We start from the raw sequence: 571,379 nt of genomic DNA on the forward strand, positions 1-571,379 counted from the left end.
TCATTCTAATCTAGGACCAACGTGCCTATATAGCTGAAAGTTATAATTTTGTTCACAGGCGCCGAAACTCGCGTTGGAGTAGGGACATCCCGCCAGTTGCCATACAATCGTGCACTTGTGTGGAGTCGGGTGTGAGGTGCTAGGTAGATGTTATAACACATGGGGCAGATGTTATTAACCCCTTCTTGTCGTGACACCAGGGCGTGGTTTAGCCTTAACCACCTGAAGGTAATACCGCTGGTCTTGGGCTAGGCACAGGGGCAATGAAGACACCGACACCAATTTACGGACAAATGCATTAGTTAGACAGACTTTGGTGCAGTCCACGGTGACTAAACAGTAGACTTGACTTGACTGACTTGATGACTGACAATTAGATGACTTTGGCTTACTTGCAATTGACAGGTGGCTGCAGACTTTAGGCTTGAGGCCTCCAATGCTCCGGACACACAAACTGAGACGACTTAACTGCACTAGGCCTCAGGAACTAAGAGCATGAAAAGAGAGAGATTGCAGCCCCTCCCCTGGTTATATAGGGGGGCTGTGCAAGGAGCCCATAGGTCACTTGGGGGTCACCTGTTCACAAGTGCCTCCTTGGTAACAATCACATGGTATAACAATTAAAGATACAAACATGCCCTGGGGACATGGAGAAACTCTGCCTAACAGGGTAGGAGAAGTACAGGGAAAGACCATCCTGTACTGGGCCCCCACAAACTCCCCCACTTTAATGAAGTTGTCCTCGACGCCCAGTCCTGGAGGGAAGAGGACTGTAATGACCACAGGGGCCACAGACAGTTCCAGAGGCATTTCAAACAATGTCCATATCCAGGTCTGACACAGATGAAGACAAAGAGTCCATGTATTCTAAAATGTTCATACACGCTCTGAACTATAAAAAGACTTATTAACTGTATGACTACTAATGAATATGACTAAGACATTATACATAACATTAGATACTATTCTGACGGATTGGGCTGCCAGAGGCTTTTTACCCAATGCCTTGGCTACTGGGGTCCCTCGGTGGACACATTTCTCCCCAGAACTCTATGTATATCACTAGACATCACTAAACATTTGTTACCTTATTTTTTTTACTGTAGGTACGCAGTGGGTTAACAGGAATACCTTCTGGCCAGTAAAGTATCCTGAGCACTTGAACACAAGTTACTATTAGACATGATACATCATAGACATGTGAGGACTAATATTATGATGAGTGTTACAGCCCTAGTGTGGGTAGAAACTTATGTGCATGACTGAACATGATGTCAGTGGACTGTGTGTAGCACAGGACTTTATGTGTTACTTGAATCTTTCTGTGACAAGTCAATCTTTGTATCTTGCTGGAACTTGGCCTTGAGTGGACCGTTGGGACCTACGCAGCACCACCTCTGTCAGGATTCGGCAGGCTGGAGGTGAATCCTCTGTGTCAGAGAGGGATTGGCGTGGACCGTGTCGGTGGACCGGTCCTAAGTTGCTACTGGTTTTCACCAGAGCCCGCCGCAAAGCGGGATGGTCTTGCAGCGGCGGTAGCAACCAGGTCGTATCCACCGGCAACGGCTCAACCTCTCTGACTGCTGAGATAGGCGCGGTACAAGGGATTAGACAAGAGCAAGGTCGGACGTAGCAGAAGGTCAGGGCAGGCAGCAAGGATCGTAGTCAGGGGCAACGGCAAGAGGTCTGGAACACTGGCTTGGGATACACAAGGAACGCTTTCACTGGCCCAATGGCAACAAGATCCGGCAAGGAAGTGCCGGGGAAGTTAGGTAATATAGGGAAGTGCACAGGTGAACACACTAATTAAAACCATGCACCAATCAGTGGCGCACTGGCCCTTTAAATCGCAAAGAGCCGGCGCGCGCACGCCCTAGGGAGCGGGGCCGCGCGCGCCGGGACAGCACAGACGGGGAACGAGTCTGGTAAGCGGGTCGGGATGCGCACCGCGAGCGGGCGTGTCCCGCATCACGAATCGCATCCCGGCTGGGGACATTATCGCAGCGCACCCGGTCAGCGGGTCTGACCGGGGCGCTGCGAACAGGAGAACACTGTGAGCGCTCCGGGGAGGGGCGGGGACCCGGACCGCTCGGCGCAACAACCTCTTTGGATTCAGCAATGGCTACTTTTTCTGGAGCTCTTCAATTGCAACAGGCTCTCCCTCGACGAATGCTGGAGTAGGTAGCGGTTATGGGCTGGCAGGACTTGGACTTGTGGGCATAGACATTGGTGAGACAGGTGGTCTGGAGCCTGGAGTATAGACCGGCGCCAACAGTGACAGGACGGGGGCTGATGTGGAAACTAAGGTTGGTTACACCGGTTGGTTGCAGAGGCATGACGGTTATAATCTTGCTGCTGTCTTCGTTGAGCCTAGCCCATCTTTTTGCCAACAATCTCTTTTGCTTCTTGGGTCCTTTTTTGATGGTCAGAGACCCACTCCATGGAGGCTTGTTGGGAGTTATTGAATGGGGCCTGAAGCCCAAACGTTCGGTCCTTCGGCAGCTGCCCATGCCGCCCCATCATCAGGTAAAAAGGGATGTACCCTGTAGAACAATGGACTGTGTTATTGTAAATCTCCAACAATTCGGACAACAATTGGGGCAACTCTTCCTGCTTGGATACAGAAGTTGCTCGCAACGTGTGAATGAAGACTTGATTGATGCGCTCACAGAGCCTGTTCCATTGAGGGTGGTAAGCTGTAGTCCGAAGTCTCTTACAGGCATGGAACTGACACAGCTCCTGGAAGAGTTGAGCCTCAAAGGCCATCCCTCAATCCGTTCGGACAGACTCCGGACACCCAAGGGTTTGTACCCAATTTGTGTAGAACATCTGGGCCGCTGTTTTGGCTGTAAGGTCTTTAACAGGTACTAAGACAACCCATTTGGAGTAGTGATCCACCATGGTGAGAGCATAAGTGTACCCAGACCGGGTAGGAGACAACTTGACATGGTCTGGCGTGACCAACTGATTAGGCTTTTCACTCTGGATGGAATGGAGAGGTGCTCTTGCGTCCTTGTGCACATTCTTGGTGACGTTGTAGACTGCATACTCACTGCACCATTTCTCAATGTTCCTCTGCATTCCAATCCAGTAGAATCTTCGCCTTGACAGTAGCCTCGCTCTTGTGGACTCCAAAGTGTCCCGACTGATCATGATATGCGTTGATGACCATCGCCGTGTCTCTTCTAGGAACCAGAATATGATGAAGTCGATCACCTGAGATTGGATACAAAAAATTCCTGTACAACAGTCCCTTGTGCATGAACAGTGGTTTCCTCTGTCGCCACAGACGTTTCAACTCATATTCACACTGGGCCCAGCGTAGATGGGTTGGTACCTTTTTCATCAGAAGGTAGTCCAACAGATCCCCCATGACTTGACTTACGCCTTGTAGAGTCTTTCAGGTGTATAGGTCTTCTTGGACCTTCCCGGACGGTCACAACATTCTGATTCACAAACTTCTGGTAAAATGGAGGCATCTCCACATCTTTCCACTCTTCTTTGACAGGAGGTTCTTCACCGGGGATCATCAGAGACAGTACATTGGAATTGATATTTGACTTGCCGCTCCTGTACTTGATGGTGAAACTGTAGATGGCCAATCATGAGGCCCAATACTGCTCGATGGCACCTAACTTGGCAGTATTGATATGGGCCAACGGATTCTTATCTGTGTAGACAGTGAATGGCGTGGCAGCCAAGTAGTCCTTTAACTTTTTAGCCATACAAGGGCGAGAAGTTCCAGAGCTGTAGTTTGCATAATTTTTTTTCTCAGCTCCTCGCAGGTTACGACATACGGCCTAGGCTATCACTCGCTCTTGCCCTTCTTAAACTTGGGAAGGACAGCCCCCAGACCTTCAAAGCTGGCATCAGTATACAGCCGGAATGGCTGACTGTAGTCTCAATACGCCAGGATGGGTGGTTCTGTCGGCAGATTTTTTAGAGCTCGGAACACTGTCTCATGCTCTTTGGCCCATTCAACAGGTAATCTTCCACTGTAGTTCTCTTTTGCTGTACCCCGCAGGAGAGCCGTGAGGGGTTCTGCAATCTGGGCAAAGTGGGGAATGAAGTGGCAGTAGTAGCCGGCAAATCCCAGGAAGCTTTTGACATATTTCACTGTGTGGGGAGTAGGCCAGTTCTTAACAACTTTCACTTTATCAGGATTAGGCTGGACTACCTCTGTGCTGACAACTTGACCCATGGGTGTCACAAAGGCGGTCTTCTCATGGTCCTCCATGGCCATAGGTACTTGCCAATACCCACTGGTTAAGTCCAAGGTGGAGAAATAGGCAGGCGACCCGAGGGCTGTGAGTGACTACTTCGATTCTTGGCAGATGATAAGCGCCCTTATGTATGACATTGTTCAGCTTCCTGTAGTCAACACAAAAGCGGATAGCTCCATCCTTTTTCTTGACCAGAACAAGGGGCGCCGCCCAGGGATTCTGACTTTCTTGAATGATGTCTACCTCTTTCATGTCAGCCAGCATATTCTTGACAGTCTGATACATGCCTGGCGTGACCAGATGGTGTCTTTCTTTAATAGGTGGACTGTCGCCGGTGAGGAGTCTGTGTTGGATCATAGATATGTGTCCAAAGTCTGTGCAATGTTTACTAAAAGCCTTGTGGTACCATTTGACAACGTTGATTACTCCCTTGACTTGATCCCTTGGGGTGGAGTTGCAGCCACCAGGGCTCAGAAGTACTTGCACCGGATCCTTCAGCCACTTGGGCCGCGCACTGTCAGGCCCCCTTGCATTCTGTTAGGATGTCCCTTGATTCTATGAGATTCAGCTGGGTGACTGGGGTGTATTTAGGTAACACAGTAGCAGCATCAGACAGATTGACTAAATGGACTGGGACTCTCCCGTTGGTAACTGTGACAACGCTTTTCGCAACTCGGACAAGTGGAGGTTCTTCCAGTTGTCTAGGCTCCAGCAGGGCTTGATAGTTCTTGTTCCTTCCTCCAGGATGTGCACGGCACTGGATGATGGTCTCTGTGTTAGGTTGCAAGGTCACCGACCTGATGTCTTGTACTCGCACTCTGCAGATTTCACCTTGCTTGTAGGCAAACTTCTGCTCTGCCTGAAGAACTTTCAAGTGGTGCTGCGCAGCCCGTTGGCCTGAAGGAGACATGTAGGGGAGAGAGGCATGCACAAAATCTACTACTTCAGCTAAACAGTTTTTCATAATGTTCATCCCCAATATAAACTCAGCAGATCCCCTATCTGACACATTAGTTACAATCACTCCCTGCCCTCTAAGTACATGCTCTCCTAACTGAATGGTTGGCTCCCAATATCCATGTCTGGGTATTGGTTGCATGTTACCAGCAACTACTCTGAAATCAACATCATCAGTCTCACACAATAAACTGGCATCCCAATACTTATAGAAAACATTTTTAGGTATAGTAGACACTTGTTACCCTGTATCCATCAGCGCCTCCAACTGTACACCTTTTACAACAATTTTTACATATGGGCAGGAGGCGACATAAAGTGCAAGTCCTGACTCATTTGGGGTTTGGACCTAGTGACTTCTTTCCTGAGGGACAGTCCGCAACTCAGGGGAAATCAGTTTGAATCCCAAAACTGCATCTTCCAATGTCCTGACATATTCCAGTAAGTACAAAAGGACCTTTGAGTCCCCGAGGGCCTATTGGGCAGAGGATTGCAGGGATTAAAATTGCGAGGAACAGGAACAGGTTTCTATGTGGGGGCTGTTCACAGTCAGGTGGAGCTGTGGCAAGCTCTTTCACCGCCTCAGTCAACTGTTCAAGGTCCTGCTTAACATTTTGTAGATCAGAGGCTGTGGGGACTGGTAAAGCAGATGATACTGGGGCGGGGGCTGGTAATGGTGGGGGTATGGGCCTAACTACCGCCCCTAATGGCTCTTGGACAGGGGTAAAAACTTCATCTAACTCAGTCCTGGACTCAAAGAAATTATTCTGTAGGTTTAATTAATTCAGCTATCAGCAAAGTACAAGCCTCAGATCGGGAATAATTATTATGTGAAAAAAAAAATAAAAAAATACAATAGTTACAAAAAGAATGATGATCCAAATAAAAGAATGGTAACTTTTGTAACCACGTATAGTAAATAATATAATTGTATCAGAAACATTATCACAAAATATCTCCAGATCCTCGAACAAGATAATATTCTAAAAAACATTGTACATAAGGGTTGTAGATTTTCTGCAAAACAGCCTCCCAACTTACAATCCATTTTAGCACCTTCACATATACAGGATAATAATAATAAGAAGAATTCACATTATACCTGGCTTCAAGTAAAGGGTTGCTTTAAATGTGGTGGCAAACGTTGCGGTTGCTGTGCGTTTATTAATCAGACTAAAGAAATAAATGAAAATATTGCGGGCTCTCTATACACCATTTCCTCATTTATAAATTGCAACACAACATGGGCGATTTATTATATACATTGTACTATTTGCAATTTAGGTTACGTTGGATGCACTAGTAGATGCATTAAAGATAGGTTGAGAGAACATATTTATGGAGCTACTCACACTACAAGAAATCCCTCAAACGTTTCTTAACACTTTTCTCTTGTCCACGCAGGCAATGTTAATACCCTTACAATTACCGGAATAGAAAGGGTTACTAAGCCACAGCGAGGAGGAGATAGACTTTCTAAATTGTTAAACCGAGAAGGTTAATGGATACTTATGTTTAATACCTCGTATCTGAAGGGCATGAATCATAGGCTTGATTTAGTTATGAGTTATTAAATTTCTTATTTTTATCTATATAATATTTTTTATTAATAATATGTGCATTTTTTCTGAATAATTGTCCTTGCACTGTGTATTTTGATTTTTCTTTATTTGTATGTATTCACTTCCCAATTTTGGGTGGAGCTTCGGCTCCTTAAATACCAAGCAGTGCTACCCCTTGTATCTAAGATTAAGGCCCAGTAGGGCGGAAACGCGTCAGAGGGGGAGGTTTCGACCTCAATCATGCTGGTTTGCACCTTTTTGTATCTCGTGAATTTTAATGGATTTGTAATAAATGGATGTTTTACCGGTGCTGTGACTACATTTGGATTTTTTCTATTCAGGGCATAATTTAGCCTTAACCACCTGAAGGTAATACCGTTGGCCATGGGCTAGGCACGGGGGCAATGAAGACACCAATGCCAAGTTACGGACAAGCGCTAGCTTTACTGAGGGTAGACAGATGACACAGTCTATGCCACAGTACAGTAGATGACACAGTACAGCCAATATCCCAAGGAGGTGACTAGTGACACAGGGGGACCTCGCAGGCTTGCTGGGACTAGCAGTAGTTAGACAGACTTTGGTGCAGGCCACGGTGACTATAAGGTGGACTTGGCTTGACTGACTTGATGACTGACAATTAGATGACTTTGGTTTACTTGCAATTGACAGGTGGCTGCAGACTTTAGGCTTGAGTCCTCCAATGCTCCGGACACACACACTGAGATGACCTGACTGCATTGGACCTCAGGAACTAAGAGTATGGAAAGAGAGAGATTGCAGCCCCTCCCCTGGTTATATAGGGGGGCAGGTGCAAGGAGCCCATAGGTCACTTGGGCGGGTCACCTGGTCACTAGTGCCTTCTGGGTAACAATCACATGGTATAACAATTAAAGAAACAGTACATTATTAATATCACAACTTATGTACACAGGGGATAATACATAAAGGGGGCCCTGGGGACCTGAAGAGACTCTGCCTGACAGGGCAGGAGAAGTACAGGGAAACACCATTCCGTACTGGGCCACCACACTTGCTTGTTAGGTTGGTATAATGTATCCATAACTGTATTCTGCACTTCATACCTGGCTTTTTTACATCTACTTTTGGCATTTATATTGTAGCACCTCATGCACATGGCACTTTATTAGAACAACTTGTACTAGACGTATGCTACTAATCTCATTATGTTGATGCCTGTTGTGCTGCCATAACAGGTCACACTACCAATTACAGAGCAATTGGTGGTGTGACATGTTGTGTAGTATTGTTCACTGTGACTGATAGATGAAGGTATGCATTCCCAAAACATCAATCATGTAGGCATATATTGAATTCTAGGACATATATTGGACTGTGAATACTTTGTACATGGCAGAAAATCTCTAAGTCCAGTTGTGCAAACCTTGTGGCATCATATCTAAGAATACTGGATGTTGAATACTTTTATCAATGTAATATTTTATAGCTTTTCCTTTTCAATAAATTAGCAAAGATTTCCAATAGTGATGAGCGAATCGAAACTGACTAATCCGAATTCATTACGAATTTCAGGAAAATTTTGATGCGCAATGAAAGTGAATATCACCATGATTTGATCGCGCAAATCACTTCATTAAACTCAATTTAGTGCGGACCAAACTCCAGGGCATCCAAAATGGCGGATCCACATGTGAGGACATGGGGCAAGGAATCCTGGAAAGGCAGGAACAAGGGTCAGCGGGATGACCCTGAATCACATGCAGCATGCAGCCTATCAGCAGCCAGCCACTCCTGTGATGTCACAGCCCTATATAATTGTCAGCCATCTTGCAGCCAGTCACTTCAACCTTTTATTGTAGATAGAGATAGAGAGAGGGACAGACAGCGCTGTGTGTTGCACAGAAAAGCATTTTTCCAGCAACGATTCACCTCCCAGTCACATCAGCGTTCTGTTGCAGAGATAGAAGGACAGAGAGCAGTGTGTGTTGCACAGACATTTTTTTTTTACAGCAACGATTCACCTCCCAGTCACATCAGCGTTCTGTTGCAGAGATAGAAGGACAGAGAGCAGTGTGTGTTGCACAGAAATTTTTTTTTTACAGCAACGATTCACCTCCCAGTCACATCAGCGTTCTATTGCAGAGAGGGACAGAGAGCAGTGTGTTGCACAGAAAAGCTTTTTTACAGCAGCAATTCACCTCCCAGTCACATCAGTGCTCTATTGCAGGGAGAGAGGGACAGAGAGCAGTGTGTTGCACATAAAAGCATTTTTACCTCAGCAATTCACCTTCCAGTCACATCAGCGTTCTATTGCAGAGAGGGACCGAGAGCAGTGTGTGTTGCACAGAAAATCTTTTTTAAAGCAGCGATTCACCTCCCAGTCACATCAGCGTTCTATTGCAGAGGGAGAGAGACAGAGAGCAGTGTGTGTTGCACAGAAAATCATTTCCACAGCAGCAATTAACCTCCCATCACATCAGTGCTCTATTTCAGAGAGAGAGAGAGGGGGACAGAGAGCAGTGTGTTGCACAGAAAAGCATTTTTACCTCAGCAATTCCCCTTCCAGTCACATCAGCGTTCTATTGCAGAGAGGGACCGAGAGCAGTGTGTGTTGCACAGAAAATCTTTTTTAAAGCAGCGATTCACCTCCCAGTCACATCAGCGTTCTATTGCAGAGGGAGAGGGACAGAGAGCAGTGTGTGTTGCACAGAAAATCATTTCTACAGCAGCAATTAACCTCCCATCACATCAGTGCTCTATTTCAGAGAGAGAGAGGGAGGGACAGAGAGCAATGTGTTGCACAGAAAAGCTTTTTTACAGCAGCGATTCACCTCAAGCCCAAATCCAGCCTAGAAGCACTGATAGGGAAGGGAGTGAGATTGAGAGTGCAATTTTGGGTGTAGTACACAGCGACGGTGTGCTGCAGCCAGGGCCCCATACACCTGTATGGGGCCCGGAGCTTCAGGGGGGCCCGGACTTCCCTGGACCTTTTTTTTTTTTAATTGGCCTGTCAGTGAGTGACTGCGACAGTCACTCACTGACCACTGGTCACCCCCAGGACTATGACTGTGACTCATTTATTTTAAAATGACCTTTTATTAGATCGCGGGCCCCTTAAGATACAGGTCAGGAGCTGGACAGGTCAGGGGCTGATTGGAGTAGAGACGTCACGTGCCCCGCGCAGGCACGCACGTGACGTCTACTTCAGTCACCTGACCTGGCTGTTAGGCAGCCTGGGGACAATCTAAAAATTTCCACTGGACAACCCCTTTAAATAATTGATATGTTTGTCTTGAAATAAAGATTATGGGAGAGATTTATCAAAACATTTGCAAAGGAAAAGTTGCCCAGTTGCCCATAACAACCAATCCGATTGCTTCTTTCATTTTGCAGAGGCCTTGTTAAAAATGAAAGAAGCGAGCTGATTGGTTGCTTTGGGCAACTGGGCAACGTTACCTCTGGACAGGTTTTGATAAATCTCCCCCTATATTTTTATGAGCATGTTGTCATGGATTAAGTCCCAGAAAGCCCTTAAGGTCTCTGCCTCACTGGTCACCTCCTTGGGTCCTGGCTGAATGGTATAGACTTTACCAACTGTCTACCCTCAGTAAAGCTACCATTGTCTGTAACTTGGCGCCGGAGTCTTTATTGCCCCCGTGCCTTGCCCAGGAGCCAGCGGCATACCATCAGGTGGTTATAGGCTATAACTATGTCCTTTTGTCACAAATACAAGGGGTTAATGCCATCTGCCTCTAGGGTAACAACATCCGACCTGCACCACACACCCCGCCACCACTTTTATTACCCCGCCACCACCACATTAGTTATCTATTTATTTTTCTTTACTTCTGACATTTTCCTATTTTTGGATGATATTTTGGTGGCTTCAGAACCAATTACCAGGTTTCCATAGACTTATGGTCTCAATATATACAATGGTTTCAACATACAATGGCCGTCCTGGAACCAATTAATATTGAAACTTGAGGGACCACTGTAATTGAATGGATATCTTTTTTACAGCGCAATTTCATTGAATATATAGGAGAACAAGCTCCTTCTGATGTTATTTTAGGTGTCCACCGTTTTATTGCTCCGTACAGGAGCTTATTGGACTTTTATCTACTGTATACCTTTCCTTCTATATATACTGTGCAATACTTACATACATTGTATCAAATTTTATTGGTTGGGTAACTATTTTATGTATTTTGTATCATTCATTAAATTGTGATTATATAGGATTACTGGTTAAACCGATCTATTTTAATTAACTACATATTTTATACATTCACCTTATTCATTTTATTTTATTCTAATTCTTATCTTATGTTACTTATTCTAGTCCAAATAACATATCCCTACACTAAACTGTACCTAGAGGACCTGTTTTCATTAATTGAGTTCAATTAATTTCTGTATACTGCTTTCAAATAGGCATGTGGGGTATTGTGCAAAACAGCAAGCTTGGCACAGTGTGAGCCCCCCTTATATTTATCTATACACAATAAAAAGTATTTTATATTTGCAGTGCTCATGTACCATAGCCTATGCAGAGTGCCGCTGCAACTTTTCCATGTATGTATCACATTTTTTGTGTGTGTTTGTTTGTTATGTATCACATTTGCCATGGCAGCCTGCACCTGCTCATTTGTTTTAATTTTATTAATGGAGGTGCTGACTATTTCTGTGTTTTACATTCAAGGCTTTTTCATTACAATTAGAGCTTTCTTATTTAAAGTATTTTATCTACAGGATATTTACTTTGCCTCAGCCCAGTCTCGACCCTATAAACCAATAAAGATTGGCTAAACTTGGCTAAAGACTGCTAAATCTGCTGTATCTGCAAATATTTGGTAACATTTTAAGAACCACAGCATTTTAATTCTGACTGTACTTGAAGGTTAATCTTATTGTCTAAAAGTCTTTCAATTGAAAGTCTCTATATAAACATGTGTCACATTAGCTGCAAGTCTATATAACGTCTCATGGTCATCAATGGGAGGAGGGGGGGCATTGTTATCCAGCTAGGTCACTGCTCATCCTATAGGTGTCAGATTCTTGCAGTGTTATTTAACTTTTTTAACAACAAAAGAAATGTTAATTTACGTTTTTCCTCCTCTCCTCCTATCAATCATAATGCTTTGATCTTTTTTAACCTATAGCGCCATATCAAGGCTTGTTTTTTGCAGGTCCAATTGAAATTTGAAATTACATCCTTTAGGTTACTGCAAAATAGAAAAAAAAATTTAATTGGAAATAAATAGAGATCAGCGAACTTTTCAAAAATTCGATTCTGCCGATTTGACGAATTTTCCGAAAAAATTTGTTTCTATCAGAATTTATTCGCGGCAACACTATATTAAAAACAGCTATTTCTGGCCTACAGAGAGCCTCAGTAGGGGTATAGAACACTTTGCTGTGTTCTAACATGCATATGGAGTGTGCTGGGGTAGTGAAATAATACTGTTATTCAGAATAACATGCAGATTACCAGCATCGCTTTTAGAATCACTGCCCAGACACTGACCCAGGCCCAGTAGCGATATCAGTAAATCATATATTGCCTGAATGACACAGCCTAGAGTTGGCTGAAGCATGAGGAGACCATTGAAATGTATGATTTTTTTATTTTAAAAGGTGGTGGACCCTTGGCTGGCTGAAAGAGGGAGGTGGTGGACCCTTGGCTGGCTGAAAGAGGGAGTGGCGTGCCACTGGGTGATGCGGCAGGCTGAACCACCACATATGAGCCACGGTTGTCCCAGGCAGCTTTATGGTGGCGCATCATATGTTGATGCAGGGCCGTGGTGCCAACATTGCTATCCTGTCCACGCTTCACCTTCTGCCGACATATCTTGCATGTAGCTGTGTTAACTTCCTCCGGATGCTTGATGAAAAACTGCCAGACCGCCGAGTATCTGATTTTACCACCAACAGTGCGCAATACTTGACTGCTACTGCCGCCGTCTCCATGAAACACTGTTCCACTTTCTCCCGGGAAGGTAGGCTGACGCGAAGCAGGTGGCCTACCCCGGGCACGTTTGGCTCCAGAATTTCCACTTCTGACACTATAATGACTGCCAACCATGCTACCACCTTGCTGGCTCATCTGCTTCCTCATGGGCAACCTGCAACCCTCTTCTGCTGATGATGATGAAGCCCCCCTCTGCACCCGGCTCCCAAGTGCGATCAGCTTCATCATCATTGAGTTCTGTCTGCACGTCACTGATGTCCTCCTCAGATTCCTCAACAGTGTATGATTCAGGACCCTGAATGCTGGAAACACCACGTCACCCTCCTCACCAATAATTGCCCGCCTAGCGTAGGAAGCGGCAGATGTCTCCTCCACTTCTTGGCTGGGCAGTAGCTGCTGACTGTCGTCTAATACATCTTCTTCACTGAATAGTGGAGCTGAACCCACTGCGTAAGATAATTCTTTAGGGCTGGGAACAGCATAGGAAAGAGGCAATGGAAGGACAGAGACTGCTCCCGGGCCATGCCAACTGAGGGTTGTGTCTGAGGAACCCACTGACTGTTGACTGGGGGTATCAGATGTTACTTGTGATTAAGTGGATGACCCCATCAACCAATCAACGACGACAGATGGGTTGTCGGTAGAGACACGACCGGTAGCTGATAGCGGGAGCTCAGGCGACTCCTGCTGCCACTCAACCCTAGTCTGCTGCGACCTCTGCCTGATGAATTTAGGCCTCTGCCACTCCTGTGAGCACGTCCTGGCACTTCTCTGCCTGACATACTTAGTGCGTATACAAGGGGAGTAAAATACGCTTCACTACACACCTTTCACTGTATGTGGGCTTGTTGCAGATTAACAGGTTCAAAAAAGTCCACTACTTAGATGTAGCTATGTGTTATGCACACATGACAGAAAAAAAAGGCTCCATAGTACACTTGGAAAACGTATTTTCGTAACACACCAGCCGGTGGTTACTATTCCCTGGCCTTTCACTGTATGTATGTTTGTTTCAGATTAACAGGTACAAAAAAGCACACTACTTACTTGTAGATATGTGGTATGCACATATGACAAAAAAAAGCTGTATAGTACACTTGGAAAATGTATTTTCGTAAAACACCAAATGGTGATTACTTTTGCCTGGACTTTACCTGTTTCTAGACTTGTTACAGATTTACATATACAAAATAGTAGACTGCTTTGATATAGGTATGTGGTATGCACTTATGAGGGCAGAAAAATGCGCTACAATGAGCCTAAAAACTATGTCTTTTTGTAAAACACCAGCCGGTGATTACTTTTGGCTGTCCTTTCACAGTATGTAGGCCCTTGACAGATTAACAGGTACAAAATGGTACACTACTGTTACGCCTAGCGCTCCGCCAGGAAAAAGACTTAGATCTCTGGGCACCTCTCCCACAGTATCCGTTGCAATCTACGCCTGGGCCTCCTGCCGAGGAGGCCATGCAAGTGGATAAGTCTCGCCTGACCCAGGAAGAGAGGAATCGCCGTAGGGAAGAAAATCTCTGTCTTTACTGTGCCAGTACCGAGCATTTCTTGGTGGATTGCCCTATCCGTCCTCCACGCCTGGGAAACGCACGCACGCACCCAGCTCACGTGGGTGTGGCGTCTCTTGGTTCCAAGTCTGCTCCTCCACGTCTCACGGTACCCGTGCGGATTTCTTCTTCAGCCAACTCCTCCCTCTCAGCCGTGGCCTGCTTGGACTCCGGTGCCTCTGGAAATTTTATTTTGGAGTCGTTTGTTAATAAATTCAGCATCCCGGTGACCCGTCTCGTCAAGCCGCTCTACATTTCCGCGGTCAACGGAGCCAGATTGGACTGCACCGTGCGTTACCGCACAGAGCCCCTCCTCATGTCTATTGGACCCCACCTTGAGAGGATTGAGTTCTTCATTCTCCCCAACTGTACCTCTGAGGTCCTCCTCGGTCTGCCTTGGCTCCGGCTTCATTCCCCCACCACTGATTGGACCACCGGGGAGATCAGGAACTGGGACTCTGCCTGCCACAGGAAGTGCCTCTCCCCCCCTCCCAGTCCCGTCAGGCAAGCCTCTGTGCCTCCCCATGGCCCCCGTCCTGGTGTCACACTGCCCCGTGCCAGGCCTCGCCCTCTGCCCTCCCTCCCCATTCCCACTCCTGCTGTACTGCCTGCCGTTGAGGAAACCCTCCATTCTTTCCCGGTGTCCTCATCCCAGGGGAGGCAGTTACCGGACAAAGAGAAGGGGAGACCTAAGGGGGGGGGTACTGTTACGCCTAGCGCTCCGGGTCCCCGCTCCTCCCCGGAGCGCTCACGGCGTCTTTCTCCCTGCAGCGCCCCGGTCAGTCCCGCTGACCGGGAGCGCTGCACTGTCTTGGCCGTTGGGGATGCGATTCGCACAGCGGGACGCGCCCGCTCGCGAGTCGCATCCCAGGTCACTTACCCGTCCAGGTCCCCTGCTGTCTTGTGCTGGCGCGCGCGGCTCCGCTCTCTAGGGCGCGCGCGCCAGCTCTCTGAGACTTAAAGGGCCAGTGCACCAATGATTGGTGCCTGGCCCAATTAGCTTAATTGGCTTCCACCTGCTCCCTGGCTATATCTGGTCTCCTCCCTTGCACTCCCTGGCCGGATCTTGTTGCCTTGTGCCAGTGAAAGCGTTTAGTGTGTCCAAAGCCTGTGTACCTGAACTTCTGCTACCCATCCTGACTACGAACCTTGCCGCCTGCCCCCGACCTTCTGCTACGTCTGACCTTGCCTCTGCCTAGTCCTTCTGTCCCACGCCTTCTCAGCAGTCAGCGAGGTAGAGCCGTTGCTAGTGGATACGACCTGGTTGCTACTGCCGCAGCAAGACCATCCCGCTTTGCGGCGGGCTCTGGTGAAAACCAGTAGCCTCTTAGAACCGGTCCACTAGCACGGTCCCCGCCAATCCCTCGCTGACACAGAGGATCCACTACCTGGAAGCCGAATCGTGACAGTAGATCCGGCCATGGATCCCGCTGAGGTGCCGCTGCCAAGTCTCGCTGATCTTCCCACGGTGGTCGCTCAGCAATCGCAGCAGATTGCCCAACAAGGACAGCAGCTGTCGCAGTTGACCGCCATGTTACAGCAACTTCTGCCTCTGCTTCAGCAGCAACCATCTCCTCTGCCAGCTCCTGCACCTCCTCCGCAGCGAGTGGCCGCTCCTAACCTCCGCTTGTCCCTGCCGGACAAATTTGATGGGGACTCTAAACTCTGCCGTGGATTTTTGTCTCAGTGTTCCCTGCATATGGAGATGTTGTCGGACTTGTTTCCTTCAGAACGGTCTAAGGTGGCGTTCGTAGTAAGCCTTCTTTCAGGAAAGGCCTTGTCTTGGGCCACACCGCTCTGGGACCGCAATGATCCTGCCACAGCCACAGTCCAGGCCTTCTTCGCTGAACTCCGGAGTGTCTTCGAGGAGCCAGCCCGAGCTTCTTCTGCCGAGACTGCCCTGCTGAACCTGGTCCAGGGTAATTCTTCAGTGGGCGAGTACGCCATCCAATTTCGTACTCTTGCTTCCGAGTTATCATGGAATAACGAGGCTCTCTGCGCGACCTTTAAAAAAGGCCTATCCAGTCGCATCAAGGATGTGCTGGCCGCACGAGAGATTCCTGCCAATCTGCAAGAACTCATCCATCTAGCTACCCGCATTGACATGCGTTTTTCTGAGCGACACCAAGAGCTCCGCCAGGAAAAAGACTTAGATCTCTGGGCACCTCTCCCACAGTATCCGTTGCAATCTACGCCTGGGCCTCCCGCCGAGGAGGCCATGCAAGTGGATAAGTCTCGCCTGACCCAGGAAGAGAGGAATCGCCGTAGGGAAGAAAATCTCTGTCTTTACTGTGCCAGTACCGAGCATTTCTTGGTGGATTGCCCTATCCGTCCTCCACGCCTGGGAAACGCACGCACGCACCCAGCTCACGTGGGTGTGGCGTCTCTTGGTTCCAAGTCTGCTCCTCCACGTCTCACGGTACCCGTGCGGATTTCTTCTTCAGCCAACTCCTCCCTCTCAGCCGTGGCCTGCTTGGACTCTGGAAATTTTATTTTGGAGTCGTTTGTTAATAAATTCAGCATCCCGGTGACCCGTCTCGTCAAGCCGCTCTACATTTCCGCGGTCAACGGAGCCAGATTGGACTGCACCGTGCGTTACCGCACAGAGCCCCTCCTCATGTCTATTGGACCCCACCTTGAGAGGATTGAGTTCTTCATTCTCCCCAACTGTACCTCTGAGGTCCTCCTCGGTCTGCCTTGGCTCCGGCTTCATTCCCCCACCATTGATTGGACCACCGGGGAGATCAGGAACTGGGACTCTGCCTGCCACAGGAAGTGCCTCTCCCCCCCTCCCAGTCCCGTCAGGCAAGCCTCTGTGCCTCCCCATGGCCCCCGTCCTGGTGTCACACTGCCCCGTGCCAGGCCTCGCCCTCTGCCCTCCCTCCCCATTCCCACTCCTGCTCTACTTAGATGTACGTATGTGGTATGCACTGATGAGGGCAGAAAAATGCACCACAATAAGCCTAAAAACTCTGTCTTTTTGCAAAACACCAGCTGGTGAGCAATTTTGCTTGGACTTTCACAGTATGTAGGCCCTTGACAGATTAACAGGTACAAAATAGTACACTACTTAGATGTACATATGTGGTATGCACTGATGAAGGCAGAAAAATGCGCTACAATAAGCCTAAAAACTCTGTATTTTTGTAAAACATCAGCCGGTGAGTACTGTTGCTTGGACTTTCAAAGTATGTAGGCATTTCACAGATTAACAGGTACAAAATGGTACACTAATTAGATGTACGTATGTGGTATGCACTGATGAGGGCAGAAAAATGCACAACAATACGCCTAAAAACTCTGTCTTTTTGTAAAACAGCAGCGGGTGAGTAATTTTGCTGTGACTTTCACAGTATGTAGGCCCTTGACAGATTAACAGGTACAAAATGGTACACTACTTAGATGTACGTATGCGGTATACACTGATGAGGGCAGAAAATGCGCTACAATAAGCCTAAAAACTCTGTCTTTCTGTAAAATACCAGCCAGTGAGTAATTTTCTTGGACTCTCACAGTATGTAGGCCCTTGACAGATTAACAAGTACTAAATGGTACAACTACTTAGATGTACGTATGCGGTATACACTGATGAGGGCAGAAAAATGCACTACAAAAAGCCTAAAAACTCTGTCTTTTTGTAAAACACCAGCCGGTGAGTAATTTTGCTTGGACTTTCACAGTATGTAGGCCCTTGACAGATTAACAGGTAAAAAATTGTACACTACTTAGATGTAGGTATGTGGTATGTACTGATGAGGGCAGAAAAATGCGCAACAATACGCCAAAAAACTCAGTATTTTTTTTAAACACCAGCCGGTGAGTAATTTTGTTTGGACTTTCACAGTATGTAGGCCCTTGACAGATTAACAGGTACAAAATGGTACACTACTTAGATGTAGGTATGTGGTATGCACGTATGAGGGCAAAAAATGCACTACAATACGCCATAAAACTCTGTATTTTTGTAAAACACCAGCCGGTGATTACTTTTGCCAGGACTTTCCCAGTATCTAGACTTGTTAAAGATTTACAGAGACAAAATAGTAGACTGCTTTGATGTAGGTATGTGGTATGCACGTATGAGGGCAGACAAATGCACTACAGTCTGCTGAAAAAATGTATCTTTGCACAGCAGCAGGACATAACAGTGCAGCACCACAAAAAAAAAAAAAAACGGGGATTAAACCCTAAATTGCTCCCTGTCACAGAGCGTTGAGAATGGTGTGAACTGTTTTTTATACCGTCTACAGACTAGTATATGCAGCAGATGATTTATTGTCGAAAAAATACATAGAATTGTGCTGAAATATCTTTCCTGCCTCCTGTGATAAGGTTCATGAAGTTCAGGCAGCTTTTTGATATGTATGAGGCAACGAAAAGCTATCTGCCCCTCTCTGATATAATGCTGAATGAAGTGACTGGGAGCTTAATGGATGGCGTCAAAATCCTTCTCAGTGACAACAAGCACTGCACTTCTCTCTGTCCACAACGCTGATGTAACTAGCAGTTGGCAGTGGAATCCTGTGGTATAATCAATTCAGCGTCTCTGTGAAACACACACAGACACGCAGTCCATCCTATCTCTGCAGTGTATATGGCATGAAATGAGCAGCCGCAAGATGGCCACTGATTATATAAGGCTGTGACATCACAGGGGTCAATGAATGCTGATAGGCTGCATGCCGCATGTGATTCAGGGTCATCCCGCCTACCTCCCTTCCCGCCTTGCCTTCCCGCCATCCCAGCATCCCCTGCCCCATGTAATGACATGTGGATGCACCATTTTAGGTGTCCTGAAGCCTGGAACGCTGTAAAATGGAGTTTAACGAAGCGATTCGCGCAATAGAATCGCGGCGATATTCGCATTTGTTGCGATTCAAATAAATCATGAAATTCGTAACGAACTCGGGTTCGTCTGCTTCGATTCGCTCATCTCTAGAAATAAACTCAAAAACTTTTTAGCAAACTTGGGGACGTTTCATTTTTATGCCATTCACTGTTCAGTTAAATTGATGTTATCTGTATTTCTCAGGTTAGTATGATTTCAGCGATATTTAAATTGTATCGTTTCTGTCATGTTTTACTACTTTAAAAATGAAACCTAAAGCAAGTTATTTAAATCACCTTATAATTTTTCCTTTATTTTCCTGTTTACAAAACTGTATGGGGGCTAATTTTTTGGGACCATGTAATTTGTAGTTTTTATTGGTACCATTTTGGCATAGAGCAGATGGTTTATCACTTATTCCTTTTTTTTGGGGGGGGGGGTGATGTGCACTTTTTTTATTTAAGAAATAGGAAAGGGGGGGGTGATTTGGGGGGGTGACTTGAAATATTATTATGGAGAGGATTGATATATATATATATATATATATATATATATATATATATATATATAATGAAGTAGGCTGAGGAGTTAAATAGTCATCTCCAGGCTATTGTTTCCTATGGTCCATGTGACTTCTAATAACATATCACTATAGGATGATCACCCGCATAATAATGTACTAAAATGAAATTAACCCCTTAGGGACACAATCCATTTGCACCTTAAGAACTCCACCCTTTTTTTTTGCAATTCTGACCACTGTCAATTTATGCTTTAAGAACTCTGAGATGCTTTTACCTTTTATTCTGATTCCAAAACTGTTTTTTTCGTGACATATTCTACCTTAACATAGTGGTAAATCTTTGTCGTTACTTGCATCCTTTCTTGGTGAAAAATACAAAAATGTAATGAAAATTTTGAAATTTTGTATTTTTATAATTTTTTTACTTTCTGCTTGTAAGGAAAATGGACATTCCAAAAAAATTATATATTGATTCACATAGAAAATATGTCTACTTTTTGTTGGCATCATAAAGATGACATGTTTTTACTTTTTGAAGACATTAGAGGGCTTCAATGTATAGCAGCAATTTTCTACATTTTTCACGAAAAGTTCAAAATCTGAATTTTTCAGGGACCAGTTCAGTTTGAAGTGGATTTGAGGGGCCTTTCTGTGAGAAATATCCCATACATGACCCCAAAGTATTCAAGGTGACAGTCAGAAGGTTTGTTAACCCTTTACGTGTTTCACAGGAATAGCAGAAAAGTGAAGAAGATTCAAAATCTTCATTTTTTTACACTCGTATGTTCTTGTAGAGCCATTTTTTTTATTTTTACAAGGGTAAGAGGAGATAAATCCCCCCAAAGTTTGTAAACCAATTTCTCTCGAGTAAGGAAATACCTTATATGTGGATGTAAAGTGCTCTGTGGGCACAGTAGAGGGCTCAGAAGGGAAGAAGAGACAATGGGATTTTGGAGAGTGAATTTTGCTGAAATGTTGCATTTAGGAAGCCCCTATGGTGCCATAACAGCAAAAAAACAAAAAAACATGGCATACTATTTTAGAAACTACACCCCTCAAGGAACATAACAAGGGGTACAGTGAGCCTTAAAACCCCACATGTGTTTAATGACTTTTAGTTAAATTCGGATGTGTAAACCAAATTTTTATTTTTTTTTTACTAAAATGCAGTTTTGCCCCCATATTTTGCATTTATACAAGGGGTAATAGGAGAAAATGCCCCCCAAAATACCCCATGTGTGGACGTCAAGTGCACTGCAGGCGCACTTCAATGCTCAGAAGAGAAGGATTCACATTTGGCTTTTGGAAAGCAAATTTAGCTGAAATGGTTTTTGGGGGGCATGTCGCATTTAGGAAGCCCCTTTGGTGCCAGAACAGCAAAAAAAATAAAAATGAAAAAAACCACATGGCATACTATTTTGTAAACTACACCCCTCAAGGAACGTAACTGTAACAGAGCTGGATGTGGATCCTCTTATCTGTGTGGCTGATGACTCGGACCGTATGGAGGAGCGGAGTCTAAGGTGCCTTTGGTCTTCACCCGAGCCCGCCACAAGGCAGGATGGGCTTGCTGCGGCAGGCGACACCCAGGTCGCTGCCCCCGACATGGCTCGAACACACAGGTAACGGGGCAAGGCCAGGTACCGAAGGATAAGGCAGTAGCGTAGTTAAACGTGGCAAAAGGTCAAGGCAGGTGGCAAAGACAAACAGGCAATAAACACCGTCCTCCAGTGTCTCCTCTTGCCAAGCCCTTCTACATCTCTTCTGTTAATGGACAAAATCTGAACTGTAAGGTGCGATTTTGCACGGAACCTCTCGTCATGCAAGTAGGACATTTGCACAAGGAAAAAATTGAGTTCTATGTGCTACCACATTGTGCAGAGCTTCTTCTTGACCTTCCTTAGCTCCAATGTCATTCTCCACAACTTGACTAAAAATCTGGTGAAATCACTTGTTGGGGACAATATTGTGAAGATCATTGTCTTGTTCCCCCTGTAATATCTTCTGTGCCTGTTAAACTCAGACGTAAAGTCTTGAATTGGGGACATTCTTCCTTGCCAGTTGGTCACCTTAGAAGATGGAAGACTCCACGACAGAAGTCTGCTAGTGCCTTACAGCCTGTGCCCATTCCAGAAACCCCCTGGTCTCTTGTAGTGAGGAACTCTCTGAATTCCAAAGAAGAGGGGGAGACGAAGGGGGGGGGGAGGGACTTTGGCTGAGGGGACTTTAGACAGGGACAGGACCAGGTCCTGTATCAGGACACCACAAACCCCCTTACTTGAGAAAAGTAATCCTCGACGTAGGTCCCCTAAGGTAGAGGGATGGAATGGCCATAGGGCCGGATGCAGTCCTGAGCATTAATACAAATGTCCATATTCAGGCTGTTGTAAAGAACTGGTACAGAGTCTCTGTGCATTTTAAAAAATGTCCTTTAAAGCTCCAACAATAATACACAAACAGAATGGTTGTGGATTAGTTCACAACCATTATTGATAGTTAATTCAAGAAACACTTTAGTCCTGCCTTCTTAAACAGGATGAACAGGATATGAGAAGTTTATCAGTATTGTTGATATCTCTACATTATTATTATTATTATTATTTATATATATATATATATATATATATATATATATATATATATGTTTGTTTTTTTTTAAGTTATGAAGTTATGCATTTACTGACTATGCCTGAAATTGAGTAATAACTGACACTGGACTGATATTAGTTTTTTTTCTTGACTGACAAATAAACTGATATTCGACTAGAAGTATGCATAATGACGGTAATGCTACTACATACTGTAATAAATCTCACTTTCATCTTTTTTCTTTTTGACATACATTCAATATTATACCACATATTATTTTCTTTTTCATGTTATACACTGGTTGCGTATTGGATTGCCTGAGGCTTTCTGCCAAATGCCTTAGCTACTAGGGTCTATCGGTACTACTCACTTACTGTCACAGCGTGCGCTCCGGTCCCCTTCCCCGGACCGAAGCACCCGCTCCCTCGGCCTACTGCCTCGGGATCCTGGCATCCCCCGGTCAGTCACACTGACCGGTAGCCCGGGTTCCCTTGTGTTGGGGACACGGCTGCCGTGACGGCTGGTCCCCGTTCACGCGCCGCGTCCCTATTCCACTTACCTGGCTCTCTGCGCCGTCCACCTCTGCCTCCTCTAGGGCGCGTGCGCACCGCCTTCAGTAAATTTAAAGGGCCAGCGCACAGGTAATTGGTGTGCTGGTTCCTCACTTCTCCTGTCCTTCCCAAAAAAGGCACCTGCCCCTTCCCTTTTGTTTTGATGGGATCTTTTGATCTCTTATTATTATTATTATTATTATATAGAAAAAGAATATAATTATTTTTTCTGCTAAATGAAGTGACTAAAAATATGCAGTTCTGCATAGTTTCTTTTTGGGTTTATGTCATTGACCATGCGGTTTAATTAACATTATGTTATAGTAGTTTGGACATTTCCGCACACGGCAATACCACATATATTTGTTATTGTTTTATTTAACCCCTTAAGGACCACAGGTTTTTTCATTTTTGCACTTTCGTATTTTCCACCTCACCTTCAAACAACTGAACGCTTTCAATTTTCCCCTGCAGACCCATATGAGGGCTTATTTTTTGCGCCACCAATTGTACTTTGTATTGACATCAATCATTTCACCACAAAATTTATGGCGAAACCAGAAAATAAATATATTTGTGGGGCAAAATAACTTTTTTATTTTTCCATATACGGGGATGTATGAGGACTTTTTGTACTGTGATCTGAAGTTTTTATCGGTACCATTTTGTTGGAACTTTTTGATCGCTTTTTTTTATAAATTTTTTTAGGGTATACAAAGTGATTAAAAATACACAATTTTGCACTTTTGAATTTTTTTACGTGTATGCTATTGACTGTGCGGTTTAATGCACATTATATTTTTATAGTTCGGACATTTATGCACATGGCGATACCACATATGTTTAGTTTTATTTTTGTTTATATATATACATTTTTTTTATAAATGGGAAAAGGGGGTGATTCAAACTTTTACCGCGGCGGTTCCGAACAGCCCACTGAGCTAACCGGCAACTGTTTTCTCCCATTTCAGACGCTGAAATCAACTTTGATCTTGGCGTCTAAAGAGATAATACCGTACGTCAGCCTGATCGGCGATGTCCGGTGTTAGCTACTGCTGATAGCAATCGAGACCTGCCAGTTATGAAGTGCGCTCAGCTTCTGGGAGCCGGCCACGGACGTAAATATACACCTGTGGTCATCAAGGGGTTAAAAAATTGGAAAGGGGGTGGGGTGATGTAAGCTTTTATTAGGGAAGAGGTTAATGCATATTTATTAAAGGAGTTGTCCAGTAAAATTAGGTAGTTTCTTATTGTCCCCAAGCTGTCTATAAAAATATTAAACACTTTGGCCCTGATTTACTTTTGTAAACCCAACATGTTTTTTTTCAGGCTGTGTCAGATTCTAGCGCATTGCACCAGAAATTCTGTCTGTGCCAGAACATGTGCCAGAGTTGAAAAATTGCGGTGCCCTGTCTACGCTGGCAGTCTGCTTCAGCAGAGCTGGGCAAAGCTGTAGCAGGTGACATCACAGTGCCACTAAACTAATCACTGGCTGCAGCGGTGTCAACATCGGTCAGTGATTGGCCAGTGAGACTGTCAGTTTCCCCCGAATCTACACTCGAGGGAAAATCATCGGCTGCGGATAGAGAGCCACAATATCAGGGCTAAGAGGTAGTGGCGAAAGTTAAAAAGGTTAAGTATAAGTTAATTAGGTATTGTTCACAGGCTGTCTGCAAAAATAACTAATTCCACAGGAAAACCCCTTTAACATTATTTTTTTTTTTACATTTTATTCACAATTGTTTAGTCCCCATAGGACTATTACATGGAATCCTTAGATTGCACACACTGAACAATGCTGCTCCATAGAACAGCATTGATCAGTGCTATTGAAGCTCCTTTGCTCCAGGCAGCATTGGAACCGCTGATCAGATGACTTGGAGGTATGTAATGACCCTCCGCCCCTCCTCTGAGCTGATTGGGACACTGCAATTCTGCTGCGGTGGTCCCGATCAGCTCCCCTGAGCTAACCAGCAATGTTTTTTTTTTAACACATTTAGATACCGCAATCAACTTTCCAACAGGCAATGAAGCAAGCTCAGCTCCTGAGAGCGCTTCATAAACTGGGCGATAACCACCCACCAACCCACACACCTACCGATGTAATATACCCGCTTACCTAATAAAAGGGTGGGCGGGGGATTTACCTGGCCAACACGGAAGGAGGGGGCACTGGTGGGGCTTAATATAGTAAATACCAGTGGCGATTTATTTAATTTCCTTTATACTCACAAGCAACGCTTCAGTTCCTCCATAGAACCTTTTTCCAAGTATTGCCACCATTTTCTCTATAACGGAGTGCTGCACCATTTCATTTTTTGAACCTGTGGACTGTGATTAGGTCTTGGAAGCTGTCTTAGAATATATATAGATAGACTGATATTGATATATTAATTGATATATATATATATATATATACACACACACACACACACACATCTGCCTAAAGCGCTACATCTGCGTGCAGCAGTTTGGTAGCTGGCACAATGAGGTAATGCTGTGGGGTCATCAATTGCAATTATTTTCAAGGCTGTTTTTTATCCGCAGTCCGGCCCTGGCAAGGTAGTACAAGCCGCAGCCTCCTTCAGGTGGTAATAGTAGTAGCCTCCTTTAGATATTGGAAGTAGTAGCCTCCTTTAGGTAGTAATAGTAGTAGCAGCCCCTCTTGCCAAGATTTTAAAAAACATACTCACCTGGCTCCCACGCAGTCCATAGCGTGGCCTCTTTCCCCCCCCCCCCCCCCTTCCTCCGCTCTGTTCTCTGGTATATAATGACATCACTCATCTGTGCTGGAGCACAGAGGAAGGGATGTTTAGCCTCTTGTCTGCCTGAAGAGTGATCAACAGAGCGAGAAGCCAATGGTTCTTCACTCTGTCAAACAGCAGAGTGCCACGTTTAACTATAGGCTTGTCATTAAGACATGCTTATAGTTAAATGCATCCTGGATCGGCTGGCCCTGTCAGCAGTTACAGTGCAGATATATTCAGTGACTCACAGGAGTTGTCTTTTTGGAGTCATTTTCTTTCCTTATCTTTTCTATTCGCCTCAGACTTCCATCTTAGGCTCTGCACTTTTTTAGCACATTTCCCACCTTTTTTTCACCTATACTGCCCCAAATAATGCCTCCTTTGGTGCCCTGCATAAAGTAAGTAGTAATAAAGGGATTGGGTGGTGGTAGGCAATTCTTCCCTCATTTGGTAGATGACCTCAGTAGGTAGGTAGATAATTCCCCTCAATTAAGTGGAAGGCCCAGTAGATAGGTAATTCAATAGTTTCCCCAATAGGTCCCCTCCAAAAAAAATTATTAAAATCATCCTTGCCTTCCCTCTGCTCCTGCAGTGAGTCCGGGCCCGCTGCTACCTCTGCTTTGCCCTCTGTCACCCAGAACAGTTGAAGAACACCTTCCTCTGCAGGCTGTGCCTTAAAAAATGATGTTTCCTATAGCATAAGTCCTGCACCGCTTTGCTATAGTACAGGATCAGGAAGTCCTATTTATAGTCAGACTCCATGCTCCTGTATAATACTGAGTGGCAATACATACATTGTACACTTCGCCACTCAGTGGCAGCTGTTAAAGTGTCATTAGGGACCAAAGGACTCAGCAGAACCCATTGTAAGGCCAGCACTGCCAAAGCCTAATACCAAGCACATGGATGCATAGGGGGAGATGTTATGTATGTCATGTCTAAAATCACTTTTGGTGCAAGATTTTTGGCGGACAATTTTTTTTTATTGCAAATGGTAAATAAATGACCACTGTTTGTAAAGTGTCCTACATAGACAAGTCTTCAGAAATCAGTTATATTGTAAGTAAAAAATAGTGCACAAAAATATGCAAATCCAAACAAAACATAAATCTCCCCCCTAGTATCTACTCATACTGATACAGTACATAGATATGGGAGAGAGAGAGAGACAGAGAGACAGACAGAGACAGAGTGAGAGAGACTCTGGAGCTCTGTGAGATTGGATGGGAACTTTTAGTGAAAAAAAAGTTAAAGGGTCTGAAGACTTTCCAAATGCTTCTATTGCAGTGGACAGGATTTATAAATTTTTTTAATATCATTTCCACATCCCTTCATGCCCTTTCAGATTTTTTTTAACCCCTACCATGGCTCAGGTATTCAGACAGATAGCAACCAATTACCAAGCTCAGCGCAATTGAACTCCTTAAGGACCCAGCCATTTTACACCTTAGGACCCGGCCATTTTTTGCACATCTGACCTCTGTCATTTTAAACATTAATAACTCTGGAATGCTATTAGTTATCATTCTGATTCCAAGATTGTTTTTTCGTGACATATTCTACTTTAACATAATGGTAACATTTTTTGGTAACTCGCATCCTTTCTTGGTGAAAAATCACCAAATTTGATGAAAAATTTGAGAATTTTGCATTTTTCTAACTTTGAAGCTCTCTGCTTGTATTCAAAAAAAAAAATCACATAAAAATTATTCACATACACAATATGTCCACTTTATGTTTGCATCATAAAATTGACAAGTTTTTACTTTTGGAAGACACCGGAGGGCTTCAAAGTTCAGCAGCAATTTTCCAATTTTTCACAAAATTTCCAAAATCACAATTTTTCAGGGACCAGTTCAGGTTTGAAGTGGATTTGAAGAGTCTTCATCTTAGAAATACCCCACAAATGACCCCATTATAAAAACTGCACCCCCCAAAGTATTCAAAATGACATTCAGTCAGCATTTTAACCCTTTAGGTGTTTCACAGGAATAGCAGCAAAGTGAAGGAGAAAATTCACAATCTTCATTTTTTACAAGGGGTAAAAGGAGAAAATGTATACTTATATTTGTAACCCAATTTCTCTCGAGTAAGCACATACCTCATATGTCTATGTAAAGTGTTCGGTGGGCGCAGTAGAGGGCTCAGAAGCGAAGGAACAACAAGGGGATTTTGGAGAGTACGTTTTTCTGAAATGGTTTTTGGGGGGCATGTTGCATTTAGGAAGCCCCTATGGTGCCAGAACAGGAAAAAAAAACACATGGCATACCATTTTGGAAACTAGACCCCTTGAGGAATGTAACAAGGAATAAAGTGACCCTTAATACCCCACAGGTGTTTCACGACTTTTGCATATGTAAAAAAAATGTTAAAAAATTTCACTAAAATGTGTGTTTCCCTCCAAATTTCACATTTTTGCAAGGGTTAATAGCAGAAAATACCACCCAAAATTTGTAACCCCATCTCTTCTGAGTATGGAAGTACCCCATAAGGTTACCTGAAGTGCACTACGGGCGAATTACAATGCTCAGAAGAGAAGGAGTCATATTTGGCTTTTTGTGCGCAAATTGTGCTTGGGGGCATGTCGCATTTAGGAAGCCCCTATGGTGCCAGGACAGCAAAAAATACAAACATGGCCTACCATTTTGGAAACTAGACCCCTTGAGGAACGTAACAAGGAATAAACTGAGCCTTAATACCCCACAGGTGTTTCACAACTTTTGCATACGTAAAAAAAAAAAAAAAATTCTCTAAAATGTGTGTTTCCCCCCCAAATTTCACATTTTTGCAAGGGTTAATAGCAGAAAATACCCCCCAAAATTTTTAACCCCAGCTCTTCTGAGTATGGAGGTACCCCATAAGTTGACCTCAAGCGCACTACGGGCAAACTACAATGCTCAGAAGAGAAGGAGTCATATTTGGCTTTTTGAGAGCAAACTTTGCTCGGTGGGCATGTCGCATTTCGGAAGCCCCTATGGTGCCAGGACAGCAAAATAACCCCCACATGTTGGAATTTGGGGGAAAACCCTTGCAAAAATGTGAAATTTGGGGGAAAACACACATTTTTGTGAAAAAAAAATTTTTTTACATATGCAAAAATCGTGAAACCCGTGTGGGGTATTAAGGCTCACTTTATTCCTTGTTACATTCCTCAAGGGGTCTAGTTTCCAAAATGGTATGCCATGTGGTTTTTTATTTTTGCTGTTCTGGCACCATAGGGGCTTCCTAAATGCAACATGCCCCCCAAAAACCATTTCTGAAAAACGTACTCTCCAAAATCCCCTTGTCGCTCCTTCGCTTCTGAGCCCTCTACTGGGGTATTAAGGCTCACTTTATTCCTTGTTACGTTCCTCAAGGGGTCTAGTTTCCAAAATGGTATGCCATGTGTTTTTTTTTTTTCCTGTTCTGGCACCATAGGGGCTTCCTAAATGCGACATGCCCCCCGAGCAAAATTTTCTCTCAAAAAGTCAAATATCACTCCTTCTCTTAATAACCCCCACCATTTTGGAAACTAGACCCCTTGAGGAATGTAACAAGGGGTACAGTGAGCATTTACCACCCCACTGGTGTCTGTCAGATCTTTGGAACAGTGGGCTGTACAACATTTTTTATTTGCACAGCACACTGTTCCAAAGATCTATCAGACACCAGTGGGTGTAAATTCTCACTGCACCCCTCATTACATTCCGTGAGGGGGGAAGTTTCCGAAATGGGGTCACATGTGTTTTTTTTTTTTTTTTGCGTTTGTCAAAACCGCTGTAACAATCAGCCACCCCTGTGCAAATCACCTCAAATGTACATGATGCACTCTCCCTTCTGGGCCTTGTTGTGCGCCCCCAGAGCAATTTACGCCCACATATGGGGCATCTCCATAGTCGGGAGAAATTGCATTACAAATTTTGGGGGGCTTTTTTCCCTTTTACCTCTTGTCAAAATGAAAAGTATAGGGCAACACCAGCATGTTGGTGTAAAAAATTTATTTTTTTACACTAACATGCTGGTGTAGACCCCAACTTCACCTTTTCATAAGGGGTGAAAGGAGAAAAAGCCCCCCAAAACTTGTTAGGCAATTTCTCCCGAGTACGGCGATACCCCATATGGGGCCCTAAACTGTTGCCTTGAAATACGACAGGGCTTCAAAGTGAGAGCGCTATGTGCATTTGAGGCCTGAATTAGGGATTTGCATAGGGGTGGACATAGGGGTATTCTACGCCAGTGATTCCCAAACAGGGTGCCTCCAGCTGTTGCAAAACACCCAGCATGCTTGGACAGTCAACAGCTGTCCGGCAATACTGGGAGTTGTTGTTTTGCAACAGCTGGAGGCTCCATTTTGAAAACAGTGGCGTACCAGACATTTTTCCTTTTTATTGGGGAGGGGAGGGGGGCTGTGTAGGGGTATGTGTATATGTAGTGTTTTTTACTTTTTATTTTATTTTGTGTTAGTGTAGTGTAGTGTTTTTAGGGTACAGTCACACAGGCGGGGGATTACAGCAAGTTTCCCGCTGCGAGTTTGAGCTGCCGCGCAAAATTAGCTGCATCGCAAACTTGCAGCCTGATACTCACTCACAGGGGGGGGGGAATCTCCAGCTGTTGCAAAACTACAACTCCCAGCATGCACAGTCTATCAGTGCATGCTGGTAGTTATAGTTTTGCAACAGCTGGAGGCACACGGGTTGGGAAACACTGAGTTAGGAAACAGACAATGTTTCCCAACCAGTGTGCCTCCAGTTGTTGCAAAACCACAACTCCCAAACATTTCAGACATGCTGGAAGTAGTAGTTCGGCAACATCTTTAGAGCCAGATGTTGCCGAACTACAACTCCCAGCATGCTTGGAGTTGTAGTTTTGCAACATCTGGAGGACTACAGTTTGTAGACTACTAATACAGTGGTTCCCAATCCGTGCCCCACGCCAAGGGCTGTCTGGGCATGCTGGGAGTTGTAGTATACAGGGTCCCAATACAGCAATGCATGTCGCTTTACGGCGATGTGCATTGCTGTAAAGGGCCCAACCGCGGCTGAAGATCCACTCACCTGTCGCCGACGCCCCCGTCTTCATCGCCGGGATCCGGGTCTTCAGGGACGAGGTAAGTACCGGGGCTGGGCCCCAGCACTCCCCCGTCGCGTCCTCCGGTCTTCCTCCCGTCCTCTCCGGACTTCTAGGGGCCGGGCAGGGCAGGAGGAAGTAACCGCCCCCCCCCCCCTGCGATTGGTCGGTTAGCTAACCGACGGATTGCAATGGATAGGAGGAGGTGGCAGGCTTGCCACCTCGCTCCTAGCCTCCAACATGGTCCTGGCTGTCTGTGACAGCCGGGATCATGCAAAATTACCTGGCGGTCGGGTCCCAGAGACCCGATCAGCCCGGTATTGCCGCAGATCACAGGGGTGATTTCCCTCGCGATTTGCGACGATCGCCGACATGGGGGGCCTACATGGCCCCCCTCGGCGTTTGCCCAGGATCCCTGCTAAAGGATTTCAGCAGGGATCCGCTTCCGATCTCCGCCGGGTGAGCGGCGGAGACCAGGAAAAGACCATGACGTATGCATACGTCATGGGTCCTTAAGACCCAAGGTGTGATGACGTATGCATACGTCATGGGTCCTTAAGGGGTTAACCCCTTAAGGACCAAGGGCATACAGGTACGCCTTTGCTCCCTGGTACTTAAGGACCAAGGGCGTACCTGTACGCCCATGGGAATTTCGGTCCCCGCCGCGCGCCGGGCGGGGATCGGGCCGGGGTGACTGCTGATATCTATCAGCAGGCACCCCGCACAAATGCCCAGGGGGGTCATTAGACCCCCCATGTCGGCGATCGGCGCAAATCGCAAGTGAATTCACACATGCTGGGAGTTGTAGTTTTGAAACAGCTGGAGGTTTGCTCCCCCATGTGAACATACAGGGTACATTCACACTGGCGGGTTTACAGTAAGTTTTCTGCTTCAAGTATGAGCTGCGGCAAATTTTTCACCGCAGTGCAAACTCCTAGCGGTAAATTCACTGTAAACCTCCGCCAGTGTGAACGTACCCTAAAAACACTACACTACACTACACTTACACATAATAAAGAGTAAACCACTAAATTTACACCCCCTTACACTGTCCCCCTAATAAAAATAAAAAACGTATTGTACGGCAGTGTTTCCAAAACAGAGCCTCCTGCTGTTGCAAAACAACAACTCACAGCATTTCCGGACAGCCACTAACTGTCCAGGCATGCTGGGAGTTTAGCAACAGCCGGAGGCACCCTGTTTGGGAATCACTGGCGTAGAATACCCCTATGTCCACCCCTGTGCAATCCCTAATTTAGTCCTCAAATGCGCATGGCGCTCTCTCACTTCAGAGCCCTGTCGTATTTCAAGGAAACAGTTTAGTGCCACATATGGGGTATCTCCGTACTCAGGAGAAATTGCACTACTCATTTTGGGGGCTTTTTTTCCTTTTACCCCTTATGAAAAAGAAAAGTTGGGGTCTACACCAGCCTGTTAGTGTAGAAAAAAAAATTTTTTTACACTAACATGCTGGTGTTGTCCTTTACTTTTTATTTTCACGGGAGGTAAATGGAAAAAAAGACCCCCAAAATTTGTAACGCAATTTCTCCTGAGTACGGAAATACCCCATATGTGGGCATAAAATGCTCTGCGGACGCACAACAAGGCCCAGAAGGGAGAGCGCACCATGTACATTTGAGGCCTAAATTGGTGATTTGCACAGGGGTGGCTGATTTTACAGCGGTTCTGACATAATCCCAAAAAAATGAATACCCACATGTGACCCCATTTTGGAAAGGACACCCCTCACGGAACGTAACAAGGGGTATAGTGAGCCTGAACACCCCACAGGTGTTTGACAAATTTTCATTAAAGTTGGATGGGAAAAGAAATTTCACTAAAATGCTGGTGTCACCCTAAATTTTTCATTTTCACAAGGGAAAATAAAAAAAAGCCCCCCAAAATTTGTAACCCAATTTCTTCTGAGTAAGAGCATACCCCATATGTGGATGTAAAGTGCTCTATGGGTGCCCTACAATGCTCAGAAGAGAAAGAGCGCCATTGGGATTTTGAAGAGAAAATTTGCCCGGAATTGAAGGCCTCTTGTGTTTACAAAGCCCCCATGGTACCAGAACAATGGACCCCCCATATGTGACCCCATTTTGGAAACTACACCCCTCATGTAATGTAATAAGGGGTACAGTGAGCATTTACGCCCCACAGGTGTCTGACAGATTTTTGGAACAGTGATCCGTGAAAATGAAAAATTTAATTTTCCATTTGCACAGCCCACTGTTCCAAAGATCTGTCAAACGCCAGTGGGGTGTAAATGCTCACTGCACCACTTATTAAATTCTGTGAGGGGTGTAGTTTCCAAAATGGGGTCACAATGGTGCTCCTCCTCTTCTGAGCATTGTAGTTCGCCCGTAGTGCACTTCAGGTCCACTTATGGGGTACCTCCATGCTCAAAAGAGATGGGGTTACAAATTTTGGGGGGTATTTTCTGCTATTAACCCTTGCAAAAATGTGAAATTTGGGGGAAAACACACATTTTTGTGAAAAAAAAATATATATTTTTTTACATATGCAAAAATCGTGAAACCCGTGTGGGGTATTAAGGCTCACTTTATTCCTTGTTACATTCCTCAAGGGGTCTAGTTTCCAAAATGGTATGCCATGTGGTTTTTTATTTTTGCTGTTCTGGCACCATAGGGGCTTCCTAAATGCAACATGCCCCCCAAAAACCATTTCTGAAAAACGTACTCTCCAAAATCCCCTTGTCGCTCCTTCGCTTCTGAGCCCTCTACTGGGGTATTAAGGCTCACTTTATTCCTTGTTACGTTCCTCAAGGGGTCTAGTTTCCAAAATGGTATGCCATGTGTTTTTTTTTTTTCCTGTTCTGGCATCATAGGGGCTTCCTAAATGCGACATGCCCCCCGAGCAAAATTTTCTCTCAAAAAGTCAAATATCACTCCTTCTCTTCTGAGCATTGTAGTTCGCCAGTAATGCACTTCATGCCAACTTATGGGGTGCCTCCATACTCAGAAGAGATGGGGTTACAAATTTGGGGGGGTATTTCTGCTATTAACCCTTGCAAAAATGTGAAATTTGGGGGGAAACACACATTTTAGTGAAAAAAAAATGTTTTTTTTACATATGCAAAAGTCGTGAAACACCTGTGGGGTATTAAGGCACCCTGTTTGGGAATCACTGGCGTAGAATACCCCTATGTCCACCCCTGTGCAATCCCTAATTTAGTCCTCAAATGCGCATGGCGCTCTCTCACTTCAGAGCCCTGTCGTATTTCAAGGAAACAGTTTAGTGCCACATATGGGGTATCTCCGTACTCAGGAGAAATTGCACTACTCATTTTGGGGGCTTTTTTTTCCTTTTACCCCTTATGAAAAAGAAAAGTTGGGGTCTATACCAGCCTGTTAATGTAGAAAAAAAATTTTTTACACTAACATGCTGGTGTTGTCCTTTACTTTTTATTTTCACGGGAGGTAAATGGAAAAAAAGACCCCCAAAATTTGTAACGCAATTTCTCCTGAGTACGGAAATACCCCATATGTGGGCATAAAATGCTCTGCGGACGCACAACAAGGCCCAGAAGGGAGAGCGCACCATGTACATTTGAGGCCTAAATTGGTGATTTGCACAGGGGTGGCTGATTTTACAGCGGTTCTGACATAAACCCAAAAAAATGAATACCCACATGTGACCCCATTTTGGAAAGGACACCCCTCACGGAACGTAACAAGGGGTATAGTGAGCCTGAACACCCCACAGGTGTTTGACAAATTTTCATTAAAGTTGGATGGGGAAAAAAAATTTCACTAAAATGCTGGTGTTACCCTAAATTTTTCATTTTCACAAGGGAAAATAAAAAAAAGCCCCCCAAAATTTGTAACCCAATTTCTTCTGAGTAAGAGCATACCCCATATGTGGATGTAAAGTGCTCTATGGGTGCCCTACAATGCTCAGAAGAGAAAGAGCGCCATTGGGATTTTGAAGAGAAAATTTGCCCGGAATTGAAGGCCACTTGTGTTTACAAAGCACCCATGGTACCAGAACAATGGACCCCCCCATATGTGACCCCATTTTGGAAACTACACCCCTCATGTAATGTAATAAGGGGTACAGTGAGCATTTACTCCCCACAGGTGTCTGACAGATTTTTGGAACAGTGATCCGTGAAAATGAAAAATTTAATTTTCCATTTGCACAGCCCACTGTTCCAAAGATCTGTCAAACGCCAGTGGGGTGTAAATGCTCACTGCACCACTTATTAAATTCTGTGAGGGGTGTAGTTTCCAAAATGGGGTCACATGTGGGGGGGGTCCACTGTTCTGGCACCACGGGGGGCTTTGTAAATGCACATGGCCCCTGACTACCATTCCAAACGAATTCTCTTTCCAAAAGCTCAATGGTGCTCCTCCTCTTCTGAGCATTGTAGTTCGCCCGTAGTGCACTTCAGGTCCATTTATGGGGTACCTCCATACTCAGAAGAGATGGGGTTACAAATTTTGGGGGGTATTTTCTGCTATTAACCCTTGCAAAAATGTGAAATTTGGGGGAAAACACACATTTTTGTGAAAAAAAATAATTTTTTTTTACATATGCAAAAATCGTGAAACCGTGTGGGGTATTAAGGCTCACTTTATTCCTTGTTACGTTCCTCAAGGGGTCTAGTTTCCAAAATGGTATGCCATGTGGTTTTTTATTTTTGCTGTTCTGGCACCATAGGGGCTTCCTAAATGCAACATGCCCCCGAAAAACCATTTCTGAAAAACGTACTCTCCAAAATCCCCTTGTCGCTCCTTCGCTTCTGAACCCTCTACTGGGGTATTAAGGCTCACTTTATTCCTTGTTACGTTCCTCAAGGGGTCTAGTTTCCAAAATGGTATGCCATGTGTTTTTTTTTCCTGTTCTGGCACCATAGGGGCTTCCTAAATGCGACATGCCCCCCGAGCAAAATTTTCTCTCAAAAAGTCAAATATCACTCCTTCTCTTCTGAGCATTGTAGTTCGCCCGTAATGCACTTCATGCCAACTTATGGGGTGCCTCCATACTCAGAAGAGATGGGGTTACAAATTTTGGGGGGTATTTTCTGCTATTAACCCTTGCAAAAATGTGAAATTTGGGGGGAAACACACATTTTAGTGATTTTTTTTTTTTTACATATGCAACATGTTTTTTTTTAAATGCAACATGCCCCCCAAAAACCATTTCTGAAAAATGTACTCTCCAAAATCCCCTTGTCGCTCCTTCTGAGCCCTCTACTGCGCCCACCGAACACTTTACATAGACATATGTGGTATGTGCTTACTCGAGAGAAATTGTGCTACAAATATAAGTATACATTTTTTCCTTTTACCCCTTGTAAAAATTCCATAATTGGGTTTACAAGAACATGCGAGTGTAAAAAATAAAGATTGTGAATTTTCTCCTTCACTTTGCTGCTATTCCTGTGAAACACCTAAAGGGTTAAAACACTCACTGATTGTCATTTTGAATACTTTGGGGTGTGTAGTTTTTATAATGGGGTCATTTGTGGGGTATTTCTAATGGGAAGACCTTCAAATCCACTTCAAACCTGAACTTGTCTCTGAAAAAAAGCTATGTTCAAAATTTTGTGAAAATTGGAAAAGTGCTGCTGAACTTTGAAGCCCTCTGGTGTCTTCCAAAAGTAAAAACACCTCAATTTTATGATGCATACATAAAGTAGACATATTGGAAATGTGAATAAAAAAAAATATTTTGAATATCCATTTTCCTTACAAGCAGAGAGCTTCAAAGTTAGAAAAATGCTAAATTTTCTAATTTTTCATCAAATTTTGGGATTTTTCACCAAGAAAGGATGCAAGTTACCACAAAATTTTACCACTATGTTAAAGTAGAATATGTCACGAAAAAACAATCTCAGAATCAGATTGATAACTAAAAGCATTCCAGAGTTATTAATGTTTAAAGTGACAGTGGTCAGATGTGCAAAAAACGCTCTGGTCCTAAGGTGTAAAATGGCCTGGTCCTTAAGGGGTTAAAGGGGTACTCCGGTGGAAAACTTCTTTTTTTTTTTTTTAAATCAACTGGTGCCAGAAAGTTAAACAGATTTGTAAATTACTTCTATTAAAAATTCTTAATCCTTCCAGTACTTATTAGCTGTTGAATACTACAGAGGAAATTATTTTCATTTTGGAATACACAGCTCTCTGCTGAATCACGAGCACAGTGCTCTCTGCTGACATCTCTGTCCATTTTAAGAACAGCGAAGAGTAGGAGAAAATCCCCATAGTAAACATATGCTGCTCTGGACAGTTCCTAAAATGGACAGAGATGTCAGCAGAGAGCACTCTGCTCCAAAAAGAAAATAATTTCCTCTGTAGTATTCAGCAGCTAATAAGTCCCTGCTATTGGTCGTCTAGAAGCGATGACCAATAGCAGATCAGGGGTGGTGGGGGGGATTAACTTTCGGTTTCCCCGTTCTGCCCACCCACAATAGGCCGAGCAGAACGGGGAAGCCGACAGAGGACCAGGGCCGAAGTCCACTTACCCATCGGCTGCGGGAGGCGATCGGCTGCGGTGATCGGTGGGTGGCGATGTCTTGCGACTGGCTCCCTGGATCCTACGGAAGCCGGCGAGTTGCCTAGCAACATCTGGAGGGCTACAGTGTGAGACCACTATACAGTGGTCTCTAAACTGTAGCCTGCCAGATGTTGCAAAACTACAACTCCCAGCATGCCCAGACAGCTGTTTGGGCATTCTGGGATTTGCAGTTTTGCAACAGCTGGAGGGCTACAGTTTGGAGATTCCTGTGCAGTGGTCTCTAAACTGTGGCCCTCTAGATCTTACAAAACTACAACTCCTAGCATGCCCACACAGCAGTTTGCTGTCTGGGCATGCTGGGATTTGTAGTTTTGCAACATCTGGTAGGCCACAGTTTGGAGATCACTGTGCAGTGGTCTCTAAACTGTAGCCTTCCAGATGTTGCAAAACTGCAAATCCCAGCATGCCCAAACAGCTGTCTTGGCATGCTGGGAGTTGTAGTTGCGTACCTCCAGCTGTTTCAGAAATGCATCTCCCAGCATGCCCTTCGGTGATCAGTACATGCTGTCAGTTGTAGTTTTGCAACAGCTGGAGGCACACTGGTTGGAAAATACTGAGTTAGGTAACAGAACCTAACTGAAGGTTTTCCAACCAGTGTGCCTCCAGCTGTTTCAAAACTACAACTCCTAGCATGCACGGTCTGTCAGTACATGCTGGGAGTTGTAGTTTTGAAACAGCTGGAGGTTTGCCCCCCCATGTGAATGTACAGGGTACATTCACACGGGTGGGTTTACAGTAAGTTTCCTGCTTGAAGTTTGAGCTACGGCAAATTTTTTGCCACAGTGCAAACTCCTAGCAGGAAATTCACTGTAAACCTCCGCCAGTGTGAAGGTACCCTAAAAACACTACACTACACTAACAGATAATAAAGGGTAAAACACTACATATACACCCCCTTACACTGTCCCCCCAATAAAAATGAAAAAGGTATTGTACGGCAGTGTTTCCAAAACGGAGCCTCCAGCTGCTGCAAAACAACAACTCCCAGCATTTCCGGACAGCCACTGACTGTCCAGGCAGGCTAGGAGTTTAGCAACAGCTGGAGGCACCCTGTTAGGGAATCACTGTCGTAGAATACCCCTATGTCCACCCCTATGCAATTTCTAATGTAGTCACTTCGGAGCCCTGTTGTATGTCAAGGAAACAGTTTAGGGCCACATATGGGGTATTTCCGTACTCGGGAGAAATTGCACTACAAATTTTGGGGGGCTTTTTCTCCTTTTACCCCTTATGAAAAGGAAAAGTTGGGGGCTACACCAGACTGTTAGTGTAAATAAATATAAGATTTTACACTAACACTTTTTATTTTCACAAGCGGTAAAAGGAAAAAAGACCCCCAAAATTTGTAACGCAATTTCTCCTGAGTACGGAAATACCCCATATGTGGGCGTAAAATGCTCTGCGGGCGCACAACAAGTCTCAGGATTGAGAGCGCACTATGTACATTTGAGGCCTAAATTGGTGATTTGCACAGGGGTGGCTGATTTTACAACGGTTCTGACATAAACGCAAAAAAATAAATACCCACATGTGACCCCATTTTGGAAACTACACCCCTCACGGAACGTTACAAAGGGTATAGTGTGCCTTAACACCCCACATGTGTTTAATGAAAATTCTACAAAGTTGGATGGAAAAATGAAAAAAAAAAAATTTCACTAAAATGCTGGTGTTACCCAACATTTTTCATTTTCACAAGGGAAAATAGGGAAAAAGCCCCCCAAAATTTGTAACCCCATTTCTTCTGAGTAAGAACATACCCCATATGTGGATGTAAAGTGTTCTGCTGGTGCACTACAATGCTCACAAGAGAAGGAGTGCCATTGGGCTTTCAAGGAGAAAATTTGAAGGCCACGTGTGTTTACAAAGGCCCCATAGTGCCAGAACAACGGACCCCCCCCCCCCACATGTAACCCCATTTTGGAAACTACACCCCTCATGAAGTGGAATAAGGGGTACAGTGAGCATTTACGTCCCACAGGTGTCTGACAGATTTTTGGAACAGTGGTCCGTGAAAATGAAAAATGTAATTTTTCATTTGCACAGCCTACTTTTCCAAAGATCTGTGAGGTGTAAATGCTCACTGCACTCCTTATTAAATTCTGTGAGGGGTGTAGTTTCCAAAATGGGGTCCCATGTGGGGGGTCCACTGTTCTGGCACCACGGGGGGGCTTTGTAAACGCACATGGCCCCTGACTTCCATTCCAAAAAATTTTCTTTCCAAAAGCTCAATGGTACTCCTCCTCTTCTGAGCATTGTAGTTCACCAGCAGAGCACTTGATGTCCACACATGGGGTTACAAATTTTGGGGGTCATTTTCTCCTATTACCCCTTGTAAAAATGTAAATTTGGGGAAAAACCAGCATTTTAGTGAAAAAAAAAAAATAATTTACACATCCAACTTTAACGAAAGTCATCAAACACCTGGGGGTTGTTAAGGCTCAGAGTACCCCTTATTACGTTCCTTGAGGGGTTTAGTTTCCAAAATAGTATGCCATTTGGTTTTCTTTTGCTGTTCTGGCACCATGGGAGCTTCTTTAATGTCACATGCCCCCAAAAGCCATTCCAGAAAAACTAACTCTCCAAATTCCCACTATCGCTCCTTCCCTTCTGAGCCCTCTAGTGCACCCGCCAAACACTTGACATACAGATATGAGATATTTCCTTACTCGAGAGAAATTGGGTTACACATTTTAGGAAGATTTCTCTCCTTTTACCCCTTGTAAAAATTCAATAACTGGGTCTACAAGAACATGCCAGTGTAAAAAAATCAAGATTTTTAATGTTCTCCTTCAATTTGCTACTATTCCTGTGAAACACCTAAACGGTTAACAAACCTTTTGAATGTCATTTTGAATACTTTGAGGAGTGCAGTTTTTATAATGGGGTCATTTATGGGGTATTTTTAATAGGCCGGAATTCCACTGAGGTTTTTTGCAAAAACGCCATAAAAAAAGCCAATTTTCCCGCACCGCGTTTTTTTCTGCATCCAGATGCTGTTTTTTTCAGCATCCAGATGTTAGCTTCAAGTCAGTAGTAAACTGCAAAATGTCAGATCCACCTGGCATTTTTCAATTTGGCTTTTTTATTTATCCTTTTAATCCTTCTTTTTTCAGCAATTTTGGGCTCAGAGTCTGGTTCTTCACAACGCCCGATAAAACCTAGTTTGGCGTTTTTTGCACAGAAATTGTGGCATTTTCCTCCCATAGAAGTCTATGGGAGAGCAAAAATGCCAAAAAAAAATGCAATGTTGGTTTTAACTTTGGCATTTTTTCAGGCAGTTTTTATTCTTTTTTGGACTTTAGGGTTCCAAAAAAGTGATGGAGATGCCTTTTTAATAAAATGTCATAGGGTATCATTAAAAAAAAATAATAAAAAAGATATAGTAGTGATCGAAAAAAATAGTATTTCACAAAATTTTTCTTTTTTAGAACAAAATTTTTATTAATTTTTAAACAGGGATCATTTTATGTGGGCGGGCAGGGACCTAAAAATGTAGCTGATAATAATAAAAATGTAGTGTGTGTGTGTGTGTGTTTTTAACGATTTAAAAGAAAAATTTAGGTTGCACTACTAATCATAGCATGGAACGCACTGTTCCATGATGGGAGTAGTAGTACCTGTGCAAATTGACAGATCGCCCTGGGTTCCGTTGCGATCCTCCTGTATAATGTATAGTTGCGGCCGGCCGCTCTTCTATGGGCCCCTGCACTGATGGTTCCAGCCAATCACAACTCTCTGTGGGAAATATGAATAGGTGTATATATACGTCAGTGCAGTGAACCATAGAAGAGCCTCCGCCCGCATCTATACAGTATACAGGAGGATCGCAGCGGGTGTCAGGAGAAGTGACATCCACTGTGACATCCACTTACTGTAGGTACTACAGATCCCAGCATGGAGCAGAGTGTGCTCCATGTTGGGAGTAGCAGTACCTGCAGTAAGGTACAAATCCCAGCGGAGGTCACTCCTCCTGACACCTGCTGCGATCGTCCTGATGTGAATGTCGGGATCAGCTGTACCCAAGGCTACAGAGCCGGGAGAACAGCTGATGCTGAGCAGTCGATATACATCATACATCTAGGGCCCAGCAAGAACTTACAGTGAGCCTGCAATGTATATACAGTATACACATTGCTGGATCACTTAACCCCTTGCTGAGCTGTGCGCTATGCGCAAGCCCAGCAAGGAAAGAGTTAACTTACACTGCTGGACAGTGTAGGTTAACCCTTTGGGTGGTATACAGTATATACAGCTATCTATAGATAGCTGTATATAGTGCATACAAAAGATAAAGAAATCCCCTTCCTCCCTCCAGTCCTGGCTGGGTCTGTGTAGCTCCGCCCCCTAGTGATGACGTCATTAGGGGGTGGAGCTTCAGACGGATGCCAGGCTGGTTAGTCTAAGGCTCTGTACACATTGTCTTTTTTGTGTAATGTGAACAGACCCTTCTGGCAGTGTCCTCCAGGACAGGGAAACTCCATCTGTTGCTAAACTACAACTCCCAGCATGCCCAGACATCCAAAGGCTGTCTGGGCATGCTGGAAGTTGTAGTTTTCCACCAATTGGAGGCTCCCTGTTTAGGAAGACATTGCATTATGGGCACTCTCCCCAGCGGAGAGTGGCAAAAATGTACTAACCAATTCTTAGTGCTTTTTTTTCCTTCTCGTTTCAGATCTGTGCATGCAGAGGATTACGGTGGATTCGATGGATTACGGCGGATGAACTGGATTTTTTTCTTTTAATAAAATGATTAACGAGGGCTATGGTGGAGTAAAAATTTTCCAATGTGGTGTGTTTTTTTTAAATTTAATTTTCAGGCTTAGTAGTAGAAGCCATTTTATTGACGGAATCCATTACTAAGCCAGGGCTTAGCGTTAGCCCCAAAATAGATGGTAACAGGCTGGCGTTAATTAGGCTGGGAAGAGCCAGTAACAATTGTCCTCCCCCACCCTGCTGTTGCTGTTTGGTTGGTATTGTGCTGAGAATAAAAATACGGGGAATCCTATGCGTTTTTTTTTTTATAAATAAATTGAAAAAAACGCATAGGATTCCCCGTATTTTCATTCTCAGCACAATATCAACCAAGCAGCAACAGCCTGACGTTACCAGGGTGGACAAGGGCCACTGTTACTGGCCCTCACCAGCCTAAATAACGCTAGCCTGTTACTGCCTAGGCCCAGGAGCGCCATTTTTGATGCTTCGGGCCTGTTGGTACCGGCTCTTCCTGGCACCCCTGTGGCGGTGGGTACTGGGGTAATATTTGGGGGTTAGCGCTAGCTGATTTTGGGGCTAATGCTAAGCCCTGGCTTAGTAATGGATTCTGTCAATAAGACGGCTTCCACTACTAAGCCTGAAAATTCAATAAAAAAATAAAAAAACACAACACATTGGAAAAATTATTTTATTTAAAAAAATACTCCCCACAGCCCTCGTTAACCATTTTATTAAAATAAAAAATCCAGTTCATCTGCCGTAATTCATCGAATCCACCGTAATCCTCTGCATATACGTATCTGAAACGAGAAGAAAAAAACACACAAAAAATTGGTTAGTACATTTTTGGCGCTGTCCACTGGGGAGAGTGCCCATAATGCAATGTCTTCCTAAACAGAGAGCCTTTGGCTGTCTGGGCATGCTGGGAGTTGTAGTTTAGCAACAGCTGGAGTCTCCCTGTCTGGGTAGACACTGCCAGAAGGGTCTGTTCACATTATACAAAACGGACAATGTGAACAGAGCTTCAGATTTACTAGCCTGGATCATCACCTCAGTGGGATTTTAGCCATATGAAAGCCCTTCAAATCCACTTCAAAACTGAACTGGTCCCTGAAAAATTCCGATTTTGAAAATTTTGTGAAAAATTAGAAAATTGATGCTGAACTTTGAAGCCCTCTGATGTCTTCCAAAAGTAATAACATGTCAACTTTATGATGCCAACTAGAAATGAGCGAACTTACAGTAAATTTGATTCGTCACGAACTTCTCGGCTCGGCTATAAATTAGTTCAGCTCTCAGGTGCTCCGGTGAGCTGGAAAAGGTGGATACAGTCCTAGGAAAGAGTCTCCTAGGACTGTATCCACCTTTTCCAGCCCACGGGAGCACCTGAAAGCTAAACTAATTTATGCAGGATAAGAAATCAACTGCCGAGCCGAGAAGTTCATGACGAATCGAATTTACTGTAAGTTCGCTCATCTCTAATGCCAACATAAAGAAGACATTGTATATGTGAATCAATATATAATTTATTTGTTATGTTTATTTTCCTTATAAGCAGAGAGCTTCAAAGTTAGAAAAATGCTAAATTTCTAATTTTTTCTTCAAATTTGAGAAATTTTCACCAATAAATGATGCAAGTACAGACGAAAATTTACCACTAACATAAAGTAAAATAGGTCACAAAAAAACACTCTCGTAATCAGAATGAAAAGTAAAAGCATCCCAGAGTTATTAATGCTTAAAGTGACAGTGGTCAGATGTGCAAAAAATGCTCCCGTCCTTAGGGTTATAATGGGCTCCGTCCCCAAGGAGTTAAGAAATATATTCTGAACTGTAATTGGTTGCTGTCTGTCTGATAATGGATAAATCTGTGCCACAGAGTAAATATTTATAATACACACAAACACATCTAAACAAGTAGATCATTTTCTAATCTTCAACTTAAATAAATAGAATAAATAAACAAACAAACAAACAAACACTCAGGAAAAGCTGTTCTTCACTTATCCAAGAAAAATCTCACTTCTCTGTAATAAAAGTCAGGGCTCAGTTTATCACCAGTTCAGACTTTTTTTTTTTTTTACTATGATAAGAAAAATCTAGTAGGTGGCGCTGATAGGTTATTGCTGCTCACAGCACAATGCTCTCAGCACAAGGGAAAGTCTATAGAAAGGAGAGAGAAGAGGAGGAGGAGGAGGGTACAGGCAGCAGCACAGGGGAGAAGGAGGAGGAGAGATCTCACACACTGTTACACAGCCTGCAAGCAACAGGCAGGATAAGAAGGGATCTGAAGTGCAGGATCCTGGGATCCATCTACCCCTGAGATCCACTCGTCTTCACTGGACTCAAGCATCTTCTGCAAAAGGGGGGAAGAAGTGAAAGGTGCAGCAGCTGCTAACAGGATGCACCATGAAGAGAGTTCACCCATGCTTAGACCCAGATATGGCTGTAAGTGCATGCAATGCTTCTACCTGCAGCAGAGGGCAGGGTTGGGGGGGTCACAAGTCCTGCACAAGACTCAATATATTCATCATGCATGTTCTGGGGCTCCCTGTGCCTCACCTGTTGCTTTTAAAGTCCTAACTCAGCCTCATTGTTGTATTCTGTTCTAGCAGTGGAGCAGCAAGTTTTTTGGAGGGATGTGAAGAGTTGAGCAGCTCTTTTCAGCCATGTGTGAAGCTGTTGGTTTTAGTCCCATGTTGTATCAACCCCTTCCAGGTGGTTACAGTGTAGCCTGCAATGTTACCTTGTAGCATTTGTTGTTGTTACATCTGGCTTGTTTTTACTTTCCTACCTCAGTGTAACTTGATGTGATGCCTTGGTCATGTGGTGAGGTTATTTGAGGGGTCGGAAGTTTATAATGATGGAATATTAATGTTTTTGCTTATTTTTGTTCTATTCACTTATGGCATATTCGTTAAAGAGCTAAGCAATATTTTAAGACTAGCCTAGCCTATGGGGCAGTTGTTGCTATAAATCTGGATATTCAACTTTATGATTATTATTAGCAGTCAATGGGATTCAGTAGGTTCTGTTCTGTCATATATTTTGTTACTGGATTGTTCCTATGTTTTCCAAACAGCGTGCCTCCGGCTGTTGCAAAACTACAACTCCCAGCATGCCCGGACAGCCGAAGGCTGTCCGGGCATGCTGGGAGTTGTAGTTTTGCAACAGCTGGAGGCACACTGTTCATAATGACATCCTTTATTTGTTCCTTATGTGTGCCAACAGGTAGCACAGGGTTTATATCCATGACTATGCTTTGTTGTGTAGTCATGCAAGATTACCATATTTCCATTCAGGAGTCTAAGAAAGTTGAATGATAACCCCTTTAGATGTCGAAAGGCTGACTCTATACATTGTCACCTACATTGCCTTAATGACATAACTCAGAAATGGTTTGAACAGGAATTTAGCAGTGTGACGGAGAGGACAGCTCAAGGACATATACCTTTTGCTGTTCAGTTTCTGTAGATGCCTTCCTTATCCTGTCCTGATCATTTATAAGAATGTTATCAGTCGTCTCACTTGGAGGTTGGAGTAGCCCAGACAAGCTGATAAGACGTGCCATATATCACAATGCGAGTGCATGGAGTTTAATTCTGAGTGACATCGTCTTTCATTGTACTTTGACCAGAAATGTTCCATCCCCCTTATTCTATATGGCAACATTTGCTGTGCCTGCTGTTCTGTCACCTGTGTGTGTTCAGTATGTGTGTGTATGTATATGTATGTGTGTATATATATATATATATATATACATACACACACACACTGGGGGACATGTATCAAGGATTTTACCCCTGTTTTGTGTGTATTTTTTTTGCGCAAAACTTTGTGCAAGCCCTTTTTTTTGCGCACGTTTTGGTAGAGCATGTCCTCCAGATGTGGCCGAATCGGGGTACCTTGGAGTGACATCTATAGTACCCATGGATTTATAAACTGCATACTTTTCCTTTACACCCAAAATTTTGCCGCAAGAGCTGTTTTTTTTTTTTTGCGCAAATATAAGCCATCTTGGACTTAACGTAGCAAGATGCTCTAAATCATTGATTCTATTTTCCAAAGAGTGGATTGAGGAGATTACTATATTTACCCGCAATTTATGAAGCTCATTGCGCTTGATTGATAAATTTAGCGCTTCTGCGCATAATTTAGAATTCGGGAAAATGGGTAAATTGCTTCTATCATACACAAATAATGATACATGTCCCCCACTGTGTATGGTCTTGCGCTATATATACATATATACCGTGTTTGGTCTTGCGCTATATATATATATATATATATATATATATATATATATATTAAATTATCAAACATGCAAACTAGAGCATATATAAAGCTGTTTCTATAATGGCCATTCTGTGCTGCATTACTTAAAGTGCCATTCCCATTGGCCTCCCATTTCGAAACCCCCTGCCTAACCTCTAGGTGCCCCTATAGCTTTTACATACGCAGTGGTGCTTCTGGACACTTATATTGTAGGGAATACAGCACAAATCTATTCAATTGAATAGGGTAGCCCTGCAGTCAGTATGTGGGGGGGGGGGAGAACTGGAGCCGCTATACGGGAAAAAAAAAAAACTTTGAAGAGGTTGCAGCACTGCAGCCTATTCATTCTGTGAATAGTTGAGGGTCCCGGGAAGTACTCCACTGGAAAACATTTTTCTTTTAAATCAACTGGTGCCAGAAAGTTAAACAGATTTGTAAATTACTTCTATTAAAAAATCCCAATCCTTCCAGTATTTATCAGCTGCTGTATAATCCACAGGAAGTTCTATTCTTTTTGAATTTCCTTTCTGTCTGACCACAGTGCTCTCTGCTGACACCTCTGTCCATTTTAGGAACTGTCCAGAGCAGGATAGGTTTTCTATGGGGATTTTCTCCTACTCTGGACAGTTCCTGACATGGACAGAGGTACCTGCAGAGAGCATTTGTGGTCAGGCAGAAATGAAATTCAAAAAGAAAAGAACTTCCTGTGGGTTATACAGCATTTAAGTACTGGAAGGATTGGGATTTTTTAATAGAAGTAATTTACAAATCTGTTTAACTTTCTGGCACCAGTTGATATAGAATAATTTTTTTTCCAGTGGATTACCCCTTTAATTCCCATCAATAGACAAGTTATAGTACATGCTACAAATGTCATCAGTTCAATAGTGTGAAGCCCCCTTTAAAAATCTGCACAAACCCTTCTGTATATGGCCTAGGCAGTGTGACTGTGCTAGATCCAGCCTATCATTTCTGTGCAGTGGTTTTTGGTATAGAGAAGTGACACATATCATCATTTTAATCCTTTTGTTGTATTACATGTGACTATCAGCAAACAGGAAACATTTCTGAGACGTTGGTAGATTTAATTTTGACTTTGGATGGGTAGTATGTAATGCTTAATTGCACCTGTGGTGGCGCTGCAGAGTAATTCAACACTTGCTGCAGGACTACTTTTGATAAACTAAAGGTGTCCATACATCTTCAATTTGGCTGCCAGCTATCTCTCTTGATCTGCTAAATCTTCATGGAGAGAGGAGGGGTAGGCCGCTGCCATGCAGGTCTTGTGGTGACTTAAAGGGCTACTCTGGAGGGAATTTTTTTTTCAAATCAACTGGTGCCAGAAAGTTAAACAGATTTGTAAATTTATTTCTATATAAAAATCTTAATCCTTACAGAACTTATCAGCTGCTGTATGCTTCAGAGGAAGTTGAGTGGTTCTTTCCAGTTTGACCACAGTGCTTTCTGCTGCCAGTGTCAAGAACTGTCCAGAGTAGGAGAGGTTTGTTAAGGTGAATTGTTCCTGCTTGGGGCAGTTCCTGACACAGACAGAGATGGCAGCATAGAGCACTGTGGTTAGACTGAAAATAACTACACAACTTCCTTTTGGAGCATACAGCAGCTGATAAGTACTGGAAGGATTAAGATTTTTAAATAGAAGTAATTTTACTAATCTGTTTAACTATCTGGCATCAGATGATTTGAAATTTGTTCCACTGGAGTTCCCCTTTAAAGGAGTACTTTGCTGCACTGCTTCCCCAGCGTCAGGAAGTTTATTGTTCCGAACGCTGTGTGCGGGCTTCCGTGTTCAGGGCCGCCCCTCGTGACATCACGCCCGCCCCCTCAACCAAAGTCTATGGGAAGGGGGCATGACGTCACGAGGGGCGGCCCTGAACACGGAAGCCCACACACAGCGTTCAGAACAATAACCTTCCGGACGCTGGGAAACTCCGGGAGCTCCGGAAGCACTGTAGCGGAGTACCCCTTTAATCCCTGAAAACAAAAGGTTCAGGCAGTTGAAATGTATTCTTCGGACTTGATATCAGGAAGGGATGGTAAAAAGTGGGCAGACTGTGAAGGTTGAGTTGCCCATGCCAACCAAACAGATCTGGGATCTCATTTATCAGAGGTCCTGAGAGATGAAAGCAACAAACTGTTTTCTCCGTGCAACTGTTCCAATTTCCATTTGTACTAGTGTGAACCCAGCCTTGTGCCAGTCTTTCTGGTGGCCAGCATTTGTGCCGCATAAACTGCAGATTTGATATCTGCTCCTCTGTGTTCTGCAGAATATATAATAAAGGGCTCAGGTAGTCCACGTTACCATGTAAAATGCCCAATGATTTGTAAATCATTTTCTCTTCTATGACAGGTTTATGCCATGGTTCACAATGAGTGATATCATTGCCTGGATGAAATGGCACTTTGTAGATAATAAAGCAAAGCGCTAATGAAAATCACACTCTAGTACTTCTGGGCCCTGAGATATGGCGGTCACGTGAACATAGGTTTATTGTAATGTACACGTCTTACTGCTGCCATTCTTCTACTTACAATATTATGTCCTTGACAATGCTCTTGACACTTCTCGCCAGGTTCAATATTGTGAAACCAAATTATTACAGTACTTCTTAAAGTAGACTCTAACCTTCTTGGTACTCCTACCCATTTCACTTCTGAGAGTGCCGAGTTTTGTTCTACGGGTGCTGGCTGAACATGGGCTACACACACACATGCATCTGATTGGTGGAAAAATAGTGCTGCATACAGTGTCATTATTTTTTATTTTTTTACAGTTCTAAATGGCAAACCCCATTATAAATCAGTGAGTTCTGCTGAGCACTAAGGCTGTTTTGACACTTCAGAATGTCCGAATGGAGAAACTCTGTGCAGACATTCCGCAAACAGGCATGGAAATTCCATTGTGTTCACAGTGCAGCAGAATCCCGTTGAATTCAATGGGACACTGCTGCAGCCGAATCTCTTCGTTGGATTCCAATGTGTAATCCAGCACGGAAATTCCTGACGTATGAACATGGCCTAAAGCAGCGATCTTCAACCTGCGGACCTCCAGATGTTGCAAAACTACAACTCCCAGCATGCCCGGACAGCCGTTGGCTGTCCGGGCATGCTGGGAGTTGTAGTTTCGCAACATCTGGAGGACCGCAGGTTGAAGACCACTGGCCTAAAGGTTTCTGTTGTAAATGTAAGCCAGTATGCAGACATGAGCAGAATTTTTAGCTGGCCATAGGAATTAGATGTATGTCCACCATGCAGAATTCCTCAGGAACTGTGGAGGAGATAATGTTCAGGCTGTAGGATTTCATATAGCCCTATTCTTTTGTTCTCTGGGAGATAAGCTGCTGGCAGGATTTTGGCCACAAGTTAGGGCCTTATTATCTGAGCCGATCTGGGTGCTCAATGTTCAGCTACAGAGCCTATGACAAGGCTTAAATGAGTAGTCCAGTGGTGAACAACTTATCCCCTATCCTAAGGATAGGGGATAAGTTTGAGATTGCGGGTGGTCCGACCGCTGGGGGCCCCCTGCGATCTCCTGTACGGAGCCCCGACAGCCCGCGGGAAGGGGGCGTGTCGACCTCCGCACGAAGCGGCGGCCGACACGCCCCCTCAATACAACTCTATGGTAGAGCCGAAGCGCTGCCTTCGGCAATCTCCGGCTCTGCCATACAGATGTATTGAGGGGGCGTGTCGGCCGCCGTTTCGTGCGGGGGTCTTCCCCCGCTATCTGGCCGGAGAGTCTGGCCTCCGTACAGAGAGATCGCAGGGGGCCCCAGCGGTCGGACCCCCCGCGATCTCAAACTTATCTCCTATCCTTAGGATAGGGGATACGTTTTTCACCACTGGACTACCCCTTTAACAATAATGAGGGAAGGGCCTCACAATTGCGTGGCTTACTCATGCAGTCCTTTACTTCTATCATTTGTAGGAAGCACATCCCCCTATTACATGGGAAGATGTGCGGCCAACAAGCAATGGTATGTTTAACCTGCCAAAAAGAACCCACCGAACAAGTTCTTTTTTGTTTATTGGCTGCTTGCCCCATGTAACAGGTCCCTTACTCACCCTTTCCCCATTAAAAGAACATGCACCCTTTGCCCAGCATACATGTGTTTTGAGGGCACCCGGAGGGAGAGCTGTCAGCCAACAAATATGTATGGTCATCTTTACTGCTATCATGTTGACCATACTCATGGCATAGTGGCCCGATGCCAACAACTATCCTAATAAATAAATATATATATATATATATATATATATATATATATATATATATATATATATATTGGATTGGCAGTGTGTGTATATTTCAACAAAGGGAAAAAAGCATCTTTCAGAAAGCCTTGGTAATATCTAGCTACCAGTGGATCCCTCTTTACCCCCATGACATAATGGGGCCACATAGTTTAGGAAAGAACTGTATTTTGCCAAATATAATCTTCTCTGAAGGTGTATGACAGCCTCCTTAACCTGTACATGTCATTTTCATGTATGATTCTGGCACATTTTTGGCCATAAGTTGTTATAATTTGGACAAAGAGTGATGGAAACATAAAATTGACACAGTGTAGACTGTAAAATAACTCTAATCCTGAAATGTATTCTTAGAAATGGCTTGCCTTCCATCCATTTGGGTTTTATTTTCCTTTTACATTGAAACCTATTCTACTTTATTAGCAGATTCTTGTACTGTAGCTTGATATTTACAAGAGACTTCTCCTGGGAAAACATATGCATCCGGTGAATGATCTGTACAACCCTTACCTTGGGACAGAAGTCATGCTTGATCCGGCAGTGCCGGCATGTGATTTGTACACTTGTACTATGATCTTGTCCATTATTTATTCAGTGCATAAGGCGGACTCTCAGGACTTCAGTGCAACGTGTGTTCTTTTCCTGTCATTCAGAGAAGATCATCAGGAAGTGGTTTGGGTGTCACTGACTGATCTGTTGTGACCAAAGTGTCTCACTAAAAATGAAAAGCAGGTTGTATTTAAAGTGTTGCTATCGTTAAAATCTGGGTTTGGGTGCTAAGACTCCCAACCATTGCTAGAACGAAGGGGCAGAAGTGTTCGGCTGAGCGCTGTGTTCCTTCATTTTTGTTTGCTTCTACTCAGAAGGCCAAGTGTGAGGTGTACAGTAGCCTAAGAACCTTTTATTAAATTTCTACACTGCGGGGGAGACTTATCAAAACCTGTCCAGAGGAAAAGTTGCTGAGTTGCCCACTAGAGATGAGCGAAGTTAGTGATTCAATTCGTCACGAACTTCTCGGTTCGGCAGTTGATGACTTTTCCTGCATAAATTAGTTCAGCTTTCGGGTGCTCTGCTGGGCTGGAAAAGGTGGATATAGTCCTAGGAGAGAGTCTCCTAGGACTGTATCCACCTTTTCCAGCTTAGCGGAGCACCCGAAAGCTGAAATAATTTATGCAGGATAAAGTCAGCAAACATAGAGCCGCGAGGTTCGTGACGAATCTAATTTACTGTAACTTTGCTTATCTCTATTGCCCATAGTAACCAATCAAATCGCTTCTTTCATTTTTCAGAGGCCTTTTCAAAAATAAAAGAAGCAATCTGATTGGTTGCTATGGGTAAGTCAGATGTGACAGAGGTCTCTTTTATAGAGAACTTTTTATTTTTTTGTTTTAATCACCAACAGATTTGTTCTATTCATACTTCCTGTGATCATTTTTGATAGTCGGTATTACAAGTAAATGTCAGGTTTAGGTTTAACTTCATCAGTGTTCGCCAACCTGTTCGCCAGCTGTTGCAGAACTACAATTCCCATCATGCTAAGACAGATGACTTGTAGTTTTGTATCAGCTGGAGAGCCACAGGTTGGCGAACACCTGCAGTGATATGAACGACAATCTGAGAGGTCATTAACATGAAGAAATTCTCATAATGATTATTTTGTATAAAAGCAGAAAATGATAAAACTATTGTTTGTCAAAATTTCATTGTGTTCATAAAAATCATTGTTAAAGATATCTGTAAATGTTACTAATGGATGGAAATGCACATCCGATATTCATAAACTGGGAAAGTTACAGAAAAACTGGCTTTGAATCCCTTAGCAACCGATCGCAGTACATCTTTTGGGCCAAATGCAATAGCGATGAAGCCAATGCGCTGCTTATTAATGTGAAAACATATGAAGGGGAGTGGATCCAGATTAGCACAGTATGTGACTCATTTATTATGGTTTGACTGGCATTATGAAATACTTCTTCTGATGAGTAGGGGGCTGGGGCTGAGGCTTACATTCCCTATATACATTAGAGAGGAGTTTGCTGAACCCACCCGTTTCAACAGGATAAGAAATTGTCCATTTTATATGAAGGCTTCCTGATGGATAATAATGGAGGGGTGAAGGATGGACCATATTACATTGTTAAATTCCAACACCTTATCCTTTTGATTTCCCCTTATCTCCCTATTGAAAACACAGGCCCACTCTGCTTAACTGCACATGCATGTGTATTGGTGAATGAGTAGTTTTCGGCCAACAGCTATTGAATTTGTAAGGCCATCATTTTGCAGTATGGACTCTGACTGACATTAGTGCGAAGAATGCATATAATGTATAATAGTTGAATAGTTACTATGTAAGATATAATAGTTGACTGCACCACACCAGTCATGATGTGCTTGAATCCCTCCTGAGCAGCGCTTTCCGCTATCGTTTAGACATGTAGAAAATGCCTACCAGCCAATCACTGGGCCTAGTGGTGACCTGCTGCATCCATTGGTTTCTGCTTGGCTCTCCTTGAAAAACGGAGCGACTGATGTATAGTGATGAGCGGCATTGCCCATATTCGAATTTGCGATATTTCACAAATATATAGACAAATATTCGTCCTATATTCGCGAATTTCACGTATTCGTTATATTCGCATATTCGAGGAAGAAAACAGTGAGGGGGTGGACAACTAACTATGCTATTGGTTGCTAGGGATGTTGTTGCTAACCTCTAACAAGTGTATTTGCATCATTCTAATTGGCCCGCATATGTGAAAAAAATGAATATTCGCAATTTCGAATATATAGCGAATATATTCGCAATATTCGCGATAAAAATTCGAATATTCACGCCCAACACTACGGACGTATAGATTTCTAGAAAGTCTCTCTCTTTCTCAAAGGAAATTGGAGCATATATGAGCAGACATAGCGCTCAGCTGATGATCAGTGGGGTCTCAGCACACAGACCCCCACCTAACAAAGCTTCTGTCACTTCACTACAACATGTCAGAAGTGACAGCTGGACGATATGTATTGTTGCCAAGGCAACTTAACAGTGCCCAGGAAGTATCATGCAGGGATATTCCTATTCAGCATAATATTTGAGCAAGATATGGGGTGGTGTAAAATCTAACACAAAGTATCATTAAAAAAAGATGTCTTCACGAGCAGCAGGGTTTTCATTTGTGTAAAGGGGCGACTTACTTGATAAGCTGATAATAAATGTATTCAGACCATGTTCTGAGGGCCCTAGTACACGGGCCGACCCTTCCCAGTAAATGAGTGGCAGTCTCGTAGATAGGTGCTCTTTTACAGGGTTCGAGAATCTGGTGAGATGGGCTACACAAATAATTGCTGGATGGTTCATCCCTTTGCTGAAATCAGCCATCGGCCGCAAATCCCTTATTACTGAGGGTGATTTGCGGACAATGCCTGATCAAAAAAGGCCTAATGAGCCCACAAAGAAGTCTATGCTTGCTTTACTGGCCCTATTAAACTTAATGAAGAAGTATCATGGACGAAAGCTTATCCCCTATCCTGTCTACATCCCTATGACAGGAGCGGGGCTGTGTTAAGACCTACGTCCCTCCTGCTGAGGGAGGTGCAGAGTTGCGTCCTGCCCAGCTCTACCTTCCCCTCCCCTTGCTGTATCTTTGGCAATCTCCAGACAGCTGACTGGAGGAGCGAACACAGAATTGCATAGTACACAAGTCTGCACTTCAATATGGAGGGGTGGGCAGCCCCCGCTTTGGGCGAGGGCATGATGCGCCGCTGTGAAGGAGAGCTGGGGCTCCATACAGGAGATTGCGGGGGGCCCCAGCGGATAGGGGCTAAATTTTTGTCCATGATACTTCTTCTTTAAGGGGATATCTGCCTGTTTAGGCACTAAAATACCTATGTAATAGGGCCCTTACCTGGAGCCAAAAATCTATGTATGCAGCTAGCTGATATTGGCATTATGATATTAGATGTGTATGGTGGTCTCCTGATTCTCCCCTTATGGCAGACCATAGGAGAGACAAGGATGGGGCAGTTGCATTTCAAAATGCCTGATCACTTTTATTCTGAAGGGAAATGGACCACCTACAGACCTGTCTGCTAGCACCTTACCTATTCAGAAGACATGGCTGGATGGGGAGAATGTTCATTTAGCAGAAGGCTATTTATGTAACCCAAATAATTTTTATTATAACTTTAGTCTGTGGTGTCCCGGTACCGTATGGTATACTCTACCTTGTGTGGTGGTCCCCAAAGTCAGAGTTCCGAGTAAGTCCCCAGTCGCCTCTTTACCTTTTAAATTTGATGTGTTATATGTATAAAAGGTATATAAATGTTAATCACCTTGATGCGGTCACAGGACCTTCGATCATGTGACTCATGTTGATTCCTCTATGGTATGTTGGAGGACCTTTGGAGGTCCTTGGGTCACATGTTTACCCATAACTCTTTGTACAGAAGATTGACAGCTGTTATGAACCAGTGAGCTTAAGTCCAGCCCCTGCCCATATAAGGGAGCTGTAGCCAATGACTGTCTCTTGGGTTGCTGCCCTCGTGGATGCCGGACTATTAGGATGGATCTGCGCAACTTACAAAGACAAGCTAGGCCAGAAGTCTGCCCGCCTCAGCCTGAAACTGACCTGAGTTAAAATCTCAATCCCCTCTAAAGCTAGCGTGATTACTGGACCGAATCTAAACCCCTAAATCCAGTGGATCACTGCAACAATTTCCTTCCTAAGCTCAATAGACTCACGAGGTCCCAACCACTTGTCAAGCTCTAATATACTTTGATATATGGATTGTTCCTGTTCATTATTGCATAAAATCTTCAGTAAAAGTTCCAACAGGTTTCTGCAAATCTCCGGTTTTGGCCAATCCATTATTTCCTATCTCCCTATCGCTCTTGGGACGGGTGGCGGTAGGACAAGCATACAGAGAATAGCCCCCACCCTGGCGTCACGAATAGAAAGGGTTAAGCAAGCATCCTTTAGTAACTGCACAGCTACACCCCATATACCCTACAACCCCAGGCTACCACAAGTCTATTTAAATAGCAATTTAATCTCTAAGAGATTTATTTCACTTAATGTGGTGTTCCAGTGCCTCCTATTAATGGGCAAGTCCAGGCCTTCTGGCTGAGGCTGATAACCTGGACCTGGTTTGTGTTCCCTTCTCCTCTCATCATTATGCAGAGAGCACTTGATCTGCCATGACGGATAATGAGGTAAACATGCCTGAAGAATATTTACACCGTCTTCTCGGTAATCTGTTGGGACTTGTGAATAACAGAAAAGCTTAACAACTGTACGGAGTGTATAAACAGCAGATGTCAATGGCTATGTTAAAGCAACATTTCTCTTTTATGGGCAGGTTTTTATGGTGAATTTGTGGATTCCTTTAGTGCATAGAGACTGGTCTACTCTTATGATTTGTGTTATTGTTTTCATCCAGTATAAGAATTGCCTGATAATCAGACGAGGCCGTGGTTTCCTTTTTTATTCGTCTGACCTATTACTTTTTAATCAGTCACTGCAGTTTCTGTATTGCTGAACCTTCATACCTAAAAGTGTTTTGTTAAATATAAAAGCATAATAAGATGCAAAATCTATTGGTATAATCTTACCGGCCCTAATAAACCTAAGAGGAAAGTTGGCCCACTGAAACGGTCTATTTCTGCAGGACTGGCCGACTGTCTATATACGAGGGAGATGTCGGGCAGAGAAGATCAGGCATGTTGAACATGAACCGTCTGATCCTTTTGTTCTTGGGAAGATAATATGCATCCAGCAATGTTTGGAAGGCTCAGACTGGAGCCGTGGCTGCATTCTCAACATCGGTGGTCTCAGAGGTTGGACCCTCACCAATCCACTAGTTATCCTCCATACTGTAGATAGGGGATAACATGCTGAAATAAGCAAATACATTTAAGGGTGTATAGCTAGCTTTAGTGAACTAGTGACAGGTAGGGATCCCTATGCTAACAAGTCACACCCCATGGTATGGGTGCCAATGGCTTTCATGCCCAGGACACTCAAAGTTTGCATGCCCCATTCTACTTATGAATCCATTGAACAGGGCACTCACTCATTGCTCACCTTGCTTACCTACTAAGGAGTTGCATATAACCTTATTCCATAATGTACTTCTTTTACTCATTCCTGCTATTAAAGAGGTTATAGAATAGGAATAGGAAAAACAACTAATTTCTTATTTAAAAGAAGAAAAAAATAGTGCCACGCCTGTCCCCAGGTTGTTTGACATTCCAACTCTGCTCCATTCACTACAATACCACACACAACCTGAGGACAGAGGCGGTGCTGTTTTTGGAAGAAATCAGCTCAGTTTTTCTAATCCCGGAAAGCTACTTGGAAAGAAGCAGTTTATGTCTTAACCAGTATTGGTCATTGGTGATGGGTCCTATGGCAAAAGATTGAAATGTGCCCTTATTATAGTGCCTATGCACCACTAAGATCATTGCTGTTGGGTCAACTCCACAGGCCTGATGAAGCACACATGCGCGAAACGCGTTGCACACTGGGAATAAATGTTTTACCGCTTCTACCCTGTCTGGTCCTTTAGCGCCTGAACTCCACGTTCCTTGGAGGTTTTTGTTTTGCATTGCTACACTTGTGGAACGGCAGCAGTGGACCACTGTCACATACTCTCACCCAAGTTGTGCTGACCCAGGCACAATTTGTTTTGGTAAGCGCTATTTTCCACCTAGTGTCTTACATTGATTTGGCGATATTACACCATGGAGCGCTCCTTCTTTGTCTTTTTCTAGTCCTTGTTATTCATGGCATCCTCAATGTCTGCCTCTATGAGCACTTTTACTAAGGGTAATTTTTGACTAAGTAGGTAATTGCCCTGTGTATGTCTGTCTGTGTTCACGTAGGACATTTAATAAGCTGTACCACCGCAGTGTTACCACTATTTTCCATAATCACTGTAAACATGGTGCAACTGCATAATTGCGATATGAATGCACTAGTCACTGTAAAATAATAGTGGTAAAATTGTGGTAGTAATAAGTGGTACTGCTAGTTGGACTCCAAGTTTGAATATAGCCTAATAGGGCCAGCTATCAGCTGCCGAATACACAAATGCTCATTCGCTGGCTGATCACATTTTGAAAATTCCTTTTCGTGGGTCGTACATCGCTCTGTGTAATAGCTCATGTGCAGACAACGAATGATGAAATAAAGGGCCGCATTAATGATGGTTTGTGAAATGAACAGACACTGATCTCCTAGTGGGGGGTCAGACTGTGTACGAGGCTATTCACACGGCAGAATTTCCCAGTCGCAGTCCTGTTGACGTAAAAGTGTCAACGGGAGTGCGGAAACCCATAGAAGTGGATCAGGCTCTCGCTTCAGGCAGAATTCCGCCGGTGGAAATTCTGCCGTTTGAATAACCCCTCAAGGCATGTTCCCACAGCTCAAATTTCGTGTAGAAAAGCAGAATGCAGATTTTCAGCAGATTTGCTGCATTTGTACAGAATTTAAGCAAAATTCGAGTTACATTTTTGTGTTTTCAGAACACAGATTTCGCTCAAATTCAGAGTCCCATTAAAGGGGTACTCCGCCCCTGGCATCTTATCCCCTATCCAAAGGATAGGGGATAAGATGTCAGATCGCCGTGGTCCCGCTGCTGGGGACCCAGGGGAGCGAGTACACTCTGCGTAATGACGAGCGATACAGGGGACGGAGCAGCGTCCCATCATGGCTCCGCCCCCTCATAACATCACGGCCCGACCCTCCTATACCTCAATCTAGGTACAGAATAACCTGATGCATTCAGTGTCAATGAGTAAGCACAGGGCATGTAATGTGTGTGAAGACCTTTTGACCTTCATTTAGCTTCTGTACAACTTGTGGCTTTTTCCTATGTAATAGTAGTTGGGTGTAGCTGTGTCATAATGTTGATTGCTAATCCAGTTACTGTTCATTTCAGTCAACTATATAAAGTTAATTAAATTCACATACGAAGTGGATTTTGTTGTTATTGTGTAGAATGTACATAGGATAAATTACTTCTGAGAAGCTGGTACAAAAAAAAATGGTATAGTACAAAAAAGCTGTGAAGCAGCCCCTGAGGTGGCGCTCATTGCCTCATCCCTCCCTTTGTCCTCCCGCACATGCAGTGGTTATAAATAGGTTGTCTGAAGACTATTTATATGGGAATAGTGTTTGGCCAACCCTATTGAAGGCTTGTAATTTAAAGGGTAAAGTTTCTGCTTGTGGCGAGCGCCAAAAGGCATGTGAAGTCCTAAAGAAATAGGGGGATATTTATCAAAACCAGTGTAGAGGTAGAGTGGTGCAGTTGCCCATAGCAACCAATCAGCTAGCTGCTTTCATTTTTCACAGGCCTCTTTGCTTCATTCCTTTTCAATCTGGTTGCTATGGGTAACTCAAACTTCAAAAAGAATATCCCTGGAGGTTACAGGGCAAATCTGTCAATGACAACCTTTTAAGGGGTTGCTCCCTCGTGGGGAAAACTCTTTACTAGAAACCACCCTAAAATAGTAGCTTTATTGATTATTGTTTAAAATATACCCCACACAGACGTTTAAAATTCCAGCAGTTCTAAGGTGGTGTTTGTCTAGAGAGTCATTATCACTCTCTTTTATATGGGACACTTTTTTTTTATTAGCCATGGATGCAGCCTTTAATCTGTGTCCTTATAGTACAACACACGATAGCTCATGGTGCCAGGGACCTATATTTATTATTAAGCCACCTTTTATGTCCGCTGTATTAAAACATATAACTACTAGCCTCCCCGATGTTTTCTTGACAGGTCAGCTTTGTCAAGGGTAACGTGGCTAATGCTATGGGTAACTCAGCAACTTTTCCTCTGGACAGGTTTTGATAAATCTCTCCCATAGTCCAGTTCAGAAAGTTTCTGTGGTGTCAACCCTGGGATGCCGGCATATAAAACAACAAACTGGGCTCGCCTGTCGCCGCTACCTCTGTGCCCCGGTATCGCCAATCCACTCCTCCTCCGGTGTAGGCTTCTTCCTGGTTTCTGGTGGTCAAAGTGTCACACTGCAGCTTGGCCAATCCCCAAGCGGCAGTATGATGCATTGAGCCCTGGCACCAGGAACAAGACCAGTGCTGGTGGTTGATCTAAAAAGACCTGATGTAAAAAAGGGGGTGTAAAAAATGAAATGGGGGAATAGATGTGAAATGGGGAGATTGGATATGAAATTGGGCAATATCGAAATCACATTTTTTACCTCCCTAATCTCACATTTTCCCCCAATTGTGCAGCCCTAATAGCCACAACGCAGCACAACTAACGCAGGACAACAAGGCAATCTGTGGTTGTGGAACTCCAGCTGCGTCAAAATTAGCATAAAGTTCCAGCTATATGGAGGGCTATTTGGCATATAAATGTTTGTAACAAATATTATGAATTTCAAGCATTTTTTGAAAGTGTTAGAACATGCTGTGTATAAATCCAACCTATGGGAGATATGAATGTGTGGTGTAAGTACTGCAACATGGTCAAGGGCAAATGCAACAACCCTGAATGTCACACAGGTTAGACTGTGGGCAGGAACAGCAGAAGACCCTAAGGCTCTCCAGTCCCCGGATGAGGTGATGTTATAGTATTTATTAACATTACAGGCACAAAGGATTTTGACACCCCTCTCTGGCTTCCCCTGACATGCATGTTTCTTCTGGTTCCCGATATGACTAATGTTTGCTTTCACAGAGTCCATTGTCGTTATGGCAGTGTTAGTAAATCGTGCATGCTGCATTATATGTTAAGCTGAAAAGCAGAACAACTTCATCCCAGAATTTAAGCTTTTTCCCAGACAGTCTTCCGGTTTCTTCAATCATCAGGGATGTACAAGATCATGTCAAATGAGTGGTTTTGGATTCCTTGCTGTCCTCCATTGTACTGCCTATGAAAAATGCTTATTCATTATAGACTGTGAACCCTCCAGTAAAAGAATATCAGTGCTAAACTATGTCATGCATTCAAAACCATTAAAATATATTGTATGGAAAAAGTTGATCTTTTACACAATGAACATTCCGCAAATAGCTGGCACTGGCAGAACATGCCGACACTAAGGCTAGGTTCACACTACGGAATTTCCGCCTGCAATTCCGCTTTGAAATTGCAGGCATAAATGCCGCTTACTAAAAGGTATGGTATAGTATAGTATAGTGAATTGTTTTCTGTTTGTGAAGGGGAAAATCTGCTTAAAAATTTCCGTCTGAAGAATGGCATTGCTCATTCTTCAGGCGCAAATACTTGCGGGACACATTGCAGTCTATTGGAGATTGCAGTGTCCGCACGGTCCTAGCGCCGACTGATTCAGTCGGCGCTGGCCGCACTCGGAATCTCCGGGCAGAAATTTTCTGGAGTGTGAACCTAGCCTGAGACCTCTCAGTGTGCCATCTCCATAGATGGAAATGTTTTTCTGAGAGGATTTGTCGCAAGAATTGACCTATCCACCGCCGAAATACCGCCATGTGCACGGTGCAGCAGAATCCCATGCAAGCAATGGGAATCTTCTGCAACTGTAAATTTCCGAGCTGAATTTTTCCGCCGGATCCCGTTCGGACATTCCGTCGTGTGTAAATATGGCCTTACTGGTGTATTCCCACACAGCAGATTTCTGCTACAGATCTTACACGTGTGAATTTACCCCTCTGCTTACTATCTGCAATGGAACATGAGTTGGAATCAAAAATAAATGAATAGAATCTTTGGGATTCCCCCCCCCCCACACCGCAATAGCTTCCAAAATACTCAATATAGGTAAATATATAATTTTTCCTTTTAATACAAAAATTTTGAACAAGAATATAGTAATAAAAAAAAAAACTGAGATCTTAACATCTAAAGGGAAAAGGTCTGAATGGGTTAATGACATGGTTAATGGTTGATGACGTATGTTACCTGTATAGCTGCTGAACTATACTGTGTGTTTTTTCCTGGCCTTTACAATCCTTGGCAGTGCAATGTGCTTATCTGCACAAGTCCTTTGAACATTGTTAATAGTTAACTACAAACAAGGACTTGAAATGACAGTCCTGTGGTGGTAGTGGGTGCACAGGCCACAGATGCCCTTCCCTCTGCAGACTGTATTGTTTTCGGATCCCTGTGTTAAGTTCCCTCCCTCTCATCCTCGCCTTGGGATCTCCACAATGATGCACAATGCACTTTGCAACAGGAAACGTAAACACTGTGGGAGAAGATTTTTTCGCTTTAAAGCATATCCTACCACTTCCTGCTCTGTGAAGCACGAGACCCTCTCGAATATTTTTTAAGTTCAGAGGAGCCACCTCTAACTACATGAGACACTGCAGAATCTAATCAGAATGCCTAAAAATACACTTGACTATTCTCTATTTATTTCGGGGTTTTTTTTATCCACTGTATTTGTTAAACTATATATATTATGTCGTGATACTTTCTAATGTATCCCCTATGCAAGTGTTTCCCAACCTGTGTGCCTCCAGCTTTTGCAAAACTACAACTCCCAGCATGCCCGGACCGCCTTCGGCGCCTTTGCAACTAAAGACTAAAGAACACTGCTCTATGCTTTTTGAACATCCAGATCTTGGGGATGATGTAAGTGCATGGTTCCATCCTTGTGATATCCGATCTTGCCTTAAAGGGGTACTCCACTGGAAAACATATTTTTGTTTAAATCAACTGGTGCCAGAAAGTTACAGATTTGTAAATTTACGTCTATGAAAAAATCTTAATCCTTCCAGTATTTATCAGCTGTCATGATCCACGGGAAGTTCTTTACTTTTTGAATTTCCTTTCTGCCTGACCACAGTGCTCTCTGCTGACACCTCTGTTCTTGTCAGGAATTGTCCAGAGCAGGAGAGGTTTGCTATGGGGATTTGCTCCTGCTCTGAACAGTTCCTGACATGGACAGAGGTGTCAGCAGAGAGCACTGTGGTCAGGCAGAAAGGAAATTCAAAAATAAAATAACTCCCTCTGTATTATACAGCAGCTGATAAATATTGGAAGGATTAAGATTGCATGTAATAGTCCCCTAGAAAAATTGTGAATGTGTCTAAAAAAAAAAAAAATTAATAATAATTTGAATTAACCCCTTCCCTAATAAAAAATTGCCCCCCCCCTTTTCAAAAAGTTTCAATAAAATGAAAAAGATATGTTTTTTTTATATATAAAAAAAATCCTTCACACGACATTGAAAAAAGTATTGTTAATTGGTGTCGGCTAGTACTTAAACATTATAGGTACTTGTCTTAAAAAAATAGAAAATAAATGGTATCGGGACATTTTTTTTTTTTTTTTTTTAACATTCCCACCCTCCAAGCTCTTGACCGTGACAGAATAAACATACAATCAGATAGTATTTATGGGGAAAACTGTACAATTGAAAGAAAGCTCTCATACCAAGAATACAGAAAAGAAGGTTGCAGCAGCACTCTTGGAGGCTCTTAGCGCACTTTTTGATCAAAACGTGTCCCCTATCCACCATGCGGAAGTGGCCTCTTGTCGGATGGGACCCGAACATGCTTAATCCACTCACCTCTGCTGGGCATATGGCCTCTGAATGGGTGACCTGCAGGATCCACTATCAATTTTTCTTATTTGTGTTTTTGCTGTGCAATTTAGGGGGAGTGGCACCCTCTCTAGACGTGCACCCCTCCCTGTTTCACAGGAGGTTTTTAAATTGATAGTGGATGCTGCATATTACCCAGTCTGAGGCCATATGCCCAGCAGAGGTGAGTGGATTAAGCAGGTTACGGTCCCATCCTACAAGAGGCCACCTCTGCATGGTGGATGGGGGGGGGGGGGGGGATGTTTTGATCAAAAAGTGCACCAAGAGCCTGCATTTTTTTTTTACCAAGAGTGCTGCTGCAACCTTCTTTTTTGTATACTTTGTATTTGCCACAGCAGCGTGCACCCGTGTCTTAGGTAGTAGTGCTGGCTATTTTTTCTTTTTTGTGTTTTTGCTATGAAAGCTCTCATACCCTGTAACATGCCATTGCACATCTGAGGAAGGGATGTTTTTACATCCTGGGAATGCATTTTTTTATGTGGCTTTATATATTTAAATAAACACATATCTTTTAGCATATATACTGCCATTACAGAATTTATTCTCAACAGCTTTGCACCTGCTGATACCAGGAAATCCTTTACGACACTTCTGTCATACCCTGTTGGGCCACCTCTGGATACAAGAGAAGATGCAGTTGGGCATGGAAGCAGACAGGTTCCATGTGGCATCCTCTGGCACATTTGCCCCAATATGTTTCAGCTGGGCCTATAGATCCTACAGGGAAATGCTGGTAAATCTTTGCAGCTTAAAAATACCCAACCATGGGAGGCAACACTTGTGGCTGCGGGATGTCCTATGTGATGGCTCTCTCAGAACATCACACCAGTGGTTGGGGCAGTGTGTCGCTCCACAGAAAAGGCAGAAATAAAGTGCTTGTCGCAAGGCCTCCATACTTGAACCTGACCATGGTCGAATTCCAAACAGAACTTAAATGAATCGCTAAAGACCATACAAATATAGTCCATAGTAGACCAGGCTTCTCATTTACAACACCACTGCAAACCAAGACATTGGTGGCTGGCTGGCAATGCCAGGATACATAATGGTTGACATGACACTAAATTTCCTGGAAATGGTCTGGGCAGAGACATGGGTGTAATGGTGGTGCCACCTGTGTCTGGATGGTGCACAAGGAAACTGTGGGAGCTGATATTGTTGCAAATCAAACTATAACCTCTACTGATATTCTGTCTGGGCCATCTGGAGCATATTTGCAGTGTCTGCACGCTCTCTCATAATCACTGCTACCAACACCTTTGTACAGCTTGGCCAGAATGTGCTAAGTGGGAGATGACTATCCTGCTTCTCTTAGTGTGTTGATTCCCCCTTGCCCCCCCCCCCCCACCTTTAAAGTCTGTCAGCAGGGCAAAATGTTCTCCAGTGCACCATAGGAGCATGCGTTGTAGGCAATGTACCCTCTGAGAGCCTTTAATAGGGCAGTGGGGGTAGCACTTTTATATCCTCTTGGCAAGACCCAGTGTCTAATCAGAACACTCCTGTAATTATTAACATTATCTGCCTGAGACATGACTTATTGCAGAGTTTTGTGTGTGTGTGTGTGTGTGTGTGTATATATATATATATATATATATAATGTAAATGGGTCAGTTGATAGTGCTCTATGTTGCAATATGCTGTATTAGCACTACCTTGCACTAAAAGTCTTGTTAAGGCGTGCGCTCCGGTCCCCGTTCCCGGACCGGAGCGCCCGCCCCCTCGACCCTTTGCCCCGGGATCCCGGCGTCTCCCGGTCAGTCACACTGACCGGGAGCCCCGGTTCCCTTGTGTCTGGGACGCAGCTGCCGTGACGGCTGGCCCCCGTTCACGCGCCCCGACCCAGCTCCACTCACCTGGCTCCCCGCTCCTTGCGCTGTCCTTCTCTGCCTCTCGGCGCGCACAGCCCCACTCTCTTCAGTAAATTTAAAGGGCCAGTGCACCGGTAATTGGTGCGCTGGTTCCTCACTCCTCCTGCCTTCCCTATAAAAGGCACCTGCCCCTTCCTGCTCTTGCCGGATCTTTGTGCCCTAGTGCCTCTGAGAAAGTGTTCCTATAGTGTGTATTGCCTTGCCTGTTGCTGAACCCGTTACTACCGCCTACTCGCCTGTGAACCCTTGCCGCCTGCCCTGACCTCTGCTACGTCGGACTATGCTCCTGCCTGCTCCCTGTGTACCACGCCATATCAGCTGCCTGAGAGGTTGAGTTGCTACTGGAGGATACGACCTGGTGGGTACCGCCGCAGCAAGACCATCCCGCCTTGCGGCGGGCTCTGGTGAAAACCAGTAACCACTTATAACCGGTCCTCTGGTACAACCCGCGTCATCGCCTCTCAGGTCCGGAGGATCCACTACCAGTCCAACCGGTACGTGACAAGTCTATTGTACAATGACTAGGTGGCAGTGCTACACAATGGATAAGTAAATGCAGGCATATAGTATTTATAAAATGCCAAATTGTAGTGGACCAAAGAACAGTTTCTTGCATACAGCATACATAATCTAATAACAGAGAAATTGTTTCTGAATAAAATGGCTATACACTTGTTGTTTTTTATTTTTTTTTATTATTAAGCATTGTGGTGGTCACAAGGTGCCCATTCTTTTATTGTGCCTTCTTCAATACATTCCAAAGGCTGGTCAAACACCTAGAGATCTCCAAACCCAGTATTAGGCCTGTATGCAGGCCAGTCCCTGATCATAATACAGAGCCATGTACAACAAGCTTTTAGTCTAAATGGATTGTGGAGAATGTGTAAGTTCCATTCAGAATCAGTAATACATCTGTAGGTGGTGGTGCCACTGTTACTATTGGGCAGAAGATTTTCCGACGTAAACCTATTCCAAGAATAGCTGCCTCCTACCATGCTACAAACGTATGAACTACGCATCTCCCATCTATAGCCTTTTCAGCTGCTGGATTGACATAAAATGAGATAACGATAATGCAGACGTTCAGGGTTTATGAATTTGTTATTTGAAAGTATAATATTGTAGAATATGATGACACTTCTACAAGAGAGTTGGTTAGGTTGATCCTAGGCTTTTCCAGCTTATCAAGCCTTTTTGACCGTTTTTTTTGTCACTTTGTAGCCAACTTTGTCTCCTTCTCTGTACTGCTGACCAGTGACTATAAAGAAACAGTAATGGAAAGTTTCTTACCTAACCATAAGATGGCCCAGGACTGTGCAGACTGTGAATGGGACACCGAACGTGGTCTTCAGACTAAAGTTCTCCTCAAAGTTGAGTTAATGATGTCATTTCAGCCCTTTTTTTTTTTTTTTGAAAGATAAACATTATAGTAGGAGAATTCGCCTTCTGAATTTCATAGTATTGCCCTTTTTCCTCCTTGAGTATAATATATTCACAATATGCTGAGGTTACCATCAGTTCAGTCCAGAAGACTTCCACTTGCCATGTTTATTAAATTTATCTCTATCAGTTGCTCACATTATCTTGGTGACCACTTTTGCCTATGTGTACTATGTGATAGTCGAATTCTAGATGGAGATAAGATCAGAGGAAATGGTAACCACACAGCAGGAGGCAGGTGAATTCTTCATGTCTGCTCTCACAGATAATACTTATCAAACATTAGATTAGATACTGTTGCAACCTCCACCCAATTCCAGGCCACCTACTTAACTGCAATGTACTTGTTAGAAAGGTCATTATCCACTCTTCATTCTTTGCTTTCTGGCCTGGAGAAAGTGTTAGCTGCAAAAAAAAATAAAGAACTACAGAGGCAGATTTACTAATACCTATACCTTTTCGTAAAATGGACACACTAGACAAGAGGCCTGACCTAGAGGGGAAAGGGTGTAGTTTGGCAAAAGGTACATTTAATTAAGAGTACTGTGGTGCGGCACCCCGGCAGTCCCCAGGAATGGAGCATATGGAACCCCGCACAGAGCGACGGCCAACACGGCCCCTCCATGTATCTCCATGGGAGAGCCAGAGATACAGCGTTCGGGTATCTTCGGCTCTCCATAAAGATACACGGAGGGGGTTTGTCAACCATCAATTCGTGCATTGGTCGACAGGCTCTGTTTAGACAGGGGATAAGTGTTCCTGAACAACAGTACTCCTTTTAAATGTTATTAATTGAATCAAAATCGTGCCAAAATTTTGGCATAAAATATTGTTGTAAGCCAATCAATAGTTAGTAGTTAGTTGAACTAGACAAGTTTAAAGATTTAGCCAAATTAATCATAGGACATGAACACCTGTGAATAATTTGGAGCATCCTAAGGGTATGTTCACACAGTTATAGAAGTATTCAGAGTGTAAAAAAAACTCACCAACTTGAATGGCCACTGTCGTTTTGGATAAACCCTTGACACATCCTAGCCACACAACAAAAGTTCAGATCCGCGGATGTATGAATCTTCAGACCCCTATCGATTAGTAGAACGAATCTGGAGAAGTTTGAGCTCAGCATGTTTTCTCCCAGCTCCGTGTCACATGGTCAAGACAAACTCGCAATCAGTCTATGAGCATGTGACACGGAGCCGAGAGAGAACACGCTGAGCGCAAACTTCTCCCGGATTGTTTTCCTAATCCATGGAGGTCTGAACACTCAGAACCCTGCCAATCAAAACTTTTGACATTTGACTAGGACATGTCAGAAGTTTTTCCAAATGTCAGGTACTTTTATTATATATTTTTTAAAGTGCTTGTTTTCACTTGTCCCACTGATTTCTGTGAAAGTAAAAAATGCTTACACGAGGAAAAACAGCAAAAAGAGACACTTCTTTTATTAGCGTGGTTCTAGCTCTGCATGGGTTTGAAAAACGTTTTAACTGTGCGAGTATACCCTCGGGCTCCCCCAAATGTTTGCTTAGTAGATGAACATTGTGACTTTGTGAAACATACCTCAAACAAATGAAGTAAATTATTTTAATCACCAAGGTATGTTTTGCCAGATTTAGTAGGAAAGAAAATATCATCATTCAATGTTGAGGGGAAAACTAACTCTAAAAATGCAGATTACAGAGAGTTATCAATTGAAACAATGAAAAGGATTATGTGAAAGAAGATGGTTGTTCCCAATCAGCTGTGTGTTAGGGCCTTTTACACAAAGCAATTAAATTTTACATTATTTTTTTTTTTTAATCCCTTCTAATAAAAACTGAAAATGCCCACTTTTTTCCCATTAAAAAAACAACCTGTCACATGAAAAGTATTTGTAATTGGTATCGGTACTCGTACTTGGTCTTAAAAATGGTATTGGAACACCCCTATAATAGGGCCAGCAGACACTCATTTGTTGGCTTTTCGCTTAGGTATGACTTGCTTGTCAGCCACACATCTTACTATGTAGTATATACATGGCTGACAAATGATGGAAGTGAAGCACCTCACAAACAATCCAATCATTTGATACTCCCCGCACGTTGGTGGAGCCTTGTTATAGGGTCTGTAAATGAGACCTAATCTACAGGATAGGCGATATACATACTATATTTTGCTGCTCATTTTGATAAATATTTTACCAAAACCAGAGGTTGGTCCAATACACAGAAAAAGGTGCAAATATCTTCACTTGCTTTTTTTTTTTCTTTGTTGCTTCCACTTCTGGTTTTGGTAAAAAATAAATAAATAAATACTGACCAAAAGTATACTTATACTGTTTCCTGAAATCTCTCTACAAATGCTTTGCATGAGAGAATATATGAAAGCAGACCCCAAATGTACTTATGCCAATGGGAATGTAGTTGGGATCCAACCACCATGACAAATCTTTTGCATGAATCTTAAGATGGTTGTACACTTTTAAATAGTGATCGCTCGGTACAGCCAAACATTTGTGTGTTTTCTATGAGGAGGGGAGCTCTGGCAGCAGCTTATGGCTCCCAAAACAATAGGGACAGGCAGTTGAAATAAAACATGCCGACCATTCTCTCCACCGACAAAGTCTGTTGGTGGAGAGTTGGGAGGCCATAGACATTAGGTCAGTCTATTACTTTGCCAGAACTTGTCTACCTTTCAGTAGATTTAGCAGCATGCACTCTGAGTGGTGCTTTGGAAAAGAGGCATTTGAAAGAGAGTTATAAAAAAGAGAGCTATCTGCTGTGTGCAGTGAATTTGTGAAGCTGGAGTGACTTGTGAAGTGACTTTGTGAAGCTGGAGTACTTAACGTTGCACATAGAGGGATAACTGGTAGAATTTTAAACAGCCTTTTCACCTTTTTTTTTTTTTTTTTCTCCACTCTGCCTCTAGGGGGAGGGGTAGATTGGTCACACACAGGTGCTTAAATCTTAGTTTGGGACTTGGTGTTTTGGAAGAGAGGCATTTGAAAGAGCGTTATAAAACAGAGAGTTTGAAAGCAGGAGTTTGAGATCGCTGTGAGTGTTACTTTCCTTACACTGTAGAGACTTTAACTCACAAGGTCTACTGAGAATTTAATTCTAATAGTTACTGTCTGTTTTTGACTGTTAATCTGTGAAATCCCCATAACTAGTATGGCCTCCATGTTGAAAAATGCAGTCCGGTGTACATCCTGGTCAATGTATGCAATCCTTGCAGTTTGAGGGTGCATATTGTGCAGGATGTGTGAGAGTTGTTAATTTGGAAGCCCAGATCCTGGATCTAGAGGAGCAAATGGCAACACTGAGATACATTGACAACCTGGAGAGGTCTCCTGCTCACTGAGCAAGTACTCTCTGTCCTGCACCTCCATCCCACTATCCTCACCCACCTCTACCCCAGTCAGGCAGTTAGCTGGGTTACAGTTAGAAAACAGTATAGAGGGAAAAGTGTCAGGGAGGCTAGTCCTGAACCTGCACACCCCAACAAGTTTGCCCGGTTGGCAGATGAGGGGGGATGCCATTCCAGAGCTAGCAGGACTCTGCCTCTGACCGCCAGGGGGGTGTCTGCTCCAGGAAGGAGGGAGGGAGGAGGGCAGAGCAGGCCAGAGAGGTACAGGTAGTGGGGGACTCAATTATTAGGGGACAGACAGGGCAATCTGTCACAAAGACCGGGATCGCCGAACAGTGTGTTGTCTTCCTGGCGCTCTGGTTAAGCACGTCACGGATCGGGTTGACAGGTTGCTTGGTGGGGCTGGAGAGGACCCAGCGGTCAGGGTAAATATTGGCACCAGTGACAAAGTAAGAGGTAGGTGGAGTGTCCTTTTAAAAAGGATTTCATGGACTTTGGCCACAAGCTTAAGGCAAGGACCTCCAATGTAATATTTTCTGAAATATTACCTGTACTACGAGCCACACCAAAGAGGTAGCGGGAGATTTGGGAGGTAAACAAGTGGTAATCACCGAACACAAAGGCAAAAATGTGGTATAAAAATAACAATTCTTTATTGGTCAATCACTAAAAACATGAACAAATCTGAAGTGATGTATAAAAACAGAATACACATACAAATAGAGCAAGAGGTGAGTATATCATAAGCTATGTAAAGTGCATAAATGTACAAAAATAGGTGACAACATAATAATAGGACACTCACGGTATGCTAAATGTATCAAAAACACTGTGTAAAATGTATGTACCATAGGCATGAGTACTAGTAAACAGCAAATTGCAGATTGGGAAGAAAAAAATGGTGTTAAGATAAACAAGTCAGGCCATGCATCCATACATCATCTGATGTGAGTGTCCTATTATCATGTTGACACTTATTTTTGTACATTTATGCACTTTACCTAGCTTATGATATACTCACTTCTTGTTCTATTTGTATGTGTATTCTGTCTTTATACATCACTTCAGATTTGTTCATGTTTTTAGTGATTGACCAATAAAGAATTATTTTTATACCACATTTTGGCCTTTGTGTTCGGTGATTATATCTTATTTGGCCTGTGGTCTATTATGACTTAGTGCCGGTACACACGTTTTTTTTGCTTACTAGGTAAACAAGTGGCTCAGAAGCTGGTTGTAAGAAGGAGGGGTTTGGGTTAATTGAGAACTGGGCCGTCTTTGCTGTCAGTCACCGGCTCTACCGTAGGGACGGGCTGCACCTCAATGGGGAGGGTGCAGCTGTGCTTCGGGAGAAGATGGCTAGAAGGGTGGAGGAGTGTTTAACCTAGGGACTGGGGGGGAGGAACCTACAACATAGAGGGGGAAGATAGTGTAGATCGAGAGGGGGGACTTGCATGTGGACTAATTCCAGAAGTCTGACCAATGAAACTGACGAACTGGAGTTTATAATGTCTGAGGAGAATTATGACATATTGGGTATAACAGAGACTTGGTTGGACGATGGCTGTGACTGGGCGTTCAACATACAGGGTTATAGTCTATTCAGGAAGGATCGGACAAAATGGAAAGGGGGAAGAGTTTGTCTTTATGTAAAATCCAGTCTGAAGGCTGCACTGCAGGAGTATATACGGGAGGGAAACGATAATGTGGAATCATTATGGGTAGAAATATATGGAGAGAAAAAAATAATAATTCTGATAGGGGTTTGCTATAAGCCACCAAACATAATGGAAGAGGAAGAAGATCAATTACTGAGGCAAATAAACATGGCAGCAAATCAGAATGATGTGATAATAATGGGGGACTTTAACTCTCCTGATATAAACTGGGAGACTGAGACCTGTGAATCTCATAAAGGAAACAGGTTTCTGACTATAGCTAAAGACAATTATCTGTTCCAAATGGTGCAGGGCCCGACCAGAGGGGGCGCCCTACTAGACTTAATATTAACCAACAGACCTGATACTGATGTGTAAGTAGAAGGACACCTAGGAAATAGTGATGATAATATAATACATTATAGCTTGATCTTCAATAAGGGAATCTCTCGAGGGGCCACAAAAACAATGAACTTTAAGAAGGCAAAGTTTGATCAACACAGAGAAGCCAATATACAATATTATATAATATTATAACAATATAAAATGGGATAATGTCCTCAAAAACAAGAATACTGACGCTAAATGGGAGACTTTTAAAAATATCTTAAATTCTCACTGTAAGATGTATATACCTTTTTATAGGAATAAAAGGGTCAGAAATAAAAGAAAACCAATATGGATGAATAAAAATGTTAAGGGGGCAATAAATGACAAAAATAAAGCATTTAAACTACTAAAACAGGACGGCAGTGAAGACTCATTAACCCCTTAAGGACTCAGCCCATTTTGGCCTTAAGGACTCAGACAATTAAATTTTTACGTTTTCATTTTTTCCTCCTCGCCTTCTAAAAATCATAACTCTTTTATATTTTCATCCACAGACTAGTATGAGGGCTTGTTTTTTGCGCGACCAGTTGTCCTTTGTAATGACATCACTCATTATATCATAAAATGTATGACGCAACCAAAAAACACTATTTTTGTGGGGAAATTAAAACGAAAAACGCAATTTTGCTAATTTTGGAAGGTTTTGTTTTCACGCCGTACAATTTATGGTAAAAATGACATGTGTTCTTTATTCTGAGGGTCAATACGATTAAAATGATACCCATTATTACATACTTTTATATTATTGTTGCGCTTAAAAAAAATCACAAACTTTTTAACCAAATTAGTACGTTTATAATCCCTTTATTTTGATGACCTCTAACTTTTTTATTTTTCCGTATAAGTGGCGGTATGGGGGCTCATTTTTTGCGCCATGATCTGTACTTTTTTTTGATAGCACATTTGCATATAAAAAACTTTTAATACATTTTTAATAATTTTTTTAAAAATAAAATGTATTAAAAAGTAGGAATTTTGGACTTTTTTTTTATTTTTTTTCGTTCACAGCCGTTCACCGTACGGGATCATTAACATTTTATTTTAATAGTTCGGACATTTATGCACATGGCGATAACAAATATGTCTATAAAAAATGTTTTTTACGCTTTTTGGGGGTAAAATAGGAAAAAACGGACGTTTTACTTTTTTATTGGGGGAGGGGATTTTTCACTTTTTTTTACTTTTACTTTTACATTTTTTTTACATTTTTTTTTACACTTGAATAGTCCCCATAGGGGACTATTCATAGCAATACCATGATTGCTAATACTGATCTGTTCTATGTATAGGACATAGAACAGATCAGTATTATCGGTCATCTCCTGCTCTGGTCTGCTCGATCACAGACCAGAGCAGGAGACGCCGGGAGCCGCACGGAGGAAGGAGAGGGGACCTCCGTGCGGCGTTATGAATGATCGGATCCCCGCAGAAGCGCTGCGGGCGATCCGATCGTTCATTTAAATCGCGAACTGCCGCAGATGCCGGGATCTGTATTGATCCCGGCACCTGAGGGGTTAATGGCGGACGCCCGCGAGATCGCGGGCGTCGGACATTGCCGGCGGGTCCCTGGCTGCGATCAGCAGCCGGGATCAGCCGCGCATGACACGGGCATCGCTCCGATGCCCGCGGTTATGCTTGGGACGTAAATGTACGTCCTGGTGCGTTAAGTACCACCTCACCAGGACGTACATTTACGTCCTGCGTCCTTAAGGGGTTAAAGGGGTGCTCCAGAATAGAAAAATTGTACTCCATACTGCCAACAGTTAAAAAATAAAGAGTTGCCGGGGAGGAAAATGTCACACTGCCACTCAGCCTATCGCCGGCCAAGTTGGGACTTTACTGCGGCCGGTGATTGGCTGAGCCCGGTATGACTCGCCGACCACCTGCAACCAGGAAGAGGATCGCGGTGGAGACCAGAGCGGGTTAACGGAGGCACCAGGGAGCGAAGGAAGGTATGTACCTCTTTATTTTTTTTTACTGCTGGCAGTATGGAGAACATTGTTCCTATTCTGGAGACAGAAAGACTCATTGCCAAAGAGAGTAAAACTTGCCTCAAAATGTTCTTTAACTAATTTAAGTACCAAAAAGGTCAAAAATGAAAGTGTGGGCCCTTTAAAAAATTATGAGGAAGAAATTAGAAACAGGGATCAGAAAAAAGCAAATATATTAAACAAATTCTTGTATTCACCGAGGAAAATGAAATGCCAGGTGAAATACAGTGAGATAAGGTAAACTCCCCAGTACAGGTCACCTGTCTAACCCAGGAAGAAGTACAGTGCTGCCTACAAAAAATCAAAATAGACAACTCGCCAGGTCCAGATGGCATTCACCCCCGTGTTCTAAAGAAATTAAGTAATGTAATACAGACTCCTATTTTTAGTAAATTTAGTTGTAGTGACCAGTGTCGGGAAGCTGCTGCCAAGGCAAATAAAATCATGGGGTGCATCAATAGGGGCATAGATGCCCATGACCAGGGCCAGATTAAGGCTGCCTGGAAGACAGGCAGCCTTAATCTGTCCCCCAACAGTCCCCCTTCCCTTCCACTGAGTGGAACAGGAGTCAGGCCCCCGTTAAAATAAAACGGGCTGCATGGTCTATAATCGCTTTAGTTCAGGTCACTCTTTGCAGCTGTTGCAAAGCTACAACCCCCATTATGTCTGGAGAGCTTCAGGCATTATAGGAGTTGTAGTTTTGTAACAGCTGGAGCCTCATATACAGTGTCATCCATTATTACTGCAAAACTTAGAAGTGACGAGAGATCTAATGGGACAGTCAGGAGAAAACACAAACATAAAATGACTCACAGGAGACGTCTTCTCTGTTGTCTTTCCTTTTCTTCTTCATCTGGTCCAGACGCCAGGTCTTCTTCCTGATCCATCTTCCTCTGTAAAGTTTGACGCCTTGACATCATTGGTTCCTCACTTTGCCAGCCGATCCTCATCCTCTGTATAAAGACAACAATCATTATATCCCTTCAAGAAACTGTGTTTTCCCCTGCTCATCATCTCCCCCCCCCCCCTGCTCATCATCTCCCCCCCCCCCTGCTCATCATCCCCCCCCTGCTCATCATCCCCCCCCTGCTCATCATCCCCCCCCTGCTCATCATCCCCCCCCTGCTCATCATCCCCCCCTGCTCATCATTCCCCCCCCTGCTCATCATTCCCCCCCCTGCTCATCATTCCCCCCCTGCTCATCATTCCCCCCCCTGCTCATCATTCCCCCCCCCTGCTCATCATTCCCCCCCCCTGCTCATCATTCCCCCCCCCTGCTCATCATTCCCCCCCTGCTCATCATTCCCCCCCTGCTCATCATTCCCCCCCTGCTCATCATTCCCCCCCTGCTCATCATTCCCCCCCTGCTCATCATTCCCCCCCCTGCTCATCATTCCCCCCCCTGCTCATCATTCCCCCCCCTGCTCATCATTCCCCCCCTGCTCATCATTCCCCCCCCTGCTCATCATTCCCCCCCCTGCTCATCATTCCCCCCCTGCTCATCATTCCCCCCCTGCTCATCATTCCCCCCCCTGCTCATCATTCCCCCCCTGCTCATCATTCCCCCCCCTGCTCATCATTTCCCCCCCCTGCTCATCATTTCCCCCCCCTGCTCATCATTTCCCCCCCCTGCTCATCATTTCCCCCCCCCTGCTCATCATTCCCCCCCCTGCTCATCATTCCCCCCCCCTGCTCATCATTCCCCCCCCTGCTCATCATTCCCCCCCCTGCTCATCATTCCCCCCCCTGCTCATCATTCCCCCCCCCCTGCTCATCATTCCCCCCCCTGCTCATCATTCCCCCCCCTGCTCATCATTCCCCCCCTGCTCATCATTCCCCCCCTGCTCATCATTCCCCCCCCTGCTCATCATTCCCCCCCCTGCTCATCATTCCCCCCCCTGCTCATCATTCCCCCCCCTGCTCATCATTTCCCCCCCTGCTCATCATTTCCCCCCCCTGCTCATCATTCCCCCCCTGCTCATCATTCCCCCCCCTGCTCATCATTCCCCCCCCGCTCATCATTCCCCCCCCCTTGCTCATCATTCCCCCCCCCCCTTGCTCATCATTCCCCCCCCCCTTGCTCATCATTCCCCCCCCCTGCTCATCATTCCCCCCCCCCTTGCTCATCATTCCCCCCCCCTGCTCATCATTCCCCCCCCCTGCTCATCATTCCCCCCCCCTGCTCATCATTCCCCCCCCCCCTGCTCATCATTCCCCCCCCCCTGCTCATCATTCCCTCCCCCCTGCTCATCATTCCCTCCCCCCTGCTCATCATTCCCTCCCCCCTGCTCATCATTCCCTCCCCCCTGCTCATCATTCCCTCCCCCCTGCTCATCATTCCCTCCCCCCTGCTCATCATTCCCTCCCCCCTGCTCATCATTCCCCCCCCTGCTCATCATTCCCCCCCCTGCTCATCATTCCCCCCCCCTGCTCATCATTCCCCCCCCCTGCTCATCATTCCCCCCCCCTGCTCATCATTCCCCCCCCCCTGCTCATCATTTCCCCCCCCGCTCATCATTTCCCCCCCCTCATCATTATCCCCCCCCTGCTCATCCTTACACCCCCCCCCCTGCTCACCCTTACACCCCCCCCTGCTCACCCTTACACTCCCCCCTGCTCATTATTCCCCCCCCCCTGCTCCTGCTCATCATTCCCCCTCCTGCTCATCATCCCCCCCTGCTCGTCATTACCCCCCTGCTCGTAATTACCCCCTCCTCTGCCTCATCATCCTCCCCCGCTCATTGCTCCCCCCTCCTCCTTTCTTTTCTGTTTTTCATATTTCCTTATCTGGCCGCGCTCAGCAGGCTCAGGTAGCATCGGGTCTCGTGGGCTGTGACGAGTTACGTCTCCTGCGGCTCCTCTGCACAGCGTCAGGGATGTCACTCGTCATTTCCTGCAGCGCTGGGGTGTAATGAAGAAAACTGTGCCCTGTAGCGGCGCGGCTGCCGGAAATGAGGAGTGACGTCCCTGACGCTGTGCAGAGGAGCCGCAGGAGACGTCACTCGTCACAGCCCACAAAACCCGACGTATTACCTGAGCCTGCCAAGTGTGGCCAGGTAAGGAAATATGAAATATAGAAAAAGCAGGAGGAGTCCGGGGCGGGCCCACAGCAGCCGCCGCTGGTCACTGTTTAAAAGTGGCCGCGGCCGGGCTATCGGGGGCCCCGATCCGCTACTAAGCAGCCCGCAGGGATGCCCCGAATGTGACAGGGCCCCCCTGCGGGCACGGGGCCCGGAGCAGGTGCTCCATGAGCACCAATGATGATCCGGCCCTGCCCATGACAAGGAAATAATTCTACCGCTGTACAAATCACTAGTCAGACCAAACATGGAATACTGTGTACAGTACTGGGCACCAGTGTACAAGAGCTATAGTGGAGCTGGAGAGGGTTCAAAGACAGGCAACCAGGGTAATACGGGGAATGGGAGGACTACAGTACCCAGAAAGATTATCAGAATTAGGGTTATTTAGTTTAGAAAAAAGAAGGCTTAGGGGTGACCTAATAACTATGTATAAATATATCAGGGGACCGTACAGAGATCTCTCCCATGATCTATTTATAACCAGGGGGCATCCTCTACGTCTTGAGGAAAGAAGGTTTCTACACCAGTACAGACAGGGGTTCTTTACTGTAAGAGCAGTTAGACTGTGGAACTCTCTCCTGGAGGAGCTGGTCATAGGGAACTCTGTAAAAGAGTTCAAAAAGGGTCTGGATGCATTTTTGGAGAGTAATAACATTGCTGGTTATGTATACTACAGGGTGGGCCATTTATATGGATACACCTTAATAAAATGGGAATGGTTGGTGATATTAACTTCCTGTTTGCGGCACATTAGTATATGTGAGGGGGAAACTTTTCAAGATGGGTGGTGACCATGGTGGCCATTTTTAATCCAATTTTTGTTTTTTCAATAGGAAGAGGGTCATGTGACACATCGAACTTATTGGGAATTTGACAAGAAAAACAATGATGTGCTTGGTTTTAATGTAACTTTGTTCTTTCATGAATTATTTACAAGTTTCTGACCACTTATAAAATGTGTTCAATGTGCTGCCCATTGTGTTGGATTGTCAATGCAACAACCCTCTTCTCCCACTCTTCACACACTGATAGCAACACCGCAGGAGAAATGCTAGCACAGGCTTCCAGTATCCGTATACACTGCTATATACTACTATATACACCGCAGGAGAAATGCTAGCACAGGCTTCCAGTATCCGTATACACTGCTATATACTACTATATACACCACAGGAGAAATGCTAGCACAGGCTTCCAGTATCCGTATACACTGCTATATACTACTATTATACACCGCAGGAGAAATGCTAGCACAGGCTTCCAGTATCCGTATACACTGCTATATACTACTATATACACCGCAGGAGAAATGCTAGCACAGGCTTCCAGGATCCGTAGTTTCAGGTGCTGCAGAATGGGCAGAACTAAAATTGGAACAGGACCCCTCGGTTTTCGCAGAAGATTTTGTTCAGTGATGAGGCAAACTTTTATGTGAATGGTGAAGTTAACAAACAAAACCACCGCTATTGGTCTGACACTAACCCACATTGGATAGATCCCTCCAAGACTGTTGGAACACAAAAATTGATGGTATGGTGTGGTATATGGGGTGCAAAGATAGTGGGGGCCATTCTTCATCAATGGAAACCTCAAGGCCACTGGATAGGCAAAATTGCTACATGATGATGTGTTTCCATCTTTATGCACTGAAGCTGGCACGTTCCCTGAGTTTTTCCAGCAAGATGGTGCACCACCACATTTTGGGTGTCAGGTCCGAGCATTCCTAGAGAAACAGTTTCCTGGAAAGTGGATTGGTCATCATGGGCCAGTTGAATGGCCCCCAAGGTCTCCCGATCTGACCCCCTTAGACTTTTATCTTTGGGGTCATCTGAAGGCAATCGTCTATGCTGTGAAGATACGAGATGTGCAGCACCTGAAACCACGGATACTGGAAGCCTGTGCTAGCATTTCTCCTGCGGTGTTGCTATCAGTGTGTGAAGAGTGGGAGAAGAGGGTTGCATTGACAATCCAACACAATGGGCAGCACATTGAACACATTTTATAAGTGGTCAGAAACTTGTAAATAACTCATGAAAGAATAACGTTACGTTAAATCAAAGCACATCATAGTTTTTTCTTGTGAAATTCCCAATAAGTTTGATGTCACTTGACCCTCTTCCTATTGAAAAAACAAAAGTTGGATTCAAAATGGCCGACTTCAAAATGGCCGCCATGGTCACCACCCATCTTGAAAAGTCCCCCCCCCCCTCACATATACTAATGTGCCACAAACAGGAAGTTAATATCACCAACCATTCCCATTTTATTAAGGTGTATCCATATAAATGCCCCACCCTGTAGATTTATAGGGACAGAAGGTTGATCCAGGGATTTATTCTGACTGCCATATTTGGAGTCGGGAAGGAATTTTTACCTCCTAGTATGAGGGGTTTTTTTTACCTTCCTCTGGATCAACTCAGTAAGGACTCATTAGGGTTATAGGTTGAACTTGATGATTGACTCTGGTCTTTTTTCAACCTTATGAACTATGTTACTATGTTACTTCTGTTTAAAAATTACCTGTTGTTTAAATTAAGCTCTTATCCAGCAGAAATTGCCACCACAAGTAGGATTGCACCGGATGGTAAAGCTGGCCATAAACATAAAATATGTCCTAATATTCAGTGTACATGCTTAGCCAATCCAAGCATACATGTGTAAGTGTTCTGTATGGAGAGAGGGAAGACAGCCTGGCATCCATGTCTGATCCTTCTCTCCCCAAACATCTACTGAGAGTTAAGAGGCTTCCATACACTTTACAGTAGATTGGTCACTTTTGGCTTCAGCTGAGGCATCCCTAGTGTGTATGGTCAGCTTATCACCCCAATTATAAAGCTGGAGGCAAATAACGCAGTATTCATCATTAAAAACAGGCGACGGTCTTGACTTCGTTCTTCTGCTTACTGGGACTACTGGACGTTATGGCACTCAACAGTCTTCTGTTTTGCCCAATGGGCTTTTGTTTGCTTTTTAAAGGGGTATTCCAGGATTTTTTTTTTATTTGACTATGCTACAGGGGCTATAAAGTTAGCGTAGTTCATAATATAGTGTCTGTACCTGTGTGTGACGGTTTTCTCACAATTCTTATGTGATTTTCACCCCAATATTTATTTTTTAACAGGATACAAAATGAGTTGTCTCAGATTTTTCCCAGCTCGCAATGCGGCCGAGACAGAGGATGACAGGGAGCCTATCTGCTTCAGTGGGTGGAGGGATCGCTTGGTGGGAGAGGGATCAATCTGCAACCGATGCAACAGATGTAGGCTCCCTGTTTTGAAAACCACAGGTCTTTTGGAAAAGGAACGGAAAAGGAAAACCCATGAGAATAGTCATATAGGGGATAAGCTTTATTGAGCTGGCTCTGTGTTTGCTATTGATCCCTATTATTATAGGGATGTCCGGATAGCATTTTTTAAGACTGAGTACGAGTACTGATGCTTTTTTTTTAACTACTTGCCGATACCCCTATGCTCTATACACTTTATATATTCAAAATTAAGCTGGTGACTGATTCATCCACCTTTTATGTAACCTCCCCTATTGATAAGACTTTTACCATTGTATCAATAAATTACTTTCTGCCCTATGTCTGAACCCCATTTCTAATAATCTGTAAGCTCTCTATATTTTTTCTTTATTTGTACCCCCAAAATTGCAGAGTGCTGTGGACTCTGTTGGCTCTATATAAATAAATGATTACATAATTCTTAGGTGCTTTCACACAAGGGGAATGCTGATTTAGATGTCGATTTTTTTATTTATTTTTTTTTGTATATTTGCTGAAGATTTGGTTAAAGGGGTACTCCGCCATAGACATCTTATCCCCTATCCAAAGGATAGGGGAGAAGTGTGTGATTGCGGGGGGTCCCGCTGCTGGGGACCTCTGCAATTTCCTTGCTGCAGCGCCAGAGGCTCGTGATGTCACACCCACTCAATGCAAGTCTCACATCGCCAGTGATCTGGAAGGGAGCGAATTTCGCTCCGTGCATCGGATGTCTGGAGTGCCGCAGCTGAGATCGCGGGGGTCCCGCCCTTGGGGACCCTCGCAATCTCAACTGCGGCACTCCAGACATCCGGTGCATGGAGCGAACAAGGAGCAGGGAGATTGCAGGGGTCCCCAGTGGCAGGACCCCCAGCAATCAGACACCTATTCTCTATCCTTTGGATAGGGGATAAGAACGTCTAGGGGCAGAGTACCCCTTTAACTTGTGTCAATGCATTCACAAATCTCCCCGGTGTATTTACTTCAGATTTTCACTTGTTCATTCAATTCCAGGGTAAACTCTGCAATAAATCTGCAGCATATTTGCATCTTACATTGAAATACAGTGGATTTGAAATCTTTACCACAGGTCAGATTCATGTGGATTATGTGCAGACTTTTTTTTGTATTGAGTGAAAAAAACATTTCTTAAAATCTCATTTGATATCTCTGGTACTGTAATATATTGTGAATTTTCTACCTGACCCATGTTAAAGCCTTTTACTAAAACCTGACATTCAGCTTGAATTAAAGGAGTACTCCGGTGAAAACCTTTTTTCTTTTAAATCAACTGGTGCCAGAAAGTTAAACCTATTTGTAAATTACTTCTATTAAAAAAATCATAATCCTTCCAGTACTTATTAGCTGCTGAATGCTACAGAGGAAATTCCTTTCTTTTTGGAACACTGATGACATCACAAGCACAGTGCTCTCTGCTGACATCTCTGTCCATTTTAGAAACCGTGCATAGCAGATGTATGCTAAGGGCAGCATGGTGGCTCAGTGGTTAGCACTGCTGCCTTGCAGTGGCCAGGGGCCTTGGGTTCAAATCCCACTAAGGACAACAATAAATAAAGAGCTATTAATATTATTATAATGACATCAGCAAAGAGCACTGTGCTCGTGATGTAATCTTAAGATTTTTTAATAGAAGTAATTTACAAATCTGTTTAACTTTCTGACACCAGTTGATTTAAAAGAAAAAAGGTTTTCACCGGAGTACCCCTTTAAAATCTTACCATAAGCTTTCAAGAATACAACCTCAGGATCTCCTTTTCTTCCTGCTGATGCGAGCGCGCAGAGGTCCTGCTCCCAATTTTTTAAGTGTACTCTCTGTGCTGTGCCTAGTTCTATATATCTTCCATTGCAGAGACTATTCACCTCTGGCCTGACATAACACAAATTACGTTTATTACGTTCTAGGGCATGTTCTGTAGCATGAAACCAAATTCTTCCTGTTCTATGTTTTACCTTGTTCAGCAGTGACTCATGCCTTATTTCTGATCTTGACATGAATTGCGCTTCACATTTCCTGTGCCAATTATATCTTTTTAGTAGAGGCCGAAATGTTCTAAAAGAGGTTTTAGCACCTAAACAGTTTAATGTCAATGCAGCATCAGTTGGAACAAACAAGGATTACCTATCTGTCCTTCCAAGGCACAGCGAGAACCCAGATTATAAGAGAACTTCAATGTTCTCATCCTAGAATTGATGTAGTGTTAGAGCAAACGAAATTTGAAGAAGGCAGAGCGTCTGTAATGTGGTGAAGTCTTTTCACTGTAGTTTTGTTCTCTGCTCATTGATAAATTCTGCTTTATGAATTTTTTGAAGCTTTTGGCCTTAGGGATAGGAGCTCCTGGTTGCACAGATTAAGCACCTTGACCAGGCTGAGTATTATAGCTTCTTAAATAGTTATAGTCTAGGGCAGTGGTTTTCAACCTGCGGACCTCCAGATGTTGCAAAACTACAACTCCCAGCATGCCCAGACAGCCGTTGGCTGGGAGTTGTAGTTTTGAAACATCTGGAGGTCCGCAGGTTGAACACCACTGGTCTAGGGTTTATGGGGCCTCACAACTCTCAAGCACTTGATCATTTTCCTCTCAGGTCGATGTGGGGCATCTGAGGGTAAAAAATTAGATAGAAACAATTTTATACTGATCACGGGCGTTCTCATTTCAGTTTGAAGGGATACTGCATTAAAAAAAAAAAAAAAAAAATAAAATAAAAAAAAAAACGTATTCCACCTCCAGTGTTCCCCTGATGCCTCCTGTATTGCTGCCCTGGCCTCTAGTACAATCTTCCTTTCTGGTTCAGGGTCCCAGGATGTCACAGAGCTGCTCAGCAAACCGCTGGCTGCAATGGTGTCCCACCTAGGTCAGTAATTGGCTGAGCAGCAATGTGGCGTATTGACCCCCAGCCCTTGTCTTGTCACTCAGCCAATCACTAGCTGAGGTGGAACACCACTACGGTCAGGAATTTGCTGAGCAGCGCTGTGATATTCAGGGCCCCCAAACCAGGAAGAGGATTGTAGCGGAGGTATCTGGGGAGTGCTGGAGGTGAGATTTTTATTTTTTTATTATTATTTTTTTTAATGCAAGCATCCTGGCCTGGGCATAGTTTAAAAAAAATAAAATAATCATAATTACTCCTTTTAGGGTCTATTCACACGTACGGTATTCTGCTCAGATTTGATGCGCAGGATTGCAAGCTGTGTTCAGTCATTCAGTTAACATTGAAATCTGCGGCAGAAAATCCTGCCCATCAAATCTGCGCAGAATAATGTACGTGTGAATAGACCATTAAAGTGCCAGAGATAAACTAATACTGGCTGCAGTTGATCCAATTGTTCTCAATGGGATTGTTCTATGCATTTGGTGTGTCAGTGGGGACGCTGGACTGTTCCAGATGGCGGATGGGATAGCTTCTTCAGCACCATTTTCCTATCTGGCTCTGAAGCTTTTATGTTATAAACTGGCCTGATGATGATTGATGATCGGTTTTGGCATCAGTTGTGATCAGTTTTTCCACAACAACTCATCCTTGTTTACCAGATATATGTGTAGCCATCTTTACAAAATTTGCACAATTTAAAAAAAAAAAAAAGGGTTATACCAAGATGCAAAGTTATCCCTTATCAACTGATAATGTTCTGAAGGGCCAGATCAAAGGGGTTATCCAGGAAAAAACTTTTTTTTATATATCAACTGGCTCCAGAAAGTTAAACAGATTTGTAAATTACTTTTATTAAAAAATCTTAATCCTTTGAGTACTTATGAGCTTCTGAAGTTTAGGTTGTTCTTTTCTGTCTAAGTTCTCTCTGATGACACCTGTCTCGGGAAACGCCCAGATTAGAAGAGGTTTGCTATGGGAATTTGTTTCAAAACTGGGCGTTTCCCGAGACACGTGTCATCAGAGGACTTAGACAGAAAAGAACAACCTTAACTTCAGAAGCTCATAAGTACTGAAAGGATTAAGATTTTTTAATAGAAGTAATTTACAAATCTGTTTAACTTTCTGGAACCAGTTGAGAAATAATAATAAATAAATATATATATATATATATATATATATATTTATATATATATATATATTATATTATATTATATTATAATATATATATATTATATTATATATATATATTATATTATAATATATATATATTATATAATATATATATATTATATTATAATATATATATATTATATAATATATATATATATTATATAATATATAATAAAGTTTTTTCCTGGAATACCCCTTTAATCACCAGAAGGTAATACCGCTGAATCCTGGGTTAGTAAGGGACAATAAAGACACAAATGCCAGATTAAGGATAACTGTTGCTTTTCTGAGGCAAGACAGGTGATATGGTCTTTGCAGTACAGCCAAAAATCCCAGGGAGGTGACCAGTGACACATGGGGACCTCGCAGGCTTGCTGGGACTTGCAGTAGTTAGACTGACTTTAGTGCAGGCCATGGTGACTACAGATGGACTTGACTTGACAGAGATGGTTACTGACAATAAGATGACTCAACTTACTGATGACCGACTTGTGGCTGCAGGACTTTAGGCTTGAGGCCTCCAATGCTCTGTACATAGACACTGGAACAACTTGACTGGACTTGACCTCAGCAGAAGTAGCAATGAGCTAAGAGAGAGACTGCAGCCCCTCCCCTTGTTATATAGCGTGTGTGTGTGTGTGCAAGGAGCCCATAGGTCACTTGGCAGGGGGGGGGGTCACCTGGTCACTAGTGCCTCCTGGGTAACAATCGCATGGTATAACAATTAAAGAAACAGTCAATTATTAATATCACAACTTTTATACACCGGGGATAATACATAAAGGGGCCCTGGGGACATGGAGAGACTCTGCCTTACAGGGCAGAAGGATAGTACAGGGCCAGATCATCGGGTACTGGGATACCACATTTTTATTTTATTTCTTTTTTTGTATGAGAAGCATTAAAGCAATATGCCATAGTCATCTTCTCTTTGTAATGCCCTCTTTAACTCCATGGCCAGCATAAGCATCTCTTGTGGATTTAGATACTGGATAGTCTATAACCACATCATCCTGGATCATCTCTGTATGCCTTCATTTCTGTGCACACTTTGCTGTAAGAAGCTTGGCCACACAGCTTCAATGCCAATCTATGATAAGAGAAACCACCACAAATTCTCAGCTCTACTGGTTGGTATTTCCTATGAGATTGGTAAATCTAAGAGCTGTAACAGTGCCATAAACGTGGCAATTCACGACCACTCCAGATATTCTAAGGGTTTGGAAGGGGTTCCACTTAAATGGACTTAGCGGAGGTGCTAAAAGGTGTAAACCCATGCTGTGGACAGTATGAAAACCATATCACTCCCCAGATCATGCTTAATAGATTATTAAAGGTGATCAATCCACTTCAGAACTTCCAAGTAGCAGTGACAAAGGGACGTTTCAGTCTTGATCAGTAATATGTCATCTTTGTATCAATCTGCTGCCATGTAGATAAGTATATCTACTGCATAAACCTATATTTATTTAGCGTTTCCTTTAATCTGATTAACTTTCTGGCATCAGTTGATTTTAAAAAAATCCAGCGGAGTACCCCTTTAATATTAATGAGTAAAAAGTCCATTCAAAGAACCCTACTTCAGCAATGAGCTGTCAGATGCCATGTTTTCTTGTATAGCGCATTGCTTAATGTGGATTGATGGAAGGAATTTCTTGGCATGGAACACAGATGACCTATATAGGAACATGGAAAAGTGGGATGAGAACATTGAGGCAATTTTTCCCAATAGTTACTGCTGGGCCTCCAAGTCGCCCCCACAGTGGGAGATTCACAGCACTGTACATGTGAGCTATATAGAATTACAATGCGATTACTAAATTGTCAGGTGTAAGAATGTACAGTATATGAACTACATTATTCATGCCGTTGGTATTATCTCCCGAGGGAATCCCGTATTTACTTACAATGTGGATATTGTGCGCTACCACAATTTGATCTTTGTCCTTTTTAGCTTTCAGCTCTGGATGCAGAATGATAGTGAGTAATGTTCTATTTGTACTAGAGTGAGTTAGCTCAAGGAGGGAGCATATTAGCAGATGTGTATCACTGCCAACTACATCAGCTTTTCCATGAATGCACTGGATCTTATCTAAGATTCGAGAAGTTACAACATCTGAAGCCCAGTGAGAATACAGCAGAAGTAATAAAATATGTCCCAATGTGATTTAAATAAAAAAAAAAAAAACTTCAAAAGCACCACAATGCAATAAAGTATGTTCCACAGAAAAGTAATTTAGAATCTGTATACAAGGCATTATCCACTTCTATAGTTGCTACCTTGCTAGTCTGTAAAAAAATAAAAAAAATAAAAAAAATTAATAAATAAAATAAATAAATTTAATTAATAAATAAAAATCCTATAATAAAATTCAATGATGCAAAGAATTCATACGCATTTCATTTAATATATAGAATTCATTTTGAGAATATATATATATATATATATATATATATATATATATATATATATATATATATATATATTTTATTTTATTTTTTTTATTTTTTTTTTACATTTATTTATGTGGAAATATTCACAAAGGGGGAGATTTATCAAAACCTGTGCAGAGGAAGAGTGGTGCAGTTGCCCATAGCAACCAATCAGATTGCTTCTTTCATTTTCCACAGGCCTCTAAAGAATGAAATGGCATGGGAGGGATCAAGGAGAGAGAAATGAAATGGCACGGGGGCAGTAGCCACATTTGTAATGGTGATACTAGAGTCATGTCATGCGTCATAGGATGCACAATGTGATATGTGCAATTGGCGGTATGGCAAGGAATGTGTCGTAAAACTGTGCATGCCTAAAAAGGGGGTCACCAACATGAAAAGTTTGGAAAGCTCTGGTCTAAGCATTACTCGAATTGTATTGTTTTGTTTGTTTTTTCTTCATAGTTTTGCATTGATGAGAAGTTATGTGAAGTACAGTACATTTTGGTAGTGTGTTAAGTGTCCCCTAAAGTTTGCCAATCTTATTGCCTTAACTTTTCAACCAGCATAATACTCAAAGGAGTACTCCGGGATAAGAAAACTTAGGATAAGTTTCAGATTGTGGGGGGTCCAAACACTGCCCCCTCCATCATCTCCTGTATGTGGCCCCGGTAGTCAGCGGCAAGGGGGTGTGCCCGACCACCACATGACACGGAAGCTGAAATGCCCCCTCAATACATCTCTATGGGAGAGCTGGAGCGCTGCATTCGGCAGCCTCCGCCTCTGCCATAGAAATTTATTGAGCGGGCGTGTTGGCCGCCGCGACATGCGGTGGTCGAAACGCACTATTTTGGCAAAGAGCTGAGGGCCCTGGTGGTCAGCAGCAAGGGGGTGTGCCCGACCACCACATGACACGGAAGCCGACACGCCCCCTCAATACATGTCTACGGGAGACCCGGAGCGCTGCATTCGGCAGCCTACGCCTCTGCCATAGAAATGTATTGAGTCAGCCATTGCGTCATGCGCTATTTCGGCAAAGAGCAGAAGGCCCTGGTATGGGAGATCGTGGGGGGCCCCAGCGGTCGGACCCCCCGCAATCTGAAATTTATCCCCAAGGATAGGGGATGTTTTCTTATCCCGAAATACTCCTTTAAAGTAGTGCTTCAGCAATAGTTTAGCTGTACACGGTTTGATCCAAGCTCCTTGAGTTCCATGCTTCTTGAACTTTCTTTATGACAGCTGCATCATGTGATCACAGACCACTAGTCCAGAGGTTTCTCTCCTGTATAGACAGGATGGCAGTCTGCCCTGTGTGAAGAACTTCCTGTGAAGTTCAGCATTACCTCAACATCTATCATCCCTCTAGGCAGCTTTCAGACTGCTTCGCACAAAGCTTCTCACTGTTCCTATGTAGGGTTTCCAATTCAAATAGTGCTGCAAAAAATATACATTTTGCCTTAAAGGCAGATTAGATAGTTTCCACTTAGAACAGGCCTCACTATGGTTAACCAAAGAAGTTGAGTATTCCACCAAGATTACAACCCCAAACACATTTCCAGGATGACCACTACCTTGTTAAAGAAGCTGAGGGTAAAGGTGATGGACTGGTCAAGCATGTCTCCAGACCTGAACCCTATTGAGCATCTGTGGGGAGTACTCATATGAAAGGTGGGAGAGTGCAAGGTCTCAAACATCCACCAGATCTGTGATGTGGTCATGGAGCAGTGAAAGAGGACTCCGATGGCAACCTGTGAAGCTCTGGTGAACTCCAGGCCCAAGAGGCTTAAAGGAGTACTTTGGCGCTAATCATCTAATCCTCTATCAATAGGATGGGGGATAAGATGTGGAAAAACGGGGGTGCTGCAGGTGAGATCGCGGGGGTCCCTAGTGGAGGGATCCCTGCGATCTGACATCTTATCCCCCATCCTTTTGATAGGGAATAAGATGTTTAGTGCCAGAGTACCCCTTTAAGGCAGTGCTGGGAAGTAATGGTGGCCACACTAAATATTGAGACTTTGGGCTCCGTTTGGACATTTTCACTTGGGGGTTAACTCACTTTTGTTGCCAAGGTTTAGACAGTAGTAGCTGTGTTTTGAGTTACTTTGAGCGGAAAACAACATTAAACATTATTATACAGGCTATGATCTCACTACTTTACATTGTAGCAGAGGGTCATTTCTTTTTTGTGTTGTCACATGTAAAAATTGAATAAAATATTTACAAAAATATGAGGGGTGGACTCACTAATGTGAGATACTGTGTACACACAAATATATGATCCGATGGCTTCCAGCACTTGCTGCTCCCTGCTTCTGCTTCTTTTCTGTTTCCAATGACATGCCGACCTTGCAGGAATTGCAGACTCAATCTCTGGCCATAGTAGTGACCCACCACAGCTAGTAATTGGCTGAGCAGGCAGTTCCTGCAGGGTCATCGAAGCAGAAAGGGCCGGGAGTTGATGTAATGACAGCAGCAGTGAAAGGGGCAGGTAAATATGCCTATTTTTTTTTCATTTTTGCAACACCTTGAGTCCGTTCTTTTAAATAATAAAAAATAAAAATAAAAACAGTCTTGCCACAAGACAACGTCTTGAATGACATGTTCACACTGTAATAAATAACTATTCATCAGTGTCATCTGCACTAACCTGTCAGTACAGATAGTGCAGGTGACACTGATGACAACCATGCTTACCTGATCCTGTTCTATGCTCCCGTTCTTGCGCTGTCTTACTTTCTCAGTATCTTCCATTCTGTGGCCGACTTGTAGCATAGGTGGAGCTTTGTGATGTCAGAAAGCTTTGCCCATGCTTCAAGTTAGCCCCCGGAATGGAAGATATGGAGAATGATAGTGGGAGAACGGGAGCACGGAATAGGATCAGGTAAGTATGGTGGTGATCAGTGTAACCTGCATCTGTCTGTACCGACAGAAGATGACACTGATGACAGGTTTCCTTTAAATATGGAGCTCTACAAACTTTTCTATGGTCCTGATTTGCAAATCTACCTATGTAAGCAGCAAGCAGGTTGTATAATTGGAGACACCTTTTTTTCTGTTTTATTTAAAGGGAAATGTCCTTTAACATAATCTACAGTATGTGAGCCCAGATGATCAATTCTTTGTGTAAAACTGTATTTACACCAAGTTCATGGCTATAGGTAGTAGAAAGGTAGCAGTTGCATTAGAAAAGGCATATGGGAGGTGGGGAGCCTGTTAAAGATGTGCCTTTTGGGCCTAGAATTTCACTTTTTTCCATTTTGGTATTTTAATGAAATATTTATTACATTTACATGCATTAAATCACTTCTATTGCCTCACACTCTTTTAGGAAAGCCAATCTAATGACTGTATGTTATGCTGTTTGTAGTGTTTATTAGCCTTTAAACCGATAGCTGGTACTTAAGGTGTTCACTTCGCTCACACAGAATTACTCTGTAGCCTCCGAGGTCAACTCATTTACTCAATAGATAATTTTGTTAATGGGGAAAAAAATTTAAAGAAACGCTGTAATAATTGAAGTACTCACTTGTCTTTAAGAAATGTCACATTATAAAAATAACTACGTCTAGTATGGCAAGAAAATCAGCATGCAAAACATGCTCCCCCGTTTCCATGACAATCTTAATAAGCTGGTCTAGACCTCAGCCGGCGACTATGCTTCTCATACTTCTGTGCACTGTTTCAGCAAAGACCCAAATTCACAAGGAATGTTTGGAAACTTTTTGCCTTTGTTTTCATCAAACTGTAACTATTGGTGGAGAAGCAATGATGGTGAACTTGTATGTAAATAGAGAAATTGTATGTAATTGTATGTTGTTCATGTATTGGAGGTGACAGTCAGATTTTTCTACTTTTCACATGATCTTTTTTCATGCCATTCATCCTATATATGTATGTAGTGACTCTTCAGGATTACTTTGCCTCCTTCTGCTCCATCCCGATCTAGATCCTTCTGCGTTTTTTTTTTATCACCGAATGGACCCAAAGGATAGGGGATAAGTGTCTGATCATTGGTGGGGTCCAACCGCTGGGACCACCTGCAATCTTGCCGCACCCTGGCTGTCCCCAGCAATGGAGCGTGTCAATCCCCACATGAACCGGCTGCCAACAAGCCCCCTGCATGTATCTCTATGGGAGAGTTAAAGATACCCATACACTGTATCTACGGCTCTTATATAAAAATACATGGAGGGGGCTTCTCAGCTGCAGCTTCATGCAGGGGTTGACAAACCCATTCCTGGAGAGACCTGGGGCGCCGTGCAGGAAGTCGTGGGGGGGGGGGGGTTGTCCCAGTGGTTGGATCCTCCGCAATCAGACACTTATTCCCTATCCTTTGGATGATACGTTGCAGATTCGTTGTGTGTGACCCTACCCTAATAGTAAATTCCCTCCCATAGTGCCTAAGGTGTTGGACAGCCATTGGAAGCCTAACCCAAAGCTCCTAAGCCTCGATGCAAAATCCTGTACCTGGGCCAAAATCTGTACCTGTGTGGTAGAGACGTGATTGAGCTCTATCATTCCCCTCCCATTGTGACTACAAATGCAACCCCCCCTGTAGTTATGCCCCTGATTATTTCCCTACTGAAATTGCTCTAACAGCTGAATATGCAGTTTTGAAGGAATCTCTACAGGGAGGATGTTTCAAACATTTTGGAGAGCTAACCATAGATCCTTTCTGGATGTACGTTTGCTCAACTCCTTCTATCTCCATGTTATCCTATCCCAGGCAGACTCAATGCTTTTAAGATCAGGGGCCCACTCTGAAAGAGCCATATCAGATTCAACCCTGTTGGGAAACGTCTTATTTGCAGCATTTTTTCCACACCTGCCTTATACTTTTGCACCATTCTGTATAGTCATGTCAACTTAAGTCTATGTATTAGTAGGGATGTCCCGATAGTGATACTAGTATCGGTATTGGGGCCGATACCAGGTATCTGCATGGTATTGGGGACTTGTCTAATGTCCCTGATACCAAATCTGATACCTGGTGGAGTGCTCCGCTGCCCCGTTCTGCCGTCTGCATTATGGTGTCTTATGGAGGAGCACGTGACATACACGTCACTCCACTGCGCCCAGCGTAATGCTACGGAGGAAGCAGAGTGTTGTGTATGTCATGTGCTCCTACATAGGACGCCACTATGCGGACGGCAGAACGGGACAGCGGCAGTAAGGAGAACAGAGTGGCGACACCGAACAGCTAGTAGCTACAAGGGAGGCTGCTGTATACAGAGGGGGTCCTGCTGGCTACAAAGGGAGACTGCTGTCTACAGGGGAGGGTACTGCTGACTACAAAGGGGGGGCTGCTGTCTACAGGGAGGGTCCTGTTGGCTACAAAGGGGGACTGCTGTCTACAGGGGTGGTCCTGCTGGCTACAAAGGGGGGCTGCTGTCTACGGGGGGGTCCTGCTGGCTACAAGGGGAGGCCTGACGGCTACAAGGGCGGTCCTGCTGTCTAATGTCTGCAACTATCTATACTACCTATAAGGGGGGATACAACCTTCTATTAAATGCAATCTTACAGCAGAGTTACCTGAACTAACTTAAATTTCTAGGTAGATAGTGCAGGTGACCCGGTTTCTACCACTGCTCACCATGTGAACATCAGCGCAATTGCTCCGGAGACATCGGCCTCGCCGCCAATGCAAATTCCCTGTTCTACGCAATGGAGAAGAGATAAATATTGTTTCATACTACAGCAGCCACCTCCATTGTACACAACAAGGAACCCACATATCATATGGTAGCAGTGGCAGAAACCAGCTCACCTTGGTGTCACATTCCCTTTTAAAATAAAATTACTCGTATTTGGTATCGGCAAGTACTAGAAAGTATCGATACTCGTACTCTGTCTTAAAAAAAATGGTATCGGGACATCCCTATGTATTTTCATTTCATAACGTTATCCCATATCCTCTGAGCGCGGCAATGTTTGGATGCCTTAAAGAAAACTAATGGAATGCTGGCCATGAATATGGGTTTTGCTCAATTCATTCACTCACACATGAGTCCGATTTGGCAGCAAGTGAAGCACTCAACCATGCACTTCACTGGCTTATAACTCGAGATTGCAGCAGGTCTCCACTTTTGACAGGCTTGTCAAAAATTATAACTGACAGTGCTGCTTTTATATAGAACCTATTAACTTTATCTCTATTTATCTCTATGTATCTCTCTTATCCACCACCATGGAGCATTGCTTATTATTTCTCTGATTATATGGGCCACCATAGGTGCCTGCATCTCTGCAGTACACTCTGTATCCACATCATTAATACAATACTGCATTCGAACCATAAAATTCTCAGTTGTCTGCAGATAATCTGTCCCTTAAAGGGGTACTCAGTGGAAAACTTTTTTTTTTTTTTTTAAACTGGTGCCAGAAAATTAAACAGATTTGTAAATGACTTCTATTAAAAAAAAAATCTTAATCCTTCCAGTGCTTATTAGCTGTTGAATACTACAGAGGAAATACTGATCTGTTTGGAACGCAGTACTCTCTGCTGACATCACGAGCACAGTGCTCTCTGCTGACATCTCTGTCCATTTTAGGAACTGTCCAAAGCAACATATGTTTAATATGGGGATTTTCTCCTACTATGGACAGTTCTTAAAATGGACAGAGATGTCAGAAGAGAGCACTGTGCTCGTGATTCAGCAGAGAGCTCTGTGTTCCAAAAAGAAAAAACATTTCCTCTGTAGTATTCAACAGCTATTAAGTACTGGAAGGATTAAGATTTTTTAATAGAAGTTATTTACAAATTTGTTTAACTTTCTAGTACCAGTTGATTTAAAAAAAAAAAATTAAATAAAAGAAAAAATTCCACCGGAGTACCCCTTTAATATGGAGACCTTTTCAAGCCCCAATGCTAGTATAAGTGTCTTTCTATGGAAAGTAACCTGCAGCAGGTGACTGGTGACTGTCATTCTGTTTTACAGACTAGCTGCAGGCTATGATTTAAATCCGGGCAGCTTGTCACCCTGGACAATTCTTTTCTCCCATCACATAAACCCAACTGCAAGTTTTATAATTCTGTCAGGTTTAAAATCTACAGTGATTGCAAAAATGTATTTAATGTGTAGAACTGAATAAGTGTTCTTAAAGTATTGATGTGAAATGGTGGCATACGTGTTTTAAATAACTATCTATATATATATATATATTGGGAAAGTTGTATTAAGACTAGCACTTTAGCACACTGTTCTTAAAGGAATATCATGATTTAGTTGAAAGCCTCTGTGAGTTGTAAAAAAAATGAAATACACCATGCGCCTCTTGCCGAGTCTAAGTGTTGCTGCCTGGTCCTCTCTGATACCACTGACAACTTGCTCTCTCTGCTTAGTGATCGGTTGCAGTGGTGTGGCGGCCACTGGGTGTAAATAGGATGTACCTTAATCACTTCGTGATGCCAGGGCACCTATATCCAAACCACGAAGGTGGGAAGCACTCTTTCCTGGGCCAGACACGATGAGTCAATAAACACACTGACGTCAGGTTATGGTTAACTGCTTTTACTGAGCTTGTGAAGTTGCTAAAACACAAACAGGTGGCTTTCGTGTGAGAGTACAGCGTACCCCTTGCGAGCCTTGTTGCCGTTCTGAGACTTGTGGTGCTTTTCCACCAATTTTCTTTAAAAATGTATTTAAAGAAAAAAATATTTTCATATTACAATATATACATCATTTGATATATAAAAGAATGTCAGTGGGCTCAACACTGTATGCTGCCAGGCTGCCCGAGTCAGTCTTCAACCATGATGCAGCCACTTGTGCTGGGACACCACAGTAGGTCAGAATGTTATTAACAGAGCAGGGAGAGCGCGTCATCAGGGTGGTTAAATAGAGTGACCAGGGCACACTGGAGTACTGGCTCTGGACTTAGCAAGGCAAGTGTGCTCTATTTGATTTTTTTGCAACCCTAAAAGGTTATAGTTGTTCTTTTATAAATAAAGTGGAACACCCCATTTACATGAGCACTGTCAGAACCAAATGTTGCACATCTTGACAAAACATTACTCTTTCTAATATACTTCATAAATAAAAAAATTTATTTGCTTTTTATTGAAATCATGGCTTATAAAAAATAAATAAATAAATAAACACCACGAGGGGTCCCCATACCATGCAGAACATAATCATGTCCAGCTAAAGTATCATATTTGTTCCAGCTAAAGCACAGACTGGAACAAAGTTCAGTTAGTGAGGGCGGGACTAGCATTCCTCTGTGCTCACTCCTGTCCTATCAGGCTGCAGCATGAAAACAGATAGGAGAGGGTTACAGGCCCAGATTTATCAAACTGTGTGAGAGAAAAAATGGAGACTTTCCCTCAGCGACCAATCACAGCTCAGCTTTCACTTTACCAGAGCTTGTTAGCTGAGCTGTGATTGGTCAATGTGGGAAAATCCCTCCACTTTTTCTCACAGTTTGATAAATCTGGGCCTGTAGGCTGTCTACCCCTTGGACTTCACTTATTCTTTTGCCCCTTTTATAGAAAATCTCAGAGCGGGTCCACAGCCTTGGATAGAGGAGTATGCCACCCGCACCAGATTATAGTTTAGTTTGCATTTTAAAGTAATTTCTCCTGGGAACTTGTAGATGGTCAGTGCTTGAGTCATGTTGATTATTAGTTGCCCCGTTACATAGGCAAACCTAGTATTCTGTACATGGCTTAATTGAACTGGTAGGATGGTGGGAAGTGAAGAACCCAAAAAAGTCTCTCAGACATTAGGAAACCACTTGACAGTAATTTGGGACTACGGCACCAAAGAGGAGTTCTATTTGTGAACATCTGCTAATGTGTCACATTGGGCGTCAAAGAACCTAAGTCTTTTGTATTTCCTTTTAATGATGCAGTTTACATGTCCTTAGCAGATTCTTGTTGTTCTTTTTATCTTTGTGTCACATTACACCCCCCCCCCTGAGAAGTGAGCGTGGCCCTGTGCTCCTTACAGTTTCCCCCTGTCCATTGATAAAGCTGATGAAGTCATTCAATAGCACATTAATAGAAATTCTCACTTAGTTCATGTGGCGCTGTGGTTATCCATTCACCTATAGCATTCAGAAAATAGGTAACTTAAAGATACAGGAGAAAATAAAGGATGATAAATTTAAAGGGGTACTCTGCCCCTTGACATCTTATCCCCTATCCCAAGGATAGGGGATAAGATGTCAGATCGCCTGGGTCCCGCTGCCGGGGACCCCGGGGATCGCTGCTGCAGCACCCCGCTATCATTACTGCGCAGAGCGAGATCGCTCTGCACGTAATGACGGGCGATACAGGGGCCGGAGCATCGTTACATCACGGCTCCGCCCCTCGTGACTTCACGGCCTGTCCCCTTAATGCAAGTCTATGGCAGGGGGCGTGACGACCGCCACGACCCCTCCCATAGACTTGTATTGACGGGGGCGGGCCTTGACGTCACGCTGCTCCGGCCCCTGTATCGCCCGTCATTACGCACAGAGCGAACTCGCTCTGTGCAGTAATGATGGTGGGGTGCCGCAGCGTCGATCCCCGGGGTCCCCAGCAGCTGGACCACGGCGATCTAACATCTTATCCCCTATCCTTTGGATAGGGGATAAGATGCCAGGGGCGGAGTACCCCTTTAATTCTTCTCACTATATTTGTAAGAAAGGGGAACCTGTTTAAACACTTCAGCCAAAAACCTCCAGACATGTTTCAAATTTTCCAAGGAAGGTGCTAATAAAAATACATTTTAAATTTGCCACCTGCCATGTTCTCCCCTTCTTTGGTGCAATTTCCTTTTTGGTCCTGGTATAATTAGCTTATTAAATGTCATCCAATATAAATGCAACTGTTATAGATGGAAATTGGCGGTGTATGAACAATACAAAAGAAGGATACCAGCTTCAGTGTATCTGGGCACTGTTAGAATGGCAGTGTTGGGGTTTAGGCAGGTTTTTGTTACGGATTGTAAAAAGATTATGGAGACAGTAATTTTGTCTGAGCTTTTAGCACAGCATTTAGAAATATGCTTTACAGATATACCATGGATATAGGAAATAATAGACTGGAGGGAGCTCCATTGACTTCTGTGGGACAGTTTTTGTAGGGATGCTCTGTGACCTGTGCAGAGGTCATTGTGCAGGGCGGAGGTGAGCTCTAACTATTACCTATTGTGAAACACCTGTTCCTGTCTTATCTATACACAGGTGTCACTTTTCACTGTCAGTGATTATTTATTGTTACTTTGCCAGTGATGATGAGAGTAAGACTGCTGAAAATGTCTTTCTGCAGAGTAGAAAGCATTAGCTTATTGTTTGGCTTTTTTTTTTTTTTTTTTTTACAATGAAAACAGCTAAATGTCAGTTGTATTTTAACCCCTTAAGGACTGAGCGATTTTCAAGTTTTTGCATTTTCGTTTTTTCTTCCTTGCCTTTAAAAAATCATAACCCTTTCAATTTTCCACCTAAAAATCCATATTATGGCTTATTTTTTGCGCCACCAATTCTACTTTACAGTGACATTAGTCATTTTACCAAAAAATCCACGGCGAAACGAAAAAAAAATTCATTGTGCAACAAACTTGAAGAGAAAATGCCATTTTGTAAATTTTGGGAGCTTCCGTTTCTACGCAGTACATTTTTCGGTAAAAATGACACCTTATCTTTATTCTGTAGGTCCATATGGTTGAAATGATACCCTACTTGTATAGGTTTGATTTTGTATTACTTCAGAAAAAAATAATAAATACATGCAGGAAAATTTATACGTTTAAAATTGTCATTTTCTGAGCCCTATAACTTTTTTTATTTTTCTGTGTTCAGGGCGCTATGAGGGCTCATTTTTTGCGCCATGATCTGAAGTTTTTAGCGGTACCATTTTTGTTTTTGATCACTTTTTATTCACTTTTTTGTGGTATAAAAAGTGATAAATGCGCTATTTTGGACTTTTGAATTATTTTTGCACGTACGCCATTGAACGTGCAGTTATAAAAGCAGTATATTTTTATAATTCGGACATTTCCGCACATGGTGACACCACATGTTTATTTTTGATTTTATTTACACTGTTTTATTTTGTTACTAGGAAATGCCGGGTGATTTAAACTTTTAATTCAGAAGGGAATACCTGAAAGGGTTAACCTTTTTTTTTTTTTTTGCGAGCTCATAGCTCTTATAGGAACCTAATGAGCTTGCAATGGCTGATTGCATACACAGATTGTTGCCTTGCCGTTGCATGGCAACAAGCCGTGTAATCGGCGGTTGATTGCTCCAGCCTGTAACTCAGGCATGGAGCAATCAATCAGAGCCGGGACGCCGACTGAAGAAGGTAGGGACCTTCTTCTCTCCGGGTAGCTGATCGGGGCATCGTGATTTTATCGCGATGACCCCGATCAACCGACTGAGCAGCCGGGAAGCATTTACTTTCACTTTCGATGCGGCGCTCAGCTTTGAGCGACGCATCAGAAGGGTTAATAGCGCGTGGCTGAACGATCGCGGCCGAGCGCTAATAGCCGCGGGTCCTGGCTGTGAATAGGCGCTGGGACCATCCTGCTATGACACGGGGTCCCGCCGCACCCCATGTTATAGACAGGGACCGGACTTAGAACGTACTCATACATCCTAAGTCCTTAAGGAGTTAAAATATAGCTAGTAAAATGAAAAATTTGAAATGAAAAATACCAACAAATCTTAAATATGTTTCAGAACTTGATGTAACCAATAGGTCACTTTCCGAAGATGTGTTCCCTTTGTCCATAGCCTGTCCATATGCAGTTGGACATTGAATGAACCATTGTAGAATTTTTGAGTAAAATGCTGGTTAAGAAGTATTGGCTCTGACATGAAACTATATACTTCTCACTATTGTACAGGAAACTACATTGGTTACAGATTACATAGTTATTATGAACCTGACTGCATCGCTAAATAATTGCAAACAGCACGCTGTAATACAGATGTAAAGTCTTTTGTCAGAAGAGAAGGTTTTACCGAAACATTTAAGCAGTGGTAACAAAAATGTCTAAACTGAGGCAATTGTGCAGGGGTAAGCAAGATCTGGGTGTAGCATTTGTACTTGGTAGGTGGAGACCTGATACAAATTTAGCATTTTGGGACCAGAAACATTGTTACTCCTCTGTTCAGTGTATATTTTATCTACCTGTCTATAATGCAGTTGATTGAACCCTTGACTATTATAAGCAATCGCAGGATGACCAATAGAGGATGTATATAACTCTATGGTTCAGAGAAATCTATCTTTGTGTATCTTTGTCCTATAGAACCAAGTGCACCATCAATAAATATATGGTTGGATGCTGCCTGTACACAATTTGGATCTCTACAAAAACCACATTTTCAGTTTTGTTCCAGCAGAAGGTGGAAGCGGATGAATGTTTTTGTTCATATTTCTCTTCCTCTTTTTTGCACGTTGAGTGGTTTTTGCATATGAAAATGAAAATATTCTGTTGTTTTTTTGTATTTCAGTCTTGATAGAGGTGTAGAGCTTGGTACACATTGCCTTGTAGAAGTCATTTGGTTCAGCTTTTCTTGTTTGATGTGTGTGTAATGTGCCCAATTCCCAGTCTCCATAGCTAAATTAAAGATTCTCTGTCTGATGGATTTTACTGATGGCTTTCATGTACTACTGTGTTGACTTTTAAGAACCTTTTCCAAGGGGCAAATATCGGTCAAACAGGTTGGTAGCGACAGTCATCTACATCAGACGTGCCCGAACTTGCTGGTTTTTGTGGGACTGGGCAACCGTCTTGTATGGTTATACTGTATGGAGGCCCCCGACAGATTATGTCCCCTTTTTCTTCATTGCAAAAAGAAAAGCAGAGGCGCTCCATGTGGAGTATCGCTAGTATCCAATGAAGGGGGGAGGGGTTAGACAACCGCTTACCAATACAGGTTGTTTTTCCCGCTTACAAAACAATGGAGAGCGTTTGTATGGGAAGCACATTTCTGTCTGCAGCCTTCCTAATGTGAACATATACCAAAGAGTCGACCAGGACTTCAGAAGGGTTCAGGAACTGTTTGGCACTGACCATTGTCAGCATTGTGGTCATTAAAGCGTTCATTCGGATGATCCTGTGTCCCACTATTATTTTTCTGGTCAGCATCGAACAGTTCCTGAACCCTTCTGAAATCCTAGTCCACTCTTTGGTATACTTTTCTTCATTGTGTCAGTCAAGCCGACATTTTTGTGTCTACAGGAGGATCACGAGAGATAGCTGTTGGTAAAAGAGCAGAAGACTGGCAACTACCTTATGTGTATGGTGACCTTTACATATTTTTCACCATTCACTTTCTGGATAACATAGAAAATATGTTCATTATAACTACAAAGAAGGAAAAAAGGACAACTATAGAACTTCATCACTTCAAAGAAAAAAAAAATGGCAGCACGCCTGTTATTGGCACACTGATACTTAGCAACATGATTAATTCCTCTTGTCAGAGCTAAGGTATATCATTGTATAATCTTCTAGATGAATGGTCGCTCCATCAAATTAGATTCTTTAGCTGAATACATTAACATTCAGAGAGTTACTATAGTTTCTACGAAGATCAGCTAAGTTTAAAGAGACTGAAGAGAGATTTGAATGGATAGGAGAGTAGGATCCCAGGCTTGTGTTTTTCAAGTCTTGGAAGGGCTTGACGTCTTCCCAACAAGCATTAGCTACACATTCCAGGCTTCTTGATTGATGTTCTCCTGACAAAAGTCGATAGCAAGTTTCCCCTTTCATTCAGTGACTAGAGAACAAGTAAATTCAGCGAATATAATTCTATATAACTATAATCTTCAGTAAGTAAATCTCCCTGCAACATTGACCTCATCATATCTAATAGGGGTGTGAATTGCCAAGAATTTGGCGATACGATTCGAATCGCGATACCAGTGTGGCGATTCGATATATCGCGATACCATCTAGGTGACGATACATCGCGATATTTCCCGATTCGGTCTCAAAAACGTCTTTTACACTTTTATTAAAACTCTATTGAACTCCATTGATCTGATCCACTGATAGAGCCTAGTCAAGCCAGGCTCTATCAATGACAGAGCCACGGGACAGCAGGAAGCAGAGGCGCTACCTCCACAGTGGATCGCCTGCCCGCGATCACGTTGCGGGGGGGGGGGGGGTGTTGGGGGGCGATCCGGGCATCAGGAGATACAAATTCCAGATCCCTAAAAAGATCGATTCAAAAATATTTTGAATCGATTCACTAACGCCAAATGAAATAATCCACAATATCTAAGGTGTGTCCAGTCTGGACAGCTTGTCCACCAACCAATGGCATTCCATTCTCTGCTCACTCCTATGTGTATATTTGGTAGATGAGATTAAAGAAAGTGACAGACTTATTACACTGCTCAACAAAATAAAGGGAACACCAAGATAACACATCCTAGATCTGAATGAATTAACTAATCGTATAAAATACTTTCGTCGCTACATAGTTGAATGTGCTGACAACAAAATCACACAAAAATTTATATGGACTAATTCATAAATCGAAATGTAGAAAAATCATAACTCAAAAATATCCCATCCCAACACATTTCTTTTCATAAGTTATCCGCGTTTCCACATGCGTTTTTGTAGTGAATTAATGAAATTATGGTAAAATTCATAATTTTATTTATTTTACTTTTTTTATTACTGCCATTTCACCCTTTTAGCAGCAAAAACACACATCATAATTAGTTGTAGTACTGCAATGTGTGAACCCAGCCTAAACCATTTGCTCAGAGCCTCTTACTGGGCCCTCATGGCCGGTGAAGTGGCCCTTGCAGTTAGGATCAAGTTAGTTAGCTGTTCTTTGATCGACCGTCATGTATCGGTTATCAGCACCGAAGTCTTATCTGAAGCAGTCAAGCCTTAAAATATCGTTGTTTAGTGGTAAATTCACACCATATGAAGCCCAGTTACAAATGATAAGGCATAATTAATGTAACTATGATTCATTGCACCCTAAGCACTGCACAATATATTATTCTACTTCCCTCGTACAAAGTTGTTCATGTTGAATATCGACAAATCCCAAGACAATCTTAAAACCACCAAATGTTTCAGTTCTTTCTCATTCTTGAGTTGTGTTTTGCAAATTACAAAAATCTATGTTGTAAAAAAGATGGGTATGATTTCAGACCCCTGGGAGGGTGACCATAGTCAACATTTGAAATAGTGCAGCTCCTCTTGTCCGTCATCTCATGGGCGTCTTATTTTCCATCACCTATGAACTCTGACTGACTTGTACACTTCATTACAGTTAAGGGCTTTCTACTTGAACTATGGGCCTCTTGTTTTTACAAGCAGTTTTTAGTGTTTTGGCTTCATGTTTATAGGTTAAGCAGTACGAAGTAGTCCTTGGGCTGTAATTTACTGTGAAATTAAGATTTTTATGTCCGTCTGAAGCCTCTTCTTTTCTGACACGTCTCCTCCTCAAATATGAGTCTAGAAATCTCTCGACAAACTGATAAGATCAATGTTGGGGAAATGTGTTCTAAAGGGTTGTTCCATAATATAAATTTTGCAAAAAAAAAAGCACTTTTTTTTTTTTTTTATTATAAAGCTTTGGCATTCGCCCATATAGACTTAGGAAATGTATTTATGAATAGAATACAGCCCTATACTGGGGAATCACTAACAATAGTTAGTGCTATATTTTGCTGCATCATTTTCTGCAGCTGATTTTGCTGACCCTACCCTAAAGGGGTTATCCAGCAGGAGGGACCTTTTGGACATTGCATAGTATAAAATAAATAAAAACAAACTTTTACTCACCTTCAGCATTCCCTTGGTGCCTCCAGTGTCCCACTCAGGTTCCCAGATCCTCTTCTTCTCAGAAATCAGAATGTCTGGGCCCGGAGTGACGTTGGGTAAGAGTGTCATACTGCCCCGCAGCTAATCACTGGCTGAGGTGGGACACTCTCAGCCCTGACCTCACTCTGGGCCCAGGCGTCACTATTTCTGACCTAAAGAGAATAGCGGCAGGACACCAAAGGCATAGGAAGTGTTACACACACACACACACACACACACACACACACACACACACACACTGCAATGGCCAAAGGTCCCTTCCACTTCATAACCCCTTTAAGATATTAAACATAATATAAACTGTAAACTCCGGCAACATCACTGAAGTATTGCTGTCTTGGGATGTATTTTCCAAATGTTACACATGTATCATGGAAGTTTGCTGTGGAATAATGTAAAGAGGGATTAAGGAGATGAGTTCAGTGTATATGTGACAGTGTCCGGTATCTCAGTGGTTAGACACGGGACATCGATTTGTCACCAAGCCCCCCCCCCCCCTTTTTTTTTTTTTTTGTAATTGTGGGATGCCCTTTAGTGCTATTTTGGGGGGGGGTTGTGGTTTTGTTACTTTTTTTTTTTTTTTTTTTTTTTTTTGTTCTTTTGTTTTGTCACTCTAGGAGAGTTAAAGAAGTGATCACATGCTGGAAGTGATAGTTTTGCAACAGCTGTAGGCACTCTGGTTGGGAAACACTGGTATAGCATATGGTGCAACATCCCAGGAGTTGGAGGATTGGTTGGATAAATACCAGCCGTTTTATAATAAAAATACTGGCAGAGTGGTCAAAATACCAGCTGTACCAGTAAAATCCCATCCAGGTGGCAACCCTAACTGTAGCCCACTTCATTGATCACACAATGTGAATATACTCTATATGGTATTTGATGAGGCAAATGTAAATGTGATAGAGGGTGTGATACAGGGCAGATGGAATTACCCAAGGGCCAGATGGGATTAACCCATCGTGATGTATTCGTGATGCCAGGGCTTGGTTTATACTCAATACCACCCAAAGGTATACCGCTGGATCCTGGGCTAGGCACGGGGGCAATAATGACTCCGACACCAAGTTACGGACAACAATAGCTTTACTGAGTGACAGATTGAACAGTCTATACAGTTCAGCCAGGCCCATGGATGTGACCAGTGACTTCAGAGACCTTAAGGGTTTGCTGGGACTTGAAGTAGGTTGGGACAATTTTAGTGCAGGCCACTCTGACTTGACAATAGATGACTGTGACTGACTTGACTTGAGACTGACTAAGCTGTGACTGTAGCTTACTTGTAGCTTGTGGCTGCAGGACTGAATTGAGGCCTCCTATGGACTCCAGACACACTCTCTTAGGCTTGACTTGACCTCAGCAAAAACGTATCTCCAAAGAGAGAGAAGAGACTCCTCCCAGGGCTTTTATAGGGTGGGGTTTCATAGGTCACCCTTAGGTCACTGATACCTCCTGGGTTACATTCACATGTCAACTCACATGACAACTGCTGATCACATGTTAACATTTCTTAAAGGGGTAGTCCAGTGCTGAAAAAACGTATCCCCTATCCTAAGGATAGGGGATAAGTTTCAGATTGCAGGGGTCGGACCACTTGGGCCCCCCCGCGATCTCCTGTATGGGATCCCGGCTTGCTGGTCAGATAGCAGGTGTCGACCACCGCACGAAGCAGCGGCTGACACGCCCCCTCAATACATCGCTATGGCAGAGCCGGAGATTGCCAAAGGCAGCGCTCCGGCTTTGTCATAGAGTTGTATTGAGGGGGCGTGTCAGCCACCACTTCGTGCAGTGGTCAACACGCCCCCTACCCGCGGGCTGCCGGGGTCCTGTACAGGATTTCGCGGGGGGCCCCAGCGGTCGGACCCCCCGCGATCTGAAACATATTCCCTATCCTTAGGATAGGGGATACGTTTTTCAGCACTGGATATCTCCTTTAAAAGCAACAACACTTCTATACACACTTTACAGTAGAACATATGGCAGAAAATATATAGAGACAGGTCTAGAGGGGACCCAGGGGACAATGAAGGGAGGCTGCCTGACAGGGCAGCAAGGGTACGGGGTAACAACTCCAATACTGCGCCACCACATAAACTACACCCATTTCTCAGGTTCATGATGGAAATCTGGAATGTTTTGTGTGAAAATGCATGAGCGTACAGCACACAGAGAATCACCTTTTTACTATTTTATGAATGAGGTCTGAAGATTGAATTTCACTGTTGTGCGACATGTTCACAGTTAACTACACTTGTCTTAGAAATGTCTTTTTGGTGTGAGATGTCCTTTTAAACTGTATGTAGATGCGGAGTGTGTTCCTTCAGTATGAACATACAGGACTTAGTAGAGGTGTCAGCAGAGCAGGTGTTTCATTTCTGCCAGGATGTAGCGGGTTTTGCAGTGACGGCACTTTTCACTGATCACTAATCTACTTAACTATATGAGAGCTAGAGGAGGACACACACTACAGTGTCAGCAACTTAAAGGGGTACTCTGGCCCTAAGACATCCTATCCCCTATCCAAAGGATAGGGGATAAGATGTCTGATCGCGGGGTAACCGGCCCTTAATAAAAACTCAATAGGTAGACCAGTATGTAACCCCATTAGATGAATAGGGCCCCTGATAAGTAAGTCCACCCATTAAAGGAATACTGCAGTGCAAAATAACGTATCCCCAATCCAAAAAATAGGGGATAAATTATAGATCGTGAGGGGGTCCAACCACTGGGAAACAAACTCCCCCCATGTATCCTATAGACATACATGGATGGGGGCATTTCTGCCGCTGCATCATGCTGGGGACACTCCCTTCATGCCGACTGCTGGGGCCCAGTACATGAGATTGCAGGGGTCCCCAGTGGTCAGACTCCCCGCGATCTATCCCTTATCCCCTTTGCACTACAGTATTCCTATAAGTAGGTAGTCCCCCTTTCAGATAGGTATGTCCCTCACTTAGGTAGGGCCACCTGTGCCATTATATTCTCCTCCCCCCCCCATGCTTCCTGTGCCATTATATTTAAGCCCCCCTCCCCCCCCCCTGTACCACATTATTCACTTATATACCAAAGCTCCCCCCCCTCTCCTCTCTGATCCCACTACTACCTGTCCTCCCCCACATTGTGCCCTCCGATACACTCAGGGCTCGTGGTTATGTTGCTGGACCGCATCCTCGGTCAGGGTGGAGGTGCGCACGATGAGTGACTTCATCGCACGCGCCTACGCCAGGATGCCGATGTCCTGAGTGGCTCGCTATATGCTGCAGAATACAGCAGCAGTCTATAGAAGTTTAGTGATGGGGCAAGAATGATTGCCCCGTTATATGTGAATTCCTCAGGCATTTTGCCCGAAGCAGGGCTAAGTGCCTGAAGAATTCACCTGCCCGGGCTATTTCATTTCCACATCCCCGCTGTGTATGCTATATGTATAGGCACTAGCACACAAATATTAGACACACTATTAGATAGATTTTGTTTTCTGTCAGTCATGATATATATTACCCAAAGACTATTTTGTAAAAAAAAAAAAATAAATAAATAAATTTCACGTCAGAATTTTTTTTTTAGTATGTACCTGACTGTCAGCAGTGCCATAAAATATAGAGGGGACTTGCCTATTCAAGGGTTCTCCCATTTCATTGTTTTAGTTAATGCACTCTCTCCATCAATCATTATGGGGGTGTGGACATTTTTTTTTAAAACTACTTGTCCAAGGAACTAAAATGTAGCACAATCTACTTGTCCCTCATGACAATCCACTGGTCCTGGTACATAAAATAATTTCAACCAAATTAGTATGTAAATAAGGTCTTTTGATAATAGAAACTCAATAGGCAGACCAGTATGTCACCCCATTAGGTGGATAGGGCCCCTGATAAGTAAGTCCGCCCCATTAAGTAGATAGTCCCCTTTAGGAAGGTATGTCCCTTTATCATTTATCAGGTCAGTACTTCTAGGTAGGCAGGTAGGGCTCCCCTAGTAAGTAAATAATGCCCCATATAGATATGCCCCCCCCCCAGTTGGTAGGAAGGGTGGACTCCCCCAGTAGGCAGACAGCCCCAGATAGATATGTCCCCCATTAGGTAGAGCTCCCCATATGAAGACAGGCTCCCATATAGATATGACCCCCATCAGGTAGAGCTCCCCAGTAGGTAGTCAGACTGCCAGATATGACCCCCATTAGGTAGGGCTCCCCAGTAGGTACATAGGCACCCAGATAGATATGACCCCCATCAGGTAGGGTTCCCCAGTAGGTAGACAGGCCCTTCATAGATATGACCCTCATCAGGTTGGGTTCCCCAGTAGATAGACAGGCCCCAGACAGATATGAGCCTAATCACTGATGGGGGTCATATCTATTTGGGGGCCTGTCTACCTACTAGGGAGACTTACCTGATGATCAGGTTGGGCTTCCCAGTAGATAGACAGGCCCCCAGATGGATATGACCCCCAGCAGGTAGGGTTCTCATTTAAACAATTATACCCCTTAAGTAGATAGGTTAGCCCCTGGTGGTAGGCATAAAGTCCTCCTGTGTGTAGTAAGTAACTGCTACTTACATCTGCCTGCTGGGATTTCCTGGTGGAGATGAGCGCTGTAAGTGACGTCATTGCACGCGGCGCACAGGACGTCGGCGCCCTGGTGCGGCACTTGCTAGGATGTCACTGATCGCGTGCACCTCCGCCAGGAAGTCCCTGCAGGCAGATGTAAGTAGCAGTTACTTACTAGCAGTTTAGTGAATGGGCAAGACTGGTTGCCCCCTCATATGGGAATTTCTTCCAGCATTTAGCGCTGCTTGCCCGAAGCAGGGCTAAATGTCTGAAGAAAACCAACCAATCAGATCGACTTTCATTTTTAAAAAGGCCTCTGAAAAATGAAAGAAGCGATCTGATTAGTTGCTATGGGTAACTAAGCAACTTTTCCCCTGGACAGGCTTTGATAAATCTCCCCCCTTGGCTTTATTATTATTAATAAAATAACATGAAGTAACATAAAGTAACACTGGTTTACACTCCAGGACTGTTCTATATGCACCTGATATACCACCGACTGGCGCTCAGACGAGTATACAGTTTCCTTCAGTCATTCTTGGATCTTAATTCAGACTACTACTCTTGGATTTATTAGATTTTAGTACATTTATGATATTTGTAGCAATTTTCTGCCCACTGTAAAAGAAACAATATGGAAATTTAAATTTCTAGTTTTACATTCATTTGATAATGAATTTATATATTAAGTACATTGTGCAATTAAATCTTACATGGTGCTAATGTTTCCATGACAACATTTAGAAACGTAATTCTTTAATGTTCATCATTTATATTATTTTCTTGTAGCTAAGTGACTTGTTATTGTGCCAACATTTTGTGAGTCAACTATTACACATTTTACCAATTAGATGCATTGGCAAACAGGATCTGCCCACATTGTTCTCTGAATGCATCTAACAAGCTATGTTTTTAAAGGGAACCAGTCAGCAACATTTCACCCTCTGAACAGAATATGATTTAGTAGTGTATTAAAAAAAATCCTTTTACTTCTAATCCTTTCTTGTATCATGTGATCTTTAGCTAAAGTTTTTTCTAGAAAATACATGTAAATTAGGGGAGTTCAGGGGCCATTCTTATGTGGAGAAGAGTATGGCGTATTTATGAGCCACGGAGTAAATCGCTCTTTCCTTTACGTGATGGACAACCCAGCATCTATTCTTTGTCCAGATAGAATCCCGCACCATTGAATGCATTATCCAGCACAAGTGATGCGTTCAGTGCCTACTGCACATGCCTAGTAGCCCTGTAAGGATAGTGAGCAGTTGAGAGCTGGTTCTGTGCTGAATACTGCAGTCCATAGCTATGTACAGGGTATCAGATAAGATAAGAGGACCTTTTAGACAAACACAGATGTCAGTTAAGAGCGTAGAGGGGTGATTATTGAGTAGGGGGCCTGGGCCTGGTAACATACTGCATCACATTTTACCTACAAGGCAAAAAAGACTAGATAACACTGGCACTTGCAGCCGCTTTTAAAAACTGAAAAGAGGACATAACACTACTAAGAGGAGTGACTTTTAAAGAGTGACCGTTTACCTTTAACGTATGTTTTCAATGTAAATCTCCTTCATCCGAGTAACCTTCGATGGACACTTTAAAGCTATTAAAAGTATGATGTGTTTGTAGAAGCGCGTCCTGCACTTAACAATTAAGTTTTAATCCAAGTGTTGGCAGTGATGAGAATTTTAATTCTTATTAATTTGTATTTTGGCTGCAGTTCTGTACTAAAAAAAAAAAAAACTGAGACCGAAAACATAAATTAAATTGGAATCTTGAATAGGCTTCTATTTAATTTTTTATTTTAAATATGTTTTTGTAGTGGCTTGAAAGTTAGAAAAGATTGGCACTGCTTTCCAGAACTCCCATAGACTTCACAGGAAAGGTGTGTGTGTGTGTGTGTGTGTGTGTGTGTACCTCTGCACAGAGAACATTTTCCTAGAATTGATGTACAGAAGTCGCAGGATCACCATTCTTCACCCATAGAGAGGGTCCCAGGCTAAGACTTGACACATTTGTTATGAATCTAGGGGACAGCAAAAAAAAAAAAAAAAAAAAAAAAAGTTAGGAGCTAGGATGCTGCACGTAACAGGATGTTATGTGGTGACATATGATCAGTCATTACGGTTTCCCTCATTTCCCCCCCTCACATGTGTCAGTCATTACTGTCCCCTCCCTTCCTCTTGTGTGCCAGTCATTTCTCTCCCCTCATCTCCCCCATGTGTCAGTAGTTTTAATTCCCTGAATCTCTCCCTGTGTGTCACTTATTACTGTCCCCTAATCTTCCCCCCCTGTATGCCACAGTAATTAGTGTCCTCTAATGTTTAAAACAAAAAAAAAAACTGTTTAACTTTCCTCCCCAACTGTACCCGTGCTGTCTGAACTTTAGAGTGGTCTTGGTTAAATAGCAACTGGTCTTACAGGCGAGACCGCTCCAATGCCAAGCACCGGGGATACAGATAGGAGAGGCGAGCTGATGTTGTAGCAGCAAAAAGATCCAAATATAGCAGAGCTGTCTTGGTGTTAGTGGAGCTGAATCAGCCAGGTGGTGTTCAGCTAGCTCAGTATGCAGAGGTGTGGTAGACTGTTGGGGTCATGCACTGAGTAATCAAGAAGGTACAAGCAAGATCAGGCAGAGGAAGAGTCAAGTAAACGGCTTGGATCAAGAACACAGACCAGAACAGCAGTAGATACACTTGCTAGTAGACAAACTACACTATTGTTCAGGTACCACAGAGAGGGTGGAGTGCTCTCATTTAGATGGTGCCTGGCAGGGAATGGAGGAGGACAGGAATGTGAGACACAAGTGGACACTTAAAGAAACAGCCAATGCACGCGTGTGGCCCCCTACGGAGACTAGGATGTCCATTCGGAGAATAGGATGTCCATAGTCAGCAGTGGGAAGGAGGAGCTGAGCATTACATATATGACACCAACAGAGGCCAAAATAACACACATTTTGGGTAATGGTGGTCTATGTATCCATTTAAGTCATATGATGTGACCTATGCTGCTGCTAACATTCAACACACTATATACTTAACATATGCCTGACCAATTGTTAAATGACAGTAGAATGTTTTCAGCCATTCCTAGAATTTGGTGTAGACACTAGTGTATTTCATTACCAGCCCCGGATACTGGGGTATGAAGCCTTATCTAAAGGATAGGTACCATTTAGTTGACCCATTTTGAAATGCCTTTTGTAAAATGTGTTTGTCAAATAGATAATAAAAGAAGATGCTATCTCTTTAAAATTATTAATGTAAAGACCTATCTTGGATTCTGAACCCTAAATGTAATTACAGTGAAAGAAAAGTTACTGACTCATCCGATATTGCGATGGATTTATTTCTGATCCTGCTCTCTTTGCTGGTTCTTATCTGAGATCGCCTTTGGCAGTGTTTAGAAATGAGGAGAGGGAGACTGTTATCTAGAGAGAAAATGGAAAATTTCAGAGGTAATGTTGGTTCTATTGACTAAACGTTATCTCCTCTCAATGGGAAGCTGCAGTATTCACACGTACTTTAGGATTTGAAGCTGCAGATTTTATGTTGCAGATTACAATGTAAACTAATTAATTGAACACAGCTTCAAATATGCAGCTGCAAATCCCACGCTTAAAATATGCGCAATATACTGTACATGTGAGTAGACCATAAAGGGGTATTCTGGTGTCCCTTTGTATAATCTATATAATATTCGATTTATACTTTCAGTATCAGTTCCTTATGATTATCAAGATATCAGTTCATTGTTTTCCTTCCAGAGCATAGAAATCACATTTACTCCCTTGGAATAAAAATCTGCCATGGGCATACGATGGGCAAACTGGTTGACTGTAGTATAAGTACACTATATTGACAAACGTATTGGGGTACCTACACATTCCACCTACAGGATCTTTTTAGGACATCCCATTCTAACTGTAGGCCTTAAAGCCTACAGATTTAGAATCTAAAATCTCCCTTAAAAATAACTTATCGCCTATCCACAGGATAGAGGATAAGTAGCTGATTGCGGGGGATCTGACCAATGGGGCCCCCTGCGATCACCGGGACGGGACTGGCATTCAGTGTGGAGAGCGTGCTACAGCTGGCAACTGCTCTATTCATTCCTATGGGAGCGCTGAAAAGACCAGAGTACATCTCTTGTTATCATCGGCGCTCCCATAGGAATGAATGGTGAGCATGCCTTCTACTGGTAGACGAAGTACTACTATAATGTAGACGGTCCCCCTTGCAGTTAAAACCACTTCTATCTTCTTAAAAGACTCTCTAAGATTTTGGAGGTATCTATTTGTTAAGTCAGACACTGATGGGAGGTGAGAGTCTCGCAATCTCCATTCTAGTTCATCCTAAAGTTAAAATTACCACATGGACTTTCTCCATTGCATCCAATATGGTAGTGGTAGCTTTCTGCTGCAGCAGGCTACCTCCCAGTCAGAAACAAAGCTGCCTTTAGCTATGACTTTCCTGAACTCATTGCAGTAGAGAGGAGAAAACATTAGAATGAATTCCTTTTGTATCCACTTGTTTGTTTTTCGTTCTCATTTGACACTACTTACTGTAGAATTAAGGGATAAGTGGAGGAGAAGATCAGAAGAGTTCCCAGTATTCATATTTTTCTCCTGCGTTCTCTTTGAAGTAATCCCATAGTAATTTAGGTAATTTCTGAGCTGAATGCATAATTTCATTCCATTTCAGTATTTCACGCCTGTGCAGTGTTTACCTTAGAATGTCCACTGTGAATAGGAGGAAAGCCCCACTCCAGAGATGACTTCATTCTCCAATATCACATTTATAGAAATCTGTAACAACATCCATATTTAGAGCCTGACATTTAAATTCTGTTGCCAAGGGATCCTGTTGCAGTAATATGTCTCTAGCAGCTATGGTTTGCATCATACACTGTATAACACTTTAATGGATATTGCAGCTTATGTAGCACTAGAAATGTTTTCATCATAGAATAGTTTGTTTTCTTATAGGTATAAAATAGTCATGAAAAACAGGAAGCCTCCTCCCACCAAACTAAAATCTGCATATTGGGGAAAATATACAGACATCAATATTACTGAGGTTAAGGGGTATTCCAGGCAAAACATTATATATATATATATATATATATATATATATATATATATATATATATATATATATATATGTGTATGTATATATATATATGTGTATGTATATATATATATGTGTATGTATATATATATATATGTGTATGTATATATATATATATATGTGTATGTATATATATATATATGTGTATGTATATATGTATGTATATGTATGTATATATGTATGTATATATATGTATGTATATATATATTTATATATATATGTATTTATATATATATTTATATATATATATATATTTATATATTTATATATATATAAAAAAACAAAGGATAAGGAGCAGCACTCTGTAGAATGTAAGTCGAAGGTGGGTGCACACGGTCGGAATCCCAGGTCACGGGAGACACTTCACAATGTAGAAAGGAGAAGACTGTAGCACTCCAGTAAGATGAAAAGTGAATGTGGCTTTATTCCAATTCAAACATCAAGGCTTGACAAAGGCTGCCTGCGTGCAGCTGAAACGTTGCCTTGATGTTTGAATTGGAATAAAGCCACATTCACTTTTCATCTTACTGGAGTGCTACAGTATATATATATATATATATATATATATATATATATATATATATATATATATATTATAAATATATATATATATTATAAATATATTATAAATTATAAATATATATATATTATATTATAAATATATTATAAATTATAAATATATTATAAATTATAAATATATTATAAATTATATATATATATATATATATATTATATATATATGCTCCGGAAAGTTAAACAGACTTGTAAATTACTTCTATTAAAAATTCTTAATCCTTCCAATAGTTATTAGCTTCTGAAGTTTTTTGTCTAACTGCTCAATGATGATGTCACGTCCCGAGACGTGAGTCATCAGAGAGCAGAAAACAACAACTCAACTTCAGAAGCTAATATCTATTGGAAGGATTAAGATTTTTTTAATAGAAGTAATTTACAAATCTGTTTAACTTTCCGGAGTCAGTTTATATATATAAAAAAAAGTTTTTGCCTGGAATACCCCTTTAATCAACTGTGCAATTTTGTGGCAATAGGTGTTTATACATGATGTTGATGTTGATGATGTTGGGTGGTGGTGGTGGTGGTTGTTGTTGCTGTTGTTGTTGTTCTTCATATTGTTATGATGTGTTATAAGACCATATATGTGACCTGGCTTGCACAATAGTAAAACCATGTAATAAAGCCCTTTTATACAAGTGCTGATCTACTTGATCGTTGCTAGCATTGGGCAGCGGTGTAGCATAATGCAGCCCAAAGTGTAACATTTCCCTGCAGAGGCACCATGGGAGAAATTAACGCATTTCACTCGGCTCATTCACAACAGTGATTTGTCTGTGTCAGACTATGTTCACACGTCATTTATTGAGCTGTTTTTTTTATTTTTATTTTAGTCACTTGCTACAAAAGAAATCTGATTTTACTGTGTGTGAACATGGCCTAATATCCCCCTCTATTAACTTAGAAATCTCTATTCGGGTATATGAAAATGTGTTTATGATCTCCATAGTTTTGTTGGCAAAACCTGTCCCAGTATAGTTCTTTTTGTCATTCATTTGACATTGTGTATTAATTATTGCTGTAACTTGCATACACATATACTAATATATATACATATACGTATATCAAACAATGAAGATATCCGCACTCAACGTAGGGATAGTGACTCGATGCTTTTATCTGGAGATACCGATGGACCTCAGTGGAGAATGATGCATAGCGCTCAGAGGCTACTACCGGCAATTTCGCACACTTAGCGCTTCTTCCAGCCGGAGGCTGGAAGAAGCGCTAAGTGCGCAAAATTGCCGGTAATAGCCTCTGAATGCTATGCATCATTCTCCACTGAGGTTAGTGCGGATATGTTCATTGTTTGCTGTATACCCTACATCTGATAGTTCTGTCCTTTTATTTATCCTAGCACCACCGTCAACTCCATTCAGTAAATATATCTCCATTCTCATTACGCTGTCACCATATATTATTGGTTAACCCCCATGCACCTGCAGTAAGGGAGTAGTGCCATCTCTTTACTTCTATTCACTCTTGCGCATGCATGCATATATATATATATATATATCATGTTTGTTGCTTATTTTTAGTAGCAACTGGTGCAGGCGGTGCAATATTAACACTATTACTCTGATAAGCTCTTGAGTTTAAGAGAAATCCTATTTTACAAATCCCACTGGGACTTGGTTTACTGGTTATGGGGCGGATCCCGGCGGCTGCTCTTCGCCCTGCCAGAGTGATGAGTCTCTACAGGGATAGGGGGAGACTCAGATGGTGAGAGGGAAGCAGCTGACAGGACCGGCCCCCATGACTACTTAACAGGGTCCCGGTGGCATTTATTAATTGAGCTTATCTGAGTAATTATTAGTATCCCAGCATCATGCTGCCTGCACTAGCTTTATTCTGCTTGCTGTGTGAGCAGCCTAAAACTGGTGACGAGTTCCCTTTAAAAGTATGGCAGACATCGTCCATACAACATATTCATGTTCATACTGCGTTCGGAACATGCACCGTACTCCTGATATGAGGGGCTTATTTTGTCATTTCTGTAGTATTAGTATAAGGGGTTCTTTATATAATGTGTGAGCTCATTTATAAGGTTGGCTATAGAAGTAGAATACAGAAACTTCTCCTGGAATCCACTTGAAATATTAATTTTGAATAATTGAAAAATGATTGTTAATTTTCAGTTGTGTGTGTGTGGTAAGTGGCTGTTTGTATTCAGACACTGCGCTCCAGCATCTCTTCATATCCTTGTGTAATACAGCAGAATCTTGTATTCAGTGCGCAATATATGCATGTGCTGTGTGTAAATCAGAGGCTTGCGGTTTTGGCTTATAACCTTATCTAAGACTTGCAAGATACTGATTTACATATGGGTATGAGTGTTTACAGGTTGGATCACATACTTCTGCTATGTTCTTTTACAATAATAAAGTTAGCATCTTTCTGCCAGCATCCTTTACATTTATAACATGTCAATGCTACGGAAAGAATTGGCAAGTAAAGGAAAATCCAGCTTTTGACTGGCTTAAAGGAATATATCGGAGTCTGACCACGGAGACATCCACCAATCCGAAGAACGGAGGGGAATAGTTGCCCCAAATTCACTGTGTGGGGCTTCCAAACGTTATGGAGTGTAACGCTCAGCAATGTTTAAAAGCCTCGTAGGGAATAAATGGGAGCGCTGGTTGTGCACATGTGGTGCGCTCTGTTTATTTGGGGCAACTATTCTTCAGCATTTGTTGGATAGGTGTGGGTCTGATCAGTCAGACTCCACCTATCTGCTAGTCATCCAATATCCACTTTGTGGAAATTAAACACCTATTTTAGGTCCTTATACTAGCCCATAAACACTTGGGCTCCATCTTGCAAATGACAGTAGGGGGGAGCACTTCGTTGGTGAGCACAGCAGACTATAAGGGCACTCTATTCTTTTTGCACCTCTGTTGGCTGTAAACCGTAAACCACAGGCTCAGTGGCAACAGAAAATTGCCATTGACAAAACAATGCAGTGTTTGAATAAAAAAAAAAAATAATCAAAATATTTGGTTTGTCAATGTCTTCCTATAGAAATCCTAATAAAAGGATGGTAAAGGGGGGGGGGGGGGGGGGAGCTGCAGTTTATTTGTTGAGGGTTTATAGAACCATGCTGAACATCCTTTGTATTTTTATGTTTGTCTTAGTAAACCTTTAGTTTTGCATTAGTTCCACTCAAGTAAATCATATTTGCTCTGCTCGTGTATTGACTGTACAGTAGTTAGTGAGGACGCTTGATCTGCTGAGAACAGAGAGGATCAGTTCCTTTGGTGTTTTTCTTGTACCATGGCCAACACATTGTGTTAAGCACCATTGAGGCCATCTAGCTGGCTGAAAAAGTAAAAATACATCCATTATTTTTTAGCACGAAAACAAAAGGTTCAATCAAGAAACAATGCATCAAGTTAGTTTAAAGGGGTATTGTCCCACAAGAAGGTGTTTTATTTTATTTTTATTTTTTTGGAAGGCTTTTACATGAAGATTCTTTAGATCGTGTCCTCACTAATATTTTCGAGATTTGCTCAGCAACTGCAGAGATGTTTAGTATTTTATTGAGAATGTTAAAGTGGTGTTCTAGTGTTTACCTAGCATTGGTTCCCAGCTCACGTGTTCACCTCTACGGTCCTTTCATCTTCTCTCTTCCTACTGCTTTTGAGATGAGTTCTTGGTGCAGGACCTTACGCTCAGCCAATCACTGGGACACAACTGTGGCCAGTGATTGGTTGAGTGGGCAGAGCCTGTCTTTTTTTTTATTTTTTTTATTATTATGTTAGGAATATTATTAAGCAAAAACTAAATTTTTTTTTTGGAGCTGTTTAATCCTCCTAAAGGATCTTTATACTCTATCTTCTATTTTTCTATTTCCCACAATTGGCAGAAACCAGTTGGAAGCAGCCACGCCCCCTCCCATAGACTTGCATTGAGGGGGCATGGTGTGACATCATGAGGGGTGTGGCCATGACATGACAACCCACACAGCCCGCCCGCACCCAGCGTTGTGAGCAAAATGTTCCGAACGCTGGGCAGTGGAATACCCCTTTTAAAGTAGAACTATCACATAAGACAACTTATCCCCTATCTAAAGGATAGCCGATAAGTGTCTGATCACAAGGGGTCTGACTGCTGGGACAACCCACGATATCTTGCCACCCTGGTTCTCCTCAGAAGCGGGGCACATCAACTCTCACATAAAGCTGACAGCTGACAAGCCCCCTATGTATATCTCTATGGGAGAGCCGGAGATACAGCATTTGGGTTTCTCCAGCTCTCCCATGTGGGGGTTGAAACGCTCTGTTCCTGGGGAGAACTGGGGTGCTGTGCAGGAGATAGCGGATGGTCCCAGCGGTCAGATCCCCCACGTTCAGACACTTATCCCTTATCCTTTTTATAGGGGATATGTTGTCCTGCATGATAGTTTTCCTTTGAGGCTATCTATGTATAATGATACAGAACACCACCATTAATAATACCCATAGTCGCTAAATAACTACTCTATCAGTATTTATAGACCCTTGGCATTATGATGATAATCAGTGTAGCTCTAACTAGACATTTTTACACAGAAACAGTTTGTGTAAAAATATCTATTCATGATATAGGAATTAATGACTATTCATCTGAATGACAGCCATGTGATACTACATGTGTCAATGTCTGACCAGAGAAGGCATCCATCAGTAAAATCTGCTTTTTGTAGTGAGACTCTGAAGCCTGACCTACAAGGATGAGCTGACTAACTCATCGACTTCTTTCTGAAAAGGGTTGTTTTTAAGGCTCAGTTCACACTAACATAATATGGAGAAGCTGTATCATGGCTGCAAGTCTTGGCCTAACCACAGGTACAAGTCACCAGTCGGGCTTTTTCTTGTGTCCTAATTTTCTTTTGTTAAAAATGTGTACAAAATGTGCTTTAAAATGACAATGACTTTTATTGTAGTTTTAATGTCGTGTTGTATGTGACTACTTTTATGAATAGAGCAAATGAAGAAAGAGTCCAGTGTGGCAATTCAAGCAATGCTCAAGACTTTATTCAGCAATCAGCCAACACGACTAAGGCTACGCAATGTGGCCGAAACGCGTCACCTGTCTTCCATGTTGGCTGATTGCTGAATAAAGTCTTGAGCATTGCTTGAATTGCCACGCTGGACTCTTTCTTCATTTGCTCTATTATCAATGGACTAGGGTCCGGTCCTGTCCGTGTCATGGCGAGGGCACAAGGGTGAGCTGTGTCAACATCACTTTCCTACTTTTATGAGTCTTTCATAGCAGAATTCAGTTGAAGAATAGTATAACACCGCTTGGCCTTTGTGCTGTATTTTATGTCCTCTGTGCACATCTGGCTACACTTTCGCCTTCTGTTATTCCAGCCTTTAGGATTTGGCTGAGTTATATAGAGTTTTCACCAGCAAGACAAAACAGTAACCAGCGGAGGACAATACTTGAAAACACAAAAAAGGAAGTGCTTACTATAAAGCCAAACATGTGGCCGACTCCAGGTCCGAGCAGGAAAACTCCAGTGTTCCCTGGAGGTTTAGAAAGGATTATGTAATTGGCACAAGTAACTGTAAATATATAGACCATCTATTAAACAGATCTTACCGTTCTTCAATAATGGCCTGCCCTGTTATTATCTGTGGCTTAACTTTTTCTTTTCTTCCTGTTTTCAGCAATCGTGGATGATGAAAGGCTTTCTGCAGAGGAAATGGATGAGCGAAGGAGACAGAACATTGCCTATGAGTATTTATGTCACCTAGAGGAAGCCAAAAGGTAACCAGAAATCTCTATATTCTTATTGCCATTTCTCTAGGCACTCTGTAGGGATATGAATCTAGTGTTTGAAAATTATCCCTTTTAAACATGGAAGCGAGTTTGGTGATCCATTGGTGATTGGAGAAGGCCGACATTTTTGCGATTGACTGTTATAACTGGGGTAATCCATGGCTGCAGGGATGATAAAGATAGAGACTCAGTCCTAATTCTTACTGTGATCATGAGTTATAGAGGGGTTAAGTGCACAGCAAAGTGCTTCAATCCCCTGGCCAGCCGAGTGATGCGCTCAGGTTATGGTCGCTTCACTCGACTTTAACTCATAACCGCAGTGGGTCTCAGGAGTGAGCCCCAGTGTGATCTAAGCTTTGACTTGTCTGTCTGACTTGTCAGAAGTATTTACAAATGACTGTAACGTTCACATGGCCGTAGTTCTCCAATAAAGGGAGCTCTGTCACTCAGTATGTCAGAAGGATGAGCAGTAAACAAAAACTGCATGTCTGGTCTTTTTTCTCCGCTCAACTCTTCTAAAATACCGGACACCGGACGTGTGTTTAGTGATTGTGTGGTGTCAGGTGAGGGTGATGTGCAATTAACCTTTTGGTGATGCCAGGGCACGGTTAACCTAAACACAGTCTGAGGTTGAGCCAGCTTCTCCTGGGCCAGGCACGGGGCAATAATTACTCCGACGCAAGGTTATGGAAATACTGACTTTACTGAGGCAGGATAGATGGTAAAATCCGTTACTGCTCAGGGTAAACCTTGGAAGCTTATCGGCTTGCTCGGACTTGTTGATTGTGCTGTATATGACTGACTTGTTGTATGGCAACCCACGCTGACTTAAGTGACTGACTTGTATGACTGACTTGAATCCCCGGGACTTTAGTGATTTAGTGACGTTGACCTGGGTGCAGGGGATTTGCTTTAGAAGATGCGTGGTTGCAGGATTAGGCTTAAGGCTTCCTCAGAACACCTCACACACTCTCTTCAGACTTTTTCCAAACTGTACCTCAGCTAAGAACTGCACTACTCTGCAGAGCTGAACTCTAAACTCCTACTACACTATAAGGGGCAGATTTGGAGGATTGCCATTGGGCTGACAAGTCACATGGTTTACCACATGCACACTCTCCTAACAACAGAGTTTAACAGGCTTAAAGCAACAGGTACATAGAAAATGCCAGAACATAAACCATAGCATTAAATTGAGGTATATTGAGTCCTTAGTAGTGTGGGCCCAAGACAGACACTGAAGGCAACATCTGCCACACAGGATGGGCAGTATGCTATATTCTGTACTGGATCACCACAATTGTATATTGAATAGTCTCGTTCATTTCTGTATGCTTAATTAGAATGGTGTCCATATATTGTGGGGTTGTGCATGGGTGATAAGGCTTGCAGTTTTTTTTTTTTTTTTTTTGAAGCCTAGAAGTATTTTGGTGTTAAATGGGCACTGTCAGATTAAAATTTTAAAATGTTGTACTTCTTGGCAAAACATTAACCTTTCTAATATACTTCATAAGAAAATTTTACAAAGTCCAGTAAGTGAGGGTGGGCTAGCACTCCTCTGTGCTCCCCCTGTCTGATAGTACTCCTCTGTGCTCTCTCCTGTCTGATAGGACTCCTCTGTGCTCTATCCTGTCTGATGGTACTCCTCTTTGCTCTCTCCTGTCTGATAGTACTCCTCTGTGCTCTCTCCAGTCTGATAGCACTCCTCTGTGCTCTCTCTTGTCTGATAGTACTCTTCATTGCTCTCTCCTGTCTAATAGCACTCCTCTGTTCTCTATCTTGTCTGATAGTACTCCTCTGTGCTTTCTCCTGTCTGATAGTACTCCTCTGTGCTCTCTGTTGTCTGATAGTACTCCTCTGTGCTCTCTCCTCTCTGATAGCACTCATCTGTGCTCTCTCTCTCCTCTCTGATAGCACTCCTCTGGGCTCTCTCCTCTCTGATGGCACTCCTCTGTGCTCTCTCCTGTTTCAAAGTACTCCTCTGTGCTCTCTCCTGAGCACCCAGAGGAGTACTATCAGACAGGAGAGAGCACAGAGGAGTGCTATCAGACAGGAGAGAGCACAGATGTATACTAACAGACAAGATAGAGCACAGAGGAGTACTATCAGACAAGAGAGAGCACAGAGGAGTACTATCAGACAGAGAGCACAGAGGAGTGCTATCAGACAAGAGAGAGCCCAGAGGAGGAGTGCTATCTGATAGCACTCCTCTGGGCTCACTCCTGTCTGATAGCACTCCTCTGTGCTCTCTCCTGTCTGATAGTACTCCTCTGTGCTCTCTCCTGTCTGATAGTACTCCTCTGTGCTCTCTCCTGTCTGATAGTACTCCTCTGTGCTCTCTCCTGTCTGATAGTACTCCTCTGTGCTCTGTCCTGTCTGATAGGACTCCTCTGTGCTTTCTCTTGTCTGTTAGTATTCCTCTGTGCTCTCTCCTGTCTGATAGCACTCCTCTGTGCTCTCTCCTGTCTGATAGCATTCCTCTGTGCTCTCTCCTGATAGTACTCCTCTGTGCTCTCTCCTGTCTGATAGTACTCCTCTGTGCTCTCTCCTGTCTGATAGGACTCCTCTGTGCTCTCTCCTGTCTGATAGGACTCCTCTGTGCTCTCTTGTCTGTTACTACTACTCTGTGTTCTCTCCTGTCTAATTGGACTCCTCTGTGTTCTCTCCTGTCTAATTGGACTCCTCTGTGTTCTCTCCTGTCTGATAGCACTCCTCTGTGCTCTCTCGTCTGTTAGTACTCCTCTGTGCTCTCCCCTGTCCTATCTTACAGTGCTAGCCCACCCTCACTTACTGGACTTTGTATATGCCTGTGCTTCAGCTAGCACAAAGCCATGATTTTATAAGTTATGATTTCTATAAAAATAAAATTTTTCTTATGAAGTATATTCTTATGAAATATTTGCCAACATGTACAACACATTACACGTTTTTGTATCTGACAGTCTGACAGTAGCCATTTTTACAGTTTTTAGATTTCCTCTTTGTTTGTGAAATGTGCAATAAAATGTATATGTTTTTTGCATTAGACATATTTCTGGATGTGCGGTGACTTTCCTTGTGCTTTTTTCTTTTTCTTGGATAAATTGTTTGATATTAAAATGCTCGCAGAACCCCTTTTTGATTAATTTTGAAGCAGTGCTCAAACTTTCTCTTTGTTTAGTGACCGTTCTCTCCCCACTCCCTTATACACATAAATGTTGAGTACAAGCTGCCTATCCTTCCCCCAAGAGCAATAGGGTCATATGTAGAAAAAGCCACAAGCTTGACCATTTTCTCCTCTACCTCATTTGTCTGCGAGTCTGGAGGCCGCAATACACCTTAGACATCGACGGTTCACCATTTTGGGCCATACGTGTGATATTGAGCAGCATGTGATCTTCAGCATTTCACCAAGTAGCTATGGAATAATTCCCATTTATTTTACCTCCTGAGGTAACGATTACTGTGAAATCCACTTAATACTAGCTATGCTGCTGTGGAAGGATACATTTATGTATATGTAAAACATAATGCTAAACGATAAATCCCTTGGACATACAGTGGACCTGCAGGTATAATGTACAGTGGTAAAGTAACGACAATAATTTGGCCTGCAGTCAAGTGTTTAGTCCATTATTTTTTTATAGTATAACATAGACCTTTTCAATGGATAACCATGTAGTAAAAAGAATGGGAATCACTTTACTATATTAAACCATACACAACATATACTCAATATCAAGCTGTTCCACAAAGTAACAGAAGTCAAAGCTGTAGGGATGCAAAGGAAACACTGGTGCCAGAATACAATTGACTGCGAGGATCAAAGGGTTAACCCTCTACTCACGGGAACCTCAATTCCTACCCATGATAATGGGAGCACAGCTAGATAAGGTAGCCATGCACCCACTCCAGGGCAGCACAGCATACCCATGCAAGACATTTGTAACGTGACCTAATGTCCGCCATTAAAGGCTAATTGACAGTCCTTAAGGGGTTAAGCCTGTTAAAAAGACATCCTGGACGATGGTGACCTCCTTCTTCTTGTAGTCCTCTGCTTAGGCGGGATTGTTTTGAGAAGTCTTTAATTGTTCAGGTTAATTGAAAGGAAAAAATGTGATAGATCAGCTTTCTAGCACTTGGCTTTTGCAGTGAGAGTTAAAATAATACACATCCCTTACTGACCTCTGAACCTTGGAATTGATCTGCGCCAGTGGCTGATGTCTTTAAGGAAGGAAATAAATTGCTGAGCCTTCATTCTGCTGTGATTTACTTCAGTTGTGTCAAGTGAATTTATATCATACATTTATATTTAAAGTGTACCTGTCCTTAACAAAAACAAATACAATTTAATGTAGAAAATAACATATGTAGATTTGTAATATACATTGCTTAAAAAAAGTGTATATTTTTATCCCTACAACTATTGTGTGTCTCTGTGAGGAGACTAAATAAAGGAAGTGTGGGTGGACAAGCAGGGCTCTGTGCACGGAGGACAAGCAGGGCTCTGTGCACGGAGGACAAGCAGGGCTCTGTGCACGGAGGACAAGCAGGGCTCTGTGCACGGAGGACAAGCAGGGCTCTGTGCACGGAGGACAAGCAGGGCTCTGTGCACGGAGGACAAGCAGGGCTCTGTGCACGGAGGACAAGCAGGGCTCTGTGCACGGAGGACAAGCAGGGCTCTGTGCACGGAGGACAAAAAAAAAAAATCTGATCTGCATCGTTTATTTTCCACTCCGGTGCCTCTCTTTCGACAGATTCAACAAACTGAGCTCTAACCCTAATGTGAATGAGGCATTTGCTGGTATAGCATGTTAAAACCATTACCCATTGAAACCACCCATGATATTTTTGAATATATGATGAAAGAAGCAGATGCTGCAGCACTCGTCCCAATCTGTAACTGCATTATTTGCAGGTCTTTGGAAACAGGCGGCAATTGTTTAGTTAGAACTATATTTTTTTTATCTCAGCCCCTGTGATAACGCTGTTGTTATAGCGAAAAAAATTTCACCTGTTTCCAAAGACCTGTAAATAATTCTGTTACAGATTGGGACGAGTGCGGCAGCATCTGCTTCTTTTATCATGTATGAAGTGGATTTGCTGGACTTTCATAGGCTGAGTATGCATTGTTATTGGTGTGAGCAGCCAAACCTACAGTCTGAGGTGCTACCTGTCCCTAATGTGGTGATCTAGGCAGTGTCAGCGTGGATTTCTTCAGAGTGTGATATTTCTGAATGTTCTGAGACCTGTGCAGAGGTCATGGTGCAGGGAGAGAAGGGGAGTCATGACCATACTCTATTTTGGGTCTCCTTAGCCTATGCTATCTATATTTTGCAGGATTTGTTTTTGAATATTTACAAAAAAAAAACACATTTTAAAAATAAATACAAAATTACATGACTGTGTGTGTGTGTGTGTGTATATATACAGAGGGGCAAAAAAGTATTTAGTCAGCCACCAATTGTGCAAGTTCTCCCACATAAAAAGATGAGGCCTGTAATTTTCATCATAGGTATACCTCAACTATGAGAGAAATAATGAGAAAAAAAATCCATAAAATCACATTGTCTGATTTTTAAAGAATTTATTTGCAAATTATGGTGGAAAATAAGTATTTGGTCACCTACAAACAAGCAAGATTTCTGGCTCTCACAGACCTGTAACTTCTTTAAGAGTCTCCTCTGTCCTCCTCTCGTTACCTGTATTAATGGCATAATTGAACTTGTTATCAGTATAAAAGACACCTGTCCACAACCTCAAACAGTCACACGCCAAACTTCACTATGGCCAAGACCAAAGAGCTGTCGAAGGACACCAGAAACAAAATTGTACACCTGCACCAGGCTGGGAGAACTTGCACAATTGGTGGCTGACAAAATACTTTTTTGCCCCACTCTGTGTGTGTGTGTGTGTGTGTGTGTGTATATATATATATATATATATATATATATATATATATATATATATATATATATATGTATATGTGGTGAGGGTGCAATGAAAGGGCAGATGTGATTACCCTAGGGGCAGATGGCATTAACCCCTTGTGTTCATGACACCAGGGCGTGGTTATCCTCTACACCAACCGAGGTATGGCCCTGGTTCCTGGGCCTGGCGCGGGCAAATAATCACTCCAATGCAAGCTTACGGAACAACGGCAGCTTTACTGAGAGACGGGTGTTATAGTCTTTACAGCTCAGTTAGGCCCAAGGAGATGACCAGTGACTTTAGGAGACTTGCGGGCTCACTGGGACTTGTAGTGGACTTTGAATTAATTAGTCAATCCAATGCTGACTTTAGCTGACTTGATAGACTTGACTATGATTGACTAGACTTCTCCCCTGTGGTTGCTTACCAGGTTTTGACTTTCACCCGAAGGGGTACATGGTTGATGGAAGCGTGGCTGCGTGGTTAGGCCTTGGTCTCCCTTAGGACACCAGACACTCTCAGGTCATGGCTGTACTGCTCCTCAGCATGCATAGAACTGAAACTAAACTAGCTCCTCCCAAGTATATATGGGAACAATTTGGAGGACTCCTGTAGGTCACCTGATCACTGACACCTTCCCTGGTTACATGACTTAACAGGACTTAAAGACATATGCACTTAAATACAACACTTTTGCCACACTATATTTTATATAAAGGGTTAGAGTCCCGAGGAGTGTGGGGCCAGGGGATTGGGAGTTCACCTGAAACAACCAAACAGTGTACAGAAGGGCCACCAGATATACAGTGGTCCCTCAACATACGATGGTAATCCGTTCCAAATGAACTATCGTTTGTTGAAACCATCGTATGTTGAGGGATCCATGCAATGGAAAGAATAAGAAATTGTACTCGCCCATCCAAGCCGCTCCGGACCGGTCACCGCTGCCCTGTATGTCCCATGGTGCCCCGACGCTCCGGACGTCTCTACTTCCCCTGGATCATCGCCCTCACGTCGCCGCCATAACGACACTACGCACGGCGCTCCTATTGGATCACGGGACGGCGTGCAAGGCAACGTGATGACGACTATGGAGAGCGCCGGCGATGCAAGGAATCCCGAAGAGGAGCTCCAGAGCCCTGACGACAGGTAAGAGACCATCACCGGACCACACGGGGCACCGTAAACGGCTATTCGGCAGCAGCTGAAGCAGTCAGCGCTTCCGGATAGCCGTTTATGTGATGGCCCCGACAAACAAAAGCATTGTATGTTGATGCTGCCTTCAACATGCGATGTCCTCTGAGAGGCCATTGCATGTTGAAATTATCGTATGTCGGGGCCATCATAGGTCGGGGGGTCACTGTATATGTATGTATGTATGTATGTATGTATGTATGTGTGGTGTCCCGGTACCGTATTGCATACCGTACCTTGGTTAGGGGTCCCCAAAGTCAGAGTTCCTAGTAATTGTGGGATTCCGCTTCTTTAGTCATCCCCTAGTCTCCCCTCATATAGTTAATATATTGCTAAGATAAATGTAAACACTGTATAGAAAGTGTATACTTACCTTGCATAGCGTCGCAGGGCCTGCGGGTCATGTGACTGTGGTTTAGTCTCTATGGTAGGTAAAAGGACCTTTGGAGGTTCATGGGTCAGGGTATTACCTACAATGCCTTGTAAAGCTGATTGACAGATGGTGTGGACCAATCCTAAAATGTCCAGCCCCTGCCCATATAAGGGAGCTGCAGCCAATAGATGCTCTCTTGTGTTCTTGTTCCTGCGCTGCCAAGCAAGCAGCATCTGCTCTTGGGTTGCTGACACTTCATGAGGTAGGACCTCCGCCACTTACAACAACAAATACTAGGCCACAGCCTGCCGGCCTCGGCTTGAAGCTAAACAGTGAGTTCTTACAAACTTCCCCGCTTATGCTAGCCAGACCTCTGGACCTAAACATACCCCTGAATCCAGCGGATCTGCGCATACTAAATCCTCCTAAGCTAAAGAACTTACTAAAGTCCCAACCATACGTCAATCTCAGCTGAGCTGTATATAGACTCTGTTATAAAGACTGTTCCTGTATTCGCATGTTACAGAAAATCTTCTTCAGTAAAGTTTATGCAAGTTTTCAGCAAAGCTCTGGTTGTGGACAATACTTTATTCTGCATCTACCTATCACTCTTGGGAAGGGTGGCGATAGGCCAAGCCATACAGCATTTAACCCACACTGTGGCGTCACGACTGACAAGAGTTAATTATAACAGTGATATACCTCACAGCAACACCCCAACTGCCATACACCCCCCAAGGCACCACATATGTGTGTGTGTGTGTGTGTGTGTGTGTGTATATATATATATAGTTGCGCATAGCGCATGGTCCCCTTACCTTCTGCTGCCGACGGGGCTGGGGCTCGCACAGCGGGACGCACCCGCATGCGAGCCCCAGTCCGTCACTCTCCGGATGTTTCCCCTGCCTCTGCTTCCACCTCTCTGCTCCGGCGCACGTGTCCCCGTCCCTTAGGGCGTGCGCGCGCCGGAGCTTTAACATTTAAAGGGCCAGTACGCTCATTAGTGTAACCACCTGTGGTTTGTTGATAAATTCATCCACCCTCCTCAGTTCTCTGCCGGATCTTTGTTGCCTTGTGCCCTAGAGAAAGCGTTCCTTTGTATTGCCTTGCTGTGTACCAGATCTCCTGCTCTTGTGACCTTGACCTTGCTTCTCTGCCGCTTACCTACTGAACTTCTGCTACGTCCCGACTACGCTACTGTGCTACCTGCCCTGACCTACAGCTATCCTGACTACGAGTTGTCTCATCACTTCTGTGCTTCGCATCTCCTCAGCCGCCTGTGTGGTTGAGCCGTTGCCGGGGGTTACGACCTGGGTGTCTCCTGCAGCAGCAAGCCCATCCTGCTTTGTGGCAGGCTCTGGTGAAGACCAGCGGCACCTTAGACTCCGTTCCCTTGCACGGTCCAAGTCCTCTGCCACACAGGTCCAACGGATCCACATACACCGGAGTCCCTGTCTTCAGTAACGTGATGGTTACACACACATATATATATATGTACAATCTCTATCTCATGTTTAACTCTTAATTTATTTATGTTTTTACTGATTACAGCCAGATACTGAAACATGATCTTTTTTTTCTCTAATTGATTTCTATTCTTTAATTCTGTAATTATTATTTTCGAGAAAGATGCTTTACAGCAGGACCCATGGACAAAGAATCAATAGACTGGAACTGTCCCAATTATATCAATGGGAAGGATGTCTAGGTGTGTTCGGTGACCTTTGCAGAGGTCATTCTATAGGGGGGGACTGATCTGTAAGCAACAGCTTTGTGTTTTTCTCTGCTATCTATATACTGGTGTCACCTTTCCCTGTAATTCTGTCTGTGTCAATAGAGGACACTGTTGGAAGTGAGATATACATAACAGGGTCTTATTACACAGAGAGATGATCAACCCATATTGCACTAAGTGTAATAAAGCCAGTAATAAGCTGCCAAACCTGATAGTACCTTCTGAAGGCTATGGAAACGAGCACCGATCCTCAAGATCAGTGCTCTCTTATTTGGTGTCCTAGCACCAAAGGCTCCCCTGTGGACTGCGAATCTCCTCGGGCATGCCTGCTGCAAATGTGTTGGGCCCACTGTGAAAGTGTCTGTTATGATTAATATGTTAATGCACTTTACTATATTTTCTATATCCACTGTATAATATGTTGTCTGTGTACTATGCATTTAAGAGCAAGAGGAGCAGTATAAACCAGGCGACCTTGCCTGCCCAATGGGAACCCCTAAATTGAACATATATATATGTATAGTGGGGGTGGGGGGTTGCCCCAGTTTAGTTTCAGTCCTGGAGTAGTTCCAACCTAAGCTCAAGTGTGGAAAGGAGGTGAAGTCGTGTATGGATCCTGAAGGAGGCCTCAGAAGACATTTTCTTAAGTCGGCCCCGCTATTCTGCAAGTGTTCCCCCGTGCAGTGGAAAGTCAAGCCTTGACGGTGATAGTAATTGGACCTTGTCAAAACCCTAGTCTGGGATCTATAGTCTCTGATCTCAAGTCAGTATGATTCAAGTGGGTGAAAAGCACCATAAGTACCAGCAAGGCAACAGGGCTCCCAAAGAGTCACACTGCATCCCTTCTACTCTGCTCCATACTGTGTGTAATACCATCTGCACCTGCTCAGTAAAAGACAGTTATCCATAACCTGACGTTGGTGTGTTTCTTACTCCCTGTGTCTGGCCCAGGAGAAGCTGTCTCCACCTCGAACCGTGTATAGGTTAACGGTGCCCTGGCGTCACAAAGTAATAAGAATCCCTGACCCCCCCTGTGTCACCACACTTACAGATGTCTCGGGCCCTTACAGAGCTACTGTTGCAGTTGTGTGCTCTAAAGTGACTACTCACATTTCATTGTGGGAGTGAGGGTACTCTTCACTATACACTCTGGCCCCTTTAGAATTCTTCCAGAATTTAGCAGGCATGTGTTCTGTTACATATATCCTACACTTTTTCTTTTTAGTCAGTGAACACTAGGTATGTGTTATCTTTTATATAAAGGTTTGTCAGTACTGTAGTTTGATTTATTGCGTTATTTCCTGCACTGTTAATATTTAAAAGCTTGGGCTAGGTGCAGCGCAGTGTTTGCAGTGTTCTAGAGATGTGTCATCAAGCGATTGTATTCACTTTATATCCCTTCCGGTTGCTCCCCATGGCCATTTCAGAGCTCTAGTTGTATAATATATAAACAGGGAGAGATCTTTGCCCCAGCTGTGGGACTATTTTCCCCTTCCAAAAGAAGTGCACAGATGGAGGGTATATCAACACAATCTAACAACATCTAAATGGTAATGTGAACAACGCAGTTCCTTAAGCCTGGAGATCCTGCAGTATCTATTATTGTGTACTTGTGGGCAGAACAAAAACCCTGAAAATGCTCCTTATTCAAAGATTAAAAACTGCAGACGTGCCATGAATGGATAATACTATAAAAGTGTACAGTATGTGATATAGAACATCATAGGCTTCAGCACTTACTGATGACTACAAAACTGGTTGAGACAAATACCAGCTGGTCAGTTGTCTTTATATTGGTTAAACCAACTATTAAATGGTACATCTTCTTTAATACAAACTGTAATGAGGCACTTGTCCAGATGTGCCTTCTTTGTGCCACATTGTTCACATGTGACAGTGCTCTTTTATTCAGTCGGATGGTGGTGGCCACTGTGTGGTTACATGTTTTCTGTGTCAGTGGGGAGAAGGAAAAAAATTACAAGATTTCATAAAGCTTAAAGTGATTTATTTTGGATATAAAATAATTAAGGTTTGGGCAACCGCAATCCAAAAAGGATTTCACATTGAAATGGGGCTTAATTCTGATTTGCTGTGTGGTGTGTCTTCACAGCCAAACCATACATTTTAAAGGGGTACTCCACTGCCTCAGGGTTCAGAATATTTTGTTCCGAACGCTGGGTGTGGGCCACGGGGGTCATGATGTCATGGCCATGCCCCTAGTGATACCACGCCACACCGCCTCAGTGCAAGTCTATGCTTGGCTTTGCACCCTCCCCTAGACTTGCATTGAGGGGGCGTGGCATGAAGTCATGAGGTGTGGTCATGATGTCATGACCCCTGCCTCATGCACCCAACGTTCAGAACTAAATGTTCCGAACACTGGGGCATCGGAGTACCCCTTTAATCTCTACAGATCGGTGACAGCCGGCATCTGAAAATCTTTGTGACATTCCCCTGAAAACTGCTGAAGTTTAATGTGTATGGAGTCCTAGTATTCTAGAACCCTAGTATGGTCAGTGTGTGGGGTCTGTCTTTGTACACACCCTGTTTATAAGTAGAGTATTCATTTCAATTCTATGTCCATATTTATAAATCTAAAATGATTCCTTGAAAAGTGTTTGTACTCCTGTGAGAACTTGTGATCTATCTCCTGCGGCAGGATGGACAAATACACTATTATATAGAACGATGAACTGAAAAATAAGTGTAGGGTTGTTGAGCAAACACATTACATAAATAAAATCCTGGTGGAATCTCCCATGTTCAAAAATATGATTGTGTCATTGCAAACTTCTCCTAAAGGGTTTAATATTTTACATCTTATGATCATATCTTATCAAAACCTCACATGTTGTTTGGGTTGACCTATAAAAAAAAAAAATATATATATATATAATGTATGTACAATAAATAGTTAAAAATATTATATAGAAACCTAGATTGTCTCGGCAGGTAAGAACCATTTGGCCCATCTAGTCTGCCCAATATTCTAAATATTATCAGTAGTCTTGTCCCTGTCATATCTGAAGGATGAATAACGAGAAAAAGAAAAGGAGGACGGCACCTCGCGTAATTCCGTGGGCTAAAGATCCCGGAATGTCCTTAAATTGGAAATATGCTCATCTTGGATGAACCTTGGTTCGTGTGTATCACCCCTACTTGTGGTCGTATAGCCTGCAGGAACAGATCGGTCTCCTCTCGGGGGTCGGTAACGAGCAAATGTGAATAAAGTGGGAAAAAGTTCTGCGGAGTCCGAGTAAAAAATGACAATGTAGTTTTATTAAACACGTGGAACTTTTACAAGATGTTGCAAGATGGGTTTTGAGGGTAAAATCCCTCTTTTTCAATTGCTAAAATACATCTGATGCATGGACATACAGTGAAGGTTTAAATAACATGTATTTCGAGTGCCAAAATAGGGGGTCAGAGGTCAGGGTGGGCGGTATGGAGTACCGGTGTCATAAGGATTAAAAAGCGCTTTCAATAGAATGGTTACAATAAAATACACAAATTACATAAAATACATATTAAAGTCTGGATGTGGTGATTGCCAAGTGTATTATTGGTATTATATGGGTGTTTTTATAAATTTAGCGTAGCGTATTATAGCAGAGGCTTGAAGTCCCCAAACAGTATTTGTTTTGAAAAGTCCTGCTGATTCATTAATGAATTGTAGCGACCAATCAGGTCGGTTTGCTGGTGTGACATCAAGCTCAGTGATGGCATGGGATGTTTCACTCACATGGTCCGGGAGCGACCAGTGGCAGTTTCCCGCGGTGTGTTTCAAAATGGATGGATCGCGCTGTTTCATTCATGTTTAGAAGTGAGTGACCAATGGGCAAGGTTCTCTAGTGTGACGTACCAAACACGTGGTCCGTGGGAGGGATTTCTCGGGGTTTGTGTCAAACAGTTCTAGTAATGAGCCTGTCAAATTGTTGGCGTATGTTATTGGTTTATACTGAGACACTATGTATGGCGGATTGTAAAATGTAATGTATTGCTCAAGATATTAATGGTGGTTTCGAGCAAGAAAATAACGGGGGATATCTTGAGCAATACATTACATTTTAGAAACTTCCGCCATACACAGTGTCTCAGTAGGCATCACTGTGATTGGTCCATTTGGCTTCCTAGAGAGTCAAGCCTATTGGTTCTCTTTTTATAAACCAATAACATACGGCAACAATTTGACAGGCTCGCCACTAGAGTTGTTTGAAACAAACCCCGGGAAATCCCTATTGGTCGCCTACAGACCACGTGATTTATACATCACACTAGAGAACCTTTCCCATTGGCCACTTCTATACATGAATGAAACCGCGCGATCCATCCATTTTGAAACACACCCGGGGAAACTGCCATTGGTCGCTTGCGGACTATGGCCCAGATTTATCAAGCTGTGTGAGAGAAAAAGTGGAGTGATTTTCCCACAGCAGCCAATCACAGCTCAGCTTTCACTTTACCAGAGCTTGTTAGCTAAGCTTTGCTGAGCTCAGTTTGATAAATCTGAGCCTATGTGACCCGCACGGAGTGAAACATCCCATGCCATAACAGAGTTTGACGTCACACCAACAAGCCGAATTGATTGGTCCCTACAATTCATTGATGAATCAGCGGGACCTTTCAAAACAAATACTGTTTGTGGACCTCAAGCCTTATATCCAGAGGCAAACATCTAAGCCTTGGCTATAATACGTTACAGGAAATGAATAAAAGCACCCATATAATACCAATAATACTCTTGGCAATCACCACATCCAGACTTTATGTATTTTATGCAATTTGTATATTTTATTGTAACCATTCTATTGAAAGCGCTTTTCAATCCTTATGACACTGGTACTGCATACTGCCCACCCTGACCTCTGACCCCCTATTTAGCGCTCGAAATACATGTTACTTAAACCTTCACTGTATGTCCATGCATCAGATGTATTTTAGCAAGTGAAAAAGAGGGATTTTACCCTCGAAATGCGTGTTTCACCATCTTGTAAAAGTTCCACGTGTATAATAAAAATACACTGTTAATTTTTACTTGGACTCTGACAGTGAATCCTAAGAGGCAGCACCACCGCAGAACTTTTTCCCCACTTTATTCGTACATGAAGGATAGCCTTATGCCTATCCCATGTATGCTTATACTGTATTTGCATCTACCACTTCTATAGGAAGGCTATTCCATGCATCCACTACTCTCTCAGTAAAGTAATACTTCCTGATATTACTGCAGAATCCTTTGCCCCTTTAATATAAAACAATGTCCTATTGTGGTAGTTTCTCTTCTTTTAAATATCTTCTCCTTTTACCGTGTTGATTCCCTTTATGTGTATAAAAGTTTCTATCATATCCCCTCTGTCTCCTCTATCTTCTATACATGTTAAGGTCTTTTTAAAGGAGAGCTATCCTGCAGATAGGGGATAAGTTTTAGATTTGTGGGGGAGCTGACTGCTGGGACCCCCAGGGACTCTCCCTGGGAATGGGGCATTTCAACCTCTGCACTGTGGGGGCTGACATGCGCCCTCCATGTATTTCTATGGGAGAGGCAGAAATACAGCCTTCGGCTATCTCCGGCTCTCCCATAGAGCTATATGGAGAGGGTGTGTCCGCTGCCGCTTTGTGCGGGGGTCGGCACGCTCCGTTCCTGGGGATTGCCGGAGTCCCGTGCAAGAGATCGTAAGGGGTGCCAGCAGTTAGACCCCTGGGATCTAAAACTTATCCTCTATCCTTTGTATAGGGGATAAGTTTTTCTACATGATAACTGTAATTTGATCTTCATGGTAAATTCTACCCTGCAATCCATGTACCAGTCTAGTTGCTGACAAGCCCATTAACAAAAATAATTGTATTGAACATGTTATTTGTATTAAATGTTAAAATAGAAAGAATGCATTGTACTATGCATGTTCAAACATTGCTGATTTCTTCCAAAATAAGTGCCCCACAGGCTGATAGGTGGTGCTTGCCAACCTTTGTATGTGGTGGCCTGTTTGGAAGGAAGCAGCCATAGGTTTTTTTTGTTTTTGTATTGCAGACTATAGTATCTATAACTCTGTGTGCTGCATTTGGCAATTTTTGGCTAACATTAAGGTCATCTATTGGCTAGATTTGTCCTGTCATACATCTTCTTGATCTTCTTTAAGAAAAAAAAAAAACTTCCGGAGTTGTATCAAGGCTTCCTCTCCACCTGTAAGGAGACTGTCCGAACACCTCCCCAGCTCCACCCCCACCTATGTCCCCAATACCAAAGCAATAAAAAGTCACCATGTTGGGCTACATTCACATCTGCATCAGAGCCTTTGCATTCGGAGAAAGTCGCAGCAGAGAAAACATACTGCAAGCAGTTGTCTTTTTCTGCTCAAATCCAGCAAATAAACAGACACCAGACAGACCCATGAAACGTAAAAGGGATCTGTTGGCATCCGGTGGTGTCCATTGTACAATGGACCATGATGAGCGGACTCTATGATGGAGTTGATGTTACTTCAATAGCTATGTGACCTGTACTAGTTACGTGAATCCTGGCCTGTATCCAATAATCCAGGAGCAATCGCCCACTTATACCATGTCCTCATGTCTAGCCTTGGTCAGCTAATGGAGTAGAGACCTCCCAGAGTTATTTATGTTGGCTACTTACTGTTCACTGCCTGCACAAGTTGCCTTGCAGACACATTTCCTTAGCTATGGTATATCAGGTAGCCCCAGAATTCATTCTAGTTTTTACATTACATGCTTGGAATGTGATGTTTAACCTCTAAGAGGTTTCGCTGTGATCAGCAGATCCTATGTTTTCGTAAGAGTTACGGTGATAAATCCATGCGGCTGCGTTGGACTATTTCCTCATACCTTCTCGCTCTCGGTTTCATTTTTCTTTTGCTGTGTTGAAACTATTTGGTCATCTGTTAATTCAACAGGAAAATCTACCAGTTAGTTACTTGAAAACAGATTTTATTTTTTTCATCCAACAATACCCAAAAGGAAATTGAATCTAGAAGAATACTTTGCCTCAGTCATCTGTTGGAAAGCAGCCGCCATTTTCACCTTTTTCATTTCTGGTATTTTATATTCTGGCCCACACAATTTAGCATGCCTTTTTTTAATGGCACTAGTTGCTGTTATCTATTATGAATACATTTAGTCACATAACTGTACATAATAGCAATAAAAGAACTGGACAGGTGTCCTGCACTAACCGCATAAGCTCTGGTCACTCACCTCCCATCTTAGGCTGCTCCTCCAAGCGGGCTGGCAAGGTAGCGTGGGGCACTCAGAGACGACTTCAGGTGGTGTAACCAGGCAACTCCTCCAACCAGCGATGGTTTCCTGTAGTGCCATTCCACAATCCATCTCAGGGAGCTGTAATCTTAAGGTGTTGGTGCCGCTTGCCTCTCTCTTAGATATAAATAACTGTACATGTACACTACATGTAGACTTAAAGGTATCGACCATGATACAATTTTTTTTATATATATATATATATATATATATATATATATATATATATATATATATACACCCCCCCCCCCCAGAGGAACCGTTTAAAAGGGTACTCCCGTGGAAAACAATTTTTTTTTTTGGTGCCAGAAAGTAAATCAGATCTGTAAATTACATCTATTTAATAATCTTAATCTGACCAGTACTTATGCTGTATGCTCCACAGGAAGTTGCATAGTACTTTTCTGTCTGACCACAGTGCTCTCTGCTGACATATCTGTCCAGGTCAGGAACTGTCCAGAGCAGGAGCAAATTCCCAAAGCAAACCTATCCTTCTCTGGACAGTTCCTGACATGGACAGAGGTGTCAGCAGAGAGCACTGTGGTCAGACAGAAAATAAATGAAAAAAAGAGAACTTCCTGTGAAGCATACAGCAGCTGAGAAGTACTGGAAGGATTAAGATTTTTTTTAATAGAAGACACTTGCAAATTTGTTTAACTTTCTGGTACCAGTTGATTTAAAAAAAATAAAAATTTCTCCCACTGGAGTACCCCTTTATGGGCCTGTCCATACTACTGCTTCTCTGCCTGGAGATATTCCAGGTGAAGATTCTGTCTGCAGCAGGCAGTTGGTCCATGCAGACATGCCCATTCTTCATCGTCTGCAATGCAGTCTAGGGAGACATGTTTATTCTTTTTGTGGGTCCTATATCTTGAATTTCTGCTGCAGACTAAGCTGCAAGAGGAACTTCGTCAGCAGAAATTAATCCGTGTGGATGGGTGTTTTTTTAATGTAGATTTTCTGCAGCTAATTTTTTGTTTCTTTTTATCATTGACCTATCAGCAGAAAAGGGCTCTAAAGGCTCGTTCACACAGGCGTACTTCATTGCAAGTTAGCCTAGTGTTTCCCGATGCGAGCTTTAATGGGGACGGGCTCTTCGTGGCAGATTTTCAGTAGGGGAAATTTACTTCAGTGGGGTCTGCAAGGGAATTTACACAGCTGAAAATCTGCTGCGTAGAGCCCTACCCCATTCAAGCTTGCAGCGGGAAACATGCTGCTAACTCGCAATAAAATCCACCCATGTGGTTGAGCCCTAATTGGGTATTTGGACTAGTCACATTTATGGCATATCCACAGGACCATGGATAATGAATAGCTATTCTCCTCTATGACCTCTTTCAAAAATAAACCCTTCTTTAGATTTCTTACACCCCTGAAACACTGGTCAATTTTTTGTATTTCTATATACTTTTGTATTTTTATATGTATTTAATGCTTAATAAAGGACTATTCTGTTTGGCCAGATAGTCTGCTTCGTGCTAGACAGCCAGAGTAAATCTGATTCTGAGAAGTTCTTTGAAGACTTAAACCAAAGATTTTGGTTTGTTTACCCAAGTTTTATCCTGCCATGAATCCTATACTGGAATGTTGACTTTTAGCTATTTCAAGGCTATTCACAAATTAAAGGCAGGCAGGTAATTATCTTTACCCAGAGACACAATAGACATTGTCTTTTAGGTTGTTTTTGGAATGGCTTAATTTGTTTACTATAACAGTTGGATGAATCTAGAGATCTTAAGATGTTACAAGAGGAGCATCCTCAAATTGGTCTTTCCTATTGTTATCCTGCAATGTCCACAGTGCAAAAGTGTCTGTGGGGAACAGATACAATGGAATAATGTATGTAATCCTTGAATCCCTTCAATAGCCAGAAAGATTTGGTCAGAAGTAACTTCAATTGAGGGTTAAATATGTGTATAGATAGATAGATAGATGAGGAGGTCGTAAGGTGGTCGTGTGTGTGTATGTGTGTGTGTGTGTATATATATATATATATATATATATATATATATATATATATATGTATATATTTCATATATATGTGTATACATATATATCTTTTTTTTCATTGATGGCCTTAGGGTAGGCCATTGATCTCAAACTGGTGGGAGCCAGACTCCAGCAGAACTCTGAACTTGCATCAGTGCTGCAGCCTCCTAACTTCCTACCATGCAGCTCTGTACACCAGGTAGTGACTGCACCTGGTATTGTGGCTTGTCCCATTCATTACAGTGATTACTGAGGTCAAAGAACATTCACTGTATAAATATTAGCATGACCTTTCTAGATGTATCACAAATAGTACACAAGTTTTAAATGTTCTCGCTTTTTACACTGGCTGATGCGGCACATAAACTGTTTACACCGGGCATACGTGCAGCCGATCAATAATTATTTAAATGGCTGCACAAAAGATGTGATCAGCCGATGAACTATTGTTTTCTCATTCATGGGCTGGTCGATGTCCATTGCAGCCTATTACAGTGGCTGATGAACAAGTGTAGTCACAAGGGGTGGTGTTGGTGGACATTTTTGATCATTTTGTGATGCCAGGGCACCATTATCCTACACACAGTTTGAGGTTTGGCGACAGCTTCTCCTGGGCCAGACATGGGGAGTAAATGAACACACCGTCGGGTTACATGTAACAGTTTTTTTTACTGAGCTGGTGCAGATGGTACAGTCATGGCCGTAAATGTTGACACCCCTGAAATTTTTCTAGAAAATGAAGCATTTCTCACAGAAAAAGATTGCAGTAACACATGTTTTGCTATACACATGTTTATTCCCTTTGTGTGTATTGGAACTAAACCAAAAAAGGAGTAAAAATATCTAATTGGACATAATGTCACACCAAACTCCAAAAATGGTCTGGACAAAATTATTGGCACCCTTTCAAAATTGTGGAAAAATAAGATTTCAAGCATGTGATGCTCCTTCAAACTCACCTGGGGCAAGTAACAGGTGTGGGCAATATAAAAATCACACCTGAACGCAGATAAAAGGAGAGAAGTTCACTTAGTCTTTGCATTGTGTCTGTGTGTGCCACACTAAGCGTGGACAACTGAAAGAGGAGAAAAGAACTGTCTGAGGACTTAGAACCAAAGTTGTGGAAAAATATCAACAATCTCAAGGTTACCAAGTCCATCTCCAGAGATCTAGATTTATCTTTGTCCACAGTGCACAACATTATCAAGAATTTTGCAAAGCATTCCACTGTAGCTAATCTCCCAGGGCGTGGACGGAAAAGAAAAATTGATGAAAGATGTCAACGCAGGATAGTCTGGATGGTGGATAAGCAGCCCCAAACAAGTTCCAAAGATATTCAAGCTGTCCTGCAGGCTCAGGGAGCATCAGTGTCAGGGCAAACTATCCGTCAACATTTAAATTAAATTAAATTAAATGCTATAGCGGGAGACCCAGGAGGACCCCATAGCTGACAAAGAGACATAAAAAGGAAAGACTACATTTTGCCAAAATGAACTTGAGTAAGCCAAAATCATTCTGGGAAAACATCTTGTGGACAGATGAGACAAAGATAGAGCTTTTTGGTAAAAAATTACCAAAAATGGAATGAGGCCTACAAAGAAAAGAATACAGTACCTACAGGGAAATATGGTGGAGGTTCAATGGTGTTTTGGGGTTGTTTTGCTGCATCTGGCACTAGGTGCCTGTGGGCAAGGCATCATGAAATCTGAGGATTACCAATGGATTTTGGGTCGCACTGTACAGCCTAATGTCAGAAATGTCAGCTGGGTTTGTGTATGAGATCTTGGGTCTTCCAGCGGGACAATGACCCCAAACATACATCATAAAGCACCCAGAAAAGGATGTCAACAAAGTGCTGGAGAGTTCTGAAGTGGCCAGCAATGAGTCCAGATTTAAATACCATTGAACACCTGTGGAGAGATCTTAAAATTGCTGTTGGGAAAAGGCGCCCTTCCAATAAGAGAGACCTGGAGCAGTTTGTAAAGGAAGAATGGTCCAACATTCTGGCTGAGAGGTATAAGAAGCTTATTGATGGTTATAGGAAGTGATTGGTTTCAGTTATTTTTTCCAAAGGGTGTGCAACCAAATATTAAGTTAAGGGTACCGATTATTTTGTCCAGACCATTTTTGGAGTTTGGTGTGACATGATGTCCAATTAGCTTTTTTTCCTCCCTTTTTTTTGGATTAGTTCCAATACACACAAAGGGAATAAACATGTGAATAGCAAAACATGTGTTACTGCAATCCTTTTCTGTGAGATATACTTCATTTCCTAGAAAAATTTCAGGGGTGCCAAGATTTACGGCCATGACTGTATTACACAAACAGCTAGTTGTGATGTGAGAATGTAACATAACCCCTTGGGGGTCCTGTTGCCTTGCTGAGACTTGTGGTGCTTACACCAAACAGATTAATACTGACTTGTAAGGCTGGGTTCACACTACGTTTTGTAACTACGGTTCCCGTATACGGCTGGGAGGAGGGGGGACGGGGCTTAATTGCGGCGCCCGCACTCGTCGACCACGTTTTTGCCTGCGGTCGGGAAACCGCATACGGCCGAAAACGCAGCCGACCGGAGGCTGCGGTTCACTCCGTTCGGCTCATAAACATGCATTAAATACGGTCCCCCTATACGGCTGAGTGCGGGCGCCACAATTAAGCCCCGCCCCCTCCTCCAAGCCGTATATGGGAACCGTAGTTACAAAACGTAGTGTGAACCCAGCCTAAGAGGGAAGATTGAGTCCTGGTTGCTAGGGTCCTTTCAAGGCACTGAAGACCGTTCCGCAGAGGCATACATTACCTCCTTGCGAGTAATCCTTGCAGGATTACCAGTTGAGATTAGATTTGAAGTAGGCTTTCCTCAGAGCACACGACACACAGCACACCTGAGCTAAGCTGTTGCTCAGGAGCCACACTTTGGTGAACTAACTCCTCCCCTGCACTACACTATACAGAGGAGACTTTTGGGGTTCTCATTGGCACATGGGGTACAGTGCCCTCAATTAAAGGTACAAGCTCATATTAAACATATATACACATAACAGAATTAATTTAAGAAAATATATATATAGTCTGACATTATAATACACATAATTAATTTAACAGTAGAACTCTGGTGGGCCCAACACCTGGAGCTGCCAAGCTGCCCGAGACAGTCCAAAGCCGCAGGACAGCTATTGGTGCGGGGACACCACAAAAGCAGTCCTACAAACACTTATTTGCCAAAAAAATAGGCCTATGTTAAAAGGATCTTTATTCATGTAGATGTCTTAAGTCTTAGCTGTTTGAAGTGAAAACGTTCATTTGTAAATGATTCTGCCATATTAAAATGTAGATAAAAAAATAGTGGCTATGGGCAATATAAAAAATAAAAACGAAGTGATATGAACCTTCCTCAATTTATTGCTGCTGTTGTTTGGGTGGCTCCTGGTCACTGCTTCTTCCTTGGTCCTGTGGCATTGTCCCCAGATGATCTGCCCTGCTCAGCCAATGATTGGCAGCGGCAGTGTTCCGCCTTGGCCAGTATTGGCTGAGCAGGGCAGTTTCTGTGGGGACGACATGTCAAAGGAACAAGCAGTGAAAAGGAGCTATAGGGAATTGGGGAAGGTGTCAGTCTTTCAGCGGATATTTTGTTTATCCGCAGACAACCGTTTCACCACATGAATGCGAATTAAATGCACCAAAAAAAATCATATTTCAGACAGATTTGTCAAAGTTCTCCATGTGCATTAGATCAAGTTCCAGTTCTGGAAGAAGCAGGTACATGTAAGCAGGGGTGTCAGCTAAGGGGGGAGTTCACTCCTTTTGACTGTATCAGAAAACTCTCAACACTGCTATATACTGATGTAGGCTGCAGACACTTTAGGCCAAAGTGTCTAGGGCCTACCCAATGCTAGCCAGAGTAATGCAGTTATGTCATCACATTTGCCTGCTTTGTGCCTATGACTGCGCCCAAAAGTGGCCTATAACCTGAGCCGCTTCAGTTGTGGGAACAGGGTTAGGTGATTATACATTTAATTTTTTTGTTTTACATTATGAGATCACTGAGTTGATGCTTTTGCTGTATGCGCTGACGGACACTTTAGGGCACTGAGGGGAGGACCTTTTTATTTATTTATGGTCATATTATTTAAATTCCCTTTTGACTTTCTATAATGGGCGATTTCTAGCCTTCATCACGGTTTCCATCGTATTTCACAGGACAAACCTGCTATTTGTTCCGTTAATATGACTGATACCACAATAGAAGTTAACAGACCCCATTATATATCAACAGGCTCAGTCTTGCTGCGTTTATGAACTGTGAATATGTCATAGCTTTAATTCTATTCTTCTGCTGCTACAGCAGAAGATAGAAATGGGATCATCACAGATGTGAACAGAGCATTAGCGTACAAGCACATTTGGTGCTCTTTTTCAGTGGGACTGTACATAATGGCCAAGACGCTCTTTTAATTTACATGAGTAATAAGAGACTTTGTCTTTTTCATTGAAAACAGGTTGGCAGTGATACTACAGTATGTGTGTTCTAAGGCAATGTAGTCTTATTATATTTCACTTACAGTTTGTAATCTTTATTGGGCCGGAAAGATTATGATCATAGTCATAGGATTTCTACTTTAGTGCCTCTAAATACATTCAGTGTAATTCCAGCCTTTCGGGTACTCTAAAAGACAGTTTGTACTGCGGATTCACAGCCAGATTTTTAATGTCACAGACAAGTATTAAATTGTGCTTTCACAGTCCATGGTTGCTTGTGTGACTTTAGAACTATTTCAGAGCTGTGTTCAGTGTTTGAGTCACCGGCTAGTGGGAGAAAGTTCCTTTGTGCCAGAATAATTCCAGGCGGTGGCATCTTGGCTCTGTAGAACACAGAGGGTTTAAATACATAAACTCAAGATGTAATTCAGTGAAAGAGAAAGTATCCTCCGAAAATGACACATTATTACAGCCAGGCTTTTATTCTAAACCTTCTTAATTTTTTTTTGTCAAACTTTGGAATATTGTAGTTCTATTGTCAGCTCACGTGTCAGCTTCACTGTATAGCCTGGGAAAGAAGGAGCAGATTCATCTTATTATGTTTAGACAGTCTTATTGTACTTCCTGTATATAGGCCCTCATACACATTAGAAATGTTGGCCGAACCTGACGATTCCGACCATCTGCTCTACGGCCTCCTGACTCTTCCTGACAGATGATGGTAAGTGAGAGAAGAATCGGGGAGAGAAAGCTGTTGGTTAGCTTAAGTATACAGAATGGATCCTGTATACATCTCCTCTGTCGCTCCCTGGCCTATGGGGTAGGGGGCTGTACTCGATCACTTTCTGGAGACTGTAATAATAGGTGACAGTTCTCAATTAACTCCTATTCATTGCAGTCACTATAAAACATAATCTCCTAATGTGCTGTCCATACAGAAATACAGATAGGTGTGTGTCTTCAATATATGCCGCTCTCCATGGAAAAGTAAAAAAAAAATTTTTTTTAAATAATAATAAATCTATTACATCTCTTCCGCAGACCTACAACTAATTAACAGGGTTTAATTAAATGGAATATCAAAGATTATTAAAAAAAAAAAAATGCTGTTTCCTTGTAAAAACAGCTCCACTTCTGTCCACAGGTTGTGTGTGGTATTGCAGCTTGGCTTCATTGAAGTGAATGGGACTGAGCTGCAGTACTAGATACAACCTGTGGACAGCAGTGGTATTGCCCTGGACAACTCATTTTATAAATCTTCTCCTGGACAACCCATTTAATAAAAGTATAATCTGGGGAGTTGTTTCATGTAAATTGGACTTGTTAAAAAAAAAAAAAGCTTAACCCCCTTCCCTCTTTGGCGATTTTTCATTTTTGCACTTTTGTTTTTCCCTCCTCACCTTCTAAAAATCAGAATACTTTCAATTTTTATAATACTTTCCATTCTGCACCAACAATTTTACTTTGTAATACCATTAATAATTTCACTACAAAATCTACGGCAAAACCAGGAAAAAAAATTTTGTGGGGCAAAATTGAAGAGAAAAAAAGCCGTTTTGTAATTTTCAGTGGCTTCCGTTTATACGCAGTGCAGTTTTCGGTAAAAATTGCACCATATATTCTGTAGGTCTATACGGTCACAAAGATATCCTGTTTTTATATAGGCTTGATTTTATTTTACTACTAAAAAAAAAAAACTATATGCACCAAAATTAATACATTAAAAAATGTCCCGTTCTGACCCCTATAACTTTATTTTTCTGTGTAAGGGGCGGGATGAGGGCTCTTTTTTGCGCAGTGATCTTAAGTTTTTATTGGTGCCATTTTTGTTTTGATCAAACTATGGTGTGACTACCCGAGGGGCGTGACGTCACACGGGGGCGGATTTGTGACGTCACAATTCTCCGTCCCCGTGGTCGGGAGACATAAGATTTGGAGCTTCTAATGCCCCAGTGGCAGGACCCCCGTGATCAGACATCTTATCCCCTATCCTTTGGATAGGTGATAAGATGTCTTAGGGCTGGAGTACCCCTTTAATCAGTACATAATAGACTACATTTGCATTTTTATTTTTGCTAAAAATGGAACAAGCTTCATAACCAGGAGTAAGATTGGAAGGGTCCTTTAAAAAAAGTTAAATAAAAATTGAGAAAAACAAACAAAGGCACTAATAGAAATATAGAATGTTTCGGCAGATAAAAGTCATTAGGGCCATCTAGTCTGCTCAGGATTCTGAATACTTATGAATAGCCTTTGTCCTTACCTTATATAAAGAATAACCTTATACCTATCTCTGTCGTATATGAAGGATAGCCTTATGCCTATTCCTATCTTACATAATAAAAAGCCTTATGCCAATCTCATGAATGCTTAAACCCCTTCACTATATTTGCAGTTACCACTTCTGTCGGTATTTTCTAAACTACAATCATCAAAAGTGATATTGGAGAACTTGCAAAGGTCTAAATGTTATATATTTTGAATACCTTGTTTATAAACCTAGCACTTAATATTATAAAATAACATATTCCAATTTCTTTAATTATTTCAGCTCTGGAAAAAAATGGGGGGGGGGGGGGGGGGAGTTTTTCCACAATTTTATTTGATTTATTTATTTTTCCCAGGCCTTCCCATCTCTACGTCTGAATAAGTGAAAGTATATACAGTGAAATCCTGTTTCCTTTGCACAGATATATGATATAATAAGCTGTACACAATACCTTAGTCACTCTGGGTAAAACTTGGAATGTAGTTTTTTTAAGGATATTACTGTGTAAATTGACTGTATTGTGCAGAAAGGATTGTGTGACAAAGGTCTAGTGTGTGGAGGACAAGCTGTAGAACTGGATCCTCTGCATAGAGTTGGATATAGTTCCAGAAAACTGCATGTGACTTTATTGCCAAATCTAAATCATGGTCATAAAACGGTGTTGTCGAATGATCTGGGCAAAGCTCTAACCTTTCCCGTAAGACTTATCTGCTCAGTGAGTTAATCACTTTGAATCACACTAAGCCATTGTGGTATGATTCAGAATGGATACATTCCCTGTGGTTGGCCAACTTCTACTGAATTATGGAATTGCATTCTTTTTATTACAAAAATCATACTATAATAAAATGTATGAAAAACTTGGTAGGGACACTTTGATGGGTGCGGTGAGGTCTACTGTTTTCTTATAAAAACAGCACCACACCTGCCTCAGGTTGTGTGTAGCATTACAACTTTGCTCTCTTCACCTCAATTGAGCTGATGTGCAATACCACTCACGACCTGAGGACAGGGGTTTTTCAGTTTTTCTAATCCCGGATTAAGGACATCAATATAAGCCAGTGGGCACCAGTATCTGTGTGTTATTTGGCTGCAGGTCAACTAAGTGCTCTTCTTTCCCTCATGTCAGGCTTTGACTTTCAACCATATCTACTTCTGTCTGCAAATTTTCTTGGTGCTCTTCGCATACAGCGGTGGTCTCAAACACTGGCCCTGCAGATGTTGAAAAACTTCTACTCCCAGCATGCCTGGACATGACAAGATAAGTCATGTATTTACATAGATACTTAGTTTCTTATGCAGCTCTGCCTTTTTTTTTATCTCTTGTGCATCAACATTTTATATTTCTTTCTTTAAACCCATCCCTTCTTCTTCTTCCTTCCCCAATAAAAGCCATACCGCCTTGCGCTACAATGTAGACGTATATTCTGTAATAATCTCTGTGTGGTGGCGGGGTGTGTTGTACAGGACAGATGTTGTCACCTAGGGGTAGATGGCATTAACCCCTTGAATTTGTGAGGCCAGGGCATGGTTTACCCTATAACCACCCGAAAGTATACCACTGGATCCTGGGCTAGGCACTGGGGCAGTAAAGACTCAAACGCCAAGTTACGGACAACAGTAGCGTTACTGGGGGTAGACAGTTGGTAAAGTCTATACAATTCATCCAGGGCCCAAGGAGGTGACCAGTGATGCAGAGACCTTAAGGGCTTGCTGTGACTTGTAGTAGGACTGGACAATTGAATGAAGGCCACACTGACTTGACAGATGACAGGGACTGACTTGGCTTGACTCATAAAGCTGTGACTTTAGCTTACTTGACTTGATGGTGGCTGTAGGACTTGACTTTGAGGTCTCCAACACTCTGGACACATACACACTAGGCACGACTGCACTGGACCTCAGCTTAGCAGAAGAGCAGAGCTCAAAGAGAGAGATATAACTCTTAAAGCAACATTACATTTTATAAAACTTTACATGGTAAAACATATTTAACATGGGGAAACAAGTGCCTGGGGTAACACCCTCCCATACTGGGCCACTATACACTTCGGGGGAATCTGGAACTCTTGCATCTCATGAGCTCTTGGTGCCTCTGGAGCTGCAGCTAACTCTTCCTCGATGAATTTAAGAGTGGGTATTGGTCCAGGGCTGGCGGGACCCAGAGTTTCTGGCATCTGCACTGGAGACTGGTGTATAGGCCGGAGCCAATGGTGACAAGACTGGGACTGGTGTGAAGACTAGTGTTGGTTGAACCTGCCCCGGGGTTTGTGAGACAAAGAAGATCGCAGGTTGAGTTGGAGAAAACATGGGGAAATCCATGGATGGGTGGATTCCCTCGCCTGGGACATATTCTCTCACAGGTCTTACAGCTGGTGGAGGTGGTGTTGGGAGCACTGGTAGATCTTCTTCTTTCAGAACTTGATTCAGTTTCAGTGAACAACTTGTGGCTTATACCCAGACTTTTGTACTTTGTATACACCAGAGTCCGAATAGGGTATGGCCGTCACCGTGTACGGTTCTGTCTTCCAGATGGTCTAATTTGTGGGTCCTTGGAAACTTCCGCAGCCAGACTTTATCGCCCAACTGAAGTGGTTTGGCATGACTGTTATAATCCACCTGTTGAACAGAGCTTGGAGCCTAAATGTTCGGTCTTTAGGCAGCTGTCCATTGTGCCCCATCATCAAGTAGAAAGGGGTGTACCCCGTAGAACAGTGGATTGGGTTATTATAGATCTACAATAGTTCAGGCAGCAGTCGGGGCACTCTTCTTGTCTTGACACAGAGGCTGCTTACAACATATGGATAAATACTTGGTTGATGTGCTCACAGAGCCTGTTCCCCTGTGGGTGATAATCAGTAGTCCAGAATTTCTTGCAGGCATGGAATTGACACAGCTCTTGGCTTTAAGATCTTTGACAGGGTCAACGACAACCCATTTAGAGTAGTGATCCACCATGGTGAGAGCATAAGTGTACCTGGGTAGGAGACAACTTGACATGGTCTACTGCAACCAACTGGTTAGGCCTTTCACTCAGGATAGAATGGAGGGGTGCTCTTGTGTCCTTGCGCACGTTCTTGGTGACATTACAGACAGCACATTCACTGCACCATTTCCCAATGTCTCTCCACGTTCCGATCCAATAGAATCTTCGCCTGACTCCAAAGTGTCTCGACTGATCATGGTATGCGTTGAGGACCATCGCCGTCTCTCTTCAGGGAACCAGAAACCGGATCCAGAGAATTTTGGCACAACAGGTTATTTTCCGTGTAGACAGTTAATGGCATGGCAGCCAAGTAGTCTTTGAACTTTGCGGTCACGGCCCATACCAGGGCAAGAAGTTCTAACCTGAATGACCTATAGTTTTCATCATTCTTCTCTGCTCCTTGCAGGTTACGCCTGGCATAGGCAACTATTCGCTCTTGTCCATCCTGGACTTGGGACAGGACAGCTCCAAGACCTTCGAAACTGGCATCGGTATATAACCGGAACGTCTGTAGTTTGGATGTGCCAGGATTGGTGGTTGTCAGCAGACATTTAAGAGCTCTGAACGCTGTCTCTTGCTCTTCGGCCCATTATACAGGTAGTTTCCCATTGTAGTTCTCCTTCGCCGTATCCCGTAAGAGAGCTGTGAGGGGTTCTGCAATCTGGGAGAAGTGGAGAATGAAGCGGCGGTGGTAGTCAGCAAAATCCAGGAAGCTCTGGAAGCACTGTGCTCACAGTAGGCCAGTTCTTGACAACATCCACCTTTTCAGGATTGGGCTGGACTCCCTTGGCACTGACAACATGACCCAGGTAGTGTACCTGAGGTTTGAGTTAGTGACACTTTGACGGCTTGATGTTCAGCTCATGCTTGATCAGGACTTGGAAGTAGTTTGACAGATGACTGAGATGTTCCTGGTAGGACTTTGAATACACAATGACATCGTCCAGGTACAATAGGACACTTTGAAAATTTAGATGGCCCAGGCACCTTTCCATCAAACACTGAAACGTAGCAGGGGCATTACGTAGCCCAAATGGCATACTTTTAAACTCAAACAGTCCCATGGGTGTCACGAAGGCGGTCTTCACCCGGTCTTCCACGGCCATGGGCCCTTGCCAATATCTGCTGGTTAAGTCCAGGGTGGAAAAGTAAGCAGCAGACCCGAGGGCTGTGAGTGACTCCTCGATCCTTGGCAGAGGTTAAGAGTCCTCATGTGTGACATTGTTCAGTTTCCTGTAGTCGACACAGAAGCGGATGGTTCTGTCTTTTTTTTTCTTGACTAGGACAAGTGGCGCCGCCCAGGGACTCTGACTTTCTTGGGTGACGTCTGCCTCTTTTCATGTCGGCCAGCATCTTCTTGACAGTCTGATACATGCCTGGCACGACCGGGTGGTGTCATTCCTTGATAGGTGAGCTGTCCCCTGTGAGTATTCGGTGTTGGATCATTGACATATGCCCAAAATCTGTGGGGTGTTTGCTAAAAGCTTCATGGTACCTTTTGGCGACATTGATGACTCCCTTGACTTGGTCCCTTGGGGTAGTGTCGTCTGTACCTTGGAGTTGTGCCCACCAGGGCTCGAGAGGACTCGTACTGGATCCTTCAGCCACTTGGGCTGCATGCTGTGGAGCCACCATTTGTTCTGTTAAGATGTCCTTTGACTCTGAGATACAACTAAACTACAGCGGTGTATTTGGGTAACACAGTAGCAGCATCAGACAGGTTGACTAACCGGACTGGAACTCTCCCGTTGGTAACGGTGACAAGGCTTCTCCCAGCTCGGACAAGAGGGTGGTCTTCTAGTTGCAGAGTATAAATTCAGTAGACCCCTTTTCTGTCACATTAGTTACAATCACTTCCTGCCCGCCTAGTACATGCTCTCCCAATTGAATGGTTGGCTCCCATTATCCATGTCTGGTGACTAGTTGCCCATTACTCGCAACTACTCTGAAGTTAAAATCCTCCGGTACACACAATAAACTAGCATTCCAATGCTAATAGAAAACATTTGTAGGTATAGTAGACACTTGTGACCCTGTATCGATCAACGCCTCCAGACTGAGGTTGTTTGGGGATTTGACCTGATGACTGTTTTCCTAAGGGCCGGTCCGCGACCTCAGCGGAAATCCGTTTAAATCCCAACACTGCATTTCCAATGTCCTGGTTTATTACATTAGGTACAAAAGGGCCTTTGAGTCCCTGAGGGTTTATTAGGCAGAGGGTTGCGGGGGTTGAAATTGCGGTGAGATGGGGCAGGTTTTCTGGGTAGGGGCGGTTCACGGTCAGGTGGGGCGGGCCAGGTGGCAGGTGGCAAGCTCCTTCACAGCCTCAGTCAGTTGTTCAATGTCCTGCCTAACACTCTGTAAATCTGAGGCTGCGGTGACTGGCAAAGCAGGGGACACGTGGGCAGGGGCTCGTGATGAGGGTGGTATAGGTCTGGCTACCGCCCCTAATGGCTCTTGGACAGGTGGACAAGCTTCCTCTAACCCAGGGCTACGGAATATGCTCTCAAGATCTCACATGGCTTCTGTCGCCTTTCATACAGCCGGAGATGTACCTCTGATTGGAGAATGGGGCTCAAATACTTGGTACAGTCCTTCAAAGATCTGCTCTACAGTCACCTTCTAGGAGGCTGGCCAGGTGCAGAATTCCTCTAACGATGGTCCCTGTAGTTGTCCTGTGAGCAATTACACCTGTTGATTAGGAGGGAAAGAGTAAAAGACAAACAAACTCTGGATCTTTTCTTTGAAATCCCTCAGGGGGAAGGGGTCTCCATTGTAGGTAGGGAGGACAGGGTTCCCCAGTAATACCGGTGCAGACACTAGAATACCAGGGTTGTTGATGTGGACCGCAGGCAGGACTGGCAACATTCTGGCCGCTGGAGCAGGTGATGACCCCGCTGCTGGAGATGGAGGGGCACTGTCGCCTGGTTGATCTGGAGAGCTGGGTTCTGATATCTTGTTGAATTTTGAGTGTGCTGTCACTTTAAGAAGAATAAGGTGCTTTCCCCTGCTTCGACTCTGCTAGTGGGAGTACTATAATGAATGCTCCCCCTCTATTTTGCATGCACCCTGTAGTAATTTGTCTTGCAACCAGACTTGTGGACACTAGTGGGTTAATGCTGATAGTTGCCAGCACCAGAGACTTGATACTGGCAATCGTTGGCGTTTGCAGAGTCTGCGCTGCAGCGGGTGCTTGATAGAAGACAGCAGAGCCGGACACAGCCACCGGAGCCTCCAGTATGGCTGCGCCCAGGGAATCCTGTTTTGGTCTGGTCGGCAAAGTCTGGACTGTGCAACACAGGGCGGTTCTTTGGTTCCTCCTCACTGTGTTGGAGAGGCGTCACCGCTGGGGACTGACGGGCTGGAGCTGCGACCGCACGTGCGCACGTTTGCTTCACCTCCCCCTCTGTTTCACAAGCACCACGAGTAAAACACTTTTCACTTGCAAAGTCCCATACACTTTTTCGGCATGCGATTTTTTCAGACACTATTGGACACAGTTCAGACCAGGGGGTAGGACTTGTGGCATATGTCACACACACATATCCTGTTTGTGATGCCAAAAGTTGTGGTGGTGGGGGTGTGTGGTGCAGGGCAGATGTTGTTATCCAAGGGGCAGGTGATGCCAGGGTGTGGTTTAGCCTAAAACCACCCGAAGGTATACTGCTGGATCCTGGGCTTGGCACGGGGGTAATAGAGACTCAGACGCCAAGTTAAGGACAACAGTAGCTTTATTGGGGGTAAACAGTTGGTAAAGTCTATACAATTCATCCAGGGCCCAAGGAGATGACCAGTGACGCAGAGACCTTAAGGGCTTGCTGTGACTTGTTGTAAGACTGGACAATTGAATACAGACCATGCTGACTTAACAGATGACCGGGACTGACTTGGCTTGACTCATAAAGCTGTGACTTTAGCTTACTTGACTTGATGGTGGCTGCAGGACTGGACTTTGAGGTCTCCAACACTCTGGACACACACTAGGCACGACTGCACTGGACCTCAGCTTAGCAGAAGAGCAGAGCTCAAAGAGAGTGAAGCTCCACCCAGGGCTTATATGGGGGAGACTAGCAGGGAGCCCATAGGTCACTTTTGGGATCACCTGGTCACTGGGACCTCCTGGGTAACAATCACATGATATATCACATGGTATAACTCTTAAAGCAACATGACATTTTATAACATTTTACAAGGTAAAACATATTTACAATGGGGAAACAAGTGCAGGGGGCCTTGGGGACACTGAAGGAGGCTGCCTGACAGGACAGCAGGAGCACGGGCAACACGTACCGTACTGGGCTACCACATATGTTTGCTTTTTCCACCCTATTCGGATTCGTAAACGTTTAAGCCAGACAAGTTGGTTGGTGCCTAGTCATATTTACAATGAGGGCGTACGCAGCTTGATAAGTCACAGTATAGTAATGTGCCAGATACCTAGAATCCATTGTCTACTGATTTATGAATAAACTAGCACTTAAAGTATTGCCTGAAAGTCTGACATGTGACTGCAGCGACTATTAAACAAGTTAAAGCTGTATTACATTTTCTGCAAATAAATACATTTTAGAATGAAAAGTTATGCAATGTTGCAATGTATTTTCTGAATCACTTCCTCACAGAAGTGACAGAACGCATAGCAAGTTATAACCCTGTAAGTGTACAGCAGTGCTCTTTACTCCTAGCAGCCGCCTGATCCCAAAGACTGATGTAATGAGTCAGATTTGATTGACAGTCCGAAGTCAGGGAGTGAGGCACGCTTCCCCAGCTTGTATCTCTTGATCGCTGCGGGTCTCGGAAATGGGACCCAGTGTGATCTAAACTTTCGATATGTCTGGACAACATGTCAAAAGTTGTTGTTGTTTTTGTAATCAATCCCTTCAACTTACCATAAAATATACTGTTAACCAAAAAAATAAGTTGGGGGGGGGGGGGGTAAAACCCAAGCAATTTTGCTAGTTGGATTTTTATTTTCACACTGGACACCGTGCAGTAAAACTGACATTTTGACGGCAATTTATCAAAACCTGAGTAAAGGAAGAGTGGTGCAGGTGCCCATGGCAACCTATCAGACTACTCCTTTCATTTTTCACAGATCTCTTTAAAAATAAAAGAAGCAATCTCATTGGGCAACTGAACCACTCCTCCTCTACACAGGTTTTGATAAATCTCCCCCATTTAATTGTGTGGTTCAGTTCAATAACAATTATATGTAATTGAAATATTTTCTGTTTTTCAACTATTTAAAAAAAAAATTTAAAGCAATTAATATTTTAGATTTTTCTGTTTATGGGTCTGCGTTAGAGCTATGTTTTTTTTTTTTTTTTTTGTTTTTTTTTAAGCACTGTGGTCTGTCCTTCTTTTTCAATGACCATTCTGTTTTTCACTCAAAATTTTCACTGGGATGTGGTGTGACCAAAAATTAGGCATTTAATATTTGTATTTGTTTTGCTAATGGCATTTAACATGGGTGGAAAGGGGTCAATAATTTTAATAGTTAGGAAATTTATTCACACTATCATTTTTTCTGTTTAAAAAATGATTGACCAAATATATATTTTCAATATTTTTTCAATATTTTTTTTTTTTTACTTTTTAACTTTTATATTCTATGCATACTAATGTATAATACTACTGTATTGCATTGATCCATTCAATCGACGATCTACTGTTACAGCCTTGCTATAAACATGACAATTGCATGTTGTGTTCAGAACAGTATTTTCCCCAAGAATCATGGTTTTAGCTGTCTTTTGGTTCAATGAATTAAACTGAGGCCTTGGTTCTTAAAGGAATACACTGCTGTATATCTTTTTTTAAACATTATCCCCAGACTCCCGGCATATAAAAACAAAAACTTAGACTTACCTGCCCCTGCTTCCTCAGCGCGCCGGTATCACTGCTCCCGTCCTCCACTGCGGTCCACTTCCTGGTTGCCGGTGGCTGACATGTCACACTGCGGCTCAGCTGTGACGTATTGAGCCCCTGCACTGTCCTCCTTCCTGGAGCTCAGGACATTGATGCGGGCAGTGATTACTGAGCTACAGTGTGATGTGTCGACCACCGGCAACCAGGAAGATAGACCACAGCAGAAAACAGGAGCAGCGATACCGGGTCAGTGAGGAAGCGCTGGCAGGTAATTCTAAGTTCTTGTTTTCTATAACAGCCTGGAGATAATGTTTAAAAAGTTCTACAGCGGAGAACCCCTTTCATTTCTCCAGGGCATTATGGTTGTATATTTTTACATGTGTGTATGTGATCTTCCACTGGATACTTCAGGTTTATTTTTTTTAGTTCAAAATCCAATGAGTAGTACAGCTTTGTGGAATACATTGGTGACTTAATAAGTGCCTAGAAGTAAAATTGGCAGGTGTTCTAAATGCAATGGCGTAGTGGCTGGCATAATATAGGACTTTACCAACAGAAATGGCACTATAGATCAGAGTATCTAAATGGAGAAAACACAGCAGAGTTTCTCATGGGATAGTAGTCCTTATAAAGGCAGGTGCACTTTTAAAGGTTAGTTGGAGAAAGTAGGGGCAAGCTCGCTCACCTTCTGTGGTTGTGTGCCAGACACAACCACCTGTGACAGCATATAGTAATGGTGCAGCCTCCCCGGTGTCTGCAGTCAGAAAACCTTGGCCGATTGTAGAAGTATCTGGTATCTGGGTGTAGAAAATCCAGGGGTTTTCGGCGCAGTCCGTTAGGTAAGAATCACAATCCATGATGTATGGGTAAAAAGTTCATTTATTATGGTGCCAAACAGACGCGTTTCGAGGCTTAGCCTACCTTTTTTTCAATGTTACAGGGGCATGTGCAAACAGTGACAATGATGTGCTTTATAAGAACAAAAGGGCGCTAAAAGCAATTAGGTGCTTAGTGTCTGACGTCGGCTCAACTGCCGGAAATGCAGGAGAGTGACGTACTGTGTAAACAGTGTCAGACACTTTCATTCATTTAAAAACATTCTAAAAATACCGAGCAACATACCATAGTTTCCCTGCTTCACAGCCTCGCAACGGAAGTGCGCTGACAGCTGAATCAGAGCTGTCAGCTCACTCCCTATATGTCCCTCAATTCTTATATCTCTCCGACTGCCGACCATGCAGTTTAACACAGGCAGTCTCTGCACTGTTTTACTATGTGTTGCTTGGTATTTTAGAAGGCTTTTAAATGAATGAAAGTGTCTGACACTGTTTACACAGTACGTCACTCTCCTGCGTTTCCGGCAGGAGAGCCGACGTCAGACACTAAGCATCTAATTGCTTTTAGCGCCCTTTTGTTCTTATAAAGCACATCATTGTCACTGTTTGCACATGCCACTGTAACACTGAAAAAGAGGCAGGCTAAGCCTCTAAACGCGTCTGTTTGTTTGGCACCATAATAAATGAACTTTTTACCCATACATCACTGATTGTGATTGTTACCTAATGGACTGCGCCGAAAACCTCCTGGATTTTCTACACCCAGATACCGTATACTATAGATCAGAGCATATTCAATTAAATTAGATATCCACATACTACAGCAACACAAAATTTCTACTTTCCTTCAAGATCAGCATGTAGTTAGCATTGTGGCCCTGCAACTCTAGGGTCCTGGGTTCAAATCAGAGTGAGGGCAATATCCTCAGTAGAGTTTGTATGGTCTTGCCATGTTTGTGTTGGTTTCCCTTTGGGAACCCTGATTTCCTCCCATACTCCAAAAATCTACACCTGAATAAGATGGGAAGGTTCATTAATTTCATACCCAACTGTAAACCTTGGTGTGTGTATGTGTTCAGACTGGGATCAGCTTTAGAAGCTGTGTATGTATTAGCACAATGGACTTCTGGTTGCATTAGATTTTAAACATTCAGTAATTCAGGTGTAAACAATCCGCGATTATTCTCAGAATCTCTAATTGCTCAGAGGGATTAGCACAGAATTATAAATAATTTTTTTGCAGTCAATTAGACCTGAAATTAGGCTCAGACTCATAAAGCTTTGTGTCAGCTTGTCTCGTCCATTTTTACAATAAAGTTCCCTCCCGTCTAACAATTTTGTAAAAAGTATAACTAGTAAAACACCTATTTTTGGGGAATTTGGGGTTATATCAAGAAAGTAAAACACCTCTGGAATCAGGGCACCCAAGGCTTTAAAGTGATAATGCAGGTAACACTGATGGCAATGATACTTTCCTGGTCCCGTTCCATGGTATCTTCTGTTCTGAAGCCAACAGGTTGGTGCTGGTGACACTGATGACAGATTTCCTTTAAAGAGGTTCTCCAGAAAATGAACCAAACATGCTGTCCACTAGTATACACAATGCATTGGAGATATCAGCTGCTCTTCTCTGTAGTGGCACACACATCAGCCATTAAACAGTTCATTGTGACATTTGTTTCACTAAAATACAAAATGGACTTAGCACTCATCAATCCACTGAAAGATCTGCTCAGACATGCATTGCTGTCTTTGAAAACGGCAATGTAGTCCGCGTGGTCCTAGCGCCGCCCACGAGATCTCTGGCGGAAATTCCGTCCAAATATTCTGCAGTGTGCACCTGGCTTATGGAAGGAAAAATGCCAAGATTTCCTGACGCAAAAACAAATGGACAACAAGCGCTTCCTTGTGCGGGATCACCACCATAAGGTAGAAGTATATGGATAAAGGAAACGTGCTCACCTGGAGAGGTTGTAAAAATTCCAGGCACAACACTTACAAGGGCGTTTCAAGGAGATAAAAGCTGCTGCAGCTTCCCACAAGTTTTCATATTGCAAAATTCCCTCAACATGCTGTGATTTTTTAAAAATGCCATGTGGGTCTGGCATTTCAAACTTCCCTAATACTCCCAGTTACTTTGGCATAAAAAAAAAATTATAATAATAAATTCAATAAAAATTAAAGCTGTCCCTGTGTGACTTTTTTTTTTTTTTTTTTTGGGCCAAAGTAGGGATCCCAGCCTTAAAACAAACCTTTTTTAGTAAAGCAAGATTCATGAGTGCTGCAGCCCTTATTCCTATTTTAAATGGAACTCCTTCCAAGAAAGTTAATGTACGTGTACTGTAGATTATTTTTTATCATATGTATGGATATAGGGAGGAATTTATCATGACTGACTTTTTTTTATGCTGGTCAACTGGAACAGGGGGCGCCAAATTTATTAAGAGGTGTAAGTCATATAATAAATTTGGCCCATCTTTGTCACAGTCTGTGAGCTAGTATAGATAGCTAGTATAACTTAGGCCAATTTCTGGTTAAAGGGGAACTCCGGTACATAAGTTCTAAAGAGACAAGAGCGCTCTCCCATAGAGATACATAGAGGGGGTGCGTCGGCCCATTCATGTGGTTGACGACAGTAATCCATGCACCGAGCAGAGGTCGCTCCATGTATGAGGAGAGCCGGGGCGCCAGGCAGGAGATAGCGGGGGGTCCCAGTTGGTCGGACTCCAGCGATCAGACACTTATTCCCTATCCTGTGGATAGGGGATAAGAACTTATGTATCGGAGTTCCCCTTTAAATCTGCTGGGCTTCGCCCCACCTACTTAAATGGACACTGTTATCAAACTTTATTTTTAATGTATTATTCCTTACATTATTTGAAATATATTTAATCAGTCAATTCTCTCTATTTGTGTTTATTTTTTTGGCTTCCGGCAGAGGTCACCTCTGATTTTGGACTTATCCAGGCCGTGCATCAGTCTGAATTCAGTCAGTTACCAGTTACCTACTGTCCAGCGCTCACTCCCTGCCTGTCAATCAGACTCTGCCTGTCAATCAGAAATTGGACTGATCCAGGCTGGGCATCAGTCCGAATTCAGCCAGTTACCAGACAGGCGGGAGTGAGTGCTAAACAGTAGGTAACTGACTGAATTCGGACCGATGCCCGGCCTGGATCAGTCCAATTTCTGATTGACAGGCAGAGTCTGATTGAGAGGCAGGGAGCGAGCGCTGGACAGCAGGTAACTGGTAACTGACCCAATTCGGACTGATACCCGGCCTGGATAAGTCCAAATTCTGAGGTGACATCAGCCGTACTGCAGCCGGTGTGATTTGAGATTTTGGAACCCATGCAAAAGTCGGACCGTTTTTCTGAAGCTAGAGCGGGGAGGAGCGAGGGCAGATGGCCCCTCCCACCAGCAGTCACCTTGCAGTGTTTGTGCAAACTTGCGACCTCCCCGTGCAAACTTATGTCCTCCCAAGACAGAGCAGGGGAAGGTGAGGAGCTGTGCATGTATGTCCTCTCTCCCCCTGCTCTGTGTGCTCCCCGTGCAAACTTGCAACCTCCCTGTGGTAAGTTAGGTCCCCTGGAGACAGAGCAGGGGGAGGGAGCTGTGTACGTCCTCTCTCTCCCCCTGCTGTGTCTTCGGGCTCTGCGGTCCGACTTTTTCATGGGTTCGAAAATCTCACCTCACACCGGCATTAGGAGGGAAACCTCTAGTCACCGGCTTTTCAAAGGCAAAAAAAAACCCAACACAAATATAGAGAGTAGAGATGAGCGAATTTACAGTAAATTCGATTCGTCACGAACTTCTCGGCTCAGCAGTTGATGACATCCTGCATAAATGAGTTAAGCTTTCAGGTGCTCCCGTGGGCTGGAAAAGGTGGATACAGTCCTTGGAGACTCTTTCCTAGGACTGTATCCACCTTTTCCAGCCCACCGGAGCACCTGAAAGCTGAACTAATTTATGCAGGATAAGTCATCAACTGCCGAGCCGAGAAGTTCGTGACAAATCGAATTTACTGTAAATTCGCTTATCTCTAATAGAGAGAATTGACTGATGAAATATATTAGGAATATGTTTCAAATAATGTAAGGAATAATATAAAAAATGTTGCTAACAGTGCCCATTTAAGGGAAAAAACTAATATTGTTATAAAGGGGGTAAATGCAGTTTGGTTGAACATTTTTTTACTTCTATGCCCTAGAAACTGGTGCACCACGTTAATAAATCTTTCTTATAGTCTTCTCAAATGAACATAACATTTCGGCTTATGACAAAACACTCTAATCCCATGTTGCTTATTCTAGAAGAGTGGTCTCCAAAACTGTGGACCTCCAGCTGTTGCAAAACTACAACTCCTAGCATGCCCGGACAGCCAACGGCTGTCCGAGCATGCTAGGAGTTGTAGTTTTGCAACAGCTCGAGGTCCATAGTTTGGAGACCACTCATCCAGATGGTTAGCACTAGTTTTGTTACCTGCTAACTCTATGCCAACATCTCATGTCCAATGCCCTTACTGAGTTACATAGGAGGAAAGTGACACAAGTCCTGGTATCGTTTATTTGCGCTCAGGAACCTTGTATACACTTAAGCCTACCTAAATACACAGTGTTACAATAGAACAGCTAAATCCTAATTTGTAGAGTCTGCATGTTATTTCTATACGGCATGCATGCATTTCAATACTTCCACAAAGTACAGTACTGGTATGGAAGTGTGACTCTTGGATTTGTGACAGTTCTATTGGGAGAATCGGATACCAGCTATAGGAAATGCTGAGTGAACAAAGCTTAAGGTAGCTTAGATCAGATGAATTGCTGACGGAGTGCGTCAGTCCGAACCATTGGTGCTCTACATCCGGGACGCTTGTGAGTGGCAGGATAAGACTGGATCGTAATCACTTATTAACCCAGAAACAATGAAGGAAACGTATGTAGATTCTCTGCTGCCACCTTGTGAGATGAAATGTGACTGATGACAGAATTGGGATTTGGTTATGTGCACAATGTGGCTGTGTGTAAGGCAAGTGGCGATGCATTGTGCTGAGATACACCGGCTATATATACAGTACAGGGTTACCTCTTTATACTGCATTACCTTCAGATGAAGCAGTGTTTCCAAGAAAATGCCTTGCTTTGATTAAATGGGCACTACCATTAAAAATGTTTTGCTATTGCACTCCTTATGGTAAATAAAAAAACTTTCTAATGTAATAAAAAATAAAAAAAAATAAATGTTCTATGTTTTATTTGTGTTTAAAAAAGCTGTCACTAGGTGTCTCCCTACTTGTCCAGAGCACATTTCCCCTTATCTCTTGCACAGACTTTGGACTCCTGCTGGCCTGACAGAAGTCCAAAATCAGGAAATGCTGAGGGGGGGCTGTCCAGCCTAAAGCCCCGTGCAGCCTAAAGCCAATCATAGCTCATTTCACACTGAACTGCTCTGCGCTGTGTGTAGCAGAGAGTGGGAGGAAGTTCTCTCCTGGCTTTAGATGATGTCACACCTGCTGGGTAACACTTCTTCCCAGTCTGTGAATCTGAGACTGAGCAGAAAATAGAGAGCAATATCGAGGTAGAAATAAATAAAAATTATAAAAATAAAGTTAGGGGGGGGGGTTTATCATGATGGAGGCAGTGAACTGTGAGGATTATTAAATTTAACAAGATCATGAGAGGTACTTGAAGTGCCATAGTGCATAGTATGTGGTCTATGTGTCCGCAGAAATTTTTCGGGGGAAGGATTAACTTTAAAGGGGGTACTCTAGTACTTTAAAACGTATCCCCTCGTCCCCTTTCTGTTCCATGCTTTCTTTATGGGAGTTGGCTGTTATTTTCAGCGATCCCATAGTAGGTAGGTGCATAGTTAGTTATGAGAGATATTAGAAAGATAGGTATGAGAGATATTAGATAGGTATGAGATATATTAGATAGATACAATGTAGATGCAAAAGTAGATGCAAGTAGATGCAAAAAAAAAATCTTGTGATAATGAAATCTTATGCGAAGTTAGGAAAAAGCCCCTGGAGACAGATGACCGGATCACACATCGATTCCTGAGCATGATGCCCCCTAGCTGTGGACCACATCATAGGCATCGGAGAAGGGGTGGGGGGTTGGGTTTGCTTCACTCTGATTAAATCTTATCTCAAAAACATCTTTATAATATAACCATACAAAGGTCCCATGAAACAGACAAAACATCGCTCCAATAAGGGAGAGAATAAAAGAGTAACATGTTTTGGATCTTTTGATCCTTAGTCGTAGGGCTATGACTAAGGATAATAAGATAAGGGGCATCTTGCTCAGGAATCGATGTGTGATCAGGTTATCAGTCTCCAGGGGCTTTTTCCTAGCTTGGCATTTGTTACACTACTTATATCATTCCAAATCTATGTAACAGATAGTCCTCTTATCTCCCAAGTATTATGGGGCTCATTTGAGATTGAATGCACTACCTGTACCCCAACACCTCTTACAATGCCAGGATTGGTCCAGAGTGCCATAGGGAAATGAGCCCTACATAATGGCAGCCTGTGGCATAGGTGCTCTCCTGCAGAAAACATCTATTTATTCAGGAAACCTATCCACACACTGGAGAGAATTTCAGTCTAAGACATTTATGGCAGATCTGCAATGCATGTATTTGGCTGGAGTACCCCTTTTAATTTTTCTTTCAGTAAAATTATCTTATCAGTTCTAAGAAATGTAAAGACACGGTTAGTCGTTGCTTGGAAACCCTCTTACTCCACTGATGTTAAATACCATCTGGTGTATCAAGATAAAAATGACATCCATCTACACAGTGATTTGCATTTGAAGAGTATTTATATGCTTGAACGGTACCCTGGTCTCCAGGCAGCATCCATGTATATGCCTTATTCTTATGTATGTACAATACAAGAAAAAGTAAATAAAATATCTCCAAACCAAGACTGCATATTACTACTGCAGTGACTAAATAATACCATCATCATAATATTAAATAAAAACCACTATACAGACAAATATCACCAAAAATACTACTATACAAGTGACAAATTAGTGTGCCACACCATGACCACCAAATAGTGACTGGATAATATCACCATACTGATAGTGAATAAACAGTTTACACAGGCCAATAAGTTCTCCATACAGTGACTGTATAATGATGAACCCAGCTCTACACAGGCTTTGCTGACTGCATAGGTGATTACAGTGCAATTATATTCAGTGACTCACTGGGGGTGTCTTTGGAGCTATCCCTTTTTCCTCTGAACCACCATGAATGACTCATTTATACAAAATAAAGAACATAGAAAGCTCTATGAGGTAGGTATCATATACTGTTCATACTTTTCACTCCTGTAAACATAGAAAGCCTGCTCCAACCTGTGTGGTTGGTAAAGTACTCACCTAAGTTATGGAGGTCCTGACTGTTCTCCTTACTGACAGCCGGCTGTCAGGCCCAAGGCCTGATTATTAAAATCCTATATGTGTATTATAATTATAACTGTGTGATGTATTATCCAAGCCATGGGTGAGAGGTCATTCAGACTGTGGGTTTGTGTATTGCATTTTATTGGGGGTCTGGCTGTTTGTTTACATCTCCTTTTGAAGTCAAAGGCTCTTTTGAAGCAGCAGGAAGTCATGCACTCTGGTTCCATCATATAATCAACCAGATAAGAGGGCCAGGGACAGAGATGCCCCCATAGTGGGATCAGAGGGGAGGGGGGAATGGAGTCTCCCTCTAAAAAGGCAAATATATAATATTTAACAATGCTAGACTCAGGGTGTGTTCAGTGCTGTGCAACAAGCTGACAAGACCATCCTAAGAACTGCTGGAACTCACTCTCACTCACAACTTCATTTTTGTTTTCTGAACTTGTCTTGCTAAACTCTTTTATATATTTTCATACCTGTATGTCACTTGTTTCTATATTTTTATACAGTCAGCACTGTGATACCTTTTATCAGATTAAATGTTTAATTAATCAGCTCTGGTCTTTGATCTCTAAATATATGAGCTCACCTTTCTGAAGGCAGCTCTGGTGGAAACAGGTTTATCTAAGGGTTAATTTGGTGACTTGCTGGGACTAGTAGTGGATACCCAGAGGTCTGGCGGCTTTAACCCTTGCACCATCACACTCTCTCTTTGGCTGGACCGATAGGGTGTGATCGTGACATTGGCATACTGAAGACCACTGCATTACATGACTAGTGTACTTAGGGGAACAAAATCTATCAGATTTTGTAGCCTTAGGATCAATACTTGCAGTGGAATTCTGCTTCAATTTAAAGCTCATAGACTTCTATGGGATTCCACACTCCCATTAACACTTCTGAATTTCCGCTTGCGGAATTCCAGAATTGTGAATGGGAGTGTAGAATCCCATAGAAGTCTATGGGCTTTAATTTGAGTTTAAATTCCACAAGCAGAAATTCTGCTGTGTAAATAGACCCTTAAACCACCCCCAAGCACCCTCCCAAGATGAGCAACTGCTACATGTCTTAGCTTTGCCTGGGATTCCCTGGATGGTCCTCAGTGCTTTTTGGAAAATGCTCTACGGACAGATAAGAGAAAGGACACATACTAGGCATAAATGCACAACAATATATTTAGAGGAAAAAAGACAGCGCTGATGCATGGTGTAGGGAGCGTCATAGTTTGGGGCCCCTTTCCTGCGTCAGGGCATGACTATTTGATCACTGAGGGAATAATGAAATTAAAGGTGTATCAAAGCATTTTACAGGATAATGTAAGAATAGATGTCCACAAAGCAGGGTTTTGTGGGTGTAGGGTTGTGGTGTTACAGCAGAATACAGACCAGGAAAAACCTGTAGGGAAACAGATTTAGAAGTTGCATTCAGGTCCTGGGGCCTTAGGGTGCTTACTGCCATATAAGAAGGCATGATAATGGGGATCCTGTTAGTTTTTCACTGGGGTCAAGGACATTTAAATCAACACTGTCAGATACAAAAACTTTTTATATGTTGTAATTTTTTTTTTTTTAATAGAAATCATGGCTTATAAAATCATGGCTTTGTCCAGTATGTTAGGGTGGGCTAGCTCTTTCTCAGGAGAGAGCACACAGGCATCCTATTAGTCAGGAGTGAGCACAGAGGAGTGCTATCAGACAGGTAGGAGCACAAAGAAGTCCTATCAGGACTCCTCTGCGCTCTCTCCGGTCTGATAGCACTCCTCTGTGCTCTCTCCTATCAGACAGGAGAGAGTACAGAGGAGTGCTATCAGACAGGAGAGAGTACAGAGGAGTGCTATCAGACAGGAGAGAGTACAGAGTAGTGCTATCAGACAGGAGAGAGTACAGAGGAGTGCTATCAGACAGAAGAGAGTACAGAGGAGTACTATCATACAGGAGAGAGCACAGAGGAGTGCTATCATACAGGAGAGAGCACAGAGGAGTGCTATCAGACAGGAGAGAGTACAGAGGAGTGCTAGCCCACCCTCATGTACTGGACTTTGTCCACAACTGTGCTTCTGCTTGGACAAAGCCATGATTTCTATAAAAAGGGAGAGAAAAAATTCTTATGGAGTATATTAGAAAGGTTAATGTTTTGCCAAGATGTACAACATATAAAAAGTTTTTGTATCTGACAGTGCACATTTAAGTTATGGTGCTTACCTCAGCCTGATCAATGAAAACCACACCTCCTAGTGGTATCTGCAAAGTGTAGTTTTCTCCATAGCTGTCAAATATCTGTTCTTTTGACATCAAAAAGGACATGGCCTTTAATAATTGTTCCCATTTTCTATAAATTATTACTCAGGTGGCCTGTCTGTCCATGAATGGAACTGAAGTGATGAAATTCCATGGTTTGCAACCATTTTTGTACTTTCAGGAGGAAAAGTAAAGCCTTGGCATAAATCTATTTATTTTGTTCTGAAGTACGTGCACCTGTAAACACATTATGATGTGTCTGCAGTAATAAAACGGCTTATGTTGCGGTTCAGGTTGACTTATTTAGAGCTGACAAATACAATGCACTGATCCGAACAAAGGAAATCCATATTATTCAGCTGCTCAAATGATTAATTACCGTCATCATTGTTATCCTTCAGAAAGAATGAAATGTAGAATAACCTCCTGCATTCACATAGTGTAGTCATGCCTAAAACCATCTTTACTGTGCAGTCTACATGTTGTTGCAAGACTTTTTTGTGAAGTAGTCCATACTTGTTTCTATCTGTAGTGACTTTATTTCCTGTTTGCCATATTTATCATCCCTAATTTTCAGTTGTCCTTGAGCTAGAGGTGGTGCCTAGCCTTCATATATGTTGCAAACACAGAATGGGGGATCCATCTCCCATATATCTCTATAGCAAACCCTTAGAGGCGCCAGCATGAAGGACATTATAGAACAGTACTGAGCAGTTTAAACGGTTAAATGGGTATTACTCTTTAGATAAACCGATCTTCTATCCAAAATATAGGGGATAAATGTCTCATAACAATCACTGAGGGGCGGGGTTTCTGACCTCTTTAGCAATATCAGGTACAGCCACTACCAAAAGTATGGTGTTTTGTCTTGTAAACAATAAGCCAATGACATCACAATTTTTCAGACCATATCATGCAGAAATTGTCTGCTGCATTTTGAGGCCATGTGGTACACTGCTTGTGCAGCCTTACCCTAAAGTAAATGCAGCACTCTCCTGATGGGTGCAGGGAGTTAGACATCCACTGATTTGATATTGAAGTATTGAAGGTCTAACTTAAGAGAGATGCTGTATGCCAAAGCCTTCATTACATCATTGATCTCTATGGGGGTCAAGATGTATAAAATGCTAATATATATATATATATATATATATATATAATACAAAATCTCCTGTCTTTGTACTACATAGGGCATTGGTTTTTATAGCATGCTCTTAAAAGGGTACTCCATTTTTTTTTTCAAATCAACTTGTTCCAGAAAGTTAAACAGATTTGTAAATTACTTCTAATCAAAAATCTTAATCCTTCCAGTACTTATCAGCTGCTGTATGCTTCAGAGGAAGTTCTTTTCTTTTTGAATTTCTTTTCTGTCTGACCACAGTGCTCTCTGCTGACACCTCTGTCCATGTCAGGAACTGTCCAGAGCAGGAAAGGTTTGCTATCAGGATTTGCTCCTACTCTGGACAGTTCCTGACATGGACAGTGGTGTCAGCAGAGAGCACTGTGGTCAGACAGAAAATAAATTCAAAAGAAAAGAACTTCCTCTGGGGTATACAGCAGCTGATAAGTACTGGAAGGATTAAGATTTTTAAATAGAAGTAATTTACAAATCTGTTTAACTTTCTGGCACCAGTTGATAAAAAAAATAAAAAATAAATGTTTTCCAGTGGAGTACTTCAGCTTGGGTACTTGTACTTCATGTTGGGTAAGCCTGTAAAAGATAAGTTGGTAATGTCAGGACAGTGGACATATTGCTTACAGGGAATTATATCATTATTTGTACAGCAGAGCTCTTGGTTTATTGATCATAATGTCTTCCTGTGGTGCATACAGCAGCTAAGTACTGGAAGGGTTAAGATTTTTTTATTTATTAAAAGTACATTTACAAATCTGTAACTTTCTGGAATCAGTTGATTTGAAAAAATAAATAAAATTAATTTCCACCAGAGTACCCCTTTAAGTAAGAAAAAGGAGTTGTCCATGGCAGTCTGAGATTACAGATGTCACATTCTCAGACAGATCAGACATAATTCTGTATGCTATGGTTAGCACCAATGGTTTTATATTCACAATGTATAATTAATGGCTCTAAAGCAGTGTTTTCCAGCCAGTGTGTCTTCAGCGGTTGCAAAAATTATAACTCCCAGCATGCCCGGACAGCCGTTGGCTGTCCGTGCATGCTGGAAGTTGTAGTTTTTCAACAACTGGAGGCACACTTGTTGGAAAACACTGCTGTAGAGGATTGTGGTTAAACAGACACTGAGTATTTTCAGTTCTCTGAAGGTGACACGGCTGGTGTATCAGAATAGGATAGGTCTTCATTAGAGATGAGCGAACTTACAGTAAATTTGATTCGTCACGAACTTCTCGGCTCGGCAGTTGATGACTTTTCCTGCATAAATTAGTTCAGCTTTCAGGTGCTCCGGTGGGCTGGAAAAGGTAAATACAGTCCTAGGAGACTCTTTTCTAGGAATATATCCACCTTTTCCAGCCCACCGGAGCACCTGAAGGCTGAACTAATTTACGCAGGATAAGCCATCAACTGCCGAGCCGAGAAGTTCGTGACGAATCGAATTTACTGTAAGTTCGCTCATCTCTAGTCTTCGTGTTTGGTGCCCTAAGCACTCTGTATTGAGAGTGTTCCTAAAGATCACAAGACCAACAAAGCGATCAGTCATAGCTGAAAGTAAGGGCTGGGGACGCTCTAAATACAGAGTGTTCAGGCAAGAAGAACACTTATGGTGTCCAAGAGCTTCAACAACCGTTATCTTAGTCATGCAAGCTACATGATTGACCCCTTAGATAAGCTGGACTCCCCTCCCCGACCTCTAAGCCTATTGGCAGATGTGATAGCTCCACTTAAATTCAGAAAAAGCTTGAGAAAGGCTCAATTGAAAGCTGAAAGGTTTTACTTCTTATTAAAAAATCTTAATCCTTTCAGTACTTATGATCTTCTGAAGTTAAGATTGTTCTTTTCTGTCTAAGTCTTCTCTGATGACACGTGTCTCAGGAAACACCCAGTTTAGAAGCAAATCCCCATAGCAAACATCTACTAAACTGAGCGTTTCCCGAGACACATGTCATCAGAGAGAACTTAGACAGAAAAGAACAACCTTAACTTCAGAAGCTCATAAGTACTGAAAGATTTTTTAATAGAAGTAATTTACAAATCTGTTTAACTTTCTGGAGCCAGTTGATATATAAAATATAGATTTACTGAAAGTCTACAAGACTTTATAGAAGTCCATGAGAACTGAGCAGAGATGAAGGGGGACAGTGTGCTGCTGAGCAGAGGTGTCCATATACCTTTAATTACTGTCGGTCGAATGTTCAATCGGCTGAAATGATATTCTTTATACACATGAAAATTCAGGCCGAATGTACGTGTGTTCTTAATGGAGAGAGGAGAAGTAAGTTGCTTCCAGACAGCTCTGGCAGGGGCTTATCTCCTTTAAGAACAAAAGGTTTGGGTAGTTGTAATCCAATATGTCTGAACCTTCTTTTTAGAAGGCCCTCATACACTTTGGACAGTCATCTCGTCCTAACAAAGTCAGCAAGTTTAGCTGACTTTTGACTTAAATGTATGGAGACCTTTGGTTGTAGCGATTAATAGTGGTCTTACCACCTGGACCCCACCAATTAAAACTTTGTCAAGTTATATCTGTAAATGAGATAACTCTGATATATTTCCCATAGGTTTTTCATTACTTTCCTTGTCCGCTTCTACTTGAAGTTTAAAGGGGTGTTCCAGCACTTAAAAAAGAATCCCTTATTCACAGAATAGGGATAAATGTTTGAATATTTCCAAAACGACTTTCCCCGTTGCATTTAGCAATATGTGTCAGCACATGCTCCATAAATTGTCTATTGGAGATACCAAAGTACAGCACTCCCATAGAAATTACATAGAGTGCAAGCCAAAACCCTGCTCCAGACAGCATGGAGAGCCAGGGCCTCTTTTTGCAGACCACGATACATACTGAAATGCAGTCGCTAGGTTCTTTTTCAGTTTGCACTAGAGGTGTTTGGCATTTTTAACAGCAAGAATAGTGCAGTCAACTGGGACGTTCCTAATGTAAAAAAAATTCTAGGAAACAGAACTACAGAAATCTGATGGGTTCTATATTGATAAGAATAAAACATATCTGGTCGGTGTTTGCACGCTTTTACATTTGACACATGTTTGCACTAACCCCACACCTATGCACATGTTGTATGTATCTATTATTTTGCATGGCTTATGTCTGTAACCAATTAAATAAAAGAAGAAATAATTTAAAACATACAGGCTAATATTCTTGCTCTGGCAGTGTGTAACTATAAAAAAAGTGCAGAAGGTGTGAACACCCCTGAATCCAAAAGACCCCCCCCCCTTTCCTGGTACGAGGAGATCAGTATAACAAGTGATGCTTAACAGTTGGTCAGGGCTGGTGCAAGGATTTTTACCACCCTAGGCAAAAGCTAGTTTTGACGCCCCCTTGACTCCGCCCATTAGCCTGCCCTTTGACACGCCCCACCTTACTACCGGGGTGACACACTGTAACAAGCCCCTCCTCATGTAATTAGCTTACCACTGGGGTGAAACACTGTAACAAACTTCCTCCTCATGCTGATGGCTGAACCAGTGGTTCGGATGCTGGTTGTCTAACTTTCTTGTGGCAGGCAGATCGGCACCCCCCCCCATATCAAGAGGGTGCTCTAGGCAGCTGCCTATTTTGCCTATAGGCAGAGCCGGCCTTGCAGTTGGTGGGGACCTGTAACCAATCTTATATCTGGGCCTAGGACAGTAGTATCCCTCCAGATGTGGCTCCTCAGTTAGCCCTCCAGATGTGGCAAAATGTCAACTCCCAGCATGCCCGGACAGCGGGAGTTGACATTTTGCCACATCTGGAGCAGGGCTGTGAAGTTGGTAGATAAATGTTCCGACTCCGGAGTTTTGTGTACTTCCGACTCCCCGACTCCTCTGTATTAATATGCAAATGTATTTTATACATTCCTTGAAGGAAAGAAAGGCAACATGCATGTCATTACCACAGGACTACTGGCTGGGAAGCCAACAGTCTACTGTATTGAACAGTTTGTGTGCTGATCTGCTGCTGAAGATAGGGCAGTGGGAGGATCCAGGATGGGGCATTTATTATAAAACAGGGTTTCCCTAATAGAATCCCATAGTCATGTTTAAAGTTTAAAGGGGTATTTGGCCCCTAGACATCTTATCCCCTATCCAAAAGATAGGGGATAAGATGTGAGATAGCCGGGGTCCCGCTGCTGGGGACCCCCTGGATCGCCGCTGCGGCACCGTGCTTTCAGTACTACAAAGAGCGAGTTCGCTCTGTGCGTAATGACGGGCAATACAGGGGACGGAGCAGCGTGACATCATGGATCCGCCCCTCGTGACATCACGGCCCGCCCCCTCAATACAAGTCTATTGCAGGGAACGTGATGACCGCCACACCCCCTCCCATAGACTTGTATTGAGGGGGATGGCCGTGACATCACGAGGGGCAGAGCCGTGACGTAACAATGCGACTGCCCCTGTATCGCCCGTCACTACGCACAGAGCGAACTCGCTCTGTGCAGTAATGATAGCGCGGTGCCGCAGCGGCAATCACGGGGGTCCCCAGCAGTGGGACCCTGGCGATCTGATAGGGGATAAAATGTCTAGGGGCGGAGTACCCCTTTAAGCTAACAATCGAGTTTACAAGTTTTTATAGCCTGACCTGAATGGCAGCAGTTTTTCCAATGGTTTACAGCTTCAGTCTTGAACTATTGACCCTCCATTCCCTTCACTTATACAAGTGTCTCTAGTCCTGCAAAAAACATATTTACTTAATCCCTTATCAGTGAGAGGCTAGGTTACCCATGGGTTCCCTGTAACAGTAGAACACAACTCTATAGTATAAGTATAAGTATTGCCGCTCCTAATTGTGCGTTGTGTGCCATATAATAAAGCACATGAAAAGCATGCTTCTTAACGGTTACTTAACGTGTTCGTTTTGCGGTTACGTGAGGCACTGCATGCATTGGTCTTTATTCTTAAAGTAGAGAAGTCATTAATTATAACTTTTAGTGAACTGGGACATTTAACCCCTTAAGGACCAAGGACGTACCGGTACGTCCTTGGTCCTGCTCTTCTGATATAACGCGGGGTTACACAGTAACCCCGCGTCATATCATGGCGGGCCCGGCGTCATAGTGAAGCCGGGACCCGCCTCTAATAGCGCGCAGCGCCGATCGCGGCGCCGCGCGCTATTAACCCTTTAGCCGCGCGCTCAAAGCTGAGCCGCGCGGCTAAAAGTGAAAGTGAAAGTTCCCGGCTAGCTCAGTCGGGCTGTTCGGGATAGCCGCGGCTAATCGCGGCATCCCGAACAGCTGACAGGACAGCGGGAGGGCCCCTACCTGCCTCCTCGCTGTCCGATCGCCGAATGACTGCTCAGTGCCTGAGATCCAGGCATGAGCAGTCATGCGGCAGAATCGTTGATCACTGGTTTCTTATGAGAAACCAGTGATCAACATAGAAGATCAGTGTGTGCAGTGTTATAGGTCCCTATGGGACCTATAACACTGCAAAAAAAAAGTGAAAAAAAAAAGTGAATAAAGATCATTTAACTCCTCCCCTTTTAAAAGTTTGAATCACCCCCCTTTTCCAATAAAAAAAAAAACACAGTGTAAATAAAAATAAAAAATAAACATATGTGGTATCACCGCGTGCGGAAATGTCCGAATTATAAAAATATATCATTAATTAAATCGCTCGGTCAATGGCGTGCGCGCAAAAAAATTCCAAAGTCCAAAATAGTGCATTTTTGGTCACTTTTTATATCATTTAAAAATGAATAAAAAGTGATCAATAAGTCCTATCAATGCAAAAATGGTACCGTTAAAAACTTCAGATCACGGCGCAAAAAATGAGCCCTCATACCGCCCCATACACGGAAAAATAAAAAAGTTATAGGGGTCAGAAGATGACAATTTTAAACGTATTAATTTTCCTGCATGTAGTTATGATTTTTTCCAGAAGTCCGACAAAATCAAACCTATATAAGTGGGGTATCATTTTAATCGTATGGACCTACAGAATACATATCAGGTGTCATTTTTACCGAAAAATGTACTACGTAGAAACGAAAGCCCCCAAAAGTTACAAAACAGCGTTTTTTTTTTTCAATTTTGTCGCACAATGATTTTTTTTCCCGCTTCACCATAGATTTTTGGTCAAAATGACTGACGTCATTACAAAGTAGAATTGGTGGCGCAAAAAATAAGCCATCATATGGATTTTTAGGTGTAAATTTGAAAGAGTTATGATTTTTTAAAGGCAAGGAGCAAAAAACGAAAATGCAAAAACGGAAAAACCTCCGGTCCTTAAGGGGTTAAACTTGCTTTTTTTTTTTTTTTTTTTTTTTTTATTCCAATCTAAATTTAGTAGGAGTTGGTGCATTGTTTGCCGACTCCAGGTACCCAAAATTTCGTCCGACTCAGACTCCACAGCCCTGATCTGGAGGGCCATAGTTTGAGTCCACTGTCCTAGGAGAAGCTACGTCTCTCTGTGGCTATAACTTTTTTGGAAACCTAAAGTCTGCAATAGCTACATAACTTATCTTGCTCACTTTTATAAGAGCCATGTACTGTATTTCACCTGTAAGTACTTGGCTCTCCCAAAGTGTATATTGGACACATATGTAGAGTAATTCAAACTCCTATCATTTTGACACTTGCCCCCAAACAATAGTCTTGTATATCTCACAGCTGGATTTAGAGTTACGATTGAATGTCTAAAGAAAAGTGTGACTAATAAAATAGTCTCTTCATTGGATTGGTTCCATATGCCAAAACCTCTTTTTATATATATATTTTTTTTGTTACTTGTTTGCAGGTGGATGGAAGCTTGCCTTGTTGAAGAACTGCCGCCAACTACAGAACTGGAAGAAGGTTTAAGAAATGGGGTTTATTTGGCAAAGTTAGGCAGATTTTTTGCTCCGAAATTGATATCTGAAAAGAAGATTTATGATGTGGAACAGACAAGGTTTAAGGTTTGTACTATAACTTTTTTTTAGTATGTCGGTTTTGCAGGTGTGTTTTGACCCTACATTATAAAGAACAATGTGCATAACAAATGGGATGACAGTCATCTAGGTAGTCCCAGGCGGCTTCTTCCCACTCGCTGGGCTTGATTGACAGGTCTATTCCTATTTGTGAGAGCCCAGTCTTTGGAAGTCTCTTCCTGTTTCATGCAACTTAAAGTTCAGGCAGTATATAGTTCTTGACCAGGGTCCATTGTTGATCAGCTTTCAGTACAGCATAAATAGTACCAATCTCAAGATTAGTGCCCTACAGGCAGTTCTTTCCACCTCCTGGCTTGATGTTTGATTTAATATGCATTGCCATCAGTGAGACCTTATATACACAGGGCTTTGTCTTTTTCCAAATCATATCCAGGAAACTAAATCTACCACAGTTGACTCCGATCCAGGTGTAGAAACATCTCAAAGATGATAAAGAGAAATGGAAGAAGCCAGAGATAAATTTCCAGTGTCATAACAAAGGGTCTAAATACTTCTAAACATGCAAAATTTTTAGTTTCCTTTTTTTTAATAAAAGTAAAAAAAATTCTAAAATTCAGTTTTCACTTTGCCATTATGAGTTCAGTGGAAAACTTGTTTTTTAATTTTAATTTTAGTGCAAGGCTACAACATAATAGTAAAAGGGTCTATAGACTTTTTGATTGCATTGTACTTGTGGCAGAATGTAGATACAAATGTATATGGAGGGACATTTATCAATGTTTGCTTATGTATTCTTTTTTTTAGTAATTTTTTCCTTACTTTTTTTTTTTGCTTATGTGTGAACTTATTTATCAACTGGTTTCAGCCTGTTGATAATTTTGTTTCACGTAAGCAATTTTTCCTTTTTTACTTTGGTAGTAGCTTTTTCTGCTCCATGATTGAGCTAGAGTAAATTTAGTCAATTTTTAACCTTGTTGCAACTTTTTTTTGCACAGTTGATAAATACCTGACTAAAGCAAATCCATTTTGAAAAATTTACTACGTAAGCAAGTTTGAATTTTCTTGCTTTTCTTGTTCTTCATGCAAATTGTCGCACGAAAACACACGTAGTCGCAGGTGCGACAATTTTGCGACAATTATAGTAAAGAAAACCTGACTAAACCCGTTGATAAATGTCCATCATGGTGATAACTGGCTTGAACAGACCCAATACATGTGCCTCTGGTGCAGGTGCTTGAAATGCACTTGTTTTAGAGAATACCAAAATAATAAGTTGCATATGTTGCTTAATCAAGCTAGCACTGCATGGTCACCTAGATGTTGGAATGTAGTTTTGTGTAGATTACTGAATTACCACCGTAAAGGGGTTACAAATACTTATCCCCTATCCGCCCTCCCCCTTGATCTTTAGAATTGGGCCTGTATTTTACCATTTAATGCTTCAGCCCCCAGTTTCTGAGATGTACTAGTCTTGGCTGAGCTGACTAGTATGTCTCGGAAGGTGGGGGCCAGAAGGCTCAGTGAGGTGAATCGGGCCCTGTTCTGCAGATTGCAGGGGGTCTCAATGGTCGAAAACCTATACCCTACCCTGTACCCTTGGAATACTGTGTTTTTTTTGTTTTTTTTCACCGGATAAACCCTTTAACCCCTTAAGGACTCAGCCCATTTTGGCCTTAAGGACTCAGACAATTTAATTTTTACGTTTTCATTTTTTCCTCCTCGCCTTCTAAAAATCATAACTTTTATATTTTCATCCACAGACTAGTATGAGGGCTTTTTTTTTGCGCGACCAGTTGACCTTTGTAATGACATAACTCATTATTTCATAATGGCGCAACCAAAAAACACTATTTTTGTGGGGAAATTAAAAAGAAAATGCAATTTTGCAAGGTTTCGTTTTCACGCCGTACAATTTATGGTAAAAATGACATGTGTTCTTTATTCTGAGGGTCAATATGATTAAAATGATACCCATTATTACATACTTTTCTATTATTGTTGTGCTTAAAAAAAATCACAAACTTTTTAACCAAATTAGTACGTTTATAATCCCTTTATTTTGATGACCTCTAACTTTTTTATTTTTCCGTATAAGCGGCGGTATGAGGGCTCATTTTTTGCGCCATGATCTGTACTTTTTTTTGATACCACATTTGCATATAAAAAACTTTTAATAAATTTTTTATAATTTTTTTTTTAACAAAATGTATTTAAAAAGTAGCAATTTGGGCCTTTTTTTTTTTCCGTTCACGTCGTTCACTGTACGGGATCATTAACATTTTATTTTAATAGTTCGGACATTTACGCACACCGCGATACCAAATAGGTCTATAAAATTAATTTTTTACGCTTTTTGGGGGTAAAATAGGAAAAAAAAGGGACGTTTTAATTTTTTATTGGGGGAGGGGATTTTTCACTTTTTTTTACTTTTACATTTTTTTACATTTTTTTTTACACTTGAATAGTCCCCATAGGGGACTATTCATAGCAATACCATGATTGCTAATACTGATCTGTTCTATGTATAGGACATAGAACAGATCAGTGTTATCGGCGATCTTCTGCTCTGGTCAGCTCGATCTCAGACCAGAGCAGGAGACGCCGGGAGCCGGAAGGAGGAAGCTGAGGGGACCTCCGTGCGGCGTTATGAATGATCGGATCCCTGTAGCAGCGCTGCGGGCGATCCGATCATTCATTGAAATCGCTCACTGCCGCAGATGCCGGGATCTGTATTGATCCCGGCACCTGAGGGGTTAGTGGTGGACGGCCGCGAGATCGCGGGCGTCGGCCATTGCCGGCGGGTCCCTGGCTGTGATCAGCAGCCGGGATCAGCCTCGCATGACATGGGCATCGCTCCGATGCCCGCGGTTATGCACAGGACGTAAATGTACGTCCTGGTGCGTTAAGTACCACCGCACCAGGACGTACATTTACGTCCGGCGTCCTTAAGGGGTTAAAGGGGTACTCCGGTGGAAAACTTTTTATTTTTTTTAAATCAACTGGTGCCAGAAAGTTAAACAGATTTGTAAATCTTAATCCTTCCAGTACTTATAAGTGGCTGTATACTATAGAGGAAATGCTTTTCTTTTTGGATTTCTCTTCTGTTACGACCACAGTGCTCTCTGCTGATCTCTGCTGGCCATTTTAGGAACTGTCCAGAGCAGGAGAAAATTCCCATAGCAAACATATACTGCTCTGGACAGTTTCTAAAATGGACAGCAGAGGTCAGCAGAGAGCACTGTGGTCGTGACAGAAGAGAAATCCAAAAATAAAATAATTTCCTTTGTAGTCTTCAGCAGCTAATAAGTACTGGAAGGAATAAGATTTTTTAATAGAAGAAATGTACAAATCTGTTTAACTTTCTGGCACCAGTTGATTAAAAAAAATATAGTACCCCTTTAAAGTCTTGCCTAGTTTCAACTTACCGAAATGGCCTAATTTAGATTTTCAGGAACATGTTTCTGTTTTAAGGGAACCTGTCATAGCTTTCATGCTGTCTGACTCACGAGCCATGGGAGTTTTCTATGGTGGCTTTGGTTTGCATTATTGCCTTTGATTTATGTATTTGTCTCTATATGCAAACAGACAGATATCTATCGATTGAAGCTGGTGGAATAGGAAGAATAAATCACAGAATTCTGTAGTAAATACCCAGTTTCAAAATATGCTTCACAGAAGGGGTATAACAACTTAAAACTTAACATTTAATGTGCTATTTAAAAGACAGGACCCCACTGACAACAATACAACAGAAAAAGTAGTCACACCGGACCCAGATACCATAGATTGTGAACAGCAGTCTGAGTCAGTTACAAAGGCCAAGGTAATGGTCAGGGAGTGATAGGGGATGAGCAATGAGAGACCAGGGTGGGTAGGGCTGTGGCTGGAATGGGAAACAGCTTCAGAGACCACCCCAGTGACTTGTCGTTCAGACAGCATAAAAAGATGACCGGTTCCCTTAAAGGGGTTGTGCGCTGCCCTGCCTTTCGGAGCTCCGCATGCAGCGTCCGGAAGTTCATTACTCTGAACGCTGTGTGCGGGCTTCCGTGTTCGCCCGGCCCCCTCGTGATGTCACACCTGCCCCCTGTACCAAAGTCTATGGGAAGGGGGCGTGATCCTGGGGGTCCTTTGGATAGGGGATAAGATGTTGAAGCACCAGAGAACCCCTTTAAGGCTCTTTTCATTGTGTCCCACAGGGCTCTTGTTGTTAATGGCACAATTGCAATTCTGTACCCATGCAGTCCTCCTGATATACATCATGCATCCTTTATGCAGGGCAATTCATGAGGTTCACTGTAGAGCACCATGGGGTTATCTCAGTATTACTTTATGCTGTCTTTAATTCCTACAAATGTACCTGGAATGATGCATCATTTTACGGCATGACAGAATTGGAAAAATTGCACCAAATAGACATGTTAGACTCCTCTTCCTTCTGGCCTGCTTCACAACATTTTGCACAAAAAATGGACCCATTGATACATGTTATATATGTTATAAAAATTTGGTTTACATCATATAATACACCAGTTTTTATTATTTTATATTAAAATACAATACTATGATTTGTTTTAGTTGATAGGGGTTTGTAAGTGGTAAATTCTATCGTTTGGTTTATTTCCCTCCTTACATTTGAATATGCACAATGGCTGGGCCAAATAAACTAATATCTTTAGTGCCATTGTGTGAATGTACACAACACTCCTGAACTGTCAGGTCTAGACGGCTGCTTCAGAGTCCATACACTGAGCCAACGTGATTATTATCTTCAGAAATTGACATTTTGTAGCTGCTTTAGTCGCAGATCAGATCGATGTCTGTGCCAGGAGTATCTGACCTAGTTCCATGTCATACTCCTGGATGTTACCTAAGATGCTCTAGATCTCACCAATACAGTGCAGCAGCTGTAGTTTCCTAGATAAGTCCAGTGTCTGGTGTTGGGGCCCACCAGGAGGAGGTTGACGGCACATCCTCTATTTATACTATTTAGAGAGAAAATGTAAATGTTTTATCATTGCAAATTCCTGATAGTCCCTCTGTGTCCCCCTCACATATAGTACAGGCCCCTCTGAGCCACTTACAAAGTGATTGATACAGCCAGTCATTAGATATGCCAGATATTCAGGGGCATGAAAATGCTGGATCTATCAATCACTGGCACACTTCAGAAGACCCTATAATTATGAATATCGTACCGGGTAAAGAGGGCTGCGCCACTGTGTGGCTCATAGGATCGCAGCACGCACCACGCTAACGGGACAGTGGCAAGAGTAGAAGTCAGTGGCAGTCCAGCCAAGCGTTGGAAACTTAAAGCTGCATTGCACTCTAGTGTCTGATTCATCATCTTACTGCCCCATCAGATATCGCCATGGCACTGTTACAATAGTACCTTCAGCACTACTTGGATAGTAACAGTGACACTGGCAGCACCCTTGGAAGCCATCCAAGCCAAAAATGGTGCCCTCAGGTCTCTTTCAAATGTGACTGCCTTCTGCTGGACCTTTGAGGCCTAGTTTTACCAGAGCCTTGGCCCACTGGAGGATCCCACAATATTGTAATGAGCTAGTCTGACTCTGGTTACAGTAATGTCTCCTGCTTACTGTAAATAAGGTTTATAGTCCTTACAACTGGATGTGATGTAAAATATGTATCTTTATGGACTGCTTTGAAGAAAGGATGCATTTACATGTGCCTTCCGAATCAGGGATACATCGGCATTCTACCAAAATGGGCTGCCAACGTGTATGTGAACCTACAGGCATGGATCCTATTTACTTTAATGGTTGCACATACTTAGTTAGTGACCATGCTTTGGTCACTTCCAAATGGCTTTACTCTGAACGTAAAACTCAGCAAAACATGCTTCAGGGTCCATGTAAGAACTTGTGTGCTTTCAGAACATTCACTAGTTAACTATGTTAAAGCTGCTGAAGTAAATGGAGCCTGTGCCAGTCCTTGCACGGATATGTCTGTATCCCATTTAGACAGGATGCCAGTGTATCCACTCCTCAGAAGGCGCAATCGCGTGAATGTACCCTGACATTTTTTGTGGTTATTAAAATATAATATAATTTTGGATCATTATAACTTTTGTTGTAAATATTGATTTTGTGCTGTTTTGTTTTTTATTTATTTTTTATAGCGCTCTGGTTTACACTTTCGGCACACAGATAATACCGTACAGTGGTTACGGGCTATGGAATCAATTGGACTTCCTAAGGTAAAAGTATATTTGGATTTCATTGGTAATTGTTGACACTGGGATGTAATGTATTTTAACTTGAGGAAGGTAGGCCGTAAAGGGAAAAGGGTTGTGCGGGGAGGAATTTATTTTTGTTCAAGAAAGAAAAACCCTACTTACCTATCCCGATCCCTAACCACAGCTATTCTGATAGCTCATAGTCCCTTGTGCTCTCTTCTTATTCTTGCCTTCAAATGACCTGTTAACCCTGCACAAATTGCCCACTCACTAATAACATCGGTAACCTATATTACCTTGTTGTCATTCCAGCAGGGTGGCATGTCGTCAGAAGTGGAGGGAACTGGGGAGCTTTAAGTATTACTTGATAATACTGTTAGCTTTTTTTACTAGCGTATTTCTATCATCAGACGTGTTTTCTGTTTGAGACATCCAGTAGTAGAACAAGGCAAGGCACAGAAAAATCTTTCATGGCTTTCCATTGGATGTTTTATAGTAGATAGTTTTGGCCACATGTAGAAGCTGCCATTTTCTGCTGATAGAATTAAATCTTCCCTCCAGCTGCCTACTTGACATTTTTTCTTCAGATAAGAATAGATATTTCTTATAGATTTGCATTATAGACTGTTATATATGCAGTGCTGTAATACTTAAAGGTATTTTCTATTTTGGGCAATCTCATTTTGTTAGACATCTTCCCTAATAATGAGCTATCACATTATATATATTATCACAAGATATCAGGTGTTTTAATCTAGCATTTACTGGGGTCTCCCCCAACAGCAAACATTTGGGGAAGGGAAGTATCGCATAGTTAAAGATGTCCAGTGGTAAGAAAACTATCCCCTAACTGCAGGATACCAGCAGTCAGACCCCCGGGATCTCCCGTATGGGGCCCCAGCTTAGCTCCTGTGTGTGACATTTCACACACAGCATGTCAGCAGGTTAAAAAACACTCTCCCTCCATTCAACTGTATGGGAAAGGTGGAGACACAGCGTTTGTATCTCCTATAGAGATGAATGGAGGAGGCTTGTCTTGACCAGCTGATGTGCTGGGTACGAAACGTGTTCTAACAGAGTCTGGGCCACATACGGGAGATTACGGCGGGGGGATGGTCGCTTGTTTTAGCAGTCCGACCCCAAAGATCAGACACTTATCCCCTTTTCGAAGGATAGGGCATGATCTTCTTACCACTAGACATATTCTTTAAATTGTAACTTGCTTGATCATGTTGTTCTAAGCAGTGGAAATCCACCGCCAGAGGTGTCTGTTAGCGGCTTGGACCCTTCTTTCAATTGAGTAAATTTCAATTTAGATCTGCTCAGCCATTCTTCTTTCTGAATAATAGATCAGGGCTGTGAATGGGAACTCAGAATAATTCAGAATTATTAGAGTTTTTTTAAATGGGGGTTGCAGTCGATATAGGATTTAGTGAACTACTCATTTTCTGTTTGGGAATGTCTTGAGCATGTGAGGGATGTGATGAACTTGTCAAACTATTTACTAGGAAACAGCAATAATCATTGTAATAGAAAAATATACACATCTATATAATGCATATATTATTTGACTTACTAGATTCCTGTGTAAAGTGTGTGTCTTATTGGTATAAATTTATGTAGGTTATATACATGTCTAACTTCTTCTAATGTTTAACTGAAATAAGTGTCTGACTTTAATTTATTACAATATGCACCTTATTATTTCCGAACGAGAATACGAACCTTTTGAAGTGAAATTCGGGCCATCGCAGTAAATTTTTTTTTCATCTTTCATAGATCTTTTATCCAGAGACCACAGATGTTTATGATCGGAAAAACATCCCTCGTGTTATATATTGCATCCATGCTTTAAGGTAATAGAAATCGTTACCATTTTATTTATGCCAATAGTGTCATCATTTAAAAATGTTTTCCAGAAACGTTAGGCTTCATAAAGCAAGTGCCCCACTTTTTTTTTGAGTCTGTTGTTTTTTTGTACATTTTAAACTGCACATTCATACTAATAATCATATGTAATTTATATCATGTGTATGTTGGTTTGAAGATTTCGGATGGGGGTTAGTCATAGGGCCTCACTACACTCTGCCTGTACGGGAACGATAAAGGAATAAACCACTTGACAGACAGCTCAGAACATGATTTAACTACACACACAGTTATGTCATGATAGTGTAAAGGTAATGTACACAATACACAATGATGTCACAGTACAGGCATAATGCACAGTGTTATATCACAGTACAGAATGTCTTTTATTGGTCTTCTTGTGAGCTGCATTATATTTCTCCATTCCAAGAACTTCTTTCCCTATTCACAGGATAGGGGATACAAGCTGATAGAGCTGGGCGGTATGACCAAAAATGTGTAACACGGTATTTTTTGCGGTTCCACGGTATATAACGGTATTTCTTTCACCCCCCCCCCCAAATCATGTTACCCGCCAGCGCTGTTCTGCTCCCCCCCAATTAATTATGAGCCCAGCGGGGTACTACTCACATATGTCAAGCACTGCCTTCCTCTTTGTTGGGGGCCACCGGTGCTGGAACTCTATACTGTACGCCAGTGGTCTCCAACCTGCGGACCTCTAGCTGTTGCAAAACTACAACTCCCAGCATGCCCGGACAGCCGTTGGCTGTCCGGGCATGCTGGGAGTTGTAGTTTTGCAACAGCTGGAGCTCCGCAGGTTTGAGACCACTGCTGTACGCTGTATCCCTATGCCCGGGCTACAAAAGATAAAGAAAATAAACTTTAACTTACCTACATCGGTCTCACGCTGTTCCTGGGGACTGGAACGTCGGACAGCCTATCACCGGCCGCAGCGATGTTCCGCCCCGGCCAGTGATAAGCTGAGCCCACTGTCATGTAAGAAGCTCTGGTCGGCTTCTTACATGACAGTGGGCTCAGCCTATCACTGGCCGGGGCGGGACATCGCTCCGGCCGTTGATAGGCTGACGGCTGTCCGATGTTCCCGTCCCCAGCATAAGGCCGACGTAGGTAAGTTAAAGTTTATTTTGTTTATCTCTTGCAGCCCGGGCATAGGGATACAGCGTACAGCAGTGGTCTCAAACCTGTGGACCTCCAGCTGTTGCAAACATACAACTCCCAGCATGCCCGCACAGCCCACAACAAAGAGGAGGAGGGCAGTGCTTGCGGGTGACATATGTGAGTAGTACCCCGCTGGGCTGATAATTAATTGGGGGGGAGCAGAACAGTGCTGACGGGTAACCTGATTTGGTGGGGGGGAGCAGAACAGCGCAGGCGGGTCACATATGATTAGTTCCCCGATGTGGGGACACCCCAGCGGGCTGATAATTCATTCATTCCCGAGGGGGAGGAGCCAAACCGGTATTGTGGTATGGGGAAAAATTCATATCGTACAGCACAATAATTTCGGTATTCGGTATGAACCGGTATACTGCCCAGCCCTACAAGCTGAATAATAGGGGTCTGGTCACCACTTATCCAAAGAACAAGCTGATTAATAGGAGACCCCCACCTATCCAGAAAATGGGGTGAAAATTGTCCTAGAATAAATGGGCTACAGTCATTCTCCATAGGGCTTTTGAGCATTGCTGATCTAAGTGCTCAACACTGTTCGAAAGCTCCATAGAAAATGAATAGAGCACTGGCCATACATGCTGGACGCTTTCCATTTTTGTCAGGTCACACTACACCTCCGTTCTCATGATCTAGTGGTTGGAGCCCCACCAATTAGTTTGTTATACCCTGTCTTGTGAATGGGGAATAATTTCCTGAGGTGGGAATAATCTTTTTAAGCTTAATACAGGCTCAATATCAGGGGCAGACATATACCATATGCACAGGGGTGCACAGGGGCCCTGAAGGTTCGTGCCCTGCCAATGTGACAAAGGAGCCAATCTGAGGATCCTTTGGAAGGCCATTTATTACATATTAATAGTCGAGCCTATGAATTTGAGAAAGTAGCCAGTCCTATCTGAAACTTATTGTGAATCACTTTTTACATTTTTAGGTTATTCCAGTCCATACATCATTACTGGTGTGCAGCAGAACTTACAATATTAAACATGAACGTGCATGTATTCAATATAACTAGGGTTAGGGTAAGAATCCTTTGTCCTGGTTAGCCCAGCACTGGCTAGTTATCTGTTGAACTTTTACTTGCACAATATATTGGGTCCTGTACGTGGCCTGGATGCAGAATGTAACCTCATAGGCAGTCTGATATTTGGCAATAAATGGACATGATGTCTGACCCCTATCTATCATTGCTACATAGACTTGGTCTTCTGCCCATCGTGTTGTTAAGCATACACAGCTCCGTTCTATATAAAGCTTTGGCTTGGTGTAAGCGATTGCTCCAGATGTGAGAATCACAGCTGCATTAACCTTTGGGGTTACTTAGAAGTTCATCTGTTTGGAAGGGTTTTCTTCCCAATCTGAAACCAGACAAACTTGGATGTGGTCTTTCCTGATTTATATTAACCTGAACCCGAGCAGGTTTGAGCGGTGCTTAGGCTTTTACACAAGGCAGACAGTTTTCTGTGGCTTTAGCAGTTTTCCTCTATAAAAGGTCAGACCTTGGTTTCTGTGGAGCTGAGAAGTTGTCTGTTTGCTGTTCATTTAACAGACATCAATTATTGTTGTATAAGTGAGTTACACCGAACCTGTAACATCTGCCTTGTATTTCCTGTGACCGCAAGCTGCAGCATGGGCTTCCAGGCGTCTGCTACCTAGAGGCTTACATTATCTACTTCCTGGCCTTGTCATCTTGTTTCCTGTCTATAGAAAGCCTTTCCTCTTCTAATTTGTAATGATGGAAGGTATTTACCTTACTTATTGAAATACAAACACAACTATTTTCAATATACAATAAATTACACCAAAAAGTGTATAACCCCCACACCGGACCGCATATGAAAATCAGTGCAGGTAGAATATGTAAAAAAAAAAAAAAAAACCTACTAAATAAGACTTTAGGAAAAAGTGGTATTTCCTTTTAAAGGTCCCCATACCCCAGATGCACATCATGCAGAGGAGGGCAGGGTACGAGGCAAGGGGTGCGGGTAGGACAGCGCGGTTTCGTGCCGGACTGGCACTTCCTCAAGCTTAGATATGTACTGTAGATTGACGTACGTGGTGGGATACAGATATGGCGATATCCTATGGTTAGGCAGATCGAGGGTGCTATTCATCAGAAATACGGCATGTAGAAATAAACTGTAGAAGAAAGGCTGTACAGCATTCACCAGATTGTTGCTGAGGAAAGTTCTTTATTTGAATTCACAGGAACATTACAGCAGAAACAGGGAAGGTGAAGGCGAGATCCGTGGAGCTTGTGGGGCGTGACCAAGCGGACTCCCGCGAAACAGACCCGTCACCCACGAGCTCCACGGATCTTCACCTTCCCTGTTGCTGCTGTAATGTTCCTGTGAATTCAAATAAAGAACTTTCCTCAGCAACGATCTGGTGAGTGCTGTACAGCCTTTCTTCTACAGTTTATTTCCACATTTTAGATAGATGCAGCCTCTTCCAGATACCTCTGTTGCAGTTTATCTTCCCTGTAACAATAGGATTGTGGAGGTTGAAATCCAACACGTCTGACTGTTCTCTTCCTAGAAATAAGGGAATAGTTAGGAGGCCCCCATTCAAATGATGTGGTCAGTATATCCCGCTGCAGTTACCATTAATGTGTGTGGCCATTTAAGAATTTGTTGAGTTATACATTGAGTTGCAAATTTTGTTTCTAGACATAACTGTTACTGCTATGTGACATCATTGAGTGTAACCAAAATTCTGCACAACAGATCTAGATGGACACCATTGTAATTCATGGTGTGTATATGACAAGCGTTTTAGGATAATTTGGGGAATGAATTACTGCTTGGGCATCTGAGACTTTCCCATGTATTACTTTTGTTAAGTAAGCTTCTTTTTCAAAGTGCTACTGCACTTTCAAGTTTTATTGCCATAGTAAATACCTGATTTTAATATAGGATTTAGGAAGCTTTAGTTTCCGCAGATACAGTAATAGTCAAGAACAATGAGAGAGAGCAGTCTGATTTATATGACTTGCTAGTTCATGTACCTTAAACCCAGAGGAACGAAGAACTGAGTGAAATGGAATTTCGTGAAATATTATGTCATTGAGGCAGCAGTCATAAACAGATGTTACCTCTTACTGCGTATTAATAAGGTATTCACTTTCGAGACTTCACATTCAGAATGTATTCTGCAGCATATATATCAAGTGTCATGTGCCTTGCATAATCTTTAGTTTTCCTAAGGTGCAGAATTTTAGATTTTCCAGACCTCAAGATTCAGTATTGAAGATGATAATGATGAGGGGGATTATATTACCATGTCAATAAGGAAAGACATGGAATAAACAGAAGGGTTTTGCTGGCTGTGCCGAGAGGATTATTAGTACTGGATTTTTATTATATATAGTAGCGTAATGTAGATGGCAAAAAGGCAAATAATGATGGCCAATAAGATGGCAAATAATCACATTTTCTGATACTGTCAAATAAGATAAATGCACTATGGATGTTTTTTTTACCATGTGGGACAGCTGTCGGTATAGTCTGTGCAATGGTAAGGATACGCTGGGAGCAGGGGTGTCACTAAAATTGGTGTCACACGGTGCGGTAAAAAATGGTGTGTAACCCCCAGCAGAGTTCACAGTACAGGGGCACCAGGCTTAAATTTATTTAACTGCCCCCATATAGTAGTCAGGGCATCCTTACTGCCCCCATAGTAGTAAGGGCACCCTTTGTGGCCCCATATAGTAGTTGGGGCACTCTTACTGCCCCATATAGTAGACACTACATACTTCATGCCCCCATATAGTAGTCAGGACACCTCACTGCCATTATATAGTAGTCAGAACATCTTTATTGTCCCTATACAGTAGTCAGGACCCCCACACTGCCTCCATATGTGACAACATGAGAAAAAAAAATACATGTCAAATCACTCCGCAACAGCTCTTCAGCATCATTCTAATGCTCCGATTCTCTACTCTTCTGCAACTCCAGTGTAGGCAGCATGGGAGAGAAATGCAGCCTACCCAGGAGTCTGGCATCATTCAGTGGTGCGTAACTCTAGAATACACACACAGCTGCGCCCAACCTGGGATCCAAGACATGTGTCCCAGATCCCAGGTGGCCCTCCTGATGGTCAGATTGGTTGACACCATCACGGTATGCTTAAATCCTGCATGCGGGTGTCACCTGGTGTCATCCACACCCCAATAGCAACGCCAATTGCTGACAGTTGTTTCACTCATCATGCAGACCTTAAAAGCAAACACATTCCCGATAGAGAGGCAGAATACACAATGATGTTCAGTGACTCACGTGTTACATCTTTTCTGTTGTCATTCGTTTTCTTCTCCATATGGTCCATACCGCTATGACTTCTGTGACATTTCACCTCTACAAGGTTTGCTGCATATACATTTTTGGCTGCTCATTCTGTAGCAGATCCTCATTCTCTATACATAGACAATCTCTCCATACAACCATACACTGTGATCCCATGAATATGGTACTGCCGCACACTGTGCCCTTCTAATATAATACTACCACACACTGTGCTCCCTGAAAACAGCTCCACATGCTGCATCCCTGCATATAATGGTGCTACATGCTGTCCCCCCCCCCCAAAAAAAAATAGCATCTTACATGGCGTCTCCTAAAAATAGCTCTACTAATTGTGCCCCCTGAAAAAATATTTGGCAATGTACCCCCTAGAATGAATAGTTATACAGACTGTGTCCCCTGAAATTAAATAGAATACCCACTCTGTGCCCAATATTAATTTCACAATATTCCTCGCTACCCTGAATAAAGTTCAATATATTCTGTGCCCCTGAAATGCTGTTAATATGTACTGTGCCCCCTGTTCTCCTAAATCTTATGTACTGTGTCCCCTGAGAATAGCAATTCCCTCAAAGTAAAATATACCGAACTTATGTCACTATTCTTACGGTCTGGCTCTGCTAGTCATGCTTTGCTCATAGGGAAGGACATTTGTAACATATCTCACAGAGTTTCTCAAATACCATGCAGAAAGCCAAGGGCCCCCTTGCAGCTGAATTATAGAGGAACGAAGTTCTCCCAGTTTTCTTAATAAAAAATAAAAAAACAGCCATTGTTTTAACAACCACTATTTGTGAACTGGAGGCAACTGACTGGATCCGACTCCTGCCATGTATGGCAAGAAGGATCTGAGGTCCTTTGCATTTGATTTGTCATCTCACCCTTTCACATATAGGGATCAGATATTTTTGGGTTTTGGATGACACCTACGGTTTTGTGATATTTTCAAGCCTTGTATACTACTATATGTTTGTAATGGGTTAAACCAGAGAAATGTCCCAATTATGTCAAAATAATGCCAGAGCCATTGATGTTGCCAGCTAGCACAAGCTCTTAACCACAAGAACTTGGTGCACTTTAAATGTAAATCCCTTCATCGGTATAATTTTATCCCATTAGTATTTGCTCCATCTGTATGTTACCTAAGTGTGTCTAATTTGCTTAATCTAGTGTTATGTTTGCCATGGAAACTGAGATTTATCCTATTCCAACAATCTGATATCCTTTCATTATCACAATGAGCTCTTCTAACCATTAGGTTTATTTATACATGCAGTCTGTTTTTTTCACTGTTGACCATTATTTTTTCAATTCTTGAATCACTTCTGAAAATACAAGGCCATGGCCACTATATGTCAAGAACCAGTATTTGTTAAAGGGGAACTCCAGTGGAAACAAGTGGAAAACAAAGGTTTTCACATCAACTGGTGCCAGAAAGTTAAACAGATTTGTAAATTACTTCTATTAAAAAATCTGAAGCCTTCCAGTACTTATCAGCTGCTGTATAATACAGAGACATTTGTGAAGTTTTTTCCAGCCTGACAACAGTGCTCTCTGCTGACACCTCTGTCCGTGTCAGGCACTGTCCAGAGTAGAAGCAAATCCCCATTTAATACCTCTCCTGCTCTGGAGTTCCTGACACGGACAGAGGTGTCAGCAGAGAGCACTGTTGTCAGACTGGAAAATAATTCACAAATTTCTCTGTAGTATATCTGTAGTTTAGGCAGCTGATAAGTACTGGAAGGGTTGATATTTTTAAATAGAAGTAATTTACAAATCTGTTTAATTTTCTGGAGCCAGTTGATTTGATTTTTTTTTTTCCCCACCGGAGTTCCCCTTTAATATCATTGCACTAGCTTTAAGTTGGTTGGAAACAGTTGTTATTTTATTACATTAAATGTACTGATAGTCTGTGTTTAGGGACTGTATTACACAGCCTGACTTGAGAGACTGTATTGTAGACCGACGCTCGTCTACTGAGCCTTTTACACAGCTTTAGTATTGGGTGGGTAAGACTGCATTGATGATCAATGGATTGTTTGTGCAGCCCCTCTACTTTATCATTCACAGGGCAATGTGCGGCCAACAAACAAGTTTGCCCGCTTGAGGCTGATCAATGGGACTCTATTACACTTGCCAGTTATTGTCCTGGTTGCCTAATAATTGCCCCATGTAATGCGGCCCTAATATTATGTGCATACATCTGAATATATAATTTATTTATTTCATTTTCTTTTCTTCGGCAAATTAGCTTTTATGGGCTTATATTCTAATTTTCTTATTTCACACACACATTAGGGCAAGTTTCATAGTCCATTGACTAATCAAAGTAGTATTTTTTGGGTGTGAGAGGAAACCCTCTAGATAAAAACCCTCAGACACTGGAAGACCATATGAACTCCATGTTGCCTTTTGTCAGATTGAACCCTAAATCCCAGTGCTGCATGGACACCAGTACTAACTAACCATTGATACATTATTGTTTTGTCTCTTTACAAAATTATTGACCAGCTTATCAGTGTCTATAATGGTGTCATTGGCCCAGATTAATTAAACTGTGTGAGAGAAAAAAATAAAGTGATTTTCCCACAGCAGCCAATCACAGCTCAGCTTTCACTTTACCTCAGCTTGTTAGCTGAGCTGTGATTGGTCACTGTGGGAATATCACGAAGTGTTTTCTTTCAGACAGTTTGATAAACCTGGGCCTATATCTGAACATTTTCTATAGAGCATCAGAAGAAACAAAAAATCTATCGGCAGCCGTGTTACTATAAAAAGAGATGACCACTTAGATAACATTTTGTTTATGTACCTTTTCATATTTTTCGGCAGGATGCACTGCCTTGTGTTTAGGATATGTGAAGAAGTGACCTGTCCCTGCAGTAGGGGGAGACACGCAGAGGGGCTTCTCCAGATGGCTTCAAACCCCTAGGGGGGAAATTGCAATAGATTAGACCTATGTCTCAGTAGGGGACAGTGTTAGTGGCAGCTGCTATAGAGCTAAAATGAAATAGAATCACTTGAAATGTAGACACTTTATAGACAGAAAATTATTATGTGCCCCGATACCGTTCAAACATATTTTATTTGACCTTTTTAAAGTGACAGTCCAGATATGAGTTCAAAAATTTTGAACCTAGAAAGATGATTCCCTGCTGTTATTTTTCTCAGATATTGCAGCCCAAGCTCACCAGAAAGTAGATGTATATTACTGCAAAAAAAAAAGAATTTTTCTTAAGTATAAATTAGTGAGAAAAATAATAGTTTGCAGGTAAATAAAGGCTTAACCCCTTAAGGACCAAGCCCATTTTGACCTTAAGGACCAGGCCAATTTTATCTTTGCATTTTCGTTTTTTTTTCTAAAATCCATAACTCTTTTACATTTCCATCTACAGACCCATATAAGGGCTTGTTTTTTGCGTGACCAATTGTACTTTGTAATGAAACCTCTCATTTTACCATAAAATATTTGGCGAACCCCCAAAAAATATTTTTTTAGGGAGGAAATTTTTATGGAAACCACAATTTTGCACATTTTGGAGGGTTTCGTTTTAACACTGTACAATTATTGGTAAACATGACATGTTCTTTATTCTGTGGGTCAATATGATTAAAATGATACCCATGGCTAGATACTTTTTTATTTTTGTACCGCTTAAAAAAAATCTAAAACTTTTTGTACAAAATCAGTAATCTAAATCGCCCTATTTTGACCACCTATAACTTTTTTCCGTATATAGGGCGGTATGAGGGCTCATTTTTTGCGCCATCATCTTTCCTTTTTTTTCATACCACATTTGCATATATAAAACTTTTAGATCATTTTTAATAATTTTTTTTTAATAAAATGTGACAAAAAAGCAGCATTTTTTAAACATTTTCTATGTTTACGCCTTTCACCATAGGGGATCATTAACATTATATTTTGATAGTTCAGACATTGACGCACGCGGTGATACCAAATATGTTTATTTAAAAAATTATTTATGCTTTTTGGGGGTAAAATGGGAAAAACAGACACTTCATTTTTATTGGGGGAGGGGATTTAAACTTTTTTTTTAACTTTTTTTTTTACATTTTTAAACTTTTTTTTTTACACTTTTTATGTCCCTATAGGGGACTATCTATAGCAATCATTTGATTGCTAATACTGTTCAGTGCTATACATATGACATAGCACTGATCAGTATTATCGGCTATCTCCTGCTCTGGTCTGCTCGATCTCAGACCAGAGCAGGAGACGCCAGGAGACGGACGGAGGCAGGTGAGGGGACCTCTGTCTGCCATTACAGATGATCGGATTGCCGCGGTAGCGCTGTGGGCGATCTGATCATCTATTTTAACATGCCCATTGCCACAGATGCCGTGATCTGTACTGATCACGGCATCTGAGGAGTTAATGGAGGACATCCGCACTATCTCAGTGTATGACGCAAGCACCGCTCCGATGCTCACTGTCGTACACAGGGCGTAAGTGTACCCAATAATCTGAATCCTAACAATAGTCCCTGGCCCTATCTTGTATGAAGGATAGCCTTATGCTTATCCCATACATACTTAAACTCCTTCACTGTATTTGCAGCGACCACTTCTGCAGGAAGGCTATTCCATGCATCCACTACTCTCTCAGTAAAGTAATACTTCTTGATATTACTGCAGAATCCTTTGCCCCTCTAATTTAAAGCTATGTCCTTTTGTGGTAGTTTTTCTTATTTTAAATCTCCTCTCCTCCTTTACTGTGTTGATTCCCTTTATGTACTTAAAAGTTTCTGTGATGGCCCGGTACCATATTACATACCATAGCTAGTGTAGAGGTCCCCAAAGTCAGAGTAACTACGTTCATGTAGGGGCCCTCAGGTGGGACAGCCCCTAGTCGCCTCTCCTTAAGTCTAATTCTTTAATGCTAATAACTGTATATATGTAATAATAGTATATGTCTAATATAACGTATAGTGCTTACCTTGTTCAGCGTCACAGGACCTTCGGTCATGTGACCATGTTAATCTCCTCTATGGTATGTTCGAGGGTCTAAGGAGTTCCTTGGGTCACGTGTTACCCACAAATCTTTGTAATGGTGATTGACATCAGTATGGACCAATTAGCACTAGCCCAGCCCCTGCCCATATAAGGGAGCTGTAGCCAGTTATCGCTCTCTTGGGTTGCTGCTCGCGTGGATGTCGGACTAGCAGGACGGATCTGCGCAACTTTCAAAGACACGCTAGGCCTCAAAACCTACCTGCCTCAGCAGAAACTAAAACCGTGAGTTCAAAACTAATGCTAGCGTGACTACTGGACCGCAACTAAATCCCATAAATCCAGTGGAACAGCGCCTAATACCTAAAGACTCTAAATTGCTAAAGTCCCAACCTTTGTCAATCTCCAGAGAAAGCAGTTGTATGCATAGAGACTGTTCAGTTTATGAAGCTTGCAGAAAATCTTCAGTAAAAGTTAGACCTGTTTCAGAAAACTCTCCGGTTGTGGACATTCTATTATTATTATCTACCTCCCTATAGCTCTTGGGAAGGGTGGCGGTAGGACAAGCATTACTGAGGAGCCCTCACCATGGTGTCACGAATAGCAAGGGTTAACAAGCACCCTTTAATTACCGCACAGCTACACTCCCCATACCCTACATCCCCCAGGCTATCACATTTCTATCATATCCCCTCTGTCTCTTCTTTCTTCCAAGCTATAATGTTAAGGTCCTTTTAACCTTTCCTGTAAGTTTTATCCTGCAATCCATGTACTAGTTTAGTAGCTCTTCTCTGAACTCTCTCTAGAGTATCTATATCCTCTATTCTCTCTCTAAAGTATCTATGTCCGGCTTACCCAGGTACACAACTCCTTACAAGGGCCTATAACAACAAGCCCTGCCTTTTGTCTGATACCAACTAACCACGTCAGATTTTCAGCACCTAAATGTAAATTATAAATGATCCCATTCCATTTACTATGCGTATCCATTTCTCATCTTTTCAAGAACTCTGCAGGTGGTCTATGAATAGAAAACTTCATTGTTTACTTCCAGAGGCAAAAATCCTGTCCTGGTGGAAACACAAGCGCAGCACAGGGCATCTGGGGGACCAGGGCAAATTTTCAGCATCAAAAAGCAAACCCTATACACTTTTCAATTACTGCTTCATTTGCTAAAACCGAAATACCCATTTAAAACTAGAACAAACTTTTTTTTCTTTTTTTTGTTAAATACAAAATCAATGACAGGTTTCCACAATGAGTAGTAGATCTTTGAGGAAAAATGCTTCATGCTTGAGAAACATAGCACCAATGTGATACCAATTTTTTTTGTCCCGTTAATTTAAGAAGGACATTTTACATGGGACAGAGTTGTTTCAGATATTTGTGACTGTGCCCAGTTCACGTATCAATTTTTCAGTTGCAGAAATTTCTGTAGCAAATATGCTGCATGCGAATTGACCCTTATAATTGAAGTGACACTCTGAATACAATTTACCACAGAAGAAAAGATGATATATACAAAAAAAGCGCACACCTACTGTTCAGATACAATTTAACACATGATTTTATTGTTAATTTATACACATGATTTAAAGCAGACAAAGACATTAGAAACCATTTAAATACCCCTGAGGAAGTTGCTGACGGGCAACGGAACGCGTAGGATTCAGGGGGGGGGGGGGCCTGCACGTTTATCCTCTATCTGCTGTCTCTAGCCCTCCAAACTCAGTCTGAACAAGGTTGTATGTATCATTGGTTTCTTTTACACGTTTAATATCATCAGCCTTTGTGAACGGAGTTAGGATTCATATGTGACTTAAGCACCTTATGAATATTGTGATATAGATTAGGGATATGAGATTGCGTTAATTACACTTGACTGTGCAGGTGTCCCAGGAGTGGTCTCCCCCCCTTTTTTAGAGGGTCCCCTCTCTTGTGTAGTGTCCTTTGGGCCTTTTAAATGGTTTTAAATGTCTTTGTCTGCTTTAAATCATGTGTATAAATTAACAATAAAATCATGTGTTAAATTGTATTTGAATAGTGGGTGTGCGCTTTTTTGGTATATCATCCCCCCCCCCCCCCCCCCGTGAGCTCATACAGTTGCTTAGCCCGCTTGAGTTTGGTTGTACTTTGAATACAAATGTCCCCCTCATCCCTTTAGTAACATGCTACAGGTAAACATCCATGCTCCTTCTTACCAGTTGGTTTTCTTACCCCAATGGTATGCCGTCCCAGTCCTGCTGCTCACCTATGTGACTTTCCAGTTCCTATAGCGACTGCTGTGTAGACCGGAATCCATTTTCTATAAAAATCTTTGAGACTTTTATGGTGCATATATAAATGCATAGAGAACGTAAGCTGGGGAGTAAAAAATATTTTTTTTAATGGAGTGGCGCTTTAAGTAATTAACCATTGAGGTGCCAGAAATGTATTACGTCAGGTTTTGAGTCCGTTCAGGCTTATTCTGTAGTTGGGAATGAGAAATCATGTTAGGCCAGTTAAATAGAAACACATGTGGACAGCCAGTGTCTCTTGTGTGGTCACAGGACCTTGCTGTGTATACGCATTGTCAAGCCAACTTTACCCTATGAAAACAGTTGAGAAGAATGCTTGTAATACAATCCCAATGTGATTAAAGAGCGCTCAGGAAATAGAAGCATTTTTCAGAATTTCACTGCTGACTCATCTAGTTTTCATGGTCTTCAGTTCTATTATAATATAAATACTTCACCTTTATCGGTGCTGATCAGAGGTTTCTGTAGAAATATGACTGTTATTAGATAATGTACTTTACTTTTGATGTACATATATTGATAATATGGATCCAGGCCTAACATGTACCAGGTTTAGAAAAAAAAATATTGAAGGCATTGAATCAAATGTTTCCAAAAGAATTGGCATTAAAATATCACTTTTATTTAGTTATAATAAACAAACACCCAAAAGAAGTGTAATTCACGTTAAAAAGTCCATTAGCAGTATTCTCCGGATTGTGACTCAAATACCAACAGGTCTAGTACAGCGCCAAACAGGCTTTAATATGGATCATTAGAACAAAGTGAACTCCCCACAAACAAATGTATAGTGTGGGCTGTGGCAGCAGTGTACAACACCCCCTCTACCATTTGTAATGACATAAAAAAAACTCCCAACACATTTCTGTCACTAGTGTTAGTGTTGTCTTCAGGGGAGGAACGGTTGGGAAGTGTCAATAAATAGGCTTATAATAGAGAATGAAAAGGTGCACTATATCTCTGTAATGAAGAATTTATCGCACTTGTAGGAGACAGCAAACAAAAGTAAAAGCAATACTGTAACTCCCACTACTAACAGCTTGGGAGGAGGTAAGTATCACACTGAATACACAATACAGACCTGAGATGCACAAGCAATGTCTCTGGGTTCTGTAACAGCTCTTCCACAAGACAATTGTCCCGGAGTGTCAATAAATGATCTACCAATTACCTTATGAGAAGTCTGTCAACACACATTAATACAATGCTGCTCAAATAAGGTGGTCCTGCTTGGATAACTCCAATTCAGATGTACCCAGTCAAATCTACGCATACAATAATAAAAGCTCAGTTCCAGTCAGGCTATATCACCCTATATAGGTAAACTAGAAAGTGTCAATAAGTCAGGGCTGAGAGAAACCCAAAACGGAGAGTGCTCAGGAGATGTACTGATATGCGGCTACTCACTACCTCTGTGCTACTAGCAGTGGCTACTCTGCAATTACCCCAATTCCTCTGATGACATCACATTAAGTGATGAAACATGTTTGAGGGGATTTGTAAAAGGTTTTAATGGACAGCAGTGATCCCTGCACTATAAGCAGGTTCATACTACTTGCAAAGAGGGAATACTGTTTGGGGGATAAGCTTTCAGTCAGGGAACTGTGGGGTTTTAGCTTTGCCTCCAATTAGTGAAAGTTATATTTTTAGTTTTATTATAGGGAGTGAAAGGATATTAGTATTCCGTCAACTGGCAGCATTGTTTTCTGAAATTTGTTGTATATTAGACCCCGACTTGTATTTTATTTCATAATTTGTCGAAATTCGATTTATAAAGCTTTTTATTTCCTACCCAAATATATCTTGTAAAGTATTTAGCATGCTCTGTAATATTGCATGTTGTGCTATCTATCTGGCAGTTGTGTTTTTGATGTAGCCTGTAGCACTACTTATTGCCATCAAAACATTTAACCTGTAAGACCCCGTGCTTTTCTATATTCATCACTATCCATTCTTTCTATGTTTGGGCCATGGCAAATGTTTTGAATTTGTGTTTGACAGAAGTCACAAAAAGCTGAATGCTCATTCAGCTAAGCACTGTCTCTCTAGAACCCCCCCATACACATGCACTCTTGGTTTGTTTGAGCATGGATATGACTTTAAGGGAAAGAGTGTAGAGATAACTTACCAGATTAATTTGCCTTTTCTTCCCAATGGTAAAACATTCAGGCAGTTGAATTCCAATGCTTCTCTTTCCTTGAATCTGCTGTCATGGGGAGAGTCATGAGGCCACTATACAAATTAGATATTCAGCCATTGCTGCCAAAATCTATGGGCTCAGCCAACTCTTATGTAATGTGTATGGCCAGCCTTGTATATCCATGACATTATATCCTAATGTATATCCTTGATATTGTTTTATAGCTAGATACTGAAATTTGGTTCCAATCTATTATCATTTGTTTCTGATTATAAATGTGTTTTACATTTTTTTTTAGTACATTATTATGGGGATGGCCATCTTGCCTGAGAAGCTTTTACAGTGATTAGAGATATGATTTGCTGTAGCAATATGGACCTTAGGAAGCAATAGCCTAGAAGGGGCCATTTTGGCTTCAGTGGTAGAGGTTTCTAGCTACAGTCATGGCTGTAAATGTTGGCACCCCTGACATTTTTTTCTCAGAAAAGGATTGCAGCAACAAATGTTTTGCTATACGCATGTTTATTCCCTTTGTGTGTATTTGAACTAAACTAAAAAAGGGAAGAAAAAAACAAATTGGACATAATGGCCCTCATTTACTTAGAAAATCGGGTTGTAAGTCTATCTTGCTTTCTTACCCAACTGCTTTTTTCCCCTGGTATTTATTATTATGTCGCATCCTGTTTGTCGCACGTGCGTTTTGTTGGTTTTGGTTTCCAACTCCTCTGAGCTGTCGGGAGAAAATCCACAACAATTCAACAAATTCGGGTTGGAAACCTTTATAAATAAATGGGAAAGCTCAGAAATGTCGGGTTACGCCCCTTTTTCGGGTTTGGGAGAATCCACATCGGGTCCGTCGGGAAAAAATGTCGCATCGTGTCGCAGACTGGCGCACCATGTCTGCGACATGGCACAGACAAAGATGCGACAAAAAAACCTGACAAAAGAAGTCAGGTTTAGAATAGTAAATGAGGGCCAATGTCACGCCAAACTCCCAAAATGGGCTGGACTAAATTAATGACACCCTTTCAAAATTGTGGAAAAATAAGATTGTTTCAAGCATGTGATGCTCCTTTAAACTCACCTGGGGCAAGTAACAGGTGTGGCCAATATAAAAATCACACCTGAAAGCAGATAAAAAGGAGAGAAGTTCACTTAGTATGTGCATTGTGTGTCTGTGTGTGCCACACTAAGCATGGACAACAGAAAGGAGAAGAGAACTGTCTGAGGACTTGAGAACCAAAATTGTGGAAAAATATCAACAATCTCAAGGTTACAAGTCCATCTCCAGAGATCTAGATTTGCCTTTGTCCACAGTGTGCAACATTATCAAGAAGTTTGCAACCCATGGCACTGTAGCTAATCTTCCTGGGCGTGGAAGGAAGAGAAAAATTGATGAAAGGTGTCAACCCAGGATAGTACGGATGGTAGATAAGCAGCCCCAAACAAGTTCCAAAGATATTCAAGTTGTCCTGCAGGCTCAGGGAGCATCGGTGTCAGTGCAAACTATCCGTCGACATTTAAATGAAATGAAACGCTATGGTAGGAGACCCAGGAGGACCCCACTGCTGACCCAGAGATATATAAAAAGCAAGACTACATTTTGCCAAAATGAACTTGAGTAAGCCAAAATCGTTCTGGGAAAACATCTTGTGGACAGATGAGACCAAGATAGAGCTTTTAGGCAAAGCACATGATTCTACTGTTTACCGAAAACGGAATAAGGCCTACAAAGTAAAGAACACAGTACCTACAGTGAAATATGGTGGAGGTTCAATGATGTTTTGGGGTTGTTTTACTGCCTCTGGTACTGGGTGCCTTGAATGTGTGCAAAGCATCATGAAATCTGAGGATTACCAACGGATTTTGGGTTGCACTGTACAGCCCAGTGTCAGAAAGCTGGGTTTGCAACTGCAATCTTGGGTCTTCCAGCAGGACAATGACCCCAAATATATGTCAAAAAGCACCCAGAAATGGATGGCAACAAAGCACTGGAGAGTTCTGAAGTGGCCAGCAATGAGTCCAGATCTAAATCCCATTAAACACCTGCGGAGAGATCTTAAAATTGCTGTTGGGAAAAGGCCCCTTCCAATAGGAGAGACCTGGAGCAGTATGCAAAGGAAGAGTGGTCTAACATTCCAGCTGAGAGGTGTAAGAAGCTTATTGATGGTTATAGGAAGCGACTGATAGCAGTTATTTTTTTCCAAAGGGTGTGCAACCAAATATGGTTGCACACCCTTTGGAAAAAGTTAAGGGTGCCAATAATTTTGTCCAGCCCATTTTTGGAGTTTGGTGTGACATTCTTTCCAATTAGCTTTTTTCCTCCCTTTTTTGGTTTAGTTCCAATACACACAAAGGGAATAAACATGTGTATAACAAAACGTGTGTTACTGCAATCCTTTTCTGTGAGAAATACTTAGTTTTCTAGAATAATTTCAGGGGTGCCAACATTTAGGGCCATGACTGTATGTTCTGTAACCTGAGAGTAAGGAGGGGAGCTGTGATCTTCGCCGATTGTGAATAGTTTGATCACATCTTATCTATATACTGGTGTCACCTTTCACCATAGTCTTGCAAGTGAATCTAAGAAGAAGAATGCTGTAAAAGCTTTCTCTACATAAGTCAGCTTATTTTTAGGCTTAGTGGCCAGAATGAAAACTGCAAGATTGCTGGGTTATTCTATAATACAGAAAGTAAAATATAAGACTAGAAAAAAAAATCACCAAAAATTTTAAAAAAATTTCAAACATAAAAATCATAATGTAAACAATAGGACATTTACTAATGACACACTACTTCTTAAGTGTACGTCTAATGGATATTTGACAAATTGTACAGCACTGTGCATTTTTCACATTGACCTGTATTTAAAATTTGGCACCTAAATGCCGGAACAGGAAGCCCATCCTCATAATTCAGTGTGTGGTGTCCTGGTATCGTATTACATACATTACCTTGTGGTGAGGTCCTCAAAGTCCGAGTCCCTAGGAACAGTGGGGGTCCTCTTCCTTAGTTAACCCCTCGTCACCCCTCAGTTAGCTAGAATTTATGTAAATATAAATGTTAAGATGTATATTTAATATTCCTACCTTGTTCCTACCTGCGGGTCATGTGACGGTTTACAGAACTCTATGGTTTTGCTAAAGGACCTTTGGTGGTTCTAGTCAGGTGATCACCCACATTCCATTGTAACGGTGAGTGACCGCTGATATGGACCAATTAAAAACGGCCAGCCCCTGCCCATATAAGGGAGCTGCGCCATTTTATCGCTCTCTTGTTCCTGCGCTGCCAAGCAAGCAGCATCATTGCTCTTGGGTTGCTGACTCTGGACAAGGTAGGACCTCCGCAGCTTACAAGACAATTACTAGGCCAAAGCCTTGCGGCCTAAGCCTGCGCTAGAGACGGATAGTTCTTACAAATCCCTGCTATCTCCGCAAGACCTCTGGACCTAATCTAACCCCTAAATCCAGCGGATCTATGCAAGTACAATCCTTCTAATCTTAAGAGAACTTTCTGGTCCTAAGCAACTGTCAGTCACTGCTGTGATGTCTATATGGACTCTGTTATCTGGACTGTTACCGATACTACATGTACAGAAAATCTTCAGTAAAGTTCCTGCAAGTTTTAAGTTCAGCATTGCTGTGGACAATCCATTTATTTTACACTCGCCTATCGTTCTTGGAAACTGTGGCGATAGCCCCAGCATCACTACAGAGTTTTAACCCTCACCCTGGCGTCACGAGTCACGTAACAAGGGTTAACAGCGCCCTTTATTATACAGAACCGCAACACCCCAATTACCCTACATCACCCCACAAGGCTTTCCAAACCGTACTTCACCACAAGTGCTCTATGATTTTCATTTAAAAAAATCGACAATAGAATTAGAAGTACTCTTTAAGCTTGCAGTAGCAGTTTATTGTCCTTTTTATGTCTTAGTACAGACGTACAGTTTCATTGAGTGTTTAATGCTGTAGCAGTACACAGTCATTTCGCTCAACGTGGATACTCTGTTTTAATGGCTTTTTAAGCTCATATTGACGCAACCTCCCTTGGATTCTTTTACTTCCAGACAGTGAAGAGTAGGGGTTTTGTACTTTTTAGAACTTTTCATTTTAGAGACAGATTAGGTTTACAAACAAAACAAGATAAATTGAATTCACCTCAGGCTGGGATCTGTTTATAAGGACCGTGCGTCAGCGAGAGATTGTCGGTAGTAATGAACCAAATTGATTCTTCACACCTTGACTTCCTCCATTCATTAAACTCCTCAACACTCAAGTGCTCCACCGCTAAAATGTTATCCAAGGCTTCTGGTAATCTTTTCACAGGTGCTTCACTTAAGTTTTAGATTTGTATCCAATATTCTGTCAGTAATAATGAATTGGAGGTGAGAATTCAGTCAAGTGCATTCTAGCATTTATAACTCTCAAAATGGTTGGTTGTCCTTTTTGTCTTTTACCATTCTTTTGGATTAGTGGTGTTAAGGCTGTATTGACTTGTTGCATTGCATTTTCATTGCAGTATTGTTGAAGTACTGTTGCAGTATTAATGGATGTCTGCAGCAAAATACATCATGTTATAGAGCTTGAGGAGCTTGGCAGATGATATATATACAATACAGTACAATCTGCAGGCATCATGTTATAGAGCAGGAGGAGCTGAGCAGATGATATATACAGTACAATCTGCAGGCATCATGTTATAGAGCAGGAGGATCTGAGCAGATGATATATAGAATACAGTACAATCTGCAGGTATTATGTTATAGAGCAAGAGGAGCTGAGCAGATGATATATACAATACAGTACAATCTGCAGACATCATGTTTATAGAGCAGGAGGAGCTGAGCAGATGATATATACAATACAGTACAATCTGCAGACATCATGTTATAGAGCAGGAGGAGCTGAGCAGATGATATATAGAATACAGTACAATCTGCAGGTATTATGTTATAGAGCAAGAGGAGCTGAGCAGATGATATATACAATACAGTACAATCTGCAGACATCATGTTTATAGAGCAGGAGGAGCTGAGCAGATGATATATACAATACAGTACTATTTGCAGGCATCGTGCTATAGAGCAGGAGGAGCTCAGCAGATATATATAGTACAATCTGCAGGTATCATGTTATAGAGCAGGAGGAGCTGAGCAGATGATATATACTATACAATACAGTACAATCTGCAGGTATCATGTTATAGAGCAGGAGGAGCTGAGCAGATGATATATAGAATACAGTACAATCTGCAGGTATTATGTTATAGAGCAAGAGGAGCTGAGCAGATGATATATACAATACAGTACAATCTGCAGACATCATGTTTATAGAGCAGGAGGAGCTGAGCAGATAATATATACAATACAGTACAATCTTCAGACATCATGTTTATAGAGCAGGAGGAGCTGAGCAGATGATATATACAATACAGTACAATCTGCAGGTATCATGTTATAGAGCAGGAGGAGCTGAGCAGATGATATATACAATACAATACTATTTGCAGGCATCGTGCTATAGAGCAGGAGGAGCTGAGCAGATGATATATATAATACAGTACAATCTGCAGGTATTATGTTATAGAGCAAGAGGAGCTGAGCAGATGATATATACAATACAGTACAATCTGCAGATATGTTATAGAGCAGGAGGAGCTGAGCAGATGATATATATACAATACAGTACTATTTGCAGGCATCGTGCTATAGAGCAGGAGGAGCTGAGCAGATATATATACAATACAGTACAATCTGCAGGTATCATGTTATAGAGCAAGAGGAGATGAGCAGATATATATATACAATACAGTACAATTTGCAGGCATCATGTTATAGAGCAGGAGGTGCTGAGCAGATGATATATACAATACAGTACAATCTGCAGATATGTTATAGAGCAGGAGGAGCTGAGCAGATGATATATATACAATACAGTACAATTTGCAGGCATCATGTTATAGAGCAGGAGGAGCTGAGCAGATGATATATACAGTACAATCTGCAGGCATCATGTTATAGAGCAGGAGGAGCTGAGCAGATGATATATACAATACAGTACAATCTGCAGACATCATGTTATAGAGCAGGAGGAGCTGAGCAGATGATATATATATACAATACAGTACAATCTGCAGGTATCATGTTATAGAGCAGGAGGAGCTGAGCAGATGATATATACAATACAGTACAATCTGCAGGTATCATGTTATAGAGCAGGAGGAGCTGAGCAGATGATATATACAATACAGTACAATCTGCAGATATGTTATAGAGCAGGAGGAGCTGAGCAGATGATATATATACAATACAGTACAATCTGCAGATATGTTATAGAGCAGGAGGAGCTGAGCAGATGATATATATACAATACAGTACAGTACAATCTGCAGGCATCATGTTATAGAGCAGGAGGAGCTGAGCAGATGATATATACAGTATAATCTGCAGGCATCATGTTATAGAGTAGGAGGAGCTGAGCAGATGATATATACAATACAGTACAATCTGCAGGTATCATGTTATAGAGCAGGAGGAGCTGAGCAGGTGATATATATATAATACAGTACAATCTGCAGGTATTATGTTATAGAGCAGGAGGAGCTGAGCAGATGATATATACAATACAGTACAGGCATTTCCTAAGATGCGGTCCCACACTTATGAGCCCTTCCCCCCCCCCCCCCCCCCCCCCAGGCCAGAGGGGAGAGTTGCTGAGAGGCAGGGGCTCTGACCATTGGACCTGCATGTAAAATACATAGCCAGCAGACTCTTCTGATAACATCAGTTGTTTGTCTAAGGTACAGCTGATCGCTCTAGACCGCAACATTAACTAAAGATTTTTTTTTTCACATTATCCTGTATAAGGATTTTTCACTCAGCCATAGCGAGCACTTGGTCAGCAAGATAAAAAATAAGGGCTCTTAAAAACGTTCCCTATTACAAGAGTTAATCTGTTTCAAACACTGCATTAGAAGGAGCTGCCAGCAAACCTTTGTTCCTTTAGAGCAATCTGTTGAAATCGAAATTCCCTTTTGCTGAGTTTTCTGTGCCAAAGGTCTCCTCTTTGTCTAAAACTTGAAATCAAACCATTTAAACTCAAAATAATCCTAAACCAAGTTCACTCTTGTGTATTCTCCAGTGGGCACCCGTGACAAAAGCGAAATGTGAATGCTCCCAAAAAAAAAAAAAACACAGTATGAGCTTTGCATGGCTGTACCGCCCTCTTGTGGATGATAACTGCTTGCTTATCCTGAATTGAAATATCAGGGGGTGATTCGAAAAGAATGGTGTGACTTTATAACCTCAATATTCATAACTCAGAGAACATAACACTTATTTCTGAACATGAAAGGACACACTATCCATCCAGGATTTATCTATTCTGTACATGTTAAAAGCGATTGAACTCCACTGTTTCAGTAGTGTGTTCTTAGGTCGGTCAGATCTTGTTGTTGGAGCGGCAGATAGACTTGAGGACTTAATGTAGCCCCAAAGAAAGAAGTCACAGGGTGTTAGGTCTGGCGATTGTGATGGCCAGCACAATATTGGTTAATTGTTTTTGGCAAGGTTGATCCAAGATTCCAATAGGGTTTCATGTATCAACAAACATCCATATGGAAATGTGGAGGTTCACCATTCTGCTGGTAAAAGAAGATCTACCTAACTTAGTCTAGCTGTGGCATAAGCCATTCCTTTGTTGGCTGTATTCGGCAACTAAGCCAGTTTTCCTTTTGATTTTCAGTCGCTGGCCATTTACTACTGATTTTATCATTTAAAGGGGTACTCCGGCCCTAGACATCTGATCCCCTATCCAAAGGATGGGGATAAGATGTCTGACTGCGGGGGTCCCGCCGCTGGGGACCCCCGCAATGTTGCATGCGGCACCCACCTGTTTCTTGTCCGGAAGCGCTGGAGGGTCTCGGCCACTGGAAGTCCGTGACATCAGGACATCACACGGGGGTGGAGTCCTGACGTCACGGACTTCCGTTCCAGTGATCGCGACAGAGACCCTCCAGCGCTTCCGGACAAACAGGTGGGTGCCGCATGCAATATTGCGGGGGTCCCCAGCAGTGGGACCCCTGTGGTCAGACATCTTATCCCCTATCCTTTAGATAGGGGATAAGATGTCTAGGGTGGGAGTACCCCTTTAAATAGGCATAAACCTTAGCAATCCATGAAAAATTATATCAAAACAATGCTTTATTCATCAAAGGCCATGCAATGTTTAAGCTTTTTTTTCAGAGCCTTTTTTCATGCAAAGTATTCTATAACATGACTAGTATATAAAGCACAAGCCCATGAAATTGAGGTTGCTACTGTTTCCATTTGTGGCTTTATGTCGGTTTTATAGGTTTCGGTACAGATACTGACAAGGTAACCTGTTCAAGCAGCTTCAGTTTTTATGGCTTCATGTGCACTTTACCTCTACTACTATATAGGCTTTTATGGACAAAATTCTCTTTCTTTAGGTCTCATTGGGGGAGATTTATCACAACCTGTGCAGAGGAAAGGTTGACCAGTTGCCCATAGCAACCAATCATATTGCTTATTTCATTTTTAAAAAGGCCTCTGAAAAATTAAAGAAGCAAGCTGATTGGTTGCTATGGGCAATCGGGAAACTTTTTCCCTGCACAGGTTTTGATAAATCACCCGCTTTGTTTTTAGTCATCTACTTATTATATAATTATACTTTATGTAAAAGATATATATTATTCCCTGTATATATTTTATGTTTACTACATACAATGACTGTATGGTGCTGCAGAATATTTGTTTCCTCATTGTCTTCTAAGGGTGTAATCACACGGAAGCACATCCGCAGCGTATTTGACCCACGGATGCGCTTCAGGCACACACAGAGTTATGGCAGAGCAATCTGCTTGCTGCTGCTTCTGTAGCTCTGTGTGTCTGCTCGTATCTGTGGATATCTCTACGGCAGTCACGAGCGAACACACAGAGCTACGGCAGCAGCAACAGAGAGCTTGCTCTGCTCTAAATCTGTGTGTACCAGCAGCGCATCCGTGGCGTCAAATACGCTGCAGAGGCGCTCCTGAGTCAATACACCCTAAATGTATAAAACAGACCTGTTCCTGGGTCATTTTGTCATTTTTCTGATTGGTATATATTTCTTTTTATTGCAGTTTATACCTGTTTAAGCTTGGCATTGCTCCTCAAATACAAGACTTACTGGGCAAAGTGGATTTCACAGGTAACAAAACATAGTAGTAGAAAGTGTCCAAGAGTCTGGCTATAAGTGTCTGATATTTGGGTTTCACTTATGGGTGCACAGTTGCACACCTATCTTGAGAACAAGCACTCCCCAACTCCCTCCGGCTTGCAGCCACTGAAGGTGGTCACAAGGCAAAAACCACCTAAACGTGCTGTTCTATGCAATTCATGTAACTTGTATACAGCTTATTTAGTTTTGGCTACCCAGCAGAGCATTGTGTGGTGTCCCAGCACATGATGCAGTCCTTTGGGCTAAAGATTGCCTTAGGCATCCTTTCTGTCTCTGTGCTGGGCCCACTGCTCCATAGTATACTCTGTTACTGTCACGATGCCGGCTGGCAGGTAGTGGATCCTCTGTGCCAGAGAGGGATTGGCGTGGACCGTGCTAGAGGATCGGTTCTAAGTCACTACTGGTTTTCACCAGAGCCCGCCGCAAAGCGGGATGGTCTTGCTGCGGCGGTAGTGACCAGGTCGTATCCCCTAGCAACGGCTCAACCTCTCTGGCTGCTGAAGATAGGCGCGGTACAAGGGAGTAGACAGAAGCAAGGTCGGACGTAGCAGAAGGTCGGGGCAGGCAGCAAGGATCGTAGTCAGGGGCAACGGCAGAAGGTCTGGAATCACAGGCAAGGAACACACAAGGAACGCTTTCACTGGCACTAGGGCAACAAGATCCGGCGAGGGAGTGAAGGGGAAGTGAGGTGATATAGGGAAGTGCACAGGTGTAACCACTAATTGGAACCACTGCACCAATCAGCGGTGCAGTGGCCCTTTAAATCGCAAAGACCCGGCGCGCGCGCGCCCTAGGGAGCGGGGCCGCGCGCGCCGGGACAGAACTGACGGGGAGCGAGTAAGGTACGGGAGCCGGGGTGCGCATCGCGAGCGGGCGCTACCCGCATCGCGAATCGCATCCCGGCCGGAGGTAGTAACGCAGCGCCCCGGGTCCGTGGAACCGACCGGGGCGCTGCAGTGAGGGAAGTGTAGCGAGCGCTCCGGGGAGGAGCGGGGACCCGGAGCGCTCGGCGTAATAGTACCCCCCCCCTTGGGTCTCCCCCTCTTCTTGGGGCCTGAGAACCTGAGGATCAGACTTTTGTCCAGGATATTGTCCTCAGGTTCCCAGGACCTCTCTTCTGGACCACAACCCTCCCAATCCACTAAAAAAAAAGTTCTTCCCCTGACCTTTTTAGAGGCCAAAATCTCTTTGACAGAGAAGATGTCCGAGGAGCCGGAAACAGGAGTGGGAGGAACAGATTTAGGAGAAAAACGGTTGAGGATGAGAGGTTTAAGAAGAGAGACGTGAAAGGCATTAGGGATACGAAGAGAAGGAGGAAGAAGAAGTTTGTAAGAGACAGGATTAATTTGACACAAAACTTTAAAAGGACCAAGATAGCGTGGTCCCAACTTATAGCTCGGGACACGGAAACGGACATATTTAGCGGAGAGCCATACCTTGTCTCCAGGGGAAAAAATGGGAGGAGCTCTTCTTTTCTTATCTGCGAATCTCTTCATGCGAGAAGAAGCCTGTAAGAGAGAATTTTGGGTCTCTTTCCATATGGTGGAAAGATCACGAGAAATTTCATCCACAGCGGGCAGACCAGAGGGCAAGGGGGTAGGGAGGGGGGGAAGAGGGTGACGGCCGTACACCACGAAAAACGGAGATTTGGAGGAAGATTCAGAGATTCTGAAATTATACGAGAATTCGGCCCAAGGTAGAAGATCTGCCCAGTCATCCTGGCGGGAGGAAACAAAATGTCGTAAATAGTCACCCAAGATCTGGTTAATTCTCTCTACTTGTCCATTGGATTGAGGATGGTATGCAGAAGAAAAATTTAATTTAATCTTGAGTTGTTTACAGAGAGCCCTCCAGAATTTAGACACAAATTGGACGCCTCTATCCGAGACGATCTGTGTAGGCAACCCGTGAAGACGAAAAATGTGTACAAAAAATTGTTTAGCCAACTGAGGCGCTGAAGGAAGACCAGGAAGAGGGATGAAATGTGCCATTTTGGAGAATCGATCAACGACCACCCAAATAACAGTGTTGCCATGGGATGGGGGTAAGTCAGTAATAAAATCCATACCAATCAGAGACCAAGGTTGTTCGGGGACAGGTAGAGGATGAAGAAAACCAGCGGGCTTCTGGCGAGGAGTCTTATCCCGGGCACAGATAGTGCAGGCTCGCACAAAGTCCACCACATCAGTCTCTAGAGTCGGCCACCAATAGAAGCGAGAGATGAGTTGTACAGATTTCTTGATGCCCGCATGACCTGCGAGATGGGAGGAGTGACCCCATTTGAGGATCCCAAGGCGTTGGCGTGGAGAAACAAAGGTCTTTCCTGGAGGAGTTTGCCTGATGGAGGCTGGAGAAGTGGAAATCAGGCAGTCAGGAGGAATGATGTGTTGAGGAGAGAGTTCAATTTCAGAGGCATCTGAGGAACGAGAGAGAGCATCGGCCCTAATGTTTTTATCAGCAGGCCGAAAGTGAATTTCAAAATTAAATCGGGCAAAGAACAGAGACCACCTGGCCTGACGAGGATTCAGCCGTTGGGCAGACTGGAGGTAGGAGAGGTTCTTGTGATCGGTGTAAATAATAACTGGAAATCTTGATCCCTCCAGCAGATGCCTCCATTCCTCAAGTGCTAATTTAATGGCTAGAAGCTCTCGATCCCCGATGGAGTAGTTCCTCTCCGCCGGAGAGAAGGTCCTGGAAAAAAAACCACAAGTAACAGCATGCCCGGAAGAGTTTTTTTGTAGAAGGACAGCTCCAGCTCCCACTGAGGAGGCATCAACCTCCAATAGGAAGGGTTTAGATGGGTCAGGTCTGGAGAGCACGGGAGCCGAAGAAAAGGCAGACTTGAGTCGTTTAAAGGCGTCTTCCGCTTGAGGAGGCCAAGACTTGGGATCGGCATTTTTTTTTGTTAAAGCCACAATAGGAGCCACAATGGTAGAAAAATGTGGAATAAATTGCCTGTAATAATTGGCGAACCCCAAAAAACGTTGGATGGCACGGAGTCCGGAGGGGCGTGGCCAATCTAAGACGGCAGAGAGTTTATCTGGGTCCATTTGTAGTCCCTGGCCAGAGACCAAGTATCCTAGAAAAGGAAGAGATTGGCATTCAAACAGACATTTCTCTATTTTGGCATAGAGTTGATTATCACGAAGTCTCTGAAGAACCATACGGACATGCTGGCGGTGTTCTTCAAGATTGGCAGAAAAAATCAGGATATCGTCCAGATATACAACAACACAGGAGTATAGTAGATCACGAAAAATTTCATTAACACAGTCTTGGAAGACGGCAGGGGCGTTGCATAGACCAAAGGGCATGACCAGATACTCAAAGTGTCCATCTCTGGTGTTAAATGCCGTTTTCCATTCATCCCCCTCTCTGATGCGGATGAGATTATAAGCACCTCTTAAGTCCAGTTTGGTAAAAATATGGGCACCTTGGAGACGATCAAAGAGTTCAGAGATGAGGGGTAGGGGGTAGCGGTTCTTAACCGTGATTTTATTAAGACCGCGGTAGTCAATGCAAGGACGTAGAGAGCCATCTTTTTTGGACACAAAGAAAAATCCGGCTCCGGCAGGAGAGGAGGATTTACGGATAAAGCCCTTTTTTAAATTTTCTTGGACGTATTCAGACATGGCAAGAGTCTCTGGGACGGACAGAGGATAGATTCTGCCCCGGGGTGGAGTAGTGCCCGGGAGGAGGTCAATGGGACAATCATAAGGCCTGTGAGGAGGTAGAGTCTCAGCTTGTTTTTTGCAAAAAACGTCCGCAAAGTCCATATAGGCCTTAGGGAGACCGGTTACATGAGGAAGCACAGGGACACGGCAAGGTTTACTGGGAACCGGTTTTAAGCAGTCCTTGGAACAAGAGGGCCCCCAACTCTTGATCTCCCCAGTGGACCAATCCAGGATTGGGGAATGGAGTTGAAGCCAGGGAAGTCCAAGAAGGATTTCAGAAGTGCAATTGGGGAGGACCAACAGTTCAATCCTCTCGTGATGAGATCCGATGCACATTAGAAGGGGCTCCGTGCGGAAACGTATAGTACAGTCCAATCTTTCATTGTTTACACAATTGATGTAGAGGGGTCTGGCGAGACTGGTCACCGGGATGTTGAACCTGTTGACGAGAGAGGCTAAGATGAAATTTCCTGCAGATCCAGAGTCCAGGAAGGCCACAGCAGAGAAGGAGAAGGCAGAGGCAGACATCCGCACAGGCACAGTAAGACGTGGAGAAGCAGAGTAGACATCAAGGACTGTCTCACCTTTGTGCGGAGTCAGCGGACGTCTTTCCAGGCGGGGAGGACGGATAGGACAATCCTTCAGGAAGTGTTCGGTACTAGCACAGTACAGGCAGAGATTCTCCATGCGGCGTCGTGTCCTCTCTTGGGGTGTCAGGCGAGACCGGTCGACCTGCATAGCCTCCACGGCGGGAGGCACAGGAACAGATTGCAGGGGACCAGAGGAGAGAGGAGCCGGGGAGAAGAAACGCCTCGTGCGAACAGAGTCCATATCCTGGCGGAGCTCCTGACGCCGTTCGGAAAAACGCATGTCAATGCGAGTGGCAAGATGGATGAGTTCATGTAGGTTAGCAGGGATTTCTCGTGCGGCCAGAACATCTTTAATGTTGCTGGATAGGCCTTTTTTAAAGGTCGCGCAGAGTGCCTCATTATTCCAGGATAATTCTGAAGCAAGGGTACGGAACTGTACGGCATACTCGCCAACGGAAGAATTACCCTGGACCAGGTTCAACAGGGCAGTCTCAGCAGAAGAGGCTCGGGCAGGTTCCTCAAAGACACTTCGAATTTCCGAGAAGAAGGAGTGTACAGAGGCAGTGACGGGGTCATTGCGGTCCCAGAGCGGTGTGGCCCAAGCCAGGGCTTTTCCAGACAGCAGGCTGACTACGAAAGCCACCTTAGACCTTTCAGTGGGGAACTGGTCCGACATCATCTCCAAGTGTAATGAACATTGGGAAAGAAAGCCACGGCAAAACTTAGAGTCCCCATCAAATTTATCCGGCAAGGATAGTCGTATTCCAGAAGCGGCCACTCGCTGCGGAGGAGGTGCAGGAGCTGGCGGAGGAGATGATTGCTGGAGCTGTGGTAGTAACTGTTGTAGCATAACAGTCAGTTGAGACAGCTGTTGGCCTTGTTGCGCAATCTGTTGTGACTGCTGGGCGACCACCGTGGTGAGGTCAGCGACAACTGGCAGAGGAACTTCAGCGGGATCCATGGCCGGATCTACTGTCACGATGCCGGCTGGCAGGTAGTGGATCCTCTGTGCCAGAGAGGGATTGGCGTGGACCGTGCTAGAGGATCGGTTCTAAGTCACTACTGGTTTTCACCAGAGCCCGCCGCAAAGCGGGATGGTCTTGCTGCGGCGGTAGTGACCAGGTCGTATCCCCTAGCAACGGCTCAACCTCTCTGGCTGCTGAAGATAGGCGCGGTACAAGGGAGTAGACAGAAGCAAGGTCGGACGTAGCAGAAGGTCGGGGCAGGCAGCAAGGATCGTAGTCAGGGGCAACGGCAGAAGGTCTGGAATCACAGGCAAGGAACACACAAGGAACGCTTTCACTGGCACTAGGGCAACAAGATCCGGCGAGGGAGTGAAGGGGAAGTGAGGTGATATAGGGAAGTGCACAGGTGTAACCACTAATTGGAACCACTGCACCAATCAGCGGTGCAGTGGCCCTTTAAATCGCAAAGACCCGGCGCGCGCGCGCCCTAGGGAGCGGGGCCGCGCGCGCCGGGACAGAACTGACGGGGAGCGAGTAAGGTACGGGAGCCGGGGTGCGCATCGCGAGCGGGCGCTACCCGCATCGCGAATCGCATCCCGGCCGGAGGTAGTAACGCAGCGCCCCGGGTCCGTGGAACCGACCGGGGCGCTGCAGTGAGGGAAGTGTAGCGAGCGCTCCGGGGAGGAGCGGGGACCCGGAGCGCTCGGCGTAATAGTTACACTGTGACGTATTCCTATGTTGTGTTATAATTAATTGTCCACTGTCTTCTTAAGGGATTGTGGCAGAGTGAACCAGGTGACCCTGAATCCTCAATGGGATATCCCTAAAACACCCCTTAAGTAGTGTAGGGGGGGGGGAAGAGTTGTAGAGACTCAGAGTTAAGTCATAGTTGGAGTCTAGTCTGGTCTGGGCTAGTGTATGGTTCAGACCTGTGTAAGCTGAGGTACCATGTGGAGAAGTATGAGGAGAAGCTACAGCCTGCAGCCATGCCATTCTCAGGACGCCTCATCACTCAGGTGAAAGTCAAAGCCTTGTGGTAAGCACAGAACTGCTGGGGAAAAGTCTTCAGCCAGTCATTCAGTCTAATGTCTCTAATTCTGTCTGTCTGGGCTGTCATTAATCTCAAGTCTGCAGCAACAGCAACTACAAGTCCCAGGTAGGCGAAAGGCTTTCCTATGTCCCTCTGCACTTCCCCCGGCACCAAAGTCTGTACTGTGACAGATTTAACAATTCCTGCCTCAGTAAAGATAGTTATCCATAACCTTGCATCGGTGTCATCATTGTCCCTATGATTGGCCCAGGAAACATTATCTCATCCTCGGAACGTGTAGGTTAATGTTGCCCTGGCGTCACAAACTATTAATCTCAACCATATACAACCAGTGGCACCACAATTGCCCGTTATATAAACTGCATAAAACAGTCTGTTTAGCTGTTTTTTCCTCTCAATCACCACCAATGACTGCAAGTGAGATGGTCGGGGGCTTCAATCTCAAGATGCAAGTAAAGCAGGCCCCTTTGGCTGCCACAGACAGGCCAGATGAGTCAGTATGGATTCAGCTCTTTCAGATATTTATGGGATATCCTGTGGCTATGCCATAAATATCTTGATGGGAATACCCCAGTATTATTAAGGGCCCATGGTTTCTTGGAGACCCTATTACAGATTTGGCACTGAAGCTCAAGACTTCACATTATACCTCTGGAAGTGACAGTGTTAGGTTCATCTTCCTAGTACAGAGATTTCATTTTGATATATTATGTATGTATCCGCTTTCTCATCCTGTTCCATCTGAGCATTTCATTACATTTTTATTCATGTCATATTTTTCAAAGACACTTATTACTGTAGCACATATTCTATGACTATTAGGCCGCCTCTAATACTCAGACTACATTAGTCCGTTTGAAGTGAAAAATCCTTCTTCTAGATGGTTTTAATATCACATAGTAAAGTCATAAATAAGGAAATGGTGAAATGCAATGTCCACGGTACTTATCATCTTTATTTGGTGTCTAGAGGAAGAGATCAGTAACATGAGGAAAGAGCTGGAAAAGTATGGGATCCAGATGCCGTCATTCAGCAAAATTGGAGGGATTCTCGCGAATGAACTCTCTGTGGATGAAGCAGCCTGTAAGTGCATAGAATTTTCTGTTTTGGCTTCCCTCTAGTAGGACTTCTGTCAGCACCTCCATGTTACTATATGGTAATATTCTGTGGTAACAGTTGTGGTGCTTCATATCGTCTCCATCCTTAGTATATCTCAGAAGAATTTATCGAGGTATACCAGAAAGATGTCCCTGCAGGGCTTAATGTGTCAGATTTCCCCCATAGGCTCTAAAGTAAAAGAAAAAATTACTGGATGCCTCCGTATGACAGAGACAGACTAAAAGGACACCGCACATTGTCTGACCTGTTCACACTATGGTTTTACACTATGGAATGATTACATGTGGATTACACTTACAGCAGACTCCCACTGATCTTAATGGGATTCTGCTGCTCAGTTAACTCTATGAAAGTTCTACAGTGGATTCTCCGTAGTGGAATTGGATTCTGCCAGATGATTAAACATAAATGGAGAAGTCCTAACACTACGCGCTGTAGTTAACAGGGCGGTGCTTACTGTCTATGGCAGATTGCTTTGGATATCAATCGCCGATTCCGGAGTAGGCTGCTGGAAGCCTTAATTTTATGTAGTATGAAGGAGCCTTTAGTGTAAGAACAGCCTGAACCTCTCTCTGTTCACACTTCATTTGTTTGCTCACCCCCCCCCCACCTTTGCATATGTTTGTTTTCCTATGCACTTAAATAATGGGTACTGTATATTGATGCAAACTGGCCTAGAGTATGCCAAAAGGACACCCTTTCAAATAGAACAGTGTTTCATGCTTTATTTAATCTGTAAGGATGTTGTAGGAGAATGAAATAATTGACTATAGCCAATCCATTCTGAGTTAAAAAACAAAAAACATCAAATAGGAAATATGGCTTCTGTAAAGTTTAGCCTCAGATCCTATTAAATGATTGTGTCACTAAAATGTTACAGGGGTGGGGGTCACAAAAAGTTTCCGGAGGTGAGGGGGATCTGAACATGGGCCTCAAACAATGAGCAACTCTTGCTTTGGCAGTTCTTACAGGGTCTATTGTATAAGAATAATGAATAAAACAGTGCACCTGTAGCGGAATGGGACCTGTGCAATGATTGACTGAGGCACGCGCACACCCTCGACTACAGGGACACAGTTTCCTTCTTTACAGCATCCCCGCTACCCTCTTTCACGGGTACAGGGACACAGTTTCCTTCTTTACAGCATCCCCGCTACCCTCTTTCACGGGTACAGGGACACAGTTTCTCCACACACACATCCCTGCCACTTAAACAAACTGTGGAGCACATCCATCCCTCCACAACCTTTCTCCCACCCGCCCGCATATCTATCTCCCGCCCGCAGCGCACATCTATCTCCCGCCCATGGCGCACATCTAAAATCCACATGCTAGCTGTTGCAAGACTGCAATCCCCAGCATGTCTTCAAAACTGTGGTAATGACTGGGCCAATTGTATATCATAGCTAGTGACTTTGCTATATCTTTTTAACTACCAATGATATATCTATAATTGTATCTATTAACAACCAATGGCACAGACGATACCAATCCACATAACATTTGGAGTGAATTACAAAGTACAAAGTTAGATTCACACGGGATAAAGAAAGGTACAGGAATGAGCAATACAAATATCACGTGGTAGAAGAATCAATACTCAAAAAAAATGTACCTGCCGATAGGAAAAAGATCAATAAAAGGCAGGGGTATAACAAGAGGGGAGAGGGTTTGGAGGAAATGGGGGAGGCAATATGTAACCTTTAAGCTTGTTTATTTCTTTGTTTTTAGTACATGCAGCTGTAATAGCAATAAATGAAGCAGTGGATAAGGGAGTGGCCAGCCAGACAATGGGGGCCCTGAGGAACCCCAATACAATGCTGCTAAATGTGGCGGAGGGATTTGACCAGCAGTATCAGGATGAGCTCTTCCAAGCTAAGAAAATAAAAGAAGATAATGCAAAATTAAAGGTAAACATTGGATTATGCTCTTTATGCAAGGTTTTATATTTCTCCGCTAGTTTTAAAGCTACCGCACATACCCATCAAAGTTTTAGCATACATAGTCTCTCCATACTACATGATCCCCTCCATATGCTTTATTTGTCTTATAAAGGGATTATAGACTTTGAGGTTGTAAAGCCCAGATTTATCAGTCTGAGACCAAAACTGTCTGGTTTGCCCATAGTAACCAATCACAGCTTCGATTTCATTGCTCAGATTGCTCTGGTAAAAATAAAGCTAATCTATGATTGGTTGCTATGGGCAACATATCGTACATGGAGGGGCACAGGCCTCATACACTTATGGACCCTTCACAGCTGGTGACTATGGGGAATTATGTAAATGGGTATGTTTAGACTTGGACCTTAAACCCACACGTTCGAGTCCGAGACTAAACATGTATACATTTGGAAAATGACCCAAATGTAGTCACTAGCTGACTATATTTGGGCCATAAAGTATATGGGGCCCATGCCTGTCTGATAAACAAAGACTGCTTTAACACCGTTCTTTGCTTAGCACTGCACAATCCTTGCAATTTACAGACAAATTGTGATGCAAAATCGCCCTTTGTGCTTTTAAGCCAAGCTATTACAACAAGGAAGTGTCCAGGAGGCGGGCTTCTAGTATTATTCTGCCTAGCTCAGCTTGATTGACAGGTATCTCCTGACTTTGTGTATAGGAAAAGAGCGATCAATCAAGCGGAGCCTGTTTTTAAAATACCTTAAGTTCATCAGAACTGCTCCATGTGAGAGTGAGATGGTGGCTGTAACAGTCTACTAAACCACACTGTGCATAGGGTAGCCTGGGAAGCAGGTTCCCCTTTACCTAAAGCAGGAACTAGATAATAAAGAAGGGTGCAAGGTACTGTATTCCGACTTTTGAAATTTCAGAATTTTTATGGTGTTCCTGAGGGTTGTTTTAAGATTTATTTATGTAAGACTGGAAAAACTATGCTAAAATCTACAGGCATCATATCGACAGAATGTTCTTAATATGTTCTTATTATCAAAACTGCCTATGTGGGACAATCGCACATCATAAATTCACAACCGCTTAAAGGGGTACTCCACCCCTAGACATCTTATCCCCTATCCAAAGTATAGGGGATAAGATGTCTGACTGCTGGGGACCCCCGCAATGTTGCATGCGGCACCCACCTGTTTCTTCTCCTGAAGCGCTGGAGGGTCTCGGTCGCGACCACTGGAACGAAAGTCCGTGACGTCAGGACTCCGCCCCCATGTGACGTCAGGCCCCGTCCCTTCAATGCAAGTCTATGGGAGGGGGCGTGACGGCCGTGGTCTCGAACGAGATCTCTCCAGCGCTTCCGGACAAGAAACAGGTGGGTGGTGCATGCAACATTGCGGGGGTCCCCAGCGGCGGGACCACTGCGGTCAGACATCTTATCCCCTATCCTTTGGATAGGGGATAAGATGTCTAGGGTGGGAGTACCCCTTTAAAAGTGAAAACTGAAAGTTGCTTAGGTAAGGCTTTTTGCTACTTTGTGTACAAAAGGTGTGTATTAAAAATTAAATAAAAAGTGCTAACGTGCATGTGCACCCGGAGTAAGTAAAAAAAATAAAAAATAAAAAGTTACAAGACAGGGGCTTAGCTAGAGTAATAGACACAGGCTGGTCAGTAGAATTCTTTTGAAAAAACAAAAAAGTAAAGCAGTACTTTATCCTTGTACTTAACAGCAATGTACATAATATTTATAATGTGTTTAATGTATGCTGTCAGTCAGGACTATTGATATACTGTGCTGTAATGTCTTTGATAATGTCTCTGATTTCCCAGAACAATAGCATTTCTGAAGACGAGAGAGATGTCTATGAAGAGCTCCTCACTCAAGCTGAGATACAAGGCCACATTAATAAGGTTAACAGTAAGTAGCTCATTTCACAGAGAAGGACTCAGTAGATGAGAGATCGACTGTGGATGTGAGTGGATGGGGGAACGAATAGTTGGGTGATTGTAGCATTTGGTTGCATGTGGTTATGACAGCCCTGCTATGGCTTCTATTTATCCTGCAGCTATAGTAAGAAAGCTTCCTGCAGCTTGCTCTACTGCCTAATATTCTTGCTTCTACCTTAAGACTTTACCATGTACATTCTGAGCCTTCTGTAAGACACATGTTGTGTTCCATCTACAGACAAAATTCCAAATTGTTTGGCTAGAGGATCAAGGGCATTTCCTCCAAAACTGGAAATAATCACCAATAGAAAGGAGTCTTTGAATTGTCTTCAATAGTTAAACTGTGTTCAGCCCTTTTTGTTTTTTAAAGGGGTTATCCCAAAATGAAAAGTTAACGATAATCAGGATACAAAGTGATTTACTAGTGGCTGTGGGTCCCACTTTTATGACCCCCCCCCCCCCCCCCCTCCCTACTGATCAAGTGAATGGAGGCCCCTTGTTCACCAGAGAGAAAAGAGCAGCAGTACACATGCTCAGTCTCTGCTTTTTTTTACTCTCTAATAGTCTTTTAAAGATAGCCAAGCGCTGTACTCTATTGTAACTACTGAAGGAAGTCCCATAGAGAGCAAATGGAGTGGCAGGTTAGGATGCGAGCTCCATCCATCTGGGGCAAGAGACCTTCATTCTTCTGACTCGTCGGGATCCCATTTATCAGCTAGTTATCACCTTTTCTCAGGATAGGTGATAATTTATAGTCTCAGGATAACCCAATAACTGGCTATTCCACTGCTGGAACCCTTAGCGATCATTTGTAATCTGTATAAGGCCAAGCAGTGAGTATTACATGTTCCTACTGCATCACTGCAGGAGAAATTAAGAAATACACAAGTTCTCATAAATTTCAGTAGTTTGTCCATGAAGTGCACACATTTGCTGGGTCCTCCACGTCAAAACGTTTTTCTTTGTAGCCACTGTCCTGTCTGGCCAATAGGTGGCATCCTAAGTGAGGGATTCCCTTCCATTTGAATTAATAGGATATTTCAAAAATGGGTAAAACATTTTTGTAACAAAATAACCCAAAGATTTGTATATGGTTGTGGTTTGTTTTAAAAGGGCATGTTTTTTTAAAGGTGATTTGCCAGTTCCCCTAACCTGTCTGTTTTCTTAAATACATGTCTTCTTGTGGTAACAAAGTTGCAGAAACTTTTGTTTGACCTCTTGTTTGTAGAACTCATGCTTTGTGTAGTTCCTCACAGACTCCTCCTGGAAGTGTCTGAATAAATTGATTGTGGATGCTTTAATTTCTCTTATCAATACAATGTGTTCCTATACAGCCTGACCTTAGTACCAATAAAGAAGAAGTATCGTGGAAAAAACGTATCTCCTATCCGCAGGATAGGGGATAAGTTTTAGATCACGGGGGGTCCGACCACTGTTGCCTCCCGTGATCTCCTGGATGGAGCCCTGGCTTCCTCTACAGCGCCACGTAACAACTGCTGCCCGAAGCAGGGGCCGCCATGCCCCCTCCATATAGCTCTATTGGAGATCCGTTCGGCTATCTTGGGCTCTCCCATAGAGCCATATGGAGGAGGTGTGGCGGCTCCTGCTTCAGACGGGGGTCATGACACGCCTGTGCAGAGAAGAGCCAGAGCTCCATACAGGAAATAGTGGAGGGGCCACAGCAGTCAGATCCCCTCACGATCTAAAACTTATATCCTGCAGATACGGGTACGGGATATGTTTTTTCCACAATACGTCTACTTTAAATCGACATTGTCAGACTGCATAGGGACACTCGCCCAAATGCCAAATTATTCATCTCTCCAAGAGCAGTTCCAACAGATCTGTAAAATGCAAGAATGTACTTAAACAGACGTGGCAGGATAGCCGACAGATCTCCTTTAAGAAAAAAAAGTAATAAGGAGACCTTGTAAATAACCTTTGCTATTTTGTAAGAATATCTTTTGTTTCAGCCAATTTAGCCTTAGTCCAAGTAAATGAGGCCATTGACAGGAATGATGAGGCGGGATTATTACAGGCTCTGATGGTTCCTATGCTGAGTCTATTTGATGTTCAGCCACAAAATTCACCCTGGTACCTGACTCAGTTGTGTATCGCTAAAGACCAGAAAACGCAGGTAATGGCGACACCCAAGATCATCACGCCCATCGCTCCATTTACATTGCATGTATTCCTCACTATTAACCTGTTACTGGAAAAAAAAGTATATTTTATTTGTTTCAATGTCCTGCTATGAATGGTAATGTGAAATGTTTTATTAATGCCCTTTGCATGTACAGATAACCTGGAGCTGTTGCACTGGCTTTTACTTACCAATAACATGTTCTGCTGTTCTAGTTCCTTAGTAATGAGGAATCTAAGGGTCTAGTACCACATTAATACAAGGCTGTCTACATACATACTGGTGTAGCATTTTCCTAGAGTATGCAGATTTAATACCTAATACCCCCCCCCCCCCCCCCCACACACACACAATTTAGTGATTTATGGTAGAGGCAGGTGTAGAAGTTTTGCTTGCTAAGCCATTAATGGAGTTCTGTGCATTTGAATCAGAAGGCTTAAATTACTTTTTCTTTAAAAACTGAATAATTCCATTTTGCTGAAACATCAGTGTCCCCCATCTCCAAAATCCTCTTTCTACACTGCTTCCATACCCCAGATATCACTGGAGTCACATTATAGTCAAGCTTTATATAGTGTGGTGGTATGACAAATCTTTTCCATAGCTACAGATTATTGGAATTTTAATAATTTTATTTTTTATCTTGTGGCCAAACTTCTACACTGTGGCCATAGAGGAATCCCCTGCCATGCCATAGCCCATCAATCCCTGTATAGGCATAATACCTGGAGTTTTCCAGTAGTTGATCTCTAAAGTACTATGGCTCTACAACATGTTAAGTCGTTTTTCCCAATTTGCAAAGTCATCCTTTATCCATAGAAAAGGGAGTAACAAGTTGATTGGTGGTGGGGTCCAACCACTGGGACCTCCACCAATCACAAGAATGAAAAAAATTAATGAACAGAGCACACCAAGGATGTACAGCCAGTGCTACATTTATCAGGGGGCACCTCAGCAGTCAAATCTCCTCTCCCCCCCCCCCCCCCCCCCTAAACCAATGGCCACACAATGCTGGTTTTAAGATGTTGGTTTCGAAACAACAATGTGGCAGAGCTGGAATGTTTGGGACCAAGGAAAGATAATGCCTTTCCTGCTCCCCAATAACTCCTTTGATTGTACAATGTTAAAATTCTCTATTTATATGAGATTCATATTTCTATTTTGGTCTAGTTTTAAGAGGGTTTGGGAAATATTTTTAGAACTGTGGACTGTTATTTGTAGGACGCAACTGAGGTTTGGTCTTGGACTCTAACCATTGTTATGTCTAGTAATATGTTAGAAGATAAGGGAAGTGTATCTTCATCAAAAATTAAATGCTTTAATAGCTTAAAGGGGTTTCCTGATATCAATAAAAAATGACAGCCTGCTATGTTTCTAAAATAAAAAACTGCACTATACTTATCAATCTTATACTCATACTCTATCTTCTACTTGCTGAGTCCAGCACCACCGCCACAGGATGACGCACTCTTTCTGCTCTGCTGATGTTCAAGACCCACTGCGCTGGTCAGTGGTTGGCAGTGTATCTGGAACATAAGCAGGGCGAGAGCATCATCCAGAGGAAGTAAATAGAGGCACCAGGGTGGACCGGATTGGCGATGCTGGACTCTGAAAACAAAAGACAACTACAACATTGATAGTAATATGATAATTTAATATGTGTGCACATTTATATATATATATATATATATATATATATATATGTGTGTGTGTGTATATCAGCAGGCTGTCACTTTTTTTTTTAGAAGATTGGGGCTTTGTAGGATTTTGGATAATCGTTGCACAGCTAGAACTAGGCTGTTAGGTCAAATGTCAGACAACAGAGGGCGCAAGGGCTAATGTTTGTTTCTAAAGACAACCGGCAAAATTCTTGGAGCAAAAGAGGAGAAAACACGCTGTACAAAGTAATATAAAGAAACTGTGATCACAAAAGAAAGTAAAGTCCAGCACTGCCACTATGTATTCCGTTAGGATCTTCCCTGCAATTATTACAGTACATTCGTAAAGTAAGAGTGTGTGCTGCTGGGGGTGCTACACGCGTTGAATGAAGAAATAGATGATGCAAACACATGAAGAAAAGAGCGGAGCAACTCACCCGGTAAGTAGATGGCAGCAGGATGGTTCACGTCACGTCCATGCGGTGAACAGGCAGGCGGTAGATGGAAACGGGGGAATCAGGCGTCAGGCCTGATGAAGCACCTAACAGTGTGATATGGCTGTGGCCCGACGCCTGATTCCCCCGTTTCCATCTACCGCCTCCCTACCTGTTCACCGCATGGATGTGTTGTGAACCATCCTGGTGCCATCTAATTACCGGGTGAGTTGCTTCCCTCTTTTCTTCATGTGTTTGCAATATAAAGAAAGTATTTGCAAGATCACTCAATATGTTATGTACATTTCAATTGCAAACTTTAATTGTTGGAGATAGTAAAATATCATTGTTGATCATCATTATCATGTACATCATCAAAAAACGCAAAACGTCCAGAGTTGTAACATTAACCTGAAGGTTTCTCTGCTCCCACTCTCAGAAAGCAGGTGTCCCCAGTTCTCTTGACAAAAGCGAGATTCAGAAAGAAGTTAGTGTTGCCAATAATGAAGCTGAGGCTCATGTGCTTAGTGAGTAACCATTGAACTGACTGTGTGTCCTACACCTGCGTCTTAATCTCCATATCTAGTGCATGCGGAAAATGTAGATAATTAATAAAACACCAATTTTTTTTTTTTTTTTAAATAAATGTTTCTGTTACTGTCCTTCTCTGTGTTGCAATAGCTCCAATGACCACTTTATGCAGTGTTGGGAGTATTCTTTATGTATCAGGTAGTTACTGTTTTTGTTTTATTGTGTACAGCTTTTTCAGCTGTTTGGTGGCTGAAACTGCTTTCCAGACTAAGCATCAGCCATAATGCAATATAAACGCTCCTTTCATCCCTGAAAATTGTGATCGGGACATTGAATTGTGATTTCTTAAATATAGACCATATATAAACCGTAGACTCATCATTGCGATGCCTAGATACAGAAATAAGTTAGCATACAGAAATCCATTGTATTGTGTATTAGTGTTAGTTCTGAGTTGCATTTAAAATTCTGCTGGATTTTCTACAATTTAATTGGTGACCATTTCTGAAGAATAAGCTAAGCTATAAATGTTTGATGTGGTCTGACCCCCAGGACCTGTGCTGGACGGTATAAAGAAGGGATTGGGGTTCCCCAGTGAGTGCCCAGGCCCTTTATTGTGTGCATATTCACAGTGGCTTAGGCCTCATTCACATTGGCGTCGGACTCCTCTATTTGGAGTTCCATTGGCAATCTAGCAAGCAGGACGGGAGTTGAGCAGAGAAAAATATACTGCAAGCACAATTTTTTCTTCACTAAATTCCTGTAAAATTACTGGATCACTGACTGACCTCATGCAAGTGAATGGGGTCCGCCGGGACCCGATAGTAGCCATTTGCATCCGACCCCTTTTAGGGTCCGATCGGCTAAAAAAAACAAAAAACTGACGGGTCAGATGCGAACGTCAATGTGAACAAGACTGTACCATCTGTACAGGCAGCTATGCTTTGTACTGCAGCACAGTCCCATTTACTGGCCTGTCATATTAAAGGACCACTTTTTTCATTCCTGAAATAAACAGGGTGAGGGTAAATGGTTGCTCTACTCCCCTTCCTACTTGACCATGCAATGTCCCAGTACAATATATTTTGTTCAGTTTGATGAATACACAGATTTTACGGTATCAACTACCTCAGATACAGTTTTTTTTATTTTTTATTTTAACTATTCAAGATCTGTGCCTCCACAATGTGGAAGATGCTTAGAAAAAGTTACCTATTCTGCTGCTACACCCTTTCTGTGATGCTTTCTTGGTATATACTGCACCCACTTAAAGGGGTATTCCAGGAAAAAACTTTTTTTTTATATATCAATTGGCTCCAGAAAGTTAAACAGATTTGTAAATTACTTCTATTAAAAAAATATTTATCCTTCCAATAATTATCAGCTGCTGAAGTTGAGTTGTTCTTTTCTGTCTGGCAACAGTTCTCTCTGCTGACATCTCTGCTTGTCTCGGGAGCTGCACAGAGTAGAAAAGGTTTGCTAGGGGGATTTGCTTCTCCTCTGGACAGTTTCCGAGACACGTGTCATCAGGGAGCACTTAGACAGAAAAGAACAACTCAACTGCAATAGCTCATAAGTACTGAAAGGATTAAGATTTTTTAAATAGAAGTTATTTACAAATGTGTTTAACTTTCTGGAGCCTGTTGAGATATATATAAAAGTTTTTTCCTGGATAACCCCTTTAACATCACAGGCCTTCCATACACCATAAGCCAGGTCATTGTCACTAGGAAGCACCCCAAGGGATATATACTATATGCTACCAGTGCAGCCTCCTACTCCTGACAATTTTGTGATAACTCTGGAACAAATTAGGGGTCCAAATGCCGACTGTAGCCACCTGTGCCATTTATGACCTCCCCACTGTTGAGGGATAGACACTAAAAGTATCAGCAGGTCCTATACTACAGCAATGTGTCCTCCCAGGCCACCGCAAGAGATCACTTTCTCAATGTAACTTTTTGAGACTTACTTCCAAGCCACACAGCAAGTGCTGCATGAACAGTTATGTCTGTTTGCGAGTAGATGGGCCAAAGCTGATGTAATTTCGAGGAAACGGAACATCCCCTAAAAGAGGAGCAGGACAGCCATTTACCCTCACCCTTGTTATAAATAAATTGTGTCACTCCCTGGTAAATCCAGTAGGGGATACTTGCAGATTTCAGCTCTGGATCTTTTACAATAATGAATACAACCTGAAATATGGATAAACACTTATACAATTGGAGTTCTATATTGGTTTAGCTTTATGTGACATTGAGAGCGGTATCTCTTTAAGGATTGAAAGGAGCATTATATTGCTGTTGCATGTTAAGCGTGTTCTCTTCACAGTTTACAATGATGTACAACTACATCTACAGAATAAAATGTGTGTTCTAAGTGTAAATCGGTGAGCAGAATCTGTAAAGTGGAGAAAACCAATCCTGTTTCATGTCATGTAATTCTAAGTAATTTTCCTTTACTAGGTGAATACATTAAGTATATTATGAATCTTCAGTATTTCCTGGTCATGTGATGACATTGACATACCATACCATACAATGTCTATTTTATTTCTTTCAATCAGCGTATCAAATTTACAGTCTTTTAAGTTTCCACTAACTTGCAAAGTGCCGATCATGTGCTCATAGAACTAGCACCCAGCTTCTGTGCCCGTCCGTTCCTGTGCCCATTTTCTGCTTGAGTATTGTGATAATTGTCCCCTCGAGGCTCACATTGCATTGCCTGCTGATCACGATCCGAAGCGCGCTGTGTTCTAACATAATCCTACTAACACTGATGCCTGGTGCAGGTTTGGCTGTGAGTGTGTGAGATCCGAGTTGAACATATCTAATTTTTCCCATTGTCACAACATGAATCTATAGAGGACCTACAGCTACTCAGGGGTGGTTGTGTCAAGTTTTCGTTGGGTATTCATTTGTATTTCCGGCCATCATTGACTTGTTTATAACGTTAATATCAAAGTGAAAAGATTTGGACTAATCCAAAAGCTGAGGATATATATATCTATAATACATTTTTTTGTCTTTTTTGTGGTGAGTGCACCCTCAGAAGCAAGCTGGACATGACAACTATGTCCAATTCAGTCGCACGTGAATGTCACACACCTTCAAGGATACTTATGAATCCCTTCAATTTTGTGTATACAGTGATCCCTCAACTTACAATGGCCTCAACATACAATAGTTTCAACATACAATGGTCTTTTCTGGACCATTGTAACTTGAAACCAGACTCAACATACAATGCTAAGGATAGTCCAGATCTGCAAAATGTGTCAATAGCTGGAAGAACTGACCAATCAGAATGGGCATTCACTGGTAAAACCCCTGTATTCCTAAAATGCATGCACTAACTGGTGTCTGGTAGCGCCCCCTACAGTACAGGAGGATACTACATGCTCTATCCTACTCTTTACCTGTGCCAGGGTTAGGTGCTCCAGGTAAGGGCGGCTCCATTTTACTTTTTTGGGACATTGCATGTACTGTACAGGACCCTGAAGAAGCGTCTGTCCTCTACATAGACAGTGATTTACAGCTCCCTGCAGATCTTTCTTACTTTTATATGTAAGGATTTGCTTTATATATATTATTTATCTACTTATTTTTCTTTAATCCTCACTTTTTCCTTTTTTTGGATGACATTTTGGTGGCTTCAGAACCAATTACCAGGTTTCCATAGAGTTATGGTCTCAACATACAATGGTTTCAACATACAATGGTCGTCCTGGAACCAATTAATATTGTAACTTGAGGGACAACTGTACTTTAAAGCAGTGCTTTCAAACTATGTCTCTCCAGCCGTTGGCTGTCTGGGCATGCTGGGAGTTGAAGTTTTGCAACATTTGGAGGGCCAAAATTTGAGAGCACTGCTTTAAAGCATTTAGAAGGTACAGCAAAGTTCAGTTAAAGGGATACTCCCCCCCCCCCTTAGACATCTTATCCCCTATCAAAAAGCATAGCGGATAAGATGTCTGATCGCAGGGGTCCCACCACTGGGGACTCCCGCGATCTCTTCTGCAGCACCCCAGACATCCGGAGCACGTAGCGAACTTCGCTCCGTGCCGGATGACTGGCAATGCGGGCCGGAGGCTCATAACGTCACGGTCACGCCCCACTCATGACTTCACTGCCATGCCCCCTCAATGCAAGTCTATGGGAGGGGTGTGACAGACGTCATTCCCCCTCCCATAGACTTGCATTGAGGGGGCATGGCCTTGATGTCACGAGCCTCCGGCGCTGCACCCGACGCTTTCAACAAACGCTGGGTGCAGCAGAGAGATTGCGGGTGTCCCCAGCAGCAGGACCCCCATTAATCAGACAGCTTATCCCCTATCTTTTGGATAGGGGATAAGATGTCTAGGGGCGGTGTACACCTTTAACACATGGTGGTAGTGGTGCATTGCATCATTAACACCTCTCATAACCATCTGAAAAATACAGATACCTGCACATTATCATTCAGCTGTCCATACACGTGGTTGGCCTAACTCTCCACTTTGGGTGACATTGGTCAATGCTCTAACATATATAGTGGCCTTGAACAAAAATTTAAATAAAGAAAAGGACGGGCATGTTAGATTTTGAAGAATTCCCAATCCTGTCTACCCCTTGGAGATAAAGGCCTATGAGATAAAATGAACATGCTCCAACAGCTGAGGCTTGTACATGCTTATGGATGGTCACACTGTGACTTTATGAGTCAATAGATTGATCAGGAAGCCATGTGCCAGCTTGCTCTTTGGGCATCATAAACATCATAAAATATATATAATTTTATTCTAGTATGCATTTTTTATGGTATTTGGTGCCCATGCAAAACCCAGAACCATTTCTTGATGGCCAACATTCATTTAGCCTACCAGATCTTTGCTTGTTTTTTAATTGGTGGTTGGTTATGATTTATAGGACAGGACTTTAACATTTTTCATGCTTAGATATGTTAAATCTAGAGTAAATTTCAATATTGCTCCAATATAGTATCTCTACTTGGTAAGTAGAACTGTCTTTCATTTACCCTTTAAAGCAATGAGCTAACTAGCCTTTTATTTTTGATGTACTGTAATCTAGTGCTAGGAGCTGTGGACAAAATAAATCATGCCATTCACAGTGGAGATTCCTCCCAGACCCTCGCGGCTCTGCAGCTTCCTGAGGCACAAATGCCAGCCGTCTACCCATTTGCAGAAACATTATACCAGAACGAACTCTTGAGTCTGCAAAATCAAAATCCTGCGGTAAGAGACACCTATATGTGGCCATAGTGAACCTTAGTCGTAAAAAATGTATCAAATATTTTCTAATATTGTTTTGGTTTATTATAATTGTATTTGTCATTATTGCATTTCTAAATAACTTATTGTAATTTATAAAACTTAGCTTGGTTGCCCAATTTAAGCTTTTTTAATAAGGTCCCATTCTCACTTTTTCTTTGTGTTAAATGGGCACTTTATGGTGCAAAAACATTTTATATAATGTAGATAACATTTTATTTCCATTTGGGTAAGGATATATTTCTGGGAGAAAAAAGTGTTCTGAACTTCTTACCACTAGGGGTCCCTTCTCTGTCCAGAACACTGTCTTTTCACTGCAGCTATTGCCTGTGTGTGTCTTTGTACTGAGACAAAAAACAGGAAGTATGGAATATACAGGGCTCTGTGCAGGCTCCTGGCTTGCCAATCAGCCTGCTGTGTGAGTCAGGGGCATGTCACAGAGCCTCACTACACAGAGCAAGCAGTTGTCAGCTCCGAGGAGTAAGGGAGGAAATTTCTACAGGAGATGTGAGGGCAAGCAAAGGAACACCCCCTCCTCCTCAGTGAACTGCATGCAGTGGGAGAAACATAAATAAGAAAATTAGGAGCATTAAAAGGATGAAAATTTGGATGAAAACTGTATCAGCACCAGTTAAAGAGTAAGCCTGTACTATTTTTTTTCTTGACAGGTACACCTAGCTTTCTTCATTCAGATGTCATGATTTGCAATAACAAATCCATGACAGCTACAGTATGCTGGATCCATTTCCAGGCTGATACTAATGGATCTCATTGACTTACAATAAGGCTAATTTGTTTTCTATTATCATTTTTTTTTTTTTAGTCAGCAAGAATAGCAAATTACCCAATTGACTCTAACCAGGTGCCAATGTGAACGAGAACCTTATGTGTTTTTAGAGATACTGACTATTTTTTGTATAATATATCTAAGTTTGTTCTTTATTATAAGTTCTCTATTAGTTCCTCAGAGATGTCAGATCTCTGCTTGCTTTAATTGAATAGAATGGACAATGTGAAGGCCTGGTTATAATACACAGCTCTGATAATCGTACTGTAAGGATATGTTCACATAGAATTTTCTCCACATCAAATTGTTTTCAATGGGATTTTGGGCTGTAATTCACGCTGTATATTTTTCATGATGCAGAATTTAAATCTACCTCACAAAAAAAAAAAAAGTCCCCTTCATAAATGTGTGTGGGGAACTAATACAAAGTTTCATGAAAAATATATAGCTTTTCATTAATCACACTGCCTTTTGTAACTACAGTTGCTGTATACGGCAGGGGAGGAGGGGGCGGGGCTTAATCGCGACACCCGCACTCACCCGTATAGGGGAACCGTATTTAATGCATGTCTATGAGCCGACCGGAGTGAACCGTAGCCTCCGGTCAGCTGCTTTTTCGTCCGTGTGCGGTTTCCCGACCGCAGGCAAAAACGTGGTCGACCGCGTTTTTGCCTACAGTCGGGAAACCGCATACGGCCGAAAAAGCAGCCGACCGGAGGCTGTGGTTCACTCCGGTCGGCTCATAGACATGCATTAAATACAGTTCCCCTATACGGCGGAGTGCGGGTGCCGCGATTAAGCCCCGCCCCCACCTCCCAGCCGTATAGGGGAACCGTAGCTACAAAACGTAGTGTGAACCCAACTATTTTTGTTTGCTGAAACAGGAGTTCTCCTTAAACAGAAATGTACCTGCACATGTATGTTGCATAGTACTAGAAGTCTAAATGTAGATTTAATGTTTGAATCTGTGCACATATCATTGCAGTACATGACAGTATAATATATACTTTGTGCTTCTAGAACCACTTGACACAAGAGGAGCTGTATATTGCTGTGGAGATGTTGTCTGCTGTTGCACTGGTGAATCAGGCCTTGGAGACAAATGACGTCAGCTCAGTCCACAACCACCTTGTCAGTCCATCCATAGGTCTCAATAATTTGGAAGAAGACAACATGCAGCGGTAAGTTATTTTTTTATGTTTAATGCCTCGGTGTGCAGTGAGAATTTTCCATTTAATGTGACATCAGATGTGTCTCCTATTGCAGTAATTTTCCCTGGGCTGACTGTATAATCTCAAAGTGACTGATCTTACACCAGCATATGATCGGCCTCCGCTCGTTCTGCAAAACTTCCAAACATGAGCAGAGTACAGCACTACAGAGTACAGTCCTACAGCAAGTAAATGGAGCAGTGGCTGAGCATGTTCGCTGCAACTTCATTTACTCGGGGACAAGGCGCCTCTGTTCTCTTGATCAGTGAGTGTCCCAGAGGACGGACCCTAACCAATTAGATACTACAGTGGTCCCTCAACATACGATGGTAATCCGTTCCAAACGGACCATCGTTTGTTGAAACCATTGTATGTTGAGGGATCCGTGCAATGTAAAGTATAGGACAGTGGTCTACAACCTGCGGGCCTCCAGATGTTGCAAAACTACAACACCCAGCATGCCCGGACAGCCGTTGGCTGTCCGGGCATGCTGGGAGTTGTAGTTTTGCAACATCTGGAGGTCCCCAGGTTGAAGACCACTGGTATTGGAGGTTATACTCACGTGTCCCCGCCGCTCCGGACCGCCATTACTCGTCACCGCTGCCCTGGATGTCGTCCTCCATCGCTGTCGCCGCGTCCCCAGGGGGCCCTTAAGGCTCCGGCAAGGCCTTTTCTTCCTCGTTCTCCATCGCCGCCATCACGTCGCTACGCACACCGCTCCCATTGGATGACGGGACGGCGTGCACAGCGACGTGATGACGACGATGGAGAGCGCCGACTATGCAGGGGATCCCGAAGAGGACGCGCCGGAGCCCCGAGGACAGGTAAGTGATCGTCAGTGGACCACACGGGGCACCATAAACGGCTATCTGGTGGCAGCTGAAGCAGTTTATGCGATGGCCCCGACATACAAAAGCATCGTATGTTGATGCTGCCTTCAACATGCAATGGCCTCCGAGAGGCCATCGTATGTTTAAATGGTCGTATGTCGGGGCCATCGTAGGCCGGGGGGTCACTGTATTGGATAAGTGATACCTTTGAATAACTTTGAATCTTTAATTGTCAAATCCCAAGATTCTTATGTATCTATTGATCAATAGGGGGCTAATACACTTCTGACATAAGGGTTAGTTATTTTATAATCCTTTCCGTATCCATTTTTCGGAGTTTTATGATCTTCACTTGCCATTCATGAGGAACTTTCACTGTTTACAGATATGCGCTCTATATTTTAACATATCTGACACATAGACACATGCACATATAAAGACCATTCATTCTTTGGGTTGTGAAAATCCACATGGCAGTAAACTAGAATAGACATTAAAGGGGTTCTCCCACTATGAAAAATGTAACTCCTATCTTCACAATTGGAGATGTGTCTGAATGTGGGGGGTCTGACATCTGGGACGTACATCTGACATCTGGGCCATACTTACTTGTAGTAATGCTCTGTGGGCACAACACCGGGGAGAGCATCAACACAACAACTGGTATGTCAGTAGGATTATAGGATTAGCCTGACGTCCAGGCCCTGCTTAGGCTAAGCTTGGCGGTGAGCAGATACGCCAATAGACCCTCGGTGAAGCTTCTGTTTATAGGAGGATATCCGGGAGCCAAAACAGGAAAAAACTGACTTCTATGGCAGGCGCTCCTATAGGTAGTAAGTGGGTTTAACCGGCCATGGACATCCATTATTTCCAGTTTTGTCTCCCAGAGAGGCTTCATCAAGGGTCTTTTGGAATGACTCCCATCAGGCAGTTGCTGTAAGTAGGACTTGTCACCACTCCATACAGGGTCTGCTTTAGCATCCTTATACCTGTAGTATCTTTTTTATAACTCTGTTGTTCCTTCTGAATATTTGTGAATAAATGGACTAACTGGGTGTTACCAATTTTTGGGTGAAAGAGGCGTGCCCTTACACAGTCTGATAATGGTACCTCTAATTGGACATTGTCAGACTGTTTAGCGACACACTTCAAGTGATAACACCCAATTGTTAATTTTTTCATAGATTTCAATAGCAATAACAGATAAACTGTATAATGCGGAGTTCTAAGATGCTCCATCATTGTCATTTTATATAGAATAAAAGTATTTATTTAAATAGACAGGCCTGAGGATCTGACACATCCTTTTCAATGTTTATCATAATTCATCACTACAGGTCAAGTCCATAAACACAAATCTGCATAATTCTTAGTTAAAAGGCAGGTTGTCTTCTAGCCTTTATACTTCTGGCTTTTTGCCGTATCCTAATTAGTGAGCTTTCTATTGACATTTGTTAATAGTAGTCAATGGTGTCATATTGCAGCCTTCAAGGCTTACTGTACCACTGACTTGACATGTCTTGGTCACTGTGCTATGGGGAGAGTACATTTCTTTGGTACCATGGTCCCCACATTGTAAAATTACAAAATATTTTGAACCGGATGAGGTTTCCATACTGAATCTTTCTGTCTTCATGTATAGTTACATCAGTACACTGGTATCCAGTAAGAAGCAAGCAGCGACACAAGGACAGAGCTACTTAAGCTGGAATGAAATTCAGAACTACGTTGATGTAGTCAATAGTGAAGTCCATGAAGAAAATGAACGTAAGTAATAGATTTTCTAACCCTTTAGGTTACAGACGTGCTGCTCAGTTGCTGGATCACCTATGTATTTAATACCATCATTGTTCCTCTTCAGGGATTATTGCCATCGCTATCATCAATGAAGCTCTTGAACAGGGTGTTCCTGAGAAGACTCTACAAGCTCTTTTAGCACCAAGTGCCAAACTTCAGTCAGTTTTACCAGAAAACTCTTGGCATTACCATGATGTTCTCCAGGAGGCCAGGGCTCAGAAATGCAAGGTATGTGTTTTGTTAATGCCGCCAACAATGGTCTTAAAGATAGAATCCAACACAGCTAAGCTATAAGGCCACTGGTAATTTTAAGTATACCTTATAAAATATAGGAATCTTTGCTGTGCATGGTAGTCCTTTGAATGCCAACGAAGGTATATTTGGTGGTAATGCAAGTAATATATTTATTATCATACCGAAAAGCAGTGAAAGTACTGCAACACCTGCTGATAATAAAGTTGTGTTGGACCGTCAACGAAGAGTGCTGCAGTGCTTTCACTCCTTTCCGGTATCATTTGGCTGAAAGGCTAAAGTCTGTGTTCACACAGGCTAATGTCTGCACGAGAAATCTCCGTGCGGACATTGCCCTGACAGCTGAGCATCTGCTTAACATGCCAATACTTGGACTGTTTGGAAATGCACCGTCTCATAGACATCAGAGCTTTTCCATACGGAGTCCGCAGAAATAATAGACATGTCTATTCCTTCTGCGGACACCGGAATTTGAATTTTTGCACCCGATGTTTCCGGAAATTCCATGGTATGAATATAGCCTAACCCTCTGGGTCCATCTGCGCTACCCTGTGAGTCTAACTGCCCCATCCTATGTGCTGCTACCTATCCTGGCAGTGCCAGCATTTCTATTTAACTTATATATTTATTATGTTGTAATAATAATGGGCTAACTAATCATGGTAAATAAAGGATATGCAATAACATTATTGTTAGTGTCGGGGTTGGATCTGAAACCCAAAACCCAGGTAAAGCCAAAAACTAAAGAGAATTGTCTTTTACCAAGCTGAGAATTGCAACACAGTCCCAGTGTGGTGGAATGGTGGCATGCGGCAGTTTCCTGCACAAACGGTGGCCAGAAGCAGGGAGAAAGGGGGTGCATAACGAAATTATTGCTTTCTGCACTCGATAGTGGTTCCAGTGACCTAACCCCCCACCATTGAAATAGCACCTTTAAAGAACCTCTCACTTCATATTGGGAAGGATCTATCAATCAGGAAAGACAGACCCAATGTTTTGGAGCCACATCTCTTGCCAAAGTTACAGATGAAATCCTAAAACGTGATTAGGAACCTCTCAGTGTTTCATGTTGCTTTTCATGTTGCTAGTGGTGCAGGCAGCATGAAAAAAGTAGCAGGTTCCCTTTAATGTGGTGGCCCAGTACAGGAGGTGTTGCCCCGTGCTCCTGCTGTCCTGTCAGACAGCCTCCTTCAGTGTCCCCAAGGCTCCCCTGCACTTGTTTCCCCAGTGACCAGGTGATCCCAAGAGTGACCTATGGGCTCCCTGCTAGTCTCCCCCATATAAGCCCTGGGTGGAGCTAATTTCTCTCTCTTGGAGCTCATAGCTCTTGCCTCCTGCTGAGGTCCAGTGCAGTCGCCTAGTGTGTGTGTCCAGAGTGTTTGAGGCCTCAAAGTCAAGTCCTACAGCCACCATCAAGTCAAGTAAACTAAAGTCACAGCTTTATGAGTCAAGTCAGTTCATGTCATCTGTCAAGTCAGCGTGGTCTGCATTCAATTGTCGGTTCCTACTACAAGTCCCAGCAAGCCCTTAAGGTCTCTGCGTCACTGGTCACCTCCTTGAGCCCTGGCTGAACTGTATAGACTTTACCAACTGTCTACCCTCAACTGTCTACCATTGTGCGTAACCTGGCGTCGAAGTCTTTATTGCCCCCGTGCCTAGCCCAGGATCCAGCAGTATACCTTTGGGTGGTTATAGGCTAAACCACGCCCTGCCGTCACGAATACAAGGGGTTAATGCCAGCTGCCCCTAGGGTAACAAGGGGTTATTGCCATCTGCCCTGCACCACACACCCTGTCACCACATTAAGATTGCAAGAATAGGTGGTTTTCAAAAAGGCAGCTCGGGGACAATAAACCGCAGCTGCATAAATACATATTGGATTTGTTTTCCGACCCATATTTAGCTATATATGGTGATTCATATGTTAGGCGCTGCTTGTTTATGTGGAATTGTATGCTTTCAAATGACACATGCACATATAAAGTAACCTAATATCCAGCATATGACTTATGGAAAACAATCTGCGTGCAGCATGTCTTTTTTACGTCATCATTTATCAGTGCAGGACACTTACCGTATTTTTCGCCGTATAAGACGCACTTTTGCTTCCCCAAAACTGGGGGGAAAAAGTCGGTGCGTCTTATACGGCGAATACACCCCTATCGCGGCGGTCCCTGCGGCCATCAACGGCCGGGACCCTCGGCTAATACAGGACATCACCGATCGCGGTGATGCCCTCGATTAACCCTTCAGACGCGGCAATCAAAGCTAACCGCCGCGTCTGAAGGGAAAGTGACACTAACCCGGCTGTTCAGTCGGGCTATTCGGGACCGCCGCGATTTCACCGCGGCGGTCCCGAACAGCCCGATTGAATAGCCGGGTTAGTGCTTACAGGACACCAGGAGGGACCTTACCTGCCTCCTCGGTGTCTTCTCCGTTCAGGGATCCCCTGTATGGCCGGCGCTCTCCTTCCTCGTCATCACGTCGTCGCGTACGTCCGTCGGTGTGCGTAACGATGTGATGGCGGCGACGGAGAGCGAGGATACCTGGCCGGCAGCAGAGGCGTTCCGGAGCGACAGGGACACGGCGACAGCGATGGAGCGGCATCCAGGGCAGCGGTGACGGGTCCGGAGCGGCGGGGACACGTGAGTATTACCTCCTATGCAGTGGTCTTCAATCTGCGGACCTCCAGATGCTGGGAGTTGTAGTTTTGCAACATCTGGAGGTCCGCAGGTTGAAGACCACTATTGGGTTCAAAATCTTTATTTTTTTAGATTTTGCACCTATAAATTGGGTGCGTCTTATACGCCGTTGCGTCCTATAGGGTGAAAAATACGGTACATAGTTAGTATAAGGGGAATTCTATTTGGTCTCCAGATGTCCTATTTTGTTTCTTTGGGAAGACTTGGTCAGCTTTTGGGTAGATCCCAAATCATCATCTCTCTGTGAAACCTATATAAGAATTCTGTATTGTTTACTGTATATTTTCTACAAGGAGAGACCTTATATCTACACTTTATGTGGACGAACTTGTCATTTTGACTAGTCTTCTGTCTTGAATGTTGTGATAGTCCTTACTAGACCTTAGTGTGGGTACTCTAGTCTTGTGGGTGGTAACAATCTAGTAGAAGGAATTATATGGTAGCATTGCTTACATTTATTCCATAGGATGGCTTTGTCCTAGGTCTTATCAGACTCTCTCTAAACCTCACAACTCCCTTATAGATCATATTTTTGTTATGATTCTGCCAATGTGTTATATAACAGAAATAATAATATTTTAAGTTAGTTGAAAAACACTAGTCATGGCATTAACAATATTGTACAATGTACCGTATATACTCGAGTATAAGCAGAGTTTTTCAGCACGATTTTTCGTGCTGAAAACGCCCCCCTCGGCTTATACTCGAGTGAACTCTCCGCCTGTCAATCCCTTCATCAGTGGTCTTCAACCTGCGGACCTCCAGATGTTGCAAAACTACAACTCCCAGCATGCCCGGACAGCCGATGGCTGTCTGGGCATGCTGGGAGTTGTAGTTTTGAAACATCTGGAGGTCCGCAGGTTGAAGACAACTGCGGCCTTCATCATAATCATCCAGACCCCCCTTTTAGTTTTCTACTCACCTCCCCTCGGTGGGAAGGAAGGGTGAGCTGGTCCGGGCCATCCATGCTGCAGGGACCGTCCGGTGGGGAGGGTTAGTCGTTCCGGGCTGTCCATCTTCTCCGGGAGGCCCTCTTCTCCGCTCCGGGCCGGCCCCAGAGTAGTGACGTTGCCTTGACGACAACGCACAGGGACATCCGTGCGCAGCAGACGTCCGTCACTGCGCATGAACATCCCTGTGCGTCGTCGTGAAGGCAACATCACTAGTCCGGGGCCTGCCTGGAGCGGAGAAGAGGGCCTCCCGGTGAAGATGGACAGCCCGGAACGACGAACCCTCCCCACCGGACGGTCCCTGCAGCATAGATGGCCCGGACCAGCTCACCCTTCCTTCCCACTGAGGGGAGGTGAGTAGAAAACTAAAGGGGGGGGGGGGGTCTGGATGATGACGAAAGCTGCAGTGGTCTTCAACCTGGGGACCTCCAGATGTTTCAAAACTACAATTGTAGTTTTGCAACATCTGGAGGTCCGCAGGTTGAACACCACTGATGAAGGAATTGACAGGCGGTGATGATGAAGGGGGGGGGGGGGGGTGATGACAAGGGTGATGATGACAGGGTGATGATAACGGGGGTGTTAATGACGAGTGTCTGGATGATGACGGGGGTCTGGATGATGACATGGGGGGGGGGATGATGTATTTCCCACCCTAGGTTTATAGGCGAATAACTTTTCCTGCTTTTTTGGGGTGAAATTAGGGGCCTCGGCTTATATTCGGGTCGGCTTATACTCGAGTATATACAGTACTTGTATTGACATAATTTGAGTATATATTATTAAATTGATTTTGTGGTTAAAAACTTGCATTTTTAAAATACACTTCTTGATTAGAGATGAGCGAACTTACAGTAAATTCGATTTGTCACGAACTTCTCAGCTCGGCAGTTGATGACTTATCCTGCATAAATTAGTTCAGCTTTCAGGTGCTCCGGTGGGCTAGAAAAGGTGGATACAGTCCTAGGGAAGAGTCTCCAAGGACTGTATCCACCTTTTCCAGCCCACAGGAGCCCTTGAAAGCTGAACTAATTTATACAGGATAAGTCATCAATTGCTGAGCTGAGAAGTTTGTGACGAATCGAATTTACTGTAAGTTCGCTCATCTCTATTCTTGATAACTCCTGGTTAATAGTGGTGTCACTCTTAGGCCCCTTTCACACTGCCGTTGTGCCCCGTCGGAAAACGTTAGCTATGCCCTTTGTTTGTTTTTTTTCCTTTAAAGGGGTACTCCACTGCCCCAGCGTCCGAAAATGTTCCAGACACTGGAGCAGTGGAGTACCCCTTTAATTTCCTTTATCCAGACAGGGCGTAATGGGCAGCAACGGGTCCCAACAGATCCCATTAACATGTTGTTTTTTAACGGGAGTAGTGGGAGAAAAAGACGGTGTTGCAGTATTTCTTCTCCCGCTATTCTCCCCTGGTTTCCTTACATGCGTTGCACTGCCGTGGCACAATGGCGGAGTGAAAGAAGCCTTATTTGGGACCGTTATCAATAAGCCAAAGCAAAGAGGGGTTAGAAAAAGCTCCTTTCTTTTAGAAGAACTTGGGCATACATGTACAGTATTGTGACTGCCCATTGATCTCGGTTGGTACATTCATTGCCCCATTTCCGATGATACAACGCTTGCTACCAGCTTCTCTCCCCTTAAAACTGATGAGATCCCAGCAGTGAGGCTCCGTGTGATCTGGTTTTGTAATAGGGAAACTAACCTCTTTATTCTTATTGAGAAAGCTACGCAAACCTACATTTAACCAACTGGGAGTTATTTACGTGTTTTTCTTCTTTAATGCCATGAAAATGGTTACTTGTTTCCGGAAACCACACTACAAAAGATTGGACATTCATATATTTGATGTAAAAGGAACAAGGACAACTTTTTGCTTTCCTGGAAATGACCAGAACGGCAGCCTATATATTTATAAGCGCAGTGAGCGTTGTTCTACATATTTCTTTTTTCTTTCTTTTTTCATAACGGAAGAAACATTCAGCGAATTTCTCCATAACATGTCTCTTCTATCAAGCTCCATGGAAACAAGGACCTATTATTGGCTCCGTATATGTGTTTGCCTGCTAGAGTAATGAAGAGTGTTGAAGACCCCATATAGGCTATTAGTACAATTAAAATATGTTTAGTTGCTATAAAAGGATATAAAGATACATCTATTGGGAACGGTATTGTAATTCTTCACATCTGTTGTGTTCACACTTGCAGATGTTCCTTTCCATTCTTGAAGATGTTGTTTTTCTTACTTTTGTATGGCCAATTAACCCTTGCTTTGGTTTCTGCTGCCATCTGGTGTTTGCTAGCAGAGTACAACTTATGGGACTGAAAACTGACATCGTATGAAGACTATGCTAACACTAGTCATGAATATTATTGGCAGACATACTAGAATATATTATCAGTAGCCTTGACAATACTTTTCCATCTGTTATAGATGGATTTTTTCACACAGTTTGACTGAAAGCAATGATTGATGATCGGAATTGCTGTGTGGTACATGGTCATTTGAATTCTTTTGCAGTAATCGGGATATTTTGGGGAGTCTTTTTTTAGGTATAATTTTGATCAGTCAGGTGGTAAAAAGAAAAAAATTATATACTTAAAGGGGTACTCCACTCCAAACGATCTTATCCCCTATACAAAGAATAAGGGATAATATTGCTGACCCCAAGGGTCTGGCAGCTGGGACTCCCCCTGCAATGTCCCCCCCAGCACCCTAGCATTCTGAACATTTATGTTGAGAACGCCAGCTGTGCTAGGCTGCAGGTGGCCTCAGGCATGACAGCTTGTCATTTGTAATCCAGCACGGAGCGGAGATTGCTCCATGCATGTGGATTACTGGGGTGCCGAGCCGGAGATTGCAGGGGTCCCAGTGGCTGAACCCCCGCGATCAGACATCTTATGGCTTATACTTTGGATAGGGTATAATATATATAGGGACAGAGTACCCCTTTTAACTTAATTTCAATCCCTCATCCACTGCTTAATAACTAAATCACAAAGCCTGTGGATATTGGAGATCTTGCGCGCCCCACCTTCCCTTTGAGGATGCCCCAAAGATGCTCAACAGGGAGACATGCTTGGTCTGTTCATCACCTTTACCCTCAGCTTCTTTAGCAAAGCAGTGGTGGTCTTGGAGGTGTGTTTGGAGTCATTATCATGTTGGAATACTTGCTCTGCGGCCCAGTCTTTGAAGGGAGGAGATCCTCTTTTAAAGAGGCTTCCTTCTGGGACATCAGCTATGCGGTACTATTTCATGCAGTGTGCAGCGTTTAGTTTGAGCACTGACAGGCCAATCACCCCACCCCTTCAATCTCTTTAGCAATTTCTCTTTAGCAATTCATATTTTGATTTTCCCAAGACAATCTTTGGATATGAGGCTGAGCACATACACACAACTTCTTTGGTCATGCATGGCAAGGCCAGTTCTGAGGGCAACATGACCTCCAAAACCGCTGTATAGTCATGCCCATTGTGCTGCAGCCTGGTTTCATTTTTTAGATCCTTAGAGAGTCTTTTGCCATTAAGAGCCATGTTGAATTTCCAGTGACCAGTATTAGAGAGTTTGAGAGCAATAACATCAGATTTAAGGCACTTGCTCCCCATTCTCACCTCAGATCTTGTAACCTTAAAGGGGTATTCCAGGCAAAAACTTTTTTTTATATATCAACTGGCTCTGGAAAGTTAAACAGATTTGTAAATTACTTCTATTAAAAAATCTTAATCCTTCCAATAGTTATTAGCTTCTGAAGTTTTCTAACTGCTCAATGATGATGTCACGGGAGCTGTGCATGCTGGGAGAATATCCCTTGCATGATGGGAGAATATCCCCATAGGAGCTGGACAGCTCCCGGGACGTGAGTCCTCAGAAAGTAGTTAGACAGAAAACAGCAACTCAACTTCAGAAGCTAATAACTATTGGAAGAATTAAGATTTTTTTAATAGAAGTAATTTACAAATCTGTTTAACTTTCCAGAGCCAGTTGATATATAAAAAAAAAAGTTTTTGCCTGGAATACCCCTTTAACAAGTCACATGACACCAGGGAGGGGATTGGCTAATTGGGCCCAAATTGAATATTTAACCTTAGGTTAGGTTTCTCACTTTAGTTGCAAAGGTTTAGACACTAATGGCTGTGTGTTGAGTTATTTTAAGGGTACAGCAACATGAAACACTGTTATACAGCCTGTGCAATCACTATTTTATATTGTAGCTGAGTGTCATGAAATGATTGAGGAGAATAAAATATTTACAAATATGTGAGGAGTGGACACACCTATGTGAGTTACCGTATATGTCTTCTGTATACTTCTTTCATATATTTATGGGTTGCCAGTCATTTAGAATTCTCCTTCATGGTTCCCCTTCCATGGTGCTCTATTTCCCATGATGCCTCTGGCTTTTCTCAGGCCGAAGAGTCTCATTGCATATGCTCTAAGGTCAGTCCTCTTAGGGAAGACAGTGATAGATTAGTGACATAGAACATTTTTCCCCTTATTAGTACTAGAGAGCATCAGTGTATTCTGTTAAGATGCAGCTTCAACCGTCGCCTCATGATAACTCCTATTCTGTCAACTCCTACAAGCAGATAAGAGCATTGTGAAGCTGCATCTCTAGGCAATACTAATGAAAGCCCGTAAAGCACATAGCCGAGACAGGGGATGAAAGTCAGGATAGTTATATAACTCTGCAGCTAATCACTCCCTTAGTTACTTATCTATTGAGCAGCACTATGCATTGGAGAAAATGAGGAGGGCAAATCTTCAGATAAGAGGGCAGGGGGGATCCAATAGGGGATAATGTAATCCTGTAGTTTACAGGAAGCCAGCTACACATTTATTTGGGCTTTGAGTGATGGGTACACAGGCAATAATCTGCATGTTCTTCCAATAATCCCCCCCCCCCCCCCCCTTGTAAGAGGGTCTTAACAAACGTAAGATTGAAAAACCACATAATGATCATTGTTCCTAATCAAACAGTCAAACGGAAGAAAGTTAAAATTATTATAAATACACCTTTATTGCAATATAAATCAGTCGATATAATAGTAAATGAATATAGTGGCAGCCACATCATGATAAATGCCAGCACAGGATGATGCACTATATATAACATTTATGATATAGAGGAATAGTAACTGTTGTTACCAAGAACTGACCCTTTATCTAGTTAGAATAGACATGGCCTTTTTCTGTTTCTTTCCTGGTTTTCATCACACATGACACTAATAGTACAAGAATCCAGTGCTCATAGCTTGAGCATGCCCTTTCTTGTCACCTAAGGCCCTTTGAACATTGGAAACAGATTGCTACAGTGTACAGTAAAATCTGCAATAGTGGACATTCACGGGGAATAAAAAAGTGTCCACTATTGGGAGATGTCCCCCAATGAGAAAAAAGGCTTAAACATCTAAATGACGGAGTACTGTTCTGTACTCAGTCTAGAATGTAATTGCCTACAAAACACGATAAAAAGCTAAATATCAATAAATAATTTTGCACCGTAATAAGGCTTTAAAAAATCTCTACAATAGAATTAATTAGGAAAAGTAATGCCAAATCATTCATGCCAAATCATTCCCCCCGCAATGCCCGATCATTCACTCATTCGCTCATCCCCCTGTTCTTACTTCTTACCTGGCCAGGCAGTGATGAGTGATGCTCCTCTGTGCTTCACTCAGTGAGGACAGTGACGGCCGTGAGCAGCTGCGGCTGCCAGCAGTGACAGGTGACGCTCCATACGTCACTCGTCATGTCGGGCAGCTGCTGCTGCCCTCTGTGAGTAAGGCGCAGAGGAGTGTCACTCGTCACTTTGGGCAGCCGCTGCTGCTCATGGCCATCACTGTCCTCACTAAAGGAAGCGCAGAGGAGCGTCACTCATCACAGCCTGCTGGCCAGGTAAGAAGGTTAAAGAGCGGGGATGAGGGAATGGAGGAATGATTTGGCATGGGGGGGGGGAGGGTTTGGCACAAAGGGTTTGCTGGGGCTACTACAGGGGGGTCCAGCAGGGGCCAGGGCCCTCTGGGAACCCGAGCCACTTACTGGGGTATTGGCTGTACCCCCCTGACAGCAACCCTGTGTACAAGGTAGGGCAGCACATAAGCCTGGTTGTCCCCTATTGGGAGTGTTTTGTCCCCTATTGTTCTCTATTGGGAGTGTATTGTCCCCTATTTGGTGTGTCCACGACCGCTATTGGAAATGTCCCTTATTCAGAGGGTGCAAATACATTAAGTCCTATGGGACTCAGCCGGGGAATTAAAAACTGTCCACTATTGGGAGGTGTCCCCTATTGAGAAAAAATGTGTCCACTAAGGGAGATTTCACTGTATACAGATGTAGTTCTTAACCTTTCCACCTGAACACACTCATTATAGTACATCTAAACGGTGTTTGTAGACACGATGAAAACCCTTTAAAGCCCAATCTGTCATCAGACTATTCTGCCAGTTTGACTGATAGAATTCACCAAAGAAAGCACTGGAGACTTGGTTTCTGAGGCGAGTGTATTTATGAGGAGGACACACTCAACCCCTCCTACCGCCACCTCAGTGGTGATTGACAGCTAGCGGGCTGCTCTAAAATTACTTCATGATTACACCGAACACCAAAACTTTTATCATCTCTTCCCCAGACATCCACCACACGAACAGGGTCGAGCATCATGGATGCACAATTATTATTATTTTTCCCCTGCAAACAGGTGGATATTGAAACTAAACTCTATGCCAGCCGAGCAGTGAGAGCGCAGAATATATGTGGAGGTGTATGCGTCTACATAACTCTATATAACTCTAGCATGACTGTATAGGTCAGAAACCAATCTGGATAAATCCCTACCTATGTACCGGTTGTATTTGTTGTCTTGATGAACTTGTTAGCCAAACTATTAGGAGAGCAGACCTGTTCCTAAAATATGCTACCCTCTACATAGGCCAGCATGGACTGGTGATGGTTTGCTTTAAAGTGAATATAATTATTTATTTTATTTATTTAATTATTTATATATACCGTATTTTTCGCCGTATAAGACGCACTTTTTCTTCCCCAAAACTGGGGGGAAAAAGTCGGTGCGTCTTATAGGGCGAATACACCCCTATCGCGGCGGTCCCTGCGGGACCCGCGGCTAATACAGGACATCACCGATCGCGGTGATGCCCTGTATTAACCCTTCAGATGCGGCGATCAAAGCTGACCATCGCGTCTGAAGGGAAAGTGACACTAACCCGGCTGTTCAGTCGGGCTGTTCGGGACCGTCGCGATTTCACCGCGGTGGTCCCGAACAGCCCGACTGAATAGCCGGGTTAGTGCTTACAGGACACCAGAAGGGACCTTACCTACCTCCTCGGTGTCTTCACCATTCAGGGATCCCCTGTATGGCCGGCGCTCTCCTTCCTCGTCATCGCGTACGTGCGTCGGCATGCGTAACGACGTGATGACGGTGACTGAGAGCGAGGATACCCGGCCGGCAGCAGAGATGTTCCGGAGCAACGGGGACACGGCGACAGCGATGGAGCGACATCCAGGGCAGCGGTGACGGGTCCGGAGCGGCGGGGACACGTGATTATTACCTCCTATGCAGTGGTCTTCAATCTGCAGACCTCCAGATGTTGCAAAACTACAACTCTCAGCATGCCCGGACAGCGGCTGTCCGGGCATGCTGGGAGTTGTAGTTTTGCAACATCTGGAGGTCCTCAGGTTGAAGACCACTATTGGGTTCAAAATCTTAATTTTTTTAGATTTTGCACCTATAAATTGGGTGCATCTTATACGCCGGTGCGTCCTATAGGGCGAAAAATACGGTATATATATATATATATATATATAATATATAATATATAATTTTTTTTTGTATGATTCAAAATCTACACTGAAACATATTCCTCACTTTTTTAGTGTCTTTTTTTATTTTCTTATATATTTGTATTCAGTTTGTTTTACATGCCTGGCTCCCTCCTCCCCCCCCCCCCCCAAAAAAAAATAAAAATAAAAATAAAAAAAAAATTAATAAAAAACACTCCCAAAACTACAACTTCTGCCCTGTCCCCAATGTACTAGAACCACTGACCAGCAGTAATTTAGTGCAAGGCACAATCCTTGGGAACATCCCCATGATTTATCCTTGGAGAAATGCTTTTTTTTTTTTCCATAATAAAGCTATATGCTTATTAATTTAAGCTTTTATAATAACTTTATTTATAAATGGGCCCATGTATGCAATAGGAGAGTTTTTTAATCACATTAACATTTTTTTTTACATAAAACAAAAGAAGCATCATTGTTCTATGTGAAAAGGTCAAAGGGCCCATAATTGTTACCGGCCAAAATAGCTGCACTGTTTTATCCAGGATTTTTGACAGATGATTTGTGATGAATGTGAACACATCCTTATTGGAAAAGAAGTGTCACATTCAAGGTTTGGGGTAGATGCATGGACCCTTTTTTATTTTTTTTATTTTTTATTAATCTTTTAGACGGGTTGGCAAAAAATTACTTTTTAACCATCATGGTTTCCACATTTTTACAGTACGCAGAATAAGTTTCTGACATAGCCTAAGTGCAGATGACCCACATGTGTCTATCCCGCCAGCATTAGACTTGCCCTGTCTATACAATTCCACAAGTTGGGAAAGAAGTCTAACATATGTAGCCAAGTTTAGATACCTGCTTTTTAGAAAAAAAAAATTCCTATGTAGTCAAATATGTCCAAGATTCACAGAACACAATCTATAGATTGATGTATACATATTTCCGGCATGTCATCTAAAACAGTCAATAATGTCCTATCCAATGGCTGAGCCATGTAAAGTGCTAAAATAATTCTAGAAATTGTCAGTACGTCATTTTCGAGAGGATAGAACGTGATCAAGTTGTAAGAAATCCAGCTGCATCCATGTGTTTCGCGTTTCAAGTAGTTTTCTTATACTGCAACCTTTCCCCTTTGTTTTCAACAATTCAATAACAGACCAGCAGATGGCGCAATAATATTGGCTACCGTCAGATACAATCCGGCCCATCCTTGCAGTTAGGCGGCGAGTAACGTTGTGTGTGTTTCGTGAGGCAGCTTATGGATTGTAGCATATTTGTTGGAGGGTTTAGTTATTTCGGACATAAGAAAATACAGAAAAGGATCCAGGCAACTGTTCAAACTGCTGAAACACAATGCAATGAGATAAATCCCATACAGATCATCCATTGTGGTGTAGTAATATCTGACTTGGTGTATAATAAGGATAATGTTACTGGGAGTAAAGCACACTGCGAATATAACCAGAAGCAGGACGGTTATTTTTAGGTAGTGATACCATTTCTGGTCATTGGCCCCCAAGGTTTTAATGATGGAAAAATAACTAAATGCAATGACAGAGAATGGGATAAGGTATCCGAACACCGCCAGCGATATGAAATAAAAGAACTGAAATGCGTCAGCCGAGGTCTCATACACGTCATTGCAGGTCACAATGGGCGGCTTCTCCAACTTGTAGGTCTGTCTGTTTATGAAGAATGGTATCATGAATATGAGGACCGTGATCCACACAAGGGTACACATCAGAAGGGCGCAGGTCCGTTTTGGTAGACTCCGATATATGAAAGGATGGACGAGCGCGATGTAACGGCTGATACTGATGCACATGAGGAGAAGGATCGAGCAATGCATGTTTCCATAGAAGAAAATGGTCACAATCCGACACATTCCTTCTCCGAATATCCAGTTGTTACCGTTCAGGTGGTACGCGGCCTTAAATGGTAGCACGAGGCAGAAGAGTAAGTCAGAAATGGCAAGATTCGTGTAGAATATGGCAGTGCAGACCGTTCTGGCTCTAGAGAAGAGCATTTTTAGGACTATGGCATTAGAGGGTATCCCGATAAGAATGACTAGGATATATATGGCTGGAATCAGCTTTGTACTGGTAGAGCTTGTGAGGTATGACAGAGTGGCATTGTTGATAAAGTCCTGCTTGGTTTGCCCAATGTTTTTACTATTATTTGAGATACCATGACCTGAATTAGGCTTCGAGACTCTATGTTTAGATAAATGCTTTGAGGTGTTATTTCTTATTGGGGGCTCGAAGGCCTTATTTCGTGATGAGGGCTTTGTGGCTTTTTCTAAAGGAGGCTTGAGGATTCTGCGATCAGATAAACTTTCAGAGACTCCGTCATTTGCTGTTTCCTCCCAGATTCCATTAATTTCATCAAACTCTGGTTTCTTTGTTTCTCCAGGGTACAGTCGAAAAGTCCTTGGCCTGAAGGTTTCAGATAGATTTTTCTCCCCTCCGAAATCTTCGCCTGAAAATTAAAGCAAATATTTATGAATTGCGGACTTCTTCTTAAGTCAGTGTTTCCCAACCAGGGTGCCTACAGCTGTTGCGAAGCTACATCTCCCAGCATGCCCGGACAGCCGAAGGCTGTCCGGGAATGCTGGGAGTTGTAGTTTCGCAACACCTGGAGGCACCCTGGTTGGGAACCAGTGTCTTAAAGGCGTACTCAGGTAAAAAAAAAAAATATTATTTTTTTAAATAAAAAAAACTGATTTGTAAATGACTTCTATTTAAAAATTTTACCCTTCCAGTACTTATCAGCTGCTGTATACTCCAACGGAAGTTTTTTTTAAACTTCTTTTCTGTCTGAGTTCAGTGCTCTCTGCTGACACCTCTGTCTGTCTCAGGAACTGTCAAGAGCAGGATAGGTTTGCTATGGGGATTTGCTCCTGCTTTGGACAGTTCCTGCACGCACTTCATTGATAAAGGTGTTTTACCAGCGAAATGTCCATTCTAATTGGTCAGTTCCTCCAGCCATTGACGCGTTTCACAGATCTGGACTGTCTGTAGCATGAAGACCATTGTATGTTTAAAATGTTGTAACGCGAGGTCATTGTAAGTTGAGGGACTGCTGTATCTCCATATACCAGTGTGGGTCTTCTCATGACTAGGACAGATTCTAAGCCTCTGCAAGTAAACAGTGAAGTTTCACATGACAGCAAGCAGAGAGGTAGAAAAATGTAAGAAATGCAAATAATGAAGTAGAAAATTGTACAGTATAACTTTTTTTTATATGGATTTCCTGCTATGCAATGAATAATATCTAATAAGTTGTAAGGGGTAACATTAGTATACAGGGATTACTGACGTAAATGAAAGAAACAAGATGATCCAGCACTGACAAAATTCCCAGCTTTATTCAATCCTCTATAAAAACAGCACGGCAACACACAGTCTGAGCAATCTTGACGCGTTTCGAGTGCATGCGCTCTTTGTCAAAAGAACTCACATAAACCCTGATTGTGAGGTGTCCCAGAGTATGGACCACCACAGATCAAACATCTATGGCTTATTCTTAAATCTAAAAGTGTTATAACTTATCTTACCACAGGATAGGTGATAAGTATTTAAAAGGTGGGGGGGGGTTCCCTATTTATCACAAGAATGGAGGTCCCTTTCCTCTCAAGTAAATGTAGAGGCAGGGCGCATGGTTGGCCACGGCTCCATTCACACTATGAGAATGCTGAAGATAACCAACCAAGCCCTTTATTCACTTGGGGGACAAGGGACCTCTGTTCTTGTACTCAAGTGGTCAGATCCCCACTGTTCAGTTACCGATCCTGCGACTAGGTGAAAAAAAATGAAACTTGAGATTATTATGATGTTTAAATCCAGTAGAACCCCATTAACCGCTGTCTGTGAGCTGAGATTTACATGGACCATTAGAACTGAGGGGATTCTCTACATACTAAGTGCAGTGTTTTTCAACCAGTGTGCCCCCAGCTGTTGCAAAACTACAACTCCCAGCATGCCGGCACAGCCTTTGGCTGTCCCGGCATGCTGGAAGTTGTAGTTTTGCAACAGCTGGGGGCACACTGGTTGGGAAAAAACGTTTTAAGAGCTTGACTTTCTGACCTACTAGTAGAACTTCAATGCGTGTATTTAAACACGTACATTAAAAGTATACAATTGCGCTGTACGTGAGTATTTGTGACGATAAAGTGTATTCTGCTATCACATAATGAAAAACCTGATTTTCTAGTTTTTATGATTTCACAACCTTATACTCCTATGCTGGCTGCCCTGATAATGTCTGCGAGCAGGATACCTGAGAGAATCTGATTTACATGTATATATAGTTACTTACGGTCTATGTTGTGGCCAGTCACGGACAGGAAGAGCAGAGCCAGCAGGACTACTATTTCCATTTCTCGGGCTTTCTCTGGTCGCCTTGTCCTTTACTTGTTCATAGTAGAGGATGTCCTGAACAGGCGGTGCAGTCTCCTCTGTGGCCTCATGCCGTATGTCTTTTGTCAAACAATGCAGGAGCTCAGTGGGCTGTGTAACATGTTTCCTCCTCCTCAAACATAGTGACGCATACAAACATACATGACTGGACAAGGCTACAGGAAGAAATAAAGTTTTTACAGTGCTTCTTAACTCTTCCCTATCTGGAGCCATCAGTTTTCATTCAATATAATAAATGCCGCTTGCTCATTTAACATGGAGCAGCAAAACTTTTCTACAGCCTGATGTCTATTGTCTAAATTCTATTCACACTCCATAGACTGCAATAAACAGTAGCATCGTCTACTCTACAGTAATATAGTTTACAGTACTACAGTCTACTAATGGATAAAAAAATCACTGAAAGTAGATTTTTTTTTTTTTTTACCATTTTGTTCCTTCATGACTATTGAACATATCGCTCTAGCTCTCTGTCTGTCTATCTCATATCTACAGTGGGGATCAAAAGTTTGGGCACCCCAGGTAAAAATGTGTATTAATGTGCATAAAGAAGCCAAGGAAAGATGGAAAAAAAATCTCCAAAAGGCATCAAATTACAGATTAGACATACTTATAATATGTTAACAAAAGTTAGATTTTATTTCCATCATTTACACTTTCAAAATAACAGAAAACAAAAAAATGGCATCTGCAAAAGTTTGGGCACCCTGCAGAATTTATAGCATGCACTGCCTCCTTTTGGCAAGTATCACAGCTTGTAAACGTTTTTTATTGCCAGCCAAGAGTCTTTCACTTCTTGTTTGAGGTATCTTTGCCCATTGTTCCTTACAAAAGTCTTCCAGTTCTTTGAGATTTCTGGGCTGTCTGTCACGCACTGCTCTTTTAAGGTCTATCCATAGATTTTCAATTATGTTGAGGTCAGGAGATTGTGAAGGCCATGGCAAAACCTTCAGTTTACGCCTCTTGATGTAATCCCCCGTGGATTTCGAGATGTATTTAGGATCATTATCCATTTGTAGAAGCCATCCTCTCTTTAACTTCAGCTTTTTCACAGATGGCATCAAGTTAGCATGCAAAATTTGCTGAGATTTTTTTGAATCTATTTTTCCTTCTACTCGTGAGATGTTTTCTGTGCCACTGGCTGCAATACAACCCCAAAGCATGATTGATCCACCCGCATGCTTAACAGTTGGACAGAGGTACTTTTCATTAAATTCTGTTCCCCTTCTTCTCCAAATGTACCTTTGCTCATTCCGGCCAAAAAGTTCAATTTTAACCTCATCGGTCCACAGAACTGGTTTCCAAAATGCATCAGGCTTGTCTAAATGTTCACTTGCAAAGTTCAAACGCTTATTTTTGTGGTGAGGATGTAGAAGAGGTTTTCTTCTGATGACTCTTCCATGAAGACCATATTTGTACAAGTATCTCTTTATAGTGGAATAGTATACCACAACTCCAGTGTCTGCCAGATCTTTCTGGAGGGATTGTGCAGTCAAACGTGGGTTTTGAATAGTTTTTCTCACAATCCTGTGAGCTGTTCTGTCTGATATTTTTCATGGTCTTCCAGATCTTGCTTTAACTTCCACTGTTCCTGATGACTGCCATTTCTTAATTACATTCTGAACAGAGGATATTGACATCTGAAAATGTTTTGCTATGTTTTATAGCCTTCCCCAGCTTTGTGAGCATCAACTATTTTCAGTTTCAGATTTCTAGACAACCGCTTAGAAGAACCCATGGTGCTGATTGTTGTGGCAAGGTCAGATGAGTCTGGGCATTTAAAACCTTTGAGATTGACATCACCTGGTCTTCCCAGATGATGATTGAGAACAATCCATGACACTGACAGGTCTCAGCTTTGCAAAGGGGGCAGTGCATGCTATAAATTCTGCAGGGTGCCCAAACTTTTGCAGATGCCATTTTTTTGTATTCTGTTATTTTGAAAGTGTAAATGATGGAAATAAAATCTAACTTTTGTTGACATATTATAAGAATGTCTAATCTGTAATTTGATGCCTTTTAGAGATTTTTCCATCTTTCCTTGGCTTCTTTATGCACATTAATACAAATTTTTACCTGGGGTGCCCAAACTTTTGATCATCACTGTATCTATCTCATATCTATCTATCTCATATTTATCTATCTATCTCATATCTATCTATCTCTTATCTATCTATCTCTTATCTATCTATCTCTATCTATCTCATATCTATCTATCTCATATATATCTATCTATCTATCTATCTATCTCCAATCCAATCTGTAAAACAATTAATAGAACAGAGTGATGTGCACTACGTAAAATTCTCCAGGACATGTAGGGATAAAGAAAACCAATAGGATGGCCACTTACCAGGTTTTGTTGCACTCAGGGTACAACTCCTATATTCACATTACAGTCAGATGTTGGCCCCTCCGGTGTCTTGGCACATCCGCCGTCCGCTGGAAATGCTCATGATTGTTTAGCGTTACATTACTGTATAATAAAGTCCTCTTGCTTATGCATCATGGACTTTGAGTATACCTTACCTGTTGTAAAAATGCCCGAGGAGAAGCCCCATCTTTACTGCCATTTTGCCTATTATGCATAATCCAATATATCCATTTTCAATCCAATTTATCCATCCATCTCCAGTCAATTCAATTCATTCATATTCAATCCATCTATCCATATCCAAACCATCCATCCATCTATTCATTAATCTTCAGACCATCTCCAATCCATTCATCAATTTATCTCCAATCCCATACATTCATCTATCCATCCAGCCATATCCAATCCATCCATTCATTCATCTCCAATTTAATCCATCCTTCTCCAATCAAATCAAATAAACCAATCTCCAGTCCATCCATCTTCAATTCAGTCTAATCTATCCATCTCCAATTTAATTTAATACAAACCAATTTAATCCAATCCATCAATCTCCAATCTAATCCAACCAATCCATCCATCTCCATTCCAATCTAATCTAATTCATCCATTTTATCCCTTCAATCCATCATCTATCCATCTATCTATATCTATCAGCTTGTCTTCTTGTCGTTTGAAAATGTGTTGATGAAACTGGGCTGTATATGTCAAATGCAATCCATCCATCTATCTCTAATTTATTCATCCATCTCCAATCCTAATTTATGGGGATTAGGGAGAAAAACCTAGCTGGACACTGCTTTGCAGAGGGGCTGACATGGGATCACTGGTTTTGTTGTGTATATTGGGAGCATATTGGCACAGTTCATCAGTTGCGCCTGGTCAGTGTGCTTTTTTGTGCACACTTTTCCCAAAACTTGCAGTGGAGCACTTCATAGTTGTAGCATGTGCAGCCGCTCACTCTATTATTTTTGGCACAAACCCTGTTTATCAGAAGTTGTGTCTTCGAGGATTTTTATTTCTGTTTGATTGATGCAGCCAGCTGATCCGTGAATGCTTGCTTGCTGGTCGCAGGGCTGAATGATCCTATGAATGTTTATTTGCCCAATAACACAAAGGGACAAGGGGAAAGATAATATTGTTAGTCCTCTTTTTCTTTAATATCAGAGCTGTCCAAGATGTGGGCAAGCCTGGGGCAGGATGGACTTGTTCTTCCTTTTTCAAAAGGGAATGGCCATATAGCGTTATCCCTCAGAAATAGTCTATAAGAGAAAGTTCAACAGATCTTGTGGAAAGGGAAACTCCCAAAAGAGATGAATATGTTTTTCTCTATAAATGGACACCTTGATCTGTACCTTGTCTAGCATAGGTTCAGACATGCATGAATGACCTCAGAGACAGTCCCCCCCAAACAACCATCCATGACAAGTCCTTGTGTCCCGTGAATAGCCTGCCAGAAGCCATTTTAGTTCAAATAGCCTTGGCAGTGGTGGCATGATGCCCTGGAATAGACTCTGTGAAATCCTTAGTCCTTTATGAGCCTGTGGAACATTTAGCATTTTCACATGTGATCCTCCAGTTGGTGCTTCCATACAAAGTGGGCAACATCTCCATAGAACCAGAGAGTCTGGCGGTTGTAAAGAAAGGTCCCAGCCAAGCCACTACCAAAGAAACAAGAGGATAAAGCATGACATTGACCTGCCTGCAGAGCTTTTCTTCTTTATGACAGTCCTACAGACACTGTCACACACACACAAGAGCCCTGCAGCAGGGTAGGGACATTTAAAACAGGGTTTTTTGTACATAAGTCTGCTTTATTCATTCCATTTTAGAGCCCTAGACAAGGTAAAAGAAATGGTGGCAAGAAGAGAAGCGTGCCTGAAGCAAGAAGCCAGTGTCACACTTAGAAATAGCCTTAACGTGTTTCCAGTCTTGCAGAGTCTTATGCACTTGCCGCAGCTCCTATATTTACATTATATAACTCATAGTTGATCAATTGACACATTTATGCTTTCTCTGCTGACAATAAGCAGGAGACCCTCTCTCACCCACTCTCGGAATCTCTGTGCCGTTTAAACATGGAGATTATCTCATATTCTGGAAGGAATTAGAGTGGAGTTAAACCAGGTAATTGTTGAATGTGCAGCCATGATAAGAGACCTGCAGCTGCACATATAAAGATGTGATCTGAAATACGAGAGCCAAGTGAGCTCACCGATCCCTACAGATAGGGAGGATATTTTTTCTAGGTTACATTTTAGGGTTTTTGTAGCTAGTTGGTGCTGTATAGGAAATGCTATTTTACATAATTCCAAAAAGGATAAGTTGCTAACTTAATTGTATATGCAGCAATGTTGACCATATGGTTGGTAGACTAGACTTTTTACAGAAAAGTGGCTTCTGCGTGCTCCTAGAACATACCTCACATGCCAGTACACCACCGCCCATTCAACGTAAAGGAAGACTGCTTGAAACTACTTGAAGTGCATGTGAGAGCATGTATGTGTGTGTGTGTGTGTGTGTGTGTGTGTGTGTGTGTATATATAATATATATATATACATTACAGAAAGCAAATGAGAAATAAATGGTGCCTGAGAGAGCAGCAACGGAAATGTTATGACAGTTTTTTTCTGATGTCCTGAACTGTTGCTGCCTATAAAAAAAAGATATTGTGATATTTGGGTGATAGATGTATATTGTTGCATATAATGATGATGATGCAGTCCTCTAACAAGTAAGCATAAGGTTTACCAAGGAATAATGTTCGCTAAATTAAAGGAGTATACAGAATGCTGGTGACTCACTTCCTTTGTAAAGGTAGTAGTCATAATCCTAGTTAACCTTTTGAGCCATACATATTGATTAGGCTCTGTTCATACCACACTTAGCATCTACCTTTGCCAAATGGATTTGTAAGGCTAAAGGACAAATCAGTATTTTTTTTTTTTTTTTTTTTTTTTTTTATGGTAAGGAATAACACAGTAGACTACACTATTCCATAAAAAGGTATACAGAAAAAATAAAATAAAAAAAAGCTTCCAGATTACAATGGTAATCTAGTGTGTGTGTATGTAATATATGTGTATATATGTGTGTGTGTGTGTGTGTGTGTATGTAATATATGTGTATATATGTGTGTGTGTGTGTGTGTATGTATGTATGTATATATATATATATATATATATATATATATATATATATATATATATACAAAAGCCAAAAAAGGTATTGCAGCACTACTCAGCCTCAATGTGTGGGTGCCAGCGTCCAAAAAACTTCTTGACCAAAAGTCCTCAGTTTCAATAGGATCCAACAATAACGCAGCACTCCAAAGAACGGTGAAAAAAGTGTTGATTTATTCCTGTCACATCAATACAAGCAACGTTTCTGCTCCTATGGAGCCATTTTCAAGCTTAGTGTCACACATCAGTAGGGGGTTTAAATACCCATGTGCATTAAACATCATACAAATTTCAATTAAGTGCTCATTACATAAAAACATTAAAATTTTATAAACAGTGTGTACATACATCTTCCATTGTGTATATATCATAAATCTTCAGTGCATGTTTCATATATTAAAGTGCATATTAGTGCATATAAGTGTTTTAAAACATAGCAGCGCTCGAAATTGAATGCTCCACTAACATAATGTTAATACATAGCAGCTGTATGATATAATTATACATATATAATATAATGAAATGGGGAGTTTGACTCTTACCCGCTCTGTACTTGTTTAATGGCGTCGGTAGCGTGGGTGAAAACACCACTGCGCCTGTGCAGGAAGCGATCCCAGTCCAGGGCTGTCGCGCGAACAAGTCACGTGACTAACCCTGGGTCATGTGATCGCTTCCGCATACTACTGCACTGAAAGCGTCGCCCGTTGTCCTGGTTACCACCTGTGCTGATCAGCCCTGGTGTGAAGCAGAAAACAAACGCAGCGGATGCTATAAAGATATATGCCAGGCCTGAATACAAGTTAATCCATAGAGGCTTATGATGTATACTTATTTTTAACCGAATCTATATAAATAGTGCATGAAGGTCAGTTCGTTAACCAACAAGAGAATTGAATAAAGAAAATAAAGAAAAAAAAAAAAATACAAAAATAAAAAAATAAAAAAAATAAATAAAAACATAAATAAATAAATATTTGAAAATTAAATTAAAAAATTTTTATAATAAAAAAATACATAAAGAAATATAAATAAATAATATAAAAAATGAAAAAAATTTTTTTTTATAAATATCTTTTTTAGGACAATTTTACACCCCGACACACCTTACATTTACATCTCGGAACCGCTCCTCTTATGTAGGACTTTCATCCCTCGGAGTCATCTCTGATCTCCAAAGGGATGTCTGTCATCGGGAGACAGTGACATTGGGATTGTAGGGTCCCAACATGTCTCCGTCTACCCACCTACACCTTAATTGGAGCTTTTCTGCTATTATAGCAGCATCAGTCTCACTCAATGTGGTCTGGGTTGTCCATTAGCGATACGTGAATAATAAAGAAATAATAAAAAAAACTATAGTAAAGAAAAGAAGTAAAAAAAAAATTTTAAAAAAAGGAGAGATTTGAAAAAAATAAAAAATAGATGTGTGTTGAGACAGAGTCACCCACTAATTATATAGGGGGACTCTCCCTCAATCAGACATCAACCTGTTGGAGAGGGGAACTGACATGCATGCACACTGAACTAATTCAAATTCTATATTACCATATTATATTCAAGAAAGGCACATATTTTAAACATAATTCCTAAAGTTGATTAATCTCTAAAATAACGCCATACAGATGATATACACAGAGCGCCTGTGCAGGATCGCTTCCTGCACAGGCGCAGTAGTGTTTTCACCCACGCTACCGACGCCATTAAAGTACAGAGCGGGTAAGAGTCAAACTCCCCATTTCATTATATTATATATGTATAATTATATCATACAGCTGCTATGTATTAACATAATGTTAGTGGAGCATTCAATTTCGAGCGCTGCTATGTTTTAAAACACTTATATGCACTAATATGCACTAATTTGCACTTTAATATATGAAACATGCACTGAAGATCTATGATATATACACAATGGAAGATGTATGTACACACTGTTTATAAAATTTTAATGTTTTTATCTAATGAGCACTTAATTGAAATTTGTATGATGTTTAATGCACATGGGTATTTAAACCCCCTACTGATGTGTGACACTAAGCTTGAAAATGGCTCCATAGGAGCAGAAACGTTGCTTGTATTGATGTAACAGGAATAAATCAACACTTTTTTCACCGTTCTTTGGAGTGCTGCGTTATTGTTGGATCCTATATATATTTATATATATATAATAGTGTGTGTTTGCAGGATATTTTTCTCTGTCAATTCCAATACACGTTTACATGGCAATGGATTATTCAGGATAAAAATAAGGGGTATGTGTCAGGATTCGGCAGGCTGGAGGTGGATCCTCTGTGTCAGAGAGGGATTGGCGTGGACCGTGTTGGTGGACCGGTTCTAAGTTGTTACTGGTTTTTACCAGAGCCCGCCGCAAAGCGGGATGGTCTTGCAGCGGCGGTAGCAACCAGGTCGTATCCACCGGCAACGGCTCAACCTCTCTGACTGCTGAGATAGGCGCGGTACAAGGGATTAGACAAGAGCAAGGTCGGACGTAGCAGAAGGTCAGGGCAGGCAGCAAGGATCGTAGTCAGGGGCAACGGCAAGAGGTCTGGAACACTGGCTAGGGATACACAAGGAACGCTTTCACTGGCACAATGGCAACAAGATCTGGCAAGGAAGTGCAGGGGAAGTGAGGTAATATAGGGAAGTGCACAGGTGAAGACACTAATTAAAAACCATGCGCCAATCAGATTGGCGCACCGGCCCTTTAAATCGCAAAGAACCGGCGCGCGCGTGTGCCCTAGGGAGCGGGGCCGCGCGCGCCGGGACAGCACAGACGAGTAGTGAGTCTGGTAAGCGGGTCGGGATGCGCACCGCGAGCGGGCGCGTCCCGCATCGCGAATTGCATCCAGGCTAGGGACATTATCGCAGCGCACCCGGTCAGCTGGTCTGACCGGGGCGCTGCGAACAGGAGAACGCTGTGAGCGCTTCGGGGAGGAGCGGGGACCCGGAGCGATTGGCGTAACAGTATGCCAGGGTCAGGGGTGGGGGTTACTTTTTGGTATTACACTAAACCCTGTTCATGTAAATAGAACTAAGCTGCAGTGACCACTTATGGACAAGAGTGCTGCCATATCTGGAAAGGGAAAAGAGACCCTCATTTCTAATAATGGATAATGCTGGTGAATTTTTTGTGACCTGGAGAAAAACACTTTGCTAAGGTTACAACAGTGGACGACAGACTGTAGAAGCAGATCTATTGGCCTCATATGACTTCCCAGTTACGCCAATAACTCCTGACAAAGACTAAAAACATCTTATTCGATTGACTTTCCACAGATCCACATCGGTGCAGTATGCTGCTCAGCAGATATCTCGGTGAGTCTTGATGTAAGGCCACCTATAGTAAAGCCCCATTTATCTGGAATCCTTTTTATACATCACTGCTGAACAATCCACACTTTAAAAGAGTATCTGCTGGACCTTTATCCATCGAAAAACTATTGAGGATTCCTGACGGGAAGTATCATTGCCGGAAAACAAGGCAGCTATAGGGTGAATATTGCACTGAAGCAGCGTCTATTGATACCACTGCTGAACCGTGAACATGTTTTAGGTTTAGATGGTCAATGTAAAAAACTATCATTCTTTATGGAAATTTTTGTGTGTTTTCACCAGACATTTATTTTTAGGATTCTTTGGAAACTTTCCTCAGAAAAAGAGGGAATGACACAAGACCAGTTGGATTTTCCCTACTGATTCCTATTGTCTGTATACGGATAAGGAGTTTCAGAAGTGCTTGGCAGCTGCTTACTTTTCCTTCCTTTATAGACATAAACAGGCGCATTTCTGACTACAGTTATTATTGCAATTTCTGACTACAATTAAATATATTGGGGGAGATTTATCAAAACCTGTGCAGAGGAAGAGTGGTGCAGTTGCCCATAGCAACCAATCAGATTGCTTCTTTCATTTTCCACAGGCCTCTTTAGAGGCCTGTGGAAAATGAAAGAAGCAATCTGATTGGTTGCTATGGGCAACTGCACCACTCTTCCTCTGCACAGGTTTTGATAAATCTGCCCCATTGTCTTACCACGGTAAAATACATTGAGGCATGTAAATCTCTACATTAAGATAACATGTTATTACCACAGTGAAGTGAACACAGTGACATCACACTCATATATGTGTATGAAATAAATGAATATAATTGCATAATTTAAATACACATATATAGATTATGTATAACAAATGGACACTCATTTTAGTGAAAGTGCCTCTCACTAAAATATGTCACAGAAAAGTACTGTCCCATACAATGATTAGTCATGGTGGCTTTTTTGACCTCCATTCATTTTTAGTGTCTTGGTTAACAATTACTTGGCTCTTCTACCTCAAGCAACACTTCAGACATTGCCAGTAATGAAAAAAAAAAAAAAAGAAAAACGTTATGCTTATTTAGTTGGACTCTATGTATAACCCTGACAAAGTACTATGGAAATACAAAGGAACTATTCTTACTATTGAACAGAAACTTGTTGTAAGCAGAACAATGTGCCATCTGATCTTTGTATTTAGTGCCATCGATGTAGAATGTTCTCCATGCCATCTCTGGGGACTGAATAGCTTTGGCCTGTGCCCGGTCCTAAAGGTGTGGTAAGATAGGTAAAGTAAATTCATAGAAAACCTCTTTAAAAGAGTTGCTCCACAGATTTGATTCACCTTCATTTATCCATAGGTAAAGCAGCCCCTAATGGTAATGTAATTGGTATTGGAAATATTTCATTGGTAGAAATACATTTATGTAGCAAATACGTATAGGTATGCTCACACCACTTGCAAGATGTACTTTTCAAATATGTCAGAATAACGATACAGATGTCTACCAGTATACTTATTTTGTTTACTTCTTTGTGAGACTCAAAAGTGTAGTGGACCTTAAAAGTATACGTTCTGGAACGGACCAAATGTTACTATCAGTTCAGGTAATGAAGAGAATGTCCGTTCGGCACTGCGAATCCTCCACTGCTGGAGGTACCTGGATAGGGGCTTTTTATGTATTGGTTCTTGCTGAGAATGTGTTGGTGGGGCTGAGGCTAAAGGTGTATTCAGCAGTATCACATCAATGGAATAGAGAAAAGGATAGAAGCCGGCCACTCACCAGTAGATTATTTCTTTAGGCTTTATACATGCCAAAAATATACTCACATACACAGACGTGGGGGACATGACAAGGAAGAGCAAGGGGGTACAGTGGCAACAAGCTCCATTCCGCACACTTAAGTGCTTCCTCCGGCCATATGGCAGCAAAGCCGGTTACCTCTAAAGAGACTGTTTCTGTATAAGGGTATGTTCACACTGAGGAATTGGAGAGGAATTTCCACGAGTAACTCTGCTCACTTTTTCCTCTCCAAATCATTCAGCAGTGAAAATCCCCATAGAGCTGTGCAGAATTTCTGCCCCTCAGTTCACAATGAGGAATTTCCTCAAGCAGAATTCTTACGAGGAAGTATGTTCCGCTTGAAGAAAGAACATGTTCTTTCCTTCAGGCGGAATCAGCGTCATTCTCCCATAGAGATCAATGTTATATATATTTTTTCAGTCAGAAGCATTTCTGCGCGGAATCCGCGTGGTATTTCCGCATGAAAAAAAAGAGTATTTGAAAGAGGGGTATTGATCCACATGAAACCTGCATTTCCGCACGGAATTCTGCGCAATGTCCGCACGAAATCGCTGCTAATTCTGAGCGGGAAAAAAATGTATTTTGGGGTGGAAATCTTCAGTGTGATTTCCGCCCCAATTCCTCAGTGTGAGCATACCCTAAAGATTGTTGCATAAAGTCTGAAAGTAAAGTTCTCCAGTTAATTCATAAAATATGCTGTGGATATTCCATTTATTCCCTGCCGTTTCTGGGCTGGTTGGTGGTAGGACCATTAACTCTAAGCAAACCTCACCCTGGCGTCACGACATTCAAGGGTTAATACCACCAGACCCTGTAACATTACCGCAACACCCCAGACACCACAACTCTCCTGGTTTACCACATAATACATTATATAACACGCATACAAATGAATAGTCAATGGAACAGGTGCAGGGGGGACCAGGGGACACTGTACGGTGGCTGCCTAACAGGGCAGCAAGGGTATAGGGGTGCAACTCCTGTACTGGGCCACCACACTTGATAAGAAATTTGTATTTCCTTTTTATAGAAATAATGGCTTATAAAATCATGGCTTTTTCCAAGCTGAAACACAGGCATGGACAAAGTCGAGTAAGTGAGGGTGGGCTAGCACTCCTCTGTACTCTCTCCTGCCTGATAGCACTCCTCTGTGCTTTCTCCTGTCTGATAGCACTCCTCTGTGCTCTCTCCTGTCTTTTAGGACTCCTCTGTGCTCTCTCCTGTCTGATAGCACTCCTCTGTGCTCTCTCCTGTCTGATAGCACTCCTCTGTGCTCTCTCCTGTCCTATCAGACAGTGCTAGGACACAATCACTTACTGGACTTTGTCCATGTCTGTGCTTCAGCTTGGACAAAGCCATGATTATTATAAAAAGGAAATAACATTTTCTTATGAATTTTTTTATGAAAATGAAAATTCTTATGGCTGACTAAAGTATTTAGTCAGCCACCAATTGTGCAAGTTCTCCCACTTAAAAAGATGAGAGAGGCCTGTCATTTTCATCATAGGTATACCTCAACAATGAGAGACATAATGAGAAAAAAAAATCCATAAAATCACGGTCTGATCTTTAAAGGATTTATTCACAAATTAAGGTGTAAAATAAGTATTTGGTCACCTACAAACTAGCAAGATTTTTGGCTCTCACAGACCTGTAACTATAAGTCTCCTCTGTCCTCCACGTGTTACCTGTATTAATGGCACCTGTTTGAACTTGTTATCTGTATAAAAGACACCTGTCCACAACGTCACACAGTCACACTCCAAACTCCACTACGGTCAAGACCAAAGAGCTGTCAAAGGACACCAGAAACAAAATTGTAGACCTGCAGCAGGCTGGGAAGACTGAATCTGCAATAGGCAAGCATCTTGGTTTGAAGAAATCAACTGTGGGAGCAATTATTCAAAAGTGGAAGCCATACAAGACCACTGATAATCTCCCTCAATCTGGGGCTCCATGCAAGATCTCACCCCGTGGTGTCAAAATGATCACAAGAACGGTGAGCAAAAATCCCAGAACTGTACTGCTAGTGAATGACCTGCAGAGAGCTGGGGCGAAAGTAACAAAGGCTACCATCAATAACACCCTACACGACCAGGGACTCAAATCATGCAGTGGCAGACGTGTCCCCCTGCTTAAGCCAGTACATGTCCGGGCCCCTCTGAAGTTTGCTAGAGAGCATTTGGATGATCCAGAAAAGGATTGGGAGAATGTCATATGGTCATATGAAACCAAAGTAGAACTTTTTGTTGTGTTTGGAGGAGAAAGAATGTTGAGTTGCATCCACAGAACACCATACCTACTGTGAAGCATGGGGGGTGGAAACATCATGCTTTGGGGCAATACCAGCAACAGTGTGTGTGAAAACCATGTGAAAACTTACAGAAAACATTTGACCTACAAAGGGTATATAACAAAGTATTGAGATGAACTTTTGTTATTGACCAAATACTTATTTTCCACCATAATTTGCAAATAAATTATTTAAAAACATAAAGTTGAGGTATACCTATGATGAAAATGTACAGGCCTCTCTCATCTTTTTAAGTGGCAGAACTTGCACAATAAATACTTTTTAGCCCCACTATATATTAGAAAAGTTAATGTTTTACCAAGATATACCAATCCCCAAAAGGGAGGCAACTCCTGAAATGTCCCAATGGACTGCAGCTCGCATGTGTGCGAGCGCTTCATCTCTTCCCAGGGGGAGGCCATCTAGGACGGCCAGGAACAGAAGGTCCAGAATGGGGGGGGGGGGGGGGAGTTCTAAAGATGCAACACCAGTAATGGAATCCTAGAGACTTTGACAACGGGTGAATATATGTTTCCATGTTCTATTAAAATATACTTTTGAAATATTGGATAAATATGGACATATAATGCAATCCCTGTTAGTGTCATTTTTACTGTATGAATTGTTTTACATGGCCGGGATGGACGGAGCCTCCAGATAGACACAAGGGAGACGCCCAAAGGTGTTGTTTTACCTGCTGTCCGACTAATAGTGAATATATGTTGCCAAGATATACAACATATAAAAGGTTTTTGAATCTGACAGTGCCCATTTAAAAGAAGACAACACATATAGAAACATATCTGTAATGGCAAAGCTTAAAGCAAAATGTTTATATCTATTGTACATTATGCGGTATGTTGCATAAGGTTAAGATTTTGTTTGTTTTCATTGGAAAGACTTGTAGTTTATGATATGAGATGTTACGGGAATAGTTTTTTTTTTTTTTTTTTTGTAAATTCTTCAGTTTGTTAAAACAGAATATTATAAACAGGATATCCACTCTTCCACTCACTGATGTCTTAGAACATCTATCTGGATGGTGGCCTTATCAGTAGTGGCTTCCTTCTTATAATGTTCTTCTTAGACAGGCCTTTTCAGAGAAATGGATGCTACTTTGCTGGGAATATGTCATAACCGAAAGTGAATTCAAACAAGATGTGAATTTAACATGCTGAAACATACCATAAATGTACAGGCGACTGTGGCATGAACCTGCGTGAACTAGTTTTTGTTATCAAATGTGGAGCTTCATATAGAGAGTGACAACAAGAGTCATGTTTCTTCTACAGAGCCTAAAAGACAAAAAGTCACACAAATAGTTATTGTTTTGCATGTGTGAGTGTGAATCTTCATTCATGTTCTCACTTTGCAGAAGTGTGCTTTGCCTGGCTAAACCCTATCCATTGTGGGGTGTTTATGGTCTGTGGGTAATATACACAACCACATGAATGGATTTTACATGCAATACAAAAAAATATTTTTAATCACAAGCAGTTGAAGGAATGACATTGCTATGAGGCAGAGAATGCAGCAAAAAAAAAAAAAAATAATAATAACTTTATTTTCTCACAACAACATATGGAATTGGGCTCAGCTCTTCCTCCTCTGTAAGTTGATATTGGCTGCTCATATTCCTTGTTTAATACGACAGGTTTCCAGGTACTGGTACCATAAAGTGAGTCTTGATATACCAGTCCAGTGATAGGAGTGAGGTTGCAGAAATCACACTCCTATTACCCTTACATCTCTGCATATACAGGTTACCTGAGCATGTACAGGTTGTGTGTGAGTGATATGGTTTCAGAAATCACACTCCTATCACTCTCAGGCATTATGTACATGCTGGGTTCTCAGGGTGATAGCTGAGTGATTGCTGGTATGGTTGACTGACATGGCTGGGGCTATGGGTTCCCCTTTTGGAGATCTAGCAACACCCCACCCAATGCTGAAAGGAAAATGTGGAAATATAAATGTATTTATTTTTAATAATACATATCTGGAACGGGATACAGTATGAAGTTTGCAGTCTGAGATTAAGCTGTTCTTTAAAATGTTAGAAAAATGGACACTGTTATCTAATAGTTTCAGGTAGCAAGCCAGCTGTTATGTATGATCTGTATAATATGAGAGTCCTGGCACATCACTATTCATTTCCTTTGCTTTCAGGAATCCAAAGACGAGTCTGCTGCACTGTGGCTGGATGAAATACAGAATGGAATTAATGATTCCAATCAGGACAGACAAGATGCAAACAGAGGTATGTTGGTTTTTCCTTTTGTCTGTGCACTATTGAGTATATGGTCTACAATAATATGGAAATGCCAGGTTCTTGGGAAGAGGGGTATTATTCCTTATTAGAGTAATTGAGGTAATATGTGGAGTCTTAAAGGGGTTATCACCATAAGGTGATTTTAGTATGTACCTGGCAGGCAGTAATGGACATGCTTAGGAAGGATCTGCGCTTGTCTTGGGGCTAAATGGCTATGTTGTGAGATTACCATAACACTGTGGCTAGCTTTTTGTGAACTGGTATTTCCTGTTTGACTTTTCTTTTTTTGACTACGAATCCCACAATTCCATTTTCCTCCCTCCCACACATCAGCTACCCCACCCATTGAAACATAAATGAGCTGCATCCGTTCAAAAGACCTGTGGATTTCAATCAGGGTGTCTACAGCTGTTGCGTTAGTTGCAGATTGATCTCTCAACCCACCAAGCGATCGCTCCACCCATTGAAGCAGATAGGCTCCCTGTCAGCTGACTAGTGAGTCAGGTCTTGGCCGCATTGCAACCTGGGAAAAATCTGAGACAACAGTCATTTTGTATGCTGTTAAAAATAAATATTTGGGTGAAAATCACATAAGAATTGTGAGAAAGCCATCACACACACAGGTACAGACACTATATTATGAACTACACCAACTTTACAGCCCCTGTAGCATAGTCAAATAAAAAAGAAATCCTGGAATACCTCTTTAAAGGCAATTCTTCATTCGAAAAAGGGTAACCAGTTTAGCTCTCTACCAGAAGGAACAGACATGTCCTCCAGTGTTGCCTTTACATCTTTATTGAGGTATCTGACACATAGCGATGTTCCACCCACTCAGGGGTCGTTGTCACCGAATTGATCAGAAAGCTGCCATTGACTTCCTATTGAAAAGAAGTAACATGTCGTTTTTTTTTTGTTTGTTTGTTTGTTTTTTCCATAGTTTCCCTGTAGGTTTTTGGGCAATAAAAAATGTGGATCTTTTGGACACTGAAATAGTCCCTTTTTCCACTTTACTACTTATAGTAACATTCCTACTAAATTGGAAGGACCCTTTAAAGAGAGTGTGTTAGAAAATTATCTATTGTTTAAATCAAGTTTTTATTGTCAACTTATTTTTTAATTTCTTATTTTAATTATGTAATGTTTTTTTTTCTTCCAATTTTTCATTTTATCATCTATATTTTAAAGTAATCTTGATATCTTGCAATTCTGGCCCCTAGGTTTAAATAAAGATTTCCTGTTTTTTATGTATTAACAGCAGTGCCCTACTTATTATAGATAGGAGTAAAGTGAAAGGTGACACCAATATATAGATAAGTATACACAATAGCTGTTGCTTACAGGTCAGCCTGACCCCTCCCAGTAGAATGACCTCTGAAAAGGCCTCAGAAAATGCCCAGTAACATTTACTATTCATGTCAATGGGGCAGTATCTGGCTCTAGTAGGTACCTTCAGTATCTGGCTCTAGTAGGTAAAAAACAAAAAATCAAGTTGATCTAAGCCCTTTATTTAACTTGAAAATGCTGCGTAATACTGGATAGCTTCATAATTCAGTCTGTTAGTAAAATAACCAGCTTTACTAAAAGTAAAGGCCGGATCAGTAATGGTGGAGACCCCAGGCAAAATATTTCTATCCATACAGTGACAAATAAGAATATAATATGATGACAGTGTAGTAATAATGTTACACAGTAAGCAAATGTTAGTGCCATTTCCATATAAGGGGCTGTTCGCGTCTTAATTTCAGCTTTATGCCGCTGGTATACGTTGGGATATCATTTAAGAGGTATACAGCTGAAACGCAACTTGAAGTGCTTTTGGCGCTGCCCAAATAATATAACATTTTGTCACGTGTATGCAAGTTTGAGATTAGTAAATTATATTAAGTAATGGGGGGTGAGACCTGAAGCCTTTGGATAAATTGTTTTGTCCATGTTATAATCTGGTCTTGCTGAAATGGGGAGAAACTACAGGGTGAATAGTGGGGTTGCTGTGTGTGACCAGCATGTATGGTTATTGCTCTCTGTCTTTCCTGCCCAGGGCCCAAGTGATCATTGTATTAGGTTTTGTAGAAGAAATGCCTCATCACTGTACAATGAAAAGTTATGCAACTCTCTATCGTGCTTTGAGTCTTAATTCCTTAGAATTTGTGATGTCAAGACATAGTACTTAGAGATTTCTACAATTATTGTGTAAATGTTTATTTAGTGTTCAGATGTAACATCCGTTATAGCCACATAGCTGTGACGTTTTACTGCTTTATCTATTTATCTGTCTCACATCTGTCTATTTACTATATGCATGTATATATAGGATCATGTATCCTCAACCCAGTTTGGTATGCTTATTGTAGTAGGGGAGGTAATGGCTTATCCCCCTTTTTCAAAATGAAAGAAATGAGCATATTGAAGTCAAAATATTAACTAAAACGCCATTCAAATTAGATTGTGAGATCCTTTTGGGATCCTCTGACACTAAAGTATATGGGAAGGCATAACATTGTCTCATGTTTTTTACACTACAAACTTGTTGGCTCATGTTTTGCTGTTCATCTAGTATGTAAAATGTAGCTGACATACTACACATTCCAAGGGACATACTATATTTAAAGCTGTCACACGTCCACTCTCTCTATGGGACTGAAAAAAAAAACATATATCACACATAAGTCTGATTCACTGCCCCAGCCTTATCAGAATTCTGCAACCTTTTTGTGTCCATGTAATGTAATGTAAAAAGCTGGAGTTTGCGCTATAGTTAACCCAGCACCTAGCTGATTTCCTTGAAATATTAAGCAATGCAGTAAGCTATATCTTTCTTCATATCATGTCCACTGAACTTTAATACATCTAAAAATCAACTGCTAACCCTGTCTGTACTCATAACCATCACACTACTACTCCCAATATCAAACAATATGTTAACCTGTTAAGGACTAAGCACGTACCTGTACATCCCGGGTCCTTTCCCTTTCTATAACGCAGGCTAGGGCATGGCCCCGTGTCATAGCGGGTCCAGCCCAGCCTCCAACAACAGGCGGGACCCGTGGCTAATAGCGAGCGGCACTAATAGCGGTGCCACGCGCTATTAACCCTTTAGACACGGCGTTCCAAAGTTGATCGCGTCTAAAGTGAAACTAAACTACCCCCGGCTAGCTCAGGGGGCTGTTCGGGAATGCTGCAGTGAAATTGCGGCATCCTGAACAGCTGTAGGACACGAGGAGGGTCCCCTTACCTGCCTCCTGGTGTCCGATTGTCTGAGATCCAGGCATGAGCAGTCAAGCGGCAGAATCATCGATCAATGGTTTTCTATGAGAAACCATTGATCAATGTAAAAGATCAGTGTGTGCAGTGTTATAGCCCCCTATGGGAGCTATAACACTGGGGGAAAAAAAAGTGGGGAAAAAAAAGTTCATAAAGATCATGTAACCCCTTCCCTAATAAAAGTTTGAATCACCCGCCTTTTCCCATAAAAAAAAAGTGTAAATAACAATAAACATATGTGGTATCGCCAACTGCGGAAATGTCAGAATTATAAAAATATATCATTAATTAAACTGCACGGTCACTGGCGTACTCGCAGAAAAAATTCAAAGTCCAAAATAGCGTATTTTTGGTCACTTTTTAAATCATGAAAACATTTATAAAAAGTGATCAATAAGTCCAATCAATACAATAATGGTACCGCTAAAAAGTTATAGGGGTCAGAAAATGACAATTTTAAACGTATAAATTTTCCTGCATGCAGTTATGATTTTTTTTCAGAAATAGGACAAAATCAAACCTATATAAGTAGGGTATCATTTTAGTCATATGGACCTACAGAATAAAGATATGTGTCATTTTCACCAAAAAATTTACTGTGTAGAAACAGAAACCCAAAAAAGTTACAAAATGGCGTTTTTCTTCAATTTTGTCGCACAATGATTTTTTTTCTGTTTGGTCGTAGATTTTTGGGTAAAATGACTGATGTCATTACAAAGTAGAATTGGTGGTGCAAAAAATAAGCCATCATATGGATTTTTAGGTGCAACATTGAAAGAGTTATGATTTTTTTAAAGGTAAGGAGGAAAAAATGAGGGAAAGTGCAAAAACAGAAAAACCCCTGGTCCTTAAGGGGTTAAAGAGAATTTTCATCCAAAACACAAAAAGTCCAGTAAGTCTGAAATAAACAGGCACTATGTTTTGAACAAACTTTTGCATAGATCAATAGCACAAGCGTATATAAGAAACTTTGTGATATATCTTATTAGACAAAAATGGTTCTTCCTTCTATAAACACCCCTCCACCACCACCACCCCCCTCTTCCTGCTGCTCAAATCTGTTTCTCTAAAAATCAGCTCAGCTTTGTCCTGTGTCTGCAAGACAAGCAATACAAGTCTATGGAGGGGGGGAGCTCTGCCCACCAATTATTGGAGAACTGCAAATTATAGATGAATCCTGCAGAGCAGAGATCAGCTGACACAATACCATGTACAATTTATATAATGGCCAGAAATAGTGCTGCTCCTCATGTTCCCACAGAGGGCAGCTTATCTTGTAATATATGGACGCTTTAGGAACAATACCCCAATAATGCGTTTTTTCCTATTATGGGGTTTTTCCAGGGTACCAAGTCAAAGGCTGTCCAGGCATGCTGGGAGTTGTAGTTTTACAACAGCTGGTGGCACCCTGTTTGGGAAACACTTCTCTACATTTTTTGAAGTCCAGGGTCACACCTATTGCCGCCCCTTACTATTTTATTTTTTAGAATATTATCAGTAATAAGAAAGTTATCACCATTCTGCTAGTGGGGTTGTAATGCTTGATGTTACAAAATAGGTAGGACTCAAAATAGGTAGATATAAAGTTATAAATAGTTATAAATTAGTAGGTGGTGAGACAACTACTGTAAGTATTTCGAGAAAAAGTATAATCCCTAAAATCTACTTATTTTATGAAACCATTTACTTTTATTTTCTCCTGATACTTGTTTAGTGGCGGCTGGGGTGACCGAAATTAACCTGGCTTTGGAAAAGGATGAGCCTCAAATTACATTAGTAGCATTACAGTCCCCTAATGCTGGACTGAAGGGAATCCTTCCAGAGTGTGCTGAGGAGTATCACAAAGACCTATCTGAGGCCAAGATAAAGAAAACAAATGAAGGTAATGCCAGCACCCGGACAGTATTACCACGGGCTCTGTGACTGTACAAATAAAACAAATACATTGTAGTAATTACTTTAATACATTTTAAATATCCTTAGGGTACAGTACAGTATGCTGCGCATATTTGATTTGCAGGATTTGAAGCTGCAGATTTTATGCTGTTGATTGCAATGTAAACGTAATGATTGAAAAAATATGCGCAGGATATTGTATGTGTGCGTAGACCCTTAGGGCTCGTTCACACGAGCGGATTAACTTTTAAACTCACAACAGGTTTCCCTCTGAGAGTTTGAAAGGGACAGGCTCTCCACGGGCTGTCTGCACACAGACCCTATTGACTACAATGGGATCTGCTGCAGATTTTCCGCAGTGGAGATTTTGCTGTGGAAAATTTGCTGTGGACAGCCCTCGGTGAGCTCACTTCCTTTCAAACTTGCAGTGGGAAACACGCTGCGAGTTTGAAAGTAGATCCTCAAGTGTGATAGGGCCTTTGGGGTACATTCACATGTGTATTTTCTGCTGCAGATTTGCCATAGCAGATTTTGCTGCCATAATCTGATCAGGGAGGTCTGACCACTAGAACCCACATTAGTTCCTAGAATGAAACAGCCTAGCTGCTAGGTAAAGATCCAGAGACAACTATTTATCTGCAATCACCTAACACAGTATCTAGTAGGGAACAAAGCAGCTACAGATATGGGCCACTTATACAGTGTTTTGTATTGATATTTGCAAGCAAAGACTTGGAGTGTATTTATCTAGAAAGAGATGGCACTGCTACCGACAAAAATCAAAATGTGAGGTTAAGCTCTAAGTGCCATCCGCAGATGCTACTAATAGCTAGGCGTTGCTCACGTTTAAAGAAACAGCCCTTGTAAAACATACAATAGTAGGGAATGAAAACTGAGCACTCATCTCTCCCACACGGTAGCGTGACTTGCGAGGACTCGGTCCCGGTGACACGAGGTTTCAGGATGGCACAGATGGGTGGTAGATGTTCCGAGGCAGAGTAGAAGGATGCCGGGTGTTCTGAGGCAGGGGAGGTAGAAGGACGCAGGGTGTTCTGAGGCAGGTGAGGTAGAAGGACATAGGGCGTTCTGAGGCAGGGGAGGTAGAAGGACGTAGGGCGTTCTGAGGCAGGGGAGGTAGAAGGATAAAGGGCGTTCTGAGGCAGGGGAGGTAGAAGGACGTAGGGCGTTCTGAGGCAGGAGAGGTAGAAGGACGTAGGGCGTTCTGAGGCAGGAGAGGTAGAAGGACGTAGGGCGTTCTAAGGCAGGGGAGGTAGAAGGACGCAGGGCGTTCTGAGGCAGGGGAGGTAGAAGGACGCAGGGCGTTCTGAGCCAGGGGAGGTAGAAGGACGCCTGGTGTTCTGAGGCAGGTGAGGTAGAAGGACATAGGGCGTTCTGAGGCAGGGGAGGTAGAAGGACGCAGGGTGATCTGAGGCAGGGGAGGTAGAAGGACGCAGGGCATTCTGAGGCAGGGGAGGTAGAAGAACGCAGGGTGTTCTGAAGCAGGGGAGGTAGAAGGACGCAGGGTGTTCTGAGGCAGGGGAGGTAGAAGGACAAAGGGCGTTCTGAGGCAGGGGAGGTAGAAGGACGTAGGGCGTTCTGAGGCAGGGGAGGTAGAAGGATAAAGGGCGTTCTGAGGCAGGGGAGGTAGAAGGACGTAGGGCGTTCTGAGGCAGGAGAGGTAGAAGGACGTAGGGCGTTCTGAGGCAGGAGAGGTAGAAGGACGTAGGGCGTTCTGAGGCAGGAGAGGTAGAAGGACGTAGGGCGTTCTGAGGCAGGAGAGGTAGGACGTAGGGCGTTCTAAGGCAGGGGAGGTAGAAGGACGCAGGGCGTTCTGAGCCAGGGGAGGTAGAAGGACCCAGGGCATCCTTCTACCTCCCCTGCCTCGGAACATCTACCACCTGTCTGTGCCATCCTGAATCCGCTCGTGTAACCGCGAGTCCTTGCAAGTCAGGCTGCCGTGTGGGAGAGGTGAGTGCTCCGTTTTTATTCTCTATTATTGTATGAAAGACTAGGAGTTGAAACCTCTTCCATGTCTTTGACCCACTTGGTTTTGGCTTCCAAATAGTGATGCAAAATGCTGACCAAACTATGCAAGGGTAAAAGTGGACATAAACTATTCCAACTGATCACCTAATCCCTTAGGCTATGTTCACATGCTAGAATTTCTATATGCAATTCCGCATGGAAATTCTGCATGAATTTAAAGCCAATACACTTCAATGGGATTCTGCTGTCCCATTCACAGAGCAAAATTTCTGCTGCATGAATTCCATTGGAGTGAATGGGCAATTCATTTCTCCGGAATTTACTGCAGAATTCCGTGCAGAAATTCTGCCGTGTGAACATAACCATAAGCAGTCAGAATGGCTACGATGAATTCTGTGCCCATTGGTTTGTACTTGGCACTGCTCTGTTCTGTCCTGAGAGTGTTGAGAGCAGTGTATGTAGTAAAGCTTTAGAAAGTCTATAGCCCTTCTGTAAGTCTGTGTTAATTTTTTTTTATATGCCTCAAAAAATGCAACATGCCCGCAGCATTACAAAAAAGCTAAGAACGCTGCCTAAAAATAAAGAACTCAGTGTAGGTGTCCTTGCCTACTAAGTTTAGAAAATGATAGTTGTCTGAGATAAGAAAAAAAAAATATCCCCAGAAGAACATCGCCCCCGTTGTCCATAGTGTGTGTCTGGTATTGCAGCTTAGCCTCGTTTTGAATGGTACTGAAGTACAATACTTTAGACAGTCCATGGATAAGAGTGGTGGTGTTTTTGGGCAAAAAAAGGCTTTTTCTTATTCTTGTCACTCTCCTTTAATGATTTCTAATTTGCAAACCTTTAAAGGGGTACTCCACTGGCCAGCATTCGGAACATTTAGTTTGGAACGCTGTTTTCGCGCTGCGGGAGTCGTCCACGGCACTTGTGATATCATGGCTATGCCCCCTCAATGCAAGTCAATGGGAGGGGGCATGACGGTCGTCACGCCCCCTCCCATAGACTTGCATTGAGGGGGCGTAGTCGTGACATCATGTGCAGCGCAAAAAACAGCGTTTGGAACATTTAGTTCTGAACGCTGGCCATTGGTGTACCCCTTTAACACCTTTATCCTTGTAGGACCCCACTGTTCCTCTTCACTGTTGTCTGGTTGAGGGGACATTTAGGGGTCATGGATTAAATAGCTGTATTGTTTCTCTCCACTACACATCACTAGGTTCTGCAGGGACAGAAGAGAGTCCATGGCTAAAAGTAACACTGAAAGATAAATTTAACTACTATTATAATACGGAAACAAGTGAAGGCTGCTGGTCTCCACCAGAAGCAATTACTCCGAAAACCACTTGGCTTACCCGAGAGGATATACAGGTACTTTTAAATAATCTAAACTACTTTTTTTTCTTGGTTCAGTAGAATTGATCGCTCTAAAAGGGTTGTCTAGAATTAGGGGAAAAGGGTCTTCTTATTCGCTGAAACAGTTCCTCACTTGTCCAGGAGCTTTGTCTGGTTTTGCTGCCTCCTGACCAGTGTTCAGGCCTGACCTGTTCATGGCCTGACAGATGTACGTTCAGGTCATCAAACTGGTAGCCAGGCTAAATCTTGTGTCCATACTACGGATATCAAAATGTGCATAAAATTCTCTTGTGGTGAATCTTCGGATTTTTGTTTCAAATGTATATACTGTGGTAAGGTATATCTGTATGCATATTTATCTATATATAATATATTCTTCAGTTTGGACAGAAAAATATTCTGCGTATTCCAGAAGCTTGTCAAGTAAAATAAAATAAAATATAAAAAATAATTCCAGATGCATCTTATCACATAGTATGTATAGACATCAGTATGGACTTGTATAGACTATTATTTGCTCCATTGTTTGTTATAAGTTATAGGAAACCATGAAAAATACTTCAAGGACTCTTAGAATTTTCATACAAATAATTGTCCGTTACATTCTCTACCTTCACTGCTGTTTCCTGCCAGCTGGGAAACCTCAGATTCTGATCCTACGCCACCCCAACCCCCCCCCCCCCCCCCCATGTGAGAGAAGTCTCTCGTATTGATATTATATTTACCGCTGTGCAGAAGGAAAAATGTTTGAGTTTCAGAGCAAATCAGGCAAACATTAGAAGGCAGTAATTTCATTAAGTACAAAGTGCTGCTGAAAAGTAATATTTTAATGAATCCAATGTATCCATGGCATATCGCGTGTACAACCTATGACCACAAATATTCTAAAATGTAAAGGGGTAAGTTTCAAATAAAGGTTAAGGTTATTTAATTAGGTAGTGTGGTAAGATATTGCATTATGTGTAGGCTGCATTATACTTGCTCAAAAGACAATGGACTTCATTTCCCATGTTAAAGGAGGACTCCAAGAATATCTGGTACTGTGTTAGGCCTAGTGCAGGACCTGAGGGGGCGCTGCATGATGCATGAAATTTAAAGAGATATTTCCTTGAAAAAAAAAATGTTGCTGGGGGAAGTATTAAAATGAGAAAACAAAACAAAATGTAACTATACTTACATAACTCCTGTTGGGCTCCATCCAGCTACCAATCTCCTGTCTTCTTTCTTCTTTTAAGACTAGAGCTTAGTACAGGACCTGCCTGCTCAGCCAATCACTGGCCACAGTGGTGTCTCATCTCCAATGATTTGCTGAGCGGGCAGGTCTGACATCAAATGCCTTTCTTGGAAGCCAGAGCTGCAGGGGTTCAGGGGTAGGTAAAAAACGTGGGCACTTCTCCTGAAATAAGCCTCTCAATGAGTTCATTGGGGTTTCTGGGGTTTATGCGGAAATTTCCCACACAGAACTTGAATCCACAAGTACAGTAAAATTCCATGAAGTCAATGAGACTTGTATTTCCGCTCCATATTCCACTTCAAATTCCACTAGATTTTAGCATTATTTTAGCATGGAGCAGAAAATGATTTTCACAAAAAAACAGTGTGCACAAGGCCTAAGGTTCATGGGAAGCATGACTGACATCTTCCATCAGTGCTAGGATTTGACATTGTATTCATTCCTCTAAAATAAGCTGCACCGGATGCTCCTTATCCCCTTAACCCACTTGAAATAAGCAGCATGTTGAACTTGGCTAAATTAGGCCAATAGCTTTTGCCCAATGTTAGGCTGTCAGCTGTAACATGCTTATAGTCCTTTTGAGCTTCACTCACAACAAGCAGATGTTTTTTGTCTGTTGTGTGATGGGCACCCTTAGTAATACCAAAAACTGATATTTGAACATGCTAAAATGTGGCAAATTAAAAGTGCAATCCATTCTGTAGGCAGCATGTCATAGAGTAGGAGAAACTGAGCGGATAAATGTATAAATTGTAGGAAAATATTCAGTATAACTTGTCATTTATTGATCTAAATATCACATTTTTCTATACTTAGGAGTCCAGTGGGTGGTCTTAATGAGGTGTCCGTTATTGAGTTGGACTGCCCACTGGATTGCTGAGCCTAGTATAAGCAAGGATTTTGATCAAATAACAAATTAATCTGCTCAACTTCTTCTCCTCAAGCGAACAGCATGTTTAACAGTTCATTTTAATCTTTCTATACTGCTTTGTATTTGTCTGTTGACAAGATATGTGAACTGAGTTCAATGTAGGAAATAAAGAAAAGAGCCACTGTCCTATCAGCTTTGCCATCCTTTTTTATCTGCAACAGGGCTCCCATATTGACCACAAAGGGTACAGGATGTCAATCGCTACTTTCTTCTGTCTGCAACATTTAAAGGGAATCTGTCAGCTGTATTTGCTATTAAAGGGGTCCTCTGCCCCTATGCATCTTATCCCCTAGCAACAGGATAAGGCATAAGTGCCTGAGATCCCCCGCAATGTCCTGCCCACCCTTGTAATCTGTAATGCACGGTGCAATCTCCACTCTCTGCTGGATTACTAGTGACCACATTCCCAGACTGTGACTGACACACCCCCTCCATATATCTCTATGGGAGATACGCAAATGCTGTATATCCATCTCTCCCATAGACATAAACACAGGGCGCGCGATGACCACGGCCACCTTAATCCCAGGACAGCCGGGGTGCCGGGCTGGACCCTCCTGCGATCAGACATCTTATCTCCTATCCTTTGGATAGGGGAAAAGATATCTAGCACCGGAGTACCCCTTTAAGAGCTGCAGACACATTGAATAGGTCTTAGGGTATGTTCCCACTGAGGAATTGGAGAGGAATGTCCACGAGTAATTCTGCTCGCTTTTTCCTCTCCAAATCATTCAGCAGTGAAAACCCCCATAGAGTTGTACAGAATTTCTGCCCCTCAGTTCACACTGAGGAATTTCCTCAAGCAGAATTCTGATGAGGAAGTCATCGAACATGTTCGTTCTTTCAGGCGGAATCAGCGTCTTACTCCCATAGAGATCAATGTAAAAAAAATTTTTCAGTCAGAATCATTTCCACGCGGAATTGGCACAGAAATGGCGCAGAATTGGTGCGGAATTTCGGCATAAAAAAAAGAGGATAAAATATATACTTTTCTCCTCCTCCGCTTGAAATTTTCATTTCCACGTGTGGAATTCCACGCCAATTCCGCCCGAAATCTCTGTGAGTTCCTGTGGAAAAGTAGCAATATTTTGAGGCAGAAAATTTCTGCTTGATTTCCGCCCCAATTCCTCAGTGTGAACATACCCTTAAGATATAAAAGCAAACTGTACCTTTCCTGGAGCTGATGGTGGTTGCAGAACTTAAAAAATTGCCCTTTTATTTCTCAAAGTGTCAAGGAGGTGATGCCGAGCTGCTCATCAGCCCCAGCTAAACTGACCTATTCCTGTAAAAATTCTCTCTCCTCCTGAAAAAATTCACTTCAAGGGTCTATCCACACGTACAGTATCATCACATAATTGATGCGCAGGATTTTATGCTGCAGATTTCAATGTAAACTAAATGACTGAGCACAGCTTCTGATCCTGTGCATCAAATATGCACAGGATACTGTGTGTGAATTCACACTTCACTCTTCCATAGTGGAAAATCTGCAGAAAAATATGCAAGTGTGAACGTACCCTTGCAACAACTTTCAGTACCGACTGACACTGGCCAAACTTTGCCCACACAAAAATATATAATGTCTTAGTAAGTAGCAACAAATAACATTTTAAACCATTATTTCTTAGACCGTTTGTGGGAAAATTACCTCAGATTACAACCGGGAACAGCTGTGGATGGCCAATGAAAACCTGATAACTCTGCTGCAAGCTCACACGAGGGGCTACCTGACCAGGAAGGCATTTCGGGAGAGGAAAGCTTATCTCCACCAACAAGGGCCACATGCTGTTAAGATACAGGTAAGACTAGGGGATTGCAAATAAAAATGTGACTATCATTTTGGCCTGTTACTTTTAACTGGTTATTACATTGCTAGAATACTTACTGTGAACTTAGACTAACCAGTCTAACAACATAAATCACCTTTATAGACTTTCAACTCTAATTTTAGTCCACACATTACACATTAGCTGACCTGTAACATTTTCCCAAAAATTTTAGTGCACAATGTCACATTCAAGCCCCCTTCCATGCACATTAAACCCAACATTATACATGTTGTTGCAGTTTTCCACTCAAGTCCATCCATCAATGTCTTATGACCTTCTTCCAAGCTATTAAATGGGTTAATCTGGATAAAAAAATTAAAAAAATTTCATCCAAAAACAGCACCATGTTGGTCCTCAAGGTATGTGTGTGCAGTATTGCAGCTCATTTCCATTAAAGTGAATGGAGCCAAATTGTAATACCACACTCAACCTAAAGACATATGTGGCACTTTTTTTTTATTTTTATTTTTTTTAAGTGGTGTGTTGTGGCACAGTTTTTCTATTTCTGGATAACCCCTTACCAGTTTCAGTGACCACATTGCTCACAAATGTAGCCAGAAGTTGTTCACCTGTTTTAAAAAACAAATGTTTGGCCACAGTTGTTGTGTAATCTGCTTTTTTGTTTTATTTTATTGCTTACAATTAACTACACATCGGACCCACAATGAGAGTTTCAAAAAAAGAACCAAGATTAAAGCTGGCACTAGCCAGGATGGTTTTCTAGCCAGAATTTCATAACACTAATGCCTTTTTGCTCCAGTAATGACATGTCTCACAGAGGCCATATCAGACATGGGCACAACCAAGTCATATTCCACCAATGTCTATGTTGTCTAAGTGGAATTAGGTTTTATTTTTGCTACTTTTAAAGGGAACCAATCATCAGATTTTCCCCTATATAATGCTTGGCAAAGCGTTATATAGGGTAAAATCTTTATCCTCACCATCTCCGGGGGACGCTCCTACCTGCGGGGATGGTGAAGATATGAACTTATCAACTAGTCACTGCCGTGCCCGTAAGTAGTCCCCCTGAGTGGGGAGCTCCTCTTATCAACTCCCATTCATCGGCCAACAGCGACACCCCTTCTGCTTGATTGAGTGAGCAGAGTGATGAAGCAGCCATCAATCAAGCGGAGGGGGCGTCGCTGCCGGCCAAAGAACGGAATTAGTGAGATGACCTTCCAGCCCAGGGGGCTACTTACAGGCACGGCGGTGACCCGTTTATAGGTTCATATCCTCACTATCCCCGGAGGCAGGAGCGTCCTCCCGGGATGGCGAGGATAAAGATTTTAACCTATATAACGCTTTGCAAAGCGTTATATAGGGTAAAATCTGATGATTGGTTCCCTTTAATATTTGGTTCAATTTTTGAAATAGTTTTTACAGGAGTTTTAATTTAATGTAGGATGAAATGTATGACCACGGTAAAACGGCATCACTGATAGATCAAATGTTTCCAACTGCAAGTAACACCTTTTTTTTCTTGTGTAAAATGTCTTGTATATCATACCTGGTTATATTTAATGTTTTTGTTTTATTACTGATGGGCAGGCCTCTTGGAAAGGATACAAGCAGAGAAAGTCCTACACGGACAGAATAAAACTACTACAAGGAAACATTGTAGGCATTGTTAAGGTATGGACTTTTTATTTGAATCAAATACATTAAAGAAAAAGTCATTTATTTTTATAATGGCATAATTGCAGGGACGATGAACATTTTTGTGATACCAGCTGACTGCAATTCAGCTTGTCTCTAGGGACCCAACAAATTAAGAGCTTAAGAGATCAACTGTTTTCAAACAGATGTTTCAATAAGTAACAAAACAGTGACAATACCAGGAATCCCCCTTAAGATCAATGGCCTTTGTGTCAGAACATGTCTGTCTTGAATTTACTGGTTTCTCATCCTGTTTGCCATTGGACTCAGTGGATTCTCAAGCTCTGTTATAGCGCTTACTGCTTTGCTGCAGGAGACAGTCTCCATTGATCTACTATAAAATCTGTCTCTTGCAGTGAGACAGGGAGAGCAGTGTGCCGGGTAGGGATTCGCTCAGCCAGTCACTACTCTAGGCTCATTTTAGTGATCATGGTGGTCTCTACACCCAGACCCCGCCCAATCAAAATTTTCGACAAAAGTGTTATTGTCATTTAACAAAACATTTTTTTCATATGTCCTGTGGACTTCAGTTGGGTGTCTGCCATCTCTACTATCATTAACAAAGCCAACTCTTTCTCTTATGGACTAAGCCTGGCCTGAAATACTGTATTTTCATGGTAAATTGAGGTATCTGAAGCTAAGCCCACTGTGACCAGCTGACCATCATCTGGGTTGGTTTATATGGGTAAAGAAGATATCACAACCCCCTCTTTACTGACTAACCCAGGCCGGTAAATAGCTTTGGGCCTCGGCTGCTATTGCTGACCATTACAGGCAAATTGTAGAGACAGGCTCTTTAAGATGATGCATATAAATGACGTTTGTTTACATGGAAACTACTCCCACCAGTGAAATCTGTATGTAACTTCAGCTACACATGACCTTTGTGTGCAGTTAGAAATTTCTGAGGTAAATTCAATCCCATAGAGCATGTCATGCCTTCAGTCCATCGAACTTGAGCTAGTTATTAGTGCACTAGAACAATACAGTAAATTATTCGAAAAATTGACACATCCCTTATTGTAATAATGTATTTCAATGTGTTGTCTAGATTCAGTCCTGGTACCGCATGTTAAAAGCCAGAAGGGAATATCAGAAGAGACAGAAGTTTTTCAAGGATCATGTAGGTTATTTTTTGTTTAAAAGATAAAAGAAAATACGAGATAAAACAACCGTGGTTAACAAAATTAGAGTAACAGGAACTTTTTTTTTTTGTTTAGGAAAAAGAAATTGTTAAAATCCAAGCATTCTTGAAGGCCAACAAAGCAAGGGAGGATTACCGGACATTAAGTAAGTGGTAGCAAAGGAACAAAGATTGTGAATGGAAATCTCTGGGGTGGTCTGATGGTGCACTGGCTAACATTTTCAAACCACAGATTGTCGTGGTATCTCATGGCCATATTTTATTAGAACAGCCTGTGGGTTGCAACTGCTTAGTGGCATCAGCCTTGGGTTCTTAGTTTAAATCCAACTAGTAAAGGTTGAAAAGTCACTAACCACATTTCTAATCTTCATTCTGCCATTTGGAGTTGTGGACCAGCGTGGACAGACGCATTCAGGGTGCTCAGGGGCAACAGCCGTTTCAAGCGTAATGAGGACATACTTCTGGATTCTGGAAGAAGTGTATCATTATGCATAAATCAACTGTAGCCTCTGAGGTTCCTGAATGCGTCTGTCCACGCCTATAGCAATGCCAAATGACATGATGATGATTAGGAAGACTTAAATGAGATTAGTGCCTTTCCAACTTTTCTCTATGACATTTGTATGTATGGCATTTTGTTCCCAAAATAGAGCACCCCCCCCCCCCCCCCCGGTCATATAGCCTTCAGTCCGGCCGCTGCTCCACTTTAAACACTATTCAGTATAGTGTATTATTGATTGGCAACTCTTACTCATTTGTGCTCTCCTCCCTTCCATACTTTGGTTTAAATCCAACTAGGAAAACCACTGATAGTTCTTGGTTTCTAGGTTTTCTTTATTCCTATAAACTGAAACCATATAGAGAATAATAATGTTAAATAAAAAATTTTGGGGAAGTTTATAGTCCTCTCTTGTTTTGTTCCTGTTGTCTTTAGTCTAACCATTGACCTGTAGGTTTTACTCCAGAACCAACATTTTTTTCAAATTTAATTATGTCTTCCCATAGTTTGTTCGGAAAACCCACCACTGAACGTTGTGCGAAAGTTTGTTTATCTCTTGGACCAAAGTGATTTAGACTTTCAAGAGGAACTGGAAGTTACCAGACTAAGAGAAGAAGTAGTCACCAAGATTAGGTCAAATGCGCAACTGGAAAAAGATCTCAGCCTCATGGATATAAAAATTGGCTTGCTAGTGAAAAACAGGATCACTCTACAGGTTTGCGCAATTGAAAATGATTTATGTTTCAATCCTAGGAAATTAAGAAAACCGGATGGCCCTCCCGTAAGGTTTCTTAAGAACATCGGAAAAGGTGTAAACATAAAGCCTTCCTGTGTAAACACATCCTGTATGACTGTCTGGCTAAAATGAAGCTTTTTGGAAGTTGTAGTTTACTGTCAATTCATACATAGCTTTGTTCCCCTGTTATCTAATTTAAGAAAACTATAACCTGTAGTTAAAAGGGTAGGCCAGGATTAGTAAAAAACCACATGGCTGCTTTCTTCCAGTAACAGCGCCACACCATTATATGGTTTTTGTTGGATATTGCAGTTCGGCTCTATTGAAGGAAATCCAATACCACACATCTTGTGGACAGTATTGGCACAATTATGGAAGAGTGTCACCATGGCTTATCGAGAACCTGTACAACCAATGAAAACTGATATGAAACAAGCAATACATAATATTACCTGTTACAGGATGTTATACATGACTTGTATACCTAAGGCTAAGGGTGCTTTCACACTACGATTGTAGTGTACGGTTGCTGGATCCGGTTGGGAGGGGCGAAAACCGGACGCTCCCGTATCCCAGCCGGATCTGGCCCGAACCCCATTCATTTCAATGAGCCGACCGGAGTCAAAGCGTTTGACTCCGGTTGTCTAATTTTTCCCCGAATACGGTTTTCTGACCGGACCTAGAACCGTGGTATACCACGGTTTTAGGTCCAGTCAGAAAACTGTATACGGGGCAAAAATGAGACAACCGGAGTCGGCGTTTGACTCCGGTCGGCTCATTGAAATGAATGGGGTTCGGGACAGATCCGACTGGGATACTGGAGCGGCCGGTTTTCGCCCCTCCCAACCGGATCCAGCAACCGTACACTACAATCGTAGTTTGAAAGCACCCTTAGCTAAAGCAGTACAACCATCTTAGGCTCTGTTCATACTTCCTTTTGAGTATATTCAAAGGATATCCTAGAGGATACCTCTGACAGTATTCCACTTTTTTTATTTTTTTATTTCACTCCAGGCTACTATTGTAAACTGTGTGAACTATGTGTTTGTTATTATTTTTTATTTATTTTTTGCCTCTGCGTCCCTCTGCATCACAAAGTGTAATAGACTATAAGAATGCTAATGCATAGCAGCTCAGTGTATGCCAAAAAGACACTTTTGTGAGATAGGAGTAGTTCATGTTTTCTATGTTGAGAATGCTGCCAATTATACTTCCAACAGGTTTATAAACGAAACAATAATTTCCAGACCTTAACACTGGACATGTCCTTGACAGTTTTTCGTGCCCTAATAGAAAATACCAATACTAATGTTTTAAGGCCTTAAAGGAGTACTCTGGTGGAAAACACAATTTTGTATTAAAATCAACTGGTGCCAAAGAGTTATACAGATTTTTAAATTACATTTATTTAAAAATCTTAATCCTTCCAGTACTTATTAGCTGCTGTATGCTACAGAGGAGTTTGTGTAGATCTTTTCAGTCTGACACAGTGCTCTCTGCTGCCTCCTCTGTCCATGTTAGGAACAGTCTGGAGCAGGAGCAAATCCCCATAGCAAACCTCTCTTTCTCTCGACAGTTTCTGACATGGACAGAGGTGTCAGCAGTGAGCACTGTGGTCAGACAAAAAAGTACTGTACAACTTTGTCTGTAGTATACAACAGCTAAGTACTGAAAGGGTTAAGATTTTTAAATAGAAGTAATTTTACAGGTCTGTTTAACGTTTTGGCACCAGTTGATTTAAAAAAAAAAAAAGTTTTTTACTGGAGTACCCCTTTAAAGTATGGGCAGATTTTATTGTCTCTTTAGTTCAGAAATACTAAATCCTGTCTCTAAAAATAATTGTGAATAAAAAACTAATTTGTCAGGGGTTAGAAAAACATGTCTGCTTAGATCCAAGTGCAGTGACACAACTGTCCCACAAGGTGTATTGCAGCTCATTAACTTAAAAGCATGCAACCAGTGATGTCTCGGGCAGCAGGATATATGTTTTAATTTTTGCACCACTGCCAAAAATGTACAAATTTACTATTTTAGGGTGCATTCCCACGTGGCATATTTTGCTGCGTATTTTGCTGCGTATTTTGCTGCGTATTTGCTGCGTATTTGCTGCTGCGTATTTTCCTACCCATTGACTTCAACAGGGAAAATAAAATACGCAGCAGCAAATACGCAGCAAATACGCTAAGTGGGAATGTACCCTTAGGATTGGCTAAAAACCACTTTTCTTGCACTGCCTCTTTTGAGGGCTCCTTTAAAACTACAACTCCAAAATAATAATTATTACCCAGTTGGGACAAGGGTAAGTTACAACTTAAACCCCGGGATCAAAAGTACCCCTATTATTACCCCACCCTAAAACATCACTTTTATCAACTTGTTTATTAAAAGGTAGAACCAAAAAAGATCTTTAAAAACACCAGTGTCACCAGTCCAAACATAATAGGTATAAGTCACTGTGACATGAGGGTAGCTAGCACCCACAATCGTATAACAGTGGAGTATCACATCACATATATATATATATATATATATATATATATATATATATATACATAGGGGAATATGCAAATCAGCTCATTACATCACCTTTTCAGGCGATGTTCCCTGGTATCAGCTTAGCTCCAGTTACGGAATATAAAAAGCTAAGCGGGATTAATGCCAAGACAGAACTCTCTCTCCAGAAGGAAAGAGCACCCATCTGCAGACAGCTGTTTCGGGGTACAGCTGTCTGCAGATGGGTGCTTTTTCCTTCTGGAGAGTGAGTTCTGGCTTGGCATTAATCCTGATTAGCTTTTTATATTCCGTAACTGGAGCTAAGCTGATACCAGGGAACATCGCCTGAAACGTTGATGTAATGAGCTGATTTGCATATTCCCCTACCCAGAATGCCTGCGGAGTGCTTAGTGGCCCTTGAAAGCTCCGTCACACCAGGAGTGGGGAACTCTCCCTGAGTTAAATACTCATCCCGTTTGTGTGTGTGTGTGATATATATATATATATATATATATATATATACATACTGTTGATGGCCGCAATCTTTACAACAAGTATAATAAAAATGTGACCGGTGACACAAGCTTATTAAATACTCAGACAAATAGCCCTTCTGACTCATTTCGCTCCTCAGAGCTTATCAGCATGAAAAACTTAGCGAATCCCAGTTAAAGGGGTACTCCACCCCTAGACATCTTATCCCCTATCCAAAGGATCCCAAGTGGCAGGACCCCAGCGATCTCGACTGCAGCACCCCAAACATCCGGTGCATGGAGCGAACTTCGCTCCGTGCCGGATGACTGGATGACTCCCATAGACTTGCATTGAGGGGCGTGGCTGTGATGTCACCAGCCTCCAGCGCTGCACCAGACTCTCTAAACGAACGCCGGGTGCTGCAGGGAGATCGCAGGGGTCCCCAGTGGCGGGACCCCAGTGATGAGACATCTTATCCCCTATCCTTTTGATAAGGGGATAAGATGTCTAGGGGCAGAGTACCCCTTTAAGCAATTTATAAATGTAGTAGCAGAATTGCCAACAATTGAATCCTATATAGCTGGACCACTTAATCCACTTTTCAGTTCAGTTTGAGAATGCTCCCAAATTTACCTAAGAGTGCAAATTTTTGTTCAGATTCGAATAGCTCTGCCCCCTTTTGCAGACCAGTTTGGGGAACCATGCCATTAAAAACCAGGAATGTTGGCAGGGATAAAACTGGTGACACCTATCATTGTCTAGAATGTGGACCTTCAGATGTTGCGAAACTACAACTCCCAGCATGCCCGGACAGCCTTTGGAAAACTGAAACCATAAAAATGAATGTTTTTAATTAAAGAGGAAATGTGTCATCTATGAAAGAAAAATTTGTTCACCAGGGAAAATCTGCTTAGAAATAAATGAAGGTTGTGTACATGTGTATTGCTGTATACAGATCTCTGTGTATCTCCACAGGATGTTGTGTCTCACAGCAAGAAGCTGAACAAGAAGAGCAAAGGTCAAGTAGAAGAGATGCTGACAGTAGATAAGCAGGGCATTAAAGGGCTCAGCAAAGAGAAAAGGAAGAAGCTAGAAGCATACCAGCATCTTTTTTATCTTCTGCAGGTATGTGTGTGCACTAGGTGGAATTAAAAAAATGTTTTCCTCCAGAAAGGGTTAAAGGGATTATCCAGGATAAGAAAAACATAGTGGATTTCTTCCAAAAACAGCACCAGACCTGTCCTTAAGTTGTGTGTGGTATTACAGCTCTGCTCTATTCACCTTAATGGAACTGAGCTGCAATGCGACACACAACCTGAGGGCAAGAGTGGTGCTGTTTGCTGTTTCTGGAAAAAATTAAAATAAAGCAGCTATGTTTTTATAATCCTGAGTAACACCTTTAAATTCTGTCCATGGGATGTGACTGGTCTTGGAGCTGTGCCTTATTTCAGTAAAGGGGGCAGGCTGCAATACCAGATACATTCATTGGTCAAGAGTTTTGCGGTTTAAAGCACGTGATTTTTTTATTTATCTATTTAAAGAGGATCTGTTAACCAAAATTATAAAATTGCCTTTTTATCTCCTAGCCAAGCAAGTGTATAGGAGGTGATGATGAGCTGCTCAAGTGGGACATGTGGCTATTTAGGTCAATTAATGAGGGGCTAGGAGGTAAGAGTAAGTGAGGAGGCATGCCAGGTTGTGGCACTTTAGAAGCACAGCCCCGCCTCCCTGACATTTTGCAGATAAATAAATAGGAGATTTTATAAGATTGGCAAACACCATCAGCTCAAGGTATAGTTTGTTCACATACTCGAACAGCTATCCAACAATGTTTACAGCTCTGAGCAGCACATAGAGCTGACAGATTCCCTTTAAATAATACATGGAAAGTTCTCTGTAACTGTTTTAATTTGCAGCTTTTCTTCCCGCTACAATCCATCCCTTTGGCAGCGCTTTCTTTTACATATTTTTGTACTGTGCCAGTTTACACACTGACATTTTGACCTTGACAGAGACGAGATTCTCATTAACCATGGCTTGTGGAAATCAAATAGAAAGGCAAAAGGGAAGTTCTGGGAAACCTGGGTGACCGCTCTCTATATAATGACATATGTTTAATCAAAGCCAGCATTTCACAGGGCAAAATGTCCAAACTGTTTCAAATGATGTTAGGTTTTCTAATGTAGCTTGCATCTCAGCTGTCTACAAGAATAAAAAGCTAGTAAGCCTTTGGCTACACTTTATATAGGGTCATACTTTATATAGGGTCCCACTTAAATCCACAATCCACGATAATGATCTCCCATGTACAGCAGAAGACAACTTAGAAGCCTGTCACTTGCTTCTAGGGTCTATTGATTATATCCTTATTGATAGCATAGAAGAGACACGGTTACCCGCACTCACCGCTAGGCAACAGTTGTCCGCTGTGTGCACTCTACGAGGCCAGAAGAAGGGCACACAGTGCGAAACCGCCGGCAGTCACCTCTAAGTGCCCTGCATCAGGTCTGGAACCGGTGATGTCTGTATGAGCAGTTGAAACGGAGTCGGCCAACTGGAGCCTAGCAGTGAGTGCGGGTAACCGTGTCTCTTCTATGCTATCAATAAGGATATAATCAATAGACCCTAGAAGCAAGTGACAGGCTTCTAAGTTGTCTTCTGCTGTACTTGGGAGATCATTATTGTGGAAAAGCCTGAATTTAAGTGTGTGAGTATGACCCTATATAAAGTGTAGCCAAAGGCTTACTAGCTTTTTATTCTTGTAGACATCTGAGATGCAAGCTACATTAGGAAACCTAACATAATTTGAAACAGTTTGGACATTTTGCGCTGTGAAATGCTGGCTTTGATTTAACATATGTCATTATATAGAGTGCGGTCCCCCAGGTTTCCCAAACGTTCCCTTTTGCCTTTCTATTTGATTTCCACAAGCCATGGTTAATGAGAATCTAGTCTCTGTCAAGGTCAAAATGTCAGTGTGGAAACTGACACAGTACAAAAATATGTAAAAGAAAGCTCTGCCATAGGGATGGATTGTAGCGGGAAGAAAAGCTTCTTATGGCCTCATAGAGCACACATAGCACAAAACCGCCACCAGTCGCCTCAGAGCGCCCGGCATCAGGTCTGGAACCGGTAAAGTCCGTGTGAGCAGTTGAGGCGAAGTCGGCCGACTGGAGCGGTGAGTGCGGGTAACAGTGTCTCTTCTATGCTATTTGTATTTAGTGTCTTAGTTCTTTCTGGTTCCCAGCACTGCCAGACCCGCACACTCAGGACTTCAGTCTCCCGCTGTGATAGAGGTACCGCAGCCCATCCTGACTACTTTATAACAATAGTGCCACTATATATACCTTTTGAAGTTATATATCCTTATTAAGGAGGTGCCATGTGTATACAAGAACAACTAAAATAGTGTTGCAGTTTAAGGTGGATATGTATGTGCTACATATTGATGAAGGGTGGACATTTAGGACTGGTTTCTCCAGTGGGTCTAAGGAACCCCAGTCCAATATTGAGTTTTTTGTGCCCACAAGAAGGATGGGTGAAGTAGTCCAGGCTAGCAGAGGGTAGTAGTCCCTCTGGCAAAGTCAATCGTAATGTCATGTATGGCAGGGTTGTCTTTCTAACCTGATGTGTCTTCGATTGAGGGGGTCTGCACATTTGGGGAAACTGGAGTGAGGTGTCTGGGGTTGTACCTGTGGTGTTGTGAGTATAAACAGGGGTAAACTTTACTACAAGTTCTTGCACACTCCCAGGCAATTAATTCCTTGTATGGCACAGGATTCAAAATTTACAGTTCTTTGAGCTGAAGGAATAGAAATTGTTCATAGTTTCTTTGGTAGTTTCTCTGTAAGCAGTATTACGGACTAGATGTCTTTTAGATATGCTTTTACGTACTTTTGATGATGTTGCTAGTAAAGGTATTCATATACACAGTCAAATTAAGTTAAACTTCACTGTAGATGGCCTTCACAGGTTGTTTAACTGTTGTCCAAATACATTCCTTTGGCACGGCATACGCTAAAGTTGTTTGTGACGCGATACCCATGTAGCACTGACTCCAGCTGAAAGGGCCCAGAGTTATGTGTTTATAGAAGAGTCCTTGCTCAGCCATTCCCTTTTCTGACTAGACAATTCTCCCTCCTAGAGCAGAAAAAAATTAAAAATAAAGATTTTAGGAACAATTGCTCTCTCAACATGGACTGAAGATAGTCTTGGGTAAAAACCTCCTAAACACCGCATGGTGCAGTGATCACCGCGATCCAAACCAGATCTGCCTCTGATTAAATTCTAGCATTTGGAAATTGACTTGGTTGAAGTAGGCTTTTGCTTGAACAGGTTACTAACTAGGCCCTATGGGCAGAGTGGGTAGACTGAATTGCCGGAATGATTTTCCGCCAGAGAGCCTGCTGGTGTCGCTAGGACTTTGTGGACTGCAATGCCACCCCTGTAGACGACAATGCATTTCTGAGCGCGTTTTTTTGGCGGATCCACTCAGAAATGCATTGTTGTCTATGGGGACAGCAATGAAGTCTGCGCTGTCCTAGCACCACCTACAGGTTCTCCAAGAGAAATTCCGTCCAGAGATTTCACAGTGTTAACCCGGCCTTAGGAGACTCCTCCTTTAGCCTTCTAGCAGCTTCTTCATAGAAACTAGCTGAGGTGAGTCATTTAGCCAATGTTGCATTCATCCTTACACATACATTTATGGCTCATGAGTTTTGGCACTGGCTGAAAAGAGTAAAATGTTAACCCTTACACAGTCATAACACCTCAGCATATGTAGCAGTAGACATATAGTGCAGAAAATAACAAGTTATCTATATTTAGCTCATAAAAGTGACACTTAGAGAAACATTTGTTTTTTGAATGCATAATTGTGGAGCAGTGGTGCAGATGTTGGCGTAAATCCACTGTTTGCTGCATATTTATTGCAGGTTTTACTCCTTCTGCATTGTAAGGACAAGTTGATATTTGTAAAATGCCATTCTCTTGCCTGATATTATATTCTACTGTGCTCATTCTTTCCCATGCTATCAATGTAAAAACCTTTTGGAATTGGTATCGCAACGTATTCATCAGAGTTGGTTGCAAGATGAGATCTGTGTCTCTCCTGCCACACACCACCTGTATTACACTGTCCATTTTATTATCATTCTGTCAACAAATCTCAACTACAATACAGGGTTAGTGATGTACATCAAGAAAACATAAATTAAAATGTTCTCTTAATTCTGTGTATCCAGTGAGAGGGCGAAGTTGGTAACAACAACATGCATTTTTTTTATTGGGCCCCTACATGTTATTCTACAGATGTGCTCTTTACCTGACCAGTGGAAGATTGATGTGATATTATTGTAGTGGACCACCATGGCAGACACTGTTCTATGTCATGGTCATAGTCTGTGAGCCAAAGATTTACTTTCCCATGTATTTAAATCTTTGTGTTTCCTCTTCATATATATACAATCTGCTGTGAATTCCTATTTAGGGCATTGCTGGGAAGAATATTTGTACTGTATACATTATATTATATATTACAAAAATTAATTTTAAATAAGTATCACTTAATGCACTTCACTTTGGGTCAACTAACTATTTTATTATGACTTTCTATTGTAAATCTGCACTGTGTAAATGTATAACATTGTTTTCTAGACTAACCCAACATACCTGGCCAAGCTGATTTTCCAGATGCCTCAGAATAAGTCCACTAAGTTCATGGACACTGTGATCTTTACACTGTATAACTATGCTTCCAATCAACGGGAGGAATACCTGCTTCTAAAACTCTTCGAAACTGCATTACAAGAGGAAATAAAGTATGTATTTATTATAGAACAAAAGTACTGGAAGTGACGACACCCTTTAAAACTCCAGATTTATTGCAGCCATAAAAACATCAGGAATACAAAGCGAAATAAGATCAACAGTCAACATGCAGGATTGACGCGTTTCGGGTTCATGACCCTTTAACGAAAACCTCAGGTCTTGAACCCGAAGCGCGTCAACCATGCATGTTGACCGTTGATCTTATTTCTTCTTTGTACTTTTCTTCTGTGTTGCCGAGAGAGAGACCGTGCACCCCGCCCCATGTGAGCTGACATCTGCTTCCTTTAATGTATTTATTATGTCCTACCCTGGTGGTCTCCAACCTGCAGCTCTTCAGCTGCTGCAAAGCCACACAGCAACAGATTCCACCTACACCTCACACCTGCATTGCTGGATCGTAGTAGTTCCTTTATCTTCCTGTTTATATAATGTTGTATCTAACATTTTTTTATACCTGTTAACTACAGTATCTCTGTTATTTATTATTATTTATTATATTGCTCTTTTTTTTTTTTTTTTTTTTTTTTTTTTAACAGGTCCAAAGTTGACCAGATACAAGATATAGTCACCGGGAATCCCACAGTGATAAAGATGGTGGTCAGCTTTAATCGAGGAGCCAGAGGGCAGAACACACTGCGTCAGCTCCTGGCACCTGTGGTGAAAGAGATCATTGAGGATAAATCATTGATCATCAATACCAGCCCGGTCGAGGTGTATAAGGCCTGGGTGAATCAACTTGAAACAGCCACTGGAGAAGCAAGGTTAGACTTTTGGTTTAACTAATGTAACCTATTTACTATTTTAACAAAAACAATTGCTGCACTATTCCTTTGGATTGGAGCTTCCTGTGCAGAAGACTAGAAAGGTCCTGGCCAGGATAATTTTTTGCTTTAAGGATTGTATTGGATTGGAATGGATTTACATGTCCATTCCTGAAGCAGAAATTAATCATCATGAAGACCTTTGATTGACAATTTTGCTTTGATTCCACAAGGATTCCAGACAGAATTTCCACATGGAAATGCTGCTTAAATCTGCTTCAGATTACTTGTGTACCATGGTTTATGCAGAAGTAGAGATAATTCCGTAAGGAAATTCAGCAGAGTGGACAAGCCCTTAAAGGGATTAAAGGGTTTGTTTAAACACAATTTTATATGGAAATGTGCTCAGGCAGAGCCAACATATGAAGAATCCCCCTCTGACACTGTTCTAGCTGTGCCCGATCCTGCTGTACAGCACTTCTTGGTTTTGGTCGGGACCCGAGGAAGGACCCACTCTGCCAATCACTGCCTGAGCACATATTTATATAAATAAAAAGCTAGTCACTGAATACTCCCTTGAATCATAGGGACCACAATATTACAATGAAAACAAATTACAGAGCCGGTGGTCAGCTAGCAGTCACATGAGCTGCAGGGCCCAAGCCATTTTCTTATGAAAGAAAAAAAGAAATTAGGGACGTTAACATGCTTTCATAGTGCCTTACCCAACAAATCACTGGGGTGGTCTCCAGTGGGTTCTGCCTGCCCCTCCAGCCTTGGTTGATAGGCCTATCCATGTTTTGGAATAGAAAAAGATCTATCAATAAAGGCCATTGGGGTGAGAAAAGCCACAAAGACTGTTCCAATGACTCTTGATTAAGCCAGCATGAAAGTGATGACAGGGAAAGGAGTATTCCGGAATAAAAAAAAAAATCTTATGTTGCTGGAGCTGCATAAAAATAGAAAAACAACCTGTACTGGTCTCCAGCAGCTCCCATTCAGCTTCTTCTAGTCCCTTAATGCTTCTGTCTTCTTCTTCTCCTTCTGAGACAGGAGCTTAGTGCAGGAGCTGGCTGAGACTGGACACCAATGTGGCCATTGTCCGTTGGGGTGGGCAGGTCCTGCACAGAGCTATTGTATTGGAAGAGGGCAGGAAATTGGGGAAGTGGATTTTTATTTTTCATTCTATTGATATGCGGGCGGTCCCATCAGTACATATAGATATATATTTATTTATTTTTTAAACACTGGAATAACCCTTAAATAACCTACTTGTGAAGAGGGGTAAAGAATAAAATAAAGGAATAAATGTGCTAAATGTGTTAATGACAAAGGTGTTGTAATTCCTTTCAGCAAGCTACCTTACGACGTCACCACTGAGCAGGCGTTGTCACATCCTGAAGTTGTCAGTAAACTGGAGTCTTCAATTCAGAGTTTACGTACTGTGACAGACAAAGTTCTGCAATCCATTTTCTCCTCCCTGGATCTCATTCCGTGAGTATTCTCATACTTGTTTATATGTAGTCTGGAGGTACATTGGTATAGATATTATTTATAATATCTTAATAATAGTCTTATTGTCTTAATGAGAATAAAAGAAAAACAGTATTACAGCTCACTGTTACTTTTCTACGTTCGCCCTCCACGTCCTACACCACGTCAGGTGCATGAAATTCAGCACAGCCATTGTGTGAGCAATTATCCTAGATGACTAAGGCTCTGTGATGAGCCGAAACGCGTCAGCTCTGTCTACTCTACCCTTTTGTACCTTGGTGCACATGAAATAAAGCTGATTCTTTTAAACGGGAGCCGCGCTGGACACCTTTCTTTGTTGTCCACATTTGCATCAGTGTAGTCCACACCAGTCCGGGCACTGCAGGACATAGGAGGGGAGCTGAACGTTTGTGCACAGCTCTTCAATTATCCTGGAGGAATCTTTCCACGGAGAGAAAATGTTGGGAAAAACTAAAGTCCAGCACTCCAAGTGTAGGAAAAATATATCAAAAAATTGTGAGGCTGGATCGCACAGGCTGTTAAGTCAGTGTAGTACTGACAGTTATACTGTGCTGCAGTACAGATGTACTGCAACATAGTATAACCTGTAAAAAGTGTAAAAGTAAAAAAAATAAATAAAAGGTTTTTAAATAAATTAATAAAGTTTAAAAAATGCCCCTTTCACAATAAAACCCTATATTCTCACCCAAAAAAGTAAAACACGCCCAAACCTATACATAATAGGTATTGCCACATCCGTAATGACTTGTATGATAAAACAATAATGGTATTTATCCCTCACGGTGAACCGTAAAAAAAAAAAAACGCATATTTTGGTCTAAAACGTGAAATAAAAAAGATCAAAAGGTAGCATGAATCACCAAATAGGTACCAATAAAAAGTACAGCTTGTCCCGCAAAAAAAATAAGTCCTCACACAATGGCTGAAAAATAAAACGTTATGGCTGTCAGAACATGACAACACAAAAAAAAGGGTAAAAAAGGATTTTGTTTAGAAAAGGAAAAATAACAATATATATATATATATATATATATATATATATTTATTTATCAATTGGGTATCACCATAATCATATGTCATGTGATCAAAGGGAGCATGGCTATGCTGCAGTGGATGGTTTGACCGATGTGTGGGAGAAAAATAAGTTACTTCCGACCTTGAAACAAAGGGTCTTGGGGATTTTAGTCTAAGGGGGGCCCATGGAAACGGGAAGTAAACAGTTCCCAAAAACAAGCCAGCAGCGTGATGGGGGACACAGGAAACATTTACCACCAACACAAGCACAGATTCTTGGTAAGCCTGTCCATTACTGTATGACACTTAATAACTAAAGTCACCTTATGTTGGATAACCTCTTTAAAGGGGTACTTTGGTGGAAAACATTATTTATTTTTTAATTCATTTTCAAATCAACCGGTGCCAGAAAGTTAAACAGATTTGTAAATTACTTCAATATAAAAATTTTAATCCTTCCAGTACTTATCAGCTGTATGCTCCAGAGGAAGTTGAGTTGTTCTTTTCAGTTTGAGCACAGTGCTCTTTGCTAACATCTCTGTCCAGAGCAGGAGCAAATCCCCATAGCAAACCTATCCTGCTCTGGACAGTTCCTGACATGGACAGAGGTGTCAGCAAAGAGCAATGTTGTCAGACTGAAAAGAATGGCTCAACTTCCTCTGTAGTATACAGCATCTGATAAGTACTGGAAAGATTTTTTTTTTTTTTTTTTTTAAATAGAAGTAATTTGTAAATCTGTTTTAACTTTCTGGCACCAGTTGATTTGGAAAAAAAAATGTTTTCCAACGGAGTACCCCTTAAAACAGCTAGCAGATATTTTCTCCACCACATGACACCTTTTTATATACTGGAGGGCGAAACTGTAATTTTTTAAGCATCTTGAAGATTGTGCATCTTCTATTCAAAGGAATGGTTATTTTCTGTGTACACACCTGCTAACCCTATGCTGGGGGCTAATGGTAACTTCAGTTTATTTTGGCATTTCTAGCTAGGGTATTTATGATCTCATCTTATCCAGTTCAGCAATGATCAGGTTTCTTCCTTAAGTTAAACTTCCCAAAATACGACCAAGCAAGTAATGATAAGCATATGTTCAGTCAGTGCTATAAATAGCCCTGTTCTTGCCTGACCTTTTTTTTTTTTTTTTTTACTTGCGGAGCTCTTAGCATGCATCAATGTACAGCTAGTACATGAGTATGCTAACAAACTGCAGTACAGTGTCTGTGTTGTCTGGTAAATGTCATGTTATCGTAGCTGGTCTAGTATTAGAAATATGTAAATAGACCATGGATTCAGTTCATTCATCTCTGATACAAATACCTTGTATGTCACTTTGGACAAGGATCTTGAACTGGGAACCCTAAATGTCATAGCTGGAATGTGGCTAAAATTTATACACGTGTTGAGAAGATAGGATCTTTTTGTATCTATTACACAACATATACTGTATGTGACCGTCATTGTAATAAGCAGAAACCCTTAAAAAGAAAGATATTTGCATTTCTAATACTTAGGGTGTGAATGTTCCCACCTGGCTTACTTGTGTGTAGGAAGGCCTTTCCATAGTATTCTAGTTCTAGAAGACACAAGGAACCATAGGAATAGTGTAAATCAGATTAAAAAGTACCTGTCATGAGCTTGTTAAAATGTATAATCTCCCCAGATCACCCCCCCCCCCCCAAATCATGATAAACCATCCCCTGCCTTTATTTATATTATATTTTAGTTTTCTACCTTCATATTGCTCTGTATTTTCTGCTCAGTCTCAGTCAGATTCACAGAAGGGAAGGGGTGTTCCCCAGCAGGCTGTGACATCATCTGAAGCCATACAGGGGAGAACTTCCTCCCTCACTCTGCTACACACAGCCCAGAGCAGTTCAGCCCTCAGCACTCCAGACTGCATTTCCTGATTTTGGACTTCTGCCAGGCCAGCAGGAATCCAAAGTCTGTGCAAGAGATGGGGGGGAAATGTGCTCTGGACAAGTAGGGAGACACCTAGTGGCAGCTTTTTTAAACACAAATAAAACATAGAAAACATAATTTCCTTTAAACAAAGTACATTATAAAGATGTTTTATTTACCATAAGGAGTGCAATAGCAAAAATGAGTTTTAATGACAGTGCCCATTTAAGGCATCAGTCACATTGTTTAGGTCTGTGCCTCTGGTATAGAATGAATATTGTCACAAAAGGAGTCAAAAGTCTGTTCACAGAGTACCCATTGACTTAAATAACCATATCCCGACATATATACCAGTGGTGGAGACTTAAACACATGACACAACTAGAGGATAACCGGTATGTACAGATGAGGAGGTGGGAGGAAGACAACCGGTAAAGGTATAAATATACTTAGGTAGATTATAGACCATTTTCTACAGTTTCCGATTTGGTTGCAAATTTTTGCCTCATTTTACAGTAGGAGAACCTGCTTTGGGCCCATTATGTAATATGCGCCAAACACATTAAATATTTATGCTTGTAATATCTGTATTATTATTACCAGAGTACCCTGTGGAGCAAAAGCCTTGGTATTAGAGTAAGTAACTGCTCACCAGTCCTGATAATAAAAATTCTCCATCTTTTACTTTACCTGAAGGTATGGAATGAGATACGTGGCAAAGGTTCTGAAGAACTCCCTGCATGAGAAATTTCCTGATGCCACAGAGGATGAACTCCTAAAGGTCGGTGGTTTTACTGCAGACTTTTCCAGTTGTCAATTGTTAGTATTTGTCTCAATTTGTGAGTGACAATAAATCTTTATTATATACAAAAAATATTGTGTTACAAGGCCGAACCACCTCCACAACAGCGCCACTGTACTTACTGAAAAGGAGCTACACTAAGCATTAGACCTCTGTTGGAACCTATGGGTAATTGATCCTTTTGGTGATCAAGAGCGCGCATGCGCTCAAAATGCGTCCATTTGTGGTGTGTTGCCGGCTAGGTGGTGTGATGTTTGTACTTCTTATACTTTTAATCATTTGCAATAAAACATTGAAGTTTTAAGGTCCTGCTGGATTATCTACTTCTTCATAATTGATTAGGATCTACTTTTGGCATGATTAGAGAACAGACTTCAGAGAGGTTAGTTTCTGATCCTCTACCCGATGGTCACTGTTGACTTATACAAGGCTTACACTCATGACAGGTTTTGTTACAATGTTGAAACATTTGTTTGAAATTTGAAACAATGTTTCCAAAAACAGAGAGAGTAGGTAACAGATCAAGTCCTTCAAGGAAAAGAAAAAGGACAAATCCCAAATATAATTAATATTGCTGCTTTTGGTTCTAAGTCACCACGATACACACTAGGGTGTCTCGTTATTCCAACTTTTTTAATCAAATCCTAATACCTGGCAAAAATTTACCACCCATAAGGGCATCTTACATGTAAAATTTGGTTCTGATCAAACAATATCTTCTGTTTCCCATAGGAGCTTCATGTTTTTTGTTATAAAAAAAAAAAAGTGCCTTCAATTGTGATTGTAGTGTATCAAGTGGCTCAGAGCCTCCCACGTGGAGGTGGCTGCATCTCGGGCTCCTTCCAAGCCCTTCCCAACCTTGTGCGATCTAATCTGAGTGGTCTTCAGTAGGAAAGCTAGTATAAAATTGAGCCTTATTGTCAAATTTGGGCGAGGTCTAGATAATAGTAGATATAGGTGCCAATGGACTACATACACTCGTGGACACCTCTGTCACAAGTTTCATAGTCCCCTCCACTGTCATTGTATGGCATGGGTATTAAGTGAAAGACCACCCTGGCACTGTGTTATCAGGCTGGGAAAGCTTGTCTATGAGTTGTTTGTTTGGGACTGTGAGCTGACATCAGGATTATCCTAGGTCATAATTAGAATTGAGAAAGTCAAATTTGTTCCAAATTTCATGAAAAATTTGATTCGGACCAAATCCGAACTTCGGCTCAATTCTAAATAACAAATTTCTTCATTAGCGGCACCCCTGCGATCACAGCTCTCTGCGGGAAATATGAATATGTGTATATATACGTCAGTCCAGGGGACCATAGAAGAGCGGCCGCATCTATACATTATACAGGAGGATCGCAACGGGTGTCAGAAGTGACACGGGCGATCTGTCAATTAATACAGGTACTACTACTCCCATCATTGAACAGTGTGTTCCATGCTGGGAGTATTAGTACTACCTATAAAAAAATTGTCTTTAATTTTCGGGAGAGGGCAGGGACCAGAAAATTCAGTGCATTTCATAATTTTCGTTCTAAATTATTTTTTTTATTTTCACTTAACTTTTTTAGCCCCATTTTTTATATTGAGCACTGAATTTTCTGGTCCCTACCTGCTCACGAAAATTGAAAGACCAAAAAAATGTTTTACTTTTTAAACAGGGATACATTTATAAGGGCAGGCAGGGACCTAAAAATGTAGACGACAATAATAAAAATGTAGAAAGGGGCCATTTAAATTTAAAAATAATATATTTTTATAATTTTTTAACATTTTTAATTAGTAATGTTTTTTTTATATTGTGTTTAATAAAGTGTGTGTGTATGTGTATTTCACTTTTTTCTCTCTCTACTTTTTAAATTTTTAAGGTAGAACTACTACTCCCAGCATGGAACAGACTGTTCTATGATGGGAGCTGTAGTACCTGTACTAATAGACAGATCACAGCAGGTATCACTCCTGACACCCGATGCGATTGTCCTTTCTATTGCAGAGATGAAGCAGCTTTCTCCGGCGCTCGCATCTCTGCACTGTATTCCGGCCGGCCAGTGATGTGAATAGAATTCACATGACTTATTCATATTTCCTGCAGGGAGCTGTGATTGGCCAGCTCTCTGCGGTGATTGGCCAGCTCTCTGCGGGAAATATGAATAATAGGTATAAATACAGCATATACTCATACTACAGTGGGACCAGAGAAGAGCAGTCGGCAGCCCTCATTTATACATTATACAGGACGATCGCATTGGGTGTCAGAACTGACACCGCTGCGATCTGTCTATTAATGCAGGTACTACAGCTCCCAGCATGGAACAGAGTGTGCTCTATGTTGGGAGCAGTAGTACCTGCAGGTAAGGACCGATCACAGCAAGTGTCACTCCTGACACCCGATGCGATTGTCCTATCTAGATGCCAGAAAGCCTCTCGCTTCTATATATTATGATCGCAGAGGCTGTCAGGAGTAGTAGTGCTACCTATAATATGTTTAAAAAATATATATTTTGAAAAAAAAAGTGAAACACACACACTTTATGAAACACATTATTAAAATACATTACTAATACAAATTTTCTGAAAATGTATTCGGATCAAATCGTTTTTTATTTTTTTATTTTTTATTCAGCGAATCGGCTGATCATCTCTAGTCATAATTTCAGGATAATCCTTAGCTACAAAATTAAGGGTAGTCACTATTTAAGGCACATTTCCCATGAACAATATGAAGCTCGTAGTGGAGACAGAAGATATTGTGCGATCGATTGTGAGTTGCCGTTATGGATGGGCAAGTCTTGCCGCCTATTAGGGTTCAATCAGACAAAAAAGTGGAGAAACAAGTTACCCTAGTATACACCACTCAGTCATACAAACATACTATACATTGAACCTTCTCCCCAGTCTCCACTTTGCAATGCTTATAACAGGGAAACATATAATAGTTCAGAATGAGATACAGAGCTTTACACTAAAACCCATTATGTAACTATGGAGGGATTATTTAAAGACTGGTCCAAATGCTGTATTATATGCCATTTGGGATTTAGTAAACTGAAATATTAGTTTTACTGTGAAAATATTATTGCATTGTTTGTACTACTAGTGTATTACCTTATTTAACCTGCAGATGGCACTGTTCTAATTAAAGTGTAACAGTCTTTATGGGTTATTGACTTTACATCCTACTGAGATAGGATAGATGTAAACTCTTGCATTACTAAGTTCAGTGTTTCCCAACCAGTGTGCCACCAGCTGTTGCAAAACACGGCTGTCCAGGTATGCTGGGAGTTGTAGTTTTGCAACAGCTGGAGGCACACTGGTTGAGAAACATTCACTTAGACTGTTTTACAATTTAAATTACTTTTATTATTCTTTATTTAAAGCCACATTTAACTAGGCTAGGCTGGCACAAGCATCATGTAGGCACCAACACATATTAATCATAAGCGTGTCAATGAATGCATTGGTGTGAATGTTGAGTCGCCTTTTATCTTTAACTTAATTGATTGTATACAACCAATGTATTCACGACAGTTGCATCTGCGTCCTTCCTTTCCTTGTAGATTGTTGGAAACCTCCTTTATTACCGGTACATGAATCCTGCTATTGTAGCTCCAGATGGGTTTGACATTATTGACATGACAGCTGGAGGGCAGATTCATTCTGACCAGAGGAGGAACCTAGGTTCTGTGGCTAAAGCCCTTCAACATGCCGCTTCCAATAAACTATTTGATGGAGAAAATGTCCATATGTCTTCAATGAATGGCTACTTATCTCAGACTTACCAGAAGTTTAGGTTAGTAATTTTCTATGTTTTTTTTTTTTTTGCAAGAGGTAAAATATGCCCGTCAGTTTCTATATGTGATGCTTACCTGCTCTTTTATTTCCTCAGACGTTGCTGCCTGTCTGCTTTTTTTAGTTGAGCGCCATAAAATCAGAGCCATCCATGACTACAGCTTAGATACAGGGCCTGTAGGGAGTGTGAGGAAGTCTACGACATGTCTCCTGTCTTCTCAATGGTTCAGGCTGCTGCTCCCTCCCTTCCCCTGCAGCTCTGCCTACTGATTGGCTGATTTATACAAAACAAGATCATCAAAGGCTTTTACAAAAACTAGTAAAAGGGAAAAGTAGAAGATGTGTCCATAGCTATGGAAATGGATTTAGGGAAACTAGACTAATGGTCAGAACTCTGGCAACTAAAATTTATTGTGGATAAGTGCAAGACAAAGCACCTGGGGCATAAAAACCCAAGGCCAGAATATAGAATATGTCCTAACTTCAGTTCTGAGGAAAGAGATTTGGGGTCATTATGTCAGAAGACTTAAAGGTAGGCAGACAGTGTAATAGAGCAACAGAAAATGCAGTTCACAAAAATTTGTTATTGGCAGAGGATGAAATTCTGCGGGACGTGGTGAAGAAAAAACCTCTGGTCACTGAACAACCAGTCTTAAAGATAAATTGGTCAAGGGATGTCTGAATACTAGGGATCCACCGATATTGTTTTTATAGGGCCGATACTGATACTGATAATCTGTCACCTTTCAGACCGATAACTTATACCGATATTTCGGTATAAGTTATTGGCTATTTCAAACCCCCCCCCGGCGGGGCAGAAGCCGTTGCAGATCAATGATTTTAAAGCGGGCACTTTAAATCAATGAACTACAGCAGCTTTTGCGGTGCCAGAGACCGCCACTGCCACCCGCTTCTCTCCCCCTGCCTGTCCTGAGTCGAACCACCACAGTTGCCCCATCGCCTCCCCCCCATTCTCTGCCCACATGCCGCCGCCGCCACTGCCCCATCGCCTCCCCCCCCCCTTCTCTCAAGGTAATTGCCGATACCGATAATGTCCAAAATCGCGATTATCGGACGATAATATCGGCCAAACCGATAATCGGTCGATCCCTAATACACCGCAAGATAGCTGGCTAGCCAAATATATCCCAAAAGGAAATTTTAAGTGTGGGTCCTGAAACTGGTGTAGCTACATGTGCCCAGGTCAGACTGTCCAATTGAGGCGTGAGATATTGAGGGTAACATGCCGCACAAGATTGGTGGTATATGCAATAAAATGTACATGCGGTATGTTTTATGTGGGAAAAACTATTAGGCCCTTCAATGTGCGGTTCTCTGAGCATGTTAAATCTATAACAACGGCAAAAGGATCTCCCAAATTGATAAAACATATGCGCGAAACACCTGAAGGCAATATAAAAGACACAACCTTTGTGGGATTATTACGAATAGAGGGGGTCCGAGGGGGGTGGGGATAAAAACTCACTTAAAAAACACTGCTTAAAAAAGAAACTGCTATCAGAATTTAAACTCGGGCATTGGGTACTTTAGTATTAAATGAACATAATGACATAGATGTGTTCAGCATTTAATGTAATCATGGTATTTCATTGAAGCAGTATAGGGACTTAACTAGGAAGTAGCTATGTAAGGGCAAAAAGCATAAACAGGGGTGCTATCGTGCTTTGATTTTACTCATAATGTAGATGTGTTTAAAAATAACGCATAGGTGTGAATAGGTAGTTACATGTATGTACCTGAATATGCCCAGATGTACTAAGAGTTAACTTTTGTGGGGGCGTGCATTCTGTTTGTAATTGTACTTATGGGTGGAGAACTACGAAGTGACCTAGGGACCAGATAAAGCAGCAAATGCCTCTCTGTTCCCTCCCAAAGTCGGGATTGATTCTTGTGGAATTAAGTTTTGATAACCACTACAGTATGTGAATGCTGTGGAGCATTCTGTCTTATTTACATCAGATAAATGCTAGCAGAATTCTTGGGTGTATAAGGCGCATTAGCAGTAGAAAGAGCGAAGTGCTGGGTGTATGGAGAGAGGTATTAGCATTTGAGAGGGAAGTGCTCATGGGTGTATAGGGAGAGGTATTAGCAGTAGAGAGAAGTTCTCATGGGTGTATAGGAAGAGGTAGTGTCAGTAGAGAGGAAAGTGCTCATGGGTGTATAGGGAGGGGTATTGGCAGTAGAGAGGGAAGTGCTCTTGGATGTATAGGGCGAGGTAATAGCAGTAAAGAGGGAAGTGCTTATGTCGCTGTACATAGCACTGGTAAGACCTCACTTGGAGTATTGTGCCCAGTACTGGAGGCCGTACCTCTAGAAGTATATAGATATTCTGGGGAGAGTTCAGAAAAGAGCTACTAAACTAGTCCATGGGTTGCAGGATAAAACTTACCAGGAAAGTGTAAAGGACCTTAAAATGTATCGAAAAAAGACAAGACAGAGGGGATATGAGTATTCACAATATTGGGCAGACTAGATGGGCCAAATGGTTTTTATCTGCCAAAACATTGTTTCTACTAACTAGATGGGGTCCTATGGCTGCTATCAATGCGTCCTCCACTTTTCTATAGGTTTTTGTGACTTTTCCTTTATCTGTTTCATTAGTATGATTCCTTATTGCATTACATTTTTTTGTTGGCTTTAAACTATGAAATGTCGCAATATGCGATGTTATGCAAATATCTTTTTTACTTGTCTGTAGAAAATTTTTTCAAGCTGCCTGTGAAGTTCCTGAACCTGAGGAGAAATTCAATATTGACGAATTTTCTGACCTGATCACGCTAAGCAAGCCTATCATATACATTTCAATAGAAGAAATTATCAATACTCATTCGGTAAGTATGCCTTGTTCATAAATCTGAAATATGTCTACTATATGTGTGTTTTAGCGAACATGAGACCATTTTATTTGATGGGAAAATATAAAGACATTTCTCACCACTTGTGGATAAAAGAGATCGCCTCTCACAGCGTGGTGAATTTATCACAGTTTATGGATCTATTCACCTGGCAGAATCTCCGCTAGCAGAATTCTGCCTCAAATTAAAGCCCTATAGACTTCTATGGGATTCCACACTCCCATTCACACTTCACAGATTCCGCACCAATTCTGCACAAAATCCACAGAAGTGGAAGCGTAATTGGGGCGGATGAGTGGAAATTCTGCTATGTGAATAGACCCTATGACAGAAATGTAGATTGTGGCTCACAATGGGTAAAAGTGTGGCTCACAGTAAGATGCTTGTGCCATGTATGAAATTTAAGCCATTTTTCTCCAGTGCCAATCATTAAAAATCTCCTGTTGGATATCTACATTTTTCTCCAGGGATTTTAGTATCTACAAGACACTAGTCTGGTTGTCCAATTTATTAAAGCATACCTATTGTTTTATTAGTAAAATGAGGAGGAGGAGGGTGCAGCTTCTCATTCAGAGCTTGGTAATAAAACTATGGACGGGGCGGGAGGGGAGGTGGAGGGTGGAGGGGTGGGGGGATTAGGACAAAAATAAATACATTTTCAAGGCCCGGAGAAAGAAAGTGTAAAAGAAAAGGCACTATGTACTTGTTACACATTCCTGTTTGCATGATATCCTATGTAGAGCTACAGGAATGATGTAACAGCAGGTTCATATTAACAGGGTGTATCACTTTAGATTATTTGCACGTTTACTGAACCACTTTTGTGCGTCTTTCTCATAGCAGATAAATAAATGACCACAGGAAACTGTTCCCTTTCAATGAAGTAGGTGATAGTATCGTTGTGGCTCTGTGGTTAGCATTGCAGCCTTGCAGTACTATAGCCAGGGTTGACAATATCTCTTTGTAGTTTGTATGTTGGCCCCTGTTTCTGTGGGATCCTGCATTCTGCCTTATTCCAGAAACCTAATGATGGGTCATTTGGCTTCATATAAAATTGTCTCTAGCAAGTGTGTAGGAGATAGGGAAATTAGATTCCCAAAACTATGTGAAGTCAGGAGATTATCCAGTCTCCTATCATTGTACAGATAAAGCGGTAGGCACCTCTGGCTGATGGGGACTGGTTACTATGAAAACCACTGAATCATTGAGACCAGTCGCAGTGTGCACCAGTGGTTAATGGTGACTGGTCACTGTAGGCACCACTGACTCATGGAGACTAGTCATTGTATGCACCACTTGCTCATGTAGACTGATCACTGTAGGCACCACTGGCTCAGGGAGACTGGTCACTGTGTACACCACTGGCTCAGGGAGACTGGTCACTGTGTACACCACTGGCTCAGAGAGACTGAGCACTGTATGCACAGAGGGAGGTTACTGTATGCATCTATGGTTACTAGATGCAACTTTCGCTAATAGTAACTGGTGCCTATATGTACCATTAGCTAAATGTCTTACTGGTTACCCAATACACCAGTAGCTAACAGACACTAGTCGCTATACCTGAACCTCTAGATATTGGGAAAATAAGGCAGACATTTTTGGCCCATGTGAATTATTGTTCTTCTATAACACAGCTTGCTCTGCTGCCCCAGTCCTATACTGGGCAACAGCGAAAGCGGTCCTGCACAGTGAAATAATATCCATCTGTGCTTCTCTTAAACAGAAGACCTTGGAGGGCTTTAAATCTGCTAGTGCAGCTCTAACAATTGCATATTTCCAGTTCGTGGCCTCCTCCTCCTCCTCTCAGGGCAACAAGACCGAATGGCAAGAGACAAGGGCCAATTTTGAGCTATGGCTGGATAGAAGAGAACACTTGTATAGGTCAATCTACGAAACTGATCTCTTAAGGCAGGGTAACAAGGCAGGAAAATTGCTAGCAAGAGTGACGAAAGGTGCCTTCCCCTCGGCCTATGTGTTGGTTGGGGTCACCCAGAGGGATCCCCATTCAGTAAATAGACTATTCGGGGAGTTTTCTTCGTCTCTGTACTTCTCTCCCTCCACAGAGCAGGGGAGGGAAAACGTTTTCTAGACACCCTGACATTACCTGCTCTGTCAGAGAAACTGAGACTACTTCTTAATGCAGTGGCTCTCATCTACAATGCCGGATGTGTCTATGCCCATCTCCCAATTGAGGGTGATCTTGGGGTTAAATAGAGTCGATGCAGAAAGACACAAGCTGACTGGGAATAAGAACTTTTTCCAAAAATGAAAACCCTTTATTTTTGTGTCCTAATGCACAGGAGATGGGCGATATAATTATACCTTTTCTGCATACAGAGTGGTACGACCTGGAGGCCCTCCGGGTTCACTCAGTCTCTGAGGCTACTCTAGCTTTGTCGTGGATAGCTGGTTTGCTCATTTGGTCCCTGGGTTGTCCCCACCTGTGCATTACGGACTCCTCTGGAACTAGCTTCCTTCAACCCATATGTGTTCTCTGCCCACCCCATCCTTTTTTTCTTCCCCCACCTTTGCCGATACTGTGAACACCGCTCAACCGGTACTGCAATTATTTTGTTTAACGCTTGGTCCCTACGTGGATCCTTTACTGTCTATCATCATCCTGGACTCTTGTCTCCTTCCTATGTTTTTATTAAGTTTTGCACTTATGTTTTTAAAGAAATTTGAATAAAAGTAAAATAAAAATTGTTCTAGAACTGTTTGTGACTATGAAATGAGACAGTGACTCAACACTCAGGGGTCTTCTGGAGACCAGTTATTAATCTTTGTGTCCAAGGGAGGATGTGAATTAAATATACTGTAGCAAAGAACTACACCCACATGCATTTCTGTCTTCGTCCTGAGGATCAGTGACCGGCGTTGTGTCATTGACATTCCTGCCAGCAGTCAGTGTGAGGGTGCCGGCATCCCACACTGATGTGCACTGTTATCAATCAATACAATGTGGAAGACTAGATATTTCACACAGTATTTTAAGACTTGGTTGAGGAAATTAAAAAGCTTTTTTCACTTTGCTCCAAGTAATAATTTGTTTCATCTGTTATTGTTTGTTTTAAATGAAACACAAGAATTCTTTTTTTTAAACAAAAAACTACCATGCATTGGAAACAGATGTTCAGAATGTAACATTTAGATCCTCTAAAAGGAGGAACAATGTGCTCCACAATACTTTTAGTATTTGTTCTGAATAAAGCAGTTACTAGCTGACAAAAATCAAATCAAATGGAAGGAAATAAAAATAGTGTAGGCCTCTTATTATTTGCTGTATATGTAGGGGATGAGGGGACTGAAAATTTTAAAATTATTAGGCACTTTTTTATGCCACCACATTCCTTACTAACAGCAACATGTTCTGATCCCCCATCCAATCTCAAGAGGTGGAGTTAGAAAAAAAGAAAATAATAATAATACCACCACACCACAATCATTCTTTACCACCACATGGAACTAGATAATTCCACCACACTGTTAAGAAATAAAAGACATCAATATGGCACTGTGGTGTCCTGGTACAGAACACTCCTGTCTTCCTGACCTGTCAGGTGGATGTCACCTAGCGTGTCTGTTCCAGGCCCACTACTCAAGTTTAAATGTACAATTTATTGCACTGTAATATACTGTCAATGCACTTTTATGCTTTAATGTGCATTAAGAAGTTTACTTGCTTGTACAGGAGGATGCTGAGGGGATAACATGCCTGCTTCAGCAAATCAGGGTTGCTGCCCTGCTCCCCTAAGTCTGGCTAGACTAGGAGGAGCTAGTTAGTTCAGTCTAGAGAGTGGATGCCGCTGAGACCTTTGCTGTGGACCTGTACCTCACCACATGGGGGCAGGCCTAGGAGATCCATTTGCTGCACTTATCTGTTCCTGAGCAACAACGCCCTTCACAGGATCCCGCAGACCAGGCAAGTCAAGTTCTGAAAGGATAGCAGGAGATGGAAAGCCTCAGGCAACTCTGGACCAAATAGGTTCAGTCTGGCGGTAAGCCCTAACTTAGGATTCCCAAGTGAAGAGCAGTGTCAGTGTTTGTCAGCTCCTAATATCAAGATAGCAGGAAAAGAAAGTCATCTCACCTCCCACTGAACCTCTCCACACGGATCTGTACTGGCTGGGTACGATGTGTAAGCTGGAAAGAGAAGTTGATCCAGAGCTTGGGTAAAATGTTCAGCTTTATTGTAAATCCATTTAAAAGCAAAATTCACTCCATAGTGCACAAAACTTGACCATCTGGACACATTTCAAGTGGATCACCGCTCTTTATCACAGACTACAGACCTCACACTACACCTCCCTTACATTAGGGAAGGGGAAGAGGAGGAGTGTATTACGTTATTTCTTCACAAGTGTAGAAAGCATGAAAGTGAAAAGCAGATATACACATACACTGAAACCTTCGCCCTGGGTTCGGTCTGTTCATATATGCATTTACAAAGGCTGAATAGAGACAAGTGAATATAACAAGGTATATACCAAAAATTTAAACATTGCAAAATCACATGAATAAGAATGAAGCAGGTGTAACATGATGTGCACTGCAAGTCTGTTAATACTATTCATTCATAATGTGTCAGCAATTCTTGTATAATATTGAGACCTGTGGGGACACACTTATCTAACATGAATTGCCAATATTTTGAAGTTTCTTATACAGATCTCCACCTCTCTTGTTTGGACATAATTGTTCAATGGTATAAGTTCTGAAACTGTTCTTAGAGCAGCTATGTTTTTCAGTAAAATGCAAAGAGGCACCTGACTTTGAGCGAGTAGTGTTTTTACTAATGTCATAGAGGTGCTCCATAATGCGCTTTTTTTATTTTCTTTTGGTACACCCAACATATTATAGTGTGTGTAGTGTGAGGTCTGTTGTCTATGATAAAGAATGCTGATCTGCTCGAAACGCATCCAAAAGGTCAAGTTTTGTGCACCATGGAGTGAATTTTGCTTTTAAATGGATTTACGATAAAGCTGAACAGTTTACCCAAGCGCTGGATCAACTTCTCTTCTTTCTTGCTTACACAATGTACCCAGCTAGTACGGATCCATGCGGAGAGGTTCAGTGGGAGGGGAGCTGACTTTCTTTTCCTGCTATCTTGATATTTGGACTGTGTTCGTGCTCCCCCCGCCATCAGCAGCATATTTGCATAAACACTATAATAATAATTATTATTATCATTCCTATTTGTGCACAAGAATATTTTCTGCTTAAACGCATTTGGGCTTGTACCTATTGGCGGGCAATAGGAATCATTCGCAGAAGGCAGCACAATTGTTCTCATCCACAGCAAGACCTGACTGCAATCAGGTGAATTTCAAGGTGTTACGGCATAATTTAGAGGCACTGCTGCATCATGAGACACGCTTAGGGTGGGATCAAGAAACCTTGAATAATTACCTGCAAAAGGATATCATCCCAAGAGGCCTGCATCTCAAAAAAAGTGCCAACTACAATATTTTGCAGTGAGTTTGTGGAAGAATGGAACGATTCCTTGACTGACTGTTCATTACAAATCATGTGATCCATTGTGAAATATGAGAATAAAGAGCTAGAAAGCATGCAACTGGAAATCGACATCTTAAAAGAGGAGGCTTTGCAGTATAATGAATTACCGGACTATGACACGCTTATTGAAAAAATAAATGAAAATGTTGAGAAATTGGAGAATCAAATTATGGAGACCAAAAAAATAAAATTCCAATGGGACATTAACAATTACAAGTTAAACCAAGTGTATGAGTGGGGCAGGTGGGAGAGATACAATACGATTACTCAAATCTATTCTGAAAAAATTAACAACGTGTTCCCACATCTCATACCAAAGCAAAAGTCACTTTCAGCTCCTCAGAAGTTGACTCGGAAAGCAGTGATAATTCAGAGCCAGATGCCAGCACCACACAGCAGCCAAAAATCATACAAAAAGTCATACTACCGCAAACCCAAAAGCAACAAGCGACAACCAAGAAACGTCGCAGAGGCAGCAGAAAGCACAAAAGGAAATGCGGTATCGGAGCGGCAACTTAGGAAACGGGAAACTCCCCGCAAGGGGTCCTGAATCTTTTATCTGTCTGACAGATGAAAAAGTCCAGTTACTATCTAAAGGACTTAATTTCTCTCAAATCAATAATTTTTATTTTTTCTTTTGTACGGAATCTTACCATAAAAAGATTTTTTTTTTAAGTGGATAATACTAGAATAGTGATGTCGCGAACATAAAATTTTCGGTTCGCGAACGGCGAACACGAACTTCCGCAAATGTTCGCGAACCGGCGAACCGCCATTGACTTCAATGGGCAGGCGAATTTTAAAACCCACAGGGACTCTTTCTGGCCACAATAGTGATTTAAAAGTTGTTTCAAGGGGACTAATACCTGGACTGTGGCGTGCTGGAGGGGATCCATGGCAAAACTCCCATGGAAAATTACATAGTTGATGCAGAGTCTGGTTTTAATCCATAAAGGGCATAAATCACCTATTATTCCTAAATTCTTTGGAATAACGTGCTTTAGCCCCCTTTAGGCAGCACATAGAGCCCCCTTTAGACATCACATAGTTAGATCCCCCCTTTAGACAGCACATAGATTCCCCTATATTAGGCAGCACATAGGTAGAGCCCCCCTTTAGGCAGCACATAGGTAGAGCCTCCCTTTAGGCAGCACATAGAGCCCCCTTTAGGCATCACATAGTTAGATCCCCCCTTTAGGCATCACATAGTTAGATCCCCCCTTTAGGCATCACATAGATTCCCCCATGTTAGGCAGCACATAGTTAGAGCCTCCCTTTAGGCAGCACATAGAGCCCCCTTTAGGCAGCACATATTTAGATCCCCCTTTAGGCAGCACATAGATTCCCCCATATTAGGCAGCACATAGTTAGAGCCCCCTTTAGGCAGCACACAGATTCCCCCATATTAGGCAGCACATAGTTAGAGCCTACCTTTAGGCAGCACATAGAGCCCCCTTTAGGCAGCACATAGTTAGATCCCCCCCCCCCCCCTTTAGGCATCACATAGTTAGATCCCCCCTTTAGGCAGCACATAGTTAGATCCCCCCTTTAGGCAGCACATAGATTCCCCCATGTTAGGCAGCACATAGTTAGAGCCTCCCTTTAGGCAGCACATAGAGCCCCCTTTAGGCAGCACATATTTAGATCCCCCTTTAGGCAGCACACAGATTCCCCCATATTAGGCAGCACATACTTAGAGCCCCCCTTTAGGCAGCACATAGTGGGATTTGAACCCAAGGCCAACCTCTGAGCCACCATGCTACCCTTACCATACATCTAATATGCACGGTTGCTAAAATGGACAGAGATGTCAGCAGAGAGTACCAGAAAAATTAGGCATGTACACATGGCTGAAAAATAAGAACAAGCGCATATCCAAGAGTCCAGAAGACTGCAGGATGGAGAAACAAAGAAATTATTTTCTAAATAATAATTTTCATCAAATAAAGAAACAGTTCATCCCTCTTTGTATTTTATTTTTGAAAATTTAAGTTAAAAAAATCACACGCAACAAGTGTTCCTTGGTGTAATGGTTAGTACTCTGGAAAATGTAAGTTAAAATTATCAGAAAGTCCAGAAGACTCTATGATGCAGGACGGTGAAAATCACAGAGAAATCCTTTTCAAAATAAAATTTTTCATCAAATCAAGATGAAAGCAGCGGCCAGAAAAATTGCAGCAGCAGAAAAAGTGCAGCACCAGAGGCCAGAAAAATTAGGCATGTACACATGCCTGAAAATGTTTTTGTTGTTGCAGCCGCTGCTGTAGCAGCGGCCAAAAAAGTTTCTGTTTGTTTCGCCAGGCAGAAAGTGCCCTAAAACATTGCGGCTTGAACCCTAGTTGGTGGCGGATAAGTCACGCAAGTCATCCGGCATTCAGAGGTAACATACAGCAGCACGTGGACCATTTTTGGCCCAAGGCAGCTCATCTGATCAGGCCTTGTTCAATCAAATGTATCACACAGTGTCAGTCGGATCCATCCCTCATTCATCTTAATAAAGGTGAGGTAATCTAGACTTTTTTGACCAAGGCGACTCCTCTTCTCAGTGACAATACCTCCTGCTGCACTGAAGGTCCTTTCAGACAGGACACTTGAAGCGGGACAGGCCAGAAGTTCGAGCGCAAATTGGGATAGCTCAGGCCACAGGTCAAGCCGGCACACCCAGTAGTCAAGGGGTTCATTGCTCCTCAGAGTGTCGATATCTGCGGTTAAGGCCAGGTAGTCTGGTACCTGTCGGTCAAGTCGTTCTCTGATGTTGGACCCCGAAGGGCTGTGGCGATACGTAGGGCTTTAAAAGCTCTGCATGTCCTCCATCAACAGCATGTCTGTATAGCATCCTGTCCTTGCCGGCGTGTTCGTGGGAGGAGGATAATTACTTTCACCTCTTCCCCTGTTAGATTCCTGGTGTGCTGTGACATGACCCTTATACGCTGTGTACAGCATACTTCTTAATTTATTTTGGACCTGCTGAATCCTTTCCGCCTTGCAGTAACGCGGTAACATGTCAGGCACTTTACATTTATACCGGGGGTCTAGTAGCGTGGACACCCAGTACAGGTCTTTCTCCTTCAGCCTTTTTATACGAGGGTCCCTCAACAGGCACAACAGCATGAAAGACCCCATTTGCACAAGGTTGGATGCCGGGCTACTCATGTCCCGTTCCTCGTCCTCAGTGATGTCAGGGAAGGTATAATCTTCTTCCCCCAAGCCACGTACAACACCACGGGTACCAAATAGGGGACAAGGAGCACCCTGGGATGCCTGTTGTGGTTGGTCTTCCTCCTCCTCTTCAAAGTCACATTCCTCCTCTGACTCCTCTTCCTCACAATCCTCTTCCAGTGTTGACGCAGGTCCAGCAAGCGAAGCTGATAAGGCTGTTTCTGGTGGTGATGATGACCACAACTCTTCCTCTTCACCATCATCCACTGCCTGATCCAGCACTCTTCGCAGGGCACGCTCCAGGAAGAAAACAAACGGTATGATGTTGCTGATGGTGCCTTCGGTGCGACTGACCAGGTTTGTCACCTCCTCAAAAGGATGAATGAGCCTACAGGCATTGCGCATGAGTGTCCAGTAACGTGGGAAAAAAATTCCCAGCTCCGCAGATGATGTCCTAGCACCGCAATCATACAAATATTCATTGACTGCTTTTTCTTGTTGGAGCAGGCGGTCGAACATTAGGAGTGTTGAATTCCAACGTGTCGGGCTGTCGCAAATCAAGCGCCTCACTGGCATGTTGTTTCGCCTCTGGATATCTGACAAGTGCGCCATGGCCGTGTAGGAACGCCTGAAATGGCCACACACCTTCCTTGACTGCTTCAGGACATCCTGTAAGCCTGGGTACTTATGCACAAAGCGTTGTACAATCAAATTACACACATGTGCCATGCAAGGCACATGTGTCAACTTGCCCAACCTCAATGCCGCCAACAAATTTTTTCTGTTGTCACAAACCACCTTGCCGATCTCCAGTTGGTGCGGAGTCAGCCAATGATCCACCTGTGCATTCAGGGCAGACAGGAGCGCTGGTGCGGTGTGACGCTCCGCTTTGAGGCAGGTAAACCCCAAGATGGCGTGACACTGCCATATCTGGGATGTGGAATAGCACCTGGGGAGCTGGGGGGGTGCCGGTGATGTGGAGCAAGACGCAGCATTGGAAGAGGACTCAGCCGAGGAGTTATGGAAGAGGATGGAGTAGGAGGAGTAGAGGAGGTGGCAGCAGGCCTGCCTGCAAGTCGTGGCGGTGTCACCAACTCCTCTGCAGAGCCACGCATTCCATGCTTGGCAGCCATCACCAGGTTTACCCAATGTGCAGTGTAGGTGATATACCTGCCCTGACCATGCTTTGCAGACCAGGTATCAGTGGTCAGATGGATCCTTGCCCCTACACTGTGTGCCAGACATGCCATAATTTCTTATGCACAATGGAGTAAAGGTTAGGGATTGCCTTTTGTGCAAAAAAATTTCACTGCGGTGTCCCAATGGCTACAAATTTTTTAAAGGCCTCAGACTCCACCAGCTTGTATGGTAAAAGCTGGTGGGCTAGCAGTTCAGACAAGCCAGCTGTCAGACACCGGGCTAGGGGGTGACTTTGAGACATTGGCTTCTTGCACTCAAACATCTCCTTGACAGACACCTGACTGTGGGCAGATGAGCAGGAACTGCTCAAGGCGAGAGACAGAGAGGCGGATGGTTGAGAGGGGGCAAGGAGGGCAGCAGTGGTATACCTGGCTGAAGATGCTGGACCAGGAGGAGGATGGCGGCTTTGATTTTGTGTGCTGCTTGTACTGATGTGTTGATCCCATAGGCGTTTGTGATGTGACATCATGTGCCTTCGCAAAGCAGTTGTACCTAGGTGGGTGTTGGACTTCCCACGACTCAGTTTCTTCTGGCACAGGTTGCAAATGGCCTCACTGTTGTCAGAGGCAGACACACCAAAAAAATGGCAAACTGCTGAGCTCTGCGATGACGGCATTCTGGTGGTGGCAACAGCATGCGTTGATTGGCGTCCCGTCTGGCTGACCCCAGGTGCCGATGCATGCTGTCTGACTGTGCCACTAGCTCCTTGCGACGACCTCCCCCTGCGTCCAACTCGTCTCCTCCTCCTCTCTGTCTCCACATCTAAACTTTCAGCCTGTTCTTCTTCTCTTCTAGCGGGCACCCACGTGGCATCCACAAACACATCATCATCATCAACACCTTCAGCGCTATCTGACACCTCAAGAAAGGAAGCAGCAGCGGGTACAATATCATCATCACACCGTACGTCCATGTGTGTAATGCTGCCTGACTGAGACATATACCTGTTAACTACATCCTCTGGCAATAATGGTTGCGCATCACTCATGTCTTCAAACTGATGTGTAAATGACTCCTCTGAAGTATCAAGTAAAGCTGCTGTTGTGCTAGTGTTGGTGGTGGGCGGGCAAGTGGTAGCATGAGAGGTGCCCGAAGCTAAGCTAGAGAAGAAGGATGGTGCGTCAAGGTTCCGAGCAGAAGCTGTAGAAGATTGGGTATCTTGTGATAGCCAGTCAACTATGTCCTCAGAACTTTGAGTGTTCAGGGTACGTGGCCTCTGAACACTGGCCATTATTCTAGGGCCAAAGGGAATCCCAGCACCACGACGGCCCCTGCGGGGTGGCCTGCCTCTGCCTGTAATTTTTTTTTTGGTTAAATTTGCACAAGTGTCACACCAAATATGATTTGCACTAGGGTGATACAATTAGCCCTGCAGGCAAAAAACTCACAACTGTGACGTGAACTGACTGGTTTTATTTCACAGCCCAAAAAGTTTTTTTTTTTTTTTTACTTTGCACAAGTGTCACACCAAATGTGATTTGCACTAGGGTGACACAATTAGCCCTGCAGGCAAAAAAATATCACAACTGTGACGTGAACTTACCCACACACCAAATGTGATTTGCACTAGAGTGACAATGAGCAAAAAAGGTTGCCAGCGCAGTTCCCCTTTTAAGCAGAGGTCCCCAACCAGGGTGCCTCCAGCAGTTGCAAGACACACAGACTGATATTTGAGCCCTAAAAAGGGCTTTTTTGGGTGCTGTCCTTAAAGCAGATGTTAGACTAGTGCTTTAGGAGTAGAGTGGACCCTGAATACACCACCTAGCAGTAACCTAGCTATCGCTTTCCCTATTACAGCAGGAGCAGCTTCTCTGTCCCTCCACTTTCTAAGCCTGCAGCATGCCGAATAAAGGTAAAATGGCATCCGTGCAGGAGGTAGGAGGGTCTGGAAGGGAGGGACTGCTGCTGATTGGCTGTAATGTGTCTGCTGACTCTGACTCACAGGGTCAAAGTTTACCGCAATGTTAAAGTATAGGGGGCGGATCGAACTTCACATATGTTCGCCCGGCGATGCGAATGCGTACATGCTAAGTTCGCCGGGAACTGTTCGCGGGCGAACAATTCGCGACATCTCTATACTAGAACAAAGTCCAGCAATCAGGAGACATTGAATTAATCCAGGGCTATGAATTTTAGGGAACAGCAATCTCTTGTATCGCTGCAAGATCTAGATTTTGCCCAAAGTGTTGGTGACAAAAATATTGTCACCAACACTTGAATATCCTTCAATTCCCAATCCACATTTTTACCCTATTCAGTCCAGGGCAGAATGTATGACACTGTTTCAGGAATGTATAATTAAAGAATTTACTGCCCTAGGTAATAAAACTAATGGTAAAAGGTTCAAACGTGATAATCTCGCCATTCGCGCCCTTAAAAATAACAAACATCTTACTATCAAAATGTCTGATAAGGGCAGAATGGTTACCATTATGAACACGTCAGATTACATTACATAAATGCAAAATATGTTGAATGATGTTGGTACTTACAGAAAACTGGATGGCAATCCCACTGTTGTCTTTAGTAAAATATTATATAAACTTTTGGAGGAGGGCATTGCTCTGGGAGCCATCACGGAGGGACAGCGCAAGTACTTATCAGTCAAAAATCTTGTCACACCTGTACTGTATTGCCTACCTAAAACCCACAAGGGGATTTCCCCTCCCCATGCGACAGATTGTGTCATCTAGGGGGTCCCTTACTGAAAGATTATCTTCCTGATTGGATTTACTCCTCCAGCCTTTAGTACAGTGTGTGCCATGATTCCTCAAGGATACTAAGGATGTGTTGTCACAACTGACCAACATCACATGGAGAGAGGGATGGGTGTGGGTCACAAGCGATGTAGTTTCGCTCTATACCTGCATTCCATGGCAGGTAGCACAGGAAGCATTAGAATTCCATCTTAAAAGATTTAGCAATTATGCACCTGACTTATGCGAATTCATTATGCAAGTAACCCATTTTCTAATGTTGCACAATTATTTTGAGTTTGACCTAAATACAGTGGCGTTTAAATTGGGGGCCCGTTATTCTCCATTCCTTGCGAACTTAAAGGGGTTATCCAAGAAAAAGGTTTTTTTTATATATCAACTGGCTCCAGAAAGTTAAACAGATTTGTAAATTACTTCTATTAAAAAATCTTAATCCTTTCAGTACTTATGAGCTTCTGAAGTTTAGGTTGTTCTTTTCTGTCTAAGTAATCTCTGATGACACTTGTCTCAGGAAACGCCCTGTTTAGAAGAGGTTTGCTATGGGAATTTGCTTCTAAACTGGGCGGTTCCCGAGACACGTGTCATCAGAGATTACTTAGACAGAAAAGAACAACCTTAACTTCAGAAGCTCATAAGTACTGAAAGGATTAAGATTTTTTAATAGAAGTCATTTACAAATCTGTTTAACTTTCTGGAGCCAGTTGATATATATAAAAAAGTTTTTTCCTGGAATACCCCTTTAACAATGTCATATTGGTAGCATCAATTCATTTTTATGCTCACAATCAATTTGCACAACAGTTACAGTGATATGGAAGGTACATAGACGATATTCTTTTTGTCTGGAGTAGCAATGTATCTTCCGTGCCACTGTTCATTCAATACATGAATGACAACCAATATAATTTAAAATTTACATTTCATATGTCATTAAATGAGATTTCTTTTTTGGATTTAAACATCACAGTTGACGATAATCATCATATTCAAATTGCTACGTATAGAAAACCTTTATCTGGTAATACACTGCTGAGAGCCAATAGCAATCAACCCAGTCACACAATCTCATCCATCCCAGTAGGTGAAAACATGTTTAAAAAGGAACAGAAGTAATGAAGCAACCTATCAACATCACAAACAGGGACTATTAAGAAGATTAAAAGATATGGGGTACACAAATAAGATTATTGATAGAGCGGATAAAATAGTATCCCATAAAGATCGTTCACTACTATTAAGCAATGACGAGTCCACTCAACAAGAAAACGGTTTTGGCCCTCACATACATACTCTCCACTTTTTAAAACAGCTAAAATCATCATTCATAAGCATCTTCATATCCTAAAAGAAGACCCCATATTGTCTAAGATATTATCAGCAGGATGCTCAATAGTTTCCAAGAGGGCCCCTACTCTAGGAGATCAACTTTCGCCCAGCATGCTAGCTAACTCTTCTTCTTGCACCTGGTTACACCACAGCGGTTTTTATCGCTGCGGTAAAACAGTCTGTAAAACATGCCAATATGTCCAATTAACCAAGACCTTCAAGAACACAACAGGTAACAGGGAGTTTCTTATTAAGAAGCCCCTTATCTGTTGCAGCACTAACATTGTGTATGTCATATAGTGCATCAGCTGCAATTTAAAATATGTTGGGTGTACCAAAAGAAAATTAAAAACGTGCATCATGGAGCATCTCTATGACATGAGTAAAAACACTACTCGCTCAAAGTCAGGTGCCTCTTTGCATTTTATTGAAAAACATAGCTGCTCTAAGAACAATTTCAGAACTTATACTATTGAACAAGTATGCCCAAATAAGAGAGGTGGAGATCTGTGTAAGAAACTTCAAAATAGGGAGGCATATTGGCAATTCATGTTAGATACGTGTGCCCCCACAGGTCTCGATATTATACAAGAATTGCTGACACGTTATGAATGAATACTATTAACAGACTTGCAGTGCACATCATGTTACACCTTCTTCATTTTTATTCATGTGATTTTGCAATGTTTGAATTTTTTGTATATACCTTGTTATATTCACTTGTCTCTATTCAGCCTCTGTAAACGCATATATGAACGGACCGAACCCAGGCGAAGGTTTCAGCGTATGTGTATATCTGCTTTTCACTTTCATGCTGCGCCCATGTAGGTTGACTCATGTTCACATTGCATACGTTTGCTTACAGCTTCTTTTCCAAGTTGATGTGGTGTTCTTAATTGCTTTTTAACCTACACTTGTGAAGAAATAACGTAATACACTCCTCCTCTTCCCTTTCCCTAATATAAGGGAGGTGTAGTGTGAGGTCTGTGATAAAGAACGGTGATCCGCTGGAAACGCATCCGGATGGTCACGTTTTGTGCACTATGGAGTGAATTTTGCTTTTAAATGGATTTACAATTAAGCTGAACATTTTACCCAAGCGCTGGATCAACTTCTCTTCTTTATCAGCTCTTAAGTCTTATACAAGCTACACAGTCAAGTTCAGACCTTCCAAAGTAAATCTCAACAAGCAAGAAGCTCCCATAGTGCCTAGAAGCAATGGTGATCCCTAAAGCATTCTCCTCAGCGATCTTTGCACTAAATGTTGAACTGTTTGTGTGTATTTGGCAAAATTGAGTAATTTCCTGCATCTGCTGTCGTTCTTGCCTAGCGCTTGGCCCAGGAAGCTACTACCCTTGGATTGTGGTGGTCAACACTACCCTCGCGTCATAAACTTTATTCCAGTCACAGTACCCCACCAGTATTATATACATGCCAACACCCCAGTTAGCCACCAAAGCACTTTCCATTGGTGACCTTGTCCATCTAGTGTTAAAATATGGTAAACACAGATAAATACTCGCTTTTGTTACCATAGAGGTATACTTTAAAATGTTGCACTTGTAGGTAAGACCTGTGTTAATGCCCCCAGTATGTAAACACAGACTCTCCACTAATGAGCTGTTGAAATACCTCTGCCATATAAGAAAAAGTATGGGCGCTACCATACAATGTTATCTATGGTCTAATCCTGTGCTATCCAGTTTGTACAGCTCTAAAGCTGTTGCAGAACTAAACTTTCTCTGCTAGACATGCTGGGTGTTGTAGTTTAACATCTTCAATATATGCATGTTGAAAGTTTTAGTCTAACATGAAATGGAGACCACAAGTTGAGAGTATATATGTTTACAGAATATACCCAATTTTCACCGTTTTTCTTAGATGTACTGTCAGTTTTGTGGAGCTGTCAGGTTTGTACATGACTAAAGGTTTATGACCCTGTTGTCCCTTTTTCCTTTGTAGCTGCTTTTAGAACATCAGGATGCAATATCCCCAGACCACAATGACGTTCTGCATGAGCTTCTCGAGGCTCTTGGTACAGTGCCTGACGTCGAGTCTTTTCTTGGTAAACCAAACTTATTTTATTGTATTTAGCATGCTATTGTGGTTTGCTTTTGTCTTGTAATTTCCCTCTTGGTGTTCTGTGGGGGACGAGATAAGTATAGATGAATATTACTTGTTATTTTCCTGTCACATGTTCAAAAACGGTAAAAAGTCTTTGTAACCACCATCTATGTTTTCTGGTAAGTGTTCTTGGTAGGTTTCTGTTCAGTCACTGTGTTCCCCCATTTAAGGTGTAAAAGGCTAGGAACTTAAGCATGAATTTATGCCTTCCTATGTTCCCTTGCTGATTCTTGCCCTTTAAGCACCTGTCAAGGGTGACCCAGAATTGGAACCTTGCCCTGAGTTCACAATTGGGCCCGACTTGACCTCAGCAAAGACTAAGAGAACATGCAGAGGCTCCCCCCAGGGCTTATATGGGGGAGACTCTGGTGGGATCCCATTGGTCACCTGGTCACTGATACCTCCTGGGTAACAATCACATGACAAATCACATGGTAAACAGTCTTAAAGATAGATCACTCTTGCATATATAACATAGGGATTATATACAATTACAATAAACAGATGTGGGGGGGCTAGGGGACACGGCAGGAGGCTGCCTGACAGGTCAGCAAAGGTACGGGGTAACACCTCCCATACTGGGCCACCACAGATCCTTCTGGACCTGGTGGTGTCCATTGTTCTCCGACCCGTTCGGTGCACAAAAAACAAAGAGCTGAACTGACCCAAAATGGGATGGAGCACAACGGCAATGTGAACCTAGCCTAACCATGCTGAGAAATTAAGGCAATTTTCAAGTATAGGTACAAGGTAAAGGATGTAATAAAAAGAAAAAACGAGTGGCCACTCACCAGGTCCGTGCTCCAAGATTATTCTTTTATTTTCAGTGCTTTAAAACTGCCAGTAAGACAAAGATGCCTGGATGCTAGATCCTGAAGGCCCTCACATGGGGGCGCTGTGCTGTTTATACTCACTCAAAGCACTGTGTCACTAACAACTTACTTACACATGCTGTTACATTGGTCCTTGGACAACGCAAAAAGTGTAGAATTCAGCAATGTGATTCTTATTGGGGACTGTGATCTCAGGGCAAGATTACATCTCTGTGCCACCCTTGTATGTGCTGTGAAAATGAAGATTAAGGACAACTATCATATACTAAATGATAGGACGGCAATAACTTATCCCCTATCCACAGGATAGAGGATAGGTATCATGGAAGGGTCCAAGGGGATCTGACACCTATCACCTATACTGTGGATAGGGGATTAGTAGTTTTACCTTGGTATACCGCTTTCAAGCCTAATACTGATAATAGTTGATATGGGGAGTGAGGGATCCTAAAATAACTCATTCCTTAAAGTGGGATATTTTATCATATTACAGCTGCATATTTCGCATAGCGAGTTGCATAGAGTTGGGGTATCTGATGACGTTATATCATTTTTCCTTAAATCTCCATAGACTCCATTATGCTTTCAGTCATCTATGCTGCTGTACAGAAGCCTGTGTGCACAAACCTGTTTTCTGCAGATTTGACAGAAGCTGTATGTGTGCTGTTTAAACACTTACTAGTAAGAATCTGTAGGGATGAATGGTGGAGCAGAAGTGAATTACATATATTTTAAAATGTAGTATCATTATATTTTAAAACACTGATTTGACTCTTGCAAAGTGAAAGTAAAAAGCTAACTATATAACTTGTCATGGCAGGTGAGGGAGCAATTGACTCCAATGATCCCAACAAAGAGAATGCACTCAGTCAGATGGCAAAAACCGAAATATCCTTGTCACTGACCAGCAAGTTTGATTTGCGGGAAGGAGAAGATAAGGATATGAAGAGCCTAATGATCAAGTAAGAAATTTAATACAGAATAAATTTTAACAACAAAAGATGGCATGAAAACAACCAAGATCATAGAATCATCTAATGCAGTGTTTCCCAGGCATGATCCTCAAGTCCCCCCAACAGGTCATGTCTTCAGGATTTCCTAAGTCTTTCACAGGTGATACAATTCTGGTCAGTGCATGAGGCATCACCACAAGTGTTTTCTGTATGGGATATCCCCAAATCCTGACCTGTTTAGGGCTCTTGAGGACTGTGCTTGGGAAACACTGATCTAATGTGTATGGGGATGCCCTAACTCATGGCAGATGATGTGAGGAGTGGGGAGGGGGGGGGGGGGAGAAACATTGGGAAAATTGAATTTCAACATGCCCCATTCTTCTGCTTCTTATAATAAACATGCCACCCCCAAAGGAGTCTGAAAGGGGCTTATTGCCCTCATTCAGTTTTGTATCATGGGTTAGGGAGGAATAGCAGACAGCCAAACAACCTACCGCTATCTAATTTGTTTGGGCACCTTTAGGCTCTGTTCACATCTGTGTCAGAGGCCTCTGTTATAGATTCTCTCCCATTTATCAGGAAATAAAAAAAAAAGCAATATGTGAATGCCATTATTTCCATCATTACGGAACTGTTCTTATGAGGACTTGAAGGCTCCAATTATAGGTTAAAGGAGATCTCCGGTGAAAAAGAACTTATCCCCTACCCAAAGAATAGAGGATAAGTAGCTGATGGGACCCGGCGCTCAGTGAGGAGTTCTTGCTGCTTCATTCATTCCTATGGGAGCGCCGAAAAGACTAGAGTACAGCTCTCGGGCATTATCAGTGCTTCAATAGAAATGAATGGAGCATGTGACGTCTACCGTCTCCTTATTGATAGTGCCAGGGTCCTGTCCCGGTGAGGATAGGGGATAAGTATCAGATTGTGGAGGGTCCCCTGTGATCTCCTGAGCAGGCCCCTGCCCTCTGAGAGGAGCGCTGCTAGGGACGGCACACGCTCCATTAATTTCTATGGGAGCTCTGGAGATGCCAGACCCCACACTCAGGTAGGTCTCTCTAGAGAAGGAATGAAGCGCGTGCTGCCCCCAGTCAGGGCCTGTTCAGGAGATCACAGGAGCTCACAGCAGTCAAAGTAACCCCCTGCGCAGTCTGACATTTATCCCTTATCCTGTGGATAGGGGATAAGTTACTTTTCGCTGCAGCACCCCTTTAACTTTTGCTCACTGATGCTTTTAGTAGAAAATAATCTCTTTGTATTTGTTGTATTGGAAATCAGTCCTGCCCTTCCAGTAAGTTTCTTGTCACGTTTTTTTTTTGCTTATACACAAATTGCTTATGTGACTTAGAACAAGCAGAGCTGTAGTATAAAGCATAGGTGGAGGAACAGTGCATCGTCCCAAGCCTCTAACAACCAGGGTGTCTCCAGCTGTTGCAAAAATACAACTCCCAACATGCCCGTACAGTCAAAGGCTGTCGAGCATGCTGGGAGTTGTAGTTTTATAATAGCTGAAGGCACTCTGGTTGGGAGCACTGCTCTAATGAGATGGGCCATTAGTTTCAATTCTTTTCTTTTTTCATAACGTAAGTTCTGACCAGTGGTAACTAATGTTCTTATGGAGCAGAGCTATAAAGCAGAAAGACCCCATATCTGGACAACTGCTTCGAAGGAAGAAGTCTCATGCCTGGAAGTACAGAAAAATGATCCCCTATCTGCAGCATAGGGGATAAGTTTTAGGTTGCGGGGGTGGGGTCCAACTCCGGCTCTCCCCCAGAGCAGCACAATATGACCCCCCCCCCCCCCCCCCCCCACACACTTTCCCCTGCCACTCCCCCTCCATATATCTCAAAAGGGAGAGCCGAAGAATGACGAACGGTTCTCCCATAGAGATATGAGGAGGGGGCGTGGCGGCCCCCGCTTCCAGCGCGGTCATGACACGCTGCTTTGGGGGAGGTTGTGGGAGGCCCCAGCAGTCGGACCCCCGCAATCTAAAATTTATCCCCAATCCTGCAGATTTTCTGTACTTCCAGCCATGAGACTTCTCCCTTAAGGATGACAATTTTTTTTTCCTTTTAATAAATGTAATCAAAATGTGCTCAAGTAAATTTAGTATAGACATGCATAGTTTTGTGATTTGACTGTTTAGAGATTGGGCTGCAAACTTTCCCATGTAATGGAATGTGACGTTCATTTCATAGCTATAATAAACAACCGACATGGGAACAACTGCAATACCGAAGCACTCACACATTTTTCATATTCTAGAAGTGTTGTCATAATGCCCCCTCACATACACTCGTAAATCGTAAGTAAAATGGCCTGACATATTTTCATCTACCCAGCAGCAATGAGAAACAGGTCTAGTATTTGTAGACCAAAGAATATCATATTCTCTACAATGTTAGCTTTTATTGTAGAGAATATGATATTGTAGCTCATCTCCATTCAAATCAGTGGTGTGGAACTGCAATACCAGACACAGCTCATGGAGAAGGGTTGCGCTGTTTCCACAAAATGTAAAAACAGACTCCTTTTTCCAATCCTGGACAAAAACTCTTTAAATGGTACCTGTCACCATCAATGAAATGTAATATATTTTATATTATATTTGTAACTTTATTTATAATATTAATATATTATATTTGTAACTTTATATGGTTAATTAAAGGGGTTATCCAGGAAGAAACTTTTTTTTATATATCAAATGGCTCCAGAAAGTTAAACAGATTTTTAAATTACTTCTATTGAAAAATCTTAATCCTTTCAGTACCTATGAGCTTCTGAAGTTAAGGTTGTTCTTTTCTCTCTAAGTGCTCTCCGATGACACGTGTCTCGGGAACCGCCCAGTTTAGAAGAGGTTTGCTATGGGGATTTGCTTCTAAACTGGGCGGTTCCCGAGACACGTGTCATCAGAGGGCACTTAGACAGAAAAGAACAACCTTAACTTCAGAAGCTCATAAGTACTGAAAGGATTAAGATTTTTTAATAGAAGTAATTTACAAATCTGTTTAACTTTCAGGAGCCAGTTGATGTATAAACAACCCCTTTAACCCCTAAAAGTATGGTCCTGCTTGCAGATTATCTTCTACAGCAGCCTGGCATATACAGAAGTCAGTAAATGCAGGTGGGACCTCAGCTCAACACATTGTATAGAGCTAAATATTTCAGCTCCCTTTCCCTTTGAGCTAAGCTAGACTCTAGAACAGTGTTTCCCAACCGGGGTGCCTCTAGCTGTTGCAAAACTACAACTCCCAGCATGCCTGGACAGCCAAAGGCTGTCCAGGCATGCCGGGAGTTGTAGTTTTGCAACAGCTAGAGGCACCCTGGTTAAAGGGTACTCTGGTGGAAAACTTTTTTTTTTTTTAAATCAACTGGTGCCATAAAGTTAAACGGATTTGTAAATTACTTCTATGAAAAAATCTTAATCCTTCAAGTACTTATTAGCTGCTGAATACTACAGAGGAAATTCTTTTCTTTTTGGAACACCGTGCTCTCTGCTGACATCACAAGTGCAGCGCTCTCTGCTGACATCTCTGTCCATTTTAGGAACTGTCCAGAGCAGCATATGTTTGCTATGGGGATTTTCTCCTCCTCTGGACAGTTCTTAAAATGGACAGAGATGTCAGTAGAGAGCACTGTGCTCGTGATTCAGCAGAGAGCTCTGTGTTCCAAAAAGAAGAAAATTTCTTCTGTAGTATTCAGCAGCTAATAAGTACTGGGAGGATTATTTTTTTTTAATAGAAGTAATTTACAAATCTGTTTAACTTTCTGGCACCTGTTGATTTAAAAAATAAACGGTTTCCACCGGAGTACCCCTTTAAGGAACACTGCTGTACAGTCATGATGCCTATAGAACTTATTAGTAACAGAACTGTGGGCACTGGATATATGGCAGAAGCAGAGACCCTTGTGCATAAATGGAAGCTTGAAACTATTTCTGTCATTTGCACAACTTGTCACGTCTAGGCGTTGGTATTTTTATGTTTTTATCTATTATAGCGGTAGTATTCCTCCTGAAATATACAGTTTCATGTATTCCATCTTCCTTTCATTGCAGAACTAAAAAGTTAATAGTAGATGTTATCCGCACACAACCTGGAGAAAAGCTTTTAGAAATCTTGGAAACACCAGCTTCCGTGCCGCAGGTAACCACATCCATGACATGTCACTTGGTTATATATTCAATCTTACATATGTAAGTGACTATTAATAATGTATGTCTGCTCTTAACATGCAGCACTAGCGGGCGCAGCTGGCACTTGAAAATTACCAATTATTTTTGCGCTGTGCCTGGAGGTGCCACTGTTTTAAATAACAAATCTAGGTACAGTGAAGTGAAAAATATGAATGCCAAAATATCAATTGCCCTTGTCAAGGGGTGGGATATATTAGTATGTGAACAGACAGTTCTTGAAGTTGATGTGGTGGAAGAATGAAAAAAGTGGGCAAGTGTAAAGATCTTATCGACAAGGATCAAAAGTGATGGATAGACAATTAGGTCAGTCATACACAAATAATTATTACCAATGTTCCAAGATTGGACCAGGTCAGGTCCTATAAGGTGTATATGATATCCAGGGAGGAAGATAGAATTAAAGGGGAACTCAGGTGTATAACAAGTGGGAAACAATTTTTTTCAAATCTACTGCTGTCAGAAAGTTAAACATATTCGTAAATTACTTCTATATAAAAACCTTAATCCTTCCAGTACTTATCAGCTACTCTATACTACAGAGAAAATTCTGGCGTTCTTTGCAGTCTGACCACGGTGCTCTCTCCTGACACCTCTGTCCATGTCGGGAACTGTCCAGAGTAGAATCAAATCCCCATAGAAAACCTCTCCTGCTCTGTACAGTTCCTGACATGGACAGAGGTGTCAGCAGAGAGCACTGTGGTCAGACTGGAAAGAACTACACACATTTCTCTGTAGTATACAGCACTGATAAGTACTGGAAGGGTTACATTTTTAAATAGAAGTCATTTACAAATTTGTATAACTTTCTGGCACTAGTTGACTTGCAAACTGGAAAGAACTACACACATTTCTCTGTAGTATACAGCACTGATGAGTACTGGAAGGGTTACATTTTTAAATAGAAGTAATTTACAAATTTGTATAACTTTCTGGCACTAGTTGACTTGCAAACTGGAAAGAACTACACACATTTCTCTGTAGTATACAGCACTGATAAGTACTGGAAGGGTTACATTTTTAAATAGAAGTAATTTACAAATTTGTATAACTTTCTGGCACTAGTTGACTTGCAAACATTTTTTTTCCCACTGGAGTAACCCTTTAACTAGGGATGAGTGAATTGAATCTGACGAATCCGAATTCGTTATGAATTTCAGGAAAAATTTGATTTGCAACAAATGTGAATATCACCGCAATTCGATCATGTGAATCACTTCATTAAACTCCATTTAGTGCGGTCCAGGCACCAGGGCATCTAAAATGAAAGATTCACATGTGAGGACATGGGGCAAGGAATCCTGGGAAGGTGGGAACAAGGGTCGGCGGGATGACCCTGAATATCATGCATCATGCAGCCTATCAGCAGCCAGCCACTCCTGTGATGTCACAGCCTTAAATAATCGGCAGCCATCTTGCGGCCAGTCACATCAGCATTCTATTACAGAAAGAGAGGGACAGACAGCAGTGTGTATTGCACAGAAAAAAACATTTTTACAGCAGTGATTCACCTCCCAGTCCCATCAACGTTCTATTGCATAGAGAGAGGGACAGAGCCCAAATCCAGCCTAGAAGCACTGATAGGGAAGGGAGAGAGATTGAGAGAGAAAGTGCAATTTTTGGTGTAGTACACAGCGACTGTGTGCTGCAGCACTGGTGTGTGCAACAGCTGAAACGCTAATAGTAGCCAGCCAGTTAGGGTGAGCAGAGCACTAAAAGCGTATTGTCCTGTATTAAGTTTAACTTGTGCATAGATCTAAGTGGTGTACCATTTTGTTTCTGTTAGTCTTAAGGGCCTAAATACTGCGAAAGGCCAGCCAAAAGTACACACCTGGTGGTGTTGTAGACATATACTGTTTTAAGCGTAGTGGAGCGTATTGTACTCCCCTCATATACGCACTAAGTATGTCAGGCAGAAAAGTGTCAGGACATGCACAGAGGAGTGGCAGAGGCCTAAATTCATCAGGCAGAGGTCGCAGCAGACTAGGGGCGAGTGGCAGCAGGAGTTGCAGTGAGAGGCCTGAGTTCCCGGTATCAGCTAACGGTCGTGTCTGGACCAGCAACCCATCTGCCATCATCAATTGGTTAACACTGTCATCGACTTCATCATAAGTGACATCTGACACTCCCAGTCAACAGTCGGTGGGTTCCTCAGACACAACCCTCAGTTGGCATGGCCCAGGAGCAGTCCCTGTCCTCCAGTTGCCTCGGTCCTATGCTGTTCCCTCCCCCACAGAAGTATCTTATGCTGTGGGTTCTGCTCTACTATTTAGTGCGGACCATCTACTAGAGGACAGTCAGCAGCTACTGCCCAGCCAAGAAGTGGAGGAGACATCCGCCACTTCCTCCGCTTGGCAGGCAGGTAGGGATGAGGAGAGTGGCGTGGGAGGTGGTGTTGCGAGCGTTCAGGCTCCTGAAGCAGACACTGTTGAGGAACCTGAGGAGGACATCAGTGAGGTGCAGACACAACTCAATGATGATGAAGCCGATCACACTTGGGAGCTGGGTGCAGAAGGGGCTTCATCATCATCAGGAGAAGAGGGTTGCAGGTTGCCCGTGAGGCAGCAGCTGAGCCAGCAAGGTGGTAGCACGGTTGGCAGTCAGCATGGTGGCAGAAGTGGAAAGTCTGGAGTCAAACGTGCTCGGGGTAGACCACCTGCTTTGCGGCAGCCTACCTTCCCGGGAGGTAGTGGAACAAGGGTTCCTGGAGTTGGTGGCAGTAGAAGTCAATCGGTGCGCACTGTTGGTGGGAAAATCAGCTACTCGGCGGTGTGGCAGTTTTTCATCAAGCATCTGGAGGATGTTAACCTGGCCACATGCAAGATGTGTCGGCAGAAGGTGAAGCGTGGCCAGGGTCCCAATGTTGGCACCACAGCCCATTGTTAACATATGCAGCGTCACCATAAAGCTGCCTGTGAGAACCTGGCTCCGATGTGGGGGTCCAGCCTGCCGCGTGACCCAGTGGCATGCCGCTCCCTATTTCAGCCAGCCAAGGCTCCACCAACTCAGCCGAAGGGAGCTGTGTGTCATACCCATCTTCTGTCGCTCCAGATGCTCCTCCTACTTCGAGTCAGTCATTTAGCCAGCAATCCATCGGCGAAGCCATGTCCAAGAGACAACAGTATGCGCCCACTCATCCAAAGTCGCAGAAGCTGAATGTGCTCCTCTCCAAGTTGCTGGTGCTGCAGACGCTCCCTTTTCAAGTGGTGGACACCTTTCAGGGAACTGATGGCTGTGCCGAGCCGAGGCAGAGAGTCCCAAGCCGTCATTTCTTTGCGAAGAAGGCAGTTCCAGCCCTGCACAATTTTGTGGAACAGAAGGTAGGCCAGTCCTTGAGCCTGTCGGTTTGTACCAAAGTGCACGACAGTGCCGACATCTGGAGCTGTAACTATGGTCAGGGACAATACATGTCCTTTACGCCTTTACGGCCCACTGGTTTAGTGTGGTTCCTGCACAGCCACATCAGCATCTTGGACAGGTCACGCCACTTCCACCTCCAGGCTCTCTGGCTGTTGGTCCTGTGACAATTGTGCAATTGCAAAAGTGTGCAATTCCGCCTCCTCATCCTCCACCATGTCCTCAGCCTCCACTGCACGGACAAGTCTCGGTGCCCCTCCAGCATATCATGTGTGCAGGGCATGGAGGTGTCATGCCGTTCTTCACATGGTTTGCTTTGGCGAACGGAGTCACACAGGGGAGGAACTGCTAAAAGTCATTCATCGAGAATTCGAATCATGGCTTAATCCTTGGAAACTGGCAATGGGAACCATGGTGACCGACAACGGGAAGAACATCTTGTCTGCTCTGCGACAAGGAAGCCTGAGGCATGCGCCCTGCATGGCACACGTGTTCAATCTGATTGTCAAGCAGTTCCTGAAGAGTTCCCCCTATCTGCAAGACATCCTAACAATGGGAAGGAAACTTTGCATACACTTCAGCCACTCATACACCGCAAAGCACACCCTCCTTGAGCAACAGTGTCAGAACGGTATCCCCCAACATAGTCTGATTTGCAACGTTTCCACACGCTGGAATTCCACCATCCATATATTGGACCGACTATACGAACAGAGAAAAGCCATCACCGATTTCTTGATGATCCAAGGAGATAGGGGGACTCCCCTGTGTAACTTCAATGTCAACCAGTGGCAGCTCATATGTGACCTCTGCCGTTAGCTCAGGTCTATTGAGGAAGCCACATTATTAGTAAGTTGCCAGGATTACAGGATGAACTACGTCATTACACTGCTTCACTTCCTACAACACGTGTTGGAAACTACGGCTGGTCAGGGCACTGGTGAAGTGGCGCCTACATCTCACGACCACATGAGCCCTGTGATGGCTGAACTGGAGGGGGAGGGGAACAGTGGAGCATAGTTTAGGTTTTGCGAAATGGGCACTTTTTCTAGTCATCTGACCAGGAGAGGAGGAGCAGGAGCAGCTAGAGGGTTATGAGGAAGGCGAGACAGAGGACCCAGACACACCGTGGTAGTATGCAGTGGAGATGGAGGCAGGGAGTCCCTCCGAGTCACTTCCACAAATGGCACGATGCATGCTCACTTGCTTGCGTAGTGACTGCTGAATTGTCAGCATTTGGCAGCGGGATGACTTCTGGCTCTCCACCTTATTGGACCCTCACTACCGCCACAAAATGGGGGCCTTTTTTACACCCACTGAGGGAGGACAAACTGACGTACTACAGAGACATCCTACATAGTCAGTTGGCCGATGCCTACCTGCGCCATTGTCCATCCTCTCGCAGGTCTGACTCGGGGGGGCCCTCTGCGCTCACCTTCCACTGCCATGCCTCCTGGGGAGGGGTGGGGTGGCAGGAGCAGTACTAGCTCCATCAGCAGCAACCAGAGTCTACAGTTGCTGATGGGTAGCTTTCTTCACTCGCATAGTGAAGCAACTCATCTGCAGCAGGTAGACCTGGAGCAAGACCTGAACCAGCAGGTGGTTGCATACCTTGACATAACCATGCCAACACACCTTGAATATCCACTGTAATTCTGGGAAGCCAAACTTGGTTTGTGGCTGCAACTAGCAGAGTTTGCCCTGGAAAAGCTGTACAGCTCTGCCAGTAGTGTGCCATTAGAGCGGGTGTTTAGTGCAGCGGGGGCCATAGTCACCCCAAGGAGAACTCGTCTCTCCACGAAAAATGTGGAGAGACTGACCTTTGTGAAGAAGAATCAGGCATGGATCAGCCAGGATTTCCACGCACCAATGCCTGAGGGATGAGAGTAGACATTCCTCCACATCAGACCACAAGTAAGTATTAAGGATATACATTAGCTAAAACTTAACTTTTCGTAGGATGAAATATATGTACACAAAATTTTTGGGAAATCAAACAAAAGGAAAGATGTGCAAAAAACACAATTTTGCCACCTACACCACCAAGTATTGATGTGATGCAAAGACCACTAAAAGGTGGAAGGGAACAACGTATTTTCCATTGTAACCGGTGGGGGTAAAAACTTCCCCTATAAGGCCCTACTCTCGCATTATTAATTCCCTTCTTGGCAAGTGTTACTCGCCATAAAAACCCATTTCCCAGGGTTTTTAGGTGAAAATAGGGAGCGTTTGCTGTGTTGGTCCACCCTTTTTAGGGTGAGTAACACTTGCCAAGGATGGAATTAATAATGCGAGAGAAGGGCCTTACAAGGGAAGTTTTTACCCCCACTGGTTACAATGGACCATACGTTGTTCTCTTCCACCTTTTAGAGGTCTTTGCATCACATCAATACTTGGTGGTGTAGGTGGCACATGGTGTTTTTTGCACATCTTTCATTTCTTTTTTCTTTCAATAACATTTTGGGTACATATATTTTATCCTAAGAATATTATTAAAAGTTAAGTTTTATGTAATGCATATGCTTAATATACTTACTTGTGTACACTAACACTTTTACAAAAGAGACCGTTTTCTTCTGCCTACCTGCCTAAGCTACTATTCTGATCCTGCCACCCACCTGACGCCACACATCTGATGCCAACTTTTTACACCAACCTTTTTTCACCAGGTACTGGTATTGCCACCCACCGTCCCACTATGTCACCGGGTCACTTTCAGGACTCCTGATGCTGCTGATGCCACCTCCAGGCTGTCTCATACTGCCACCATATGTTCTCCTCATGCTGATGCCAGCTCTAGGCTGTCTCATTCTGCCACCATATGTTCTTCTCATGCTTCCGCCGCCTCCAGGCTGTGTCACTGTACTGCCATGTGGTCTCCTCATGCTGCTGGCACATTAAATAAAACTTTTTAGGTTCATCTATTTGAAATCTTCAATTTAAATGTTAAAAAATATATTTAATCTTTTCAATTGGGAGGCCCTATGGTCTCGTCAAGCTGTTGCCACCTCCAGGCTGGGTCATTCAGCCACTATATGGTCTCCTCATGCTGCCGCCACCTCCACAGTGTGTCATTCAGCCACTAAATGGTCTCCTCATGCTGCCCTCCAACTCCAGGCCGTGTCATTCAGCCACTATATGGTCTCCTCCTGCTGCTGCCAACTCCAGGCTCTGTCATTCAGCCACTACGTGGTCTCCTCATGCTGCTGCCACCTCCACGCTGTGTCATTCAGCCACTATATGGTCTCCTCATGCTGCCACCACCTCCACGCTGTCTCATTCAGCCACTATATGGTCTCTTCTTACTGATGTCACCTCCAGGCTCTGTCATTGTGCTGCTCTGCGACAGTGATTCGAATAGCGACACCTCTAATCTGCATGTCATACTGAATAACAGTATTATTTCACTAACCCAGCACATACCCTATGCCTGTTTCAGCAAGGTAAAGTAATCTACACCCATATTGAGGCTCACTCTAGGCCAGAAATAGCCTTTTTTAATACAGATTCGCAAAAAATAAATTCGGACAGAACCAAATTTTTTTTGAAAATTTGCCGAATCGGCCAAATCTAATTTTCCAAAAATTCACTCATCTCTACCTTTAACAGTGAGGAGTTCCACCTATCTCTTACCCTCAGGGACCAGCTTGAGAGAGGGGGACTCTTTTGTGGAATCGCTCTAAATGTAGAGTCACACATAGCGTATACCCTGCATTTTCTACTATAAACAGACACACAGGGCTACTCGGCAGCAGACCTGTGTGCGCAATGAGGTTTGGAGTTGGGGCCAGCGCATCGACATGTCTATGATGCGCAAGCTCGCCTCCAAACCTCACTGCGAACACAGGGCTGCCACAGAGATGCCCTGGGTATCAGCCTGTAGCAAAATATACTGTATTTTCTGTAGCGTGAAATACACAGCATGTACACTGTGTGTGACTCTACTCTTTGTAGGGTATCTTTAGTCTTACTGCCTAGGGCAGCATAAGCTATTTTATGGCCCTTGTTAAGACTGAATGGCGTACAATAGAGTAAAACATTATGTGATATATTAACATTGTATCTGTCAACGGTAGATGTTTATCTTTATTTAGGTCATGATAGTAGTGATCAAGACTTTCTGTCTAAAGGGAAGTGGTAAAATGTCTACGTAAATATAGGTTAGTAACCTGGCCTTTATTACATTGGCCCTCATTTACTTACAAAATCGGGTTGTAAGTCTATCTTGCTTTCTTACCCGACTGCTTTTTTCCCCTGGTATTTATTATTATGTCGCATCCTGTTTGTCGCACGTGGGTTTTGTTGGTTTTGGTTTCCAACTCCTCTGAGTTGTCGGGAAAAAATCCACAACAATTCAACAAATTCGGGTTGGAAACCTTTATAAATACGTGGGAAAGCTCAGAAATGTCGGGTTATGCCCCTTTTTCGGGTTTGGGAGAATCCACATCTGGTTCGTCGGGAAAAAATGTTGCATCGTGTCGTAGACTGGCGCACGATGTCTGCGACATGTCGCAGACAAAGATGCGCCGAAAAAACCCGACAAAACAAGTCGGTTTAGAATAGTAAATGAGGGCCAATGTGTTTTACTTCCATTTATTAAAAATACATTACCAGGTAATTTAAAGTTAAACCAGTTTATATCTAGGTATCAAATGTCTACATCTGATAACATAATGAATATGACAAACTGCTACAGAGGTTTTCCCATGATAAACGTTTTTATTAGGATAGGACATTCATGTGTGACCTATGAGGATCCATAGACTGGGACCCCACCTATGAGGATCATGAAAGCATCCTGTCTCTATGGTTGTCTCTGGTGCAGCACCTTAGTCCCACTGATCATACATTAACGGCGTGAACTAAGCCCATCAATGTTATGGAGAATGGCTTGATGTGACCAGGGCTAGGCTGAATGGATTTGTGCTATGAAATGAGCTTTAGGATACTTTGACACACACTGTAGTTCTATACCAGTTTTGCGAAAACTGCTGCAGAAGGCCCATTATAACTGATGTATACCACTTTATGTAGACAGGCTCACTAAGTATCTCTGTGCACTTTGCTTCTAGGAAAATGAACACTTGAAGGTTATTGAGAAACGTGCTGTTTTAGATGCCAGGACACCAGATAAAATGAAGAGAAGTCAGTCTGTTTTGGAAGATGGTCAACTGCCCCTGGAACAAAAGAAAAGGAAAATCCTTAGGAATCTTCGCACTTTAGAACAAGCTGGACTAGTGACAGAAGAAATGAAATACCAAGAAATCATCAATGAGATTGCTAAGGTTCTGCAGTTTCCCATTCCTATTAATTCCCTTCAATTAAAGCATCAAACATATTCTTAATCACTCACCTGAGCCCCAACGGGGCTTACAATATCCCTATAACACCCAGTAAGGGGGGAAACCATGCTTTGTTAATATTCTTCAGGTACATTGAGAGTATATAGTATTTTAAGGGATTTTTCGTCCTAATACTTACCCCTTCCACACCATAAACATCTCAGTAGACAATAAACTTTTGGCAGAGAATATTCCAAAACCTCACCATAGACTGCTTTTACATAGGGCTGTAAACAAAAGCTAAGGCATACACAATTCCCACAGAAATAACTCATTCTATCCATTTAGATCAGCTAAAATAGTTTATCATCTACTCCTGACAAGAAACAAAAGTATTATATAAGGGTCCATTCACACGTACAGTATTCTGTGCAGAAAATCCTGTGCATCAAATCTGCACATAATACTGTACGTGTGAATAGACCATAATACCAAATATGATATTCTTAAAGGGACATGTATATATAAACGATTACTGTGAGAAGATCTGACTAACTTACATGTCCTCTGACTAAAGGCCGGACTAGACTCTCTATTCAAATGGCAGAATTTCCGCTTGCAGAATTCTGCCTCAAATCAAAGCCCATAGTTTTCTATTGGATTCCGCACTCCCATTCACACTTCTGAATTTCCGCTAGCGGAATTCCGCAAGCAGAAATTCAGAAGTGTGAATGGGAGTGCAGAATCCCAAAGAAGTCTATGGGCTTTAAATTGAGGCGGAATTCTGCAAGTGGAAATTCTGCCGTGTGAATAGACCTTAACTCACTCAAGAGATCAAGACCCACCTCTCCCCAGGCTAGGGGGTTGAAGTTGGGACCACTCCAGCAGATATTTGCCAGGAGTCTTTAGCTGTGAATATATTCAGCTTCCTGTACATTTAGCAAATGCAATGCAAGACAATTTTAGCAAAATGTAACCCTTTGCATGCTGGAGAACTCTAGTAGTGTATACAGGTTACAACCGGAAAATACAAATTTAGAAAATACAGTCACATTGGCCTTCAGCACTTGAAACACAAATGTTACTGTCCTTCAAACTTAGCCACAGCAACCTAATGTATACTTACTAGGCCACCACATTCTCATTTCCACATTTCTCCGATCTTCATTCAGTCTCTACTTCCTGGTCCCTCTTGACACAAGACATTAACTATTCCAGCCAATCATTGGTTCAGTGCTGATCTGTTCCAGCGAGTGATTGGCAGCAGGATCTTCATCTCCCGTGTCAAGAGAGAGCAGCGTGTAGAGATGGGGGAAGTGTGGAAATACGAGCAGTGGGGATTGATGAGGTGAGCATGGCTTCTTTTATTATTTAAAATTGTTAAAAATTCTGTTAGAAAAATTTAAAAAATTAAAATCCCCAGACAAACCTTTAAATCTTATAGTATGATTTAATATAAACTGTATTTTCTTTTTCAATATCCTTACAGGACATCCGTAACCAAAGGCGACACAGGCAACGGCGAAAAGCTGAACTTGTAAAGTTACAGCAAACGCTGAATGCCCTAAACTCTAAGACAGCATTCTTTGAAGACCAGATAACCTATTATAACACATACATCAAGACCTGTCTGGACAACTTAACTAGGAAGTATGTTGTTTTTACAGATGTTCATGATATACTTATATACGGCTTCTGAAGTGAGGAGGTATTGGAGGAAAAACGCCCTAAAGTCAGGGGTGAAGTCCAGGGGGGAAAAAAGTGTGGAAACTCGCACAAGATTTCCACTCAAGGGCTTGTCCTGCAGGATGGAAACGGTGTTCATGCTGTGGAAAAAGTGCAGGAACTCAGTTCCCACACGTTCCTGCAGGACTTCAACCCTGCACAAAGTGTATACACAGAAATATATTGTGTACAAAGATGTCTCAGAACTAAATGATGAGTTGGTGTTTCTGATCAAATTTTTTTTTTTAAATAATACAGGTGTTCTGTGATAGCCAAATCCAGTATACCAAGACTTGTATGGCCCCTCTATGGACCATAAAGTAGTTCAGTAGTTAGGCTCCTCTGTCTCCATACATTAGATAGGCCCCCTCTGTGTCCCTAAATAGTAGTTTGCCCCAATATAGTAATTAGGGGAAAACTACTATTTGTGCCTCTGTGCCCTTATATAGTAGATAGTCCCTTATTGTCCCCATATAGTGAACTGGGGGCCTAGGGATCAAGCAGCAACTGTGGCCCCTGTTGCTACGCCACTGCATTGGGTTCCAACATTAAGGCCATTTGCATTCTAAATATATGATAAATGTTCCTTGTGTGAAACCTGTGTGGCGGCCCAGTACAGGAGTTACACCCCTGTACCATTGCTGCCCTTTCAGGTGGACTCTATTTCAGTGACTCCTGGGTCTCCCTTTCTACTATGTTCTATAAACAGTACTAGTGATCAATTGACTTACCGGGTGACCTATGGGACCCCTCCAGAGTCTCCCCCATATAATCCCTGGGAGGAGCTAGTTGAGTTCAGTTCCTGCTTAGCTGAGAAACAGAGCAGTGAAGTCCAGAGAAAGTGTGTCTGGTGTCCTGGGGAGGCCTAAAGCCTATCAAGCAGCCACACTTCCACTAATCCAGTGCCCCACAGGTGAACGTCAAAACCTGGTAAGCCACATACGGGGTGAAGTCAGTCTAGTCAAATCAGTCAAGATTGGTCTGTATATACAGTAAGCGTGGGCCTGCAGCAAATTGTCCAAATCCACTATAAGTCCCCTAAGGTCTCTAAAGTCACTGGTCACCTTCTTGGAACTAACTGAGCTGTCAAGACTATTACTGTCTACCTAAATATAAACATATGTGGTATTGCCACGTGTGGAAATGTCTGAATTATAAAAATATATAATTAATTAAATTGCACGGTCAATGGCGTATGCGCAAATAATTTCCAAAGTGCAAAATAGCGTATTTTTGGTAACTTTTTATATAATGAAAAAATGAATAAAAACTTCAGATCACAACGCAAATAAAATAGCCCTCATACACAGAAAAATACCGCCCCATACACAGAAAAATAAAAAAGTTATAGGGGTCAGAAGATGACAATTTTAAACGTATAAATTTTCCTGCATGTAGTTATGATTTTTTCCACAAGTACAACAAAATGAAACCTATATAAGTAGGGTATCATTTTAATCATATGGACCTACAGAGTAAAGATAAGGTGTCATTTTTACCGAAAAATGTACTGCCCCAAAAGTTACAAAATTAAGTTTTTTCTTCAATTTTGTCTCACAATGATTTTTTTTTTCTGCTTTGCCGTAGACTTTTGGGTAAAATGACTGATGTCATTACAAAGTAGAATTGGGTGCACAAAAGATAAGCCATAATATGGATTTGTAGGTGCAAAATTGAAAGGGTTATGATTTTTAAAAGGTAAGGAGGAAAAAACAAAAGTGCAAAAACGGAAAAACCCTCCGTCCTCAAGGGGTTAAACCACGCGCTGGCATCACGAATACAAGGGGTTAATGCCATCTGCCCCTAGGGTAACAACATCTGCCCTCACCACATATGTATCTGCAAAAATGTTATTTAAAAGGGGTATTCTGGCTTATGGGACAAGATGTATAAAGCCAGAATACCCCTTTTAACTATATTAATCTTCTAAATAGTTTCTAAAGAAAATTAGTACAAACTTGTCAAAATCAATGCAAATCACTCCAGACCCTGTAGCCCATTTTATGGTAGTCTACAGTCCTCTGATTGTAAGTGGAATACTGACTGTTATAAATTAGGTAATATGTAGTCAGAAGGAACACAAAGCAGATTATTATGTGTGTGTGTTTTTTTTATTTTTTTTTTAATAAAATTATAAAATACTGTGACATTTTAATTCTTTACAGTATATTCCGTAATACTTGCGTATTTTACATAGGAATTCAAGGCGTTCCATAAAAGTGGATGGGAAAGGAGAGGAGAAAGGTAGTAAAAAAATGAAACAGACTTCTCTTAAATACACAGCGGCAAGACTACATGAAAAGGGCGTTATTCTGGAAATAGAAGGCCTGCAGACCAACCAGTGAGTATCTGTAGCTTAAATGAAATACTAGTACCCCAGATCAAGAAATGCAGTATTCAAGTGGAAATAAAGAACGTATAGTGACACTCAATCTGATCCACTCTTGATTTTTCATGATCTAATGAAAGATTATAATATATATATATATATATATATATATATATATATATATATATATTTAATAAAACAACAAAAAACTGTAATGTATGTGAACTTGGACTGTAATAACAACATTTAGGGGCTATTCACATCACATTTCTCCGGTACACCACAGGTATATGTTGGGATACAATAAAGAAGGTATTCCAGCATATTTCATGGCTTTCCAGTGGGATAGCCATTGGATTAAATAGACCAAACAAAGCCTACTTGTGACAACGTTTGGTTTTATGCTGGTATTTGTGGGACACAGCAGCCTGGTATACTGTGCTTTTGTGCTCTGAAAATAAAGTTTATACTGACATAAAACAGGCCAAACATAGTCACAAGTAGGCTGTGACTTGGTCTGTTGAATCCTGTAGCTATTACGCAGGCACGTCATGGTGAATATTGAAATATCACTTTGAAGTGATTCTGATGTTTACAAGTGCCATATAACCAAAATGCAATCTGACAAGCCTCTTACTTAATTTTAGTGGGATTGGCCAATACTCTAGTGTACATGATGGCAGCTTGAGTCTTTTAACATTTATTGTCAATTAAATGACTGTTTGGGCATGTTGTATTTAACTATACTCAATCCTTGTTACCCCAAGATAAGTACAGACAGTGTCTGACAGCAGCTAATTTCCCCTTTCTATGAACATATGTAGGAGAGTCACTAATATAGTTGTCAGTCGTGAGCATTCAAATAAAAGGCCATCTTGTGTATGGGTGGCTTTAAAGGGAACCTGTCGATCCTTTTTCGCTGCCCAAACCACAAGTCTCCCCAACCCACCAGCCTTGATTGAGAGATCTATAAATCAAGCCTTATGGGGTAGACAGGGACCACTGAGTACAGCTTTGATGATTAATAGTTCAGGCAGCATAAAAGTGATAGCAAGTTCCCTTTATCCATTGACACACTATGTAGGGAAGAACAAACACCTAAGAAATTATGGGGGGAAAGCAGTTGGGCCCATGATCTGCAGTTTGAAAGTATAACCTGAATCCATGCCTACATTTTGACTTAATTTTAATATAGAATTTCAAACGGCTAATGATTTCAATTTCTAGCATGGAGTGTGTTGCTCTGTCTACTATTCGGCATGAGAAATTGTCCTGCACAAGCAACCATTTGGGAGATATTTATAAATGGTAAAGAAAAATTCTTCTTGTTATTTGAGATGGAAAGTGGCAAAGGTTTGGTTTACATTGTTGAGAGTGATGGAAATAACATTAACATTCACTAAACTGTCTTCTTTTAGATTCATGGGGGTAATGGAAATTATGTAAACCAGTCCTCAAAGGTACATTGGGAGAAGGAAAAGATGAGAGGAAGTAGGATCCAGATAAAGACAATTTATCATATGATGCATAAAATAGAATTAAAATTAAGTGAACCTCCTGTTGCCTTAGCAGGGCCCTTGCATCAGGCGGAGGGGTTAAAATGGTAAATATAAAATATATGTAAAAACAGTCTAGAATGGGTATACCAACTGAGAAGAAAACGGCTGGATGGTATAAAATAGAATAAAATAGTTTGCGCTAGATGTTATGATAGCCGTGACATAGTGCATAGTTGGTGACATAGTGCAAAGTTCAAATAATATAGAAATGTTCAGCAGTGATATTTCGTTGGTGGTATAGTGCACAGTAGCAAAATTAAAGGAGATATCCAGTGGTGAACCCAATGGTGAACAACTTATCCCCTATCCTAAGGATAGGGAATAAGTTGCAGATCGCGGGGGGTCAGACCGCTGGGGCCTCCCGCGATCTCCTGTACGGAGCCCCGACAGTTCGCAGGAAGGGGGCGTGTCGACCTCCGCATGAAGTGGCGGCCGACACGCCCCCTCAATACAACTCTATGACAGAGCCGGAGCGCTGCCTTCGGCAATCTCCGGCTCTGCCATAGAGATGTATTGAGGGGGTGTGTCGGTCGCCGCTTCGTGCGGGGGTCGACCCCGCTATCTGGCTAGAGAGCCTGGCCCCTGTACAGAGAGATCGCAGGGGGCCCCAGTGGTCGGACCCCCCCCCCCCCCCGCGATCTCAAACTTATCCCCTATCCTTAGGATAGAGGATAAGTTTTTCACCACTGGACTACCCCTTTAAAGATTCATTGGTAGCACATTGCAACAGTTTAACAATCAGGATGCTGAGGTAGAGGTATTGTATCAGGCACAAGTTCCGTTCTTATCATGTACGTTCATGGTACAGGAGGAAGCAGGTTTGGTGCTCACCGACCGTTGGGGTGTATGAGAATCCAAAGTCCGGGCTGGCACAGAGGCGTCCGGCAACTATAAGTGCGCCTCCATAAATGTTGGCCTTTCTTGGGTGAGGGCAACCCCGTTAACCTTAGGTACATCCTTTTTTGCAATTCTAAGTGAGCTACACATTCCTTTTTTTTCTTTTAGATTCAAAAATGTTCTCTTTGACATCACACCCAGCGATGAAGTTGGTGATTTTGAAGTAAAGGCAAAGTTTCTTGGGGTGGAAATGGAAAAGGTCCAGCTTCACTTTCAGGTATCCACTACATAAAGAATGTATAGAAATGCATTGGCGGGTAAAATATAATAAAAATAAATAAATAATTCCATATAATGCTTGTCGGTAAGTAGAGATTTTAGATTTTGTGGAATTGTTAAAACAAAAACATAGGTATAGTAAGTCAACCATGTTATATGATGCTCAAACATTCTGTTTATATGTAAAAAATGTCTGGGGGACATTTGGCGCTGTATTTAGAAGAAAGCAGCCATGTTTTTCTGATCCAGTTTAGACCCTTGAATTCAGAAAGGTTCTGTAACCTTGATTAGAATCTTCATTTTGTTTTCTCTTTTTCAGGATCTACTGCAAATGCAGTATGACGGCGTTGCTGTGATGAAAATGTTTGACAAGGCAAAAGTCAATGTGAATCTTCTCATATTTCTGCTAAACAGGAAATTTTATGGAAAATAATAATATAAATTCAGGTGAACACACGGGACCACTTGGGTTGAATCAATATAAAAATTATTTTTTGTAACTTTTTTTAATTTAATATATTAATTCAAGTCCTTTTGAGAGCAAAATCTATTTGAATTAAATAAAAAAAGATTTAGTAAGTAACCAAAATTTGTAAGCTGATTGCATTAAGGTGCCTTTAACCCCTTCAATGACAGGGAAATCTGGGCTCCCCTGAGCATTGAAATGTTTTAACCCTTCCTACACTGAAAGGAGTTAGTGCATTGTTGCACTTTAGCATCTGTAAGTACTGCACATGTTACAGGTGGTTTAGTTTTACTGTGGGAAAGACATGTTCATTTAAATGCTTTCAATTTTACTAGATTTCTAAATTCACGGAGCAATTTAAAAATACACGAGAAGAAATTATCTATTTTTTAATATAGTGATTAATCCAAGAAACAAAAATGCAAAAAAAAATGTATATGTGTTTAAGTAAAATAAAATAAAAAGTAATCATTTGTATTGGTATTATGCTCACAGCAGGGCTGAATGGAAAATTTCAATCTAACGTGACAAATTAGATTTGAAAAAAGTGTTTTTTTTAAAACATAATACAAAAAAATTGTCAGTGACGATGGCTGTCAAAGTGACATTACAAAGGTGAATTTTTGGGGAATTTTGTAATGTTGTTTTTTTTTTTCTTATTAGTAACACATAATTTATAAATGGCAAGAAAATATTTTCTGTAAACATTGCATGAACCGGACTTCTGAAATAGTGCACTACTGCCTATGTTGGCCCTTGTATTCTGCTCTCTGTCAGTCATAATGAATGGCAATGAGGTACCAGGGTGATGATAGCTGTTTTTAATTTCAGAGGTTTTGCCACCTCAGTGCTGTGGTATGTGTTTTGGGAGAAGAAGCAGTGCATTGTGGTACTTTGCTTTCTCTACCATTCACTGAATGGGCTACATATTTTTTTTTTGTTTGTGCCTTTTTATATGTCAACTGCTCTGTCTTTGTAATTTCTTTTATTTTTTAATGCAATAAAATTAATTGTTTCATTAAAAGAGATTATATGTAAAGTTTTGTTGTTTGTGGATTTTTTTATTTTTATTTTGTGGATATTTGTGGAGCGGGAGTATGAATCAGATAATGCATATACATGCTGCTAGTCAGTGACCAAATTTATGGGTTGACCTGCCTCTATTCTACCAAATGGGGAAATGGGGGTAGTAAACATGTCTGACACTGTGGGATAAACTATAATAAAAATATACTTTACTGTATTGTGCCCTTTGTGTTCCTCCGTCTCTGTGCTCCCGTTCGGCGGGTGCGGCCCTGGCTAGAGAAACTCGCCAGCTGACTCCTGCCAAAGCCCTGCTGTCTGGTCCCCGGAGCTCTCGGTGGCTGCTACAATAACTTCCATCGCTATCTTCCTGCTCTCCTCTCACTGCAGCAGAGGGGCCAGCAGCTACACTGTCGGCCGGGACTGCAGAGGCTCCTCTCCTCACACTGAAGGATGCCCGGTGAGTGCCTCTCCTGTGTTGCCCGCTGCTGCACCGGGCTCAATGCCTGCTCCGTCTCTCCAGCTCACACCTGGGACCTCCCTCCTGTCTTCTCCGGTGGGAGGGGGGCTGCCATCTTGGGCCTCCCGTGTTCAGGGCACTGCTGCTTCTGGGTCTCCCTCTGCCCTTTCCCAGCTGAATCCTGCAACGGTAGAGGCCTGATACACCCTGACTACTCCACCATCATCCCCCTCCTGGGGCTATGTTGGAAGGTAGTACTCTCACCCTCCGCTGCTCCCAAGCCGAAGAGAATAATGTCGAGGAGCAAGCACGCTGCGGGGACTCTCCAAGCTGACCTTTCGCAGGGCCCTTCCCTCCCCACCTCTCAGCTTCCTTCTTATTCTCATGATAAACTGCCTTGGGATGCTGGTTTTGACTCTGACCTGGACTATTCAGGGGCCCCAGCCGTTTCCTGGATTTTGTTTCTTACATTAATAACAATAATCTTAACCTCCAGTTTACAGCACATTTTTCCCATACAAGCATTCCATTCTTGGACATTAAATTATGTGCACCCTCCCCATATGGAGATACAATGACCGATATCAGCAGGATCACTGTAGGACCATATAGGAAGGAGTCGGCCGGGAACAGCATTTTACAGGCTTATTCATGCCACCCAAAACATGTAGTTAATAGCATCCCTTATGGGGAGTGGGTTCTTCTAAGGAGAAATTGTTCTAGTGATATTATTTTTGAGAGAGAATCCAGGATACTCCATGACAGGCTGAGTGCTAGGGGCTACAGTGAACAGATTTTGAAGACCGCTTATAATAGTCTTCATAGTCTGAACATGTAGCCAACAAGTCCAAATTACCAGTTTTCATTACGAGTTACAGTAAACAGTTTTATGCCATCAAACACATTTTGCAGAAACATCTACGGATCTTGGAAAATGATACAGCCCTACACAATATAGACAAGTCATATGTTAAAGTTGTTTCTAGATGAGGTCCCTCTTTAGGTTCCACACTTTCCCCCAGTTTATTTTTACATGACACTAAAAAATCTACTAATCATACCTGGCTCCATTCCCCAGGCACCTGGCGTTGTGGCCACAGACAGTGTGTTACTTACTCCCACATACTGGTTTCTAATTCTTTTTTCTCTTATAGTACCGGCAGAAGATACTTTATTAAGTTATATCAATTGCAATACGACTTCAGTCATTTATTTAGCTGCTTGCTAAGCCTGTAGATGGCAGTATGTGGGATGCACTTCAAACCCCCTCAAAACCCGCATTAAACGTCACATATAAGACGCCAGAGGTGAATTTTATTTATCAGCCTTGTCCCGACATTTTTGGGTCCAACATAATGGGGATGTATCCACATTGTGCGTTAATGCAATAGAAGGGTCCGAAACAGTGTTTGAGGGGGGGATTTGAAACGCAAGTTAGTCAATAGAGAATCCTATTGGATTTTCGTGTTAAACACATGAGAGCCGAATGGAATGAACTTGAGACTTGACCTATTGATGTGTCCATCTAATTAATCCTGCCCCCCCCCCCTTTTTTTTCTTCAAAAAAGATTTTAAATTTTTTTTACTTTTTTTTAATATACTGTATTTATCGGCGTATAACACGCACTGGCGTATAACACGCACCCCCATTTTAACAGGGAAATTTAAGTAAAAAAATAAAATGTAAAATAAATGACTTGGACTAAATGCCACACCATCCCCCCCCCCCCCAACTTTGTTTTCTTCTGCACCTCAGTTTGGTCCCGTCCCCTCCAGTGCCACATGATTCCTTCCCTTTTATCAGTCCCTGTGCCCCATTTACCCCTTTCATCGCCACCCCCCATGTCTCATCATCTCCCCATGTCTCATCATTTCCCCCTGTCATAGACCACCAATAGCCATACAGACATTAAGCATTTAGTGCCTCCCCCAACATCATTTCCCCCTGTCTCATCATGTCCCCCATCATCCCCCCCTCATCATCCCCCCACACTGTCTCATCATCCCCCCCCCACCCTGTCTCATTATGTCCCCACCCTGTCTCATCATGTCCCTCATCATTCCCCCTCATCATCCCCCACCCTGTCTCATCATGTCCCCCATCATTCCCCCCTCATCATGTCCCCACCCTGTCTCATCATGCCCTCACCCTGTCTCATCATGCCCCCCATCATTCCCCCCTCATCATCTCCCCACCCTGTCTCATCATGTCCCCACCCTGTCTCATCATGTCCCCCATCATTCCCCCTCATCATCCCCCCACCCTGTCTCATCATGTCTCCCATCATTCCCCCTCATCATCCCTCACCCTGTCTCATCATGTTCCCCATCATTCCCCCTCATCATCCCCCCACCCTGTCTCATCATGTCCCCCATCATTCCCCCTCATCATCCCTCACCCTGTCTCATCATGTCCCCCATCATTCCCGCCTCATTATCCCCCCACCCTGTCTCATCATGCCCCCACCCTGTCTCATCATGCCCCCCATCATTCCCCCCTCATCATGTCCCCACCCTGTCTCATCATGTCCCCACCCTGTCTCATCATGCCCCCACCCTGTCTCTTCATGCCCCCCATCATTCCCCCCTCATCATCCCCCCACCCTGTCTCATCATCCCCCCACCCTGTCTCATCATGTCCCCACCCTGTCTCATCATGTCCCTCATAATCCCCCCACCCTGTCTCATCATGTCCCCCATCATTCCCCCCTCATTATCCCCCACCCTGTCTCATCTTCCCCCATCCTGTCTCATCATGCCCCCCCATCATTCCCCCACGCTGTCTCATCATGTCCCCCAACATCCCCCCCCTCATAATTTCCCCCTGTCTCATCCCCCCATAATCAGTGATTTTTCTTCGCCAGGACCTTCAGCCTGTCTCAGATAGGGTGGAGGTTCAAGCAACCATTGCTTTCCAATCTGACTTTCTCAGAGTCCGCAATCTCCCTGAGGCAACCCAGCATGAGGATCTCCACGCCACCCTGGAAGCCATCTTCAACATGATCTTGAGTGAGCCTCCATTTCATCACATCAAGTTGGATCGTACCCATAGGGCCCTCTTCCCTAAGCCCTCAAGAGGCCCCCCCCCCCCCAGAGTTGTCATCTGCTGTGTGGCTGATTTTCAACTGAAGGAGAGAATCATGGAAAAGGCTAGGTCCCTAAAGAACTTTGAATTTGATGGTTCACTGGTCCAGCTCTATCAGGACCTCTCCAGGATAACCTTGCGCAAACATCACATGCTGCAACCTCTGCTATCTACTCTCTATTTGGCATAGATCCCATAAAGATGGACTTTCCCATTTGCCCTCCAAGCCCAGAGGGATGGGCGGTCTGCTATCCTTTGCTCCATTGCTGATTTGCTGACCTTCTGTGCCGCATTGGATCTCCCGACTCTCAAGCTGATGGAATGGAGTTTGTCCCCTCCTCCACCTCCGCTTCCTCCATTGTGGCAGCCTGTTCAGGGGAGGCGATCCCGAGCTAACAAGATCTCCTCTCCTATTCAGCGGGAAGCCCCAGCTGACCCTCCCTGAGGGACTTTGCCAGACTTTTTGCTAATATATTGTTTTGTTTTTTCCCTTGACCAGCTCCCCTAGCTGACCTCATTTGCTGACCTCATTTGCCTGTTCTATTGTTTAATTGTATATTTTTGCTCACTAGGCAGTTCATCCTTGGTCAACATATTAAGGGGGTTTTTCCCTTGCCCCGGCCTCGGGTTGGGATAGTTTGTTTGGGTGTTCCCTTCCTAGAGTGTCCTTCTACCTCCCCCACAGAGGCTATGGCAACGTATGATCTAGTTTAACAATGTTGATTTCCTTTGCCCCTGTTTAGCCTTTTAGTCGCATGTCTGACCTTTGTGTCCAAGGTTTGGTTCTATTTTTGTGTCCTCCTCATGTGTCCCCCTTTTGTCTTTTTATCCTTGTCTTTTGTCCTGCCTGGTTTGTCTGTTTTGTTTTCTTCTCTCTGTGTTTTTTCTGTCTTTTTTGCGACTTTCCAGGTGCGGTTGGTCGATGGTCTGGTGTTGCTGGCTAGTCCCTTCTGAGTATGTACCCACACCCTTATTTTACATGCCTCTTCAGCTCTTTCCTGTTCACATCATCTCACCATGGTTAAGTGTGTCTCCTTGAATGTTAAGGGCCTGAACTCCGCCAACCCCCCCCTCCCCCAAACGTTGAATGTTACATAGTTACATAGTTAGTACGGTCGAAAAAAGACATATGTCCATCAAGTTCAACCAGGGAATTAAGGGGTAGTGGTGTGGCGCGATATTGGGGAAGGGATGAGATTTTATATTTCTTCATAAGCATTAATCTTATTTTGTTCCAGGAATGTATCTAATCCTGTTTTAAAGCTGTTAATTGTTCCTGCTGTGACCAGTTCCTGAGGTAGACCGTTCCATAAATTCACAGCCCTCGTGGTAAAGAAGGCGTGTCGCCCCTTGAGACTAAACTTTTTCTTCTCCAGACGGAGGGAGTGCCCCCTCGTCCTTTGGGGGGGTTTAACCTGGAACAGTTTTTCTCCATATTTTTTGTATGGGCCATTAATATACTTTATATACGTTTATCATATCCCCCCTTAAACGTCTCTTCTCAAGACTAAACAATTGTAACTCCTTTAATCGCTCCTCATAGCTAAGATGTTCCACGCCCCATATTAGTTTAGTCGCGCGTCTCTGCACCCTTTCCAACTCCGCAGTGTCCCTTTTATGGACAGGTGCCCAAAACTGAACAGCATATTCCAGGTAAGGCCGTACCAATGATTTATAAAGGGGGAGTATTATGTCCCTGTCCCTTGAGTCCATGCCTCTTTTGATACATGACAATATCCTGCCGGCTTTGGAAGCAGCAGCCTGACATTGCATGCTATTCTGTAGTCTGTGATCTACAAGTACACCCAGATCCTTCTCTACCAGTGACTCTGCCAGTTTAATCCCCCCTAAGACATACGATGCATGCAGGTTATTAGTACCCAGATGCATAACTTTACATTTATCCACATTGAACCTCATTTGCCAAGTGGATGCCCAGACACTTAGTCTATCCAAGTCATCTTGTAACTTATGCACATCCTCTATAGACTGTACTGTGCTACAAAGCTTGGTGTCATCTGCAAAGATAGAAACAGAGCTGTTAATACCATCCTCTATATCATTGATAAATAAATTAAACAACAGCGGTCCCAGTACTGAACCTTGGGGTACACCACTAATAACCGGGGACCAATCAGAGTACGAATCATTGACCACCACTCTCTGGGTACGTGATCCATGAGCCAGTGTTCAATCCAGTTACAAACTAAAATTTCCAAACCCAAAGACCTTAACTTACCTGTCAGACGTCTATGAGGGACAGTATCAAATGCTTTAGCAAAATCCAGAAACACTGTATCCACAGCCATTCCTCTGTCAAGGCTTCTACTCACCTCTTCATAAAAGCAAATTAGATTGGTTTGACAACTTCTATCCTTAGTAAACCCATGCTGGCTATCACTTATAATACAATTATCCCCTATGTATTCCTGTATGTAATCCCTTATAAGTCCTTCAAACAATTTACCCACAATGCACGTTAAACTTACCGGTCTATAGTTTCCTGGGGAAGACCTAGAGCCCTTTTTGAAGATTGGCACCACATTCGCCTTGCGCCAGTCCCTTGGCACAATACCAGACACCAGAGAATCTCTAAATATCATGAACAGGGGTACAGATATTACTGAACTTACCTCTCTAAGAACTCTTGGGTGTAGTCCATCCGGTCCTGGGGATTTGCTTACATTTATATCACTTAACTTACCTTGTACCATCTCTACATTAAGCCAGTTCAGTACATTACATGATGTGTTACCAGCACTGACCTGGCCAATGTCAGCTCCTTCTTCCATAGTGTATACAGAACTAAAGAACCCATTCAGTAGCTCCGCCTTCTCTTGATCGCCTGTGACAACCTCCCCATTATCATTATTAAGGGGTCCTACATGCTCTGTCCTTGGTTTTTTTCCATTTATATATCTAAAAAAAATATTTAGGATTAGTTTTGCTTTCTTTGGCCCCCTGTCTTTCTTTGGCCCCCTGAATTTTTGCTGTTTTTATTACATTTTTACAGATTTTATTAAGCTCCTTGTACTGTTTAACCCCTTAAGGACTCAGGGTTTTTCCGTTTTTGCACTTTCGTTTTTTCCTCCTTACCTTTTAAAAATCATAACCCTTTCAATTTTCCACCTAAAAATCCATATTATGGCTTATTTTTTGCGTCGCCAATTCTACTTTGCAGTGACATTAGTCATTTTACCCAAAAATGCACGGCGAAACGGAAAAAAAAATCATTGTGCGACAAAATCGAAAAAAAAACGCCATTTTGTAACTTTTGGGGGCTTTCGTTTCTACACAGTGCATATTTCGGTAAAAATTACACCTTATCATTATTCTGTAGGTCCATACGGTTAAAATGATACCCTACTTATATAGGTTTGATTTTGTCGCACTTCTGGAAAAAATCATAACTACATGCAGGAAAATTTATACGTTTAAAAATGTCATCTTCTGACCCCTATAACTTTTTTATTTTTCCACGTATGGGGTGGTATGAGGACTCATTTTTTGCGCCGTGATCTGAAGTTTTTATCGATATGATTTTTGTTTTGATCGGACTTTTTGATCACTTTTTATTCATTTTTTAATGATATAAAAAGTGACCAAAATACGCTTTTTTGGACTTTGGAATTTTTTTGCGCGTACGCCATTGACCGTACGGCTTAATTAATGATATATTTTTATAGTTCGGACATTTACGCATGCGGCGATACCACATATGTTTATTTTTTATTTTTTTTACACTGTTTTATTTTTTTATGGGAAAAGGGGGGTGATTCAAACTTTTATTAGGGAAGGGGTTAAATGACCTTTATTAACACTTTTTTTTAACTTTTTTTTTGCAGTGTTATAGGTCCCATAGGGACCTATAACACTGCACACACTGATCTCTAATGCTGATCACTGGCGTGCATTAACACGCCTGTGATCAGCATTATCGGCGCTTGACTGCTCCTGCCTGGATCTCAGGCACGGAGCAGTCATTCGTTGATCGGACACCGGGGAGGCAGGTAAGAGCCCTCCCGGTGTCCGATCAGCTGTTCGGGACGCCGCGATTTCACCGCGGCGGTCCCGAACAGCCCGACTGAGCAGCCGGGTCACTTTCACTTTCACTTTAGAAGCGGCGGTCAGCTTTGACCGCCGCTTCTAAAGGGTTAATACCGCACATCGCCGCGATCGGTATTAGCCGCGGGTCCCGGCCGTTGATTAGCGCCGGGACCGACGCGATATGATGCGGGATCGCGGCGCGATCCCGCTTCATATCGCGGGAGCCGACGCAGGACGTAAATATACGTCCTGCGTCGTTAAGGGGTTAAATGTTATAGCTGACCCATCAGATTTGTATTTTTTGAAGGCTATTTTTTTGTTGTTTATTGCTCTTTTAACATCATGTGTCAGCCATGTAGGATTTAGTTTTAATCGTTTATATTTGTTCCCCTTTGGTATATATTTAGCTGTATAGTTATTTAGAGTTGATTTAAAGATTTCCCATTTACCTTCTGTATCAGTATTTGAGAACACCTCCCCCCAGTCTATGTCCTGTAGTGCAGCTCTCAGCCCAGGGAAATTTGCCTTTTTAAAGTTATATGTTTTTGCCTTCCCCGCCTGTCTTTGTTTTCTACATTTTAAGTCAAAAGTAACTATATTGTGGTCGCTATTACCAAGGTTTTCCCGCACAGTTACATTACCAACCAGCTCTGCGTTGTTGGAAATGATCAGATCCAACAAGGCATCACTTCTTGTTGGGTCCTCCACAAACTGGCCCATAAAATTATCCTGCAATAAATTTAGGAATTGTCGCCCCTTTGTAGTTTTAGCCAACCCCGGACCCCAATCTATATCTGGATAGTTAAAATCTCCCATTATTACCACTGTACCTGCCCGGGCGGCCCTCTCTATTTGTTTATGAAGCCGAACTTCTATCTCTTCAGTGATATTAGGGGGTCTGTAGATTACACCAAATACTATTTTTTCAGAATTTCCCTCCTTTTGTAATTCTACCCACAATGATTCCACATCCTCAGAATCATCACACACTATGGCATCGTTCACACTGACTTTCATACCACTTCTTACATACAGACAGACTCCACCACCTTTTCTGTTCATTCTATCCTTGCGAAACAATGTAAACCCCTGTAGATTGACAGCCCAGTCATGTGAGGAGTCCAGCCATGTCTCAGTGACCCCAACTATATCAATATGTTCCTCCAGTATCAAGGCCTCAAGCTCCCCCATTTTATTTGCTAGGCTTCTGGCATTTGTGAGCATACACTTTACATTTCCATCCTTTATGTTATTGGGGTTAATGGGATTCAAGGGTGTAAGTTTTATTTTCCTATGAAGCTTATTCCTATTAACTATTCTAAACCCTCCCTCCGCTCCACCCCCAGATACATTTATAATTCCCACCTCTCTATCTACACTATCTTCCCCCTCTTTGCTGTAGGTTCCCTCCCCCCAAGCGGGAGTCTGTTATGCTGCGTGCCAACATAGTTTACCTTCAGGAGACGCACTTTGACAAGGCGGGTTCCTTTTAATTTCTTCCAGCAGCTCTATCCTCAGGTCTTTCTGGCTTTCTCTGATAGAAAGGTTGCAGGGGGGGCTATTCTGATCTCCAGGTCCTGTTCCTTCCAGGTTTTCTCTTATACCGATCCTCTGGGCCGCTTTGTTGTGGTTGAGGGTTCTTTGGGGGGTAAGCAACTGTTGTTATGTAATGTCTATGCTCCTAATACCTCTCAGATTCCCTTCCTCCGGCGGGTCCTTACTAGGCTCCACCGCTATCCTCCTTTTGGCCTGGCTTCTTGTTTTTTTTCTCCAGCTATGGACCACTACTCCTCAGTGGCTAGTCAACAACCCTCTGCCCAGTTACATCTTTTTTCGTCGTTTGATTCACTCTGCTTCTCTCTATGACCTCTGGCGTATTAATCACCCTACTGATCGTTCGTCTTCCTTTTACTCTCATCCTCATAAGCTTCACACCCACATAGACTACTTTTTAGTAATCTGCCTATGATTATATGCTGTCTTCTGCCTCTATGGACCCCATCTCCTGGTCCGACCACAGCCCTGTCATGCTCTCTTTCTCCTTCTTCCTCATTTCCTTGCCGTTGTCACTGGCTTTTTAATGTGTGTTAAGCTTGTGGGGATGTAGGTTATATGGGATGTAGTTGTGCAGTGACTAAAGGGTGTTTGGTTAATCCTTAACACTCATGATGCCAGGGTAAGGGCTCCTCTGTATATACTTGTCCTATCACCACCCGTCCCAAGAGCGATAGGGAGGGATAATAAATGATTGTCCACCACCGGAGGTTTCAGAAAACTGTTGGAACTTTTACTGCAGGTTTTATGCAGAGTTAAACAGGAACAGTCTTTGTACAAGAAGAGCCTATTAGAATCCTGACAGTTGGTTGGGACCTTGTGAATTTTAAGCTCAAGAGATTTATATGCGCTGTTCCGCTGGATTTAGGGGATTGAGTTTAGGTCCAGCAGTCATGCAGACTTTAGCAGGGAGTTGTATTGTAACTCACGATTTGGTAAGTTGCGGTATTGTCAGGCTTCGGCCTGGTCTTGTCTTTGAAAGTTGCACGGATCTCTCCTTTCTGCTAGTCCGGAACCCAAGAGAGCGAGGATTGGCTGGGAGCTCCCTTATATGGGCAGGGCTTGGCCTTGAGCTCATTGGTCCATACCTTCTGTCAGTCACTTTACACAAGGGATTATGGTCTAAACATGTGACCACACGTGACCTAGGAAGGTCCTTTAGCATACCCTTAGAGAATTAACATTAGTCACATGACCAAAGGTCCTGCGACACTATATGCACAATTAAATATACACACACAAACATCACAAAATTAAAGGAGGAAGAGGTGACTAGGGGCTATCCCACCAGGAGAACCCTACCGGAACGGAGTAACTCTAGATTTGGGGACCACCATACAAGGTACGGTATACTATACGGTACCGGGACACCACAAATGATTTTCTCCTCAAATCTCCTACCTCCTGGGATTCCATTCAGGCAGCCATCACGGACTACTTCACTACTAATGAAGGCTCAGTGTCTTCTCATGCAGTACTTTGGGAAGCCCACAAATCTGTTGTTAGAGGACATTGCTTTGGCTCAATCCCGATTGCCCATCTGGAGACTCTCTTGCTGTCTTCCCCCTCTCTTTCTGTTTTGAGGCACCTGGTTGCTGCTCGGTCTCAGCTGGGTGATCTCCTGCCTTTTTCTGGACTATTTCTCTAAGTTCTATTCCCTTCCATCCCAACGAAACCAGGGGAGTGCGATTCTTTTCTGATAGATCCTTTTCTATCATGGTGCAGTCTTCCGACTCTCTTGGCTTCTGACCGTGAGACTCTGAATGCTCCTGTTACGTTGGATGAGCTCTCTGAGGTGCTCAAGCCGCTCCCTGATGGGCCCTCTCCTGGTCCGGACAGCTTTACTTATTTATACTACAAGACATACTCTTCCCTTCTTCTCCCTAAACTTGTTCCTCTCTTTAATTCCTTTCTTGGGGGCGAGGCTATCAGCAGACTTTTTTACATTCCCTGATTACCCTTATCCCTAAACCAGGGAAAGATCCTCATGACTGCTCCAGTTACAGGCCCATTGCCCTGCTTAATTCGGACCTGAAACTATTTTCTAAAGTTCTAGCAAACCGCCTGTGTTGTTTTCTCCTAACCCTAGTTCACAAGAACCAAGTCGGATTTATTCCTTGCCATCAGGGTGGTGATAATGCAAGATGGGTAGTGGACCTGATAGTCCTGGTCGATCGGAGATCTGAGCAAGCTTTGATACTCAGCTTAGATGCTTAAAAAGCTTTTGATAGACAGGGTTGGCCTTTTTTTTTTTTTTTTGCTACCCTCCAGAAGATTGGGATAACTGGTAATTTTCTTACTCCGCTGATAGGCCAACTGCTTATCTTAAGCTGCCACATGTTTCCACTCAGTCTTTTTCTCTTTTTAACAGCCCTAGGCAGGGTTGTCCTTTGTCCCCCCCTGATTTTTGCTTTATGTATTGAACCCCTTGCTGCCATGATCCGGGGGACCAGAACATCTCTGGGGTTGCTCTTCATGATAGGGACTTAAAAATCTGTGTGTTTGCAGATGACGTTCTTCTTACTCTTACTTCTTACTGCTGTCTCTGCCTAATCTGTACCATATTCTATATGATTATGGAGTGGTTTCAGGATACAAAGTTAACCTCTCTAAAACAGAGGCGTTGTCTCTGAATCTTCCTCCAGCTTTAACTACGCTTCTCCGGGTGAATTACTCTTTTAAGTGGTCTGACACTATTGTCAAATACTTGGGTGTGTTGCTTTCCTCTTGCTACTCCTCTCTCCACTCTGTTAACTTTCCCTCGCTTTTTCTGGTATTGCGGGCCTTGATGGAGAAGTGGAGATCACAATATGATTTTCTTTTGGTCACATAGCAATGGTCAAAATGACCATTCTTCCTAAATTGCTATATTTTTTCAAATCTCTACGGTATGTGTTCCTTTAGTTGTCCTTCGCCCCTTCTAATCATCATCATCTCCCCATGCCGGTCATGTTGGCTAGTAGGCACTTGGGGGGTTGGAGTCCCTGATGTAAGTATCATTGGGCGGCTCACCTACATCATTCCTCATACCATGCCTATAGCAGGTAGAAAAGACAAAAAAACATTTCCTCTGTAGCATACAGCTGCTAAAAAGTACTGGAAGGGTAAAAAAAAATTTTTTATAGAAGTTATTTACAAATCTGTTTGGCTGATTAAAAAAAAATGTTTTCCACTGAAGTACCACTTTAACCCCTTAAGGACCCAGCCCATTTTCACCTTAGGACCAGGCCATTTTTTGCACATCTGACCACTGTCACTTTAAGCATTAATAACTCTGGGATGCTTTTACCTTCCGAGATTGTTTTTATGTGACATGTTCTTCTTTATGTTAGTGGTAAAATTTCATCGATACTTGCATCATTTCTTGGTGAAAAATTCCAAAATTTGATGAAAAAATTTAAAATGTAGCATTTTTTTTTCTTTGACGCTCTCTGCTTAAAAGGAAAATAGATATTCCAAATAAATTATATATTGTTTCACATATACAATATGTCTACTTTATGTTGGCATCATAAACTTGACATGTTTTTACTTTTGGAAGACATCAGAGGGCTTCAAAGTTCAGCAGCAATTTTCCAATTTTTCACAAAATTTCTAAATTTCTAAATCAAACTTTTTCAGGGACCATTTTAGTTTTGAAGTGGATTTGAAGGGCCTTCTTATTAGAAATACCACATAAATGACCCCATTATTAAAAACTGCACCCCTCAAAGTATTCAAAATGACATTGAAAACGTTTGTTAACCCTTTTTTACACTGGCATGTTCCTGTAGACCCAGTTTTTGAATTTTTACAAGGGGTAAAAGTAGAGAAATCTTCCTTAAATTTGTAACCCAATTTCTCTCGAAATGTCAAGTGCTCTGTGAGTGCACTAGAGGGCTCAGAAGGGAAGGAGCAACAGTGGGATTTTGGAGAGTGAGTTTTTCTGAAAAGGTTTTTGGGAGGAATGTCCCATTTAAGAAGCCGCTATGGTGCCAGATCAGCAACCCCCCCCCCCCCCCCCCACACACACACACACACATGGCATACTATTTTGGAAACTACACCCCTCAAGGAAAGTAACAAGGGGTACAGTGGAGCCTTAATACCCCTCAGGTGTTTGACGACTTTTCGTTAAATTTGGATGTTTTAATTATTTTATTTTCACAAAAATGCTAGTTTTCCTCCAAATTTTTACAAGTGGTAATAGGAGAAAATGCCCCCCAAAATTTGTAACCCCAACTCTTCTGAGTATGGAAAATACCCCATGTGTGGACGTCAAGTGCTCTGCTGGCTCACTACAATGCTCAGAAGAGAAGGAGTCACATTTGGCTTTTGGAAAGCAAATTTAGTTGAAAAGGGGTTTGGGGGGCATGTCGCATTTAGGAAGCCCCTATGGTGCCAGAACAGCAAAAAAAAAAAAACACCACGGCATACTTATTTGGAAACTACACCCCTCAAGGAACGTAACAAGGGGTACAGTGAGCCTTAACTCTCCACAGGAGTTTGACAAATTTCCGCTAAATTTGGACGTGAAAATTTCACTAAAATGCTGGTTTTGCCCCAAATTTTTCATTTTCACAAGGGGTAATAGAAGAAATGGGGTTACAAATTTTGGGAGGCTTTTTCTCCTGAGGATGGAAATACCCCATATGTGGACGTAAAGTGCTCTGCGGGCGTACTACAATGCTCAGAAGAGAAGGAGCGCCATTGAACTTTTGGAGAGAGAATTTGATTGGAATAGAAGTCGGGGCCATATGCGTTTAAAAAGCCCCCGTGGTGCCAGAACAGTGGACCCCCCCCCCCCCCCACATGTGACCCCATTTTGGAAACTACAACCTTCACAGAATTTAATAAGTGGTGCAGTGAGCATATACAGCCACTGGCATTTGACAGATCTTTGGAACAGTGGGCTGTGCAAATGAAAAATTTAATTTTTCATTTTCACGGACCACTGTTCCACAAATCTGTCAGACACCTGTTGGGCATCAATGCTCCCTTATTAAATGTACCCCTTATTAAATTCTGTGAGGGATGTAGTTTCCAAAATGGGGTCACATGTGGGGGGGAACACTGTTCTGGCACTATGGGGGCTTTGTAAACACACATGGCCTTCAATTGCAGACAGATTCTCTCTCCAAACTCCCAATGGCGCGCCTTATTTTCTGAGCATTGTAGTGCGCCCGCAGAGCACTTTACATCCACATATGGGGTATGTTCTTACACCAGCACTTTAGTTAAATTAAAAAATTTTAGTTGGATTTTCACATCCAACTTTAATGAAAATTCGTCGAACACCTGGGTGTTAAGGCTCACTATACCCCTTGTTACATTCCATGAGGGGTGTAGTTTCCAAAATGTGGGTATTTATTGTTTTACATTTATGTCAGAACCACTGTAAAATCAGCCACCCCTTTGCAAATCACCAATTTAGACCTCAAATGTACATAGTGCGCTCTCACTCCTGAGCCTTGTTGTGCACCCGCAGATCACTTTACACCCACATATGGGGTATTTTGGGGGTCTTTTTTTCCTTTTACCGCTTGTGAAAATGAAAAGTATGGGGCAACACCAGCATCTTAGTGTAAAAAATGTAAATTTTTTACCCTAACATGCTGGTGTAGACCTCAACTTTACCTTTTCATAAGGGGTGAAAGAAGAAATAGACCCCCAAAATTTGTAACGCAATTTCTCCCAAGTACGGAAATACCTCATGTGGCCCTAAACTATTTCCTTGAAATACAACAGGGCTCAGAAGCGTGAGAGAGCCATGCGCATTTGAGGCCTATTTTGGGGATTTGCATCTGCCACCAAAATACCCTATGGCAGTATTTCCCAAACAGGGTGTCTCCAGCTTTTGCAAAACTCCCAGTATGCCTGGACAGTCAGTGGCTGTCCGGCAATACTAGGAGTTGTTGATTTTCAACAGCTGGAGTCTTCGTTTTGGAAACAGTGCCGTACAAGATATTGTTTTTTTTGTTTTTGTTTTTATTGGGGGAGGGGACTATGTAGGGGTATATGTATATGTAGTGTTTTACTTTTAATTTTGTGTTGGTGTAGTGTAGTGTTTTTAGGGTACATTTACACGGGTGGGTTTACAGTGAGTTTATCGCTGGGAGTTTCTCGCTTCAGCGGAAAATTATCTGCATCTCAAACTTTCAGCAGAAAACTCGCTGTAAACCCACTCGTGTGAATGCAACAGCTGGAGGCACATTGGTTGTGCAACACTGAGAGTTTGTTACTTAACTCAGTGTTTTGCAACCAGTGTGCCTCCAGTTGTTGCAAAACTAGAACTCCCAGCATGTACAGTCTCTCATTGCATGCTGGGAGTTTTTTTTTGACACAGCTGGAGGCACACTGGTTGCAAAACACTGAGTTAGGACACAAACTGTTTCACAACCAATGTGTCTCCAGCTGTTGCAAAACTGCAACAATCAGCATGCATTGACAGTCGAAGGGCATGCTGAGAGTTGTAGTTTTGCAACAGATGGAGGCACACTGCTACAACTCCAGCATGCCCTTTGGTAGTCTGTGCATGATGGGAGTTGTAGTTATGCAACAGCTAGATGCACACTTTTTCATAGAAAAAATGTGCCTCCAGCTGTTGCATAACTACAACCCCCAGTATGCACAGATTACCAAAGGGCATGCTGGGAGTTGTAGCAGTGTACCTACAGCTGTTGCAAAACTATTACTCCAAGCATGCCCTTTGGCTGTGCTTGCTGAAAGTTGTTGCTAAGCAACAGCAGGAAGTGAACAGGCCTCACCTCCTGCTGTATCCTGCCGCATGGAGGATACAATCACGTGATCGGATCCTGCATTTGCACTGAATGCCTGCTGATAGATACCAGCAGTCATCCTGGTTCGGTCCCTGCCCGGTGGGGACCGAAATTCCCACGGTCATACAGGTACGCCCTGGGTCATTAAGTACAAGGAAGCCAGGGTGGACCCTGGGTCCTTAAGGGGTTAACTGTCTCCTTGCCTACTAGTTTTGTACGGCTGTGTCGTGGTGGACCCCAGACGAAGGGACTTCTCTCTAGTGCCTATTAGATCTTACTACCCCCCTAGATGGTTCCCCCCTTCTCACCGCTATATGTCCCGATGGGAGGAAGCCCTCGGCTCTTCTCTCACCCTTTCTCAGTGGAGGATAATTTGGGAACGGGCTTCTAAAGCATCCATATGCACTGCTTATAAGGAGACTCAATTTAAGATGTTAATGGGATGGTATCATACCCCAGTTCTTTTGAACAAACTGAATCCAGGTATCCCTTTCCAATGCTGGCATTGTGGGGTGGGTCTGGGGTATGTATTTCACATTTTCTGGTCTTGTCCTCTCGTAGTGGGTTACTGGCGGTTGGTACAGCATCTGCTTGTCTCTGTATTGGATACTTCTGTGCCTCTTGACCCTAAAATATACCTTTTACATCTTTCCTACAAGGGTCTAGCCCAAAAAACGTTCAAATTGTTTATGCACATAGTTCTTGCTGCTAAGACTTTGATCGCCAAGAATTGGAAGCAGACCCTCCCCCCATCTGAGGATTATTTGCTAGCCCGTATTAGGGAGATTCACTCCCTAGAGTCTCTCACTGCCTCGCTCAATAATACTAATTTCCCTGTTCCTTGCTGTTTGGGAACCCTGGGACCGCTACGCAGACCGACGGCCTCTGTGACCACGTGCTGATGTGGCTTTGAATACTTCTTTCTCTGCTTTTCCTTTTTTTGTCTCCTCTTGGTTTTTGTGTTTACCTGTTGTTTTGTCTCCCCCCCCCCTTTTTCCCCCCTTCGTCTAGTCCTGTTATCCTGCTGTGTCCCCCCCCCCGCGCTCTACATGTTTCTTTGTGCCTTTTACACAGTTCTCCAGGGGTGGTTTCCTTTGCTAAAGGTAACATTTCACCTATTAGATGATCTCTGCAGTAGTTTGCTGTTTTTCACCTCCTTGGGGCCCCTGATTTGTCATGTGTTCCATTATCTTTGCAGTGTACTGATTGTTTTGTATGTTTTCGACTTTCCACGGCCTGCGAGTCTTGTAAATTTTGAGGTGTTGGTCGGATAACAGATCATTGAATGATCTTTCAGTAAAGAATATTCTCAGAACATTTCCAATATATTCTCAAAATGGAACACAGTAAGTAGTAAAGGATGAACAGAGCACTGACCATGGGGGTACAGCTGGGTATAACTTTTTATTTCTCAGTGATAACAAATATGACAAGTCATGTCTGCCTGAGAAAATCTGTAAATCCTGATGTCCATTGATCTTGAATTCCTGCTAATCCACATTTAATAGAAAAGGTCCCAATGCTAGATCAGAAGGAAAGGATGTTTTGGTAAATCAGGTTTTATCTCAATCTCCCTTGTAGACTTTTTCTACTTCCAACACATACAACAAACCAAAGGTGTAAAAGATAGAATGCAGCATATAACAGGGTCACTGGTACAACTTGATACAACACTTTGATCGGAGGCATAGCTTGTAGCTTCGGGGCCCCAATGCAAAATCTGCAACAGGGCCCCATTTGTCAATTATTGTACTGCTCTCTTATGGGGCAGATGTGCTTCGGGGCCCCCTTAGACAGCAGGGCCCCGGTGTGACTGCTACCTCTATAGCTATGCCCCTGACTTTGATACCACAACATTGATACAACACCAATACTATATAGGGAATAATGCCTCCACATTTCACATCAAAGTCAAATGAAAATGAAGATTGAAAATACAGTGGTCCCTCAAGTTACCATGGTCATCCTGGAACCAATTAATATTGTATGTTGAAACCATAACTCTATGGAAACCTGGTAATTGGTTCTGAAGCCACCAAAATGTCATCCAAAAATAGGAAAAAGTGAGTATTAAAGTAAAATAAGTAGATAACTAATATAGATAAAGCAAGTCCTTACATATAAAAGAAAGAAAAATATGCTGAAAGGTGTAAATCACTGTCCATGTAGAGGACAGGAGCTTCTTCAGGGTCCTGTACAGAACACTCAATGTCCTAAAACACTAATATTGAGCCGCCCTTGCCTGGTGTTCAAAGGAGCAGCTAACCTTGGCACAGGTTAAGAGTAGTACGGAACATGTAATACCTCCCTGTACTGTAGGGAGGCGCTACCAGTCAGCTAGTCAGTGCATGCACTTCAGTAATACAGGTGTTTTACCAGTGAATGCTCATTCTAATTGGTCAGTTCTTCCAGCCATTGACACATTTCGCAGATCTGGACTATCCGTAGCATTGTACACTGCTCAAAAAAAATAATAAAGGGGATACTAAAATAACACATCCTAGATCTCAATGAATTAACTAATGGTATGAAATACTTTCATCTTAACATAGTTGAATGTGCTGACAACAAAATCACACAAAAATTATCAATGGAAATCAAATTTATCAACCCATGGAGGTCTGGATATGGAGTCACACTTAAAATCAAAGTGGAAAACCACACTACAGGCTGATCCAACTTTGATGTAATGTCCTTAAAAAAAGTCAAAATGAGGCTCAGTAGTGTGTGTTACCTCCACGTGCCTGTATGACCTCCCTACAATGCCTTGGCATGCTCCTGAGGGATGTCCTCCCAGACCTGGACTAAAGTATCTGCCAACTCCTGGACAGTCTGTGGTGCAACGTGGTGTTGGTGGATGGAGTGAGACATGATGTTTCAGATGTGCTCAATCGGATTCAGGTCTGGGAAACGAGCGGGCCAGTGCATAGCATCAATGCCCTCCTCTTGCAGGAACTGCTGGCACACTCCAGCCTCATGAGGGCTAGCATTGTCTTGCATTAGGAGGAACCCAGGGCCAACCACACCAGCATATGATCTCATAAGGGGTCTGAGGATCTCATCTCGGTACCTAATGGCAGTCAGGCTACCTATGTCAAGCACATGGAGGGCGTGCAGCCCCCCAAAGAAATGCCACTCCACACCATTACTGACCAAAACCAGTCATGCTGGAGGATGTTGCAGGCAGCAGAACGTTCTCCATGGCGTCTCCAGACTCTGTTATGTCTGTCACATGTCCTCAGTGTGAACCTGCTTTCATCTGTTAAGAGCACAGGGTGCCAGTGGCGAATTTGCCAATCTTGGTGTTCTCTGGCAAATGCCAAATGTTCTGCACAGTGTTGGGCTGTAAGCACAACCCCCACCTGTGGATGTCAGGTCCTCATACCACCCTCATGGAGTCTGTTTCTGACCATTTGAGTGGACACATGCACATTTGTGGCCTGATGGAGGTAATTTTGCAGGGCTTTGGCAGTGGTCCTCCTTGCACAAAGGCGGAGGTAGTGGTCCTGCTGCTGGGTTGTTGCCCTCCTACGGCCTCCTCCACGTCTCCTGATGTAGTGGCCTGTCTCCTGGTAGCGCCTCCATGCTCTGGACACGACGCTGACAGACACCGCAAACGTTCTTGCCACAGCTCGCATTGATGTGCCATCCTGGATGAGCTGCACTACCCGAGCCACTTGTGTGGGTTGTAGACTCCGTCTCATGCTATCACTAGAGTGAAAGCACCACCAGCATTCAAAAGTGACCAAAACATCAGCCAGGAAGCATAGGAACTGAGAAGTGGTCTGTGGTCACCACATGCAGAACCATTCCTTTGTTGGGGGTGTTTTGCTAATTGCTTATAATTTCCACCTGTTGTCTGTTCCATTTGCACAACAGCATGTGAAACTGGTTGTCAATGTTGCTTCCTGAGTGGACAGTGTGATTTCACAGAAGTGTGATTAACTTGGAGTTACATTGTGTTGTTTAAGTGTTCCCTTTATTTTTTTGAACAGTGTATATTGAGGCTGGTTTCAAGTTACAATGTTCCAGAAAAGACCATTGTATGTTGAAACTATTGTATGTTGAGGCCATTGTAAGTTGAGGGAGTTATTACCCAGGACTATTGTCGGTAATTGGTACAAATGGGAAACAATACTAGAGCGAGCTTTGTGGCCCATTCCACGTCTATCCAGGCATAGTAGCTCATCCATTCATGCTTGGTACTGCAAATCCTGACACTATTATGCAGAGGCGTAGCGTGGGGGGTGCAGGGGGGGGCGGCCGCACTGAGCACAACATCTGGGGGGGCGCGCTCGCACTCGCAGCTCTCTGCCCCTGCCTGGCTCACTCACTCTATCTGCAGTGCTGGCTGTGCGAATCCGATCCGAGCCGCCGGGTCGCCGCCCACTGTGGAGGCAGTGGCGGATCCAGGGGGGGGGGGGGGGCAACGGGGCAATTGCCCCCCCCCCCCCCGAGATTTGTTGCCCCTCTTCCTGAACTATCGCATGGTGGAGCGGGGGCTGTCGGCTGTCCCGCTCTACCACCCCTTTCTCACGCCCATCACCTTGCTATCACGCCGCGGCTGCTCCATTCCTGCAGTCAGTGAGAGCCAATCACGGCAGGCCGGCGCGATGACATCACATCATCGCGCCGGCGCCCGGAGATCACGTCCCCGCGGCTCTCACTGACTGCAGGAATGGAGCAGCCGCAGCATGGGAGAAAGGTGACGGGCGTGAGAAAGGGGAGGTGGGAGCAAATTATAAGTGAGAGGGGCAAATGATGAGTAAGGGGCACATGTCAGGGGGGCATTATATGTGGGGGCACATGATAGGACCCCCCCCAGTCATGTGCCCCTCATATATAATACCCCATGTCCTGTGCCCCTCACATATAATGCCCCCCTGACATGTGCCCTTCACATATAATGCCCCCTGTCCTGCCCCCTCAGGGGGCATTATTTGTGAGGGGCACATGTCAGGGGGGCATTATATGTGAAGGGCACAGGACATGGGGCATTATATGTGAGGGGCACAGGACAGGGGACATTATAAGTCAGGGTCACATGTCAGGGGGGCATTATATGTGGGGGCACATGACAGGGGTGCATTATATGTGAGGGGTACATGTCAGGGGGCAATATATGTGGGGGCACATGACAGGGGCCCCCTGTCATGTGCACATATAATGCCCCCCTGACATTTGCCGGTTACTTATAATACCCAAAGTCATGTGCCTTGGATCATCTCCAGGGTATGGTTCCATTTTGATGTTTAGTTTTTGTTCTTGATATTTTTTGTCGTTTACGATGGTTGTGAGATGACCTATAATAGCATGGTCTATGCTAGGTTACTACATTTGTAGATTTGTATTCATAGACCTGCTGAAAATGTGGAGAATGTGTAATGTATGTTCACACTCAATAAAGTGTTTGAAAATAAACTTGTATTTAGATGCATTTTACTTAAATTTCATCAGTATTTTCATAACAAACAATACATGTGCTTAGGGGGTAAGGGTTTCTTTAACTAATCTAGTGGAAGAAACTCGAGTGCTATAATCCACGGGTTAGGGGGCGCAAATTACTTGCCTTGCCCCGGGTGCTGACAACCCACGCTACGCCACTGCTATTATGTCCAGGAATGTGAATAGACAACCCTTTGGTCACAGAAGAATGGATATTACTTGATATGAGGAAACCTACAGATATTCTTTTCAGGTCCAGTTTGGAAAATGTGTCCCATTTATTTTGGATTCAGATCCCGCTTTGGATGGGCCTCGATTGCCCTGCGTGTAAACATAGTCCAAAACCCGTGAAGCAAAGCCTGTCAAGTGGGATTGCCAACAACGTCCCAAAGGTAAACTAAACAATATCACTTACTATTTACAGTGTCTGTTATTAATCCTTATAGAAGTATATGATCCACAAGGTACAACAATAAAACCAACTATACATTCACAATGCATTCTGCCACTACAAAAGAAATCTAAAAGAAAAAACAAAGGCACTCCATGGTGAAGGATCACCAACATGTGTAGGTACATAAACAACAATGGAATGCTAGCGTATGTGTATAGTAAATTACTGTCTGCAGCCTTCCTGTTGGTGAGTATATAGTAGCAAACACACTTTAGGGGAACCAGGAATCAAGCTGTGCTGGACAGGATCAGGACTTCTACGATAAAACTTGTGTTTCTTTATTGACCAACAAGCAACACGTTTTGCTGCGCTGGCGCAGCGAAACGTGTGGCATGTTGGTCAAAAAAGAAACCCGTCGTTTCATATCGTGGAAGTCCTGATCCTGTCCAGCACCGTTTGATTCCTGGTTCCCCTCGAAGTGTTTTTGCTGCTGCTACAAAAGAAAATAATTCATCTCCACAATGGTAGCAGCCAATGGAAATCTATATTTTCATTCAGAGAATTCATCAGAAGCCCTATGTTGAGTGTAGTTGCCTTGCATGATTCGTAAGTTTTCATTATATATTGCTATGATCATTTTGCAAACCTGAATTAAGGAAAATGATAGATTTAAAAAGTATCATCTCTATGAGCTGAGAGACCACAAATGATTCTGATATGAGACATATATAAGATTACAGCCTCTATTGGTCGCCTTTGCTGAATGTTTTAATAGATTATTTTCCTGCCTGAAACAAAATCCAGTTATAATGTTAATAGTCTGTCTCGTTTCCTTCATAGGAAAAATATATCTGCTTATAATATAACTAAATATAATCTAATAAGTTCTGTTTACAAGTAACATTAGACCATTAATGATATTTTAACTTTTACAAATAGAATAATTATCACTAAATATAGATTTAGATGGGCTTCCTGGAGAATTTTAGGGTCACATTAAGAAAATACATAATACAGGCTGGATTGGTTGTTTGAACATCATTGTCAGACAGATATGAATGTTGGGCCTTATTCATGTTTGACAGTATTTTGCGTTAGAAATGCATAAGGAGCAAGTATAATGGAAATATTTGTATGTCTTCTGTATTATGGAATCATTTTTGGTTTGGGCTGCGAAATACTGATGTAAAATGCTGACCAGAATACTTATGTGTGAATGAGACCTTCCTCATTGTAGCTATAGGGAGCAGTATTATAGAGGTTGCTGCACAAACCTTGTCAATATGCCCTATTAGGAGAGAGAGAGATCTTATTGTCGGAATTGGGTGGGGGAGATATACCCAGTAAATGATTCTCATTGCCATTTATGGAATCAGAAAGGATTTGTTCTCCCCTACTGTGAGAACAAAGTGATAAGATACTTCAAAAGGGTTGGAAAGAAGCAAACGTAATGCTGTTGACAATCGTCATTTATAATTTAACCCCTTAAGGACCAGGCCATTTTACACCTTAGGACCAGAGCGTTTTTTGCACATCTGACCACTGTCACTTTAAACATTAATAACTCTGGAATGCTTTTAGTTATCAATCTGATTCCGAGATTGTTTTTTCGTGACATATTCTAGTTTAACATAGTGGTAAAATGTTGTGGTAACTTGCATCCTTTCTTGGTGAAAAATCCCAAAATTTGATGAAAAATTTGAAAATTTTGCATTTTTCTAACTTTGAAGCTCTCTGCTTGTAAGGAAAATGGATATTAAAAATATTTTTTTATTTTATTCACATTTCCAATATGTCTACTTTATGTTTGCATCATAAAATTGACGTGTTTTTACTTTTGGAAGACACCAGAGGGCTTCAAAGTTCAGCAGCACTTTTCACAAAATTTTGAACCTCGCTTTTTTTCAGAGACCAGTTCAGGTTTGAAGTGGATTTGAAGGGTCTTCCCATTAGAAATAACCCACAAATGACCCCATTATAAAAACTACACCCCCAAAGTATTCAAAATGACAATCAGTAAGTGTTTTAACCCTTTAGGTGTTTCACAGGAATAGCAGCAAAGTGAAGGAGAAAATTCACAATCTTAATTTTTTACACTCGCATGTTCTTGTAAACCCAATTTTTACAAGGGGTAAAAGGAGAAAATGTATACTTATATTTGTAGCCCAATTTCTCTCGAGTAAGCACATACCTCATATGTCTATGTAAAGTGTTCGGCGGGCGCAGTAGAGGGCTCAGAAGCGAAGGAGCGACAAGGGGATTTTGGAGAGTACGTTTTTCAGAAATGGTTTTTGGGGGGCATGTTGCATTTAGGAAGCCCCTATGGTGCCAGAACAGCAAAAATAACCCACATGGCATACCATTTTGGAAACTAGACCCCTTGGGGAATGTAACAAGGAATAAAGTGAGCCTTAATACCCCACAGGTGTTTCACGATTTTTGCATATGTAAAAAAAATTTCACTAAAATGTGTGTTTCCCCCCAAATTTCGCATTTTTGCAAGGGTTAATAGCAGAAAATACCCCCCAAAATTTGTAACCCCATTTCTTCTGAGTATGGAGGTACCCCAAAAGTTGGCATGAAGTGCATTACGGGCGAACTACAATGCTCCGAAGAGAAGGAGTGATATTTGACTTTTTGAGAGCAAATTTTGCTCGGGGGGCATGTCGCATTTAGGAAGCCCCTATGGTGCCAGAACAGCAAAAAAAAACACATGGCATACCATTTTGGAAACTAGACCCCTTGAGGAACGTAACAAGGAATAAAGTGAGCCTTAATACCACACACGGGTTTCACGACTTTTGCATATGTAAAAAAATATATTTTTTTTTCACTAAAATGTGTGTTTCCCCCCAAATTTCACATTTTTGCAAGGGTTAATAGCAGAAAATACCCCCCAAAATTTGTAACCCCATCTCTTCTGAGTATGGAGGTACCCCATAAGTGGACCTGAAGTGCACTACGGGAGAACTACAATGCTCAGAAGAGGAGGAGCACCATTGAGCTTTTGGAAAGAGAATTCGTTTGGAATGGTAGTCAGGGGCCATGTGCATTTACAAAGCCCCCCGTGGTGCCAGAACAGTGGACCCCCCCCCCCCACATGTGACCCCATTTTGGAAACTACACCCCTCACAGAATTTAATAAGTGGTGCAGTGAGCATTTACACCCCACTGGCGTTTGACAGATCTTTGGGACAGTGGGCTGTGCAAATGGAAAATTACATTTTTCAATTTCACGGATCACTGTTCCAAAAATCTGTCAGACACCTGTGGGGCGTAAATGCTCACTGCGCCCCTTATTACATTACATGAGGGGTGTAGTTTCCAAAATGGTGTCACATATGGGGGGGGTCCATTGTTCTGGTACCATGGGGGCTTTGTAAACACAAGTGGCCTTCAATTCCGGACAAATTTTCTCTTCAAAATCCCAATGGCCCTCCTTCTCTTCTGAGCATTGTAGTGCACCCATAGAGCACTTTACATCCACTTATGGGGTATGTTCTTACTCAGAAGAAATTGGGTTACAAATTTTGGGGGGCTTTTTTTATTTTCCCTTGTGAAAATGAAAAATTTAGGGTGACACCAGCATTTTAGTGAAAATGTTTTTTTTTTTTTTCATTTTCCCATCCAACTTTAATGAAAATTTGTCAAACACCTGTGGGGTGTTCAGGCTCACTATACCCCTTGTTACATTCCGTGAGGGGTGTCGTTTCCAAAATGGGGTCACATGTCTGTATTTATTGTTTTGTGTTTATGTCAGAACCACTGTAAAATCAGCCACCCCTGTGCAAATCACCAATTTAGGCCTCGAATGTACATGATGCGCTCTCACTCCTGAGCCTTGTTGTGCGTCCGCAGAGCATTTTACGCCCACATATGGGGTATCTCCGTACTCAGGAGAAATTGCGTTACAAATTTTGGGGGTCTTTTTTTCCTTTTACCTCCCGTGAAAATAAAAAGTAAAGGACAACACCAGCATGTTAGTGTAAAAAAAAAAATTTTTTTTTACACTAACAGGCTGGTGTAGACCCCAACTTTTCTTTTTTATAAGGGGTAAAAGGAAAAAAAGCCCCCAAAATTTGTAACGCAATTTCTCCCGAGTACGGAGATACCCCATATGTGGCACTAAACTGTTTCCTTGAAATACGACAGGGCTCCGAAGTGAGAGAGCGCCATGCGCATTTGAGGACTAAATTAGGGATTGCACAGGGGTGGACATAGGGGTATTCTACGCCAGTGATTCCCAAACAGGGTGCCTCCAGCTGTTGCTAAACTCCCAGCATGCCTGGACAGTCAGTGGCTGTCCGGAAATGCTGGGAGTTGTTGTTTTGCAACAGCTGGAGGCTCTGTTTTGGAAACACTGCCGTACAATACGTTTTTTATTTTTTATTAGGGGGACAGTGTAAGGGGGTGTTTATGTAGTGTTTTACTCTTTATTATATTAGTGTAGTGTAGTGTTTTTAGGGTACATTCACACTGGCGGGTTTACAGTGAATTTACCGCTAGGAGTTTGCGCTGCGGTGAAAAATTTGCCACAGCCCAAACTTGAAGCAGAAAACTTACTGTAAACCCGCCAGTGTGAATGTACCCTGTACGTTCACATGGGGGGGCAAACCTCCAGCTGTTTCAAAACTACAAATCCCAGCATGTACTGACAGACCGTGCATGCTGGGAGTTGTACTTTTGCAACAGCTGGAGGCACACTGGTTGGAAAACCTTCAGTTAGGTTCTGTTACCTAACTCAGTATTTTCCAACCAGTGTGCCTCCAGCTGTTGCAAAACTTCAACTCCCAGCATGTACTGATCGCCGAAAGGCATGCTGGGAGATGTAGTTATGCAACAGCTGGAGGGATCGCAACTACAACTCCCAGCATGCAGAGACAGCTGTTTGCTGTCTAGGCTTGCTGGGAGTTGCAGTTTTGCAACATCTGTAGAGCTATAGTTTAGAGACCACTGCATAGTGGTCTCCAAACTGTGGACCTCCAGATGTTGCAAAACTACAACTCCCAGCATGCCCAGACAGCAAACTGCTGTCTGGGCATGCTGGGAGTTGTAGTTTTGCAAGATCTGGAGGTGCACAGTATAGAGATCACTTTGCAGTGGTCTCAAACTGTAGACCTCCAGCTGTTGCAAAACTGCAACTCCCAGCAAGCCTAAACAGCTCTCTGGGCATGCTGGGAGTTGTAGTTTTGCAACATTTGGAGGGTTACAGTTTAGAGACCACTATAGTGGCGTTGCGGGGACCGAAATTCCCACGGGCGTACAGGTATGCCCTTGGTCCTTAAGTACCAGGGAGCAAAGGCGTACCTGTACGCCCTTGGTCCTTAAGGGGTTAAAGGGGAAAGTTGATAAAGAGCTTAAAGGGGTACTCCAGTGAAAATCTTTTTTCTTTTAAATCAACTGTTGGCAGAAAGTTAATCATATTTGTAAATTACTTCTATTAAAAAATCTTAATCCTTCCAGTACTTATTAGCTGCTGAATGCTACAGAGGAAATTCCTTTCTTTTTGGAACACTGATGACATCACGAGCACAGTGCTCTCTGCTGACATCTCTGTCCATTTTAGCAACCATGCATAGCAGATGTATGCTAAGGGCAGCATGGTGGCCCAGTGGTTAGCACTGCTGCCTTGCAGTGCTGGGGACTTGGTTTCCAATCCCACTAAGCCTCACTACTATTTTGTGGCCAAACAACACATAAAGAGGTATCGACACCTAACAACAAATTAACCCATAGGGGTTAAAAAAATCCTCTTGGATATGTGTTGATAAAATAATACTTAGCTTTTAATGTATATGAATAAAATGTGAGAACAAACATTTAAAACCACACCTCATATAGTGTCACTATTTGGCTATTGGTCCCTACTATACACTAGTCAGTCTAAGCGCCACTGTTGATCCCAATTAGGGGTATATGTGCCACTGTATCAGTCCACTATGAGAACATCACTGCAATAGACTCCAAATTGGAATTTTGAGTAGATGTATAGTGGTAATAGCTTGCAGGCCAGACCAGGGTAAATTTAATTTGGTGGCCAGCCCACCATTGATGCCTGTGGTGGTTGGGAACATCAATCACTGCTCAAGGTTGAGGTAACCAACCCCCCACCATGCTGTGCACCGCGGGTGTGGGTTGGACAGTGGTGCTTAGGTATGGAATTAGTTATTTGGGTTCATTCACTCTTTAGGACACAATGAGGTACAAATTTAAAACAAAATGCTGTCACTCCGACATGTTTCGCCCCTCACAGGGCTTTATCAAGGAGACAACTGACAGCAATGAGTGTCTCAGTGCCTCTGAGCTATTTATTCAGTTTTGGGAGGGTCTAATGTTGACCTCTCCAATCAGAAGCCATATACGTATCTGCCAATAAGGATAGCACGCAGTGCTTATTGCCAGCCAATCACCATTTTGCTTACCAATAAGTACCATATTTAAATAAGGTCAATATGCAATGGGTATGTAGTCACAGACCCAACTATGACCACCCGTCCATTACATAAGTGCATATATTAAGTACTAGGGTGCATATATAGATTTGGGTAAAATAATACAAAATTAATTACTAATAGATGATTGGGGGAATGTTAAGAACTGGTAAGTATATTATATTGGTAAGTTCATGGTGATTAATTATTAAGTGGCTGGTCCGGTCCCTTAATCAACATATGATCATTATATACGGTATATGTATCCTCTACTTTATATACAAAAATGACGAATATAAATTTCTTTTTGGCAGATATATACTAATCCTTAACTCAATCAACACGTTACTCACGACTGAGACACATTGGTGTTCTCTACCATTTAAAGTCCTCATTATAATTTTGCTCAACATACATAACACAGATGGTTGGTGAAGGCTATATGAACTACAATTAATTAACAATACACATAAACACTACGTACTGCATGGACCATATCGCATGCATACTACGTACAGCATCACATACACTACATCCTGCGGTCACCACTATATCTCTTTCCCCAAATTACTCCATTTGGGGTAAGGGATGAATACACCAAAAGGGATTCATATAAAAGCCGTATAATTGAAGCCCTCATTTAGGCCCAGCGGGTTCAAAGTCTTCAAACGGAGGATATTGTCTAGGTTCCCGCCTCTTGGTTCCAATTTGATCTTCCTCAGGCCCCAAAACTTAAGGGCCTTTGGATCGTTCCCATGTGTATCTCTTATATGGCGGGCGATAGGTGTTTCTGCTCCTGTTCTGATTCCACTTATATGTTTTGAGATCCGTCTTCTGAACTCTTGCAACGTTTTCCCAACATAGAGTTTGGGGCACGTGCAAGCACAAACGTACACGATACTCGTACTCTTACAATTTATAAAAACGTGCAATTTGTATCTTCGGTTGTCTACAGGATTGGTACATTCTTTGCGTCGGGGTACATATATGCAGAAATTGCAACCTTAACACGGGCAAGTGCCCATATTCGGGTTTTGTAACCAGGTCTTATTTGTAGCTGTATTAAAATGACTATGGACTACACGGTCTCTCAGGTTGGACCCCCTCCGATAAGTAATACTAGGATGTCTATAGAGGACATCCTTTAGATCCTCATCAGCCCTCAGGATCGGCCAGTATCTCTTGATGATATTGGCTACTTGGTCCGATCTGTTATCAAAGGTGCCGATGCACCGGATCTTTTTACTCAAATCAGTTGTTGGTTTGGGTTTGTCCCGCAGTAGATCTATTCTCGTTGTTTATTTCGCTCTTTGGAATGCTTTTTTGATATGTATCTTCGGGTAGCCCCTATTTTCGAATATTTTCATGAGTTTCTGTGATTCTTCCTGAAAAGAGCTCTCCTGTGAACAATTCCGTTTAATTCTTAAAAATTGGCCAACCGGTATTCCACGTTTGAGTGGCATGGGGTGCCAACTTCCCCACTCTAACAGGCTGTTAACTGCTGTTTCTTTCCGAAACATTGATGTTTGGATGCAGCCGTTTCCGTCGATCCAGATCGTTAAGTCCAAAAAATTGATTTTCTGGTCACCGAATTCTGAGGTGAAAAACATCCCTACAGAATTATTGTTAAGTGCAGAAACAAAATTGTGAAAAAGTTCCCTACCACCATCCCACAAAATGAAAATGTCGTCGATGAATCGACCCCAATCCCACTAAGGACAACAATAAATAAATAGTGTTGCTCGCGAATATTCGCAATTCGAATTTTATTCGCGAATATCGCATATTCGCGAATTCGCGAATATTCGCTAATATAGCGCTATATATTCGTAATTACGAATATTCGTTTTTTTTTTATTTTATTTTTTTTCACAGTACACATCACAGTGATCATCCCTCTCTGTTTCCAGCTTATGTGGTGTAAGAAGGCTCTAATACTACTGTGTGAGGCTGGGTCCACACTACGTTTTGTCCCATACGGGAGCGCATACGGCAGGAGGGAGCTAAAACCTCGCGCTCCCGTATGTGACCGTATGCGCTCCCGTATGCCATTCACTTCAATGAGCCGACCGGAGTGAAACGTTCGGTCCGGTCGGCTCATTTTTGCGCCGTATGCGCTTTTACAACCGGACCTAAAACCGTGGTTGACCACGGTTTTAGGTACGGTTGTAAAAGCGCATACGGCGCAAAAATGAGCCGACCGGACCGAACGTTTCACTCCGGTCGGCTCATTGAAGTGAATGGCATACGGGAGCGCATACGGTCACATACGGGAGCGCGAGGTTTTAGCTCCCTCCTGCCGTATGCGCTCCCGTATGGGACAAAACGTAGTGTGGACCCAGCCTCAGACTGGTGTGCGAATTTTCGCATATGCGAAAATTTGCATATGCTAATTTTCGCAAATGCTAATTTTCGCTTATGCTAATTTTTGTATATGCTAATTTTCGCATATGCTAATTTTCGCACACGTGAATATTCGCATATGCGAAAATAAAACGAGAATATTACGAATATGCGAATATTCGTGAATATTCGCGAATATAACGAATATTCGTCCATATATTCGCGAATATTCGCGAATTCGAATATGGCCTATGCCACTCAACACTATAAATAAAGCATTATTATTATTATAATGTCAGCAGAGAGAACTGTGCTTGTGATGTCATCAGTGTTCCAAAAAGAAAGGAATTTCCTCTGTAGCATTCAGCAGCTAATAAGTACTGGGAGGATTAAGATTTTTTAATAGAAGTAATTTACAAATATGTTTAACTTTCTGGACCTCATATCCTGTACCCATATCCCGTCCTCATATCTCGACCTCATATCCCGTCCGGTTTTCCCTTCCTAATCCTTGTTGGGGAGGAAAAACAACAAAGGAGGAAGCTTTTGACTTCATATCCCATCCTCATATATTGTCATATACAGTCCTCATATCTCGACCTCATATCCTGTCCTCATATCTCGACCTCATATTCCAACCTCATATCTCGACCTCCTATCCCTTCCTCATATCTTGACCTCATATCCCGTCCCCATATCTCGACCTCATATCCCGTTCTTATATCTCGACCTCATATCCTGTCCTCCTATCCCATCCTCATATACCAACCACATATACCGACTTCATATCCCGTCCTTATGTCCCATCCTCATATCCTGTCCTCAGGTGGGACTGATTTGTGATGAAGATATTATAAGCTGAAAATAGAAGATGACATGACTTTGTGGGAGTGGGCGTGATTTGCAAGCCAGACCGATGCACAAAAAGGAGAGAAAATAAAAGGGTTGGGCCTTAAACAGTGGGCGTGTCTTTGTGAGATGGTGTGTGGCTTGCAAGCCAGACTGACACATTCACCAGGAGATGCAGAGTGTGAGCTTGTTGAGTAAGGTACTGGAAGTCCCATATACTGGCATGGGACTTGAAACAAAAACCCATCTTTTATATAATGGTGTAGGTAAGGGTTAATTTAACTATCATATATTTTTTTATTTAGCATAAGTAATGTGTACCAGGTATTATTGAAACATCTACAATCGTACGTAAGTTATGTGGGAACATACATTTCCCATTGATTTGCATGGGATTTTAAACAAAAACCCCGACCCTCAAAAATGGGGGTAGTTAAGGGTTAAATTAACTATCCTATATTTTAAGTGGACAAATAAGTAACATGTGACCAAGTTATGCAGTAACATACATTTCCCATAGACTTGTATGGGACTTTAAACAAAAACCCTGATCCTGGCAAATGGGGGTGAGTAAGGGTTAAATCCCCTATCCTATGTTTGTTGTAGACATATAAGTAACATGTGTGCCAAGTTTCATGTTAATATCTTTAGCGTTTTGGACGTGATGCTGGAACATACACGCACACATAGACACACAAACACATACACACACACACACACACATACATATATACATACACATACACACACACATATACACACACATACACACATATACACACACACATACATATACACACACATACACATACACACATATACACACACATACATATACACACACATACACACAGATACATATACACATACACACATACATATACACACACATACACACACACACATATACACACAAACATACACATACACACACAAACATACACACACACACACACATACACACACACACACATACACACACACATACACACACACACATATACACACACACATACACATACACACATACACACACACACACATACACATACACACACACACATACACACACACACATATACACACACACACATACACATACACACACACATACACACAAATACACCAATTTGATGCATACTTTTTTCAAAGAAGCAATATTTATATCAGTGTTTCCCAACCAGGGTGCCTCCAGCTGTGGCAAAACTACAACTCTCAGCATGCTCGGACAGCCGTTGGCTGTCCGGGCATGCTGGGAGTTGTAGTTTTGCCCCAGCTGGAGGCACCCAGGTTAAGAAACACTGATCTATATATTCCATAGTATAAACTGGGGTTTTTATACTTTAGAGAATGCCTGTGTGAAGTGTCTGCCTGTGTCACTTTTTGCTCCTCCAGGTGTGGACTATACACTTTTAGTTTTATCTCTTTCTTCGGTTCTACATTTTTATGCTGCTTTAGATTTCTTTCCCAGTAGATTTCATCAGTATCACAAAGCTGTTATCAGCGATACAAAGGGTTCTGTAATGTCAGTGCTGAACGTGAACATTCCAACTACATCACTAACACCCTCTCAACACACACTTCCCTAAACTAACACAGAGGTGGAAAATCTGCTGAGACAATAGATATGCAGATACAGTATAGAAATCTACAAGAACAACATTATAAAATGATTTAATGTATCTGAGGCTGATTCTATTACTGTTTGTTTTCCACTGTGCCTTGCACATGACATTTCAAAAGATCACACTATACTTCAGGCATATTGGGGGAGATTTATTAAAACCTGTGCGGAGGAAAAGTTGACCAGTTGCTCAACTCAGGGCAACTGGTCAACTTTTCCTCAGGTAGAGCAGGTAACACTGATGACAACCATACTTACCTGATCCTGTTCTGTGCTCCCGTTCTCCTGCTATCTTCCTCCATATCTTTCGTTCTGGAGCCGACTTGGAGCATGGGCGGAGCTTTCTGACATCACTGCAGCAGTGGTGACATCAGGAAGCCCTGCCCATGCTCCAGCCCTGCCCATGCTCCAAGTTAGCCCTGGAACAGAAGACATGGAGGAAGATAGCAGGACAACGGGAGCATCGGACAGGATCAGGTAAGTATCGTTGCCATCAGTGTCACCTGCACTACCTGTCTGTACCGACAAGTAAGTGCAGGTGAAACTGATGACAGAGCTTTTTAGCCAATTATGACAAGTTATAATACTGTGTAATCTGCTTCTAATACCTCCATATATAAAAGAAAAAAAACTCCAAAAACGCGCTATCCCATAATAAAGTAGGAATGACTATTATGATGAACACAACCGTACTTTATTCAAAAGACAATCAGTAGATAACATCCATTGGCAAGACGCGTTTCGGGTAATAACCTACCCTTTTTCAATTGCAGATGTCGAAACACGTCATGCCAATGGATGTTATCTACTGACTGTCTTTTGAATAAAGTACGGTTGTGTTCATCATAATAGTCACTCCTACTTTATTATGGGATAGCGCCTTTTTGTAGTTTTTTTCTTTTCCTTTTCTTTTATATACGTATCACTGGATCCGTTGCTTCGGCTCCTGGTCAAGCTCCTACGGCCTGCAATCCCGGGAATACCCCATACTTAGGGGTGATACGCTTATTACCTTGAGCCCATATTCTAGAGCAATGGTCTTCAACCTGCGGACCTCCAGTTGTTTCAAAACTACAACTCCCAGCATGCCCGGACAGCCGATGGCTGTCCGGGCATGCTGGAAGTTGTAGTTTTGAAACATCTGGAGGTCCACAGGTTAGACTGTTCTAGAGGCTCACTAAGAAATTTTACTGTATCCGCAGGATTACACGAGGCGCTGTCCCCCCCCCTCTTTTTTTATTCTCTCCATTATCTAATACCTCCATGCACTGCTTTGTCCCATTATGATGCACAGAACCCACACCCTGAAGTGCAAGTCTTTATTTTACTGTTGTCTCTGACTTTTACCAGCATTTCATGCTGCCAGCGACAATGGGGGAGATTATCAAACCTTGTGCAGAGGATCAGTGGAGCAGTTGCCCAGAGCAACCAATCAGGTTCCAGCTTTCATCTTTCAGAGGCCTTTTTAAAAATGAAAACTGGGATCTGATTGGTTGCTAAAGGTAACTGCTCCACTGACCCTCTGCACAAAGTTTGATAAATCTCCCCCAATATGTCATAAGTCACATGGTGTGGCTATGCTGCAGTGGGTAGATGGATAGCAGGGTGGAAGGGATTTACTGAAGTAAATTTACGGATATTCCATACTGGAATTTCCAACACAGAATTGGCATCTACAAAAAGAATGAACATTTTCATTTGTTTGGCAGAATGTGCTCGGAAAAGCTCATTAATCGGTGATACTTTTTTATTCCTGCTGTAAAATTCCATGCAAAATTCGGTGAAATTCAGCAAGGAAAGTCACAGCAGGTTGGCCCCTTAAATTTACAACAAAAATTGGTGTGAACATAGCCTTAAATCTACTCCATCTCTTAGCCTGCCATGATGTAAGCTGTGTCAAATTAGGAGACTTAAATTTGGCGCATCTTAAAGCAGTGCACTTTTTTTTTATCATGACTAGTGTAAGAAATGCTGGTATGAAGTCCAGTACTAGTGTATACAGTTGGTGCTGCTGCTGGTATTGGTCCTGGCAGAAATATAGGGGGAGATTTATCAAAACCTGTCTAGAGGAAAAGTTTTCCAGTTGCCTATAGCAACCAATCAGATTGCTTCTTTCATTTTTCAGAGGCCTTTTCAGAAATTAAAGAAGCAATCTCATTGGTTGCTATGGGCAACTCAGCAACTTTTCCTCTAGACAGGTTTTGATAAACCTCCCCCATAGTCACTACATCTTATAAGATCCAAGGAAAGGATCGCAGCACACACCGATATGCAGATAAAGTGCAGAGTTTATTTCATCCTCACATAACAAAAAAGTGCGACGTTTCTGAGGTCTCTCACCTCCTTTTTCAAGCATGACAAGTGAGTCTAATAGGGGTTCTTAAATACTCCCCTTTACAGTGTACAATCAATCAATTAATCAAGTGCAAAATATAATAATACAACAGTATAAAGTTACATAAATTCATCAACTCACCAAAGTGCAGTGCAGTATATAAAGTGCAATATATCAGAGGAGAGTTACTCCATATAAGTGAATGGTGTACACCATGTGGGTTAAAAACATAATTAATAATGCTAGAATGATAAAATAAGGGGGCGTACACTCAAATAGCGTGGCTAGCGTGGGTAAAAAGAAAGTACGCAGGCGCCGGGTAAAAGACCTGGGTCTGCGTCAGGAGAGGGCCGGATTGCTGGAGCCAATGAGGAAAATGCATCATGGTAACCTTAGTGATGATCGCGTATTTGGCATGCGCATGCGCATCGCGACTCTGCGATCGCATCTGCCATATGCAAAGAGGGTAAAAGTATACATTCAGCACATACAACAGACCCCATAGTCTATACACTTATACAGCACCTCCTATTGTCCATGCCAGGTAGGAATCCAGATGACCGCCTACATTAATGCCCGGATGGGTCACCAGTCGGCCGATGCCAGTCAGAGCAGGACGTGTGTTTCTACATTTTATAGCTATTTACTATCACACTATCACATGGTTCTGAGACACATCTGATTCCGTCTTTGCTCTGCTCCTGTGAAATTCAACATCTATATCGGGTCCCTTTTACACCAAGCTGAGCCAGGTATGCAAATATATACGAGAAATGTGTCTTAAAAAATAAAAATCTGCATGCTGCAAACGAATAGAAAATAAATCTATTCTGCCTTTGCTGTTATAATGGCACACTCCATTAGGGTCATTCCACAAATACTGGAACTCTTTCAGGCTAGGATTCCAATGAAATTTTTTTTCCACCAGCAAAAATGACAGGAAAAACTGCCAGGAAAACTGCCACAGCTTCCAGACGTTATTTTGTGACGGCCGAATGAACGGGAGAAATAGTGCATGCACTAATTCTCCCGTTATTATCGCCTGTCACAAAATAACAGCCGTTATTAATAATGGGCAATAATGGGTTAAAACGGCTATTAGAAAAATCCCATAGACTATAATGGGATTTTCTAACGGCCGTTAGTGATTTTGTACCGGCCGTATAACTGCTGATTTCCTAACGGGCGTTCATAACGGAAGTATTTTTACAGTGTGAAAGCAGCCTTACATTTGGAACAATACCTGGTTGCGATGTATATTATTGGGTTAATATTTTCCTAAATCTTTGTCATGTGTACAGTACCTAAAACACTTATAGAGGGGTGTAAAATAGCTGTAAGTTGTGAACTTTGAGAATATCATGGTTTACAAAGAAAGAAAACAAAACCCAGAATGCTCCAAAGGGAAACATAGTAACAGTTTGAAAAAAAGACAAGAGGCTGTCGAGTTTAACCTAGAGACACAATATTAGGCAGTGGTATTAATATTCTGGCTGATGGGACATAATATTTGGCATTGTTATTCATTTTATGGGTCATGGAACGCAATATTAGAAGGCGGTATCAACCCCTTAAGGACACATGACATACTGGAACGTCATGTGTCCACTCCCGATCTATGACGCGAGGCCACGGTGTGGCCCCGCGTCATAGCGGGTCAGGCCCGGCCTCTGTTAGAGGCCGGGACCCGTGGCTAATAGTGCGCGGCATTGATCACTGTGCCACACGCTATTAACCCTTTAGACGCGGCGTTCAAAGTTTAACGCCGCGTCTAAAGTGAAACCGAAAGCATGCCGGTTAGCTCAGTGGGCTGTTCGGGATAGCCGCGGCGAAATCGCGGCATCCCGAACAGCTTACAGGACAGCGGGAGGGCCCCTACCTGCCTCCTCGTTGTCCGATCGCCGAATGACTGCTCAGTGCCTGAGATCCAGGCATGAGCAGTCATGCGGCAGAATCGTCGATCACTGGTTTCTTATGAGAAACCAGTGATCAATGATAAAGATCAGTGTGTGCAGTGTTATAGGTCCCTATGGGACCTATAACACTGCAAAAAAAAAAGTGAAAAAACATCATTTAACCCCTGCCCTATTAAAAGTTTGAATCACCGCCCTTTTCCCATAAAAAAAAAAAACACAGTGTAAATAAAAATAAACATATATGGTATCGCCACGTGTGGAAATGTCCGAATTATAAAAATATATTGTTAATTAAACCGCACGGTCAATGGCGTACGTGGTAAAAAAATTCCAAAGTCCAAAATAGTGCATTTTTGGTCACTTTTTATATCATGAAAAAATGAATAAAAAGCGATCAATAAGTCCTATGAATGCAAAAATTGTACCGTTAAAAACTTCAGATCACGGCGCAAAAAATTAGCCCTCATACCGTCCCATACATGGAAAAATAAAAAAGTTATAGGGGTCAGAAATTACAATTTTTTTTTTCAATTTTGTCTCACAATGATTTTTTTTTCCGTTTCACCGTAGATTTTTGGGCACAATGACTGACGTCATTACAAAGTAGAATTGGTGGCGCAAAAAAATAAGCCATAATATGGATTTTTAGGTGCAAAATTGAAAGAGTTATGATTTTTTAAAGGCAAGGAACAAAAAACGAAAATGCAAAAATGGAAAAAACCCCGGTCCTTAAGGGGTTTATATTATTACTGATTGGACATAATATTAGAGAGTAGTATTAATAGTATAGCTCATGGGTCACAACATTAGGTGTTGGTGTTAATGTTATGGCTGAGGGGACACAATATGAGGCGGTGGCATTAATGTTATGGCTGATGGGACACAATATTAGTAGATATAAATACTTACATCTAACATATACACACTATTCAGTGTATTCTGTGATTAAAAATCACCTGAAAAGATGTTAGCAGAATAGTTTCTATGTAAATATTTATCTACCATATACACATGGAAAGAATTTAGCTGTTAGACTAGAACCCATATAATTACATACAGCTATGTGTTTGATATATGTTTCAAAAACTATATAAAATGTATTTATCCCTACAAATGCAGAAACGCTCAAACAAAGAAAAGGGGGCGTGGCACCTTTCACTTTTAATTTAAGTGGGCGGTTTGATGAAAGGACTCTGAGAGATGTTGAACAGGACTCTATGACAGATTAGTGTTGCTCACGAATATTCGCAATGCAAATTTTTTTTCTCACAGTACACATCACAGTGATCACCCCTCTCTGCTTCCAGCTTGTGTGGTGTAAAGAAGGCTCTAATACTACTGTGTGAGACTGGCGTGCGAATTTTCGCATATACAAATTTTAGCATCTGCTCATTTTCGCATATGCGAAAATAAAATGCCAATATTACGAATATGCGAATTTAGAGAATATATGACGAATATTCGCAAAATATCGTGAATTCGAATATGGCCTATGCCGCTCAACACTATGACAGATGTCGCACAGGACTGTTTAAGAGTTAAATAATTATACCAGCACTTCCCGTATGTGTTACACTAGGAAGGGGGGGGGGGGGGGGGGAAGCTGCTAGGTATTAGTTATGGAACCCTGCAGACCATAAAAATGGGGTGTAACGCCAATAAATATATATATATATATATATATATATATATATATATATAACTCAATGTGTGTGTGTGTGTATATATATATGTGTGTTTGTGTGTATGTATATATGTATATATGTGTGTATGTATGTGTGTATGTGTGTGTGTATGTATGTTCCACAAAAACTTCCAAACGGCTAAAGATATTAACATGAAACTTGGCCACATGTTACTTATATGTCAACAACAAACATAGGATATGTGATTTAACCCTTACTCACCCCCATTTGCCAGGGACAGGGTTTATGTTTAAAGCCCCATACAAGTCTATGGGAAATATATGTTACTGCATAACTTCCAAACGGCTGGAGATATTTCGATAATACTTGGTCACATGTTACTTATATGTCCACTTAAAATATAGGATAGTTAATTTAACCCTTAACTACCCCCATTTGTGAGGGTCAGGGTTTTTGTTTAAAGTCCCATGCAAATCAATGGGAAATGTATGTTCCCACATAACTTCCGTACGGCTGGAGATATTTCAATATCTGGTACACATATTACGGGTCGGGATATGAGGACGGGATGGGAGGTCGAGATAGGAGGTCAAGATAGGAGGACGGGATGGTCGGGATAGGAGGACGGGATATGAGGACGGGATAAGAGGTGGAGATAGGAGGACAGGATAGGGGGTTGAGATAGGAGGACGGGATAGGAGGTCGAGATAGGAGGACGGGATAGGAGGTCGAGATAGGAGGACGGGATAGGAGGTCGAGATAGGAGGACGGGATAGGAGGTCGAGATAGGAGGTGGAGATAGGAGGACGGCATAGGGGGTTGAGATAGGAGGACAGGATAGAAGGACGGGATAGGAGGTCGAGATAGGAGGATGGGCTAGAAGGACGGGATAGGAGGTTGAGCTAGGAGGTCAAGATAGGAGGACAGGATGGTCGGCATAGGCGGTCGGGATATGAGGACGGCATAGGAGGTCGGGATAGGAGCTCGGCATAGGAGGTGGAGGGTGGGAGGTCGGGATAGGAGGTCGAGATAGGAGGACGGGATAGGAGGTCGGGGTATGAGGACGGGATATGGGGTTGGGATATGACAACAATATATGGGGATGGGATTTGAAGTCAAAAGCTTCCTCCTTTGTTGATTTTCCTCCCCAACAAGGATGAGGAAGGAAAAACCGGGCAACGCCGGGTACTCAGCTAGTAAATAGATAAAATACCAGCGTTATATGATAAATAAATATATTTTTTTTATGTTCAAGGAGAAAAGAGTAAAAAACAGGATGAATAGATGTAGGACTTGCTTGGCCAGTAACACTCCGATAGGTGTAGATAAATAATTTCTTATATTTCTTATAGCTATACCATCTACACCTATCGGAGTGTTACTGGCCAAACAAGTCCTACATCTATTCATCCTGTTTTTTACTCTTTTCTCCTTGAACATAAAAAAAATATATTTATCATATAGCGCTGGTATTTTACCTATTTATACTGTTTGAGTTGTCGCCCAGGACTCTATGAGAGATGTCGCACAGGACTCTATGGGAGATGTCCAGGATTCTATGACCTATTACAGGACTCTCTGAGAGATGTCTCCCCGAGACTGTATGAGAGATGTTGTACTTCAGGACTCTGAGAGATGTCGCACAGGACTCTGAGAGATGTCGCACAGGACTCTATGGGAGATGTCCAGGATTCTATGACCTATTACAGGACTCTATGATAGATGTCACACAGGACTCTATGGGAGATGTCCAGGATTCTATGACCTATTACAGGACTCCCTGAGAGATGTCTCCCCGAGACTGTATGAGAGATGTTGTACTTCAGGACTCTGAGAGATGTCGCACAGGACTCTGAGAGATGTCGCACAGGACTCTGAGAGATGTCACCGGGACTCTATGAGAGATGTTGCACAGTCACAGGACTCTGAGAGATGTCGCCTAGAGCTCTATGAGAGATGTCGCACAGGACCCTGAGAGATGTCGCACCGGGACTCTATGAGAGATGTCGCACAGTCACAGGACTCTATGAGAGATGTCGCACAGTCACAGGACTCTATGAGAGATGTCGCACAGCACCCTGAGAGATGTCGCACCGGGACTCTATGAGAGATGTCGCACAGTCACAGGACTCTATGAGAGATGTCGCACAGGACTCTGAGAGATGTCGCCTAGGACCTTTAGAACATTTGTTACACATCTGAATGGATGAGTCACATGAGAAGGCAGTGACCTAGTGCGCCCTCCTCCTCCCCCATCACCCCCTCTCCAGGATCCAGACCCTCAATAACAAAGACCTGATGTCTGCAGCTTCTCCCGCGGATAAGTAGTGCTCCGAGCTGAGAAGACAGGGAGGTGCTCGGTCCTCCCGCCCCCGGCCACTACTCCAGGGCATAGAGTCCTGTGACATCTGAGGCTTCCTCACACCCTGCATGTGCATAGCTGGGAGCGCAGCTACGGGACAATCAGACATGGAGAGCACACGGGGACTCCTACTGCTCTGCCTGGCAGTCCTGCTGTGTGCGGGCCAATGCGAACTCCAGAAAGGTGAGTGACCAGCCTTGGAGTATATCTAATGTATGTGGTATGAACTGGAGAGTAGTGTATATAGTGCAAATAGACCAGCATTGGAGTATATACTGTGTGTATAAACTGTGTGTATACAGTGCAGAGAGACCAGCACTGGAGTATGTAATGTATACAGTGAGTATGAACTAGTATATATAGTGCAGAGAGACCAGCACTGAAGTATATAATGTATACAGTGTGTATGAACTAGTATATATAGTGCAGAGAGACCAGCACTGGAGTATGTAATGTATACAGTGTGTATGAACTGGGGTATACAGTGAAGAGAGACCAGCACTGGAGTATATAATGTATACAGTGTGTATGAACTAGCGTATATAGTGCAGAGAGACCAGCACTGGAGTATATAATGTATACAGTGTGTATGAACTAGTGTATACAGTGAAGAGAGACCAGCACTGGAGTATATAATGTATACAGTGTGTATGAACTAGTGTATATAGTGCAGAGAGACCAGCACTGGAGTATATAATGTATACAGTGTGTATGAACTAGTATATATAGTGCAGAGAGACCAGCACTGGAGTATATAATGTATACAGTGTGTATGAACTAGTATATATAGTGCAGAGAGACCAGCACTGGAGTATATAATGTATACAGTGAGTATGAACTAGTATATATAGTGCAGAGAGACCAGCACTGGAGTATATAATGTATACAGTGTGTATGAACTAGCGTATATAGTGCAGAGAGACCAGCACTGGAGTATATAATGTATACAGTGCAGAGAGACCAGCACTGGAGTATATAATGTATACAGTGTGTATGAACTAGCGTATATAGTGCAGAGAGAACAGCACTGGAGTATATAATGTATACAGTGTGTATGAACTAGTATATATAGTGCAGAGAGACCAGCACTGGAGTATATAATGTATACAGTGTGTATGAACTAGTATATATAGTGCAGAGAGACCAGCACTGGAGTATATAATGTATACAGTGTGTATGAACTAGCGTATATAGTGCAGAGAGACCAGCACTGGAGTATATAATGTATACAGTGCAGAGAGACCAGCACTGGAGTATATAATGTATACAGTGTGTATGAACTAGCGTATATAGTGCAGAGAGAACAGCACTGGAGTATATAATGTATACAGTGAAGAGAGACCAGCACTGGAGTATATAATGTATACAGTGTGTATGAACTAGCGTATATAGTGCAGAGAGAACAGCACTGGAGTATATAATGTATACAGTGTGTATGAACTAGTATATATAGTGCAGAGAGACCAGCACTGGAGTATATAATGTATACAGTGTGTATGAACTAGTGCATACAGTGCAGAGAGACCAGCACTGGAGTATATAATGTATACAGTGTGTATGAACTAGTGTATACAGTGCAGAGAGTCCAGCACTACTGTATATAATGTATACAGTGTGTATGAACTAGTGTATATAGTGCAGAGAGACCAGCACTGGAGTATGTAATGTATACAGTGTGTATGAACTGGGGTATACAGTGCAGAGAGTTCAGCACTACTGTATATAATGTATACAGTGTGTATGAACTAGTGTATATAGTGCAGAGAGAGCAGCACTGGAGTATATAATGTATACAGTGTGTATGAACTGGGATATAGAGTGCAGAGAGTTCAGCACTACTGTATATAATGTATACAGTGTGTATGAACTAGTGTATATAGTGCAGAGAGACCAGCACTGGAGTATATAATGTATACAGTGTGTATAAACTAGTGTATACAGTGCAGAGAGACCAGCACTGGAGTATATACTGCATAATGTATACAGTGTGTATGAACTGAGTGTGCATACAATGCAGAGAGAACAGCACTACTGTATATAGTGTGAACTGAGAGAGTGTATACAGTGCAGAGACCAGCACTGGAGTATATAATGTATACAGTGTGTATGAACTGGGGTATACAGTGCAGAGAGTCCAGCACTACTGTATATAATGTATACAGTGTGTATGAACTAGTATATATAGTGCAGAGAGACCAGCACTGGAGTATATACTGGATAATGTATACAGTGTGTATGAACGGAGTTTGCATACAGTGCAGAGAGACCAGCACTACTGTATATAGTGTGAACTGAGAGAGTGTATACAGTGCAGAGACCAGCACTGGAGTATATAATGTATACAGTGTGTATGAACTGGGGTATACAGTGCAGAGAGTCCAGCACTACTGTATATAATGTATACAGTGTGTATGAACTAGTATATATAGTGCAGAGAGACCAGCACTGGAGTATATAATGTATACAGTGTGTATGAACTAGTGTATACAGTGCAGAGAGACCAGCACTGGAGTATATACTGGATAATGTATACAGTGTGTATGAACTGAGTGTGCATACAGTGCAGAGAGACCAGCACTACTGTATATAGTGTGAACTGAGAGAGTGTATACAGTGCAGAGACCAGCACTGGAGTATATAATGTATACAGTGTGTATGAACTGGGGTATACAGTGCAGAGAGTCCAGCACTACTGTATATAATGTATAGAGTGTGGTTGAACTAGTGTATACAGTGCAGAGAGACCAGCACTGGAGTATATAATGTATACATTGTGTATGAACTTAGAGTTAGTGTATACAGTGCAGAGAGTTCAGCACTACTGTATATAATGTATACAGTGTGTATGAACTAGTGTATATAGTGCAGAGAGACCAGCACTGGAGTATATAATGTATACAGTGTGTATAAACTAGTGTATACAGTGCAGAGAGACCAGCACTGGAGTATATACTGCATAATGTATACAGTGTATATGAACTGAGTGTGCATACAGTGCAGAGAGAACAGCACTACTGTATATAGTGTGAACTGAGAGAGTGTATACAGTGCAGAGACCAGCACTGGAGTATATAATGTATACAGTGTGTATGAACTGGGGTATACAGTGCAGAGAGTCCAGCACTACTGTATATAATGTATACAGTGTGTATGAACTAGTATATATAGTGCAGAGAGACCAGCACTGGAGTATATACTGGATAATGTATACAGTGTGTATGAACGGAGTTTGCATACAGTGCAGAGAGACCAGCACTACTGTATATAGTGTGAACTGAGAGAGTGTATACAGTGCAGAGACCAGCACTGGAGTATATAATGTATACAGTGTGTATGAACTGGGGTATACAGTGCAGAGAGAACAGCACTGGAGTATATAATGTATACAGTGTGTATGAACTAGTATATATAGTGCAGAGAGACCAGCACTGGAGTATATAATGTATACAGTGTGTATGAACTAGTGTATACAGTGCAGAGAGACCAGCACTGGAGTATATACTGGATAATGTATACAGTGTGTATGAACTGAGTGTGCATACAGTGCAGAGAGACCAGCACTACTGTATATAGTGTGAACTGAGAGAGTGTATACAGTGCAAAGACCAGCACTGGAGTATATAATGTATACAGTGTGTATGAACTGGGGTATACAGTGCAGAGAGTCCAGCACTACTGTATATAATGTATAGAGTGTGGTTGAACTAGTGTATACAGTGCAGAGAGACCAGCACTGGAGTATATAATGTATACATTGTGTATGAACTTAGAGTTAGTGTATACAGTCCAGAGAGACCAGCACTGGAGTATATACTGCATAATGTATATAGTGTGTATGAACTGGGGGAGTATTGTATACACTGCAGAGACAATGACAATCACTAGAGTATATACTGCTTAATGCATATAGTGTATACCAGTGGTTCACAACCTTTTTTTGTCTCGAGGAACCCCTCGGAAATGTTTTTTTCCATGGGGTACCCCTACCGAATTTGACGAGCCAAACAGCCGCAATGCACAACATCAATTTATCTGTGGGTATGTAGATTACAGTGCTGCTTTATACAGCAACTCACAAGTGACGTCTTCTAAAATCAGCATTGTTCCCTTCTCTTCTCCGGGTCATCATAACGATTTCTTCCAGCCACAATTCTTCACCGTTAAACCTGCAAACAAACCTATTAGGCTCTGCACTTTTCCTGCATCAGCCTCCAGATTCCCCTTTTTACAAGTGAAGAGGAATACAGGGGTGTAAAGGGGTAACAGCAGGGTGTAGAATAGTGTACATGGGTGACAGAGGGATATAGAGGAGTGTACATGGGAGACAGAGGGGTGTAGAGGAGTGTACATGGGTGACAGAGGGATATAGAGGAGTGTACGTGGGTGACAGGGTTGTAGAATAGTGTACATGGGTGACAGAGGGATATAGAGGAGTGTACATGGGTGACAGAGGGATATAGAGGAGTGTACATGGGTGACAGACGGATATAGAGTAGTGTACATGGGAGACAGAGGGATATAGAGGAGTGTAGATGGGTGACAGAGGGGTGTAGAGGAGTATACATGGATGACAGAGGGGAGTAGAGGAGTGTTCATGGGAGACAGGGATATAGAGGAGTGTACATGGGAGACAGAGGCATGTAAAGGAGTGTACATGGGTGACAGAGGGGTGTAGAGGAGTGTACATGGGTGACAGATGGTTGTAGAAGAGTGTACATGGGTGACAGAGGGGTGTAGAAGAGTGTACATGGGTGACAGATGGTTGTAGAAGAGTGTACATGGGTGAAAGGCGCGTATAGGTGTAAAGGAGTAACGGGTGTAGAAGAGTGTACATGGGTGACAGGGGGGCATAGGGGGTGACAGAGGGGTGTACATGGGTGACAGATGGGTATAGAAGAGTGTACATGGCTGACAGGTGTAGGGGTTGACAGAGGGGTGTACATGGGTGTAGAAGAGTGTACATGGGTGACAGGGAGGCGTAGTGGGTGACAGAGGGGTGTGCATGGGTAACAGGTGTAGAGGAGTATACATGGGTGACAGAGGGGTGTTAAGGGGTGTACATGGGTGACATATGGGTGTAGAAGAGTGTACATGGGTGACAGATGGGTGTAGAAGAGTGTACATGGGTGACGGGGGTGTAGGGGTGGACAGGAATGACAAGGAGGGATGGACAGGGGTGACAAAGGGACAGAGGGGTGGTGAACATGGGTGACAAGGGCAGACAAGGTGTACATGGATGACAGGAAAGGGGTCAAGGTTGAAAGGGGGTGACAAAGGGGGATGGTCAGGGGTGACAGAGGGAAGAGGGTGCTGTTTAAGCTGAGCTGTTTTTCAATGTCCTTCTGCAGGGGGCCTGGAGGATGGTCCTGGGGCCGGGAGGATGGATGGTCCAGGGGCCGGGAGGATGGTCCAGTGCACCATCCCCATTGCATATATCCCCTTCCCGGCCTGTGTGCCTGTGACTCCCTCACAGCTCTGCAGGGGGTAGGGGGGCGCTGTGTGCGCAGTGTGCACCTACACGCAATACACACACAGGCTTTCCTTCCCCCTGCACTGCCGTGATTCACAGGCGCACAGGCCGGGGCGGGAGATTTAAAAAAAAAATAAAAATTGCCGGAGCGTCGCGGTACCCTGGCAGGGCCTGACGGGATTTGGAATCACTGGTGTATACCTCATGTGCTCTGTTGTGTCTTTCACCATAGGAGCCCTGGGTTATGACCATATGCAGCAACCATTGGTAGGATTGCTGACATATTCTAACCAAAGGACCGTGCTTATTTGGTTGCTAAAATTTTAGTGCATGCCAACGTCTAATAGGGACAATGTTCAGTTAAATGGGTACTCCGGCGCTAAGACATCTTTGGATAGGGGATAAGATGCCTGATCACGGGGGTCCTGCCACTGGGGACCCCCGTGATCTTTCACTCAGCACCCTGTTACCATCAGCCCCCGGAGCATGTTCGCTCCGGGTCTGATGAAATAAAGAAACAAAAAAATAAACAAAGAACAAAAAAGAGACCTAGCATCAGTAAACTCGTGGTGAGGGTTTGGTATCAATTGTGACTACTTTTATAAGTAAGGTGAGCTGAATGTAGTCACTTTTTGTCTATGTTTGGAACATTTTAAAGAATTGATTTGGTGGAGGCAAACTGTGGTCTACATCAGCAGCCCGCTCTTCCAGCTTGCCGACATCTCCCACACAATTTGTTTTGTATCAGCTGTGAACATCTAAATGGGATCATAACAAGTGACATATATGGCTGTAGTGTAGTTGGTGAAGTTGTAGAATGATCCTTGTCACCCAACCTGTAAGACAATTCTGCTTAAGGCCATAGATGTCCTTTTTTGTGGCTTTCCAGCTGTTGGTAGGCTACAATTCCTTGCTGTAACAGGATGGATTTATAGGACATAAAAGCTGACATCTGCATTGGGTGCCATAAAGTGGTGGTCAGTCCAGTTGTCATTTTAAGGCCATGTTTGGATGCAGTAGATCTATTGCAGGCTTTTTGTTACTGAAAAAAAACTTTGGATTATGCCATTTTTTACTTTATTTCTGGTTGTTGTGCCAGAAGTGATATCCAGAAGTCCGAGTCTGCGTCAATAGTGGTGCCTGACTTGGTGATCACCAGAACAAGGATCCAGTTGCCACTACTTAGTTTTATAGTGACACTGTAGGGGTTAACTGTCAGGACCAAAGCTCAAATTTTGCAGTGAGAGTGCCACTGTGTATGACAATACAGACACATTGACAGCAGCAGTAGATGCAGCCCTAAAGGAAACCCACACAAACACTGGGAAACCTTCAAACCCATTGCAGATGTTGTCCTTGGTAGGATTTCAACCTAGGACCTTGGTGCTAACCACTGAGCTACTCTGGCATTTAGGAAACCTCCCTTGACTGAAAATGGGGCCATGATCTACTGTAACATTCCTGTTTTTAAAAGTTTTGCCAAATCTCAGAAACAAAATCAACCCTGCTCCACACAAATTGTATAGATAACTGTCACGATGCCGGCTGGCAGGTAGTGGATCCTCTGTGCCAGAGAGGGATTGGCGTGGACCGTGCTAGTGGATCGGTTCTAAGTCACTACTGGTTTTCACCAGAGCCCGCCGCAAAGCGGGATGGTCTTGCTGCGGCGGTAGTGACCAGGTCGTATCCACTAGCAACGGCTCAACCTCTCTGGCTGCTGAAGATAGGCGCGGTACAAGGGAGTAGACAGAAGCAAGGTCGGACGTAGCAGAAGGTCGGGGCAGGCAGCAAGGATCGTAGTCAGGGGCAACGGCAGGAGGTCTGGAACACAGGCTAGGAACACACAAGGAACGCTTTCACTGGCACTAGGGCAACAAGATCCGGCAAGGAAGTGTAGGGGAAGTGAGGTGATATAGGGAAGTGCACAGGTGAAGACACTAATTGGAATCACTGCGCCAATCAGCGGCGCAGTGGCCCTTTAAATCGCAAAGACCCGGCGCGCGCGCGCCCTAGGGAGCGGGGCCGCGCGCGCCGGGACAGGACCGAGGGAGAGCGAGTCAGGTACGGGAGCCGGGGTGCGCATCGCGAGCGGGTGTTACCCGCATCGCGAATCGCATCCCGGCTGGAAGCGGAATCGCAGCGCCCCGGGTCAGTGGATCTGACCGGAGCGCTGCAGCGGGGAGAGTGTAGCGAGCGCTCCGGGGAGGAGCGGGGACCCGGAGCGCTCGGCGTAACAGTACCCCCCCCCTTGGGTCTCCCCCTCTTCTTAGAGCCTGAGAACCTGAGGAGCAGACTTTTGTCTAGGATGTTGTCCTCAGGTTCCCAGGATCTCTCTTCAGGACCACAACCCTCCCAGTCCACTAAAAAAAAAGTTTTCCCTCTGACCTTTTTAGAGGCTAAGATCTCTTTGACAGAGAAGATGTCCGAGGAGCCGGAAACAGGAGTGGGAGGAACAGATTTGGGAGAAAAACGGTTGAGGATGAGTGGTTTAAGAAGAGAGACGTGAAAGGCATTAGGGATACGAAGAGAAGGAGGAAGAAGAAGTTTGTAAGAGACAGGATTAATTTGACACAAAACTTTGAAAGGACCAAGATAGCGTGGTCCCAACTTGTAGCTAGGGACACGGAAGCGGACATATTTAGCGGAGAGCCATACCTTGTCTCCAGGGGAAAAAACGGGAGGAGCTCTTCTTTTCTTATCTGCGAACTTCTTCATGCGTGATGAAGCCTGTAAGAGAGAATTTTGGGTCTCTCTCCATATGATGGAAAGGTCACGAGAAATTTCATCCACAGCGGGTAGACCAGAGGGCAAGGGGGTAGGGAGGGGGGGAAGAGGGTGACGGCCGTACACCACGAAAAATGGGGATTTGGAGGAAGATTCAGAGACTCTGAAGTTATACGAGAATTCGGCCCATGGAAGGAGATCTGCCCAGTCATCCTGGCGGGAGGAAACAAAATGTCGCAAATAATCACCCAAGACCTGGTTAATTCTTTCTACTTGTCCATTGGACTGGGGATGATATGCAGAAGAAAAATTTAATTTAATCTTGAGTTGTTTACAGAGAGCCCTCCAGAATTTAGACACGAATTGGACACCTCTATCCGAGACGATCTGCGTAGGCAAGCCGTGAAGACGAAAAATGTGTACAAAAAATTGTTTAGCCAACTGAGGCGCTGAAGGAAGACCAGGAAGAGGGATGAAATGTGCCATTTTGGAGAATCGATCAACGACCACCCAAATAACAGTGTTGCCACGGGAAGGGGGTAAATCAGTAATAAAATCCATACCAATCAGAGACCAAGGCTGTTCGGGGACAGGCAGGGGATGAAGAAAACCAGCGGGCTTCTGGCGAGGAGTCTTATCCCGGGCACAGATAGTGCAGGCTCGGACAAAGTCCACAACATCCGTCTCCAGAGTCGGCCACCAATAGAAGCGGGAGATGAGTTGCAGAGATTTCTTGATGCCCACATGACCTGCGAGATGGGAGGAGTGACCCCATTTGAGGATTCCGAGGCGTTGGCGTGGAGAAACAAAGGTCTTTCCTGGAGGAGTTTGCCTGATGAAGGCAGGAGAAGTGGAGATCAGGCAGTCAGGTGGAATGATGTGTTGCGGAGAGAGTTCAACTTCTGAGGCATCCGAGGAACGAGAGAGAGCATCGGCCCTAATGTTCTTATCGGCAGGACGAAAGTGAATCTCAAAATTAAACCGGGCAAAGAACAGAGACCACCGGGCCTGGCGAGGATTCAGCCGTTGGGCAGACTGGAGGTAGGAGAGGTTCTTGTGGTCGGTGTAAATAATAACTGGAAATCTTGATCCCTCCAGCAGATGCCTCCATTCCTCAAGTGCTAATTTAATGGCTAGAAGCTCTCGATCCCCGATGGAGTAGTTCCTCTCCGCCGGAGAGAAGGTCCTAGAAAAAAAACCACAAGTGACGGCATGCCCGGAAGAATTTTTCTGTAGAAGAACAGCTCCAGCTCCCACTGAGGAGGCATCAACCTCCAGTAGGAAGGGTTTGGAAGGGTCAGGTCTGGAGAGCACGGGAGCCGAAGAAAAGGCAGACTTGAGTCGTTTAAAGGCGTCTTCCGCTTGAGGAGGCCAAGACTTGGGATCGGCATTTTTTTTGGTTAAAGCCACGATAGGGGCCACAAGGGTAGAAAAATGTGGAATAAATTGCCTGTAATAATTGGCGAAGCCCAAAAAGCGTTGGATAGCACGGAGTCCGGAGGGGCGTGGCCAATCTAAGACGGCAGAGAGTTTGTCTGGATCCATTTGTAGTCCCTGGCCAGAGACCAAATATCCTAGAAAAGGAAGAGATTGGCATTCAAACAGACATTTCTCAATTTTAGCATAGAGTTGATTGTCACGAAGTCTCTGAAGAACCATACGGACATGCTGGCGGTGTTCTTCTAGATTGGCCGAAAAAATTAGGATATCATCTAGATATACAACAACACAGGAGTATAACAGATCACGAAAAATTTCATTAACAAAGTCTTGGAAGACAGCAGGGGCGTTGCACAGGCCAAAGGGCATGACCAGATACTCAAAGTGTCCATCTCTGGTGTTAAATGCTGTTTTCCACTCATCCCCCTCTCTGATGCGGATGAGGTTATAGGCGCCTCTTAAGTCCAATTTAGTAAAGATGTGGGCACCTTGGAGGCGATCAAAGAGTTCAGAGATGAGGGGTAAGGGGTAGCGGTTCTTAACCGTGATTTTATTAAGACCGCGGTAGTCAATGCAAGGACGTAGGGAGCCATCTTTTTTGGACACAAAGAAAAATCCGGCTCCGGCAGGAGAGGAGGATTTACGGATAAAGCCCTTTTTTAGATTCTCCTGGACGTATTCAGACATGGCAAGAGTCTCTGGGGCAGAGAGAGGATAAATTCTGCCCCGGGGTGGAGTAGTGCCCGGGAGGAGGTCGATAGGACAATCATAAGGCCTGTGAGGAGGTAGAGTCTCCGCTTGTTTTTTGCAGAAAACATCCGCGAAGTCCATATAGGCCTTAGGGAGACCGGTTACTGGAGGAACCACAGAGTCACGGCAAGGGTTACTGGGAACCGGTTTTAGACAGTCCTTGGAACAAGAGGGCCCCCAACTCTTGATCTCCCCAGTGGACCAATCCAGGGTTGGGGAATGAAGTTGAAGCCAGGGAAGTCCAAGGAGAATTTCCGAGGTGCAATTGGGGAGGACCAAAAGTTCAATCCTCTCGTGATGAGATCCGATGCTCATTAGAAGGGGCTCCGTGCGGAAACGTATGGAACAGTCCAATCTTTCATTGTTTATACAATTGATGTAAAGGGGTCTGGCGAGACTGGTCACTGGGATGTTGAACCTGTTGACGAGAGAGGCCAAAATAAAATTTCCTGCAGATCCAGAGTCCAAGAAGGCCACAGAAGAGAAGGAGAAGGCAGAGGCAGACATCCGCACAGGCACAGTAAGACGTGGAGAAGCAGAGTAGACATCAAGGATTGTCTCACCTTTGTGCGGAGTCAGCGTACGTCTTTCCAGGCGGGGAGGGCGGATAGGACAATCCCTCAGGAAGTGTTCGGTACTAGCACAGTACAGGCAGAGGTTCTCCATGCGGCGTCGTGTCCTCTCTTGAGGTGTCAGGCGAGACCGGTCGACCTGCATAGCCTCCACGGCGGGAGGCACAGGAACAGATTGCAGGGAACCAGAGGAGAGAGGAGCCGAGGAGAAGAAACGCCTCGTGCGAACAGAGTCCATATCTTGGCGGAGCTCCTGACGCCTTTCGGAAAAACGCATGTCAATGCGAGTGGCAAGGTGAATAAGTTCATGAAGATTAGCAGGCATTTCTCGTGCGGCCAGAACATCTTTAATGTTGCTGGATAGGCCTTTTTTAAAGGTCGCGCAGAGGGCCTCATTGTTCCAGGATAATTCTGAAGCAAGAGTACGGAATTGTACGGCATACTCGCCAACGGAAGAATTACCCTGGACCAGGTTCAACAGGGCAGTCTCGGCAGAAGAGGCTCGGGCAGGTTCCTCAAAGACACTTCGGATTTCCGAGAAGAAGGAGTGTACGGAGGCAGTGACGGGGTCATTGCGGTCCCAGAGCGGTGTGGCCCAAGACAGGGCTTTTCCAGACAGAAGGCTGACTACGAAAGCCACCTTAGACCTTTCAGTGGGAAACAGGTCCGACATCATCTCCAGATGCAGAGAACATTGGGAAAGAAAGCCACGGCAAAACTTAGAGTCCCCATCAAATTTATCCGGCAAGGATAGGCGTAGACCAGGAGCGGCCACTCGCTGCGGAGGAGGTGCAGGAGCTGGCGGAGGAGATGACTGCTGAAGCTGTGGTAGTAACTGCTGTAGCATAACGGTCAGTTGAGACAGCTGTTGGCCTTGTTGCGCTATCTGTTGTGACTGCTGGGCGATCACCGTGGTGAGGTCAGCGACAACTGGCAGAGGAACTTCAGCGGGATCCATGGCCGGATCTACTGTCACGATGCCGGCTGGCAGGTAGTGGATCCTCTGTGCCAGAGAGGGATTGGCGTGGACCGTGCTAGTGGATCGGTTCTAAGTCACTACTGGTTTTCACCAGAGCCCGCCGCAAAGCGGGATGGTCTTGCTGCGGCGGTAGTGACCAGGTCGTATCCACTAGCAACGGCTCAACCTCTCTGGCTGCTGAAGATAGGCGCGGTACAAGGGAGTAGACAGAAGCAAGGTCGGACGTAGCAGAAGGTCGGGGCAGGCAGCAAGGATCGTAGTCAGGGGCAACGGCAGGAGGTCTGGAACACAGGCTAGGAACACACAAGGAACGCTTTCACTGGCACTAGGGCAACAAGATCCGGCAAGGAAGTGTAGGGGAAGTGAGGTGATATAGGGAAGTGCACAGGTGAAGACACTAATTGGAATCACTGCGCCAATCAGCGGCGCAGTGGCCCTTTAAATCGCAAAGACCCGGCGCGCGCGCGTGCCCTAGGGAGCGGGGCCGCGCGCGCCGGGACAGGACCGAGGGAGAGCGAGTCAGGTACGGGAGCCGGGGTGCGCATCGCGAGCGGGTGTTACCCGCATCGCGAATCGCATCCCGGCTGGAAGCGGAATCGCAGCGCCCCGGGTCAGTGGATCTGACCGGAGCGCTGCAGCGGGGAGAGTGTAGCGAGCGCTCCGGGGAGGAGCGGGGACCCGGAGCGCTCGGCGTAACAATAACATTATACACTGCTCAAAAAATAAAGGGAACACTAAGATAACACATCCTAGATCTGAATGAATGAACTAATCATATGAAATACTTTCGTCTTTACATAGTTGAATGTGCTGACAGCAAAATCACACAAAAATTATTAATGGAAATCAAATTTATCAACCCATGGAGGTCTGGATATGGAGTCACACTCAAAATCAAAGTGGAAAACCCCACTACAGGCTGATCCAACTTTGATGTAATGTCCTTAAAACAAATCAAAATGAGGGTCAGTAGTGTGTGTGACCTCCACGTGCCCGTATGACCTCCCTACAATGCCTGGGCATGCTCCTGATGAGGTGGACTAAAGCATCTGCAAACTCCTGGACAGTCTGTGGTGCAACGTGGTGTTGGTGTATGGAGCGAGACATGATGTCCCAGATGTGCTCAATAGGATTCAGGTCTGGTGAAGGGGTGGGCCAGTCCATAGCATCAATGCCTTCCTCTTGCAGGAACTGCTGGCACACTCTAGACACATGAGGTCTAGTATTGTCTTGCATTAGGAGGTACCCAGGGCCAACCGCACCAGCATATGGTCTCAAAAGGGGTCTTAGGATCTCATCTCGGTACCTAATGGCAGTCAGGCAATCTCTGGCAAGTACATGGAGGGCTGTGCGGTCCCCCCAAAGAAATGTCACCCCACACCATTACTGACCCACTGCCAAACCGGTCATGATGAAAGATGTTGCAGGCAGCAGAATGTTCTCCACGACGTCTCCAGACTCTGTCACATCTGTCACATGTACTCATTTTGAACCTGCTTTCATCTGTGAAGAGCACAGGGCGATTGCCAACCCGCATGGATTCTGTTTCTGACTGTTTGAGTGGACACATGCACCTTTGTGGCCAGCTGGAGGTCATTTTGCTGGGCTCTGGCAGTGCTCCACCTGCTCCTCCTTGCACAAAGGCAGAGGAAGTGGTCATGCTGCTGGGTTGTTGCTCTCCTACGGTCTCCTCCATGTCTGCTGATGTACTGGCCTGTCTCCTGGTAGCACCTCCATGCTCTGGACACTACGCTGACAGGCAAAGCAAACCTTCTTGCCACAGCTCGCATCGGTGTGCCATACTGGATGAGCTGCACTACCTGATCCACTTCTGTGGGTTGTAGACTCCGTCTCATGCTACCACTAGAGTGAAAGCACCGCCAGCGTTCAAAAGTGACCAAAACATCAGCCAGGAAGCATAGGAACTGAGAAGTGGTCTGTGATCACCGTCGGCAGAACCACTCCTTTATTTGGGGTATCTTGCTAATTGCCTATAATTTCCACCTGTTGTCTGTTCCATTTGCACAACAGCATGTGAAATTGATTGTCCATCAGTGTTGCTTCCTGAGTGGACAGTGTGATTTCCCAGAAGTGTCATTGACTTGGAGTTACATTGTGTTGTTTAAGTGTTCCCTTTAGTTTTTTTTTTTGAGCAGTGTATACCTGCATAACACAGTCCTGCACTTACTAGAAGCTCTATTGAAGGCCCAATTAAACCTTCCACATCGACTGCAAAAGACCAATATTACCTTTGTACAGTGATCATATAGCATTATATACTTGTATTACAGCATGTGAAATAAGTATTAAACACGTCTTTTTCTCCATTTTCCATCACCTTTTTTCTCACTAAATGCAATTTCTTTGAGACAACAGTACCTGCTAATTCCATGTCTTTTTTGAAGCTCTCCACAAGTGTCCTTGGCTCTTGGACAACTCTTCTTATTATTCTTCTCGCTCCTCTGTCAGAAATCCTGGGGGGAGCACCTTACCTGGTCGAGGCAAAATAATGGTGGAATGATTGTCTTTCCGTTTCAGTATTATGGCCACAGCAGTGCTCACTGGAACATTCAGAAGATTAGAAATGTGCCTGTAACCAACAACATTGTTATGTTTTTCGGCAATCAGGTGGTGAAGGTCTTAAGACAGCTCTTTGCTTTTACCCATCATGAGATGTGTCTTGTGTGACACCTTGGCAATGAGACCTTTTTGTAGCCATCAGTTGGGACTGGACCAGCGGAAATTAATTTGCACTGACATGGGCTGGATGGCTTTTTAATTACTGATAGATTTCAGCTGTTGTCTTGGCTTTCCATGATTTTTTGCACATTCCTTTTTCATTATGTTTTTTTTTTCTCTGTTCAATGTAACATTATTACACATAATTTAATTTCCGAGCTTGTTTCACTTTCTTTGTATGGATGGATTTCTTGGGTTGATACTAACATCTGATGAAAATTTCATGTCAATAGCACTTTTGTCATTATATTTAGTGAGAAAAATGGGGATGTGGTCAATAGTTATTTCACCTGCTAAACATAGGAGCACTACAGCCTGTATAAGTGATTATATTAACATCCAGTGACTCACAGGTGACGTCTTCTCTGATCAGAGTTAGTAACTTTCATGTTTCTCAAATTGACTCAGATGCTATGGGGACTTATCCCAAATGCGACTCATATCTGAAGAGTACGGTGTTCCCATTAGTGTACCCTACGGTAATAATGTCCCCACTAATAATGTCCCTCACTGCTTGCCCATTCACAAATAATGCCCCAACAGTACCCTCACTCATTGATATGTCTCATGTGCCTCCATTTAGTAATAATGCCCCAATGTGCCCTCCAGACAGTAATAATGTCCCTGTAGCAATAATGCCCCCTGTGCCTCTATCTAGAAATAATGCCCTTCTGCTGTAATATTGCCTCTGTTGTGCCTCCATCTAGTAAGAATGCACCCAATGCAGCAATTATATACCCCCATGTAGTAATAATGTCCCCTGTAAAAATAATGCCCTGCTTTCCCTCCCCTCCTCCATATAGTAATAATGCCGTCCTGTAGTATTGTTGCTCCCTGGACTAATATTGCCCTCCTGGTCAGTCATCTCCTATAAATGGAGGGAGCTGCTGTTTACACAAACTATTGTTATTCCCTATAAAGCTCTATTATGGCTTTATGTTATAGAGAGCAGTAATAGGGCCCCCTTAACAATGGCTTTGGACATTGCCTTCTTGCCTCTTACGGACGTATAACCTTTGCTACAGCCAGATCCCATATGATACTGGAAACATTTCTCTTCCATAGGCAAAGGACGTTCCCTTGTTATAATCGACATCTGCTATCATTTCCAGTATGTTATCAAAATGCACTTTAGACAAAACATCTTTCCCTCCTTTGTGCTGTGCGTGTTCATTCTCCTCTTCAGATTGGGCTTGGATTGATACATTCAGCCGAGCTTTGTGTTCCTGGGACCTTTTGTTTCTGGTTTCTCGGAAATCCTGCCCCCTCCTATTCAGTTCTGGCACTATATTGGAAGACCTTCCCAGGGTCGAACTGCATGTTTGGGTTTGTCGAGACATTCAGTGAACTATGTCTGTCTATATCAATATTTTCTATTGCATCTTGTAGATGTTTACATAACATTTACCCATGTTATATTGGTAAAATTATAGTTTATTTTATAAAGGCATCTGAATCCATGAAATATCCATTTTATACTGTATTATTATACTTGTCCATAGGCAACATATAGACAATCCTAGGTGCTCAGTATTCAAAACTGACTGCGTTTCTGTATGGTATTTCAATAAGGAATGGATTTCCGCCCTAGTAAGAAGGGGAAACATTCTTAAGTTCACGGCTGAAACTACAATATGATTGTGGTATATTAAGAATCAGAACGAACCTACTGATTATAAGACTATGCTCTGCCCATTGAAATTAATGTATTCAATGTGGATCCGGGATCTGCATACCATTTTGACTGTTTACCAATGTATACCACTGTCATATTGTAGTTTCAAATGTGAATTTACTAAACTGACTATTTACAGTTAATTAATTGAACTTAATAATAAGTTAGCCATAAGCTCCCCCTAGTGGCAGATTCAGGCAGCCAAAATATTGTTATTTAACTAAATGCATATGTAGATGTAGCCAATTATTCAATTTCCAATGAACTGGTGCAGCAGGAGAAAATTCTTGAAGATGGGGATGGGAGGTTTGGATTATGGAAGATGTTAGTCTTAGGTCATTGGTAGAATTTAGAACCTGGGTAAGGGGGATAGACTCAGATGAGGGAGGACAAGTATGGAGATAAAGCACTGTGAAGAGCTTGTTGGTGTCGAGTATCGACCAAAGATTAATCCTTAGTAAAATGATTATTTACTCTGTAGTAAATAGCATCCCAAACAGTTGTCTGATTGTTCGATCAGCAGTTCACGTCCATTACTGTCAGCAGAACATCCCCTGTTTAAATGGAAAGGGGTGAAGCAGACAGATGACTTTTAGTGCCACATAAATGATGTAGTCAGGCCACAAATGAGCAGTTGCTTGTTTGTCAGCTGATCACTGGGATTTTTACACATTGCAGCATTTGGGCTGTTTGACCAATAACCTCCCTGTGCTAAAGAACCTTTACAGTGATCAAGACGGGAATAAATCAGAGCAGTAATAAAATATTTGATTTTGACCGTAAGAAGAGAGAATTGTGGAGATAGTTTTGAAATGAGAAACCAAATGGCTGAATGTAGGGTGTAAAGAAAAGAACATAAAGTAAAGACAGTCGGTACAGTGCCTAGTAATGGTTGTTTCTTATGAAGTTGGAAATCTCAAGTTCTGAGTAGGAATAGATGACCTACAGTACAAAATGCTGTAGAACAATTCAGAAGAGCCAGTAAAGATAAGTTGCCATTACATTTAGCCATCAGAAGACTTCAGTCAGGGTAGTTTCTGTAGTGTTAGTGGAGAGATAGTGATGATTAGATGATATTGGATCGATAGTTCCTGAAGTATTAGAGATGAAGGACAGGTCAGTAGTCAGCAGCACAGGACAGGTTCAGAGATGGAGACTTTTTCTGTCATTGGATCCAAGGCTGAAAATAAACTGGAGGAAGTGCCTGAGTCAATGGGATTGATGCTATTTGGAGGCTGGGAAATCAGTGATAGGTGTTTAAAATATTGGACTTACTAAGGAAACTTGAAGGAAATCTGTTGACATTTGCGATTTTCTCCATGGACATTTGGCACACCTAGCGCACCCCTGAAAGCATGTGCCAAAGTTGTCATTGTCTATGTCAAAAGGTTTTGAGTGTAGGGGGAGGGGGGAGGACACTGCTTCATCCGGAACACTTTTTAGAGTTCCATTGTAATGTCTGCCATTCAGAAGACAAGGGAAGAGATTAGGACAATAAAGAATGTAGAGTGTGAAAGGGTTGATGAAGTCAGAAACTGAGCAGAGCTGGTAGAAAACAGAGATTGTAAATTTGTGTCTTTTTGCATAAGAGAATTAGTAAATTGTGAGAGACCTAGGAAGGATTGTAAAGTACACTATGAATGGTAGATGGGCCGATTGGACTGTCAGTGGAAAATAGAAAGTCTTCCATAATGAGAGTAGATATTCCACAATATAGGAAATAAGGGAGGCCAGGCAGCAAATGAAGAGGAAACTGGTGGTGTCTCCCATCATTATGGTCAGAAGAGGGAATGCAAGGGGGGGGGGGGGGGGGGGTGTACCGGAAGAATTATGCTCATATTTAACTTGAGGTGTACATTGGCGAGGAGCGGTGAGAGTGATTGATATAGGCAGAATCCATAGGTGATGCTATGGATTCTGCCTATATCAATCCCTCTCACCTTTCTTTCCCAATGTACACCTCAAATGAAATATGAATTGTTAGGGAGCTTGAAGGGTTTGATACCTGTCTCCTGCCTTCTGCAAACCTGCTATTTTAAGTGGAGCCATTCCATCTTCTAATGTGATTATGTGTCTCCCCACACTTCTCCCTGATGACAAATGTCGGGAGAAAAGGATGGAGTAGTTGTTTTTTTATTTGTCCCGGACATAAACCATTTAGACAGGGGTCAAAATGATACTTTTTTGGCCACTGTTGAGTATTTGGGTTCTTTGACTATGTTAACTATATATGCTAGAGATTTCCCAGTGCATCCAGCAAATGGGCACTGCAAACTTTTAGGAGCCTAATGTTGTCCATACACCTCAGGGGTGTGGGAATTTAATAAAAAACGACTTGTCCACGGGACTGAAATGGAGCAAAATCTACTTGTCCCTCATGATGATCCACTTGTCTGGGCCAATTTTCACTTTTTCCTCCTCGCCCTATAATAGCCATAACTACCTACTATAATGATACCTTTTAATTTTTCAATAACATATTCTCCAAAACAAAAACAATAAATATATATAATATAATCGGTGAAGTTAAATTGAAATAGTAAAAAATAATTTAGCAAATTTGGTGGTTTTCTATTCTACGCCATTTACCATGTGGTTGAGCTACCATGTTGTTTTGATACTTTAGGCCAGCTTGATTACAGCAATACCAGATTTGTATAGTTTCCGTCATGTTTTACGAATTTTTTCCAATTTTTTTAATTGCCACTTTTTGACCTCTGTAGCTTTAAAAAATAAAATACAAATTTGCATACGAGGCTGTATGAGGGCAAATTTTTGCGCCATAATCTGTTTTTTGTATTGGTACCATTTTGGTATTGATCTGACTTTTTAATTGCTTTTTAACTTTTTTTTTTCTGGGACATTATAAAAATTGCAATTCTGTGGTTTGGTATTTTTTTTCACATTTACGTCATTTACCGAATGGGATACATAATGTTATATTTTAATAGTTCATACAATTACGCACGCAGCAATACTAAATATGTTTATTACTATGTTTACATGTTTTTGTATAGGAAAAGGGGGTGATTTGAACTTCTAACATGGAATGTGAATCTTTTAAACTTTTTTTTTTAACACTTTATTAGACTTTTAGGAGGAATCATTAGATTCCTCATACAGATCAATAGAGTTCTATTAAACTCTATTGGTCTGTGTGCTCTGTGATCCATTGATAGAGCCTGGTCCAGCCAGACTCTATCAATGACAGAGCCACGGGACACCAGGAGACAGAGGTAAGCCCTCTGGCTACCTCTGTAATGGATCGCCTATACCCCCCCCACCCCCCCCCCCCCGCGATCGTGCTGAGGGGGCGATCCACCCTGCTAGCCCACCAAGAAGCATTCACATGTCCCTTTAGACGCCACTGTCAGCTTTGACAGCGGCGATCTAAAGGGTTAATAGCTAGCCGCATGCTTTCTATTGGCGGCGGCCCCCGGCTACTGAGAACAGCTGGGGCTGCAGAGTATGGAGCAGGCACGAGTCGGGAGTCCACTCCATACAGACTTCTGAGCGCCGCCGCGCCCTGCTTGCCCGAAGCTGGGCTAAGGGCCGGAGAAATTCACCTGCCCGATGCCCGGAACTGCATGTCCCGGGCATCGGGCGATAGGAATCCCACATCCCTGCACCTTCAATAGTTGGCCGAGAGCTAACTCTCACAATTTCCCTATACACTTTAACATTTGGCATGGCCAAACACTCATGTGTTCTCAGTGGAGAAAGGAGGGGTAAGTCGCTGCCAGACAGGTCTATTTGAGAACAACAGGCTTAAAGGCCATCTGTGGCCGAAAACAACTTATCCCCTATCTGCAGGATAGGTGATAAGAGTTTGATCCCGGGGGGTCCGAATGCTGGGAGCCCCCTCGATCTCCTGCATGGGGCCACGGCTCTGCCGGCCACAGCATGACGCTGACACGCCTCCTCCATGTATCCCCTATCCTGTGGATAGGGGATAAGTGTAATAAAGCTGCAGTTGTCCTTTAAGCAGTTGAAATCCAACATGCCTGATTCTTCTTTCCAAATATAATTGAAGGAGAGTCTGGAGGTCCCGATACACTTTAGGTAATCAGCTGGTCCAACTGAAGTCAGTGGGTTCTGGCGACTTTTGACTTAAGTATATGGGAGCATTAAAGGGGTACTCTGGCCTCAAGACATCCTATCCCCTATCCAAAGGATAGGGGATAAGATGTCTGATCGCGGGGTCCCGCTGCTGGCAACCCCCCGCAATCTAGCATGTAGCACCCACCTGTAAGCACTGCAGGAATCACTGGAGGCTCTTAGTGTTATGCCTCCCGACCTCGGGGATGGAGTATCGTGACTTCACGACTCCGCCCCCGTGTGAGGTAACGCCCCGCCCCCTCAGTGCAAGTCTATGGGAGAGGGTTTGATGGCCATCACGCCCCCTCCCATAGACTTGCATTGAGGGGGCGGGGCGTGACGTCACACAAGGCGGAGTCTGACATCACGATACTCCGTCCCCGTTGGATAGGAGATAATATGTCTTGGGGCCAAAGTACCCCTTTAAAGGGATTATCTAGACACCAAAAAAGTTTTATATTTGGCTGGGCCCTGCATGAAAATGAAAAAAGGCATACTCACCTACCTCGGTCCCCCTCAGCTCCCAATGTGACATCATTCTGTCCCCCCTCATCACTCTGCTTACTTTCGAGACAGACTCGTCTTGGCCTACTCAGCCAATCACTGACTGAGGTGGGACACTGAGACTTTCGGGGTACCGAGGTAGGTATGTTTTGAGGTTTTTTTTAGCCTGCCATAGCCAAATGTACTCTTCTTTGGTACCCGAATATCCACTGTACATAGTGATTGGTCGTTGTGGTAGACCTTCTCTCTGCCTGGACCCCTCCAAGAATAGTTCATATTGGCGGCAGGAATCATTTTAAAGTGATGTTCCCTATTTTATTGAAAATTAACTAAAAATTTACTTCAAATGTAACAAATCTTCAATGATTCACCTCAGAAGTATTGCCCATGGTGGACTGACTTAGCTGCACGGAATATGTTGAGATCATGATGGTGATTATATAAGGTCATATACTGGACTCTGGAATGTGGAGGCAGTCATTCAGAATAACCTTCATTACAAACACATGTGAGGTGTAGTCATCGCCGCTATTATTAGTTCAATGTCCTTTTTCTCTTTTCCCTAGGGCAGTGGTCTCAAACCGTTGCCCTCCAGATGTTGCAAAACTTCAACTCCCAGCATGCCCGGACAGCCAACGGCTGTCCGGGCATGCTGGGAGTTGAAGTTTTGCAACATCTGGAGGGCCAGAATTTTAGACCACTGCCCTCGGGTTACATGTCTTGACTTTTGACTTTGTCCCTCGGAAACTTTCCTACAATAAGGTTAAATAAATAACTTCCCGTCACTGCACACATGTACCGGCAGGTTAGGAAGTTGATTTTTAATAGGATTATTGGTTCTATTCCCTGCAGACAGCAACATTAGCAGAGATCAGTCGTCATGTGTCGTTCTTTGCTTTTAGTTTTACTTTTATTTTTATTGCTGTCTGATCAGATAGCCCAGTCTCCTCTGCAATCACTAGTAGGTCAAAGTTTAATCACGTCAAAACATTTTAGAGGGGTGACGTCATGTGACTATGACTTCTCCTGGCAGTGTCTGCCTTTTCTTTGGCAATTACCCAGTGCATTCCACTCCTGCCTTCCTGTGAACGAAAAATGAGAAGAACCAACCCCAGTTTACTGGAATTTAACCTTGACACTTCAGAGCCTTTATGTGTTAGCAATTTTCTATTTGAAGGGGGTCATCCATTTCTTGTTTGGAGGATAATTCTGTAAAGGGGTACTCCGGTGAAAAACAATAATTTTTAAATCAATTGGTGGCAGAAAGTTAAACAGATTTGTAAATAACTTTTATTTAAAAAGCTTAATCCTTCCAGTACTTGTCAGCTCCTGTATACTCCAGAGGAAGTTCTTTTCATTTAGAATTTCCTTCTGTCTGACCACAGTCCCCTCTGCTGACACCTCTGTCCATGTTAGGAACTGTCAGGAGCAGGAGAGGTTTGCTATGGGGATTTGTTCCTGCTCTGGACAGTAGGGATAAACCGATTATCGGTTTGGCCGATATTATCATCCAATATTCACGATTTTGGACATTATAGGTATATGCAATTATCTTGCCGATAATGCCCCGCCCCCCCAGCCAGAGACCACCGCTGCCGCCGCTGCGGTCTCTGGCCCCGCAAAAGCCACTGCAGTTCATTGATTTAAAGCGCCCACTTTAAATCATTGATCTGCAGCTGCTTCTGGGGGGCCGGTGGGGGAAATAGCCGCTAACTTATACCGGAATATCGGAAGTTATCGGCTATCAGCCTGAAAGGTCACAGATTATCGGTATCGGCCCTAAAAAATCTATATCGGTCGATCCCTACTGGACAGTGGTGTCAGCAGAGAGCACTGTGGTCAGGCAGAAAGGAAATTCAAAAAGAAAAGAACTTCCTCTGGAGCATTCAGCAGCTGATAAGTACTGGAAGGATTAAGATTTTTAAATAGAAGTAATTTACAAATCTGTTTAACTTTCTGGCACCAGTTCATTAAAAAAAAAAAAAACGTTATGGTGTTATGTTCACCTTAGACTATTCTAGTGATGGTAATCTGAATTTATTTGCTGATTCTATGGGAAGTGCATGTAGTGGACGTCATCCACTGAATGTAAATTTTCTCTCCGTTGGATCTGAAATCTGACACAACAAAAGAAGGGGTTGTAGACTTCTATGGGTGCCATATTACAGTTCCTTAAAGGGGCACGGATGCTTTAAAAATCTTTTCACATGTCCTAGACTTGTTTGTCCTAGAGACTAGAATAAAACCTATTACACGGATTGATAATCTACCAAATATGTGTAATAGGGCCAGTGATCAGCCGTCGTATGAGCAAACATAATAAATTCATCGGCTGATGGCATCATTGTCAGTCAAAGATACTATCTCGACTATCAGGAAAATGGATAAGATTTAAGAAATTTCATGCAGCCGACTTATTCCCACCAGAATCGGACACATGGTGCAAATCAAGTCCACATTCAAGTCCAATATCAATTTCTGCTGCAGTATTTGACTGTGGGTTCAGCCTTTTTAATGTAGCAGGGTTGAAATCCTGAGTAAATTCACAGAAAGTCCACGTTTTACATTTGAATGCAGATTTTGCTGTGTATTAGCCGCAGAGGATTTTTAGTTTATGTAGCATTACCCTTAAAGGGGTACATTGGCGGATGCCCTGGCTGTCTGCTATCAAATAATTGCTTACCTACGGCTTTCCTGGTGCCTCCAGTATTACTTCTCTGGTCGCCTCTGCAATCCTCTTCCTGATGCCAAGGTCAATGCATCATGGTACAGCCTAGTGAATCACTGGCTGCAGTGGTGTCCCATCTCATACAGTGATTGGCTGAGCAGCAATGTAAAGTATTAAGAAGACCGGGGCTCAATATGTTACACCGTCTCTCAGCCAATCACTGGCTGAGGCAGGACACCGATACAGCCAACAATTCACTGAGCTGCACCGTGACACATTGACCAACCAACGCCAAGAAGAGGATCACTCCTGCAACTGGAGAAGAGATAATGAGGAGCATGAAAGGTAAGTAAAGGTTTGTCTTTTCTATAGCAGACAGCCTGGAAATCTGTATAATTAGAAAGAAAAAGCTTCCATCGGAGTACCCCTTTCAGTAGCCAGTTGGATTTTTATCCAGTTGGATTTATAATACATAACATGGATCATGCATATGGACAGAATACACCATCTTTTTTGTGAGAGTTTTTTTTAGAGAAGGTTACCCTTCAGAGAAAAGCCCAGAAGACTTTAGTGAAATCTACTACTTACATAGTAATGAGCGCATGAGTTTTCATGCCATTCGGGGACATTTATCATCGTTGCTTAGGTAAGCGAGTTCTGTAGGCATTTTTTTCTGCTTTGGTTTTTGCTTATGTGTTACATATTTATCATTCTATAACAGGGGTTTTTTTTTAACCTCTTTAGACACAGGGTTTTTATTTTTGAAATTTCGTTTTTTTTCTCCTCGCCTTCTTAAAATCATAATGCTTTCAATTTTCCACCTTACATATAAGGCCTTGTTTTTTGCACCACCAATTTTACTTTATGACATCAATAATTTCACCACAAGATCTATGCCGAAACAAAACAAAAAAAATTATTATTGGGACAAAAATTAAAGAAAAAAAAACGCCATTTTGTAAATTTTGGGACCTTCCATTTCCACTCAGTACACTTTTCGGTAAACATGACACATTCTATGTATTCTATATGTCCATACAGTTGAAATTATATCAAACTTAGGCTTCTTTTACACTGCATGTGACGTCCATGGGGGAACCCGTGGAGAATAGCAGAAGGAAAAATACATAATGCTAAATATTTTCCTTCCGTCAAAAAACAACAGCTATTTATATTAAAATTAGCACTTTCAAAATTGTCCTCTTCTGACCCCTCTATCTTTTATTTTTCTGTATACGGGGATGTGTGAGGGATAATTTTTTAATCACAGGAGTTGTAGTTTAGAAACAGCGAGACTCCAGCTGTTGCTAAATTACAATTTAGATCTTTCCCAGACAGCCGAAGGCTGTCTGGAGATGATGAGGGTTGTAGTTTAGCAACAACTGGAGGCTCCCTGTTTGTAAACGCTGGTTTATGAGCGTTTTCCCTAAGGGATGGCACCATAAATGTACTAACCAATTTTCTGTGTTTTTTTTTTCCATATAACTTCAGATCTGTGTATGCAGAGGACTTCTTCGGATTCGGTAGATGTCGATGACCAGCGTTTTTAATTTTAATAAAGTGGTTAACGAGGGCTTGTGGGGGAGTATTTTTGGGAATAAAAGTTTTTTAAAAAGTGTTGTTTTTTTTAGTTAGCTTAGTAGTAGAAGCTGTCTTATAGACAAAATCCATTACTAAGCCAGGACTTGGCGCTAGCCACAAAAACAGCTAGCACTAACCCCCAATTATTACCCCGGTACCCACCGCCACAGGGGTACTGGGAAGAGCCGGTACCAACAGGCTCGGAGCATCAACAATGACGCTCCTCAGCTTAGGCGGTAACATGCTGGGATTAATTAGGCTGGGGAGGGCCAGTAACAATGGTCCTCCCCCACCCTGGTAATGTCAGGCTGTTTCTGCTTGGTTGGTATCTGGCTGAGAATGAAAATATGGGGAACCCCCACACATATTTTGCATAAATAATAATAAAAAAAACGCATATTTTTATTCTCAGCCAAATACCAACCAAGCAGCAACAGCCTGACATTTCCAAAGTGGGCGAGGTCCATTGTTACTGGCCCTCCCCAGCCTAAATAATGCCAGCCTGTTACTAGGCCCAGAAGCGCTATTTTTGACGCTCCCGGGCCTGTTGGTACCAGATCTTCCCGACACCTGTGTGGCAGTGGGTACCGGGGTAATAATTGGGGGTTAACGCTAGCTGTTTTTGTGTCTAATGCTGTTTGTGTGTCTATCAGACAGCTTCCACTACTAAGTCTGTGAAGTAAATTTAAAAAAAACAACACTTTTAAAAACTTTTAATCCCAAAAACGCTTCCCCACAAGCCCTCGTTAACCATTTTATTAATTTTAAACAAAAAGAAATGCTGGTCATCAACGCTGTCCACCGAGTCCTCAGCATACACGGATCAGAAATGAGAGGGAAAAAACACGGAAAATTGGTTAGTACATTTATGGTGCCCTCCCTTAAGGATAACACCCATAAACCAGAGTTTCCAAACAGGGAGCCTCCAGCTATTGCTAAACCACAACTCCCATCACTTGATATTACTTGTAATTTAGCAACAGCTGGAGTCTCGCTGTTTCTCAACTACAACTCCCGTCATGGGAGTTGTAGTTTAGCAACAGCTGTAGGCACCCCATTCCTAAACTACAACTCCCGTCATGGGAGTTGTAGTTTAGTAGGAGGCATCCCGTTCCTAAACTACAACTCCCGTCAAGGGAGTTGCAGTTTAGCAACAGCTGGAGGCACCAGCCGCTCAACGGCCACGCACCCGCACCTACAACCCGCCCGCTAGCTGTTGCAAGACTACAACAAATTTTATATTTCCCGGGCGATGCCGTGATTGGCTGGTTGGTCTTGGACAATCACGGCACCGCCCGGGAAATATGAAATTACAGTGTTAATTTAGCATTTCTGGGAGCTGGCTCTGCTGCCCCGCCCCCCCCCCCCCCCCCCCCCACCCCACTCAGGTCCACTGCCACTCTCCCCCCCCTCCGCTCATGTCCCCCCTCCGCTCTCCACATCTCCCACCCACCGGCTACCTGAGATGTTACAGAATTACAACTCTTGTATTTGTGGGCGGGAGTTTGGCCGAGTAGCGGAGCCGGCCGTCTCCCAGATATATGGAACTATACTGTAATTTCATATTTCCCGGCCTGGGCTGTGATTGGCCGAGACCGACCTGCCAATCACAACACTGTAGTTTCATATTTCTGGGAGCCTGCCGACCCCGCTGCCCCTGCCGCTCATCTGTCCCCCGCCGCCGCCGCTCTTCTGTTCCCTGCTGCCACCACTCATATCTCCCCCACCACCCATCTCGCTGCCGCTGCTCGTCTCTCCTCTGCCGCCGCACATCTGTCCCCCGCCGCCCATCTCTCCCCTGCCGCTGCCACTGATCTCTCCCCTGCCGCCGCCGCTCATCTCTCCTCCGCCGCCGCTCATCTCTCCCTTGCTGCGAGGGGGAGATGAGCGGCGGGGGAGGGGGGGAGAGAGGAGCGGCAACAGGGGGAGATGAGCGGCGGCGACTTTTTAAATTTGCTCTCTTACCGGAGTTTTGTACTCCAGACTTGCGACTTTTTGAAGGGAGTTTGCGTCTTTTTTTTTGCCTACATGCGACTTTCGCACATCATAAATTCCTGACCACTGCAAAGTGAAACTGAAATTTGTTTAGGTAAGGCTGTTTGTAACTTTTTTCTTACCTACAAAATTTACGATTTTTGTAAGCAAAAAAAAGGCTCTAAATACCTTGATAAATGTCCCCCGTTGTGTACTAGAATGTGTGATTTGTTGTAGGTTTTGTAGTTTACCTTGAAGTTCCTCCTTATAATGCTTCCTGTTCTTTAGCACGAACAGGAGTTGTGATACATGTATATAATGCAATAAAATGGATCTAGGTGTGCCACCCTAAGTAGTTTCATGACCTGCTCCTATTATGAGGACAAGGTTCTTTCATTAAGTATGTGGTAACTATTTCAGTGGCATATTGTAGGTCAGAATTCTTTACAGCTTTCTTTACTGCTGCATGTGTGAACACTTTCCAGCTATATATGGTAAATAAAAGGGTCTGATTTTATCTTAAAAGTAAATAATAATGTGTAATTTCCTTAAGTAGACCTCTTCCTTAAACTGCTTTATTCCAGGAAGCCTGCAGATATTGGTTATCTGTAACAGACATAGCTTATGATTAAAAGAAAGTCTTGGGTCCCATGCACACTACGGAAATCCTGCAAGGAATGTTCTTACTGAATTCCATTAGCGCATACATGCTGCTAGGAATCTGTGTAAAGTTTGCTCTGAACTTGCTGCGGAAATTAACCCCTGCAATTCAAAGTTCCAATTTAAATTTTTTATTTCTAATCCAAATTTTTTCCAGGGTGAAAAATCCTTAGTGTTCATGGGCCCTTGACCTTTAAAGGGGTACTCCTCCCCTAGAAATCTTTTCCCCAATCTAAAAGATAGAGGATAAGATGCTGCAGGGAGATCGCAGGGGGTCCCAACGGTGGACCCTCGCAATCAGACATCTTATCCCCAATCCTTTGTATAGGGGATAAGATGTCTAGGGGCGGAGTACCCCTTTAAAGGATAACTATAATGTTGAAACGGCAGAATACATGTTTAAACTCCCATGGGAGTTCTGGCAATTTCAAAGACCACAATTTCATAGATAGTAAGTTTAAATCGCTACAACTTTATAGGTACCCTTTAAGAAATGCATACAATTTGAATATGCACAATTTATTTGTTTTTACAAAAATTATTTAGAGATTGTTTTACCTTTATAGTAAAAATGTAAATATTGAAAATCATTATCACAGTGCACACAAAAAAAATTAACTGTGAAAAAACTCAAATGATATGTTTCCTGTTGTGTGAGCTCGTCAGGACAGCGACAGTCATCTCAGTCAGCTCTGTTATGCTGCTTAACCACTAAATTGTATGGGGCCGCCTTACTGTCCCTCGAGAGAGTCCCTGGTTTGGTATGTAAGCTTTCATTCCAAATCCTTTTATTCTTGGGAAGATAAGCAGACAGTTTAGTGACAACTTTTTCACCTCTACAGGATTCATGCATGCTTTAAAGGGGTTATCCAGTAAAAAATCTTTTTTTTATATATCAACTGGCTCCAGAAAGTTAAACAGATTTGTAAATTACTTGTATTAAAAAATCTTAATCCTTTCAGTACTTATGAGCTGCTGAAGTTGAGCTGTTATTTTCTGTCTAAGTGCTCTCTGATGACACGTGTCTCGGGAACCACCCAGTTTAGAAGCAAATCCCCATAGCAAACCTCTTCTACTCTGCTCTCTGCTGACATCTCTGCTTGTCTCGGGAACTGCACACTGTTGCCAGACAGAAAACAACAACTCAACTTCAGCATAGAAGTAATTTACAAATCTGTTTAACTTTCTGGAGCCAGTTGATATATAAAAAAAAGTTTTTTCATGGAATACCCCTTTACCGACTGATTGTTCACTTTTCTTTTTATTCAATGCTGTGTTTTGCTGGGGCGGGGTGGGGGGACCTTATACAAAAACTGCATATGTGATTGCAGCCTTATACACAAAAACAAGTCCCTCTGTATATGTCAGAGGAACATTTTTTCCATCTCCCTCCCAGGGCTTGCACGTCTTCATACACACTGCTAACCACTGTGTCCTATTCAAAGGGAAATCTTTCTGAAGGTCCACTTATTTTTTACCTGCAGTGGTCCAAATCTATTAGACAGCCGGTGTGATGGATTTCAATGTGAATGGGACAGAGCAGCCTACAGTGTATGTAAAGGGGCAGGCTGCTGATGAGAAACTAAATGAAAATTTTTACCAGAATAAGTACAATGCATTAATTTAAAAAAACTTTAGTTTTGTGGAAAAAACATTTAAGCTAAATTCTAAATATCAATTAGATGTGACTTGAACTTAGCTTAAAGGGGTACTCCGGTGAAAAAATGTTTTCTTTTAAATCAACTGGTGCCAGAAAGTTAAACAGATTTGTAAATTACTTCTATTAAAAAATCTTAATCCTTCCTGTACTTATTAGCTGCTGAATACTACAGAGGAAATTCTTTTCTTTTTGGAATTCTCTCTGATGACATCACGAGCACAGTGCTCTTTGCTGACGTCATAATAATAATAATAATAATAACTCTTTATTTATTGTTGTCCTTAGTGGGATCTGAACCCAAGGCCCCAGCACTGCAAGGCAGCAGTGCTAACCACTGAGCCACCATGCTGCCCTTAGCATATATCTGCTATGCACGGTTGCTAAAATGGACAGAGATGTCAGCAGAGAGCACTGTGCTCGTGATGTCATCTGTGTTCCAAAAAGAAAGGAATTTCCTCTGTAGCATTCAGCAGCTAATAAGTACTGGAAGGATTAAGATTTTTTAATAGATTAATTTACAAATATGTTTAACTTTCTGGCACCAGTTGATTTAAAAGAAAAAAGGTTTTCACCGGAGTACCCCTTTAAATGGGGCTTAAAGCATTACTGTGATGAATATTATTATTTTTTTTTAATTTCAAATAGTTTTTATTTTAAAGAATATAGAGCAACAGTATACATATACATTCAAGGAATAACATGTCATGTCATATTCCACATTGTGAAAACAACATTAAAAACAGTAAATCAGAATAGAATTCCGCCAGCTGTTGGGCGGCAAGCAATATAGAGCAACAGAATAGTAGAACAAACAGAAATTTGATTCACATGAACACAAAGATACCCTTCAGTACCAAGTAACAGATATGGCTGCTTATATCAGCAAAATTTGGATCTTCCCTGCCAGAGCAAAATGAGAGTAGAAGGCTACAGTTTAGATGTAAGACAGCATTCGGGGTGGTAGAAGTTCTACCCATGTTCTAATGATGGGCAAACAGTGCTGGAGAGCCACACACTCCACTGGGTAAGATATTTGCTGTGCTGAGCATGAACCATGGAATACATCCCCTCGTATCCACAGGAGATATTAACCAAGTTAATTACTTCAATCAAGGTTGGAACTTCTACTGTCTTCCACTTCCTGGTGATCAAAAGCTTAGTAGCCATTAAAATATAGGCAACTGGAGTGGGTACCTGCGGTGGCAGCTGGTCAAGGTTAATCAGTAATAATGTGACAGTAGGAACCCGGGGCCCACCAATCTCCTTATAAGCATGAGAACACATGGTTCCACAATGGTTGGAGATTAGGGCAGTCCCATAACGTATGAAGCAGTGTACGCACATGTCCACATTTATGCCAGCATAGATTAGAATATTCAGGGTCGAGAAGACGTAATCTAGAGTGTGTGTTATATCAGCGGTATATAGATTTAGCTATGGCTTCTTGGTGGTTGGTAGAGCGGAATAGCTTCCTGGAGGTGTGTAAGGCCATTGCGCAGTGGTAAATGTGGTTTTTAGATCTTTCTCCCATTTCCCCATCAAGGAGAGTTTCCTAGGATTTGATTTATCATTTAAAAGATTGTAGAAAAGGGTAATGCCCTTCTTATGAGGGGCCTTCTTCTGGAAAAAGGACAGCACGGATAAAGGAATTTAATGCTTTACTGGAAATCGGTAGTCAGTAAACTCCAAAGCTGTAAGCTTTTATAAAAGTCCTTTGTGGGAGATCATATTTGTTTCGTAAAAATTGGAAGTGGACATCTCCCTGGGGAATGAATATTAACTTTTGACATGTTGCTGAGACATGGCAAAAGTGGTTTTCTGAGACTCGCTGCGCTCTAGAATTATTAACTGGTGAAGCAGGCGGTCCATTCCTTGGCTGACTGAGATAACCAACATTTTCTCTACTAGACTTCAATGCAGACAAAAGGTGGGATCTCCAGGCTGGCAGAAAAGGGGAGCACAATGCCACCCACGTGCTTAGCTAATGACTTACATGATCAACAACCATTGACATATCTGAGCGACATGTAAAAAGTAGTTTTTCATGTCAGTAATGCTTTTAAATGATCAAATAGTATTGAGCAGTTTGCTTTGTATTGCAACACATGCAAGCTGCAGATGCAAAAAGGGTGCAAATACAAAAATATTTTTATAAATGAGTTGAAGTCATTAATACTGAATATTGTACAGTTTTTATGTTTATTTAAAAAAAATTAAGGATCAATAACTTTTTTGTGCTAGCTTGGAATTTTACTATTAATTTACTATGATTTAAGACAATAGGATCTTTTAAAATTATTTGAGGAAAAACAGCACTGAAAGGTAAAAAAACACAATTTCATATTTTTTGTATTTCATTTCAGGTAATGACAAAGAAAATTTGACCCTAAAAACATTTTATAGTGTTCCTGTTGACGATTTTGAAGACTTTCCTGATGATGCAATTGATGCCTCTGGTGAAGAATCAGGATATGAGCCAAATATGCCAAACTTTCGCAGCCGAAGCGTGATAACAGAAATTAAGAAGAATATCACTACTCAGGCTGAACACTATCTTAGTGACCAGTGGTTGACCAGGATTGTACCATCGGTGTACACTCTGGTATTCATTGTAGCTCTCCCACTAAATGTTATTGCCATCATCATATTCCTATTTAAGATGAAAGTCAAAAAACCGGCGGTGGTGTACATGCTGAACCTGGCCGCCGCTGATGTTCTTTTTGTCAGTGTGCTTCCTTTTAACATAATTTATCGCTTCTCTGGAAATGACTGGCTCTTTGGATCTGGAATGTGCAGATTTGTCACTGCAGCATTTTACTGTAACATGTACTGCTCCATTCTACTCATGACCAGCATCAGTGTGGACAGGTTCCTGGCTGTGGTCTACCCGATGCATTCCCTATCCTGGCGTACAATGAGTCGGGCCTGGCTGGTCTGTTCCTTGATCTGGATCATATCTATTGCTAGTGTTGTGCCGCTCTTCTTGAGCGAGCAAACTCAACACATTGCCTCACTGGAAATCACAACCTGCCATGATGTACTAGACCTTAAGGATCTTAAGACATTTTACCTCTACTATTTCTCCACTTTTATCTTGCTCTTCTTCTTCTTTCCTTTGATTATTACGACCATCTCCTATGTTTTTATCATTCGTTGTTTGAGCAGTTCTGGCATTGAGAACTCATGTAAGAAGACCCGAGCCTTGGTCTTGGCTGTTATTGTGCTTTGTGTTTTTATTATGTGCTTTGGACCAACAAATTGTATTTTTCTGGTTCATTACTTGTATTTCTATCATGGGGCTAATGAGTCTTTGTATTTTGCCTATATACTCTGTGCCTGTTTCAGTAGCATTAGTTGTTGTCTTGACCCTCTGATCTATTATTATGCATCCTCACAGTGTCAGAGGTACTTGTATAGACTGTTATGCTGTAAGAAAGCAGATGAACCCATAAGCAGTAGCGCTCATTTAATGAGTTCTGCTAGCAAAAACGAGACCGGTATCACATCGGTCAAGAACAGCATATACCGGAAGCTGTTAACCTAGACATTACATGTCCCATCTAGAGGCTTCAATATCTTTTAAAGCACAGTTTACGCTTTACTGTGTCATTATGATTGTACTGCTTGGGCTTTTCCTTGCAGAACAGTCTTTTTTTTCCAGCACCATGCTCATATGTATGGGGTCATCTATCAAGGAGCTAATGATTCTATCAAAATGTAAGTTGTATGTAAAAAAGTATAATCTACACCTTCACAAAATTCCACTCGTATATATAGAGCTTTTTCAGTTTTTGACAGTATCTGGTAAAGCAAGTTAAGTTCCTTTATTTTTTTTCTTTTTGCATTTTGATAGTATCTTGTGAATTCAATCCTATTATTTAGAGCAAGATAGGACTTTGCAATTTCAGACAATATCTTTTAAGATCTTTGTCACAAGTAGAAATTATTTGAGAAAATAAAGAATAGTTTCCATAGAAAACTGTTTAGTGTGGGTGTTGCTGTGTAAAAATAGCATTTGATGGTGGTCTTTGAAGCAATGGTGCCATGTATAGAACTGTACATTTGAAAAGTTTTAGCCTACTGTGTTTCTGTAAGGCAACTTGTACTTCAGGTTTGGCAATCCTGTAAAAGATAAGTTGGTATTGTCAGGACAGTGGGCGTATTGCTTACAGGGAATGATATCATTATTTGTACAGCAAATGTTTATTGACTATAATGTCTTTAAGGCCGATTAATGGTGGAATAGATAAATATTATCCTGTGTAAGGGTGCTTTCACACTACGTTTTCAGCCTACGGCTGTCGTATCCGGTTGGGGGAGGAATAAACTATGCGCTCTCGTACCCCAGCCGGACCGGTGCTGAAATCCATTGACTTTAATGAGCCGACTGGAGTCACCCTTTGACTCCAGTCGGCTCATTTTCGACCCGTATCCGGTTTTCTGACCGGACATAAAACCGTAGTATACTACGGTTTTAGGTCCATTCACAAAACCGCATACGGGGCATAAATGAGCCAACCGGAGTCAAACGGGGACAATCGGCTGATTAAAGTCAATGGATTTCAGCGCCAGTCTGGCTGGGGTACGGGAGCACACGGTTTTCCCCTCCTTCAGCCGCAGAGCACATAAAAACTCAGTCGAGCATAGAAGTCGAGCATTTATGGTTTAGTAGGATTGAGAGAGATAGCTGCTGGCCAAATCCTTGTTTAGACCACCATTTATCGCATGTATGGCAACTTTTAGTCTTAGAATTCCTGCATTAGGTTTGGTGCCATATGAATTATTACTGGCAAATAGACTAGATGCCCATTTTTCCTCATGTAAAATTAACATGTAAAAACAGTAGAGGTCCTCATGATTTCTCTAGGTTCTTCTTCTTTGCTTTCTAGCCATATATTTAAGGTTTTAGACTTCTTTTTGTTTACCTGTTCCTGATCAGATAATTCCTTATGTCAAGTTAGTAAGCTTTTAATTGATAATTAACTATTTACTTGACATTTTCCTTTTATCGTTGATATACATTGACCTGATGTTGATATTATTCTAGCCATGTGATCTGTCATGATTATGTTGTCATAATATTATTGTGTGAAGCATACTTGGTCTGAATGTCTATAAGATGTGTATACATATGCTAGCATATAAATCAAGGGGGTTGGCCACTTTCTAGTCAGACTTAAATCATAAATCACCATATTGCCTACGTGGCATATCAAGGGCTGTGCTATGCTGCCGATGGACCATCTAAGTAAACAGTGAACTCCAGCGTTGTCTCTGTCCATAGGACTCAAGATTGCCTCATTCACATGATTTAACCTCATCTATCTGCCCTGGCTGAATATTTGGCGTATTCTGTCACAGAACGGCACAAAACTGTGAAGGTCGTCACGTTGGGATAGCACCAGCTTCCACTATTTACTAAGCAGATCCATGGAAGCAGAAGACCTTGAAATACAGCACAGGGGTAAACCGTGGGGGTATTTATGTCTGGTTGGGTAAGAAGAGAACAGAGTACTTTACATCACAGGGGAGGGGGGAGGTGCTGCTTCAGCCCAGCACTACTAGTGTGACTCTTCGGCTGCAACAAAAAGTACACTTTTATAACTTTACAAACCGTGATTGACAAAACTAAAGGTATGGTTAATTTTATCCCCCTAGCCCTATCGGCTAAATATAAATTTAGCTGTAGTGACCAGTGTCGGGCAGCTGCTGCCAAGGCAAATAAAATCATGGGGTGCATCAATAGGGGCATAGATGTCCACGACAAGGAAATAATTCTACCGCTGTACAAATCACTAGTCAGACCACACATAGAATACTGTGTACAGTACTGGGCACCAGTGTACAAGAAAGATATAGTGGAGAGGGTTCAAAGACGGGCAACCAGGGTAATACGGGGAATGGGAGGACTACAGTACCTAGAAAGATTATCAGAATTGGGGTTATTTAGTTTAGAAAAAGAAGGCTATGGGGCGACCTAATAACTATGTATAGATATATCAGAGGACAGTACAGAGATCTCTCCCATGATCTATTTATTCCCAGGACTCTATCTTTAACAAGGGGGCATCATCTACGTGTAGCAGAAAGAAGGTTTCTACATGGGCACAGATGGGGGTTCTTTACTGTAAGAGCAGTGAGACTATGGAACTCTGTGCCAGAGGAGGTGGTCATGGTGAACTCTGTAAAAGAGTTCAAAAGGGATCTGGATGCATTTTTGGAGAATAATAACATTGCTGGTTATGTATGCTAGATTTATAGGGGCAGAACATTGATCCAGGGATTTATTCTGACTGCCATATTTGTAGTCGGGAAGGAATTTTTACCTCTAGTATGAGTTTTTTTTGCCTTCCTCTGGATCAACTCAATAGGGACTCATTAGGGTTATAGGTTGAACTTGAGGAACTCTGGTCTTTTTTTGACCTTATGAACTATGTTACTATTAAATGGGCACTGTCCTAGACATGTCACAAGTTTTGATCGGTTGTGGTCTGAGTGTTCAGACCCCATACCAATCAGAAAAAGAAGCCAGAAGAATTCTGCATTAAAGGGGTACTCCACTGCCCCAGCGTTCAAAACAGTTAGTTCCGAAAGCTGGGTGCAGGCTCGTGACGTCACGGCTATGCCCCCTTGTGACATCATGCCACGCCCCCTCATTGTAAGTTTATGGGAGGGTGTGTAAGCCCCCTCCCATAGACTTGCATTAAGGGGGCGTGACCATGACGTCACGACCCCGCAGCCCACACCCAGCATTCGGAACTAAATGTTCCGAATGCAGGGGCAGTGGAGTATCCCTTTAAGCGTTCACACTTTGCTCTGTGCCATGTGACTGAGACAAACCTTCAATGCAAGTCTATCAGTTTGTCTTGGTCATGTGTACTGAGACCAAGACAAACCCATGCTCACTCTTCTCCCTGCAAGTTCTAGCGATTGGTCATGGTCTGAACACTCGGGTACACTTCAGAAATCTCTTGGGGAAAGAATAAAAAAAGCTAAACTTTAAAATCATTTTACCGCTTTTCCGCCTTATCAGTACTCATTGGTGTAAGACTTGGTTACCATCAAGTAGGTTTGGAGACCAGCCACATTAGATTAATGGCTAATGTGGAGGTGGGATACAAAAAACTCTTCTGATTCATGAAAGCAATGCAGCACTCTAAGAGGCCTATATTGGAATATCTACATATGGTATAGTGGTGTTTTAAATTGCGTATATGCAGCCAGTTATCAGGCTCTTACTCGATAAGTCTCATAATCTCAGTCTCTTTTTCCACAAACACTTGGGCTACTTTCATAGGAAGCCAATGAACCCATCTGTATGGTTTGGACCAGTTTCTATTTGTATGTTATTTATATTATTGTCTTTTTATACACTACAGAGCCGGTCTCTATAGTGTGCAGTGTTTGTAGGTGTAGCAGAAATTAAACATTACATAAAAATAGGCCATGTCCGCACTGTAGCTACTTGGCTGGCAGGACATTCTGAAACAGATTGCACAAACGTTGACCAACGTGCCCTAGAACAATGCAGGCATTATATGGAATTCACTGTACTTATTTCTTAAGTTTGAGGTAGCTTTGTGTTCAGTGTTATGAATGCTTTATGTTTGCACATATCTACCTAAATATATGTAAATATGTATTCTAAATGTTTTGTATTGATTTATTTAATAAATGCTTATGATCACTGAATCCTTGTGTAAACAAAGTTGTTTATCCAGAAAGAATGTTTTTGAGGCGTTAACATGCTTATAACTATGACGGGAAAGCAATGACCTGCCTGTGAATAAAGTCCAAGACAGATTACAGATGCACTACAAACACTGTGGAATGGTCATCCAAAAATTCAACTTTATAGTGCAAACACAAATCACAGATATGACACTATACAATGTGTTTAAAAATGCAAATTAGTCTGAAGTATTAAAGGGGTACTCCGGTGAAAATCTTTTTTTTTTTATCAACTGGTGCCAGAAAGTTAAACAGATTTGTAAATTACTTCAATTAAAAAATCTTAATCCTTCCAGAACTTATTAGCTACTGAATACTACAGAGAATTTTTTTTTCTTTTTGAAACACAGTGCTCTCTGCTGACATCACAAGCACAGTGCTCTCGGCTGACATCTCTGTCCATTTCAGGAACTGTCCAGAGCAGCATATGCTTGCTATGGGAATTTTCCCCTACTCATGGCAGTTCTTAAAATGGACAGAGATTTCAGCAGAGAGCACTGTGCTCATGATGTCAGCAGAGAGCACTGTGTTCCAAAAACAAAATAATTTCCTCTGTAAAATTCAGCAGCTAATAAGTACTTAAAGGATTAAGATTGTATAATAGAAGTAATTTACAAATCTGTTTAACTTTCTGGCACCAGTTGATTAAAAAAAAAAAAAAGGTTTTCCACCGGAGTACCCCTTTAAGTGGTAAGAAAGCGCATAGGACTACTGGTTAATAAAAAATAAACAAAGACATGGGGGAGATTTATCAAAACCTGCGCAGGGAAAAAGTTGCCCATAGCAGCCAATCATATCGCTGCTTTAATTTTTTAGAGGTCTTTTAAAAAATGAAAGAAACGATCAGATTGGTTGGTATGGGCAACTGGTCAGCTTTTCCTCTGCACAGGTTCTGATAAACCTTCCACATGGTCTTAAAAAAAAGTTGTAAAGTTAAACAACTTAAAGAATTCTAAAATTGTAAAAAAGATGTACTGTAGGTTGTTCCCAGTCTGTGTACATCTAAAAAAGATGTACTGTAGGTTGTTCCCAGTCTGTGTACATCTAAAAAAGATGTACTGTAGGTTGTTCCCAGTCTGTGAGTAAAATTTGGGGCAGGGGTAAACAAAATGTGAAGGTTAGAAAAGAAAAACATACAGCTAGACCAAGGGGCATGTGAAAGGGTCAGGACAGAAAACTCGAAGCAATATGCCTTGAAAATTAAAACAAATAGGGTGAAATAATAGTCAATGTTTCTGCCAGAACTGTAAGAAATTGGCTAAATGACACAGGATTTACATATAAAAAAGCTAAATGAAAATCTAACACATAAACCAAAGAAAATAAGGTTGTGTTGGCTAAAGAGAAGAGTCATGAATTATATGGAAGTGATATTTACTGACCATTTACTGGGCACTCTGCTTTGACACATAGTTATTGCAGTAGGCCAAAAATGACTTAACCACACCTTCAAACCAGTACATACGCCTACACACCAAATTCTGCCACCACCAGTCACTTACAGCAGACGCAACAATTCAATGCACAAGTTCTTACACTCTGTGCTCTCTTGCACTAAAACATTAAAGGGGTACTCCACTGGAAAACATTATTTTTTTATCAATTGGTGCCAGAAAGTTAAACAGATGAGTAAATTTCTTCTATTAAAAAATATTAATCCTACCAGTACTTAGCTGCTGTATACCACAGAGGATGTTCTTTTCATTTTTAATTTCCTTTCTGTCTGACCACAGTGCTCTATGCGGACACCTCTGTCCATGTCAGGAACTCTCCAGAGCAAGATAGGTTTGCTATGGGAATTTGCTACTACTATGGACAGGTCCTAAAATGGGCAGAGGTGTCAGTAGAGAGCACTGTGGTCATACAGAAAGGAAATTCAAAAAGAAAAGAACTTCCCCTGTTGTATACAGTAGCTGATAAGTACTGGAAGGATTAAGATTCTTAAAGTAATTTTCAAATATGGCAGCAGTTGATAAAAAAAAAATATTTTCCAGTGGAGTACCCCTTTAACATACACAAGCTACAACACACACTCTATGGCAGTGATGGCGAACCTATGGCACGCATGCCACAGGTGGCACGCTGAGCCCCCTCTGTGGGCACGCGGCCATAGTTCGCCATGGATGCCTTATACAGTGGGTCGCACAATGAAGGGGCTGGCCGGGTACGCACGGAAGCAGACAATTAAACAAGGGAGCAAAGCCGGGCTCCGGCGGTAAGTTAGCTCCCTGCAGCGCGGTCCGGTCCCTTCACTGTGCGACCGACTGTCTGACTGTCTCTCCTCCCAGCAGTGCGCAGTGCTGGGAGGAGAATTAACCCCACCAAGGCTGGGCGTAGTTATTAAACGGCACAGTCGTGCAGCGGGTGTATGAAGAGAGCTCCAGAGGTGAGCTCTCTTCATGCTGGCTAATGCCGGACATCACCGATCCGAGTGATGTCCGGCATTAAAACTTTAGACGCGGCATTCAAAGCTGATCGTGGCGTCTAAAATGCTGGTGACTGCCGGTAGTTCAGTGGAGCTGATCGGGACACCGGCGGCATTATGCTGCCAGGTCCCGATCAGCTGAGAGGACAGGCGGAGGTTAAATACCTGCCTCTGTCCTGTTCCATCAGCGCTCCAATAAAGCTGATAGCCTCTGCAGGCTGTAGTAATGGAGTGCCGATAACACTGATCAGTGATGTGCCTATGGCACAACAGTGATCAGTGTCTTCAATAACTCGATTGTAGTGCAGACAGTAGAACAGTCCCCATGACAGTTTTTTTACTAACAGGGCTCCTCCAGCTGTTGCAAAACTACAACTCCCAGCATGCCTGGACAGCCTTTGGCTGTCCGGGCATGCTGTGAGTTGTAGTATTGCATCAACTGGAGACACATCGTTTGGAAAACTCTGCCCTATGGGGACTAAAAAAATTTGTAAAAAAAGAAATGTAAAAAGAAAATGTGAAATAATGTTTAAAGCCCCCCACCCCCAATAAAAGGTTAAATCGACCCTCTTTTTCCCCATTTTTATGTAAAATAATGTTACCAAAAATAAACATATTTGGAATCACTGCATGCGTAAATGTCCAAACTATTAAAGGAAAACTGTCCGCTTTCTCCCCCCGCACTAATCAGCGGTACTGGCTGGTAGTGCGGGGGATGCTGATCAGTTTAAGCCTTACCGTGCCCAGAGCCGCCGTGCCATTCTGCCATAATCTTCCATTTTCAATATATGCAAATCAGGTGCCAACTCACCTTGACGTCAGCGTTTCTGGCCGCAACGCCGCCCAGCTCATCAATATTCCTCCCCTCCGTCCGCCTCTCCCTTTTCTCCCCGCTCTGTAATGAAGAGAGAGGGGAGGAATATTGATGAGCTGGGTGGCGCTGCTGCCAGAAACGCTGACATCAGAGTGCCAGTTAGCCCGGTCGGTGCAAGTTAGCACCTCATTTGCATATAGCGAAAATAGAAGATTACGGCAGAAACAGTGGCGGATCCGGGTAGGGTAAGGCTCAAACTGATCAGCTTCCCCCACACTACCAGCCAGCACCACTGGTTAGTGCGGGGGAAGAAAGCTGACAATTTTCCTTTAACCCGATAACGACCATGGACGAGTATAGACGTCCAGGTTGGCCGGCGTTCCCGCACCTGGACGTCTATACTCGTCCATTCTTCTCGTGGGTGCTGCCCAGTGCACCCACGAGATCGCGGCAGGGACAGCCGGGACCCTGCTGCACTGCCAGGACCGAAGTAAACTTCGGTCCCGGCAGTTTTAACCCTTACAGCCGCGGTCGGAAGTGACCGCTGGCTGTAAGTGTTATGACAGAGGGAGGGAGCTCCCTCTGTCTCCTCTGCAGCACCCCGCATCGCGATCGCGGGGTGCTGCGTGTAATACGCGGCTGCCCGGGGCCTGCAGCACTGGCGGGAGTGAAGTTCACTTCACTCCCGGCAGTTTAACCCTTACAGCCGCGGTCAGAAGTGACCGCGCGCTGTAAGGAGTTCTGACAGAGGGAGGGGGCTCCCTCCGTCTCTCCTGCAGCACCCCGCAGCGCGATCACGGGGTGCTGTGTGTGGCCGCACTGCCGGGAGTGAAGTTCACTTCACTCCCGACAGTTTAACCCCTACAGCCGCGGTCAGAAGTGACCGCGCGCTGTAAGGAGTTCTGACAGAGGGAGGGGGCTCCCTCTGTCTCTCCTGCAGCACCCTGGAGCATCGCGGGGTGCTGCTGCATACCTGGGCAGCCGGGGGTCCTACAAAGACCCCCAGGTCTGCCCTGGGTATTGCCTGCTAGTGAAATATGCTGCCTGCTAGTGAAAACTGGCAGGCAGCATATAACTGCAATGCTTTGGAATACTAAGTATTCCAAAGCATTAAAAAGTGTAAAAATAAATAAATAAATAAAATAAAAGTGTAAAAATAAATAAAAATGTAATAAAAGTGTAAAAAAATATATATATATATATTAAAAATACATTTATTAAATTAATCTAATTAAAAAAAAAGCATAATGTGTAGGATCGCATTGGCGGACATCCGCGGCATGTAATATGCTGCGGATGTCCGCCACGTGATCCTACACATTATGCAGCAGTCACGGTAATGAGCTCGCTGCTGCGGCTGGGTAGCTTTGTGCGTCCACTCATGGCGGCGGATTTTCCGCAAGCAGTCATGAGCGGACACACTGAGCTACCCAGCCGCAGCAGTAATGGATATATTCGCCATGAGCGGGTGCTTATTCCCACAACATGGCGGATATATCCATCAGGAGCCTTAACTGTCACAGACAGATGCGTTATACTGCCAGCCGACCAGCCAATAACATGTAGGGGTGCGGTATATAAATGGGGTCACTTGTGGGGGTGGGGGTACTGTTCTGCCCTGAAAGCCAAATGGCGCTCCTCTCCTTCTGAGTCCTACCACGCGGCCAAGGAACCATATATGGCCAAAGCGGGGGTATTTCCGAACATGGGACAAGCAGCTAAATAAAATATAGGGTGCATTTCTTTCAATATCAGAAGTGATGTACAAAAAATATGCCCCCCAAATGATGCATTTGTGAAAAATTGCAATTTTCGAATTTTTAACACTGACTTTGTAATAATTCCTGCCAAAAAACTATGGTGTTAAAATACTCACTGTACCCCCTAGCGAATACCTTGAGGGGTCTAGTTTTTAAAATGGGGTCATTTGGGGGGGGGGGGTTCCTATGTTCTACTACCTTTTAATTTCAGCAAACCTTGCATAGCACATAAAAAAAGATGTACCGTATATACTCGAGTATAAGCCGAGTTTTTCAGCATGATTTTTCGTGCTGAAAACACCCCCCTCGGCTTATACTCGAGTGAACTCCCCCACCCGCAGTGGTCTTCAACCTGCGGACCTCCAGAGGTTTCAAAACTACAACTCCCAGCAAGCACGGGCAGCCATCGGCTGTCCGGGCTTGCTGGGAGTTGTAGTTTTGAAACCTCCGGAGGTCCGCAGGTTGAAGACCACTGCGGCCTTCAACATCATCCAGCCCCCTCTCACCCCCTTTAGTTCTGAGTACTCACCTCCGCTCGGCGCTGGTCCGGTCCTGCAGGACTGTCCGGTGAGGAGGTGGTCCGGTGGGATAGTGGTTCCGGGCTGCTATCTTCACCGGGGAGGCCTCTTCTAAGCGCTTCGGGCCCGGCCTCAGAATAGTCACGTTGCCGTGACAACGACGCAGAGGTGCGTCATTTGCGTCATTGTCAAGGCAACGCATCTATTCCGGGCCGGAAGCGCGGAGAAGAGGCGCCCCCGATGAAGATAGCAGCCCGGACCACCTCCTCACCGGACCACCTCCTCACCGGACAGCCCTGCAGGACCGGACCAGCGCCGAGCGGAGGTGAGTACTCAGAACTAAAGGGGGTGAGAGGGGGGCTGGATGATGTTGAAGGCCGCAGTGGTCTTCAACCTGCGGACCTCCGGAGGTTTCAAAACTACAACTCCCAGCAAGCCCGGACAGCCGATGGCTGCCCGAGCTTGCTGGGAGTTGTAGTTTTGAAACCTCTGGAGGTCCGCAGGTTGAAGACCACTGAGGGCGAATGATGAGAAGAGGATGATGAAGGGGGGGTGTGGGGATGATGAAGGGGGGTGGGGATGATGAAGGGGGGGGTGGGGATGATGAAGGGGGGGGGATGATTACAAGGGGATGATGAAGGGGGGATGTGTGGGATGATAAGGGGATGATGAAGGGGGGATGTGCGGGATGATAAGGGGATGATGAAGGGGGGATGTGTGGGATGATAAGGGGATGATGAAGGGGGGATGTGCGGGATGATAAGGGGATGATAGGGGGGATGTGTGGGATGATGACAAGGGGATGATGAAGGGGGATGTGTGGGATGATAAGGGGATGATGAAGGGGGGATGTGTGGGATGATGACAAGGGGATGATGATGAGGATGTTAATGACGGGTCTGGATGATGACAGGGGGGGATGAGGTATTTCCCACCCTAGGCTTATACTCGAGTCAATAACTTTTCCTGGGATTTTGGGTTGAAATTAGGGGTCTCGGCTTATACTCGGGTCGGCTTATACTCGAGTATATACGGTACTTTTCAAATTTTCAAAATTTTCAAAATTTCAAGTTAAATTGTTAGGGTTCTAACTAATTTAAAATGTTAATTAAAAACTAAAAAATGACATCAAAATAAAGTAGACATCTGAAAGTATAAGTTTCATAAACTATTTGGTCAGTAAGTATAAATATATGCAACCTATTAGTGTTAAAATAGCAAAAAATCGTAATTTTTTGTAAAAATTTCATGATTTTTTGCATTGTAAAAAAAAAACTACAAATGATATCGGCTTACTTTTACTATGTACATGAAGGACAACTTGTGACAAAAAAACAATGTCAGAATTATCATGATTGGCAAAACGTTACCAGAGTTATTCTCTAATAAAAAAACAGGCCTGGTCTTTCAGGGGCGTACAGGTTTATTTGCATTGGTCCTTAAGGGGTTAAAATATAACATTAACGAAAACAAAAGCTTATTTAGGTGATGCACCACCAACCACCAGTGTGTTTTCTTTACTAGAATTGATGTTTTTTTCAATAAAAAAAACAAAACAAGTTTGAATCATTGAACTCTGTTGTTCTTTTAAAACAAAATATGTTAATTAGTTATGGCAACTGTACGCGTTGTTTTATCTAAACTTAAACTTCAGTATTCTGATTTAATTGCTGTGCTGGCACTTTGAGGGGAAAAAAGTTGGCGTTCATTACTGTTTGGGCACTCTGGCTCAAAAAGCTTCGCCATCACTGCTCTATGGGGACTAGTGGGGAGATTTATCAAAACCTATGCAGAGCAAAAGTGGTGCAGTTTCCCATAGCAACCAATTAGATCGCTTCTTAAATTTTATACGTTACCGTACTCCGCACAGACTTTAATAAATCACCTCCCCCCCCTAGAATTTTAGAGCATCAAGACAACAATGTATTAAAGGTTTTGACTTTTATAAACAAAGGTACAGTATGTAGCGATAAAAAAAAAAAAAGAGGGGGATAAAAAAAAAAAAAACAGGCCATACAAAATTTTGCAAAACAGTATTAAAATAAAAGGGAGAAAAACAGAAACTTCAATACTTATTAACAGTGTTTGGTAAGGTCCTAATTAGAGATGACGGAATCGAATCTAACGAATCCGAATTCATTAAGAATTTCAGGAAAAATTTTAATGCGAATATTGCCGGGATTTGATTGTGCAAATCGCAAGTAATCCTGAGAAGGCGGGAATAAGGGTAGGCGGGATGACCCTGAATGACATGCAGCATGCACCCTATCAGCAGCCAGTCACCCCTGTAATGTCACAGCCATATATAATCGGCAGCCATCTTGCGGGCCAGTCACTTCAGCCTTTTATTGCAGAGAGAGAGAGGGACAGACAGCAGTGTGTGTTGCACAGAAAATCATTTTTACAGCAGCGATTCACCTCCCAGTCACATCAGTGTTCTATTGCAGAGAGGGACAAAGAGCAGTGTGTTGCACAGAAAAGCTTTTTTACAGCAGCGATTCACCTCAAGCCCAAATCCAGCCTAGAAGCACTGATATGGAAGGGAGTGAGATTGAGAGAGAGAGTGCAATTTTGAATGTAGTACACAGCGACTTTGTGCTGCAGCACTGGTGTGTACAACTAAAAAGCTAATAGTAGCCAGCCAGTGGTGTACCATTTTGTTCCTGTTAAAGTTATAAGGGCCTAGATACTGTGAAAGGCCAGGCAAAAGTGCACACCTGCTGGTGTTGTAGACAAATACTGTTTTAAGCGTACTGGAGTGCATTGTCCTCCCCTCATAAGAGTATACCACATATGTACATCTAAGCATCTAAGTGGTGTACCATTTTGTTCCTGTTAAAGTCTTAAGGGCCTAGACATTGTGAAAGGCCAGCCAAAAGTGCACACCTGCTGATGTTGTAGACAAATACTGTTTTAAACATACTGGAGCACATTGTCCTCCCCTCATATACGCACTAAGTGCCAGAATGTGCACAGAGGAGTGGCAGAGGTCGCAGCAGACTAAGGTCGGGTGGCAGCAGGAGCCGCAACGAGAGGCCTGAGCTCCCGGTATCAGCTAGCGGTCGTGTCTCGACCAGCAACCCATCTGCTGTCATCGATTGGTTAACACGGTCATCCACTTCATCACAAGTGACATCTGACGCCCCCAGTCAACAGTCGGTTGGTTCCTCAGACACAACCCTCAGTTGGCATGGCCCGGGAGCAGTCCCTGTCCTCCCATTGCCTCTGTCCTAAGCTGTTCCCTCCCCCACAGAAGTATCTTTTGCTGTGGCTTCAGCTCCACTATTTAGTGAGAACGATCTACTAGAGGACAGTCAGCAGCTACTGCCCAGCCAAGAAGTGGAGGAGACATCCGCTAGGCGGGCAAGTAGTAATGAGGAGAGTGGCATGGGAGGTGGTGTTGTGAGCATTTAGGCTCCTGAAGCAGACACTGTTGAGGAACCAGAGGAGGACATCAGTGACATGCAGACACAACTCGATGATGATGAAGCCGATCGCACTTAGGAGCCAGGTGCAGAAGGGGCTTCATGATCATCAGGAGAAGAGGGTTGCAGGTTGCCTGTGAGGCAGCAGCTGAGCCAGCAAGGTGGTAGCATGGTTGGCAGTCAGCATGGTGGCAGAAGTGGAAAGTCTGGAGCCAAACGTGCCCGGGGGAGACCACCTGCTTCGCGGCAGCCTACCTTCCTGGGAGGTAATGGAACAGGGGTTCCTGGAGTCGGCGGCAGTAACAGTCAATCAGTACGGATTGTTGGTGGCAAAATCAGCTACTCGGCGGTGTGGCAGTTTTTCATCAAGCATCTGGAGATGTGTTGGCAGAATGTAAAGCGTGCCAGGGTCCCAATGTTGGCACCATGGCCCTGCGTCAACATATGCAGCATCACCATAAAGCGGCCTAGGAAAACAATGGCATCGATATGGTGGTCCAGCCTGCTGCATCATCCAGTGGCATGCCGCTCCCTGTTTCAGCCAGCCAAAGCTCCACCACCTCAGCTGAAGGGAGCTGTGTGTCATACCCATCTTATCTCGCTCCAGATGCTCCTGCTCCTCCTACTTTGAGTCAGTCATTCCACCAGCAATCAATAAGTGAAGCAATGTCCAAGAGACAACAGTAGGCCCCCACTCATCCAACTAGACAGAAGCTGAACGTGCTCCTGTCCAAGTTGCTGGTGCTGCAGTCCCTTCCTTTTCAAGTGGTGGAATCTGCACCTTTCAGAGAACTGATGGCTTGTGCCGAGCCGAGGTGGAGAGTCCCAAGCCATCATTTCTGTGAAGAAGGCAGTTCCAGCCCTGCACAATTTTGTGGAACAGAAGGTGGGCCAGTCCTTGAGCCTGTCAGTGTGTACCAAAGTGCACGGCAACGCCGACGTGTGGAGCTGTAAATACAGTCAGGTACAATACATGTGCTTTACGGCCCACTGGGTGAATGTGGTTCCTGCACAGCCACAACAGCAAGTTGGACAGGTCATGCCACTTCCGCCTCCATGCTCTCAGGCCGTTAGTCCTGTGACAGTATGCGACTCTGCCTCCTTACTTCACCATGTCCTCAGACTCCACTGCACGGACAAGTCTCAATGCCCCTCCAGCATACCATTTGTGCAGGGCACAACGGTGTCACACTGTTCTTCACATGGTTTGCCTTGGTGAACAGAGTCACACAGGGGAGGAACTGCTAAAAGTCATTCATCAAGAAATCGAATCATGGCTTACTCAATGAAAACTGGAAATGGGAACCAAGGTGACCAACAACGGGAAGAACATCTTGTCTGCACTGCTACAAGGAAGCCTGAGACATGCGCCTTGCATGGCACACATGTTCAATCTGGTTGTCAAGTGGTTCCTGAAGTGTTCCCCCCATCTGCAAGACATCCTATCAATGGGAAGAAAACTTTGCATGCACTTCAGCCAATAGTACACCGCAAGGACACCCCCTCCTTGAGCTGAAGCGTCAGAACGGTATGCCCTAACATAGTCGGATTTGCGACGTTTCCACAAGTTGGAATTCCACCCTCCATATGAAATCAAACAAAAGAAAAGGTGTGCAAAAAACACCATGTGCCACCTACACCAACAAGTATTGATGTGATGCAAAGACCTCTAAAAGGTGGAAGGGAACAACGTATGGTCCATTGTAACCGGTGGGGGTAAAAACTTCCCCTGTAAGGCCCCATTCTCTCATTATTAATTCCCTTCTTGGCAAGTGTTACTCGCCCTATAAAGGGCAGCCCCACACAGGAACCTCTCCCTATTTCCCCCTACAAACACTGCCATTTCCCAGGGTGTTTAGGTGAATTAATAGGGCGAGAGTAGGGCCTAACAGGGAAGTTTTTACCCCCACCTGCTACAGTGGACAATGCGTTGTTCCCTTCCACCTTTTCGAGCAAAGTGTTACTTATCTTAAAAAGGGCGGCCCCACACAGGAACCAATCCCTATTTCCACCTAAAAACCCTGGGAAATGGCAGAGTTTGTAGGTGGAAATAAGGAGAGGTTCCTGTGTGGGGCCACCCTTTTTAGCACGAGCAACACATTAATAATGCGAGGGTAGGGACTTACAGGGGAAGTGTTTACCCCCCACCGGTTACAATTGACCATACGTTGTTCCCTTCCACCTTTTTAAAGGTCTTTGCATCACATCAATACTTGGTGGTGTAGGTGGCACATGGTGCTTTTTGAACACCTTTCCTTTTGTTGATTTAAAAAAAAATAGTTTGGGTCCATAAATTTTATCATAAGCATACTATTAAAAGTTAAGTTTTACGTAATGCATATCCTCAATACGTACTTGTGCACACTAACACTTTTACAAAAGAGAGTTTTCCTCTGCCTACCTGCCTCAGATATTATTCTGATCCTGCCACCCACCTGATGCCACACATCTGATGCCAAGTTCTCCTTTTTTCATCCACCTTCATCACCGGGTACTGGTATTGCCACCAACCACACCACTCTGTCACCGGGTCACTTTCAGGACTCCTGATGCCGCTGCCACCTCCAGACTGTCGCATTCTGCCACCAAATGTTCTCCTCATGCTGATGCCAGCTCCAGACTGTCTCATACTGCCACCATATGTTCTCCTTATGCTGCTGCCACCTCCAGGCTGTGTCATTCAGCCACTATATGTTCTCTTCATGCTGTCGCCAACTCCAGGCTGTGTCATTAAGCCACTATAATGGTCTCCTCATTCTGCCGCCAACTCTAGGCTGTGTCATTCCGCCACTATATGTTCTCCTCATGCTGCCCCTACCTCCACGCTTAGTCATTCAGCCACTATAGGGTCTCCTCATGCTCCCACCACCTCCACCCTGTGTCATTCAGCCACTATGTGGTCTCCTCATGCTGCTGAAAACTCCAGGCTGTGTAATTCAGCCACTGTATGTTCTCCTCATGCTGCCGCCACCTCCATGCTGTGTCATTCAGCCACTATATGGTCTCCTCATGCTGCAGCCACCTCCATGATGTGTTATTCAGGCACTATATGGTCTCCTCATGCTGCTGCCACTCCACGCTGTGTCATTCAGCCACTATATGGTCTCCTCATGCTTCCGCCACCTCCAGGCTGTGTCACTCAGCCACTATATGTTCTCCTTATGCTGCCGGCAACTCCAGGCTGTGACATTAAGCCACTATATGGTCTCCTCATGCTGCCGCCAACTCCAGGCTGTGTCATTCAGCCACTATATGTTCTCCTCATGCTGTCGCCACCTCCATGCTGTGTCATTCAGCCACTATATGGTCTCCTCATGCTGCCGCCTCCTCCATGCTGTCATTCAGGCACTATATGGTCTCCTCATGCTGCCGCCACCTCCACACTTGGTCATTCAGCCACTATATGGTCTTCTCATGCTACATCCACCTCCATGCTGTGTAATTCAGCCACTATATGGTCTCCTTATGCTGCTGCCACCTCCACGCTGGGTCATTTATGCACTATATGGTCTCCTCATGCTGCCACCACCTCCACTCTGGGTCATTCAGCCACTATATGGTCTCATGCTGCCGCCAACTCCAGTCTGTGTCATTCAGCCACTATATGGTCTCCTCATGCTGCTGCCCCCTCCATGTTGTGTCATTCAGGCACTATATGGTCTTCTCATGCTGCCGAAACTCCACGCTATGCCATTAAGCCACTATATGATCTCCTCATGCTGCCGCCAACTCCAGGCTGTGTCATTCAGCCACTATATGGTCTCCTAATGCTGCCGCCACCTCCATGCTGTCATTCAGGCACTATATGGTCTCCTCATGCTGCCGCCACCTCCACACTTGGTCATTCAGCCACTATATGGTCTTCTCATGCTACCTCCACCTCCATGCTGTGTAATTCAGCCACTATATGGTCTCCTTATGCTGCCGCCACCTCCACGCTGGGTCATTTATGCACTATATGGCCTCCTCATGCTGCCGCCACCTTCACTCTGGGTCATTCAGCCACTATATGGTCTCATGCTGCCGCCAACTCCAGTCTGTGCCATTTAGTGTGCCATTCAGCCACTATATGGTCTCCTCATGCTGCCCACCACCTCCACGCTGGGTCATTCTTCCACTATATGGTCTCCTCATGCTGCCGCCACCTCCACGCTGTGTCATTCAGCCACTATATGGTCTCATGCTGCTGCCAACTCCAGGCTGTGTCATCCAGTCACTATATGGTCTCCTCATTCTGCCGCCACCTCCACGCTGTGTCATTCAGCAACTATATGGTCTCCTCATGCTGCTGCCAACGCCAGGCCGTTTTAAATAGTGATTTTCCATGAATAAATTCAGACCAAAAAAATTTTGGGGGAAAAGTCGGCGAATCGAACGAATCAAATCTGGTTCCAGGACAGGGAAGTAGACATGGTCCACAATTCCAATACAAATAGAACCCCACCTTGCTTCATAGTTTTGATGCTGGAACATGATTTTAATGCCTTTTACCAGGGAGGGGTGGGTGATTGGAAGGAGTTTCCACCTCCCTTTCAGTCAGCCCACAGGAAGAGGACATTACTTATGCCATATTATCACCTCCCCCGCCAACTCCATGCTGTGTCATTAAGTCACTTTAAAGTCTCCTCATGCTGCTGCCAACTCCAGGCTGTGTAATTCAGCCACTATATGGTCTCCTCATGCTGCTGCCACCTCCACGCTGTGTCATTCAGGCACTATATGGTCTCCTCATGCTGCCACCACCTCCACGCTGTGTCATTCAGCCACTATATGGTCTTCTCATGCTGCCGCCAACTTCAGGCTATGTCATTAAGCCACTATATGGTCTCCTCATTCTGCCGCCACCTCCACACTGTGTCATTCAGCAACTATATGGTCTCCTCATGCTGCTGCCAACACCAGGCCGTTTTAAATAGTGATTTCCCGTGAATAAATTCAGACCAAAACAAATTTTTGGGGAAAAGTCGGCGAATCGGACGAATCAAATCTGGTTCCAGGACAGGGAAGTAGACATGGTCCACAAGTCCAATCCAAATAGAACCCCACCTTGCTTCATAGTTTTGATGCTGGAACATGATTTTAATGCCTTTTACCAGGAGGGGTGGGTGATTGGAAGGAGTTTCCACCTCCCTTTCAGTCAGCCCACAGGAAGAGGACATTACTTATGCCATATTATCACTTCCCCCGCCAACTCCATGCTGTGTCATTAAGTCACTTTAAAGTCTCCTCATGCTGCTGCCAACTTCAGGCTGTGTAATTCAGCCACTATATGGTCTCCTCATGCTGCTGCCACCTCCATGCTGTGTCATTCAGGCACTATATGGTCTCCTCATGCTGCCACCACCTCCACGCTGTGTCATTCAGCCACTATATGGTCTTCTCATGCTGCCGCCAACTTCAGGCTATGTCATTAAGCCACTATATTGTCTCCTCAGGCTGCCGCCAACTCCAGGCTGTGTAATTCTGCCACTATATGGTCTCCGTATGATGCTGCCAACTCCATGCTGTGTCTTTCAGGCACTATATGGTCTCCTCATGCTTCTGCCACCTCCACACTGGGTCATTCAGTCACTATATGTTCTCCTCATGCTGCTGCCACCTCCACGCTGTGTCATTCAGCCATCAAATGGTCTCCTCATGCAGCTGCCACCTACACACTGTGTAATTTAGCCACTATATGGTCTCCTCATACTGATGTCATTGTGCCGCTCTGCAACAGTGATTCTGATAGCGACGCCTCTGATCTGCATGTCATAATGAATAACAGTATTATTTCACTAACCCAGCACACACCCTATGTGTGTTACAGCAAGGTATAGTGTTCTAGACCCCTATTGAGGCTCTCTGTAGGCCAGAAATAGACGTTTTTAATAGCGATTTGCCATGAATAAATTTGGAACGAAACTAATTTTGGGGAAAAATTTGTCGAATCGGACGAATCGAATATTTCAAAAATTCGCTCATCTCTAGTCCTAATCTTGTTCCAGGGCAGAGAAGTAGACATGATCCACAAGTCCAATCCAAATAGAACCCCACCTTGCTTCATAGTTTTGATGCTGGAACATGATTTTAATGCCTTCTAGCAGGGGGGGGGGGGGGGGATTGGGAGAAGTCTCCATCTCCCTTTCAGTCAGCCCACAGGAAGAGGACATCATTACTTATGCCATATTATCACCTCCCACTTTCAAAACAGATTATATCATTTCATGATTTATAAAACATTACATTGACGGGAGGAAATATTGGACACATTTTTTATACCATTAGTAGAAAATAGATGGATAGTGATCATAAGGTAATTATTATGTGGTGTGCCACGGGGGTGCTATGTGAGGTGTATGGGGCAGATGTTGTATCCCCTAAATGTTCGTGATGCCAGGGCGAGGTTTTTACAGAGAACCACCTTAACGGTAATACCGCTAGTCCTAGTTAGGAAAATAAGAGTCCAAGGCCGGGTCGGGGTTAATGGTAGCTTTACTGAGGTAGACAGATGGTACAGTCTTTACAGCTTGGCCAGAATTCCAGAGAGGTGACCAGTAAAACAGGGGACCTCGCAGCTTGCTGGGACTTGCAGTGACTTTGATAGACTTTAGAACAGCTATGCTGACTATAATAGACTTGACTTCACTGAAGATAGTGACAGCAGACAGAGATGACTTGACTTACTGACTTGTGGCTGTATTTTAGGCTGAAGGCCTCCAGATGTGCTGGACACTGGCTCTGAGACGTCTGGACTGAACTTGACCTCAGCAGAAAGTGTGGTGTAAGAGAGATTGTAGTACCTCCCCCTCTTATAAAGCAGGAGCTACAGGTCATCTGATCACCTGGTGCTCTCTGGGTAACATAACATGTGACTTTAACATGTGACAACCATTATCATGTGACTAATAACCATGTGACCATATCAAAGGTCCTTTACACATAATATGCAATTATACAAATTATAGGGGTACAATGCAGGTGAGCCCTGGGGACGTGCAGGGACTCGCTGATAGGACTGTGAGATGCATATCCTGTACTGGGACATCACAATTAGATAATTTTTGATGTATTAAAATTTTTCTGCAGCAAAGACCTGGTTAAAAATATTGATTTTCCATTGTGTGTGGCAGAATCTGTAAGGGAGCAAATCCTAAATGGGCATTGCTTTGATCAAACTTTTTATATAATGTATAGACCAAGAAAGAAACAATGCGGTGGCACTCACGTTTAAGGTGATCAGGTAGGCTTCTTTATTTTCTTAGTGCATATAAAATCAATGCATAGCGTGGCGTCAGAGGAGGTCCTCTGATGCCCCGCTATGCATTGATTTTATATGCACTAAGAAAATAAAGAAGCCTACCTGATCACCTTAAATGTTAGTGCCACCGCATTGTTTCTTTCTTGGTCTATGCATGGACTTTGTTTCCTTTTGCGGGTTGTGCACCAAGGTGCGACGGAGAGAGGGCTCCGAACTATAGCCTCACTCCTGAGAGTGGTATGTCTGATTGCTGACCAGACACGTACATCCATACCATACCAGTGCCAGCCATCTGCCTTTCTATTGTCGAATTTTTATATAATGTAGAGAATGACATTATTTGTAAATTTGTAATATACATTAGTTAAATGGTGTATATTTTTGGATGGAAAAAATGCTGTCCCTGCACCTATTGCTTGTGTGGAAATAAAATACAGGGCAGGACACTGTGTAGGCTCCTGGCTTGTCAATCAGCCTGCTGTGTGAGCCTGGAATGTGTCATAGAGCCTCAGTGTACAGAGCCCTGCTTGTCCTCAGTGTACAGAGCCCGGCTTGTCCTCAGTGCACAGAGCCCTGCTTGTCCTCAGTGCACAGAGCCCCGCTTGTCCTCAGTCTACAGAGCCCTGCTTGTCCTCAGTACACTGAGCCCTGCTTGTCCTCAGTGTACAGAGCCCTGCTTTTATCTACATTATATAAAAAGCTTTTGCAAATGACAGTGACTATGTTAGTGTATATTCACACGTAGCATATACAGCAGATTTTATGTTGTGTTCATTTTTACTAGAAAAATAAATATTTATCAATATACACTGCTCAAAAATATAAAGGGAACACTTAAACAACACATTGTAACTCCAAGTCAATCACACTTCTGTGAAATCACACTGTCCACTCAGGAAGCAACACTGATTGACAGTCAATTTCACATGCTGCTGGGCAAATGGAACAGACAACAGGCGGAAATTATATAGACAATTAGCAAGACAATAAAGGAGTGGTTCTGCAGGTGGTGACCACAGACCACTTCTCAGTTCCTATGCTTCCTGGCTCATGTTTTGGTCACTTTTGAATGCTGGCGGTGCTTTCATTCTAGTGGTAGCATGAGGTGGAGTCTACAACCCACACAAGTGGCTCAGGTAGTGCAGCTCATCCAGGATGGCACATCAATGCGAGCTGTGGCAAGGTTTGCTGTGTCTGTCAGCGTAGTGTCCAGAGCATGGAGGCGCTACCAGGAGACAGGCCAGTACATCAGAAGATGTGGAGGAGGGCAACAACCCAGCAGCAGGACCGCTACCTCCACCTTTGTGCAAGGAGGAGCAGGAGGAGCACTGCCAGAGCCCTGCAAAATGACCTGCAGCAGTCCACAAATGTGCTTGTGTCCACTCAAACGCTCACAAACAGACTCCAGACTCCTTGAGGTTGGCATGAAGGCCTGATGTCCACAGGTGGTGCTCTTCACAGATGAAAGCAGGTTCACACTGAGCACGTGACAGACGTGACAAAGTCTGGAGATGCTGTGGAGAATGTTACATCCTCCAGCATGATCGGTTTTCCGGTGGGTCAGTAATGGTGTGGGTGGCATTTCTTTGGGGGGCCGCACAGCCATCCATGTGCTTGCCAGAGGTAGCCTGACTGCCATTAGGTACCGAGATGAGATCATCAGACCCCTAGTGAGACCATATGCTGGTGTGGTTGGCCCTGGGTTCCTCCTAATGCAATACAAAGCTAGACCTCATGTGGCTGGAGTGTGTCAGCAGTTCTTGCAAGAGGAAGGCACTGATGCTATGGACCGGCCCACCCGTTCCCCAGACTTGATACCGATTGAGCACATCTGGGACATCATGTGTCGATCCATCCACCAACACCACGTTGCACCACAGACTGTCCAGGAGCATGCCCAGGCGTTGTAGGGAGCTCGTACGGGCATGTGGAGGACATACACACTACTGATCCTCATTTTGACTTGTTTTAAGGACATTACATCAAAGTTGGATCAGCCTGTAGTGTGGTTTTCCACTTTGATCTCCATGGGTTGATAAATTTGATTTCCACTGATAATTTTTGTGTGATTTTGTTGTCAGCACATTTAACTATATAAAGAGGAAAGTATTTCATACAATTAGTTCATTCATTCATTCAGATCTAGCATGTGTTATCTTAGTGTTCCCTTTATTTTTTTGAGCAGTGTAAATAAATAATTATGCAGCCTAAAATATGCAGCATATATATTACATGTAAACATACCTTAAAAGTGAACAGCTTAACCCCTTAAAGACGCAGCTCATTTTCACCTTAAGGACGCAGGCCTTTTTTGCAAATCTGACCAGTCACGTAAAGCATTAATAACTCTGGGATGCTTTTACCTTCCATTCTGATTCTGAGATTGTTTTTTGTGACATATTCTACTTTATGTTAGTGGTAAAATTTCGTCGATACTTGCATCATTTCTTGGTGAAAAATTCCAAAATTTTATGAAAAATTTTAGCATTTTGCATTTTTTTAACTTTGAAACTCTCTGCTTATAAGGAAAATGGACATACCAAATACTGTATTTAACGGGGTATACCACGCACCGGCCTATAACACGCACCCTCATTTTACCAAGGATATTTGGGTAAAAAAAGTTTTTTACCCAAACATCCATAGAAAAATGAGGGTGCGTGTGTGCGCGTGTATACCCTGATACACCCCCAGGAAAGGCAGGGGGAGAGAGGCCGTTGCTGCCCGCTTCTCTCCCCCTGCCTCTCCTGGGGTCTAGAGCCCTGCTGCCGGCCCTTCTCTCCCCCTGGTTATCGGCGCCGCTGCCCGTTCTGTCCCCCTGACTATCGGTGCCGGCGCCCCATTGCCAGCGCCGATAGCCAGGGGGAGAGAAGCGGCGCCGACAGCCAGCGGGAGAGAAGGGGCAGCGGCACCCATTGCCGGCGCCGCTGCCCCGTTGCCTCCCCCTATCCCCGGTGGCATAATTACCTGTTGCCGGGGTCGGGTCCGCGCTGCTGCAGGTCTCCGGCGTGCGTCCCCTTCGTCGTTGCTATGCACGGCGCGGCGAATGACGTCATGCGCCGCGCCATGCAGCGCATAGCAACGATGCAGGGGACGCACGCCGGAGGCCTGCAGCAGCGAGGACCTGACCCCGGCAACAGGTAATTATGCCACCGGGGATGGGGGGAGGCAACGGGGCAGCGGCGCCGGCACCCCCTGGCTGTCGGTGCCGCTTCTCTCCCCCTGGCTATCGGCGCCGGCAACGGGGCAGCGGTGCCGGCACCCCATTGCCGGCGCCTATAGTCAGGGGGACAGAACGGACAGCGGCGCCGATAGCCAGGGGGAGAGAAGGGCCGGCAGCAGGGCTCTAGACCCCAGGAAAGGCAGGGGGAGAAAAGCAGGCAGTGACGGCCTCTCTCCCCCTGCCTTTCCTGGGGGTGTATCGGCGTATAACACGCACATAGACTTTAGGCTAAAAATTTTAGCCTAAAAAGTGCGTGTTATACGCCGATAAATACGGTAAATGATATATCGATTCACATAAACAATATGTCTACTTGTCTACTTCTACTTATTGCATCATAAAGTGTACATGTTTTTACTTTTGGAAGACATCAGAGGGCTTCAAAGTATAGCAGCAATTTTCCAATTTTTCACAAAATTTTCAAAATCTGAATTTTTCAGGGACCAGTTCAGTTTTGAAGTGGATTTGAGGGGCATTGATATTAGAAATACCCCACAAATGACCCCATTATAAAAACTGCACCTCTCAAAGTATTCAGGAGAAAATTCTAAATCTTCATTTTTTACACTTTCATGTTCTTGTAGACCCAGTTTTTTAATTTTTACAAGGGGTAAAAGGAGAAAAAAGGAGGAAATAATTCATATGTGTATGTGAAGTGTTCTGTGGGTACAGGGCTCAGAAGGGAAGGAACGACAATAGGATTTTGGAGAGCGAGTTTTTCTGAAATGGTTTTTGGGGGGCATGTCACATTTAGGAAGCCCCTATGGTGCCAGAACAGCAAGAAAACCCCCACATGGCATACTATTTTGGAAACTACACCCCTCAGGGAACGTAACAGTGGGTCCAGTGAGCCTTAATACCCCACAGGTGTTTGACAACTTTTCGTTACAGTTGGACGTGTAAATGAATTTTTTTTCACTAAAATGCTGTTTTTCCCCCAAATTTTACACTTTTACAAGGAGTAATAGGAGAAAATGCCCCCCAAAATTTGTAACCCCATTTCTTCTGAGTATGGAAATACCCCATGTGTGGATGTCAAGTGCACTTTGGGCGCACTACAATGCTCAGAAGAGAAGGAGTCACATTTGGCTTTTGGAAAGCAAATTTTGCTGAAATGGTTTTTTGGGGCATGTCACATTTAGGAAGCCCCTATGGTGCCAGAACAGCAAGAAAACCCCCACATGGCATACTATTTTGGAAACTACACCCCTCAGGGAACGTAACAAGGGGTCCATTGAGCCTTAACACGCCACAAGTGTTTTACGACTTTTAGTTAAATTTGGATGTGTAAAAAAATGCTGGTTTTTCCCCAAATTTTACATTTCTACAAGGGGTAATAGGAGAAAATGCCCCCTAAAATTTGTAACACAATACCCCATGGAAATACCCCATGTGTGGACGTCAAGTGCACTGCTGGCGCACTACAATGCTCAGAAGAGAAGGAGTGCCATTGAGCTTATGGAGAGAGAATTTGGTTGGAATAGAAGTCGGGGGCCTTGTGCATTTACAAAGCCCCTCGTGGTGCCAGAATATTGGAACCCCCCCCCCCCCCCCCCACATGTGACCCCATTTTGGAAACTACACCCCCCATAGAATTTAATAAGGTGTGCAGTGCGAATTTATACCCCACTGGCATTTGACATATCTTTGGAACAGTGGGCTCTGCAAATGAAAAATAAAATTTTTCCTTTTTCACGGACCACAGTTCCAAAAATCTGTCAGACACCTGTGGGGCATAAATGCTCACTGCACCCCTTATTACATTACGTGAGGGGTGTTGTTTCCAAAATGGGGTCACATGTGGGGGCGGGGTCAATTGTTCTGGCACTATGGGGGCTTTGTAAACACACGTGGCCTTCAATTCCTCTCTTCTGAGCATTGTAGTTCACCCGCAGAGCACTTTACAACCACATATGGGGTATGTTCTTATTCAGAAGTAATGGGGTTACAAATTTTGGGGGGCTTTTTTCCTATTTTCCCTTGTGAAAATAAAAAATTTAGGGTAACACCAGCATTTTAGTGAAAAAAAATGTTTTTCTTCATTTTCCCATCCAACTTTAACGGAAATTCGTCAAACACCTGTGGGGTGTTAAGGCTCACTATACCCCTTGTTACATTCTGTGAGGGGTGTAGTTTCCAAAATGGGGTCACATGTGGGTATTTTATTTTTTTGCGTTTATGTCAGAACCGCTGTAAAATCAACCACCCCTGTGCAAATCACCAATTTAGGCCTCAAATGTACATAGTGCCCACATATGGGGTATTTCCGTTCTCAGGGGAAATTTGCTTTACAAATTTTGGGGGTCTTTTTTTTATTTTACTGAAAATTAAAAGTATGGGGCAACACCAGCATGTTAGTGTAAAAAAAAATTTTTTTTACAGTAACCGGCTGATGTAGACCCCCAACTTTTTATTTTCATAAGGGGTAAAAGGAGAAAAAGCCCCCAAAATTTGTAAGGCGATTTTTCCAGAGTACGGAAATACCCCATATGTGACCGTAAACTGTTTCCTTGAAATACGACAGGGCTCCGAAGTGAGAGAGTGCCATGTGCATTTGAGGACTAAAATAGGGATTGCATAGGGGTGGACATAGGGATATTCTATGCCAGTGATTCCCAAACAGGGTGCCTCCAGCTATTGCTAAACTCCCAGCATGCCTGGACAGTCAGTGGCTGTTCAGAAATGCTGGGAGTTGTTGTTTTGCAACAGCTGGAGGCTCTGTTTTGGAAACACTGCCGTATGATATGTTTTTCATTTTTATTGGGGGGGGGGGGCGCAGTGTAAGGGTGTGTATATGTAGTGTTTTACCCTTTATTATGTGTTAATGTAGTGTAGTGTTTTTAGGGTAAATTCGCACTGATGGGTTTACAGTGAGCTTCCCGCTAGGAATTTGTGCCACGGCAGAAAATTTCCTGCAGCTCAAACTTGACGCAGGCAACTTACTGTAAACCTGCCCGTGTGAATGTACCCTGTACATTCACATGGAGGAGCAAACCTCCAGCTGTTGCAAAACTACTTTTGCAAACAGCTGGGCACACTGGTTGGAAAACCTTCAGTTAGGTTCTGTTACCTAATTCAGTATTTTCCAACCAGGGTGCCTCCAGCTGTTGCAAAACTACAACTCCCAGCATGTACTGATCACCGAAGTTATACAACAGCTGGAGGTACGCAACTACAACTCCCAGCATACCGAGACAGCTGTTTGGGCATGCTGGGATTTGCAGTTTTGCAACATCTGGAGGGCTACAGTTTAGAGACACTGCACAGTGATCTACAAACTGTACCTCCAGATGTTGCAAAACTACAAATCCCAGCATGCCCAGACAGCAATTGGCTGTCTGGGCATGCTGGAAGTTGTAGTTTTGCAACAGCTGGAGGCACACAACTACAACTCCCAGCATGCCCAGACAGCCGTTTGCAGCCGGGCATGCTGGGAGTTGTAGTTTTGCAACATCTGGAGGATCACAGTTTGGTGACCACTACACAGTTGCAAAACTACAACTCCCAGCATGCCCAGACTGTCTGGACATGCTGGGAGTTGTAGTTTTGCATGCTCTTGAGGGCCACTGTCGACCACTCACCGTCCAGTCAGATCCATCCGCAGCCTGCTGGATCCCCACATGCCATCACCGGGTAAGCAACGACTTCCCCTTCCCTCTCACCCCGCTGTTCCTCGCTCTCCCCGGACTTCCACACGTGGGCGGAGGTCCGGCAGCGGCGATGGCAGGTGCGTGGCGATGGCGGGGGCACTTACCCCCGCCACGCACCAGCCATCGCCGCTGCCGGACCTTCGGATCGCCGTGCACCTGCCACACACCCCCCGCCGCCCCTGCACATCCGATCGCTGATCGAGTTAATCAGATGGGATCCCGGGGTGTCGGGCGGGAGTGGTCTCCCGCCGGACACCCCGGGACTTTAGCTAATTAACCCGATCAGCGCCGCGGGAGCACGCACTTAATGAACGCCGCCTTTATACGGGGGAATGTGCGAAGGTATCGCGTTATTTGCCGTATAAATGTGGCGTTCTGCACGAAGGGGTTAAGCAGAACTTCTCACCTGCCAGAGACAACTGGAGGTGAAAAGTTCAGCCCCCTGAATGCAGTAGCTGCTGAAGTTGAATTGTTCTTTTCTGTCTGGCCATAGTGCTCTCTGCTGACATCTCTGCTTGTCTCAGGAACTGCACAGAGTAGAATAGGTTTGCTATGGGGATTTGCTTCTACTTTGGACAGTTCCCGAGTGTCATCAGAGAGCACTTAGACAGAAAAGAACAACTCAACTTCAGCAGCTAAAAAGTACTGAAAGGATTAAGATATTTTAATAGAAGTAATTTACAAATCTGTTTAACTTTCTGGAGCCAGTTGATATATAAAAAAAAGTTTCTTCCTGGATAACCCCTTTAAAGAGGTACTCCGGTACGGTGTCTAATCGCTGGGGGTCCCAGCGGTTGGATCTTCTGCCCAACACCCCAGATCTCCCCATGCATGGAGCAGCCACCTTGAGTCGACCCCCACAAGATGCCCTGGAGATACTGAGCTTGTGTATCTCCGTTTTTTCCATAGAGATGCACGGAGGGCACGGAGGGGACTGTGGTTGACCCAGCTCCATGCACAAAGCAGTTGGCTCCGCATATGGGGAGAGGTGGGGCACTGGGCAGGAGATCTTGGAAGGAGTGGGGGGATCTAAGTGGGGGGTTCAGCGTAATGGGTTTTGAGGGTTCCCCAGCTGTCATTCCCCCCACGATCAGACACTTATCCCTTATCCTGTGAATAGGGGGTAGTTGTTAAGTACCAGAGTTTCCCTTTAATGCTGTCAGCTTCTTCCCTTGGCTTACTCAACTGCTCACCTTGGCCTGGAAGTTCAGTGAAGCAGGGAATAAGCAGAGCAGGAAGTATTAGGACAGATCAGACTAGAAGACCAGGGTCTGATGACAAAATTGAGGAAACAGAGACCTCTAGTGGCCATTTGAGCTCTGGAGATATGCACAAGACCATTTGACCATTTGTCTAATGGAGCTAATCTTAAGGTTTTTCATGGGAAAAGGTTTTTTTGCTCAATGGATCGACATGGATTTAGATTTGGAAATTCTGCCAAATTCTGACCCGTTTGATAACTTACAAATGAAATGATATCTAACCAGAGCAGTCAATGGAGAAGGGAAGAAGAAGCAGAAACGTGAGACTAGCTGCTATAATCTCTCCCATTTACATGATACAGAGAAGGCGAGATGCTAATCCTTCACGTCAGTTCTGCTGCCAGTTTCTTAATAACAACAATAATAATAATAATAATAATAATAAAAAATATATATTTTAAAAGCATGTATATAAGTCCTGATGGTCTGAAAACCATACTCTGATGATGTAATTGTCATAATATACCAGTTCTTTGCATTGACTGCATTATGGTAAAGTTTAGAAAGCCTTGGCTGCCCAGTTCTTCTTTTTTTTCTTTTTGGCCTATTCCCTACTTTGGTTCCTAAGAGATTTCTCATAGTCAAAGGACTGCATATGTACTCAGGTCAGGTTTTTCTGTCGCATTGCACTAAAATTGAGTGTGCGCCATGGTGCTCCAAAATAGTAAGTACAGTGGCAAACTAAAACCGAAGAAAACAGCAAAAATACAAACATGACCTAACACTGTAGACTTATTGCAGATTATGACTTGGATCTGACAAAAATTGAGGTTATACCTCTAGTGCATGTGTCATAGTTGTGCAGCAGCATAGCACCTATCTTTCATATATAAGGGGGACACCTAGTGGTAAAGTTGTAAATTTCAAGGTGAAGAAGCTTAGACTGAGCAACATGATCACAGATGATGAGATTCCCTAGCAAGTTTTAGGATAAACATATATAAAGATATATTGTAAAAGGGAACCCGTCAAACTGTCTTTCCACCAAGCAAACAGGCAGGTTGACAGTTCTGGGTTTATTGGCGCAATTCACATACAGCTATACGTTTGGCTTGTAGCATGCAGTCAAACAAACTTAAAGGGGTACTCCGCCCCTGGCATCTTATCCCCTATCCAAAGGATAGGGGACAAGATGTCAGATTGCCGGGGTCCCGCTGCTGGGGACCCCGGGGATCGACACTGCGGCACCCCGCCATCATTACTGCACAGAGCGAGTTCGCTCTGTGCGTAATGACGGGCGATACAGGGGCCGGAGCAGCGTGATGTCATGGCTCCGCCCCTCATGACATCACGACCCGTCCCCTTAATGCAAGTCTATGGCAGTGGGCGTGGCGACCGCCACGCCCCCTCCCATAGACTTGTATTGACGGGGGTGGGCCGTGACGTCACGAGGGGCGGAGCCGTGACGTAACGATGCTCCGGCCTCTGTATTGCCCGTCATTACGTGCAGAGCGATCTCGCTCTGCGCAGTAATGATAGCGGGGTGCTGCAGCAGCGATCCCTGGGGTCCCCAGCAGCGGGACCCCGGCGATCTGACATATTATCCCCTATCCTTTGGATAGGGGATAAGATGTCTAGGGGCGGAGTACCCCTTTAAATGTCCTTTACATCAACATAAACTAAAGTTTTCACCCAAAACTTGGCAGATTCCTTCCCAAAATTCAGTCTTTTGAGTGCAGTGTATCAGCATTCAATATTCCACAGACACACTGGATTTGCTCCAGAGCAATTCCCTCTCCTCTTGCCAATGATCACACCTATGGATCCAAACTTCATTCTTATGTCACTGATGCAAGAAGCCTAAGGGTCTATTCACATGGCAGAATTTCTGCTTGCGGAATTCCACCTCAAACTAAAGCCCATAGGAGGAGATTTATCAAAACTTGTGCAGAGGAAAAGTTGCCCAGTTGCCCATAGTAACCAATCAGCTCGCTTCTTTCATTTTTAACATGGCCTCTGCAAAATGAAAGAAGCGATGTGATTGGTTGCTATCGGTAACTGGACAACTTTTCCTCTGCACAAGTTTTGATAAATCTCCCCCATAGACTTCTATGGGATTCCGCACTCACACTTCTGAATTTCTGCTTGTGGAATTGATGCGGAATCCATGCATAATTTTGCAAATGAAAATTCAGAAGTGTGAATGAGAGTGCAGAATCCCACAGAAATCTATGAGATGTAATTTGAGGCAGAATTCCGCAAGTGGAATTCCGAAAGAGTAAATTGTGCTGTGTGAATAGACCCTTTAGTCTAGGTTCACAGTACGGAATTTCCGCCTGTCTGCTTGGAAATTTTTTTGAAGAGTAATTTCTGCCTGCAAAGGCTTTTTCGGTGTCATGCGGAATTTTGTTATTTCCGCGAGTAATCTGCCACCATTCCGAACGGAAATTCCGCCCCCAATTGCAATCGTAAATTTGAAGCAGAAAACAGTGGAACCAAGTTCTGCCCCTTTTGGACCATTTGGTCACATGACCCGAACCAGGTCAGTCAACTTTTTCATGCTTAGCTGAGGAAGGAAGCTGCTGATGTGCAGACATGAACTGGTAAGCCAATTCCAGAATGTCTATAAGCACAGAGGAGGTCATCACTGAGGTAAAACTATGTTAACTAGTATTTGCTGGCCCAAAAGTCCACTTTGTATATTGCTTGGTGTTAGTAATATTGGAAAATATGTCAACGAACTAGGGATATGTGTTTGCAGGTACAGTGTAGTGTGGCCATGAGGAGATATACCGTATTTTTCGACCTATAGGACGCTCCGGCGTATAAGACGCACCCAATTTTTAGGGGCAAAATCTAAAAAAATAAAGATTTTGAACCCAATAGTGGTCTTCAACCTGCAGACCTCCAGATATTGCAAAACTACAACTCCCAGCATGCTTGGACAGCCGTTGGCTGTCCGGGCATGCTGGGAGTTGTAGTTTTGCAACATCGGGAGGTCCGCAGATTGAAGACCACTGCATAGGAGGTAATACTTACGTGTCCCCGCCGCTCCGGACCCGTCACCGCTGCCCTGGATGTCGCTCCATCGCTGTCGCCGTGTCCCCGTCGCTCCGGAACGTCTCTGCTGCCGGCCGGGTATCCTCGCTCTCCGTCGCCGCCATCACGTCGTTACGCACGCCGACGCACGTACGCGACGACGTGATGATGAGGAAGGAGAGCGCCGGCATACAGGGGATTCCTGAATGGAGAAGACACCGAGGAGGCAGGTAAGGTCTCCCCCGATGTCCTGTAAGCACTAACCCGGCTATTCAGTCGGGCTGTTCGGGACCGCCGCGGTGAAATCGCGGCGGACCCGAACAGCCCGACTGAACAGCCGGGTTAGTATCACTTTCCCTTCAGACGTGGTGGTCAGCTTTGATCGCCGCGTCTGAAGGGTTAATACAGGGCATCACCGCGATCAGTGATGTCCTGTATAAGCCGCGGCTCCCGGCCGTTGATGGCCGCAGGGACCGCCGTGATAGGGGTGTATTCGCCGTATAAGACGCACCGACTTTTTCCCCCCAGTTTTGGGGAAGAAAAAGTGCGTCTTATACGGCGAAAAATACGGTACTTTTGGAAAAGCACATTGTGCCAAATCCACACACTTTGCAATTGAGAGCATCTACAGTGTGTAACAACATGTATTGTGGCCATCAGGAGTTATGCATTTTGCAAAGCACATGTTGTTTGTAAAATTGTGTGTTTATGGTATTATTTTTCATGTATTTTTTTCTAAACTATTTTGTTGTAGGTAGAGTCTCGTCCCTGTATTTGGGATAACGGCCATGGCAAATGTCTTAATCAAACCAGACGTGAAGAATCATAGCATGAGATTGCAGTTGCCTTATTTGACAATTTTGACCAAATGTCTTCTTCAATTCAGAATGAGATTAGTAAGTTTTCTTTTGCAAATTTTATAATCTTTTTGACCTCAAAACCTTATTTTTTGGACACATGCTTTAAAATGATGCCAATGTTCTTTTTCAATGTAAGATACACCTTTTGTCCTTTAAATTCCTCGTCTACACTTTTCTTTTTCCATTTTTGTATATTGATAGTTGGATTTGCCATAAGTTTTGTGATCCATATTTTTATATGTGTTTATCTTCAATTGACACACACAGGTACATTAATCTTAGCCTTTTATATTGCAAGCCAATCATCAGTCATTTTGTGAACGGATGAGTTTGCTTGATCAAATATTTTGATGGTTTACGATTTTTTATATATTTTTTACTTTTATCAACTAAATATAGTTAAGGACATCAGAAACAGATGGAAATCTGTGAGCGACTATTTTGTTATGGGTATGAAGAAAGCTGAAAAAAGTGGGTCAGCTGGTGGCAAAAGGAAAAAAATCCCTATGAGGACCAACTTCCATTTTTGCGCCCTAACCAACTTCTCAGACCGTAAGTACATTTTGAATTTTGTTTTGCAGCTTCATCCCCCCATACTCCCTCTTTAAAACATAAACAACTTGAAAATGATAAATCTCTTTGTCATAGAACTTCTGGCATCTTTCAGGTACCATCCAGAACACAACAAGATGCAGATGAAGAGGCAAAGTCTGAGCCAGTATGTTCAGACACACTTGGAATCTGAAGCACCAGGCCCATCCAATCCGTTGGAATATTTTGACCTTAGCACTGATCAGCCTCCCAGCAGCACACCTACCCCAGCTGCTGGTGAGACTGAAGAGATGGAAGAAGCCACAAACATCCCTTCATAAACAATGACCAGAACACCCACTGCTAGGAGGAACTGTAAAGCCCCACGAATAAATGATAGTCAGCTTGAGGTTGAAAATCAAGCTCTATCATTTATTTGGAGGGTTAACAGCAGTGATGAGAGTTCCTATTTTTGGTATGAAATGGCATCTTGCTGCCGCAAGGTGCCTCTTGACCACCAAAACCATTATAAAGCATACTGTCACGCTGTTGTGCAAGTCTTTGTCTCCCCCCCAGGCCCTGCCTCAATTAAGGGATATGATCAAAAATCTGCACATGACAGCTGGAAACAGGGCCCCCAGCCCTCCACCACCTGCAATACTGTGTCAACATCCAACTGAATGGCAGTGGTCAAGATCCTCCCCTTCTCAGCCATGATCCCAAAGGCGCACACCACGAAGCGTCGTGCCCCGCTCAGCCTCTGGTTGAATACTTGCTTCTGGTCATCAACACCCTTTTGGGGGTATGGGCGCAGCAGGTTCGGCATAAGTGGAAAAGCCTCATCGGATACCAAAACATAGGGAAGTGGATGCATGGTACCCGGAAGTGGTTTTGGTTGAGGCAGAGTTACTTGATTTTGCAGTACATGACAACCAAATTCAGAAGAGATCAGCACCCGTGAATCCCCAGTACTACCATAGGTGCCAACTTCAATAGCAATAAACTTGTACTGAACGTCAGCCACCGCCATCAGGACCACAGAAAAATTATTTTTGTAATTGTAGAACCGGGATTCTGATCCCGGTGGCTGCTTTACACCAATATGCTTACCGTCCACAGTGCCTATGCAGGAAGTGGGCAACAGACTGAAAGCCTGCTGCTGCCTGAAGCCATCTCTCCTGGGTTGGACTGGGCATGTACTGCCAAATCAAGGTGCATGTTTCCCGCTGGTGGTTGATTTGCCAACATGGAATTGCAAATGCAACGATACATAACTCTCCTCAGATGCTAGAAATCTGAAAGAGAAAATAAAAAATAAATAAATACAATCAACAATGAACATTTTGTGAGTTAAAATAATACAGCCTAGCTTCAAACAACGCAAAATACATCATGGAAAATTCATGCATGATAAACATGTTTAAACCATAAGGATCACAGAAGGTCACATAGAAATATATTTTGATATTACTAACCCCTTTGGGGACAGAGGGTTTTTCAGTTTTTGCACTTTCGTTTTTTCCTCCTTACCTTTTAAAAATCATAACCCTTTCAATTTTGCACTTAAAAATCCATTTGATGGCTTAATTTTTGTGCCACCAATTCTACTTTGTAATGACATCAGTCATTTTACCCAAAAATCAACAGCAAAACGGAAAAAAAATTGTGCAACAAAATTGAAGAAAAAACGCCATTTTGTAAATTTTGTCGGCTTCCATTTCTATGCAGTACATTTTTTGGTAGACATGACACCTCTTTATTCTCTAGGGCCATACGGTTAAAATGATACCCTACTTATATAGGTTTGATTTTGTCGTACTTCTGGAAAAAATCATACATGCAGGAAAATGTATATGTTTAAAATTGCCATCTTCTGACCCCTATAACTTTTTTATTTTTGCGCGTACGGGGCGGTATGAGGGCTCATTTTTTGCTCTGTGATTTTTATCGGTAAAATTTTGGTATTGATCTGACTTTTTGGTCGCTTTTTATTCATTTTTTCATGATATAAAAAGTGACCAAAAATACGCTATTTATGACTTTGGAATCTTTTTGCGTGTACGCCATTGACCGTGTGGTTTAATTAACTATATGTTTTTATAATTCAGACATTTCTGCGTGCGGTGATACCACATATGTTTATTTTTATTTGCACTTTTTTTGGGGGGAAAAGGGGGGTGATTCAAACTTTTATTAGGGAAGGGGTTAAATGATCTTTATTAACTTTTTTTATCTACTTTTTTTTTGCAATGTTATAGCTCTCATATTAAACTGCCACTTGACTGCTCATGCCTGGATCTCAGGCAATGAGCAGTCATTCAGTGATCGGACACCAGGAGGCAGGTAGTGGACCCTCCTCACGTCCCGAACAGCCCCCTGAGCTAACCGGCAGCAGTTTGGTTTTACTTTAGATGCGGCGATCAACTTTGAACATGGCGTCTAAAGGGTTAATAGTGCACGGCACCCCGATCAGTGCCGCGCGCTATTAGCCACGGGTCTCAGTGAGATGGCTTTGCGCAATTTTGTGTTTGAACGCTGAAGATGTGGTCCCACAATGGTCAAAAGATTATCAAATACCTCCATTGGCATACGGACAAAATTTAAAAATTTCTTGGGATACCAACATTTTATAAAACAAAACAAAAAAAAAAGCAAAAACAATGGAACAAACACATTAAAAAATAACATGAAACATATCCACACATATCGTGTGAGCTCAGACCAATATGACCATGGTTGTGAGGAAGAAGATTTATGGGGTGAATCCAATAGCGGCGATGCCTCCTGGCTTCCAACTAAAAACTACATACAAAATTTAATTTAACATCTTAACAACTTAACATCCTCAAATTTACAGGTAAGTACGGAAAAACATTGTTACCTGACGCTGCCTGCGATGACGCAATACATTAACCTCTTAAGGACGTAGGGCGTACCTGTACGCCCTACGCCCAGTCCCGGTATTTAAAACAGGGTCACGCCGTGTCCCTGCCTCATACATGGTCGGTCCCTGCGGCTAATGATAGCTGGGACCCTGGGCTAATAGTGTGCGGCACCGATCGTTGTGCCATGCGCTATTAACCCTGTAGATGCGGCGATCAAAGTTGATCACTGTGTCTAAAATGAAAGTGAAAGCTTCCCGACAGCTCAGCTCAGATAAAGTCGCGATGTCCCAATCAGCTAGCACACGAGCAAAGGTTCCCTTACCTTGCTCCGTCGCGTCTGATCAGTGTTTGATTGCTCCAAGCCTGAGATACAGGCTTGAGCAATCAACCGCCTATAACACTGATCCATGCAAAGCTATGGCTTTGCAGAGATCAGTGTAAAAGATCAGTGTATGCAGTGTTATAGCCCCCTATGGGAGTTAGCCCCAAAAGTTACAAAATGGCGTTTTTTCTTCAATTTTGTCGCACAATGAATTTTTTTCCCGTTTCGCCGTGGATTTTTTGGTAAACTGACTATTGTCACTGCAAAGTAGAATTGGTGGTGCAAAAAATAAGCCATCATATGGAATTTAATGTGCAAAATTGAAAGCGTTATGATTTTTAGAAGGTGATGAGGAAAAATGAAAATGCAAAAATGGAAAAACCCTGCGTCCTTAAGGGGTTAACCAAAATGCTCATCAAAACATGCATCTCAGGGGGTTGCAAGTGCATAATGTGTGGTTCCTCGGCAGGAAGGATTCCAGGAGAAGGAAGATCCGACATTATATTAAATGGTCTTTTGTAAAGCTGCAAGGAAGCAAAAAACCAAGCAACCAGAAAAAGCACAATTCCTTGACAAACAAGGAAAATGGAGATTCCAAACTGGATAAGGGGCGTATTTATAGGAAGAATGTTGGCTAGTCCAAGAACCAGTGGGCTGACCAAATTAAAATTTCTGACGGGATTGTAAGGCAGAAATCAGCCTGAAGAAAAAGCACCTCCATTCTTCATGCAGAAAATTTAAAGCGGAAATTACGCATACAAATTCCAAATAAAAAAATCTGAAGTGTGAACAATTGCACTGAAATACCATTGACTCGCATATACTTTTTGTCAAGCAAAATTTCTGCCTGCAGTTTCAAAGCTGAACTGCAGGCGGAAATTCCGTAGTGGGAACCTAGCCTTAGTAATGCATACCTCCCATCCACCAGATTACCAGATGCATGCTTACAAAATGTACAAATAAGTTAGATATGCCAAAAGTTTTGCCTAGCAGCTAACTACTTTTCTCTCCGTTCCCCGTCTATTGGATATGCATTATGTGACCATCTTGGTCACGTGATTTAGAGATGGGAGAGAAAACCTCCTTAGCGCGCACTTCACTGATTCAGGGCCGGATCATCATTGCTCCGGGCACCGTGTCCACAGGGGGCCCCCCATCACATTCAGGACATCCCTGTGCCCGAAAAATCTTTTCAGGACGCAAGGATGCCCCGGTTACCTCTCTGCGGCCCCGCGTTAACTTTAAAAATGCAGGGGCTGCCGGGAGGTAGAACACGCAGGGACGTCCCTGACGTCCCGTGCGTGCGCCCATGGTAACAGCAGAGAGGAGCGGAGAAGAGAGGAGGACGTGCGCGCACATGGTAAGTATCCAGCACCAGCTGGCAGCACGTCATCTTCAGTGTTCCGACCTCCGGTCCGGGACCTACTGTTATGGGCCATAGCAGTAGATCGTGACCCCAGAGGAGCAGTGGACAGAGCACTGAAGAGGGGCTATAAACAGGCATACAGTCTCCAGCCATGCACTGCATATGGCTGAAGGCTGTATGTCTGTGGGGGAACAGTACTGCACCTAATGTGGGGAACTATACTGCACCTAATATTGGGAACTATACTGCACTTAATGTGGGGAACTATACTGCACATAATGTGGGGGAACTGTACTACACCTAATGTGGGGGTACTGCACCTAATATGGGGAAACTATACTGCACCTAATGTGGGGGAACTATACTGCACCTAATGTGGGGAACTGTACTGCATCTAATGTGGGGAACTATACTGGACCTAATGTGGGGGAACTGTATTACACCTAATGTGGGGGTACTGTACTGCACCTAATGTGGGGAACTATACTACACCTAATGTGGGGGACTATACTGCACCTAATGTGAGGGGCTATACTGCACCTAATGTGGGGGAACTGTCCTGCATCTAATGTGGGGGAACTGTACTTCACCTAATGTGGGGGAACTGTACTTCACCTAATGTGGGGGAACTGTACTGCACCTAATGTGGGGGAACTGTACTGCACCTAATGTGGGGGAACTGTACTTCACCTAATGTGGGGGAACTGTACTGCACCTAATGTGGGGGAATTGTACTGCACCTAATGTGGGGAACTGTACTGCACCTAATGTGGGGGGACTACAACCTAATGTGGGGGAACTATACTGTCAACCTAATTAACTATACTGCACCTAATGTGGGGGAACTGTCAGGGGGTGGGGGGACATCATGATGAAGTGCTCCGTCTTCCAGGCAGCCTTAATCTGGCCCTGCACTGATTAAAACTTTTGACATGCCTCTAGGACATATCAAAAGTTTTTTTTAGTGGCAGTGTCCATTTAAGTCCTAATGGGGCCTTAGATTACCACTTCACCTATTTTGCCAAGCAATAGTGTAAAAAGTCACAGTGACATCCGTCCTCATTACTATTGCCAGGAAAAAAATCAGGGCTGAATATAGCTATTCACAGGCTGTTCACAGACTTTAAATGACTTATCGAGGGAATGACAGAGATGTCTGTATTTGAAAATATTTTTTACTAACCTCTTCCCTGCCCTTAATTCGTAATTCATTTTTCCATTGTCGCACTCCAAGTAGTTTAACTTTTTTATTTTTCTGTTTACAAAGCCATCTGAGGGCTTATTGTTTGCTGGACAAGTTGGACTTTTTCAATATTATGTTGGGTTCATATATCTTATTGTTAAATTAGCAAAATGGCGTATTATTATTATTATTTTTTTGTTTTGCCCCACAAATATTTTTTTTTGTTTCACTGTAGATTTTATGGTAAAATGAGTAAAGTTATTACAAATAACATTTGGTGGCGTAAAAAACAAGCCCTTATATGGGTTTGTTGGTAAAAAATGTAAATTGTTATGCAAAATCAGATGTCCTTAAGGGGTTGAAAAAAAAAAGAGCAAAAATACAAGCATTACCCATCAATGTGGATTTATTGCAGATTTTGACTGCATGGTTCAGACTTGGATCTGACATAAATTGAGGTTATACCTCGGATGCATATTTCATAGTTGTACAGCAGCATAGCGCCTATATTTCCTATATAAGGGGGACACCTAGTGGTAAAGTTGTAAATTTCAAGGTAAAGAAGACATGATCACAGCTGATGAGATTCACATGCATATTTTAGGATAAACAGATATGTGTGTGTGTGTGTGTGTGTATATATATATATATATATATATATATATATATACATATTTTATTTTCATTTTTTTTTTTTAAACAATGTAGGTGCAAATAAAAATAGAATAGAAATGTCATCAGTTTTGCTCAGCAGCTGAATGCATTTCTCTCCGCTCTCTGTCTTTGGGACTAAGACGGTCACATAGGGGGAGATGTATCAAAATCTGTGCAGAGGAAATGTTGCCCAGTTGCCCATAGCAGCCAATCACATTTTGTCTTTCATATTCGCAAAGGCCTTTCCAAAATGAAAGAAGCGATCTGACTGGTTGCTATGGGAAACCGGTCAACTTTTTCTCTACACAGGTTTTGATAAATCTCCGTCACATGGTTTAGGAAACCTGCTTAGGCACACAACTCCTGGCTCTATCTAGTAATCCTTGACTGATCAAAACTTCTGACATGTCCCTAAGTCATATAAAAAGTTAATTTACTAACAGTGCCCATTTAAGTCTGAATGTGGCCTTAGATTACCACTTCACCTATATTCCAAGCAATAGTCTGAAAGTCGCAGTGATATCCTTCCTCATCACTACTGCCAGGATAACATGTTGCTATTAAAGATCCTTCCTTGTAACTGTTTGGTCACAGCCACTTTGGGGATCACAACATAACCCTACTTACTTGCAATGTCTTTGTACCAGCTTCTCAGATACAACTGTAGTGTCCCCGTACTGGACTCGGTCCCGTACCTTTGGTTATAAGTCCCCATAATCAGAGTTCGTCATGCTGATAGGGCTCTCCTATTGGTATAAGCCCTAGTCGCCTCCTAATATAAAAATGTATACATTTAATATGTTCTGATATAGCGTAAGTAATGTACAGGACCTTAGGTCATGTGATCAGGGATATTTGTGTTGTATTGTAGGTTAAGGACCTTCAGGTCATGTGACTAGGTCACGTGTTCTATCCATAATCCTTTGTACTAGGACTGACAGGTTTGGGGAACCAATAAGCTTTGGACCTGCCCATTCAGATATAAAGGCACTGTATCCAATGATCGCTCTCTTTTCTCCGGGATATGACAGCGAGCGGAGATCTGTACAATGCTGCAAGCAAACCAGGCCTGAATTCTACCAATTTCAGCTGCATACTGAATCGTGAGTTTATCCATCTCCATACTAAAATCCTACATGACTACTGAACCTAAAACATACTCCTAAATTCAGTGGAACAGCGTAAAGCAAGGATTCAAAGCTTATTCCCTACAAGGTCCCAGCCAACCTGTGAGGAGCCTAAATTCCGGTCCCCTTGTAAAGACATTTGTTTATTGCATCCTGCATAAAAGCTGCAGTAAAGTTGTTTCCAGTTCAATACAATTCCAGCTGTGGATAATCCTTTATTCCTCCCTTTCGCTCTTGGTACTGGTAGGACATATTGATACATTAAGGGAACCCTCACCCTGGCATCACGACAATTAAGGGTTAACCCTATACCCAGCAACACTATCCTGCAACACCCCTGTTCACCTCTCATCCCAAGTCACCACAAGACTTTTTGGCATCATGAACAGGATACGGGTGTGTGCCTACAGCTGTTGCCACCATTTAAAGAGTACTCCCCCATTGAGAACTGTGATTAATGAACTGTGAGAAAACTTTGCACGCTGCGAATAGGTGTGCGCACACAAGTGAACGGGACTGTGCTTATGTTACTGTGTGTAAGAAGTGCGCACGAAAAGTAAGGGGGAGGCGAAAATGTATTTCCTGCAAAAATGTGTAAAGTACGTAGTGAAGCCATGCTACGATCCTCTGGGCCAATCAGTACTGCAGAGGTTAATCTTCTACCAGAAGAGCACGCGAAGAAAGCCTGTGCTGCTCCAAGACCCGCCCCTGGGTGTGGCTATTAAGTACACATGTGTGTCGCAGCCAAAAGGGAACTTAAAGCCATTGCTGTTGTTTGCCGGGGGACCGGAAGTCGGGGTTGCACCGATGACGTCCTTCCGGCCGGCAGCCATTTTGGAGAAGCCCAAGATAAAAGGAGCACTGCAGAGCGACCTCTTCAGTTTGCACAAGGACGAGGAGAGTACAGACATGGCGGAGAGCAGCGTTCCACTTGGAGGGAGTCCAAAGATGGCGCTGGAGCAGCGGAAAGTTGTTGCAGACGCAGCACAACAATTCCAGGATTTTGCCGACCGTCTGCAGCGATTGTCGCTCACCACTGAGGGGACCTGCGATATACCTCCATTGCGCGATGACGACGACAACTGGCCGGCCACCCCGTCAGGGAAATCTCCAGGGACATCCAGAGCGGCATCACTGGTGAGAATGTCCCCTCACCACCGGACATGGGGATCCTGGGCTGGGCTGATCTGACGGAGGAGTCTTCTGTCAGAAAACAAGCAGTTCTTGTGAGTCAGAGTCCAGCTGTATCTTAGGATGTCTTGTCAGCTTTTGCCAAAGGCTTCAACAAAGGTTTGTCCAGCATCTCAGTTTTATAGTGGCTTTTTAGGAGGGAAAAGGGAATTAATCTGATCCCACAAGGGGAGGAACTGCCATCCCTCTTTCCTGGTCCCTTATCTTAGTTTGTTTTATGATGGCCAGAGTGTCTGACTTCAAAGGAGGTATAACACAGGCAGACAGACCCCCCAATAAAACTGAAATACACAAAAATGAATACACAGTCTGAATAAACCCTCACCCATGTCTTGAATTATACATTATACACAAATACAATTATGATTCCATAATCAGGCCTTGGGCCTGACACTTCCCCTTAAGATGGGTATAGAGAGATCTTGCCTCTCCTAGCTGATAGATCTGTCTCCATTAACCGTCTATTTTTTTTCTTGACACCACAGGCCCTGCATTCCCAGGCAAAGATGGCACTCAAGGCAGGGGCGGACATATCACTTGTTCAGCCGGTTCGGCTGCACAGGGGCCCAGCGTGTCAGGGGGCCCACCTAGTAGCCCAGGTCACAGCCTGGGCCTCACAGTCTCGGCCCCTGCAGGGCCCCCTGCCAGTACTTCATACTAAATGCTGCAGCAACAGGTCCCGGACCTGCCGCTGACAGCAGTAATTTACCTCGGCCGGGCGAGAGGACAGGCCAGGGGCTGATGGGAACAGACGTGCCCCGCGCAGGCACGCACGTCTGTTCCAAGCCCCTGACGTCACATGTCATGGCCTCTGACCCCGGCAGAAGCGACAGGAGCAGCAAACCCTCCCGCCTCACAGCCGCATCGCTGAGCAGATAAGGTGAGGAGAGCGACGGTCGGGTGCAGGGCGGGGAGGGGTGGGGAGGGGATTGTAATGATGAAGAAGAGGACAGGGGGGGTGTTGAAGAGATTGGTGGTGTAATGATAAGAAAGATTGGGGGTCTGGGAGAGCGTAGTGTTGATAAGGAGGACCAGAGGGGGGGGTCAGGGGGGTAATGATTAGGGGGTTTAATGTTGATGAGAAGGATCGGGGGGGGGGGGGGGTGTCAGCTGTGTAATACTGATGAGGTGCTTAAGGTATATGGGATGATGAGGAGACTGAGGATGGAGTGCATGGGGGGATGAGGAGACTGAAGATGGAGTGCATGGGGTGATGAGGAGACTGAGGATGGAGTGCATGGGGTGATGAGGAGACTGAGGATGGAGTGCATGGGGTGATGAGGAGACTGAGGATGGAGTGCATGGGGTGATGAGGAGACTGAGGATGGAGTGCATGGGGTGATGAGGAGACTGAGGATGGAGTGCATGGGGTGATGAGGAGACTGAGGATGGAGTGCATGGGGTGATGAGGAGACTGAAGATGGAGTGCATGGGGTGATGAGGAGACTGAGGATGGAGTGCATAGGGTGATGAGGAGACTGAAGATGGAGTGCATGGGGTGATGAGGAGACTGAGGATGGAGTGCATGGGGTGATGAGGAGACTGAGGATGGAGTGCATGGGGTGATGAGGAGACTGAGGATGGAGTGCATGGGGTGTATGGGGTGATGAGGAGACTGAGGATGGAGTGCATGGGGTGTATGGGATGATGAGGAGACTGAGGATGGAGTGCATGGGGTGTATGGGGTGATGAGGAGACTGAGGATGGAGTGCATGGGGTGTATGGGGTGATGAGGAGACTGAGGATGGAGTGCATGGGGTGTATGGGGTGATGAGGAGACTGAGGATGGAGTGCATGGGGTGATGAGGAGACTGAGGATGGAGTGCATGGGGTGATGAGGAGACTGAGGATGGAGTGCATGGGGTGTATGGGGTGATGAGGAGACTGAGGATGGAGTGCATGGGGTGATGAGGAGACTGAAGATGGGGTGCGTGGGGTGAATGGGGTGATGAGGAGACTGAGGATGGGGTGATGAGGAGACTGAGGATGGAGTGCGTGGGGTGTATGGGGTGATGAGGAGACTGAAGATGGGGTGTGTGGGGTGTATGGGGTGATGAGGAGACTGAGGATGGGGTGTATGGGGTGATGAGGAGACCGAGGATGGGTTGTGTGGGGGTATGGGGTGATGAGACTGAGGATGGGGTGCGTGGGGTGATGATTAGACTGAGAATGGGTTGTATGGGGGGATGAGACTGAGGATGGGGTGCGTGGGGTGTATGGGGTGATGAGGAGACTGAGGATGGAGTGTATGGGGTGATTCAGTGGTGTATCGGAGGTTGGCAGTATTATATTGATAGAGTACAGTGGTTGGCAGTATTATATTCAGGGGTACAGTGGTTGGCAGTATTATATTCAGGGGTACAGTGGTTGGCAGTATTATATTCAGGGGTACAGTATTTGGCAGTATTATATTCAGGGGTACAGTGGTTGGCAGTATTTAGGGAGTACAGTGGTTGGCAGTATTATATTCAGGGGTACAGTGGTTGGCAGTATTCAGGGGGTACAGTGGTTGGCAGTATTATATTCAGGGGTGCAGTGGTTGGCAGTATTATATTCAGGGGTACAGTGGTTGGCAGTATTATATTCAGGGGTACAGTGGTTGGCAGTATTATATTCAGGGGGTACAGTGGTTGGCAGTATTTAGGGAGTACAGTGGTTGGCAGTATTATATTCAGGGGTACAGTGGTTGGCAGTATTCAGGGGGTACAGTGGTTGGCAGTATTATATTCAGGGGTACAGTGGTTGGCAGTATTATATTCAGGGGTACAGTGGTTGGCAGTATTATATTCAGGGGTACAGTGGTTGGCAGTATTATATTCAGGGGGTACAGTGGTTGGCAGTATTATATTCAGGGGGTACAGTATTTGGCAAGGTTATAATGATTATTGTCATCATACAGAGGATAAGGATCTACTGACAAATTAAGGAACCAATGATGTCCAGGTGTCAGACTCTGCAGAGAAGATGGAAGAAATCCTGGTGTCTGGACCAGAGGAAGAAGAAAAGTAAAGACAACAGAGAAGACGTCACTCAGGTCAGTGTATCATTGTGTATTTTCCTAACTGTCCCATCAGAGCTTTAGTCACTGATATCATTGTGTAGTCTCCTGACTGTCCCATCAGCTGTAGTCACTTAAGACATGATGGGAGTTGCAGCTTTCCAACATCTCGGGAGCCACTTGAACCAAGGTGATTGGTGGGGGTCCCATGAGTCAGACCCCCACCATAAAAATGGGCTGTTTATTTAAAAATGCCTGGGCCTATTTTTGGTCCCAGTCTGGCCCTGCCTGTAAGTCACTTCTATCCCTAAGGATAAGAAGCCAAGGAACCAGGGGGTGCCAAGGGGTGTCGTGCTAAGTCCAGGGGTGCGAATGTAAAGGGGAGCACTGCCCTCTGCCTCCCAGCTAGATACGGGTCAGGCTGACCTGGGGGAGTACTCACTGGGCCGCACACTGAGAGGGACAGGGGCCACCCGGAGCCCACCTCAGGAGTCGTTCCATCCACCTGTGGTGGACAAGGCAAGTGGCGACACTACACGCGCGGGGTAAGTGGAGGCCCTCCGGTGGGGTCTAGGTACATGAGGGGGCACAGTGCTGGGGGGGGGCCCAGGCACATTCTTTGCACAGGGGCCCTCTGCTGTCTGTGTCCGCCCCTGACTCAAGGGGCCTATTTCCTCATTTACCTGCCTTTTCTTTGCAGCTGAGAGCTGTGGATTGATCCCATCCTGAAAGGATCCCTGGCTATCAGCTTCCTCCACTAGGTCCAGTAGGGGATCACTACCCAGCCCTTCCTCTGGTGCACTGCATACACTGAGTACCACCTCATCTGGGTAATAGTAGGCCATATTAATGTGGTACAATCTCTGCCTCTGACCTTTCTCATCAAGGGCAACTACATATGTGGTGGGTTCTAGGCGCTGCAAAATGGGCAAGGGACCCTCCCAGGCAACCTGAAACATATTCTGCCTCATGGGGTTCAGACCATTACCTTCTGTCCCACTTCATAGACCTGGTCCCTTGTATTGCGATCACACCAGTACTTCTGCCTGGACTGTGCTGCTATGAGGTTGTCATTAGAGATGAGCGAACTTACAGTAAATTCGATTCGTCACAAACTTCTCGGCTCGGCAGTTGATGACTTTTCCTGCATAAATTAGTTCAGCTTTCAGGTGCTCCGGTGGGTTGGAAAAGGTGGATACAGTCCTAGGAGACTCTTTCCTAGGAATGTATCCACCTTTTCCAGCCCACCGGAGCACCTGAAAGCTGAACTAATTTACGCAGGATAAGTCATCAACTGCCGAGCCGAGAAGTTTGTGACAAATCAAATTTACTGTAAGTTCGCTCATCTCTAGTTGTCATGTACCATCCAGTCAATGCCTGCATCCTGTCCCTGAACTTCAGAACATACTCCACCACAAAAGCTACCAAGTACTGTACATTTACCTTCTTACAGAGACTTTGCATGATTTTGGACATGAACTGTGTGCCCTGATTAGTGAGCATTTCTCTGGGGAACCCCACCCTGCAGAATATACTGATCAGTGCATCTCCTACCTTATCTGCCCGGATGGAGTATAAGGCAACAGCCTCAAGGTACCTAGTTGCATAATCCACCACAGTAAGAATAAACTGTTTCCCTGTGCTGCTGAATATAGCTAGAGGCCCCACAATATCCACTGCCACTCGTTCAAAAGGTACAGATATGACTGGTGGGGGCACTAGGGGAACATGAGTAATATTCCCAGACTTACCCACCCTCTGGCAGACACAACAGGATCTACAGTAATTTGCAACATGGCACTCCCCCATCTCCTGGCATCAGGGAGCACAATTCCCTCAGGTGATCTAGCATCTCCACCTTCCTCTGCTTTGGCTTGCAAGTCACACAGCTTGCCCCTTTCATCACCATCCTCCCTTCTTTTTACAGCTGCAGCCCAGGCACGCTGCTGACGTGTTATCCCTGCCACCATTGGTATGCCTCCCTGGGGTTTACCTTCCTCCCCCTCAGTGCCAGACATAACAATATTACAGGCATCATACACAGGGCTATCACTCCTTCCCTCCTCCTATTCCTCAGCCATCTTAGGCTAACAGGATTGGGATATATCACTACCTGCTGGTCCCTCATCCTTACATGTTACTAGGAGCACACCAAACCCTCCCCCTAGCCCATCTCCACTAGGTTTTGGCATTGGTAAATCATTGTCATCACATTTTCCAATACACCCCATTTCACTTTTGGAAAACATCACTGGTTCAGTCACAGGTAAACATTTATCAATCCCTTGCACTCCCTCCCAGTTATCAAATTTCACAGTGTCTCCCAAAGTCTCGCACAGTACCTCAGAAGGAACCGGCTCTCTCCTAGCACATCTGGTGTGCAGGTAGTGTCCTCCGGAGCATAATGACAGACCATCCGACCCAAATCATGGGATAGGGACCCCTCACACCGCCCCCACCCAACCGAACACCTTCCCTAAATAACGACAACAACCATTTGGGAAAAAAGGCCACGGCCGTTTATTGAATGGAATAAATATTAAATAAATAAATAATTTATTAAATAATTGATTAAATAAAATTCCATTAAACCATAAATGTATATAAACTAATAAACTCCATAGACTGTAATGAACTCACCAATTTTAAATAACCACCAGCTGTCCACCCAGAACATTCTGGGTGACCCCCTTTTGATAACCAACCAACACAGCTGCCCACCTGAACCGGTGGCATCCATCAACAACGGCCGTGACAAGGGGAGGGGGGGTGGGGGAGCTCGAATCTTCTTTCTTCGCAGGTTCGCCGGACTGACCCGAGCAACAGCGATGCCTGGTCATATATACCTTCCAAGATTCCCGCTTCTAGACTCGCAGCCAATCCGCAGCCAGCTAACATCTGCCCAGCAACAGCCCTGCAAAAGAAGCTCAGCACCAACGTAAATGGGTAAATATTCATTAACCCTTACTATACTGACCGGTTAATCTGTAAAACCTTTATGTGCTCTAGATAACCTTATGGAAAAGAGGGGGTGGGGGCAGGGGAGAGGAGCCCACCCCATGTGGCCCCTACGTTACCCTCCTGGGCCTTTTACATGGGATAGGGACCCCTCACACCGCCCCCACCCAACCGAACACCTTCCCTAAATAACGACAACAACCATTTGGGAAAAAAGGCCACGGCCGTTTATTGAATGGAATAAATATTAAATAAATAAATAATTTATTAAATAATTGATTAAATAAAATTCCATTAAACCATAAATGTATATAAACTAATAAACTCCATAGACTGTAATGAACTCACCAATTTTAAATAACCACCAGCTGTCCACCCAGAACATTCTGGGTGACCCCCACAGGCAAGCCTGATCACAGGCGTGCATCACCCACAGCCGTGGCCAAGTCTATCATGTTCTGCAAACCGACATTAAAAATGTCCACCCCGATCTCAGAGAGATGAACTCCATCATCCCTAAAAAGGCCCACTACGAACCCTTCCAGTTCCCTGTGCCTGTAGGAAAAACCGCCTACAGTCTTTAAAAACTTTTCCATACCTCTGTTCAGGCGTTTCCGTATGCGGTCTAAAAACTTTGCCCTCCTGGTAGACCAGGATAGCCGGGGAATTATTTCTGAAAATACTAACACTGCGGCTGGGAACAAATCGTGGATTGCAAAGCTAACCTGTTTAAGTTTTTGGAACAACAAGGAGGTGTTACATTTGCCAATGTCATTGCCACCGGCATGAATTATAATTACATCAGGGGGCGGCCAAAAGCCAGCTTTATTGGTGCAGCAGTCAAATAAGTCGTCCCATCTTAAACCTCTAACACCATCCCATAATACACAAACCTTATCACTAGGGAAACCCAGATTCAGGCTGTAGGGTCTAACTGCTGCACGTTTTTCCGCCCAATAAATGAAGGAGTGCCCCATTATCCATATTATTCTGACAGGCTCCTCTGCAATGAAAAGATTAGTTAATTAACAGCTCTGGCCGGATGTAAATCTTGTACCTATCAGATTTCCACCTACCGATGGACTTAATATTGTCAACCGAAAGGCCGGCCATGGAAGCCTCGGTTGCAGCGCCAATCCTAAATGAATGCGCGCATATCTTAAACCTGTGGAGCCCTAAGCGTGTTAAGCATTTTTTTAAAATAAACCTGAACTGAAAACAGGTCATGGCAGAGCCGTCTCTATGTATCAGAAAAGGTGTATACCCTTGGGGGCGGGCCAATAAAAACCTTTCCGTCATACCCACTGGACACATACGATTATTGGGCAAACGTGTGATTTGTAACTGTTTACCCCGACCTAATATATCCGTCTTGGACCTCTTAATGTGTATAATCAGACTGACTGCAGTAACACTAATGTCTGAAATATCCAGCGGTGATGCTGACCATTTGTTCTTAGCTGTAATTTCATTTAATCTCAATGCACCAAAGAAGGCCAAAACAAAAGCGGTCTGAAACAATAATGTTTCATACTCATCCATGCAGACCGAACTACAAGCATTGACCAACTGCTCCAGTAAGACGAAATTAATAGGCCTCCGCTGATCCTTGCTATTAAACGCCAAACGGTACCCTTTCAGTACCTGTTTAACCTGATAGAAGGAATTGATAGGGCGGATCCCCAGCCATTTCTGAAAGAAAGCTATGCCTGCTAAAATGCCACATAGATGACTATAAGAAAACTTCTTTGATAACAACCCGGATAGGAATAACAATGACCCATTAACATCAGACTGAGATACGGATAAACCCTTGGCAACACAGAAAGAACACCATTTGTCCCATGACTTACTATAATCAGCATGGGTTTTTGCAGAAATAGATTTTAGTGCAAAATGCTGGATCAGTCCCATACCAGGTTCCAAAGGTGTGGTGGACAAGGTACTCCCTCCATATCCGCATCTGGGCAAATCTGGTGGAACCTGAAAAACTGACCCCGTGACAGCGCATCAGCTATAATGTTTGATTCGCCCCTTATATAAGTAGCTTTAACCCACACATTTAATTTAAGACACAGTAACACTAAATGCCTGAGAACCTTAATGACCGGGTCTGACCTTGATGAAAGACAATTGATTGCAAATGCTACACCTTTATTATCCGTATTTATGATGATACGTCTATTTCTAAATATCGTACCCCAAATCACTAATGCAACTACCACTGGAAACAGTTCCAACAAGACAATATTAGTGTTTAGCCCTGCCGCCACCCATTGAGCTGGCCAGGGCTCAGCACACCAATGTCCCTGAAAATAGGCCCCAAACCCAAAGGCTCCAGCTGCATCCGTATAAACCTCTAGCTGTTCTAGGTCCTTAAAATCTTCCTGCCACACCGATGACCCGTTAAAATCAGCCAGAAACTCAGCCCATAGGGACAAATCATCCTTCAGAGATCTATCCAGCCTAATGTAATGTTTAGGGGATTTGATACCTCTAGTCGCCATATACAGTCTTTTGGAGAAAACCCTACCCATCGGGATTACTCTGGATGCAAACACAAACATACCTAAAACTTTTTGGAGCTCTCTCAGCATAACTTTTTTCCTAACCATCAACTTACTAATACTTAATAACATTGCTTGAACCTTATCCTGTGGTAAACTAAAATTCATTAGTAGACTATTTATCTTAATACTTAGGAAAACCAATTCCTTAACTGGTAAAACTGTTTTCTCGTGAGCTAAAGGGATGCCAAACTTGCCACACATATCAATAAATGTGTCAAACAACCTAAATACATCAGAACTAAACTGAGAACCCAAAAATAAAAAATCATCCAAGTAGTGTACCATGTGACCTACTGGGCATTCTTCCCTAACTACCCATTCCAGGAATGAAGCAAAAGCTTCAAAATAAAAGCAAGAAAGAGAAAACCCCATGGGCAGAGACTTATCAAAATAAAACTGATTTTCAAACTGAAAACCCAATGAGTTGTAACCTGACTCCCTCACTGGTAACAGTCTAAAAGCAGATTTGATATCTGCCTTAGCCAACCAAGCTCCATTGCCCGCTTCCCTCAACTTGGCCAAAGCAGAATCAAAAGATGCGTATTCTACTGTAAAGTCCTTACCATTAACCTCATCATTCAATGAACCCTTGTCTGGGTATGATAAATGGTGAATCAATCTAAAAGACCCTGGCTCTTTTTTGGGGACCAAGCCTAGTGGAGATAACCTGAAGTCTCTGAAGGGGGGGGAATCAAAAGGACCCTCTACTCTGCCCTCAGCGACTTCTTTGTATATTTTCTCTCTCACTACCTCTGAAAATTGTGCAACGGATTTTAGGTTCTCCACCCATACACAACCTTGACCAGAAAACCCCGGGACAAAGAACCCCTTGGAAAAACCCTCAATAAGTAAGTTAGCCATCTGAGTGTTTGGGTACTTGTTTAGATAAGGAAGCATGCTTATTAGCTTCACTGGAGTCGATGCTACGGGAAAGCGTCTCCCTGCTGGACGGCATGTGTTGGGTGGATGAATTAATTTTTTTGAAACACTTGCTGACCGGGTGATTACCGGTGCAGTGCGAGCATTCATGCTTATATCTGCAGCTGGCCTGCCACTTGCACTGTCCCTCATTGAATGCGTAACACACTCCTTTACGAAAATTACCTTGCACCGTGGCAGGCAAGCTGCGATTCCTCTGGGGAAGCATTAGATTGAGCCATAAGCCTACGTCTTTTTGTCCCCACTTTACCTGAGGGTGTACTGACAACTTCTGTCTAAACATTTCGTCAAAGGAAATCCAAGCAGACCCGCCAAAATTTCTTTAAGCCTCCAAAACTATATCCAGATGTTGAAACAAGGCGGTACACTGATGAGATTGCTTTTCCCCCATCACTGCAGCAAAAATGCAGAATGCTTGGACCCAGTTATGAAATGTTTTAAAAGGTACCGGGCGCTTTCTATCCTCCTCATTTTTCTTATCAGTGGAATGAAAAACTTGCTCTTTTGCAGATGGCAGGAGGGAGAACATATCTATGTACTCCCCCCGCCATATCTTTTCTTTCACCGCTGGCTGAAGGTGAAAGCCAAGAGGTGAAACCTCACATGTGAGGGCTTCTTTCATACAAATCCCAGGGACCACATTAGAGGAAACTGCATTAACACTGTTATCACTTGATGATTGTTCCTTGTCGGCGGCGCTGTCCGGGCGGGGAGCGCGAGCCGCGGACAGCCGATTATCCTGCACTCCAGGCGGCGCCGCCGCCTCCCGGACAGCACCGCAGACCGACCTATTGCTCGTAGATTGTCTGACCCAGGCTGGAACAGCCTGAGACAGAGGACCATCCTCTCTCTGGGGTATAGCGGCGAACATGTTAAAAATCGCCGCCAACCCCGCGAAAATATCCTGCCCAGGAGTGGAGCCCTCCCCCCCGGCAACCCTCTGGGGTTCAATATGGGGTATAGCAGTATTATACTCACCGCCCGACGCCCCCGGAACTGTGGCCGAAGCGGACCTGTCCATCCTCTCGGGTGACGATGCTCCTGATGCTTGGGCGGGTGGGGCGGGAGCTCTCTTCGACGCTGCCCGGCTGGAGCTGGCTTCCGATGGCGACGGTCTTCTTCTTTTAAAACGACTTGAGTTTCTGGAAGATCTTCTGGGTAACGGAACTTCCGGCCCCGATGACGTCTGCGGCGCGGCGAAGTGACGTGTCTCCTCCTCTTCCTCCATATCCGGTCGACGAATCCTCCGGTCTTGGTTCTCGGATGCGGAAGCCTCTCGGGTAGGACGGGGATCTTCTTCCACCGAAGGTCCGGGCGCATCTTCAAGACATCGGGTAAGCCATTCTTCTCCTCCGGCCCCCGCCGCACGCTCCAGCAACCGCAAATAGAGCTCTTTTACCGCGGAGCTGACAGCGCCGGCAGGGGCTGGCTCCTCGGGCTGGGACATGACTTGGCCACGGCAGGAACGGAGCTCGAATCTTCTTTCTTCGCAGGTTCGCCGGACTGACCCGAGCAACAGCGATGCCTGGTCATATATACCTTCCAAGATTCCCGCTTCTAGACTCGCAGCCAATCCGCAGCCAGCTAACATCTGCCCAGCAACAGCCCTGCAAAAGAAGCTCAGCACCAACGTAAATGGGTAAATATTCATTAACCCTTACTATACTGACCGGTTAATCTGTAAAACCTTTATGTGCTCTAGATAACCTTATGGAAAAGAGGGGGTGGGGGCAGGGGAGAGGAGCCCACCCCATGTGGCCCCTACGTTACCCTCCTGGGCCTTTTACATTCTCCAGCAGAACATTAACAGAGATCCCCACCTCCCTCAAACCTTTGCCTGTACCACAATCCAGGTACACACGGGCCATGGGCAGAGCAGGTCGCACGCCTCCAATTCCTTTTAAAGCCATGGTTGTTCCAGGGATGATGTCCTCTATATCCACCACTTCAGGCCGCACCAAGGTAAAGGAGGCTCCAGAATCTCGTAAACCCACTGTCACCCGGTCACCCACAGTTTCACTCTGTAGGTTATCCCCTTTTTTCTCCACCACTTCAGACATCAGAAGAACGGCTGTGTGTCCTCCAGCTGCCGGTGGAGAATTCTTCTTGTTGGGGCAAGTGGCACTCAGGTGCCCAATCGTATTGCATTTGTAACATCGACACCCAATGTGGCTCCTGTTGCTTTTGGTGATGATGGCAAGAATTTCCTGGCTGGCCTGGCGGTGCTTTGTGGTTGTGTGGCTCCCCTCCAGGTACTTGCTCCAACTTATGAAGAGCCACGCTTTGCTGCTGGCGCCCGGTTATTGGCAAAATCATCTCCTAGTTCTGCTGCAACCGCAGTGAAACGCGTTGCATTCTGGACAATAAACTTGATTTGATCTGATCCTGCTGTTTGCCGCGGTCCTGTCAGCACCAGCTAGATCCTGCTAATCCTTGAAGCTGGTACGATACAGCTTTAGGGTGTGGCAGGCTTATATTCAGAGAAAACAGTGTTTGGCCGTACTATATGGGCACAGTGTGTAGCAGTGTTATATTTAGAGGCAAAGTGTGTGGCAGTGTTGTATTTAGAGGGTACAGTGTTTGGCAGCATTATGTTCAGGGGGCATGGTGTGTGTATTATATTCAAAGGATACAGAGTGCGACAGTATTGTGCAGTCGAATGCAAATGTTTAGGCGCCCCTGACAATTTCCATGATTTTCATTTATAAATAATTGGGTGTTTGGATCAGTAACTTAATTCTGACCTATCAAATATATAAAAGACACAGTAATATTTTAGTAGTGAAATTAAGTTTATTGGATGAACAAAAAATGTGCAATATACATAAAATAAAGTAGATAGGAGCATAAATTAGTGCTCCTTGTCATTGATGTGAATACCTGTAACTTCCGAGCACTGATTAATAGAAACACATAATTGGTTTGGTGGCTCATTAACCTATTAAGAATTAAGGGTGTATGGGTACATCCTTGTGTTCTGGTACTTAAGGAACAGGGGCATACCTGTACACCCTGGTCCCATTAGAGGGGTTTAAAGCACGCTCACGGGCTGAGTGTGCTTTAAACCCGGTGGCTCCTGACTGCTATTAGCAGCCAGGGTTAATGCCGGGCATCACCGATCGTGCCGATGCCCGGCATTAACCCTTTAGACACTGCGATCAATTAAATAAAATGAAATGAAAGTAAAACGATTCCGGACCATCAAAATGAAATCGTAATGTCTTGATCAGCTGAGTGGATGGTGGGAGGGCCCTTACCTCAGCATTGAACAGTGTATGCAATCGCAAGATTGCATGTTATAACCCCCTATGGGAAGCTAAAAAAAATGTGTAAAAAAAAAGTTAATAATGTGAATGTGAATAAGCCTCTCCCCTAATAAAAGTAGAATAAACATAAACTTGTGGTATCGCTAAGTAGAACCGGAAGTCCCCAAAAGTTACAAAAAGTTTTTATTTTTATTTCACCCCACTAATAACTTTTTTTTTTTTTGTTTTGTCGCAGATTTTGTAATAAAATAAGTGATGACATTACAAAGTACAATTGGGGATGCAAAAAACAAGCCCTTTAACGGGTCTGTAGGTGCAAAATTGAAAGGGTTATGATTTTTAGAAGGGGAGGAGGAAAAAATGAAAGTGCAAAAATGAAAAATCGCTTGCTCCCTAAGGCCAAAATGGGCTTCGTCCTTAAGGGGTTAAGCCTTGAACTTCATAGACAGGTGCATCCAATCATGAGAAAAGGGATTAAAAGGGGTACTCCGGTGGTAAACAATTTTTGAACTTAACTGGTGCCAGAAAGTTAAACAGATTTGTAAATTACTTCTATTTAAAAATCTTAATCCTTCCAGCTGCTGTATACTACAGAGGAAGTTCTTTTATTTTTTTAATTTCTTTCCAGCCTGACCACAGTGCTCTCTGCTGACAGCTCTGTCCATGTCAGAAATTGTCCAGAGCAGGATAGGTTTGCTATTGGGATTTGCTCCTTCTTTGGACAGTTCCAGAAAATAAAAAAATTTAAAAAAAAAAAAGATTTTTAAATAGAAGTAATTTACAAATCTGTTTAACTTTCTGGCACCAATTGCAAGTTATTGGTCTCTATGACTCTCCTCTGAAGAGTGGCAACATGGGGGTCTCAAAACAACACTCAAATGACCTAAAAACAAAGATTGTTCAACATTATGGTTGTCAGTGTCCACTGTGAGAAGCATAGTGAGAAAATGACAACAGGAATAGTTCTTGTATAGGCAAGAAGTGGCAGGCCACCTCCAAAGACCTACAACATCATCTTGATGCAGATGGTGTCACTGTGCATCGTTCAACAATTTAGCACACTTTGCACAAGGAGAAGCTGTATGAGAGAGTGATGAGGAAGAAATCTTTTCTGCTCACAGGCCACAAACAGAGCCACTGGAGGTATGCAAACGCACATTTGGACAAACCTGTTTCATTTTGGAAGAAGGTGCTGTGGACAGAGGAAATTTGGTCATAACAAGGGGCATAATGCATGGCATCAAAAGAGCACAGCGTTTCAAGACAAACACTTGCTACCCAAAGTAAAATTTGGTGGAGGTTCCATCATGCTGTGAGGCTGTGTGGCCAGTGCAGATACTGGGAGTCTTGTTAAAGTTGAGGGTCACATGGATTCCTCTAAATATCAGCAGATACTTGAGAATAATGTAGACGAATCAGTCACAAAGTAAAAATCACATCGGGGCTGGATATTTAAACAAGATAACAGCCCAAAACACTGCTCAAAATCTACTCTGGCGTTAATGGAACAATGTTCTAGAATGGCCATCCCAGTCCCAAGACCTGAATATCATTGAAAATCGGTGGTGTGATGTGAAGTGGGCTGTCCAGGCAACCATCAAACCTAACTGAACTGGAGATGTTTTGCAATGAGGAATGGTCCAAAATCCCTTCATCCAAAATTCAGACATTTATAGGCTATATGAAGTGTCTAGAGGCTGTTATGTGTAGGCTTAACTAAATATTGATGTGATATTTCTGTTGGATTGCCCAAATTAATGCACCTGTCTACATTCATTTAGATGTATTTAGATGGTGTAGTTTGTGGCAATATTATATTGAGGGCACAATGTATACCAGGGGTATTTTCAGAGGGCATAGTGTGTGGCAGTATTATATTCATAGGGCATAGTGTGTAGCAGAGTTATGTTCAGAAGGTACAGTGTGTAGCAGTGTTATATTCAGAAAGAATGAGTTAGCATGGCCACTCTGACCAGTTTGCAAGTCCAATACCCCATATAAAGCAAGTTGAGATGCATTTTGTGTTCTGACACCTTTCTATCACAGCCAATAATAACTTCAGTATTTCTGCTAAAGTAGTTTTTTACGGCACTGTATCAGACCTTTCACTGGTTGACCTATTTTTGGACGACCTTTATTAGGACCTAGCTTAACTGTAATAAGGCAATATTTAAGGATGCTCTTACACATGGCTATACCATCTGCGGCTGCTGCATCAAATCCTGTGTTGACTTTCTGCTTCAAACACTAGCAACAATGTGTAAGAGCGCCCTTAATGTTATGGCTGGCCAGTGTGTACGCATTATCAGGTGATGATGTACATTTCTTCTTTGTGGTCATTGCCCATGTAAGCATTCCATAGATTTAATTAAGCACAAGAAAATACACCATAAATATAAAAATTTATTTTTGTGAAATGGCTATTTCCTGTTAAAGTTCCCTCACTCCAACTACAAGTCCCAGGATCCCTTGTTTGTATGTGTGAGGTCACCTTTCTTCTTTTCACACATCAGCCATCTCACCAATTGAATTCCCTGCAGCCGTGTGGAGAATAATCTCCCCCCACCCTCAGCAGTGGTTCCACCCATTGACGCAGACAGGTTCCTTTTGAACACCTGACTAGTGATGTAATGTCTCGGGCCACACTGCAACCAGGTAAGCCTGAGACAACACTCATTTTGTATACTGCTAAAAATAAACATCACAAAAGAATTGTGAGACCAGCCATTAACCCCTTAAGGAGGAATAATTTGATTCCTCATACAGATCAATATGGTTCCATAGAACCATATTGATCTGTGTGCTCTGCGGTCGATTTATAAAGCCTGGCGTCGGCAACAGGTTAAACACAGGTGCAGACACTATATCATGAACTACACTAACTTTACAGCCCCTGTAGCATAGTCAAAAAAAAGAATCCTGGAATATCCAGTTTTATATACAATGCATTCTTAAATTCTTCAGATCCATTCACTTTTTATAATATTGCCCCTTGTAAAATAAAGAAAAATCCCTTTAATACCCCATAATGACAAAGTATAAACAGAATGGTGGAAATTTAGCTAATTTATTGAAAAGGAAAAACTAAAATATTATATTGACATAAGAATTCAGACCCTGTACTTAGTACCTTTGGCAACAATTACAGCCTCTAGTCTTCTTGATGCCACAAGGTTTGCACCTGAATTTGGGAATTTTCTGGCATTCATCTCTGCAGACCCTCTATCAGGTTGAATGGGGATCGTCTGTAGAAGCCATTTTCAGGTCTCTACAAAGATATTCAACTGGGTTCAAGTCAGCTACACAAAAACAGTAACTACTGCAAAAAGTGCACACCAGTAATAATTGAACACATTCTATACTTTATTTTATTATCATCATAACATTAGAGAAAAAAGGCTAAACACAATTAAAAAGCTCTATGAGCTAGAAACACAACATGGGAGAGGGGCCATGAACCCCCCCCTCCTCAGCAACCCATCTGTATGGTACAAATCGTATATACACAATTCTGACTGAGGCAAAAAGTTAGCTAAAGATAGTCACTTAAATAAAAAAATCGTTCCATATCATAATACAAATATAGCATAGACAAGCAATAAGAATAAGTATAACCTAAATATAAGCCACAACAGACCACAGACAGAATATTACTGTAATAGTACCAGACGGAATGCCAGAGCCCCACGCGTTCTGTCACAATGTGACTTCCTCAGGGGTATTCTGGATTCAATCAGGACTCTGGACCACCGAAGGACATTCACAGAGTTGTCCCTAAGCTACTCCAGTGTTGTCTTGCTGTGTGCTTAGGGTCATTGTCTTGTCACTCTTCAATCCAGTCTAAGGTCCTCTGGATCAGGTTTTCATTAAAGGGGTATTCCGGTGGAATTTTATATATTTTTTAAATCACTACAGGAAGTTGAGTTGTTCTTTTCTTTCTGATCACAGTGCTCTCTGCTGACACCTCTGTCCATGTCAGGAACTGTCAGGAGAGGAGAGGACAGTTCCTGACATCGACAGAAGTGTCAGCAAAGAGCACTGTGGTCAGATAGAAAAGAACAATTCAACTTCCTCTGGAGCATACAGCAGCTGATAAGTACTGGAAGGATTAAGATTTTTAAATAGAAGTAATTTACAAATCTGTTTAACTTTCTGGCACCAGCTGATTTAAAAAAATAATAATTTCACTGGAGTACTCCTTTTAAAACTATCTCTGTACTTTCAATAAACAGGAAAAATATCCAGTGCAGATGAAGTGCAGATGCTTGTATAAAACTATGAACAATGAGGTAAAAAAAAATCACATGTTCCAGACATCCCTGTACCCATATTCCTTATCTGTTGCGGCTTCTTTATCTTAGACATTGGTAGACATGAGGGTACACTCACTTTTGACTTGAAATTTGTCACAGATTATGTGTTGGAATCCACAGGAAATCCATATCCTATTCTATGAAATCCAAATCCATATCTGAAGCATCTCTGTCTGTGTTTCTGCTTTTCAACATGCAATACATCTCCATTTCCCTCATCCCCTCCACTATTTGCCCTTCCTGCTCCATAGATTTCTATGGGCACTGTAACCTGATCTCTGAGTGAAACTGAAAGTCTATTTACTTTCTTCTCTATGTACTTCCCTAAGTGATATACAGATAAGAAGCTGGAGGGAGCGTGATAAGTGGAGAAGGAAGCATAATAACATGAGACATGTCAATATTTTTGTATAGTGCCATTCTCTGCAGATCTTAGACTTTGTCAGGTTGGATATGGTCTGTGGTGGAAGCCATTTTCAGATCTTTCCAGAGATGTTCAGTTAAGTTCAAGTCAAGGCTCTGGCTCTGTCTTGGATGCATGCTTAGGGGCATTGTCTTGTTGGAAAGTGAACGTTTGGCTTAGTCTGAGGTCTAGAATGCTCTAGATCAGGGTTTCATTGAGAATAGCTCTATATTTTTTCCATTCAACTTTCCCTTTTAGCTTCCCTCTCCGAGCCATTGAAAAAAAAAAAATCCACAGCATGATGCCACCACCCCAACTATTCACTGTAAGAATGAGAACTGGCTGGTTTCCTCCAACCATAATGCTTAGAATTGAGTCTATAAAGTTAAATCTTGTTTTCACCAGAGAATATTGCATCTCACAGTCTAAAAGTCTTTTAGATGTTTGCTTGTTTGTTTTGCATACTCCAGGCAGGCTTTCATGTGCTTTACTGAGGAAAGGCTTCTTCCTGGTTACTCTGCCATAAAGCCCAGAATGGTGGAGTGCTTTAAATATATATCTTATAACCATTTGGTTCTTAGTCGCCTCTCTTACCAAGGCCCTTCTCCCTGACTTACTATTTGGTGAGGCAGCCAGCTCTAGGAACAGTACTGGTTGTTCCAAACTTTTTCCATTTAAAGGGGTACTCCGGTGGAAAACTTTTTTTTTTAAATAAACTGGTGCCAGAAAGTTAATCAGATTTGTAAATTACTTCTATTAAAAAAAATCTTAATTCTTTCAGTAGTTTTTAGCAGCAGTTTGCTACAGAGGAAAATCTTTAATTTTTTTAATTTCTTTTTTGTGTTGTCGACAGTGCTCTCTGCTGACACCTGATGCCCGTATCAGGAACTGTCCAGAGCAGGATAAAATCCCCATAGCAAACCTATGCTGCTCTGGACAGTTCCTGACGCGAACAGAGGTGTCAACAGAGAGCACTGTGGACAACACAAAAAAGAAATTCAAAAAGTAAAGAATTTCCTCTGTAGCATACAGCTGCTAAAAAGTACTGAAAGGATTTAGATTTTTTTTATAGAAGTATTTTACAAATCTGTTTAACTTTCTGGCACCAGTTCATTATAAAAAAAAAAAAAAAAAAAGTTTTCTACCGGAGTACCCCTTTGAGCATTATGGAGACTACTGTGTTCTTGGGAACGTTAACTGCAGCAAAACCCTTTTTTTTTTTTGGGATCTGTGCCTCATCAACACATCCCTGTCTCTGAGCTCTACTGGCAGTTTTTTCCCACCTCATGACCTCATGGCTTAGTTTTTGCTCTGATAAGCATTGTCAGCTGTGAGACCTTATACAGGCAGTGCTGTGTCTTTCCAAATCCTGTCAAATCACCTGAATTTACCACAAGTGACTCCAGTCAAACATCTCAAAGATAATTAAGATAAATGGGAGGAGCCAGAGCTACATTTCCAATGTTATACCAAAGGGTCTAAACATTTATTAAAAAAGGGAAACATTCAAGTTTTGCATGAACATACGTTCACAAAAAAATTCTAGAATTCTGATTTATATTCTCCTTATGGGGTATTGAGCGCTGATTGATGGGGTAAACACATATTTTTTTTTTATTTTAGCACAAGGTTTAAAGACGACAAAATGTGAAAAAGTGAAAGGGCCAGAAGACTTTCAGATTGCATTGTAAATGTTCAAGCTACAGTACATGGTGTACAGATCTATTTTAATTCCATGATGTCCTAAAATAAAATATAAAAATGTTTCTATTCATTCCTATTCAATCTATTTGCAAACTTTATAATCGTGTATATGCAAATCAGCAAAAAAATTCTTAGTAAACAGTAGCACAGAAGCATTTACATAGCATGTCTCATATGCAAATAAGGTCATTTTTACAATCTTGTACCTTACAGTCGCATACCAGCGTTTATTTACTTTAAAGAAATACCTGTTTATAGAAAATAATTTTTTTTTTCCAAAATGTGTGGTAGAACTGGTTTTCTTACTGTACTCAATGCACTCAATGCAATTACAGAGTGTGCAGCATACGGGACAGATACAATAACACTGATACAGTGTATATGCAATATTATTATAAAGTGGATACAATTGGCAGAACGGCAACTAAAGACTATTTCAACTGATACAGAGTGACAACATATGAGTGTGGCCTCAACTCCACATAGGCTTACTTATCAAGATCGCGATCTTTTCATTTTCATTTTCCTTTACAGGACAGAACTTATGGTTACTATTGGATACTACAGCTATTTGAAATCAATAATATTGCATTTGTATTCATTTGCAGGTTGTTTCTTTGTTGTAGGCTGTTTCTTTGTTGCAGGTTGTTTCTTTGTTGCAGGTTGTCGCTTTATTACAAGTGACATTAGATACATGGTGATTTATTCAACTTTTATGTAGATTAGGGGCCATATGGAGTCATATTGATTCTTGTATTACTGATTTTTGTATCTATATGTGTATTCGTGGCATCCGTTTTAATTATTACATTGGTGCCTGCGTGGGGCCCCACGTAAGGCACACTATTATTATCATCTTTTTAAAGTGTATTTTATTGCTAATTCTCACATACTGATTTTTTTATATATAATAAATCTCTTCATTGGATTACTATATCTATTTCCTTTCTTGGTGATACCAGACAGATACCATATAACTTTTTGATGAGTTAATTTACAAATGTGTTTAACTTTCTGGCACCAGTTGATTTGAAAAAATTGAGGGTGTACCTGTATACCCTGGTCTTTTACCGGTGTTTGAAGCATGCTCACGAGCTTGCTTCAGTGGGCCTGGTTGCTATCAGCAGCCAAGACCCACAGTTAATGCCAGGCATCGCTGATCAGGCCTATGCCCGGCATTAACTCTTTAGATGCTGCAATCAAAGTTGATTGTGGCATCTAAAATGTGGGGTAAACAATCCCAGCAGCTCAGCAGAGCTGATCGGGACCATTGTGGTGAAATTGCGATGTCCAAATAAGCTGAGTGGACTGCGGGAGGCCCCCTTCCTTGTTCTTCGCCGTCCGATCGGTCCTCTGCTGCTTCAGGAAGTCTCAGCAGGCTGGAGCAGCAGAGCACCAATAAAACTGATCAATGCTGAGCCAAAATTCAGCATTGAACAGTGTATGCAATCGAAAGATAGTATAGCCCCCTATGGGGACTAAAAAAAAGTTAATAAAAGTGAATCAACCCCCTAATAAAAGTTTGAATCCCCTCTTTCCATTTTTTTAAATAAAATGATGTAATAAAAAATACAAATAATCATACATTGAAATAACCACAAAAATGCAAAGTCTATCCCCAGACCAGACCCCAGAATAAATCAGATCTCAGACCAGACCTAAATTCAGACATCCGCTGGTAGACGATGGTCCAGCACTTTCCATACTTTGAGAAAGTATCCGCTTATACTCACTGCTCCTTACTCCCTGGGAGTCTTCTGTTTGTGGAGCTGCCTGCCATAAACTAGGTCCTGAGGGGTAAGGCAATTCCACCATACTTACCACTCCCTAGACCTCACTCCCTAGACTTCAGGTGCCAGTGGGGGAATCATTGGCTCCCTGGCGGCCTATATTCGGAGCAACAAGTATGGGACATATGTATGAAAGGGAGTATGGGAAGTATGAAAGCAAGAACAGACAACACAGGGTTTGTTTGTTGACTTTAACCATGGAAACACATACAGTCGTTCTGCAGACACATATATTCTGCATAGGAACTGTAGGCACAAAATGTTAGAAGATCATTAGAAAAAACATATTTTGGAAGATCATTAAAAAAAATTATGGTAACAATACAGCAATTACAGAGTGTGCAGTATTGTTGCAGCGTAATAACTGTAATAAAGTTGTTGGCACTTTCGTGCCACTCACCGCTCCTGGGACCTGGCTAGCTGTGTCACGCTCCAGCTGGGGCGGCGATGTGCGGCCGCGCCTCTTCCAGTGAGCTTCGGATATGGCAATTCTCGGTCGGTCAGCATGGTTCCTAGTGGAGTCGGCTGATTGCAGGTCAGCTGACTGTTTAGTTGTAAGTGCTCATTCTTTAAAATAGTTAAAGTCCTTTTGTTTAAATAGAGTTAGTGAGCTGGCAGTCAATGATCTAAGTGGATATATGGCCACTTAGATCATTGACCGCCTGCTGACTAACTCTATTTAAACAAAAGGACTTTAACTATTTTAAAGAATGAGCACTTACAACTAAACAGTCAGCTGACCTGCAATCAGCTGACTGCTGACCACTGATGTCAGACGCCACTGGGAACCACCCCGACCGGCTGAGAACTGCCATCTCCGAAGCTCGCTGGAAGAGACGCGGCCGCACATCGCCGCCCTAGCTGGAGCGTGACTCAGCTAGCCGGGTCCCAGGAGCGGTGAGTGGCACGAAAGTGCCAACAACTTTATTACAGTTATTACGCTGCAACAATACAGCTATTACAGAGTGTGCAGCATACGGGAGAGATACAATAACACTGATACAGTGTATATGCAATAAAGTGGATACAATTGTCAGAACGGCAACTAAAGACTATTTCAACTGATGCAGAGTGACAACATATGAGTGTGGCCACAACTCCACATAGGATTACTTATCAAGTAATCTTCTCATTTTCATTTTCCTTTACAGGACAGAACTTATGGTTACTATTGGATACTACAGCTATTTGAAATCAATAATATTGAATTTATATTCATTTGCAGGTTGTTTCTTTGTTGTAGGTTGTTTCTTTGTTGAAGGTTGTTTCTTTGTTGCAGGTTGTCGCTTTATTACAAGTGACATTAGATACATGGTGATTTATTCAACTTTTATGTAGATTAGGGGCCATATGGAGTCATATTGATTCTTGTATTACTGATTTTTGTATCTATATGTGTATTCGTGGCATCCGTTTTAATTATTACATTGGTGCCTGCGTGGGGCCCCACGTAAGGCACACTATTATTATCATTTTTTTTTTAAGTGTATTTTATTGCTAATTCTCACATACTGAGTTTTTTTTATATAATAAATCTATTCATTGGATTACTATATCTATTTCCTTTCTTGGTGATACCAGACAGATACCATATAACTTTTTGATGAGTTAATGTACTGAGGACTGGCACATTTTATCCTTTTTTGATTAATTCCCTTTTTCCTCTTTAGGGTGAGAGGTATCCAGTTAACCTCGTACATTTTTATGTTGTAGAGCTACGTATCTCTATTCTAATTTTTACATTTGTAAATTACTTCTATTTAAAAATCTTAATCCTTCCATTACTTATGTATACTGTGGAGAAAGTTGTGTAGTTCTTTCCAGTCTGACCAAAGTGCTCTCTGCTGCCACCTCTGTCCGTGTCAGGAACTGTCCAGAGGAGAAACAAATGCCCATAGCAAACCTCTCCTGCTCAGTTCCTGACACGGACAGAGGTGTCAGCAGAGAGCACTGTGGTCAAACTGGAAAGAACTACACAACTTCCTGTGGAGCATACAGCAGCTGATAATTGCTGGAAGGATTAAGATTTTTAAATAGAAGTAATTTACAAATCTGTTTAACTTTCTGGCACCTTTTGATTTTAATTTTTTTTTTTTTTTTTTTTTACCAGAGTACCTCTATAAGCACCAAAGACCAAGTGCGTACCGGTACGCCCTTGGTCCTTATGGTGATAATACTTTGGTCTTGAGGCTGTTAGTCAGTATGCTTTACACCTGCCATTATATCTTCCTGATACATGTTTATTACTACTTTGCATTCTTGCCATTATATAGTATCCTGGTTCACTGACTGTTTGTTATAGCTTGTTAACTGTTTGACCCGTTTCCCAGACCTCTGTACAATTCTGTTCATTGTTTAACTTGACCCCTTGCACTTAAGTCCAGATGAGGGACTGGCTCCTAGTTGTTGAACCACTGTTTAGGTTGGTTATGCAGGTAGGCAGGGAAAGGGGTTCTAGATAAACTCAGGGTGCACTATTCTCTGCCGTTATGCAAATGCAAGTCTATGCTAAAAGGATGCTGGAGAAGGGGAATTCTGTTGCATCCTGTTTAGCATTCATTTTTTATTATAAAACTTACAATAGACTTGAAGGCCACTAAGTGGCATCTGTCATAAGTATATGTCAGACATATACATTTGGGACTTCTCCTGACATATGCAACCAATAGACACTGTTAATGCAATGAGAAATCACCCTAACACTTCTAAAAAGGATAATTAAAAGAAAAAAAAAATATTTACAATAGATAAAATCTTTTGTAATTTACAATAGATAAAATCATTTCAATGTATATGGATTCGGATATAAGCAGCAAACATATTCAAAGCAATACATTAAAATTACAAATCTCATTCATTCCATGGGGCTGTAAAGTGCACAGTTTTTGAATCCAGTGTACCTCACTTCTTAATAATTTAGTTTTAATCTGTTCTTTATTATCTCCTTCTATACTCTCAAAGATCTGCCATCTCAATTCATTGACGTTATGTCCCTTCTCAAAAAAATGCCTGGCTACACTAGTTTCACATTTTTCTTTCTGTGTCTAACCACCTTCATCAGGTTCCTTTTTATATATGCGTATGGCACTTTTATGTTCATTAATTCTCTGTTTAACCCCAAACGACCAAGAAACGTAAATGTGCGTTCCGGTATGGCAGTATTTAGCGCACCAGGACGTACATTTACATCCTGTGTATGACCGTGAGCATCAGAGCGATGCTCACATCATACGCAGCAGGTTCTGGCTGCTAGCAGCAACCGGGGACCCACCGGTAATGGCAGACATCCGCAATCGCGTGGATGTCCGCCATTAACCCCTCAGATGCTGTGATCAGTACAAATCACGGCATCTGCAGCAATGTGCATGTTAAAATAGATGATCGGAATGCCCGCAGCGCTGCCGTGGGGATCCGATCATCTGTAATAGCGGACGGAGGTCCCCTCACCTGCCTCCGTCCGTCTCCCGGAGTCTCCTGCTCTGGTCTGAGATCGAGCAGACCAGAGCAGAAGATCACTGAGAATACTGATCAGTGCTATGCCCTATGCATAGCACTGAACAGTATTAGCAATCAAATGGTTGCTATAGATAGTCCCCTATGGGAACATAAAAAGTGTAAAAAAAAAAGTTGAAAAATTTAAAAATAAATAAAAAGTAAAAAAAAGTAAAAAATCCTCTTTCCCAATAAAAATGAAAATTGTCTGGTTTTCCCATTTTACCCCCAAAAAACGTAAAAAAAAAAAATCGCCGCATGTGTAGATGTCCGAACCATCAAAATATAATGTTAATGATGCCGTACGGTGAATGGCGTAAACGTTAAAAAAAAAGTCAAAAAATGCTGCTTTTTTGTCACATTTTTATCCAAAAATTTTTATAAAAAGTGATCTAAAAGTTTTATATATGCAAATGTGGCATCAATAAAAAGTACAGATGACGGCACAAAAGATGAGCCCCCCATACCACCCTATATATAGAAAAATTTTAAAGTTTTAGGTGGTCAAACTAGGGCGATTTTAGATTACTGATTTTGTACAAAGAATAAAGAACACATGTAATTTTTACCATAAAGTGTACAGTGTGAAAACTAAACCCTCCAAAACAGTGATTGTGAACCTTTTTGAGCCCGAGTGCCCAAACCGTAATGCGTGCCAATTTTTTTTCCCTCAAAGCACCAGCACAGCAATTTAATCAGGTTTAAGTTTAGAAAAAACAACTTAGGTAGGCAGTATGTTCCCCCACATTAGGTAGGCAGTATGTTCCCCTACATTACGTAGGCAGTATGTTCCCCCACATTATGTAGGCAGTATGTTCCCCCACATTAGGTAGGCAGTATGTTCCCCCACAGTAGGTAGGCAGTATAGTTCCCCCACATTAGGTTGTAGGTCCCCCACATTTGGTTGGCAGTATAGTTCCCACACATTAGGTTGTAGTTCCCCCACATTAGGTTGGCAGTATACTTCCCCCACATTAGGTTGCAAGTACAGTTCCCACACATTAAGTGGTAGTTCCACCACATTAGGTAGGCAGTATAGTTCCCCCACATTAGGTTGTAGTTCCCCCACATTAGGTAGGCAGTATAGTTCCCCCACATTAGGTTGTAGTTCCCCCACATTAGGTTGTAGTTCCCCCACATTAGGTTGTAGTTCCCCTACATTAGGTTGTAGTTAACCCACATTAGGTTGTAGTTCTCCCACATTAGGTTGCACTTCCCCCACATTAGGTTTGCAGTATGTTCACCCACATTAGATTGTAGGTGCAGTACAGTTCACCCACAGACATACAGCCTTCAGCCATATACAGTGTATGGCTGGAGGCTGTATGTCTGTGTACTGCCTCCCGGTGCTCGGTCCACCGCTCCTCCGGTCAGGGGTCACAACCTACTGCTATGGCCTATAGGCCATAACAATAGGTCCCGGGACCGGAGGAGCGGAGCATCGAAGCTGAAGTGTAGCTGGTAACTTACCATGCCGGCCAGCGCTTCCTCCTCCTCGATGCTCTGATGCTCCGCTCCTCCGTTCCTATGGGCGCATGCACGGAAAGTCAGTGACATCTCTGCGTGTGCTACCTCCCGGCGGCCCCTGTATTTTTAAAGTTAACGCGGGGCCGCAGAAAGGTTACCGGGACATCCTTGTGTCCCGAAATTATCTTTCGGGACACAGGGATGTCCCGGTTTGCCCCGCCTTAATGCCAACCCTGAGTATAGCGGAAGTCTGATGCCGGCGGAGCGCATCAAAAGGCATCCATGGCGAACTATGGCCACGTGCCCACAGACATGCCCACAGAGTGGGCTTGGCGTGCCACAGGTTTGCCATCACTGTTCCAAAATGTGCAAAATTGTGGTTTTCATTTAAATTTCCTCCCTAAAATTCGCCATACATTTTATGGTAAAATAAGAGGTTTCAATACAAAGTACAAGTGGTCATGCAAAAAACAAGCCCTTATTTGGGTCTGTAGATGGAAATATAAAAGAGTTATGGATTTTAGAAGGCAAGGAGAAAAAACGAAAACGCAAAAATTAAATTGGCCTGGCTGGGTACTCCGGTGGAAAACTTCTTTTTTTTTTTAAATGAACTCGTGCCAGAAAGTTAAACAGATTAGTAAATTATTTCTATTAAAATTTTTAATCCTTTTAGTACTTTTTAGCAGCTGTATGCTACAGAGGAAATTATTTACTTTTTGAATTTCTTTTTTGTGTTGTCCACAGTGCTCTCTGCTGACACCTCTGTCCGTATCAGGAACTGTCCAGATTTTGTTCGGGGATTTTCTCCTGCTCTAGACAGTTCCTGATACTGGCGTCAGGTGTCAGCAGAGAGCACTGTGGACAACACAAAAAAGAAATAAAAAAAAATAAGGATTTTCCTCTGTAGCAAACAGCTGCTAAAAAGTACTGAAAGGATTAAAGGGTAGCTCCCACCATCCTCTTTTTTTTTTCTGTCCCTGCCTATTGCCCATCTATCCCTAACCCCCTCCCTGCCTTTATTTTTTTTTTTTTATTATCTTATAAATGGCATTTTGTCTGCCTGGTAGTGTGCTCACTACCAGGCAGACTTCCCCAGCAGGCACCACGTCACTGATGCCTGCTGGGGGCCGAGTTCCGCCCATAGTTCTCCTGACAGGGTGCCTCCAGCTGTTTCACCACTACAACTCCCAGCATGCCCTGACATCTATTTGCTGTCAGGGCATGCTGGGAGTTGTAGTGGGGAAACAACTGGAGGCACCCTGTGTTGGAAGACACCCAGCCGCCGACCAATATCGCCCCCCCCCCCCCCCTCACCTGTGCCGGACCATGAGCGGGGGTCCGTAGCAAGCAACAAGTGTATGCCCGGCTTCCTGTCATGCCCGTACAATCTGGAAACTGTCTCTATGTTTCTGGAGGATTGAAAGTCCTCCAGAACCATAGAGAGAGTTACCAGAGTGTAGGAGCATGACAGGAAGCCGGGCATACACTTGTTGCTCCATATAACGCGCTCCCCCCGGCAATGACAGGACACAGCTGCAAGGAGCAGTGAGGAGGCGGCGTATCCCCACTGGAGCCGGGGCTGTAAGCAGAGGTAAGAGCCATGTTCCTCCCTGCTGCAGGGAGAATATGCATCAGGGAGGCGGCCAGTGTGTGAGTCCAGGGAGCCAATGCGCAGCCCTGGATTTCACTGTGCTCGCTCTCGCCTGTTTGATTGACAGGCGGGAGCGAGCACCGCAGTGACTGGAATTTCGACTCATTTGCCAGGCTCAAATGAGACGAAATTCTGTAGTGACGTCACTGCCGAATGCATTCGGCCACTAGGAGGGCGACCCCTAATGGCCGAATTTAAAAGTGATTTTAAACTGGTTTAACCCCTTAAGGACCAATACAAATAAACCTGTACGCCCCTGAAAGACCAGGCCTGTTTTTTCAAATCGGGGATGTCTGTCTTTATTAGAGAATAACTCTGGTAACGTTTTGCCAATCACGATAATTCTGACATTGTTTTTTTGTCACAAGTTGTCCTTCATGTACATAGTAAAAGTAAGCCGATATCATTTGTAGTTTTTTTTTACAATGCAAAAAATCATGAAATTTTTACAAAAAATTACGATTTTTTGCTATTTTAACACTAATTGGTTGCATATGTTTATACTTACTGACCAAATAGTTCATGAAACTTATACTTTCAGATGTCTACTTTATTTTGACGTCATTTTTTAGTTTTTAATTAACATTTTAAATTAGTTAGAACCCTAACAATTTAACTTGAAATTTTGAAAATTTTGAAAATGTGAAAATAAATTTTTTTTATGTGCTATGCAAGGTTTGCAGAAATTAAAAGGTAGTAGAACATAGGAACACCCCCCAAATGACCCCATTTTAAAAACTAGACCCCTCAAGGTATTCGCTAGGGGGTACAGTGAGTATTTTAACACCATAGTTTTTTGGCAGGAATTATTACAAAGTCAGTGTTAAAAATTCGAAAATTGCAATTTTTCACAAATGCATCATTTGGGGGGCATATTTTTTGTACATCACTTCTGATATTGAAAGAAATGCACGCTATATTTTATTTAGCTGCTTGTCCCATGTTCGGAAATACCCCCGCTTTGGCCATATATGGTTCCTTGGCCGTGTGGTAGGACTCAGAAGGAGAGGAGCGCCATTTGGCTTTCAGGGCAGAACAGTACCCCCACCCCCACAAGTGACCCCATTTATATACCGCACCCCTACAAGTTATTGGCTGGACCAGGGACCTCGCTGATTGGTCCTTGGTCGGCTGGCAGTATAACGCGTCTGTCTGTGACAGTTAAGGCTCCTGATGGATATATCCGCCATGTTGTGGGAATAAGCACCCGCTCATGGCGAATATATCCATCACTGCTGCGGCTGGGTAGCTCAGTGTGTCCGCTCATGACTGCTGGTGGAAAATCCGCCGCTATGAGTGGACGCACAAAGCTACCCAGCTGCAGCAGCGAGCTCATTACCGTGACTGCTGCATAATGTGTAGGATCACGTGGCGGACATCCGCAGCATATTACATGCTGCGGATGTCTGCCAATGCGATCCTACACATTATGCTTTTTTTTTAAATTAGATTCATTTAATAAATGTATATTTAATATATATATTTTTTTTACACTTTTATTACATTTTTATTTATTTTTACACTTTTATTTTATTTATTTATTTATTTTTACACTTTTTAATGCTTTGGAATACTTAGTATTCCAAAGCATTGTAGTTATATGCTGCCTGCCAGTTTTCACTAGCAGGCAGCATATTTCACTGGCAGGCAATACCCAGGGCAGACCTGGGGGTCTTTGTAGGACCCCCGGCAGCCCAGGTATGCAGCAGCACCCCGGGATCGCAATGCGGGGTGCTGCAGGAGAGACAGAGCTAGCCCCCTCCCTCTGTCAGAACTCCTTACAGCGCGCGGTCACTTCTGACCGCGGCTGTAGGGGTTAAACTGTCGGGAGTGAAGTGAACTTCACTCCCGGCAGTGCGGCCACACACAGCACCCCGCGATCGTGCTGCGGGGTGCTGCAGAGGAGACAGAGGGAGCCCCCTCCCTCTGTCAGAACTCCTTACAGCCGCGGTCACTTCTGACCGCGGCTGTAAGGGTTAAACTGCCGGGAGTGAAGTGAACTTCACTCCCGGCAGTGCGGCAGGTCCCGGCCAGCCGCGGACACACACAGCACCCCGCGATCGCGATGCGGGGTGCTGCAGGAGTGACAGAGGGAGCTCCCTCCCTCTGTCATAACACTTACAGCCCGCGGTCACTTCCGACCGCGGCTGTAAGGGTTAAAACTGCCGGGACCGAAGTTTACTTCGGTCCTGGCAGTGCAGCAGGGTCCCGGCTGTGTGATACAGCCGAGTCCCTGCCGCGATCTCGTGGGTGCACTGGGCAGCACCCACAAGAAGAATGGACGAGTATAGACGTCCAGGTGCGGGAACGCCCGCCAACCTGGACGTCTATACTCGTCCTTGGTCGTTATCGGGTTAAAATCACTTTTTTTATTAAACTATATTAGAGATATGTTGTAGTACTTAAGTACTACAACATATCAATTTTTTTATTTCATGACAGTGCCCATTTAAGAATTTTTTATAGAAGTAATATACAAATCTGTTTAACTTTCTGCCACCAGTTCATAAAAAAAAAAAGTTTTCCACCGGAGTACCCCATAAAGGTTAAAAATGGGCTTGGTCCTTAAGGGGTTAATGGCTCTCATAGTTTACGACACATAACCTTTCCCACAGGGGCACTTCAACAAATAAACCACATGGGTACTATTGCATGAATGTCATCCCTTTATGGGAATCTTAGTCCCCCTCATGGGATGTGTCACTATGTCACCTTTAATGATGGCATTACAATTCTGGCATGACAGGCAGGCAAATGTGCCCATAAAAATATCTGTTTCCCTGGTTTCTTATCTTTCACATCTGCCCTTATTAGATGGTTGGCAATAGATTTATTCTTTCTATATATAAATCTCGGGCGTTTTCAAAACAGACGGCCGACCTTCTCGTCTGCGCTCAGTAAGCCCCAGTATTTACACATAGAGGTTGGTTTTTTCTCTACCTATAACTGCCATTCTAAAATGATTAAACAAACTGTTTCCTGTTGTTTTTTCTTAGGTTTTTTTCTTCCTTAAATCCTCTCTCGGAAATGTTTCAACTTCTTTACTAATTTCCTCCATTTCTTTCTTTTCGTATCATCTCTGTAATAAAATTTCAATCACCATTTCTTTATTTTTCTGAAACTCACTTTCTTTACTGCAAATCCTTTTTGTTCTAAATAATTGGCCTTTTGGTATACCTTTAAAAACCTGCGGAGCATGTCCACTGTCACAATGTAATAAATTATTCCGATCTGTATCCTTCACATACAAAGTGGTATCAAGCATCCCTGAATTTTTCAGCACTTTTACATCTAAATAATGTATCTCTTTTTCATTCATCTCACATGAGAATTCAATGAGAGGATGGCATCAATTGAGATATTCTACATATTCCAGAAGCTGGGGCCGTGTGCCCGTCCACAGGATGAACACATCGTCCACATAGCGGACCCATAGTCCCACCTTCTCACTCAAGACATGCCCTTTAACAAAATTGTCCTCAAATTTAAACATAAAGATATTCGCCAGACTTGGGGCCACAGGGGACCCCATTGAAGTCCCCTGCTTCTGTAGGAAAAACTCGTCCCCAAATCTGAAATGGTTTCTGTAGAGAATAATCTCCAATAGGTCTATCAAGAACCTAATTTTAGCATTGGTTAAGGTACTATATTTAATAAGATGTTCCTTAATCACAAGTATACCCTCTTGTTGTAGGGATGCTAGTTGTTACGCCGAGCACTCCGGGTCCCCGCTCCTCCCCGGAGCGCTCGCAGCATCCTCTCATTCGTAGCGCCCCGGTCAGACCTGCTGACCGGGTGCGCTGCAATATCACTCCCAGCCGGGATGCGATTCGCGACGCGGGAGGCGCCCGCTCGCGATGCGCGTCCCGGCTCCCGTACCTGACCCGTTCCCCGTCTGTCTTGTCCCGGCGCGCGCGCCCCCGCTCCTTAGGGCGCGCGCGCGCCGGGTCTCTGCAATTTAAAGGGCCACTTGCGCCACTGATTGGCGCAGCAGGCCTAATCAGTGTTATCACCTGTGCACTCCCTACTTATACCTCACTTCCCCTGCACTCCCTCGCCGGATCTTGTTGCCATTGTGCCAGTGAAAGCGTTCCCTTGTGTGTTCCTAGCCTGTGTTCCAGACCTCCTGCCGTTGCCCCTGACTACGATCCTTGCTGCCTGCCCTGACCTTCTGCTACGTCCGACCTTGCTCTTGTCTACTCCCTTGTACCGCGCCTATCTTCAGCAGTCAGAGAGGTTGAGCCGTTGCTGGTGGATACGACCTGGTTGCTACCGCCGCTGCAAGACCATCCCGCTTTGCGGCGGGCTCTGGTGAATACCAGTAGCAACTTAGAACCGGTCCACCAACACGGTCCACGCCAATCCCTCTCTGGCACAGAGGATCCACCTCCAGCCAGCCGAATCGTGACACTAGTGTATAAGCTCTTAATATCTAGAGTGCACAGAAGAGCCTCTTGGACATCTTTTAGCTCCGCTATGCAGTCTAGAAATTGATTAGTATCACGTAAACAATTCGGAAATGAAGCCACAATTTTTTGAAGATAGCTATTTACATAAATTGCAAAAAAGGGGCACAAAATGGAGTCAACCCCCAAGATGATGAAACCTCCCGGGGGTTTCTCCATATTTTTGTGCACCGTTGGCAATAAATACAGCACCGGGGTGTGGGGAAACTCATTCATTAAAGCACTTTTTTCTTGTATACTTATTGTACCAGTAAAACATGCCTCTTCTAACAGGGAAGTTATTGACGGCAGGTGCACCCGCTGTCAATATCGTGAACAAAAGAAAGAATTTGAAATGTTTGATGGAACTTCTACTGACAGTGAAAGGGGATACAGGAGTTATTTGAAAGTTGGAAACACCCAAGGTTTTTTAGACGCACGCCCAAAGGAAACAAAGGGAAGAAAAATGGCAAGTGGGAATACAACCGAAGGAGCCCAAACAAGATCATAAAGGCATCAGAAGAAAAATTTGGTGAGCTGCGGATTAATATTTGTAATGTTGAATTGACTGAAGTCCAAAAAAACTGTGATATATAAAGGGTTGGGATTTGTACCAATAGAGAAGAGTGATAATTTTGACTTTTTGGTGGATTTTCATAAATTCTGTAGAGCTATAAGATTGAAAATGTTTTTTAAGTTAAACTAAATAATGTACAGGACAACGTCGCCCCCCTACCTCCAAAATTAAAGAAAAAGAGAACTTTTGACCCCAATATAAATTGTCCTATGTTGGACACGATCCAACAAGTTGTTATAAAAGACGTTATGGAGAAATGGGACAAAGTGAAGGAAAAGAGAAAACCAAATTTTAGGAAAGAAGAAAAAGTTTAATTGAAACAATTAAAAATGATGGTAGAATAATAATTTAAAAAAAGCGGACAAGGGGGGGGGGGTGACTGTTGTCATTGATAAATTGATTGCCGCGCCCCATAGGAGAGCTGTGAGGGGCTCCGCAATCTGGGCAAAGTGAGGGATGAAGCAGCAGTAGTTGCCGGCAAATCCTAGGAAGCTCTGGAAATCTTTCATTGTTAGCCTCTGCACTAACAACATGACCTAAGTAGTGTACCTGAGGTTTAAAGGGTAACTCTCACTAAAATAAATTTTTGCTATTGCACACCTTATGGTAAATAAAAAAAAATTCTAATATACTTTGTTTTAAAAAAAAATGAAGTTTTCTATGTTTTACTTGTCCTTAAAAAATCTCAAGAGCACATTTTCCCCAATTTTATACACAGACTTAGGACCGAAGTCCAAACACAGGAGGTGCAGCCTGGAGTGCTGAGGGGGTGTGTCCAGCCTCATCCAATCATAGCTCCTCTCATACTCAACTGCCATATGCTGTTGGTTGGACACACACCCCCCTCAGCACTCCAGGCATCACTTCCTGTGTTTGGGCTTCGGTCCTAAGTCTGTGTATAAGATGGGGGGAAATGTGCTCTTGAGCTTTTTTAAGGACAAATAAAACATAGAAAACTTCTTTTTTTTTTTAAACAAAGTATATTAGAAATATTTTTTATTTACCATAAGGAGTGCAATAGCAAAAATTAGTTTTAATGAGAGTGCCCATTTAAGCAAATGGCACTTGAACAGCTTGATCTTCAATCCATGTTGGATGAGAACTTGGAAGACGTCCGCCAGATGACCAAGGTGCTCTGGGTAGGACTTGGAGTACACAATGACATCATTGAGGTACAATAGGACACTCTGGAAGTTTAGATGGCCCAAGCATCGCTTCATCAGCCGCTGGAAAGTAGCAGGGGCATTGCACAGCCCAAAGGCATACTCTTGAACTCAAACAACCCCATGGGTGTCACAAAGGCTGTCTTCTCACGGTCTTCCACAGCCATAGGCACTTGCCAATACCCACTGGTTAAGTCCAAGGGGGAGAAGTAAGGGCAGTGAGTGATTCTTCAATTCTTGGAAGGGGATAAGCATCCTTATGGGTGATATCGTTCAGTTTCCTATCGACACAGAAATGGGCGGTTCCATCCTTCTTTTTGACTTGGACAAAGGGCGCCACCCAGGGACTCTGACTTTCCTGAATGACGTCTGTGTCCTTCATGTCGGCCAGCATTTTCTTGACAGTTTGGTACATGCCTGGCGTGACCGGGCAGTGTCTCTCTTTAATAGGTGGGCTGCTGCCTGTCAGAATCCGGTGTTGGATCATGGACGTACCTCCAAAGTCTGTAGGATGTTTACTGAACGCTTTTTGGTACCTATTGGCGACATTGATGACACCATTGACTTGATCCTTCGGGGTGCCCACTAGGGTTCAGGAGGACCTTCAGCAGAACCCGGAGTCACTTGAGCTGCCCTTTGTTGAGCCACCTTGAGTTCTGATAAGATGTCACTTGACTGTAGTAGATGCAACTGGGCTACCGGAGTGTATTTTTGATAAGACTGTAGCCACGCTGGACAAATTGACTAGTCTGACTGGAACTTTCCTGTTGATGACTGTGACCAGACTTCTTGCTGCTCGAACTAGAGGATGGTCTTTTAACTGTATAGGCTCTAGCAGGGACTGGTAGTCCTTGTTTCTCACTCCAGGACGTGCACAACGCCAAAGGACTGTCTCTGTGTTGGGTTGCAGGGTCTCCCACCTTGTATCTTGAATTCGCACTTTAAAAACGTCACCTTGCCAAACTTCTGCTCCGCTTGGAGAACCTTTCAGTGGTGCTGTGCAGCCCGCTTGCCTGAGAAGGACATGTAGGGGAGAGAGGCATGCAAAGAATCTACTATGTCAGTAAAACAATGTTTCATGATATTATTCCCAATATGAACTCTGCAGACCCTTGGTCAGACACATCAGTTACAATCACTCCCTGCCCCTTGAGTATATGTTTCCCCAACTGGATGGTGGGCTCCTAATATCCATGTCTGGGTATTGGTTTCCCATTACCTGTCACTACCTTGAAATCAACATTGTTAGGTTACACAACAAATTAGCATTCAAGTACTTGTAAAAAAACATCTTTGTTTATAGTGGACACTTGTGACCCTGTATCTGTCAACGCCTCCAATTGTACACCTTCTACAATGACTTTTACATAGGGGCAGGAGGTGACATAAAGAGATAGTCCTGACTTAGGGCGCTCTGGAGTTGTGACTACTGGCTGTTTTCCTGGGGACCGGCCCTTGACCCCAGGGGGAATTCCGTTTAAACCCCAGCAGTGCATTGTCCAGTGTCCAGACTTGTTACAGTGAGTACAGAAGGGTCTATTTCTCCCAGAATACCTAGCGGGAGAAGGAGCACGGTAACTGGGATGATATGGGGCAGGAGTATAGGGGGTTTCTTTAGGCAAGGATTGCTCACGGGAGAGTGGAGCAGGCCGGGTGGCGAGCTCCCTGATAAACTTAGTCAAATGTGCAAGGTCTTGTTTAATACTTTGTAAGTCTGAATCTGTAGTGACTGACATGGTTGCTTGGACTGCGGTTGGGACATTTGAACGGGGCAGTATAGGCCTGACCGTCATCCCTGAGGGTTCCTGAGCAGGTGCAAGGGGAGTACAAACATGCAAGGAAGGACAGACTGGGGTTCTGAACTGCTAACATTCTCAACTGGGCTTTGTCCCCCTTATTATGAGCCCCATCAATAAACCTGTCCACTAATACTTGTTACCCTCAGTGGTGATACCATCTAGCTTTTGAACAGTCTCTAGGGCATTCTGTAGGGCTATGGCATAAGCTCTTAGAGTCTCACCTGATTTCTGTTGCCTCTCATACAATCGGAGATGTACCTCTGATGGAGAATGTGACTCAAATACCTGGTACAGTCCTTCAAAGATCTGCTCTACAGTTGCCTTCTCAGAGGCAGGCCAAGTGCAGACTTTCTCAAGTGCTGGTCCCTGTAGGAGTCCTGTGAGCAGTTGCACCTGTTGATTAGGAGGGAGAGAGTAAAAGACAAACAAACTCTGGATCTTCTCTTTGAAATCCCTCAGGGTGAACGGGTCTCCGTTGTAGGCAGGGAGGACAGGTTTTCCCATCAATTTTGGTGCAGACACGGGAACATAAGGACTGTTGACGTTGACTGTAGGCAGGGCTGGCAAGAACCTCCTGGCTGATGGGGCAGGTGATGACCTCACTGTTGGAGAGCTGGGTTCTGACATCCTGTTGACTTTTTGAGTGTGCTGTCACTTTAAGAAGAATGGGGTGCGCTGTCACTTTAAGAAGATTTGAGTGCGCGGTTGCTTTAAGATTTGAGTGCGCCGTCACTTTAAGGTTATTTGAGTGCGCTGTCGCTTTAAGAAGATTTGAGTGTGCCGTCACTTGAGTGTGCTGTCTCTTTAAGATGCCTGGAAATAGACTGCAGCAGTTTAACTCTTGATTGGTAGGAACCCTCCAGGTAGCAATCCCTCCACTATGCAGCAAGTTCCCATGGACTTCGTTGGGCACTGAGGGGTTAACACTAACTGTCACCGGTGCTGCAGACTTGTTGCAGAGGATCGTTGGTTTGTGCGGAGTCTGCGCTGCAGCGGGTGCTTTTCGTTATATTGCTGAGCCGGACGCAGCCGCCGGAACCTTCAATATGGCTGCGCCCAGGGAACTTCCTGCTTGGTCCGGTTGGTAAAGTCTTCCCCAGTACAATACAGAGCGGATCTTTAGTTCCGGCTCGCACACTGAAGAGGCGTCACCGCTAGGAACAAACGGGCGGAGCTGCGACCGCTCCCGCGCGAGGGCAACACCGGACTCTGTTTAACCCCTTTGGGTGCTAACTTCAAACACTTTGCACTAGCAATTAACGGTCTTGCCAAAGGTGCACAAAAATATTGAGAAATCCCCGGGATGTCCCATTGTCTCGGGGGTTGACTCTATTTTGTGCCCTTTGGCAATCTATGTAGATAGCTATGTTCAAAAAATTGAGGCTTTATTACCGAATTGTCTACATGATACTAATCAATTTCTAGAGAAGATAGCGAAGCTAAAAGATGTCCAAGAGGCTCTGCTGTGCACTCTAGATATTAAAAGCTTATACACCAACTTCCCTACACAAGAGGGTATACTTGCGCTTAACCCCTTAAGGACACATGACGTACTGGAACGTCATGTGTCCACTCCCGATCTATAATGCGGGGCCACGGCGTGGCCCCGCGTCATAGCGGTTCGGGCCCGGCCTCTAACAACGGCCGGGACCCGTGGCTAATAGCGCGCGGCATTGATCGCTGTGCCGCGCGCTATTAACCCTTTAGACGCGGCGTTCAAAGTTGAACGCCGCGTCTAAAGTGAAACCGAAAGCATGCCGGCTAGCTCAGTGGGCTGTTCGGGATAGCCGCGGTGAAATCGCGGCATCCCGAACAGCTGACAGGACAGCGGGAGGGCCCCTACCTGCCTCCTCGCTGTCCGATCGCCGAATGACAGCTCAGTGCCTGAGATCCAGGCATGAGCAGTCATGCGGCAGAATCATCGATCACTGGTTTCTTATGAGAAACCAGTGATCAATGTAAAAGATCAGTGTGTGCAGTGTTATAGGTCCCTATGGGACCTATAACACTGCAAAAAAAAAGTGCAAAAAAAAAGTGAATAAACATCATTTAACCCCTTCCCTATTAAAAGTTTGAATCACCCCCCTTTTCCCATAAAAGAAAAAACACAGTGTAAATAAAAATAAAAATAAACATAAATGGTATCGCCGCGTGCGGAAATGTCCGAATTATAAAAATATATCGTTAATCAAACCGCACGGTCAATGGCGTGCGCGCAAAAAAATTCCAAAGTCCAAAATAGTGCATTTTTGGTCACTTTTTATATCATGAAAAAATGAATAAAAAGCGATCAATAAGTCCTATCAATGCAAAAATGGTACCGTTAAAAACTTCAGATCACGGCGCAAAAAATGAGCCCTCATACCGCCCCATACACGGAAAAATAAAAAAGTTATAGGGGTCAGAAGATGACAATTTTAAACGTATTAATTTTCCTGCATGTAGTTATGATTTTTTCCAGAAGTCCGACAAAATCAAACCTATATAAGTAGGGTATCATTTTAATCGTATGGACCTACAAAATACATATCAGGTGTCATTTTTACCGAAAAATGTACTACGTAGAAACGGAAGCCCCCAAAAGTTACAAAACAGCGTTTTTTTTAAAATTTTGTCGCACAATGATTTTTTTTCCCGCTTCACCATAGATTTTTGGGCAAAATGACTGATGTCATTACAAAGTAGAATTGGTGGCGCAAAAAATAAGCCATCATATGGATTTTTAGGTGTAAATTTGAAAGAGTTATGATTTTTTAAAGGCAAGGAGCAAAAAACGAAAATGCAAAAACGGAAAAACCTCCGGTCCTTAAGGGTTAATGAACATCTTATTAAAGATAGTACCTTAACCAATGCTAAAATTAGGTTCTTAGGTAGATAGACCTACTGAAGATTATTCTCTACAGGAACTATTTCAGATTTGGGGACAAGTTTTTCCCCCAGAAGCAGGGGACTTCGATGGGGTCCCATGTGGCCCCAAGTCTGGCAAATATCTTTATGTGTAAATTTGAGGACAATTTTTTTAAAGGACATGTCTTGAGTGAGAAGGTGGGACTGTGGGTCCACTATGCGGAGGATGTGTTCATCCTCTGGACAAGCACATGGCCCCAGCTTCTGGAATATGTAGAATATCTCAATTGATGCCATCCTCTCATTGAATTCTCATGTGAGATGAATGAAAAAGAGATACATTATTTAGATGTAAAAGTGATGAAAAATTCAGGGATGCTTGATACCACTTTGTATGTGAAGGATACAGATCGGAATCATTTATTACATTGTAACAGTGGACATGCTCCGCAGGTTTTTAAAGGTATACCAAAAGGCCTGTCACAGCGAGCGCTCCGGTCTCCACCTCCGGACCGGAGCGCCCGCTGCCTCTGTCCCCCACTCCGGACGCACTGACCGGGAGAGCGGGTCTCACTGTGGCAGGGACGCTGCTAGCATGGCGGCTGGTCCCCGCTCACGCGCCGCGTCCCTGTTCATCTTACCTGCTCCCCGCACGGCGCTCTGTTCTCCTGGATCCCGGCACGCACGGCCCCGCTCTCTAGGGCGCGCACGCGCCGGCTTAAGCTGTGTTCTCCCAATAAAAGGCATCTGCCCCTTCCTGCCCTTACCGGATCTTTGTGCCTTTTGCCTCTGAGAAAGCGTTCCCTACTGTGTTTATTGCCTTGCCAGTTGCTGAACCCATTGCTACCGTATGCTCGCCTGTGAACCCTTGCTGCCTGCCTGACTACACTCTTACCTGCTCCCTGGTACCGCGCCATATCAGCTTCCAGAGAGGTCGAGTTGCTACTGGAGGATACGACCTGGTGGTTACTGCCGCAGCAAGTCCATCCCGCCTTGCGGCGGGCCCTGGTGAAAACCAGTAACCACTTAGAACCGGTCCTCTGGTACAACCCGCGTCATCGCCTCTCTGGTCCAGAGGATTCACTACCAGTCCTGCCGGTACGTGACAGTAAGATCCGGCCATGGATCCCGCTGATGTTCCTCTGCCAAGTCTAGCGGACCTCACCTCCATTGTGGCCCAGCAAGGTCAGCAGCTGGCCCAGTTGACCACCATGATTCAATGGCTCCTACCTGCTCAGCAACAGCCTGCACCTCCGCCTGCACCTGCTGCATCACCTCCACCTGCACTTGCTACTGGAGCCAGAATCCGTTTGTCTCTACCAGACAAATACGACGGAGATCCTAAACTTTGCCGAGGGTTCCTGTCTCAGTGCTCCCTTCACCTCGAGCTACTGTCTGACCAGTTTCCGTCTGAGCGAGCCAAGGTAGCCTTCATCCTCAGTCTTCTCTCCGGGAGGGCCCTGGCCTGGGCTACACCGCTTTGGGACCGCGCTGATCCAGCCACCGCTTCTGTCCTGAGTTTTTGTCAGGAGTTTCGTAGTGTTTTTGAGGAACCTGCCCGGGTTACCTCCGCAGAGACTGCTTTGCTAAACTTGTCCCAAGGAAATTCTACCGTGGGTGACTATGCCGTCCGGCCGGCCCTGGTGAAAACCAGTAACCACTTAGAACCGGTCCTCTGGTACAACCCGCGTCATCGCCTCTCTGGTCCAGAGGATCCACTACCAGTCCTGCCGATACGTGACAAGGCAAATTATTTTGAACAAAAAGGATTTGCAATAAAGAAAGTGAGTTTCAGAAAAATAAAGAAATGGTGATTAAAAATTTTTTACAGAGAGGATATGATAACAAAGAAATGGAGGAAATTAGTAAAGAAGTTGAAACATTATCGAGAGAGGATTTAAGGAAGAATAAACCTAAGAAAAAACAACAGGAAACAGAGGTTGTTTTTTTCTCTACCTATAACTGCCATTCTAAAATGATTAAACAAACTATGTGTGAATACTGGGGCTTACTGAGCGCAGACAAGAAGTTCGTCCGTCTGTTTCGAAAACGCCTGAGATTTATATATAGAAAGAATAAATCTATTGCCAACCATCTAATAAGGGCAGATGTGAAAGATAAAAAAACAGGGAAACATATATTTTTATGGGCACATTTGCCTGTCTGTCATGCCAGAATTGTAATGCCATCATTAAAGGTGACATAGTGACACATCCCATGAGGGGGACTAAGATTCCCATAAAGGGATGGCATTCATGTAATAGTACCCAAGTGGTTTATTTGTTGAAGTGCCCCTGTGGGAAAGGTTATGTGGGGCAAACTATGAGAGCTATTAAACGGAGAATTAATGAACATAAAAGTGCCATTCCTACATATAAAAAGGGACCCGATGAAGGTGGTCACAAACAGAAAGAAAAATTTGAAACTATTCTTACCAGACATTTTTTTGAGAAGGAACATAACGTCAATTAATTGAGATGGCAGATCTTGGAGAGTATAGAAGGAGATAATAAAGAACAGATTAAAACAAAATTATTAATAAGCAAGGGATGCTTGATTCAAAAACTGTGCACTTTACAGCCCCGCGGGACCAGTGAGATTTGTAATTTTAATGTATTCCTTTGAATATGTTTGCTGCTTATAGCCAAATCCATATACATTGAAATGATTTTATCTATTGTAATATGTTTTGTACCTTTTTTTTAACCTTAGAATTGAAATCTCGCCAGAGTTTCTGATCTATGTATTGTGGTGATGGGAATTTGTACCATGCTAGAAAAAGGAGGCCTCTAAAACATTGCAGACGTTCCTACCAAACCAGCAGTGAACAGAGACGGCCGAATAAGAGTACTGGTGCAGCTGCACATGGAAGCCTGAGAAGCCTTATATGTCTCCTGCCAACATCCTGTGGACGATCTTAACACACTTTGGGTGATTACTTATTGATGGATTTGTTGGTAATATTGATGAAATATATATAAAGAAAGAAGATTGGTTGCAGTAACTATAGCGTATGTGTTCATTTTTCTACAGAGGCAAAAGTTTGTCACGAGCCTCTGTTCCTCTCTTGATACATCCCATGACGTCCCATGTCAACCGCTGTCTGGCACTGGTCACTAAAGTTAAGTTTACTGTCCACCAGTACCCCAAGTCCTTTTTGTTAGAAGTTTTAACTAATGTTATATTATTTAGTTTTTACACCCCAAGTGCCATAATTAACCTTACATTAATCCACATTAAACTTCATTTGCCATGCCTGTGCCCAAGCCTCCAGCTTCCTCAGATCCCTCTGTAATATTATGTTATCCTCCTCTGTGGTGATCACCTTACCCAGTTTAGTGTCATCTGCAAATACTGAAATTCTATTCCCTCTACAAGGTCATCAATAAACATATTGAAAAGAAGTGGACCCAATACTGACCCCTGTGGTACCCCACTAGTAACTGTTACCAGAGTAAGTTTCATTGATCCCCACCATCTGCTTCCTATGACTGAACCAGTTGCTAACTCATTTACATTTAAACCTTTTAAATCTTTTAAACCTAAACGTACTAACCTCTTGTGCGGCACAGAATCAAATGCCTTAGGAAAGTCCAGATATTTAACATCCACAGCTTCACCCAGGTCGAATCTATAACTGAAGTCTTCATAGAAGCTGATCAGATTAGTCTGACAGGACCGATCTTTTTTGAACAGAATGTAGACTGTGCCTGGTAAATAGGGCTAAGCTACAATGGCAGACAAGTGCTATGTACAACAGAGGCGCTGTTTATTGAACAAAAACCTGTTTCCAATCCTGAAAATCCCATGTCACGAGAACAGTTTATTCAGTGCATGAAAACCCTTAAAGGGGTACTCTGGCCCTAAGACATCTTATCCCCTATCCAAAGGATAGGGGATAAGATGTCTGATCATGGGCGGGCCGCTGCTGGGGGGTGTGACATGAGATGAAGAGCAATGTGGGCTCCTCTGACTTAGGTCAAACTGTGGGGGGAGAGTAAGAACAACTCTTGCATCAATTGGCTAAGAGTTGAACATGTGACCAGATTCTGCAAATGTTCACGCAATGCATGCAGTTTAGCAAATAACCCTCTAAGCTCTGCATTAACTCAGTGTATGCATGTTTTACCAGAGAAATACAAGAATATACATATGCAAGGTAGAAACACAGTTATAAAGGCCCCCTGCACCTTATACGTACATCTTTCTGTCCAGCAAACCTTATGACACTACAGCTACCAGGCTAGTTTTGCGTAGCAGATGTTATTATTCAAAATAGTTACTGCAATTGATATAGAATTGTAAATCAGCCGACATGTAAATGCTTGGACCTAATTTCTTTACACCCAAATACTGCATATATTGTCTGGATAGACATATAACAGAGGTCTGCTTTCTTTCATGTGGTCATTTTTGAACTATACTATGGTGGAAGAGTGAAGGAAACTTACCTACAAATCTAGATAAGATGAAGATGAAATCACATCCACTTTTCTATCTTACTGTTGTTATGACAGCTTTCTCTTGGGTAGTAAAATGCGACTCTGGGGAAGGTAAGAAGAATGCTGATGAAATGTTTTTTATAGCAAATATAAATATATTCTAAAAGTAACTTATGTGGAAGCAAATTTTTTTTTTATTCCTTTATTAATTTATAGTTAATATAGTCAATATTACCTTTATTTTACATGTTTATGAGTTTAAGGTAGTATAGTAACAAAATATTAGCTAAGCTGAAAACAGACATATACTTCAGCCTGTACTCCTGTAGTGTCTGGAGGAAGACAAAGACCCCAGTGAGATAGAAGTCAATATTCCTGACTCCAGGTAGCACTAAGTATGTACAGCTTTTGTTTTATTTTAACAACTGAAAGAATGATGGTGGCACTCACCGGTGATGATAGAATGGTGACTCTTTATTGGTGACAACCGGCAGACAACAGCATCGGGATGAGGGATGCCAAGAGTGTGATAGCTATTTCGGCGATCACGCTCTTGACGTCCCTCATCCTGATGCTGTTGTCTGCCGGTTGTCTCCAATAAAGAGTCACCATTCTATCATCACCGGTGAGTGCCATCGTCATTCTTTCAGTTGGAATTTTATACTGATTTTCCGGATTGAGAAGCCCGGTGGATTGTATACGGGTCAAGTGTCCATGTACGCTGCATGATTGTTAAGCAGGATCACTACGGGGGCTGTGCCGAACACTTTGCCTATTGCATCTTGTATTTGTTTTATTTTAAGTTCTTTTGCACAACAAATGCATATTTTGCAGAAAAAAATAACTCATTTTAAGTGTCACTGCTTTCAAAAAAAATAACATCACTTAAGGACTAACAATGTTTTTGTTTCATGATTTTTTTTTATAAAAAAAAGTAACATTACAAAATATTGTATATAAAAAAAATCCCTTCGACTTAAATGCAATTTTAGTTTTAGTTGTATTTTAGTCAATGAAAATCTCCAGCAGATTAATTTTAGTTAACTAAATATCCAGCAGATTGTAACGTGCATCCTGCTGCCTACCTGGGCCATACTGCATGCACAGCTTCTCCTCTTCGCTGCAGGCTCCGGACTTGTTCCCCTGGACTGTCACAGGTGGCGACAGTTTCAGGTGCACCTCGTAGGGGCTGCACTTATGCTGTCTCTTTCAGGATCCATGTGTGTCCCTAATTCTGCTCTCCCTCCAATCCTCTTGTGGTGCCTGAGCAATATTGTAGTGATCTACAAGCAAAAGTGTTGTCTGCTTTGCAGGGCTGCCATCAGAAATTTCGGGGCCCCTCACACAGCTCAATGCATGGGCCATGATGATTTTATTTTCTAATTATATATTTCTAATTAGATTAGAGCAGAGTGCGGTGTTGTATAAAACTGTGCTATTAAAGGAATTGTCTGGTAAAAAATAACTTATTCCTATCCAAGGATAGGGGATAAGTTATAGATAGCGGGGGGTCCGAGAATTGGGCCCCTGCTATCTCCTGCACGGCTGGAAGGGGAGACTCAGTGACCCATGACCCATTTTTGGAAAAAAATACCCCCAGAGGTCTTATCTTTTTTTTTATGAACCTTTTTTTGGAAAATTTAGTGGTTTATGGGGTTAAAACTTGGAATGTACTCTGAACTTGGTACATTGGGGTCAAATTATGGAAAATTTTAATGAAAAGGGAAAATTTAGTACTGCATGGAAGTGTGATTCTCCCTGAAGCAGTTTTTAATGCAGAAGCCCGGATGATCTGGGTAAGTGTCACATTGAGTGGTGGTGTCCTTCCAAATCCCCCTCCTGTTACACACTCTGCATTTTTTCTGGGATCGTCCCTTCTTTCCAGTGTTTGGGACTTCACCTGGAAAGTGCTGGCCTGGGACAATCCTGGCACCTATAACTTCAGTTCCTTGGGAAGTCCGGCCTGCTCTTTCCCGGTCAGCAAAGATCACGACCTTTAGGACTTCTTCTTGGAGCTGAAGGTACACAAAAGAGTTGTACATGGCAACCTGTACCAAGTAGACCACAACTTTTTTGTACCATACCCGTGTTTTCCACATGGCATGGCGTGTGTGTGTGTGGGGGGGGGGGAGTATGTAGTGTGTGCTTGGTGTGACTGTATTATATAACGGTGTGTGAAGAAAAAAAAAAAGCGCTGCGGAAAAAAAAAAGGGCCCGGGTCAGACTGAAAAAACTGCAGAGGACCCCAGGGGTCGGGGGGGGGGCATTATTTTTTTTTTACTTTTCACAACTTTAACTTTTTTTAACTCCTATCTGTCCCTTTTCTGTAATCTGTCCCTGCTCTAAGGGGGATCTTCTGTCCTAAGGGGGGGGGGGGGGTCCGTGGCTCCTTCTTGCAGCTCTGACTGCTGACTGAACTCAGTTAGATGGCAGAGTGGCAAGAAGAGGTCGTTGTCCAGCCAATAGCAGCAATCCTGGGGGGGGGGGGGGGTGACGAAATTGCCACCTCCCCATAGATACAGTGGGTGATAGGGGGTGTATCCTACACCCCCAATCACTATGTATCTCTGGGTCAGCGGGTCACAGGACCCGCATCACCGGAATCGCCGCAAATCACCCCCTGGGCATTTGCACGGGGTGTCTGCTGATCAATATCATCAGTCACCCCGGTCCCGGGGACTGAAATTCCCATGGGTGTACAGGTACGCCCTGGGTCCTTAAGTACCAGGGAGCGAAGGTGTACCTCTATGCCCTGGGTCCCTATGTGGTTAAAAGCATAAGCCAAATAGTAATCAGACCTATTAGAATGGTTAGACTATATTATCATAACATGCTATCCCCTTCATCTTAATGCTGATGAGTCTGCAAGTAATGGTATGAGCAGTCTCATAGAACTACAATATAATATAGTACCCCACAGACACTGGTCACCATGAAGCAGATAAATAGAGAGCTATATAACAGTCCTAACTAGATAGTTCCAGGGGCCCGCAGCGACCAGAAAACAACAGGAATCTGAAGAATCATACACCTGGACTCACAAAGAAATGCATTAAAGTGGTACTCCGGCCCTAAGACATCTTATCCTCTATCCAAAGGATAGGGGATAAGATGTCTGATCGCGGGGGTCCTGCCACTGGGGACCCCAGGATTTTCTCATGCAGCACCAACCTGTGTGAGCTGCACGCCAGTGCTGGATGCTCCAAGTCTGAAGCCTCACGACTACGGGGTCGGAGTATCGTGACGTCATGACTCCACCCACGTGTGTCGACACGCTCCCGCCCCATCAATGCAAGTCTATGATAAAGATTTTTAAATAGAATACATTTACAAATCTGTTTACCTTTCTGGCACCAGTTGATTTGAAAATATTTTTTTCCAACGGAGTACCCCTTTAACCTATGTTAGCCTATGTTAAAGGGGTATTCCAGGCCAAAACTTTTTTTTTATATATCAACTGGCTCTGAAAAGTTAAACAGATTTGTAAATTAGGCAAAAAACAGAGATATCAATGTCCGGCACAGCTGCTGACCACCGATAGGACCTGGATCTAGGATGAATAGGAGTAGTCCCCGAAGCTAAGGTAGTGCTCTGACTTGTAAGACGAGTCAAATACAATGTGCAAAGAGAAGGTGAAAAAAGTCGGCAGACTCACCAAGGCTTCTTTTTTCAGGGTTGCTTCTTTATTAAATACTCACATTGTGACGATCCGTCTTGGGGATTAGCTCTGGGATCGTCCTGGACTACGCAACAGGATGCATTTCTTCTCAATAAACCAGCAAACAAACGCTTATAATGCAAATCTGGCACCTTGCCAGCTTTATTAGACAGATTGCAGGGAAATAAATAAACAAAAAGCAGGAACAAAACAAAATCCTAGACCGTCTGGTCACTGACTAAACAGATCAGCTTGTCCTGACTAACAACCGCTGAGCTTCCCTCAGCCGGTTAAACATATGTCCCCTGCAACCTTCTACTCACAATGTCACTCTCTTTGAGCCCCTCATAGCTCGGGCTGTGTACTCCTCAGCAGGCTCTGTCTCTTCCCTACAGCCCACATGCTGTCTCCTAGGAAGAGCCCACATTACACTGAGTCTTCATCTCATATACACCTCCCTTCCCTCCTGCCTCATTACTTAAGAAGCAGGTGAGAGCTTCTGCAGGGTGAGCCAAGGAAATACACCCTTTCCTTGCCACACTGCCACAACATATAAAACTTCGTGCATAAGGGGAGAGAGGATCACATAGAGGGGGGTATTCACTGTCAGGCGACAGAATCTGTTTCACTCGGTAATCAAGCTTCTTCTGGCCATGATTGTTAGGAACACTATGCTGCTTCTTATACAGGTGGGTATTCAGGTCCAATCACTTAGAACCTCCCATCTGTCTTGACGTAAGACTTCAAGGCGTTGGCTTTGAATCCAGCCCTATAACGCATTTACTATGTCTAAGTCATAAGAATCCAGCGTATAATAATATCAATGAAAGGGATGAGGGAAAAAGCGCATTAAAAACAAAGTACATTAAAAACAAGGTGCATAATCTATCTTATCGTTCAGGCCTATAGGGCCTGTCTCTGCTGTACGAATTATCCAGTGAGTTTCTCGCTGCAACAGTAAGCGATCTGTATATATCTCAGGTCTGGGTTTAACCCTCTCCACGCCGGAGAAAGTTAATACATCAGACTTCCCTCCGTGAACTTCCACCATATGGGATATAAAACGAGGAGCTCCTTTGAATGTGCGAAGCGAGTACATATGTTCTCTTATTCTAGCACAGAGCTGGCGAATCGTTTTCCCTATATAGTGGTAGCCACAGGGGCAAAACATGACATAGACTACAGATTTTGTTCGGCAGGTTATTAAATCAGTAACAGTATGTTTTATGGGTCCCATGCGCATTGTTTTCAACTCAGCATTATATTTACAAAAATTGCATGTTCTACAAGCGTAGTTCCCCTTTGGTGTCAATTGTTCTAGCCACTGCGTCTCTTTCTTAGGAGGTGTCGTTCTACTTTTTTGTAGTATATCTCCTAGCAATTTATTCTTTCTATATGAAATCAGAGGTCTACGACTAGCTACTTCTTTCAGATCTGGATCTCCCTCTATAATATGCCAGTTACGTCTGACTGCTTGTTCTATGACTTGATTGAGTGGTGAATTTTGAAATTATGAAATTGTACCTCTGAACCTGACCATGCTATAAGAATATCGTCAACATATCGCATGTATAATTTGATACATGCGATATATTGGTTTTTGGATGAATAGACGATCTGGCTTTCCAAGACGGCCAGAAATATGTTTGCATACGTGCAGGACACCGGGGTGCCCATCGGGGTCCCGGTGTCCTGCTTGTACCACTGATCAGCAAACTTGAATGTGCTATTCGATAGAAGGAAGGAAAGGGCTTCCTCTATGAACAGAATAAATTCGTTAGATTTATTCGACCATTTTAGAAAGTCTTTCATAGCTCCTATACCCGCCTCCGACGGGATGCGGGTATATAAGCTAACAACATCAATGGAGCATAAGCTCCAACCCGGTTCCCAAGTCATTGTTTGAATGTTTTGTAAAAGATGGAGAGTGTCCTTAATGTAAGCTGGTATAGATGGAAGAAGTGGAGATAGTAACCATTCTAGATAGTGGGAAAGATATTCGGTTACAGACCCCACTCCCGAGACTATCGGACGTCCCGGGGGTGGGGTCAGCCCTTTATGTACTTTTGGAAGATGGTACCATGTTGCCGGTTTAGGTGAATCGGGTAGTAAACGTTCTGCATTCTTTTTTGACAGCATCCCTTGCTCTACAAATTTATGTAGGAGTGCAGTTAGACCTTTTAAAATCTTAGGTGTTGGGTCCATTTTTAGGTGGGTGTAAGTAGACCTATCACTCAATTGCCTTTCGGCTTCTAGTGTATACATGGTCTTATACATTAATACGACACTCCCTCCTTTATCGGCCCTAATAATAACTAGATCTTCTCTCTTTTTTAGGGCATTGAGAGCTGCTTGTTCTGCGGTTGACAAATTGACAGGGGTCTCTCTGTACAATATAGACCTGACATCTTGTAATACTGAATTCTGAAATAAATCCAGTTGTCCTCCCGGGGGGTATCGGGGGATTAAATCTGGACTTTTTACCCTTGGTGAAGGCACTCCGACAGTGCCCGGGCTGGGCTCTGTTCGCAGGGTCTTCAAAATCATAGGCTAACATTTCAATACATTTCTTTTCCAATAATGTACATTATGTGGGAAAAAAACCTAAACTATCTATTATTGCTGGCGAATCTGCTTCACATTTACTCTGCTCAATATTATTTTTATTAAGGAAAAACTTAAATAAGTTAATGTCCCGTAAAGACTTGGCCAGGTCTATCTCAAATGTAACTGGGTTGAAACGTTCTGTCAGACCATAGTTCAGACCTCTAGATAACAGGGTTAATGTTGCTTCATTCAGTGTCTCTGAAGTGAGATTAATTACATTGGATATGGGGGATTTGGAAGCGTCCTCGTCTTTAATACATCCTATAATTCTCTTCTTCTTTTCTTTGGTTCTTTCTGATCTCTTCCTCCATCCGCACCGTGTGGACCTTGTCCTAAAGGGTGGGAGAGGTCGGTTTTTTCTTGTCTTCCATCTTTCAAATCTTTAGCTATATTCGCATTATATGCGGTCTCCGTGCGATTTTTAGATTGGTATGAAGCGGGTCGACGTGGTTGACGATAGTTCTTACTGGTGAATGCTGTTGCTTTTCCATGCCACTGAAATTCTTTTTCTTGGTCATAGTCAGTTTTATCTCTGAGAAATTTTTCCTGTTTCTTTTTTTTCACTTCTTCCTGCAGTGACAGAATTCTATTTTCTAATTTGGGAAAAAAACGTTTGTTTCTGGTCTTCTGTAGCTCTTTTTGTGTACTCTGATTTTGCTTTATTAAGATCTTTACTAATTTTGTCGTGCTCTATTCTATTTCTAGTTAGCACGATCTGTAATAGCTTGATAAAGTGCTCATGGTGCGCCTGTTTCCACAGGGTGACAAACGTGAGGTCTTCCTGGAACTGAGCTGGTGCTTTGTACGCTCTAAGTCCTCGTGGAGATCTCTCACTGTGCAGGTAGGACTGGAGTGAGTTAATGGTCCAAAAAATATTAATTTCTTTGTCAGATAGATTAAGAAAACGTTGCTCTAATGATTTAACTTCAATGAGCTCCACATCCTCTTTGTGATTACATTCCAAAAAATACCCCCCTGGATCCTCTCTCCCTGTGAGTAGTATATCCTCCATTTTTCTTATCATCCCGTCCGTATCTGTGTCCATGTTTTGTGGCGTGGTGTCAGTCATGTGTAGCGTGCACAAGAACAAAGGCAAGTTCTCAAAGACAATACAGGCAAAAAACAGAGATATCAATGTCCGGCACAGCTGCTGACCACCGATAGGACCTGGATCTAGGATGAATAGGAGTAGTCCCCGAAGCTAAGGTAGTGCTCTGACTTGTAAGACGAGTCAAATACAATGTGCAAAGAGAAGGTGAAAAAAGTCGGCAGACTCACCAAGGCTTCTTTTTTCAGGGTTGTTTCTTTATTAAATACTCACATATAAAACTTCGTGCATAAGGTGAGAGAGGATCACATAGAGGGGGGTATTCACTGTCAGGCGACAGAATCTGTTTCACTCGGTAATCGAGCTTCTTCTGGCCATGATTGTTAGGAACACTATGCTGCTTCTTATACAGGTGGGTATTCACGTTTGTCACCCTGTGGAAACAGGTGCACCATGAGCACTCTATCAAGCTATTACAGATCGTGCTAACTAGAAATAGAATAGAGCACGACAAAATTAGTAAAGATCTTAATAAAGCAAAATCAGAGTACACAAAAAGAGCTACAGAAGACCAAAAACAAGCGTTTTTTCCCAAATTAGAAAATAGAATTCTGTCACTGCAGGAAGAAGTGAAAAAAAAGAAACGGGAAAAATTTCTCAGAGATAAAACTGACTATGACCAAGAAAAAGAATTTCAGTGGCATGGAAAAGCAACAGCATTCAGCAGTAAGAACGGCGCGGACGGAGGAAGAGATCAGAAAGAACCAAAGAAAAGAAGAACAGAATTATAGGATGTATTAAAGACGACGACGCTTCCAAATCCCCCATATCCAATGTAATTAATCTCACTTCAGAGACACTGAATGAAGCAACATTAACCCTGTTATCTAGAGGTATGAACTATGGTCTGACAGAACGCTTCGACCAAGTTACATTTGAGATAGACCTGGCCAAGTCTTTACGGGACACTAACTTATTTAAGTTTTTCCTTAATAAAAATAATATTGAGCAGAGTAAATGTGAAGCAGATTCGCCAGCAATAATAGATAGTTTAGGTTTTTTTTCCCACAGAATGTACATTATTGGAAAATAAATGTATTGAAATGTTAGCCTATGATTTTGAAGATCCTGCGAACAGAGCCCAGCCCGGGCACTGTCGGAGTGCCTTCACCAAGGGTAAAAAGTCCAGATTTAATCCCCCGATACCCCCGGGAGGACAACTGGATTTATTTCAGAATTCAGTATTACAAGATGTCAGGTCTATATTGTACAGAGAGACCCCTGTCAATTTGTCAACCGCAGAATAAGCAGCTCTCAATGCCCTAAAAAAGAGAGAAGATCTAGTTATTATTAGGGCCGATAAAGGAGGGAGTGTCGTATTAATGTATAAGACCATGTATACACTAGAAGCCGAAAGGCAATTGAGTGATAGGTCTTCTTACACCCCCCCTAAAAACGGACCCAACACCTAAGATTTTAAAAGGTCTAACTGCACTCCTACTTAAATTTGTAGAGCAAGGGATGCCGTCAAAAAAGAATGCAAAACGTTTACTACCCGATTCACCTAAACCGGCAACATGGTACCACCTTCCAAAAGTACATAAAGGGCTGACCCCACCCCCGGGACGTCCGATAGTCTCGGGAGTGGGGTCTGTAACCGAATATCTTTCCCACTATCTAGAATGGTTACTATCTCCACTTCTTCCATCTATACCAGCTTACATTAAGGACACTCTCCATCTTTTACAAAACATTCAAACAATGACTTGGGAACCGGGTTGGAGCTTATGCTCCATTGATGTTGTTAGCTTATATACCCGCATCCCGTCGGAGGCGGGTATAGGAGCTATGAAAGACTTTCTAAAATGGTCGAATAAATCTAACGAATTTATTCTGTTCATAGAGGAAGCCCTTTCCTTCCTTCTATCGAATAGCACATTCAAGTTTGCTGATCAGTGGTACAAGCAGGACACCGGGACCCCGATGGGCACCCCGGTGTCCTGCACGTATGCAAACATATTTCTGGCCGTCTTGGAAAGCCAGATCGTCTATTCATCCAAAAACCCATATATCGCATGTATCAAATTATACATGCGATATGTTGACGATATTCTTATAGCATGGTCAGGTTCAGAGGTACAATTTCATGACTTTGTCACATATCTAAATACAACTAATTCTGTGAATATGTCCTTCACCTCGCAATATGGAGGAACATAATTGGAGTTCCTAGACCTAAAACTAAGGGTTGCAGGAGAGAGGCTCACCAGCGAAGGCTATAGAAAACCTATTTCAAGGAACACCCTTCTCCACTATGGTAGTTCTCACCCAGACTCAGTGAAGAGGGGTGTCCCTTACGGACAATTTGTGAGATTACGGAGGAACAATGAGTCGGATGAGATATATGGGGAACAGGCAGATGACCTAGAAAAGCGCTTGTTGGAGCGGTCCTATCCGAGGACTTTAATAAAAGAAGGACGCCAATGAGCAGATAAGTGTCACAGAAAAACCCTTTTGAAAAATAAAAAAGAGATAGAATCAGTACCCATTAAAAAACGCTTTGCATTTACCTTTCAAAATTCACCACTCAATCAAGTCATAGAACAAGCAGTCAGACGTAACTGGCATATTATAGAGGGAGATCCAGATCTGAAAGAAGTAGCTAGTCGTAGACCTCTGATTTCATATAGAAAGAATAAATTGCTAGGAGATATACTACAAAAAAGTAGAACGACACCTCCTAAGAAAGAGACGCAGTGGCTAGAACAATTGACACCAAAGGGGAACTACGCTTGTAGAACATGCAATTTTTGTAAATATAATGCTGAGTTGAAAACAATGCGCATGGGACCCATAAAACATACTGTTACTGATTTAATAACCTGCCGAACAAAATATGTAGTCTATGTCATGTTTTGCCCCTGTGACTACCACTATATAGGGAAAACGATTCGCCAGCTCTGTGCTAGAATAAGAGAACATATGTACTCGCTTCGCACATTCAAAGGAGCTCCTCGTTTTATATCCCATATGGTGGAAGTTCACGGAGGGAAGTCTGATGTATTAACTTTCTCCGGCGTGGAGAGGGTTAAACCCAGACCTGGGATAGATACAGATCGCTTACTGTTGCAGCGAGAAACTCACTGGATAATTCGTACAGCAGAGACAGGCCCTATAGGCCTGAACGATAAGATAGATTATGCACCTTGTTTTTAATGTACTTTGTTTTTAATGCACTTTTTCCCTCATCCCTTTCATTGATATTATTATACGCTGGATTCTTATGACTTAGACATAGTAAAGGCGTTATAGGGCTGGATTCAAAGCCAACGCCTTGAAGTCTTACGTCAAGACAGATAGGAGGTTCTAAGTGATTGGACCTGAATACCCACCTGTATAAGAAGCAGCATAGTGTTCCTTACAATCATGGCCAGAAGAGGCTCGACTACCGAGTGAAACAGATTCTGTCGCCTGACAGTGAATACCCCCCTCTATGTGATCATCTCTCCCCTTATGCACAAAGTTTTATATGTGAGTATTTAATAAAGAAGCAACCCTGAAAAAAGAAGCCTTGGTGAGTCTGCCGACTTTTTTCACCTCCTCTTTGCACATTAGATTTGTAAATTACTTCTATTAAAAAATCTTAATCCTTCCAATAGTTATTAGCTTCTGAAGTTGAGTTGTTGTTTTCTGTCTAACTGCTCTCTGATGACTCACGTCCCGGGAGCTGTGCAGTTCCTATGGGGATATTTTTCCGTCATGCACAGCTCCCGGGACGTGACATCATCATTGAGTTAGACAGAAAACTTCAGAAGCTAATAACTATTGAAAGGATTAAGATTTTTTAATAGAAGTAATTTACAAATCTGTTTAACTTTCCGGAGCCAGTTGATATATAAAAAAAAGTTTTTGCCTGGAATACCCCTTTAAGTGTTCAACCTTAGTTAAAGGGGTAATCCAGGAATAGAAAAACAGAGCTAATTTCTTTAAAAAAAAACAGCTAACCGTCTGTCCCCAGGTTGTGTGTGGTAAAACTTGGCTCCATTCACTTCAATGGACCTGAGCTGCAGAACAACGCCCAACCTGGAGACAAACGGGGAGAGTTTTTTTTTTTAAAGAAATTTGTTCAGCTTTTCTATTCCTGGATAACCCCTTAAAGCCTTCTTTACCAGATAGAATTTTACTGTATTTGCCCAGGTGAATATTCTTTCAAAGAGGAAACCTTTGTGATTATAGATTCCTTCCATCTTATAAAAGTCTGAAGCTAAAAAAGAAAAAAAAAAATTATAATGGGGTAGTCAGAATCATCCTCTGGTGCACAAATTATTGAATTTTTTATATAGGCAATTTTCCTGCCCCATATTAACCTGTTTAAGATTCCTTTAAGATGTCAAAATTATCTAAGGCAAAGCGAAAAAAAAAATAACCTTGTCTTACTTAAAGAAGAGGACACTATATATATTTTAAGCAGGTTCTCGACTTCCTCATTGCCAAATGTTTTTAGGCAGATATGTATTTAAAAAAAAATCAGATTTTTTTTATGTTATACAGTAAACATGCAAGATATGATGAACTGGAAGTTTTTTTTTTTTTATCACAAAAGCCCCAACCCCCCCCCCGCCCCCCCCCCCCCCCCCCCAAAAAAAAAATTTGTACCAATTTTTATATAATTACTGTTGTTTTTTCTGATAATTTTGATATAAAGAATTGTTTTGAAAATTGTGCTATTCTCACAGCCAAAAATACTAGAAATAAAGTTTCTACAAAAGTTTCTGTTCAACACTATTGTGAAAAGTGCACTAGACTGGAATAGGTGTTAAAACGATCAAATATTAATATCACATGGTAAATTGCACAGTTACAGTCTATTTAATATTATTTTTAATGTTTAACCCTTTCTTTATTTATTTATTTTTTTTAGATTATTATTATTATGGTAAGTATGGAAATAGATTTCTTTATTATAGGTTTCTCATCAGAAAACGCTGCTATAAGATAAGAGCTGGTTTTACCGGCAATGACTTTACAGAATAGGAAAAGTAGTATTACATGGTGGTCATTCAGATGAAAGGTCTTTCATTTAATATTGTAAATGTCCATTGCCTATTATAAGTTCCCGAATCAGCTTTTGATCAAAGTGGACAATATGCTCAGATTCTACATCCAGAAATTGTCCAGGCATTAGTAACTAATAACATTACACTATCCCTGACTTTCATGATCTTAAAGGGGTACTCCAGTGGAACACTATTTTTTTTAAATCAACTGTGCCGGAAAGTTAAACAGATTTGTAAATTACTTCTATTAAAAAATCTTAATCCTTCCAGTATTTATCAGCTGCTGTATGATCCACAGGAAGTTCTTTTCTTTTTGAATTTTCTTTCTGCCTGACCACAGTGACATGGACAGAGGTTTCAGCAGAGAGCCCTGTGGTCAGACTGAAAAGAACAACTCATCTTCCTCTGTAGTATACAGCAGCGGAAAAGTACTGGAAGGATTAAAAATGTTTAATTAATTTACAAATCTGTTCAACTTTCTGGAACCAGTTGATTTGAAAAAATAAAAAAGTTTTCCTCTGGAGTACCCCTGTATGGTTTGGCAAAATTAACACATTTCTTCAGTACAGTAAGAAATTGGCACCATTGGCAGCTTGTCTATTTGTGGGAGATGTAAGTATGCAATCACACATGGATTCCAACATGCCCTATTGTTTTCAGTGATTATCAAAAGAAACTGCACCATGTAGCCACCAATTTAGTAGGGCTAATCCATGCTCAACCAAATAACAAGTTACCAAGATTAAATTGCATGGGCATAGCATCACTGCCCTACAGCAATATATTGACTAGACAGTGCCCTACGGTGCCTAAATATATAGAACAAATATAGTCAAATAGTACAATATAGCATTTAATATAGCATAAAAGTGCTATAAAGTGTCCAAATATAGAGTAGAACTTCATGAATAAAAAATTATAATAGAGTGTTTTATCATGTGCTTGTAAATGTATTACATTTTTGGGAAAATTGAATTTGATCATAACCTGTTTGGCATGAAAAACAAATAAATTGGAAGTACCGAAATGATGCATGCTTACAGGCTCCTTAGGTATCCATCAGCGTTCCTGACAAAGACATCATTCATGATATAAAAAGTGACTTTTCTTTCCTTCGGATTCTTGTGTGTATAGGGAAAGGTATTAGCAGTAAAGAGAAGGAAGTGCTCATGGGTGTATACGGAGAGGTGTTAGCAGTATAAAGAAGAAAGTGCTTTTAGGTGTATAAGGAGAGGTATTAGCAGTAGAGAGGGAAGTGCTCATGGGTGTATACGAGAGGTATTAGCAGTAGAAAGACGAAAGTGGTAATGCCGCTGTACAGAACACTGGTAAGACCTCACTTGGAGTATTGTGCGCAGTCCTGGAACCATATCTCCAGAAGGATATAGATATTTTGGAGAGAGTTCCGAGCTACTAGTACATGGATTGCAGGATAAAACTTATCAGGAAAAGTTAAAAAACCTTAAAGGGGTACTCCGCCCCTAGATGGAGGGGCGGAGCCATGACGTAACGATGCTCCGGCCCCTGTATTGCCCGTCATTACGTGCAGAGCCAACTCGCTCTGTGCTGTAATGATAGCGCAGTGCCGCAGCAGCAATCCCGGGGATCCCCAGCAGCGGGACCGTGGCGATCTGACATCTTATCCCCTATGCTTTGGATAGGGGATAAGATGTCTAGGGGCGGAGTACCCCTTTAACATGTATAGAAGAAAGACGAGACAGAGGGGATATGATAGAAACTTATAAATACATAAAGGGAATAAACACGGAATCAAGATGAGAGGATATTTAAAGAGAGTTAAAAAAAATAACACGAAAGGACATAGTTTTATATTAGAGAGGAAAGGTATCTGCAGTAATATCAGGAAGTATTAGGCTGGGTTCACATATGTACGATGTCTGGCATAGGTGAACTCAACCTAAATCTCGACGTAACTGATGCCACATCTGATAACAACTCGTCATCAGTTGTATGGCTTTCGGCATCCATTTTTTCTGGGCAACGGACAGGTCCCCTCTGGCGCGTCCAACTATCCGGCGTCAATATTGAGATGCTGGATGATTGTGAACTGTCCAATTCAAATGAATGGGATCAGTTCTAGCATCAGTTTCCCTCCGGTGGACATTCATTAACTTCCATCTGCGGCTCCTGAGTTATAAGCAACCAGGACCCACGGCTAATGCCGGACATCGCTGATCGGGCTGATGTCCGGCATTAACTCATTAAATGCGGCGATCAAAGTTGATCGGCGCGTCTAAAGTGAAAGCTTCCCAGTAGCAGCTTGGTCGGGCTGATCGGGACCATTGCGGTGAAACCACGATGTCCCGATCAGCTAGGATGCAGCAGAAGGGTGCCTTACCTGCCTCCTGCTCGTCCGATCGGTGATTGATTGCTCCAAGCCTGAAATCCAGTCTTGAGCAATTATCCATTGATAACACTGATCAATGCATTGCAATGCAATGGCATTGATCAGTGTCTGCAATCAATGTACTGCATGTTATAGTCCCCTATGGGAGCTATAACATTGCAAAAAAAAAAAAAGTGAAAAAAAAAAAGTAAATAAAGATCATTTAACCCCTCCCCTAATAAAAGTAAGAATCCCCCCCCTTTCCCATTTAAAGAAAAACAGTGTAAATAAAAATAAACATATGTGGGATTGCCGCGTATGTATATGTCTGAACTATAAAAATATATAGTTAATTTAACCGATGGTCAATGGCGTACACACAAAACAATTCCAAAGTTCAAAATAGCGTATTTTTGCTCACTTTTTATATCATGAAAATTTTTTATAAAAAGTGATCAAAAAGTCCGATCAATACAATAATGGTACCAATAAAAACTTCAGATCACGGCGCAAAGAAATTGCCCTCATACCGCTCCCTTACGGGGAAAAATAAAAACGTTATAGGGGTCAGAAAATGACAATTTTAAACATATTAATTGTCTTGCATGTAGTTATGATTTTTTCCAGAAGATAAAAACCTATATAATTATGGTATAATTTTAATTGTATAGACCTACAAATGTATTGCATAGAAACGGAAGCCCCCAAAATTAGCAAAATGGCATTTTTTCTTTAATTTTGTCGCATAATGATTTTTTTGGGGGGTTTTGCCGTAGATTTTTGGGTAAAATGACTGAAGTCATTACAAAGTAGAATTGGTGGCGTAAAAAATAAGTCTTCATATAGTTTTTTAGTTGCAAAATTGAAAGGGTTATGATTTTTAAAAGGTAAGGAGGGAAAAATGAAAGTGCAAAAACGGGAAAAACGCTTAAGGGGTTAACCATGCAAGTGATAGGCATAAGGCTATCTTTCATATAAGATAGGGCCAGGGACTGTTCAACATATTCAGAATATTGGGAAGACTAGATGGGCCAAATGGTTCTTATCTGCTGACTCATTCTATGTTTCTATTCTAAGAGTTTTAAAAATTTTCATTTTTTTTGTCTACATAGCCATGTGAGGGCTTGTTTGTTGTGGGACAAGTTGTACTTTTTAATGGCACCTTTTTGGTCTTCATATAGCTTATTGATTAGATTTAATAAACTTTTCAGGGAGAGGAGATAATAAAAAAAATTGATTTTGTCTTTGTGAATGTTTGTGTCTTAAGTTATGCCGTGCAATAAAAAAATAAAAATAAATAAATAAATATATATATATATATATATATATATATATATATATATATATATATATTCTGTGGGTCAGTGCAATTACAGCCATACTAAATTTATATAGTGTTGTTTATTTTTACTTATAAGGAAGCTGTCATCAGTATCACCCGCAGTTACTTGTTAGTACAGGCAGGTAGTGCGGGTGACACTGATCATAAGGATACTTACCTACTACCCCAGATCTGTGGTCCCATTTGTCTGTTATCTTCTTTAATGTGGTGGCAGGCTTGGTGCATGGCAGGAAAACACTGATGTCACCGCTGGTGCTTCTCCGCAGGGCCTTGCTGCGAGCAGGCCTGGGGAAGCAGTAGCAGAGAAGGCGTCAGCATTCTTCTGGAGCGCCTCCGTGCACCAAGCCTGCCACTGTATTAAAAAAGATAACAGTCGAATGAGGCAATGGATCGGGGGTAGATAAGTATTGTTATAATCAGTGTCGCCCACACCACCTGCCTGGATGACAGTTTCCCTTTAAGTTTTTATTAGTATTATTTTAAGATACATACTGTATGACGTTAGAACTCACTTAATAAAGTTAACAATGATAGATATCCTCTATGTGTTTATGTATTTACATTGGTTATTAATAATACTCCGTCATAAAGTATTTTTAATTTTTTTTTTTAGATATCCCTCCGGGTCCAATGTTTGACTATCACGCGGGTATGAAAATTACCTCACATAATACAGTAATGCATTTACAATTAGCATAAAGAGAGTTTATTTTAATGTACTTATTATATGCAGTTAAGTTAAGTGTCATAATTAAAGATGAGGGAATTTTTAAAAAATTCAATTCGGCCGATTCGCCAAATTTTCCGAAAAAATTTGATTCGGTCCGAATTTATTTGTGGCGAATCACTATTAAAAACAGCTATTTCCGGCCTACAGAGAGGCTCAATAGGGGTGTAGAACACTTTGCTTTGTCCTATAATGCATAGGAAGTGTGCTGTGTTAGTGAAATAATACTGTTTTTCAGTATGACATGCAGATAACAGGCATCGCTATTAGAATCACTGCCACAGAGCATCTGAATGTGGCAGATTTTTTATGTAATTTCTATTTCATTTAATTAGAATTTATTTACATTTTTTGATTATCCATTCTGGTGAGTATCGAGCTGGCGGTGCGCCGTGTGGCGAGATACCACCTGTTCCAGCCCTTGCCTCTCAGTGCACCCCCATGCTCTGAGTGTCCACTTGAAAAAGGGAGGGACTGCAGTACTGGCAACTTGGACAGGAGCACATTCAGCTTCTGTGCCATTGGATAAGTGGGTGCATAAAGCTAACAGTGGCTGCAGTGAAAAAGCTCGTACTTGTATCTTAAAATTGAGCTGGTGGTACTCCGTCAGGTGAGATACCACCTGTTCCAGCCCCTGCCTCACAGCGCCCCCCTGACTGTGAAAGTGCAAATGTTTCATTGAATCATTTATGGTTCATTGTTATCGCTCCAAGCTGTTTCATTGGATTCTTGTGATAATTCCACAATTAATATGACAGTGACAACCATAGGGCCTCAGACTTAAATTTAATATAAGATTTATATTAGATTCCCAAGTTTAATGTCCCTGTGTTTACTTTGAACTAATACTGTATGACAACAAAACCCAAACGAACAAGGAGTCACATGGCGGCACAATGACTAGCCTAGAGGTGGCAGCAACATGAGGAGACCATAATCTGGCAGAATGACAAAGCCTGGAATTGGCAGCAGCAAGAGGAGAGCATATAGTGGTTGAATGACACAGCCTGCAGCTCGCGGCAGCATGAGGAGACCATAGGGTCTCACAATCCCTAAGATTAAAAGATGATTTTTAACATTTAAATTGAAGATTTATGGTAGCTAGTGCTACCATAAAAATGTGTTGGTAATGTCCCTGGCCCAGCAGCATCAGTAAAACATATAGTGGCTGAATGACACAGCCTGCAGCTCGCGGCAGCATGAGGAGACCATAGGGCCTCACAATCCCTAAGATTAAGATGAATTTTAAAACTTAAATTGAAGATTTATGGTAGCTAGTGCTACCATAAAAATTTGTAAGTAATTTCCCAGGCCCAGCAGCATCAGTAAACTATATAGTGGCTTAATGACATAGCCTGCAGCTCGCAGCAGCATGAGTAGAACATATAGTGGCTGAATGGCACAACCTGGAGTTGGCGGTAGATGAGGAGACAATAGGGCTTCACAAATCTAAGACTATAAGATACATTTTTAAATTTAAATTGAAGATTTATGATAGCTAGTGCTACCATAACATTATTTAGGTAACGTTTAAGGCCCAGCAGCATCAGTAAACCTTGTAGTGGCTGAATGGCACAGCCTGGAGTTGGCGGCAGATGAGGAGACCATATAGTGCCTTATTGGCACAGCCTGGAGTTGGCGGCAGCATAAGTAGAACATATAGTGGCTGAATGGCACAGCCTGGAGCTGGCAGCAGCATGAGTAAGACATATAGTGGCTGAAAGGCACAGAAACATGAGTAGAACATATAGTGGCTGAATGGCACAGCCTGGAGTTGGCGGCAGATGAGGAGACCATATAGTGGCTGAATGGCACAGCCTGGAGTTGGCGTCAGGATGAGTTTAACATATAGTGGCTGAATGGCACAGCCTGGAGCTGGCAGCAGCATGAGTAGGACATATAGTGGCTTAATGGCACAGCCTGGAGTTGACAGAAGCATGTGGAGACCATATGGTGGCAGAATGAGACAGCCTGGAAAGGACCGCAGCAGCATGAGGAGTCCTGAAAGCGACCCAGTGACAGAGTGGTGCAGTGGGTGGCAATACCAGTACCCGGTGACGAAGGCGGCTGAAAAAAGGTCTGATGCGGAGGAATGTTTGTAACTGGGGAGCAGCGCCTTAAATTTGTTTGGCATTATCCATATTTGTGAAGTGTTGGTGTGGCACCATGGTCAATCTACTCTGATGCATCAGGCATTGGTGGATGGAAATCCTGACTGATCCATGCCTGATTCATCTTCACAAAGGTCAGTCTCTCCACATTTTTCGTGGACAAATGAGTTCTCCATGGGGTGACTATGGCCCCCGCCGCACTAAACACCCGCTCTGATGGCACACTACTGGCAGGGCAGTACTGCTTTTCCAGGGCAAACTCTGGTAGTTGCGGCCACAAATCAAGTTTGGCTACCCAGAAGTCCAGCGGATCTTCAAGGTGTGTTGGCATGGGCATGTCAAAGGTATGCCACCACCTGCTGGTTCAGGTCCTGCTCCAGGTGTAAATTCTGCTGATGAGTTACTTCACTATGCGGGTGAAGAAAGATACTCATCAGCGACTGTAGACTCAGGCTGCTGCTGATGGAGCTGGTACTGCTCCTGCCACCCCACCCCTCCCCAGCAGCCATGGCAGTAGAATGTGAGCGCAAAGTGCCCCCCGAGTCAGACCTACAAGAGAATGGACGATGGCGCCGATCGTCATCGGCCAACTGACTACGTAGGATGTCTCTGCAGTAAGTCAGTTTGTCCTCCCTCCCAGTGGGTGTAAACAAGGCCCCCATTTTGTGGCAGTAGAGAGGGTCCAATAAGGTGGAGAGCCAAAAGTCATCCCGCTGCCAAATGGTGACACTACGCAAGAAGTGAGCATGCATCGTGCCATTTGTGCAAGTGACTTGGAGGGACTCCCTGACACCATCTCCACTGCATACTGCCACGCTGTATCTGGGTCCTCTGTCTCGCCTTCCTCATAACCCTCTAGCTCCTCTTGCTGCTCCTGCTCCTCCTCTCCTGTCAGATGACTAGAAAAACTGCCCATTTCACAAAACCTAAACTGTGGTCCACTATGCCCCTCCCCCTCCTCCAGTTCAGTCCCCACAGGGCTCATGTGGCCATGAGATGTAGGTGCCACGTCTCCATTGCCCTGACCAGCCATCGTTTTCAACACATGTTATAGGAAATTAAGCAGTTTAATGACGTCATTCATCCTGTAATCCTGGCGACTGACTTATAATGTGGCTTCCTCGTATGAGCTGCCTCTGGTTGACATTGAACTTACACAGGGGAGTCCCCCTATTTGCTTGGATCATCAAGAAATTGGTGATGGCTTTTCTCTATTCATATAGTCAGTCCAACATATGGAGGGTGGAATTCCAAAGTGTGGCAACGTCGCAAATCCGACTATGTTGGGGGATACCGTTCTGATGCTGCAGCTCAAGGAGGGTGTGCTTTGCGGTGTACAAGTGGCTGAAGTGCATGCAAAGTTTCCTTCCCATTGTTAGGATGTCTTGCAAATGGGGGAAACACTTCAGGAACCACTTAACAACCAGATTGAACACATGTACCATACAGGGCACATGGCTCAGCCTTCCTTGTCGCAGCATAGATGTCGCAGCATAGACAAGATGTTCTTCCCGTTGTCAGTCACCATGGTTCTCATTTCCAGTTTTCGTGAAGTAAGCTATGCTCCAATTTCTTTATGAATGACTTTTAGCAGTTCCTCCCCTGTGTGACTCCGTTCGCCAAGGCAAACCATGTGAAGAACAGCGTGACACTGCCGTGCCCTACACACATGGTATGATGAAGGGGCACTGAGACTTGTCTGTGCAGTGGAGGCTGAGGACACTGTGAACCACATTCACCCAGGGGGCCGTAAAGGACATGTATTGTTCATTACCATAGTTACAGCTCCAGACATCGGCACTCCCGTGCACTTTGATACACACGGGCAGGCTCAAGGACTGGCCCACCTTCTCTTCCACAAAATTGTGCAGGGCTGGTACTGCCCTTGACAAATGACAGCTTGACACTCTCCACCTCCGCTCGGCACAAGCCATCAGTTCCCTGAAAGGTGCAGAGTCCACCACTTGAAAAGGGAGGGACTGCAACACCAGCAACTTGGACAGGAGCACATTCAGCTTCTGCACCATTGGATAAGTGGGCACATACTGTTGTCTCTTGGACATGGCTTCGCCGATGAATTGTTGGCGGAATGACTGACTAAAAGTAGGAGGAGCAGGAGCATCTGGAGCAACAGAAGGAGAGTATTACACACAGCTCCCTTCAGCTGAGGTGGTGGAGCCTTGGCTGGCTGAAAGAGGGAGCGGCGTGCCACTGGGTGATGCAGCAGGCTCGACCACTACATCGGAGCCATGGTTCTCCCAGGCTGCTTTATGGTGGTGCAGAATATGTTGACGCAGGGCCGTGGTGCCAACATTGGGACCCTGGCCACACTTCACCTTCTGCCCACACATCTTGCATGTGGCTATGTTGACCTCCTCCGGATGCTGGATGAAGAACTGCCACAGCGCCGAGTAGCTGATTTTCCCACCAACAGTCCGCTCTAATTGACTGCTACTTCCACTGTCTCCAGGAACCCCTGTTTCACTACCTTCCGGGAAGGTAGGCTGCCGCGAAGCAGGTGGTCTCCCCTGGGCACTTTGGCTCCAGAATTTATACTTCTGCCACCATGCTGACTGCCAACCATGCTACTACCTTGCTGACTCAGATGCTGCCTCACAGGCAACCTGCGACCCTCTTCTCCTGATGATGATGATGAAGCCCCTTCTGCTCCCGACTCCCAATTGCAATCGGCTTCAGCATCATCAACAAGTGTGTGCACGTCACTGATGTCCTCCTCAGGTTCCTCAACAGTGTCTGCTTCAGGATCCTGAACACTGGCAACACTGCCTCCTACGTCACTCTCCTCATCACTACTTGCCCGCCTAGTGGAGGAAGCGGCGCATGTCTCCTCCACTTCTTGGCTGGGCAGTAGCTACTGACTGTCCTCTTTTAGATCATCCTCACTGAATAGTGGAGCTGAACCCACAGCATAAGATACTTCTGTGGGGGAGCGAACAGCATAGGAAAGAGGCAATGGGAGGGCAGGGACTGCTCCCGGGCCATGCCCACTGAGGGTTGTGTCTGAGGAACCCACCGACTGTTGACTGGGGGTATCAGATGTCACTTGTGATGAAGTGGATGACCGTGTTGTTAACCATTCGATGACGGCAGATGGGTTGCTGGTCGAGACACGACCGCTAGCTGATACTGGGAGCTCAGGCCACTTGCCCCTAGTCTGCTGCGAACTCTGCCTGCATCTGATGAATTTAGGCCTCTGCTACTCATCTGTGCACATCCTGGCACTTCTCTGTCTGACATACTTAGTGCGTATATAAGGGGAGTACAATACGTTTCACTACGCGTAAAACAGTATTTGTCTAGAACAGCAGCAGGTGTGAATTTTTGGATGGCCTTTCACAGTATCTAGGCCCTTGACAGATGAACAGGTACAAAGTATTGCACTACTTAGATGTAGGTATGTGGTATGCACTTATGAGGGCACAAAAATGCACTACAGTACGCTTAAAGAAGTAGTGGAGTAAAACACCAGCCGGTGTGTACGTTTGCCTGGACTTTCACAGTATCTAGGCCCTTGACAGATTAACAGGTACAAAATAATACACTATTTAGATGTAGGTATGTAATTATGAGGGCAGAAAAATGCACTACAGTATGCTTAAAAAACTTATTGGAGAACAACACCAGCCGGTGAGTACTTTTGCCTGTCCTTTCATAGTATCTAGGCCTTTGACAGATTAACAGGTACAAAATAGTACACTACTTAGATGTAGGTATGTAATATGCACTTATGTGGGCACAAAAATGCGCTACAGTACGCTTAAAGAATTAGGGGAGTAAAACACCAGCCGGTGATTACTTTTGCCTGGACTTTCACAGTATCTAGGCTTTTGACAGAGTAACAGGTACAAAATAGTACACTGTTTAGATGTAGGTATGTGGTATTCACTTATGAAGGCAGAAAAATTCAATACAGTACGCTTAAAAAACGTATTGGAGTAAAACACCAGCTGGTGATTACTTTTGCCTGGCCTTTCACAGTATCTAGGCCCTTGACAGATTATAGGGTACAAAATAGTACGCTACTACTTAGAAAGTATGTGGTATGACCTTATGAGGGCAGAAAAATGCGCTACAGTACGCAACACACAGCTCTCTGCCCTTTCTGTAATACACTGCTGTTGAAAGTGACTGGGACATTAATGACTGCAGTAAAAATTATTTTCTGTGAAAAATGCACTGCTCTCTGTCTACTAGAACACTGATGTGACTAGGAGGGGAAACATTGCTGTAAAAATGCTTGTCTGTGTAACACACAGCGCTGTCCTATCTCTCTGCAGTGAAAGGATGTAGTGATGAGCCGGAATATGGCTGCTGATTATATAGGGGTGTGAAATCATAGGGGTGACTGGCTGCTGATAGGATGCATCCTGCATGTGATTCAGGGTCATACCGCCAAGCCGCCTTGCCTTCCCAGTGTTCCTTGCCCCATGTCCTCACATGTGGATTCGCCATTTTAGATGCCCTAGAGCCTGGACCGCACTAAATTGAGTTTAATGAAGCGATTTGTGCGATAGAATCGCGGCGATATTCGCATTCATTGCGAATCAAATTTTTTCATGAAATTTGTAACAAATTCTGATTGGTCAGATTCGATTCGCACATCTCACTTGAGACAGAAGCCCAACTGATGTATTCCTATACACAATACCTTCTTTCTATGGTAAGAAGGCTTTTACGAAAAAGTCACTGTTATACAATAAAAATGTAGCACCCCTAAAAAACTAATATGTACAAATAAGTAATTTGTCATATTTAGTTATTTTTTACAAACCTATTTAGACTACTTGAATGTGTTCATAAACAGGACTGCATTAATACAAAAACTGCACCCTCTCATAGGCCCCGTGATGAAATTGGTCTTTTCTACTGTGGGTAAAACCCATTGTGGCCTTCGTGACAGCCTGAATTCTTCATGGGATGAATCTCACAAGATGCTGGAAACATTTCTTAGAGATTCTAGTAAATGTTGAGATGATAGTAGATGATTGTGCATTAACTGCAGTTCTGTCTGCTCCTTATTCTTCATGCAAATGTTTCTTACCAACACTCAACACACCAAAAAATATCTGTATTGCACTAAGATCTGATTAACTGATCAATATTACATAACCCATTTCAATAGGAAAGGTTTGAACTCTCTCTGCGGAGGAGCCACAGCCCTTTATTGTGCTGATCAGTAAGGCTTGTGGGGGATAGATCCTTACGGGTCTAACAAGTATAGACAATTAATATTAAAGTCAAATAAATACCCTTTAAAGGGGGAGTCTCATGTACTTCTTCAATACCCAGCGATGAGCCCAAGTCAGCTATACATTACCCATGCAACAGTACATTAAATGGGTTCTCTGGTGCTTAGACATCTTATCCCCTATCCAAAGGATAGGGGATAAGATGCCTGATCGCGGGAGTCCCGCCGCTGGGGACCCCCGGGATCTTGCACGCGGCACCCAGCGACACTCCCGCGAACAGGCATCTTATCCCCTATCCTTTGGATAGGGGATAAGATGTCTAAGCACCGGAGAACCCCTTTAAAGTAGTTCTACATGCCAGCCCTAATTGGACATATGGATAGAGTTTTCCTTATGGGGGCAACCATTTTGAGTTTCTGATATTTCTCTCTGGACAAACCCCACAAAGTAAGACATTGTTACAGCTCTTGCAAGAGGCATGTACTAGGCAGCATAACTGTAAAAAAGTGACATTTATATTTACCGAATATACCACTGACAACCATCATTTATATGTCAGAACCAATGGGAAATACCTCAGCATGCTACCCTACAGTTTTTGTCCCCAGAATTACTGTTATGAAAAAGAACTTCTGACATGTGGCCCAGACATGTCAAAAGTTGGGATTCCACCAGGTCTTACTCCTAAATCCTGCAGCAATTGCGAGTTACAGCCAAGTGAATGTGCAAGAGGGCATGCCTCACTCCCCAAATGTCAATCAAATCTGACCATTTCTTTGTATTTGTCTGTGGAAGGAAAAGGTTGGATCTGCTGGCTGGATGAGAAGTGAGCTGTATGCTTCTGCACAATTTACCAGCTTATAGCCATTATATAACTCGCTACCTCAGTGGGTCTAAGGACTGAGACCCAGTGTGATCTCAACTGTCTGGGCAACATGTCAAAAGTTGTTTCAAATGACTCTACTGCTTAGTATAGTGTATATTGTTAGTATGGCTAAGTTCACACTGAGGAAGCTCCGGACAGAAAAATTCTGTTAAGAGATTACGAGTGCACCCAGCGCCAACTGACTCTAGGATTAGGACTGGATGGCTATTGTCATGCCCATCGATGGCAATGTCTTTGGTGTGGGTTTTGCCTAATGAATGAGCAAGCTCATTCTTTAAGCAGTGGAATTTCAGTGGTGAATTATACGTTGCTGAAATTCTGTAGTGTGCACTCTGCAACTGAATCCCATTGGCAGTAATGGAATACTGCTGCACTGGAATTTCCAACTGAAATTCCTAAGCGTAATCGAACAGTTAGGATTTCCATATATCACCATATTATGTTTTAGGGATCTATTTATCCTAATATCATTCCATCAGTATATTGCTTTAAGCCATTAACCTCTAAAGGACACCGGGTGTACATGTAAATCTTGTACCATATGAAGTAAGCTCAGCAGTTGAGCATGATTCATACCCAGTGGGTCCCAACTGCTATCATCCATTTATTACTATTACTGTTCAATGCTATGCATTGGCATAACACTGATCAGCAACATCGATGGTCCACTTGTATAATCTTCTAAAAAGCAGACACAGAGGAGCTAAGGAGACCTCTGGCTGTCATTTTCACTTATTGGACCCCCACAATCACATTGTGGGTGGTCCGATAAGGATATCTAATTATACAATTAAATTAGATGCTGTGATTAGTATTATTCAAGGCAACAAAAGGGTGAATGGCAGGCATCAGCATGATTGCTGATGCCTGCCATAATTAGTGAGATACCAGCTGCTCATAGCAACGGGACCCACCATGCATGAAGTGCTTCATGTTCATAATGTAAATGTACGTCCTGGTGCACTAAGTACCAGGGCACCATGACATACATTTATGTCATAGGTCCTCTGAGGGTAAATGGAGTCAGTTGGGTTTTCTGGTAAGTTTGACCAGAAAGAATAATTTTGCAGACTGTGCTATTCTTGCCACCAAAACTATTGGAAACCCCAATATAGTCTCTGATGCATATGTGAACAGAGTTCATCACTAATATGGACAGTGCACCAGTATGGAATGGTTGCTAGAATGTATAAATGTAATGATATATTACACAGTTACTGCTGATTAACATCTAGTGTACTATTTTTTTTTATGTTAACCCTCTCCTTTTTCTCGTTTTATATTTTTTTAGCCCAATTTGTTTGTAAGTATTAAAATTCCTACTAATACTACATGAAGAATAAAAAGAAATGCATACAGATTGAGAAGAACTAAGTTTGTCAGAGCATCATAGTTGAATTTTGTAATTTGACACAATGTTTTATAGTATAAAAATGTGTGATTTTATGAAGTTGTAGCAGTTGTAGCAGTTGTAGTACACTGATTTCTACATTCATTTCTAAGAAATTGTGTTCTTTAAGTCATAATCCTAGACAAACACAATGTAACCAACCTACTAACACACAGACAGTTGTATTGTCCATGTATTTTTTGAGAACATTTAATAAACATAATCTATAGAGATGGGTTAAATAAAAAAAAAAAAAAAAGTAAAACATAACCTTTAACGGAAATCTGTCAGCAGTATCACCCGCACTAAACCTGTCAAACAGGCTTGTAGTGCGGGTGATGCTGATCAAAACGATACTCATAGCGTCCAGATTCGCCCAGCCGTTCCGCCGTAATTCGCCTTTTTCTTTTAATGCAAATGAGGACCTTGGGGCATGGGCGAAGCTCCAAACCGAGCTAGGGGCATGCTGACGTCATCTTCACCTCCCCTCCCTGCTCTTGTGCCCCATGTTAGTGTACGGCGCATGCTCCGCTTCCTGGGTACTTCCGGAGGCGGCGAATGTGCCGAACACTAACATGGGGCGCAAGAGCAGAGAGGGGCATTATGAATATTGATAAGCTGGGCGGAAGATGACGTCAGCATGCCCCTAGCTCGGTTCGGAGCTCCGCCCATGCCCCAAGGCCCTCATTTGCATAAAAAAGAAAAAGGTGAATTGCGTTGGAACGGCTCGGCGAATCTAGACACCACGAGTATCGTTTTGATCAGCATCACCTGCTTGGAGAGATAGGGGACTTAAAGGGGTTATCTGGCAGTTTGTTTTTTTCATAATTATGCCCGTTCTGTAGTGCATAACAAAACAAAACTTTACTCACCCCTGCACTCCAGCGATGCCTCAGTTGAACTGCTCCGGGACTAGCAGCGATTGTCGTCTGGAGCAGCAGCCTGATGTGTCCTGCCCGGGAAGCACCTAGGCTCAGTGTGTGACACTGCAGCTCAGCAAATCAGTGGACACAGTAATGTACCGCCTCGGCCACTTGGCCTGACTATCATGTTGTGGCTCAGAAAGGATCATTGCGGGGCCCGGAGCATTAAAACGAAGCTATCGCTGGAGTGAAGGAGGTGAGTAAGGTTTGTTTTATTATACTACAGAACAACCATACTTGTGAAACCCCCCAAAATCTACTTGTTCTCTATATTTCTCTACTTCCTGGAGACACCTCCCATGCATATAAGTTTCCACGCATTCAGTTTTATATGGGCTTGATGTCAACAGCGTATCCCTAAATCAGTCACTTGGTCCTCTGGAGACCTTGGGAGTCCCTGATGTTTCTATGTACTATCTGTGTAGCAGTCCATCCTGACCATCTCCAAAGGCCTTTTTTAGGGTTTATCTGGGGGAAGGGTTATTTTTTCTTAAAGATGCACAGTCTGTCTTACTTCATTCTGGTTTATTGTGCTTGCTTTTGATATAGGTTATTAATATGTAGCCCTTATATGTACAGCACCCTGGAAATAAGAGTGCTCCAAAATGAATAACAATAATAATCTGCTAACATTTTTTATCTCATTTCTTGGCAGCAGAGGTCAGTTTCAGTAAGTATGGATAGAACATCATTTTATTCCCTTACAATATTAGATATAAAAGTGTTATGTCTAACAGCAGCAACCAATCAGATCACTTCTTTCATTTTGCAGAGGCCTTGTTAAAAATGAAAGAAGTGATCTGATCTCCCCCATAGTCTGCTTTTGTTGTGTTCATGGTAAACATGATTCTGAACCAAACCTGGTCATAATCAACCATTCCCTAAAAATGAATGCATGTTATGCAGCATTTCTATTTTAACCACTTAAGGACCCAGGGCGTACAGATACTCCCCCGTTCCCGAGTCCTTAAATGGGCACTGTCAGATATAAAAACTTTTGATATGTTATAAAGCATTGCAAAACAATATGTTGATGATGGGGGTGCTACTGCTACTGCCAGGGAGAAAGGGGATGATGGGGGTGCTACTGCCATGCTGCATGCTTGAGTTGCAGTTTTGAAACAGCTGGAGGCACTCTGGCTGGGAAACAGTGCTCTCCATAACCTGTCACTCTCTGAAACTACAACTCCCATCAGGCCCTGAAAGATATACAGGCTGTAAGGACATGTTAGGAGTTGTAGTTTTAGAGCGACTGCAGATTGACTGTGGAGTGATCATATAAAACTGCAACTCCTTTCATGTTCTGACAGATATACAGGCTGTCAGGGCATGATAGGAGTTGTAGTTTTAAAGCAGCTTTAGAGTGACTGTTTTTTAGGGATCATATAAAACTACAAATCTCATCATGTCCTGACAGATATACAGGCTGTGAGGACATGGTAGGAGTTGTAATTTTATATAATCCCTCCCCATACAGTCAATCTGCAGTCGCTCTAAAACTACAACTCCTAACATGTCCTGACAGCCTGTATATCTGTATATAGCATAAAACCAGGGAGGAAAGGGTTACAGATGAGACCTCTGTACTCAGGGCCGGATTAAGAGCATCATGGGCCTGGTGCTGAGGATTTTGATGGGCCTACAAGTGTCCGTGACCCAACAGCTGGGTTGCGGCCATTTGTGGGTTGCAGTGCAACTCCATTTACTTACATCATGTGCGACACGTATGACAAACATATGACATATGTAGGTAGCCAGGTAAGTAGCTTGCCAGTTGGATTGTTAGCTAACTAGGTAGATAGCCAGATAGCTAAGTAGAAGCAAGGTAGAGCAACACATCCGAACAGCGTCAAGGTGATGTGGGTGCAAGCGGGCCCAATCGCAGCCCTGGTCGCTGGCGGCAGTAATCGACACAAATAGAAAGCGTCCCACAGTGTAGTTTATTTCCTCATATGTGGCAAGCAACGTTTCGACTGTCGGCACAGTCTTTATCAAGCATACAAAAGTGACCAGAGTACTGGCATTTATGTGTGAACACACACAAAATCAATTACAGGGTAATTATAACAAATCAAAGTGAAAAGGTTAAAAAAAAAAAAAAAAACAATGATCCAGTGTAAAAAAATAAAATACACATACAGTGATCCCTCAGCTTACAATGGCCTCAACATACAATAGTTTCAACATACAATGGTCTTTTCTGGACCATTGTAACTTGAAACCAGACTCAACATACAATGCACAGACAGTCCAGATCTGTGATACATGTCAATGGCCGGAAGAACCAACCAAACAGAATGGGCATCTACTGGTAAAACCCCTGTATTACTGAAGTGCATGCACTGACTGGCTGTCTGGTAGCGCCCCCTGCAGTACATGGAGGTATTACATGTTCTTTACTACTCTTTACCTGTACCAGGGTTAGCTGCTCCTTTGGACACCAGGTGAGGACGACTCCATGATACTTTTTGAGGACACTGTGTACTGTACAGGACCCCAAAGAAGCTCCTGGCCTCTACATAGACCAGTGTTTCCCAACAAGGGTGCCTCCAGCTGTTGCAAAACTACAAGTCCCAGTGGCACGGACAGCCTTTGGCCTTTGGCTGTCCAGGCATGCTGGGAGTTGTAGTTTTGCAACAGCTGGAGGCACCCTGGTTGGAAAACACTGAAATAGACAGTGATTACAGCTCCCAGCAGATCTTTATTATTTATGTGTAAGGATTTTCTTTATCTATATTAGTTATCTACTTATTTTTATTTAATCCTCATTTTTTCCTATTTTCAGATGACATTTTGGGGCTTCAGAACCAATTACCAGGTTTCCATAGAATTCTGGTCTCAACATACAATGGTCGTCCCGAAACCTATTAATATTGTAACTTGAGGGACCATTGTATGGATATATGCAATGAAATACAATGTGTTTAGTGTTATTACATTTACATATCACCAAACCGATCATAGTGAAAATATAATCATGATTAAATACGTATCTACAAGAGAATTAAAAACAATGGCGGAGAAGGGGTTAGGTCAAAAACACTCACCACATGTGTAAGTAATCATGGCAACGTGACAGGTTGTATACAGACGCTCACTGCCTCGTGAACATAGAAAATGTGATGCGGCCTATACACAGACCAGTATCACTAATAACACCACAATACAAGGGACATATAAATCTACCACACCATGACCACTGACTAAACAATACCACCATACTGTATGCAAATAAAAGCCACTATACACAGACCTGTATCACTAATAACACCACAATACAAGGGACATATAAATCTACCACACCATGACCACTGACTAAACAATACCGCCATACTGTATGCAAATAAAAGCCACTATACACAGACCAGTATCACTAACACCACCATAATGCAAGGGACATATAAATCCTCCACACCATGACCACTGACTAAACAATACCACCATACTGTATGGAAATAAAAGCCACTATACACAGACCAGTATCACTAATAACAGCACAATACAAGGGACATATAAATCTACCACACCATGACCACTGACTAAATAATACCACCATACTGTATGCAAATAAAAGCCACTATACACAGACCTGTATCACTAATAACACCACAATACAAGGGACATATAAATCTACCACACCATGACCACTGACTAAACAATACCGCCATACTGTATGGAAATAAAAGCCACTATACACAGACCAGTATCACTAATAACACCACAATACAAGGGACATATAAATCTACCACACCATGACCACTGACTAAACAATACCCCCATACTGTATGGAAATAAAAGCCACTATACACAGACCAGTATCACTAATAACACCACAATACAAGGGACATATAAATCTACCACACCATGACCACTGACTAAACAATACCCCCATACTGTATGGAAATAAAAGCCACTATACACAGACCAGTATCACTAATAACACCACAATACAAGGGACATATAAATCTACCACACCATGACCACTGACTAAACAATACCCCCATACTGTATGGAAATAAAAGCCACTATACACAGACCAGTATCACTAATAACACCACAATACAAGGGACATATAAATCTACCACACCATGACCACTGACTAAACAATACCGCCATACTGTATGGAAATAAAAGCCACTATACACAGACCAGTATCACTAATAACACCACAATACAAGGGACATATAAATCTACCACACCATGACCACTGACTAAACAATACCCCCATACTGTATGGAAATAAAAGCCACTATACACAGACCAGTATCACTAATAACACCACAATACAAGGGACATATAAATCTACCACACCATGACCACTACCATTACCACTGACACTGATATATTGTTATTGAATAAAAACCAGTACAGTATACAAAAGATCAATAACCCTACACAGGAATAGATTTGTGCTGTACACAGGGGCTGCAGACCATATAGGTTATTATAATTATATACTCACGGGGCGTCTACTCTGATCTGAGTCGTTCACTTTTCTCTTTCTTCTCCATCTGTCCTGGGTCATCATGAAAATTTCTCCCGATCACAACTCATCTCCACCAAATCTGCCAGACAAACATTTTAGGATTCTCGCTACAGCAAAATCCTCACCTCTATACAAACCCCCTATATGTACTACACTGCCCCATATAGTAGTCCCTTCTGTGCCCTATATAGTATTAGGCCCCAACATTGTCCTCATACATTATAATGCCCCCTCTCATTGCCCCTATATAATATAATGCCCCCTCACATTGCCCCATATATAGTAATTCTCCCATATATAGTAATGCCCCCTCACATTGCCCCATATATAATAATGCCTCCTTACATTACCCCCATAGATTATAATTCCCCCTAACATTGCCCCCATATATAGTAATGCCCCCTCACATGACCCCCCATATATATAGTAATGCCCCCTCATATAGTAATGCCCCTCACATTGCCCCCATATATAGTAATGCCCCCTAACATGACCCCCCATATATATAGTAATGCCCCCTCATATAGTAATGCCCCTCACATTGCCCCCTCATATAGTAATGCCCCTCACATTGCCCCCATATATAGTAAATCCCCCCTCACAGGCCCCCCACACATAATAATGCCCCCCTCACATTTCTCCTACACATAATAATGCCCCCCTCACATGTCCCCCACATATAATAATGCCCCCTCACATGTCCCCCACATATAATAATGCCCCCTCACATGTCCCCCACATATAATAATGCCCCCCTCACATGTCCCCCACATATAATAATGCCCCCTCACATGTCCTCCACATATAATAATACCCCCCTCACATGTCCCCCACATGTAATAATGCCCTCCTCACATGTCCCCCACATATAATAATGCCCCCCTCACATGTCCTCCACATATAATAATGCCCCCCTCACATGTCCTCCACATATAATAATGCCCCCTCACATGTCCCCCACATATAATAATGCCCCCCTCACATGTCCCCCACATATAATAATGCCCCCTCACATGTCCCCCACATATAATAATACCCCCCTCACATGTCCCCCACATGTAATAATGCCCCCCTCACATGTCCCCCACATATAATAATGCCCCCCTCACATGTCCTCCACATATAATAATGCCCCTCTCACATGTCCCCCACATATAATAATGCCCCCTCACATATGAATGCCCCCCTCACATGGCCTCCTCACATAGTAATGCCCCCCTCACATGTCCCCCACATATAATAATGCCCCTCTCACATGTCCTCCATATATAATAATGCCCCCCTCACATGTCCCCCACATATAATAATGCCCCCCTCACATGTCCCCCACATATAATAATGCCCCCTCACATGTCCTCCACATATAATAATGCCCCCCTCACATGTCCTCCACATATAATAATGCCCCTCTCACATGGCCCCCACATATAATAATGCCCCCTCACATATTAATGCCCCCCTCACATGGCCTACTCACATAGTAATGCCCCCCTCACATGTCCCCCACATATAATAATGCCCCTCTCACATGTCCTCCACATATAATAATGCCCCCTCACATATTAATGCCCCCCTCACATGGCCCCCTCACATATTAATGCCCCCTACATGGCCCCCTCACATATTAATGCACCCTCACATGGCCCCCTCGTATATTAATACCCCCTCACATATTAATGCCCCCCTCACACATTAACGCCCCCACATACAATAATGCCCCCTCATATAATAATGCCCCCTCACATGGCCCCCTCACACATTAATGCCCCCTCACACATTAATGCCCCTTCACACAAATATGCCCCCTCATATAGTAATGCCCCCATATATGGAGGTCATGTGAGGGGGCATTACTTATATGGGGGCATTACTATATATGGGGGCCATGTGAGGGGCATTATTATGTATGGGAGGCATGTGAGGGGGCATTACTTATTGGGGGCAAAGTTAGGGGGCCATTACTTATTACTTTGCCCCCATATAAGTAATGCCCCCTCACTTTGCGCCCATATAAGTATGCCCCCGTCACTTTGCCCCATATATAAGTAATGCCCCCTCACATAATAATGCCCCCAGCAAAAAACAAAAAAACACTCACCTCTGTCTCGTTCCCCCGCAGCTCCTGTTCTCTCCTCTTCTCTCCTGTGCTGACAGCCTTCCCAGAGCCGCTGCCGCACAGGAAGCCCGGGATGGAGTGACAGGACGGAGCCGCCGGCTCCTTCCTGTTACGTCAGCTGCCGCACCGAGCGCACGCTCAACGCTGTGTGCGTCTTAAAGGCGCACTCAGTGTTAAAAGCTGCGGTCGCTCGGAGATTCGGGACAGGTGTCCCGGCTCTGCTGGCGTCCCGGATCCTTCACCTGCTGGCCCAGTCGCAAGGGGAATGATGGGGCCCGCAGGTGAAGCGTCCGGTTATGCACATGCAGGGACCGTGCCAGCACCGGTCCCAGTATGTTGCAGCCCTCGGTCTGTGCGGCCATTTGTGCAGGCCGCCGGGCCTATTTTAACGCAGGGGCCTGGAGCTGCCGCTCCATCCGCCCCTACGTTAATCCGGCCCTGTCTGTACTTGGCTGACTGCCAGGCTCACTCCCCAGACAAGTGACTCAGAGCAGAGAGAGGGAGGGGGAGGAGGGGGAATGGTTATCACACTGCTTTTTGTGAACAACAATTACAGTGAGCAGCATAGAAAAGGTAATTCTAAGAGAAATAAAGGCCGTATACTCATAATAATTACATGAACATGATCAGGATGAGGTACTGAGGAACATAGAGCATTTTTTGGGGGACTGATCTGACAGGTACGCTTTAACCCCTTAAGGACTCAGGGTTTTTCCGTTTTTGCACTTTCGTTTTTTCCTCCTTACCTTTTAAAAATCATAACCCTTTCAATTTTCCACCTAAAAATCCATATTATGGCTTATTTTTTGCGTCGCCAATTCTACTTTGCAGTGACATTAGTCATTTTACCCAAAAATGCACGGCAAAACGGAAAAAAAATCATTGTGCGACAAAATTGAAAAAAAAACGCCATTTTGTAACTTTTGGGGGCTTCCGTTTCTACGCAGTGCATATTTCGGTAAAAATTACACCTTATAATTATTCTGTAGGTCCATACGGTTAAAATGATACCCTACTTATATAGGTTTGATTTTGTCGCACTTCTGGAAAAAATCATAACTACATGCAGGAAAATGTATACGTTTAAAAATGTCATCTTCTGACCCCTATAACTTTTTATTTTTCCACGTACGGGGCGGTATGAGGACTCATTTTTTGCGCCGTGATCTGAAGTTTTTATCGGTATGATTTTTGCTTTGATCAGACTTTTTGATCACTTTTTATTCATTTTTTAATGTTATAAAAAGTGACCAAAATACGCTTTTTTGAACTTTTTTGAACACGCGGTGATACCACATATGTTTATTTTTTTTTTTTTTACACTGTTTTATTTTTTTTATGGGAAAAGGGGGGTGATTCAAACTTTTATTTGGGAAGGGGTTAAATGACCTTTATTAACACTTTATTTTTTTTTTTTTTGCAGTGTTATAGGTCCCATAGGGACCTATAACACTGCACACACTGATCTCTCATCCTGATCACAGGCGTGTATTAACACGCCTGTGATCAGCATTATCGGCGCTTGACTGCTCCTGCCTGGATCTCAGGCACGGAGCAGTCATTCGTCGATCGGACACCGAGGAGGCAGGTAAGAGCCCTCCCGGTGTCCAATCAGCTGTTCGGGACGCCGCGACTGAGCAGCCGGGATACTTTCAGTTTCACTTTAGAAGCGGCGGTCAAAGCTTTGACCGCCGCTTCTAAAGGGTTAATACCGCACATCGCCGCGATCGGCGATGTGTGGTATTAGCCGCGGGTCCTGGCCGTTGATTAGCGCCGGGACCGACGCGATATGATGTGGGATCGCGGCACGATCCCGCTTCATATCGCGGGAGCCGGCGCAGGACATAAATATACGTCCTGCGTCGTTAAGGGGTTAAGGACTCAGGGCGTACCTGTATGTCCTAAGTCCCGCTAATGGGGTTTAAACTGTTCTCATGAGCTGAGAACAGTTTAAACCCCGTGGGTCCCGTTGCTATGAGCAGCGAGGACCCACGGCTAATGCTGGGCACCGCTAATCGGGCCGATGCCCTGCATTAACCCTTTAGACGCTGCAATCAAAGTTGATTGCGGCATCTATAGTTAAAGTAAAACTATCCCGGCAGCTCAGCGGAGCTTATCGGGACTTTCACGACAGAATCGCAATGTCCCAATCAGCTTACTGGACGACGGGAGGATCCTCATCTGCCTCCTTGTCATCCGATTGGTGATCTACTGCTCCATGGCATAGTATTGATCAGTGTATGCAATCAAAAGATTGCATGGTATAGTCCCCTAAGGGGGACAAAAAAAAAAAGTAAAAAGTGGTCAAATAAAATAAGAGAATGAATGTGAATAAGCCCCCCCCCCAATAAAAGTTTGAATCACCCCTCTTTTCCTATTTTTTAAATAAAATAATGTAATAAAAAAATCATATGGGGTATTGCCACATGCATAAATGTCCGAACTATTAAAATATAAAGTTAGCTAAACTGCACGGTCGATGGCATAGACGTAAAAAAAACAAAGTCCAAAATTGGGAATTTTTGGTCACTTCATATACCATAAAAATATTAATAAAAAGCGATCAAAAAGTCCCATCAAAACAACTATGGTACCAATAAAAACTACAGACCACGGCGCAAAAAATGAGCCCTCATATTTGCCCGTATGCAGAAAAATAAAAAAATCTATAGTGGTCAGAAGATGACAATTTTAAACATACTAATTTTGGTGGATGTAGTTATAATTTTTTTTAAAGTAGTAAAATAAATAAACTTACATAAATTGGGTATCCCTGTAACTGTAAGGACCTACAGAGTAAAGATAATGTGTCATTTTTACCGAAAAAAGCACTGCATAGAAACGGAAGCCCTAAAAAGTTGCCAAATTAATTTTTATTTTATTTCACCCCACAAATAATTTTTTTGGTTTCGCCACAGATAATGTTGTAAAATAAGTAATGTCATTACAAAGTACAATTGGTGACGCAATGTATGGGTCTGTAGGTGCAAAATTGAACGCGTTATGATTTTTAGAAGGTGAAGAGAAAAAACTAAAGTGCAAAAATGAAGATTGTTTTGAGTCCTTAACTCCTTAAGGACGTAGGGCGTACCCCCGGTCCCGGTGTTTAAAACGGGGTCACGCCGTGACCCCGCATCACACCGGGTCGGTCCAGGCTGCTAATCATAGCCGGGACCCTGGGCTGTGATTGTGACATCCACCAAAAGTGGTCGAAGCAAGGACAACTGGTGGACTGGCTTGTTAGTAATGGCTAGCTTTTTTAGAGTTACTGTACCACTCAAAAATGTAATTCTGGCTATGATAGAAATGCATATGCTGACCCTTCTCAACCACCAAAGGCGTATTGTTGCAGGAGGGGCGCATGCGCTGCTCACTAGAGAGGACGCATGCCCTGTGAACACTGTGCCACCTGTGGGACTTTAGCCTTCTAAGCGCCGATATATTGGCTCCACAGCTGGGAAACTACGCCTACAGCTTGCCCTCATGGCTAACCAAGAGCTGACCCGAGCTGGACCCTCACAACCATCATTATCCCAGACAATTCCTTAAATCTTTAGGACAGGCCAAAAATCCAAGATGGCTCCGAGCCCTGAGCTGCTGGAGGAGGAAAGTATTGCCGACTCTGCTCATCATGCCCTGGCGCAGGATTACTCGGTAACTCCTGCTGACCTCTTTCATACGATTCAGGCTATGTTTAAAACTTAGCATAGGCTGTTGCTTTACTAAGCAAAATGGGAATCTCTGCCAGAGGGTTGTGGACCTAGAGTTAAAAACAGATGATTTTGCTGAAGCACTGGAGTCTGAACGCCTGACCAGCACGGATCATGCTTACCGCCTGGATATGCTGGAGCTTAAGATTGAAGACCTGCAGAACAGGTCTCGCAGAGCTAATATTAGAATTTGCGGCCTACCTGAATCTCATACTGATCTCCCTGAGGTGGTTTAAGGCCCTCTTACCTCAGGCAGACCACAGCCTTTTCCGTATGGATCGCATTCACCGAGCATTGGTCCGCCCAAAAAACACGGACATCCCCCGTGATGTTGTCCTTCACTTGCTTTACCCTGAAGTACATGATCGCATTCTACAAGCAGCCAGGAATGTTGACCCCTTACCAGGTCTCCCTTCTTCAGTTCACATTTATGCCTATCTTGCCCCCTCTACTCTGGAAAGGAGAAGACATATTCGCCCCATTACTCTGGCGCTGCAGAAAGCGCAGATGCGCTATTGATGGGGGTTTCCTTTTAGCTTGCAGTTCCAGCTGAGATCTACCTTTTTCACTGCTTGCACCCCCCAGAAAGCCATGAATATCCTTCGCCAAGAGAACATTCAATATGATGATCCTGCACCCTTGCCACAATGACTGGCTAAAGTGAGGAAGACATGGCAGAGAGTGGACTCTCCCTACAACTGCCTTCACCCTCTCCTGCAGACACCTGGATGAGAGACTGCGACTGCTGCAGTGCTATTTACCTGACCATATGAAACGCTGCTTTGTTGTTATTCCTATGTGGCTCTTATTTCATCGCTGTTTTTCTAGTTATTGATTCCTTTTGTGCCATCTGCACTGTTGGATTAGTTTGTACGAGACTTTGCCTGTCCAGTGGTCGGTAAGCCCAGTCATTGTCTCTTCTGAGCTGACACTGTTCTGCCGTGTTTCCTCTATTGTCATTGCTATGTTACCCCTGGTGACTTTATTGCACTTTATATTATATCAGATATGTCATTGTATATAGTATGTTGAATGGGTCCTGAATAGTTGCTATATTGTACTCTAACCTGTTTTCATGTTTTTTAAGGGCACCTATATTTCTAATTGTTGCCTCCCCTTTATGGGGTTCTTTTCCTTTGTTTTTTATGAGATTGGGATGCTATAATTTGGCCGCCTAATTTCACTTAGTGGGATTACCATGTTGCCCTACTCACTGAGGTGTTGGTGGTCATGGGGGACTATAAGCCCTTTGGGGTCCCCCCTGTCTGCCTCCCTCTGTCTCTTTCTATACCTTTTTATTGTTATTTGTTTCCCATTTCTGTTTTCCTTGTTCTTTGTTTTTTTTCTTGTTCCCACTCCCTTTGTCTCTTCTTCCCTTGTTCTTTCCCGAGCTGATTACTCCCACTTTGTCTCTTCTAGTATCTTCCTGCATTTGGATTTCCTTTGTTACTCTCAGTTCCTCTCTCTTCTGTTCTTATGTGTCGTGTGATGTTTCATAACATCTGTGGTCTTAACTCTCCTATTAAGCACAAGATTGTTATGATTGACTTTACTAAACATAATCCTGATGTACTCTGTTTACAAGAATCACACTGCACTACTGCATCCTTACCTAAGCACATTCATTCCATTTATTCCCAACTTTCATTCACTACTAAATCTAGGGGTGTGGTCGTTTTGTTACACAAGTCTTCCATTTACTCTGGTCAACCTCCACATTGATCCTGAAGGTCGATATTTAATTCTCGAGGGTCTCTATCAAGAGTCTCGGCTATGCATCATTAGCTCATCAATAACAAAAGGAGAATAGTCCTGCACTCACTGTGATCCACCGCTATGAGTACAGAGGCATCATGGAGATAATGGTTTCGTGCTAATGAGCCCTTCTTCCGGCCTCAGCTTACGTCATCGCTTCCCGTGTATTTATAGGAATCTTGCTGCATCCGCATGATCCAGTAAATTATGAAAGAAATTTGAAAAACACAAAAAAAGTAAGTAACTATACTCCCTAATGAATAAAGATACAAAACTATATAAACATACTATAAAAATGGGGACAAATCAATCTTGTCATTAAGTCTGATTGGGCCTTGTGCTTGGAGTCGTAGTATCCATTTGGCTTTAGTGTGCAGGAGTGTGCGGTCTTGATCGCCACCTCCTTTCAGCACGTTTACTCTTTCGAGGCCGCCAAACTTCAAACCATCAATGATCCCGTTATGGTTCTCGCGCAAATGCGCTATAAATCTGGGAGAACCTATACCCGTTTTCACAGAATGGAGATGCTCGCGGAATCTTGTGCATAATTGACGCTTCGTCTTTCCAACATCAAATCTGCCACAACTACATTCAATAAAGTACACTACGTAAGTAGTTCTGCAAGTAATCAATTCCCATACCTCATGTGTATAACCTCCTAATTTGCACATAATAGAAGATGAGTTGAATTTGCAGTATGAACAAAAGCCACATTTTTGTTCTCTTTACGGAAAGATTTAGTAAGCCAGTTTTCTTGTTTCATGTTACTGTGTTTTGTTCTCTTTTTCTTAATGTAATCCCCAATATTCTGGTTCTTTTTGAAAGTAATGACTGGTTTGTTGATAGCTATCTCTGCAATATCTGGGTCTCTCTATAAGATAAACCAATTATTTCTTATTACCTTGCTAATATATGTGTTCATATGACAATTGGTAAAAGAAAAGAAAAAACGTTCCACAATAACTCATGCATTTTTTTTTTTTTTTTACCACGCTTGTCTTATGATTTGTTGTGGATATCCTCTTTTTTGTAATCTATCAGACAGTTCTTGTGCTTGGGTGTCGAATCTGATATTATCATTGTTGATACGTTTCAATCTAATAATTTGGCTGTATGGTATTAAATTTTTTATGTGCTTTGGGTGAGAGCTTTCATAATGTATGAATGCATTCTACGCAATGCTTTTTTTCTGTAGCCTTCAGTGTGGATCTCTCCATCTTTAATCTGTATCCTGACATCCTAAAAATCCAGAGTCTGACTTCAAAAGAGCTAGTAAACCGCATGTTCATTCTGTTAGTATCATTCAAATATTTAACAAAGTCTTCGAAGTTGCAATTGGGACCCTCCCGAACAATTAGGATATCATCCACATAACGCATATGACCTTTAATGTCATTAACATATGGATTCTTCCTAGTATATACGTACTCACTCTCAAATATACATAGAAATTAATTTGCATAAGTACATAAAGTTGGTGTACCCATAACAGTACCCGTTTGTTGCCGAAACCAGTTATTGTTGCCTTGGAAAGTGTTCTTATTCAAAATAAAATTTATAGCTTCACAGACAAATTCTATAAATTCAGTGGGTTTGTGAATTCCTGCATGGCTATACGGATGGCCTTTACACCCGCTTCATGAGGGATGCGGGTGTACAGGCCCTCTATGTCAATTGATGCCAAGGGAAATCGGTAAGAAACTTTAGCAGTTCTTCAGTATCTTTCAAATAAGATGGAGTGGTATTCAATAGTGGACGAAGAAAAACTCAGTTATGAGCCCACTGCAAGAACATTAGAGAAATTACGTTCCTTTTTTAGGAAACATGTAGAAAAGGGTATATTGAGTAACAGTGAGGCTGAGAAATTGTTTCCCCTCCATCCCAAGAAATCTAAGCTATACGTACTCCCCAAAGTGCACAAAACTTTAATTAATCTCCCTGGCCGCCCTATCGTTGCTAGCATTGGTAGTGTTACTGAATATCTCTCAAAATACATGGACTGGATTCTTCGTCCACTATTGAACACCACTTCAGCTTATTTTAAAGGTACTGGAGAACTGCTAAAGTTTCTTAGAGATTTCCCTTGGCAACCCAATTTTCACTTGGCATCTATTGAGGTAGAGGGCCTGTACACCCGCATCCCTCATGAAGCGGGTGTACAGGCCGTCCATATAGCCATGTAGGAATCCAACAAACCCACTGAATTTATAGAATTTGTCTGTGAAGCTATAAACTTAATTTTGAATAAGAACACTTTCCAATACAACAACTGGTTTAGGCAACAAACGGGTACTGCTATGGGTACACCAACTTCATTTACTTATGGAAATTTATTTCTATCTATATTTGAGAGAGAGTACGTATATACTAGGAAGAATCCATATGTTAATAACATTAAAGGGTATATGTGTTATGTGGATGATATCCTAATTGTTCGGGAGGGTCCCAATTGCAACTTCGAAGACTTTGTTAAATATTTGAATGATACTAACAGAATGAACATGCGGTTTACTAGCTCTTTCGGAAGTCAGACTTTGGAGTTTTTGGACGTCAGAATACAGATTAAAGATGGAGAGATCCACACTGAAGGCTACAGAAAAAGCATTGTGATGAATGCTTTCCTACATTATGAAAGCTCTCATCCGAAACACATTAAAAACTCAATACCATACAGTCAAATAAATTTAGATTGAATGAAACGCATCAACCATGATAATATGGAGACCCAAGCACAAGAACTGTCTGATAGATTACAAAAAGAGGATATCCACAACAAATCATAAGACAAGCATGGTCGAAAACAACAAAAAAACGCACCAAAGATGAGTTACTGCGGCCCAAAAAACGAGAAAAAAACGCCATGGAATGTTTTTTCTTTTCTTTTACCAATTGTCAAATGAACACATATATTAGCAAAGAGAGACCCAGATATTGCAGAGATAGCTATCAACAAACCAGTCATTACTTTAAAAAAGAACCAGAATATTGGGGATTACATTAAGAAAAAGAGAATAAAACACAGTAATAATGAAACAAGAAAACTGGCTTACTAAATCTTTCCCTAAAGAGAACAAAAAATGTTGTTCATACTGCAAATTCAACGTGTGACGAGACCAATCTCGCCACATTGCATTGGAGAAACCTGGTTGCCCGCCTGCTGCCTTTGGACTATGGCCCTGGGAGATTGGGCCCTTTAAAAACAGTATTCAGCCATACCAGAGTGTATGTCACTCATTCTGGCCTTTTAAATACAGTGGGGTCATTCGGTACTTGCCCTGTGTGAGCGGTGATACCCCAGATAGCTATACCATGGAGCCCATTCATATAATGAAAGACTATGGGAAAGACTTTAGCTCCATGGCAATTGTACTATATGTATGTGGTCTGAGCACCATTTGATAATGTGCGCTCAGACCTAAGCTATCTGGGGATATGTTGCATGTATATGTTTAATGTAGTAATTGTGGCATTGTGTAGTTTTATGTCTTTTTGCAACCATGTGCCCAATGGAGTCTGCCTCTATCCCTGGGAGATAATTTGATTTCTTCGTCCTGGGAGATAATTGGATTTCTTCGTCCTGGAAGATAATTGGATTTGTTCCCAGTTGTCTGGGGGATAGAGAGGAGAGAGGTATGGGTAAAGTGGGAAGGGCTTATGTTGAAGCCACTGCAATTGGCTACTGTCCACTATGTTCTACAGTCTTCCATCAGGTCCCCTAGGGGAGTGTCCACCTGGAGGAGACCTGCATAAATACCGGGCAGGTAGCCCTATTAAAGTCAGACCACAGCTTGACCCTCAACTTGGAGCCTTGTCTCGTTCTTGGGGAGATTCACTGTATGCTGATAGGGACTGACTGCCGGGAGTGTAAGCCGCTTGGGAGCTTTTCCTGTTCGTCTGTTAGCAGCTATTTGTGAGGTTCCAGTTTGGGAGTTTGGAGTGCTACCTTATTCCCTTGTATGCAGTTCGGGAGTTTGGTGCATTCACTTATATCCAATTCGTGAGTTTTGGTGATTTTACAGTAGCTGTGCCTGTCTGTGAAAAGGGGATTATTGCCTAAACGGATTTTAACCCCTTGTCTGCTGAAACGGTCAGTTACAATTGGTGGCAAGCGGCGGGATCGTTCCTACAGCCAGAAGGACAGCTACAGGAGACACCATTACTTTGGATTTTACTGTCTGAGTGACCTTGACAGCACCAGGATGGAACCAGCAGTGGAGCATGAGGAGGGTGTCATGGATGACTGAGATGCAGTCCGCAAAGGCATCTGGTACCAGGCACTGGGTATTGTGGAGTACTAGCGGGGCGAGAGACTCCCCAAGGAAGACCAGCAATTGCTGAAGCGACTAGCCCTGCGGATGCCCTTCCTGGGAGAGCAGCCCCTGGAGGAATGGGTAAAGGAATTTGAGCTCCGGGTATGGCAGGAGATGTGGCTGGAAGATGCCTACCAGGCGCTCTGGTGGTATGGGGCACAGTACCTGCCCTGGACAGCCGAGCATGACAAGCCAGAGGGAGAGGAGTTTGATGGTCCTGGCTTGTTATGGGAGTCTTTTTCAGAGCTCAAATTTGGGAGCCCTACACAAGCCCGGTTCAGTGATCTCTTGGAGGGGAGGGAGAGCAGGTATGACTGGGACGACACTCACGATATTGAGCAAGACCTGGTCCACCTGGGGACCCGGGAGATGGAGCTAGAACAGGGCTACCAGCAGCTGTTCCAATATAGTGAGAAGGCTCAGCAGGAGAGCAGCAGGACAGACCCAGAGCCAGACCCCTTCAGAGGGGACGAGATGGTAAAGTTTTACTGGGATGAACCCCAGGTGGCCGGTGGAGATGGGACCGAGGTCTCTCCACCGGTCCTGCAGGGAATTGGGAGCCCAGTCTCCATTCCCCAGCAGCAGTGTGAAGTGCAGGGAGAGGAGAGCAGTGTTCTCCCTCCCCAGCGGCAAGCTGAGTTACAGGGGACAGAGGTAGTTGTTCCTGCCCCCCAGCAGCAGAGTGATATGCTAGGAAGACAGTGTCAAGTGCAGGGAGAGGAGAGCAGCATCCTCCTTCCCCAGCGGCAGCGTGATTTTTCGGTAATTGGAAGCCCAGTCTCCATTCCCCAGCGGCAGTGTGATGTGCCGGGAATTGGGAGCCCAGTCTCCATTCTCCAGCGGCAGTATTATTTGTTGGGAATTGGGAGCCCAGTCTCCATTCCCCAGCGGGAGATACAGCAGGGATTTGGGAGCCCAGTCTCCATTCCCCAACGGCAGAGTATCCAGGAGGGAATAGAGAACCCAGTCTCCTTTCCCCAACAGCAGGACTCTGTGTTGGGAGGAGAGACAGTCGGTCTCCCTCCACAGAGAATGGAAGTATGTATGGGAGAGGAGCTTGTTACCACCTCTCCACAGCGGCAGCTTTATGTACCAGGGGGAGACTGTAAGCCCCACAGCTGTGCAGATGGGACCGTGGTCTCTGCACTTACCCCCCCCCCCCACGACAGGGCTGTTTAGCCAAAGGGGAGACAGGCGTTCTCCCCCTCCGGCAGCGGAGCTGTGCAACAAAAGGGAGACAGTCGGTCTCAAGGAGCAGAGCGGTGCAGCTAAAGGGGAGACAGTCGGTCTCCAGCAACCAAGCTTCAACCAGACTACTCCTGTGGCAGTGCTGGCATTAGGGCAGAGTACCGCTGGTCTCTGCCCCCTCAGCAACCCACCAAGGCAGCTTACCAGTTCCCCACACAGCCGTGGTTAGGCACCTGGACAAGATTCTCCTCTACCCAGGTGTAGTAACCAGTTATTGTGGGTGGGCTGCTGGACTAACAAGGGCACTGACTGGCAGGAGGTCAGATACCCTGTTAGTCTGTTTGGAAAAGGGGAGAGATGTGACGAGACCAATCTCGCCACATTGCATTGGAGAAACCTGGTTGCCCGCCTGCTGCCTTTGGACTATGGCCTGGGAGATTGGGCCCTTTAAAAACAGTATTCAGCCATACCAGAGTGTATGTCACTCATTCTGGCCCTTTAAATACAGTGGGGTCATTCGGTACTTGCCCTGTGTGAGCGGTGATACCCCAGATAGCTATGCCATGGAGCCCATTCATATAATGAAAGACTATGGGAAAGACTTTAGCTCCATGGCAATTGAACTATATGTGTGTGGTCTGAGCACCATTTGATAATGTGCGCTCAGACCTAAGCTATCTGGGGATATGTTGCATGTATATGTTTTATGTAGTAATTGTGGCATTGTGTAGTTTTATGTCTTTTTGCAACAATGTGCTCAATGGAGTCTGCCTCTATCCCTGGGAGATAATTGGATTTCTTCGTCCTGGGAGATAATTGGATTTCTTCCCAGTTGTCTGAGGGATAGAGAGGAGGGAGGTATGGGTAAAGTGGGAAGGGCTTATGTTGAAGCCACTGCAATTGGCTACTGTCCACTATGTTCTACAGTCTTCCATCAGGTCCCCTAGGGCAGTGTCCACCTGGTGGAGACCTGCATAAATACTGGGCAGGTAGCCCCATTAAAATCAGACCACTGCTTGACCCTCAACTTGGAGCCTTGTCTCGTTCTTGGGGGGATTCACTGTATGCTGATAGGGACTGACTGCCAGGAGTGTAAGCCGCTTGGGAACTTTTCCTGTTCGTCTGCTAGCAGCTATTTGTGAGGTTCCAGTTCGGGAGTTTGGAGTGCTACCTTATTCCCTTGTATGCAGTTCGGGAGTTTGGTGCATTCACTTATATCCAATTCGTGAGTTTTGGTGATTTTACGGTAGCTGTGCATGTCTGTGAAAAGGGGATTATCGCCTAAACGGATTTTAACCCCTTGTCTGCTGAAACGGTCCGTTACACAACGCATCTTCTACTATTTGCAAATTAGGAGGTTATACACATGAGGTACGGGAATTGATTACTTGCAGAACTACTTACGTAGCATACTTTATTGAATGTAGTTGTGGCAGATTCTATGTCAATTATGCACAAGATTCCATGAGCATCTCCATTCTGTGAAAACAGGTATAGGTTCTCCCAGATTTATAGCGCATATGCACGAGAACCATAACGGGATCATTGATGGTTTGAAGTTTGGCGTACTTGATAGAGTTAACGTGCTGAAAGGAGGCGGCGATCGAGATCGCGCACTCCTGCGCACTGAAGCCAAATGGATACTACGACATCAAGCACAAGGCCCAATCGGATTTAAAGGGGTATTCCAGGAAAAAAAACTTTCAACTGGCTCCAGAAAGTTAAACAGATTTGTAAATTACTTATATTAAAAAAAATCTTAATCCTTCCAATAATTATCAGCTACTGAAGTTGAGTTGTTCTTTTCTGTCTGCCAACAGTGCACTCTGCTGACATCTCTGGTTGTCTTGGGAACTGCACAGAGTAGAAGAGGTTTGCTATGGGGATTTGCTTCTACTCTGGACAGTTCCTGAGACAGGTGTCATCAGAGAGCACTTAGACAGAAAAGAACAACTCAACTTCAGCAGCTCATAAGTACTGAAAAGTTTAAGATTTTTTTAATAGAAGTAATTTACAAACCTGTTTAACTTTCTGGAGCCAGTTGATATATTAAAAAAAAAAATTTATATGACAGGATTGATTTGTTATAGTATGTTTAGAAAGTTTTGTATCTTTATCCATTAGGAAGTATAGTTATTTACTTTTTTTGTGTTTTTCAAAATTTTTTCATAGTTCACTGGATGAAGAATAAATAGTTCTGCGTGCTAATTGACAAGCTTTAGGCTTTAACGGATAAACTTCACAAGTCACTTCCAGGAAATCCAAGAGTATATTTAATGCACACCAAAAAGGTTAAAAACAGGCATGGAGTAAATAGTGTACAAAGAAAGAGTTCCTTACATAAAATGATTGAAGATAGAAAAGTTCATATCTCCTGGTCCTTGAGCATTCCTTCGTGTATAGGAGAGATAGCTTCAGTTGTGAGGCCTGCAGAGGGAATGTTGTTGTTCTTCCTTGCGGTACCCTCCTCGTGTTACCTTCTTCGTCTTAACCCATTTACTATATTCAAATGGCCTTCTTGTATACTATTAGCTTTGGCCTCATTGGATATATAACAAGTCCTTAAATGTATAGATTCTATTTCAGCTTATGTGGTAATGCGGACAACCTACAAATATGGTCTTAGGTTGTTTCTCCCTAGCTAGTGACTAACTATAGAATATAGCTGACACCATTAAGTTGTATATTTGGAGCACTTCACGTGGTTATATGTCAGCCATCTTGACTTTCACTAACCTTCAGTATATATAAGATACAAAGTGATCTCTTATCAATGATTACATATGGTCTTATGTTAGGGGTAAGTAAGTTTTGTTAAATATGTTAATTATGATATTACATTTCCCCCTGATGATAGGATTAATATCCTTATCATAACATTCAAACTTTAAGATTTACTCTTTATTCGCATCACAATCGTATCACAGTCATTCTCTATCACATCACACTTTCCCTGGGACCATATGGTAATCTTTGACATGAGATGCCTTCTTCTCTATGTTCACAATGGAATAAGAAGATTGTGCTCTTTTTATCATTTCCCTTAAAATTCCATCTCCCTTATTAACTTCTTTCTTAACTTGTTTATATAGTCTACTTATCCGAAACATAAGAAATAGTTGATAGAAAATACATAATATAACAATAATAGCAATAATAACTATTGGATTAGATAATACATGCCCAGCATCGGATTGTACAGAAGATTTTGACCATAAGTTAACAGATTTCTTAAAATTTGACTACCAATTAACTCCTGATTGATTATTTAGTGTTTATGTTCCTTGAGCCTGCGTAAAGCTATCTTTTGGTCCCACCGTTATGTGTACCGTTATTTCTGCAGAATGTTCAAAAAATAAACACACACAAGGCGGTTCTCTGTTGCCATAACCAAATCTCAGAGTTCCAACGATGTCTTTTGATGTATCAATGTCCGATGTCAGCAATCGATCCTCTTGAACTTCTCTTGATTTGATTGATAATGATGTCTTCGGTATCAAATCCTTTGCTTTATTATCAATTTCAATTGAATCTGGATATATTGCAAACAACACAACAATCACAAAGCTTAATATCAGCATCCATGGAATCAATACGTAGAATCCTAGGTTGATATCATGCCTCCTGTACAGATGTTTCTCTGCAGGGTCTTTTTCTAATAATGGATGGTCTTGCTCTTCCATTTTTCCTTGCAGACCTTTTTCCTGCAAGAATAGATAAAGAAATTAATTAGACACATATAATTTACATTGATCCACATGTACCCACAGCTTTTGCTGCCTTCGGGTATTTCTCAATGTATTCTCTGTTCTTTGAATAAAGAATCATAACCTGACCCATGGTGTCAAGAATTTCAAAAGGACCTTCCCAATTACTCTCCCATGGTCCCGCCTTTCTAAATGTCTTAATCATCACTGATGCTCCTTTGACAAATTTAGAAGAATGAGGCGGTACCATGCGTTGCATGTGGGAGGATTGATGCTTGATGCTGCATGTGGGAGGATTGTTTTCAAATTTTCCTGAAGTACCTGCAACCACTTAGTTCTTGCAACAGCATCGTTCTGTGGAGTAGACAAAAACGGTTCATGAGGAAAAATCTAAGGCATTTTCCTTCCTGTCATTAATTCAAAAGGTGTATACTGGGTAGTAGTAGAGCTTGTTAATACTCATCAATACCAAAGGTACAGCATCAACCCAAGAACTGAACCTCAGTCTTCAGCAATTGGACCTTTCTTGGATTCAATTTCAATCCTGACTCGTACAACAGATCAATCAATTCTGCTAGTAAAGTGAGATGTTCCTCTCTACTCTCTGTTGCCAACAAAATATCATCAACATATTGTAAAATACAATCTGGTCTTGAGAATTTTGATAACACCTTTGCCAATGCCTGATGAAACACACTAGGTGACATGTGAGCTCCTTGTGGTAACCTGCAAAAATATTGTTCATCCAGGAAAGTTAAAGCAAATTTGTACTGACAATTCCTGTCAATCTGTATACTGAAAAAAACATTACTGACATCCAGTACAGAGAAAAACTTTGCGCAAATCCAAAAGCATTCTGTAAGAATTGTCCGGTTTCTTTACAGCCCATAATGGAGAATTTGTTACAGAATTTGATTTGCGTATGAGACCCTGTTGAAGTTCTTCAATGATTTTTAGTGTTGCTCGCGAATATTCGCAATTCGAATATTATTCGCGAATTCACAAATTTCGCGAATATAGCGCTATATATTCGTAATTACGAATATTCGTTTTTTTTTTTTTTTTTCTTCACAGTACACATCACAGTGATCAACCCTCTCTGCTTCCAGCTTGTGTGGTGTAAAGAAGGCACCAATACTACTGTGTGAGACTGGTGTGTGAAAATTCGCATATGCGAAAATTCGCATATGCTAATTTTCGCATATGCAAATTTTTGTATATGCTAATTTTGTATATGCTAATTTTCACATATGTTAATTTTCGCAAACGCGAATTTTCGCATATGCGAAAATAAAACGAGAATATAACGAATATGCGAATATTCGCGAATATATGACGAATATTCGTCCATATATTCGCGAATATTCGCGAATTCGAATATGGCCTATGCCGCTCAACACTAATGATTTTGGACAATGGCTCAATTGAATCTGGAGGCAATTTGTACTGTTTCTGCGCTCTTGGATCTGGCCCTTCAATTTTAACTTCAATATCTTTCAAAGTTCCTACATCATTCTTTGACTGCGCCCACAAAAATTGAAGTTTTCTCACAATGGCAACAAGAGTCAAATCATCACAATCAAGATCTGGCCAAACATGGTTATGGGATGCTTCCTCAATTAAGTCAATAACAGCTACAGTGCTGTAATCACTTGGATCTATTGTCACAGACTTTTTAAGGTTAGTACTTCTCCAAATAACCTGGAATCTCAAACAAAACATCACTAGCCAATTTAGCTGCAGTATCACCTTTTCCACTAAAGCCAACAATAGTGCAAACAGGTGAGGTGGATGTGACATGCATGGATTGATTAGTAACACTCAGTTGGGGTTAATGGAGCAGCAGCAGGATGAAATGTCAGCACCACTCAGGCTCCAGCAAGTCCTGCACCCAGGACACTTCCTCAGCACGAGAGCCCCACCGTCCCAGCAGCTGGAGGAGCGGGAGTTGCCCTGGAGACCTACACTACCTGATCGATACAACATCATACCTGATGTTTTAAAGCACGTTATTCCAAACAATTTAGGAATGTTAGGTGATTTATGCCCTTTATGGATTAAAACCAGACTCTGCATCAACTATGTAATTTTCCATGGGAATTTTGCCATGGATCTCCCTCCGGCACGCCACAGTCCACATGCTAATGTGGCCAGAAAGAGTCCCTCTGGGTTTTAAAATTCACCTGCCTATTGAAGTCTATGGCGGTTCGCCCGGTTCGCCCGTTCGCGAACATTTGCGGAAATTCGCGTTCTCCGTTCGCGAACAGAAATTTTTTTGTTCGCGACATCACTAATGCCAACATAAAGTAGATATATTGTACAGTACAGACCAAAAGTTTGGACATACCTTCTCATTCAGAGTTTTCTTTATTTTCATGTCTATGAAAATTGTAGATTCACACTGAAGGCATCAAAACTATGAATTAACACATGTGGAATTATAGACATAACAAAAAAGTGTGAAACAACTGAAAATATGTCATATTCTAGGTTCTTCAAAGTAGCCACCTTTTGCTTTGATTATTGCTTTGCACACTCTTGGCATTCTCTTGTTGAGCTTCAAGAGGTAGTCACCTGAAATGGTTTTCACTTCACAGGTGTGCTGGTGTGGAGGAGGAGGTGTTATGGTGTGTGGGTGCTTTGCTGGTGACACTGTTGGGGATTTATTCAAAATTGAAGGCATACTGAACCAGCATGGCTACCACAGCATCTTGCAGCAGCATGCTATTCCATCCAGTTTTTCAACAGGACAATGAACCCAAACACACCTCCAGGCTGTGTAAGGGCTATTTGACCAAGAAGGAGAGTGATGGGGTGCTGCGCCAGATGACCTGGCCTCCACAGTCACCGGACCTGAACCCAATCGAGATGTTTGCGGTGAGCTGGACCGCAGAGTGAAGGCAAAAAGGGCCAACAAGTGCTAAGCATCTCTGGGAACTCCTTCAAGACTGTTGGAAGACCATTTCAGGTAACTACCTCTTGAAGCTCATCAAGAGAATGCCAAGAGTGTGCAAAGCAATCAAAGCAAAAGGTGGGGACTTTGAAGAACCTAGAATATGACATATTTTCAGTTGTTTCACACTTTTTTGTTATGTATATAATTCAACATGTGTTACTTCATAGTTTTGATGCCTTCAGTGTCAATCTACAATTTTCATAGTCATGAAAATAAAGAAAACTCTGAATGAGAAGGTGTTTCCAAACGTTTGGTCTGTACTGTATATATTTATTTATATATATATATATATATATATATATATATATATACACACACATGTACACATATATACACATACACACACAAATACACATATACACACACACACACACACACACAAATACACTCTTGCTTACATGCGCACATACATAAACAGACCTGCACAATTTGCTCATGATCTCTATGTGAATTGCACTCTGTAAACCAGCCCAGGTCAGGTTCTCTGTGTGAACAATGGGCCTGATTTACTAAAGTCCAACTGACTTTTTTTCTCGGTTTATGCACCTAGATTTTTGGCGCACCATCCGTGCGACTATTTCTGCGCCCAAATTTTACGCTGCACAACCTACACTTTTGAAAACACTCGGAGTGTTTTTTTTTTTTTACTCTGAAATGGGCGTGGTTAAACCAAAAATGGGCGTGTTCCCAACAAAAAGCTGAAAATACTCAGCGTGAGTTTGGCTCACAGAATAACCGACAACCAAGAGGCCGAGTGAAATTAAAAAAATTGAGTGATTTCTAACAAGGGACTGGCGTATAACACGCACCCCCATTTTAACAGGGAAATTTAAGTAAAAAAAATTAAATGTAAAATAAATTACTTGGACTTAATGCCACATCATCCCCCCAACTTCGTTTTCTTCTGCACCTCAGTTTGGTCCTGTCCCCTCCAGTGCCACATGATTCCTTCCATTTTATCAGTCCCTGTGCCACATTTACCCCTCTCATCGCCACCCCCCATGTCTCATCATCCCCCATGTCTCATCATTTCCCCCTGTCATAGACCACCACTAGCCATACAGACATTAAGCATTTAGTGCCTCCCCCACCATCATTTCCCCCTGTCTCATCATCCCCCACCCTGTCTCATCTTCCCCCCATCATTCCCCCACCATCATTTCCCCCTGTCTCATCATCCCCCCACCCTGTCTCATCATGTCCCCCATCATTCCCCCCTCATCATCCCCCCACCCTGTCTCATCATATCCCCCATCATTCTCCCCCCTCATCATTTCCCCCTGTCTCATCATCCCCCCACCCTGTCTCATCATGTCCCCCCATCATTCCCCCCTCATCATCCCCAACCCTGTCTCATAATGCCCCCCATCATTTCCCCCTGTCTCATCATTTCCCCCTGTCTCATCATCCCCCACCCTGTCTCATCATGCCCCTCATCATTTCCCCCTGTCTCATCATGTCCCCCATCATTCCCCCCTCATCATCCCCCCACCCTGTCTCATCATCCCCCATTATTCCCTCCCCCTCATCTTTTCCCCCTGTCTCATCATCCCATCATCCCCCCATCATTCCCCCCCCCCTCATCATTTACCCCTGTCTCATCATCCCCCCATCATGTTCCTCCTATGAGTGGTCTTCAACCTGCGGACCTCCAGATGTTGCAAAACTACAACTCCCAGCATGCCCGAACAGCCAACTGCTGTCCGGGCATGCTGGGAGTTGTAGTTTTGCAACATCTGGAGGTCCAAAGGTTGAAGACCACTCTTCCCCTTTCCTTACCTGGCTGCGCTTCGGCTGTCTTGCAGGCTGCTGGGTCAGTGAAGCAGATGAGTGACGTCCTCTCCCGGCTCCTTGCACGGTATAAGGGATGTCCCTTTTCGGCAGCGACTACAGGAAATTAAAAGTGACATCACTGATGCCGCGCAGAGAAGCCGGCAGAGGACGTTACTCATCTGCTTGACTGACCGCAGCCCGCAAGACCCCCGCCTGACCTGCTGAAGCGCAGCCAGGTAAGGAAAATAAACAAAACTATGAAAAGCGGGGAAAAGGGGGAATGATGAGGGAGGGGGGAGGTAGGGAAAATGAAAAGTAAAACTGTCACTTGTTTTCTCCCGCACTATCCTCAGGTACTGGTGGATAGTGTGGGAGATGCTGATTAAAAGGTAGGGCAGATCTGGACAAGGTATGGCTCATTTTAATCAGCTTCTCCCGCACTATGTGGATAGTGCGGGAGAAAACAAGTGACAGTTTTCCAGAGCGGGGAGGAGACGGCGCTGGTCACTGATTTAAAGTGGCCGCAGCCGTGCTGCTAATAGTTAACAAGCAGCCCCTGCTGCGGCCGCTTTAAATCAGCGTCCAGAAGATTTATCGGCGTATAACACGCAGGCAGGCCTTTTGCCTTAAATTTAAGTTTTAAAAGTGCGTGTTATACACTGATAAATACGGTATATGTAAAATAAATAAACAATAGCTGTTATCATTAAAGCTGTTAAACAAAAACATTAGGGTAACTAAACTAGAGAATCCATAGAAAGATGGTAGTGCTTGCGTACACTATCATAATAATAATAATTATATAACCAATAAATGACACATATTATTAAAAAGTGATTATTTAAAAACGAAAAAAATCACCTCATGCAGATAATGGCTGCCGTAAACCGTCCTGGAAGATTGGGATACTAAGAGTAATGCCGCTGGTATTGCGTAGTAACCACCTGCCCGTGCCGTCCTCACTCCGCCTCCGCGTGACGTCATGGAATGCTACAGGGGAGGTCTGGAGGAGGAGCAAGTCCGTCCTACACTAACCAGATTTCCACATTTTTGGTCACTTCAAATACCATAAAAAATATGTAAAAAGTTATTGAAAAGTCCCATCAAAACAAAAATGGTACCGATAAAAACAACAAATCACAGCACAAAAAATTAGCCCTCATATATCCCCAAAAATAAGAGTTATAGGGATCAGAATAGTACGATTTTATATTTTTGTATAGTTCCCCCACATTTGGTTGGCAGCATAGTTCCCACACATTAGGATGGCGGTATAGTTCCCCCATATTAGGCCGGCAGTATAGTTCCCCCACATTAGGTTTTGGCAGTATAGTTCCCCCACATTAGGTAGGCAGTATAATTCTCCCACATTAGGTTGTAGTTCCTCCACATTAGGTTGTCAGTATTGTTCCCCCACATTAGGCTGGCAGTATAGGTCCCCCCACATGAGGTTGTCAGTGTAGTTCCCCCACATTAGGTTGTCAGTATAGTTCCCCCAAATTAGGCTGTAGTTCCCCTACATTAGGTTGTAATTCCCCTACATTAGGCTGGCAGTATAGTTCCCTCACATTAGGTTGGCAGTATAGTTCCCCCACATTAGGTTGTAGTTCACCCACATAAGATTGGCAGCACAGTTCCCCCACATTAGGCTGGCAGTATAAGTCCCCCCACATTAGGTTGTAGTTCCCCCACATTCAGTTGGGAGTGTAGTTTCCCTACATTAGGTTGTAGTTCCCCCACATTAGGTTGGCAGTATAGGTCCCCCCCCCCCCCACAATAGGTTGGCAGCACAGTTCCCCCACATTAGGTACAGTATAGCTCCCCCACATTAGGTGCAGTATAGTTCCCCACATTAGGTGCAGTATAGCTCCCCCACAGACATATAGCCTTCAGCCATATACAGTGTATTGCTGGAGGCTGTATGTCTGTGTACTGCCCCACTTCAATGCTCCATCCACTGCTCCTCCGTTCAGGGGTCACAATCTACTGTTATAGCCTATAGGCCATAGCAGTAGGTCCCGGGACCGAAGGAGCAGTGGTCGGAGCACTGAAGATGACATGCAGGTAACTTACCATGCGCACGTGCATCCTCCTCCTCGATGCTCTGCTTCTCCGTTCCTATGGGCGCACACGCACGGGACATCAGTGACGTCCCTGCGTGCGCTACCTCCAGGTGGCCCCTGCATTTTTAAAGTTAACGCGGGGCCGCAGAAAGGTAACCGGGACATCCTTGTGTCCCGAAAACATCTTTCGGGACACAGGGATGTCCCGAATGTGACGGGGCAATTGCCAGGCACATCCCATGCACACGCCTATGATTTTATTGTTAGGGTACTCGGTATATTAGGCCATTCAGTCTCCTTATTCTATATCTGGTATCCTATTTAGTTTGTGTAAAAACTTTTAATAATTCCTCCATTATGTTGTTGTTACTATATAAAAGAGAGGTTTTCATGAATATAGGTGGTTCTACTAAGATCATAATAATGCCATTTTTTTTACAGTCGCTGCAATGAAGAAAAACCAAGGTATGCACTTAAAATTAAAATTTCTGGCTATGCTGCAAAATAAGCCTTATAATATGTTAAGCAAGTTGTAGTCCCAATAGAAGGGGTGTAGTTCATTTTAGCCAAAAATATATACTGTTGGGTAGAAGTATGTACTGGTATAATATGGTACTATTTTAGCTATTATGTGCTATTTATTTATTTATTGTAAGCTCCCTTATACCCACATTAGGTAAGTGTTATTGTTCTGATTTGGCAGCCAGGATAATATTGTATACTCACAGAACTGATGGGTTGTGCTTGAGGCCACTATTATAGCTTGTCTTTCATAAAAAGATTTAATGCTACAACTCCCTGCAAAAGTGCAAGTTGCCTGATGACGAATCTCAATAATTTGAATGTGCAGACCGGAGTCAGATAGTGAAGAGTGAAAAGTTTTGCCCCATATCGGGTTTTCAGTCCGGCCACAATCTGACACCGGTCGGCTTATTTAAATGAATGAGATTCGATGCCGATCCAGCTGGGATACGGGAGCACCCGATTTTGAAATTTCCCAGCTGGATCTGGCAGCCAGATTGCTAAAACGTGGTGTGAATAAACCCTAAGATATGACAATAGATGTTTATGGGCTAAATTCAGCTTGTACATATTGGAAGCATTTTCCAGCATCAGGGACCTCTTTACCAACAGGTGAGGGATGCAACCAGGCAGTGTGCCAGTCAGAGGCGTAGCTTGTAGTTTCTGGGCCCTGATGCAAAATCTGCAACAGGGCCCCATATGTCAATTTAAAATACTTGTTCTCTTACGGGGCAGATGTGCTTTGAGACTCCCTTATGCACCAGGGCTACCTCTGCTACCTCTATAGCTATGCCCCTGGTGCCAGTTACTTTGGTAAGGGTGGTGGGCCCAAAAATGGTTTCATAATTTGTTACTGCTGTTCAGTTATCCACCATTGAGTGGGAGTGAGTGGACAGGCAGCTGAGCAGCAGTGTCAAGTTGAGGGTGCAACTGTACACACTGTTGAGGGAATATATTAAAATGTCCTAATTTGTGTCCCTTTTGAAGGGAAAAAAGTGTCTAGAATGCTTAAGATGTAACACAGCCAAAGTTTTTTAATGAAACTTACACATTTACAATTGTAAATCTGCCCCAATCTCCTGACGATGTCAGATAAATTAAAGGGGTACTTTGGTGGAAAACATTTTTTTCTGGTGCCAGAAAGTTAAACAGATTTGTATATTACTTCTATTTAAAAATCTTAATTCTTCCATTACTTATCAGCTGCTATATGCACCACAGGAAGTTCTTTTCTTTTTGAATTTTCTTTCTGTCTGACCACAGTGCTTTCTGATGACAATTCTGTCCATTTTAGGAACTGTCTGGAGCAGAACAGGTTTGCTATGGGGATTTTCTCCTGTTCTGGACAGTTCCTAAAATGGACAGATGTGTCAGCAGAAAGCACTGTCGTCAGACAGAAAGGAAATTCTAAAAGAAAAGAACTTCCTGTGGTACATATAGCAGCTGATAAGTACTAGAAGGATTAAGATTTTTTAACAGAAGTAATTTTCAAATCTGTTTAACTTTCTGGCACAGAAGATTAAAAAAAATGTTTTCCAGCGAAGTACCCCTTTAAGGTGGTCCTGGGTCTAATTAATTTATGGTGTTTTACAGAAAACTTTTGATATGTCAGAGAGACCTGGCAAAAGTTTTCATCAGTGGGGGTCTAGCTGCTGAAACCCCCAGCGATCGCTAGTATGAGCAGGGAGGAGGAATTACACGAATTATAGCAAAAATAGATTAGGAAAGTAAAAATCAGGCCTCAGACATAGAGGCGCACCAAGTAGATTTTAAGGCCTCCTTTTCTATTTTGATATATTTCCAGTACCATTTCAGGTCTGTGGAGGCCACGTGGGTGAGGGGCAAAACATAAGACCCATAAAAATGATTTAACAATATGCGTACTGAGAATTTTTAGCCACAGGTGTTTCACGGTTTTGTGTAACACTGAGTTCTAAAAACGAAATTTTTTATTTTTTTACTGTAAAATTTAAGATTTTCCTAGTGTTAATGACGGAAAATATAGATTTTATAAAGACAGGAGGCGAGTATCAAGTGCATTATCCTTCTTTATTCAAGCTCAATAGCAGAAAGAATGCAATTTAAATGTAATAACAAAGAAAAGATGAGGGTGCAGGTCACCTTAGCAACCATATACACCCCCTTTGAACTCCAGCCAATCCTGTCCCAACTGGCCCCATATTAACTGAAACCAACTCCACCTCCTCCTCTTTCTTTATGCCATCCTAACACCGGAACCAACTGCACTCCAGGAGAAGGCCATCCGTCAATGAACCGTCAACACAAATCCAACGACGAAATCCCACCGAGAACGTAATCTCAGAACGTGATCCAACCCAGAAACGAACTGGAAACAGGAACCCATATCCGACCTCCAACCACTAGGGAGATCTGTAACTCGAACCACAGACCAACTCCGGCTGCTGCAATCGTCCAGGAGTCATCTTCAATAACCTAGAAAAAAATAGAACAACCATAACAGAGTGGGAACCAGGGAGGGTTGATACTCGCCTCCTGTCTTTATAAAACCTATATTTTCCGTCATTAAAACTAGGAAAATCTTAAATTTTATGACAGACAGGAGGCTCGTATCAAGTGCATGTTCAAAGTACACAATATCAAACAGTACCTAAAAACTACAACCCCGCCATGGAGACATGATTCTCTGGTCTAAAGTAAAACGTGCGGAACGTGTTTTCCGAAGACCAATCCCCCGCCTTCATAATGTCGGACAGGGAGCCAACCGCCTGAGCCACCTTGGTAGCCATGGCACCTCTAGAAGAATAAGCTTTAAATATCGAGACATCGATCCCGGCCAATGTCATCGTCTGTCTAACCCTACATGACAACTTTGGAGAAGACACTGGAAGGTGCGGAGAACAAAACAATATAAGAAGTTGAGAGAAACTCCCAGTACGTTAAGGCGCCGTCCGGAGCTCATAAGCTTTCAGACAGTGAACTACACACAATTTAGGATGTGTCAAAAAACTTGGATAAAACACCGTTTGTAAATCCGTTTTCGTACGTCGAGACACGGAGAAGATAACACCCTGAGGAGTAAACTGCCTCCGCGACACTTCTAAGGCCCTAACATCCGACACGCGTTTGATGGATATCAAACATAATAGCATAGTTAACTTGAACGACAGGAGTCTAAGAGGTAAATCCTCATTGTCCTCCCATGAGGAGAACATACGAAAAATTAAAGACACATCCCAGGTGGACTGATACCTAGGGGCAGGAGGACGGTGAAACCTAATGCCTCTGAGAAGTCGACAGACCAACGGATGTCGACCCAGCGACACCCCTTCCACCTGGTCATGACGGGCGGAAATGGCAGACCTATAAACGTTAATGGTCCGATAAGCCTTCCCATCGTCGAAAGCCGCCGATAAAAAATTTAAGACTCCGGACACAGGGGCCTGAATGGGATCCATCTGCCGTTGTGAGCACCAATGAACCCATAATCTCCAGACAGATCGGTAAGCCGATCTGGTACCTGGGGCCCATGCATCTCGCATGAGATCTCTAGCTGATTGTGAAATGTCATCACCGTATTCCGACAACCAGAAATCAGCCAAACTACCAATCGTAATTGACCGGACAAGACCAGCGAATGAAACTACTCCATCGGATTCTTTAGAAGCGATGGGAAGAGGGGACAGATGCAAGGATAATCTATGGTCATCCCCAGTAGTTGGGGAAACCAAGATTGAGTGGGCCACCAGGGGGTTACCAACACCAAAGTGGATGCTTGAGACCCTGTTTGCCACAATACCCTGGGTATCATGGCAAAAGGAGGAAACGCATATAATGTTCCCACGGCCAATGCCTCCGTGTCCAGTTTTCAACTGAAGAAACGAGGTAGTTTCCGATTGAGTCGGGACGCGAACAGGTCAAGAGTCATAAGACCCCAAAGGTCCCAAATCATCTGGAAGACCGATGGATGTAAGGTCCAATCGCTGCTGTTTGTCAGATGTCTGGAATTCCAATCTGCAATGGCATTGGAGATTCCCGGAAGGTATTCTGCTACCAGAATGATGTTCTTCTGAAGACAGAAGAGCCAGAAATCCTTTGCGATGTCCGCCAACATTCTGGATCTCGTGCCCACAAAACGGTTGATGTACCGTACGGCGGAGAGGTTGTCCATGTGGGAAATGAAATGTAGGACCCGACCTGTGGGAAATGAAACTTTTGACCGCAAAGGAGCCCGCCAGAAGTTCCAGGCAGTTGATGTGTAACTGCGACTCTTCCGGAGACCATTTGCCTCCCGTGGAAGACGAGCCGCTCCAGGCCCACCAACCGTGCAGGCTGGCGTCCAACTCCACAATCAGATCCGGTGTGGAGTTGAATATTGTCCTGCCATTCCAATCCTGGACATGGCGGAGCCACATCAGTTCGTTGCGGGCTTCCCGAGACAGGGGAACCTTGTCCGCATATGTCAGACCTTCGGATAGTCCCTCGGTCTTTAGACACTGAAGCGTCCTGTAGTGCAGAGGCGCCAGTAGAATGGCCTGAATGGAGGCCGACAACAGGCCCACAATGCGGGCCACCGCCCGCAATGGAACCATATCCTTCCTGAGCAGGGACCTTATTTCCTTGCGAAGCAGTGTAAGCTTCTTGTCCGGAAGGCTCAATGTCGCCATAAGGGTGTTCACCAGGAAACCCAGAAACTCTATTTCTTGTGTGGGAACGAACACAGACTTTTTGTTGTTTATTAAAAATCCCAGATCTGTTAGAAGGGATCTTGTCCACTCCACGTGTAGCCGGACCTGATGAGGTGATTGAGCCATTATCAAAATATCGTCGAGATATATGATAAGTCTCACACCCCGACTCCTGAGAAGAGCCATCACCGGTCTTAAAATTTTTGTGAAGCACCACGGTGCGGATGACAGTCTGAACGGGAAACACGTGAATTCCCACTTTTTGTCGTCCCACAGGAATTGCATATACTGCTGGGAAGAAGGGTCCTTCAAATCGATCTTCGCCAGCCAGTCCCCGTGAAGCAGTAAATCTCTGAGTAAATGTATGCCCTCCATTTTGAAGTGGCGGTACAATACGTACTCGTTCAGATCTTTTAGATTTATGACGGGCCTGTGGCCTCTGTCTTTCTTCTTCACCAAGAAGAGGTTGCTGAGGAAACCTGGCTTGTCCAAAGGTACCTCGACTATGGCGTGTTTCTCCTGGAGATCTGCGATCTCCTTGCAAATCAACGCCCTGTCCTCTTCTGAAAAACGAATATTTATCGGCCACCGGGATTGTTCCGGAGTGGACATAAAGTCTATCATGTACCCTGCGATTGCCTGTAATACCCAAGGGTCTGTAGAAATCAGGGACCAATTGTAGATAAAATATTTCAGTCTGCCCCCCACGGGGGCTGTACAAACCCTCGTGGTGGACCAACCCACCTGTGCCTCTGCCTCGTGCGAGACCTCTGGAACTGCCACGTGCCCTCCAAGGCCATGCTTAGGTTGGGTAGAATGGACTGGGTGCCACGGGTGCAGGGATCGCCTGCGGTTGAGGTCTGTCCTGCACGTACTGAACAGTGTGTCTAACATAGGGTCGAAAATATGTGCCTCTGCTGGAAGGTCGACCCTTACCCCTTCCAGCTCTGCCGAAAACCTTAGAAGTTTTCTTTAAAGAGGTCTGTGCCTTATCCAAGCTGGAGAATAACCCCACGAACTTGTTAATGTTCTTAATCAGGAAATCCCCAAAAAGTAGGCCCTCAGCCGATGGGCCTGGTTCTTCAAAGGCCAAGTGCGTCAACTGGGGATCAAGGCGCATTAATATAGAGCGCCGGCGCTCAGTGGACATAGCAGAGTTTGTTCAGGATGGCATGCGGATTGTCCACCGCAGCAGCAGACCCCGAAGGATCGCACTCTCCATCTCCACCTACCTGCTCTTTTTTGCTGCCGATAGAAGAGGGTATTGAAAAATCGACCTCCGATTCAGAGTCCCCTTCTGACTCGTCAATGTATGAATCGGGTTTAGTCTGCATTGCGGAACGGGATGCCCGGATAGTAGTGCCTTGCTCCCGGGTGGAGGGTCTAATACCCGATTTCGGGTTGGCGCCCGCTTGTGAGGGGCCGCCTTGGATATTTTGGCTATCTCCCACCGTCTGACGTGGTTGGGGAGAGGTCATATCATCTGAGCAGTGGTGGCGTTTTCTCTCAAACTTACCGGGTTTCTGATGTTCAGAAACCGGTGTAGGGAAGGTCGCCACTGTTGACGGACCTGCACGGGCTAGTATAGCCTCCTGGTGTGACTGGGAGACCGCAAACGAAATTGACTTAGAAATAGTGTCGTTCATGGCCGCCATGGCGGACGTGAGCGCAGACTGTACAGACCTGTTCACTAACTGCTGTATCTGGTCAGCGGACATAGGGTCAGAGTCATGGATGTTAGGGGGGCCATCCCCCAGGGTAATTTCCAATTTATTATCAGACATAGTGGTGGACACTTCGAGTACAGTATGAGTGCAAGAAAACAAGCATGGGGCTGTGGAGAGAGAGAGAAGGGATAGCCCAATAAATATACAGTCACTTTAATAAATGATGAAATATATTGTAATACTCCAAGAACACTACAGTATTATAAACCACAGGATCTCTGTTGTGCCGCAGCAGAGTATACACAACAGGGATCACGGCAGGAAGGAGGGGGCAGTCCCTCCATCAGGGCAGGAGACAGCAGTAGGCTGCTCCGATGTAAGAAGCGACCTACTGAACGATGCCGCACACGGCTGTCCACAGGAAAGCTGTGTGACGGCGATACAACAGGTTCGCAGCACTGAAAGCGTAAATCAAAGCGCACCGAGGGCTTCTATGACCGTCCCACAGCACCGCAAGTCCCTCTGTCACCAGGGGCGCCGACGTCCCTGGTTAGCAGCAGCACCGCGCGATCTCGCGATACCTGAGCGCCCACGTGACACGCAAGCCCAGCGTGTACAAGAAGCGCGCAGGGAGCGAGAAGTGGGCGGAGACGGCCAGCGGAGAAGAAGCGCCGACGTCACAGGAATGGCAAAGAAGCACCAAAAGCACAGGTAGGACGAGATTACCTGCCAGACCCCAAAAGGGGACCGGAAGGGGGGGGAAAGGTAGGGAAAAAAAACAGAAAGACAAGAATTACAGGGACACAAAAGCGGGCATAAGTGAAACAAGTACAAGGAAAGGACTTAAGGAAAGGGGGGTCCGGTGTATGAAATTTCATACACCGGAGGGAAAAACAGAACAAGTACAGGGATATGGAGCGGTGGAAGGAAGAATATGAAACCTTCCAGCCGTAAAAGATACCCAAAAGAAGAGCAAGTACTTATCTGATGATGCCTCTGCTACTGAGCAGAAAGAAAGAGGAGGAGGTGGAGTCGGATTCAGTTAATATGGGGCCAGTATATGTATATGGTTGCTAAGGTGACCTGCACCCTCATTTTTTCTTTGTTATTACATTTACATTGCATTCTTTCTGCTATTGAGCTTGAATAAAGAAGGATAATGCACTTGATACGAGCCTCCTGTCTGTCATAAAATCTTAGTTTAGCCCTAAACTTTTCATTTTCATAATAGGTAAATGGAGTACTCTTCAATTTATTACAGTCTTCTCAGTATGGCAATACCTCATATATGGTCATAAAATCCTGTGTGATTGCAAAGTATGGCTTTACATGGAAGGAGCTATATTTAATTTTTGAAAAGTGGACTTGCTGGAGAACTTGCTGTGTACCATGTTGCATGGTACCAGAACAGTCCAAACCCCTTACATGTGACCCTAGATTTTTTGGGGAAAGGTAGTGGTGAGAAGGGCTCTTAGGGGAGGGAAAATATGAGAAAAAAAAAAACTATAAAAATAGGGTTAATCATCTATCTTTCTCGCTTACTATCTATCTTATATCTATTTTTCTATATACCTATCGATTTATCTAGCTGTACATTGTCTGTGGGTGCTCTGGAGATACCTGAGTACAGCGCTCGTGTATCTCTGGCTCTCACATAGAGAATGCATAGAGCGCATGTTGACAGGTTGCTCTATGCATAGGGAGAGATCAGGCCCCATTTAAGGGATCACGGGAGGTCTTAGCAGTGGGACCCTTTGCGATCCAACACTTATAAGTTTTAAAGTAGTAGATTATCCCATTAAAATGATGCCTCACCCCCTGGAAAAAATTCTGCAGATGCCAATGAGACTATTCCTTTTTTAATCCCTGCTAGTTTTTCTGCGTCTTTAAAAAAGACTGAACAAAACCTTATTAAAATGTGAATATGTAAGGGTGGGTTCACACTGTTTATGCAGAAAATCACAGGAATCCATCACATCCGACGTATATTATGATGCACTGTAGCTTTCCACAAAAGCTCCCCAAAAATTGTCACCTAGTGACTGTGTTTTGCCCATTGTTTGCTGGTATATGCTAATTTAACAGGACTCAAAGCACAGCAGACAACACTTTTGAGTCACATTAAATTAGCATATTCCAGGTAAAGTGGCCGGTACATAGTTACAAGGTGACTATGTTAGGCCCACTCAAATGAATGGGGCCCGCTGCAATGCATTCCTTTTTTTGTGGGGGTGCTAACAGGTGCCAGCACTGTACAGCATTAAGGCAATGTGAACCCAACCTTAGAGGTTCTGTACTATATTGTGCTTTAATAATAATAATAATAATAATAATAATAATATGATAGGGCATTATACAAATCACAATTTAATACAAATTTAAAAACACACCCACATTTCTTAAATGAAAAACTTGTTCAGGATAATTGCTTAAACTGATAAAAACGTATAGCTTATACAGGAGAATTCATCATGTTTATGTTACATATATATATGTTATTTTCTTGTCCCCTTAGGATCTCAACTGGTTGGTAAGTAAAAATAAAATATCTTGCCATCTTTTTACTATATTATCACATCTAAGGGGCCATTCATACTACGTATTTACCCAAACTCTGCTCATAAATTCTGGTTCAGCAGCCCACCATTGTTTTTAAGATTCTGCTGTACCATTCACACTACAGAAATTCCAGATCAAAGCCAAAACAATGAACATATTCCGAGCGGTATCTGCTGGCTTATTCAGCCAGCACCTGCTCTCGATGGACCCTCCACCCAGAATATCTCCGGACAGGGATTCTGTAGTGTGAATGGGCCCTAAAGAAACAATGATATACCAAAAAGTTTATGAAAACTAACTCTATACCTATCCACTTTAGCAGAGAAGGAAGGTGGGAGCTAAGATCCAAAAAATCGCGGTGCTATGAAGCACTCCTTTCCAGTGTAGAAGTGTAGAATTATCCACAAACTCGGGTATTCCACAAGGCAAAAAGGTACTCAGTGTATTGGATCTGACGAAGAGGGGGTCTCCGCCCCTCAAAACGCGTTATCCCTTGCATTTACCTGCATGAATAAACACCTTTTTGCCTTGTGGAATACCCGAGTTTGTGGATAATTCTACACTTCTACACTGGAAAGGAGCGCTTCATAGCACCGCGATTTTTCGGATCCTAGATCCCACCTTCCTTCTCTACTAACCAGACGTCCAGGACCAGCTCCTGAGATGACCAGGTGCCAGCAGCCCTTCCACCACTATATGCTTCCCAGGGATCTGGGATTAAAGCCTACTACGGTGTTGTGTCTGTAACACAACACCCTCAGGTGAGCATACTAAACTCTGTTCACCTTTATTTATTTTCATCACAGAATCATGGCACATTAGTGCGCTTTTTTTCTGTTTCCCTTTTTTTCATATATCTGAGTCTCAGATCCACTTTAGCAAAGAGAGAGAGAGAGAGAGAGAGAGAGAGAGAGAGAGAGAAAGAAAGATAGAAAGATAAGTTAATAATTATTACTGTACCAGATACCCCAGAAGTCTACTATCAGTTTAGATAAATAAAAAATAAGATACATTGTTACAGCCAATAATACACATTCTTAGTAAAGCACAATCTGTTTGCTCTGTTTGGGTCGATTTCTTTTGTTATGATTAGACTGTAAAAAAATTCACCCATTGCATCTGAATGATACAGCATAACAGAACTTATATATCTATAACACATACATGTGAGGCATGCAACACTTGGAGGCAGAATTAAACTCTTTTTGCCCTAGTCAGGTAATGGGGTGGTCTATAGATAGGTTTACTGTACACATTGGGAGATTTCAGGGCACATATGGCAAACAGGCACCGAAAAAGCATGAGAAAAGAACCTTACGGTACCAACAAATAGTAGCGAACAATATGGTGCCCATCCCCCATATGGTGGTAGCACAGCGTCATGCAATGCCTGCTACAACATATTTTGCCTGAGTTAGCTATACTCGTCACTTCTTACAACCAGTTTCAAAGTAGCATAATCCCATGGTTAGGCCAGGATTTGCCACCATAATATGGACACAAAAATATTTCCTAATTATGATAGTGTGAAACCCACTTAAATATGTAAATTCCACTATAAACACAACAATGGGAATAAAAAGGGAACAGAGAAACAAGTAATCACACAGACAGGGACAAGTATGTGCTAAAACTATGCATGCACCAATACTGCCATAAAGTGACCATACGGTGGTCAGATATCAGGTCTACACATTCACAATACACGATTTGCAGAATGTTATAATCCTGCAGACTATAGAAGAGAATACAGCACTGATCAGATCAGCCACAGGTAGAATACACAATTTACCACTTAAAGGGGTACTCCGGCACTTAGACATCTTATCCCCTATCCAAAGGATAGCGGATAAGATGCCTGATCGCGGGGGTCCCGCCACTGGGGACTCCCGTTATATTGCATGCCGAACCCCGTTTAAAATCAGTCCCCGGAGCGTGTTTGCTCCGGGTCTGATTACTGTCGATCACGGGGCCGGAGCGTTGTGACGTCAAGGCTCCGCCCCGTGTGACGTCACGCTCCGCCCCCTTAATGCAAGCCTATGGGAGGGGGCGTTACAGCTGTCAATACAATTAAAAGAATGTCCATGTTTGTCTATTATTGAACTACTTTTAACTCCTTAAGGGTCTATTCACACATACAGTATCTCTGGCAGATTTGATGTTCAGGATTTCAAGCTGTGTTCAGTCACTGAGTTTACATTGAAATCTGCAGCAGAAAAACCTGCGCATCAAATCTACGCAGAATACTGTACGTGTGAATAGACCCTAAAGGGGTATTCCAGGAATTATTTTTATTTAACTATGCTACAGTAAGGTTACTAAGGTTAGTGTAGTGTCTGTACCTGTGTGTGAGACAGTGGTCTCACAATTCTTGTGTGATTATCGCCCCAATATTTATTTTTAACAGCATACAAAATTACTTAGGTCTCTGGATTTCCCAGGTTGCAGTGCATCGAGACCTGACATAACTATTCAGGTGATCAGAGGGAGTCTGTCCTGCTTTAATTTAGCAATAGCTGTAGGCCCCCTGGTAAGAAAACACTGTGTTTCAATGGGTGTGTGGCTGATGTGTGGGAGGAAGGAAAGTGACCTCAGACTTTCAAGCATGGGACTGTGGGACGTGTAGTTTAGAGAACAAAATCCAACAGGAAATACCCAGTTCAGGCAGGTAAGTACTAAAATCCCCTTATGGTGGATAACTCCTTTAAGGAAATACCCCATTTGAATTTTTGCATTTTTGTATTTTTCCTTCCCACCTTTAAAGAGGCATAACTCAAATTTTTCCATCCACAGACCAATTTAAGTGGGTTTGTTTTTTTTTTTTTTTTTTTTTTTTTCGCATGACCAATTGTACTTTGTTTTAAAGGGGTACTTTGGTGGAAAAGAAATGCCAGAAAGTTATACCGATTTTTAAATGACTTCTGCTGTATTTATGAATCTTAATCCTTCCAGTACTTATTAGCTGCTGTATACTACAGAGGAAGTTGTATAGTTCTTTTCTGTCTTACCACAGTGCTCTCTACTGACACCTCTGTCCGTGTCAGGAACTGTCCAGAGCAGGAGAAGTTTGCTATGGGGATTTGTTCCTGCTCTAGACAGTTCCCGACATGGAACACTGTGAGCACTGTGGTCAGACTTAACCCCTTAAGGACCAGGCCAATTTTATTTTTGAATTTAATTTTTTTCCTCCTCGCCTTCTAAAATCGATAACTCTTTTATATTTCCATCTACAGACCCATATAAGGGCTTGTTTTTTGCATGACCAATTGTACTTTGTAATGAAACCTCTAATTTTACCATAAAATGTACGGCTAACCCATAAAAACATTTTTAGGGGGAAAATTTAAATGAAAACCACAGTTTTGCACATTTTGGAGGGTTTCATTTTCACACTGTACACTTTATGGTAAAAATGACATGTGTTCTTTATTCTGTAGGTCAATACAATTAAAATGATACCCATGGCTAGATACTTTTATATTTTTGTACCGCTTAAAAAAAATCTAAAACTTTTTGTACAAAATCAGTAATCTAAAATCGCCCTATTTTGACCACCTATAACTTTTTAATTTTTCCATATATAGGGCAGTATGAGGGCTAATTTTTTGTGCCGTCATCTTTACTTTTTATCGATTCCACATTTGCATATATAATACTTTTAGACCATTTTTTATTAATTTTTTTTTTATAAAATGTGACAAAAAAGCAGAATTTTGGGCCTTTTTTATTTTTCACGTTTACGCCATTCCCCGTACTGGATCATTAACATTATATTTTGATATTTCGGACATTTATGCATGCGGCGATACGAAATATGTTTATAAAAAATTTTTTACCCTTTTTGGGGGTAAAATGGGAAAAACTGAAAATTTTTATTTTTATTGGGGGAGGGGATTTTTCCCTTTTTTTTACTTTTTATTTTTACATTTTTCAACTTTTTTTTTTACACTTTTTGTGTCCCCATAGGGGACTATCTATAGCAATCATTTGATTGCTAAAACTGTTCAGTGCGATGCATAGGACATAGCACCGATCAGTATTATCGTTGATCTTCTGCTCTGGTCTGCTCGATCTCAGACCAGAGCAGAAGACCCCGGGAGACGGCCGGAGCCAGGTGAGGGGACTTCCGGCCATCATGCTGGATGATCGGATCGCCGTGGTAGCGCTGTGGGCGATCTGATCATCCATTTAAAGTACCGCACTGCCGCAGATGCCATGATCTATATTGATCATGGCATCTGAGGGGTTAATGGCGGACATCCACTGCTAGCAGCCGGAAACTGCCGTGTATGACGCGAGCACCGTTCCGATGCTCGCGATCATACACAGGACGTAAATGTACGTCCTGGTGCGGGAAGTACCGCCAAACCAGGAAGTACATTTACGTCCGTGGTCGTTAAGGGGTTAAAAGAACTATACAGCTTCCTCTGTAGAATACAGCAGCTGATGGACTGGAAGGATTAAGATTTTTAAATAGAAGTAATTTACAAATTTGTGTAACTTTTTGGCACCACTTGATTTTAAAAAATTTGTTATCCACCCGAGTCACCCTTTAACACCTTAATGACATAGGGCGTAAGGCTATGTTCATGCGCCAGAATTTTGCATGGAATTCTTCATGAAAATTCTGCCTGAATTTATAGCCAATTCACTTCAATGGAATTCCTGCAGCAGAAATTCTGCTGTGTGAATGGGACAGCAGAATCCTATTGAAGTGTATTGGCTATAAATTAATGCAGAATTCCACCATGCAAACGTAGCCTAAGGCTATGTTCACACTGTGGAATTTCTGGGTACAATTTCTGCTGGAGATCGAGCCGGCGGCACTAGGACCGTGCGGTCTACATTGCCGTCCCCATAGATGGCAATGCATTTCTGAGCAGATCTCCCAAAAGATCCACCCAGAAATGCATTGCAGTCTATGGGGGCAGGAATGCAGTCTGCTCGGTCTTAGCGCCGCCGGCGCGATCTCCGGCAGAAATTCTGCCCAGAAATTCCGTAGTGTGAACCTAGCCTAAGGGTCTTTTCACACGGCAGAGTTTCAGTACCAATTCCACTTCTATGGATGGTTTTTGGCTTGTGCGGATTTTGTGCGGAATCCGTGTGGAAATTCTGCATGCGGAAATTCAGAAGTGTGAATGGGAGTGTGGAAGTCCATTGGGCTTTCATTTGAGGTGGAATTCCGCAAGCGTTCACACGACAGAAATTCCGCCTATCTGCAATGATTTTCTGCAGAATTCCAAAGTTTTTTAATGCTTGTGGAATGGGTGCGGAATTCATGCGGAAATGCATCAATCACTCCGCAACAGAAATTCTGCATGTGAATGACATCACGGATCCCATTAAATTTAATAGGCAATAAATTCACATGGAATTCTGTGCAGATTTTCTGTCGTGTGAACCCTTTTATATAGCGCACCAGGACATACATTTACCTCCTGGGTGGCGGTCCAACCATGAAGCGAGAGCATAAAGTGCTGCTAGAAGCAGCCATGAACCTATAGTCAATGATGGAGAAAGGCGATCCGACCATTCTGCCATTCTCCTTAATGAACACCTTAAGTACTGTGATAAATAGCAATCACGGCACTTAAGCACCGCAATTGCTGTCCCACTCACCGATCAGTTTGGTTTGTTCCCCTCGACAGAGCTCTTCCCACCTTTTATGGTAAAATGAATAGTGTCATTACAAAAAAGTGTTGTGACTCTTAAAAGACGAGGAGGAAAATCGAAATGACAAAAAAAGGAAACTTGCTGCGAAAATAAGTCCTTAAAGGGGTGTTCCAGGCCAAAACTTTTTTTTATATATCAACTGGCTCTGGAAAGTTAAACAGATTTGTAAATTACTTCTATTAAAAAATCTTAATCCTTCCAATAGTTATTAGCTTCTGAAGTTGAGTTGTTGTTTTCTGTCTAACTGCTCTCTGATGACTCACGTCCCGGGAGCTGTGCAGTTCCTATGAGGATATTCTCCCATCATGCACAGCTCCCGGGTCGTGACATCACCGTTGAGCAGTTAGACAGAAAACTTCAGAAGCTAATAACTATTGGAAGGATTAAGATTTTTTAATAGAAGTAATTTACAAATCTGTTTAACTTTCCGGAGCCAGTTGATATATATATATATATATATATATATATAAAAGGTTTTGCCTGGAATACCCCTTTAACCCCTTAACGATGCAGGATGTAAATGTACGTCCTGGTGATGTGGTACTTAACGCACCAGGACGTACATTTACGTCCTGAGCATAACCGCGGGCATCGGAGCGATGCCGGCATCATGCGCGGCAGGTCCCGGCTGTGGATCGCAGCCAGGGATCCGATCATCCTCCACGGCAGACGGAGGTCCCCTCATCTGGCTCCGCTGCCTTCCGGGAGTCTTCTGCTCTGATCTGCCTTCCTGCAGACCAGAGCAGAAGATGACCGATAATGCTGATCAGTGCTGTGTCCTAGACATAGCACTGAACAGCATTAGCAATCGAATGGTTGCTATAAATAGTCCCCTATGGGGACTATAAGAGTGTAAAAATAAAAGTAAAAAAAAAAAGTAAAAAAAATTTTAAACCCCCCCAATAAAAACGTAAATTGTCCCATTTTCCCTATTTTACCCCCAAAAAGTGTAAAAAATGATTTTATATACATATTTGGTATCGCCGCGTGCGTAAATATCCGAACTATTAAAATAAAATGTAAATGATCCCGTTCGGTGAACGGCGTGAACGTAAAAAAAAAAAGTCCAAAATAGCTGCTTTTTTTTATAACATTTTATTCCAAAAAATTCCTCCCCCAATAAAAACGTCAATTGTCTCATTTTCCCTATTTTACCCCCAAAAAGTGTAAAAAAATTATTTTATATACATATTTCGTTTCGCCGCGTGCGTAAATATCCGAACTATTAAAATAAAATGTAAATGATCCCGTACGGTGAACGGCGTGAACGTAAAAAAAAGAAGTCCAAAATAGCTGCTTTTTTTTTTATAACATTTTATTCCCAAAAAAATTTATAAAAAATGTAATAAAAGTTTTGTATAAGCAAATATGGTACTAATAAAAATTACAGATCACGGCGCAAAAAATGAGCCCTCATACCACCGCTTATACGGAAAAATAAAAAGTTATAGGTCTTCAAAATAGGGGGATTTTAAACGTACTAATTTGGTTAAAAAGTTTGCAATTTTTTTTTAAGCGCAACAGTAATAGAAAAGTGTATAATCATGGGTATCATTTTAATCGTATTGACCCAGAGAATAAAAAGCACATGTAATTTTTACCATAAATTGTACGGCGTGAAAACAAAACCTTCCAAAATTTACAAAAAATTGCGGTTTTCTTTTTAATTTCCCCACACAAATAGTATTTTTTTGGTTGCGCCATACATTTTATGGTAAAGTGAGTGATGGCATTACAACGGACAACTGGTTGCGCAAAAAACAAGCCCTCATACTAGTCTGTGGATGAAAATATAAAAGAGTTATGATTTTCGAAGGGGAGGAGGAAAAAACGAAAACTTAAAAATTAAATTGTCTTAGTCCTTAACCCCTTCCCGCAGAATGTCATATATAAACGCCGGGTTGTGCAGTGCGTTCGCGCATCCCGGCGTTTATAAATGACATGCAGTTAACCCGGCGATGCGCAGCATCGCACTGGTTAACTGGCAGAAGTCCCGCTGTTTCCAGCAGGGGACAACTTCTGCTTCACCCCCAGGACCATCAAATGATGGTCCTGGTCAGCGATCACTGTGATTGGTCCCTGTGGACCAATCACAGTGATCTGGGGTGAAAGTTCAGATCCCCCGCACTGCCCGCCCCTGGAAGTCGGGCAGAACGGGGGACGAAGGCTGCAGGGGCTCGCGGGGACCTGCAGGATAGGGGGGGGGACACGAGGGGACCGGCGGACTTACCTGATCCAGCGGCGGGACCGAGGAGCAGCGCGGGACCGGCCACGTGGACGAGCAGCGACGGGTGAGTATATGGTCCTCAGAAGCAGCAGTGAAGATCTTCACTGCTGCTTCTAGGAGTCTGAAAACTACAACTCCCAGCATGCCTAGACAGCCTTTGGCTGTCTGGGCATGCTGGGAGTTGTAGTTTTGCAACATCTGGAGGGCCTCAGTTTGGAGACCATTGTATAATGGTCTCCAATCTGTGCTCTTCCAGCTGTTGCAAAACTACAACTCCCAGCATGCACTGACTGTCCAGGCATGCTGGGAGTTTTAGTTAAGCAACATCTGGCCCTTCAGATGTTGCCGAACTACAACTCCCAGCATGCCCTTCAGCTGTCTGGGCATGCTGGGAGTTGTAGTTTTGCAACAGCTGGAGACACACAGGTTGGGAAACATTGTTTCTAACTCAGTGTTTCCTAACCTGTGTGCCTCCAGCTGTTGCAAAACTATAACTCCCAGCATGCACTAAAGACCATGCATGCTGGGAGTTGTAGTTTTGCAACATCTGGAGGGCCCCAGTTTGGAGACCATTGTATAATGGTCTCCAATCTGTGCTCTTCCAGCTGTTGCAAAACTACAACTCCCAGTATGCACTGACTGTCCAGGCATGCTGGGAGTTTTAGTTCAGCAACATCTGGCCCTTCAGATGTTGCCGTACTACAACTCCCAGCATGCCCTTCAGCTGTCTGGGCATGCTGGGAGTTGTAGTTTTGCAACAACTGGAGACACACTGGTTGGGAAACATTGTCTGTTTCTAACTCAGTGTTTCCTAACCTGTGTGCCTCCAGCTGTTGCAAAACTATGACTCCCAGCATGCACTAACAGACCATGCATGCTGGGAGTTGTGGTTTTGCAACAGCTGATGCAAGCCCCCCCCGCCCCGCCACCCCCGTGAATGTACAGGGTACATTCACATGGGCGAGGCTTTTACAGTGGGTTTCTCGCATCTTGAGATGCAGCAAATTTTGCGCTGGGAAACTCGCTGTAATCCCCCGCCCATGTGACTGTACCCTAAAAACACTACACTACACTAACACAAAATAAAATAAAAAGTTAAAAACACTACATATACACATACCCTTACACAGCCCCCCTCCCCCAATAAGAACGTCCGGTACACCACTGTTTCCAAAGCAGAGCCTCCAGCTGTTGAAAAACAACAACTCCCAGTATTGTCGGACAGCCGTTGACTGTCCAGGCATGCTGGGAGTTTTGCAACAGCTGGAGGCACCCTGTTTGGGAATCACTGGCGTAGAATACCCCTATGTCCACCCCTATGCAAATCCCTAATTTAGGCCTCAAATGCACATGGCGCTCTCACTTTGGAGCCCTGTCGTATTTCAGGGCAACAGTTTAGGGCGACATATGGGGTATCGCTGTAATCGGGAGAAATTGCGTTACAAGGTGTGGGGGGCTTTTTCTTCTTTAACCCTTCATGAAAAGGAAATGTTGGGGTCTACACCAGAATGTTAGTGTAAAATTTTTTTATTTTTTACACTAACATGCTGATGTTGCCCTATACTTTAAATTTTCACAAGAGGTAAAAGGGAAAAAAGTCCCCCAAAATTTGTAACGCAATTTCTCCCGACTACAGAGATACCCCATATGTGAGCGCAAAGTGCTCTGGGGGCGCACAACAAGGCCCAGAAGGGAGAGTGCACCATGTACATTTGAGGTGATTTGCACAGGGGTGGCTGATTGTTACAGCGGTTTTGACAAACGCAAAAAAAACAAAACCCCACATGTGACCCCATTTCGGAAACGACACCCCTCACGGAATGTAATGAGGGGTGCAGTGAGAATTTACACCCCACAGGTGTCTGACGGATCTTTGGAACAGTGGTCCATGAAAATGAAAACTTGTACAGCCCACTGTTCCAAAGATCTGTCAGACACCAGTGGGGGGTAAATGCTCACTGTACCCCTTGTTACGTTCCTCAAGGGGTCTAGTTTCCAAAATGGTATGCCATGTGTGGTTTTTTTTGCTGTTCTGGCACCTTAGGGGCTTCCTAAATGCGACATGCTCCCCGAGCAAAATTTGCTCTCAAAAAGCCAAATATGACTCCTTCTCTTCTGAGCATTGTAGTTCGCCCATAGTGCACTTCAGGTCAACTTATGGGGTACCTACATACTCAGAAGAGATGGGGTTACAAATTTTGGGGAGTATTTTCTGCTATTAACCCTTGCAAAAAGGTGAAATTAGGGGGGAAACACACATTTTAGTGGAAATTTTTTTTTTTTTTTTACATATGCAAAAGTCATGAAACACCTGTGGGGTAATAAGGCTCACTTTATTCCTTATTACATTCCTCAAGGGGTCTAGTTTCCAAAATGGTATGCCATGTGGGTATTTTTTGCTGTTCTGGCACCATAGGGGCTTCCTAAATGCGACATGCCCCCCGAGCAAAATTTGCTCTCAAAAAGCCAAATATGACTCCTTCTCTTCTGAGCATTGTAGTTCACCCATAGTGCACTTCAGGTCAACTTATGGGGTACCTCCATACTCAGAAGAGAAGGGGTTACAAATATTGGGGGGTATTTCCTGCTATTAACCCTTGGAAAAATGTGAAATTTGGGGGGAAACACACATTTTAGTGAAAAAAAAATATTTTTTTTTTACATATGCAAAAGTCGTGAAACACCTGTGGGGTATTAAGGCTCACTTTATTCCTTGTTACGTACCTCAAGGGGTCTAGTTTCCAAAATGGTATGCCATGTGAGGGTTTTTTGCTCTTCTGG

At 43.1% G+C, this 571,379-nt stretch overlaps 3 protein-coding genes and 1 long non-coding RNA gene across 6 annotated transcripts; 3 read left to right on the top strand and 1 right to left on the bottom strand.

The window, feature by feature from the left end:
- Positions 1-44,030: 44,030 nt before the first annotated feature.
- Positions 44,031-337,325, top strand: IQGAP2 (IQ motif containing GTPase activating protein 2). Of its 3 annotated transcripts, XM_056540352.1 has the most exons (39): positions 44,031-44,251; positions 118,134-118,233; positions 170,694-170,850; positions 176,966-177,043; positions 178,802-178,878; positions 202,948-203,015; positions 210,295-210,408; positions 212,176-212,354; positions 214,185-214,272; positions 216,275-216,438; positions 218,976-219,063; positions 219,218-219,265; positions 224,137-224,300; positions 226,144-226,304; positions 228,807-228,931; positions 229,026-229,189; positions 260,234-260,324; positions 265,315-265,482; positions 268,699-268,850; positions 272,629-272,799; positions 274,381-274,464; positions 275,540-275,611; positions 275,709-275,778; positions 276,638-276,846; positions 280,810-280,959; positions 285,490-285,653; positions 286,200-286,424; positions 287,778-287,918; positions 291,552-291,636; positions 295,215-295,447; positions 298,166-298,298; positions 314,207-314,309; positions 316,022-316,163; positions 320,209-320,296; positions 328,773-328,985; positions 330,472-330,632; positions 332,905-333,048; positions 335,601-335,709; positions 336,031-337,325. In XM_056540352.1, the coding sequence occupies exons 1-39, from the start codon at positions 44,206-44,208 to the stop codon at positions 336,142-336,144; spliced, it is 5,043 nt and encodes a 1,680-aa protein (XP_056396327.1). In that variant the 5' UTR covers positions 44,031-44,205; the 3' UTR covers positions 336,145-337,325. The 3 variants fall into 3 exon arrangements, with proteins under 3 accessions (XP_056396327.1, XP_056396337.1, XP_056396348.1); XM_056540362.1 differs by lacking the exon at positions 219,218-219,265 and having other exon boundaries at positions 44,032-44,251; XM_056540373.1 differs by lacking the exons at positions 216,275-216,438; positions 218,976-219,063; positions 219,218-219,265 and having other exon boundaries at positions 44,032-44,251.
- On the bottom strand, positions 240,894-251,289 carry F2RL2 (coagulation factor II thrombin receptor like 2). The gene is made up of 3 exons (XM_056540387.1): positions 251,195-251,289; positions 244,995-245,250; positions 240,894-243,155 (listed from the first exon to the last, which is right to left on the bottom strand). The coding sequence occupies exons 2-3, from the start codon at positions 245,053-245,055 to the stop codon at positions 241,894-241,896; spliced, it is 1,323 nt and encodes a 440-aa protein (XP_056396362.1). The 5' UTR covers positions 245,056-245,250; positions 251,195-251,289; the 3' UTR covers positions 240,894-241,893.
- A 40,862-nt stretch (positions 337,326-378,187) lies between the features above and the next one.
- On the top strand, positions 378,188-415,766 carry LOC130291537 (proteinase-activated receptor 1-like). Its single transcript, XM_056540402.1, has 2 exons — positions 378,188-378,632; positions 410,307-415,766. The coding sequence occupies exons 1-2, from the start codon at positions 378,518-378,520 to the stop codon at positions 411,485-411,487; spliced, it is 1,296 nt and encodes a 431-aa protein (XP_056396377.1). The 5' UTR covers positions 378,188-378,517; the 3' UTR covers positions 411,488-415,766.
- Positions 415,767-485,472: 69,706 nt separating this feature from the next.
- Positions 485,473-494,831, top strand: LOC130291543 (uncharacterized). The gene is made up of 3 exons (XR_008847958.1): positions 485,473-485,617; positions 494,184-494,402; positions 494,505-494,831. It is a non-coding gene; the product is annotated as an uncharacterized LOC130291543 (long non-coding RNA).
- Positions 494,832-571,379: the final 76,548 nt, after the last annotated feature.

The sequence above is a fragment of the Hyla sarda genome, chromosome 1 (assembly GCF_029499605.1).
Source record: "Hyla sarda isolate aHylSar1 chromosome 1, aHylSar1.hap1, whole genome shotgun sequence".
Taxonomy (NCBI): domain Eukaryota; kingdom Metazoa; phylum Chordata; class Amphibia; order Anura; family Hylidae; genus Hyla; species Hyla sarda.

Bases quoted from the DNA above. Each gene is read 5' to 3' on its own strand.
- IQGAP2 (XM_056540352.1), top strand. From the start codon at position 44,206: ATGCACCATGAAGAGAGTTCACCCATGCTTAGACCCAGATATGGCT. The intron at 274,465-275,539 runs GTATGGACTTTT...TGTGTTGTCTAG, and splicing joins ACATTGTAGGCATTGTTAAG to ATTCAGTCCTGGTACCGCAT. The intron at 275,779-276,637 runs GTAAGTGGTAGC...GTCTTCCCATAG, and splicing joins GGAGGATTACCGGACATTAA to TTTGTTCGGAAAACCCACCA.
- F2RL2 (XM_056540387.1), bottom strand. From the start codon at position 245,055: ATGGAAATAGTAGTCCTGCTGGCTCTGCTCTTCCTGTCCGTGACTGGC. The intron at 243,156-244,994 runs GTAAGTAACTAT...TTTAATTTTCAG, and splicing joins GACTGGCCACAACATAGACC to GCGAAGATTTCGGAGGGGAG.
- LOC130291537 (XM_056540402.1), top strand. From the start codon at position 378,518: ATGTGCATAGCTGGGAGCGCAGCTACGGGACAATCAGACATGGAGAGC. The intron at 378,633-410,306 runs GTGAGTGACCAG...ATTTCATTTCAG, and splicing joins CCAATGCGAACTCCAGAAAG to GTAATGACAAAGAAAATTTG.